A 576,716-nucleotide genomic window follows, 5' to 3' on the forward strand; every position below is an offset into this window, starting at 1 on the left:
GAGCCCCAGACCCTAAAAGCCCCCCCCCCAAATATGTTGCACTACTTACTGCCATGTTAACTGGTAGATTCTGAGGCTGGAATCTGATTGGGGTGCTAAGGTAGAGGTTGCATATTCTGAAATGTTGCACAGCAGGGGTTAGAGAAGGCAGAGAAAATCTTCCCTCTCCAAACAGCCTTATTTTCAATACCTTACTTTTCTTATAGCTGCTGCTCTTCCAGCTTACCCCTCCACTAACAAAAGTACACTATCCTAAGGTTACCAACAGGATTCTGACCTGTAAATTATAATCTGAGACTTTAATCTCTGGGTGAATGCTCTGTTTTTTAGAGCAGCCATGCTTGAAGAATAGCTTTCATCTGTAACATGATTGGTCTGTATTGCAAAATTGGAACACACCAATTAGTTCCAGTGTTACAGCTACACTATCAACTAATCAAATTTATTTGTTATGTATTTTTAAATCAATTCTGATTTACAGCAATACAAGTACAGGGTTTTCTGGGGATGAGTTAGAGTATTTTTGCCCTTGAAATGATTTGAAATATTGCCCAAAACCATTTAATGAGCTTCCATGGCTGAGCAGGGATTTGAACCTTGCTTCTTCCAAAGTACTACTCTAACACAGAGACCGATAAACTTCACTGGTTCCCAATTATCACTGTACTAAAACATTTGTTATATACAATATTACTGGTAAATTGCTGTATTGTAGCTTTGCCTAAATAAATTGTAATGTGGATTAACTTTCTATACTTACTTTAACCAACGTATTCTCAAATACCTAATACCAAAATTCTCAGACTATGAGTTAACAATCAAAACCTTTGGGCTATGTGTCATGAAAGCAGCTTGCAAAATAAGCTGGGCTCAGAAGGAGCAGAATAGGGCACAGAAACCAAACAAAGGAACAAACATATGAATTCAGGATTAGAGATCATAGTGAAGTACAACCAAGGAGCTTCAGAGGGGAAATGTTGGTCAACTGGCCAGCAAATGTCTCCTGTCCCCATTTCCTTTTAGAGATGTAAAGAGAGCTAATAGTATCAGAGCCAACGAAGTATTATCATATGAACAGTCAAGCACAGGGGTCCTCAAACTAAGGCTTGGGAGCCGGATGCAGCCCTCCAAGGGCATTTACCTGGCCCTCGCTCAGGGTCAACCTAAGTCTGAAACTACTTGAAAGCACACAACAACAACAACAACAATCTTATCTCATCAGCCAAAAGCAGGCCCACACTTCCCACTGAAATACTAATGAGTTTATTTTTGTTTAAATTGTTTTTCATTTTAATTATTGTATTGTTTTAAAGTGATTTTTGCACTACAAATAAGATCTGTGTAATGTGCATAGGAATCCATGTTTTTTTCAAATTATAATCTGGCCCTCCAACAGTTTGAGGGACTGTGACCTGACCCTTTGTTGAAAAAGTTTGAGGACCCCTGGTCTAGCAGAACTGGGTTAGAACTAAGATATTTTTCCTGAGACTTTTTTCTAAGGTTTTTCCCACTCTCCCTGAAAAAGAAAGTAACTTTCTTTCTCCAAATCAGCTAAATCTTTCCCCCAATTTCTTTTAGTTATTGTTGCAGTTTTTCCTGAACACATACAATCTCAACCCCCCCCCCCTCAAAAAAAAACCTGAAATCCTTGGTGCGATGGTTTGTGGGGAAATCCAAAATGGTTGCTTCTACTTTCATTTGCTCCAGCAGCAAGAATTAAACACACTAGGGATGTAAAAAGAGTTACTATATTCTACACTTTTGATAAGAGCAGCCGCCTCACCCCTCCCAGGGTTTCTTATAAGAGAAAGAGTTCCTTTCCTCAAGGAACTAAACATTTACAAGGCATACATAATGTTTGGAGGGAATAAACTGCACTCAAAACAAAATGTACATTTCAAAAAGTGAAGGTTTTAGAAATGCATAAACATATTTTAGTTCATGGAGAAAATGTGTACACTAGGTGAAATGCACAAATAAATGCACTTTCACAAAAATATGTACAAATTTCAGTCTGGGAAAAATGTCCCATGACTCACTACAAAACAAGGACAGGAAGAATGCAGCATAACAGAAACAGAGCAGTTTTCACCAATAGAAGCTAGAGGATGAAAGTGGATAGAATTTAAGCACAGCTTTAAGTCTGCAAAACCTATCATGCAATAGTGCCATGAGCAAATTTCATGTGTACTGAAATGGCAAATCAGTTCAAATGGGATTGGAATCCATTATGTGTTCCACTTGGCAGCTGTGCTTTGCAGAAGTTTGCTGATCAAGATCATGAAACAATTGCAAAATACATGAGTGGGTTTTATGAAACTGAATAGATTATGCTATACTGCTAGGAACGTGATTTGCTACTGGGACTCAAATGCATCAAATGCAGAGTTAAGGTGTGAAGAGAGAGAGAGAGAGAGAGAGAGAGAGAGGCAGATTGATTTAAAGAAGAGTGAATGTGGATTTCTCGGCAGAAACCTGTCCAGCAGAGTCCTAGCTATAGGCCAACCAAAAGCAAGGTGCAAGAATTGCAATTTACAGTAAACATGCCAGTCGGAATACCAACATTCCTCTCTTTAGAGCAGTTGGATGTAAATGTCAATTCATTCAAAAGTGGAAGAAGGATGCATTCTTCACCAGCATCTTAGATCATGTTAAGAGATAGATCTGGTAGATCTGGAGGCTACTTTTGTACTCTTGGACACCTGGACCCTTTCCAGGAATCACATGGAAAGCATGAAAATCCCAAAGTGGTAGGAGGAGGCTCACTTCTGGTTCTTAAAATCAGGTATTTTTATGTTAAGTGGTACAGGGATGCTTTGTACTTTTTAAATGAAGAAGACACTATTGTAGCTGGAGACTGACAGTAGTGTGTATTCAGCTTCCTTTTTTGACAAATTTTCAGATTTGGGATTGTGAATGAATTGAAGTCCACAAAACATCATTTTCGGGCTCACATGTCTCCTCAGGACTATGATTTTTTCATTTGTATGTTGAATCAACTGGGAAGATAACTGACAAATGTAATCTGTATTTGGTCAAGAATCCAGTGACTCATATTTCTTCAGTCTGTGTATAACGCTGCAAATCCACAAACATCAGTGAACTGAATTATGTCATATTCACCCATGGGGTCAGCCTTACAATTAGGCAAAACTAAGAAGCTGCTACAGGCAACTCATTTTTTCAAGATCAGTACTGTCAAGGATGGGGAGAGGTTCTTGTACAAACATTTGTAACTTATACCTCACTTTTCAACTTTCTCATGGTGCAGTGAATTTCAATGGGAAGTTAAAAGATGAGATGGTATCCTCAAAATATGCTCAGTGGTATGGATAGAGCCTTTAAAGTTTGCTTAAAGCCTTTAAAGACTAAATAAGATACAGAGGGATTCCTGATGCTCAACAACTTTGTATTTGTGGGTTGAGGGAAAGAGAAGATTTAATACACCATCTATTATAATTGCCCTTTGTATAATGATCCTAGAAACAATAATCAGGGAACCCTTTTGGAAGAAAGGGCATCATGGCAACATTCAGCATTTATCTGTGACCAGGCATGTAGCCGGGGGGGGGGGGGCTCAGGAGGCTTCAGCCCCCCCCCCGAAATTCTCATGGTAGTTCGCGAAAAGGCCTTACTGGAGCATTATTTAAACTGTTATGTTTATTCATATCATGATCTGATCACCATACTCAATATATCCCATATGCATGGGGGTATTCGGGTAATGATACAAAAGGTTTGCTAGGCTAGACCCTCTTTCACTCAGACTCAGCCCCCCCCCCCCCCGAAACTCAGCCCTCCCCTGAAACCCCCTGAAATTTTTTTAGCCCCCCCCCCCCCGAAACGAAATCCTGGCTACGGGCCTGTCTGTGACCTGTTAGCGGATTATTCAAAACATACCCCGTATAACATTAAAAGCTGCTACATTTGCAGTTTCAGCCCAAAAAATCTGAGCAACATTTGTAAAGTCCACAGTGGAGGCTAGAAATCGAAATTGGACTAAACACAAAGTAGATGCACAGGAGCCACCAGACGCCACTATGTAGGATTTTCTGCTTTGTATTTAAAATAACTTAGTTGATTTTGATGTAACTTGACTTGAGAGGCTAGCTGGTGACATTTTCTGTTCCACCTCCAGAAGCTAAATATATGAATGTGTTTCTGTTCTCTCAAGTTCTTTGTCCCTATAAATGAACCCTGCCAATCCCTCAGCTCCATACTGAGAAATAATTATTGGCTGATATTCTTGTCAGAAGCAATAAACAATTTTAGTGGTTTTCTTCCTAATATGAGGAAGTCTTCAAAGACTGTTGTTTTAGAGGACTATTCACAGTTTGGGATGCATTATATGCAAAATTAGCATTTTGTATTTCTGCACAGAAAAAAACAGCATGCTCCAAACAGAAAACAGCAATTTATGTATGGAGATATTATCTCTTTCCTTTGGGGAAAAATGCTGTTTCCCACACAAAATAACTAGTTATGAATTTTGCATAGAATAAACCTTGAACTGAGACAATACTTGTCATTTTGATATGCAGCCATGTATACTAAATAAACCTATACGTTCCCCCTTTTTCTGAATAGGTTTGAATCTTTTTTATCCTTAGTGACAAATTATTCTGTGACCTCTGAAATTCTATATGAATATTTGTCTGGGACAGCTATGAAGAAAAATAACAATTCTTGATCTAGTTCTATTTCATACAAGTCTGCACAAGAACTAATCTTCTTTTAGTTCATTTTTAGCTGACAATTTGACCATTTTGGCCTCTCACTTACAGAAGCTGTAGCTAAATTGGGGGAAAGAGACTTTATTGTTTTCCTTGCTGAATTCTAAATGCAGCTCTCAGTGTGCAAGAAAGAAAAAGATACAGTGCTTAGATGTAGCCTGATGAATGCACCCTTTGGAATATAAATAGGCTTTCTCCCAACAGCTGGGAGATGTAAAATGTAGCTAGACTTTATCTGCAAATTGATTTGAGTGTTCATTTGGTCTCTTTGGGTGCAAGAAGACACAATTAAACTAATAAAGTAATTGGAATCTCCCCCCCCCCCCAATGGTATTATCAAAGCCTAGCACACAGAGAAATCTTTGAAACTTCATAGACAAGAGAGAAATAATATTTTCTTATTAAGTTGCTGCTGCTGATGTGGAAGAATAAGCAGACTTCAATAAAAGAAAATCCTCAGGTCTGTAAGAGAAATTGAATCACAGTAGGATTTCCCCCTTCACCCTGTAAAAATAAACACGTTAATCTTTGTTTCTGGAGTACAATCTGGGAAAAGTCCAGCCATATATGTATCTGAACATAGCACTTATAAAGCAATATTTATTCTATCTTTGATGTGACTTTTCAATGAACTGGAAAAGATGGTTGCACCTAAATGGTAAAGCACACACTCAGCATCAACATGTGGATCCAGAGATATTTGGATGGCAACTCCCATTAGACTGAGTAAGTATAATGAATGGTGAGGTTGATAGGCATTGAAGTCCAAAAGGGATATGAAAAGCTCTTACAAAATTACTCATCCTTGGTGAGAAGGCCACGGCACTTTCCTGAGAAGCCACTGAGTCATATGAGAGTCCTGATGCTCAGTGTGAAAATGAAGCCAGAAGCACTTTTTCATGGAGGCTTTTGTAAGTTAAGCAGGAACTATGTGCCAACATAAGTTCTGTTTGCTTTTGGAAGTCAAATACAGACCCAGAGAAGAATCGCAGGTGTTTTGTTTCATTCACATTTTTTTTGTGTGTACCAAATAGATTTTTTTATGCTGATCATATAAACAATTTCAAAATTGTCACGTCACATAAGATTTATGAGAAACTGCCAATTTTGTGTTACAATTATTGTTAAAATTTGAAACATTTTCATGCTTAATAACAACTTGCATAATTTATAGATTGCTCATGTCTTTTACAGCCATAACCAACATTATGTAACATGTAACAGAGACTCAGTCTGTTAAAATACCACAAGCATAAATTTCGGATCATGTAGAAACTTGCTTGGGCATGCAAGAGGCATGGACACTACAGGATAAGGAGGTAGGCAGTGATGGTGATCAGATATAGATGGAAGCTGATGCTGATCCTGACAAATAATGGTGATTGTTTATTGTCTCATTAGTCTTAGGTTTAAAGGCTGTTTTTCTGCACAATGCCAATATCTACCCTTCTAAACCTGTTGGGTCTGCAATTTATATGAAAGAATAATATAAGAACATACAACTTATGCTGAACCACCTTCAATATCTGAAGCACAACTGGAATTTATGTGGTGATCTTAAGGTAGTTGCAGTTCTACCAGGTCTACAGCTTGGGAACATGAAGTATTGCTTTTTCTTTTGATATTTGTATTATATCAGAAAATACTGTTTTTCAATTTGGTGTATACATATTTAGTTTTACTAACAGAATAAAATATTTGATATGGTTGAGAAGCAAGTAGAAAAAATAATAAAGGGATGGTTAGAGTAGCAGGAGATTGTAACACAGTAGTAGATAAGAAATTAGATAAATCAAATGCAACAATAGAAGAGTTTTTTGTGTCAAGAGTGGCTTGAGAAACTGCAAGTTGTTTCTGGTGTGAGAGAATGGGCCGTCTGCAAGGATGTTGCCCAGGGGACGCAATGGAGGGGATAGAAGGAAATATGGCAGATTAATAATAATGGTAAAGTAGAGCAAGAAATATTATGGGGTTCAATGAAAGCAGTTATAAGAGGGTTAAGCATGTATAAATATGTGTGAGGAAGTCAAAGGGAGGAGGGAGCATGTTTTTTTCTGCTTCCCTGGAGACTAGGACACGGAACAATTGCTTCAAACTACAAGAAAGGAGATTCCATCTGAACATTAGAAAGAACTTCCTGACTGTGAGAGCCGTTCAACAGTGAAACTCTCTACCCCGGAGTGTGGTGGAGGCTCCTTCTTTGGAAGCTTTTAAACAGAGGCTGGATGGCCATCTGTCAGGGGTGCTTTGAATACAATATTCCTGCTTCTTGGCAGGGGGTTGGACTGGATGGCCCATGAGATCTCTTCCAACTCTATGATTCTAAGCCTCAATATTAAAAAAGGAAAAAAGAAAAGAGAGGAAGAGTTGAAATGGAAGACTAAAGAGCTAGAGAAAACCTACACTAACAATTGAGGTAAAATTTTTGAATGAAACATTAGTGTTAAAAATTAATTAGATTGAGGTGAACTGGAAAAGGCTCATAATAATATAATTTAGCTAAAAAGAGAATATTTTGAATATGCTAGCAAGAATTCTAAGAGGTTAGTAAATTCCTCACTTTCCTTGCAGACAATTTTATTGTCCAGAAGGTAGAAAAGGCGGCAAGGGGATCAGCTATTCTGGATCTGATCCTAACTAACACTGAGGACCTTGTCAATGGAGTGGAAGTGGTGGAATTCTTAGGTGGGAGTGACCATGTGCTCCTAGAGTTTGTGATACAAAGGAAAGGTGAAACTAAGAGAAGTCAAACATATATTCTAGACTTTAGGAGATATGACTTCAGGAAATTTAAGGAAATATTGAGCATGATTCCATAAACAGGAATACTAAAAGGTAAGGGAGTTAATGATGAATGGGAGTTTCTTAAAAGTGAGATAATGAAGGTACAATTGCAAACAGTGCCAGCAAGGAGAAAAAATAGAAGTGTAAAATAAACAGAATGGCTGTCCAAAGAACTTTTAACTGAGCTAAGATTTAAAAGAGAAATGCTCAAGAAATGGAAAAGGGGGAAAATCACCAAAGAGGAATTCAAACAAATTTTTAAAAACCAATAATTTGCTATCTTGTTACCATAGATTGTTGTACAAATTTCAGAGAAGACATTTCTGGTCACATGTTGGATAAGTAAAAATAATTTTTCACAATGCCCATTTTATTGTTTGTATTTCTACCTACTCCATACTGAATTGCACTTTTTTCTCCATCTTTTGAAAGGGATGTTGTTATAATTTTATGCATCTTGTTTTATACTTTTGTACCATTTTACCTGTTGTATGCTATTTGTGCACCCTGGAGTGCCTTATAAGCCACCACGAGTCGTCGTCTTCCTCTTCTTCTTCTTCTTCTTCTTCTTCTTCTTCTTCTTCTTCCTCTTCTTTTTCTTCTTTTTCTTCTTTTTCTTCTTGTTATTTGCAATGTAAAAAAACAGTTATTAAAATGCTTAGTAGTGCTACTCTTCCTGCAGATATATCAGGATTATTGATATAACTTCCACTTGTTGCTTCTTGGAGATTTGTAAAATTTGTTTCAGAAAACCATCATGCACCATGTTTAGGTTTTGTGATTTTGAGTAAATTCCTACATGCTTTCATTACATATTTTTTTTCAATTTATTTTTACCTCAGTGTTCGCCATTGTTCCAATTGAATCACTCACATAGAATTCTGTAGTAGTGAATTTGAATTTTGATATACCCCACCTTCTTTTCTTTCCCATTTACTCTTTTTTGAATAAATTACATCTTTTAATTATTATATTTTGATAACGGGAGTCATTTCACCAAGCCCGTCTTCTGCCTATAAGTCATGCTTAATTTCCTGCATGAGGACTTCATAATCTAATTTGTTTCCTAGGTGCTGTACATTGGTGCATAGGCATCTAAAGCATTGTGGTCCCTCCCAAATTTTTATTCTACTATGGGTTTTATTGTGGCTTCTATTCTCCCCCTAAGCTTCTCTAAAATTCATATCCTCGTGTTTAGAGCTAGTTTTTGGATAGATTTTTAAACTATCACCCCCATAAAATAACATTTATATGCAGAAAATTGCATTTTTGCATAGAATATAGTATTTCTGTATATATGGCAGGATTTTCTGGACAGAAAAAAAATGCTATTTCCTGTACAAAATATTATTTTTGCAGGAAAGGCTGTTTTCTGTACAGAAATATATACTATTTTCTGCATGGAAAGTGCCATTATAATTTGTAATACAGAATAACTACTGAAATATGAATAGTCCTCGAAGACTCCACACTTTGATGATAATTTTTGCAGTGAGGGAAAAATGTTAATTTAATCAGTTTTACTCATTAGAATGAAATCTACATAGATTTGAATGCCTGGTACACACCCAAGAAGTATCTGGGACAAACCAAATTGAGAACAATTAAAAAGCTAAACTGAATAAGATCTCATTTCATTGTTGGTTTGTGTATTTTTATAATTGCATCTTTGTGGGATTCAAAATGAACTTCAACTCATACCTGCTTTATTTTTTTTAGATAATGTACATGTATTTTATGGGTATGTAATGTATATACATATAACGACATAGGTTTTAATTTTTTATTATTTATTGTTTTTATGTCTCTAAATGTACTGTAATGTTTCTTTTTGCTTTTTATCAATGTATGTATTTTATATATGGCTTCGAATTGTGCTGACTTTGTATGCTGCCATGAGTTGCCTTTGGGCTGATATGGGCGGGATAGAAATAGTGTAAATAAATAAATAAATAAATAAATAAATAAATAACATGTAGAAAACTGACTGTACTTAGATTGATGATTAATTAGTCATCTGCGATATCCTTTTTTGCATTGAGCAAATAATACATTTCTGCTACTCTAGACAGATGTTTGATATTGCATAGCAGAAAATTGTAATCTAGGAATCACACTTGCAAGAGGCTAAATTAAACATACACATTCAGCTTCACTGTTGTAATATGCCTGTTGTAGATAATAGAACACTATCAAAGTTGTGAACTTTTAAATGTGATTTTTGTTTTTTCTCAGTCATTTTGTGGCAACCTGAAAGCACTTCACTGGAATAAAATATATCTTATCAAGCAGAGAAAAAATGTGATTTCCACCCATTCATAAGCAATCCCATAGGCAGTATGTCTTCACTTCTGGAGACATTTCTTATTAAGATAAGACATATTTTTCATCTAATTATAAGAGGGTGAATTTTAAAATATGGCACTGAGGACCGGGTAAAGGCATCAAAGAAATTATAATTTTACTCTACTGCAGGGATGGAAAACTAGCAACCCACAAATGTTATTGGATGTCAAGTTCTATAAATCTCCACCAGCAGTGATGGCAGATGATGGGTGTTGTCGCAGCTCAGGATAGATTCACCTTGCTCAAGACACCACCACACACCAAGGCTGTAGGTTTTGCAGTTTATTGAAGAAAAAGCAAAATCAAAAACATAGAAGTAAAGTTGCAAAAGTTCAATAGCCAAAACAGAGTCTTAAATGCAAAGGCAAAGTTTCCAAGATCCAAAGGCAAATAACATAAAGCATAATCCTTTAGCATTGATTAAACAAGAATCCATGGCAGCATGACAAAGTCCCCAAAAATCAAGATCAAGACCAAAGTCCCAAAGAGCTAGAAGCTTTCCCTAAAAGCCGAGATAATTTCAGAGAAGTTAACAGGGCGTAAGCAACATTGCACTGACAAAGGACAGACTTCAATTGGATCGTTAAATATGTTTCCCCATCATGAAAGCATTACGTTGACCTCAAACTTCCCATTCGTTGACAAGACGCGCACTTCGGCGAACCCTTAATTGCAAACGGTCCTCCCTAATCAAATCTCCACTATCTTCAAGGCTGGATACCTCATTATCCTGGGAGTGGTCACCCTGGGAACCGAGAGGCACTGAACTCCCAGATGGGGCCAACTCCCAGATGGGGCTGAAGTTTCACTATCTTTATCTAAAACAACATTCCTTTCTCTGGAGAACAGAACTGCCGTCTCTTCTTCAGAATCAACACCGTCTGCCTCAAAAACAGGGACATGTTCAGAAATCTGTAACCCATCATCCCCCTTGTCCTGAGGAAACTCAGGCTCAGAAAACTCAGGCTCAAAGTGAGCCACAACAGGTGTTGCCATTCTACAATACCCGGGGAGACATAACATGCCCACCATGTCTTACTGACTGAATCTCATTAATATAACAATATGATGTGGTTTCTTAGTTATAGGGTAAAAGTCATAAGGTTTATATCGGAAAACAACCAGACTTCTTGAGAACAATATAGGGTGATACAAGGAGTTTCAAATAAATATACAAATAAATAGGTATAATTGGTGAGAAATTCCTGTTGGAACTTAGGCTCTGGGCAACAGAAGAGGTGAAGTTTACTGGTGCAAAAGTTCTATGAAAAAGGAAATGGTCAGAGTATCCGGTCCCAACAGGTGTATACGAGACAATAAATTGAGTCATAAAATCTTTCAAAATTTTCAGACAATCCTTTTTTTGTAGCCCAGATACATTATTGTGGCTTTGAATGCCCTTTCTGTGATTTTCTACCATCTTGTCATATGATACATACAAATGTCAAATCATATTAATTTTTTTTCCTTCTGCCAGGAAATGATTTTCAAGTTCTTGTCTCAGAAATTCTATAGTTGAGCCTCTAAGTAGAGATATATAGGCTATAGGCAATGTGCAAACATAACAATGATTGTATGTGTTATCATGTCATGTATTTATGTGTTTTCCTTTTGTAATTGTATGCTCTTAAGAAGCTTTTCAAAGTATCCCAAGGTCAAAAGGTGTAGCTCTTCACCTAATGTGGTGATCTTCATTATCTTCTGGACAGAAACACACATTTAGATATTTATAGAACTAGCAGTAATCTTTCTCTTTTATGATTTTTGAGACAGATAGTGTGCTAAGCTGTTGAACCACTGCAATTTTGAAACATATATTCAAACCAGATATATAATGTAAAACCACCTAATTCAGAAACAGATAGAACTGGGGTTTCAGCTTATTTGATTATCATGTCTGAAATAGATCAAATAAAAGTTGGTTAAAAATTGTTTGGATGATTGACTAGAAATTTTGGATGCTCAGATCTGATAAATGTTTAAACTGTTTTGTAAAGACTATTAAGGTTTTTTTTTTTTACCAAGACTAATAGGAACATTTCTTCATAGCTAAACAGAAAGATGGGAAACCATCAAAAACCAAAGTAATTCTAAACATTCTAAAATGATTTTAGCAGCTATTACAAGCAGGGATCCTCTAAATCCCAGACATCCAGATGATAGCAGTTTTGACCACAACATGTTTAATCAAAAACATGATAGAGGGGGCATGGAATCACTCCCGATGAGTTGAAATTTTCAGAATATTCTGAATGTACTAGCTTGTTCACCACAAATATGAGCTTGTGGACAACATTAAGCAGATGAACAAGTGATGCAGAAGAAAGCTTCTTTGCTCCCATCACAGATGTTGCGCTGTGTTTAGTTGATTCTATTTTAAATAGAATTATAAAATACATTAAAACATTTAAAACGTATAAAACAATACCTTCACTATTAACCATGTTATCCAAAGTCATAGTCTAGGCCATTCAAATAGTCATTGCACATAATTCCATATTTATCTATTGTATAAGATCTCCAAACGCTTGATCAAAAAGCCACATTTTTACTTTTGTATGGAAGGTGAGAAGGGAGGGGGCTGATCTAATATACCTAGGGAGGGAATTCCACAGCCGAGGGGCCACTGTCTCTCGTCCCTGCCAGTTACACCTGCGAAAGAGGCGGAACTGAAAGCAGGGCCTCCCCAGATGATATTAAGCTCTGAAGTGGTTCATAGGGAGACATTCGTTTGGACAGGTAAGCTGGGCTGGAACCGTTTAGGGCTTTATAGGCTAAAGCCAGTACTTTGAATTGTGCTCAGTAGCAGACTCAGTAGCAAAAATGGAGGCAAAAATGTCTGGCTTTTTCCCTTCAGCTAGGTCAGAAGTGAAGAGTGTGTGAGCTGGAAGCCTGCAAATAATAAGGTTGCTCATGATAAATAATTGTTTATCCATGTTGTCCAAACCAACAAGTATATCTGAGAAAACTACAGATAAAATGAGTGTATTGCAGCAGATTCTGTTCATACAAGAATTTTCCAATCTTCTCAAAAAGAGAAATTGACCCATATGCCAAAATCTACTTCCAAACACATGTGACGGGCATTTCCTTTATGTGGGAAGATGGCAATAGAAAGTCCTTCTATAGACAAGGGCTGGGTAATTCACAAGTGATTAAAATTATACTCTGCATTTCTTCATTATGGTTAACTCCAAATGGAATTCCTGCAACTTAAAACTAACTTATAGGGAAAGAGAGTGCTGGCTGAGTATATGTGCATCTCAAAACAAGTCCTCTGTTTCAGGAGACTCCTGGGCATAAAGTAAATTTTTCATAAAAAGTGCTGCCAGGGAGGAAGGATAAATAATTTAAAAAGAGAAGTTTATCCTGGGACTTATTAAATTCAATTCAAGCAAGATAAGAAATGCATTCTTATGTTTTCAAATTTATGGATTTTTACTCCTAGCCTTGGCTTGGGAAGAGGCAGGGCAGATAAATTATTTTTGGTTAGTGTATAAATAACACAAAAACTTCCTGAGTAAAAACTGGTAGCCACATCTCATATACTTCACATTTCACACATAAAAACTGGGATGCATATGGCCAAGCAATATCAGGGTGTGGCCAAGGTAGAAAAATGGATTAATGAGATAGAACACACTTTTGTGGCAGTCTATTTTTGCACAAATGTACTAGGAAATGAAAGATTTCTCTCCCCAACATCTCTTTTTCACTTTACCTAGTTAAACTAGTATTGGGTGGATTAGGAATTGTTTAATCAGCCATACCCAAAGGCTGCTTACCAATGGTTATTATTTTATTTACTTTATTTATACATATATAGCCTTTCACCTCATGGGGACTCAAGGTGGCTAACAACTACACACTTTGGTCCCCATTTAAAACAACTTGAATACATAAATTAAAAACAATTAAATAGTAATGTGTACATTAGGTTAAAATAAAATTAAAATATAATACATACAATTAAAATGAAATTTAACCTCCCCATCCCACCCACAACCCCTACCCCCCCCCCCCAACACTGTGCCTCATCATCCTGGAGGGAATTGATCATTGGGGAGTCCCAAAGTTCTCTTCTGGGACAAGTGCTATTCAACATCTTTATCGATGCTTGGAATACAAGGCATGCTGATCAAATTTACACTTTGGTTAGACCTTATCCAGAATACTGTGTCCAGTTCTGGGCACTACAATTCAAGAATGATATTGACAAGCTGGAATGTGTCTCAAGAAGGGCAACCAAAATGGGCAAAGGTCTGGAATCCAAACCCTTTAAAGAAGCTCCTTAGGGAACTGTGTGTTTATCCTGGAGAAAAGAAGGTTAAGAGGGGACATGGTAGACACTTTTAAATATTTTGAAAGGATGTCACATTGGGGAGGAGGCAAACCTTTTTCTCTTGCTAGAGAGCAGTTTTTCCTCAAACTTTGCTCCTCCAGATGTTTTGGACTTCAGCTCCCACAATTCCTAACAGCTGATAAACTGCCTGGGATTTCTGGGAGCTAAAATCCAAAACACATGGAGGAGCAGAATTTGAGAAACACTGCTCTAGAGACTAGGACTTGAAGCAATAGATTCAAATTTCAAGAAAAAAGATTCACCTAAACAATATTTCCTGGTGGTAAAAGCTGTTTGACTGTGAAGATGCTGCCTCAGAGTCTGGCGGACTCTCCTTCTCTGGGGGATTTTAGATCGAGCCTAGAGATTTGTTCATATGGCTCTTGGGGCCATGCCTTTTTGCTAGCAGTCACCAGTGGAATGACAGGCATGTGGACTGCTTCGTGGTATCCCATACACCCCCCTCCTTTCCCCCATCACATGGTGAGTACGTGCCCTGTCCCTGTCCCCATCCAATGAGTGAAAGGGCAGCAATGTGCTTCTCTGTATTGTCCTTTCCCTCATCAGATGGAAGAAAGGGCAAAATAATTCAGGTAGCGCCATCGGAATTACCCAAAACACACTCTCCTTTGTGGCAGAAGTAGCATTTTGATACTCTTCCCTTCCACTTAAGGAAGAATGGGGGTTGGGCTAAGCCACTGTTGTTTGATGGCACTTGGTAGGCCACATCCAGAAGAGGAAAAAGAGGCCATAAAAATGCCAATGTGCTGAGTTCGTAAATGGCCATCTGTTGGAATTGCCTTGATTTTTTTTGTTCCTGCATGGAAGGGAGTATTCTGGATAGTAAGGGTGTGCAACTTGACTAAACTCCATGCAATTTTCAGTGCTTGGATTTTGGTGCCCCCCCTCCCCCAATCTGTTTTTTTTTTTTTTTGGGGTGCCTCCCAAACTACGGCAGTCAATGATTGGAACAAAAAAAAAACTGGAAAAAAAATGGCAGCAGCACTCATACTGGCCAAAAGAGCTGAAAGAGCAGAATCAGCCAGCACTCATTTTGAAAAAAATGGATCTGTATACAGTTCTGCTGGATGGCCCTTTTGGTCTCTTGTAACTCTATGATTCTAAGCTACTTTATCATTTTGAACCAAGGTTACAGCAATGGAAGTAACCTGAGGACAAAAAGGGAAAGTGGAAAAGGAAAAGGAAACTGGGATCTTTTAAATATTTCTGAAAAAGTGGGACAACAGAAGTTTAATTGGGACTGTATCAAATCTGGACAATTGGAAACTATGAAATCTATGTGTATGACCTTTGATTTTAGAGTTGTAAGTGAGCTCACTGACCTTTTTAGGAGTGGGAACCTGTTGCAGTAACACTTGAATTTCAGAACAATGCTTCAAATTTATAGGAAAAATCGGATGGGCTAAGGCATAAAAGGATTATGGAAATGCCACAAAAAGTTTAAAAATCCATTTCTTAAGCTAATTTGTCCTGGAAAAGAATAGAAGAGGGAAGGCTACTTAAACCGTTTTGTTTTCTGGATCAGGATTGTTTAAACAGTTTCACCTAATCATGGAAGCATACAAAGGGATAACTATGGGCCATGCAGCAAAGTGTAACCGAATCCAAAATCTGAGATCTGTATTGAGTCTACTCCAAAGCATAGAATGCATAATGTAACCTTTCAAAGCTTTTTCATCAGGCAAAGATGAGCCCCCGGTGGTGCAGTGGGTTAAACCCTTGTGTCAGCAGGACTAAAGACCGACAGGTCGCAGGTTCGAATCGGGGGAGAGTGTGGATGAGTTTCCTCTATCAGCTCCAGCTCCCCATGTAGGGATATAAGAGAAGCCCACAAGGATGGTAAAAGGTCAAAACATCCGGGCATCTCCTGGGCAACGTCCTTGCAGACAGCCAATTCTCTCACACCAGAAGCGATTTGCAGTTTCTTAAGTTGCTCCTGACACACACACACACAAATCAGGCAAAGATATGCTCTGCCTGACTCACCGGGCAGACAGGTGCGGTGGCGGGGGTGTCCTCCATGGCATTGGAGGGGGCTTCTTCTTCCCAAACCCCCCTCGGCAGGAGGAGAATAGGGCTGGGCGATTTCGTTCGTTAATTTCGTAATTCGTTATTGATTCATATTTAAATTAGCTTACGATCCGATATTGAGCCATGCAGGAGCAACTAAAAATCGAAACGAATTTTTCAATTTATTTCATAATTGTTTCGTAATTGGTTCAAAATTGTTTCGAAACCGTTTCGAAATTGTTTCGTTATTATTTCCGTATGTCTGGTGCAAGTTTTATAGTTGTTGTTTGTTTTATCAGTGATAAAAAAATAAGTTATCACACCAACAGAGGGAGAGGGAAGCTTCAGAAGTTCCCCCTGTCCCATTTGGAGTTTTTTTTTAGCGTATTGCGCAATTGCATCCGCCATTAACGAATCAATTCGAAATTTACGAAATTTCGTAAATAACGATTTTTTTTAAAAGAAAAATTCAGAATTCTTTTAAAAAATGAAACGCAATGGACCCCCTAAAAACGAAACGAGTTTAGAAACAATTTTTTCCGTTGTTACCCAGCCCTAGAGAAGTTGGCACAGCCTCTGCTTGCCTCCTGATTGGCTGGGCTGGCTGTGCAAGGTCACACCAAGCAGCGCACCTTGCATATGTGTCATAGTTGGGTTGGCTGGTGGGAGGCTTTAGTCACACTTGCCTACGCAAATTTAAAATCATGTATAAGGAGAAAATCGACAATATTATAGTGAGAAACCTGCAGCTTGTCTCAGCTGTATTCTACCATCAGTTAAGGTGGTACTCAGATATCTCAATACAGGCAGAGGTGAAGGCTAGAGACAAAGGGCAATAAGTGAGGGAATACTGTATAATTTGAGCTCCATTAGAAAAAAAACACAACTTTCCCTGAAATCCAACTGATGAGATGAGGATCTCACATCATTTGATCCTGTGAGTCAGGAATCCAACCCACAAGAATGGAAAACAAGCCACTGTTGATGTGCTATATATATATATATATATATTTAGGGGTGAGGGCCAGGCCAACCATTAGTCTCAGATGGTTGGGCACAGGAAGAGACAAATTTGTCACACTCACAAGTTTGCATAGGACCCTGATACTATGGTGTTTCCTTTGTTCCAATCATTCATTTATCACACTTTATATTCCAACATGGGACCTGAGGCAACTCACAGATTAAAGCCAAATAAAGCTTAGCATGACTATAATAAAAGCATTTTGAAGAACCAATTAAAAACTTTTCTATGAAAAACAAAAATAACTTAACACATTTCAAAAGTATTTGAAATATAGCGAGAAGAATAAAAGTAAAGCAATCCATCTCCACACTGGAAAAATCTTTCATAACTATCAGTTGATAAGCAAATTGCTTGAAATAGAGCAGAGAGGGAGTAATTCATCTTTTGTTTCTTTGGGAGAGAGTGCAACTTTCTTTCCACAGGGGTGTGGAGGTGTGACTAACACATCCATGTGCACAGATATGGGTATAGGTAGCAGCATCTCTTCCTCCTTTTCAGGATTCATACACATGAGCGTCACCCCTTATCAGGTGGAAGGGTGTGAGCAAAGCTAAAGCTGCCGCTGCGTTCTTCATTAATGGAGTGGGTTCATTGAGGTATATATGTCTTTTCATTTATTCTTCAAGTGATTGGAGAATTTGGGCCATTTAATTCTTTAGAAGATAGAAATAGAAAATATAGTTTAGACAGTTACTGTTGATTCCCACTATTTGTTTTTGACCTTTCACATTTCAGGGATGAGTTACATGTAGACTACAAGTGGCATTCTAATTCACCAGTATGCTGCTGTCTGAACTGTTTATTTTTTAGCTTTCCTTGAAAAAGAGGTATTTAAATGCTAATACAAAGATCAAAGGCCCTGCAATCAGAATGCCAATTATGAGCCAAGAGGAGAAAAACAAATGTCAGAGAAGGCAAGCTCAGTTGATCAAAGATGGAACTGTCCAAATAATGTCACATAAATGGTGTGCTGTTGGCTGAGGCAAATAATATGCTGTGTGCATCACCAGTGTGTCATTTCACATGGACAATATCCATTAAACCTTTCAATGGTAACACAAATAAATGAATGATGATCTCCAGTTCCCTGGATGTCCAAAGCCAAAGAATGGGAAATTGGTTTGCATCAGTCCTTTTGTTGTTGTTTACAGATTCTACCAAAATGTTGATGTACTTAATGCAGAAAAATTCAATTAAGAAAATTTGATTGTGGGAGGATGTAAAACCCACAGATTTATCTACATCATCTTTGCATGTATTTTTCTCATCAGGTTTTTTAAGAGGAAATTTATGGTAACAAATTTTGTTCAAAACAATTTGTCAACATTTGAATCTTGAACTTTCTGCTGACTTTGTATATGCCAAAGGACTTTCCCCTAATTAAGATGGAGATGAATTTGCATGGTTTTGAAATTCTTGGAAAATTACCCAGTTCACAGCATCTGACACTAAGTGTTAAAGCACAGCCTGCCTTGGAAATCTGCACGTTTGTGAAACATATGGTCTTTTTTGAAGAAATAAAAAATAGTCAACTACATATATGTTTTTAAAAAATAAAATATCTACAATGCAAACAGTCAAAAAGTACAGATAAGCACACTTTAGGAAGTGGGACATTGTATACAAAAAAGTGTACATGGGGATTTGTGTATAAATAAAATGTACATTATGGAAATTTCTTAATGAAAATATGCATTGGTTGCTTGCATGTTGTACTTGTATGATTAACTTATTTATGAAAGAATCATGAAGAAGAAGAAATGAAGGTACTATTTTGCTTCAACGTACCTGATTCCCTATATACACAGTCACATAGTGTGGGATAAAAAATGGATTGTCTGTGGTGTCCAGATGATGTTTCAGTGTAATCTGTTTCAACTTGATGAACTGAAAAATCTGGACCTGGCATTTCCATCTCTCCTGGACTTGGCATTGCTCCCTGCCTCATTTCGTCCTTAAAACTTTTTAGAGAGGAGAGGGTTTTCTTCACATTTGGCCTAGTGTAGAAGGGACCTGAGTGTGTAAAACTGGAACTCAATGCTGTTTTTCTTGCTAACTTTCACTCTTTATTATTTGTTTTCAACAATGCCTATGCAGAATTATTATTATTATTATTATTATTATTATTATTATTATTATTATTTCTTTATTTACACCCTGCTTTTCTCCCCATGGGGACTCAAAATGGGAAACAATCCCACACTTAGTCAAGTTTTAAAACTGCAATGCAAAAGTTAAAAAAATTAAGTATTATCACTGTTGTAAAAATATATTAAAATATAATAAGCACATGTAAAATAGCTCCCACCCCACCAAATCCCACCCACACCTCCACAAAGCCTGCCCCTTATCATTCCCCAAATGCCTGCTGGCAGGAAAAGCTCTTGAAGAGAGAAAGAAAAGTCTCAGAACTGCTGTTTTGTTGTTCTTTGACTTGTAAAGCACCACATACAGTGATGGTGTTATATAAATAGAAGATCATGATGCCACAACCAGCTATGAATCAATGCTGGGATGGTAATGCTGGTGAGATATGGAGAAAAACAGAAATCAAGAGAGTGGGAGTGTACTCAATTCCAGCGCCAGAATTCTTGAGTTTAGACAAATTATGGTAGCGCTTTCCCCCCACAATTTCCATTTGTCTTGTGAAATTTTCTTAGGTATTAGGTGTCTTCATTGTTTCCACCCATATTCACCCAACCACTTAATTGAAATGAGTGAATCACAGGGTAGAATCTACAGCAGGGGTCCACAAACTTTTAAAACAGAAGGCCAGGTCACAGTCCCTCAAACTGTTGGAGGGCCAGATTATAATTTGAAAAAAAAAACCCCATGAATTCCTATGCACCTCTTATTTGTAGTGCAAAAGACACTTAAAAACAATACAATAATTAAAATGAAGAACAATTTTAACAAATATAAACTTATTATTATTTCAATGAGAAGTGTGGGCCTGCTTTCGAGATAGGATTGTTGTTGTTGTGTGCTTTCAAGTCGTTTCAGGCTTAGGTTGACCCTGAGCGAGGGCCGGGTAAATGACCTTGGAGGGCCGCATCTGGCCCCCGGGCTTTAGTTTGAGGACCCCTGATCTACAGCTTGAAGGGGAAAAGCACTTCTCATAGAATCATAGAATGATAACATTGAAAGAGACCACATCTAGTCCAACTCTCTGCCATGCAGGAAAGGCACAAAGTATCCCTGACAAATGGAAGGAGCTTCCACCACACTCCGAGGCAGAGAGTTCCACTGTTGAACAGCTTGACAGGAAGTTCTTCCTAATGTTCAGATGGAATCTTCTTTCCTGTAATTTGAATCCATTGCGCCTAGCCCTAGTTTCAAGGGAAGCAGAAAACAAGTCTGCTCCCTCTTCCTTATGACACCCTTTCACATATTTGAACATGGCAATCATGTCTTTTCTCAACCTTTTCTTCTGCAGGCTAAACATACCCAGTTCTTTAAAACACTCCTCATAGGACATGATCTCTAGACCTTTGATCATCTTTGTCACTAGGCTTGTTTGATAAAAGTTTCAAAACTTTCTTTGGATGTAGGAGGCACTGGTGGTTCGATTTGGAATTGAATTCTGATTTCTTTTGGGGAAAAAATTGGAACTTTCCAAAATTTCTGAAACTTTGGAATATTTCGTTAATGGCAGACATGCATGTGCAGTAGGAAAAAATGCAGAGAAGGTGATACACTCGCTGGAGGGCCTGTTGCCTTTTCCTCCTCCTCCTCCATATTAACAGGTGAGGCAGGCCTGGAGTGGAAGAGCCCCTCAGTCAGGCTGAAGTCCCTCCGGAGCTACTTTGCTTGGCTCCCACTGCCAAGCTTCAGCCTGCTGAGGAGCTCTTTCACTCCAGGCTTGCCTCGGCTATCAATGAAACCCCACAAAATGAGCCCACACAGGGACAGGTTTCTCCACTTGTGATCCACCTTAAATCTGACCCCATTTGACCCCCCAAGATGTCTTCCCTGTTGGGTTTTCTGGAGATATTTACAGCCCTGAAATTATACATGGAGGAGTAACCAAAAGGCAGCCTAATCCTTTAACAAGGTGTGAGACAAACTTGACTGCAAAGACAGAGAGAAAGTGGAGACTAACTGGGGCCAGGCTTTGGGCGCCTTTTCACCTATCTTTGGCAACTTTGGCTAAAGGTGACATTTCCCAAAACTGGGGAAGGAAGGGAGGAAAGGAAGGAAAGGGAGGGAAGGAGGGAGGGAGGGTAAAGAAAGGAAAGAAAAGAGTAAAAGAAAGAAGAAGGGAAAAAGTGGAGGAAAAGGAGAAAGTGAATGAAGGAAATAAGGAAAAGAAATGATTTAGGGAAAGAAGATGAGAAGGGCAGGAGAGAAGGTGAAGGAAGGGAAGAAATTTATTTATTATTTATTTCACAGTTTTCTATACCGAGCTTCTCAACCTCATTGAGGGACTCAGCCCGGTTTCCAGCCATAAAAAACATATACTCATTAAAATATCATATATCACAATTACAAAAAAAGAACTTTAAAAACACTATATATAAAACTACAGTGGTCAGTCGTCCTAATAAGATGGATCTACATCAACTTCCATCCAGGGTCCTATGGTGTTGTCTCATTCATCGAAGGCCTGACTCCACAGCCACGTCTTCACCCGTTTCCGAAATGTTAGGATGGATGGGGCGGTTCTGGCCTCCAGAGGGTAGAGTTCCAAAGTCACGGGGCCACCACCGAGAAGGCCCTGTCCCTCGTCCCCACCAGGCGCGCTTGCGAGGCTGGTGGGACCGAGAGCAGGGCCTCTCCAGATGATCTTAGTAATCTTGATGGTTTGTAGAGGAGAATACGTGAATGTGAAAGTGAATGAAAGAAGGAAAAGAAAGGAAAGGGGAAAAGGATAGGAGTAAGAGAAGGGGGAAGGAAAGGAGGTGAAGGAAAGGAGGTGAAGGAAAGGAAGAAGGTGGAGGATGGAAAGGAGGAAAAGAAAGGAAAGGATAAGGGGAACAAGAAAGGGAAGGGAGGGAATAGAAGGGAAAAAAAGGTGAAGGAATGGCCGGGCTTCAGCCTTCTTCAACTCTCCTCCTCCTCGGCTGTTAATACGGAGTAAGAGGAGACGGAGGAGGAGCAGGTGACGTGGCCATCTGGCGAGTGTATTGCCTCCTCCACATTAACAGCCGAGGCAGGCCTGGAGTGGAAGAGCCCCTCAGTCAGGCTGAAGACCGGCCGTTCCTTCTGCTAATGTAAAGTGCCTTTAATAGATGCTTTTATCAGGTCTTCTTGAGGTAGTGTGGCTCATAGTACGTTTATTTTGTTTTTCATAGGGCCCTTCCACACAGCCATATAACTCATAATATCAAGGCAGAAAATACCACAATATCTGCTTTTAACTGGGTCATCTGAGTCCATATATTCCAGTTCAAAGCAGAAAATGCAGGATTTTATGTTTCCCCAAGGAAATTATTAGATTAGGAGATTTCTTGTTTCCAAAAGTACAACTTGAAACCCCAAGCAGAGAAAGGGTGCTCCAAAGTGGAGTTTTGTTTTTCCCCAAGTAAATGATTAGCAGATTATAGGCGATTTCTTGTTCCCAAAAGTAAAACATGTAACCCATACAGACAAAGGGGGCTCCTTAGTTGTATTTTGTGTGGTTCCCCAAGGAAATTATTTGTTCCCAACCCTGTCCTTCCCTTGCTAAGCAGTGGTGTGGCACCTTTCCCACCCAAGCAGCCTGCCCTAGTCTCTTTCCCTTCACGTCCCCAGCTGGCAATGAGCCCACAAGGCACACGTGCCATGCCAAAACCCCTCCCCTCCCCACATTTCCCCTCATTGGTTGGAGGCAAGCATCCCAGCATGCAAGCTGCTGCTTGCTTCCAAACGATGGGTCTTTTCCGATTCACTTTCTGAGTCGGAACAAAGATGGCAACAGTGGCTTCAAAATGGCAAGGATAGGGGTTCCCAAATTTCTTCAAAAAGGAATTTGATCCGAACTTAATCCGAATTACGAAGATTCCAACTGGACCTAACCATGCCTGTTAGTCACCCTCCTCTGGGCAGCTTCCAGCTTGTCAATATCTCTTTTGAACTGTGGTGCCCAGAATTGGACACAGTATTCCAGGTGAGGTCTAACCAAAACAGAATACAAAGGAACCATGATTTCCCTTGTTCTAGACACTACACACCTTAGGAGCCCCCGGTGGCGCAGTGGGTTAAACCCCTGTGCTGGCAGGACTGAAGACCGACAGGTCACAGGTTCGAATCCGGGGAGAGGCAGATGAGCTCCCTCTCTCAGCTCCAGCTCCTCATGCAGGGACATGAGAGAAACCTCCCACAAGGATGATAAAAACATCAAATCATCTGGGCGTCTCCTGGGCAACATCCTTGCAGATGGCCAATTCTCTCACACCAGAAGTGACTTGCAGTTTCTCAAGTCGCTCCTGACACGACAAAAAAAACAAAACAAAACTACACACCTTTTGACACAGCCCAAAATCTCATTAGCTTGTCTAAGCTGCTGCATCACACTGTTGGCTCATGTCCAACTTGTTGTTCATGAAAACTCCGGGTTCTTTCTTATATGGACTGTTGTCAAGCCAGGCATTACCCATCCCGTATCTTTAAATTTATTTATTTTTCTGCCTAAGTGTAGTGTCTTACATTTGTCCTTGTTGAAATTCATTTTGTTAGTTTTGGCCCAGCTCTCTAATCTGTTAAGGTCATTTTGAATTTGGATCCTGTGCACTGGAATATTAGCTATCCTTTCAAATTTGTTGTCATCCGCAAACTTCTCATTGTTCTCTCTACACGTGTTTTCAGTAGACAGATGAACATGTAAGCAAGATATCTCCAATGTCAATTTGATTGTAATCTATTTAATTACAGATAATTTACTAAAGCAAATATTTGTCCAACACTAAGACTGAGAAAGCATCTGAGATAAAATGATGGAGGGGAGAAGACGACTCAACCGTATTGAGTCGCCTGTTAAGGGCTGAAAAATGCGGTATAGAAATAAAGCAAATAAATAAATAAGATAAATCAATGTAACAGAAAAATGGCAACTATAAAGAGATGCCAAACTTTACTTGGATCATTTCTGTAATGCAATCAAATGGCAAGAAGCATTTGAACTTACCTCAAGTGGTACATTGAGTGGTGAGGCCATCCATGTAGCCTCAATATGGTCAGACCACAAAGTACAGTAAACTGACCAAATGGTGAAGCTATACCAATCTAGTCTGTGGGTTTATCTCATATGCTTAAAGAGATGAAAATGCCTATTATTTCAGCTAAGTAATGTTATTAGGGAAAAAAACATTAAGCAGAGGATGCTGTAGCATTGTTTGCATAATTTGGTACATAGCTCCTATACTCTGTGTGATTGATTTTTTAAAAAAGCAAAAAGCAAAAAGATGACTGTCTTAAGAATAACAGATGAAGATACATTTTCATTTGATCATAAATTAAGCAGCAAATGAAAGCAATTCTTATGGCTGGTCTATGAAGAACTGGAGTACATAAGTAACTGAGTCTTCTCAAATGAAACAGAAAATACATTCCAGTCAAAGTCCATTAGCAGGAGCATCAGTCAATGTTCTGTGATCATCCATAATGCAACCAAGGGAAGGGAAATGTGTTTGGTTTAATGGCCCTTACCAGTAGTATTGTACTTTTAGAAGCATTATGCTGCAAATGTACTTAGAAAAACTCTACAGACATGGAAACAAATCATTTGTTGATGTCTGAAAGTACATTAGGAGAATACTTAGGTATTTTGGCCTTGATCCTGAAAACACGTAGACTCCCACTCTTCCATTAGTGTCAGCAGCACTGTGTTTTAGGATCCATGGCTCTGTGTACTAATTACTTCATATGCTTTCATGAAGGGGCTTATGGCCAACTTTGCGAATCTCTTCAGAGCCACTTAGGACTGCAAAATTGGACCTAGATGCTGTTTTTATTGCTGAATTTCACTCTATGTTAATTTATTATCTATTTTCTATTTTCAGAAAATGTCATCAAGACAACCAGAAATGTACTGAGGTACTTTGAATGATCGATTGCAAACTTGTAAAATCATTTTGGAATCTTGTTTTGACTTAATCAGAAAATAGCAGCCTCTTTTGATGACTTGTTCCAAAGTACAGTCTCAATGAGGTCATTTTGCTTAATGACTTTCTGCAAGAAGCAAGGCTGGTCCTATCATTAGGCACAATGAGGAAGATATCCCAGACAGCTGCTGAGGATGGGTAACAAATAGCTAGTCATTGAGTTCATTATCATCATCATCAAGCATCCCGAGCTCTGAGGATTACCTGGGAAGGAATCCCACTGGAGCATTGCAGAGCACCCAAATACCTGGGAGCCACTCTGGACCATGCTCTGACCTACAAGAAGCACCACCTGAATATCAAGCAAAAGGTGGGTGCTAGAAACAATATCATACAAAAGCTGACTGGCACAACCTGGGGATCACAACCAGACTCAGTGAAGACATCTGCCCTTGCACTATGCTACTCTGCTGCTGAGTATGCATGCCCAGTGTGGACCACATCTCACCACGCTAAAACAATGGATGTGGCTCTTAATGAGACATGCCACATTATCACGGGGTGCCTGCGCCCTATACCACTGGAGAAACTACACTGTCTAGCTGGTATTGCACCACCTGACATCCGTCGGGAAGTAGCAGCCAATAGTGAAAGGACCAAGGCAGTGACATCTCCAGCTCATCCCTTGTTTGAGTATCAGCCAGCACATCAACAACTTAAATCAAGAAATAGTTTTCTAAGATCTACAGAGACACTCGCTGGAACACCCCAGCAAGTGAGAGTCGAAAAGTGGCAGGCTCAACCCCAGAACCTCAACTAATGGCTGATACCAAATGAGAGACTCCCCCCTGGGCACACAGAAAACTGGGCGACTTGGAAGGTGCTGAACAGACTGCGCGCTGGCACCACGAGATGCAGAGCCAATCTTAAGAAATGGTGCTACAAAGTGGAATCCATGACATGCAAGTGTGGAGAAGAGCAAACCACAGACCACTTGCTGCAATGCAACCTGAGCCCTGCTACACGCACAATGGAGGACCTCCTTGTAGCAACACCAGAGGCACTCCAAGTGGCCAGATACTGGTCAAAGGACATTTAATCAACTACCAAGCTTGCAAACTTTCTGTTTTGTCTATTTGTTTGTTTTGTTAAAAATGTAATACAAATGTCTGGTTGCTCCTGACACGATAAATAAATAAATAAGTTCATTATCATTGCATTAGTACCACTAAGGAGTAACAGCACAATTCCCTGTCTGTGAGGTTTTCTCCTTTAGTTTACAAAGTATATGACAATGGAAAACATACACCTTGGCTTGTGGGAAATGTATATGGTGTATGATGGTAGTATTTGCTGCACTGCCTAAGATACCAAAACTGACCTTAGTCAGCTTGATGTGGATTGGAAAAATAATGTCCTATTTCTTTCTCCCTCTCTTTGTGCAGGAAAACACTTATGGCAAATGGGGTAAGAAATATTGTTCAGCAACTCAACCATATTTCTTATTTGGCATATAAAATTATAACCAGATTTATTATTATTTTAAAAATCCGTGCCAATACAACCCCCCCCCCCCCAACAATATCTAATATTAAAGATGACAAAGACATCATAAAACTTTCTAGGTGTACATGCTGTTCCTGAAGTTGTCAACAGATGACATCCACATTCAATGGCCCTCTCCCAAAGTTCATTTTCACCAACTGGTATTCACTGTAGGGATTCAAAACTGTATTTCATTTTTGCTAATATTAATAATCAAAATCAACAATTCTTTTCCCATTGGGCCAAGATTGTAAGAAATCTTGCTCATTTTTAAATATTGTTGCACATTTTGAGGAAAATGTTAGAGCTTTTTGTTTGTTTGTTAACAAAAAAAACCCCGTTAAAGACCATTGTTTGGACAAAACCCAATATTTCCCTCTCCTCAAATAGCTTTGCAAAAAATAACTTCTGTGACAAAAGAAACGTTTCAGAGCTAAAAGGTAACCTTTTCTCATGGAGGTTTTGCATTACCCATCTAAACACATTGCTTGTCCCCTTTCTGCACTTTCCAGAGATGCAGATACTAAAATGCACCTGGTTTTCCAAATGTATTGGACCATAGATGTATATGAAAGCAGTATGATACTGGCAGCCTTCTTGATAAGTTTATTTGAACCATCAATCCATCTTAAAGTTACTAGCTTTCAGTCTCATCTTTTCTTTACCCTGTTCTCTCACTTCTGAGGAAAACAAAGTATATATTCTCCATCCTGCAGCACTGCTTTGAGATAATGAATGGGGAAATGTTGGACAAGCCATCAAGGAGTTTATTCTCTTGAAGTTTTTCAGACTCTTCAGTCCAAATGTACCCTTGGGCATTACTTGATTTTCTTCTCTGATTTACCTAGGGCAGACATTCACAATCTGTGGTCCCACAGGGCTATCAATCTAGTAGAACAAAGGCCTCTATTCTTCTCAGCTGTAGGAATCTCAAACAAGCTCATTTTAGATTAGCAGACAGCCCATATATAGCAAGTTTAGGGATTTTAAAAGATTAAAGACATCTTAGAACATGCATTTTAAAAAAATGGGATGTAGCTGTGAGACACAGATTTCTAATTATACAACATCCCAAAAAATGAAAAATTAAATATAATGGAAGGAAATCCTTTCTCAGATTTGCTTTCTATGGTAGTAAATAAAGCATGTAACATATCCAATCTTTGTGGTGTGTCCATGGGTTTTGTGATATTCTAAAGCTATATTATCTTTTCATCCACTTGAGAAATCCTTCCATTCTGGAAGTAAAGGGGGGGGAAAAAGAGAAGGATATCTTACTATCACTCTCCTCAAATGCACTAGCAGAGATCCTACCCCTAAGTTTAATTCTTCTTTGATCCTATCTCCCACTGCTGAAAACCAAAGCAACTTTTCAGCTTTTCCATTTAGGATGGCAAAGTGAAAAACTGCCCAAGCTCCAATACGTTTAACAGTTCTGTAGAAGAGAAATATCAGCAGGTGTTGATTGTCATGCTACCAGGTAGCAAGCAACACCTTCTGAAATTCCCTCTTTTACACAATCATTACAGGCGCAGGACCCCTTTCCAACTTTAACTCCATCAGCCCTATTATTTCCAGGTAGACCCACTAGAGCAATGAAAAGATGAAATTATCAATATATAATTTTAATATGACTGTATATCTTAAAATATCTCAAAAACCTCAGTGAAAGTGGAAAAGTCACAAAAATCTCTATATTCTACCTAACCATATTTAACAAAAAATATGATCTATGAATTCAACTGACTATGGAATCAAACATATAGAATAAATGCATTTGGATTTGTAATGGGAAAACACCAGTACTCTGCACCAGCTTTTGAGGAGGAGAGGTTACTTCAGGAAACAGGAGAGGGATGCAAATGCAGGTTGTTGTTGCCTCCACTGCTGTCGTATGCAATTTCTAATAGGGACTTACAAACCTTGCCTTGCGTTCTCATTATCTCTCAGTCCTATGAGGCTTACAAAAACACTGTGAATATAAGGCTATAAGGCTGTGAATATAAGTCCTTATTAAAAATGGCCAACAGCAAATTCATGAATAATAACATTCATGAAAGACCTGTACGCCATAAAACATCTTATGCCTAGATTGGTTGTAGTTGTTAGTATTTGTAATAATACAAGCGAATAGTAGCATCCTAATTACCTGCAGGTGATATGGTTTTAGTGCCAGTCATACAAATTATCATATGAATTCTTGCTAGGAGGTTGAGGTTCTTGGTTTCTTGACCAATTAACTGACAAAATGTGTGTTGCACTCCAGAGTAGAAACAGGACCCCCTAATCATTAAGTACACCACACCTTGGATTAAAAAAGAGTCATCTTTATTTGAAGAATAATTGAAGTCAATAAAAGAGATGAATATAAAGTTTGGATAAAAGTCCAAAAGCAAAAAGCAGTAACATAAACAGTGTCCAAACATAGGAATAATATCAAAGATCCAAAAGCTTGCTGTTTAAATCCAAATTCAAAGAATGATCAAATGCCTTCTATAAAAACCATGAACAAAACCATGAACATAGCCACTGCTAATCCACTTGAAAAGCCAGGGAACCTAGGAGACGAGGCCACAAGAATATCCAAAAGACTTGACTTAAAACCAAACAATGCCTGTTATGAGGGAAATTCCCTAAGAGCTCAATTTAAGTCCCAGAAACTGATTTCTACTCCCCCCAGTCTTTGACCTTAATTGCCGAGTTCTTACTGACCTGCTTAAACACTGGGCCTCGCTACGGTTCTGGCTAATTTCCAGCCGGCGAATGGCCTTATCTAGCTCTTCATTACTGCAGGTGTGAAACTATATTGCAGACTTGAGCCTGGAAAAGGGAGTGAACTTTCCTGCAAACTCGAGCCTGGAATTTTCTCATGAGAACATAGCCTTTCCCCTGATCCTTCTCGATCAGAGTCTGTAGTAACCTTATTGTCCAAAGTGTCTCCATTTTGCACCTCATCCTTATTGACATCCAAGACAGGCTCAGAAACATTAGTAGGGGGAATTATTATAACAGATTCAGGGTGAAACACAGGCTGAGTCCCAACACTGTGGTTGCCTAAGACCAAAGTGATTAAAGCCATCTCCCTCTTACCTTCTGGTCCTCACAATTCCTTTCCTTTTGTGTCATGTATAAATGTTTAAGGTAGCAAGGAATTTGTGAAATGATTAAAAAATTTAAATGTACAAGCAAAAATGTTTTAAAACAAGCTTCTTCAAAAAATAGATTTAACATCATAGACTAGTAAACATATCCAGATCACCAACCTCTAATTTTATGAACCAATTGTCAGATAGAATAGCACAATCTAGCTAACCACTAAAACCCAGAAAGAATAGAGCCAGCCAAATTTACCTTGGGAGGAAGTTCCACAGAGCTGCTACAGAGAAAACCCTGTAATGTATGTTGTTAATGATAATGATAGCATCATCTTTTTACATGGCAATTTATAGGTAAAAACCCCAACAAAACAATTTTCCAATCCAAGTAAGACATGACACAAAAGGAAAAGGTGGTGGCAGTGTCTAGCAGATGCTGCCTCTTCATCTCTGAGACCAGGGCAGTGGCAGTTGAGATGGTGGTCTTTCATCTGAAGTACTGTAATTATAAGGTTCTTGGAAACCACAGACACCATTTTGAAGGGACTCCGGTGAACCATGAGCTGTTCTTAGCTCATCGTGACAGAGCCTGTAACTCAGTTATTACTACATTGCAGTTGACATTTGACACATAAGTATTCATTAACTAAAGATTGGTTTGAACATCTTAAAATGTATTAAATGGAATCTCAATCATCAACAGAGAAACTATACGGCAATTTCCTCAAGGTATTACTCATATCCCAGGGCAGCAAGCACTCATGATACAATGGATTTCATTAAATCATCTTCTTGCTAAGGGTGCCAGATATTGCCCCTGTCTCAACTAAAATGTATAAAGCTAATTGCCAATTTATTCTTTGGCAGAATATTTCCAGTCAGTGTGATTCCAAGAAAGTATACTTGTCATATGCAGACACACACCTCTATCATATTTTTGTATAGAGTGAGATATACAATTAACTTGCGTTTGTTATCCCTTGGTCCTTTCGCAGAAACCAGATTTTTCTTTGTCTTTCTAATTAATCAAAGCACCCCCAGGACATACTATTTAGCTGCTACATCCTCATTTGATGCCCATCCGGTTATGTCTGCACAGCAAGTTGCAGAATGATGATACTATCTGTTGAGATCAGAGGACCCCAAAGGATCTCAGCAGATGACATTGTTCTGCATCTTGTTCTCTGATACTCTCTCCTGTTCTCCACCAGTTACTAAATGGCCATGGAGTGGAGCTGTAACAGCTAAACAGTAAGTCTGATAGAGAAAACAGGTGATTGCAAAGCAATCCCACCTGTGGAACATTTATTCTACCCCAAGAAGCACATTGCTATTTATTTCTCTTTTTATCTTTGTATTTTTATTGCCAGTGATGAAAGGAGACACTTATGGAATTTTTGACCTCATGTGTCTAAATGTTTGCTTGGCTGTAGATATTATGCCCCATGAATTACCCAAAGTCCCTTCTGGACTATGATTTTGGACAACGTGATTTTAATAAGTGTTTTTAAGGTTCAATATGTCTTTAATAATCATTTTAATATATTTGTTTATTTTTATGAATGTATGTTAACATTGCATTGAATTGGTGCCTATGTATGTAAGCTGCCTTAAGTCTCCTATGAGTTTGAGAAAGGCAGGGTATAAATAGAGTAAATAAATAATTCTGTCTGTGGCAATTTGCTTGAAAGGGGCTTCTCAGTTAAGGAAGAAACAACTAGGACTATTCTTCACTGCTTTTCACTTCACTTCATGATATACAAAATGTGATCAATATAAAACAGTTGATAAAATTACAGTAATAAATAATAAAATTTAAAACAGAACAATACATTCACAAATATGAAAATAACAGTAGTACAATTATACAATCATTCATAAACATACACATAACTGCTGATATTCCCCCTGATAGTAAATACAATTTTTCCAGAGAAAGAACTATAGACACTGTAGGAAACACTGTAGGAAACAAAATATATTGATGTCATTTTTTGTTGGTTTTGTAAAGTATAAACATGATTTGTGGAGATGCAAATGGCTTTAGAAGATCATGCCTGACATTGTTCCTTTGCTATGTAGAACAAAGCAAATTTGCTCCTTTAGTAGGGTAGATTTATGATGGAAGGAGGGATACTTCTGTCTAAAATATTTCCACTAGCTAATAGAGTTAATGTTCTAAGCACTTTGTTTTCCATTATATTTCTGAATGCTTTTTATGGTGTTAGAATAAAAATGAGACTTGGAACAGTCTGGATTATTATCTTTAACTATAAAAGCTGAACTACGGAACTAAGGGCCCATACCAGTTCAGGCTGTGGACAGTTAGTAGCTGCTATAAAATATCCAAGTCACATTAGCTAACTATTTTGCATGTTTTGTTTCATATTACTGAAAAAGACATACATTTTATACTGACTAGTACTGGTATCTAAGAACCTAAATTTTGTTGGATAATAGGATGAGGTGCTATTACCAAATTTAAAAGTGATGTGTGAAAGACGTACAAATAAATATTCATGTTGGCAAATAACATTTATTTCAGAGGAGGAGATTTCCACATATTTTCTTCCAGCTTTGCATAGAGGTGGTCATGTGTAACACTGGCACCAGAACAGGTTTTTTCCTATTATAAGTGTGGTATATATATGCGGAGGAGCCTGTTTGAAGCGGGGGAGCGAGGGTCCCCAAGAAATTCCAGGAGAAAGAGGAGAAGGAAGAGACAGAGACAGCTTTGCAAGTTCACAGAATTTTAATGCTTACCCGGGCAAGGGCACCTCAGCTCCAATCTGGCTGGTGAGGTACAAAGCCCTAACTCCAAAACACCCTGCATTTATAGGCAAAATTATCCAGTTCACGCATGCGTATTTGCATTTGACATTTACACAATCTAATCAGTTTGTCCTTGAATCGTGGCCAAGAACATTTGTTGGCAAGATATCATGTTTTCCACAACTTTTCCCCTTACATCATCTGACCTCGTTCCCAGACAATTTACATTGATTTACATTGAACCATTAAAATAAATCATAACTTCATATATTTCTTCACATCATATTATATGATTCCACACATCTTCATTTCTGTATCTTAAACTCATTAAAAACAAGCATTTCCCTTATTAATCCTCCTTAATTATATTCCCAATACATTTGACAATACATTTGTTTCATTTAAAAAGGTATATTTCATTTTGTCTGCTATTTACTTCAACTAGACAGAAGGTGGCGCTGTTATACCATATCTTCAAATGTTCGCTTCTTCCTTAGGTTAATAATTATCAATTGTTCTCGGCACCCACCCTTGTAGGCTTCCACATATAGCTCCGTTCTGACCTCGGCTTATCCAAATATTGACACAAGATTAGGTCCCCAGCCTCCTGTCCTTTATGCCATCTGTCGTTTTCCCTTCCACCAGAGAATCACCAGAATTCCTTCTTCATATTATTAAGGATCCCTTTTTTAAGGTAAGATTTCATTAATTTCATTAATTTCTATTTAGCTGCTGCCACATACCCCACAAAATCTTGTGACGAAGAAAACCATTTTTCGGAGTCACACCCTTAGTGTGATTATACCACCTTATTTTCCCTGGATAACTGTTGCATCTCTTCTATCTCCAGAGTCATAAGTTGTTTCAATTGACTTCCATGTCGGGCATTTGCCGTAATAACAATTCTTTCAATCATATTTCTTAAGCAAGCAATCACACAAGGCAGTAGGATTATGATTAGAATACCAATTATCAAGATAACAAATCCTACAACGATGAGGTCTTTTAACCATTGGAAGTTTGGCAACCAATCAGTTAACCAGCCAAAAACACTCTCTCCCTTTGGGGCGTATCCAATTCTGATGGTAGATACTACTTTCTGTATCTTATCTATATCAGATTCAATCTCTCCCGATTTGTTTATATAGTGGCAGCACGTGGTATTTAGAAAAGAACATAGTCCTCCTTCTACAGACAATAGGTAGTCCAAAGCAAGTTTGTGTTGCATCAGGACCCCTGCCAAGGAATCAACTTCCGTCTGCAGAGCTCTTATTCCAGCCACAGTTTTGTTCGCCAGCCTCTCCACTTGAGCTGAGAGTCTCCGAATCTGTTTTATATTTAGAGCTACGCCCGCAGCAGGGAACAAGATGGCTCCCAGCCTTTCTCCCTCATTTAAATAAGTTTGGTCTGGATCATATCCAAGTGTTTCATCATAAGCTCTTTTCAAACGCTGTTCTTCACGCTCCCTTCTCCAAGTCACCTGGGATTGTTGTTCTGGGTATATTGTCACATCCGCTAACATCAGAGTGCCAATCGTGCACGTTCCTTCCCAAAATGGCGGCAAAATCTTTCCTGCCCATTGACCACAGATCCAATACAATCCTTGAGACAAGCCACCCTTGGCTACCAACGATTTAGGCACTTCCTGGTGGGCTTCCACCCCTTTTACCACTTTTGCAGGATTTGATTCTCCTCTACTCTGCTGTGGCCCTTCAACAGGTGGTTCCCCCTGGCCCTGAGGCAGCCCTTTGCTAGGAGTCTTTGGTGGATCACGACCCCTGCTGGCTACTTTTGCCTGGGCCTGTTTAATGTGCGTGCCCAATTCTGGTGAAACAACTCCATCAGATCTTTTTACCCTTCTTGAATGTTCCAAACGGGCTAAGAGGCTAATATCTTCAGACGCCTCTGTTTTAAATACATGGAGAAGGAGATTACAATTGGGATAATGACCAAGTTCTATTTGGTGTGTGTGGAGAGGGTTATCTCTATCTTGGGTCCATCTCTCATCTTTCTCCCAAATAATGCAAGCTGGGGCCTCTGGTGAAGTCTCTGCATGTGTTATTATAGCTTGTCCTGGATCAAGTAAAGTTTCAGTCATCTCATAATTTTGAGGCCTTAAAGCGCTCCATCCCTTTTGACTTAATAATGTTCCTACCATAAGTGGCCATCCCTCACGCTGGGAAGTAGGCCCATGACTACAAATCCAACAGTCAGTAGCTTCTGTCTCATTCGCTATGTTCTGAATCATCTGGTGGAATATGTTCTGCTCCCATCCTCCCTGCACGAGCTCTGGGACAATTACACTCAACATCATCAGGTAATAAGTATTCCACATTCCAAAACGAATAAGCTTTCCCCCATAAAACATGCTTATAACGGTAAGCCAACCAGATCAACCCCACAATAATCAGAAATCCCACAAATACACCCCCGTCACCAAAAAAGTCCATTTATTCTTCTTTCTTCTTTCTTCTTTCTTCTTGCTTGATTGTAGTTTCAAAAACTAAGTCTCTCTCCTATTCAGGGCAACTTTATTCTTATGTTTTAAGTCTTTGAAATGTATGTCTTTTTATTTTATTTATGTATGGTTTAATTAGTTCTTTATTCAATCATCCAATTCTTAAGTTTATTTGCAGTAAGTCAGGGTCCTCTGCTGTGTAGTCTTCTCTCAAGCAGGCTTAGCTCATCCACAATTTTACTTCCTCGTACCCGTGGGGATTCATCAAGTAGCAGACCCCTTTCACTCCTGTCTCAGATGTCACACTCCCCAGGATCTTTCATCCACTTTAAATCTTCTGGTAAAACAGGGGGATACTGTAACAGGTAATTAATTAACATTTTTAAAATTTTTTTACTTCTTTCCTTGATGCTTAATCCTCCTCACTTCCACCTCATATTGCAACAGTTTATCTTCCTTTACCAATTCAATTTCTAAACATTTTGAACCTTAAAAAGCATCTCAGTATTTTAGCAAGGCAACCCCATAACATTCACTTTATCACAGCTCTCCCCACAAAATCTTCTAAATTTGAATGCATCTCGAATTGCCACTACTTTCTCTCTCAGACAGTTTCACAACTAATATCAATTTTTTTCCCAAAAGATTTTCCCAATTCCTTCTCTCTCCGTGAGGGCATTTAAGTGGCCATCTTAAATACTCTCAACACATGATTTTTCCCTTTTCAATCTCACCCGGCATTTGCGAACAATCAACCTCACACACCCTCACACACCAATCTTATTCATCCCAAAACTGATTCCATACATACACTCATTTACTCTTTTCCCACATGGTAATCACACACTCTGGTTCTTCTCCTGTGATTAACCATTTCGCTCTTCTGACTTACTTTTTCCTTGCTTTCTCAACATTCTCTCAACATACCTTAACTTTCTTCTTGGATGACTTTCTCTTACCCACATGCTTGGTCTTTCCCCATCATATGTTCCAGGTTTTCCTGAATTATCCTCTTTCTTCCTTTTATTTGAAACCTGTGAAGATTATTTCTCTCACAACACAAACAGCTACACACATTCTTTTTCTTTTTCTAACCACACACACATTCAAGTTTTCCAGAGAATGTATACAGACATTTTCCCTTTTTCCCAAAAGACAAACACATATTTCACATATTTTTCTTTTTCTCTTTTCCTTTTTTTTCCATTATTTTTTCTTATTTCATCATCATTTCTTTTCTTTTGGCTTTTTCCCGGAAGCCTATAACCATTAGTTTCTTTTCTTTTGGCTTTTTCCCTTTTCAAAGTGCACTTTTTCTTAACCTAAGAGTGCGCCTTCTGTGGCGAACGCAACACTCAGGGGGGTTTCTTCTTCTTGAGGTCTGCAGTACCTCCTTTGAAAAAATGTTCCCCCAAACCTGTTTCCTCAGGCATATCCACAAATGCCTGTACCTTTAAAAAAAGCTAGCTTTTCCCCTTTTTCTGGAACTGCAGCTGTTAATTCCCAATGCCCTCTCAGTCAAGGAGCCAGCAAAGGAACAGGCCAGTGGAGGCGATTTTTCTTATGGGTACCCTTTTTCGTCTCCCCTGATCCATGCCTTGTCCAGCCCCTGAGTGAGAAGCATCAGCTTCCAAAAGCTTACCTTTCCTTCTTCCTTTTCTCCAGCCCCACGTTGGGCGCCAATTGAAGCGGGGGAGCGAGGGTCCCCAAGAAATTCCAGGAGAAAGAGGAGAAGGAAGAGACAGAGACAGCTTTGCAAGTTCACAGAATTTTAATGCTTACCCGGGCAAGGGCACCTCAGCTCCAATCTGGCTGGTGAGGTACAAAGCCCTAACTCCAAAACACCCTGCATTTATAGGCAAAATTATCCAGTTCACGCATGCGTATTTGCATTTGACATTTACACAATCTAATCAGTTTGTCCTCGAATCGTGGCCAAGAACATTTGTTGGCAAGATATCATGTTTTCCACAACTTTTCCCCTTACATCATCTGACCTCGTTCCCAGACAATTTACATTGATTTACATTGAACCATTAAAATAAATCATAACTTCATATATTTCTTCACATCATATTATATGATTCCACACATCTTCATTTCTGTATCTTAAACTCATTAAAAACAAGCATTTCCCTTATTAATCCTCCTTAATTATATTCCCAATACATTTGACAATACATTTGTTTCATTTAAAAAGGTATATTTCATTTTGTCTGCTATTTACTTCAACTAGACAGAAGGTGGCGCTGTTATACCATATCTTCAAATGTTCGCTTCTTCCTTAGGTTAATAATTATCAATTGTTCTCGGCACCCACCCTTGTAGGCTTCCACATATAGCTCCGTTCTGACCTCGGCTTATCCAAATATTGACACAAGATTAGGTCCCCAGCCTCCTGTCCTTTATGCCATCTGTCGTTTTCCCTTCCACCAGAGAATCACCAGAATTCCTTCTTCATATTATTAAGGATCCCTTTTTTAAGGTAAGATTTCATTAATTTCATTAATTTCTATTTAGCTGCTGCCACATGTTGTCCGTAGACCCTCCTGGTCATGTTGCTGGCATGGCTGCATGGGTGCCTTTTCTCTTCCCACCGAGGCAATACCTATTGATCTACTCACATTACATGTTTTTGAACTGCTAGGTTAGCATAAACTAGGGCTAACAGTGGGAGCTCACCTCAACCTGTGGCTTCGAACTGCCAACCTTCTATTCAGCAAGTTTTTCTGCAGCTAGAGGTTTAACTCACTGTGCTATTGTGCCCCTAGTTTTGCCTCATCTCTGACAGAAACACCCAGACTCAGTACTTAGAATCATAGATTTCTGTTAGAATTGTACAAACATAGACTTGGAAAATACTAAGGGCCCATCTACACTGCAATACAATGCAGATTAATTGTATTGAACTGCATTTTATGGCAGTGTAGACTGATATAATCCAATTTAATGTAGTTCAATCTGCATTGTATGAATCTACACTGATCATATAATGCAGTTCAAACAGTATTATATGACTAAAAGGTCTAAAAGGGCCAAACAGTACAGACATCTGCAATGCAGTAATACATAGTTTAAGTACACCTGACAGATGGCCATCCAGTCTCTGTTTAGAAACTTCTAAAGAACAACACTCCATGACAGCATATTTCACTATTGAACAGGTCTTACCATCAGGAGGCTTTTGCCTAACATTTAGGTGGGATATCTTTTCCTGTATTTTGAAAATTGATAATATAATTATCTTGGTAAACATATCAGAGTTCTACACGGGTGTAACTGAGAGGAGAGAGCAAAATTAGGACATTGTTCACTTAAATAATAGCAAGAGCAATAGCAGTAACTCCTATTCATCTCTTCCCATGAATCAAGGTGGAAAGCAACAACTGATTGAAAAACAACAATTACACATCATATCATGAAATGACGTGCACAGTAATTCAGTTAAAACATGTAGCATCTGTTTAAAAGAATGTATAAAATGATTACATATTAAAATGATTTAAAATTCATAATTTAAATTTCTCAATTTAAGAATCATCTTGATAAACCTACCAGAAAACTTTGATCTTAAATGCTGTTTTAAATTCAGATAATGCATTCAGCTGTCAAATCTCTTCTGCCAGATCATTTCACAGTCTAGGAGTGATTGAAGAAAAAGTCCTTGGGTGACCATTACCAGGAACTGGAGTAACTCAACTTTAGTTACTCAAAGTTCCACAGCAAGTGTGAATTCTAATTTGAATTATTTCCAGTGTCTCACCTTTTGCAATGCTGGAAGTCTGGGGAATGTAGAGAAATTTTATTTCAAGGGACATGATTCTAATTTTTCATTTGCACCCTTCCCCATAGCTATATCTCATGTTTCTTTTTTTTATCGGTCATACCAAACTGTGACTGATAATTCTTCATGACATTTCCTAATCCTTTTTTTAAAGCATTCTAAACTAGTGGCTCTCATCATATGTTGTAAAACATGATTTCCATAAGTTAATTATTTGTTGCATTGATAAATACTTTGCTTTGGTTTTCTTGAACCTGTTGGTAATCAGTTTAATTGGATGACCTCGAATTCTATTGCTTTGGGAGACAGAGAATACTTTCTGCTTACTCATTCTTTTTCTGCCATTTATAATTTATGTAATTCTCTACCTACTGTGTACATTTTATAATAATTTTATGCCATTATATAATTGTTTATCTCCTCGTGTGGCGTTCTGTGGTGTTCCATTTTTAAAGAAGATGGAGAATTTACTCACTCCCATCACACAGGATCTCCTCTGCCCATTTCTAGTTAACCGCACACTTTACTCCTCAGCACACACAGGGTTGTCTCCTCCCATTCCATCCCTCTTGGTTTTTCTATTTCACTTGGATTTTTATGGCCTTTTTTGTGTGTAAAAATCGAGTAATTGAAGAAGTTCAAAACAAGAAATTATCAATATGGCAACATTTCAGGGGTACAAATTTGCACAGTAACACACTCACACCCACACACACACACATTCTGGTCTTTTTCTATGTTTGAAGACTAATAGTGACAGAAGGAGCATTGAGGGGCATTAAAAGACCCCCCCCCCCCAATATACACTCACATTGAAACATTTCAAAATGGAGTGTACGTTGACAAATTCACCACTTTCCATTGCAAGGAATACTATCCATTTTAAGTGTTTCTGTGAGCTGGTAGATGAATGGAATTGATTCCTGCTCATCTTTCAAATCCTCTCATTCCTACATGCTGTTGAGACAGAGTCTCATAGGCAACCCATGAAATGGGTTGTGCATTGTTTGATGGGACTTCGTCTTTGAAGTGTGTAGAAACAGAGGAAAAACCTCCATCTGATGAGATCACTAGTACATCTGTCAAGCAGTTTAATCATTTGGCAGGAAAGAAGTTCAAAAACAATCCAGTTCCATGCCTTCTTACTCACAGAGTGTAGCAGAGAAAGAAAACGAGCTTAGCATTCTTTGCAAAACATATGAAAGTAGTTTTAACAGTAATTCACTTGTTCATAGTAAAACATGACATCTTATGAGGGGAGAAAGAAGAGGAAAACAAAAAATGCTTACGGGTTGTGATGCCATGTTCTCAAACCTAACAAACAGGGATAGTACAAACAAGCAGGATCATCTCAAAACCTTTTCCTGACCCAATCTGCATGCTATTTTTCAAGTAGCCATTGTGTTCAGAGGGAACCAGTGGCCCAACATACTCATATATGAGAGTGGTTCTCATTGGGTCCAAGTGTCCCAGATACTCCGTTTTGTCACTTTACTAATTCTTTTATCTACTTTTTTTTAAAATGGTTCTATTGCTTTACACAATATTTCTGGTTGCTTTTAATTATCACCATGCTGAAGAGTGAGCATGACGTAGCAGACTATGATTCATTATCTTGGGCAAGTCACACAGGCTCAGCTTTTAAAGATGGCAAAGGCAATCTGCCTCTGAACAAATCTTATGAAGAAAACCCTGTGATTAGGTTTATCCTAGGGCTGACTTAAATTGGAAATGAGGTGAAGGTACACAACAATAACTATGCTATTTTATCCATTTACATTTCACACCATTCTATTGATTTGCACTACTGTTTTATGATGAGTTGTTTTAGGATGAGTAGTCTATAAACTATGAAAAATAAATAAATCCAACAATTTCCACTATTTCACTGAATAGCCATTGTACTCACTCCCTTAAGTTACTTGTTCAAAGTTGCATCATTTAAAAAACCCTTTATGAACTGATGGTTTATGTTTTACTTTGCTTTCTTCCCGCACTTGACATTCAAAGAGTGTGCACTGCTGATTGGTTTCCTTAATGATAAGTGCAATACTTGATGGAAAGATAAGTTCTTTTGCAAGTGGTAGTGAATGAGATACACAGTGTATAAGTTATTTGCAGTGTTGGTGACCTAAATTCAATGTTAGCAGAGGAAAACAGTATGTTAGCAGACTTCTGTTAGGATGTGTTTTCTTTAGAGATGCAGTATATGTTTTTGTGATTCCTAGTCATGCTTCTGTATTGCCTGGGCAATTGGTAGTGCAACTGGAAACTATACTGAAACTCTTCCTCTTTCTTCATGGTCCAGAGTAGTTGATATGTTATGAACAGATTTGGGAGTAGTGAATTATCAGGACACTTTTATAAACAAGTCCTTTCACAAGCAGGTCCTTTCAAACACTGGTTACTCTATTGTCTTCGAAATAAGGCTTTCTATTAGAATTTGCATGACTGGAGAACAATCATTCAGAATTTTATTAAGCAAACAAAAATCTATTAAAATAATTTGAGTGAGTATTTGGAAGAAGTATACTGCTCTGAACAGAAGCCTTAACGTATTTTGCAGATGATAGGGAAGTGTGACTCTTTCTCAGTACAAACACACAACAACTCAAAGCATTTGCATCCAGAAATGTCTTTCATTTTCTATTTTCATGGGAAATATTTTATTAACTAAATTGTTGGGGAAATGCTTTCATTAAAGAAGCAAAGCACAGCAAGTTAAATTATGATTTGTGTGAAATAATGAATGCAGTCAAGAACTTAAGCTTGAACTGGGGGAAAGGCTTTTGTTTGAAGTCTGTGGCTCCTACATTTATTTTTTTTAATTAACTTACCCCTTAAATTTTAATTCCCAGTGTGTTTCCATTGTAATTCTCAATATGCTTCTACATCATTCTGGGAACAATGGGGAACCTTTTCTGTGCTAATTTAACACCTGCAGAATTCCCACAGATGAAGAAGAAGTAAAATCAGAACGTCCTGGTGGGTAAAATGTAAGTCTTATGTTGCTAAATGAATGCATTCACATTCTGTTTAGACTGATACTTTAGCTGCGTTTGTAATCTTGGTATTTTTTTTGCTATCAAACCAGTTACCTAAGGATTAACTGTAACTTTTTAATCAACAACAGCTTTGCATTGCCAGTATTTCACATGGGTATTGTGTATTTATTAAAATGAAGATTAGGTACATGGGAGAAAACATGAATCTGTGACTAAACTTAAAAAGTGAAAATTTAAAAAACTGATTGATATTTCTTTCTCATTCACATTCAATGGGGAGGTAAAATGTAATGTCTTCTTATTCTGAATTGTCTCTAAATAAAACCCTGTCAACCTTTTATAATCAGTCACAGCTCAAAACAGTTAGGAGGAATCACAATAGTTAGCGGAACAAAACTACAAATATGCCCATGGAATGCAGGCTTATGCATGTTAATTCTGTTATATGCCTATTTATTCCAAATCTTTGTTGCACTCATTGGGTTGACTCTGCCTGGGAATAAATCTCACTTATCAGGAGTTTATATATGAGTAGGCATGTACAGCATTGCATTGCATGGCTGCCAAACTGGGGTGTTTGATGTCCAAGGAGTGGTGATCTATCAAACATTAACTACTCCAACTTGTTAAATTACTTAAATTAATTCAATTATTTTAGGCATGGCTGGCCCTTCAATTAGGCATGGTGAAACAGTTCTACGAAGACCAAATTCCTGGTGTCTTAAAATGATGCTGTATAGTTATATACTATGCTAGTGCATTTTTATGAACTATCCTCCAAATAGTTTCGCCACACTGGATAGTTTCAATCAGTTAAAGTTTCAAATCCAGACTAGATTTGCAGCTCACAGTACCATGGAAGCCAATAGCCATCACTGAATCCTTTCATTTTCCAAAGAGTTTCCTCCTTTGAAATCAAATGTGACAATGCAGGACTTCTTGTATTTTTCCACTTATGTATAAATTGAATTTGATAGTGTGATCTTTAGAAAAGTTGACTAGCCTAATGTGTAGTTTCTATCCATTCAGTATAATGTTTTTTTTTAAAAAAAATGTATATCTGTATGCTGAAGTGCATTTACATTTTCATTGCTACATCAAAGCATTTTTACTGACTAGTAAACTGCGTAGGCAGTATTTACATTTGAAAACAGATTAAATATGCAGGCATTGTGAAAAGGGCTGAGATATTACCATCTATTTCTTCCAGCACGAGCTTGCCTAATAAGAACATTACATAACAATGAAATTTAATATTGTGTGGAAATGTTCTTTGGAATACATATAATATCATGGTTAGTGCATTTTATGAGATTAGACAGCTAATCTAGAGACAGTTTCCAGTGTCACTTTTAACTCACTTGAGCAGTATTATATAAGAGCTAGCTGATTGAACAGACTATGGCAATGTCTGACACTGTAGAGTTCCTCAAAAGTTCAATAGGGGTTTATCGACAAGAAGATTGGAAAGTCCATTCTATTCTAACTATTATTATCATTAGCTTTCCAGGCTAGTAGTTGTTACCGATGGGAGTTTTGGACCGTCAGTGGTTCAAAGCCCTAGGATTCATGGCCAACTTTCATATCTATGCTCTCAGTAATAAGAACAGAGGTGAACACTTCTCTACCATGGCCCTGCCTCCCACTAGCTCTTCTCTAGTCAGTAAATGACTGTGTTGGGTGACAAGGTGTAGAAGCGGAAACTTGGCTTGGTATGGGAAGACATACTTCAAAGTCCCTCTTAACAGATGGGGATCTATTAATGTTAAAGATACTGGAGCTATCTCTGGGTTCCATCAGGTGTGTGTTGTTGCTCTATAAGGACTGGATTATATGAAGAACTCGAAGGTAACTAGATACAGAGAACAATTTACTTGTGATTATTTTTCCAATAGAATGTAGCTATGGGAAATAACTGCAACTTCTGAGTTTTTTTTATAGGTCTGGGGTGTGACTTCTTGCTGTTTTGTTGCACCTGTTGAGGCAGCGAAGAATGGATGAGTGGAGACACTGTTTTGTACTACAGAAAACTGACTTAATAATAAAAATAACAGCCCAGATTTTGTACCATCTACTTAATTATGTATACATCCCTAGTAGTGACATCATATCAGCCCCCTCCCTACTAGCCTTCAGGAAGATAGTCAAAACCTGGCTCTGGAAGCACGTTTTCAAAAATTAGGGCAATGCAGTATTCCGAATATAGAATTCTGTGCAACTTGACCTTGGAATGGCCTTAGTGCTTGAATTCTGGATGATGTGTTTTTAACTTTGAATGTATTTTAATCATGTCCAATATGTTGTAATTTTAAACTATTTTTTGGTGAATCTGTTGTTTTGAGGCACTGTGTATGTGCCATTGTAAGCTGCCTTGACTCCCCTGCTGTGGTAGAGAAGGACAGTAGATAAATATGGCAAAAAATAACTAAATAAGCTCCTGACACAGCAAAAAGGCTCTTCCGACTTGACCCACCTAAGCCTACTTTGCCAAACAGCAGCCACATTTAGGGCGGTTTCAAACAGCATTTTGAACTAGGAGCAATTGAGTTTCTTAAATGCAGTTGCTCCTGGGTTAAAGTCCAGGCATTTGGGTAGGGCAGCCAGACACAAAAGAAAACTTCCCAGAAAAGCCCTAAAAACTAAAAATACTCGCCACAGAATAAAACTCCTTGCAGAGTGCACTGCTCAACAAAGAATAGTTGATCCACCCCACCAGAAGACTGTTGGTGAATTTCTCACCTTAAACGTTTTCTTTTTTTTTTTTTTTTTGATAATTTGAACCCAACTACCTGACGAAGACTCCGGTAGTCGAAACCGGTAGCAGGTTGGAGTCATTTCATGTGACTACTGGAGTCTACCCACATGTAATAAAGAAAGGACATTTTCTCAAACGAAGACTTTGCTTTATACTTCAAGAGAAGAACCAATTGTTTCTACTTATATGTATGTGGCAGTTTTTGATATGTGTATTTGTAATATATACATTGAGTTAATTTAGTTATTTTCATATCACCACTATCAGTGGATTTTGGTCTCCACAGTTTCAGGGGAACCCATTTTTCTTTTTGATATTACTAAAAATAACTTACCAGCTACCATTAAGCCTTGCAGGATATTTCCTGGAATGTACCAATTATTCCAAGAGAGTGAGGGGAAGACAGGAGCAATTTGACCTCCCCCTCACTTTATTGGCATAATTGGTACATTCCAGGAAAAATTCTGGTGGTTGGTAAGCTATTTTTATTTTTAGGGCTTTTCTTGGGGGTGGGGGGGGGGTGGGAAGAGGATGGGTACAACCTTGCACCTTCTGGGCTCCATGAACCCAGAAGGTGCAAGATAGGTGTTTGGACAGGCTGCAGGGAAGTCCCAGAACTCCCAATGGGCCTGTCCACACAAAGGCACAAGTCTAATGGGCTATCTAATTAATTTGGGAAAAAAGCAGGGTTGTGCCAAATGCAGTCACAATTACTTGAGGCTTAAGTTAAATATGCGGAAGGGTGTGCATTTTGTGCTCTGTCTGGATGTTCTCCAAGAGATGGAGGTTTGTTCAGCTTGTGATTGGAGCACAGAGGGATGATATTTTTTACTCTTATCCTATCAGTAAGAAAAGCTGCAATAAGCAATTGTGATGGCATTCATCCTCTGAATGTTGTATCCTTTCTCACTGGTAGGAAAGAGCTCAAAAAATCTTTCACTGCACCCTGATTACAGGCTGAAAAGAATTCCATCTGTTAGTATGTCTGCTGCCTGGTAAAGTAAGTTTGTGGTAATAGTGACTAGTAATTATTTCATTAACACGGTATTGGGTGTCATCATAGGAAGCAAAAACGTCATATAATCATAGAGTTGAACCAGAAAGGTCATCCAGTCTAATTCCCTATTATGCAAGAAAATACAATCAAAGCTCCCCTGACAGATGGCCATCCAGCCTCTGCCTAAAAATCTCCAGAGAAGGAGACTACCACATTCTAAGAAATATCCTAGAAATCATGCATACTCTTCCATTGATCAAGTGAAAATACTGGCATCTCTTAGTTCAAAAACAAGAGGAAGTGCACAGGGATAATAATAATAATAATAATAATAATAATAATAATAATAATAATAATAATAATGGAATACTGAAGAAGGAGACAGAAGGCCTGATTCTTGCAGCCCAGGAGCAAGCCATCAGAACAAATGCAATTAAGGCCAGGAATGAAAAATCAGCTGATGACCCAAAATGCATATTGTGCAAGGAAGCTGATGAAACCATTGATTATATCCTCAGCTGCTGCAAGAAAATCACACAAATGGACTACAGAAGCACAACTCTGTGGCCCAAATGATTCATTGGAACTTATGTCACAAGTACCACCTGCCAGTAGTCAAGAACTGGAAGGATCATAAACCTGCAAAGATAGTAGAAAATGAACATGCAAAAATACTATGAGACTTTTGAAACCAGACTGACAAAGTTTTGGAACACATCACAACTGTGGAAAAGAAAAAAGTTTGGATTGTTTATGTCACCATACCGGGTGACAGTCGCATTGAGGAAAAACAACAGGAAAAACTCAGCCATTATCAGGACCTCAAAATCGAACTGCAAAGGCTCTGGCATAAACTGGTACAGGTGGTCCCAGTGGTCATCGTCACACTGGGTGCCGTGCCAAAAGATCTCAGCCAGCATTTGGAAACAAAATCACGATCTGTAAACTGTAAAAGGCCACCTTACTTGGATCTGCATCCATCATTCAAAAATATATCACACAATCCTAGACGCTTGGGAAGTGTTTAACTTATGATTTTGTGATACGAAATCCAGCATATATATCTCATCTGCTGTGACATACTGTCACAGCACGGCCAGGAAGTTATTTTTGTTCTTTATAATATGTTCTGTCTACTTGATCTTTATGAAACAAATTGGGTCAGTATAATAATAATAATAATAATAATAATAATAATAATAATAATCAACAATCCATTCTATTTTAAGAAATAAACACGAGTATTAAAAATAAATAATTGAAACCATTAACACTATTAAAAACTATTAAAATAAATACAGCACTACAAAAAGCTGGGTATTTAAAAAGCAACAAGTGATCATCTAAAAACCAACACTTGTCATTGTGTGTCTTCAAGTTATTTTTTTCTTGGCAAGATGTGTTCAGTAGAGGTTGCCTTTGCCTTCCTCTGAATCTGAAAGATTGTGACTTGCCAAAGGTCTCCCTGTGGGTTTCCATGGCTAAATAGATATTCAAATTCTGGTCTTCAGAGTTGTAGTCCAATGCTCAATCTACTACACCATGCTGGTTCTCTACCCCACAGATCTGCCCCACAGATACTACTTTGTAACAATTCTATCATGGGATTGGTAGGTTGATTCAAAGCGTTCTGCTCAGAATGTGTAGTGCTCTTCTTTTTTCTTCAACACTCTGTTTACCAGATAATTCTAAGTTACTGACCATACTACAAATAAGATTCTGTAGGATGGTGTCATGACCAAGTGGTATCAAACTGTTATAATTCTGTCAATACATTCTTGATTTCATCTGAAGTCTCAAGACAAGAAAGATTAAAGGGATGGGAAATTCTTTTATTTCTCCTGGTTCCTGAAACAATGGCTTTTAAAATATATTATCATTATTTATTTATTTATTTATTTATTTATTTGGACTGTTTTTACCCCGCCCTTCTCAACCCCCTAGGGGGGGACTCAGGGCGGCTTACAAAAGGTACCATTCGATGCCTAACAATTACAACATACAATACACTATATTGTAAGCTCACAGCAGCCGCTCCCAGAAAAGACACAGGACGCCAATCCGTAATCAATCAGGAAACCTTTACTACTGGATGCATATACACAATGAAAGCCAGGATTGGCGCACAGACGCAAGTCAACCCTTATATACCCTCCCCCACATTCGAATCCCCTCTTCCCGCCTGACAAAGATCCCGCGCAATATTCCCCGCCAAACCACCAACGGGCCCTCCCAAGGTCACCAGCTGCAATCCCTTATCAGTTCTCCATGTCAGGAATCCGGTTTTTTGCGCCAACATCCAAGGCCAGGAACCCGGGTCCTGACATAATGTCCCCCTCCACCTCTTCTTCTTCCTGGAAGGGAAATATACGTCACCATTATGTTCCTTCTTCATCTAGCGGACCTTGGTATTTTTTCAATAAACTACAATGAAACGTTGGGTGTATTTTCCCCAATACCTTAGGTAGTTTCAGGGTATATGTCACTTCATTCACCTTGTTTGAAATCCTAAAAGGACCGATGTATTTGGGGGACAGCTTCCGAGAGGGGGTATTTAGCTTAAGGTTTTTTGTGCTCAGCCATACCAAATCCCCTTCTTCCAATTTGTCACCTTCCCTCCTTTTCCGATCTGCAAACAACTTATATTTCCGTTGGGCCTCTCGTAGTGATTTTGCCACTCCCTCCCAGTTAGCTTTCATTTTGTCTGACCATCCTTCCTTTCCCTCCAGTTCTTCCCCCCAACCCGGCAGTTTGGGTAAAGGGGTTACTTCCATGCCGTACACTACCTCAAAGGGGGATTTCCCTGTGGATGCGTGACAGGCCCCATTGTACGCAATTTCCGCAAACGGGAGTAGATCGGCCCAGTCAGTTTGGCATTGGTTTGTGTACGTTCTTAGGAACATTCCCAAGGTCTGTTGTGTGCGCTCGACCCCCCCATTGGTCATGGGATGGAACGCCGAGCTCAAGGTCCTCTCCACCCCCATCAATTGCATGAAACCTTCCCAAAACCTGGCTGTAAATTGTACCCCTCGATCACTAATCACCTGGTCCGGGCAGCCATGCAACCGGTAGATATGTTTGATAAACAATTCAGCCAATTTCTCTGCAGATGGCAATTTGGGCAGCGCTACGAAATGTGCTTGTTTTGAGAACAAATCCATCACTGTCCATATATAGCGCTGACCTCTGCTGACTGGGAGTTCACCCACAAAGTCCATAGCAATCACCCTCCAAGGTCTTGATGGCTCTGCCACCTTTTGCAATAACCCCGTTGGCTTTTGTGTGGTTGCCTTACTTTGTGCACACGCATTACATTTGGATACATACACTTTGGTGTCACCCCTCATCCCGGGCCACCAACACTGACGTGCCAACATTTTCAGGGTCTTCGTCACTCCCCAGTGTCCTGCCCCCTTGTTGCCATGGCATCTAATCATCATTTTTTCCCTTAGGTTGCCTGGGATATATAGCTTCCTGTGCACAAATCCCAATCCATCCTTCCATTCCACCTTTTCCTTATTTCTTTCCAGCCACTCATCTTCCCTGCATGCTTGTCTTATCTCCTCCTCCCATCCCCCGTCCTTGCTCTCAACCCCCACCAGCCTTTGATTGCGCTCCGTTTGCGCTCGGGTTTGTACTGCCATGCCCCACTGCTGTTCTGAGAATATGCTCCCCTTTGGGCCTCGTCCCCTCCCTCCATCCTCCGGCATTCTTGACAACGCGTCTGCGACCACATTTTGGTTCCCCTTTTGGAAACGCAGCTTGAAATCAAATCTGCTGAAATACTGCCCCCATCTTATTTGCTTCGCTGACAATTGCCTGGGTGAAGTGAGGTATTGTAAGTTTTTATGGTCGGTCCACACTTCAAAGGGGATGCCGCTTCCTTCTAATAAGTGCCTCCATGTCTCTAGGGCCCTCACTACTGACAGAGCCTCTTTTTCCCACACCGGCCAGTTTCGTTCAGTTTCGCTGAACTTTTTTGAGATGAACCCGCATGGTTTCAACCTCCCTTCTGGGTCCCTTTGCATCAGGGCCGCCCCGTACGCCCAATCTGATGCGTCACAATGGATCACGAATGGTTTGGTTAAATCGGGGTGGATTAATACTGGTTCTTCAGTGAATCTGCGCTTCAGTTCTTCAAAAGCCCTTTGGCATTCAATTGACCAATCTAACTTTGCTCCCGGGGATCGTACCTTTACTGTTTCCCCCCTTCCCTTTGTCTTTAGCAGTTCAGTCAAGGGCACCGTTATCTGAGCAAATTCCCTTATGAAACCCCGGTAGAAATTTGCAAACCCGAGGAATGATTGCAACTGTTTGCGCGTTTGGGGAGGGCTCCACCCCCTGACATCCTCCACTTTTGCTGGATCCATTGCTATCCCTCCCTTGGATATTCGGTATCCAAGGAAGTCTATCTGTTCCTTATTGAACTCACATTTTGGCAGCTTTGCAAACAGTTTTGCCTCCCTCAATTTCTGGAGCACCTCTCTCACCAATTTGACATGAGATCGTCTATCACGTGTAAACACAATTACATCATCCACAAAGCAAAACACCCCGCGATACAATAGTGGGTGTAACACCTCATTAATCATTTGCATAAATGCTGATCCAGAGCCCTTTAAACCGAAGGGGCAGACGGAGAATTCAAAATGGCCGAACGCGCAGGTGAACGCAGTTTTCCACCTGTCCTCGGGCCTTATGCGCAGTTTATGATAAGCTTCGATTAAGTCAATTTTCGTGAACACCCTTGCTTCCGACAATCTCGATAGTAAGTCCTTAGTCAGTGGCATGGGGTAGTTGTTGGTGGTGCTCACTGCGTTCAGCCCCCCTATAGTCCACGCACAGTCTCAATGAGCCGTCCTTCTTGTGCCTAAACAGCACTGGGGCTCCCAATGGTGATTCGGAGGGCCTTATAAACCCTCGGGCCAAGTTTTTATCAATATATTTCCTCAGTTCCTCCATCTCCTTGACTGACATGGGGTACAATCTACTCCTGGGCAACTTAGCGTCCTCATTGAGTTCAATCTTTACTTCGACCCTCCTAGGAGGGGGAAGCTGGTCCGCCTCCTTCTCGTCAAACACATCCTCAAAGTCTCTGTATTCAGGGGGAATTTCCTGCACCCCACCCGCCGTGTTTTCTTCCCCCTTGCAACAATTTCCTCTTTCTTCGCTCTGGAATGTTATGCTGCCTTCCCTCCAATTGATCTGTGGGTTGGCTTCTCTTAACCATGGCATCCCCAGTATCACATTGTAAGTAGCCATAGGGGATACAACGAAGGTTATGCTGCCTTCCCAGCTCCCCACTTTACATCTCACTTCTCCCACTTCAAACCGTGCCGGGGCCCCAGCCGCCACTGACCCATCTAGCTGCGAAAATGCTATGGGGCTCTGCAAGGGGGTTTTCTCACATTTCAGCTCGTCTGCTAGCTCTGGGGCCATAATGTTTCTTGAGCAGCCGCAATCCATGAGAGCTTTGCAGCTGGCCCACTTCCCCTCCCCTTCTAGCCTGATCGGGAATACTAGCATTCCTGGGCTGTGACTCACCAGATCTCCCACCGGGGCCCTAGAAGGGGGGCTCTCCTCTGCTCTCTTCCCTGCAGCCGGTTTGAACCTTGGGAAATGGGACTCTCCCCCTTTCCTTTGTCTGCATTCGGCAGCCCGATGGCCCAGTCGACCGCATACATAACAAGGGCCCCTCTGCTCCTTGGGCCCTCCGGTCGGGGCTTTTCCGACCGTGCTTCTCTCCGTTCTCCGACTCTCCTCCTTCGCCCTCGTCTGCTGCGGCGCTGCTCCTTGATGCCTCTTGATCTGTGCCAAGGTCGTCTCGATGCGGCCGGCCAGCTCGATCCATCCACCTATCTCCTCCGGGTCGTCGCGATGAAGCGCCCAGGTCAGGATTTCCTTCCGCAAGCCCTCCTTGAAGATCTGGACCTTGGTGGTGTTGGACCACTCTGGGACCTTCTCCGCCCTCAACCGGAATTCCTCCACGTACTCAGATACGGAACGATGTCCTTGGGTTATCGTTTGCAGCCTTTCCCTCGCCCGGACCCTCTCGAGCGGATCCCTGAAGCGCGCCTCCATCGCAGCCAGGAATCGCCTTGTAGATCCCAAACATGGGTCGTGCCTGGCATGGAGCTGGACATACCATTCCGCTGCTCCCCCTCTCAGTGCTGCGCCCACTGCTCGCACTCTGCTTGCTTCCGATCCGAAGGTAAGGGCGTTATCTTCTAGATATCCCCTCACCATAGTCAGGAAGTATGCGAGGTTCCCGGCTTCTCCTCCGAACTCGATCCTCAGCTCCTCCCTCCTAGGTTGGTATGGAAGGAGCTGCCTTCCCCGGTTCTCCGCTCGCGGTGGCCCTCCCTGGAGCCCTCTCTGCTCCGGGGGCAACTCCTGACGCCCTGTGCCGCGCCCAGCTCCGGCCGGGGGCACCAGGAACGTCTGCTGGGGCGCCAGTCCCCGGGGTCGCTCCTCCTCCTCATCGCTCTCCGCCGCAGCTCTCCAACTCGTCTGTGTTTTAGGACGTGCCCCGGGTTCCCGGTCACTCCTCTCCCCTGCGCTCCACATCGATTCCCCTCGGGGTGGTGGTTCCTCCAACAGGGGGGCCAGCCTCTCCATCACCTTCGACATCATCGCGAGGGTAGTCTCCATTGATGCCATCTTTTCCTCCAGGCAATCCAATCTCTGCGGGGAGGGAAACTCTAGCCCACTGCTTTCTCTCGTTGCTGCCCCTGCCCCCTTCGCTCGCCTCTGTGTGACTCCGTTGGGCTGGGCATATGCAGTCGATGAAGCCAAGGCATTCACTCTCTCCAGCTCCTCTTCTGCATTTTCGAAAGGGGAGGCTGGTTCTCCCCCCTCCGTTGGATCTTCTTCCCGTTGCATAGGGGTACCTCACCACAGCCGTGGGATGGCACCGATGAATCCTGGCTTAATGTAAGCTCACAGCAGCCGCTCCCAGAAAAGACACAGGACGCCAATCCGTAATCAATCAGGAAACCTTTACTACTGGATGCATATACACAATGAAAGCCAGGATTGGCGCACAGACGCAAGTCAACCCTTATATACCCTCCCCCACATTCGAATCCCCTCTTCCCGCCTGACAAAGATCCCGCGCAATATTCCCCGCCAAACCACCAACGGGCCCTCCCAAGGTCACCAGCTGCAATCCCTTATCAGTTCTCCATGTCAGGAATCCGGTTTTTTGCGCCAACATCCAAGGCCAGGAACCCGGGTCCTGACACTATATAATACAAAATTTACCACATAATATCACAGTTATAACTGATTAAAACCATCAGACAGTACACTAGCAGCAATAAACATTTTGTGGTCAGTGTTCACCAATCCAAGCCCATAAACCATTTAGCATCATCAATGTCCTTTCCTACTCTGGTCATTATTGGTTGTCTTTGTCCATTTGCCAGCTTACCCGAACGCTTGGTCCCACGTCCAGGTTTTTAGCTTCTTCCTGAAGGAGAGGAGGGATGTTGATGTCCTAATTGGAGTGAATTCCACAGGCGAGGGGCCACCACCGAGAAGGCCCTTTCTCTCGTTCCCACCAGTCTCGCTTGTGATAAAGGTGGGGCCGAGAGCAGGGCCCCCTCAGCAGATCTTAAACTCTGAGGTAGGACGTAGAAGGAGATACGTTCAGACAGGTACGCTGGGCCGGAGCCGTAAAGGGTTTTGTAGTCAAAACCAGCACTTTGAATTGTGCCCGGAACTGGATCAGCAGCCAGTGGAGCTGACACAACAGAGGGGTGGTATGCTCCCTGTATGATGCTCCGGTGAGTAATCTGGCTGCCGCCTGTTGGACTAATTGAAGTTTCCGAACAGTCTTCAAAGGCAACCCCACATAGAGCACGTTGCAGTAATCTATTCAGGATGTAACAAGAATGTGGACTACCGTGGCCAGATCTGACTTCCCAAGGTACGGGCACAGCTGGTGCACAAGTTTTAATTGCGTGAAAGCTCTCCCAGCCACCATTGAGACCTGGGGTTCCAGGCTCAGCGATGAGTCCAGGATCACTCCCAAGCTGCGAACCTGCATCTTCAGGGGGAGTGTAACCTCGTCTAACACAGGCTGTAACTCTATACCCTGTTCAGCCTTACGACTGACCAGTAGGACCTCTGTCTTGTCTGGATTCAGTTTCAATTTGTTAGCTCTCATCCAGTCCGATACAGCGGCCAAACACCAGTTCAAGGTCTGGACAGCCTCCTTGGTGACAGGTGAGAAGGAGTGACAGATTTGGACATCATCTGCATAGAGATAACATCTTAGTCTGAAACTCCGAATGATCTCTCCCAGCGGCTTCATGTAGATGTTAAACAACATCGGGGACAGAATTGATCCCTGTGGGACCCCACACAACAACGGTTGTGGAGCCGAACAGGTGTCACCCAGTAACACCTTCTGAGACCATCCCTCGAGGAAGGACCAGAGCCATTGTAGTGCAGTACCCCCGAGTCCCATATCCTCGAGGCGTCCCAGAAGGATACTGTGGTCAACGGTATCGAAGGCCGCTGAGAGGTCCAGCAGAACTAACAGGGACACACTCCCCCTGTCAAGCTCCCGTTGAAGATCATCTACCAAGGCGACCAAGGCTGTCTCAGTTCCATGTCCTGGCCTAAAGCCAGGCTGTGCCGGATCTAGATAATCAGTGTCTACCAGAAATCCCTGGAGTTGTGTCGCCACCACACGTTCCACGACTTTGCCCAAAAAGGGGAGATTGGATAGTGGCTGATAGTTGTCGAATCGAGTGGGGTCCAGTGATGGCTTTTTCAACAGCGGTTTTATAACAGCTTGTTTTAAGCTCGCTGGAAACTTTCCTTCCTGTAAGGAGGCAATAACCACTACCTTTACCCACTCCGCCAATCCCCCTCTGGCTTTTTTTATCAGCCAGGATGGGCAGGGGTCTAGGATGCATGTGGTGAGTCTCACTTCTCCAAGCATCCAGTCCACATCCTCAAGCTGAACCAATTGAAATGAATCCAATAAAACCGGACAAGCAGGTGTTCGTGTTACATCCTCAGAGACCGCAGTTAACATGGCGTCGAAGTCAGACCGGATTAACGCAACTTTATCCGCAAAGAACCGAGCAAATGCTTTACAGCGAGCCACCGAGCCGTCAGGGATCTCTCACTCAGGAGGATTTAATAGTCCTCTGATGACTCGGAATAGCTCAGCTGGACGATTCTTTGCGGATGCAATATTGGCAGCAAGAAATAGTTTCTGTGCCGCCGCTATTGCCATGCCGCAGGACCTTAGAAAGGTATTCAGACATGTTTGGGTTAATTTGGTAGGCTCTTGACGCCACATGAACTCTAGCCTCCTCTTCTCTCGCTTCATCGCCGCCAGCTCCTCAGTGAACCAAGGAGCTAGTTTAGCTCTGTTGCTCGAGAGGGGGCGCTCCGAAGCAATTGTATTAATTACTCTAGTCTTCTCACTGTCCCATCGAGAGACCAGAGCATCGACGGAATCACTAGCCAAGGAGGTGGGAAACTCCCCAAGAGCCATCAAGAAACCATTTGGATCCATAAGCCTCTTGGGGCGGACCATTCTAATGGGTCCACCACTCGTGCGGAGGGTAAGAGGCACAGTTAGTCTAAACATGATCAGGTGGTGATCGGTCCATGTCAATGGAGCGATGGTCAGCTCCTCCACCCCATCCCTGACAAAAAACCAAGTCCAATGTGTGTCCAGCACAAAGGGTGGGACCAGATACTAATTGGGACAGGCCCATGGTTGCCATGGCGGCCATAAAGTCCTGAGCTACACCTGTTGGGGGAGCCTCGGCATGGACATTGAAATCTCCCAGGACTAAATGCTGCTGGGAGTTCAAAGCCATGTTTGAGACCACCCCTGCAAGTGAAGGTAGGGAGACTGCCGTGCAGCGGGGTGGTTGGTACACAAACAGAATCCCTATTCTATCCCGGTCACCAATCCTAATGCCGATACACTCAAAGGAAGATGACTGTGGGATGGGGCACCTGATCAAGGGGATAAAATCCTTATAGACCACCATGACTCCACCTCCCCGCCCTCCAGGTCTTGGTTGGTGCTGCACAGAGTAACCTGGCGGACAGAGTTGGGAGAGATTCACCCCTCCCCCCTCGTCCAACCAGGTCTCTGTAATGCAGGCCAGGTCAGATTGTTCTTCTAGGATTAGATCTTAGATGATGGAAGTTTTCCCATTTACTGACCTAGCATTGAGCAGCACTACTTTCAACCTGGAGGGACCACCATCCTGGCACCTCAGCTGTACCTTGTCAGGAGAATGTTTTGGATTTGCCAATTTATCCTTCTTAATTTTGCGTTGAATAGGTTGTTGAATTGTATTATGGGTAATTTTTGGAATTGCCAATGTTCTATTGTAGAACATTCACACTTTGATTTTATTTATTACTTTAATAAACACACATTTTGCTTAGGGCAAAGAGATAGCTTTTGTTTTTTACCCATTGCATATAGGAATGAGTTTTACCATCAAAATATATTGCCTTGAGGCATAAGATTTCTTGCAGAAACAAAACACACGTTGATAAGTTTGTACTGTCTCCAGCCAGCAGTTTCACCATCTGCAAGCAAGTTGGGAATTAGTAAGCTTCATACGATAGTGTCCCAAGACTATGATAACAGTATCATAACAAACAAAAAGAGCTATTGCCACATGGTGCCAATCTGGATTCTGCATATTTATTTACTGTTTTATTTAGATTTGTTTTTGCATTCATGGTAATTACATATGCTTTAAAAAACATCTGAGAACTTTAGCTCAAACGGAGAAGTCTGTTACTGGACATAATTTTGCTTGGTTGAATGGTTAGGTAGTGTTGCAAGTTCTCAGCTCTCAGTGACAGTTTCATACAGAGTTAGGGATTCAAATACAGATATGCCTCAGTAAACCAGGCAGATGTGCTCCAGGGCATTCCTTCTTTAACAGAGAATTTGTTGCCAGAGACAGAAATAGCATGGGAGGAATAAGGATGGGTTCCTATGTCATAAAAAAGCAGAGCAGTTCAAATTTTTAATTCAAAGCTAACAATGTGTCCATTTGAAATGAAACAACCAGGTCAGGTAAGCCACTTGAAAGCTTCCTCCAAATTTTTTTCAAGCATTTTTTCTTTCTTTCATGATTTTATCATGACTATCATTTTGGTGGCCAAATATACTGAATCTGGTTGTTGAGCCTATCTTGCTTCTCTGTGCCTTTTTTATTTGTTTTACTTTTCACACTGTACAGGAGTTTATTATAAATTGTATGATTTAAACTGTATTTGTGTTTAGATTGGCTGCAGTAATGCTGGAGCGGCCTAATTCAGAGGAGTCCTCCATGTGCGTTGCCATGGAGACCGATGCAAGAGAGAGGGAAGTGGGAGGAGCTTAGAGGGGAGAGTTTGAAAAAACGACAGTTAAAAATCAGTTAGGGTTTAGGTTTAGAGGAGTGAGCAGTCAGGAGTTAGGTTCGGAGGAGTGCGGAGTTAGGAGTTGGGAGAGAAGGAAAGGAAAAGTGGCGGAGTGACTTGTGAAGCAAAGCTTTGAGGCTTTGAAAAGCTGGGTTTGGCTATTGGAAGTTTCTCAGGCTAGTGCAGCCGAATGGTGAAACATAGCTGGTATTCTTTTAGTCTAAGGAGAGGCTAAAGAATAGTTTACTTAGTATTTGATCTAGGGAGGATCAACTAAGGGAAACATCCCTGTATGGAAACTTTGTCTGAAACAAGTGCTCTATGTCAGAAAGATACTGTGTTACTTGAAAGAATGAACTGTTATAGTTACAAGTATTATTCCAAGTGCAACAAGGAAAAGTTACGTCTTGCAACCACACGCTGTGTACTTAATAAAATTGTTAACTTTTATCTGAAGATTGCCTCAGCTCCGTCTATTCTGTGTACCAAGTGCCATTTCTCACAATATTACAACTTACCTCACGTGATGGCAGAAACGTAGGGAAAAGTAACCAAATAAATCTACATTCTTCTCTCCAGTCACGCTACAGTATATACAGTGTAATTACTACTAAGTTATTACTTTCTTAATAAAGGAGGAGATGCAGTTGAACAGCCTCCCTCCTAACTTGATGGTAAATTTGGTTCCTAATCTGCAACCTCCATTGCAAATCGGCTAAGTCTTTTTAAAATTGGGAACTGGGGTAAAATCTCCTGAATACTGGTTCCTTTCAAATTGGTGGCAACAATAAATCATCCCTCAGCTCCCCTGCTTCTTTTCACACACTATCTCAAAATGGAAATCTGGATGATGCTGTTTATCTTGCCTGTTGTAGCCGTTAACATACAGCTATAATAGAATATAACAGAATCCTCTTTTCACTATTCAATGAGAAATGGGATGATGGGTATGCATAAAAATACTTTGTTAAAAAGAACGATCAGAGGCTTTGTTAACTGAGGTATGCCTGTAATGTACATATACAAAGCAGCTGGCTTTCTCATCCATAAATACAGGAAGCTAGAAGAAAACAAATTCAACAGCTGTTGCTTGTTACCAGCTTGCACGACAAGCAACACCTCTGAAATCCTCATTTCTATACAACTATTAAATATACAGGAGCCTCCTTTAGTTTTTAGTCTGGCAACTTTATTGCTGACTGCAAATGCACAGGACCTCATCTGACATTCTGGAAGAAAAGAGAACTTCTGCAGGAAATTGTGTTCAGTTTGTACTAGGACTCAGCATTAAAGGGTGATCAGGGTATTTATGACTTTCAGTGATATTCTCAATTTGCTGCTATGATGCTAAACATGTTCTTGAAAATGCGCAGTCATTTAAATAATACTGGAAACCAAGAAATAGAAGATTTGGGTGCAGAATTACAATAGTTTGACATCACATAAACTGCCATGTCTGGATGCTTTAGAATTTTAGGATTTGTGCTCTTATGAGCTATTACTCATCTCTATCAGATATCCTTGATATCACAACAAATTAAGAACCCCAGGATTCCACAGGATGGATGGAGTTCTTGAAGTTAAAGTATCATCAAACTGCTATAATTCTGGTCTCTGGGTCCTTGTAGATGGTAATACACATTTTATATATATTCATCAGGACTGAAGCTCACATCAGTGCTAGCTAGCAGTGTCAATAGTAAGGGTTGACTGAAATAACAACAACAGTAATAAAACTTTAGCTGTACCCCGCTACCATCTCCCCAAGGGACTCGGTGCGGCTTACATGAGGCCAAGCCCACAGCACATCAATAAACAAAAGCGATAACAAATAATCAATACAGAACAGTTAAAATAAAACTCAAAAACAAAAAAATACACAAGCAATAAATAATAACAATAACATACAGCATTAAAAAAACCTGTGGCCGGGCGAAATGTAATAATTAAAATTTAAAAGCAAAAGTTGAAGTACAGCACATTCCCCACTCCCGATAAAGATCATCAATACATTTCTTTGTAATTAGCTATTATTTCCTCTTTCCCTTAGAAAAAGCGATGAGAGAATGAGTGTAGCCCAATAATTTCTGTAAGAAATTCAGTACCCCCTCATACACACACTCAATCATTTCTATGTTTCAAATGTCACTTTTTTTGCATATGTAAGCTAACAACAAGACATCATCTACACAATTTCCAGTACTGAAAATAAGGGGATTTATCTGAAATGGTTTACTCTTGTTTAGAAGTCTGAGTGGTTCATAGTCCTGTTCAAAATACCATGTCCATCTTGACTGAGCTGATTGATCATCAAAATTAGAGTGTTTAGGGCAAAAGCACCTCTGTTGTCCTTGAACCTATCCAACTCTTTACCATTTGTTAATCTATATGTTTAGAAGCAATTTGTCCTTCGAGTCCATCTTTTTTTGCTCTCCTGTATACAATACCTCCTCCATGCTGGCTTTGAGTCTTTAAGTGGCTTTGTATTTTCTTTGGCTTCTTCCTACATTGCCTTCTTGCATCTGAGTGCTTTCACATCCTCTATGCATCTCTATTTTGCGCACAAATAGTAGTAAGATTCAATTCAATCGGACTAATTCCCAGGGAGATGTACATAGGATTGTTTGATAGAATTTTAATATCCACATTTCAAACTGCATGTAAAACACAAGTACACACTTAGACTGATGGAATTGTATGGATGAGATTCCTAGAAGTAAAGCTACATGTTCAGTGGAAATTTGAGACTTGGGAGCAAGGCATGGACTTTTAGTTGTTTAAGCAAAAACTCTCCATACTCACCAACTGTCCTGATTTTGCAAGGATAATAAATAATTATTAAAAAATAATAAAACTTTATTTCTAGACTGGCCTTTCTCCCCATAGGGTCTAGGGATAGTCTTAGGCCCTTTCTACACTGCCACATAAAATCCAGATTATCTGCTTTGAACTTGATTATATGGCAGTGTAGACTCATATAATCTAGTTCAAAGCAGATAATGTAGATTATCTGCTTTGACAATCTGGATTGTATGGCAGTGTAGGAGCCCTAATTAATCATGTCATCCCACTTTTTCAGCTGCTTTTAAAATATCCCAGTTTCTCTTCCTCGTCTCCCATTTTCCTCTTTTGCAAAGAATTCTGTTCCTGGTTTGAAAGTGTTATTCTTGTTTAATTGTGTGACACTTATTTTGAAAGTAGGTGTTATACTCCAGAAACTTCATTTTTGTGGCTGCTACAAACTATGTTGAATTGGTTGAGACTCATTGAGATATTCATCGAAAAACAATAGCAAAATGTGTTGCAGGATGTCCAGCAAAAACAAATGTTTTTGCAGTTGAATTAATTTTTGCCATGTTTTTATTTCAGAACCAATTAGGAGATGACATTTATAACCCAGGAACAAAAATTGTGTGATGTTATTTTAGTTGGTCGGGAGGAGAAAAGAAGACAGGAGGAGGCATAATTTTTCCTTTTTTTATAGTCTCAGGCAAAACCAAATCAGAGGCATTGTAGTGTTATAGGGTCTTTAGCTTTCACTGGCAAAGAATGCTATTGCCTCAGCAAACTAACAATGCCCATGGTTCCATAGCATTGAGTCATGACAGTTAGAGTGATGTCAAACTGCATTACTTCTACACTGTAGATACACCCTTTGCTTTGGAGAACAGGATTTCAATACCTGCTTGGATGTGAAAACCAACTGGGTGACCTTGAACAACACACACTTTTAGCCTTCGAAAACCCCATGGAAGTTTCAGCTTAAGGTCACCTTAAGTCAGAAGTAACTTGAAAATACAAAATAACAGTGCTACTTTATCTGTAGTATCTCCAACTGTAAACTTGACAAAAATCAGTTTGCTTCTAGTTAAGGGAGTGAAAACCAGTCCTACTGCATTTCTCAGAACCATAATGGCATTTTTATTTCATCCTGATTTTAGTATCAGTTTAAAAGGCCCTTCTGGTACAGAAATTGTTGCATATTTTTGTGTATACTTGAATGTTTGCATTTAAATACAATTTCCTAATATGGAGATTTCTCTACAAAAAGCATTTTGTGGTAAAATGAGATGCAGAAACCTCCATCCCCACAATAGGTTAAAAAGGTTTCTTAAAAAGAAACAAACAGTAATTTTCTAGCCTGGTATGGCCTATAATCACTTCTAGGGTTGATAATTGACTAATTGAAAATTTTTCACTCCTAGATTGAAGTATGTTTATATAAGTTTTAAATAATGAGCATTTCTGAAGTGAATAAATCAACTTTTGAACATTTTCCCTCTGAAGTACATTGTGCAAGCCTTGCAAATGTTCAAATTACTGATGTAAGATGTGTTTTGGTTCATTGCCAGTCTCAGAAAGTGCAGAAATCAATATTTTCATAGGAATATAAAAACTGAATGATATTTTTCTTGCCTCCATTTCACGACCATGCTTCATTTACATGTGTTCATAAGCTTGCTTGTGCATCAATCTGTGATTTTTTTTTAAAAAAAACAAACATTAAAGGTCTGCTACCAAAATCTTATTCAAATAAGCATTAATGTGCATTTTAAAGTTATTTTTCTCTCAATAGACACAGTTCTTTAAAGGTATGATATATATGATGTTTTATATATTTTTGAGCCAGAGACTTCACACAAGTGTGCAAAAATGATGCAATCCAGAGGAGAACTTAGTTTTTTCCATAATGCAGTCATCCCTTGTTACAGGACCCCCATGGAAATGAACTCCTTGGTTGACCTTTACTGCAAACTAATTATAAAACTGTGCTTGAAGATACAATGATATCTAGTGAGATATTTCCCATGTAAAAATAATTTGTTGAGTTCTCTCTAGATTTTCCTGCATATCTGGAAGAAGTTGACTGTAGAGTCACATGAAAGAAACTAGAGATTCCTAGAAAGAACATTTTAATCAAATCCACAAATAATCCAAAAGACAAAACTGCAAGCTTCTAACTTATGAATATTGCACACACTGGGCATGCATAAAGTTTGGAATCATTAAATCAAATTTCAATATTATAACCTTCATTTTTCCCTTCTCTAAAGCTGTTAAATTTAAAACACCTTTCACTTGAAAAAATGTGCTTAATCATTCATGTTGAACAAACATTACTGCATTAGCTAATCTTCTTCTAAGAAGTAAACCTGAGAGTTTGTACTCTCAAGTCTCATGACCTCTGATGAGAGTGAAACCCTGAGTTGTCAAAGCCTAGATCCCCAAATAATAGCAGAAGCTGGTGGTCCAACAGAGAGGCAAAGAGTAACATAATAACACAAGAGAGAATCCAAATGTCCACTCCAGGGATGTGAGCCAACTACCAAAATGTACAGAGTACAAATTTGAATTAGAATCTGTATGCTGAGGTGCTAGATAAGTCCAGAATCAAAAAAAACTCCGCTTTTACCTCTCCCCCACCCATACTAGACAAATGGCAACCTATGTAAGAGTCCAAACTAGCCAGTAATCCTTCCCATATTGATAGCGCAGAGTAGCAAAAAAATGCAAAAGGTTAAAAAAATCCTATCTAGCTCCAAGATGACCTTTAATCTTATACCATATTAGCGGTGGGAGGATAAAATGGCTTTAAATAGGCTCAGCTTTGTGCCCACTCCCTGTCCGGATGCATAGAACCAGGATATAACTCTCATCGGAGGCCAACAAAGTGGCCTCATCTCCCACATATTTATTTATTTATTTATTTACTACGCTTATATACTGCAATTCTCAGCCTATTGGCGACTCATTGCGGTGTACAACATAGAAAAACAGGTGCAAAATACAACATAAAATAAAATAACCCACAGTACATAATTATCAAAATATCTCATCAAAAACATCAACCTTACTACAAGACCATTCCGAGTCATCTCATCGTCAAGTTCACAATCCGATACCATTTCCGTTGTTCCATTCCTATGGTCAAGTTACCAGTCATTGCACTTCTATTCAAAAGCCTTCTTAAACAACCAACTTAACCAACTTTGGTTGGAGGTCAACAAATTGATAACAAAGTGAATCTTCTTTCTTGGTGAAAAATCTGTATTACCATTGATCCTTCTTCTAGGTGATTTGTTATGACCCAGCGCTGCTTCTGTTTTTTTTTTCCTACCTCCATCTCTATATTTACTTATTTGATACACATAAACTCCATCTTTGCTCACCTGAGCTCTAGCTAGTAAGCCTGACTTTTGTCCTTCCAACTTTGCCCCAGACCTTAACAGGAAGATAAATGAACCTGAATTTATGGAAACAAGGTCATACAGTGATAGTCAAGGGCAATGTAGAAAATGGATCTTCCAAGTTCCACACAAGCACTTCAGTAATGATGTCACATTGGTTTATGACTCTGCGATTAATGTTTTGCCCAGAACCAATGTGAAACCCTTTTACTTTGGATAATGATGAGTGGGGAGACTGTATCCTGCTCTCACCGAATACTTATAAATTATCATATCAGAAGTGGAATTAGTGAGCTGAAACATCAGCATTTTCTGCAAACTATAAAGACAATATAATTGTTCAATGCTATTTTGTTTCTCAAGGTGTTTCACTGGTTTAAAATATGGATTCAGAATATTAATAAAAACAAAGCAATGCTGGAAATTATTATTTGTGAAACTCATACACTGAAAAAGAGGGGAACTGAAATTATGTGTATCTTATCTACAGCTCCCATCCTTTCACTCTTTTCTGTGGACTAATACCTTCATTATCCTTAACTAAACATCCAATATATCTTTAAGAAACATTTAAACTATTAAAAAAAGATCAAATTCATATATGAGTTCACTAGTTGTTCATTGTGAAGATTACCTTACTTTCTTTTTAATTGATAGAATTGTACCTTTAATTCAAACTGTTTCGCAATACATACAGAATACTAGAATTTTTTTTAAAAAAGCATCTACAAAATAAAGTTTGATTAGAATGATTCTACATTAGAAGCTATAGAAGTATTTTTTATGAGAAGGGACTTGGATTTGTGTTTCTGGAATGAATTAGTAATGACTTTCTCCCCTTGTCATTTCCTGGTTGGGTTATTATATTGTTTTAAACAGAATTAAATCTTGAAAAGAGATGACAGCATCATGATTCACATTTGCTCATAGCAAAACACTTGCTTTTGTCTACTCATATAATTATATACATAGTCATTATATACCTGGCTTTTTTAAAGTATGGTAAGATCTGATCCAGTGAAATGATGCCTGAATAAAGCAGAGTTCCAGGATCAAGGCAATCTCTACTGCACTAGTCTGATGCCATGCTCTTGGGTTTTAGGTGAGTACATAAATATCCACCTAGTTCATTCTCCCACATTTTATTTATTTATTTATTTATTTATTTACAGTTCTTATATTCCGCCCTTCTCATCCCGCAGGGGACTCAGGGCGGATTACAGTAAACACATATATGGCAAACATTCAATGCCAGTTTGACAAACAACATTTAACAGACAAATACACCGAGGCTATTTAACTTTTTTCTGGCCGCCAGGGGAGCTGCTGCTTTTCATCGTCCATCAACGACACCGATGAAGTTCTTCCGCATTCCACATTCCCCGGAGTCTTCTTTCTTTATGGCCTCATAAATTAGTTAAATTTAGCCTCCCACACAAGGTGGTACCTTATTTTCCTACTTGACAGATGCAACTGTCTTTCGGGTTGCAAAGGTCGACAACGGGCTACACAATGGCTGGACACCCACTCCAGCCCGGGCTGGCTTCGAACTCATGACCTTTTGGTCAGAGTGATCTTAATGTAGCTGACACTCAGCCAGCTGCGCCACAATCCAAAATGCCAAAAAGGTTATGTCTCACAGCAGGTGTCTATGCATAACTTCTAGAATCAGGATTGTTCATATCATTGTTTTTCTCATTTGTATGCTGGTGAAAGCTGGACAATGAAGAAAGCTGTCAGGGAAACAATAACTCTTTTGATATATGATGTTGAGTCAGAGTTCTATGAATACCATGGATTGCCAAAAATGATATATTAGAACAAATCAAGACCAAACTCTTTTCAGATTACTAAACTGTGACTATTTTGCAGATAACAAGAAGACATAACTCATTAGAAAATACAACAAAGCTTAATAAGGCAGAAGGTAGCAGTAAAAAAGAGGAAGACTATAACACGTGGATAAACTCAATGAAGAAGGCATGTCAATGAGTCTGCAAAGTTGACTAAGGCAGTTGAAACAGGGTCTTTTGGGGGTCCCAAGGTCACCCTAAGTCAAAGTTGATTTGACAGCAATTGACAATATCTCCAACTAATTCTGGGTCTATCATACTGCCAAACATTGTTATCTTGTTAATAGAATAATGGTGCAGTGTTTCCCCACACTTTAAAATAACCCGTTTTGCTTAAGAAGAATCTAAGCCAAAGTGGCTTTGAAACAGGAACCTTGCAGTCAGGCCTGTAGCCAGGATTTTGATTGGGGGGGGGGGGCTGAGTTCGATTCGGGGGGGGGGCTGAGTCTGAATGAAAGAGGGTCTACCCTAGCAAACCTTTCATATCGTTACCCCAATACCCCCATGCATATGAGATATATTGAGCATGGTGATCAGATCATGATATGAATAAACATAACAGTTTAAATAATGTACCAGTAAGGCCTTTTCGCAGACCACCATGACAATTGGGGGGGGGGCTGAAGCCCCCAAAGCCCCCCCCCCGGCTACATGCCTGCTTGTAGTGGCATCCAGAAATGCCTGGAAATGATAGTCAGAATACACCATTCTGTAGGCTGTCCTAAGCCCCTTAGTACAGGGCAGAACATAAATATTAAAATAAATAAATAGTTAACTAAATTAATATAAAAAGAGCTGAAGAAAACTTAACTGACATTTTCTTCAGCTCTTTTATACAGAAGGTTTTTGTTTATACCATATTTTAGCTATAAGATGAGGGTGGGTACCCAGGTAGACAGAATAAACTGCATCCTGATACTTATTTGGAGGAACTTACAATAAAATGTCATGAGTTTGTGCAAGCTAATTCAATCTATTTTCTTATCTTTCATATTCCTTCGAAGGATTTGCTTTCAACTAAGATTTAAATATCCTGACTGGCATTGTGTTGGGGAAATTAGGGTGTGTAATTCAAGACTCTGTACATGCCTGTTTTTTTTTAAAATGTTGCATAAGGAGGCATTCACAGTGTCTGTGTGCAACATCCAAATACTTCCACCACCTGGCCTTGGATGCTATCATAGCTATTTAATGAGAATTAAAAAGAGAAAGCCTCATAACAAGCAAAACTTAAAAAGAAAACCTGAGGGTAAAACAACCAACCAACCAAACAAACAAAAAAACAAAAAAAACAAAGAAACCACAAACCAAAATGAAAAATGGCAAAACAAAACCAACAACACACACCTCCAATGGATTATCAAAAATGGGATAATAAGTAATACTGTGTCAGAACCAGGGAAAATATGAAAATCAAAGCCTATAGGCAATAAACTATAACAATCTATAACAACAAAAGAGGCCATGTATCAACAAATTATATATATATATATTTATTTATTTAGTACACTTGTATACCGCTAATATCTCAGCCTGTGCGGCGACTCATTGCGGTTTACAACATATTTAAAAATACAATTTTCACTTTAAAAATATAAAATAAAATATAAAAATACATGCATATACATACATAGTATTGGGCCACCAATACAGACCGGAACATCTCATAGTTAAAGTCGTAATCCAATTCGTTATCCTTGATTGCTAGTCCATGATCAAAACATCATCACATCGGAATTAGTTGAAAACTTGCTCGAACATCCAAGTTTTCAGTTTTTTCCGAAATGCCATTAGCGAGGTGGCTGATCTTATTTCAGTAGGAAGGGCATTCCAAAGCCGGGGGGCCACCACAGAAAAGGCCCGATCTCTCGTTCCCGCAAGCCGCACTTGTGAAGCAGGCGGGATGGAGAGAAGGGCTTCTCCTGAAGATCTTAGGGTCCTGGTGGGCTGATAGGCCGAGATACGTTCGGATAGGTATGTAGGGCCAGAACCGTTTAGGGCTTTAAAGGTCATAATATATATATATATATATATTAGGTGAAGGGAGGAAAGATTATTAAAAAATTATATTGGAGGCTTCACTACCTCAACCCTCTCCTCACATTCCATCCACCAAATTACTTGAGCTTCCTTTCTTATCCAAACCCTTTATCTGGCTGTGTATTTTCTTACAATACATTGTCATACTGTATTGCCTGAAGTCAGCAGTTGTGTTGTAAACACTTTGGTCTTGAGGTAAAAATTATATAATTGTCATTTGTTTATTTGCTGCTGATATATATATGTGGGAATTTCAATCCTGGTCTCCAGTAATGTAGTCTAGGGCTCAAATGAATACACCATGCTGGCGCTTGTTTACAACCTTGTTCCAAAACAAATGGATCAATGTTCTCTTTCAAGGAAAACTTCATTGTGCACCCCAAAAAACTCAACAATTCATCCTGATTCATGAATATATTCTTTTGTTGTATCTGTAGTTTGTTTTCTTAAAACAACTCATACTAACCCTGGATTCCATTAGAGTAGTTTAGGGATATATTAAAAAGAAAGCTTATCAAGCATTGTCTGCTGTCATGTTGATGACTTGAAGTTATTTATAAATGTGCACTTGTGGGGGGGGGGGGGGGGGGAGAAAAAAACTGTTTAACTTGATTTGTATCTGTTGTAGCTGATTAATTGACTTCATGATATATATATTTTGTCTCACTAAGATCTAAATCAGTGGTTCTCAACCTGTGGGTCCTCAGATGTTTTGGCCTACAACTCCCAGAAATCCCAGCTAGTTTACCAGTTGTTAACATTTCTGTGGGTTGAATGTCAAAACATCTGGGGACCCACAGTTTGAAAACCACTGATCTAGTTGTTTAATGATGAGAGATGTTTGTTGACTCTTTGAGCATGCTGATGGATAGCTAGAGCATAACAGATAAATGAGAAGGTAGAATGAAACTTCAAAATATAGTATATACATGAAGAAAATAAATGATCATAAGCATGAAGAAAATGCAATAGGAAAGACAGAACTCAATAACCTCTGCACATCTTCATGTATCAATAACTCAGGGGTGAGGAAATTGTAGCTTATAGGTTACATATAGCTCCCAGACTCATCCTATAAAATTATCAACTAGTCTAACCAAACCACCTTCTATTTTAGTCTCTGAAGCAATAGTCAAAAACAGAGCAAACTGGAGTGATTTTACTCATGAGAATCTCTGCAAAGCTTTTCACAGCAAGCTACTGAGGGTTATAAACCATCCAACTTTTTACTCTGCCAGTGAGTTCTGAGCCCTTCTTATCATCCAAGAGCTGTAATACTCAGCACCTTCAGGCACTTTTAAAACTGGTTCACAAAGGTTCTGCGAAAATTACTGATGCAAGTCTGCTTCAGTTATCTACTGTGGAACATGATGACTTTTATCCCCCACCCTCAAGGCTTATTATTTTCTAAATAATACGGGATGGACTTAGATAAGTTTCTGATGCTGAGCCTACTCTTGATGCTGTTCTCAGTTAGTACTCAAAGGTACACAAGAAGAAGGTTGCTGGCTGAGAACCCTCAGCTCATGTAAATTTTAATTCAGAGATCAAAGGGCTCTGCTGAGAAGAAAAATTCATTGACTGCGTTTCTATGTTTCATTTCTTTTTCATTAAAGAACTGGTTCTGAGATCACTTTGGGTAGAGGAACTTCACATTAGGAAGAAAGGTTAATGGAGTCTGGATACAGAAGGAAGGGAAAGAAAAATTAGAAGCGAATACTAGTGAACTGGAGATAAGGGTGAAAGTTAGAACAGAGTACACAATAGAAAGAGAGAATTTTTCTCATATTCTTCTTATTAGTTTCTATATACACTTCTTTGGGAAGAAAACGTGGGATAAGCCATACCTCAGAGGGACTGTTTTTATACATTGTGATAGCATGGATAAGAAACTGTTGAGAGCTTAAAGAAAAATTCCCACAACATATCAGAAAATGACCTCTCTTGTTGTTTACATTTTAAAAATACATTGCTGGATGCATTTTAACTAGTTTGTCTGGAGTCAAATACAACTGATATATAATTTTTATAAACAAATACTCATGAATTACATCGTAACAGTAAATTAATTTCAGCCCATTACACTGCATTTTCCGCATTGTTCCATCTGTATTTTATGACCAAGATTTTGAGCCCATTTTACCAATCTTCAACTTATTCCACCTCCATTTTTATTTTCAAATACAATTTATACATTTTACCAATAAAATGGTCAGCATCCATACATAACTACAAAAAAATTATCTTTATTTTCTCAAAAGTCATATAATGTTTTATTTTTCTTGAAACACTCAGGAACCTGTCTATACAGACCTCATCGAAACTGTATTCTTCAAAGGTCAGCTCCTCATTTGTTTTAACGCTATATTGTTTCTTATAAAACCATAAAAGAACTTGATAATTTATTCACTTCAGATTTTTCAATTCAGCCCATTACCTCCTGAAGGAATTCATTCAAAAAAGATACAGTCTTCTCAGCTGATGCTGTTATTGAAGACATAGTATATAGTAGTATCTTACTGCATGCCTCTGGGCAATCTCTCTCAGTGATTTCATTTTAAACAGCATTTGTGAAATACTGACACCTTGTGGAGGAATAGCTAGCTATCCATAAGCAGCAGCACCTGGAATTTGCCCAAGTGATAAAACTGAAGTCCAATTCCCAATTTATTCAGGTGTTTCAGAATGATATTATGACCAATGGTAAGAAATACTGTTGAGATATTCAAAAGTATAATAAAACTTTGTATTATACCCTATCTCCCTGGGGGGTGGGGGGAAATCAGGACAGATTTCAGATACTAGTCTGTAGTTCTTAAAATCTAGTGGTGCAAGTGAGGGCTTTTTACAAAAGTAGTTACATACCACTGCTTCTTTTAAACAAGATGGTGAATTTATCTGAAAACGTCAGCAGGGATACACTCCTCTTGTCAATGGTTAGGAAATGATCACCCACTAAGGTCTTAATTTCATATCCAACTCTGAAGTTGGTTTGAAATGTGTCTAGAAAGTGTGTATAATCCATAATTTCCCAGAAATAGCAGGCAATTACCATCTCTATTCCCTTACCCAGAAAAGGGCAACTTGATATTGGTCTGTAGTTGTTAAAATTTAGCAGTGCAAGTGAGGGCTGTTTACAAAAATAGTTACACACCACTGCTTCTTTTAAACAAGATGGTAAATTTATCTCACTGGGAAATATGTTAATGATATATTATAATTGAGATCTGATTTCATCTCTTCCCTGAATAGTCATCCCTGGAAGGACAGGAATCAAAAGGACAGGTTGTGTTTGTTATTTGCTCTTGGATCTTGTTCTCATCAGCACTATTCACCAATTGAAACTGATCCAGTTTCCTTCTCACAGGGTTACTAGACACTCCATTGTCAATTTCTGCCATAACAATAGCATCTAAACCAGTTCCTATCAAAGACATATGATTTGTGAAGTGATCATTAAAAGCATCACAGCAAAATGCTCTAAACTCTGGAATTGGATTTGGTGATGGTATGTGTGTGTGTGTGTGTGTGTGTATGTGTGCCTGAATTGAATCACTCATCACCTTGAATAGTTTGTCTGGATGTAAAATCAGAATGCAATATGTGCAGAGAAGGTTTTCTTCACTGCATGTATTGCCATATTACAAGAACAACAATGTTATCTATCATATATGCTCCAATCATCATCAGCTATCATGTTCCCATTTCAGTTGCCTGTGATCCTCTTTATACCAGGTAGTCTGATTAGTAATGGGTCAGAGAGAACATTTATGTGTTATCATGTCAATTGGTTGGAAAATAGGTTTTGAACCCATCTATTGACCAGGACCTCAAAGGGGCTATCCGTAATATCATTCACACAACCCTCAAATATTTCCCAGAATCCTTTAGGCTTTGAGGATGCACCATTCTAATAGGTCCATCAACCCTGTAGAGACGCACTAGCTGGCTGCAATACTAACTTCAGCCAAAAAATGATAGTCATAGATCTGAAAATCTTTAACAGTCATGGATGTTGTATCTAGTATCTTCCCTAGCTGGGATATCAAGGCAAAGTAATCATCAGAAATAACTGAAGCCCATACAAATAGCACAGGGAATTCACTTTATTGATGTACTGTTGTTTCAAAATGAAGATTACCAAACTTGTTATAATGATTCTACAATTCAATTAAAATGTACCGCACAAAGGATTTGTGACTACTGGTGAGCTGCTAAAAAAATGGCCAAGATTGCAATCCTATGCACAATTAGCTAGCTAGAAGTAAGCTCCTCTGAGTGAGATTGTGTTATGAGCAACACACATAAAATTACACCCTAATCTTTCAAACTATTTTTGTCAGGAAGAGAATCAGAATTATATTTATTAAATAAAAAAAAATCAAAAAAGCAAATGCTATTGCTTTGGTGCAAAGATCTGTGCAGCATGTGATATTAATAATGTAGTTTGGAAAAAGAAGGATTATAGTTTTCTATTTCTTTGGGGTCAAATGGTCTCTGCAGATTCCTCTCCTGAATTGATATTTTTTCTTCCTTCCCAATATGTACCTCTTCAGCTACACTTCTGATGATGGACACAGTCTCTTCAGTGCAGTGAAATTAAATATCAACAAAGCACATTTTTGTAGCCAAAACATTGCTGCAACATTTTGCCTGGTGGCAAGCAAGGACACAGAGGAGGAACAGAAATGGCAGGTGGCTTACAGCAAGAAAGTAATTTGTGCATCAGATCCACTGGGAACTGGGAAAGGAAATTTTCTAGCATAGTCTACCAACGTATTTCTTTTTTCCCCTTACCTTTCTCCCAAGGTAATAATCTTGCTAATCCTTACTCTTGTATTTTGTGTTTATCAGATCTGAAACAATACTGCACTTCAAGGGATTGTTATGAACAAGAATAAGGTGTACCGAACCTGCCAGTCTAGTTTAGCAGTCCTCCCAGACTTTCAGAGTGATGCTCAAAAAACCTATTCCATATAATCAACCTCTATCGATTGTGTTTTTTTCTTGTTGCTCAAATATTTTATAATATTTAAATCATGTAAGAAACAAGATTTTTTTCCCCTATAAAATCACAATCAAAAGCACCCATCATTTCAGAAGGATGTAGTGGTGAGCTTTTAATGGCTAGATAAATGATGGAGATGAAATGATCCACCTTTTGAGATCAAACAAAGTGGGGAAGGTCTATATAGCACTGTTGTTTATAAAACACTGTTGTTGCTTAATTCTATCCTTTTTTTTAAAAAAAAATCTAAATTCAATTGCTAGAGCAAACTGATTTAATCACTGTATGTAAGCATTGACTTACATTTAACAATTTATTCAAAATATCTCTACTCAGGCTAGGACTAGCAATTGGATTTAGGTAATATAATTCAGTATAATATGAAATGAATAATAAAGTGTACATCTTGCTTAAGCCTGGTATAATGTCATGTAGATAGTTCATTTAATACAGAAAAATATTACTGTATTTTATTCCTGAAGTATGGTATTAAAAAGATCCTGAGAGCAGAATTTACATTGTGGTTCAAGCAGTCCCCTCTTAATTTTTACATTTAGCTACTAATATTGTGATTCTACAAAACAGTGCAGAAGAAGAGCCTTTGGCTGTTCAGTCAAGCAGTTAAGCACAAGCTGCAATGGGAATTTAGATTGTGCTTCAAATTAAGCACAGTGTGTTGCTGGATATAACAGTACTGTATACTGCAGTGTTGTAAGAGGAAAATTACCAGATGTCCTCTAGAACACAATAGACAGACTATGAACTAAAGCTTTAGTCTTATGTTTGTTTTGATATAGAGTGAAAGTTTGTGGACACTTACCATAAAGGCTCTGATTTAGGGATGTAAATCTTCACTGGATGTCTTCTAAAAGATGGTAATGAGTAATTTCAGCTATTTTATTCCTCCAGAAAAGAGATCTTTTAAAATTATCCAATTTTTGCAAGCAATTCTCAATCTGAGACTTAGTCTGTGCAAAGTTTGTACATGGTTGTTTTGTACAGAACACAGCATTTTCTGTGCATAAAAATATTTCAGTATAGAAATGTTAATTTTTATGCAGAAAATGCTTTCTTTTCTGTATGGCAGATGCTCTCTTCAAAGCATTTCAATCACATGTGAATTGTATGCAGAGCAAATTTCCGATTACCATTTTTCTGTCCAGAAAACAACATTTATGTGCTGGAATTAATATTTCTGCATTGAAACATTATTCACTACATTGTACAGACGCACCAAAGCCAGAAGAAAACAGAACTCAGGGTGGTACTGGGAATATCACAGAACTTGTTTGATTTGCTGCCCTTATTTAATATCTGAAATCACTAATAAGATTCAAGCAAAGCATACTAGAGAAAAAGAACAGACCATATTTTCTGTGAATGTCTTTTGTTGCTAGAGACAGACAGCTGGTATTCAGCCTGAAGCTTGGCACAAGTGGACAGCTATGTAAGGATCAATAAGCCATATAAGCCACCAAGGAAGTAGAATGCTCATTCCTTGCCAGAAAAGTCATGGAAGTAATCAGCTGGATTTGTGAAGGTTATTTTCTTTTCTGAATATCTCCACTAAGGTGGCCCCCTCCCCACTTGACTGCTGACCTGAAAATTCAATTTTTTACTTTTCATAATTTATTTGCTTTCTCAATGAACAAGAGAAAACGTTGTACAAGAATTGTAAAATAAACCATGAAATGCTTTTGAGAACTGGTGAAGGGTTATATTTCTCAACATAATTAAGACTATTTATTCTGAAAATACTGCTTAATTTTAAAATATTAAAAATGAAAGGGGAGTTTGTAATTTTGTGAGTGTCACTTTTAAGAGTTAGAATTCTCCAGTCACAATGCCATTAGAAAAGCATTGAAGAAATGTATCAGAAATATATCAAAATGTTCTAGAATCATTCTGTAAGTCAATTCTCTTAGAAGTATTAGTGTTGAAAGAATAATGATTTATTAGTAGCTGCATTTTTTGTGACCTTTTTATTCCTATCTGGGAGAATATCACAACTTTTGAACATGGAAAAATCACACAATGTGCATGTGTTGAAGGAATTATATACAGAATTGTGATTTGTGTCAGAAAGAATGCATATATGTACATGTATATGTATGTGTGTATATAAAAAAATATGACAATTTTGTGTGTATGTAAAATTGAGCTTAGCTCCCAGTAAGATAATATAAAATTTAAGAATATCTTATCTATCAATCTGCAAACACAATTCTATTGGAGAAAACAGCATTTGTATTTTTAAAAATGCAGGTGAAATCCAACAAGTAAAATGCATGTAAAACTTTGCCCAGTGATATAAAAAGTCTACATTACACCCCTTGATTTCAAATAGTTGCACAAAGCTTTTCAACCTTTTTAGATGGTATGATAAAGGTATTACTACAGCATGAAGTCTCCTGTTCCTCAACACAGCTGAACGAGTCTTTCAAGAACAAGGTGTCTTGGATCTCTCTGATATATAAATTTCCCATAAGTTGACTTTAGCTTTATGACAAGTAAAAGCAACAAAAGACAACTATTTTTGCATTTTTATTCCTTGAAAAAAATCAATATTTGTTTGTTGTCTTTCCCCCCATGTTTCATTGACCTCCTCTTGTGTTTTAATTTCTTCACCAAATAAATCTGATGGATCTGACTGACTATGTGTTTTATGCTGAAAAGAGGGGAAAATAAATTTTATACCTCATATAGCTGCTGCAAGAATTAATTAAATTCTGTTCATTTAGAGGATGAAAATGCAGTGTGGGTATTAAGTATTCATAATAGTTCTTATTTTGTACAGAAAGAGCAAATTGGGTCTGGAATGCTTGCTCTCTGTTGTGACTATCTAAAGCTAACATTAGTGATGGTTGGTACGTTCCCACCATTACCCATCAAAAGAGCATCATGTGAGTGGTTACAAAATCTATTTATTTGCATTACTGCAGCTTTTTAGCCTATTTCGAAAAGTCTCAGTAAATCATTTGCAGTGTTTTAGTACTTTACTGATTTGCTGCAACCATGAATTATGGGGTTTAGTCTTACATATGAACCTATGTGCTTTTTAATAAATTTTAATTTTATGAATTAATAACAGCTAATGTTTCCAAGCCATTTACATTTATCTAAATTGTGTTGACCAGCATACTGAACCATAAGCAACTCCCTAGTGTATAGATGATGTTTATGTTTTCTATTCATGCAATATATTGAAATGAGATTTTCTTCTCTTCAGAGTTCAGCTGCTACTATGTGGCGAGATGACTTAAAATGTATACTGTACTGTAAATGAACCCTTCATTTTTATAATACCTGACAAGTATCATTCTGTTATTTTTTATGCTGCAAAAAGGGGATATGTAGTAAATACATAACAAATCATTTATTTATTTATTTACCATATTTATACCCTACTTTTCTCACCTTGCAGGGGACTCAGAGTGACTTTCAAAAGGCAGCAATTCGATGCCACATAAAGATACAAAGAAATAAAATAAACACATATAATAAAACCAAGAAATTAAAAGCATCTAAACACATCATTAAAAACTAATGATTAAAACCACGTAATCCAAAAGCCATAGTCCCAAGCTGTTCCATTTGTCAGTATTGTATATGGTTGACTCACCCTCCTTTGTTCTCAAAAAATCTCTGTACTTGAAAAACCTTTCTCTTTTTATTTTAATAGTGAAGCAGAAAGCACTATGGGAATCTTCAATGAATTTATGTAGAAATGTGTGAGTAGCTGTAGATGCCAGAGATGACACATACTCATATTCCAAGTAGAGGAGACGGGTTTGCCTGTTTGATATCAACCAACAGGCTTTTCCATAAGCTAATGCCAGAGTGTAAATGTCAAAAATCTATGACTTCTGCATTCAATAAAAGAAATAGTTTAAAATAGGATTTTAAGAAAATTACGGAGAAGAGTGAAATAGCATTGAAGGATACAGTACAAGAGAAGTAAAAACTAAAAAAAATATGAGCTCATAAGAAGAGCCCTTGTGGGCCAGATCAAAGCATATCCAATCAAATATTCTGTTTCTTAGTGTGGCCATGGTTTCAATCAATCTGAAGGTCAGGGCATGATCTGAAATGCCTGATGAGGACCACAAGAGGTATGCATATCTCTAGTTTGAACATGGTTCTTGCACTGTACCATGTATGATGTTAAGCTTGATACTAATTTAGCTCCATTTCAATTGTCTATTTTATTTAGGAAGGACTTATTCCAAAAGATTATGTGCAAAGCAAATTCAAGTGTTCCTTCAGATACTGTTGTCTCATCTTTGAAGATGACATTCACCCCTTGACATTTTATTTCTTGAGAAGCACTTTCTAGACTGAATTTCAGTCTAGAAAAAGCATGTTTTGCAACTTGCCTTCTTGGGTCTCTTCAAGTATTTTCTAGAAAATCCCCTTAACTATTATTTGTATTGTCCTCGGTAGAGCCATTCTAAACATACCAAAAACCCCAAATGAAAAAAAAAAATGACAGAATGATAATCATGTTGGACTATACAGTAGCCAAACCAACAAGTGGAGATTTACTTTAAAAAATAATCAGTTTACTGTAGCATACATTTTCTTCCAGAGTCCACTTCTTTTGATAGATGGAGTATTCAATTTTAGCTAGTACTAAATACAAACAATGTGCTAAGGGTGTCACATGAAGAAGACATCTTTGCAGTTCCTTGTAGATGGATTAACACATTGGGTGCATGTTTAAATCTTGTTATCACTAACAGCAGTGTTATTGTTAATGAAAGACATTACCATCAATAAAAAGAGAAATAAATAGCACATTTGCACATTCACTTCTTAAATGTTCAAGGTTCTTCTACATTACTTCAACAAGAAAGCCTATGGTTTATTCTAGTATTAGTCTCCACACACCACAGTAAACTAATAATTCTAGAGTTGTTAACAGAACTTAGAATTAACCTCTTAAAATGAGTCCCAAAATGTTTTGTAATGAGAGCTATATGAATATTAGGTTTCTTTTGCATAGTGAGTAATGTTTCCTTGCTACAGCAGTAACATTACTTATTGGTTGGCCATTTTTAATTATCCTTTTCTGAAACTCACCTTTTAAAAGGCACATTGAAAGTAATGCATTAGTATGTGCCACTTTCTTTACACATAACAAGGAACATTATGTGGTATTCCCAACAATAAAATTATAATGAGAAAGTCACAGTTTTCAAAGTAATGTTTCCAAGCTCTTGTTGCCAAACAAGCAATCAAGGCCACTTGTAAATGCAGATGCTCTTGACTGATTTCCTATGAAGATTGGAGTCAAGAAATCTATGTAGAGCTTCTTCTTGGCAATCCTTTGCAGCTCTTAAAAAATGAAACACTTTTATGATGATCAGTGGGAGGAACTTGCTTTCCTCACCAGATGGTGATATGGTAAAGAAGGAGTAAAACAAAGATTTAATTAAGAAGAACCCCTTATATTGAAAGGAACATTTCCCTTCATTTGATTTTGGAGATTTTGCTGGCCTTGCAAACTGTGAATTTTTGACCATTGAAGTACAATCCTAATGCTCACCCTCTCCCATGCCACTTTATATTACTGTTTGACAAGAAAAAACAACCAACAGGACTCTAATTCAGAAATCACATTTTCATGCCTCACTTCCTTTGGTAACCTAGCAAGCTTTTAATACAGTATTGGAACAGATTATGTGCATGCAAGTTCCTGATGTTACACTTGGAATCACTGATTTCTGATCCAAAAGTGGTTGTGCCAACTGAGCCATAATTAATTACAGATTAAGCTTGAAACCTAAAGTACTGACTGTGGTTATTGAGCAGAATGCAAAGATCTGCCACTCTTCAACCTTCATTTTAATAGCAGCATGCATTTATAAGCAGGCAATAACTTTTTTTATTAAATATAAATGTAAGCATATTTCTATTTAATGCAGAAAAATGTATGCAAATAAAATCTATTAGCATTTTTATGAGTGATATTTCAATGACAAAGCCATTAATAGATCTCTAGACAGCATCCAGCTTGATGATATTTGTTCCATATATATCTCATCTTATTGGGAGGTGAGGCATTCCATCTCTTAGCCCACGGGATAAGGTTGTGATGGCACAAAGTTCAGAAAAAGGAAGAATGGGATGGAAAGCTCAAAGTGGGCACAGAGGCAGAAGTTGTCATACATGCTGAATGTTGCTTCTAAAGCTCTTTTTTTTTTTTTTGCCAGCAAGCTATAATTTCAGGGTCTAGAATTTAATGACAGCTGGAGAGTTTTGTGAATTGCACTTGTCAACCCAGTCTGACATCCAGTTCAAAAATGTCTATATTTGGAAACAATTAAGTAATAGATATTTTTCAGGCCACATTTGGGCAAACTTCAAAAGTCAAGGGGGCTGCTTTCCATAGTATCCTAGCTTGGCAGAGAACACATCATCGTGTCACTTTTAATTTTGCTATTACCAAAGTTGTTTTCATGAATATCTTAAAAGTTAAGTGACTTTGTCTACAAGATTGGACTCAGACTGTTTGCCTAAGCACTATCTGGGTAGATAGAATTTTTACTACTATTTTGAAGACCCACTGGGAAATAAATAGACCAGACACTGATAAGTGAAAAAATAAAATGACATTTATTGATCTAACATGTACATTGCACTCTCCTGGGCAACTGAGAACTACTTTAGGGGGAGCAACCTATTGGGAGGGGGCAACTTAATGTGTCTTCTATTAGCAATTTAGTGATGTAAACTTATTTAGCTTTAGTTCTTGCCTGAAAGGAAAAGTTTTTCTTCTCCCCTTAGGGGGAGGTGTGCTGCACAATTTTCAAGTAGTATTTCTATTTTACAATTCAATCTGCTCATATTAGTAGAAAATGTACTTTGGGGTGGAAATGAATATTGTGCACAATCCGCATATTTTGAGCAAAGATTATCGATTTCTCCTGCTCACTTCTCCCCCCCCCCATTTATTTGCACAGAAAGGATAATTTATGCCACCAAATAATGGAAAGTAGTGCATTTGCATTCAGCAAAGGCATTAGACCTTAAATGATTATGTACTAGCTGTCAAAATTATAAATGTTGGACATGCAGTAGAATTCTAGATTCCATCAACTTTAGCAGCCCTGCAGTTGGTGAAAGCCTAATCCTAGACTGGATTCCGGCTTTCCTCCACTTTCCTTAACTCAGGGCTAGGTTAAACTGGATTGGCCCTGGGCAGTATTTATTTATGTAACTTATTTATTTAAAACATTTATATTCCACTCTTCTCACCCTGCAGGGGACTCAGGGTGGAGCACAACATGCAAACGGCAAACATTCAATGCAGGGACATGATCTAATTGCACACTGACTTAAGGGGCCAGTGTACAGATGAGTCCATAGTGTGTAGGATTGGTCTTTGCCCTCAGAAGGCAACTTGCATACAAATAGATGAGACTGAAACGATTCTGTCTACAATTGTATCTTTAGGAAAGTATTACATTTTGAATATAATCATAATAATAAGCAGTGGCAGGAATACATCATGATGATGTGTGTTTTAGTGTGCCATCTGTAAAACCAAGTGGCTAAATTTGTATGATCTGGATGAAGTAAATGTATTATGCATTTGAATGTATTGATTTACTCCAGCTAGTAATTTCTAGTCTATCCTTGGACAGCAAATCCATTCCAATATAATGATCCTTAAGGACTCAACATATTTTGGGGAAGGAATTTGTACTGTGAATAGCATTTTCAATGTCCCATTGACATCACAGACAATAACTTAAAAACAACAACCAAATAGCTTTTCTTTACCTGCCCCCCTCCCCCGTGTATACATACCACACATACTCTTCTGTTTATGGAATTTTATCATCTGCTCCACTATCTCATATAGATGATGACTTCCATTTTATCCTTGTTCAGATTTCAATATCTCTCCAGCACTAAACATTTGATAGATGACATGATTCATACAAGACACCATCCAATTGATGGATGGTGGTTGTAATCTATGAATTGGAATAGAATGAGATAAAACTTCTACTGGGTTCTCCTGCAGGATTAACAGAGACACTGTGGTAAGATAGTAGCTCTTCACACCAGGTACATATTCCAGGGGTGAAGGAGGAAGCAGCCATTGCATAGGAATGAAGTGAAAGAATGAGAAAAAAATCAGCCCATCATGATCATAGGCTATAATTCATGGTTGAGTTTGATTGCCTTCCAAATGGTTCTTGGTGGTGGGTCCACACATGACTGTAGAGAACTATTCTTGATCTGCATGTTCTTTCACAGTGTAGACATCAATTTCCAGTTGGAATACAGTACCAACAAGGGTTGGCTTGATGTCCTCTTGACATGTTTCTCCCTTTCACCATCCATTCATGCCTCTTCAGATTCTTCAGCACTGTTGGAAACAGCTGACCACCAGTTTAAATTCTTGCGGGCTAGGGCTTTCCAGTTCTCGGTGTCTATGCCAGAGTTCTTAAGGTTAGCTTTAAGCCCATCTTTAAATTTCTTTTGCTGTCCACCAACATTCTGTTTTCTGTTCTTGAATTGGTGATCGGGCATTCAAGCAATGTGGCCTGTCCAGCGGGGTTGATGACGAAGGAGTATCACTTCAATGCTAGTGGTTTTTGCTTCTTCCAGCACACTGATATTTGTCCGCCTCTCTTTCCAAAAGATTTGCAGGATTTTTTGGAGGCAGTGCTGATGGAATTGTTACAGGGGTTGCATATGACATCTGTAGACAGTCCACGTTTTGCAGGTATATAATATAGCAGGGTTGGGAGGACAATAACTTTATAAACAAGCACCTTGGTATCCCTATGGATGTCCCGGTCCTCAAACACTCTCTGCTTCATTCACTCGCAGAGCTCAAGCTGTGTTCTATTTCAGTGTCAGTCTTGACTTTTGTGAAATGGAGACGTGGCTGCCAAGGTAACGGAAATGGTCAACATTTTTTAATGTTACACCATTAAGCTGTATTTTTGGCATTGTGGAGGGATTGGCTGGGGTCTGCCAAAAGAGCACTTTTGTTTTTTCTATGTTCAGTGAGAGGCCTTTGCTTCTGCAAAGGTGTTGAGAGTGGCTTGTAGGTCTTCTGAATAAGCACAGACTACATTATCATCAGTATATAGGAGTTCTATAACAGATGTTGTTGTGACCATGCTTTTGACTTTCAGTCTGCTGATGTTCAATAGCTTGCCATCTGTCCAATATGTGATTTCCACACTGGTGGGAAGCTTCTCATCAACAAGGTGCAGTACCATAGTTATGAAGATAAAAATTAGGTTGGAGCGATAACCCATCCTTGTTTGACACCTGATTCCACCTTAAATGGGTCACTTTGGCAGCCATTGGTTTTTAAAGACTGTTGTCATTCAGGAGCAGCCACAGGATGTTCACAAATTTGTCAGGGCATTTTCTGAAGTCCAGATATTAACTGAAATTAATTGTGTTGAAGCCTTTTGCAATGTAAATGAATGCCATGTACAGAGGTTGATTTTGTTCCCTGCATTTTTTCTTGGAGTTGTGATGCAGTGAAGAATGCAAGAGAAATGTGTCTCGGTTGGGAAAGGAAGGCTAATTCTACTAAAGAAATGACATCTTCAAGGTCTGAAGATGAAGAAAGATAAGAGTTTGGGGACTAGGGTAAATTATTGTGTCATGGGTAGGCAAATATTTAGGAAAATTCCTAAGGTTAGATATGGGTGATTCTAAGGAAAGAAATAACTAGCAGTTGAAAAAAGCAGAAACTTGGAAAGTAATTTGAATGAGATCTCTGAAAGTTAATTTTGTTTACTTTTTTTTTGTAATACTACTTGTAAATGGCTTGATATAATAAAATCTCCAGGCAGTTCACATAAAAACACATATATAATATAGGCAATATAACACAACTTAAACTTTGAAATAATAGATAGCTAAAGAACTCTAAAAACCAATATGAAAAAGACCAGTGATAATAATTACCAGCCAGGTAATAAAGGCATGAACGGATAAAGTTTTATCATCAATTTCAAGCTAAACATAATTTCTGCTTCAAAACCACACAGGAGAGATGCAGTCCCTAACAAGGCTTACTTCTTTACAACTATATCTGTTGGATCTGAGAGTCAGTATGGTGTAGTAGTTTGAGCACTTGATTATCACATTCTCTCAGCCTCAGGAAAAGGCAAAGACAAACTTTCTCTTAGCAAATCTTGAACACCCCGCCCCCCACACACACATGGTAAGTTCACCACAAGGCAAAAATAACATGAAAGCAAGCACATACTAGCAACCACAATAATAACTCCAGAAACGAAGAGAAATGATGCACCAATCTCAGCATTACTTCAGAGGATGGGATGAAATAATGCTAAAGATGACAAGAAAATGTGAGGAAGTGTTGAAGGAAATGTTGTTGTTAGAAAAAAGAGTATGAGAGATCATATTGCAATATATTTCCAATCTATTAGGCCTTTATCCCAGCAAGTCTATCTAAACTGAAAAGATACATCCTATCAAGATTCTCTCATTCCCCAATTTCCATGAGGATTCAAAGTAGAAAGGAGGACAATGATGTGTAATAGGGCTGTGTGGTCGATGAATTTTTTTTCCAGAACTGATTACAAAATTAGGGGGTGTCGGCAGTCTCTGAGGATGTAACACGAGCACCTGCTTGTCCAATTTTGATGGATTAATTTCAATTGGTGAAACCCGAGGATGTGGACAAGATACTTGGAGGGACGAGAGTGACCACATGCATCCCAGACCCCTGCCCATCCTGGCTTTTAAAGGAAGCCAGAGGGGGATTGGCCGAGTGGGTGAAGGTGGTGCTTAATGTCTCCCTTCAGGAAGGCAATATTCCAGTGAGCTTAAAACAAGCTGTGATAAAACCACTGTTGAAAAAAACCATCACTGGACCCCACTCAATTTGATGGTTGGAACCGAGGCCAGATCTAGTTGGCGCTCTGAGTCTGTGATACATTGTTTAATAAGTGCTTTGGCTTGATTGTAATCCATAGCAAATAGTAGACCTGGAGAAAGTCCCAATGAGGAGATTTGGGATGCTACCTCCTGCTTTCATGTGGATTGGAAGTCATCCTCCATCGTTAGTGGGGCAAGACCAAGGGGTGCACGGGATAGTCTGAGCCAGAAGTTGAGTATGGCTACCCACACCCTGGCCTCCACCCTTATAAAGCCCGTCTCTAGTCGCAGGGTGGCATTAGAAATGCATTTAGGTACCTGCAAAGCTGATCTCAGAAACTTTTACTGAACCAGCTCTAATGGAGCAAAACTGAGGAAGGGGCCCATTTGAGTGCCATACAAGAGTTGGGGTAGAAACATCCGGAGTTTCAGGGTGCGGTGTCACCTGTATGCAGATGACATCCAACTCTGTCACTCCTTCCCACCTGCTACAAAGGAGGTTGTTCAGATCCTGAACCAGTGTTTGGCCACTGTGATGGTCTGGATGAGGGCAAACAAATTGAAATTGAATCCAGACAAGACAGAGGTACTTCAGGTCAGTCGCAAGGCATAAGATTATAGCCTGTGTTGGACTGGGTTACACTCCTCCTGAAGACGCAGGTTCGCAGCTTGGATGTGATCTTAGATTCATCACTGAGCCTGGAATCCTGGGTTTCAGCAGTGACCAGGGGAGCATTTGCACAGCTAAAAATTGTTCACCAGCTGTGCCCGTACCTTAGGAAGTCTGACTTGGCCACAATAATCCATGCTCTGGTTACATCCCGTATAGACTACTGCAACACGCTGAACGTGGGGTTGCCTTTGAAAACTGCTCAGAAGCTTCAAATGGTCCAGCGTGCGGCAGCCAGGTTACTAATGGGAGCTGCATTCAGGGAGCATACAACTCCACTGTTGCATCAGCTCCACTGGCTGCCAGATTGCTACCGGGTACAATTCAAAGTGCTGACTTTAGCCTAAAAAGCCCAAAATGGTTCTGGCCCAGCTTATCTATCCGAATGCATCTCCTCCTATGAACCTTCTAGGAACTTAAGATCATCTGGGGAGGCCCTGCTCTCGATCCCACCTGCCTCATAGGTGCGTTTGGCAAGGATGAGAGACAGGGCCTTCTCAGTGGTGCCCCTCAGCTGTGGAACTCCCTGCCCAAGGATATTAGATTGCCCCCCTCCATCCTGACCTTTCAGAAAAGATTGAAAATCTGGCTTTTTGAGCAAACAATTGGAACTTCAGTGTGACCAGATAAACTCAAATAGGTATATGAACATCTAATTGTGCCAGTTCTGTACGCTGTCCTGAGTCGCCTTCGGGCTGAAATGGGCAGGATAAAAATGATGTAAATAAATAAATAATAAATAAATAAAATGATCTAGTGGGCAAAAACAAGACATCATAGAATTATAGAGTTGGAAGAACATAAGGGCCAAACAGTTGAACTTCTTGCCATGTGGGAATATGCAATCAAATGACTCCTGACAGGTGGCCATCCAGCCTCTGTTGACTTTTGCCTGACATCTCATCTGTCTCGCAAGCCATTGCTGGTATTCCCTTCAGTAGGGAATCCTCTGCCACAACCTAACATCTCTGCAGATTGGCAGGAGTTATTTCATGTACTGAATCTTCCAATGTTACTGCGAGTTTCCGGATGCATTTTTTTTTGGAGAAAATTCCCAATACCACCGAAATAGCATTAGGTCCCCCTCCTGCAAATAAAAATGGTGTAAAGTAGTGCCTTCTATGATTTCTGTGAATGAAAGCATGAATTAATGAATTTACTTAGTCTCTGACATCCTCTTTATAAGCATCACTCAATATCTTACATTAGTAATTTTTGACAGGATTTTCTACCACCCTTGCTATGAATCCTCTTGACTTCGTTCAATTTAAGATTGTAATTAATAATTTAAAACCAAAGAAGAAACCTGATGGGTATCATGTCATAGTTAGACAACATTTTGACATTTCCGTCTTTGTACAACTCAAGTGTGCTACAAGTTTCTCTAGTAAAAGACTCATCTGGATGTCACATAGCGAGAATAAATCATTTAAATGAATATTCTTGCTGTCTATTATGCAAGTTACCATCATGATTACATCAAATATCTAAGAATATTAATGGTTGGCAATTTTGATAACCTGTTTATATCATGTCTTGACACTTTTCATCAACCAGTCTGAGATAAAGTGGATTTAGCTATGTCTAAGTTTTTACAATTAAAGAAGAAAAAAAGAATACAGAATCTGGAGATAGTCATATTTTATTAGCATGAGATACACTGCAGCAACATCTTGCCTGAAAAGCAAGATCTTGGTAGTTACATTTGCCTTGGAGTCCTTCTTTGGCACTTTGATTTACTTTTCCATCAAGACTATCTGAACATATTTTGCTGAGGTCTATTTCAACAAAATTGAACTATTTCCTAATTCTGGACTAGCCCGTTATCAGTGCACATCCATCCTTAGAATTATAGAATCAAAGAGTTGGAAGAGACCTCATGGGCCATCCAGTCCAACCCCCTGCCAAGAAGCAGGAATATTGCATTCAAATCACCCCTGACAGATGGCCATCCAGCCTCTGTTTAAAAGCTTCCAAAGAAGGAGCCTCCACCACACTCCGGGGTAGAGAGTTCCACTACTGAATGGCTCTCACAGTCAGAAAGTTCTTCCTCATGTTCAGATGGAATCTCCTCTCTTGTAGTTTGAAGCCATTGTTCCGCGTCCTAGTCTCCAGGGAAGCAGAATGTTAACTGTATAACATTTATTTATTTATTTATTTATTTATTTATTTGCTTCACTTTTATACCGCATTTTTCAGCCCTTGACAGGCGACTCAATGCGGTTTACAGTGCAATTAAAACACAGCAATACAACAACAGGGACGACGACGTCGCTCCACAACAATTAACATCAGACAAGACAAATCAACAAACAACATATATAACGCCTCCGTTAAAGTCAGATCCATTCTCATAGTCATTGTGCCGTTCCTATGTTCAATTACCGTCTTCCTTAATTAGTTGCATTGCTTAGCCAAACGCTTGTTCATAAAGCCAGGTCTTGACCATTCTCCGAAACGCCAGCAACGAAGGTGCCTGTCTGATGTCTGTTGGCAAGGCATTCCATAGCCGAGGGGCCACCACTGAGAAGGCCCTGTCTCTCGTCCCCGCCAAGCGTACCTGTGACGCAGGCGGGATCGAGAGCAGGGCCTCCCCAGACGATCTTAATGTTCTAGTCAGTTCATAGGTGGAAATGCGTTCGGAGAGGTAAGCGGGGCCAGAACCGTTTAGGGCTTTATAGGCCAAAGCCAGCACCTTAAATTGAGCCCGGTAGCGGATTGGCAGCCAGTGGAGCTGGCTCAGCAGAGGAGTGGTGTGCTCCCTGAGTGCCGCTCCTGTTAGCAACCTGGCTGCCGAGCGCTGGACCATCTGAAGCTTCCGGGCAGTCTTCAAGGGCAACCCCACGTAGAGCGCGTTGCAGTAATCAATCCGGGATGTAACCAGAGCGTGGACCACCGTGGCCAAGTCCGACTTCCCAAGGTACGGGCGCAGCTGGCGCACAAGTTTGAGTTGTGCAAATGCTCCCCTGGACACCGCCGAGACCTGGGGTTCCAAGCTTAGCGAGGAGTCCAGGATCACACCCAAGCTGCGAACCTGTGTCTTCAGGGGGAGTGTAACCCCGTCCAACACAGGCTGTAACCCTATACCCTGTTCGGCCTTCCGACTGACCAGGAGTGCCTCTGTCTTATCTGGATTCAATTTCAATTTGTTCGCCCTCATCCAGTCCGATACAGCGGCCAAGCAACGGTTCAGGACCGTAATATCACATGTTCATGACATTTGGGCTGTTTAAATTGCATTACACCTTATCATAACAACACATTTTATAAGCCGAGATGGTGGCGGGATATAAGAATAAAGTTATTATTATTTTATTGTTGTAAAAATACAACTCACATGATTCCATGGCAGTTAAAGTGGTTTCAAACTGTAGATGCACCCTGATTCTCTGAAGAAGCAGAAAAGAAACTGCCTCCGTGTTTAATTTAACACCCTTTCAAATATATAAACATGGCTATTATGCCATCTTTTGATATTCTAGGATGTTTTGGGTGTATATACTGGTATGATGAAGATTTCATCATAGAATTTCCATCCAACTTACAATATTTACTAGACCATAGTCACTAGTGTGAATTGTTCTTTCTTCTCCTAAAGCAACCAAAGAGAAGAAATGTGGACCAGTTATACCCCAGGGAAACCTGGGGTATAATGTGATTACATGTCTTTATGAACAGCAGAAGTGATGACATCAACTTGTACATTATGTAAGTTAACAAACTTGAAAAGAGGGGAGAAAACAACTTGAGCAGTGCTTTGTTTTTACTACATCTCGAGATGTGCTGTAACACCTGCATCTTTCTTCACAAAATGGATCCTGGACAGAGGAATTTCTGAATCCCAAAACAAATTATTTGAGCAGGGATTGTTTTCAAATAAATAAATATATTTATATATTTTATATTTAAGTCAATTTATAACTTGAATGATCCCCCCCCTTCTTAAATTAGAAGTGCATGTACTTGTGTAGTCACACATGCTGCTCAATATTTTCAAGGCCCATTTGCTTGATTTGCTTATTTAGCTAATAATTTACAGGATATGCAGATAAGGCTGCTCAGATTTTGGGAACTCGAATATGGCAATAAGAAAAAGAAATCTAGGAACTGAGTAAGCATGAGGGGATGGTCAGGAAATGCTGAATAAACACTAAGGATCTCTTCACACAGGGACTTTTCAGCCCTGTTTTTCCAGTTGTTGGTGGGGCTGGATGGGGCCTGCCGAGCATCATCAGACAATGCTGGTTTGGCCCCTTCCACATTCCTCCTGAAGTGGAGGGGAAGCTGCACTAGATGCTTCTGCCTCCACAACAGAGAGGAAAGTGTTTTTCGGGTAGCTCCAATTGAGCTCCACTTTCCTCCCCTTTCTCCCATTTAATGGGGATGGGCATAGGGCACCAACATACCTTTTCTTGTCACAACCATTTGATGGGGGAAGGAGGGAGGGTGTGCAGGCTGTCACAAGGCACCCTGCATGGCTTCCCTTTTGCTGGTGAATGTCATCAAAACAGCACATACCCAGGGGCCATGTGAAAAGTTCCTAAGATCAATGAGAAAGAAAAATAGTAAGGAAGGAAAGAAAAAGACACCACTGATGTGGAAGTCTCTAACCTAAAAGTTTCTGTCCCATGTAAAACTGATATAGGCACAACATGTGAAGTGAAGTGAAGGGATAGGCAGGTTAGTGAGGCTCCTTCTACACTGCCATATAAAATCCAGATTGTCTGATTTTGAACTAGATTATAAGGCAGCATGGAATCATATAACCCAGTTCAAAGCAGATAATGTGGATTATATGCTTTGATAATCTGAATTTGATGGCAGTCTAGATGGGGTCTGATAAATTTAAAAAAAAAGGATGGAGATGGTAGGGTTGCCAGGTTGAATACGGGATGGATTTTTTATTACTTTCATCCATATAGATCAAGAAGCTGGATAAGGTGCTGTAATAATCTATTAAATTGGACATAGAGTGCATCTACACTGTAGAATGAATGCAGTGTGATACCCATTTAACTATAGTGGCTCAATGCTATGGTAGAAGTTATAGTTTAAAAAGTCTTTAGCCTTCTCTGCCAGGGTGTTGGTGCCTTATCAAACCCCAGCTCCTAGGATTCCATGGCATTGAGCCATAGCTATTAAAGGGGTGCCAAGCTGAATTAATTCTACAGTGTAGATGCCCTACTGGCACCTCTTTTCTTTCAGCTCTCAAATGCAGGCTTTCAGCTGATTATCTAGATCCGGTGCAGTCTGGCTTTAGCCTGGGACATGGTACTGAGACAGCCTTGGTCGCCTTAGTTGATGATCTTCGCTGGGAGCTCGACAGGGGGAGTGTGTCCCTGTTGGTTCTGCTGGACCTCTCATCGACCTTCGATACTGTCGACCACGGTATCCTTCTGAGGCGCCTCACAGGAATGGGCCCTGGAGGTACTGCCTTGCAGTGGCTCCAGTCCTTCCTCGAGGGTCGTTCCAGAAGGTGTTGTTAGGGGCTCCTGCTCGACCCCATGGCCATTGTACTGTGGGGTCCCACAGGGCTCAGTACTGTCCCCTATGTTATTCAATATATACATGAAGCCATTGGGAGAGATCATCTGGAGTTTTGGAGTACGGTGTCATCTGTACGCAGATGATGTCCAGCTCTGTCACTCCTTCCCACCTTCTACTAAGGAGGCTGTTCAAGTCCTGAACCGGTGTTTGGCCGCTGTAATGGACTGGATGAGGGTGAACAAATTGAAACTAAATCCAGACAAGACAGAGGTAAGTCATAAGGCCGAACAGGGCATAGGGTTACAGCCTGTGCTTGATGGGGTTACAGTCCCCCTGAAGGCACAGGTTCTCAGCTTGGGAGTGATCCTGGACTCATCACTGAGCCTGGAACCCCAGGTCTTGGTGGTGGCTGGGAGAGCTTTTGCACAGTTAAAGCTTGTGTGCCATCTGCGCCCATACCTGGGGAAGTTGGACTTGGCCACGGTGGTACATGCTCTGGTTACATCCTGTTTAGACTACTGCAACACTCTCTATGTGGGGTTGCCTTCGAAGACTGTTCGGAAGTTGCAATTAGTCCAACGCTCCACAGCCATGCTACTAACAGGAGCGGGGTACAGGGAGCGCACGACTCCCTTGTTGTGCCAGCTCCACTGGCTGCTAATTAGCTTCTGAACACAATTCAAAGTGTTGGTTTTAACCTAAAAAACCCTATACAGTTCTGGCCCAGTTTGCCTGTTCAAACGTATTCTCCCCTATGAACCATCAAGAGTGTTAAGATCATCTGGAGAGGCCCTGCTCTCGGTCCCGCCACTTTCACAGTCACGTCTGGTGGGTGTTGCATCCCAGATCAGGAAACGAGACCATAAGATTAAATCCACCACACTGGACTGTAGGAAAAACAAACCTTCTTTATTGATGAAAACTTGGTTACAAAAGAAAGGTAAATGCAAAGTCAAAAAGCCACAATCACTCCTGTTTCTAGCTATCTGTTCTAGCTTCGGTCCTCATTTAAAAAACCCAGGCGTGATTTCCTCTGGAGAGCTATCACGGCTGGATTCCAAAACATTTTTATCAGGCTGTTTAGTTTCACTTTCCCCGCCACTGACCTCAGCATCAACAACAGTTTCAACACTATCAGGGAGAGAAACATGTTCAGTGCCTTGTTCAGATGGAAACAATAAAAGAATCAGGTTCACACAGAGATTGGGGCTCAGGTTCACACAGAGGCTGGGCCCCAACAGTGGGGATGAGAGACAGGGCCTTTTCTGTGGTGGCCCCCTGGCTATGGAGTTCCCTCCCGAATGAAATTAGATCTGCCCCCTTCCTCCTGACCTTTAGGAAGCTAGTGAAACCCTGGCTGTGGAATGAGGCCTTTGCAGAATGATGGGTGAGATCGATAATCGACCAAAGTATTGACCACAATACATGGACTGAATATATGGACTGAGTTGGACATGTTTTTATCTTGGTGAAAAGCTTTTGTGTATTTATTTTATATGTATTGTTAATTTACTGTTGTTATATGTTGTTTTAGATTTTTTACTGTTTAGCATTGAATTCTTGCTGTCAGTCGGTCTGAGTCCCTCTACGGAGGTAGAGTAGATCGGGATATAAATGTGCACTTTTACAATTTCTTATGAATTACTAGAAAGAAAGTCCTACAGAGACTTCTTCTTAAAGTAACTTGTCAACAGGATTGCAACAGGATTGAGCAGGGTTTGAGAATAAATATTTCAATTCAAGCATATGAACATATCACTAAACCTAGATTTCTCTTCCCTCTTGAGACCCGACTGCATTTCAATTAACAAAATGTTTATAAGAACTGAAGAAGGTTGGAATTTGAAACTAAATATGTGCATACATAGCTAAGCTTTGAAGCTTAATTTGCTATTTTTGTTTCATCTGTGAAGGTGAGGTGAAAAATAATAGGTAGATCCCAATGCATCATTATGTCTTCATCTTACATTTGATTGCTTATAATGCATTGAGATTAGTCAAACATGACCTTTCTTTGTCATTATCCTACTGTGAACTCTTTACTATGGTTTTCTTTCCCGTAACATACAAATAATATTCAGTTAAAAAAGAAGAAAATCTATGGTCTTTGGTTAAAAAAATACAGCAGGAAATCCTAGGGATATAAATTAAAAGTTGCTTTAATCTTTTTTCTTTCTTCCACCTCAGTGGTATCAAGAAGTTAGGTTTAACCTTGATCTTGAGGCAAGTCATACATTTTTGACTCACTGCAGAGTTCTTGATCCTTTATGCTGCAGCTAGTACATATTGCTTCTTATGTAATGTGTGCCAAAGTTTCTTTCCTGTTTTATAATTCATTAGTGACCTCCTGAAAAAAAATAAAATTTTAAAGAGTCAGTTTTTTTTAATTTATCAAACAACATTGCTTTGGGTTTGCCAAAAATAACAAGAGAACTGCTTTGCATGATTTTGCATTGCATCCTTGTTTTGTAGTATTTGGTTAACGAGACAAGCTGTGACTCCAAAATGAATAATTTCAAATGTTTCTTCCTGCTAAATGAGATCATGAGAGGTTTTGTGTGATTTTTAAAATATGTTTGTCACTTTATAGAGCTGTTTGTGTAAAAAAGTGATTTAAACCAACAAAAAACCTGTTTTTTTCTTAATGAAGAAAACAATGGAGCTATATGTATGTACCAGAAATGATGCTGCCTGTCATGGCCAGCTTGGAAAGTGAGAATGAGGAGTTGCTAGAAGGGCCAGCAGAGGAGGTTGAAGCCAGCAGCTTCCAACAGTCTGCTATGCTTAGCTTTGCCACGGCTGAAGATGAGCCTTCCGCAGCAGCAAACAGTCTCCAACAATCTACACAAGCTTTTCCAAAGCAGGGGTTCTTAGCAGGGATTTTTCCACTCGTAACCCCTTTCCCCTTGAGAATTTTTTTCATGACCCCACATACTTATATATAATATGTATACAAATCAAACATTTACTGATAATAAATTAACATCTACATGCGACTACTTGCTCAGCTGGTTCGAGGTTTTGGGCTTGAGTGTTATCAGTACGCCGATGACACTCAGCTGGTGCTGAAGATGGAAGGCCAACCGGACTCTGTACCCGATTGTTTCCATCAGTGCCTCAAGGCCATTACTGCATGGCTGCATGCCAGCAGGTTGAGGGTGAATCCAGCAAAGATGGAGATCCTATGGCTGAGTCGACTGGGTAGTGGGGATTTCCAGCTGCCTACCCTGGATGGTGAGGCATTACACTCGTCATCATTGGTAAAGAGTCCGGGAGTCCTTTTGGACCCTCAGCTGATGATGGAGGCCCAGGTTTCCGCCGTTAGCAGACCTGCCTTTTTTCATCTGCGGCAGGCTAGACGGCTGGCCCCCTACCTGTCCAGGGACGACCTAGCTATGGTGATCCAGTCCACGGTCATCTCAAGACTGGACTACTGTAACGTCCTCTACATTGGCCTTCCTCTGTCTGTGATCTGGAAGCTCAAGTTGGTACAAAATGCAGCTGCTCGGCTTCTTGCGGGAATTCCGATGAGATGCCACATAACAACAATCTTACTACAGCTGCATTGGTTACCAATTGAGCACCGGATCACTTTCAAAGTGATGGTACTCACCTTTAATGCCTTGCATGGTCTGGGGCCGATGTACCTGAGAGACCGCCTCATCCCCTACCAATCCCAGAGATCCCTCCGTTCTGAGGACCAAGATCTATTGGAAATTCCCAGTGTCAAGACCTTGCGTCTAACAGCAACCAGATGCAGAGCCTTCACAGCAGTGGCACCATCACTCTGGAATACTCTGCCACCTGAAGTCCCTGCCTTGCAGGACTTACCAGCTTTCCGCAGGGCATGTAAGACATACCTGTTTCGACAGGCTTTTAATGTTTTGATACTGCTGTTTTTAAATTGTTTTAAATTGTTTTTAATTTTTGTTAGATTTTAGCTATTCTTGTAAGCTGCTCTGAGCCCCAGGGGAGTGGCGGCATATACGTTTAAATAATAAATAAATAAATACATTTATCATATTTCATATTATATATATTTACCACATTTCATATCTTTAACAATGCAATGCCTTATTTTTTCTAATATAAGCATAACATATACCAGAATTCCATCACATCCATGTGTCATTGGGGGATAGAGCTTAGTCAAATGTCGGTGTGTCCAGAGTGAATTTTCCCCCTCCCCTCTTATTCCTCTTGTTTTCCCTCTCTCCTGTCCCCAAGGCACTTGCCTGCAATGTCACGGTGTTATGAATAACATTCCCACATTGGAAAAGAATATCTCACTTCTGACACCAATTATGTCATGAATGAACAGATTCCTTGGTCTGCCACAATTTGAGCATTATTAGAGTAAGTCTTTTATAGGAATATTCTGTTGATGTAGTCCCAAAGTTGTAAATTAATGATAGACATCTTCTATCCGGGCTCCATCACAGTTTCCTGGCCAAATGTTGATCTTCTTGATTGGTGTTGATCTTTTGTTGACTTCCTTCTTAACATAAGGAATGTTGCAAACATTTCCTTAACTTGAAAGAACCATCGTCACAGTTCTTATCAATTCTCATGAGCAGGTTTTGATCACAGTTCCAGCAAGCTGGTAGTTAGTCATTGCAGGTCTTAATATTATACTGGTGTTTCCAAAATTATTAACTCCAACCACACATCCTTCCATTCTTCCATTCATTCACACACATCATATTACCAAACCACATTTCTCAAATCCACAATAATATTTTTGTGACAACTTTTGCTGTTGCTTTCAAGTCATTTCCAACTTACTGTAACCCTAAGGTGAAGCAACCACAGAGTTTTCTATCATAAGATCTGTTCAGAGTTGAATAGCAATTGCCTTCCTTTGGGCTGAGAGAGTATGACTTGCCTAGAGAGTTTACTTGGTTGAGCAGGGATTTGAACTTTAGTGTCACAAGCTGCATCTACACTGTTGAATTAATGCAATTGACATCATTTTAACTGCTGTGACTCAATGTTATGGAGTCCTGGGAGTTGTAGTTTGATAAATCACTAGCACTCTTTGTCAGATAAGATCTTGTAAAAAGACAAATTCCATGTCATGCTACCTTAATTATAGAATGTAGAGCTGCCATGGCAACAAATAGCAGCAGCAAAATCACTCTCTCCCTTTCTTTCATAGAATTATAGAGTTGGAAGAGACCGCATGGACCATCCAGTCCAACCCCATGCCAAGAAGCAGGAAAATTACATTCAAAGCACCCCTGGTGCTTTCTTTCTTTTTTCTTTCCAATCTGGCTTCTTTACACATATTCATGCAGGTAACCCTCCTCCTTCTTACATCTACTGCTGGGCTGATGCCAAGTTCAACCTGCTCCCTTTCAACAGCTCCCCTTGCTTGCATGCCAGTTCCTGTAAGGGTTCAAACAGACAGGAAGGGGGTGGAAGAGAAGAGTGAAAGGGAAGGGGGTTGATTGGTCCTTGGAATAGCAAGAAAAGGTGGACACTGTTGAGGCCTGGTCAGAGGAGGAGGGGGGGAACCTTTTGGTGATTGGGTCTGATACTCTTGAAGTAGAGTCTGAATGGTAGCTCACCATTTCTGTGGTGCCTAAGAGAGAAAGTCATTCTTCTTGGAATGATGGGAATTGCTTCATAGACAGATATGATTGTGGTGAAAATACTTCACATGAAATGTAGCCAGGGGCTCGGCCCAACCCTGGGAATAATGGGAGGCAGGAGAGAGGCTGGGTTGTTGTCAATAGCTCAGTGCCTTCAGTTAAGGCGAGATAATGCTAGGCAAAGGCAATTAAGGTTCTCACGTGCCTAAAAGATAAACAAAATGCCAAGTGGTAGATCATTAGTGTCCCCATGAAAATGATCCAGTTTCCTAAATCAGTTTTGTGAGTTGTCTTTTGTGAGAACGGCATGGGTATGGGCTTCACCACCATTTTTTTCTGGTTGCAACAGAACAGTGGCTGCTGAAAAATGGCTACTTTTGGTTTCTTTTGGCTACATGTGGAGTGCAGAGAGGGAGACTACTGCTAGAAGGGAAAGGATCCCCCAGAAAGGGTGTTAGCTTAAGCTATTGCCTTGAATCAAAGTTTCTTTAAAAAGACAGAAGGGAAAGGATCAAAAAAGGGTGTTATCTTAAGCTCTTGCCTTAAATCCAGGTCTTCTTGAAAGACAGAAGAGAAAGGATTACGGGAAGGGGATGTCTTAAACCCTTGCCTTACATCAAGATCACCTTGAAAGACAGAAGGGCAGAAAGGGTGGTATTAACTCTGATGCTTTTAATCCAGGTGTTAATGAAGGATATAAGGACAAACAATCCCAGAAAGAGTGGTATCTTAACTCTGGTGCTTTTAATCCTGTTCTTAATGAAAAATATAAGGACAAAAAGCCCCCACCCCCATTGCCACCAGTAGGCCAGATTGAAAACAAATCTTTCCGCTTCCTGGATTGAAAATTGATTTCTGTCTTCCCATATTAGACAGGCTCCCAAAAATGGATCAGGGCCTCTAACAAAATCCAGGACACTGAAATGGATCACAATTTACCCAATTTGCACAATCTTAGTAGGAATATCTCTGTTATTCCACAATCTGTCATAAGAAGCTATCCATCACAAAACTAAAGCCAAAAGAGAAAGACAGAAAGATATAAAAATAACCAGAGGGAAAGAATCCAAAATAAATCCACAAGCATGAAATGTACAGAAACCCCAGCAAAAGAAACATATAGTTGCTTTTCCTTGGTGAAACAGGTGGTTAATTTCTCAGTCATTCTCATTCAAACCTCTGTGAAAGGTGTCATCTTCCTTTAGAGCTTCTGCCTTTTACGACAAAGGATGGGGATTTGCCATTGCTTTTCTGTGAAACTGAGAGAGTGCAACTTGCCCAAAGTCTCTCTGTGTGGGAGGATTTTGAGACATGGTGTATTAGGGTTCTAATGACATTTACTTTCAAACCACAGCACCACACATGGAGTGCAGAAATACATTTTGGAAAGGTGTAGTGGTTTAAGTGTTGGACTAGGACTTTGGAGACCAGGGTTCAAATGCTGACTCAACCAAAAAAATCAACCTGGTGACTGGGCAAGTCCCACATTCCGATTCTAAGAGGAAGGCAATGGCAAACTTGCTATGAATAAAACTTGGCAAGGACATTCTAAGGCAGAGTCACTGAAAGTCAGAGCTGAACACATGCAAAATAACAAGCACAAAACTGGAGCAAAAATTGTACCTTTACAAAAAGAGAAATCACTAAAGAAGTGGAAGAGGAAAGATTTATGAATGAATGAATGCAAAACTGACATGAAACAAAAACAGAGTGATCTTTCCATCTTCATCTCCTTCACACTTTACCTTTGCTTCGTTAAATATTGTAATGGTTCTGGGAGTGTTGAATATTTGGGGATGGAATTTGAAACATGGCACATTAGGCTTCTAATGTCACTTACTTTGCGTAGAGCTTTAGCTGCTTTAAAAATCCCAGCATTTGGGATTTCTTTGAGTCTTTGCTGAGACATGTCCCTATAACTTTAGGGTATTGTTCTGGAACTCATATTTTCTCTACCTTGTTTTTAGGCAAGAAGTGTGTTGTCTTTGACATCTGCCATATTCAGTGATATGATCATTGAATTTCTCTTGGGATGACCATGATGATTCATGAATCGCATCTGTTGCTGAGATGCCAAAATTGAGTTTCTTCTTTCTCTCAGACTAACATGAGTGGAAAATGCAGTAATGAATTTGGAACTCCAGCTGGTCATTAGGGATGAAAAAAGAAATTTGCATTAACTAAGAATTCATAAACTTTTATACAATTTGTAAGATTTCTCTTTGTAAGACTTTTGAAGGGCTATGAAAATGTGTACAGAGAATGGAGAAGAAGTAGCTAGCAGCACAAATAAGGTATATGTCATGTATGTGCCAGGATCACACTATTATCTAAAAAAAATGTCTTGAGACACACTGGCTCTCATGTTTACATGTAAGGGCAAAATTGTTGTACAGAGATAGAGAATACCTTCTTCTGCAATACCCTTGAAGGTACTAGCATACCCAGAGGCTAAAACAGGGTAAGTCACATAAAGGACTTTTGATAGAGTGTTAGATTCTTTTGAAATGTAGACAAATGAACATGCACAACTAAAATGTATATAGTAAGACTGCCATATCCCCCATTTCAGGCCAGACTGCAGTTCTGTGAAACCACAGATATCCTCAAACACCATTGATTTACCTCACTTCCAGTCCCAGGATACAATGGAGTTACACAGGAAGATTTAGAAATTCATAGAAAAGTTTTCACTTTAGGAAACTGGCAGATCTTCCAATGCAACTATGTTATAACTTTTTACGGGAAGTATACCACAGACCTAGCATTGATATTGGTAATAGGGGTCTTTAATAAACTACCTATAGACAATGGAAACATTTAAAAATGTACACAATGAATGAATATGTGTACATTAAATGTGGATGTGTAAAAGCATGGGCATTGAGAAAATACACATTATTTTCTAGCAAGATCTTCATGTGTGTCCTCATGGAAGTCAGGGGAAATTTTACAAATTAGTATGGAACCTTGAAAGCCTGAGAATGCTAGTGGGACTCTAAGAAATATAATGGATCTGACATCTAATCACATCCATACTTTGCATTCAGTATGAGCTTGGGAATACTTATGCGGAACTTAAATCTAAAAACATTATCACCTGTAATTGGTGAGATCCCTGTCAAATGTTTTGTTGACTAATGTCAGGGGCATAGTTCTTGGGGGGCTTGTAGCTAATTGTATAGTTATAGGTGACATTTGTTGTACTTAACTGATTCTGGCTGTATCTACACCTGACCCATATCCTTAAATGTGTGATAAGATGTAGCTGTATCATTAGAAATTTTGTCACTTTGTCAGCAAGCTTAGGTTCTCTGAATAAACTTTCCATAATTCTTTTGCTGTTATGTTGTTTACCTTATTGGTAAGATTAACAGCTGTTTCAGTGCCAGCCAGTGTGTCTGAATTCCCTTTAGCAACATCAATTGCTTAGATAGCTGCAATATACTCTGTATTTTTAGATTTTGACACAGTAGAGAATTTGTTTTTAATTTTAAGCTTCACCTGGAACACATATGCTTATGTTGCAGTACCTAAATGTGCAGGTGTTGGACAGTCCCTCATCATGACTTCTGAGGAAACACATCTAAACTACTAATAATTGTACCTGTATGCACAGGTCATGTGTAGCAGCTTTATTCTTTATCATTATGCTAAAAGAAAAGTCTATCTTCTTGGCCAGTTCTAGCTCTGTTTAATTTAACATTCACCTTTGTTCACATTTTCATTGTTTGTTTTAGTTTAGCAGAACTGAGGAAATTTCAATTTACAAATATTGCTTTTCTGAGAGGTGGCTTCATGATGGAATAGATCAAAATTTCAGTGGTGGTTATTTGGAGAAACTGGCACTACAATGCTTAAGTAATGCAGTCTACAAGCATCCTCAAATGATCCCATAAAGATCAATAAAATCCCTCCCATCAAAAATGAACTCTTCCAACAGTGGATGGTTGAAGCTGCAGCCAATCATTTTAATTCAACTACTTTAATTTATTGAGTTTGAGTAACACCAAGATGAAACAAACTTCGGTGACCAATGAGTACATGTAATTAGTGACACACTTTTCTTCACTGGCGACAAGCCCGAAGAGGCATCATTTTGTAATTGCTCCAGTTTACTCAAATTTAGTAGATGGAAATGGCTGAACTGAAAATGATAAACTGTGGGGTTGCAGATTTGGACATATATTGCTATAATTTTTTATTGTTGTTACAAGTATCCTTGTTATTTTGGCAAAGGATTCAGGTGATACTCACCAAGGGAGCATCTATGTAGAAAATATCTCACACAGAGCTTCTTACCCTGATTCTGCTTTGTTTTCAAGATCAATGAAACTACCAGAACTATTATCATTATCTTCCAACACACAATTTTTAGTCCACAGACAAAGTGTCAAACTTGATAAAATGTATGGTACTTTTTTCTCAAGCGGTGAATGACATCTGTTTATCACAACACACATTTTTTCTCTCCTACATATTTTGTATCCAATGTACTTTCATTTGGTCATTGAAATGCAGCGATGATATTTTAATGTATTTATATCCTGTTTTTTCTGCTAACATTGCAGAATCAGAGCAGTTCAGTGTTTAATAAACCATTACAATTAGAATCATATAAAAAGTGAAGATTGACATAGAATTACATTATATATGATGTCAAAACAATTCATACTTCAATTAAAAGAAGAAAACACAATTAAAAAGATCAAAAGCTCTTGAAAACAATTCAGTTAAAACAATATAACACTCCCCCCCCCTTTTATCTGTAATATGTCCTGCAAATGTTTCAGTGTGTTGTTGAGTGGTCTGTACTTTCTACATGAGGATTAGCGGGTAACAGACCTCTGTTCAGTTCAAACCGCTCTGCTGGACGCTTCCTTGTAGATTCAAAACATAATTTCTTTGCCTGCACTGTCATGGAGGAAGCCTTCAAATCGGCTGCAGTCTTGTATTCTGTCAGACACACCCTTGGTTTTCTACCAGCATTGCTCTAGTCTCAATTCACATACTGCATCACCCCTTGGAAAATGCAGACTTCTTAGAAGAAGACAAGAAAAAGATCGGAAGGAAGAGGAGGAGAAGGGTCCGGATGGAGGAGAACTGGAGGAATTAATCGGTGCCGTTGGAGGAATCGAGATGTAAGAAGAAATTAAACACTGCAATCAAGTTTTTTTTAATTTAAAATGAGCACTCGGGGGGAGGGAGACTCTGGGCCACGGGATGACTTCACCCCCCCCCCTCCCCAATTGGGAAGGCCTGGGGCCATGATTGGGACGAGAAGTCCCGAAGATTGGAAGGGGAGGAAGGGGGGAATGAGGGAAGTGGGGGGATTGGGGGGGAGGGGGGAATGGGGAGTAAGGGTAGGGGAGGGAAAGGGACAAGGGTTCACATTGTTTCAAGCCACAAAAAAGCTTTTAAAGGGAAAGGGAAATGATGTCCCATAAATTAAGAATTTCAACGCTTAACACGAGAGGGTTGGGGACGGTAATTAAGAGAAGGCGGATCGAATCTCTACTGAAGAAGGACGCGGCGGACGCCATCTTCCTACAGGAAACACATCAAAATAAGCAGGGCTCAAATGAGCTAAAGTCAAGCTGGATAAGGAACTATGAAACATCTTTTGGGTCATCAAAGTCAAGAGGAGTAGCAATAATAATAGCAAAGAAATGTAATTTTGTCATAAACAAGGTATTGAAAGATGAAGAGGGAAGATATATAATAATATATGGGGAAATAGGGGAGGAAAAATATGTATTAGTAAATGTATACGCACCAAATGTAAAACAGCAAGAATTTTATGAAAAAGTGTTAGAACAAATAGAGAATTACCATCAACAAAATGTAATATTTGGAGGAGATTTTAATTGCTATATGGATTTAAAGAAGGATAAAACTACGATAGCATCAAAAGCTAGAAACATTGAAACAACGGAATTAAGCAGAGTAATGAATAAATGGCAATTAAAGGACGTGTGGAGATTGGTAAAAGGGAATGAAAGTAGATATACATATTATTCATCGGAACATAAGGTGTATACAAGAATTGATTATATTTTCGTCTCCAAAAATATGACAAGTAAAGTGCTAAATGCTGATATAGGTATGATTAAGATTTCGGATCATGCTTTGGTTTCAATTGAGATTGCGTTGAAATGTGATTATGACAAAATGAAAAGGTGGAGGTTAAATACAAGAATACTAAATCATAAAGAGATAGTAGATAAAGTGCAAGCAGAATGGCAAGAAATATGGGGCTTTAACGAAAAGGGGGTGACAAAAGGAGTTCTATGGGACACTATGAAAGCAGTGACCAGAGGGTTATGTATAAAAGAGACAATTAACTTAAAAAGAAGGCAAGAGGAAAGGAAAAGGAATTTAGAAAGAGAAATAGAAGAGATTGAAAAAGCATATACAATAAAGAGAGATATACGAATTTATGCTAGGTTAAGAGCAAAAAAAGAGGAATTGGATAAAATGGAAATAGACGAAGTACAAGAAAATTTAATTTATTTAAGGAGGGAATATTTTGAGTTTAGTGATAGGAATTCAAAGATACTAGCCAAATCAACACAGAAAAAGAAAATGGAAGGAATGATAAATACGATAAAAGATAAAACAGGTAAACTATGTAGAGCTATGAAAGAAAAATTGAAAGTATTTGAGGAATTTTATAAAGACCTATATCAAACCAAAGCAAGCCCCATAGAGGAAATTAGGAAATATGTGGAAGAAAATTGGGAGAGTAAGCTGGAGGAGAAAGATAAAGAGTTACTGGAACAACCTATTAAGAAAAAAGAAATAGAGGAAGTCATTAATAAATTAAAAGTAGGAAAAGCTCCAGGCTTGGATGGTCTAGGGACAGAATATTATAAAAGCTTTAGAGAAGTTTTAACCCCAAAATTATTGGAATTGTATAATGGAATAATGAAGGGAGATAAAATACCTGAATCATGGAGGAGATCATTAATAATATTAATACCCAAACCTGATAAAGACTTAACAGACCCAGGGTCATATAGGCCCATATCATTAATTAATCAGGATGCGAAGATACTGTCCGCGATATTAGCCAACAGAATGAATAAATGTATGTATAAGTACATAAAAGAAGATCAGTGTGGGTTTGTAAAAGGAAGACAAATGTCAAATTTGATAGGGAGAGTACTAAATAAAATTCATTGGGCTAAAAAGGGGAAGGGAAAAGCAGGGATATTATCATTAGATATTTTTAAAGCGTTCGATTGTGTGGAATGGGAGACATTAAGGGAAATAATGAATAAATTTGGAAAATATGTAAATAATTTTTGGGAGAAAGTATTTAGAGAAATAGAAATTATAATGAATATGAAAATAGATAAAAGTCCTTGTATAGCCTTACTATCATTATATAACAATAAGCAATTGAAAAAGGAGGATAAAGAAGCGATAACAAACTTATTAACTATAGCAAGACTGCTTATAGCAAGGAATTGGAAAAAAGAAATGAATATACAAATAGAGGAGTGGTATAAAGAAGCATGGAAAATAGCAATAAATGATAAATTGACATGTATATTAAAGGTTAAAAAAGGTATATGGAAACAAAGCGATTTTGATGCTGTATGGGGAAGATTTGTGGTAAATGGATTAAAAAATAAGGAAGGAAAATTACCGTCACAAGAAGAAATGAAATTTTGGACAGATGAAATGTAAGAATGGTGGCTTGAGACGGGTGGAGGGGAGCACTGTGGCGGGGAAGAAAAAAAAAGGAAAAAAAAGAGAAAAGGAGGGGAATTGTCAAAGCAAAACAATAAAACAACATGTTAAAGAGGTTGATGTACAAAATGCAATAGTATGTAATAAATGTGATAAATCAATAAAAAAAATTAAAAAAAAAGGAAAATGCAGACTTAATTTACAAATTGGATTGATGAGGCATATGTATCTTAGAAAATCATGTTGTGGGTGGGAAAGTAGTTAATCATTTGAAAATACATTTTATTTAAAACCTAGTGAAACATAGGGATGCATATTTTCAACTATATTCAAATGTTCGGAAGTGTTAGAGTGAGAGATTGTTCTGTGGTGAAAAACAATCTTCTTGGTCAAATAAAAAACATATGTTTATTGTCCAGAAAACAGGCTTATTTTGGGCAAAAGGGAGTGTATTTTCCCCCTGCAGAGTAATTCTCCAATACTTTCAAACTTTGGAATATTGTAAGACCTGGTCAATTATTCTTCCTGAAGGCATCTTCTGACTATTGGAAACATGCTTTTTGACTTTGGAATGAATAATTATGAATATTATCTGCATTCTTCATTTGACTCCTAAATGCATTACATTTTATTTTATGCTTTGATATATCTGTAAAATGCTCCCTTTCTCCCTCTTACATGCCTGCTCTCCCTCTTTTGGTGTGTTCATATGCCCTGTTCTGTACTCATGTGCTCAAACACAAAGTTATTATGGATATGGTATCCATAATATATGGATTTTTATATCTTATGGTAGTCTATATTTTGAATTTTATATTTTGGTAGTTGGTTTGAAGCCTTAAAAATTAATAAAATTCCTATTGCTAAGGGAAGTGCAGAGCTTTAGGGCAGTTTGTAATTATTTCTGCTACTCAGGAAACATGCTGAGACCCACATAGTATTACAAATTTCTAAGAAATAAATTCTAGCTGTAATTAATACATTCGGTTTGTAAATGACTTTTACATGTGCAAAAGTTTGCTCCCTCCCACCCCAAGTGATTGCTTTGGTATTAGTACCACAGCATGACAGAATACACTGAAATCTATATGTTTAAAAAAGACTCAGTCTCTAGGACTATTGATGGGTGGGAAATACCCGAATTTGCATTTTAAAGTGAAATTACCCAAATTGCAGATTCTCAAACCAAACACAGATGCACACTTGATTTGTGGTATGAACAACAACAATATGTTTAATAAGGCACATATTTTAAAATATGATTAAATGAATATGTGCTTAAGAACACTTTAGTCAATAGAATGCATATTTGAAAAATGAACCAAAAATCCACAATTTTTGGAAATAAGTACACATTTCAATATTGGGGCTTGTAGTTATTATTATATTTATTTATACCATGCCTTATCTCTCCTGAAAGTAAATCAAAGTAGGTTAACGTAAAAACATTAGCATACAATTTAAAATATAAAAATATGCAATATGTTACATATAAATAGTATTAAAAATTCACAAATAAAATCCATTAAAACAAATTCAAAGTTAAAAAAAAACAACACAGCACCTCCTGAATTAATCTTTAAAACATTTATCTTTAAAAGCCTATCTGAATAAAATCTGTTGATTTTAAATGGATGTGTATGATGGCTTCCACATATGTGCAAAAGAATGGGTACTTACATCGAAGTTGTTTGGATGACTTAGCTTTTATACTAAGAAGCTGTATGAGTATTTACTGAACAAATTTCTTTTGCAAGTTCATCTCTTTTGAACACCAGGGTTAGAAAAATAAATAGATAAACAAACAACTAAAATTGAAAACTTCACCCACATGTGAAACTGCTGGAGGGGAAATCCAAGCACAGGGAAAAATCAGTCTTTGACATTTCTGCAGGGGAAATAAATGCCCTAAGAAACAAACAAAAAAAAAAGCTTTCTTTCCCTCTTTTTTGTTTTTGCATGCCTTCAAGTTGTTTTCAGTATTGATGACCATAAGAAGAACATATCACAGACTTTCTGGGCAAGATAGGAGGTTTCTTTTGCCTTCCTCTAAGACTGATAGAGTTGAGGTGCCCAGAGTCAGCCAGCGAGTTTCCAGGATTGAATGAGGATTCAAGGTCATAGTTCAATGTTCAAAACACTATACCATGCTGTCTCACTTCCCTCTTTAGGTCTATTAAAACTTAATTTATAGCAATCTAAACAGGCTTGGGCAAACTTTGGCCCCCCATGTGTTTTGGACTTTAACTCCCAGAAATTTACCAGCTTTTAGGAATCGTTAAGGTCCAAAACACATGGAGGGTTGAAGTGTTCCCATGCCTGATCTAGAGAGGTGAAAATAATATTCAAAAATGTCCAAATAAGGTGTTCCTTGATCACTGGGAAGTCCTGATTAGGAGAAACCTGGACAGATGTAAATACTTTATTTATGTATTTTTACCCTGCTCTATCTCAATCCTGAAGGGGACTCAGAGCGGCTTGCAGTTCAGAATTAATTCTGTTCAAAATGTACATGTAAAATACTATTATCTGTGCAGAAAAAAGCTGTTTTCTGCAAAGAAAAATGCTTTCCCCTTGCACAACATATGTGAATTTTACACAGAATAAGTATCACATTTTCTGCATTAAACAGCAGTTACTTTGCAGAAAGGATTATTTATGTATAGAAGTATTGTTTTATTTGCATAAAGTGTGAATTTTGTACAGAATAAATCATGTAATGAGAATATTTTTTAAAAAAATAACCTGTACAGCGTTTGAAGACCTTGTCACAGTGGGAAGAGACTTCCTAAATTTGTTGTTTCCAATGAGAATATAGTGAAGAATTGCATAGTTACTATGGATGCAGTCACTTACTGTTGTTCTGAAAGTAGCTGGTTTAAGGTGGTTTCCCACCATTAGGCAGAAGTGACTATCTCAGTTGCAGATCTAAGGTTAGTCCGAACTTGAACAGACCTCTTCAATAATGAGAACTTTCATGGAGTCAAAGTATCATAGATTTGGAAGAGACCACAATATCCATCCTGTCCAATCTGTTTGCCATGCAGGGATAAAAAGGAAAGCACTCCCAGCTTTTATTTTAAAATTTCCTGAGAAGGGAACTCCACCACACTCAGAGGTATTTGTATTCTACTGTCAAATAGATAGCTTCAGGAAGTCTAGGTGCAATCTCTTGTCCTGTATTTTGAATCCTGTAGTTTAAATTCAGGAATGTTTAAGGCAACATTTATGAAAGTTCCATTAATGCACTGTATCAGTTTAAGCTTGGATTTACATGTGTATAAGTTTTAGAGTGTCACGAAAGAGCGGCAGATGTTTACATGTTTAATTGTGGTTATTGATTTTTTTTAAATGCAAAGAAGTACTTGTGGGATTTTCTGTCTCATGTGTGAAAATAATGTGCGTTGCTTTGCATACCATGCACCCTGTCCGTCTCATGGTTATGTTCAACCAGAATGCCATAAATAGTTTATTTACTTACTTACTATATTTTTACCCCACCTTCTCTCACCCCAATGGGGACTCAGACCAGCTTCCAAATTGGTAACAATTCAATGCCATACAAACAAACATATAAATACAATAAGGATACACTTTAAAAACCATAAAGGTTAAAAGAATCATAGCATCAATACATTAAAAATCAAGTATTAAAACCACAAACATCCAAAGTCATTTTCCCGGAGCCATTCCAATCCTTTTCACTTATTTCATATCTGCTTATTGCATGGATTACTCTCCAAAAGCTTGGTCCACAGCCAAGTTTTTAATTTCTTTGTAAAGGTCAGGAGAGAGTGGGCTGATCTGATTTCACTGGGGAAGAAGATCCATAGCTAAGAGGCCCCACTGAGAAGGCCCTGTCTCTCATCCCCACCAGCAGCTGTGAAGGAGGTGGGATCAAGAGAAGGGCCTCCCCAGAAGATCTTAACCTCTGAAGTGGTTCATAGAGGGAGATACATTCCCCTTATTTTAAACAGGATCAAAAGATCATTGGGAGGAACGGTGCAGTATAAGTTTGAAACATAGTCCTGCAGTTTCTCATGCCCTCTATATAGTCTCATGAACCTTTAAGTGTGTTTAATTCTGAAATGACAGTTGATACTTTACATTTATGAAAAATGCAATCCTTTGCTATTTTTTAAATATTGCTAGTTATTACACTGTCAATGTCTTGTTTCTAAAAGACCAACATGACTTCAAATATTAGTCCAATTAAAGTCTTAATTTTATGGCATTTTTCATTGTAAAATAATGAGTTAGTTTGTTCCCCCAGTAAATTTCTCTTGGAAGCTCACTCTGAATATGCCAGATGGCTTGGGTGGCTTATCCATTCTAGTCACTGGAAGTGTTTTTCTTTAAAAAGCCCAGAAGATTATGTAGACTTCATGAAAATTAGTTGCAACTGTTTCTTTTAAATGTAATTTAATAGCATAAATTGCCATAGTTCATATTCCATTATGACTTGAAGAATATTTTAAGTAGCAGGATTTCATCAGGGAAATTGTCATAGAAATTTGTGGGATACTTTTGAAGTGAAAACTCTTTTTGGTTCCTCATGCTCTAGTGTCATTTTTTTTTATTAAATAGAGTGTAAACCAAATGTTAGTGATAGTTTTGAATATATGCAGATATTGTCCAATGTTTTCTTGAAACTGTGATAATAAATGAATTAGATATCTATGTACAAGCCTGCCATTGATGACTAACCATGGAATAATGAGACTAGACACAAGGATTGCATTTAATAAGGGTCACTTTATTTAGCCTAGGTCCTATTTAGGAGCAAGTGAGGTGGCAAGCAACCTGATACTGGATCAGCGAAGGCTGGGTATCTTCCCTGAGACAAACCTCCTCAGCCTTCTCTTGGATAAATCACCTGAGGCCTGAGAGCAGTCCAAACATTTTGGTTGCTTCCTGGCTGGCCCTTTACTGGAAAGTAACCATCAGGCACTAGCATCAAATTCCCAAAACATTCTGGTGAGAGCAAAATTTCCAGGCTTCCCTTACGGCTATCTCCTTAACAAAACTTCTTGACCTGTAGAGGCTGCTCCAGAGCAATATCCTACACCAAAGGGGTGCCGACGTGAAGACCAAACTCTTTAAATCTCCCCCATTACCTGACATGGACAAGGGACAAGTGTCTACTTAGTCCTTTCCCCCCATAAGGCCAGCCAAAAAGGCACTAACCCCTACTCTGCCAGTAGGAACAATTGTCATTTTAGTATGAAGGGAACCTCTAGCCCTTTAAGACTTGGCTTGAATTTAAGTTGCTAAAAGTGGCCCTTGGTCCATGATTCATGTGATATTATGTTGACCCAATTGGATTTAAACTGGGATGCCAAATTGTGGCATGTTACCAATGTTCAAAAGCCAAATGACTATCAGCATTATCTAGATAGTGTGTAAGGCAGTTCATATCCAGAGGAGATGATCTTGCGCTATGAATATCTATTCCTCTCAGGTAAATAATTTTTACCTGTGGCAGAACCCCACTGTGCATCCCCTGAACATTTGCGTGTGGTGGATGTCACAACACTCCCCACTTTCCATCAGGTTTGATAAAGGCCCCACAGCCCTCCCCATGACATTGCCCATAACAATGCTCCTGCTTTCTTATCTTGCTTTGCCCTTCCATTAAAGATTTCTTATTCCTGCCTATGCACAAGGAACTAAATATAATTGCCAATCCCAACTAAAACAGATCCCATAAAGATATGAACACTTGAAGCTCCTGTGGGAGAAAAAAAAAAGTGTGTATTCTATTTGCATCCTCATTTCTTCTCCATCAATTGAGCCAAAATTGGCTTTTTCTCTACAGTCTAAATCTGTATGATTTATACCATGGGTACTGATTATATAGAATTGCCTGTTTTTTTGTTTTGTTTTTTTTCAAAGAAGCAATTGGAGGTAAAATTCACTGACTTGGAGTGTTACACCTTGATTTTCTGTTTATAGTGGAAATTGTTTCTTTTTTTCTGACTGACAACTTTGTGGCCTTTATGTTTTTAAAATCTGGACCCTTTTTGCCCTTTCCTTCACCAGTGGAAATGTCCCCCTAATTAGCATTAAAGATGGCTGATCCTTTTTACCTCATGTCTTTGGCAGACCAGAACCTTTCTTGTTTTCTCACAGCTGTCTCTTAACTCTGTGATACTAGGTTATTCAGCAATAAGACTGACAGAACATGAGCAGAACTTCAACTACTTTTAGAATTCTGATTTCAGACACAGAGTAGAATTTTCGAGAGATAAAGGCAAAGATAGACAATGGATTGTATCAAATTGTATCCAACAAAGGAGTCATTGCTAGAGGAACAGATTCACCTTCTTCAATAGAGTTAATTTTCAGCTCATGCTCCCAAATTTGTTCAGAGGATTGTGAAGCTGACAGATGCTTCATGTCAAACTTTACATTTCAGGTTACAAGTGCTGTTATGCGCAACCAATCATTGGTAAATTCTTTTTGGGTGACCATGACTGTACAGGACATGCCCTGTAACAATTGTTAATGTAAGATTTAGTTATCAATCAATTGAGTTTCTTTATATCTAATGGGATGGATGGAATATTGTCCTTTGCCTCAGGTAGCAAAATGTCTATATATAGCTTTAATCACATATTGAAAAAATACATGATTTATCTTCCTTTTCTTTCCAAACATAATATGATCCATGGAGTCCACCATACTCTAAATTGATGCAATTTGCTCTTAAATTGATTCAATTTGCTCTTGTAAATAGCACTTTCTGGGAAATCTGCTACAGATCTTAATCTGTACAGGTTCATTGGAACCCATTGTCAGTTGTGGAAATCTGAGCTCCATATAGTCACCAGATGCATTTTCTGATAAGTTTTAAAAGAAGGAGAAACCAGCTTGCTTGGGAGAATTTAGGCAGTCATATTTGAGATGGGATTTTGGCCTGCACAAATAGGAGTATAGTGTCTAGATCCAGGAAGGTCATACTACCCCTCCATTCTGCCTTGGTCAGACCACACCTGGAATATTGTATTCGATTCTGGGCACCGCAAATTAAATGAGTTGTCGACAAGCTGTAATGTATCCAGAGTAGGGTGAATAAAATGATCAAGGGTCTGGAGAACAAGCTCCATGAGTAGTGGCTTAAAGAGCTGGGCATGTTAGCCTGCATAAGAGAAGGCTGAGAGGAGGCATGATGGCCATGTATAAATATGTGAGAAGAAGTCATAGGGAGGAGGGAGCAAGCTTGCTTTCTGCTGCCCTGGAGACTAGGATGTGGATCAATGACTTCAAACTACAAGAAAGGAGATTCCACCTGAACATTAGGAAGAACTTCCTGGTTGTGAGAGCTGTTCAGCAGTGGAACTCTCTGCCTTGGGGTATGATGGAGGCTCCTTCTCTGGAGACTTTTAAGCAGAGACTGGATGACCATCTGTCTGGGGTGTTTTGAATGTGATTTTCCTGCTTCTTGGCAGAGAGTTGGACTGGATGGCCCATGAGGTCTCTTCCATCGCTATAATTCTATAACTTTAATTTATAAAACAAGTGGTTCATTTACTAAAAACCTAGCCAAGAAATTATCCTGTTCTAACATTCTAGCTTTCCCTTTCTTTTATAAAGATTTAAGTAGCCATGACTTGGAATAGAGTTGGGTTTTTTTCTATCTTGAATAAGAAAAGCTTCCATAAAATATCAAGACATCCCATTGGGAATATTGTCATATGTTTAAATTTGATACTTTAGAATATATATATATATATGTTGTTGTTCATTCATTCAGTCGTCTCCGACTCTTCGTGACCTCATGGACCAGTCCACGCCAGAGCTCCCTGTCAGCCGTCACCACCCCCAGCTCCTTCAAGGTCAGTCCAGTCACTTCAAGGATGCCATCCATCCATCTTGCCCTTGGTCGGCCCCTCTTCCTTTTACCTTCCACTTTCCCCAGCATAATTGTCTTCTCTAGGCTTTGCTGTCTCCTCGTGATGTGGCCAAAGTACTTCAACTTTGTCTCTAGTATACTTCCCTCCAGTGAGCAGCCAGGCTTTATTTCCTGGAGGATGGACTGGTTGGATCTTCTTGCAGTCCAAGGCACTCTCAGAACTTTCCTCCAACACCACAGCTCAAAAGCATTGATCTTCCTTCGCTCAGCCTTCCCTAAGGTCCAGCTCTCACATCTGTAGGTTACTACAGGGAATACCATGGCTTTGATATATATCTTAGCCGCCCCCTGCCACGCGTTGCTGTGGCCCAGTCTGGTGATCTGGATAATAAAGTAATGAAAAAGTGTTGGTTTCTAATATATGTAATGTCTTGATGCTTGCGAGTAAACAGTATTTCTTGCTGTTTCTTTGTCAGTGTTGATGTGGAGATGGTCTGGTTTCCCTAGTCGGGAACATGCAACATATCATTGTCCTTCTTTAGGGGTCCCTTTCAAATCTATGATACTATATGTGTGTGTGTGAATCATCTCTATCTATATCTATGGTTAGATGGCTCTTTGTCAGGAGGGCTTTGATTACGTTTCTTGCCCTGGTGAAGGGAGTTGGACTGGATGGCCTTAAATCTTTTCTGTTGGTCATGGGGGTTCTGTGTGGGAAGTTTGGCCCAATTCTATTGTTGGTGGGGTTCAGCATGCTCTTTGATTGTAGGTGAACTATAAATCCCGGTAACTACAACTCCCAAATGTCAAGGTCTATTTTCCCCAAACTCTATCTGTGTTCATATTTGGGCATATGGAATATTCATGCTAAGTTTGGTCCAGATCTTTCATTGTTTGAGTCCACAGTGCTCTCTGGATGTATTTATTTATTTATTTATTTCAATTACTTCTACCCCGCCCTTCTCACCCCCGAGGGGGGACTCAGGGCGGCTTACAAACGAAGGCACAAGTCAATGCCTAAATCAATAAACAAACAATACATAAAAACAATTTAAACGATTAACAAGTTAAAAACATTAATACATAGTAAAATAGCAAAACAATCTCATGCTCAGTGTCAGAGTCCGTTTATCCATTCCATTCCGTTCGCCCTTGTTTATCGTCAGATCTTTCCTTAGCTGCCAGAATATCCAAAAGCTTGGTCCCATATCCAGGTCTTCAATTTTTTTCTGAACGCCAAAAGGGAAGTCGCTGTTCTAATCTCCCCGGGGAGTGAGTTCCACAGGTGAGGGGCCACCACTGAGAAGGCCCTGCTCCTCGTCCCCGCCAACCTCACTTGTGATAGTGGTGGGGTCAAGAGCAGGGCCTCCCCAGACAATCTTAAATTTCGAGATGGGATGTAGAGGGAGATCCGTTTGGACAAATACACTGGGCCGGAACCGTATAGGGTTTTGTAGGTGAACTACAACTCCCAAACTCAAGGTCAATGCCCACCAACCCTTCTAGTGTTTTCATGGGAGTCCTCTGTGCCTCGTTTGGGTCAATTCCATAATTGGTGGAGTTTGGAATGTTCTTTGATTGTAGGTTAACTATAAATCCCAGTAACTGCAACTCCCGAATGACAAAATCAATTTTTTATTGCGATGATCACTCCTTGGGTTAGTAAGTGTCTTGTGGTCAAATTTGGCAGCAATCCCCCCAGTGGTTTTTGAGTTCTGTTAATCCCACAAAAGAACAATATATATATATATATATATATATATATATATATATATATTGGTGTGACACGTGCATGGTCAATTCTCCTTTCCATGAGCTGATGAGCTCTGCGGAATGATCATAACAGCAGCGTCTTATGTGGAAAGCATATCAATATGAATCTGAACCAATGCAGCTATCCACATTGACCTGAAGCCATGTACATTCCACAGTCTCAAGCAAACTTTAGAACATTTAGTTTAATTGAGGACCACCGGTGAAGTACAGGAACATTGTAAAGCCTGCCAAGAATCAATTCAGATTGAGATTCAGTTTTCTTGTCCATGCACCCTTACCATCTGTTCTCCTATGCAGGAAGGAAGAGGTAGAGATACTTATCTGATTTATTTGTAAGATATAAAAAGTACATGTTAATGTATGGTTTTCCCAGTTGGAGAAATTTAAGGAAAAGGACAATTATCTCATTTAACCTTTAACAACTGCACAGGGAAGCTCAGATTAAAATTTTCTCACAAAATGACAAACCTCACGGGCTAAAAGTTTTGCTGCTAAATGCTAAATCTGTAAACAGTAAGACAGTAGCCATCCAGGATCTGATCCTGGATGAGCATGAGGACCTGCCCTGCATCACCGAAACCTGGTTGGATGAACTATCGGGGTGCACCAGCAGGCTAGGCCGGGGGGGGGGGGGGGGAGAGGTGGAGTTGCAGTAGTCGATCACAAATCCATCTCCTGAATAAGATGTCCCATTCCATCATCACCCAGGTTTGAATGTATCTATCTCAAAATGTGTAACTGGGACAGATTAGGGATTCAAAATTCTATTCTCCAAATTTTTTTTCCAAGACTCTATGCTCAGTAAGCAGCCCCTTTAAACTCTTTTATAGCCAGGAAAGGGGGCAAATGAGAGAACTCGACCTGTGGCAATACCGCCCCCCCCCCCCCCATGTTGAATTGGTTGAGAATTTATGAGATATTCATTGAAAAACTGAAGCCCTGGTGGTACAATGCGTTAAACCCTTGTGCCAGCAAGACAGAAGACCAATAGGTCAGAGGTTCGAATCAAAGGAGAGCACAGATGAGCTCCCTCTGTCAACTCCAGTTCTCCATGCTCCGTGCGGGGAAATGAGAGAAGCCTCCCACAAGGATGATAAAACATCAAAAAAAATCCGGGCATCCCCTGGCCAATATCCTTGCAGACAGCCAATTCTCTCATACTAGAAGCGACTTGCAGTTTCTCAAGTCATTCCTGACATGGAAAAAAAGAGAGAAAAATTATAGCAAACTAATGTGCTGCAGGATGTCCTTCAAAAACAAAGTTGTTGCAGTTTAATAAATGTGTCCCATTTTTTATGATAGAACCAATTAGGAAATGCCATTTATAACCCAGGACTGAAAACAGCTCTTTGCCAACACTGTGATAGATGGGAGGCTCCACACTTAAAACACTGTAACTTGTAGCATCCGATTTGTCAGACTATTGCAATTCCAAAGTCAAAAGAATTCCCTTCAGATTCCTCCAGCATTTCTAATCCTGTCTTGTTGGCATCCAAATTACAGAAACTGTCTCTGAGCTCCCAGGCTTTGGTAGGGTTAGATAGCATATTGCATACCATTCTCGGTTACATTTGGAGTTGGCCTCCTCTCATTCTGCTGCTTAAGACCTAATGAGATTTAAGAAACCTTTGTGAAAGATTACACTGTTTGTATTTCAGTTCACTGTCTCTATACATGTACATCACCAAGATAACACCAGCCACCTCCTTTTCACATAGCTGAGCAGAATTCCATAGCCAAGGTGAGTTTGTAACAGCCTATTTTCAATCAGTAGATACAGGAAACTTGTGATGTCACAGAATTTCATTTTATCCTTAATATGCAAATTTCACAAGCTTGCAACGTTCAGCTGCAAAGTGCATCAGATACCAATACCCCAAGAAGAATGTCTCATCTTGCCTTGCAGAGATCACCGAGGAGCCCAGGGGTATATGGTTTTTCACAGTACTTGAAAAAGAATGTCCAATACCCTGGCAGTTATATCTTTCAGAATTTATTATATCTCAGATGCTACCATGCATAATTTTGTGCATACTAAATAGGACTACAGAGCCCTTTGCAGGTCTGTGTTCTTTGTATAAAGATCTATAAAACGTGGATTCTTTATGGTCAGACTGTATAGAACAGTCTACATCTTTGCCACTCATGCACAGAGACATCCAAATAATTTCTACATTAACTGTAGCAGTGGTGATGGTAACAACAACAAAAATGTGGCAAGTGGCCCCAGTCATCCACTGCCACTTTGTATGTGTCTCCCTACAGGGGCTCTCTCTGGGGTGGTCTACACCATCAAAATGATACAGCTGTAATTTTCATTATTCAGTTCCAGAGATGTCCTGAATTCACCCTGTTAGTACCATATATCTATCTATAATATATCAAACTGAAAGGAAGCAGGAGATGAAAACATTCTGCCTTTGACCCAGTAGAGACACTGTTAGTTGTAAATGTCAGAATAATAATAATAATAATAATAATAATAATAATAATAATAATTTCTATCCTACCTTTCCTTGCAGCTAGAGGCAGGTTACAATATTGCAAAAATACACATTCAGTTAAAAACATTCTTTAAAATACACATATTAAAACATAATTAAAAGAGTCTTGGGGTAGTCGATAAAAAGGTATTCTTGAGTGAGAGTTGCCAATGGGATTCTGGCAGGCTGAAGCAGAGGATGTTGGTGTTTGGGGTGGATTGTATGGAAGAAGGCGATTCTGTAGGTAACGGGGACCCAAACTATTTAAGGCTTTAAAGGTCGAAACCAACATTGTACTTTGCCTGGAAACTGATTGGCAGCCAATGGAGTGACTTTAGGATAGGTGTGATATATTCACTCCTGGATGTTCCCATAACCAATCTGGCTGCTGTACTTTGAACCAGTTGGAGTTTCCAAACTTAGTAGAAAGGTAGCCCAATGTTCAAACCACTAGAATAAACCACGCTCTTGTTACATCCCGGATAGACTACTGCAACGCGCTCTACGTGGGGTTGCCCTTGAAGACTGTTTGGAAACTCCAACTAGTCCAGCGTGCGGCAGCCAGATTGCTCACCGGAGCGACATACAGGGAGCATACCACCCCCCTGTTGTGCCAGCTCCACTGGCTGCCGGTTCAATTCCGAGCACAATTCAAGGTGCTGGTCTTAACCTACAAAACCCTATACGGTTCTGGTCCAGTGTATCTGTCCGAACGTATCTCCCTCTACGTCCCACCTCGGAGTTTGAGATCATCTGGGGAGGCCCTGCTCTCGACCCCACCACTCTCACAAGTGAGGCTGGTGGGGACGAGAAGCAGAGCCTTCTCAGTGGTGGCCCCCCACCTGTGGAATTCACTCCCGGGGGAAATCAGAACAGCACCAACCCTCCTCTCCTTCAGGAGGAGGGTGAAGACATGGCTGTGGAACCAGGCCTTTGGGCAACCAGGCAATTAGACAATGACAACCAAATAAGACAATCAGATGTGTAAGATCGGCAGGACTGTCGAAATGGAACCAAAACAGGTCTTTGAGTTAATTGTACACTGATGGGTAGGAGGAAGATCCAGGTTTGTATTGTTTTTACTGACTTTATCATTTTACTGATTTTATTGGATAATGTTGAATTGTGGGAATTTGTACTGTTATATTTTTTGTGATGATTGTTTGTGTAGCAGGCGTCTAAGTGCGCCTTGCAGCTGTAAGCCACCCTGGGTCCCCTTCGGGGTGAGAAGGGCGGGGTACAAGAACCCCAAATAAATAAATAAATAAATATCCTGGATTTCTGTGGGGATATACCTATTCCCTCAAATAGGAATACTTGGGGATGGGCTATCAAGAGTCTATCCTAAATCCGAAACTGCCAACTCCAATCTGGGTAAGTGATAGACATGTCATAATTATATTCTCCACTTCCACGTGGGTTCTTGTAATATGGAATAATAGTCACAGTTACATGATAGTTTGAGTTTAATCCACTGAATATTTCTGTTCTAGTGAATAGACAAATCTGGTAGGGCTGGGTGGTTTCGTTTCGTTAATTCGTAATTCGTTAAAAATTAGTTATTTTTTTATAACGAAGCGATAACGAACCATTCTGGAGCAACTTAAAAACGAAACGAATTTTTAAATTCGTTTCGTAAATGCTTCGGATTCATTATGTATTTGTTTCGTTATCGGTTTGAGGTCGTTTCGTTATTATTTCCGCATGTCTGGGGCAAGTTTTATAGTTGTTTTTTGTTTAATTAGTGAAAAAAAATTATAATATCACACCAACAGTCAAAAACAGAGGGAGAGGGAAGCTTCAGAAGTTCCCCCTGTCCCATTTGGAGGTTTTTTAGCGTATTGCGCGGTCGCGTCCGCCATTAACGAATCGATTCGTTATTGTTTCGTATTTGTTTAGTTAATGTTTCGTAATTTTTTTACATTTACGAAATTTCGTAAATATCGAACTTTTTAAAAGAAAAATTTCGGAATTCTTTTAAATATCGAAACGCAAAAACTCCCAAAAAAGAATCGATTTTAGAAACAAATTTTTCCGTTGTTACCCAGGCCAAAAATCTGGGATTTAAGCCTACTGCACTGCCACTGATAGCCATCCATGACCAAGCTAATAGCAAAGGTGGAATATATTTCAGCATAAGACATCATTCCATGCAAATACAGCCCAAAAACGTATCTGTTAAGGGCATAGTATTGGAAACTGCCATTCCCTGGCATACTGAGTCTGAATAAATTTGAAAAGCCATAATACAAACATGTTAAATTGAAAAGTACTTCTTGTTTTGGCTAATTGAATCTGTGCTATGAATTATGAGTAGCAGATAATGCATTTGAACTTTTACCACCTACTGTAAATGTTAGTTGTGGCCGTCAGAGTCTGTTGGCTTCCATATTCTCCTGCTATCAAGGGCATTACTAATGATACATGAGAGAGACATGTTTTCCATTAGTTTTAAAGATGTTTGCTGAGCTGGGAAGCAGGTCCTTTTGCAAGTCAGGCATACTCCCTTATCTACCAGCTCCCACTCATGCTTGTCTTTGTTCTGTCCTCTTACGGTCTGAACTTGTGCCAATAGTTTCATTCCATTATATCATTCTCTATTTTTACTTATTCATCTAACAGTTTTTGTGTCCATGTGTTAGTCCAAATGCTTGAAGGCTGAAAGCAGGGGGCAGAGAGAAAAAAAAAACACATGCTAAACTCAACTTAAGTGCCCCAATTCCCAATGTGAATTTAACAGGATGCTCTCCATTTGTTGCAAATTTGACTATGTATTCTGCAATCTGGAACTACACTCATTGAGGACTTCTGATCATTAAGCATGGACACTCAAATGGATTTAGCAGAGTCTGCTCAAGGCATGGATAGTCAGGATGGCCTGACAATGCGTTTCCCACCTTTTTATTGAAATGAATTATTTCACAATACTAATGTCCAAATAGTTCAAGCTTGCTTTCCTCTGAACAAAGCAGAACCAATAAATGGAGTATTACTAATTGTTATTGAGTGCCTTCTGTTGGGTTTCATCCTTGGAATGCACAAGGCTTTGTATCATCGACTTTCCAGTTCTCAGTGAGTAGCTAGCCTAGAGGCAGAGCCAAGCTCAGGGATTCCTTTTCCCCACATTCCTATGCATTTTTTCTAAAGGGCTTTATCTTTGTATTTACTGCTAACCACTGTCTCCTCCCCCTTTGATGATTTTATTTATCGTGTCATCAGCAACCAGACCATAGTATTACATTTCTAACAGAACAAAACAAACAAACAGATAAAAAACCACAAATTTTGCAAACTTGGTAGTTGATTAAATGTCCTTTGACCAGTATCTGGCCACTTGGAGTGCCTCTGGTGTTGCCGCAAGGAGGTCACCCATTGTGCATGTAGCAGGGCTCAGGTTGCATTGCAACAGGTGGTCTGTGGTTTGCTCTTCTCCTCACTCGCATGTTGTGGATTCAACTTTGTAGCCCCATTTCCCCTTTGATGGAATTCTGTGAGGGAACTTCTTTTTAAGTTTAAACTGCCCTGGGAAAGCCATGCGGTCTCCACCATGTTTCTTCTGCTTTTCTTTCTTCCTGTGAGGATGCATTTTGCCTCTCTGTAGGTGAAAGGTAGTTGCATGGACTTTTTTTGTACCTTTTATCTTATTTAGAAGATGAGATTTAGTAAGCTAGTTAGCTCCAATATTTTTCTATCAATAATGTATTTCTTTTTACTTTAATAAATCTTTTGAACCTAACTTCTGACTCTGCAATCCTAAGCCATCCTAAAGATTAGAAGGCTATTCCTTCACAAGTTTCTGCTGATTATGGAGTTTACTCCTGGTACTCTGCTTTATTTTGGTGGAATTACCCAACTGAGGGTTTTTTTGAGCCTAACATCTCAGATTCCCTGACACCTTCAAATAATTTCTAGTTTATGGTAGCCTTCAGGTACACCTATTACATAATTTCTTGGCAGAATTTGTTCAGAGGGTGTTTATCCATGCTTTCCTCTATGAGAGAGAGTGAGGTCACCCAGTGGGTTTCTATGGCTGAGAAGAGATTTTCATCCTGATTTCTCTGTGTCCACATTCAGCACTAAAATCACTATACCACACTGGATATGGAGACTAATAACTTGCAGTACAATGTAATATTTGCTACACTGACCCTGGAAAATTAATGAATTTAGTAAAGAAATCTACACTGCTTCATAATAAAACTATGGATTAAGGCTCTAGACATGTCTACACTTACAAAAAGAGCCTCCTCCAAGACTGAGGAAATACAATTGGGCATCCCGTGGACAACGTTTCTTGTAAACTGTTAATCTTTCCAATGCAAAAACATAGTTTTACAACATTTTTTATTTATGCAATGCCTTTGACACATTTTTTTAAAAAAACCCATTATATTCAGGCCGGTCAGAAGCAAGAATGCTTCAAGTTGGCTCCAGAGATAGTCAGATGCACCATCCTGAATCCATGTTTTCAGTGGGTGAGAATCTGTATGGTCTAGCTAAGCAAAAATCATATCGGCCTTTCTTCCTAGTCATGTGGGCATCTCTTCTGATGTCAGCATGAAACACCCATGATGACCAGGAGCTCACATGGCACTGTGTGGCCATCTGAGAACAACACAGGCATGATCCGTCTCCTGATGAGTACAGGGAGAAGGGGAAGGTGAGGCAATGCTCTGTGTGGACAGTGGACTAGTCCAAATTTGACCCATTTCTGTTGACCATGCTGCTAAAGCTCAGGAAAACACTGGAACATCACTAAACTTTTCCAAATGTGTGGCTCAACTGGATTAACATGCTTTACTTTGTAATACCAGAAGTGCAGGAACATTGTGGGAGAACCAAGAGTGAACTCATGGTGAATATGAGACAAGGATAAAAGTATTCAGAGGGAGAAGAATTTTAACAATGGATGTTGGTGGAGTCAGAGATCTTAAGGTCACAGGGAGAGAAATACTTGGAAATGAGAATAAAGGCACAAGGGACTAAAAGCCATGGAGGTCCTTTAATACAACAAAGGCCTGTGTAGACTCAAATTCATGTCCTTATTTTGCCCTTAAAATGGGTGATGGATCTCCAACTATTGTCGAAGGCTTTCATGGCCGGAATCACTCAGTTCTTGTGGGTTTTTTCGGGCTATATGGCCATGTTCTAGAGGCATTTCTCCTTACGTTTCACCTGCATCTATGGCAAGCTTCCTCAGAGGTGAGGTCTGCTGGAGCTGGGGAAAAAGGGGTTTATATATCTGTGGAATGACCAGGGTGAGACAAAAGGCTTTTGTAAGTTGGGCTAGGTGTGAATCTTTCAATTGACCACCTTGATTAGCATACAATGGGCTGACTGTGCCTGGAGCAAACTCTTCTTGAAAGGTGATTAGATGTCCCTGCCTGTTTTTCTCCCTGCTGTTTTTGCTGTTGCAATTTTAGAATTTTTTAATACTGGTAGCCAGATTTTGCTCCAGGCACAGTCAGCCCATTGTATGCTAATCAAGGTGGTCAGTTGAAAGATTCACACCTAGCCCAACTTACAAAAGCCTTTTGTCTCACCCTGGTCATTCCACAGATATATAAACCCCTTTTTTCCCAGCTCCAGAGAGACCTCACCCTTTGAGGAAGCTTGCCATAGATGCAGGCGAAACGTCAGGAGAAATGCCTCTAGAACATGGCCATATAGCCCGAAAAAACCCACAAGAACTGAGATCTCCAACTAATCAATTCAAATTTTGGCATAAAAATATAAATATATTACAGACATCCTAAGGAGTGAGGTTGAATGGGCCTTAAGAAGCATTCCTAATAACAAGGCAGCAGGAGACGATGGGACCCCAGCTAAACTGTTTAAAATCTTGAAAGGTGATGCTGTCAAGGTGATGCATGCCAAATGCCAGCAAATATGGAAAACACAAGAATGGCCATCAGACTGGGGAAAAAATCAACTTATATCTCCATATAAAAAAAGGAAATGCTAAACAATGCTCAAACTTTCATACAGTGGCACTTATTTCAAATGCCAGTAAGGTTCAAAATTTTCTTCAAAAATTGAACATTTTTCCCTAAGGCTATTGGCAGTTCTAGACTTGTTCTGTGCAAAATTCACATAAAGATCTTGCATTTTCTGTGCAACGTTTTGCACTTCAAAACTGTGTCCTTGGGGACAGCTATGCTGATAATTTGGTTAGTGATTCATAAAAGTCTTCTGCTTCATAGCTTTAACTTTGGGTCATAGCCACCAACTTTGAAAAAAAAAACCCTACTTATTGCATGTCACACCTGTTTCAATTTCCAAGCTGCCTTATGAGACAGATTAATGATTTTCAGCTGCAATTATTCATGAGGAAATCTTAAATCCTAATTTGCAAGAATAGTTCTGAATATGTTGCCCATTGTGGATATCAACACTATTTAATATTGGTGTTGTTAATAATCATTCAGATTCTCATTTCATGAGCAGAACATTCTTCATTATTTGAAATATTTTTTCTCACATTTTCTATGTAATGTCTTTTTAGGAAAAATATGTACAGTAGTGCATGAAAAATACATTTCTAGCAGAGTCTTATTGGCAAAGTTTACTGAGGGAAGCATGTGAAGAGAGCATAGAACTGAACAATGTGACCTGCAGAACTTTTAATTTTCATTTTTGGGCCATTGTGCAATGTAATGTTCTCTGGAGAGTTTACAATGAACAGACTTAAAAATATTTTAGTTCTTTTTTTCTCTTTTGTGTCAGGAGCGACTTGAGAAACTGCAAATCACTTGGCTGTCTGCAAGGACATTGCCCAGGGGATGCCTGGATGTTTTATGCTTTACCATCCTTATGGGAGGCTTCTCTCAGGTCCCTGCATGGGAAGCTAGAGCTGACAGAGGGAGCTTAACTTGCTCTCCCCAAATTCAAAACATTGACCTTTCGGTCAGCAGTCCTGCCAGCACAAGGATTTAATCAATTGTGCCTCTGGGGGCTATTTTATTTTAGTGCAAAACAGAAAATAAAAATGATAATTAAAATAAAAGCAATAGTTAAATTCACAGCAACTTGACCTTACAGATTTTAAATCTGCATGGGCTGGAACAGAGATGTTGGTTAAAGTTCTTCATAAAAAAATGCCTTCACATGTAAACGTGTCAGTCAGATAAATTGTTCTATAAGTGGGATGCTACTACCAAAGAGGCCCACAATTGACTCACAACACACATTCTTAAAAAAGAAAAACTACAACCACACAGTAGTTTTAGAGAATCAGGCAGGACCATACTCAGTTTCAGTCCAAACAGCTAGCGAAGGGCTCTTAACTTTCAACAATCATTAAATGTTTTAAATAAATATTTGATAATCTCAGGTACTTTTGTTACCTCAAGTTGGTTGAATATTTTGTTCCCTGTTGCAGTCTGCATGGTTTTCAATACTAGTCTAAATTAGAACCTGAAATATCATAGACTGAATGCTTTTTTTGAGGGGAGGGGGAAGAGAGAATACATTTTTTCTTTGCTGTTAAAATCTCACCGCTAGCTTTTAGAAGATGTTCAAAGTACTTGAGGCTGTGCGCAGCAAACAAATAATGATTTTTTAGATTTCCTGTGCAGTAAAATGTCCTGCTATGACGGTTCCGTAATCATAAATTGTGCAAATATACTAGTCTGTGATGGAGATTGGTTACCTTTAGAGTGCTTTTCCAGTCAATCTTTGGCACAGTAAGGGCCCTGAAATCATTGTTAAAACCGAACCTAACAAATTTCTCTTCAGAGCATGGCGGAAAGTACAGGAATGTTTGTGTAGCTACTTACACACTTGGAACTTGCTTGGATATACAAGGCCTATACTTGAAGCAAGAAGAAGGATAATTGGCATGCTGCCTTTGGTGTTCTGTTTATACAAATGCCCTTCAGTAATCTTTTGTCTGCTCTGTCCAAGTATGATCCTTGAAAAAGAGATCAAATAATTCTGTCAATCCATATTTGTCATTGTCAAGCCTTTCACTGAGACAGCGAAGAACTGAAAAACAATATTGTGTGCCAGGATTTTGATCCCTTGTTTTAAAGTTAGACTTGAGAGTTGACACATTTGGGAGGGAAGTCCTTTTCTCTCTCAAAACATGCCCCTTGACTGGTGTGGTGTAATGCCTTAGGCTGAATCCATACCTGCAAAATAATTTGTCTTTACCTCAGACGTGGTGCTGTTGGAAAACACAACACTCTATCATTTTCAAAGTGAAAGCCCCCTTTTAAAGCTTTAATATGAAGTTTAAAAACCTGTTTTAACCTGCAATTTTGAGAGAAAACCAGGTATTTTGCAATGTGTGGTCTAAGTTCTGAAATGTAATCAAGTAGAATTGGGAAGTGAGGCCATTGGAGAGTGAGACTGGTTGATGAATGGTTACTTAGGTCTGGAAAGTGTAATGTCACAATTTTTCAAAACAAAAAATCAGTGTCAAATACTGGAAGAGCCTCTGGGCTTCTGAAATGGAGCTGCTCATTTCAGAACTAACATTCAGTGAAATAGATTTGTCCATTTCAGAATATTAAATGCATGTATATGTGGCAGGTGGACTAAGTGCGCGATGGGAAGGATCCCAAAGGGCATTCATGCTTGACAAGTTTGATATCAACATTTTTAGTTCAGTGTATGCATATATGCAAATCTTCAGATATTCAAATACCTGGTGACTCACAGGGCTTATGGAATGTTTCTAAATGTGTGTGTATGAATGGAGTTATATGTATGTTTTTGTCAAGGCTTCACTATATGCTGCCTTGATTTCAGTGGGAGTTAGTTAAATTCTCTCTTTGCTGCGGTATGTATGTTAAATTTTTATTAAATATGAACTATTATATTAAATATAGTCATCCCTCTGAATGGAAATTGGATGTCAACCCTGGACACATGTCTTCATTGGAGGAAGGGGGTCCAAAGCAAGAGCGGGCCAGATGTGTCCTGTTAATGGAGGGGGTATGTTAAATGGAGTGGACAGTGTAGTTGGGGGAGACCATGGCAACTCAGGGGATAGAAGGCAGGTTAAGGAAATCAATTGGGGATGAAATGAAGGTGGTATTCAACATTTGTGTCTTTGATAAATATGATTATCCTTTTAGGACTTGGGGGAATGTATAGAAGATGAGGAGAAAGATGGAGGAGAAGAATTGAGGTGCAGTCCAGCAGTGGTTAAATATGGGATTTGACTGGAGAAGGTGTATTGATTTGCTGGGTAGAGGTGTAAGTATAGAGGGGAACAGCCACTAGAGAAGGCATGAATTGAGTGACCAGTTATAGGTTTAAATGAGCAGGCAACACATGACAGGATAGTGCACACTGAAGCTGAGATACAGTCCTCATGTGGAATCAGCCTAAGAGACTAAGGAGGTCATAATCTTGAATGATCTTATATCTGCTGTGCTCTGCCCATCCACTTGAAACATAGGGAACAATAATAATAACTTACATTATATATTTGTTGAAGCTAGATATTACCTGTGAAGGGATTTGAATATGGTGTCTATATTTATTATCACTATTGAAGATAATTAGGCTTCTACACCATGACAGTTGGGAGGGGAGGATAAGACGAAGGCATACATGAACAGATTACCAGAAGGCTAATCAAAATCAGAATATTAGCAGAAGGCTAATCAAAATTTGGACTGTGTGCAACTCTGGTTTCAGGGAAATTTGGTGATCTCACAGCCAGATCACCAAAAATGGACTGGGCAGATCCCAGCCAAAGGCTCAGTATGAAACAAATCACAAGCAGCTGGATATTTTGATGAAACTAAACAGCACTCTACCTGAGGTGCAGGCCACAGCATGTGGGTAGTCTCTCAAATCAGGCAAGAATGGGCATCTTGTGATGGCAACTTCTCTTCTTTCTTCCCTAGCAGCCTCCTCCATCCCTTCCTGAAGCCCCCCCCCCCCCCCCCCCGCTTTGGCAGCATGCCTGCTTGAAGCAAATAATGTGGGAAATACTTCCCTAGGTCTCTCCTCCAGGGGAGGGGTTACCCTGAGAATGACACAAGCAGCGGTGTGCTCAGGTGACTCAGGAATCTTGCCCAAATTAGCTAAGGAGGAGGTTTGGGAGGCCCAATTGCCTCAGCTTATCCCACATCAAGTTCATCCCCCTTAATGAGTTATTTTGCAGTTTATGAAGAAAGTTTAAATGGGTAACCTTAATAAAGTTGCCCATAGTAATTCCCATATTGTTGTCTGGTCTCATTATTTCAATTGTATAAGAAGTCTGCATTACTTTTGCATTAACAGGATGGAGAGGATTTGTCATGGAAAGATAGAAGAAGGATGAGATCTGATGTCAGTCTTGTTAGCCGTAACTAGTTAGAAGGATGTTCTACTGAAATCAATGGATCTGATATGTTTATAATTTTGATTCTCTTTTGATTGGATAGCACTGCCACTTTCATTTTTTTCTGTCTATGCATTTGTTTGGATGTTTAGATTCAATTGTCATACAAGCTAAAATTCTTGGAAACTTTGAATTCTTGAAAATAACATCGTGCTTACCAATATTTCTATCCTCTGTCAAATTTTTCCTCTCTTCTTTAGCTTCTTTTCATGTTTCTTCAATAAGTGGTATTTAAAAAAAAGAAGCTCTCAGCATCTTATTCACATTTCCTCTCAAATTGATATCTATGCCACCAAATGAAAGTAAATGGATGGCAGCATCTATATCTCAGCTGAGAAATTCTATCATTACATGGGTGGTGGAGTCACTTGCTGTTTTTGGCAACTTGATAACAGTTTTAACAGAGTTTATCCATGCCTGCTGTGGCAAATTTTCCTGAGGAGTCAACAGCTTTTTTGTGTGTGCATGGCCCTTAAACCTGCCCATTTAACAAATGTATCATTGAGGTTCTTATATTCTTCTCCTTTCTTTGTTGCCATGCTGTTTCTTCAGAACCTGCTGACAAGCTTCATAAACTTTAAAAAAACCATTAACTTTTGCTTTCCAATCTTCCTTCTCTTTCTCTCTTGGGGTCCATTTCAGATGTGGAAAAATATTTCCTGAGAGGGGGCGAATAAAGAGTCCCATAACGTTTAGAGTTGTTAGCACAGCCCTGGTACTGAAAGGTGCTTTCATTTAATGGAAGACAGCTCAAGATGGGGCTGAAACATTCTGGAGTGAAACTGCTTTTCTTTCAGCAGATTCTTCCACTAAGAAAAAAACTTCTCTGTCTCCTACTGTGTTGTCATTTTGCCATGCTTAAAACTGATATCAACAAAATCCAGCGAGGGGGTTTAGTGCTAGAGTTACTGTGAAAGAGAGAGATTTACCCCTGTGTGTCTCCATTTCTTTCTCCCTGCCATTAACTTTCTGTTTCAACAACTTTGGTGCCAAATCCTTAAATGAGTTTTTAAACTCAGGAGAATTTGAAAAGCAGTTTTTGGGTTGATTCAAGACAGGAGCCAAGAAGGAAATGTCTCAGAACAAAAATTCTGTAATACATGGATGCTGCATGTATATGCGTTTTGGCTCCAGTTTGTAGAGAATTCATTGTTTATATATTTTATGTATGTATGTATGTATTTATTTATTTATTTCCCACATTTCTAACCCGCCTTTCTTAAACCCCGAGGGGGGACTCAGGGCTTACACCAGCAAAAATTTGATGCCACAAGATAATACAAATATAAACAAATATAACAACAGTTTAAAACAGTAAATAGAACATTAAGTTAAAAACACATTAAAACATTGTCATCAATCCATATAGCCAATTCCAGTCCCATTCAACATCCAAAGTGCTTTCATGCTTGCTGTCCAAAGGCCTGGTCCCAGAATCAATATTTTAACCTTATTTCTGAAAGAAAGGAGGTAAGATGATGACCTGATCCTTCTGGGGAGCGAGTTCCACAGGCGTGGGGCCACCACTGAGAAGGCCCTGTCCCTTGTTCCCACCAAGCACACTTGCGAGGCTGGCGGAACCGAGAGCAGGGCCTCCCCGGATGATCTTAAACTGAGAGACAGGACGTAGAGGGAGATATGTTCGGACAGATAAGCTGGGCTGGAGCCGTATAGGGCTTCATAGGTCAAGACCAGCACTTTGAATTGTGTTCGGAAGTGGACCGGCAGCCAGTGGAGCTGACACAGCAGGGGGTGGTATGCTCCCTGTCTGTCGCTCCAGTAGGTAACCTGTCTGCCACCCTTTGGACGAACTGAAGTTTCTGAACAGTCTTCAAAGGCAACCCCATGTAGAGCATGTTGCAGTAGTCTATTTGGGATGTAACCAGAGTGTGGACCACTGTGGTCAGATCCGACTTCCCAAGATATGGGGCAGCTGGCGCACAAGTTTTAACTATGCAAAAGCTCCCCTGGCCACCGCCAAAACCTGGGGTTCCAGGCTCAGCACTGAATCCAGGACCACTCCCAAGCTGCGAACCTGCATCTTCAGGGGGAGTGTAACCCTGTCCAAAACAGGCTGCTGAGAGGTACAGCAGAACCAACTAGTGTGTGTGTTGTGAAAAAATTGCAACTTTGTTATATTGCATCCTTCTTTTTTAAGACTTAAAAATAATTTATATCACCTTTGCCACTCAGAAGTCTCTGATCCAACACTCACTTTCTGTGCCCACAGTTGTTAAACAGGATAAGGCATGAGGCTGATAGATGAAACAGAGACTGCATTTTTGTAGGATTTCCATACCCAAATTAAATCCTGCACTAAAAGAGTAAAGAAATAGCTCTCCTTTGTGAGACAGAAGGAAATTGGGATGTATATCATATTTGTTCTTGTCAGTGAATCATAAAGCAAGTCCCTCCTGCATGCACAATTCTTCAATAATACAGGCACCTTGTCAATCTTCAAGATAAAGTCTCCTGCAACATCTGCCACCTTCCAGCAGCCAGCAAAAACACTCATTTGAGAAAGGACAAAGAGAGAAAAAGATGATGAAAAAAGGTGATATAAGATGGAAGTTGTTTTCCCTCCCCTATTATCCTTCTTCATCTTCTTGCCTCCCACCTTGCCCCCATATTCTACATTAGTTTTTGAGGATATTGCTTTCCTGAGCATTAAAATGCTGTGGGGTTTTTTTTAATGCTGTGTAATACTCAATCGCCTATATTTTTGAGTTGGTTCTTTAAGGCTTGTCATTAACAAAAAGTTCACTGTACTAAAAGAAAATTGTGAAACATTCTATGTTAAATCATAAACAGCAAATATGTGAAAGTGACATAAAAGTGAATGGGCATTAGAGATTTCATCTGCAAAAAAGAAAAAGAAAAGAAAAGAAAACAAAAAACAACCAGTATGTCTAAGGCTGCACCTACACTGTAGAATTAATGTAGTTTGACACTGCTTTACTGCCATGGCTCAATGCTCCGAAATCCTGCCAGTTGTAGTTTAACAAGGCCTTTAGGCTACTCTGTCAAAGATTGTGGATATGTCACCAAATTACAACTCCCAGGATTCCAGAGCATTGGCCCTTTAAGGTGTCTGTGATTCCAACAGTCATGGTCTCTTTGCTTCTGAGTGTTTACCCATCACTAGATTGTTTGCTTCTTCTGTTGTCATTGCCTTCTCTCCTTCTCCCCCTACTTTTGCTATTTGCACCTTAGTCCATAGCTCCTGCCTCAAGTAGTTTCACCTTCTCACTTGCTGTCACATTCATCTAGGTGCTCTTACTGCATATTACAGGGAAAACCAGCTGATCCCTAACCTATCTAAAACACAGACATGTGCCTTTCAACTTAAGAACAGACAAGAATCCTGAGCTCTGAGGATTACCTGGGAAGGAATCCCACTGGAGCATTGCAACGCACCCAAATACCTGGGAGTCACTCTGGACCGTGCTCTGACCTACAAGAAGCACTGCCTGAATATCAAGCAAAAGGTGGGTGCTAGAAACAATATCATACAAAAGCTGACTGGCACAACCTGGGGATCACAACCAAACACAGTGAAGACATCTGCCCTTTTGCTATGCTACTCTGCTGCTGAATATGCATGCCCAGTGTGGAACACATCTCACCACACTAAAACATTGGATGTGGCTCTTAATGAGACCTGCTGCATTATCACAGGGTGTCTGCGCCCCATGCCACTGGAGAAATTACACTGTTTAGCTGGTATTGCACCACCTGACATCCGCCGGGAAGTAGCAGCCAATAGTGAAAGGACCAAGGCAGTGACATCTCCAGTTCATCCCCTGTTTGGGTATCAGCCAGCACGTCAATGACTTAAATCAAGAAATAGTTTTCTAAGATATACAGAGACACTCGCTGGAACACCTCAGCAAGCAAGAGTCCAAAAGTGGCAGGCTCAAACCCAGAACCTCAACCAATGGCTGATACCAAACGAAAGACTCCCCCTGGGCACACAGAAGACTGGGTGACTTGGAAGGCACTGAACAGGCTGTGCTCTGGCACCACGAGATGCAGGGCCAATGTTAAGAAATGGGGCTACAAAGTGGAATCCACAACATGCGAGTGCGGAGAAGAGCAAACCACTGACCACCTGCTGCAATGCAACCTGAGCCCTGCTACATGCACAATGGAGGACCTTCTTGTGGCAACACCAGAGGCACTCCAAGTGGCCAGATACTGGTCAAAGGACATTTAATCACCTACCAAGTTTTCATGCTTTGTGCTTTTTTTATCTGTTCGTTTGTTTTGTTATGTTGGAATTGTAATACAATGGTCTGGTTGCCCCTGACACAATAAATAAATAAGTGTAGAGAAGAACAAAGACCATGGACCTCTTTCAGTAAAAGAGCTGCATTTAGTTTTTAGGAGCCATATTTAAAGCAGTGAGTAAGATCAAGACAAAAAGGATGGGAAGAAAACATTCTTACCACTAACTATGACTTAGAACAGTGGTTCCCAACTTTTGGGCCTCTGGGTGTTTTGGACTTCAGCTCCCACAGTTCCTAACAGCTGACAAGCTGGGTGGGATTTCTGGGAGTTGAAGTCCAAAACACTTGGAGGCCCAAAGGTTGGGAATCACTGACTTAGAAGAAGCATTTGTTTTCAGCCAATTAGATTGGGAGGGAAATGCACCCAAAAAAGGAAACTACCAAATATTTCTTTTTGTAGGGAAGGGATATGACATTAGACCATGACATTAGACCATTAGACCATCTTACTACAGCTGCATTGGTTACCAATTGAGCACCGGATTACTTTCAAAGTGATGGTACTCACCTTTAAGGCCTTGTATGGTCTGGGGCCGATGTATCTGAGGGACCGCCTCACCCCCTACCAACCCCAGAGATCCCTCCGTTCTGAGGACCAAAATCTATTGGAAGTCCCCAGTGTCAAGACCTTGCGTCTAACAGCAACCAGATGCAGAGCCTTCACAGCAGTGGCACCATCACTCTGGAATACTCTGCCACCTGAAGTCCGTGCCTTGCGGGACTTACCAGCTTTCCGCAGGGCATGTAAGACATACCTGTTTCGACAGGCTTTTAATGTTTGATAGTGTTGTTTTTAAATTGTTTTAAATTGCTTTTAAATTTTGTTAGATTTTAGCTATTCTTGTAAGCCGCTCCGAGCCCCAGGGGAGTGGCGGCATATAAGTTTAAATAATAAATAAATAAATAAATAAATAAATAAATAATATGGTTGCACTCAACTCCCAGAACTTGAGGTGTTTCACCCCTACCATAGGCAATAGTGTTCCAGTCTATGGAGTTATTGGCTTTGAGGTAGTTTGCTATGTAGGTTCTACTTCAATCTACATTTTAGTATGTGGTTGTCAGAACTGTGGATGGGATATACCATCCTTCTTTCACACCCTGAAATACCATCTGGGCCCAGGATAGCAATGAAAAACTTGTGCAGGGATATCAGTGGTCTTGAGTCCAAAGTAGTGAATAATACAGGGTGTGATGTCAATTTCCCAAGTCCTCCTTCATATATATATATATATATATAGAGAGAGAGAGAGAGAGAGAGAGAGAATTTTATTCTCAATGTGAGGAGTTATGTTTCCATTCAACTTGAACCCTGTGCTGTGCTCATTTTCCATTTGATTTGTGTCAGGTTTACAGGAAGATGGTAAGTTATTTGTGGAATGTTTTTAAAAGGGTTGTTCTGAGGGGCAAACTCATATTTTGTAAATGTGAAAAACAAGGACATTGTTTCCTTGCTCGGGAAGTTCTGATTTACAAAGTCTGATTTACAAAGTCAACACATAGCATAATGAGTACTCCCAGGGGAGCAGAAAAGACACCTCTTTCAGATTTTTCCAATATTATAATTCCAAATGCTAAGCAGGCTGGGTGAAAATTGCTTAACAAGTGATACAGAACAAAATTGCTAGAGGAATATTATCATTAGTCTTGGGAGTTGTGTTTTAGGAAGGTTACTGATAATATGGCATTTTTTAAAGCACAAAGGTCACCCTCTAAGATAACGATTGCAGCAATCACAGATAAAGTTAGCTTCTTTAAACTTTAATGAAATAAAGGCCAAACTACATGTTATGTTAACCAGGCCTTTAAAGGGAAATGCCCAAAACTGAGCATGCTAAACTTTCATTTTAAAGGACAAACAGACATAGAGACCTGATCTGGTACTACAGTTTCAATCTGGATTATACCAATTTTCTGTCAAAATTAGCACAACTGCTCCTTGACTTCAAACAACAAGAAGAGAAATCATTTTAATTGCTATGATTCCTGTAAAAAAATGTGATTAAACCTTTCTCAGTTTAATGTCCGAAGTTCATTTCAGGGAAGTTTTTGGAGTCATGTGGTGGATGGGATGAAAAGCAAAATGGTGGGGCCAAAAATACAAAGATACTTCGGCTCAAAACTCTATAACTGCTAATAATTGAAACTTAGGAGATACATTTCAGTTATGGCCACACAGCATATTTCCCTTTTTACAAGAGAGAAAATGCAGAAAAATTGGAAAACCACCTAACCATGGTGTTATGAGAAGGGCTACCCGGGCTGGATGAGAGTCAAATGACTTTATTACATTGGGGATTTTATGGGCCCTTTTTCCTCTTCCAGACGGGGCCTGCCAAGCACCATCAAACAATGCTAACTTGGCCCTGTCCCCATTCCTCCTGGTGGGGAAGTGTTGCAAGGTGTTTTCTCTGCCATGATAGAGAGGAAAGTGTGTTTTGGGTGGCTCCAATGGAGCTACCTGAACTTATTTTGCCCTTTCCTTCATCTGATGGGGGGAAAGGACAACGTGGTAACATGTGTTGCCACCCTTTCACCAATCTGATGGGAACAAGGTGCCAATATGCCTTGTCCCATCCCCACCATGTGATGGGGAAACGAGGGATGTGAAGATGTCCTAAGAGGACTAGATTTGGCTACAGTGGCTGAGATTTCCAACTCCTAATATAAAGTAATTTGACTCTATACTAGAAGCCAGCTTAGTTTCTCTTCTTAAATGTTATACTCTGCCACTTGAAAAGTATTCCCAAGTGCTATAGTGTCATTTTAAGCATTGGTATCTCAGACTTTGGCATCAGTTGCCTGCGGGCTGATATGGGCGGGATATAAGTGATGATGTAAATAAATAAATTGTCTTTACATACAGCTGGCAAAGTAGACATGGTGGTTGTACACCACCAAACACAGAAGAAGCTATGCAAAAGAATGCATTGTACAACAAGAATTCTTCCAAATGCATACCTGTGAACCACATAATCAATGAACATGTTCCCTGAATAGTACAGCACATTTCTCTATGGCTAGTGCAGTTCTGAATACAAAGCTGGAACATTGCACAGGGTGTTGCCTAATTCTGAAAGTTGTTCAGATGTACTAACTGCCTGCAAATTTGGGGTCTCATCATACATAAACATGAAAGACACAGCTTTCTTTAAATGAAGTTGAAATGTCAGAAGTTCTAGTGAGATTTGCTTTCTTCCACTTTTATACTATCTCATTAGTAGCCCAGACTTCTACCCCACCCCCACAAATTATGGAATGCCGTAATTTGTTGTAACCCCCCCCCCCCCTTTCAATTGTGGGATGCCATGAATTCTGAAAGGCACACCATAGCACTGGAATGCCACAAATATAAGAAGTGCCTTGGAACAATGCTCTTCCTGGTGGAGTATGTAAGAAATAAAAATGGTTGGCAAACTCTTGAAATAGAAGCTCTACTGTTGTAGTTACAGCAATGGCAACCCCCCTCCCCCCAAATTTAGCTGCTACTTTAAAACTTTATCATTGAAATGGAAATGGAATCTTAATTGTATGAGCTTCTGGATTGCACAAATTCCTTTGTGCATTTAGTACTACATGTCAAAGTTTACTCTTCGGATAAGCCTGCACTATGAAAGGATGACTGGAGGCTTTCACTTTGATAGTTGAGTGAATCTTGTTTGTGCTTTCAGGTCATTTCCAATTTATGCTGACCCTATCACAGGGATTTCTTGGTAAGATTTGTTCAGAGAAGCTTTGTCATTGCCTTCCTCTGAGGCTGTGAGAGGTCACTCAAGAGATTTCCATGGCTGAGAAGAGATTCAAACACCAGTTTTCCAGAGTATTAGTTGAACACTCAAACTAGAACATGATACTGGCTCAGTGAATTCACTCTTGCTTTTATTCCAGATTCTATCCAATGTGCTGAACAATTCAAGGTGCTTAACCTATTTGGGAGATAGGGTTTAGCACCTTGGATAACTCCTGCAATAAACCTCAATGTGAATTTATCACACCAGTAACAAGGAAGCCACTAGCTGTCCCTGGCACTATAGAATTGTGTAACCCTCAATAGCACTTCTGTTAGCTAAAAGTTTTTCATATTCTGCTGTGTTAATTGAAAGTCACACACCTGTATTCTTCAAATTTGTTGGATCGAAGTAGATGTATAAAAGTAAAGTGACACTACCATAATGAAATATTTTCACATGTACATAATTGATATCCCAGACAAATATAATTGATATTCAAGACAAATATAATTATAATTACAACTAGGGCTTAGTGAATCAAACTCAAGCTCATTAAGGTTCTCTAATTCACATCCCAAGCCTGGCTTGTATCTATATAAGATTGTGATGTTTGTGTGTGCTTGTTTTCTTCTAAAGTCTGCTGAGAAGCTAATTCTATCAGTGCTTCTTCTCTCCAGAGGCTGCCATCTGACAGGAGATTTTCCATTAGTGGCAGAAGGAAGACATGCAGGGATGCTTCTTTAGATATATAAGTCTTTCCTAAGTTTCTTCTTGAAGGTAGCAATGAGTAATTTTCTTCCTGCAAGGAGAAAGACTGAAAACCACACAGTTTCTGAAAAATTTGCAATTTTAGACTTATTCTGCATGAAATTTTTAAGCACAAAAGTATTTTTTCTATGTTTAAAATGGTATTTCTACCCAGATATACTATTTTCAACAATATTTATGTGTGTGGTATTACACAGAAAATATTTTCTTTACAGAAGAAACTGCAATTCAGAATTTCCCTTGTGTCAAATTTGCACATGGCTTTGCACAAGCAATGTTTTCTAAATAGAAAATAATATCTGAATTATGTTTTCTGTGCAGTAATGCAAATCAGCAATATATAATTTTATGCATAACAAATCTACAATTCCAGTTTTTAAAAGTCAAAACAACCTTTGTGTGCATAAATGATTATTATTTTCCATGTAGTAAATGTTGTTTCCTATGCAGAAATGACTATTTAAAAAACACATGCAAATGTTGCGTAGAGCAAGTAAGAAACTGGAAATATTCTTCTCAGTCAAGGCTTCTTCCCATCAGGATTTTTGACATGTATTATTTGACTATTTTTTAATGCTATGCTCTCCATTACTACGCTCCTTCAGTTCAGTTGACAAATCAGTGGTATTTAGCTCCTACCCATCTTGAACTCTATCTGCACCAGCAGAATGTTTTGCTCAAAAAACACCTTTTCCATTCCAGATTCTAGTATATATAGAATCAGAGAATCTTAGTTGGAGATGGATGCAAGGGCCATCTAGTCCAACCTCACTTCCATGCAAGAATATACAACTAAACCCCTTCTGAAAGATGCCCATACAACTTCTTTGAAAGTGTTTGAACAAAAATTTCTAAAGAAGAAGGTTCTATCATTCTCCAATATAGTTTATCTTCTCACAGATAGCTCTAACAAAAAAGATGATCTTTCTAATAATTATGTTCAATCTCCCTATCTTTATAATTTGAACTCATTGGTTCTCATTTTAGTCTCTGAAGCAGGAAAAAACAAGCTTACTCCATCTTCTTCATGATAGACCTTCATAGATCTCCCTTGACTCCATGCTGCTGAACAATTACAGACCAATCTCCAACCTCCCTTTTCTGGGCAAGGTGCTGGAGTGGGTAGTCGCCTCCCAGCTCCAGGGTTTTCTAGATGACCTCAATTACCTGGACCAGCCACAGTCGGGTTTCAGGCCTGGCTATGGCACCAAGACGGCTTTGGTCGCCTTGGTGGATGACCTCCGTAGAGAGCTGGACAGGGGGAATGTGACTCTGTAGGTCCTCTTGGATATCTCAGCGGCTTTCGATACCATCTATCATGGTATCCTTCTGGGACGACTCTCTGGGATGGGTCTTGGGGGCACGGTTCTGTCCTGGCTCTGGTCCTTCCTGGAGTGCCAATCCCAGATGGCGCAGCTGGGAGATGCCTGCTCGGACCCCTGGCCTTTGAGCTGTGGCATCCCGCAAGGCTCTATTCTATCTCCCATGCTTTTTAACATCTACATGAAACCACTGGGAGAGGTCATCCGGAGTTTTGGAAGTTAGGTGCCATCTCTATGCAGATGACACACAACTCTATTACTCTTTTCCACCTAATTCCAAGGAAGCCCCTTGAGTGCTTGACGAGTGCTTGGCCGCTGTGGCTGTCTGGATGAGGAGGAACAAGCTGAAGATCAATCCCAACAACACAGAGGTCCTCCTGGTCGATCAAAAACTGGATCAGGTTATAGGATGGCAACCTGTGCTGGATGAGGTTATACTCCCCCTGAAGTCACAGGTCCGCAGTTTGGGAGTCCTCTTGGATTCATCACTTATGCTTGAGGCTCAGGCATCGGCGGTGTCCAGGAGGGCTTTTGCACAATTGAGACTCGTGCGCCAACTGCGACCGTACCTTGTAAAGGCTGATCTGGCTGGGGTGGTCCATGCCTTGGTCACCTTTTGATTGGACTACTGTAATGCGCTCTACGTGGGGCTGCCCTTGAAAATGGCTCGGAAATTTCAACTCGTCCAACAGGTGGCGGCCAGGATGTTAACTGGTGCTCTTTACAGAGAGAGGTCAACCCTCCTGTTCAGGGAGCTCCACTGGCTGCCGTTCATTTTCCGGTCCCAATTCAAGGTGCAGGTGCTCACTTACAAAGCCCTTAACGGTTTGGGACCTGCCTACCTGCGTGACCGCATCTCCATCTATGAACCTGCACGCTCTCTTCGTTCATCTGGAGAGGTCCTGCTCACAATCCCACCTGCGTCGCAAGCGCGGCTGGTGGGGACGAGGGACAAGGCCTTCTCTGTGGTAGCCCCCTGACTCTGGAACTCCCTCCTCAAGGACATCAGACAAGCCCCTACGTTGGCAGTCTTTAGGAAGAGCTTGAAGACGTGGCTATTCCGGTGTGCCTTTCCAGAATAGGAAAACCCCAACAACATGTCCCAAAAGCACTTTATTAGAGATTAAGATTGTCTGCACATTGCACCTATCAAAAAATCCTTATATCTTACTCAGCACACTCAGCACTTTTTAATCTGTACCCATTACATTTGCCCGGCCTAGTTTTTATTGTACCACAGTGTGTTGTTTTATTGTTTACTGTTATTGCTTTAATGTTTTTGATTTGCTTTGGTTTATATGTAATTGTTATATTGTTGTTTTATTGTGGCCTTGGTCTTAGTAAGCCGCATCGAGTCCTTTGGGAGATACTAGCGGGATACAAATAAAGTTAATAATAATAATAATAATAATAATAATAATAAAATAGTTTTTCAGATATTTAATGATGGTGATTATGGCATCTTTTCATCTTCTCTTCTCCAAATTAAATGTAACAAATGTTCATAGTTGTTCCTCATTATTGTTCTTGGTTTCCAGATCTTTGGTAATCTTGGTTGACCTCCCCTGGACACATTCCAACTGTCAATATCATCCTTGCACTCAGAACTGAACACAGTATTATAGGAGAAGCATGGACACTTGATCTAGACCCTATATTCCTGTTTGTGCAGCACCTGTAGAAGTGTGAGAGTGGTGTGCAGCACTCATGTTAGGTGTTGCAGATTATGAATCAGAAGGGAGAAACTGTCTTTTTACTGAAACCTGTAAGATCAATACGAAGCCCTATATCAAGAGAAAGGTGGAACAGAAGTAAAATAAAATAGATGTTCCTGATGCCTTTTCTTCTGAACTGTGGGTTAAGAAAACTTAAAGGAAATAAAGAGCAAAAGTAAAGACTACATCATTCACACTTTTCTCTCTTAAAGCAGATAAGAAAACACTGAGCACACAAGGCAAAAACAGTACTTGTGTTGGGGCTGATCATGGCTTCTTATTGTTGCCAAACTTAATGGTATTTACACTAACCAACTTTTATGTGCCAGTTGGACATGGCAGTGAAAAGGGCTGTTAATTGATTTTTCATTTTGATCCTTACAACTTGTGTTGCGGAATATATGTTACCCAAGATCATTAGAGTGCTTTTGGAGAAGGCAGAAGATGGAGACAGCTTGTCTGATTTCCAAGGCTTTATTACTATCTCTGCAGAGTATAGGGTGAACAGATCAAATGACTTTCACAACTGAGGTCTGAATTGCTTCGGTCTTTTATAGCAGAATATCACCCTTTCCACACATGTACAGAAAGAGTCTGACATTTACACAATACAATCATTAACAGGTGTTTCCATATATAGTTTCCAAAAACATCTTTATCAGGTCTTGGCAGCCACGTTGTGAACCCAAACATCTGCTCGATTATGCAACTTATCCCAACCTTCACCCGTTAGCCTAAGATGACTCTTATATGTTCAATTCCTTAAATCTCTAATTGAATTATAACTTTTATATGCTTATAACATAAGATTTGATCAAGGCAATCTCCTCTAGTCAATTCAGCCTTAATTACTTCATTATAACTTATTTCTTAATATGAAGACCATGAAGGAATTTACTTAGGATAAAGCTCTTCTAAAATTGCCAGCTATTTACATTAAGTGGTCAGAGGATGGCGCTCTCTCACCATATGACCTTAGATGTTCCAAGTCTTGGATTGATACTATTGATTTCTTTGTCCTGCCAAACTTCTCTTGTTGACTTCATATCTATGTAAACATTGGCTAGAGCAAACTGACCCAAAGTCCAGTGTCAATCAATATCCTGCTTGCAAATTCACTCATTAGAAGTGGTCTTTTCAGGATCAGGTAGGAACATGAATCTTCTATTTTATTCTAAATTATTATGATTTCCCTTTATTATTTTATTTTCTCCTAATGGTGCCACACTTGAAGTGGCTTTAAAAATATTTTAATGTTATACAACTATTTTTCAACATTTAATAGAAGGTATATGACATACATGGGCAAACTAAGATCCAGGGGCCAGATGTGGCCCTGTGGGTGCTTACCTCAGGCCCTCATTTTCCTTGTCCTCTTGGCATAAGGTCACAATGGTCTGCTGTGTCCTTATGCAAAAAAGATGAGGGAGGAAAGAACACAGCAGCTGAAAGCCCTTTGGAGTGCTCTCAGCCACCACGTGTCTCGCCCTCCTCCTGGCATAAGAATGGTGGGATCAACCCCATCTTTATGTGAGGAGGATGGCTCAAGGAAGGCGCGTGGTGGCTGAGAGCACTCTCTGATTGACCAACTGTTCTGGTTTTGTTCTGGAAATATGAATCTATATATTATTCTTTATTTACTTTTTTTTAAAAAGGGATAGTGTTCTAAAAAGCTTTCTGTTCCAATACTCCCTTCCTATCCAGCAAAATATGTCAGAATGCTGCTTTTGCTTAAGCACATATATATTTTTGTTTCAAAAGGACTCAGCTTCTAGGCAGGAAGAAAACACTACTGTGTTTCTTGAAACATGACTGTGTGTATTCCATGAAAATGTCATGCTGATTTTTTTAAAAAATCTGAAAATTCAGCAACATATAGAGGAATGAACAGAAACATTTCCTTCATCTTTTTTTCCTTCAGTTAATTGTAATTTTTAGTTTTGTTTTGATTGCAAAAAATAAAATTCCTTGTGTACACGTTCATATGCAAGAAAAATATTTTTTAAAACTGAGCCATTTAACTCAGGCTACTAACATTCACAGCCTGGTAATATCCTATCAGAAAAGCAGCTGGCACTGAACACCAAACCAGAATCTTCAACTTGTGCATTTCTAATAATGGGTGAACTCCCCTCAGTTTGATTCAGAAATGGGTCAGCAACAATGACTATTTTTAGAGAACTCTCAGGAAATAGCTTCTTTTTACTGACTTTTAAATTTGCCTCTTATGTGGGTTGCACAACATTAAGATTGCTAAACATTTCATCTTTTTTTCTCTCCCTTGACTCTTGTGCACTAATGAAGGTCAACTCAAACTAAAATTGGCCACTTCTTCTCAGTTTGTGTCAGGTGGCTGTGAATTAAGATGGGATTTTCCCTTCCCCCAAATAGGAAATTGTGTGGATGACTTTCTGGCCTGTGTAAACTGAAGATTATATAAAGCCATTTATTAGAAGTCACTTAAAATAAAAAAGAATCCTCTTACAGAAATCCAAGAATTCAGTAGAAAATGATAGCCCATGGGAGTCTGAAATGGCAAAACCAGCTTTGGGAAGTTGTATATGGCCCTAGGGTATTTTGCAAATTTCTGCATGAAAGGCTAAAATATCTTGGCATTGAAGGATAACTTAAGTGCCACTTTATCCCAATGAACCTACTTGGATGTCAAATTTCTTATTCAAAAAACCTTCAAAAGTGAAAAGAGATGGGTCCTTTTTTTTGGTCACTGATCAATCATGCTCAAGGCAGCTAAATGAGTTCTCTGTGTCACATCTTTTCAGTACCAGCTAAATATATGTTACCCAACCCTTTCCCCTAATATTATTTTTATTTTGCCCTTTTATAAAGACTACATTGTGTTGGATGTGGACAAATGAAAGAGCAGGTACCAATGTTATGAATACTGTATATATTATTTTGAAAATGAATTCATTAAAAAGTACTGCCTGTCCATATGCGTAGACTATTTTTTTCATTCTGAGAGATAGAAGATTTTCCAAGGGTAATACAGACTGATTTGCACTGATTTTGCAGACTGATTTTGCACAACATGCAAATGTTGTGCAAAATAAGTTCCAAATTCTATTTTTAATGCTTTCTCATACTTGGAAGAAATGTATTAATGTTATGTATTGCTTCCTTCAAAAAGAAGCTTTCTGAAAAATTACACCTCTAATATGAGACCACAAAATTTGGCTAATAAAATATAATAGGAAAAAAACCCACATTTTAAAAGGCCTGAATGTTGGTATAGAACAATCCAAGTAAATTTTAAGTGGAAAAGAATTCCAGAACTGTAAGCTACCACAGTGAAGATTCTGTGCCATATGTACTTGGCAATCTAACTCTTCAATCTGAAAATATTATTATTGCTTTTAACTATCCTGGGATTACTCAAGTATAAGTCTAGAAGTTTTAGTCAAAAAATCAATGAATGTTTGCCACTGGGGTGAACTGGGTAGGAATTTTTCCCTCCTCTAAAGGGGGGGGGGTGTTGACTACCCCATATTGTTTATGTGGGAGCAAGGAGTTTGTTCGGGTGGTGGTGTTATATATAGGTTTCTACTGGCAGGAACTCACGGGAGAACATTGCCAGTGTTCACCTTGGCACCCCCAATTTGGAGTGAAGGGGGATATCTGGGATGGCCCCTCTAAATTCTGGGGCTTGGAGGGCCGCTTGAGATTTTCCCCCTTGAAGCTGGACTAGGGGGTTCCCGCTTTCTCCTGTAGAGTTCTGGGACTTGGGAGGAAGTGCCCCTGAAATGGCCCTTCAGTAATGACTATCCAGGCCCAGCAAGCCATCAAGTTCAGGTTTTTGCCCAGAGGTAGGCAAGGAAGTGGTCATTGGATGATACCTGGCCCTCTGCCATGACCCACGCATAGGTGCTCCCCCCATGTTAGCTTACTGCCCAGGAGTGCAGTTTAAATAGGTCAATAAATGGCCCTTTGTTTAAATCACAATAATCAGCCTCACACAGATAACCACATAAAGATAACCATGACTTAGAAAACATCTCGCTATGCATCAGCAGTTACCTTATTGCTCATCTAAACATTATTTTAGTACATCCTGAATTATACAAGGATAATGTTCTTTTGCCTCACCTTCAGTGGCATGTAGATTGGAATCCAGTCAGGTTGATCTCACTTAGTGTAAGCCTAACCATGAATTAACATTTGCAATGCAACATATTTTATAGGACCTAGGTATGCAGGGCAGATGCACCCTTTTTGTGCCTTCAGTAGTGTGTAGATGGAATCCCAATCACATTGTTCTCATCTGGGTAGTAATGGCCACGAGTGAATGCGATGCTACACATGGGCACCCTGACATTTCTTTTGTATGCCTTGAATTATGCAAGGCTGATGTTCTTTTACCTTGCCTTCAGTGGCATCTAGCTGGAATTCCACTCAGATTGAGCCCACCAATGTAAAACAGTGAATTAAACAACCAATTTCTTCCCATTGGCGGTTGCTGAAATTCTTCCAGCATGACCCAAATTGGGGAGATGGTATATATGAAGGCCCTACCAGATGAAGTTCAGCTTTCAATTGAGAGGAATGTTGTGAAGTCTCTGCTTGAGCAGGACAGATTTAGTTCAACTCTGTGAGAGGAATGAGTTAATTTTGGATGATTTGAAGAGGGGGGTTTGAATCCATGATTGGCTTGGTAAGGGAAAGTGACTAGGTGGACATCTGTCACTTTCTGTGGCATATTAATATCTTAAAGTAGATTTGGTAAGCACCATGGCACCCCTTTGATGGGTGAAAGGTCATCCTCTGGAACAGCTTCTCTGGGTTCTTGGGCTCAAGTTGCTAGGAAGGGGGCTCCCCTTGGGGATAGAATGGGGGTTTCTCACTCTTGAAAAATTCTGTGGTTTGGAAGTGAGTGCTCCCAGAACAGCCTTCCATTAAATGGCTGGTGCAAAGAACCATGATAATTTGGATTACCCTCAGGATTTGGTGCTGGTGCAAGGGTGGGCTACGGAGGTAGTTCCAGGGTTGACACCAAGCCTTGACTATATCAATCAAGCGGATATATCCCCTTCTTTTTTGCAAGCTGCACCAGTTAAATAATTAAATAAATAGTCCTCTATACCATACTTTTTATCTGGTCTCTTTACATCATGACAATGTACTATTCTGAGGTTTTTTTGTTTTTTTCTATATAAACTATTTCTGGATAATCTTAGCAGCTCATATGGTTTTCATTATAATCTTATTCTGATGATACTACTCATTTGTGATTCTCCACTCCAGAACTCTATTCTGATATTGAAAATCATAATTACAGCAAGTTTTTAGATATCTCACCATTGCCTAAAAACCTAACATTGCAAAGATAAAACTGTATTTTTCTTCCAAAACCTTCTTTACAACATACACACTTCATCACTATTAATGATGTTCCCATTTATTTTTTCAAAGAAATGCATAGTCTTAGCTTTACTTTTGACTGTTTTTTGCCTTTTGTTCCTCACATTGAGGTTGAGGAAAGTCGTGTCACTTTTTTCTTTATAACATTGCTAAAATTGGTCCTTTTCTTTCTTCTTCCTCTGCTTTTTTCTTCCTCATGTCTTGGTCATTCCTTGCTTTGATTACAGTAATTTTCTTTTGATTCATCTTCCATTATCTTATTTTAGTTCTCTGATTTCTCTTCAACACTCTACCGCTAACAGTCCTTCCTTGGCTCGTCATTTTGATCATTTACTCCACTTTTGAGATATCTCCATTGATTACCCATTCTTTCTAGGATTTAGAACAAGCTTCCTGTTTTAACTTTCAAAGATTTATACGACCCAACTCCACCCTTATTTCTTTTTTGCCAACCTACTTGAGATCTACATTCTAGAGTCTATAAGTCTCTCACTCAAAAGTTTCATCTTCCTTGCCTTGTCTTTGTCCTCTTTTCACCCAATTCTCCTTATACATGGAATTGCTTCAACATTTACAGACTGCTTCTTCTTTCATTCTTTTAAAATATCAAATAAAAACACACTTGTGTACCAAAGCTTTTGAAATTATATTGTCGAAGGCTTTCAGGGCTGGAATCACTGGGTTGTTGCAGGTTTTTCGGGCTACGTGGCCATGTTCTAGAAGCATTTTCTTCTGATGTTTTGCCTGCATCTATAGCAGGCATCCTCAGAGGTTGTGAGGTCTAATTATAATTTTGGAATTATAGCTTAATACTGTTTTATAATCTTTCACATTTAATTATATCTATTGGTCAATTTGCTTTATCTAGATAATTGTATTTTATTTGGATAATAATGTATATATTTCATTTGGATTATTGTTTTACAAAGCAATGCATGGAAGTGGAAGAAGACAACAGAATAGGAAGGACAAGAGACCTCTTCCAGAAAATTAGAAACACTGGAGGTAAATTTCAGGGAAAAATTGGCATGATAAGAAACAAAGATGGCAGGGACCTAACAGAAGCAGAAGAGATCAAGAGAAGGTGGCGAGACTATACAAATGATCTGTATAGGAAGAATAATAACATCAAGGATAATTTTGATAGTGTGGTGAGTGAATTAGAACCAGATATCCCGAGGAGTGAGGTTGAATGGGCCTTAAGAAGCATTGCTAACAACAAGGCAGCAGGAGACGATGGGAGCCCAGCTGAACTGTTTAAAATCTTGAAAGATGATGCTGTCAAGGTGATGCATGCTATATGCCAGCAAATATGGAAAACACAAGAATGGCCATCAGACTGGAAAAATCAACTTATATCCCCATACAAAAAAAAGGGAAATGCTAAAGATTGCTCCAACTTCCGTACAGTGGCCCTTATTTCTCATGCCAGTAAGGTAATGCTCAAGATCCTGCAAGGAAGACTACTGCAATACATGGAGCAAGAGTTGACAGATGTACAAGCTGGGTTTGGAAAAGGTAGAGGAACAAGAGACCAAATTGCCAATATCCGATGGATAATGGAGAAAGGCAGGGAGTTTCATAAAAAACAACTATTTCTGTGTGCATGTGAGTGCTTCCAGAACAAAGTATGACATGAGTGAGCAGTGCAAAATGTTTCCCTTGTACCTCACGTGGGCATTGGTGTTAATGCAAATACACAAAAGGTAAAAGATTGTATAACTTTAATACTTGGAGCATTAAGCATGTGTTTAATACTCTAGTTCAATTCATCCCTTGAATGTGCTGAACCTTGATTGACTGTACCTAAAATGTTGATGTAGCAACTTACATTTCAGGAATGAATAAAAGGAAACTTTTTGAGAAAATGTACATCAGCATTTACCACTTTCGTTTAGATGGATAACAAGCTTTATCCATTTTTAGTTAATACCACATAACAAGGTAAAAGTTTTTATAAGAAATGTTAGGCAGACTACAATTTCTTTTCTTATATGAAAGTTCAGTGAAATGATTTGTATAGGTTTTGCAATTTTGAGTCTGCAGAGGTTTGAAAATGAATACATTTTTCTCAGGTTTTGACAGTACTACTTGACAGGAGAAGAAATAAATACTCAAATAATCCTGCATCTGAAAATAAAGATAGAGACACAGTAGATGTCTTTGTATGTAAAAAGTAAAAGTTTTTTTTTTAAAAAAATCTCACTACATACAGTTGTGAATATTTCAGTGCATAAGAATATTGTGTTTAAATTCTTCTAAAGCAAAGCAACACAATTAAATTTATTGAAGCTTTCTTTGGGAGTAAATCATTAATACAATGCTGCAATAGAAAATGCATTATGTATTAGGAAGTATTTATTTATTTATGTATTTATTTATTACATTTATATTTTGCCCTTCTCACCCCAAAGGGGACTCAGGGCAGAGCACAAGATACAAATGGCAAACATTCAATGCTGGGACATAAATAGATTTTACACATACATAAACATTAATAACATTTATCTCAACATTAAAATCCACTCGATCATCCGCATCGAATCTGGCTGGCATGATAAGGTTTCCTATTGCTGCCTTATTGCACTGTCCCAAAAGCTTGGGACAGTTTTTATAATCCTTTTGAATTCCCAGGAAGGGAATTCCATAGCCAAGAGGCAATCACTGAGAAGGCCCTCTCTCTTGTCCCCACCAATCTCACCTGTGACAGTGATGGGACGGAGAGTAGGGCCTCCCTGGAGGATCTTAATCTCCATGATGGTTCATAGAGCGAGATGCATTTGGACAGTTAAATTGGGCTTTATAAGACAAAGCCAGCTCTCTTAATTGTGCTTGGTAGCAAACTAGCAACCAGTGAAGCTGATGAAACATGGAAGGTGTATGCTTCCTGTATGTCGCTCCAGTTATTAACCTGGGTGCCTCTTGTTGGACTATTTGAAGCTTCCGAACAGTCTACAAAGGCAACTCCACAAAAAGCATGTCACAGTAGTCTATCCTAGATGTATCGAGAGTGTGGACCACTGTGGCCAAGTCTGAATTCCCAAGGTACGAGCGCAACTGGGGTACGCATTTTAATTGTGTGAAAGCTCCCCTAGCCACTCCCAAGCTGCGAACCTGTGCCTTCAAGGGGAATGTAACCCCATCTAGCACAGGCTGTAATTCTATACCCTGTTCGGGCTTGTGATTGATCAGGAGGACCTCTGCCTTGTCTGGATTCAACAATTTACATAAAGTAATACATTAAGTTAATAGATTGAACTGTTTTTGTGTCTCTTGAAATGGGATTCTATATCCTGTCCGATGATACAAAAAAGATTAGTTGCAGATGTGCTTTGTTGTCAAAGGGTGGGTGGCTAGAAAGATTTTCAATGCTTTTTAATGTAGATTTTAGTCTGATACTTGAATGCTAAGCTATCAGTATGAACTTGTGTATGGGAGAATTGACAGACTATTAGCAACCCTCCTACTATGTAAACCAGTGGTTCTCAAGCTGGGGTCCACAGATGTTTTTGGCCTACAACTCCCAGAAATCCCAGCCAGTTTGCCAGTTTAGGATTTCTGGGAGTTGAAGGCTAAAAACATCTGAGGACCCCAGCTTGAGAACCACTGCTGTAAACCATTCCCAACAAGCTTTTGCCTCTTTTCTTTTAACTTTTTAAAAAAAATTCTGATGGCTAGGACACTGGCATGATAGATATGGTATTTCAAGAACTAAGTTGTTTTAAAATAAGTATTGCTTATGAAGAGGATCTAATGCATTATGAGAGTAAATAATCACATGTGAGTTTGCAATGCATTACTCAAGGTAGAAATAGCATGGTGTTATGACTTTTGAAAAAAAATCATCTTAATTTTTGAACAAAAAGCAACAGCTATATTTACAAATAAAATGAAAAGAGATTGAAATACATCAATGTATCTCATATACCAGTCAACTGTTAAGACAACATATATTATCATAAGTAACCAAGGTTTTTGTATGCTGTTTTCTCTTCTTCTTTTCTCTTTCTGCTTTATAACATCCTTATAAAAATAAAGCATTTTATATTGTCCCTCTGTTCAACTTGCTTTGAAGTGTCAATATATGCTATTTTCCATATTTTCACTAACCCTCCCTTTCCTCTGTGTACTTCAATTGTTTACCAGATGTTGCTGACCTCTTATTGGCTTTATTGGCTGCTACCAATAAAAATTCCATGAAGGCTTTATGTTTATGAAGAAGCTGTTTATGATTTTCATTTAAAGTAGTGAGAACTTAAATGCTCTTAGAGTTCTTCCTCTAATTCATGTCTTTGGTGTATTTCATGCACTTGAAAATGACAACTTTGCTCATATTGGTTTGCTATTTTATGTAAATTAGTCATTTGGCATACTTGCAGCTCATCTATGCATCAAGGAGGCCAGAGAGATAGATATTTCTTTATTAAAAAATCAATGACGTCAGTCTCGCTAATTTATGTGTATGCTTGTATCCTGCTTTTATCCTGCTATTTTGTCCAACAAGTCTATAAAGCATCAAATTAGAATCCCAATAGCATTTAAAAAACTGACACATTTGGGATTGAATGCACTTTTGCAGACTAAAATGCTACATCAGTGTTATGTATGTTAATATATCACCATAAAAAACTCTTCCAAATTTGAAAATGTGTCATTTTCAAGAGACCTTGACATCATTTTCCCCTTTCAAGAAACCTTTACATCATGAGGTCCCTCTGTCAGCTCCAGCTCCCCATGCGGGGACATGAGAGAAGCTTCCCACAAGGATGGTAAAACATCAAATCATCTGGGCGTCCCCTGGGCAATGTCTTTGCAGATGGCTAATTCTCTCACACCAGAAGCGACTTGCAATTTCTCAAATGCCTCTAGAACATGGCCATATAGCCCGAAAAAACCCACAAGAACGAATTTCTCAAATTGTTCCTGACATGAAAAAAAAATCATTTTCCCCAAGGGAAATGGCAAAGTTAACTCAATAGGTTTCAAATGATGTTAGGATAGCAATTACTGGAGTTTGTATCCCTCCATATTGTTTAAAAATAAAACAAATTCAAATTGCTTGTCAAACATATATATGTTGATAGTGTTCTGTTAATTATCCAAAGAATCCAAAATGTAAATTCACTGCCTCAATAAGTATTGCCTTGTTTTGATGTAATTTGTTATATGTCTCTTTGTTGGGATTGAATGTTTATGTATTGGAAACCACCTTGAGTCCCTTCAAGGAGATAGGGTGGTCTACAAATAAAGTATTACTTGATACACAACAAAATGAGTACACAGAAAACAAGATTACTATGTGGCTTTTGTATTCAATCACATGTCAGACACTTCCCAAGTGTCTAAGACTGTGTGATGTATCACCAAATAATGTGTGCAGATCTGAATAGGGTGGCCTTTTGCAGGTAGCAGATGGTAATTTTGTCAGTGCTGATTGTGTTTAACTGCAGGCCAAGGTCTTTAGCCACTGTATCCAGTGTGCTGATCACCACTGGGACCACATTTACTTGCTTGTGCCAGAGTCCTTGAAGTTCAATCTTTAAATCCTCATATCATGTTAGCTTTTCCAGTTGCTTCTTCTCAATTCTAATGTCATTTGGGATTGCAACATTGATGATCCATACTTCATTTTTCCCCCATGACTGTGTAGTCAGGAGTACTGTAATCCAAAACTCTGTCAGTCTGAATTTGGAAGTCCCAGAGTAGTTTTAGATGTTCATTTTCTGTAACTTTTTCAGGCTTGTGCTCCCACCAGTTTTTTGTCACAGGCAGATGGTATTTGTGGCACAAGTTCCAGTGGATCATCTGAACAACAGTATTATGCCTCTGTTTGTAGTCCATCTGTTTTATCTTCTTGCAGCAGCTGAGTATGTGATCTAAAGTTTCATCTGCTTCCCTCCAGAGTCTACACTTGGAATCTGTCCTCGACTTTTCAATTCTTGCTTTGATGGCATTTGTTCTAATTGCTTGTTCTTCGGCTGCAAGAGTCAGTCCCCCAGTTTCCTTTTTCAAAGTTCCATTTGTGAGACACATCTGTTTTTTCCTTGTCAATTTTGCTCTCAAATTTTCCTAAGAACTATCCATGGAGAGCCTTCTTTTTCTCAGTTTTCTATTCTGTTCTGTATTGTATTTTTTTACAGTATCCACTCTTTGTCTTTTGCACTGTAAGCAGTTTTCTCCTATTGACTTCCATCAATGTTGGTTCTTCACTGTCTTTCACATAGTCTTGCCAAAGCATGTTTCTCTTCTTATACTGTTTGTTTCACTTGTAGAAGCCCTCTGCCTCCTGATTTTCTGGGCAGGTAAAGTCTGTCAACAGAACTACATGGGTGTAAAGAGTAGTGAATTGTCATCAGTTTTCCTGTTTTTCTGTTCAGATCATCCAGCTCTGCTTGCATCCAGTTCACAATTCCAGCAGTATATCTGATGAGAGGTATGGCCCAGATGTTGATAGCTTTGATCGTATTTCTGCCATTTAATTTGGTCTTAATTTTTTTCTGGCCCTTTGGACATTTTCTTTGCTATTATATTCATTATTATTATAATGTTAGCTGTGGCCTTCATCTATCAAAAACAAGAGTTGAAATCAGTCTGGAGGAATATTATAGGAGAATCATTGAAAATATGACAATTCTCAACTACCTCTCCCTGAAATTCATTTGTCCTAGTGTATGACCCATGATGCATAAAGAATACTGTGAAAATGAAATCTAAAACATTAGAACATCCCAGAAACCTAGTAATTTCTTTTTATTCATTTGTTCATACTTCATTGCCATTCTTGCACATTTTTACATGCATTGCTGTGCAAACGTATAAGATGGGCTAAAATCTATCGCTATTCCAATATACTTCAAATACTCTTCCCCATTGAAAATGAGGGCTAATGTTCTCTTTGTTTCTTTGGATTGAGAAATTTTGACTTCGGTTTGTGTATTATGTGGCATATTACCTTAGTCAACCTTCTGATTGTGATGTATTTAAAATGTTTGTTAAAAAACACACCATTCACAATGACACAAGGCTCTCTCTACAGGTTTCTGCTGCCTGAACATCCCATAATGCCTTGGGAATGACTTGATGTGATATGACAATTGCATCACTCCCCAGGCACCACAGCAAGTGCAAGAGACAGCAATGTGCAGAGACAACCTCACACTGTTGTAAGGCTTAAAAAAGTTTTATAAGCAGGAAGAAATTCACAGCCACCTCATAAAATGAAATAAAGTAGCACACTTGCACGATGATTAAAACTGAGAAATGTATTTTTCTTAGTCTTCCAAAAGGTTTTTTAAAGCCGATCTCCTCTCTCTTGTTTATTTATATAGTGCTATCAAATGCATATGGTCATTTATAGTAAAACTATGCAAAACAATAGGTCCTGTCAAAGACGTACAATCTAAAATATATGTTTAGACACATACATATGTAAAAGGAAGGAGAAATAATTAAACACAAAGCTGTACAATTGCAAAATAAGTTCAGATAAAATAAAATAAAAATTCTAAACTATATAGTACAAAGCAAATTAAGCAATACTTTAAATGAAAATGTACAAGAGTGCAAAACAACATTAAACTAAAATCCCTTTTTTTTGGAAGACAAAATAGCTTTCAGTTGAAATTTAAAAACAAGGGAAGAAGAGGTCTGCAATTATTTAAGGAGGCAACGAGTGAGACAGAATGAAGCCAAGGATTGGATGTGCAGCCTAGAATTCCTAAAAGGTAGATCTTGAATAAGTCAGTAAAAAGAAAAAAGGGGCATCACTGTCAGTTTCTCAATGTTACTATTTGACCATTGGTGACTCAGATTCTGTTCAAAAATCTTGGATGAAGTGTAGCATTGTCAGATAATGTGGCACAGGCCAAGCAGGGCTGCTTTTTACAAACATTCTGTGGCTTACAGAATTTGGGAGCTCATTCCTGATATAAGATGGTTATTTGTCAAGCAAAATTTGAAATATTCTGGCTGAAATTTAACATGAGGCTTATTAGTTCCTGTTCAATCAATTTTTGAATCAACTGTTCAATAAATAAATAGACAAAATCCAATTGATTCAGTAGCATTATTGTAATAAGGAATAACAATTTGTGAATTTGAAGATTGTGGAATTCCCCTTATGCAACCATTAATTGAATATCTCTACATCACCATAGTTAAAATATGTAGCTGCACAAAAAAGAGAACGTCAACAGGTGTATGACATCTAGCTGTAGCATGTCTGTTGAAAATTAAATCTAGGAGGAATGAGGGTGGTTGATCAAGACTATTTCTGAGCATACTGTTAGATTTCTAAACCAAAACCCATTCTTACACAATTCTTTATTTTAAAAGCATATTTGTTGATCTTTCTTAAAAGAAAGGTTTTATGGTTGTGTACTTATTTTCTCTGATAGGATAAAACGACACAGTGAAAAAGTGATAATTACAAATGTCTGCATATTGCTATTTTTTAAAACACTGATGCAGCTTCAGAACAGTATTCCAGGTAGTGCATATTTTAGTTTAGAAGTGAATTTTAATCTGTATTTGGAATGGAGAATTTCTTACAAGTTTATCAAAGTGCAGAAGAGCTGATCACCGGTAGGAGTTCTTCCAACAACTTTTTATTTATCCTCAGCAGGAGATCTACTAAAAGAATTTGGCTCAGTATATTCAGAGCATTGGCTTTGAAATGCTGTTTGTGTTGTACCCATATCCTCTTTCCCACTTCAGAGAAACAATGTGTACTTTCATATGATATATGTCTGTTTCATGTGAGACATTTGATATGGTTTTAAAAAATAATGCTTTCTCATTTATTTCCTTAAAAATCCTTGGACTTTATAACAGCAGCCTGTTATTCTGCTACAGTTGTGTTACTGAATATGGTGGATACTAGGCCTGGGCGGTTTCGTTTCGTTAATTCGTAATTCGTTAATAATTCGTTAATTTTTCCAATTACAAAACGATAACGAACCATTCTGGAGCAATTATTTAAAAAAACGAATTTTTAAATACGTTTTGTAAATGCTTCGTATTTCGTTATTGTATTCGTTTCGTTATTGTTCCGAGATCGTTTCATTATTTTTTCCGCATGTCTGGGCCAGTTTTATGGTTTAATTAGTGAAAAAAAATTATAATATCACACCAACAGTCAAGAACAGAGGGAGAGGGAAGCTTCAGAAGTTTTTGGAGGTTTTTTAGCGTATTTCGCGGTCGCGTCCGCCATTAGCGAATCGATTCGTTATTGTTTTGGAAATTTCGTTATATTTTTACCATTTACGAAATTTCGTAAATATCGAACTTTTTAAAAGGAAAATTTTGTAATTATTTTAAATATCGAAACAAAAAAAACCCCCAAATACAAATCGATTTTAGAAACAAATTTTTGCGTTGTTACCTAGGCCTAGTGGATACATACCATATTGAACACAATTTATATTGCACATATCTAAATTAGAGCAATTGCCCCAATTAATAATTCTTTAGTTTTGTGATCATATGCTTATACACCTTTATAACCCTAACTTCTTGCACTACTGTGATTCCTTTACTTTTTTTTAAAAAAAAAAGTATTTTTATTTGCACAGTTGTACAACTGCAGCATTTTTTTTAAAAAAGAGCAAATATAGATACGAAATATAATTTAAAAATAGAAACAGTCAATTTGGGAAAAGCGAGAGGATGGGATTACAGGGTGAGAATCCCTCCCCTGACATCACTTTACTTCTGGCACACTGGCATAAAAGAGGAAGGAAGCAATCACACCAAGGTAGATGAAGGAAAAGTAGCAGGATTGAGAGGTATCGATCATGTTTACTCATTAATAGCTAGAAACAGGGGCATCAACTGGTAGTAGGATGTACATAGTGATTTAATACCAGTTTGCCAGTCTTCTGTTACAAAGTCATCAGGTTCCTTGATTTTATAAGTGGAAGTGGGATTCAGCAAGTCATTCAGTCAATCTATGAAGCTGGTGATGACTGGGAAAAGAACTCTGAACCACAACTAGAGAAAAAATTACACCACAGAATCAAAGCACTGTATACTATGAAGGATATTACTGAATTGAGATGAACTGGCTAAAACCAAAGCTGTTAAATTTAAGCTGAATGACAAGAATCTATTTTTGACAGCACCCCAAGGGAGGTGATAGAAACTCAATTATTTAGGTATCTGAAAACTAATTAGGAAATGAAAAACAAGAAAATATTCTGTAACTCATGGTCATATAATGAGACAGAGGATGTCTAGTTCTTTGCTACTCTATGAGAAGCACTTTGTAAACTGTTGGATACTGTCAATAGTGACATGTTAAATTGCATAAAATACTGCATTCAATACAATCTCCCTGAATCACTATGCTGCTAAAGACTTCCTGCATTTTTTTCTCCCATATTTTTATGACATTGCCGCTGAAGTCTAAAGCTGCTGATAAGTAAATCAAGGGAGGGAAAGTGGTGTTTAAAAACCATCAAATTTGGTGATTTGGTCTTGTCCAAATCAACGCACTGATTTTACTACAACTCTTAACTTGAAGAACATTTTGGATATAACAATGTCAAACTACACTTTTGTGTTAACAGTTCCATGTCTAAATATCTGTTTTTTAAATATTAGCTTTTCTGTTTTATAATTATTTATTGAACACATTTAATAATAATATTACACATTGAGGATGCATGCATAAAATGGAGAAAGGGAAGCTCTGATAAGAAACCTCTTAAATTAGAGAGAACATTCAACAAATCTCTTCACCTTGAGTGATAGGAATTCTTCTCTTCATAATGTTTTATATTGGGACCCAGTTTGTGCAGTGAAAAATATCAAGAGGACCCAGCAATATGAGTTCAGGAACAAGCAGAATCAACAGCTCAGTGAATTAACGGCTCTATCCCATGATCTGATCATATGTTTTTGGACTATAGTGTGTTGGGCTGTGTGATCAGTGAAAAAAAAATTTCAAAACTCATTACAAAATTGGTGGACACTGGCATTCTGTTTCTAAAGTGTTTCTAAAGTATTGTTAGTGAAAATTTCATTAATATTACAAGAATAAAGAAATTTTGTTACTTTTTCATTATAGTAATTGCTTAAGTGGAAAAACTTCAGGGGCTCTATTCTCCCTCATTTTTACAGCTATTGAGGTGAAGCTTGTTACAATAGTAGAACACATGTACCACTGTTAGCCCATCAAGTTTCAGAATATTTCACTTATTTACAGAGTTTTGGAGAATGTTCCATTTTTAAAATAAACATTTTATTTTAAAAAAACTAAAAGAACTATCTCAATGAATTTTCTAAACAAGGACACAAGATAACTTTCAGAAATATTCATATATCTACTGATTTTAGGGAATTTTTAAAAGTTTTGACAAAAACGTTTTTTAAAATAAATTTTAAAAACCACAACATCTATCTCATTTAATGCCTCTCATATTAACCAATAAAGCTTCCATTTAGGAATTTCTTTCCAGCACATTTATTTACTTACTAGAAGGATCCGTCAGTCCTCCTCTTTGCAGATTCAACAATGTATTGAAACTCAGGCTGGCTGCTGCTATGGAAGGTCAAATCTCCCCACTATCCTGATTAGAGCTTTCTAATGCTGAGCAGAATTCCGGGAAATGTAGTTTAGGGCAGGGACTTTTGAATTCTCTAGCATAGGGCTCATCACGCTCCCAGATTACATTTCCCAGATTTTTGTGTTTTCTCAGCAAACTCTGCTTTCTCCCTGCTGCTTCCCTCTCCTAATGGAGGCCATTCGTTTAAAGAGTCTTTTTTGGCTTTGCTTTGCTTGCTTGTGCTGAAAATGAAACTGACTTTGGGAGGCTTCTGTAGTTTACAAAATTTAAATGAAAAGTATTGGGTAAGTTCTGATTCTTAAGTTTTTGGTGCGGGCCACGCCAACGCATCAGATATTGCATTGTAAGTATGAATTTAACAAATGTGATCCAACTTATGAGAACTAATTATAATTTTGCACAGCCCTAATATTTTAATTTATTTTGTGTCAAAAGCATTGCACAAATAAGTATAAAACTAATAAAAAATAGAAGGAGCAAAAGTGGCTAAATAATTTTGACCAAAATGGGCAACAGCGACCGCATTGTCTGCAGCCTTAAACAATTCTTTTTCTGTGCATGAGCCAGAGCATTGTGGGCAAATCATACAGATGCAGATTTGTTTGTTCTGCTCCACAGTCACATAAGATGGAGGATTCTTCTAGGTAATGCCATTTTGCTAAGTTTTCTTTTGATCTGCCCACTCCACTTCTGAGTCTTTTCATGGACCCCCAAATTGTCCATTCTTGGTTTGCCCCTGGAGGCAGATCCTTGAGGGGGGGGGGATCCAATTGGGATTTCCTGGTTTAGTTGCCCAGAGGGATACTTTTGCTGTTGCTGGGAAACATTAAGAGGGGTGGTGGTTCTCATGAAGCTTTTTCTTGATTTGAGTCTACTGGGAGGAGGCTGATAGCTATACAGCCAATGGCTTTCACATTGTTCAACCTAGCTTGTAGAGTTAAGATCTTTAAGTTCTTCCGGGGAGGCTCTTCTCTCACTTCCACCTCTGTCTCAGGCGTGGTTGGTGGGGATGAGGGAAAGGGCCTTCTCACTCATGGCCCCCCGGCTCTGGAATTCCCTCCCCAGGGAGATCAGGCTAGCACCCTCCCTATCCACTTTCAGCAAGGACTTAAAGACCTGGATGTTCCGCTGCACTTTCAACTAGGCAATTCCTTGGATAGCTGGTCCCAGTTAGGACACATACACACACACACACACAATCTGTCCTTAGGCACTTTACTACTGTTATATTCCAACCTTTATTGATAAATTTTCTTATCCTTATTGTTTTTATTAGATGATTGAGATATCATTGCCGATCCTCTGGTTTAAACTATTTGTATTTAGGCTTCCCTAGTGCAAGCCAGACTAATGACCACATAACCAGCCCACACTATTTTGTGAACCCTTGCTGGCTGTTGTACACTAATGTGGATGTTTTGTTTAGATTTATGTTTGACTATATGTAGTTTAATTTATTGATGTCAAATCTAATTTACTGATGCCAGATTTTTAATTTGATTTTAAGTTTTAATACTACTTTTATATGTGGAGTTTTTCTGGGATTTTATGTTAGGATCACATGTTTTATGTAGGCACTGAATGTTTGCCATTGTTATGTTGGAATCCGCCCTGAGTCCGCTCGGCGAGATAGGGCAGAATACAATAAAGTTTATTATTATTATTATTATTATTATTATTATTAGATACATGCACCTTACTCACTAACTGTATCCTGCCCACCCATGACGAGACACTGAATTTTACGATTGGTTGTTGGCCCTGACACTTTGTTTTATATATTGTTTAATGTTGTTGTTTTTATTCTGTTATATTGCTTCTGTTATTTTGTTGATGTGATTTTAATGTGTTATATTTTAACTCTACTATTGGGTCTTGCCCCATGTAAGTCACCCTGAGTACCTTTGGGAAGATGGAAGTGGGATATAAAAATAAAGTTATTGTTATTGTTATTGTTGTTATTATTATCAATAGATGTAGGTTTGAGACAGCCTGTGATCATTCTGCATATTTCGTTCAGTGCTATGTTCACCTGCTTTGTGCGAACAGATTTGTGTCAAACAGGGCAGTCATACTCAGCAGTTGAGTAAGACAAGGCCAGCGCTGATGCTCTTATTTATTTTGGGTCTGCACCCCATGCACTGTCAGTAAGTTTCAGCTGGATGTTGTGTGCAGCTATTTTGTTCTTGGTGTTCATGCAATGTTTTCTAAATGTTAATCTTTCATGTAAGGTGACACCAAGATATTTAGGATGGAAACAGTGTTAGAGCTCCTGGCCTTCCCAGGTAACTTTCAATTTCCTGTTGTCTTCACAGATCAGTAGGTTGAAAGCACACACTTGTGTCTCGGTTAGGATTCAGGTGGTTATCTTTATAGTAGCTGGAGAGATCTTCCAGGCCATTCATAAGTTGGTTTTCAATTGTTTACAAGTCTTTTGTTTGTGTTTTTAGGCCAAGGTCATCAGCATATATAAAGCTCTTTGTGAATGGTGGCTGTGGCTGATCATTAGTAATGGTGTTAAACAATTTAGGTGCAAGTATGCTGCCTTGGGGTAAACCATTTTTGTCTGCTCCATCTACATTTCCTGCCTTGAGTCTCCACATAGAAGCTGTGGTTTTCTAGGAGGGTCTGGACAGTTTTTGTACAATCATAGTCCTGGGTCATATGGTAGACTTTATGCAGCATTTTTCTATGTTGCACTATGCTATAGGCTGCCATAAGGACCACAAAAACTGTTCTTGTAATGCAGCCTTTCTCATATCCTTCATCGAGATAATCAGTCAGATTTCAGTTTTCCCTTGTCTGAAACCTGCTTCTTGTGCAATAAGCAGGGTTTCAATAACAGTCCTAATTTATTTAATAGTATCCTCTCATATACTTTGTATAGATGACATAATAGTGTGCATCAGCAAAGACAATAGCTGCTGATACTAAACTGTCTTTCCAATGGTTTCTCACTAAAGAACTCAAATTGTACCCATTCTATTTATGGAATCAGTACTTTGCAGTAAAACACTTTTATCTATGGATTCAATATCCTCTGTTTCACTTACCAATTAAAAAAATCCCTCTCCTTGTGTGTCTATTTGGGTACAGTAGGTCGTCCGTTGTAAATATATTGTATGCTTCTGCCCCAAATATAGTCAAAATATAGGATTCACTATTTTTCATCAGTTTTGGGTATTCATGGGGTATCCACATATCTACGTGGATTCACAGGTTGTACTGTATTACTCTTCATTTTCTGTTGTTAAGCTTTGTTGAAATAGTTTATTGACCAGCTATGGAGAATTCAAGCAGAAGGTGATTCTGTCTCCCCAATTTGATGAAAGACTAAATAGACATGCAATGTTGTCTGCACACTATTACATTGTCTTATCATCTTCAATTGCTGTTCAGTGCTTCATCTATTTTTATTCATGTCATGGGCACTAATTGCAACTTGTACAGAACAGTGAACAATCCTCCTAGCAACCCAGATGATTTTTAAAACTCTATTCAAAGAAATGTGGGCAAATCCTGGGAAACTAACTACAAGAGCTTATGGAGTGCAGGAAACTGATAGAGCAAATATAGGGCAAATCCATGTTCAAATGATCTTCCTATATTTGGTCTTAGCAATTTCCATGTTGATTATTTTCTTGATACATGCAGCCTGTAAGGAGATCAAAACATCTTAAAATCTTTACTGTTAAATGGAAATGAGTTGTATTACTACATCAGAATTTCTAAGCTAGTCAAAGTGTACAGAGAGAGCATGTCCCTTTTTAGCTGTCATTGACCCTGGCACAGTGCACTGATCTTGACAGGAGGTCCCTCATGTAATTGCTTTGGATGAATGTTCTTAAATACAATTAATAGTAGACTTATTGAGGCAATTGTTGAATAATGAGTCAACACTCACTTACATTCAATTGGTCCACTCTAATTTGGATGAAAAATTACATTTAGCACATGGGTAATACTAGATACCACCAATCTATATTGTCATCTGAATATAATATAAATTAATAGAATGTATGCATCAGCCCCATCCTGTTTTTATGATGAATTATTGCTGTTGATATGAGCTATCAGGAGTATGTGAGGAATCAATTCCATTGACACCCCCCCCCCCCCCCCCCAGATATCCACAGTCTGTAACAGCTGGAATTAGTGACAGACTGCATTTGAAAATCTGCATTTCAGCATTTGTGACAGATTTCACAAAAAAAGAGGAAAATATTGGCCTCAAAAGCAAGAAAAGTGTGTGCTTTAAAAAAAGCATATGTGAAAAATTAAAGCTATTTATTAGGTTTGTGCAATCCATTAAAATGGTTCAAAAGTCATTACAAAATTGGGGGCACTGGTGTTTAATTTCTAAACTGTTTCTAAAGTATAATTGGTGAAAAATTCATTACTATAATGAGAGTAATGAAATTTTGTTGCTATTTCATTACAGTAACTGTGCCTAATTGCTATAATTGGGGAAACTTTAGGGGCTCCTTTCTCCTTCATTTGTACAACTATTGTGGTGAAACTCACTACAATCATACAACACATTTACTACTCTTAGCCCCCCAAATTTCAGAATGCATCACTAATCCATGGATTTTTAGAGAATTTTCAAAATTGTTATAAGCCAAATTTTTAATACTAAAGAAAATGTGTTCCAAGTTTGAAAGTGTTATTTCCTGTTTAATTGTGTAGTCCTTACTTTGAAAGTAGTGGTTCTACTCCAGGAACTTTGTATTTGCATTAAAAACTTTGTAGAATGGGTAGATGACGATATTAAATTGATGAACTGGAGACTCAAGATACTACAGCAAAATGTGCTATAACACAATGTTCCTCACACAAAGACAAAGTTTTTGCAGTTTAATAAACCTTTGCCATGTTTTTATGATAGAACCCATTAGGAAATGACATTTATAATTCAGGAACAAAAATCATAGTGTAGAATATTAAATTTATTGAAATTATGGCTGGGTATGGAGCGACAAATCTCTCTGATGGTCAGCACGACATTCTGGAAAATGTAGTTTAGGGCAAAGCTGCTTGAATTTTCTAACATAGGGCTTTTCAACATCCCAAACTACATTTCTCAGAGTTCTGTGCTTTTTCCAACAAACATTCTTTCTCCCTCTTTTCCAGCCTCTTCTAATGGCTGTTTTGCCCTCTTCAGAAAGGCCACTAATTTACAGAGGAAAGGCAAGGCACTAATGCAGCCTTTTTGGCTTTGCTTTCAGCTTTGCTTCCTTGTACTGAATATGAAACTGACTTTGGGAGCCTTCCATGATTTAAAAAACTAAAACAAAAAAAATATATAGGGGGTGACTTTGATTCTTAAACTTTTGGCATGGGCCATGCCCATATCACATATATTTCCTTGTAAGTATGAATTTAACAAATTTGATACAACTTACAAGGACAAAAGAAAAAAATGCACAACTCTACCATTTATTTGTCAAACTATTTTATAAGCAAAAGTGGCCAGCTTTCAGCGTAGGGCTGCAAGATAATATTAGGTATTTATATTCAATATTTGGTGGTAACTTTCCAAGTAATAAATCTCAATTTTATGACAGGATTAAAATGCACATTTTAACCAAATTAAGATACATTAGCATGACATGCATACATTTAAAAGCAGCTTGAATTCTTTATTCATATAAATTCGTTCTTATAGACAAAATTGAAAAGAACTGGAATTATGCATTGAATATTGTTGGAAAATATGTATAAATGAGGAGGGAAATTAAAAAAATAGGAATTTGTTTATGTATAAAATGGATTCCCAAAATTACCTCTGGCTCATACACATGGCAAAAACCCCTTTCATTCTTTCCTTTCCTTTCCTCTCCTGTTAACTCATGAGTGTAGGAGCCTCTTAATTTTTCCATTGGTATTAGGAATTTTACTGAAACTCTGTACAGACATTCAACAAGTTGCAAACAAGATAGGTTCTGTAGGTTTGTTGAATTGTATTTAAGTCAGAATAGTTACATTTTAAAGTGTAACTCCACCCTCACCCCCTTTATATATATATTAGCATTGGGTAGTATAGGGAAGGTTGATATAGGGAGGGATTAATGCCACTGTTTTGCCCTCTTCAGAAAATTTCACTTCACTTTCTTTCCCTGTAATAATTGGATTTTGAAAAAAATGGTTTGTTTTGGAAACAAGGATTGGTGAGAAAGCTTCAGTTGAGACATCTTTTCCCCATGATAACTCAGGAGTGAATTTCCTTTCCTAGGTTTCTCTCACCTCCTGTTGTCTCACCCTCATTCTTAACTATGAGTCATTTGTAAATCGGATGTTTGTAAATCAGGGACTCACTGTACTCACTGTACTCTAAGTGGCAGCACAGCTCATCATTCAAAGTCTCAATATGATGGTTCCTAAGACAACACATATTTTGTTTCTTTGGTCTTTTCTTAGGATAGATTTAATTTGGTACTACAATCAGATGTTTTTCATTACTGTTGTCTAAATACAGAAAAAGACATTGTATTTATATATTTCACTGAAATGTATAAGATAATTTTAGCTGGTTTTCATCAACAGATAATTTCAAATATCAAGGTATTTCTTAACTTGAACCATAGGAAGGTGTCCTATACTGAGTCAGACATCTTGTTCATCTAGCTCAGAACTGTGAATTTTCAGGTAGAGGTGCTCTGGGATTTCATGTAGGATTCTTTCTTAGACCTTATCATATGGGGGACTCACCTCCCATGTCATTTTGCCAGCATCTGTGGTGAAATGGTAGAGATTACAGTTGTACCTCTGTTGTGGCAATGCTCCTCCCATCACATGGGAGCCAGTACAACATTGGTGCCAGCATAACATGGGAATGCTCTTCCACTACAGTTGTGGGCAGGGCCTCAATCAGAAGTCCAGTGACTTCATGTGATGGACAGTGTGCTCATCCCTTACTGGACTGGTGGGGAAACATCCTACGTTGCTTAAAAAAAGCCCTGTGTGATGAGATCATTAGTCTCATCTGGGACCCACTCATCCAGCACAATTATTATTATAATTGCAATGGAAACATTCAATGGAATGCTATGGTTTTTAGTGATGGAAGGGGCATTACCATTCTCAGCCAGAGCACTCTAGGCTGTCATATGAAAACTGGGATTCCAAAGAATATTGCCATGATATTTAAAGTGAAATATAGCACACTATTTGTGTGGTGTGAATGAGTCCTCAATGTTTCCTTGGTGATATCTCAAATAAAAACCAATTAATCTTTAAGCCCGCTTAACTACTAAAATCAACATATGACCTCATCAGATGGGGGAATTTGGCCACTTGCTCCCACCTTTCACCACAAAGCGCATTACATGACACACATCTACTTCCGGCAGGGCTCTGTGGTGGTAGGGGAGAGCAAGTGGCTTCCCGTGTTGCTTTTGAAACAATGGGGGGAAACCAGGTTGTTGAATGCTTCCCCCTGTGGGATGGGCTTCCGAGTAAATCAGGTCATGCAGAACATGGGGAAATGGGTTCTCCATGCCCCCCAATGGAAATCCACATATTTGCCATGATTCATGAAGAATCCTGACATCAGTGTGATAAGGTCACTAGATTTTAATCATTTTAGTGATGCCAATTCCTAAAGTTAATATATAATTACTTTAAATTAAATGTCAACATTAACTTGGATCAAGATGTGATCATATTCTGAATATATTGTATTTGATGCAAGTCATTATTTAAGTTGGGCATGTTAAAGTTAGCCATGATTTGTATGGGTCCAGTGAATCTAAATCTGATAGGCCAGCATTAAAGTTGGACACCCAAGCTGGATCACATTCTTCTGCCTGTTGTGCAATCTCTCTAGGATGTGAATATGGAACACACTGCAATAAATCACCTTTAGCATCCTGCTATAGAAAAAGAGCTCAGCTTCTCTACATTTTCTGTTGTCTACTGGCAACTGTTTTGGACAGGGGCTGTATCTATTAAAGGTGAGATGAGGACTTGAGAGAGGGGATGCGCTATAATTCTGCCTGACGTCTCCTCTTGAGGCAGAATCAGTCGACTATTAAATCTGTAGGTAACTTATCCTATATTCATCTTGATAGCCCTAATTCTTGAGTGCTTTTTAATAACCCAAAATAGGATTTCCTGTCCAGGGAAATGGGAATGACCCCCTCTCTGCTGTCCTTCTGGTGGCAGGTTAAAACCTTTTTAGTCAGACAGGCTTTTAAATATGAAAGTTTTAAAAATCAAGTCACGGGGTGATGTAGTTTTTAACTATGAATATATTTAATGGATTTTAACTGTGATTCATTTTGTTTTAATGTTTTCCTATTTGTATATTTTAAATTATATGCCAATGCTTTTATGTTAAGCTGCTTTGGGAGAGATAAAGTGGGGTAATAATAATAATAATAATAATAATAATAATAATAATAATAATAATAATAATAGTATATGGGGCCTCAAGAGGGCTTGTTATTTCTGGTGGTATCAGTGGAATTCTGTTTCTTTGCTCAAATAGATTTTGATTGTGTTGTTCACTACTATGAATTTGAAATCTATATTTTTATTTACCTATTATCTTAAATCTTTGCATGCAGGCCCACAAGGCAGCATAAAACAAGATAAAAGCAATACATAGACATATAAGAAACTAGCAATATCACACAATAAAGATATGATAATATAAAATGAATGAAAATGTATTTCACATCAATCAATAGATATTCTACCCTTCTTTTCATATGAAAAGAACCTTTAATGGCTTGGCTGAACACTATCAAGAACAAACTACTGTATATTCTGTGTGCTCCCTATTTTATAACATTAATAGTGAAAGATAAAGATTAGGGAAATATCATAAAAATATTCTGTTTACCCACAGGGAAAATGCCTGCACATTCTGTAAACCTCTTAGAACAACATTCAATTCAAGAAAAATAAGGGTGTAAATAAAATGCATGAAAATGAGTTAAAGCAGAGAGAAAGATACTTGTGCATTTAAAAGCACATACACAGAAGTTTTGGAAGAACAATGCAAGGTAATGAGTTATGATGTGGGAGTAGAAAAAGTTTGCAAGAATATAAAATATTTTATTATATAAAAGATAGGGAATTGTGCACAATTCCTATTAGATTAATTATCAATCCCCTTTATTAATATAAAGTACACATCTCTTTACAACCGCCAGGCATAGAATGAGTGATACTTTCCTGTGGAAAGCAATCCTATGCCATTTGGAAAGGTTGAAGAATCAAACAGACTGCATTAAAATAAATGACAAGCGACTGCAGTCTGTCTCATGTCCACAACCTATTTCCAGGCTCTTCAGAGACCACTGCATCAATTCAGAAAATCTTTTATATTAGAATATGTAGTTTGTTTGAATTCTGTCATGGTTGTCAAGATTTTGCTTTGCCAATAATATTTAGCCACAGTAGTTTGAAGCATTTGAGTTGGAACATGCTTGGATGCAACTGCACTGTAGAATTAATGCACTATGACACCAGTTTAATTGTCATGGCTCAATGCTATGGAATCATGGGAGTTGTAGTTTTACACTTTTTAGCATTCTCTGCCAAAGAGTGCTGGTGTCTCATCAGACTACAACTTCCATTATTCCTTAAAATTGAGGCATGACAGTTAAACTGGTGGGAAAGTGCATTAATTCTAAAATCTGGATGTACTCCAAATCATATGTAGTGCAGACTGACTGAAATGCATGGAAACTGAGGCTCTCTGAAGGACCATTATCTTCACATATAAATCTTTTCAAACTTTGAGATCTTTGGAATAGATACTTTTCTCAGTCTCATTACATTCACAGCATGTTTGATGGAAACAAGGAAGGTGGAGGGGTGTGTACGTTCATCTGTTGCTGTTCCTATACCAGGATGGATGGCTGTGGGGCACCTAAGAGGAGATCTTGGAAAGTGATGTTGTGGGTTAATGTTTATCAGCATTTGCTATAAGAAGAGGAAGTCTGAGGAAAATTATGAAATGAAATAACTAGTAGAATTTACTGGACTTTGACCTATCTTATATGCAATATCTCTTAAGCATTATCTCTTCAGTTGCCATATATCTATTTTTGTAAAACTGCAGTTTTTATATATCATGGATTATGCTTATTGTCATTCAGTGTACTATAGAGAATTACAAACTGTGTTAGAACTTTGTCTATGCTGTTTTATGTCCTCCCACCACCAAACCCCAATAGTTTCTTTGTGCTAATTCTCATAATTGATAACAAGCACTGTATTTGCTTTGCTTATGTAACCTCTAGTCCTTTGTGAATAATAGATTGGGACTTGAAGATTAGCAATAGGCACAGTTGTAGAAATTGCTCTGATCTCCCACTCCCACAATGCTGTCTGAATGTTGCCAGTGTCCTAGCAATTTGCCAGTAAAGCATGGTCTAGTTTTTGTCCTGAGTATCTCACTTGCTCTTCTCGTCCTTTTCATGCTTGACTTGGTTGAGCCAATCTCCCAGACTTCACTGTGGATTGCAGTCGTGATCCTTTTCCATACATTTTATTTATCTTTCGACAATTCCCTTGTGTATTTCACACTGTTTCTATGATAGATCTAGATGTGAGTCTGAGAGAACTTGATTGATGGTTTGTGACTACATGGAGAATTCTGACATGACTGATTTTATATTTTACTTATTTTGCTCATTTTGCTCATTTGTTATAGAGGAGCATTTTCTATAAAAATTGTACCAGCCCAACTGTAGTAAAATATAAGGAACTGTTTTTCCTAAAGGCAGACTAATGGCCCTTATTATCCTGAATGATCAACAAGAACAACTATAGATAGGTTCTCACTCTTGAAACCCTGCAAACAGAACCTTATGAACTTGTTTTTCCACTGAATTGAAGCTTCATGAACAGTTGTTCTAGTAAGCACATGTATGGTTTGAATATTTATTATGGTGACCTTGCCATATTTAGAATAGAATGAAATAAATTTTCATTACAATGCAAAATTGAAACAGTTAAGTTTCTATAATTTTGATTTTGTGAAGAGATTAGTATTCCCAGAATATCTTGCTGCTTTCTAATAGCTTCCCACAGTTGTTTTTCTAAGCACTTTCTGCATTAGTGCTGGGTTTTCTTATTTTTCCTAGCCACTTTGGGGTCTGTGTATAACTTCTACCCAGAAGATACATTATTAGCTTGGCATGTGCTAATTATTGGGAGATCCACTCCACCCAGGTGGATGGAGTGGATCTCCCAAAAGTCAATACCTTCAAGTATCTCGGATCAATGATAACTTCAGATGGCAATCTTTTTGATGAAGTCACCACATGGATTAACGCACCTTTGGTAGCAGGTGTACTCTGCGACATGAAGATACCTGACCATCTGAAATCAAAAATCAATCAAACTGTCATAAGTCCTGCTGCAATATATGGAGCTGAATGCTGGCCAGCAACAAAGGAAGCAAACAGCTACCTCAGTGTTATGGAGATGAGGATGTTATGGCTTAGAGCTGGCATTACACACCTTGACCACATCCGCAACAATCACATCCAGCAATGCTTTGGCATTGCTCCAATTGCTGACAAACTTTGAGAATCATACCTTAGATACTCTCCAAAGGGAAGATGAGTCATTCTCAATAATGCTCTTGATTTAGAAGTGTCTGGCAAGAAACCAAAGGGATGACTGAAGCAATGCTGGCTAGACATGCTGCACAATGATCTGAAGACTGTTGGCATACACCCTGATCAGGTGCACAATGATCAGGCATAGGTGAAATGGCAGCAACAAACCAGTAAATGGGACCCTGCCATCAAGCAGGACAAACATTGGAAAAAGGAAGTAGTGCAAAATTATTAGACAACCACATCTGGATGAGGGCATAATGCAGTACAATTTATTCCTGGGATATAAGAAATAAAACTGCTGCCTGAAAAAATTAGTGCAAAAGAACTTTTTTATGTTGATGAAAGATGACAAAGTATGTGATGTGTTTTAGTTGAGAGGTGCCAGCCCAGACCTTGTGGCCGACACTGGAAATATTAACAGGATGGATTTTAGGGTAGACAAATTGACTATGTAGAGCTTAAGGCTGGCATCAACTTTCTTCTTCGAAGTGACTGATGAGTTTTTAATGACTGCCTTCACTTGATGGTGTGCACCAGAGTGATTTAGTACTTTTCAGACGGTGTCTGTTTTTTATATATATGAAAGATTATTTTGGATTCAGCTCATACCTCTGTCTGAAAATACATTTTATGTCTGCAGTATGCCATGTTCTTCATACATACTCTATGAGTGAATTAATTGTCTGCTCATGTTTTTAACTCTTGAAAAATATTTCAGACCGTGGTATTTATGAATGCACAAGATATCTAATTTAATTTTTTAAATAATCATCATCCTTCTTCTATGCATTAAATCCGTATAAAAACTCCTAAAGATGGTTTAACAAACCCTCAATGCCTACTGACAATACTATATGTGTCTTGTGGCCTTCATTTTTGTGACACAATTTGTTTCACCGGGAATAAATTGTTTAGAATTTTTCTCTCTTGTTTTTTATGCAGAGGATAAACATGCAACTATAATTTCTTGCCAAATAAGATCCAGGTAATGGGAACTCTGAGATGAATTTTTAGAATACTGTAAACTCTAGACAGCTGATTTAGACGTAAAGCCGGAATATGGCAAGCAGAGTTGTCATTGAGTAGTGGAAACATAGTTCAATACCAGGGACCTGCTGGATGTCATGTAAGGGAACTAAGATGGGAATTGACAACATAATTGTCAACATAATGTTGCCTTCAGAAGATATTATTGAATATCTCTCCCATGTAACATGGAATCATAGAATCACAGAGTTGGAAGAGGCCACATGGGCCGGCCGTCCAACCCCTTGCCATGTATGAAAAGCACAATCATCTAACCTCTGTTTAAAAGCCTTCAAAGAAGGAGCCTCCACCACACTCTGAAGCAGGGAGTTCCACTATTGAACAGCTCTTACAGTCAGGAAGTTCTTCCTAATGTTCAAGTGGAATCTCCTTTCCTGTAAACATGTAGTTTGGCTTTTGCCAGTCCAAATGTCTTAGCATTGTTTGGTCTTCAAGCTCATCCACCTGTTAAATAGATAGCCACCTAGCCTTTGGAATAATAATAATAATAATAATAATAATAATAATAACAATAATAATAATAATAGCAGAAACCCATGCAGGAAAAATGCAATCAAAGCACCTCAACAGATGGCTATTTGGCTTTGTAGTAATAGTGGGGGTGGTAGTTGTAGTGGTAGTAGTGGTATTAATGGCCATCCAATCCAACAACATTTTGCCATGCAGGAAAGGCACAATCAAAGCACCCCAACAGATGACCATCCAGTCTTCGTAGTAGTAGTGATAGCAGAAACCCATGCAGGAAACACACAATCAAAGCACCACAACAGATGGCTACCAGGCTTTGTGAGAATAATAATACTAATAATAATAATAATAATAATAATAATAATAGCAATAACAATAACAATAACAATAACAATAATTATTATTATATCAGAAACCTCAGGGGCCATCCATTCCAACCTCATTCTGGCATGCAGGAAAGACACAATCAAAGCACCCCCAGAAGATGACTGAGGGCAAAGGCTTTGAGGGCAAGGGGGCTGGGTAAAAAGTCTTTTGGCAGCAAGGGAGGTGGGGGGAGGGAGCAGGAGAAAAGGGAAGCTTGTAGTGTGAGGAAGAAGAGGCAGGAAGAGAAGGGATGCTGCCATAAAGAAAATAGAGAGAGAGAGAAAGAAAACAGGGCTAGGATCAGACAGTGGCCATAGTGAGATAATCCTTTTGCAAAGGCAAGCAAGCAGGCAGGAAGGCAAATGGGAGGACACACGTGCTGAGTCCCTCAGGATGCTTCTCAGAGCTCCTGGGGTTGCATGGTTCATACATTTGAGAACCACTGCTATAGAGTATAACAGTCTTTATAGTTTTCCATTATGTACTTCATGATGTGAAGTCATTTGTCTTTTTCCAGTTCTCTCAGAGAAAGTAAGAATCTGGTATGATTGAAAGCTCTTCTGCTTTAATACCCAAGTCAATTAAGCTGCACAGAATTTACATCTCCCTTCAGGTTAACTAATTATCGTTTCCCATAAGACTCTCTGTCACTAAGCTACTTAGGCAGACCTAACAATCCAAGCAAGTTAAGGCTTTGTTTATTATACACCTGTGTATGTGTGTGCACGGTAAGGGAGTATAGTCTCATTGAGATCACTATTCTGAATTGTTGCAATGCATATATTAATTATGTATTTCAAAACAGTGGAAAACTAAGCACAAATCATACATCCTTTCTGAACATAGACTGTTTTCTGCTTCTGAATTATCTGTGAAAAAATGCACATTTTCGCCCACTATGTTTCAAAGCTTGTTTGTCTTTTTAATTCTTTTAAGCTATTTTCTAGCAAGTGATTTTCTGCAGGTTTTTTTTTAAAAAGTCCTTTCAACCTGAAGCTCATCTTCTGAAAATAATTTATTTATAACTACTGCCATGACAATGTATGCCAGATACTGAAGATTAAGTAAGGCTTTCTATACAACAGGAGAGAGAAGAACATTATTTTATAATGCAGGTATGCTTAAATTAACAAAGGATATAGAAAAGGATTGATCGTGTTTTAAATAGAGGGTCCCACTGATGACCCATTGTTATCTATAAAAGCAAAACAAAAAGAAAGTAATACAATTATTAATATAGAAATTGTGCATACACTGTTTATTGTACTCTATTCTGTGCTACTAAATGAGGTCTCATATCTTGTAATAAAGGAAGTAAGGCATTGCATACCGTGAACCATTTACAATACAAATCAACTGGCTCCTAATAGGACTAGAATATGTTAGAATTATCACAGGATTATTGTGCATTTTATCTTCTAATGGAGGATCAAAACAGTTCTCTCTATTACCACACCGGAACTACTTGATCATTTAATATTCGCTTAGACTGCAGATATTGGAAAACTGCAAACACATAAGGCTTTATTTGTGTTTTGCTTTGTAACATTCAATTTCTCTTCTGCTTTTGTTTTCCTCATCTCTTCCATTGGCTAAAGCCTTCATTCTCTTGATCATGTTAAATCTGTTGCATCTATATTTTGCCATATAAAGAAGGATAAAGAGAAGGCTATAGTTAAGAGTGGAATATGGACACACAAAGAGCAAAACAAGTAAGAGACCTAAAATGGGGCAACATACCAAGTATCCTACCAGGTGTTCTGGCATACAAGACTATCAGATTCCCTAGCTCAGTGTTTCTCAAACTGAGGGTTGGGGCCCCTGGGGTCACCAAAGACCATAAGAAAGCATAGTATTTTCTGTTGGACATGGGGTTTCTGTGTGGGAAGTTTGACCCAATTCTATCATTGGTGGGGTTCAGAATGCTCTTTGATTTTAGATGAACTATAAATCCTAGCAACCAGAACTCCGAATGTCAAGTCTATTTTCTCCAAATCCACCAGTGTTCACATTTGGGCATATTGAGTATTCGTGCCAAGTTTGGTCCAGATCCATCATTGTTTGAGTCCACAGTGCTCTCTGGATGTAGGTGAACTACAACCCCAAAACTCAAGGTCAATGCCCACTAAATCCTTCTGTTATTTTCTGTTGGTCATGGGAGTTCTGTGTGCCAAGTTTGGTTCAGTTCCATCATTGATGGAAGTCAGAATGCTCTTTGATTGCAGGTGAACTATAAATCCCAGCAAATACAACTCCCAAATGACAAAACCAATCTCCCCCCCCCCCCCAACCCCACCAGTATTCAAATTTGGGTGTATCAGGTATTTGTACCAAATTTGGTCTAGTGAATGTAAATGCATCCTGCATATCAGATATTTACATTAAAATTCACAACAGTAGCAAAATTACAGTTATGAAGTAGCAATTAAAATAATTTTATGCTTGAGGTTTACCACACCATATTAAGGGGTCGAGACATTACAAAGGTTGAGAATCACTGCAGTAATTAACCTGCCCGGAATGTTTTGAAAGGTTAGAATCATTCTCTCTCTGAATAACAGTTGTTTTCCTTAGAGATGCAACACTAATAAAGAGAAAAAAATAGTAACTGTCTTTGTATTCTTATTTTATTCAGGATCACTATAAAATTGACATTCATAGGAGTGCATTTTACATAGAAGATTCTGACTACAATCCTAATTCCTGTATGGACATGCTGAAAAACATTTTTATGGGTTTCATCCATTAAAAATGCTGTACAACTGAAAATGTGCTGAAAAATGGATAATAGCAGGACTGAGAAATATGATGAGGCTTTTTAAGCAGCAGGAATCCCATCACTACTTCTCTCTCTGTTTTCTTCATGCCCAATTTGCACATGCCCAATCCCCTGACTCCAATCACTTTTCTCTCCATGTATCTCTGTGTCCTTCAAGTTGATTTACAGAAACCCTATGAATTCTATAGGGTTTTCCGAGGCAAGAAATACTCAGAGGTAGTTTTTCCAGTTCCTTTCTCTGAAATATAGCCTACATTCATTGTCATCCAAGTAATAATTTGAGCCGATCCAGCTTAGCTTCCAAGATCAGTTTGGATATGGTACATTTAGAATATTTAGGCCTTCTAATCACCCAATAAGATATGGGTACTGAGGGAAATTTTGATTGTTGGGGCAGAATTTGCATTTGGAATCACAATGTCCTAAATATCCCCCCCCCACACCATTTAGACCCCCACAAGATAGCCACATTTATGGAATCTGCAAGTGGATGTGGTTAGTGCTCTTTGTAGCTCTCCAAACTGATCAGCTAACTTTAAATGAAGTTGCCCATTTATACAACAGATATGTAATAAGTAATTGTCCCTTAATGTGGGAGAAAGTTACTAAGGTTTTATATGCCTTCCATTCCCTGGCCGATATAAAACCATTTCTTTAGAAGATTATTTAAGTGGCACTAATATCTTATGGCAGACAATCTATAAAAATGAAAAATAGATGTTTCAATATGCATGAGAGAATTGCTGCAGCATTAAGCTTAACAAACAAAATGACTTAGGAAACGATAAATGCAAAGGGTCAAAGGGGAAAGAGAAGTAAATTAAAAGGCAGATGCCAATATATCCTTTATTGCCAGTTTCATTAATTTAATCAGTGATGAGCAAGTCATAGAAGCTGTCAAAGGAAGTATGGAATAGTCACATGAACTCATTTTAGAACAGCTGCACTATTTTTAAAAAGCATATGGCCCATCTCCTTTTGTTTTAGGAAGGGTACAGCAGGTCTTTTACCCTGGAATGTAACTAAGAAACCAAGACCTTTCCTTTGTTCCATCTTAAGGAAGTACCAATTGAAAAGGAAGTACAAAGAAGCCTTTCATCTACAGTGTTGCACCAAAGCTCTATTTAAGGCCACAGTAACCAGGTCTGTAGCAATGTCAGAGCTCCAATGTCAGAGTGGGTTTTTTTCTGTTAAATGAGGAGGGATGATGATATCATCTGCAAAGCCTGCTTCTGGAAGTGGTGAAAACTGCTACAACCGGTTTGTTGATATGGATCAGCATGGCTCGCTGTTGTGGTTATTGTTGTTGTTTACATATTTTCTCTGGGAGCATGGCTATAAGGCCTGTCAAGGTGGCCATCCATTCTGCCAAAGAGCACATTGTAGAGAAGTTCAATCCCTGAACCCCTCTATAATGGAGAACTGTCGGCCAGTGTCCAACCTCCCTGTGCCCAATCTCCCCTGTTTGAGCAAGTTTTTAGAATGTGTGGTGGCCACCCAACTCCAGGGATTTCTGAATGAAACTGTTTATCTAGATCAGTGGTTCTCAGCCTGTGGGGCTCCAGGCCTGTCAATGGAACACAGAGAGCTTTGATTGCCTTGGTAGATGACCTAGATGCAGGGTGTGTGTCTCTGTTGGTTCTCCTGGACCTCTCAGTGGCTTTTGATACCATTGACCATGGTTTCCTTTTTAGCCATCTTTTTTGAATGGGACTGGCAGGGACTGTTTGACAGTGGCACCATTCCTTCCTGGAGGGGTATACCCAGAAGGTTGTTCTGGGAGACTCCTGCTAAAACCTCTGGCCATTGTCCTGTGGTGTTCCTCGGGGTTCTGTTTTGTCCCCCCATGCTGTTTAACATATTCATGAATCTGAGTTTTGAAGTGTGATGCCACCTATTTGCAGATGACACCTAGCTCTACTACTCCTTTCCACCTAAAGCCTAGAAAGCTGTCTTGACCCTAAACCAGTGTCTGTAATCAGTAATGGACTGGATGAGTACAAACAAATTGAAACTTAATCTGGACAAGACAGAGGTGCTCCTGATCAGTCAGAAGACACATCAGGGAATAGGGATCCAGGCTATGCTGGATGGAGTTACACTCCTCCTGAAGAGACAGGTCTGCAGTTTGGGGGTCCTCCTGGACTCAGGGTTGAACATGAAGGCCCAGATATCTGCAGTGGCCAGGAAGTGCATCCTTCAAATGTTATGAATGACATCTCCTAGAATCTTCTGTAGATAAAGGATGATAGAAACTAAAGTCAATACATCTGGACTAATCTACAACTGTTTAAAATACATAGATTACGGAACCTCAACAAAAATATTAAACAAAAACTCCTGGTGAGTTGCATTGCATTCTATTTCAAACAATGTCTATGACACCATATAACTGAATGATCTGATGGAATACTGTGGCTCATTTCAATTGAAACAACAAAATGTTAACTGTTACCAGCACTTGAAAAATTGGGTAAGGGGAGGCTCATTTAATTTTCTTAATAATAAAATAAAATACATGTTCCATACGAGAAGCCCCTTTTAATTTTTTCCATTTTCAAAAGTTGCATTTTGTTACCATGTATGTATTATACTAACATTTATTATTTGGTGTTCAGGGAATGGGGAATACTTCTAGTAATATCTCTCTTTCAAAAACAATGAAGTTATTTAGCTAGTTAATTAGAGGAAGTGTTGTGGTAATGCTTTTAAAGTAAGGAAGTAGTATTGTAGATATCCTTCTAATCACATCACAGAATTAAATAGCCAATTATTGTTGCAGCCCACTTCCCTGTATATGTTGAAAATAACTGCAGATCCACTAGCTTTTGTAACAATTTTAATGCTGGAGTTTGTGATACAAAGGAAAGGTGAAATTAAGAGAAGTCAAACATGGATTCTAGGCTTTAGGAGAACTGACCAGGAAATTTAAGGAAATACTGAGAGTTATTCTATGGGAATTTCTTAAAAGTGAGATACTGAAGGCACAATTGCATACAGTGCCAGCAAGGAGAAAAAATAGGAGAAATGTAAAACAACCAGAATGGATGTCCAAAGAACTGAGCTAAGATTTAAAAGAGACATGCACAAGAAATGAAAAAAAAAAAGGGGGGGGATTACTAAAGAGGAATTCAAACAAACAACCAATATATGTAGGGAAAAGGCTAAGGCACAAAATGAACTCAGGCTTGCCAGAGAAAGTAAAGCCAATAAAAAGTGGTTCTTTGATTATGTCAGTAGAAAAGGGAAGAAAAAGGAAATAGTAGGGCCTCTGCATGGAGAAGGTGGTGAAAGGCTAACATGGGATATGGAGAAGGCAGAGCTGCTCAACACCTTCTTTGCCTCAATCTTCTCCCAAAAGGAGATTGGTGTTCAATCTGACCAATACAGAGTGGACGAGGTAATAGGGGAAATGCAATGCAAAATAAGTAAAGAAGTAGTCTAGGAATACCTACTCTAATGAATTCAAGTCTCCAAGGCCAGATGAACTACATTCAAGAATATTGAAGGAATTAGCAGAAATTATTTCAGAAGCATTGGCAATAATCTTTGAGAATTCTTGGAGAACAGGAGAAGTCCCAGAAGACTGGGGGAGGGCAAATGTTCTCCCTATCTTCAAGAAGTGAAAAAAGAGGACCCAAACAATTACTGTCCAGTCAGCTTGACATCAGTACCAGGAAAGATTCTGGAGCAGATCATCAAGGATGAAGTCTGCAATCACTTAGAAAGTGCCGTGATTACTAAAAGTCAACATTGATTCCTCAAAAACAAGTCATGACAGACTAACCTTTTCTCTTTTTTCAATAGAGTTACAAGCTTGGTAGATGCAGATAATATTGTGGATATAACATATCTTGATTTCAGTAAGGCCTTCAACAAAGTCGCCCATGATCTTCTTGCAAGCATATCAATCAAATGTAGGCTAGGCAATACTACTATTAGATGGATCTATAATTGGTTAAACAACCATTCCCAAAGGGTGCTCACCAATGGTTCCTCTTCATCCTGGAAAGAAGTGCCTAGTGGAGTGCCGCAGAGTTGATTCTGGGCCCAGTACTGTTAACATCTTTATTAATCACTTAGATGAAATTTTAGAGAGTGTACTTATCAAGTTTGCAGATCACACCAAATTAGGAGGGATAGCTAATACTCCAGAGGAAAGTAGCAGAATTCAAAATGACCTTAACAAGGGCCAAAACTAACAAAATGAATTTTAACAAAGGCAAATTGAGATACTACATTTAGGAAGAAAAACATGAAATGCAAGAGATACAGGATGGGTGATTCCTGGCTTAACAACAGTACATGTGAAAAAGGTCTTGGAGTCTTCGTGGATAACAAGTTGAACATGAGCCAACAGTGTGATGCAGCAGCTTTAAAAACCAATGGAATTTTAGGCTGCACCAAAGGGAGTATATTATCTACATCAGGGGAATTCATCATGCCTCTCTATTCTGCTTTGGTTACACCTCATCTGGAATACTGTGTACCATTCTGGGCACCACAGCTCAAAAGAGATATTGACAAGCTAAAAGGTGTCCAGAAGAGGGCAACTAAAATGATCAAAGGTCTGGAGACCATGCCCTATGAGGAGTGTCTTAAAGAACTGGGTATGTTTAGCCTGCAGAAGAGAAGCTTGAGAAGAGACATGATAGCCATGTATAAATAGGTGAAAAGATGTCATAAGGAAGAGGGAGCAGACTGTGGGGTCAAGCTTTTGAGCAATGTTGGAATAACTGGGGAGAGAATGTTTTAACGACCACAATGGTCTGACCTGGACGATGTTTTAAAACAGCAAACTGTTTTAAATCAATTGTTTTAAAGTGATTTTTTAAATAATGCCGTTATTGTATTCAATTGTATTGTAATTTTAATGTATTGTATTGGCACTATGGATTGCCTGAGTCTCTCTTAGGAGGTGAGAAGGACAGAGTATAATTGCCTGAAATAAATAAATAGTTTTCTACTGCCCTTGAAACTAGGACTTGAATCACTGGGTTCAAATTACAGGAAAGGAGATTCCACCTGAACATTAGGAAGAACTTCTTGGCTGTATGAGCTGTTCAACAGTGGAACTTTCTGCCTCGGACTGTGGTGGAAGATCTTTCCTTGGAAACATTTAAACAGGCTAGATAGCCATCTGTCAAACATACTTTGATTGTGCTTTTCCTACATAATAGAGGGTTGGACTAGACGGCCCATGTGGTCTCATCCAACTCTTTGATTCTATAAGCAAAAGAGCTGTTTTAGGGGGTTGTCAAATGTGAAGGAGTCATAACCATGCAGGTATTCATGAAGTCCAAATATCCTCCCTTTTGTCCCACAATATGTGGAAGGCCAGACTGGAGGCAGGGGAAGGATACTACTTTCTGGAATTGGCTGCTTAAAATGACTGGATCTTTGTTGATTGAAAGTTACGGTTGCTTGTGGTTCCTAGTTTTTCCCAACCACAACATGTTCTTGAGAAACATTATATATGGCCTTTGGGGGCACAATCTTCTTCTAGGCAGGATTTAATTCCCACCATAACTAGAAAAGTTACCTTCTGGGACTACAGCTTCCATAATCTTACAGATGCCAGAACTACATCTTGAAACTGTTTTTCAAGTAGTTCTCCTTATCAGTTTCTATAAGTGCCTATTAGGCACTGATCCTAGGTCTCAGACTGGGAGTTTGAAAGACCAGCATGGACCTAGAGACTGAGATTCTTTTGTCTCACATGTTTGAGATAGAGAAGTCTATGCTCTTTTCCTCTCCCTCTCCCCTCCGACACATGTGTTAAATGGAGTGGTTTGCTTTATTGACCCAGTGCATGTCCTCATCATCTTGTTTGCTGTTTAGAACCCTCTTGGCATATAAATAATAAGGAGTGAATGAAAAATGAAAGCTTGGTCTCTGCCTCAAGGGGCATACAATCCAATTAAATCTTTCCATTGGCAGGCATAGTCAAGAAGACAGCTCGGCTAGCCTTTAGACCCTTAAGCAGAACAGAGACATGTCAACAGGGTGATGTAGGGAAGCTTTCATTGCTGTTATTCCATTTAGCTCACAGGCAAAGAGAATTTGTCATCCTACAGGAATGCATCCAGTTTTTAAAACCTTTTTACAAGCAATAAATAAATAACACCTTGAAAGAAAACCTCCATCCAAAGAAAAAAGTTATTAACATTTCCATAAATACCATAATGTTCACTGCACAACTGAAATTGTGGTGAAAGGTCAGAAAGTTCAGAAAACATCATGCTTTTTATACTTTTGCACCTGGATATTTTACTTAAGGCTGGACAAGTACAACATTGTTTACATGAACATGTGCGTTTCCGCAAATGAGTGTATTAAAGCTAACAGAGGTCTGCCTTTCAGGTATGCCTGGTGTAAAACTGGATTTTGTTCTTTTTCTGCATTTTTCTTAAAACAAACGGAAAACACATCTCAGACATGAAGAGGGAACTGTCAGATTTGGGTTGATTTGGTAGATTGGGTTGTGGAAAGGACCTCAAATGGCAGTTGCATTATGTGCTACAAAAACCTGATCTTGTGAAAAATTAATCAACCAACACCGCATTCATGTACAACATCAAGAGTATTAGAAAAGTGAAATTGTAACAGGGGACCTGAAATATAAGGGCTAGCATCAATAATAGCTAAAGAAATAACTTCTCTTTCGATGCAGTAGTAGTAGATGCATCACTGCATCCTCTTTAATTTAGCTTACACATTTCTGGTGGGAATTCAGCTTCAACAGTTCAGCTCAAAAGAGATTTGGCTGCCAACAGAACCCGTTAAGTGCAGAAGACTATAGAATTGCAAGACTTGAATTGAATAATCCTCCAGTGATACTCATCACAATAATCCCTGTTGAGTATGTATTTTCTACTATACTGAAGTTCACTTACTTGACCTTGTCCTTAAAATTTTACTGCACAGGGAGAGGTTTCTTGACTTAATAGATTTTGAATTGCCTTGGCAGTATGTAATGGGTTAACCCTAAGCATCAATGTGATAGTGAAATTCTGTAGTGCTTTATGAGGAATGCCATTTTCTCTATGTTATCATGGGGCTTTCAGATGCTGAGCAATTCATTCTGGGAAATGTAGCTTAGGACAGGGCTTTTTGAATTATCTGCCACAGGGGGCCTCACCTTCCCAAACTTCATTTTCCAGGATGCTTTGTTTTTAATCTCTCGTCCAACTCTGCTAGTCCCACCCACAACTGCCTTTCCTTATGGTGACCAGTAAAAGGATCTTAATTTAAAAACTAGCAATAGCCTTTTGGCCAAAGGTGTTTACTGCTTATACTGAAAATTAAACTGACTTTGGGAGGCATCCGAATGTTACAGAATCTTAACAAAAATTGTTGGTGGGTGTTTTGATTCTAAATCCCCCCCAATGTTACTAATATCAATTCAGATTTACAAATGTAATCAATTTGATATGACTTATGAGGAGTAACAATATTTTTACACACCCCTAACACATATTGATGCATCATTTTTTTCTCTTTTTATGTTTCCTTTTCCTATCTTCTGTTTTTAAATACAATATTTAAGAGTTTGGTTGTATTCTTTCTTATGCTTGTATAGCCTCCATTTTAAAATTAATAAAAAGAGAAGAGAAGAGAAGGGTATAGACAAGTTGGGTCAGGTTCAAAAAAGGACAGTAGAAATAATAAAAGGTATAGAGAACAACACATATGAGGAATGGATGAAGGAGCTGTGGCTGAAGCTAAGACTCTGACTTGCTCAAAGTTAACCAGTGAGTTTCCACGGCCAAGAGGGAACTTTATCCCTGGTCTCCAAACCTCAAACTGCTATCTCACACTACAGGCCCATAGCCAGGATTTTGATTCGGGGGGGTGTGTGAATTTTTTTCAGGGGGGATTTTGAGGGGGGCTGAGTTTCGGGGGGGCTGAGTGAGTCTGAGTGAAAGAGGGTCTACCCTAGCAAACCTTTTGTATCATTACCCAAATACCCCCATGCATATGGGATATGTTGAGTATGATGATCAGATCATATGAATAAACATAACAGTTTAAATAATGCACCAGTAAGGCCTTTTCGCGAACCACCATGAGAAGTCCCTCAACCCCCCCCCCCCCCCCCAGCTACATGCCTGTCACACTAGCACTTTCTGCTGGACCTGTATTTTACTCAGCTGGTTGAAATGTCTTGACAAATAATTCTGGTTTATCAGTTCATATGACATGGTTGAATGGATGGAAAACTCTGGCTGCAATCCTCTTTCTGAGAATGGAATAATTTGCCCATGTGTTGTATTGCATTTGCATATTTTAGTCATAAATCTGTTCTATTTAATTTCCTCATTAATCTCTAAATTCAAGAATCATAGAGTTGGAAGAGGCCACAAGATGCATATAATTCACCCCCCCCCCCCACCGCCATGCTGAAAAATACAATGAAAGCACTCCCAACAGATGGCTATTCAGACCCTGCTTACAAACCTCCAGAGAAGAAGACCCCCACCACACTTCCAAGCAGCATATTCCACTAGCGAACCACTCTTATCATCAATAAGTTCTTCCTAATGTTTAGGTGAAATTTTGTTTTCTGAAATTTGAATTCATTGCTCTGTGTCATAATCTCTAGAGCAATGGAAAATTGCCCTTTCCTCAATGTAACATCTTTTCAAATACTTAAGGAATGCATACAAAATGCATACAGAAACATTGTGTTTAATATATATTGTTTACTAAACATATTTTAGAAAACATTTTATCTCAAAAATGCATGTTGTTTCCCTTTTTTGAATTGAGGATTACCTGAGGGCTGAGAAAAGCAGTATATAAGTGAAGTAAATAAATAATAAATTAAAGTATCTAGGAAGAATAATATTCAAGAAATAAGTTCACACACACACACACACACACGAAATTTCTGAAAGGATAGCAGTAGGTGGTGGCCAGTCAACACTGTTCTGCACATGCATCAAGTAATTCACCTACTTTGCATAGTTATATAAATCTTCCATCATCAGTCACTGTTGTTACCATTGACAAGGATATGGCTCACTGATCCTCTGGTGAATGGCTTCAGCTCATGGCCACCCATGTCTCAAGGGGAAGAGTTATACATGAAGAATGAAGGCTGATGTCCTTCATAAACCAGTGGGCTAATCATACCATATTTTGGAGTGAGGTATAATAATCCTGGAAAATGCCCTGCTTCATAGCCAGTTGTTGGACTTCTGATTTGCTGCCAATAATGTCCAAAGCAGGCTCCAGATTCTAAGAAGCAGGACATGAGAATTTAGTCAGCTGTGATGATATACTAGGAAAAGTGATGAATGTGCTACAGGCTTTAACACAGTGGGTTAAATCACCAGCTTGTCAATCATAAGGTTGACAGTTCAAGCCTGGGTTGTGGTGAGCTCCCACTGTTAGCCCAGCTACTGCTCACCTAGCAGATCGAAAACAGAAATTTTGAGTAGATAAATATCACTTTAAGCAGGGAGGTAATAAAAGGTGCCCCAGTAATTTGATTGGGAGGACCTTTATGAACAACAAGAGTTCCACGGCATGGAAAATGGATCAACACCACCAACCTGTGGCTGGAGTCAAGCAAAGCCTCCAGATGCCAAAGATGAAAAAAAGATGGGGAAAGCCTATAGCACAATTAACAAGTATTGTCCATCCTTGTTAATTGTGTAACAGCATTGGATGTGGAGCCCCCGGTGGCGCAGTGGGTTAAACCCCTGTGCCGGCAGGACTGAAGACCGAGAGGTCGCAGGTTCGAATCCGGGGAGAGGCGGATGAGCTCCCTCTATCAGCTACAGCTCCTCATGCAGGGACATGAGAGAAGCCTCCCACAAGGATAATAAAAACATCAAAATTATCCAGGCGTCCCCTGGGCAACGTCCTTGCAGACGGCCAATTCTCTCACACCAGAAGCGACTTGCAGTTTCTCAAGTCGCTCCTGACATGACAAAATAAAAAGCATTGGATGTTTGCTATATATGTGTTCTGTAATCTACACTGAGTCCCCTCGAGGAGATAGAGTAGAATATAAATAATGTTTATTATATTACATAAAGTATATTACAGATGGGTAAAGAAATTGGGTTTAGATTACTTAGGGTTTCATTTGCTGTGCTATTGAACTCCCAACCTAAGATGTCCTCATCCATCTCACCTCACAGTCCAACACTGAAAGTTTGTGACATGATTGCTGCACAACAGATTAGAAATCACAATGAAAAAGAAAGCAACTGTAAATTGTGACCCCTCTTATCAAAAAACAGCAAGTGGAGAGCACTTGCAAAAATATGGTCTAGAATTAGAACACAGACCTGTTAGCTGCTCCATTCTAATGTCCCCCTATCCCTGGAAATTTTAAAAGAAATGAAATCAGAAAAAAATTGTGTTTTGTTCCCCCAATTTTAAAAACTTATTCTTGTGAAAACTCAGTTTTGTGAAAACTTAGTTTTGTTAGTGTTCAAGTTCAGCATTGTGGAATCCTCTGCACCAGAAGCAGTCCAAATGGGTTGGGCTTGGAATCTAGACTTCAACAGAGCCAGGTAGAAAATCTTGAAGCATAAATGTGTTTATTCAGAATTCTGTCTAATTAATTTTTACCAGAAAAGTCTCTGTAGCTCCCTTCTCCAACCTATAATCATCCATATATTTTAGAATTTAAATTTTAATATATCTGGTTAATATGGCCAACAGGCAGGGATCATGGGATGTAATCTGGAGAGTATCAGGCTGTGAAATTTTGGTCTAGATGATCACAGCCTAAACTTCATTTTCTTCCTCTTTTCTTACCACTTTTGCATTTGTTTGTTAGTTATTAACTGTAAATTGATGCCCAAGCCTGAACAATATATACTGAGAATTCATAAATTAAAATGCATGATGTAAAATAAACTGGAAGAGAGGTTCCAATCCTGATGAGTTTTACTGCAACATTCATTTCTATTTGTCCACTAATTTGGAATTTTCATTTGATTCTCACACAGTCCATAACATTTGCACTCCATAGCTTCTGTATATGTACACACCATGGTGGGAAAGTGTTTTCTTTTTATTAGCATCAAGAAAGGATATATGAGTCATTTTAAAAATCAAAATATCATCTGCCTAGAAAACAAACAGCCATGACTTTGTATCTGCCTTTAAAATGAAAGCTACTAACAAATTTTGTAATAAAATTTAAAGTTAGGAATTATGTTGGAATCTGGTTGAAATATCCTTGTTTGAAAGAAATCCCAAATGTTTTCAAAACATTCTCACTTCATAGGAAAACAATATATATTTGGTCTATAACTATTTGTCTCTCCTCCATTCAAATGAGAAATTTTACCCTCCAAAAGTTTCTGGGCGTCATGCCAGGCCAAAATACAGGCAAAAATCCACCTAAACTAGTGATGTACTTTCCCCAATATAGTAGGAAGGTATTATTGTTTATACCAAGACATATGCTGTCTACATAGACAAATTCTTGCAGATGTTTGACTTTTAAATTTTTACCCATTTTCACAAACATTTGCAAGTTATTTTAAATATGAATTGTTACGTGCTTTCAAGTCAATTCTAACTTAAGGTTGCCCTATAACACAAACTTTTCAAATAGGTGCTCTTACATGAAAACTGGAGAAAAAGACAGAGTCTTCAAAATCAAGGGATCTGTATAATGGAGTTATTTTTAATGGGATACTGACATGAGATTCAAAATCTGAATAGGTAGCGTTTCCTAGGGACAAACAAGGCCAGGGTAAAAATATTTTTTAAAAGAAGCAAACATGCAGATAACATGAAGCAGATAGCTGATAGAACTTGAGACTTCTCACACATCCTGTGCATGTGGAAGTGCTTCCCCTTTTAAATTTGTCTTTCTTTAATGGGAGAAAAGGAGTTCAAGTAGTGTAATCAGCAGGTGAGAGCCTTGGAAAATTTGTGAAAAATCTTGACTCTGTGCCTGAATAACCAATCCCATAGCTATGCTCACTACATAATCCAGGTCAATAATTATCCTGCAGACTAACCCAGTAACAACCATGATGACAGCCAAATCCACCAGGCTGAAATCTCTACAGCATTTGTTCTCAAACTATGGTCCTCCGGGTGTTTTGGACTTCAGCTCCCACAATTCTTAATAGCTGGTAAGATGACTGGGATTTCTGGGAGTTGGAGTTGAACACCTGGAGGACCAAGGTTGGGAACCACTGCTCTACAGCATCATGTTGTTGTCCATTTGGGTTGAGGCCACATGAATGTCACAGGCCCATACTTTTTAAAATGTGCCAGTGCCACTGCACCTTGCTGGCCATGGAGCTCCCCGAGAGTGATTCAGTGTCACTTCTCCTGATGTTATAACAGAAAACCCATGAAGTAGGTTGTAGTGTGACCCCCCTCCTTTTTACTGATCACTTAGATGCCTTTTTTTGAACTCAACAGATGTGATGACAACAGCCAAGAATTTGCAGGGAGCTCCATGGTTAGCGAGGAATGTCAGCAGATACATGGGGATGGCCTATTCACTCCCATGGCTGATCAGGGGATACTCTGGAGTTTTCAGATAGTCCTAAGTTATATTTTATCCTAGAGCTGTAACTATGGGCCTCATCACATTGTTGAGGTCCCCCAGAGAGATTTGCCAGCCTCTGTGGTGAATCAGTGGGGAAATCCCAGCGCACCACACCCTGCCTTGCTGGCAGTGACACTTCCCAATTATACATGGGGAGGTGTCACTGCATGGCTTCACCCCACACTGGCCCCGTGGTTCCTTATGAAATAGGGGAGGCCTCCTATGTTCTGGGCCAAGTGTTTTATAATACTTGCACCCTAGTTCATCCACGGAGCCCCACCGGAAGTTAGCCTACATTGTGTGATGGGCAGCATGAGGCTCTGTTGATCAGCTGTGCTGCAAGCATCCTAGGACTTTTGCAGCCCATTGTGTGATGATGTCATCTATTGAACTCTATGGTTTCACATGTGGCATTAGGGGTTGTGCAATAGTGATTAGAATGTGGAAGAATGGATGTTTTGTTTTGTAATTATACATATATAATGTGATTGTGATTTAATTTCTTTGTATGATATACAATGACGATAAAGTTTTCTATTCTACTATTCCCCAATTTTGCTTTATGTGGACCAAAATTAGGTTAAAAGCTTAAAGGTTCCGATACTTACCAAATCTCCCTTTGCATTGTTAAGACATCTAGTACTGGATTCAAAATGAATTTTTTTTTTATTGGTGTAGGCAAACCACAAGTGAACTGTGACGATGTGAAACAATTGGTTCCAAAGTAGTACAGCCCATTTCGGAGTGTGTTGAGCTGCTCTGAAAATCCTGTCAGGATGGTAGGGTATGGAGGGAGAGGAGAGAAAATAGGCATTGAACACTTTAATGTGCAATCCATGGCACATTGATGGGAATATTCAAGGGAAGTGGACTTAATGCACTTATTTTCCTTCTGAATGTTGACTCAGCACAGAAACAGACCACCTGAATAGGTTTCTAAGCAGATTCAGTTCAGTTAGTGTCCCAGGTTTGCAAGGGAGAGTAAAAGCAACTTATTCTATCTGTTGTACTTCCAGCAGTTCTGGCAGCACAGAAAGAACTGATTCAAGTTAATGTAAACCCAAATCTTTCAAAAGGTCAAGTGAGTTTATGAGATAACAAGGCCAATGAGAGAACAAATCTTGGTTTAAAACAATGGTACAAATAGCAACTCTCCCATTTTTAGCTAGTCTTTAAATATGTTCTTCATGTATATAATATTGCAATGTGGTCGCTTAAGTTTGAAACCATAAGCATTACAGTCTAAAAGAAATACAGTTTAGGGAGAAAAAATATAGCAATACGCATAAGGTGATGACAGCAGACATTGTCTTCAGACTTTTTCCATTATCTTTTCTTAAAATATATATTCTCTATTATGTGTTGCAGTGATGTGTTTTCTTTTTACATCTTTGGAAATACAAATGTCAAATGAACAGAATAACAAAAACTGTAAGCACAGTACTATGTATCCAAGAGAATTCTTTAAAGTAATAGAGAACAATCCAGACTATAGGCGAAGACAGATAATTTCTATTATTTTCAACTCTCTCTCCATAACCTTCATTTTCTGATAAATCCTTCTGACTTTCCAAGAGGTCAAGGATGACACACATTTTATCATACACCCCCGCCCAAAATTGTTCATAGTTGATGCTTATACCAGTCTATAGAGCAGCGTTTCTCAACCTGGAGGTTGAGACCGATGAAGGGGTCGTGAGGGGTGTGTGAGAGGTCACCAAAGACCATCAGAAATCACATATTTCTGATGGTCTTAGGAACCAAATTTTGTCTAGACCCATAATTGTTTGAGTCCACAGCACTATCTTGATGTAGGTGAACTACAACTCCAAAACTCAAGGTCAATGCCCACCAAACCCTTCCAGTATTTTCTGTTGGTCATGGGAGCTCTGTGTGCCAAGACTGGTTCAATTCCATCGTTGGTGGAGTTCAGAATGCTCTTTGATTGTAGGTGAACTATAAATCCCAGCAACTACAACTCCCAACTGTCAAGCTCTATTTCCCCCCAAATTCCACCAGTGTTCATACTTGGGCATATTGAGTATTTGTGCCAAGTTTGGTCCAGATCCATCATTGTTTGAGTCCACAGTGCTCTCTGTATGTAGGTGAACTACAACTCCAAAACTCAAGGTTAATACCTTTCAGTAGTTTCTGTTGGTCATGACAATTCTGTGTGCCATGTTTGTTCCAATTCCATTGTTGGTGGAGTTCAGAATGCTCTTTGATTGTAAACAATAAATCCTGGCAACACAACTCCCAAATGACAAAATCACCCCCCCCCAACCCCACCAGTATTCAAATTTGGGTGTGTCAGGTATTTGTGCCAAATTTGGTCCTGTGAATGAAAATACATCCTGCATATCAGATATTTACATTACGATTCATAACAGTAGCAAAATTACAGTTATGAAGTAGCAACAAAAATAATTTTATAGTTGGGGGGTCACCACATCACGAGGGACTATATTAAGGAGCTGCAGAATTAGGAAGATTGAGAACCATTGCTATAGAAAATATGATTATATCTTATTTTTACAAGCCATCAAATTAGATCCAGACTGAGGACAGATCTACACTGACCTTTTAATCCGGGGCTGATCCAGAATGGTGTTTACTTGGGCCCAAAGTTGCAGGTTGCTCCAAATTCTGGGGCAGAATTTGGAGAATTGCTACTCACAACTTTTGTTAATCTAGGTTAATACTGAGTTAAGGTGCATTACCTATGCGTAGTTTTGCCACCACAGAGCTGATTCAGGAGCCCTTCACAGTAAATGGTCAGTGTAGGTGTGTCCTCAGTCACACTTAGACAAGTTCCATTGAAATCATAACTCATAGAGGCCATCAAATTGTCTCCTTACCCATAGGGTTTTTCACAGTTATATAAGGAAACCAAAGAAACGTTCCTGAGATCTGATGATTCTTGTTGTACTGCTTGTAATTTGTCATTCTGTTGTTCTTCTTACTGTTATTACTTATGTATTTTCTGCAAAACTGAAAAACAATTTTATAAAATAATTGAACTGTCATTGTACTAAAAGCTTGGAAATCCAACTTTTGTGCAGTAATATACTGTATTGTAGTGCACCTTTATTTTTCAAAAAATAAATCTGCTCCAATATTTAATTTAAATGTTATGACCCTCTTAAGGTACAAGGAGGACCTCACAATTTGAACCAATAATGTGACTACAAATATAATTTTGACATCAAGATCTTGTAAACTGAGAATATTTAGAAGTCTTTCTGCATTTCTGAAAATCTTCAAATATCAGAAGGCGATTGTTCTACTTTCAGCTTTATTGCATATAATGTTTTGCCCTGGTAAAATAACTGATCCTACTCCATATCATGTAGGAGATAAATTTATAACCACCATGATAAAGAGCATGATAGTAATATTTTCATAAATAAATATGTATGTATTAGCCAAACAGGTATTTAAGGTTTTTCATGCAGTCTCTATAACCCATTATGCATATACGAATGAACATATAACTCCATGACTACTTTTCAAATGTTTTCAAATGTTTCAAATGTGTTCCATCCTATTTAATTTTTTCAATATATGTATTTTAAACATTGATTAATTGTATGTTTTTAATACTTTTTTTTAAAAAAAAAAAAGCACAAGGCAATTGCAGGCTTCCAAAATGATCCTGAGGATACCTTTGAAAGAATGGGTTATAGTCATTCCAAGAGGTTAGAAAGCATAGTGCTGTTGCGGTTTCTTTACTTTTAAAAAAATTGGGCCACAAATGCCAGTAGGGGTGCTAGGATATGATGACATGTGTTCCTCCTAAGAGACATTGAATGGGAAAAATATGGCTGCCTTCATGTGTCCATTATCACATCTGTCATCACATCCTGTTGCTCCCAAGAGTATTTGGGGCTGTAATTTCAACATGTATGGGAACAGCTGTGCTTTTTAGCGACTTGAAGTGCCTCTTAACAAGTTTTAAAATGTTTCAAATATTTTTTAAAGGCAGTCCTCATATCACCTTGCTCTGGTGCCAGTTTTTAGTGGTAACTGGGTTCTAATACACACATTAATTTGGAATCTGATAGAGCTGCTACAGAAGACTTCTCTCTCTAAAGTGCTTCTGATGGCGTGCTGTGCTAAAGCATTTCTGATGGGTTGTGAGAAGAGATTTTGGAGTTCCTGAGGGAAGTCAGAGAGGGAGAACTGAAGGTCAGCAAGAGGAAAGTAGAACAATATAACAATAATAAAAAAAGTGCTAGCAAATAAAAATACCATGCAGAGAAGACAGGGGACAGCAGTTTTTTACCCTTGAATGATATTTGTTCTGCACCAGCATTAGCTGAACAGCTGTGGAGTAACAATGATGGGGGCAAAAGACTGCCGAAGAAAAGAAGCTCAAATGCCACCTTCCTCCATATGCTGCTAAGATTTTTTTAAAATCCTTCATTCAGCAGCTTTAGAAGGTGAAGAGGAGTAAGGAGCAGAATGGGGAGCTGGAGAGGGCTTCCCAGGCTGTAGCAATATGCCTGTGTTTTGAGTCATAGTTCTCTGTTTCATGTTTTGTTTTGTTTATTCCACTGGTATAAGCCACTGGAACCTAGTAAAATTACTTTTTTGGATTATTATTGATCTTGGCTGAGGGATTTGGAAAGTGGTGATGCACAAGGTGTCCTTTGAATCCTATGAGTAAAGCAGCCAAAAGTCTAAAAAAGTAACTTTTCCAATTTCCACACACATTATATAAAGAAAATCAGAAAATCAATGCATTTCATGAAAAATTCAATAATTTAGATTATAATCAGACAAAATTGGCTTGTACATATAATATTTGGTGTTTCGATTACCTATCAAGTCAGCTTGCACTGACTGAACTGACTTTTCAGGTCTTGTAAAATCAGGGCTATGACTGCAATGATGGGGTCTATTTATATGTAATATGATATTTCTCTTTTACTACTAATCCCCCCTTTCCCAGCAGTATGGTCTTCTCCATTGAAGCCGAATTTAGACTAGGACTGCAGATATGGAGGGCCCTGTCTTCTGAGCATTTATGCTAACAGACCACCAGTGTGAAGACAGCCACAGAGGTTTTACAATCTGCCCAGAAAAGATGCAAGTATCTCTATTCTCTAACACCAAAAATGTACAAGCATAAACATGAATACAGACAGCATGGATTTTTAAGCAGTTCCGTTACCATCCAAGCTTCCTGCTCCCTCCTCAGGTTAGCTAAGAAAAGGGGCTGGCCTGGGCCCGCTCTCTGATTGGCTGGACTCCACTGACGTCACTGGGTCCAGACAGGAATTCTTTCCCAGCTGAGAGGGGATGGCCATGGTTGATTTCAGAATGTCCAATCAGCTGTGGAGGATGCCCTTCTGGGAGGGGACACTCTAGGTAGTTGCTGTGACTGTATTTAGAGGGCTTTAAGGGCTTTTGACCAGCATAGTCCAGCTCAGGGTAACGAAGGTGGGTTATGATAGTTAAGTGTCTGGGGTCTCTGTAACAAAGGGTCATGATCTCTTTCATCAGGATCCAGACTTGGATGTATATTGTGAATCCTTGGTGATAAGGAAATGTTCTAGGAAACCCAGGGTTGAGGGGCCTTGAAACAAAAGCTGATGATCTTCTGTAATCAAGTCTTGGATGTCAAATAAAAGAATTCAAATGAGTGTACATATTTTGAATCTTACTTTCTGTAGTCAGCCATCTCACAGCCCAATTGAGAGAATCAGCTAATCAGCTAAGCAAGTATCAAGTGATGGTATCAGATCTAGAGCAGAGATTGCCTCCAGATTTCTACATGTACACATTAAGTCTTGATTGTCCCCTTTGTCCAGGGGATTTTTCCAGCCCCAGAAGCACGGGAAATTCCTCAGTGGGGCCAGCAGGAAGATGAAGAGTCCTGTGGCTTGCTTTGTAGAAGCTATATATCTAATACATATTTGGTACATATAGGAATAGGGCAGAGAGTAAATGATGCCAGATAAACACAAAGTTATCAAAAAAGGATATAGTTAATCAAAGGGCTGGGAAAGGATAGAGTCTTTGTATGAGATTTGCTGTTGCAATGTAGTCCGCACGTGTGCTGATATAGCATGTCTTTAATAAGAAATAAAATGAAAAAATGAAATTTTGAGGTAGGATGGTGGCTGCTCGTCCATCTGCCAATGTTGTCCTTTGCAGGAATCATGGGAGCTCCACAGAAAAGAGGAGAAAATCCCATTTTAGTTTGATTCCCTTGGAGAATATTAGTCACAGTTATTCCTTTATAAAATATTTCACTTCCCTTTAATGCCCCACCAGTCATCTAATTATTTGTTCCCAGCTGCTCAGATCTTTATCCTATGCATTTGGGAACAAAGAGTTGTTGCTACCTATTCCAAAGACCAGAATCCTAAAACAGCGCTTAGAGTCTATGGAGTACTGGCATACAAATTTGCTGTAACTAAATGCTGGCTTTGTGGCTTGAACATTATCCCTCCTTTCCTTCCACTGCTTGCTTAAAAACAAACAACAAAAAATATCTTGCTAAGGAATTTTTTTGGGGAACTTCAAAGACTACATAGTGTTCTGTCATCTTTGTGCTACAATAATAAAGACATTATTCTAATACAAGTTTCATTCTCCTCTTAGGCACAAGTTATGTCTTCTAATTGCTTCAGTTCTATCCACTTTGTCTCTGCTTTGTTTTCCTCTAATTTTATTTCAGGACAGATGTGGACAATTTTGGGAATGATGATGGCCAATTTTCACCTTTGTGCAGGCACAACAGGCTGTACTATATTGTAGAAAAGCACAATCAGAAGAGCTTCAGCTATTATTTCCAGATTTATCAAGACCATTTTGGGAGGTATTAGACTATAGGGTGGTGGCTATTTTGATAAAATCTGCTACTTTCAGAGAGCTTCAACAAGTACTTATTGAACTTTTCAGGGTTTCTTTTACTGTTTTAATTCTATTTAGGAACTGCCACAGGTTTGGGAGGGGGGTGGCAAGGGGAATGTGGGGTCTTGAAAAATTTTGGAGCTGCCTGTAGACCACACATTTGTTTCACAGACTCTCTTCCTATCTCCTCTATGTTCAAAAAATCTTAGTGGTGATTTCCTAATTTATTAAATTGTTTACTGGAGCTTTAGGAAGCACAGAGCTAGAGATCTGATGGGATATAGATAGTTATGTCAATTTCTGGTCAAGTCATGATAACAAATGTTGATCATCTACTAGAAATAGAATTTTCCGTGCATTCCAAATATTTACATGAAAGATATTGTTGGAGCAATCACCATCTCAGAGGACTTTTATGTCACAATGAAGAATTTAATCAGGCTTATGTTTTTTTTTTAATGGTAAGGCTAGACGATAATAGAGGCAGTTAACCAACCGTGTTTCTGGACTCCATATGGCCCTTTAATTCCACAGTGCTTTGAGTGAACATTATTATAGAGTTTTGCCATGTTTTTTTAAACATTCTTGCAAGGTTCATGGTTTCTAATGTGAATGCAACACTCCTTTCTGAAGAGCACCTCACAGATCCCAAAGTTCCTTCAGTATGCTAATGCAACTCCATTCAAACTGTTTCCCAACTATAACATGGCATGAGTCATGTGTTCACATATGTTCAAGTCTTTGTGATATTTTTCTATCTTTATTTAGTCCTAGTTTGTATTCTATATAAATAAAAATGTAATGTTCGTTTGTGGGACTAACAGAACTCAAAAACCAGTGGGTGAATTGACACCAAATTTGGACAGCATACACCTAACAAACCAATGTATGCCTTTCACTCAAACATTTTTGATTTTGTCATTTGGAAGTTGTAGTTCTTGGGATTTATAGTTCACCTACAATCAAAGAGCATTTTGAACTCCACCAATGATGGAATTGAACCAAAGGTGACACACAGGGCTCCCATGACCAACAGAAAACACTAAAAGGGTTTTGTGGGCATTGACCTTGAGTTTGGGAGTTGTAGTTCACCTACATCCAGAGACCACTGTCAAATTTTCTTTGACTAGAAGCTGGACACTTCGAGTGCCTTTGGTATTGCTGTAAGAAGGTCCTCCATTGTGCATGTGGCAAGGCTCAAACTGCACTGTTGTAAGTGGTCTGGTTTGCTCTTTTCCACACTCCCATGTCCTGGACTCCACTTTGTATACTTTACGTGGGTGCTAAGTGTGAGCTTAAATGTCTTTGCATGGAGTAGAATGATTCTTTGTCACTAGGGAATTGTCAAAAAAATCTGTTGTATGCATATGTGCATTTGTATGACCAGCAGTTCTGAAGGAGTGTGAAAAATATGAAGAGGAAAGAGACTGAAGGCAGATGGGGAATGTATAAATTAGAAGGACCAATTAGCAAAGGATAGAACTACATGTAATACCTTCAACAGAGCAATAATCTATTGGCAGACTGGAGATCAAAGAGTGATAACATGAGACTTAGGAGTTTAGATCAGCCCAAGGCTGCGTACTTAGGAGCAGGCATGCCTGAGGCCTTTTGGCTTACTGGATTCCATTCTGTCCTTTTATTTCATTGAGGCTTTAAATTGTATAGTGACCTGAATTGTTCCTATTGCTTTCTTATCCTCTTTTTCAAGTATTAAATAAAGTAATATTCATAATTTTTAAAGCATTGTTAGTATTTCTATTCAATGTTTAAATATTCATAAGTTTTTTTTGGTGGATGGATAATAAAAACCCAGCAGAATCGAACAACTTGTATTCATAACTGTTTAGGTGGCACTAGTAACTTTTTTCAGAGAGCACAGTATTAGGAAAGTTTTACTAATTATTCTAGGACTTGTTTCCTTGCATGGAAGCAATAATATTTTAATGAATAATTGCTTAATTTTTTTTAAAAAAATCCATATATACAGGGTGCTCAATTTTCTTATTTCTACTGTTCCTTGACCAAGACCATTTAATATTTCTATAACAAAGTAAACTCAGAAATCTGAAAATGAACATATGTATATTCTCTTACATGAGAATACTGTACCTGTAAAAAAAATCAGGAGTCTGTGCAAGGTGTACATTCACTGAATATGCCATGTGCACATTCAGTTTATGTTGCTTATAACCAGTGGATATTGTAATAGGTGGGAGACCACTTGTGCAAAACCAGTCACATAAATCTTCCTACTCAGCTGTCATCTGTCATCCTGTCAGTCATCATAATATACCTGAAGTTTTTATAAAAGAGGTTGAAATTATCTTTAAATCAAAACAATTCTGATGCAACTTCAGATGAGCTTCCAGCCTTTCCAGATTCATATACCAAGGGTTCATTCACACTATACAGCTATAGCATTATATCCCACTTTAACTGTCATGGAGACATCCTTTGAAAGCCTAGAGATTGTTTGCACCGGACAATTTAGTCTTGTGCAAAGATGCTCAGGAACATCAATTTATAGTGTTAAATCCAGCACAATTGTTTATCTTGTCAGGGACTGATGTTGCTCCTCTGGGATGACAAAGATGCCACCACCACTATTTCTAGTGGGCCACAGAGCTCCAGGAGAGCTCTTGGCCATCATGGGCACCTCTGCTAATACTAGAATAATGTTCCATCAAAACCAGAAAGGAATTCCCCTCCTTGTTTCTCGTTGCATGGACACACTGTTCTGACATAGGAGAGGCTCCCGCTCAACCAGCCAAACTCCCCCCTTTTTCCTGGTCATGTGGGTGCTTTTCCCAATGTCAGAATGAGATCATCCCTCTTTTTTTCCCTTGGTTTTGTACATTCCAATCTCACCAGAGGTGGTTCAAAGCTAAAAACTCTGGAATACTCACCAGAAGTAGCTGTGCAATGTGAAGGCAGCTAGCTTTCCATTCACTTTGGACAGTTTGGTGAGGTACTAGAGCTCTCTCACTGACAATTCTGAATGCTTCTCCCTAAACTCCCAATTCCAGGGATCCATAGGATGTTGCTATGACAGTTAAAGTAGAATAAATATTGCTATAATTGTGTAGTATGAAAGGACCCTGAACCAAAGTACATGGGAGACTGAAAAATCTTTTGAACATCATTCGTGAACCTACTCTAAGTGACCAAAAAAAACTAAGGATCTTGGAAAACCAAATACTATTTATATTTGATGAACCCCTTTGAACTCTTAGGAGTGCAAGTATGATTCATAACCTATTTCTCTTCCCTTAATGATACCGTTAACTAAGCAATTGCCTTTTCAAGTTCTGCAGTGCTTAATTATGCCAGAGAGAACTCTGGTTTTACTGTCTCTAAGAGTTGTACAGTAGGTGGTGCCCATGTCCTTCACATCTCATCTATTTGAGGATAGCAGGAGTTAAAATTATACCTAATTTGAGAAATCTGTTTAGAGATAATTATAAACCAAGTTTAAAGCAGATTGATGAGGACCCTGCCAGATGGAAGCAGTTCTTGCTTTCCTTCCGAAGGGTTGTGGGTGTACTTAAAAGGAATATACTCCTTCATCTAATCTATCTGCAGTACATATTACCTCTCTTTCCCCCTAAATCAATGAAAAAAGTGCTATCCTTACACTTAGAAACAAAATGCCCATGATTCAAGTCTCCTAGCTGATTAAATATAGATAGACTGCAGCCAGTCTGAAGAAGGTGCAGTCAGTATTTATGCCTGAGCATAAGAAACATTCTCCCTAAAAGCATTGCATTTTCCAAAGCCTATAACTGTCGACCCAGTGTGCCAGCTGTAGTTTTGCCAGCCATGCCCTTTCATTGTACTGTGAAATAGTGTGCTCTGGATGTAATGTAGCGTGAGTGGCAGATGACGTCCTTTCGTTTAAACCTGCTGTGCCTGTTTTGTATGTGTGTTGAGTAGCACTAATATTTTCCAGTGGAGAATGTGGCAAATTGCCATTCAGAATGCTGACTATTTTATTTCAAGTCACCCCCCACACATTCTAGAACCCGAGTTTGAGAGGATACAATATGTTTTATGCAGATTCTCCAAACAAATGCACATAAATTAAACAGATCTCAGTTACTAGGAATAAACTCAGTTCAATGCCAGCAAAACATAAGTTTTTCCTAGCCAATGACATCAGAAGTATTTTGAGAACTTTCCTAATTCCACATTGTAACTGTTTTAGTAATTCATCCAAACTGGAAATTCTCCTTAAGAAATTATATCATCTCACATGTAGCTAAACCTGTGCTATTGGAAATAAAATGTATTGCCCCATTTTATGTCCAGTGTGTTTGATAAAAGCATAAACTATATCATACACCAAGTAATTGGCCAAAGGTAGATACATTTTTCCATTCCCAGTTGCTCTCACCTTATGGTGCTTGGAAATAAAAGGCAGGTCTATAGATCTTAGAATCTTGGAGTGAGAAGGGATAGATGACAGCCTTTCCTTTTTGAAAAATTATTAGACAATGCAATCATAATCAGTAAATAAATATTTATGTAAATTCAATTTGGTTATTGTGTGTATGTGTGTGTGTGTGGGGGGGGGTATGGGGGTCTCTCAACTTCCTTTCCTTCCTTTTAATTTTGCATGAATTAGCTTGTAAATCTGAAGGGCTGGATTGCTATTGTTAGTGTAAAAACCTAGATGTTTTAAACACATAATGAACATTACAATGACTAACAATAGATGAAGGGCAAAGTGAGATCATTGCCATGTTTTTCTTCTCTTCCCTTTTTTATAACAAATTAAAACAAATTTTCCATACCTAGCATTGAAAATTGTTGGTAATGTTAGCTACTAAGGGAAGGGGACTTTATAAAAGATGCCTCCTTCCCACGGTCTAGGCAGGAATCATAGAATCATGGAATCATAGAGTTGGAAGAGACCTTGTGGGCCATCCTGTCCAACCCTCTGCCAAGAAGAAAATTCTACTGCTCTCTCATCATGGAGATTTTACACAAGTATACTTCCAAAGCATGCCAGTTTCATGTGCATCCATTCATAGGTCCATTCCATCTTGTTTCTGTCCTATATTGGATTTTTAATTGTAAAAAATAAGCAATTAATAATCCATATTGTTTTGAACTTATTTCCACAAATGGTACATTTTGTGTGAATTTTCCATTTTATTTTTTGTATATTCCATTTCAGCTCAATGGAGTTGTAAAATTCAGAGGTGAATTCCAATTCTCTATTCTTTTGGAAAATATGGATAAGTTTGGTTCACTTAAAAATATGAACCATATAAAATCCTTTGGCATCTCTACCCTGGCTTGCTTTCACCTTCGTTATGGTAGATGGATGTAAGGCTGCATTATGAGCAAAGCATTATAATGGTTTGGAAATCTCAAGTGATTTTGTGAAATAGGATGTAAATTTTACTAGACTTCTGTAGCAAGGCAGTGTGCATTTATAATGCTGACATGGGTCACTGTGACATGTGGTCAGATTTCCTACCACTAAGAAACAGATATTTCCAAATATTTTTGTCATTCTGTATCAGTGTAAAAAGATGATAAAAAGGGAAAGAAATCTATGTGCCGTCAAAAGCTTTCATGGCCAGTAACAGCCCAGAAAACTCACAGCAACCCACCAAAAGAAATCTTGTCAATCCTTTAAGATAACCAACTTTCTTAGACATGTTCCTTGGAATATCATATTAAATTCTGAAGTATATATAAATAATTATCTAGTAAGATAAGTTTCCATTTCCAGTTTCACTCTGGTCCTACCTCAAACCATATAACTGTGCATTAACTTTTGGTGTTTGAATACTTCTATAATGCAATAACAGAATGTCAGCACCTTCATAAATATTTGGCCATAGAAGAATACTCAGTCCAATCTCATTAGCAGGGAATAGATAAGTAGACTTTTGACACTTATCTCTGGGCACAGCTTGCTCTATTAAAACAAATTTTAAGAGTTGCGAATTTTCTAGTAGTGCACCAAATTACTTTACGACACTGAAAATCATGTCCTGCTATCAATAGTATCAATGGTAGTAGATCAAGATAATACCATAATAACTCATGTTTATAATCACAATTATGCTAAAGACATACTATTTTTAAATAAGCAAGTATACACAAGATATAGTTCTTGCCGTTGCTTTCATCCAAAGCTAAATGTTAAGCCTGAAGAAGTGGTTGACTATGGAAAAAGATCTTAAAACAGTGGTACTTGGCAATTCTTAGTCTAGGCAACAAGGCATTTCATAAGATTTCATCTTAACAACTTAGCATAAACTTTTGTTCTTCTTTTATATTGGATGCAGAACTCTCTAAAGGGGTGGGTTCTATCAATGCCATGTATGAGGTGACAAATGAAGTTACCACAGACCTCAGTCCAACATTATGATTGCTATTCTTTTCCATATGTATGAGAAGCATTTAAAAATCAATTGAATCACTTGAAAGAGTTTGTCAAGGAATCCATATTCCATACAATGTGCTGACTAATATATACTGTGAAGGGCACAGACTTTGAAGACAGAAGGGAAATAATACCATCCTTGCCCATCTTGAGGGTATTTACCTGTACTGTAATGCATAGATACCTGCCTTGAATATGAAACCCTATATAGGAAAAGCTGTATATTGAAAGGAGGGAAAGAAAATTCATGAGGCAATGTTCACCTTGTTACCTCATTTGAATTTTAATAGACAGACTCTTACAACAGTGACAGCCTGGAAGGAAGCAATGATTGAAAAGAGCCAAAGAGGATATTACCAGACAATTTACCATACAATTTAAAATGCATATCCCTTTGTTCCTATACAGGATCCCATAAGCTCCTCAGATTTTGGAGAGGTTATTGCTAAGAACCATGATCAGAACACTGCGAACATAATTCCCATTGAAAATGACACTCCTTCTTCCCACTGGTGTAATAAGGGATTGGATTGCAAATGAAAGAATGCCCTTCTTGACCAGCTCATATCAACAAAATTAAATCCATCTGCACTTTTAATGGGCAAGTGTTGAAAGCATTTGTAATCTGCAGAAATAAAATAAATGACAACACATTGATACATAGGAAGAAAGGAGGCAGAAGGAGGAGGAAAATTGCGGGGAGAGTAGGAAAAGATAGTGTGAACTGGGGACAGTTTGTTTTAACTTTGGCAAATATCTCCACTTCATAAAACTATGGCCATAAAATCTAGAAAACCTTTTAATGCCTTCTGCAAATGTGGTACATGTCCTCAGTGCCAAGGGAATCACAGAATCAAAGAGTTGGAAGAGACCTCATGGGCCATCCGGTCTAATCCCCTGCCAAGAAGCAGGAAAGTTGCATTCAAAGCACAAAATCTAATGTTCAAAAATGTGCTTCCAAGTTCCCCACTTTTAACAATTCAACATATATTTGCAGTTGGCTCAGCAGGTACAATGTATACCCCCATCTTGAGCAGTCTTCTGCTTGGGAAGCTAGATAGTCTTCTACTTGGGAAGAAAGGAAAGCAACTTTTTCTCTTTTCTTCAAAGAACAAAAGCAAGGTATAATCACTGTCCTGACTTTTGATTAAAAACACGTGTTAAATAATGATTTTTTAAAAAACAATGTATTTGTTCTGTGGCTAACAGGGCTCTATATCTCTTAGATATGGAGTTTAAAGTTCTCTGGAGAAGGGTATTGCTTACCCACGGCTCCTTAATATCTCAAGCTTGGCTTTTTATTGCAGTTTGTCTGCCAGATGTCTGGCTTGATTGTTTCTCAGGTTCATTTGGTATAAACTGCAGGATGTGTGTGTGTTTTGCAAGGCTTGCTTGTGTTGTGAAAGTTGAATTCTCTTAAAAGAAGAAAAGTGCTGCCGGTGCAATCTGCTGTTATTTGAAGAATATAGATATAAGGATATTGAAGGACAGCTTGTTTTTAAAAGTGTATAGGTCTATACTTCTCTCTGTTGCCACTTACAATTTCATATATAATCCATCTTACTAATATATCTGTGCATTATAAGACACTATACTATTATTTCTACTGAGCTGGAGAACACGGCTTCTCTATAAAATGCTGTCTTGGACTCCTAAAATACAGGCACTCAGAAAGGATAAGCATTAAGCACAAATAGGTAGCTATTAGAAGAAGGATGTGTCACTTATCTGCGACACTGAATTCTTGTCTTTTCACTAAACACTTCCTTGCCTTTCATAAAAGATTGACAATGCTTGCTGCTGCTGGTGATGATGGTGTTTTTTTCTATGTGGGGATTCTCCCCTCTGGCAATCCTGCATTGCCCTCTTCTTGTTATTGATTACATTGGTGCCTCTACTGATGTTTAACAGGTTCTCTGAGATGGCCAGAATTGTGTAGACACCAACTTAGCACTATGGCGGCTTTGGTGGAGGTCTGTGTGACCAGCTCTGGAGCCAGTCTCGAACATTTCCGCTGAATGCTGAACAAACACATTCCATAATGTGTTTGTTCAACATGCAGCAACTAAAGGCCCTTCCAGACAGCATCAAAATGCAGGACAAATAAGTGGGGCACAAAATGGCGGTACCTGACAGAAAGACCAAACATGGAGTTGTCATTCCCAGTCAATGCTCCACCAGCATCCTGACAAATTCCTTTGTAGCAGATTTTAGAAACGCGTAAGATGGATGGGCAACATCTGGCGGATGTTTATTTTTATTTTTTTTAAATTGACTCTCTGAGATGCACTGGACCTCATATGCACTGATTTGGATATATGAAGCTTATTATCTCTTCTTACCCTCCTGTAAATTCAACCTCTGTTCAATTTCATAAACATCAGAACAAAGGAATGGTTGCAGATAGTTCTCATTATAATTACTTTCCAATTGTGCTTCCATTTTGCCACCTGTGTGTCCATGGCTCCATTTTTTTATAGTCCTCATCAGCTGTTTCAGAATTTTAAAATGTGCACATGTTTTCCTTGACTGCAGGGATATACAGTCATGTGAATGTGTACAATTTATTTGGCTGGAATCTCTTCTCACCTTTTAAACACATCTTTTTAACACACAATTTTCAGCTGTTAATACCAACCAATGTGCATTTTCCTTCAATATCATTCCCCCCCCCTTTTTTTATCCCAGTTTCTTCCACATTTTAGGGCTTATGTAGAGGGCCCTATATCAATGAGCCAACTGAAGTAAATATTACCAATAAGATTGAGCGTAATGTGCGCTTGGTAATCTTGTGGCCTGATTTGTGAATACAGAAAGTATCTGCATTTATTATATCAGATAATTTCTCTCTTGATAAATTATTTTCTGGTATTACCTGGCCAAAAATTATTTGCTTTATGGGAGATATTCTGCAGTGAAATCTATCTAATTTTCAATTGATAGAAAGGACATTCCATAGTTTTTCTTAACAAGTATTTTAATTGCTTCAATAATTCAGAAACTTTTTAAAATACATTTAACCCAACTATGCATTCTGGTAGTTTAATTGCTTTTTTCCATTTATCAGAATGGAAATACCAGAGCTTTACCTCTTTCTGTTATGCTTTTAATGCCTGAAATCAGTCAGCTCATCTTTCCTTTCTCTCATGCAACACAATCCTATACATAGTTATTGAGAAATAAATCCCACAATATTCAATGGGTCTAAGGATGATTATGGAAATCTGTTCAGCTCATCATAATTCCATTGCTCAGAATCCCATCATGTTTTTTATTATGTTACTGTTTTAAATCAGATTGTCAAATAACAAGAAAGTCAAGCACACACCAACCAAACCCTATTTTCATATGAAAATCTCTGCATATCATTGTTTGCATTTTTAATTTAAAAAAACCCCACTGCCTTTATCTGACATTTTTGAAGGTACCAATTTTTCCCCATTGACTAATCTTTACTGGCTCACATTGATCAAGATAACATTTTAATTATTTTCATTTTTAAAGTGTGCACAGTATTTTGGAGAAAATATATAATTCTATATTGGGGAAAATATATAAATCTTTAAAAATGCACTCTGTTGATTGAATTCTGCTAATTAAGGTCTAAATCAAGATAGACGATGTTTCAGAATTTTCTACCAGAGAGCTTTAGCTTCTTACCAATCTGCAATTTCCAGAATTCTAATACTTCACAAAACTACTAATCCAAGGCTTGAGAAGGAGGTAGTAATGGCAGTTGAAAGTATATCAAAGTGCTGTAATTGCTATGTGAGGAGATTTTATCCTTCTGTATGCTCCTTCAGCCTTGCATATCAGAATGTCTCCCTTTTAGTTCTCACCCCTAGTCTTCTTTGCTGAGCTCTCATACTCTTCAGTAAGAATGAAATGCTAAGTGTTCTGTTGTTAAGAAATAATTTGACCAATCTGAATGTTCATGAACTGCAAAAGAAGTTTTTGGAGTGGGATAATCTCATTCTTAAAACAGTACAGATTTGAACTAAATCTCCTGGTAGAAAAGTGGTTTCAGAAGCACAACTAAATAATGTTTACCTGCTAAAGCATGGATACTGAAACTTTAAAAAAAATTGAAAGAATGCAAGGACTTCAGCAAAATGTCAATTAACAAAAAATGCATTAACGATAGCCTTTGTAAAATATACCTTATAACACTTGACAAAATGGACTTTGAGGCACAGCATATTTTGTGACGTTTGTCAGTGATCAAGAGTTTGAATAAGATTCTAAAGAATTAGAAAACACAGGTAAAAAGTAAAATATAAACTCAAGAGTAGTAGTCATGCAGTTACTGAATATGTTATATTTTTAAAAACTACTCCCCATTAGTCAACAGCACTGTATTTAAAATTATGTGTGGCATAATATAATGTCTCAGATGTTCCCATTTTTCAGCTTTACGTGGTGCTCCATTGAATTATAGAATTTATCATAAGAAGCATTGACCATGTTAGAGGTTGAATTGACAGTTCTATGGAGTAGGATCACTAATCTTCTGTCTTTCAGGAATATTCAGAAGAAGTACATAAGATCGCTAATTTAAAAATTATTTGAAAATATTAGCAAGGCCAATATCAGCCATCAAATAATGCAGCCTGGCATCTAGCTTTTGAAAAGCTTTGGTCATCACTGTTATTCAGCTCCAAAGGAACTCAGTCCTATTGATTAATTAATCTCTAATTTTGCTAACCTCACCCCCAACTCTGACATACATATCAGGAAAGGAAACATTTGGATGTTTAAAGGAAACATTTGGATAAAAACTATGTTTTGGAATCCCAAGAACCATTTTAAAAAAATATTTAATATCCAATTTGTTGTTTGTCCTTTCTTCCTGGCTTTCTGAATGTTATCATCATATGCACTGGTCAAGTTTCTACTATGACCTGCATGGATGAGGTAATACTACTAGTTGGGGCATTATAAAAGATTGTTGGCTTTCTTGAATCCAGAGATAACTTATGTCATAGAATGGAAGAAATTGGCAGCTTGAATTGACTTCTATTTTGTGCCATTAGGCTTACAGAAGGGAAACAACAGACTAGTTCTCCAAAAGCAAATTCATGTACATGTTTGTGAGTGTTCATATATGTATATTTATAAGATATTTGATGACCAACCCAAGAAATAAAGAGGCTAGACAAAGAAATTAGGAAAGATTAGGTCACATTATAACTTATCATTTGTTTTCTTCTAGAGATATCCAACCTCCATGTAGTGTCTTAGAGTTGGAATAGCTTCAGTAAGAGGCCTCCTAATAAAACCTCTTTGCAAAAAAACACCTGAGCATTAGGCTTGGTTGATCAAGAATAAAATGGTTCTAAACTCATTTCGTATGTAGGGGGCGCTGGAGGTTCAATTTTTAAATTATTTCCAAAATTTTCTTTAAAAAATAGGGATTGTGGCTCAGCTGGCTGAGTGTCAGCTGTATTAAGATCACTCTGACCAAAAGGTCATGAGTTCGAGGCCAGCCCGGGCTGGAGTGGGTGTCCAGCCATTGTGTAGCCCATTGTCGACCTTTGCAACCTGAAAGACAGTTGCATCTGTCAAGTAGGAAAATAAGGTACCACCTTAAAGTGTGGGAGGCTGAATTTAACTAATTTATGAGGCCATAAAAAAGAAGACTCCGGGGAATGTGGAATGCGGAAGAACTTCATCGGTGTCGTTGATGGACGATGAAAAGCAGCAGCTCCCCTGGCGGCCAGAAAAAAAAAAGTTAAATAGCCTTGGTGTATTTGTCTGTATTTGTTGTCTGTCAAACTGGCATTGAATGTTTGCCATATATGTGTTTACTGTAATCCGCCCTGAGTCCCCTGCGGGGTGAGAAGGGCGGAATATAAGAACTGTAAATAAATAAATAGATCGGAAATACCAGGAAATACGAATCGTTTCCTTTGTTTTGTTAATGGAAGGTGCCCTTCCCTCCCTCCAGAACCATTAAAACCTCGCAGTTTCCCTTCCTTCCCTTGCACACAGTTCTCCCATGACCAACAGAAAATACTGGAAGGGTTTGGTGGGCAGTGTCCTTTGGTTTTGGAGTTGTCGTTCACCTGCCTCCATCAATCACTGTGAACTCAATGATAGATCTGGACCAAACTTGTCACTGATGTTCCATATGCCCAAATGGGAACACTTGTGGAGTATGGGGGAAATAGAATCCTGACGTTTGGGGGTTGTAGTTGCTGGGATTTATAGTTCACCTACAATCAAAGAGCATTCTGAACCCCACCAATGATTGAATTGAACCAAACTTGGCACACAGTTCTCCCATGGCCAACAGAAAATACTGGAAGGGTTTAGTGGGCAGTGTCCTTTGGTTTTGGAATTGTAGTTTACCTGCCTCCTTGGAGACCAGAGCAGCCGAAGCAGAGGGTTCCTGCAAAGGCTGGAGCGGCGGCGGGTGGGCGTGGCCAGGGAACGCTGGCGTTCCCTGGCCATGCCCACTGGGCGCCGCTGGCCACGCCCACTGGGTGCCGCTGGCCACGCCCACTGGGTGCCGCTGGCCACGCCCACTGGGCGCCGCTGGCCACGCCCACCCGGCGCCACTGGCCACGCCCACCGGGCGCTGCTGGCCACGCCCACCCGGCGCCACTGGCCACGCCCACCCGGCGCCGCTCGCCATGCCCACCCGGCACCACTGGCCACGCCCACCTGGCGCCGCTCCGGCCTTTGCAGGAACCCTCTGCTCCGGCCGCTCTGGTCTCCAAGGAGGCAGGTAAATTACAAAAGGCTTCTCCCTCCCACACGAGCAGAGTGGCCAGAGCAGAGAGTTCCCGCAATGGGCGGAGTGGCGGCAGGTGTGCGTGGCCAGGCCAGGCCAGGCCTCGCGGGCCGGAGAAATGCTCTCGGCGGGCCGCATACGGCCCGCGGGCCGTAGTTTGGGGACCCCTGGAATAGAGCCTTGCGGGACCCCACAGGTCAAAGGCCAGGGATCTGAGCAGGTGTCTCCCAGCGTCTCCCAGCTTCACCATCTGGGTTCATCCCCCCAGGAAGGACCGGAGCCACGACAGAACCGTGCCCCCGAGACCCATCCCAGAGAGGCGACCCAGAAGGATACCATGATCGATGGTATCAAAAGCCGCTGAGATGTCCAAGAGAACCAACAGAGTCACACTCCCCCTGTCCAGCTCTCTACGGAGGTCATCCACCAAGGTGACCAAGGCTGTCTCGGTGCCGTGACCAGGCCTGAAACCAGACTGTGACTGATCTAGGTAGTTGTTGTCATCCAAAAAGCCCTGGAGCTGGGAGGCGACCACTCGCTCCAGCACCTTACCCAAAAAGGGAGGTTGGAGATTAGCCTGTAATTGTTCAGCACCGTGGAGTCAAGGGACGCCTTTTTGAGGAGTGGGCGAACCACAGCCTGTTTCAAATTAGATGTAAAAATCCCTTGCTCCAACAATGCGTTAATAATCAACACAAATCAATCAACCAACCCCTCCTTGGCAGATTTAATGAGCCAGGATGAGCAAGGGTCTAGAGTCGAAGTGGTCACCCTCACGGCCCCAAGGACCTCTTCCACGGTCTCAGGAAGAACAAGCCTAAAAGAATCCCACAAAATTGGACAAGCAGATACCTCCGTCACCTCTTCTGGCACTGCGATGAAATTGGAGTCGAGCTCAAGGCGTATCTGAGCAACTTTGCCTGCGAAATGGTGTGCGAAGTCGCAACACTGAGTTGCTGGGTCGTCAGAGATCTCCTCCACCACAGGTGGGTGAAGGAGCTCCCTGACAACCCGAAACAGCTCAGATGATCTATTTGCTGCAGACGCTATACGGGTGGTCGTGAAAGATTCCCTGGCCACCCGTATAGCCACAGAGTATGCCCTAAGAGAGGCTTTAGCCTGTGCTTGATCAGACACGTTCCGAGATCTCCTCCACTTGCACTCTAGCCCCCTTCTCGTATGCTTCATCACAGCCAGCTCCTCGGTGAACCAGGGAGATGGCCTGTCATGACGCAATGAGATGGGGCGTTCGGGAGCGATCGTATCTATCGCCCTGGACATCTCCCTGTTGTAGAGATCCACCAAGGCGTCAATAGAATCGCCAGGCTCCAAGGCAGGAAGAACCCCAAGGTTCCTCAGGAATCCATCTGGATCCATCAGTCTCCTAGGGCGGACCATTTTAATCTGTCCTCCACCCCTGCAAAGGTTGAGGGTTGCAGAGAGTCTAAAACTGATCAGATAGTGATCAGACCATGACACCGGAAGGATGTTTTGTTCTTCCACTCTGATCATTCCGCTGTCCGCCACAAAAACTAGGTCGAGTGTATGTCCAGCCTGATGGGTGGGTCCAGATATAATTTGTGACAGTCCTATGGTCGTCATGGCGGCCATAAAGTCCTGAGCTGCGCCAGACAAGGAGGTCTCAGTGTGGATGTTAAAATCTTCCAGCACCACCAAGCGTTGGGAAGCCAGGGACGAATTGGAGACCACCCCTGCTAGCTCAGACAGGGAAACTGCTGGGTCGCGGGGTGGGCAGTACACCAGCAGAAACCCCACACTGTCACAGTTCCCCACCTTCAAGTAGACACACTCAAACCCAGGTGCTTGCGGAACAGCGCATCTGACCACGGCGATGGATTGCCGAAAGACTACTGCAACCCCTCCTCCCCCCCCCCCCCGTCTGGCCTGCTGATGCACTCCGAAACCCGGTGGACACAACTGAGTGAGATTTACTCCCCCCAGCTCATCTAGCCAGGTCTCAGTAATGCACGCCAAATCCACCCTCTCATCCAGAATCAAGTCCTGAATGGCAGCGGTCTTACCATTGACGGATCTAGCATTAATCAGCAGGACCTTAAGACCGAGGGGACTGCCATGGAGCCTACCACTTCCTACCTTCTCCAGGGTCGCAAGAACTCTGTTGCGCTTCTCCCTGGGGTGTTGGTGACCCGCAAATCTCCTCCCCCACACGACCTGAATGGCGCCCCCCTCCTCCGGACCCCCCTCCCCCCCTACATGGTTGGGATCTATGGCTAGTCAACTCTCAGAAGAAGTAAGGCTGGAGTATAATCTCCCTTGGGTGTCAGGTAGGGATGCTTCCGATGTTAGGGTGGACAGAGAATCAGCAAGGGAACTGAGTGGGCTGAACAGGGGAAGTGTTCTTGGGCGGGAAAGTGTGGCTGATCGTGTGGGGACAACTGGGGCAGATGGGGTCTCAAATTGGTACGAACCTGGAGGGGAGGCCCTGACCGGGGAGCTATCTGTGGATTTCTCATGGGGACCTGATGGAACAAGGCAGGAAGATACCCCTGTGTCAAAGAGGGGGCATATATGAGGGTCCACAACTACCCTTCTGATGGTAATGCCCCATTTCTTTAGGCAGGATCGCATTGCCATTAGCTCGCCAAGCCATAAGTTGTCTTCTGGTGTGATTAGAAGACGAGTGGAGTGATCAGGTGACTGATAGTCCCTCCGCAGCCATATTATGGCTTCCAGTCTTATTTCCCGAGGTCTTTTTCCTAGGATTTGGGCCAAAGAGTCACAAACTGCCGTCCTAGAGGTCCATCTGCCTCTGTTTACCATTAGGTCAGCAATGTCTATCGCAAAATTGTCTGTTAGGAGAAGTTGGTCCTGGGTACAAACTGCGGTTGGCTGAGCAATAGGATCTGATGTTATATTGTTAGTCGTCCTCTGGGAGTCCATCACAGTCCGCTGCCACTCCAAGATGTTCTCATTCCTATGTATACCCGGCAACCCTCCCCTTCCCTCAGTCATCTCATCATTCATTCCTCCTTCGACCCCAAGATCCAAGATTTTAAAATCTCTCACCTTTCTTTCTTTTCCCTGGCAAGCTGTCGAAGGGAGAGGTGAGCGTGGCCAAGCACAGCACTCCTTGGAGGTCGCTGGGGGCGAGGCTTCCAAGGAGGGCTGTGCTTGGCCATGCCCACCTCCTTCCTCTTTGCATCGGCGGCTTTGCGAGGTGGGCTTTGCGAGGTGGGCGTGGCTACAGCCAGCTCTTCCACATCGCCGCTTGTCGCCAGGGAGGAGGCCATGCCCACCTTGCAAAGCCGCCGATGCAAAGAAGAAGAAGGTGGGCTTGGGTAAGAACAGTTGTTCCTGAAGGCCATGCCCCCAGCATTTATGATTCACTGGCGGAAGTCATAAGGAAGATGGTGGGCGCAGCTTTGATATGGTAAAAACACTTCCGGGTTGCCAAAATGCGTCGATATCACTTTTAAAGGCACCGGGATTGTGGCGCAGCTGGCTGAGTGTCAGCTGCATTAAGATCACTCTGACCAAAAGGTCATGAGTTCGAAGCCAGCCCGGGCTGGAGTGGGTGTCCAGCCATTGTGTAGCCCGTTGTCGACCTTTGCAACCCGAAAGACAGTTGCATCTGTCAAGTAGGAAAAATAAGGCACCACCTTGTGTGGGAGGCTAAATTTAACTAATTTATGAGGCCATAAAGAAAGAAGACTCCGGGGAATGTGGAATGCGGAAGAACTTCATCGGTGTCATTGATGGACGATGAAAAGCAGCAGCTCCCCTGGCAGCCAGAAAAAAAGTTAAATAGCCTTTGTCTGTTAAATGTTGTTTGTCAAACTGGCATTGAATGTTTGCCATATATGTGTTTACTGTAATCCGCCCTGAGTCCCCTGTGGGGTGAGAAGGGCGGAATATAAGAACTGTAAATAAATAAATAAATAAATAAATATTTAACGAATTAATAATGAGATAAGAAATTAATGAACTGGATCAACCAAGCCCACTGAGCATCAATGTGAAACCCAACTTGGTTTGCTCCCTTGAAGGCTGGAAGGCTCACCCAAGATTTCCCTCTCTCCAAGACATAAAGTTGGAAATTTAATCCTCAGGCAAAGAAATCTGCTTTCCTGTCTTCCCAGTCCCCACATCTAAAGAGGTGGTTTTAGAGGTTTAGGGATGCAATAGGTGTTCACTGAATGTGATTTAGTTCCCCCACTCTTGCTCATGGCCTTTTATTTATTACACCACCCATAGTCAATTATCCAAGTCTCTTGCAAACAATTCATTAAACAGGGAGAAAATTCCTACATGGCCCTGAAGCAACCAGGAAAACTCATACTGTTGCTAATGTGAGAAGGTGAGTCACATTCCAGCTGCAAAGCAACTGGAAGGGGAAGGGACACTATGGTCTTGAAAGTGCTCACATTTAGTGTCACCTCTCACTTCATCTTGACGTAAAATGCCCAAGAAGCACTCTGGCCTCAGTTCCCATGAGGTCATCATAGTAGACTCCCTCCTGACATAGCTATACCAGGGATTTTGAGTATATTTATATGTACATATTTGCATATTGTGTTTTGCCAAAGGCAAAGCTTATGAGATTCAGATGCAATAAGCATATGAGTGGGTAAGATTATAACATTTTATTTATAAGTAGGCGAAAGCCATCGCAGAAAGAAAAAATGAACCTAGCAAGTCTATTCCTCAATCAGCTCATTGGGAACAACAATGAGCAATGTCCATGGCAATCCTACAGCACTGGTATTGGTCTGCAGTTAAGTTCTGTGTGAAGCTGAATTGCCCAGGTTTATATAACCATCCCAATTAATTAACAGCTTTGTTTTCCTTAGGTGTCTTATCATCCAGGTTCACAAAAATTAAACAATTGTTGCTTCATTTAATTAGTCAAATCAAAATATGATGCATCATCCAATTAATTATAACAAAACATGACAGATAAACCAAGCAAGTGGACAGTAGCTAACAGCCAAGTGAGTGGACTGTGGCCAAACCTACTAATTGGAGGGCATCTTCTCACTTTCCAAGGCCATACCTTTCAAAAATATTCTGACTTTGAAATATATGCAGCAAAAATAATCCTTAAAGATATTTTAACCCTTAAGATCTTTTAGGGAATTGACAAAATAATTGTGACATACCTAGCCTATCTCCTCAATATACAAAAGTCTTCTGCAACATTTATCCTATATACACAAGTACATTTATGAATTTAAAGCTGGCTTTTTAAGCACTGGCTCACGGCACTGGCTCAAAATCTGACAAATGTCTATGTCTAAACCAATTCTTATATATTATTTTGTAGCTCAGGGGCATGATACTTTCCAAAGCAAGATGAAATGCTTTAATGAATTACAATCCTTTCAACATCGATATTTATTTTGCAGATTTTCATTCGGAGCAGAACCTAGACTAGGACAATTAGGATGAAGAATCTAAGGGCTTGAAAGTACAAGAAGAGAGCAATGATTCTTAATAATCATTCAACAAGATAAGTACTGAGATGGAATTGTATGCATTACTAGAATGGCAATGAGACCAGCCCTGTAGGTGTGCTAAGTCTATGGTTCCTTCAATACACTGCATCAACAGTAATTCCGTTTTGTGAAAATTATAGGGATTTTAACAGTGAATACTTGCTATTTTCAGCTGTAAAATATGGAAAGAATATTTCAAATTAAATTCAGTTTGAACTGAAGTAATTGCTTCCCCCCCCCTCCCCTCAAAATGAGGGGGAGGAAGGCGTTTTGCTCTCTTCTGGTGAAGGGAGAGCTTGGAAAATAGTCCTGATCAGAACTTGAAAGGGGGCAGGCAAACATAACTTTGCATCTCCACTCTGCTCTCCATTCTGGTGTTATCTTTGACTCATCCTCCTGACTTTTACCAGTGTGCTTTAAGGGTTGCCATTGGGGCTGGGTAGGATCCCCCACTATGTTCTAGGATTTTTTTTCTTTCACCTGCCTGACAATGTTGAGTCCAGGGCTAATTGGGTGAGTGGGCTTAAGTAGTCTATCATGCAGAAAAATAGAGATAGGTTTACATCTTGGTATGCACCTAAGGCACCCCTTTTTTGGTATAGGCTATGAACAGGAACACTCAGCTTCGGTTAAAAGAACCGAGGTAAGGGTGAATAATAATGGCCTTGAGTGGGAAGAGTTCTGGTCTTAATTGAGATGGAATTATTCCTCTGTTTTCCAAAGTGGTTGCCCTGGAATCAACAGTTGGTTGTAGCTAGGGGCCAAGGTGTCTCACCCTTGTTGAATGGCCACTGCCTCAATTCATATACATACCAAGTTCATGCCCTTAAATTGCTTGGCAATTCACATAGAGATTGATCGGTAACATTTAATAAAAGTTGCCCATAGTTTAACCCACATTCTTGTTGACTCGTCATTTCATTGCTTTGGGAGCAATAGTCATTCAATGAGGATTTGTGCATGTGCAGAGGTACTTGCATTCTGTATATGTGTGTGAATGTCTATTGTTTAAAGCTGATGAGGATTCAAATGTGATGTATTAGCAAGTGGGTGAGGAATTCTTGAGAAACATTTTAATTCAGGAATAGAAACATCTTGTTCTTCGTATGTTTCCTAATCTCCCACCAGCATTCTTATTGTGTACTCCATGTTTCTGTACTAGGTTGTAAGTTTCTTTTCTTTTAGTTTTAGAAATGTGTGTGCATTTTATATTCGTCCCTCAAAGCCTCAAGGCCAGAGCAACCATTGCGGAAACCAAAACCAGAGTGGGGAGGCAATGGGAGAAGAGGACCCTGCCCCTCGCGGCCCTGCTCCACGCTCCGGTTTTGGCTTCCGTGGCAGTTGCTACAGCCTTGAGACCAGAGGCGGAGCTAGTAGCAAACCAGTGGTGGAGGGGACAGCACAGCACGCAAACACCCCCAGCCAGCCTGGTAAAGTGGCAGGAGTTGAAGACGGATCCGGGGGGCGGTACCGGGAGAGGTGGGGCCCTCCATGGGGGGCGGGGCCAGAGTAGCCAGAGGCGACCTCTCCCGGCCCCACTCCCGCCGCTCCGGATTTGGCTCCTGCGGCCGCTGTTCCGGGCAATGTTGAAGACAGCCCAATAGGCTACCACACTGCCGGCTTGGTAGCGAAGCCTGCCGCTCCTCCTCCTCGCCCCCTCCTTCCCTCCGCCCTCCTCTTCCTCAGTCTCCACCATGCAGGGATGCCAAGGGCAAGGGAAACAAGGGAACAATGATCCAACAGACTTTATACTGATGTACAAGACGAGTCCTAACTTTTGAGATGATTTTCCTGGCTTAGAAAGTCATCTTGTACCCTGGAATATATGGTACTTTTCATAGATACAGAGCTTCCAAGATAGGCAACATTGTCCATCAAAAGCTAATAGAAAAGTGATGGAATTAGATAGAAAAAACTGTTGATTTTTAGTCAAAGCTAGTCCAAAGCTGTGGTTCGATTTCCTGTCTAGGCGTGAACCACAAAGAAATGTTAACAATACAAGTTCTGTTACCATAGGCAAATGCATGAATAATTCAGTCCTCACATTAACATTCATCTACATAACCTCTGTTGTCACTCATTAAAGGTTACATTTCTTCTCCTTTCATTGCCTGTATTCATAATAAATCTTTCAGTGCATTAAAATTAGGCACAGCTTCAACATTTCATTAGGTTTGACATTTTATATAGCTTGGATAGTCCCTTGGATACTACTTCCCCATTTCCTTCATCTAGCACCAAAAGTGCCCATATTGATAGCAGTGTTGATTGGCAATTGAGACGTCTGTGGCCAGAATCCTATTTGGGTCTTATGCATGCATATGTCCCCCTATGGAAGGAGTTGGGCGTTTTTGTCAAATGTATAATGCCTGATTCACTTTAAAGTTACAAAAGTGGGCTTGTGAATGATTTGCTGTTACACATGCAGGTGTCTATCATGTATGCATGAACATTGTGCATATATATACATTATGCATTATGCAATCATCATCTTCATGTCTTTTTCCCAGTTTGAGGCACAACAAGCTGTGTTTTAGCACACACATATACTTAAAATATGCAAATCTACAACATACAAATGTTTAAAAAACCAATTAAAACCATAAACCATTAAGAAATAGAAAAATATAGAATATATCCAAGAGCCATCCTCTCAAAGCAATCAATCCTCAAAGAAAGATAGTACTGCAGTGGCACAAAAATCTTAACTCTGTAAATACATTCCCAATCACCACTGAAATCTGAGGACTGACCAGATACATTTCCATTTTGTCTAGATTAAGTTCCATTCTCTTGACTCTTATGTAGTCCATTACTGTATACAGGATCAATCCAGCTTTCTTGGACTGAAACGGAAAGGAGGAACACATTGGGTGCCATCTGCATAGTGATCGCACCAGACAACCAAACTTCAGATGACTTATCTCATTTAAATAACTTGAGAGATAGACACAAAATGCAAGGGACCATCCACATACCAAGGGGTTGACCAGTATTTCATCAGGAACAATTATTACAAAAGCTTCTGAGAAATCCAAAAGAACCAACAAGTATACGCTCCCCTGTCTACTTCCTGGCATAGGTCATCCAATAAGACAAACAGAGCATTCTGTGTCTCCCTTGTTCAGTGCAAACTTGTAACCATATTGAAATTGATCCAGATAATGAACCCTATCTAGAAATCTCTAGAACTGGGAGACAACTGCACACTTCAGTAGTTTTCCCAGAAATTGAACATTCTAATGAGCTAATAATTATCCAACATAGCAGGATTTAGAAAGGGCTCTTTTAGCAATTGCTTTATAATTATCTCCTTTAGACCTGCTGGAACTGACTTATTTTTGCAAGACACTGACCGCTTCCTCCTACCAATCAGTATATTGCCCATGGAGACTTATTTACATTTTGTTGTGGACAATATTTCCATTGAGCACAAGGACAGAACAACATAATTAATGTGCAACTCTAGTTGCATAGATGTATGCTATGAAGCCCACATGTAGAATCTCAGCTTTATGCTAAAAATTAGACTATTTATATAAAGGACAGCGAAAGGAAATGGGCTTTGTTTGTACTTCAGAAATTTCCAGAGAGCGCAAACCAAATCAGATTTTCTTCTATAAATTTAACTAGCATTCTTAAATGTCATTTCTTCCCACCACACAGACACACATTATGAGACTTTCTCAAATGTATCAAGCTGTGTGGATGAGGAAGACATAAAAATGGCAGAGAAAACTACACAATTAAAATTCAGCATTAACTAGTGGAATGTTGTTTCCTTTTTTCCTGATCACTGAATCAGTGCTAATAAAACCAACTCTTCTTTGCTACCACTGCGTGTTCAGCCATTCATTTATTGTGATTCTTTTTCTTTTGTTCATTCTTCTCCAGAAAGCTTTATTCTTTTGTGTTCATCTTGATAATGCCATGTTGAAGCCAACTTGTAGTGAAGACAGGAGTGCAAAATAATGCTACCTCCACTCAGTCTATCAAATTCCCAACAAGAAAATATAGTAGATTACCATGTAGTTTGTTCAAAAAAGCTTAAAATTACTATTCGGGGATTCTAAAGGTGGGAAATCAAAGTTTGAATATGTTCCTTGGCCATGGTAACAAAGGAATTTATTCTACACTGATGACTTAGGTCAGCCATCTATATTGGCCACTTAGGTCAGTTTCAAACCATTTTGAGGCCCAGGTAATGATTACACAAATAACAGAGTCTGACCTTGAACAAGTTCCACAATCCACAGTATCATAGAGAAAGTAAGTAGACACACAGAAACTACATTGGGTTTCATAAACAAAGGGGTTATTACATTTTACTCACATATAAAAACATTATTTGTTCATCCATACATTACCATCCATTCTTCCTGCTCCTGGAGAAGAGACCCGCACATAGACCAGATTGTTTCCTTGCAAATCTGCCATTCTGCAAATACACCATATCTCTCTGTCCCTTGGAGAAGAGCAGCAAGTTACCAGACTCCTGCTATCTCCCATCTTTGGATAGTCTCTTATTTAGCAATTTTCTTACTGCGGTTATTCCAAAAAGTTGTAAATGATTGACAGGTTGTTTTTCAACCAAAAGCATGCTGACTCCATCAGTTCAGGACAGAAGTTTTTCTTCCTTCTTAACTGAAGTTGGTTTTCCTTCTTAACATAAGGAGCATTGTTTGATTTCTTTAATGTAAAAGGGTAATTGTCTCTCGTAATGTGAATATGCTGTTTTCCACCAAGAGTTAATCATTGGCAGCAGTTCTCATCAGCAACTTTTAAAATCACAGTTCAACAGGTTAGTAGTTTTCCAGGCTTCCTTATGATGGCATCTTCAGGCTATATAGGCCCCAATCATGCTCTTTTCAAACAATTTCATTCAAACCACACGTCATATTTATCAAATAAAAAACAACATTCTATTGCAAGTAAAATTATATCTAGCTTATAAGATTTAAAGAATTTAAAGAATGAGGTCTAAAAATGTGTTTATTGTACTTTACTAACACTTCTTACATGTTTTTACCATTCCTTTTGCAATTTTAAACTATCAGGTTCAATTTTTGTAAGCTACTTTGAGTCCAAGTCTTGAAAAAGATGAGATAAGAATGAATGAATGCATAAATGTGCAAAATTTCAAGTTATCTTCTGTATGCAGCCCAATCTACAGAAACTTTCAAGAATGTTCAAAATTAGCACATTTACCTTTTCTTTAATTTCTGGAAAGGCATATATATTCCTGTCAAAATTTGATGAAAACTGTTGCTGCAATATATTTGGGTTTGTCAAAGAAGGATGGTTTTGTAAAGTTCTGAGCAGTAGTTCAGAAATTCATTAAGAGTTTCATGCCTGACTAATTTCTATAGCAACTGTTAGTCAAATCATGTCAGGCATGCTCATTTTGAAGCTAGAACATTGCCTGCACTCTAGTATTTTTCAGAAGTTTCTATGGGTGCATCTACAATGCAGAATTAATTCACTTTGACACCACTTGAACTGAATGACACAATGCTATGGAATCTGGTAGCACCCTTTGGCAGAGAAGGCTCAAGATCTTGCAAAACCACAACATCTATGATTCCATACTAGGTTTGGTTGATTAAAAATGGTTTAAAACTCATTTCAGATGTAGGGAGCACTGGTGGTTCAATTCTTGCAAGAGACTGGATAAAGGAGCAATTTCACTGGAAACTGGAGATCAGCAGCAGATAGATAGGAATTTGTGCTTTAAAATATAAAAAGTAATAGATCTAACTCAATCCTAAGGTTGAAAAGCACACTCCTTTTTGATTTCCCACCTTGCTTGCTTGTGTTGCCTGCTACTGGGTGATCTGTTCCAGGTTATGTAAATTTTAATTAAATTTTAAAAATGTTAATAAATCTGAGATTGAATTTTGATCTATTTGATTAGTAAATTAATTTATGATTTTCAAAAATGTATGCCTCAATGAAATTTAATGAAATTAACAAATTTGATAAATATTCTGTAGTATTCTATAATAAATTTAATTGCTCAAGTACAGTCAGCAGAGAATGACTGAAATTTTGTTCTGTTGAGGAGTAACTGGAATCCTGACAGAATGGAGGGGATTTTTTACTTTTTAAAAGTATAAGACAAATAAGCAAATATGTGCCCCTTGAACAATCCATAAAATGACCCCTGCTTCTATAATAGTTGTTAATCCCTGATCAAGGTAATCATAGTTTACATGTTATGTTATGGAAATAATAGCTATATTCTTAATCGTTTTCATCCTTGCATTTATAATTATGTAAGTGTAACTATTTCACACAGTTTAACTCCTGTTAGCCCCAACTAAAACAGAACCTTTGAATCAACTGAATTTTCTTACATTTTTTTTCCTCCCACCATTCAGCAGTTAATGAAATGGGTCAACTCTACTTGATAGTGTTAGGGAAATTCCTCACAAACAGCAAAAGCATTTAAAAAACAAAGAGAATGCTGAGTAGAGCATCTTAGTTCACAGCAAATGGAAAGTAACAGTGTGCTTGATAAGAATTATTGAGCTTGAGGAAAAAAAATGCAATATTCAATCTTAAAAGTTTTATAAGAACTACATTTCTTGATAGAAAAGGATTGGGTCTAAGCTGTCCCTCTCACTTCATTACTACTAAGTTCAAACAAAAGGAAAAAAAATCTCTAAATACGTCATTTTCTCATTTACTCACATTTATTGAGAGAGAGAGACTAAAAGAACAGAATGAATGAGAAAGAGTGAACAACCATGAGGTCTTTCATCTTAGGTCTTAAAACAAAGGAACATGCATCCTGAAGAAATTCTATTCTACACCATCAATTAGGTTGGGAGGAGAAAGAATAGTTAATGAGAGAAAACAGACACAACCACAGGCATTCAGGTACCAGGGGAAAATTATTCCCTCAATTCTGCTTCTCTTTTAAATAATATTTTTATTGAATATTTCCAGATTTTTTCACACAAGAAGGGAAAATGGAACAGCTGGGTAAAAAGGAAAAAAGGGAGGGTGGAGAAACGGAGTTACTGTTAGTAGACTGACTCTTTACAAATACCTAGTATGTCGCTGGGAAAGAGGGAGGGGGTAGAGGGGGTTGTACACAATTATGGTTAATAATAATAATAAAACTTTATTTATACCCCGCTCCATCTCCCCCAGGGGGACTTGGTGCAGCTTACATGAGGCCATGCCCCAAAATACAATAACACAATATAACATAAAAGCATACCAAAACCAGAAATAAAATACATAAAATGCAAAACCAATATAATGAATGAACCGCAAAAGCAAATCAAACATTAAAACACAAAGGATTAGGCTGGGCAGGGCCGAACTCAATGATAAGATTTTTAAAAATGCTGGGAGATAGGGCAATATAAATTATCGGGAGGAGGATCCGGGCATAAGGAAGGATTTAATTGCATGAACCATAAAATAAAGTGCTTCTGAGGTCATTTTATACAAAGTTCGGCCAGGGAGTATCTTACATTCAATCACTGAAGGCACATTGGAATAACCAGGTTTTCAGGTTCCTCCTGAAGATTGCCAGCGTGGGGGCTTGCCTAATGTCTCTGGGGAGTGAGGCCAGGGGTCTGAGCAGGTGTCCCCCAGCTTCACCATCTGGAAACGCCCCTCCAGGAAGGACCGTAGCCACGACAAAGCCGTGCCCCCGAGACCCATCCCGGAGAGCCATCCCAGAAGGATACCATGGTCAATGGTATCGAAAGCTGCTGAGATATCCAAGAGAACCAGCAGGGTCACACTCCCCCTGTCCATCTCCCTGAGGAGGTCATCCACCAAGGTGAACAAAGCTGTCTTGGTACCATGACCAGGCCTGAACCTAGACTGCGACTGAGCGATGTCCGCTAGGAATCCCTGGAGCTGTGAGGTGACCACCTGCTCCAGCACCTTGCACAGAAAGTGAAGGTTAGAGATTGGCCTGTAGTTATTCAAAACTGTAGGGTCGAGGGAGGTCTTCTTCAGGATTGGACTCACCACTGTCTGCTTCAGACCAGATGGAAATTTTTCTTGAGCCAGTGATGCATTAATAATCAGCACAAACCAATCTAATAACCCACCTCTGGCTGCTTTGATTAGCCAGGAAGGGCAAGGATCCAGAGCCGAAGTGGTCACTCTCACAGCTCCCAGGTCACCATCTACGTCATCAGGACAATCAAGCAGAAAGAATCCCACAAGATCAGACCGATAAATGCCTCGGTTACCTCTTCTGACATTGTATTTAAACTGGAGTCCAGCTCAAGGTGAATCCGAGCAACTTTATCTGCAAAATGGTGCGTGAACTCGCAGCACCAAGTTGCCAAGTATTCGAGGAGATCCCCCACCTCGGGAGGGCAGAGGACCTCTCCGACAACCTGGAACAACTCAGAAGGTCTAGTGGATGCAGATGCTATGCAGGCAGTCGAGAAGGTCTTCCTGGCTGCCTGCAAAGCTGCGGAATAGACCCAAATAGAGGTTCTAGCCCGTGCTCGGTTGGAGACACCCTGAGATTTCCTCCAGATGCCCTCTAGACTCCTTCTCATGCGCTTCATCTTGGCCAAATCCTCAGTAAACCGAGGAGTTGGCCTAACTCTGCGTGACGAGAGGGGACGTTGGGGGGCGATCATGTCAATCACCCTGGTCATCTCGCTATTATAGTGATCAACCAGGACATCAACAGGATTGTCAGCTTCCATGGCAGGAAGAACCCCAAGAGTCCTCAGAAATCCCTCCAGATCCACCAGTCTCCTGGAGCGGACCATCTTAGTGGGTCCACCACCCCTGCAGAGATAGAGGTTGCAGCGAGCCTGGAACAGATCAGGTGATGGTCAGACCATGACAATGGAAGAATGTTTTGCTCTTCCACCCTGACCACTCCGCTGTCCACAGGAAAAACTAGGTCAAATGTATGTCCAGTCTGATGCGTGGGTCCAGATATTACTTGTGATAGCCCCATGGTCGTCATGGCAACCATGAAATCTTGAGCCGCTCCTGTTAAAGTGGTCTCAGCATGAACATTGAAGTCTCCCAGCACAACTAAGTGCTGGGAGGCCATGGCCAAATTAGAGAACATATCTGCTAGCTCTGGCAGAGAAACTGCTGTGTCGCGGGGTGGACGGTACACCAGCAGAATCCCAAAGCTATCACGGGTTCCCACCCTCAAGTGGACAACTCAAACCCAGAAGACTGCGGCACAGCGCACCTGATCATGGGGATTGACTGCCAAAAGACCACTGCAACCCCTCCTCCCCGCTTCCCAGACTTGGCCTGCTGGTGAACCCCAAAGCCTGGTGGGCACATCTGGGTGAGATTTACTCTACCCAGCTCATCCAACCAGGTCTCGGTGATGCAAGCCAGATCCACCCCCTCATCCAGGATCAAGTCCTGGATGACCGATGTATTACCATTGATGGATCTGGCATTTACCAGCAGGGTTTTAAGTCCAGGGGGTTGACATTGTAAAAAACTATAATTGTTACAGCTAATTCTTTATTTCTTATACACATTACTTAAAGTATTAAAAATATTACAAGTCCATGTATCTTCTATAACAAAAAGAGTAATCTAATTTTAAAACCTAATAGTCGTATCTCCTTATATTTTCCGTATTATTCAATGTTCTTTTTCTTCTTCTCCTCCAGCTCTTCTTTATTGTTTTTATTTAGATAATTTCTTTCAACTCTTTTATCAAATTGTAATTGTTGTCTATTTAATGAAAAGGTTCAGTTTAATTTGTTAGTTATTAAATTAATATTGTGCATATAAACATTTACAATATATCACTATCACCTCCCTCCCCCCCAAACTATCCAAATTTACTGGGTTGTTGTAGGTTTTTCCGGGCTATATGGCCATGTTCTAGAGGCATTTTCTTCTGACATTTCACCTGCATCTATGGCAAGCATCCTCAGAGGTAGTGAGGTCTGTTGGAAGTAGGAAAAAGGGTTTATACATCTGTGGAATGACCAGGGTGGGACAAAGGACTTTTTTCTGCTGCAGCTAGGTGTGAATGTTTCAACTGACCACCTTGATTAGCATTTAATGGCTTGGAAGTGCCTAGGGGGAATCTTTTGTTGAGAGTGATTTGATGTGCCTGATTGTTTACTCTCTGTTGTTTTGCTGTTGTAGTTTTTGAGTTTTTTAATACTGGTAGCCAGATTTTGTTCATTTTCATGGTTTCTTCCTTTCTGTTGAAATTGTCCACATGCTTGTGGATTTCAATGGCTTCTCTGTGTAGTCTGACAGGGTGGTTGTGAGAGTGGTCCAGCATTTCTGTGTTCTGTGTGAGAGTGGTAAATCTTATTGAGTGGGAAGATAGAATGCTTTTGATTTTTTTATCCCTGCATGTCAAGACACCCCTATGAAAATTGTATCTTAGACAGTAACCTAGAAAGCTCCACATGCATAATAAGAGAAATTTGTGAAAGTGAGCTTTACTGGTACACTCTCCTTTCAAACTAAACTTTATTTGTAAATCATTTACACTTTTCTCATTGCTAGGCAACACTTCTGTAAAATCTGCAAATATAATAGTCAGTCACTCACTATGACAGAACTGTATGTCCCTGAGGATTTTCTTCCTATGGGTATTTGAATCACAGCCCCCTGCCCAATATATTCTGGTTTAATTTCAAATTATTTTTGCCTTTACATGGGAAAGGAAGGAAAGAGATTAGAAAAAGAGATATTTGTTTAATTTGTATGATCCTTTAATGAGAGCACTTTGATCAATTTTGTTCTGACTTGTTTGATGTCGGAACCTCACAAATATTAAGGACAAGGTTGGGATTTGTCCACATTTAAGGAAAAAGAGACTGAGATGAGCTGGAGTCTTCACCCTCAGGTCAATAGCCCTAAACATGCCAAGAGCCTTATAAAAATATGCTCCCTATGAATAATGAACTCCGAAGATATGAAAAATATCTCTGTTCAAAAAACAATTTAAAAGATGACAGAATTACTCTTATTTAATGCAGTTTTGCTGTGAAAAGAGCACTGAGATAAGTGTGCTTTATAATAGTTCCATTTTCTGGCAGATAAATCAAATAATATCATACCAGGGAGCATTCTAAGATATGCAAACACTGTCTAAGGATACATGGACATGAATGCATCACATATTTCTTTCCTTTCCAATAAAACACACAAACACACACACTTTATTCTGGTTTCTCTTTTGCTTATAGAGCCAGAAGTCCTAATGCAAGAAGGTTTTTACATATAGTTGGCCCTTCTATAATTTTTAGTGTTTTACTGTAGTCTTTTATGATCTAGGAATGTATAAGAAAACTGTCATGTGTAGAAACATTCAAGCTCATTTCAGTCCATTTTTTTATCTCACCTGACTAAACAATTTAGTGCCATCAAAAAACACAGTCACTTCACCTCAATTCTGACTCCAGATCATTTATGAATGAATTCTAGAATACAAGTCAGAGTAGAAATCCCTGAGAACCCAATGGCATCCTTCTATTACAAGAATGGACAGTTTATTCTTACTCTTTGTTCTTATTCTTTAGCTTCTTCTTTTAGTCCATGATTGTTAAGGTGCCTAAGGAGTGTTTGGTGTGGAGATTTATAGAATATCATAGAACCATAGAATCATAGAATCAAAGAGTTGGAAGAGACCTCATGGGCCATCCAGTCCAACCCCCTGCCAAGAAGCAGGAATATTGCATTCAATCACCCCTCACAGATAGCAATCCAGCCTCTGTTTAAAAGCTTCCAGAGAAGGAGCCTCCACCACACTCCGGGGCAGAGAGTTCCACTGCTAAACGGCTCTCACAGTCAGGAAGTTCTTCCTCATGTTCAGATGGAATCTCCTCTCTTGTAGTTTGAAGCCATTGTTTCGCGTTCTAGACTCCAGGGAAGCAGAAAACGAGCTTGCTCCCTGCTCCCTGTGGCTTCCTCTCACATATTTATACATGGATATCATATCTCCTCTCAGCCTTCTCTTCTTCAGGCTAAACATGCCCAGCTCCTTAAACCGCTCCTCATAGGGCTTGTTCTCCAGACCCTTGATCATTTTAGTCGCCCTCCTCTGGACACATTTCAGCTTGTCAATATCTCTCTTGAATTGTGGTGCCCAGAATTGGACACAATATTCCAGGTGTGGTCTAACCAAAGCAGAATAGAGGGGTAGCATGACTTCCCTGGATCTAGACACTATGCTCCTATTGATGCAGGCCAAAATCCCATTGGCTTTTTTGCCACCACATCATATTGTTGGCTCATGTTTAACTTGTTGTCCACGAGGACTCCAAGATCTTTTTCACACGTACTGCTCTTGAGCGAGGCATCCCCCATTTTGTATATTTGCATTTCGTTTTTCCTGCCAAAGTGGAGTATCTTGCATTTGTCACTGTTGAACTTCATTTTGTTAGTTTTGGCCCATCTCTCTAATCTGTCAAGATATCCAAGCAGACATCCCTCTCTGTCTGTCTCTTTCTTTCTCCCACACTCATACATCCCCCACCTCCATGGATTGGTATTTTTCATCAAATTATCTATGCCACCCCCTTGATTCCAGTGTTGGTCATGTTTATTTCAGTATATCCTAATGCGTTCTGAACTGGCAGAGAATTACTAAGTCAGAGATATTGGAGGACTAGAGAGTGGTTCAAAATAAAGATCAAGTTCTTTCCATCAACAACAATGGAACAAAGAATATTCAAAGTCACTCATCTGCATGCAAGCACTGTTTACATTAGGTATGTCTCCCAAGGCATTTTTGCACAGAGGAAGGTTATATTCTAGAAGAATCCAATAAATAAACAAACAAATACAGCACTTAGCAGTAGCAGTTCTAAGGAGGGACCTTTCTGGTAGGTACTTGACTACAAGCACTTGCTTTTCCTTTCTTCCTCTTGTTCCTTTACCATTTATTCCTCCCTGCTAGAGGAAGCAACCTTTGGCTAAGTGTAGCAGTTGTCACTAAACAGGTGTATAATATTGTTTAGGGTGTGCATCGTGGATGAGAAAAACTTGTAGTCCTTGGATCGTTCTGGAGATTCTTCCTGAAAACCATTATGTGTTTGTGTGTTTGCCAAAAAGAGACTTTTTGAATTCCATACTCCCCGTGAATAGCAGCCCTCCTTAAGCAAGAGGTATATCTTTCTTTTGGAGAAAAAACCCCTAAATAACTCTCTCCATGTCAAGAAAAAGACTGGATATATATGAAATAAAAAAATAAAGAGTGACTGGCATCTTGTTATGTACTTGTGATGAAATAAGTTAGGTTAACAATCTTGTAACTGTTTCCTATGCCATGTTTATGATTATGATAACACTACTGGTTAAGTATTCAGAATTCTGTAATCTAAATTACTCTAAAATCTGAAATTGTCCACCTGGGTAGCTGAGATGGTGACACTTTACTTTCTGATTATTCTATATACACAAACTTTGCTTATGCACAAAGTTATTTAAAATATTGTGTATAAAATGACCTTCAGATTATATGAAACATGAACAAATTTCAAGTACAGGGTATCTTCTCCAAGATATTGCATTATGTACATGCAAGTATGTATTCCAAGATCTGAAAAATCCTAAATATAGAACACTTCTGGTCCTAAGCATTTTAGATAAGGAATAATCAATATGTATCATGATAATAAATGCTTCCCAAATCCATCGTAAACTCCAGGCAGCCACACCCAGTAAATGAATTCAGTGAGCAGGATGCTAAAGATGACAGGTCCAGCCTCCTACCATTACTGAGAAGAAGCAATCCATCACTGTGGAGTCTTGTTGTAACTCCTCATCTCACCATGACTTATATGTGAAATGGAACATGGTGCATCATACAGTGCACTGCTCACCAGTCTTGCAGAACTCTATTTTTGGTCCAGCTGCCTGGATTTTAAAGTAGGTGGGGGGGGGGGGTCAATTTTGTAGCTCACTGATAACCATGGCCATCATCTCTATGTGTCTGATGCAGGATGTCAGAAAATGTTTTTCAATATTTTATTGAAACCAAAAGCCACCTAAATATTTGAACGTATAGCAAAATAAATTGTATGTATAGGGAGGGGGGGACCCCTAGTGTAAAGAAATGTTTATGTCCTGCTCATAATACTAGAAACTGGGGTATTCAATAAAACTGAATAGTGGAGAAATGGATTCAGAACATACAAGATGTATCACACAGTGCATGGTTAAACTAAGTAATCTGCCTCCACATGATGTGATGTTAGAGAGCCATCAACTTTGAACACTTAGGATCTTATCACATTAGACAAAAATGTGGGTTCAACCAGGCCTTATCATAGTGTTCAATGGTGGCCTGTGTTTTAATCAAATCTCCCCCATCAAATGTGTCCATCTCATCTGCAATCCCCTGCTTCATTTGCCATTACACTGAGAAGGGGAGTCCCTCCCATCTCCCTTTCTTTTTCCTTTATTTAAAGTCTCACTGAGCTAAAATGGAACCTGAAGCATGGAACCTTGCAGTTTTTGAGTAATTATATTTCTTAGCAAAGAAAAATGTGGTTTCTAATAAAAGACAGAAAAATGATAAGAAAAATAGCATCTGCTGCTTTTGTTCCGGATGTTTCCCTACTTAAACGTTACCCTGAAATAGCCATTTCCCTAACCAAACAGCCGTTTTTCTATTAAACTGTGCACATTCATGATTTACCTTGAAAATAACTTCAAAAATTACTCCTTGCTTTCAAAAGGAGAATTACTTCAAAAGGAAAGAGTATAATGTCAATGCATTAAGTAATGAAAATTGACAAATTTCCAAATGTCCTTTAAAAACCCATACATATAAAAGGTTAGTCTTCATGGAGTAAAGGTGGCAAGAGAGAAATTGAGGGAAAGTGTAAAGACCTCCCACAAATATACGTTGTAAAACGGTATTACTTGGAGAACTCCAATAGTCCCATCACTCTGTGGATCAGTATGTATGTCCTAGCTCCCAGCTCAGCATCACAGTAAATTGAAGATACAGCTGCACCCAGAAATCATTTCCCTTTAATGAGTAGCTGTCTAATTCTCTGCATGAATGGTATTACGATTTTTGACAAAAAGAAAAAAAAGTTATTTTCTTAATAAAATATGCTTGAGAGTTAAGTGTCTTTCCTGAGCGTTCTGTCCAAGGAAGCATGAAAATTATAATAAGAGAAGATTTGCTTAGCCTTCTTTACATCTACTTCTCAAATTCCAATTACAAAAATGGACAGTGATAAAGGTGTAAACAAATATTAATTTATCAGCAGCAGCTTGTCCAACTTCATGGCAACAAATCAAGCTGCTTTCCTCCCATAAAAAGTATCATTCTTCAGCAAGCAGAAGCTTTAATCAACAGGAAAGTATAATCCATTTGCCTCATTCTGAAAGTATGCTTCAGAATATCGTGCTGGTTAGAGTTAATAGATAAAGTGATTAATATCTGAGAAGCAGGCATATTTCTATAAATGTTGATGAACAGTTAGGTACACATCATTGCTATCAAAATGGTAGCAAGAATTAGAGAAAAAAATGAGCTGTCTTGGAAGGGGACCCTGCTGTGGTTTGAAGCGCACTTCACTTAAAAGTTGGCAGCTGACAGAAGTGCCATCTCAATGCTAATGCAAGTTAATATGCCATTTTCTCATACAAAAGTTTGCTTGGTTACATGCAGAGGAATCGAGAAGAATTATTCATGTTGTTGGAAAGACTTTGCTGGATATGGTTCAAGGATTTAGTGCTCTGATCGTAATCTCTTGTCTTTTCACTCCTAAGGCAAACACCCCTTTTTCTTACAAACACAATTGACAATAAATGGCATTTTGAAGCCATCAAGAGTGCTGTTCTTTCCAATAAGCATATTCACCTGGAGCAATTTGCTTAAGCTTTTCATGCCTTGCCATCCCCCTCTCCTCATTCCAGCCTGTTTGATCTATTTATAAATGCTATCTAAAGGAAAAACGAAATAGAAGGTAGAAGTTTTGTGACTATGATGTGACTGAGTTAATGTTCTTTAAACTTCAACCCAAGGTTTCTGATATAGCCATCTTAGAATGAGGAACACATCAACCTTCTTGGGCTTCAGAACCACTTCTATGACCTCTACCATCTTCTATCACCTTTGCAAGCTTTCAGTACAGCTTCCCAGGGTACAAATGGAGAAACATCTGTAAAATAAGAAGTAGATGCACAGAGTCTGAATAATCTTTCAAATGTTTTTACTAATTATGAATCACTGTCACTTGTTTGCATGTATCTAATGCAAAATATGATAGCCAATGTATAAATTATTTACCATGTATAAATATGGTAAATAAATAAATGGTGTGTAGCTACTAGGGCTCTGCAAAATTTCATTTTTAATTCATTTTTCAGTGCTGCATTCCTCATCAAACATCTGTCCTCCTTCAAAAAAATTATTTTGCTATTATTGCATAATTTCAAACCTTTACAATTTTGCAATTGCATAATTTTCAAAAACCCCCTAACAAACCTGTGACATGGGCACTCCACAGGTGGTGGAATTGGAGGAGGTGGCTGATATCTTCTTCCACTCCATCATCAATGGAATATCCTTGTCACAATCTCTTTTCTTTTTTTTAAAAAAGATATGCAAATGTGGAACTTTAAAGGTAACAGCAACATTTTTTTCAAATAGTAAATGGTAATTTACCAGTCCTTCCCTGAGTCCAATGAGTAATGCTGGAAGAAGGAGCATCGTGGAGCATGAAAAGACCATACACATGCCTACCCTCACTGAAATGTCAGAAAACGTATTGAAAATGGGCAGTCACACAATTTCCCGTTCTACAGAAAAATACTACTTTCTAAACATTTCAAAGCACAGGGAGTCAATTCCAGCCTGCCTTTAAAGTCCACTCAATTTTACATGCTGAAACAGAATCCAATGGGCAACTCAAGAAACAGGTTGTGTGTCATTTGACCATATGATTTCATCTTTGAAGTGTGTAGAAGCAGAGATAATTCCATTGCCAAACATGTCTTCTTCCTGATGTTTAGATGGAATCTTTTATTTTTACTGCAATTTGGATGGATCCATTGCTCCATGTCCTAATCTCCAGAGCAGCAGAACACATGCTTGCTGTCTCCTCAATGTGGCATTCTTTCAAATACTGAAACATGGCTATCATTTCCCCACTCAGTCTTCTTTTCTCCAAGCTAAACACAACCAGCTCCCTAACCTGATTCTTATGAGGCTCGTTTTCCAAACCTTTGATCATTTTGGACACATTCTGGCTTGTCAATATCCAACATGATGTAGTGGCTAATAAACCCAATGCAATTCTAGACAGTGTCCAGATCAAGGGAAATAGTAGTGCTACTCCATTCTGCTTTGGTCAAGCCTCAACTGGAAGACTGTGCCAGATTTTGGGAACACAGTTAAACATGATATTGACAAGGTGGAACATGTATAAAGGGATTGGATGGCCTATGTGGTCTCTTACAACTCTATGATTCTAAGACACTATGATTCTATCAAGGGTGACCATGATGATCAAATGTCTGGAAATCAAACATTGAGAAACAGTTTAACAAGCTGACCATGTTTAACTTGGAGAAGAGAAGCCCAGGCCATCTGACAAACCCACATCTCTCTATATAAATCACCTTGTGCACTGCAATCAGCAGAGGAAGCCCTGCTCTCGGTTCCACCCTTGTCTCAAGTGCAGTTGGTGGGAATGAGAGGGCTTTTTCTGTGATCACTCCCTGCCTTTTGATATTCCTCCCCAAAGAAGTAAAAATGGTCCCTTCCCTCCTCTCCTTTAAAAAGCTGCTGAAAACATACATAGTCTGTGAAGAGAGTGAGGCTATTTATTTATCGTGTCAGGAGGGAACTAAACAGTTGTATTGTATTTTTAAACACACACACACAAAGTTTGCAAACTTGGCATTCTATTACATGTCCTTTGACCAGTAGCTGACCACTTGGAGTGCCTCTGGTGTTGCTATAAGGGGATCGTCCATTGTGCATATGGCAGAGCTCAGATTGCATTGTAGTGGATGGTCTGTGGGTTGCTCTTCTCCACACTCGCATGTCGTGGATTCTACTTTGTAACCCCATTTCTTAAGGTTAGCTCTGCAACTTGTAGTGCCAGAGCGCAGCCTATTCAGTGCCTTCCAAGTTGTCCAGTTTTCCGTGTGCCCAGGAGGGAGTCTTTAATTTGATATCAGCCATTGGTTGAGGTTCTGGGTTTTAGCCTGCCCCTTTTCGACTCTCGCTTGTTGAGGTGTTCCAGCGTGTGTCTCTGTAGATCTTAGAAAACTATTTTTTGATTTCAGTTGTTGGAGTGCTGGCTGATATCCAAATGGGATGGGCTGGAGATGTCTCTGCCTTGGTCCTTTCACTATTGGTTGCTTCTTCCCAGGGGACATGAGAGAAGCCTCCTCACAGGATTGCAAGACATCCGGGCGTCCCCTGGGCAACGTCTTCGTAGATGGCTGATTCTCTCAATCCAGAAGCAACCAGCATGCAAGCAAGCAAGCAAAACAACCAACGGTCCTTTTCAGGATCAACCATGACAATAATCTCAATCAACATTGAAGGCATGTCAGCTGCCAAAGAACAACTGCTCTATGAACTGTGCCGAGATAAGAAATGTGATGTGCTGTGTGTCCAAGAAACACACAGGGATGAACAACAGAAATGACCCAAAGTTCCAGGAATGGTCTTAGTAGCGGAAAGACCACATGCGCAGTATGGAAGCGCCGTCTTTGTCAAACCAGGCCTCAAAGTCAGCAGTGCCCACAACACTGAAGAAAACAATATCGAGGTTATAACAGTAGAGCTTAATAACATCACCATCACCTCTGTGTACAAACCTCCAAATGAAGAGTTCTGCTTCTCCTCTCCCGAGAACTTTGATAAGCACCAAAGGGCGGTAGTAATTGGTGACTTCAACAGCCATAGCCACATATGGGGCTATGCCCAAGAGGACAAAAATGGAGAGGCTGTCCTTTCCTGGTCTGAACTGCACAAACTATCACTCATCCATGATAGCAAGCTCCCACCATCCTACAACAGCGGGAGATGGCACCGAGGTTATAACCCAGACCTCTTATTTGTGAGCGACAACATCGTACAGCAATGCACCAAATCAGTGGGACCACCAATCCCAAACACACAGCACCGACCAATAGTATGCCAACTGTTCCCAACTATAAGGCCCCAGGAAGTTTGATTTAAACAAAGATTCAACTTCAGAAAGATTGGACTAAATTCTCAGACATGTTAGATGACATGATAACATCAGCCGTGCCAATCCCTGAGGAATACGAGCATTTTACTGAAATCGTGAAAACCTGCTCACGGGCCTCCATACTGAGAGGCTGCAGAACCAACTACCTTCAGGGCATTACTCCTGAAACAGCTGCCTTGTTGGAAAACTATTACAGGCTCCACAACAAAGACCCATTTAGTGAGCAAACCCTTCAGGCAGCGCAGAGCATTGTGTCCTCCATCTCTGAAGCCAAGAAAGAACAGTGGATCAAGCTGATCACAGAGCTCGACATGGGCAGGAGCAGCCAGAAGGCGTGGAGGCTGCGAAGACGGTTGAGCAACGACCCCTCACAAACTAATACCCATGCCAACATAAAGGCAGATCAGATAGCACACCAACACCTGAAGAATGGGAAACCCAACTTTGCCACCAAAGTAGGAAAGAAACCAATAGCCAGACAACCAGAAATTGAGAACAACAACCTCCATGAACCCTTTACATCTACTGAATTGGACATGGCTCTCAATAAATGTAAAAAATGGCAAAGCAGCTGGCCTGAATGTTCTACGGATAGAACAAATCAAGAACTTTGGCCCAAAACCAAGGCGCTGGCTGCTGAAGCTGATGAACAACTGCACTGCATCCTGTCAGATCCCCAAAATCTGGAGGAAAGCAAGAGTCATCGCCATCTTGAAGCCAGGCAAAGACCGTAATGAACCAAAAAGCTACAGACCAATCTCCCTGCTGTGCCACCTCTACAAAGTTCTGGAGAGACTTATTTTGCATAGAATTACGGAAAAAATAGACCCATTTCTGATCCCACAGCAAGCTGGCTTCAGAAAAGGCAAAAACTGCACATCGCAAGTGTTGAATCTGACTCAGCACATAGAAGATGGCTTTGAAAGGCAGCAGATCACAGGAGCTGTCTTCATAGACCTGTCAGCAGCCTATGATACTGTGAACCACCGCCTCCTCCTGAAAAAAATGTATAATGTCACAAAGGACTACCACCTCACCCACCTCATAGGAAACCTGCTACAAAACAGGAGCTTTTTTGTTGAGTTCCAGGGCCAGAGAAGCAGATGGCGGAAACAGAAGAACGGCCTGCCTCAGGGGAGTGTGCTTGCTCCATCCATGTTCAACATCTACACAAATGACCAGCTACTGCCAGAAGGGACAGAGAGTTTCATCTATGCTGATGATCGTGCCATTACTGCTCAAGCAGGGAGTTTTGAGATGGTTGAAAAGAAGCTCTCCAAAGCTCTAGGTGCTCTGACTGCCTATTACAGGGAAAACCAGCTTATCCCCAACCCATCTAAAACACAGACATGTACCTTTCATCTCAAGAACAGAGAAGCATCCCGAGCTCTGAAGATCACCTGGGAAGGAATCCCACTGGAGCATTGCAGCGCACCCAAATACCTGGGAGTCACTCTGGACCATGCTCTTACCTACAAGAAGCATTGCCTGAACATCAAGCAAAAAGTGGGTGCTAGAAACAATATCATACGAAAGCTGACTGGCACAACCTGGGGATCACAACCAGATACAGTGAAGACATCTGCCCTTGCGCTGTGCTACTCTGCTGCTGAGTATGCATGCCCAGTGTGGAACACAACTCACCACAATAAAACAGTGGATGTGGCTCTTAATGAGACATGCCGCATTATTACGGGGTGTCTGCGCCCTACACCACTGGAGAAATTACACTGTCTAGCCGGTATCGCACCACCGACATCCACTGGGAAATGGCAGCCAATAGTGAAAGGACCAAGGACCAAGGCAGAGACATCTCCAGCTCATCCCTTGTTTGGGTATCAGCCAGCACGTCAACGACTTAAATCCAGACATAGTTGTTGTTGTTGTTGTTGTTGCTGCTGCTGCTGTTGTTGTTGTTGTTATTATTATTATTATTATTAGTATTATTATTATTATTCTGACACAAAAACACAGTATGTCACAGCAACCAAAATATATATGCTGGATTTGGTATCACAAAATCACAAGCTGAACACTTCCCCAGTGTCTAGGACTGTGTGATGCATTTTCGAATGATACGTGCAGATCCAAGTAAGGTGGCCTTTATTATTATAATTATTATTTTAATAATAATAATAATAATAATAATAATAATAATAATTCAAAGTGCTGGTTTTGACCTATATAGCCTTAAACGACTCCGGCCCAGTTTACCTGTCTGAATGGATTCTCCCCTATGAACCATCAAGGTTATTAAGATCTTCGGGGGGGGGGGGGCTGCTCTCGGTCCCACCACCCTTGCAATCATGGTTGGTGGGGATGAGGGACAGGGCCTTCTCGGTGGTGGCTCCTTGGCTTTGGAACGTCCTCCCACTAGAGATTAGATCTGCTCCCTCCCTCCTGACTTTCAGGAAACTACTAAAGACCTGGCTCTGGAATGTGGCATTCGAGGACTGAATCTATAACCTCCGTCCACAAGGAAGGAGGATGATGAACTGTGACTATGACTATGACTATGACTGTGACTGTATTGATGACTTGGCTTGGGTAATTGTGATGATGATGTTTTTATTGTACTTTATTGTACTATTTTAATCTGTAATGATGTTGTACTTGTATATTATTGTATTTGCATATATGCTGTAAACCGACCTGTGTCCCTCGTTTGAGGTGAGAAGGCCGGTATAGAAAACTTCCAATTAAAATTATTTATTATTATTATTATTATTATTATTATTATTATCATTGGGAGATATATAGTTGCCATCTTGAAACAACTGAATGAATGCTATATACAAGATGGATTGGGTTTGTATTCTATTGATCTAGAGATTAAACATGGGTTCAAATTACAAGAAAAGATGCCACGCCACCTAAATATTTGAATGAAGTACTTAAGAGGTATTTCAGTGTGAAATAGATTATCTTAATAGGTGGTGGTCTGTCTTTTGGAAATCTTTAAGCAGTAATTAAATTGACATCTCTCAGGAGTGGATTAGTTGTTTATTCCTAAATGGTAAAGGGTTGGACTACGTGGCGCTTGCAATCCCTTCCAATTCTATGATTCAATGAAAGTTCTTTCTAGTCTGTTATCCTTCCTAATTGGATTTATCCAGCTTCAGAAAACCTGTTTCCTGGTAATGAGTAATTATCAGTAACCTATCCATAATTTGAATTAGAACTTGAAAGCTATGTGTTCAGAGAAAAGGTTTTAGCACAAAAATATGGGTAAGATTTCATATTCAGTAAGGGCATGTGATTCAGTCCCTCTTAAGAAAAAGGCTACAAGCATTATTTCTCATTGTCAGATTTGGAAATTGTAAACATTGTAAACCTCTTAATTTTGTATGCCAGTTCCAAATGCATGCAGCTTCTTTGTGCCAATGTCATTGGTGATTCCTTATGCAAAGTTTGGAACAATGATTGGTTTAACGGTTGTTAAAATGTTTCTTTTCTTGATTGTAGGTCCAACTGCTTCATCAAACCCACTGTTGTTGATTTTTCTACATTGTTTTAAGTCTAGTTTTAAAATAATTGAGAATATATTAAGCCTTGGGCTTTTTGATTGTATGGGTCTCGCCAAAGAATTTGAAAAGAAAATCAGTCTGTGACTTATAAATTCCTGCAAAGCCTTTGATTGTATAGATCATGAAAAATGATGGATCACTCTTAAAGAAATGGGTGTTCCATGACATTTGATTGATCTAATGTGTAACCTGTATTGAGGTCAAGAATCTACTATTAGGACAGAATAGAGGAAAATGGAATGGTGCCCAATTGATGAGGTACTCCTGTCTGTTTTTGTTTTTGTTTTTGTTTTTTGTATTCTGAATCAGGCAAGATTCGACTTGGAGGAAGTTGCCATGAAACATCAGCAATTTAAGATATGCCAATGATACCATACTAAAAGCAGAAAGTAACAAAGACTTGAGATAATTATTGGGGAAAGCCAATGAAAAAAATACAAAGGCAGGTTTCCAGTGGAACATTAAAAAAATTAAACATCGCTGATTTACATAATTTTAATATACATAATGAAGACATTTAAATAATTCAAGATTTTCCATACCTTCTAGACATACCATGGACTTATCAAAAGGAAAATAAATGGGTTCTAGAACAGATAAGATCTGAACTCTTCCTAGATTCCAAAATGACAAAACTGAGACTGTCATATATTGGTCCTATCATAAGAAGACATTACTCACTAGACAAGGCAACAATGCTTGATTAATTAGAAAGGAATAGGAAAAAGAAGACTTCATTCCAGATGAATAGACTTAATCAAGGAAGCTACAGTCTGGAAGATCTAAGTTGATGATAGGGTGACTTGGAAGTCTCCCATTCATGAGGTTGCCATGCATTGAATTCAGTTTGAAAGCAGTTAACAAGAAAAATAGACTTGTAAGTGGATTGAGATGAATTGGTGATGAGTTGTAGGAATCACAAAGGCAAACCTTAATTTACCTTCTTCTATGATTTCTTAAAGATATTTACTTGCACCAGCAGCCTTGATACAAACGGCAACATCTGCTTTGTACGTGCCATGCACTAACAACAAATTCTAATGGGTAGTGTGATTCACTAGAAGCATAACAGGGAGATCTGCTTCGCACCGGATGCTGCCACAGCAATATAATTGCAAAATGCTCAACATGCTGCCTATGCTAGGTTTATGCCTAGGATCAGGAACAATATGACATGGGGACACGGGACTGAAGAAATAACAATGCTGTGTACTTTGGAATTTGCTAGTAAAATGGATTTGGCAGGTATCTGAGAAAAATAAATTGGTTTCCTGAATTTTAGAGGGGATATTGTCCTTCAGATCTTATTTTAATGTACTTTCCTTCTTGCAGAGTGAGAGGCATTTTTTAAAAAAGTGAATATGTTGCTATCTTGCCACTCAGTCAGAAAGCATGTAGCTTAAAAACTGCTGGCTGTAAAGAGCAAGCTTATCTCGATATTAGTCATGATGTTCATACCTACATTTACACATGCTGAGTCTATACTGAAAACCTGTGAACACACTGTTACAATTGCTCAAATACCTATGGCTGTAAATGATGTTTTCTCTTCTAATAAGTTCTCTCTTGCCTGTGGTTATATTAAGGCTTGGAGAAAAATAATGGGTTTTTGAAGTTTGTCAGGGGTGATGAAAACTGTTATGAAACACTTTCTGTTTCAAAATGATAATTTTTAAAGGAATAACTCAAACAATTCACTCCAAGTCTCTTTTTACATCCAGAGGTCATAATGCAACTGACTAAAATCATCACTCAGTTGCACATAACTTTTAAACTAGGAACACTCTGCTTGCATGATGTAGATCTACTGTAGCAATAGCTATAGGTGTTGTTCTGTCCATTTTGAAGCAGTTTTTTATATGCTTGTTCAAGTTTTCTCCTTAGGGCCCACCCAGACAATACCTTTATCCCAAGAGCTCCCACAGCATACAGGAGGGGGGCCAAATGCCATTCTCTGTAAATGCGGAAGCAATAACTACAAATGGCAAAAAACACGAGATTTTCAAGCACCAGAATATTGTGGATTTGAGACGAAGATCCGCATCTTTGAATGCCTGCATGTCCTTGCACTCAGAAATCATGGGATCTTTTTATCTGGGTTTGTTCCTAAGTTTAAGATATCTGTTCCTGCTTGGTCGGTTCCGAAAAAGAAGTGACAGTTGAGTAGAAAGCAAAAACTTTGTTTGTGTGCCAGAAACTTCATGAAACATGTCTAGGGCGAATTTTCTCTGGCCAAGACAAAGTGGTGGTGCTCTAGTCAATGTTGTACATCTTTTCACAATAAAAGCAATCAGGAACAGACATGTGTAACCCAGGAACAACACACTGTCTGCACAGATGGCCCTGCAGCTTATATAACCCAGGAACTGAACTTATACAATGATCTGCATCTTCAAATGTTCACATCTTATGGGTTTTTTTTTAAAAGGCTGAAATTTCTGGCAGAAATCCCATGCTGGCCATCTTGGGGGCTGCAAAATCCTGAGATAAAAAAGTGTGGATGATGGAGGCAGAAATCCTCGGACCAACAGGTCTGCATCTGGACATTTTCTCAGGTCCAAGGTTTTTTTCCCCTGACTAAAGCACACAATTCAGTGCTGTCTGGAAGCGCCCTTAGTTAAAGGAAATCTTTACAGAGGACCCTTGATAGTCACTGGAGTTTTGTTCCAGGATTGCAGGACTTCCCATGGATCCCAAAATCCATGGATACTCAAGTCCTATTATATCCAATGGTATAAGGAAAGTGAACCTTATATAAAATGTTTCAGGAGCACTGTGAACTCACTGTGAACTTATATAAAATGGCAAAATTAAGGTTTGTCTTTCTGGAATTTTAAGAAAAAACAAAACCCTATTTTTAAGCCATGGATGGTTGAATTTTTGGATATAGATGGACAACTAGAACACACTTATCTGATTTCTCTCTGAAATAATGTGATGTTCTTGAAACATTTTCTATATATATATTGCATGATATATGTGTATATATACCTGGCATTGCCAAGGTTTGCATTTTAATGCTATTTATTTAAAATACTCATTGTTAGCTTTACGATTATAGAGATGGTTCAATCAAAGGTGTCATAAGAGGGTGCTTTTAAGAACTATACATCCCACTCCTAAGGAGGCAAAGCAGGAGCACATGCTGAAATTAAGCAACTCCCTCTAACTACCTTCCCCTTCCTGAACTCCCTCCTACTTTCAACCAATAAAAAGGCTCTTCGCTATCTCCCTTCAATCCCAGCAGTTTCAGAACACCATTCATAGAGCCATCACCTTGCCTTCATGAGTTATTATCGCAAAAGGACACACAAGATTAGAGATGTTTCAGGAGCACTGTGAACTCATGAGGAGCCATCCTGCCTGACCCATTTTTTTGGAGTCTGGCTCCAAAAGGAGTGGTATTTTAAGTTCACCCCCCAGCATTTAATTTGCATAATGAAAGACACGTGGTTCAGATTCATCAAGCCATGGATGAACCTTTGAAGAATATATGTGCATTCATACATACATATATATTATATACATACTTTCACACACAGAGAGAGAGGATTAGTTTTGACTAAGGACTAGAAGGTGGTGAATCTGAACTTCTAAGTTACTGTCCAAGGATGGGGCAAAATACAAAAAATACTGCAGGAAAGGTTTAAATCAAAGATACAATTAGAGCCTAAGTTATTTTTTATTGGGAATGTCAAATGAACAAACAGAATCACTAAACCACAAATACTGCATTGCATGATAATTGCAGCATAGATGATATATGCACAACATTGGAAGAAGTCAGACCTTTGGACAATAGAAGACTGCATAATAAACGTTTTTAAAATAGTGGAAATTGATAAATCAGCAATGATGAACAATAAAAAACAAAACAAAAAGGACTGGGAAGCATTTTCAAATTTTGTAAAAACAAGTAATAAATGTTTTTATAGAAGACTTCATAATTTTATCTGTCAGAATCTTTGTAGAGAATGTATAAATAATGACTATCATGCTAGAAGGATAGGAAGGTAGAAGAAAACTGTACATGACTTTCTCTAACCCAAAGGTCAGTACAATGGAAGGGGTGGGAGGAGGGAATAGCTTAGTCAAGTACAATCATTGTATAAATTTTATGAAATATTATATGTGCAAATTTAAAAATAAAAATCTGTGGTGTATGTAACTGTCCAAAGGTGCATCTGCACTGTGGAATTAATGCAGATTGACTTCACTTGTACTGCCAAGGCTCAATAGTATGGAGCCATGAGAGCTATAGTTTTACAAAGCCTTTAGCATTTTCTGTAAAACCGTATTGGTGGCCCACCAAAGTACAAATTCCTGGATTCCATAACATTGAGAAATGGCATTTGAAGAGTTGGTAAACTGCATTAATTCATCATCCCAAGTTGTAAAACTCTATTCCACAAAACAGGCTCACATCATTGGCTAATTAGTACTTTAAAGTTCACAACAAAAGACCTATTGCTTCACTGATATGCGAGTCCTTACATGCCACTGTACCATATTGATAATTCCTCTCACATGCCTTAGTTTCCTAAAAATTCTGCACAGACAGAAGGTGGATGTTTTGTGGAGAACAGATTATTGGTCACTGCATGATCAGAACAAATTACAGTCTACACCAGCACCATCAAAGTGAGTTGTGGATGAGCTACATCTGAAGTTCATCACTATTCACTATCAGAATGCCAGTCTATGTATATCCTATCCCTTAGGTATTATAGTTAAGTTTGAGTTTTGTAATATAAATAGTATATACATTCCAGTTTTCCATTACATCTGTTTTGTTCAGAAGCAGAAGAATTAAATATTTTCTCTTGACTTCAAAATTCCTTCATACTTTTTAATCATACTTTAAAACTTTATAATAATGGGACAACATAAAAATCATCATAGTTTTCAGAACAAGTTTTACTCAGTCAGGTTAAGTATACAATAAATCTCTCATATCATAAAAACATGCTAGTGACCTTTTTTTCTCTACATTTGCAATAGAACTGCTTCACAACCTATCAAGGTCACTTCCTAAATCCAGATCTTTCCAGTAAATTAAACTTTTAGCTGATTAAAATTCACAAATACTGTCCTGTTATTTACTTTCTGTGAAGATGAATAATTTACTACAAGCGTTTGGACTAGAAACTAGCTCATCCTTAACAGGCAGATTTGAGTCTTGTAAAAATTATTGACCCATGTAGGAAATACTCTATTTTCAGTGAGGAAGTTCCATCAAGTAAATAAAAAAAAAAACCCACAGAGATAATATAAAACAAAATATAATAGCGTGTGAGCATTTGCTTCCCCACAATTGAAATAATGGGACCAAACAAGCATAACTATGGGCAACTTTATTAAGGTTGCCTATTTAACTAGCTTCATGATCTACAAACAACTTGTTAAGGAGTATGAACTTGCTATGGAATAAGCTGAGGCAGTGGCCAGCCCAGACCTCCTCCTCAGCTAATTTGGGTGAGACACCTGAGTTCCCTGAGTGCAACCCTACATGAGTTACTCCCAGAGCAAAGTGGGGGTCCTGTTCCTGGCCTTCACCAAACTGGGTGTCCTACGTGTACACTAAGATGTTAACTCCAGCCCAGTTTCCTGTATTACACCTTGCAGCACCAATTAACTCATTTTTGAACAGTGTAGGGTAGGAAAAAAACTGACCTCAACGGGGGAAATTCTTACCCAAAGTGACCCATAAGTACACTGCTCTTAAGATAGGAGGTTGGGGCAGCTTTTGCAATGGTAGTATCTAGTCCAGCCCCCTAAAAGTTGTCTCAGCTGGGACTAATTAGTTACTGGCCCTTTTCACTGGGGGCCAGCAAATTGTCCTCCTCTCCTGGCTAGCAGGGAGGGGACAGCTAAATGTATGTATTACAATTCAGAGATGTTAAAATCCATGGGATAACACTACATAAGCTAAGGTTTAGGTAGGCATTATGAGAAACAAGTAACCCCTTCTGCTCATTAGTTGAAACCAAATTGGTCATCCCAACTACAATAGACTTTTTAAATCAACAGGCTTACATAAGAATTAAATCACCACGTTTTCATTGGTTCAGTGGTCAGTATGCCTTCAGTTAAAACAAATGATAATTCTTTTAAATCATTTGACATTTTTTGGAGGCACTAATGTTACTTTATACCATGTAGTCTGACACTGTAGTCCATTGTTTCTCAAACTCTGGTACTCCAGATGTTTTGGACTTCAGCTCCCAGAAATCCCAGTCAGTTTACCAGCTGTTAGAAATTGTGGGAGGTGAAGTTCAAAACATCTGGAGGAGCAGAGTATGAGAACCACCACTGTTGCAATTTAGTGATATCCAAATGCAGCCTTTTTGAATTACATGAGGAAAAGCAACTGCATTTCTCTTTTTGTGTGTATCACATCCATCCATTTCTATCCATGCTAGCAGGCTTAACATGTTCATATAGGTATGAAATAGTAGTGCATCTCTCTTATAGGGCTATTTCACCAATTTAAAGATACATTCGGCACAGTTTGGGGACAGAATCCCACCCGAACTACCTCTACATCATTTGATGGGATCCAGCAGGTTGTCTCTGAAAGGGTAAAAATATCAATATGAAGAGGTCCTAAGACATCTCTGAAAATAAAACAAAAGATATGATCCCATATGCTTTGGTGAAATACGAACACTGAAATTATAGATCTCTGCTCTCATAGAGTGTATAATCCGCCCATTAGTGATTTCCTATAGTACTTTACAGCCAAGTGGGAAGCCTAGCCCACCTCAAAGATTGGCTAACAATTATCATCAGGCCCAACCATCACAGCCAATAGTGGCAGCTGCTGTCCAAAAATATCTGGAAGACCACATGAGTTCCAACTCTGTTTTATTGAGTGGAAAGTTAGTCACAGGCATTAGATTTCAAAATTGTGCAGTATACTCATTCTTTAAAACTTAATGTTGGCTGGTATGTGGATATTACCATAGCCAAAAGATTTGCTTATTGGTTTCCTCCCCTTCTCCATGTAAGTTAAAGTAATACTGCAAATTCATGTAATAGTTATTGTGTTTGTTATCTCCAGCTGAGTTATGACTATGTCTCTAACAATCCTACCATAATAATGCATTCATTTATGATACCATTTTACCATAGGGCAGCAACAGTTATGTGAACTATCCAATGACACACTTTATGCAAAAGCTTTTTTAACACATCCCAAATTTTCCACAACCTCTTTTATTTTTAGTGATCACAAATCCCTGCTCTCTGTATGCATTTTTCAAGATACTTAATTTAAATATTGCTGCCTTCTCTTCTGTTTGCTTGTGTGTTTTCTCTTGGTTTAGGGTAAATCTTGGACTACAGCTGTTTTTGAGACTTTTTCAGATGGTTTATTTTCCCCTGAGCTTGTTGAAATTATGATTCAAAATATCTTGGTTGGACTTACTTTATTGTGTAGTGGGGACAATCTACAGTTAATTTAGATTCTTCCCCATTCCCTATTGCATTTTACTGCAGTTCTAAAATCACACTGTAACTTGTTCATCCCCTTGGTGGGTTTTACCATATGCTGTTTTCATTTTCCTCCCAAATTATAATTACTTTCCATAGAGTATTGAATGCAGGCTGGTAATGGACTTGATATATACATTACTGAATAATTTGAGTTATATATTTAATGTGATATTCATATCATTATTGACCCAAGGCTACATGTATAGAAATTCCCATGTGTAGCTGTTTTCTCCATAGAGGTGGATGGCTCTGACAATATATAGTCAGGTAGTTGTGCAAAAAACGTTTTATGATAAGAGGAAATCTATATATGTAATAAAAGTGAAAATATGTATCTATGTTTATGGGCAGGCGGGTGATTTCCAAGATGATTCCCATTTCCAAAGAACCCTGTGATTCCCACCAATGACAGATCTGGACAAAACTTGGCACACAGATCTCCTCATGACCAACAGAAAATAATAGAGGGGTTAGGGGTATTTTAAGAGTATAGTTCATCCTGCATCCAGAGATGTGCATCTGTCTGTATCTGCACCTGTCTGTATCAGGTGTAGACAACTCTCGTGTGTTCAGGAATCAGTTTTTCTGTCCTAAGAGCCCACCAAAATCTCATCAGGGTTCACATCCACTTCTAAAAATGCCTCCCAAACAGAAAGCAATAAATATGGCTGGAGGTCTCTTCCTTTTGTTCACTTATTTGTTTGGGGAAATGGGTATTTTTACACTAAAATCATAGGAGGTTTCTGCAGCCTATTTAAAAATGTGAATTGCTTCTCTGATCATTTTGTTGTTATTTTTTTAGAGCAACATACAGATCAAACCATAGACAACATAAAATAATTCAAACATAAAATGATTCCAATTTTTGGAGAAGATTGGAAGCCAATCTTCCTTCTACACCCAACTCTCTCCCTTTTTCCTCTATTTCTTTCTTCTTTCTCTCTCTTTTTTCTTTTTTATTACATTTGTCCCCCCCCCCCTCTACACACACACTCTTCTTACCTTACACTACTATTTTTATGTATGCTATAATGTTGTTTTTATATGTGGGATTATTCTCTCAGTACTTGTTTGTTCTATGGAGGCATTGAATGTTTTCCTTTGTATGTTGGAAACCACCTTGAGTTCCCATAGGGAGATAGGGCAGAAAATAAATGAAGTTATTGTTGTTGTTATGTTATAATATATTTTAATAAAAATAATTCATAAAATAACTCATATTTAAAAACAATAAAATAGCTAAAGTAGGATAAAACATAAAATACAAGTTTAATGAGCTTAATAGATTATACATTTCAAAATATGTACACTTCACATATGTTAGGACCCAGGGTCTTTGAGAAAAAGCCATGTCATACCTTGGCAAGGAAAATAAATTAAAGTTGGTGTCAAATGGAACTCCTAAGGGATGACATCTACAATTGGGGTTCAAGAGCCGAAAAAGCCTTCTCCAATGGCATCCCAAACCATATTGTCTCCACTAATGGGATACAGAGGTAGCGACACCACTAGGGGTGTATGGAGGTTGCAAATCACACTGAGTGAAACCATCAGAGGGGCGATGCCAAAATGACCATCTATATTAGTTCCATGTTTCAGTAGACATATATTATTTTTTTAAAAATATCTATATAAAATTTTTATTTTTATAAAAAATATCTATACATTTCAAAAAATTCATAAGCCCAGCATCTATGTACTGTATCAATATACCTACATTACTATTTGAAGCTTTGAATTAATATGCACTGTTCAGAAATGTTATTATTACCCAATTACAATTGTGCTCCAACTCATATGACTTCATTTGTACATGCTACAAGAACACTCTGCTGTTTTCCTTGCTGCTGGATTTTCTATAGTCAAATTTTCTGTTATTTTAACTACAGTGTTGTGGTGTGGCATAGAATGGGAGGCAGTTAATGGGGGTGGCACCATGAGTTCATGCACTGATTAACACCACCACTAGTATGACAATGCACAGAAGAGGCCCCTGTCCACAGACATTTTCTCCTTGGACAGGAATATATAAGAAGAAGTGCACTGGAGTCCCAAACATTTTAAGGATCCAGAAATTGTAAAGGGCTGTCACCACCCACTCCTAACCAGCATCATATGTGACCACTGAACTCCCTTGGTTTTAAAATATGTCATCCTGTATATACCCATTAGTTTGCAACTATCATTGAAAACAATAGTTCTTCTGTATCTGAATACTTCTGTGAAATTAGACCAAATACATCTATGATAAAATCAAGTTACATAATGAAGAGTCTGGTCTGCCTTTCTTTCGCTTTATCCTTGAAAGTTAATCATATTTTCTTATGCTTAGAATTGTTCAGGCCATTGATACTTAGTAAAATATTTACACAGAATTTCACATTACAGGTGTAGAATACAGTGACTTTGCCAATTTTAAGCCATTGTACTTGGAGCTCAGAAAATGTATTGCAATCTCCCTGCTAAAGTAACCAACACAGCAAATTTCAGAACATATTTTGTTTCATGGGTGACATCCTTGTGCAGAGACTGCTTTGCTATCTTATATTCTTATTTCTACATGCAGCTGGTGCAGCTTTCTTTTTACAAGTTGTGTAAGTAAAACCACTTTGAACCAATCAAATATTATGTCTAATGAGACAAAAATAAAACACAAATTCCTTATTTCCTTTTTTTTTAAAAAAAAAACAACAACAACTATCTTTAAAAATTGTATTATCCTTTATTTGGAGGAAATCTAGGTTATGTAAACATACTCCAGTACAAGTGTCGTGCCCCCCAGCCCGCCTCATTAGTAGCATCTTTGTTAGATAGCTAGTTAGTTGAAGTGTTTGTATCATGTCATTATTTTTAAAATGTGCATGAAGAGATATCACAAATAATAATAATAATAATAATAATAATAATAATAATAATAATAATAATAATTTGATTTGTGCACTGCCACCATCTCCTTGAAGGGACTCAGGATTGGCTTTAAAAAGCACTTCAAGTGCTGCACAAAAACAGCAATACATAAGCATATGAAACAAAAAAAAAACATATGTCCATAAAACAACAAACACACATAAAACCCCAACCAATAAAATTATAAAATTCATAAAATGCAGTAAATTCTGCATATAAGACTGTCTTTCTACAATTAACAATCTGAAATACCGGGTTGAAGCAATCACTAAGTCCTCAAATATAACCATAAATTGCACAATATCAAAAGCCTGTCTAAAAAGCCATGCTTTTAAATTAGCCCAAAAGACTTGGAGAGTAGAGCTAACCTAATCTCTCTAGGGAGGGTATTCCAAAGCCTGGAGGCCACCACCAAGAAGGACCACTCTCTCATCCCCACCAACCATGCTTGAAAAACATAATATCGCAAATCATGAAATATACAATAATACAAGTAAAGAGTAGATTAATATTTCAACAGATCAGAGACATCTAAATTACTGGGTTTGATTTTCAATGCTTGCCACGGGGGAGTGAGAATTCAGCATAGAAAATGACTTTTTGTGAATGTATTGCTATTTTCTGAACCAAACTGCATATTTTTGCACAGAATAAATTCCCAGTAGTGTGGCAAGAATGCAATAATCATAGTGATGTTGTGGGGTGCCCACTTATCAACTGCAAGGGATGGTAGCTATTGCATTGCCGAGGAGCTTTTGTATACAGAGGTAGAAACTCAAAGCACTAGTGACACTAGGCTTAAAATGGCATAATTAATCAAAAAGATTAAGTCTGGCTCTCTTCCTATGACCTGGCAAATGATGGCTGACTATCCTCCTAATTGTCCCAAATGAATAAGCAGCGAGAATTTTCCCTTTAAATATTTACAATTCTTTAGTTTAAATGCAGGATCTTAGTAGAAATAATGCGTTTATTCAACTTGTAATGCCTCAAGCACATTTCAGGTGTTTTAAAAATCATGACAGTGGATCTAAAGAATACGATACAGTAGTGGTATCTTTTTGCTTAAGGGCAGTGACAAGAAACTAAAGAGTTTCAGAAAAGAAGGGGAGACATGAATTTTAACTGATGTTAACATTTACAATGGTCATAGTTGCATTGACTTCAGTGGAGCTTCACTGATTGAAACCAGATGAATATCCATTCTTAATGTGTCTTTGAAGGATACAGAGGCTTGCTTTTCAATGATAGCATGAGTGCACGTCCTTTCAAGGACAGGGATTTGACACTGATGGGTGATACAGCTCAGCGGATATTGGGTGACAACTAGAGGTGTTTCCAATGAAGGCAAATGTGTTCTTGAGGGTGTGTCCAAGCATATAGCAAGTGATCTAAATCTACACTGTCATAAAGCAATGCTAGACTCACTGAAGAGGAAAGTTGCAGACTCCTCCGCAGTGAGATCTCTGAGAGAATTAGGTTGCTGATGTGAAAAAAGGGAAACACCATCAAAAGGGCATTTTCTATGTTTAGGGATGGTTGACATTTTATTCCGCTGGGATGGTGCACATTTTTAGGTTGCATACACATAATCACAGGCATTTCTTTGGCTGGTTAATTTGGAATAATTTCCACATGATATCCCACATACCTTACAAGGCTGCAGGAGAAAACTGTACAGTGTTAAATTGCTGCCCTAGAAGATATTCATCCCCACATGGATCATTAGTTTGTGGACATGGTACTCTTTACATGAACTAGTGTTGAGCTAAACTTTCCAAAAGACATTTTTTTCCCAGGAAATCTCTGACTTTTGTATTTCTTCAACCTGCCTTCTAAGAAAAGAAAGGTCACTTTGCAGAGTTTTGTATTGGAACTGAACAAGGCTGGAATGCAAGCAGTAAAGGAACAGAGAAAAATACACTTTAAAAAAGAGGCTGTGCCTTTATTGGTTAATAATGGGACATGGATCCAAAGATCAGGACACTGATCTCATGTTTAATGTTGGAGCTTGACCATCAGCCCACTTTCTAGGGAAAAAACATGCAATTCATTGTCAGGGTCTGCAATACAGATGAAGATGAAGGGCTGCTAAGCCCAGCATCTGACTCAGTGGAAAGTAGGGAACAACAATAGCTGCAGCCTGACACTGAGGAAGCTACCCCTACAGTGCAGGACCAAGTGCCTCAGGCAAGGAAGAGTCCTGAGTTAACTCAGGATCAGGAGAGCAATGAGGCAGAGTTAAGTATCCCAGAAAAACTACAACCGAGGACTCATGCTATTCAGCTGCGTAGACCCACCCAGTTGGCACAGAGAAGGGCCAACAGATGAGAGAATTTGTGCTATAGAGCATGAAGAGTGGTAGTTTGGATTTGGTCTTTGCTGGGAGCAATGTTTGGAACTTGCTACAATGTTTAGCTTTGTTGGATGACTTTGTGTACCTTATCGTATGTTAGACCTTAACTTTGGACTTTGGAATACGTATAGTTTGGAAGTCTTGGTGAGGATCTTTGGACTGGACTATTGACTACACCTTCTGAATTATCCCCACATAGTTTGTTGTTTGAATCTACTTTGGCTTTGACCCTGGACTGACTGACGATGAGCAAAGTGAGAGATGCTGTGCAGGGTTGTGACATTCAGAAAGGAAATGCTTTGTGGACAAAAACTACTGTGTGGTTTCCAAATTCACAGCTTCTTAAACTGGAAATGTTCGTGCTAAAATCTCAAAAAGACCTCCTGACTTGAAAAATTCATTCTTCCTGCAAACCGTATCCTGCAGCATATCTAATTGCCTAGAGTTGTGACAAATGAATAAAAAGGGGATAACATACACATTCAAGATTCAAAAAAACTTAAAGCTAAAAATGCGTATCTAAAGGAAAACTGACATATTAGGTTTCTTTCTTTCCTCATGGTTCTGCAACAAGCAAATACAACATGGTGCTGTTGGGAGAAAAAATCTCTGTACATTGCATTCATTGACCTTGCAAAGGCAGGCGACTCAGTGAATTGCAGCACTCTCTGGACCATTCTACAAAAAATTGGGTGCCCTAACAAATTTGTGAACATCCTGCAGCTCCTCCATGATGACATGATGGCAACAGTCTTGGACAGCAGTGGCTCCCAAAGTGACCCATTTAAGGTGGAATCAGGTGTCAAACAGGGATGTGCTATTGCCCCAACTTTATTCTCCATCTTCATTGCTATGATACTTCACCTTGTTGATGGGAAGCTTCCTACCGGAGTGGAAATCATCTATCGGACAGATGGCGAGCTGTTTAACCTCAGCAGACTGAAAGCCAAAACCAAGGTTACAACAACATCTGTTACAGAACTCCAGTATGCTGATGACAACGCCGTCTGTGTGCATTCAGAAGAAGATCTACAAGCCACACTAAACACCTTCGCAGAAGCATACGAGAAACTCGGCCTGTCATTGAACATCGAGAAAACCAAAGTCCTGTTCCAGCAGTCACCAGCCAATCCCTTTCCAATGACAGAGATACAGCTTAATGGTGTAACATTAGAAAATGTTGACCATTTCCACTAACTTGGCAGCCACCGCTCCACCAAAGTCAACATTGACACCGAAATACAACACCGAAATACAACACTTAAATTCATACCAGCCTAGTCTTGTATGTATTGTTCAAAACATGGTTTCATTGCACACAACATGTACCAGTAATGCAAACAAAATGTTTATATATCCATAGAATGCACATAATAATTGCATTTAAAAAAGAGCAAAAATAAAATGAATGTTCATATAAGAAGGTGTACAGTGGCAAAGTCAGATAAGGAATGATAAGGAATGAGTATGACTACAGGATACCAAAAATACAACATAAATGAGCCCGAAGGACTTTTGATTTACCTGGCCTCTCCCAAGGAGGGGGGTAATTTGAATTAAAATGAACAGATAAAGCTTGACGACATATAATTTGTAAATGGTTATATATTAGAATGGTTATACTAATATGTCAATACATTTTATTAAAGTTTGTGGTTGGAGGAAAAATAGACTAGACAATATTTCATATATTTTGAAGTTCTATTTCAGTGGCTTTGGATTGAATGAGGCAGCAGACAGGAATACACCTGGATATTTGAAAGCCCTGTAGCTTTATGTTTAATTGGCACACATGAATACAAGTTTTCCGTGGCAGCCTCAGGTGGTATATTTTATTGGATCCACTTTTGTTGATAAAATTGTGCAGTACTTTTATTGGAGAACACAGTCTTGGCACAATAAAAGATACAGTAGTAATCTAGTGCGTATCTCTTAAATCCTGTAGTAGGCTTAGCAGAAGAATACTTTTGTGAGGAAGAAACTGTGAGTGAATTCTGGACATTCAAGATTTGCCCCAACAGCAATATTAATGTCATCACATATCATTGGGTTGCTGTGAGTTTTCTGGGCTGTATGGCCATGTTCCAGATGTATTCTCTCCTGACCTTTCACCCACTTCTATGGCATGCTCAGAGGTTGTGAGGTCTGTTGGAAACTAGGCAAGTGAAGTTTATATATCTGTGGAATGTCCAGGGTGGGAGAAAAAAAACCTCTTGTCTGCTTGAGGCAAGTGTGAATGTTGCAATTGGCTACCTTGATTAATATTTAATGCCCTTGCAACTTCAAAGCCTGACAGGTTGTTGCCTGGGAGAATCCTTTGTTGGGAGGTGTTAGCTGACCCCGATTGATCCTTGTCCACATGCTGTTGTCCAATTTCAATAGAAAGGAGGAAACCATCAAAATAAATGCAATCTGGATACAAGTATTAAAACATTCTAAAATAAAGACAGTAAATAAAGAACAACACTCAAAAACCAGAGGAATCCTAGACAAGAATCAAAAGCTGTTTCATCTCATTTTAAATTACTAAAGACCAGGATCAAAATAAAAAACCTTAGTGGATTAGTCTACATATCACATTTGCCTTTTGCAGCATATGGTCCTCCTCATATCAGACCATCCAAAGTTCTTTTACCTGCCTACACTTTCCATAGCCATAACATTCAGTCCTTTCATTATACATGATTTTCTGAGCAATGCTCCTAATATCTATGGTCCAGAAAGTCCGGGTCCCCTTTCTCATTTGTCTTTATTTAATTTACAATACAGGGTGTCTGGAGATTATTGAAGCATAATGTTACAAAACTGTTATGGCTGCCTGCCTGAGATTTGCAGAGAGGTCCTAGCCCTCACTAAACTATCAACCCCAATAGGAGGCAGCCATAGAAGTTAAAGTGGAATAACAGTGCTGTAACAGTGGACCCTATAACATTAGAAAATACTCTATTTCTGAGGCTTTTTGAGAATTATTTAAAATGTGTCTCATCACATGACACTTGTCCCACCCCGTCAGTATTCCATTGGAATACGTCTGCAAATCAGCACAGAAACTGATTATTTGCAGATGGAAATCTAATCACATTTTTTTGAAATACTATGGATTCTTCTGTTGCGGAAGCGCTGATTTTGTGTGTGATAGGAAAATCTATTTGCATCCCATAAGCAACTATACTTTTTAATGTTCAAAGAGTGATGAAGGGGGTGTTTTGAATACATTGGCAGGAGCCAGCCTTCCATGCTGTGATGAGTCAAAGTGTAGTATTTTCAAATCATAAGAATCACAATAATCGGGTGTGGATTAGGATGCAATATGCATCCAATCATAAAATAATGGGATGCATACTGATATAAACAGATTACATCCAAATGTGATAAGGCCCAGTGTTGTGTGATAATCTCCTCTGTCTCTTACATGTTGTTCTCCAAAATTTTTACTTCTAAGTCTAGGATCAATCTTTTCTACCTCCACCAACCATTTCCCCTCTGAGCTTCCTGAGCTTTAAATATAAGAAAATCATTTTAAACTACTTAAAAAAATTAAAAACAAAAAGATGATGTAAAGGAAATATTCAATTAAAAATGGTATATATGAATTGTAGAACATCATTAGGCTGTATCTAGGTTGGCATTGGGCATGACAGTTGCAGATTCATATCACATGTTATGGATCCAGTAACTGTCCTGTTTTCATGGTTGTGAGACTATTGCTGCGAAAACAACCCTTCGCCCCTCTCAAGAAATAAAAACAAACCCCGCCTTAGTCAGTAGCCACATCAAAAGGCATATACATATTTTTCTAGGGTACATTTTCACTAGAATTAGTGCAGTTTGACACTACTTTAACTGTCATGGGTGAATCCTACGGAATTATGGAAGTTGTAGTTATACAATTTTTTAACTTTATTGTGTGTTGGTGTCTCACCAAACAACAAATCCCAGGATTACCATACATAAGATTGAGCAATGGAAGTTAAAGTGGCATCAAACTGCATTAATTCTACAGTAGAGATGAACTCTTCTATCTGTGGAGATCCATCTTCATAGCACAGCAAATCACTGGTGGGAGATGGAATTTATCTACATGTTGACTCATCCTGGCAAGTTGCTAGTATCCCTGATTGAATGAATGTCGCAGGATATTGGCTGCTCATGATAACAGTAACTTGGAATTATGTAGGTTACTCTTTTTTAAAGCTTGATATTAGAGGATCAATATTTATTCTTACAATTTTGTGACTAAAACTTCTATAGCCAAAGTAGAATAAGGCATCAAGATGATACGAGCATTATTAGCACAAACCATCATTTACCCATATTTGCACAGATCTGTTTGAGGGAAAGGCCAAATATAAGCATTCCTTGGAAGCCTATCAAACATGTACAGATGAGAAATTGTATAAACCACATCAGTCCTGAATACCATCAATGCAAATATATGCTGTTAGACAAGTCAATGTTCACAAAGAAGAACAGAAATATTTGCATTAGGATTTGTAGCAGGGTTTCAATATTGAGCAAGGTCTTTTAAACTGTCAATTATGATGCAGTGATTTTACCAGTGTGAAACAATTCAACCCAAGTAAGATAAGTATTCTTCAATATTTCTGTAAAACTTACTATGTTTCCCTTTCTTTAACAGACCTGTTTCTTGGTATTTTGTGTTTCATATTTTATGTTTCTTCAAATGGTACTCAAATTTCATGAGTAATCAGGTTTTACAAATGGATTCAAAGGATCTTAGCTATACTATTTTTCTAGTTGTTCCAGTAAGACAGCAACATGTCTAAATGACAGAGGAAAAGAAGTCCAATTTGGAAGAGGGGATATTAATAAACAACTTCATAATGTTTTAATTATTATTTCATTATTTCTACCTTGCTTTTCAGTTTAAAGATGCATGCCAAACACTTTCACATACATTAGCAGAAAACAACAATGGTAATATACGTAAATAATTAAAAAATTGAAATTGATACCTTAAAGATAAAGAAAGCAGTATATCGCAGATCAACATGTTAATGCTATCTCCATACTGCACAGTTACAGAAATTATATACCACATTAACAGCCAAAACTCAATGCTGTGGCAAGATGGAATTTGTTGTTTTCTAAGATATTTGCTACCCTCTGTCAGATGGTTGTGCTGCAACAACAAACTACAAATCCCAGGATGGAACACTGGCACTTAAAGTGCAGCCAAACAACTACTCTAATCAAGTAGTCCAAAGTGTATTAATAAAGGAAAGGAGCTTTTTTTTCAAAAAAAGAAGGTGCTTGTGACTCTCCAAATGAAAGCATTAAGACTCTAGATGCCATCAGTAAGATGGTATCCTGAGCAGGAATCCCAGAACTGTTTAATTTTATTATTATTTTTGCAGGGAGGGTGAGGGGCTCAACATTGGCAAGCAAGTTATTATTAATTTTGCTTACCTGCACCTACTTTTGAGGAAGGGCAAATTACTTTTCCATCAATTCTCACTCAAACATCCTTAACTATGAATAAAGTTACAAGTATAAAGTTACTTAGAATTTGAATTCAGTGTAGCTCACTCTCAAGTAAGTGTGCATAGGATCAATCATAGGAAGCTTTTATTTTCTTCCTGGGAAGACATAAGTATATGTCCCTGATGTGACATTGTGAAGGGTCACAGTGATATTTAGAAGTGGGAGCCAATAGAAAGTCCACCATAAACATTAGGCCTGTGTGATCAATGAAAAATGTTTCAGTACTCATTACTAAATTTCGGGGGTGGTTGGGTAATTTCTAAAGTGTCTAAAATATCATTTGGGGATTGTATCATTACTATAATGATATAACCTATTCTTTGTTTGCATGCTGCAAGTCGCTTCTAGTTGCTTCTGGAGTGAGAGAATCAGCCGTCTACGAAGACATTTCCCAGGGGATGCCCAGCTGTCTTGCAATCCTGTGAGGAGGCTTCTCTCATCCCCACCACCCCCCGGGCACACAGAAAACTGGGCTTGGAAGGTGCTGAACAGACTGCTCTCTGGCACCATGAGATGCAGAGCCAATCTCAAGAAATGGGGATACAAAGTGGAATCCACAACATGCAAGTGTGGAGAAGAGCAAACCACAGAACACCTGCTGCAATGCAACCTGAACCCCGCCACATGCACAATGGAGGACCTCCTTGCAGCAACATAAGAGGCACTCCAAGCGGCCAGCTACTGGTCAAAGGACATTTAATCAACTACCAATCTTGCAAACTCTGTTTTGTATGTTTGTTAAAAATTTGTTAAAAATGTAATACAATTGTCTGTTTGATACTGACACGATAAATAAAATACCTATTTTTTACGTTTTGTTAAGTAATTGCAGAAGTGGGGAAGCTTCACTCATCCGCTGATTTTTGGGAGTTTAAAAAAGTTTTTATGAACAATATATATATATTTAAAAATACAAGAGCTTTTTGAACTCCCCAAGTTTCAGAAAGATTTGCACATCCACTAATTGTAGGGAATTTTAACAAACAGAAACTCAACAGTACTATTTCACTGGAAGACCCCAGGGGCCACCCAGTCCAAACCCCTTCTGCCAAGCAGAAAAAGCAAGCACAGTCAAAGTATCCCCAACAGATGCCCATCCAGCCTTTGAAATAATAATAATAATAATAATAATAATAATAATAATAATAGGAAACCTACTAGGTAAATTTTGGAGTTACTACTTCTCAGCTTGGAGCCCCCAGTGGCACAGTGGGTTAAAGTGCTGAGGTCACAGGTTTGAATCCAAGGAGTGGCATGAGCTCCCATGGTTATCCCCAGCTTCTGCCAACCTAGCAGTTCGAAAACATGCAAATGTGAGTAGACCAATAGGTCTGGTGGGAAGGTAATGGCGCTCCATGCAGTCTTACCAGCCACATGAACTTGGAGGTGTCAATGGACAATGCTGGTTCTTCGGCTTAGAAATGGAGATAAGTCCAGTCATGTCTCCAGAGTTGGACATGACTAGACTGAATGTCAGGGGAAAACCTTTACATTTACCTTTTACCCCTCTCAGCTTTGCCTACCTCACAGGGTTGATTTAACTCCTAGCAATCTCCTTTTAACTCAACATCCCTTTAGATAATTAACATGGGTTTTCTCAAATCAAAACTTTCAGGAGCAGGAGGAGGAGGCACAAGGCTGTAGGCAGTATTTTGGGAAATGAAGTTTAGGAAGGTGATAACCTCTGTGACAGAGAATTCAAAAGACCCCACCCTGAATTACATTTTCCAAAATTCTGCTCACTTCGGAATACTGGGGCTGCCCTTGTTAAAGCCTCAATGTGATGGTCTCTGCCTCTCTCTCTCTCACCCAGTTATATGCCTGAGGAGCTTCTGCATTGCCCAGCCATCAAGCCAGCATCCCTCCCTCTCTCCTACCTGCCTTGACTACAGACCTTCCCTTCCTCCTCAGGGTCCTTTGGGGAAAGCAAACCCAGCCCTTTTGGGGGGGGGGGGAGAGAGAAGCTATGCCCACTACAGAGACCTGGAGCCACTTAAATCAGTGTTTTGAATGTTGAGGTTTTTGGGTTCTTTTGCATGTTTCCAAATATCTCTTCGTATGTACAAATCTTACAAAATAGATAGGACAAACAAGTTACAAATGAATATTTTGCACAGCCTTAGCAACCATACATACCCTCCCACATACATACATTCCATATATTTGGGGAGTTTGAATCCATGTGATTCTTTCACCCATCTGAAATCATACAGTTATGAAACCAAGGGCAGCAACTCCAATGCTTGCCTGAGGGCTGAGAAGGGTGGTATACAAATACAGTAAATAAATAAATGCCGGTGTTAACTTTGGACAAGTACATACACACACACACACACACCCCTTTTTTCCAGGTGCACACTCACACAGTAATTTGAGCACAAGGAATTGTTTGGTTTATATGAGAAAAATGCAACTTTATGACAAGAAGTGAACACTTGCTTCTAATTTTTTTGGGAACAGGATATGAAATATGGCAATAAGCAAAAACAAAGAACAAAGCATTTTGTAAATGCATCTATAAGACTAAAGCAGTTTTAAGTGAATGCTTCTAGGCTGCTCTTACAAAGAAGTGAGAAATAATGACACTTAAAGATCTGAAATAACCATAATATATTGTTGCTATCTTTGATTTTTGCTCTAGGAAAAAAAAATACAACATAAGTGTTATTGACTAGGGGTTTGGAGATGTATTGGTGAATTAGGGATGGAAATAATATTTCTTATGTTCATTTTCCTAAAGAATAAAGGACCTTCCAGTGCTTGAGAAAGCTGTGTAGGAAGATTACAGTAGTAATGAAGATCTATCACAATTTGTGAACCTGACTGGAGAATTATTCTGTGCAAAACTACAGAACATTGTTTTAATTTATTTACTTTATTTATATCCCACCTTTCTCCCCATGGAAACTCAAGGCAGTCAACAATTCTACACTTTGGTCATAGTTTAAAAATGTAATACAAAAATATTGTCAATGGCTTTCATGGCCAGAATCACTGAGTTGCTGTAAGTTTTTCGGGTTGTATGGCCATGTTCCAGAAGCATTTTCTCCTGATGTTTCACCTGCATCTATGGCAGGCATCCTCAGAGGTGGTGAGGTCTGCAACTATGGCAGTTATCATCTAAGGATGCCTGTCATAGTGAAGGGAACTCTCTTTTTAGCTTAAAGGTGAATCTTAAAAAGTCAGCCAGACTCCATAAGGATTGAAGCCAAAAATTTCTTTATTTCAAGTGCGGCCGCACTGAGGCAGGATCAACTAGACAATCAGATGTCTATCAAAAAGGTTGCCTGTGCCATCTGATCTTTTCAATCTGATTCTTATACCCTTCTTCTGCCGTGTCATGAACAGATCCACCCCTCTTCCAAACTTCCTTTCAAAACATGTTCTTTCACCTCCTTCCCTTTCAACTCTACAAGGACAGAGCCCTTTCACCCACATACAGAGTCTCGTACTCATGTTATGACTACAGATCCTTAGATGTCATCCCGTCCTGTCCTTCAGCCCTGCATCCTGTTCTTTCCTGCTCTCTTCCAAAACTGTCTCCCCTCTTGTCCTTGCACCCTTTCTATGGCAAAGGACAAGACTCTTCCTTAGGCTTTTACAGTTTTCAGCATTTTTCCCAATAGGCACTAATAATTTCCTAATAAGCTCTGTTCACCCCTTCACTCCCCCGTTTTCTTCTTTTGTGAAAGCTGAAGATACAGAAGCTGAAGCAAAATCAATATCTGGTTATGACATTTTTATAATATTCAGGTCTTCTTGCAACTAATACTAATTGACGTGAAGTAGGAATCGCACTTGCGGTACATTTATGACATATCTTCATGATGAAGGGAAAGCACATTATCATTTAAAAAAATATAAAAATCAACATAACAATACCCAAGAATAATCCTTTCAACCATCCAAAACTTGGTAACCATGAGGTCAGCCCATTCCACCAATTTCCATCTGCTTGGGAGTAGGTAGCTCGTACCTTGGTAATAATCTCATGGAGTTTAGCAACATCTTCCTCAATCTGACCTGACTTGTTGATATAGTGACAACATGTGGTATTTAGCCATACACAAAGACCCCCCTGCTTGGTCAACAGGTAATCTAAGGCCAGTTTATGCTGCATTAGCATCCCTGCAAGGGAATCCACTTCCTTTTGAAGCATTATTAACCCATGGATTGAAGAATTGGCTAGGCATTCTATTTGGGCAGATATTCTCCTGATTTGCCTGATGTTCAGACCCACTCCTACCGCTGGGAAAAATATCGCTCCGAGTCTTTCCCCCTCAGTCAGGTAAGTGTTGTCAGGATCATATCCCAGTTCCTCTTGGTACTCTCTCTTCTTTCTATTCCATGCTCATTGTTTTTCCCAGGCATGTTTTGGCTGGTGCAAGGGGTAAGCTCTTATACCAGCTGGGAGTAGGCTTCCCAATGTACAGGTGCCATTCCATACAGGGGGTAACATTTTCCCTGCCCAATTTCCACAGATCCAAAACAATCCCGGGGGCAATCCTCCCGTCCCCGTTGGACTGTGTAAGGTACCTGATTCATATACCTTCATAGGGCTTGTTCAGCTATCAAATTATTATATAATCGAATTACACCTGCTCCATTTACATCTTGTCCCTCTTGTCCTTGCACCCTTTCTATGGCAAAGGACAAGACTCTTCCTTAGGCTTTTACAGTTTTCAGCATTTTTCCCAATAGGCACTAATAATTTCCTAATAAGCTCTATTCACCCCTTCAATAGATGTAGGCAAAACATCAGGAAAGAATGCTTCTGGAACATGGCCATACAGCCCAAAAAACGTACAGCAACTCTGTAATACAAAAGTTAAAAAAACCGATTAAAGATAAAGAATTAAGGTAAAAACAGATTAAAATACAATAAATACACTCAAAAAACCTTTAAAACTCAGTCTCCCTCCCTTCCAGAATCCCACCCACACTTCACCAGCAGTATTCCCCTTATCCTTCCTCAAATGCCTGCTGGCAGAAAAAGGTCTTTACCAGCCTGTGGAAGGCCAGCAGGGCCTTCTCCAGGACCATCATTGTCTCTCTTGGAAGGGAGTTCCACAGTCTGGGAGCAGCCACTGAAAAGGCTCTCTCCAGTGTTCCCATCAAATGTATTAGAGAGAATACCCTCCCCAGTAGATTGAAGATGTCAACTAGGTTCATAGAAAGAAATATAGTCCTTCAGATAACCTGGACCAGAGTCATATAGAACTCTCCTCTCACATATAGTAGGTCTATGTTCTTCTGTTTTATTTTGCATTGATGTCATGCAGTTACATTGTGTCATAGAAATTTGCCATCATTTTCAGAGGAAGTGGATATTTGTGGGGTGGATAGTACAGGATTTTGGGTGTCTCTGGGGTATTTTATGAGGTTGGACATAGTTTGGATGCCTTTATAATCTGTGGGTAAAAATTATACTACTTTTCTTTATTTTAATAAAAAAGGGTTTTGAGTGGCTTCAGTGGTCATAAATATGGGGTCTGACTACAAACACCCTGCAGTCAAAATTATTTTTGGCCTGCTATAAATGAATATATTTTAATTTATCTCTATTTGTAGTACTGTTTATTAAATAATATTTTTATTAGGAAGATTAAAAAAACTTAAAAGGGAAGAAGAGAGGTTTTTACATTGAAAGTGGGAGAACCTATTCATTTTTTATAGGAAAGTGAGAAAAAGGGAGAGTTGGATACAAGAATAGAGAGGATACACAAATATAGAAAGAAGAAAAAAGAAATAATAGATATATACATAAGGACAAAAAAGTGGGAAAAGTAAAAATAAACTAAAATCGTTGACTTCCATCTAGTCTTTGGTGGTCTTTAAAGTCTTTTTCTTTCTAAATTGTCTTTATCTCAAAAAGTTCCTGCTTCCCATCTATTTCTTTCTTATTTGTGATTTACTCTTTTAAAAATAATAATAATACCTGTGTCCCATTATATGAAGTAATGTGTAGTACTGCTGTAATTGGAGCCCCTGGTGGTGTAAAGGATTTGTGCCGGCAGGACTGATGACCAACAGGTCACAGGTTCGAATCTGAGGAGAGCACAGATGAGCTCCCTCTGTCAGCTCCAGTTTCCCATGTGGGGACATGAGAGAAACCTCCCATAAGGATGGTAAAACATCAGGGCATCCCCTGGGCAATGTCCTTGCAGATGGCCAATTCTTTCAGAAGTGACTTTCAGAAGTGACTTGCAGTTTCTCAAGTCACTCCTGACATGAAAAAAAAAAAACATGGTTTTAATTCCTGTGTCTGAGAAGCTTTCTTAGACAATTTATTGAATCTCTGAACCAGTATAGCTACACAAATGGTATTGTGTCCATACTTTGGTAAATCCAAAGTGATTACGCGCCAGCAGATACCTGTATGGGCTGGGTTAAATGCCTCTGTGTATCTTTATAACTACCTACAGCAAAGTAACTTTCCATATGCAGTTTAATTCTATTCACCCGCCATAACCTACAGAAGACCCCACAGAGTGCTCCAAGGTACAGTAACTCTTGATATAGTGAATTCAATAATGGTAGCAGTCAAAATCCTCTTGGTATATAATAACTCAGTATACTGGAAAGCCTTTGGTAATGAAAGATGCTTTATCAAATAAAATTCCCTCCTGCTCTGTATGTAAGTAGGAGGAGAAGGTTTGACATCACATTAACCTTTTCTTCTTCCCCACAGAAAACAAGCAGAGGCACTGTCACTTTTCCAAATATTTTATTTAGTGAATGAGGTCAGGAAGATGTTCCCTTTGGAATCTCCTCGTTCAATTTTTCAGACTGGCTGGGGTAATGCTCACATTTTTTCTTATGATTTGTTTTCTATTTTTGTCTTATAAAAGTAGGATTTAGTATATGCCACCTTTATTGAAATAGGAGGCTACTGCCAAACATAGCCAGCTAAAAGCACTGTACCAACTATTTGCTTTGGGTTCTCATCTCATAGAGACCTTAGAGCAGCGAATAAAATACTATCCTGATCAGAAATTTAATAGCAGTCACTTTTCTTGCTGCATATATGCTCTTGGCAGAAAGACAACCCTTTCTGTCACCTTTCTTACACCTAACCTATGATTTGACATGCATCTATAAAACCAAAGCAGAGCATATTACCAGGAGGGAAACAATTTTTCCTGTATTTTTGTGATGGGATATAAATATGTGCTCTGACATTTTCTACATTCCAAAAAATAATGCATAGATACTACCTTTTGGTTTGTAAAATGGGTTTTTGGCACTAGCTGGTTTAGTGGGTTTCTCATCATTCCAAGGCAAATACCATCTTCACAAGGAGGTTTTCATCAGGACAACAACAGGGAGGAAAATGTGTAATTTTCTGACCATGTTTTTCCATGGTACTTACCAGGTTTTGTTTTCACAGCTGATTCTCTTCACATTTAAAGTGAAATCATGTACTTTAGCTAAAGGTAGTTTTCTATCTTTTGACATAGGAGTAAGTCCCATTGAGTCCAGTTTAACTTACTTCTCAATATGCATAGGCTGGGATACAAACATTACATATAGACTGGTCCCTATCTCTTGCAGCAGAAACAACATGGACTTCTTTGTTATGAGATGGGGTTGAATTAATAAAAGCTTATCTCACAAAATGCTTCTTGGTCTTATTCCTGCTTTTCTATCAAGTTTACATAAGGGCAGAAAAGAAATCGGTAAGCATGTCATATACTGGCCCTCGTGACATAACAGAAGATACCATTCTTTGTTTGTTCTTTTAGCCTCATATTTAATGGTAATAAGAAAAATCCACAGATGACTGAAGACAAATATGATGTCTAGATGTTTAAATTGAAATATAATATATCCTAAGATAGGAGGGAAAACTTATATTTTCAGATAGACTATGAGTCTGTTTAATTGACTGTTTAGCTCCTGACTGAGCACCTAGATCATCAACTGTTGAGGTAACTTCTGTGCTTTGCATTTATTTGAGGTCAAAATACCTTAAAGGCAAGAGATCCTATCTGATCTTGGAAGTTAAGTACAGTTAGGCTAGTTAGTAATGGCGTGAGAGGCTGCCAAGGAAAACCAAGTGCTGTAGACTACTTTCAGAAGAAGTTAATGACGAACCACCTCTGATTTCCATAAGCTGATAAGTAAATTGAGGAACATGCACGTGTTCATGTAAATGGGCAGCTCAAGGTCCAACAATCCTTTCTTTTAGTTCTGTAGTTTTTAATTAGCGTTGGGTTTGTAACCTTGATCCTGAAACAGAAGGTAGTTTTCCTTTCTAAGTTTAGCTTGATGCTTCAAAGGGAAGTAATGAAGGAAAGAAAATTGAAAGACCTGGCTGGAGGGGAAACACATGGACAGCCAGTATCCTCAACTCCATTTTAGTTATGCAATAGCAAAAATGGCTTGATCTATTTTTTTCTTTATCTTGCTCAAAACAAAGCCTGTATAATAAAATGTGTGTGTGTGTGTCTGTATATGCATGCTCTGGAATAATCTGAGGATGCTTGCCATAGATGCAGGTGAAACGTCAGGAGAAAATTGCCTCCAGAACATGGCCATATAGCCCGGAGAAACCTACAACAACCCAATCTATATTTTATTTTATTTTGATGTTCTTCCTGGTTTTCTCCCAACACAGCACTCAAGAAGGTCACAATACAGATTAAAACCAAATATCACAAAAACTGTTATTACAATACATTTTTTTAAAAAATGTATTAACAAAAATACTATTCATAACAATACTCAAATGAATAAAGAAGTGTTTACTTTCATTTATTAATTAGATATTTTGCTTTAGCAGTTTTAGAAATATCTAACATTTGTTTGGATGACTAGTTTACAAAACTAAGTACACTGACCCCATGTACTACCTCAGTGATTGTATAAGGAGATCTTGTCAATATAAATAGTAACCCAACTGGTAATCCAATGACAGCTTCTGAAAAATATGCAACCAAATGTTCAATTAACAGCCATTTCTCTGTCTCTCTGACTGGCCTCTAAGGCTGATAATCCAATTTTGAAAACTGATGTAAGGAAACTGCTTATATATTAGTTTTTTTAAAGTACGTTATGTCATTTCCCAAAGAGATTGAAATGTTACTCCACTTCATCAAAACCCAGACTTTTATGACACATTCAAGAGTAACAGGTTTATTGCAGTGTAACCTTTCATTGACTAGAATTTACTTTATCAGATCAACAGGACTTATCTAAAAAATGATTGAGCCTATTAGGTCTTGAACTAGAAGAGTTGTTCCATAGTTCACTTTGAGAGCTAATTTAGCAATCCAGTATGGGAGGCATCAATTACCTTGGTTGTAAGTAGTTATATTTCTTTCCTTAGGTTATACACAGAGTTGTACTTCATTGAGGTCAAAATTGTTAGCCTTTGAAATAAATGGATAGTAAAATATATACTCATATTTCTCCCTTTGAAAATTCAGCAGAAACTGAAACTGCCATATTGACTTGTTCTCTCAATAATAACAAGAATTAGTTATGCATAATGATAAAGAATGAGCTTCATGTTTGAAGAAAGACCGGATATGAATTCAATTAAAAAATTAAAAATCATGTTTTTAATAACTAAATTTCAACTAATTTCCATTAGCAACCTTACAAAGAATAATTCTACTCTTTTTGCATTCTAATTGTAATTTTAGCTGCTTTTCTTGTTACAGAAATGTGCATTCAGTAAATGGTATAGAAGAAATATATAGTTAAAGCTCTTGGAGAGTGTGTTTTGCCCCATAAGGCGATGCTTTCAGATTTTAAATAATGGAAAGTAACTAAGGCTGCATCTGCACTGTATAATTAATGCAGGTTGACACCACTTTAAATGGCATTGATCAATACTATAGAATCATTGGGAGTTACAGTTTGCCAGATTTTTAGCTTTCTCTGTCAAACGGTCTGAGTGTCTCACCAAACTACAAATCCTATAATTCCATACCATTGGCATTAATTCTGTAGTTTAGATCTTTGTAATTTTCAAAAGATGGAAAAATAAAAGGCTAAAAAACTAAGGCCCTCGTCACAATTAAAGTGGGAAATGCATTTCCTGTAGGCAACCCATGGCTTCCAAGGAATGGATACAAATGAACTCACAGTTCTCTCTTTTCCATATGTACTCAAATAACACACTTTGTCTGATCACATGGAAGATAGATGACTCCTCCCAATCCATCCAGTATCTCCAGATTCTGAATTGGGACTCCAAATGGGGTAGCTGTAATTGTTACCTGCATCTTTTCTTCCAGGCATACACCTATCTCACATGTAAAAAGGGGTCGCATGTCAAATAAACTTAGGAAGCCCTGCTCAACACCACTAGCTTCCTTTTTATTTTATTTTCATTTTGGCAGATCTTACATAACTATAGAAGTTTGTAACCTCCATCTCAACAGAGAAACATTAAGCAATGTTGGCAAAGCCAAGAGAACATAAAGTGATTAAAAATAAGTCATTTTACTTTGGACATCACCATAAGGAAGACACTGTGTGGGGCAGCCAGCCAGCCGTTTAAAGTCAGTCTAATGATAAAATGATTGAATATGCAAAGAAGGCTAAAGTAAGTAAGTATCAATCTGTGCTAAGTTGAAATTATGTGGTTGTGTGTCATAAAGACAGACGGACATTCAAGGGAATTGCTGTTGTTGCTTTTTGTGGGGATAAATTGATTTGATCTAAGCCAATCTCTGTGCTGGGCTGTAAAAAAGTATTGACATATATGGATGTGTCTTGAGGGGCTCCTCCAACTCAATAGGGAAAGCAAATGGATGTCAGGAGAGTTTGGATGGTGTCTTTTTGCCCGGAAGAAGGGATCAGTCTAGATGTCCCTTGATGGTGTCTGTACTATGATTTCTATTCCTAGGTTATAAATGTCATTTCCTAATTGGTTCTGTCATATAGCAGGCAGCTGTACATTTTGCTTCGTTGAGTCCCCACCAATTTAACAAAGTTTCTGCCACCAAAACAAACTTTATGGAGTAGAACAACTATTTTCAAAGTAAAGACTGCACAATTAAACAGGAAATAACACCTTCAAACTAGGAATAGATTTTCTTTATTATTATTTTAAAAAACCCATTATTTAAAAAAAATGAAAATTTGCCAAACATCCGTGGATAAGTCAATGTTCTGATATTTGGTGAGCTAACAGTGGTAAGTGCACTCTACCACTGTAGCAAGTTTCATCAGGATAGTTCAAAAGTGAGGGATAGGGAAGCCCCTGAAGTTTCCCCACTGACAATGATGTTTTCCCTATTGCACAATCATATCCACCATTAACAAAGTACTTACAAAGATTCACAAGTTCTGTTAAATTCCAAAATTTTCACCACCCAAAATTCAAAAAGGCTTTAGAAATGAAGCTCCTGCACCCCCAATTTTGGAAGGAGCTTCGAAGCATTTTTTAAATGGATCACAAATCCTTTTCTGTTCGGGTTTTTAGAACAATACTTTTGACTAATTATCATCCGTAAACTCATGCATTGATAGATCTCATGCATATGTTTGGGGCCAAAATTACAGATTTTACTATGCCCCATGAAAAAGTAAAGGGCAAAACTTGGGGACACATGTAAAAGGTAGATACAAACAAGAGGATGTGCATATGGGAGAAGATGGGTGTTGTTATAGTGAACCTGCTCAAGGGTCCAAAATAGTCCAGGTTACTCCTTCATTGCCATTTTTGGCTTGAGTGCCATTAGTAGCAACATATACAGGCAAGCCACTATTGAAAATGGCTGCCAGCCTCATGAACCCACTATTAGAAATATTAGAAATAGCCAGTGCCACAAAACTTCACTTCAAGTAGCCCAAAAGGTTATTATTAAGCCATCATCACCATGCACCTGTTTTAAGCATTGCCCATGGATAAATTGACTTTTGTAAAAAATAAAAAAAAATCTGAGTATATATGGTACTTTAAAAATTGCAAGCTTTAGGAAAGACCCAAAGAGGTCTTGCTGTTCTAGTATATTTAGCAGCTCTCGCTAATCAGAAAGATCTTTCAGAATTAGAATAAAAGAATCTACATTTTCCTCATGCCTATAACAAAATCAGCAACAACATGAATGTTGCTCATTGTCTTGCTCACACAGAAATATATCTAAAATCAAACTCATAATATGATGGTTTGGGCTTATGGCAAAACATCTGCATAACTCTGAAAGATCACTCATTTTGATGGCATAAGGCTTGCTGTTGAAAGATTCTTTTTAAAGAAGGAATATCAAAGGAGTTAAAGCACAGTTATCCCACATGTTTTCTATGATGCTGCTGTCATTTTATGCAAAGTGACAGAGCTTTTACATAGGGAAAAAATTATAGTCATTAGGATATTGCTTGAGGGTAAGACATTGCCTCATTACTTGTAGATAGAAAGTGAGCAGATATTTTACTTGTCATGCATCTGGAACATAAATCTCAAGCTAAATGCCATTAGTTTCAGCAATCAAAATGATGGCAACTTCTCATGACAAAGAGCAACTGATAAAATAACATAAATATTTTATATCACAACAAAAATCCAAACTGTATATATTAGGATGGACATTTTTTCCTCCCTTTGCTATTTGCATGTGTGTGTGTGTATTACATACATACACATTTTATCACTCCTTGCTTAGCTTTTACAACTTTATCAGATGGGCCAAATCTGTTGGCATATGCTGTTTTTCTCCAGTTTTGCCACAGAGCCCATCGACTCCCACCCCCCTGTGTATATCTACTTTTGGTGTAGTGGGGGAAAAACTGGAGAGGAACCGGCATATGCATTAGGATCAACAAGAGAAAGCTGGCCAGTCCATTCCTTCCCCCGTGGGATGGAACAAGGGGTAAGCCAGACAATGTGGTGCATGGAGAAATAGGTTCCCCCCACTGGGCACTGCTGGATTTGCCATAATCCATGGCAATTCCAGCTGCAAATGTCATGGAGTTCTACGAGACATAGAAGGGAACATCTACAATGTAGAATTAATGCAATTTGTCACCACTTTAACTGCCATGGCTCAATGCTATGCAATCTTGGAATGTGTAGTTTGGTGAGGCACCAGCACTCTTTGGCAGAGAAGGCTAAAGAACTTGTCCCATGATTCCATAATACTGAGCCATGACAGTTAAAATAGTGTCAAACTGCATTAATTCTACAGTCCGAATGTACCCAGAAACAGCCTGGCCCGAGAACTGCTTATCTTTCCAGGATTTCTCACCTTTAACGTAAGAACAAGAAAAGGAACAGTTTTTTATTGCTGAGTGCAAAGCATGTCAACATGATGATAGTGTCTCTTTCTTTTGTAAAATATTTCCGGTACTGTTCCATTATCCAGGTGAAGGCCACTAGGGGGCGTTAGAGAGAGAAGGATACTTCATTTTATGGGGGTAGTGGGTGGAGGGTGGGTTGAAGGACTTAAACCATTTATTTTCCACTATTTTCCTGTTATTTGCCCATCCATGTCCCCATCATGGAAACAACCCTCATTTATGATATGGGAAGAGGGAGGTGAGACAGCCAGCAAAAATGGGGAATATGACTTTCCTCATTCAAAATGAAGTATCCCTCTCTCTCTTGTAGCCCCTAATAGCCTCCACCCAGATAATGGAACAGAATCATATCTTCTTTGTAAAGCATTTCTCAAAAAATTACGTGTTAAAGGCTCACTCTATATCATGTATTCCTGCATGGCAGCCCCAGCTTTATGATTCTGTGAGAAATGTATGGATTAAACAAATATGTACAGAAAAAATATGCATAAATGGAAAAATAAAAAGACAAATGTAGAGATGGTCAATGATGAAACATCGGGAGAAAATGCTGCTACAACATGGCCATAAAGCCTGAAAACCACACAACACCCGAATGTAGAGATGTTTTGTTCTTATTTCTTAGAAGAATATGGGTCCAGGTTATCTACAGGATTCTCTTTCTCTACATAATGCATCTTGCATGCTCAAGTCCTCTAGGTAACATTTATGTAAATCACTAAACCAGAACTACACCCACAACTATCAACCAGAAGACCTTTCCTTCAGCCATATATATATATATATATATATATATATATATATATATATGCTTGTTTTAATATGTATGCTCTTTTATCTAAAGTATTCTTTTAAGTTATTATGTATTTCAATTGGCATTGTTTGTTTTTAGCTCACTAAATTCATCCATTCTTTTTTGCTGAGCCTTTTCCACATGTGAGTTTAGGTTGAATGCATGGAAGCCACATTTGGTGAATTTGCAGAACTTCCTTACACAGTAGACGAAACTGCATGTAAATGGGAAGTATATACATAATTGGTTACACTCAGTGCAACCAAGACAGCTCAAAAATCTCTGTCCAAATCATTTTCTTTTTTCAGTCAATTCTACCCATGTACTTCTAGTTCACATGCTGCAAAGTCCATATGAATTTAGACAAGCTGAAGCTCAGAGATATTCTCATTTCCAAAGCACAGCAAAACCACTGCATGTAGAAATTATAAAGTTTAAAAATGATGGACTAAAACCAAATGCTTTGATGCTGGAGTAGCTGAAATTGGATTTAGTTGAATTATTTATGATAAGTAAACATTTTACGCAATACCTTACTGAAGACATGGGTGCTCAAGGATGGAAACAAAATCAAAACAGTCCGAAAGCAATATTGTTTTTACATCTGAAAGCTAATGTGTACTTTTAATCTGTAACCCTTTTTACTGGGAGGAAAGTTCACTGAAATGAGTAGAACTTGCTTTATAGGATGTCAATTCACATTGGTTTAGATCCCAACTAGGGAGAATTATTCTAAAAAACATTTAGGGGAAATAATAATATATTTTAATCTCAATCAGTACATTTATTGTACTAGCCAATAGCCATGACAAAGAGCTTTAAAGTATAGAGTATATTCAAGATAAAAGTACAAAACACAGTAACCAAATCTCATATAAAAATAAAAACATCTCAAGTTATAAGTGAATGTCTGACATGAAAGCCAAAATAATACTTTGAGTCTCCATGGAGTGTAGCTTTTATAGAGGTACATTTTAATACGTGTATTGGTGGTGTTTCTGCAGTTTTTATGTGTCTTAATTGTTCTGTAATCCACCTGGAGCCATGAAGAGTAGAGGACAAAAAATACATTATTATTGACACAAAAGCACAGTATGTCACAGCAAACGAGATCTATATGCTGGATTTCGTATCACAAAATCACAAGTCAAACACTTCCCAAATGTCTAGGACTGTGTGATGTATTTTTGAATGATGCGTGCAGATCCAAGTAAGGTGGCCTTTTGCATTTGACAGATCGTGATTTTGTCGATGTTTATTGTTTCCAAATGCTGGCTGAGATCTTTTGGCACGGCACCCAGTGCCCCAATGACCACTGGGACCACCTGGACTGGATTATGCCAGAGCCTTTGCAGTTTGATTTTGAGGTCTTGATAGCGGCTGAGTTTTTCCTGTTGTTTTTCCTCAATGCGACTGTCACCCGGTATGGCGACATCAATAATCCAGACTTTTTTCTTTTCCACACTTGTGATGTCTAGTGTATTGTGTTCCAAAACTTTGTCAGTCTGGATTCGAAAGTCCCACAGTATTTTTGCATGTTCATTTTCCACAACCTTTGCAGGTTTGTGATCCCACCTATTCTTTCCTGCTGGCAGGTGGTATGTGTGACATAAGTTCCAGTGAATCATCTGGGCCACAGAGTTGTATCTTTGTTTGTAGTCATATGTGCGATTTTCTTGCAACAGCTGAGGATATAATCCAGGGTTTCATCAACTTCCTTGCACAGTCTGCATTTTGGGTCATCAGCTGATTTTTTGATCCTGGCCTTAACGGCCTTTGTTCGGATGGCTTGCTCCTGGGTTGCAAGAATCAGGCCTTCTGTCTCCTTCTTCAGGATTCCATTCATGAGCTATAAGCAGGTCTTCTCCTTGTCAACTTTTCCTTCAATCTTCTCAAGGAACTACCCATGTAAGGCTTTGTTGTGCCAGCTGTCAGCTCTGGTTTGGAGTGCAATTTTCTTGTACTGATTCTTTGTCTGCTGTGCTTTGAGAAGTTTCCGATTATTGACTTCAATTAAAGCAGGTTCTTGGCTTTCCTTGACATATTCTGCCAGGGCGTGTTTTTCTTCTTCAACTGCTTGTTTAACTTGTAAAAGTCCTCTGCCCCCAGACTTTATAGGCAGATAGATCCGGTCAACATCACTGCAAGGATGTAATGAATTATGAATGGTCATGAGTTTTCTTGTTTTTCTGTCCAAATTGTCCAGTTCTGCCTGTGTCCAGTTTATGATGCCAGCAGTATATCTTTTGACAGGTATAGCCCAGGTGTTTATGGCCTTGATGGCATTGCCTCAATTGAGCTTGCTTTTGAGAATTTTTCTGACCCTTTGAATGTATTCTTTGCTGACCACAGTTTTCACATGTTCATGTTTGATGTTGCCCAGCTGTAGTATGCCCAGATATTTATAGGCCTCTGGCTGGTAACATTTGATTGCTTGGCTATTGGGCATATTTATGCTCTCGCTTTCAATTATTTTTCCCTTCTTCAGTGCCACTATCGAACATTTGTCCAAACCAGACTCCATGTTGATATCTGTGCTAAAGTTTCAGACAGTGTTAGTCAGAGACTGGATTTCAGTTTCAGTTTTCCCATACAGCTTCAGGTCATCCATGTACAGCAGATGTAAAATTTTGTGAGATCTCTGAGATGTTTGATAGCTGAGGTTTGTTTTTTGTAAGATTATTGACAGAGGGATTATGGCAATGATGAAAAGCAGTGGGGACAATGAGTCTCCCTGGAAAATTCCTCTTCTGATGTTGACAAGTCCATAGTTTTCATTTCCAACAAACAGTTCAATTTTCCAGTGCTTCATCATATTTTTACAAATCCTGATGGTGTCTAGGCACTTGATGATCCAACTGTGTGGGAGTGAGTCAAAAGCTTTTTTGTAATCAATCCACATCATGTGAAGATTGGTTTTTCGGCTTTTGCAGTTCTCCAGAATAATTTTGTCAATTAATAACTAGTCTTTTGTGCCCCTGCTTTTCTGTTTGTTATTATTATTATTTGTTGTTGTTGTTGTTATTATTATTATTATTATTATTATTATTATTATTTGTAACACAACAAGATTAGTATACAGCAAACAAGATCACTGTGCTGGCTGTTGTATTGGATCATATGTTGGACACTTCTGAAGTGTCTAGGAATGTGTGATATATCAATGAATAATGTATGGAGATCCGTGTAGGGTGGTCTTTTGCAGCTGACAGATGATAATTTTGTCAGTGCCAATTGTGTTTAAATGCAGGCAAAGGTCTTTAAGTACTGCACCCAGTGTGCCGATCATCACTGGGACTACTTTTACTGGCTTGTGCCAGAGTCTTTGCAGTTCGATCTTTAAATCCTCATCCTTTTTTAACATAATTGTAAGGTCAAGAATATTGTGCTCCAAACCTCTGTCAGTCTGATGTGATTCCCACTAGTTCTTTGTTATGGGCAGATGACATTTGTGGCACAAGTTCCAATTGTTGTTGATGATGATGATATTGTTGTTAGAATTTAATCAAACCACGTGTGATGCAGAAAATGCTAGTATAGAAAGTGTATAAGAATATTGGAAGGATATGGGCCACATCCACACTACCATATAATGCAGAGCCTTATATGATCAGTGTAGACTCATGTGATGCAGTTTAACATTATATGAGTTCCATTATATGGCAGTGTACTTTTATGTATCTGCACATAATGATTTATTTGGCAATTTTAAATACAGAAAACTATTTTATCCCTTGCTCCTGCCACCTACCCAGCCCGAGGTTCTATCTACTCTTTCCAGCAACTGTACATAGTCCATCTTTTCCCAGTCTTGTTTGTGATATTTTTCCCTTTCTCTCTTTGGTTTCTCATTGTCTAAGGTTTCAAATATTACAAATAGTGTGTTTTTAGTAATCTATGTATTCTTAGGGCAACTTCAGACTCAATTTTCTTCTGCTTGCACATTCTAGGGCTAAGCAATGTGGCTACTTTTCATGACCATGTTCCTAATGTCATTGTTTTCCACTGAGCTATTTGCTCAGAAATGATCAAGCAAAATTGGACCAAGTTGATCCACCTTAGGAACGACAAATCAAAAGCACATTAAAAATGTTGAGGCATGCACACAGAGAGATGTTATAACCAAATCTTGAGTCATAAGGCAATTTATTTATTCTTTATTTATTATTATACATATTATTTATTTATTTATTTATTATAATTTAGATAAGAGACAGAGGAATATGAGAAATGAAGGGAGTGTATACCAAGATTTTATTTAGATCCAAAAATGTGCTCACAAAAGGAACTTAAATGTAAAAATATGTCTCCAAGCACTTAGGATTCATACCTTGCCTGACAGCATTGTACCCTCTTTCTCGATCTTAATAAGTCTTACAAGGTTTTGGATAAGTATGCACAGGATTGTAGACTGAAGTGACTAGAATCATTGAAAGCACACACCTTTATCTTTAGCACTTGGCATTTCAGATTCCAACCTACCTCCGAAGCTTAACAAACTTGCACATTTCTTTCATCCACATCCCTGTTTATCATTCCATATCAGATTATATTTTCAACATTATCTTCTCTGAGAAAAATGATAGATTTTTAAAAGGAGCAAGCTTAGATTATGTCCTTTATACCTTTAATTCCTCTGAAGTATTATAGGTTACGGGTTTTGTTTTTGTTTTGTTTTGTTTTTTGCAAATTCTAAAGCACGATTATAAGTATTAATCAGCTTCTTTTGGAGAAAAGTACTACATTTTGTCTTTAACCCACACTGGTATATTTCATTTAAAAAAGATAGTGATTCATTTGCCATTTGGAAAAGTAAAAAAGAAAAACCTACAGAAATCCATTGTACAGTTGATATTTGATCTGAAAAACTGGGTAAACCATTTATTCTTAAATTACAGACTGCTTTTGCCCATAAATTCAAGTGTATGCATGCATGCAACCACTAAGATAAAACAATACAGTTATATGAATAGGGTAATTATTATCACATTATTCTAGAGTGTGAGTTGGCAGTGACTGTGTATTTTTAACATTTTTGAGATGCCATTAATGGGATACCAGTGTTGAAAATTACTGCACTCTTCACTCCTGGCTTACAAGCCCACCTAGTGATCTTTCTGCCAATGACACCATTAAAGTATAGCACTTGAACTGCGGCTGGATACTCTGAGAAAGTTGTTATATCAATTTATATTGGTGATAGAAGGGAAGCAGTCATTATGCTTCTGTTCACAAGCCGTTCAGATACTGCTAAAGCTGTTCACATTTTTTTACAGCTGTGCTTTCCATCTTTGTTATTAGGATGCAATGTGTTTTATGGCTGCAAAGAAGCAAGGATCCAGATTTTCATTGCTGCTAGAATAATAATCACACTTAAACATTCTTTTTTAAAAAAAAAAATACCTCTAAAATACATTATACTGATTTTCATTTTGCAGATGGTGAAACTAATGATTTGCACATGGTGTTATGAAAACATAATTTTTAAAATAAGCCTTCTGAAGCTTCTTTGGCACAATACTATTGAGAACATGTCAGAATGCTGAGATGTGTGTTCCATGGAAGTGTGGGGTAGTGGTTAGAGTGTTGAAAGATTTAGGGCTCATCTGAACTATAGAATTAATGTCATTTGTCACCAACTGCCATGGCTAAAAGCTATGGGATCCTGGGAGTTGTAATTTGATGAGGCTCCAACATTCTTTGACAGAGAAGATTAATAACTCATAAAACTACAACTGATTCTATAGCTTTTAGCCACAGTAGTTAAAATGGTGTCAAACTAAATTAATTTTACAAGATATGCATCCCTAGTTTCAAGTTCTTGCTAAGATGGACAACATACTGAGTGACCTTATGCCAACCCAACATGCATCATGAGTATTATAAGTCCTAGAGCCTCATTGGAGAAAAGGTGAGATAGAAATGTAACCAATAACTGAAAACAAGAAAGTTCTTGAATAATAGACAATTTGCATTGACTGAAACATATTTAGGTATTTGCAAATTCTTTTTAAAAATTCAATTCAGGATGTGTTTCATCCTTATATTTTGTTCATTCTATCACAGCATTCCTGAATTAATGGTTGTCAAACCTGGAAGTATAAATGCTTCAGAAGGGTTACTGGATTCCAAGTAAACATATCACTGTTGGTTTCCTACCATCTGCTACGAACATGTAAAACAATACAAGTGAGGTTTTTAATATGCTTTCAGTGAACACTAGAGCCCTGCTGGCTGCAGATTGAACATGGACACAAACAGTAAGTGATCGACTTGAAATAACTCTAATAAATAGCTCTTATCTCTGTATCTGTACACAGAAGAATCTTAGTGCCAGAAAATGCTAGAAGGAGATTGTGAGTTTGGTGAACACACAATCTTTCTTCCTACTGTTCCTTTCTCTCCATCTCTTTTTCATTTCCATAGTCCATTGTCACCATAAAGTTTGTTCTCAAAACTTCCTGATACTATGCAATAGTATGAAACCAGAAATCTCTTAGAACATATGTGCTCATATCTTGTCATTCTTATTTTTTTACTTGTGTAAAGTGTGGAGTTTTATTGAAAGTATGGACAGTTAAATTATTTGAGCATTTGAGTATGAAGATGCATTCTAAGTGCTAAATAGGTTTTTTTTTTTACAAGAACTAAATAATAGATGGCATGATAACAATTACCAAGTCAATCCAGAATAGTAGTGTTCTTTTCTTGTGGTTTAATGCTACATGTTTAGTTCCACTTTTGTTAGTATACTACTAATAAACATTTATTTTTCTTATTGAAAATTTCCCCAACCAAAGTTTATTTAATATTTGGGATTTGGTGCTGGATTTAAGGATTAATAATAAAAGAGTAAATGTCAACTATATTTTGTTGAGCAACTTTACATATGATTTGTAGTCTGTTACCATTAGAAACTAAAGGGGGTGCATTAGTAACCAACTTCCGTAATTGGCAGACACCTACAGAACTACTCAATTTGATTTCTTTTGTATTTCCTTTGTGGCTCCAAACATGAATGTAATCTGGATGGACAGAAACACTTTTGTTACAAAGGAAGCTATTCATCAGATGTGGTGGCCATAAAAATTTGGACAGCCTCAAAACAGGTGAGAAAGAAGCATATACGTAAAACAGAGCTTTACAGTAAGCCAGACAGGTGGCTGGAGTGGAGAATTGTTTTTAAACTGAGATATAACTTCTCAGCTCTTCCAGGTGATCAGCTCCAATGAAGATGACCCAAACACAGCTTTTCTCTTTCAGAGCTGCTGCATCTTGACCTTCTCAGGGACTGACAGCTTGAAGGCATGAATGACCACCTAAAAAGAAAAAAGGTTCTTGCAGAAATTGACAAATAAGTCATAACCTGGACTGACCAGGTCATGATGAGTCACTAGTCCTGTTGCTGGTTATTGTAGAATTTATTTATTCTTCTTTATTAAAGGAAGCATAAGATTGGCAATGTAAATGGTTAAAGAAGTGTTTATTTTATTACTCTTCATTTTAGAATATACTTTCATTTTCTACAAGAAAATTGCTCTTTATTTCTTAATCCATTTAGTTAGTTATATTTTTAAATGGCATTTCCATTAAATAATAGCTATGTGTGTCTAATTAATAAGTTAAAAGCAAACTTAAAACATATTTTAAATGGACAGTAAAATTATTGTATTGTCGAAGGCTTTCATGGCTAGAATCACTAGGTTCTTGTGGGTTTTTTCGGGCTATAGAGCCATGTTCTAGAGGCATTTCTCCTGACGTTTCGCCTGCATCTATGGCAAGCATCCTCAGAGGTTGAGAAGGTCTGTTGGGAGTAGGAAAAATGGGTTTATATATCTGTGGAATGTAAAATTATTAAAATAAACACAACATTAAATCTATTGAAACCCTTACAATAGCCAGAAGTCAGTTTAAAGGGCTATATGAAAAAAATACATCTTAATACTCTTCCTATTGTTTATGAATAATAAACACATTTCTGGCCAGCAATTTTTCTCAGCATAAAGGCCTCTATATTTTGTTTCATGTCAATTTTTGAAGACTTTTACAAAATAAACAAAGGAACTATAAAATTGCAAAATTTGAAAGATTGCTTCCAAACTGCATTTCATGTTGACTCAAAAAGTGCAGATTAAGTAATTCTGCTTTGAGATTTGAATCAAATGTTTTTCACCCCTTCTTTTATTCATGGAGAGATCAAACTAAACTATGTGTGCACGTTGCAAATGGGATTTTCCCCATTTAACTAAGCTTCCTGCATAAGTCAAAAACATTCAGGAACTAACTCTACCTATGTCTCTAGTATGTCTGCCTCACTCACCTTTCCTGGGATCATGTAGCTAACACAAAAGGCACAAATGTTTTCATTGCACAAAGGTGGTAAACTCGTACTGAAGCATGGCATTGTGCAATGAGAACCTTTACTTTCCATGTGTAATTCATTGCCAACCAGTCACCTCCCTACAACAATCTAATCCTCTGCTATTGATAAAAAACAATCAATAACGCTGATTGTGCCATGGCCCCATTGCTTATCTTGTGCAATGAGCCAGGATCTGCTTCTGAGCCAGCATGCCAGGACAGAAGGGATGTCAGTAGGTGGGATTGTCTTGCTGGCCTTTCTCCCCCACTACCCTTCATACTAATTTAGAATATAAAGGGTTTTTTTAAAAAAAAAACTTATTTGAAATTGCAAAGTTGTTGTAACAAATTATTATTATTATTGAAAGAAACCTAGAGCAGTGAAACTGTAGGAGGGTCAAGTTACATTGCTAATTTGAAGTGCAGCTGTGTGAACATGTATTGCCAAAGCATCACAGTTGCTAAGAGGTGAGATAGCAAAAGATAGCATCCTGGTAAAATGCCACTGTTTTTTCAGCACATAAATACTGCAAGAAAGCAGCTTCATTTGAATTCTAAAGTGAGAGTTCATGAGTTCTAGCTTTAATGCTAGGTTAGGAGATTCCAGCATTTTTACATGTGGCGGGGGTGTATGTGTGCGCATAATGCATATTTTGCTGTTCTTGTCTAATACTTTATATTACTTGATGTGTCTTAATGTGTTTATATTCTTGGCATACATTCCTGACAAGGTTTCTCTCTTTCCCAAGCACAAGAAGGACACTTTCCATTAAATGTATTTTTCAGTTTGAAAAGGTCACTTGCTAACATGTGTGTGATAGCAGATAACCATCATCCACTTTACTTCAGTCAATATAACAGAGCGTTTGAAGAAAATGGAATCATTCCAACCTAACATTAAAGCTAGAGAGTGCATGACTTTTTGATTATATAAAGCATTAGAAATACTATATTTTTAAAACATTTTATTTGCTAAATAACACTAACATTTCATTAATAAAATGCAGAGCACAAATCTCATCTCACCCACAATTTCCTTATCTTCCCCCAAACAGAATGTTGCTGCTTTAATGACAAAGAAAAAACTGTTAGTATTGGGTTTGTTTGTTCTTTAAAGGAAGGAAGTCACTGTTATCTTAATCAAAAGACACTGATCTTAAAAACAGCAGATGATGTTGTAAATGTATGATTCTTCAGGGACTCAGGAATAAGCTAAGACATTGTGTAAGCAGAATATATTTTACTACAACAACTTTGGTGTGACGCAAGTATGTAAACTGAATTAAATACATAAACTGATGAATTGTTCATATTTGCCTACCAGGGGTACCTCTACACTGTGGATTTAACTGCAATTAACTTTAAATGCCATGTCTCAATGATCAGGAATCATGGGGGGGGGGGGGGGGTAATTTTACAAGATCTTTAACCTTCTCTGCCAAATAGTCCTGGCACCTTACCAAACTACAACTCCCTTGACCCTATAGCAGTGGTTCTCAACCTGTATCCCCCCAGATATTTTGGCCTACAACTCTCAGAAACCCTAACAGCTGGTAGTCTGGGTGGGATTTCTGGGAGTTGTAGGCCAAAACACCCAGTTGAGAACCACTGCCCTATAGCATTGAGTCATGACAATGAAGTTGGTATCCAAAATGTTAATTCTAGAACAGTGGTTCTCAACCTGTGGGTCCCCAGATGTTTTGGCTTTCAACTCCCAGAAATCCGAACAGCTGGTAAACTCACTGGGATTTCTGGGAGTTATGGGCCAAAACACCTGGGGACCCACATGACTCTGTTCTTGAGTGTGCAGGCACCCCAGGTCTAGTTTCTGCAGAAAGAGAGTTTGGTTGACTCCCAAAAAAAGTTTTGTCACAATTATAGATAGGTAAGAATTTTGCTTTCAATCAGAAGTGAAAAAAAAGCTTCAATTTTTTAATGCTTAAAAAAATTAAAAAACTTTTTAAGAAGATGAACATGTAAATGTATTCCTTTAATTTGTATCCTGCTTTTCTCCCATATAGGACTCAAAGCAGCTGACAGAATAAATGAAGATGACAAACTCTTCTAACCCAACTTAGAACCATTCCAGGTTATGTTCTAGAACTGCAAGTAAAATATGAAGTTAGCCACTATATAATATATATAATAGGTAAACCCATGTTGTACCATACTACAGACGGGTATTCTCATGGAGAGAAAGAGCGAGAGTTAGAGGGTGAAGGAAGAAGTAAGTAAGTCAACACAAGCCCATAATAAATAGGCATTTTAGGAAGGAAGCGAAGTTATTTTTTTACTCATATATTGCATGTGCAGGACCTTTTTCTTCTCTAAAGAGGATGTTTCAATCAGACATGTTTCTACTGTCATATGAAGTAATGGTGGTGAAGCAGGGGTATACAGGATGAATATTCTGAAATGCTTGGGATAAGAAGAATTTCTGATTTTGGATTTTTTATTTTATTTTAGAATACCTGTATATATACATACAGAAAGAAATGTCTTGGAGATGGGGCCTATGTCTAAACACAATATTCATTAAGGTTTCATATAGATCTTATAAACTTTGGTATGAAGATAATTTTATACAATTTTGTTAATAATTCCATGCATGGAATGAAGTTTATCTCCATTAGAAAGCAGAAAAGTGGTACTTCTCAAGCTTTGGTATTTCAAATAAGAAATGCTCAATATTTTGGCAGGAAACTGAGCATTTTATGAGAAGTGAGCCTAAGTGAAAACCTGATGTAAAAAGAATGCTATAACTTTTAAAGCAACACACAAGCAGACTGTGTAGCACACCAAGAACTCACTATCTTAGATGGCAAGTATGTCACCAACATCTGGAGGGCAACTTAACTGACACTCGCTTGAAATGAAACAAAGCTACTAATAGGTATGTCAGCAAAGGATGCTGCAATTCAAACTACCAAGCCAGTCATCTGACAGTAGCAAGTGGAAGCATGATTGACTTGACATAAACAACATTTCACAACATTTGAGCCAGGGAAGGTAGAAAACAAGTAATTACTCGAATCACCCAAGGGTAGAGAGGGGGGAGCAGGTGTTCTGCTGCCAGCACATCTCAGGTTGCTCCTAATTTTGGATACAAATGTAGCAACCAGGGCCAAGGCAAAAATGCATGAGTCAGCTGAGCTATTGTCATCACAATTTCAGGGGATTTAATTGAGCCTTTGCTTCTACAACCATTTTTCCCTTTCTATGTACTTCATATTGCTGTAACTAAAAGAAATTAAAATAAATGCTAACTTCTTTCTGGGCTTGATAACCTCCTTCTGATCCATTTGGAATCATTTGCTTTCAGGCACTCCTGCTGTTGCTGTGTTGGCTGACAAATCCTTCCCCTGAAAGATTTATTACTGAGACTCACCAAGCAATGAAATGGATCAGGGAAAGGATGAGTTTGTCAGTTTGTTTCACAGAGATCTTTATGGACTGCAATAGGTGGGGGAAGGATTGGGGCAGAGGAGTGCAGAGTTGTAGGCTTAAAGGAAATACAAAATGAAAGGGGGGAGAATTAAGTATAGTGATGTTTTTAAAAGGGGATTTCCATATATTTAAAGTACTGTTTGTACAGCTGATGAGCTATTCTTACTCTTAAGAATGAGAGACATGAGAACGAGGGATACTGACACCTTGATCTGATGTGCATACACACACATACACATCTGTTCTTTTTTTAGCCATCAATATCAAGGCAAGACAAGATACAGTAGAGAGACTAGATTCAAGTTTGAACAAACATGATAAATAATGTCAATATATCTGGAATTATCGTAATGGATAGGGCTTTGAGGACCCAAAGCAAGCTTGAGTTGAGAGACATCACAACTTGAAATTGGGACATGTTGTAAGGTGCAAAGCCTGCAGTTAAAACTGTTTGCTAGTCATGATTTTTCCATTTGTTTTCAGATATAAAAAGAACTAAGTCTTTGTAACATGCTTTGTGAGTAAAAGTATCTATAAATTTGTGAAATGGCTGGACAATATCAATGTGAGCTTACTGTAAAATGCATAAGCTACTTTAGCTTGTTTCTTTACAACTTCTGTTGTCTTGAACACCGGGATTGTGGTGCAGCTGGCTGAGTGTCAGCTGCATTAAGATCACTTCTGACCAAAAGGTCATGAGTTCGAAGCCAGCCCGGGTCGGAGTGAGCGTCCGACCAATTGTGTAGCTTGTTGTCGACCTTTGCAACCCTAAAGACAGTTGCATCTATCAAGTAGGAAAATTAGGTACCACCTATGTGCGGGGAGGCTAATTTAACTAATTTATGAGGCCATAGAAAGACTCCAGCAAAGCACTCCAGCAAAAGCATGCGGGGAATGCGGAAGTCCAGGAGTACTCCCAAACTGCAGACCTGTGTCTTCAGAGGGAGTGTAATCTATCCCAACACAGGTTGTATTCCTATTCCCTGATCTGTCTTTCGATTGACCAGGAGGACCTCTGTCTTGTCTGGGTTAAGTTTCAATTTGTTTGCCCTCATCCAGTCCATTGCCAATGACAGACTGGACAGCTTCCTTGGCTTTAGGTGGAAAAATGTAGCAGAGTTGTGTGTCATATGCATATATAGCACTGGACTCCAATACTCTTCCAGCAGTTTTATGCATATATTAAACATCATGGGGGTGGGGACAGAATCCTGAGGAACCCCATAACAGTCTCACAGCACCACCTTCTAGATGTGCCCCTCCAACAGTGCCTCTAAGTCCCATCCCGATGAGACAAGACAATCACATCAATTGGAACTGTATCCAAATCAGAAAGGATCTAAGAGATTTTACAAATTATTCACAATGGATTGTTGAATGGTCAGTATTTTTTCCTTGAGGACCACTATGCAACAGCCCTCTGAATACTTGAAACAGCTTTGCTGGGCAGTTATTTGCAGATGAAATTGTGGAGGCAAGGAACAATTTCTCTGCTGCCTCCATTGCCCCAGAGTAGGCTTTCAAATATTTTCTAGCCCGTGCTTGGTCAGATTAACTTTCAGTTCTCCACCAATATCGCTCTAGTCCCTATCTCACTTGCCTCATTGCTGACAGCTCCTTGGAGAACCAAGGGGCTGGTTTGGCTCGGCTCTATGAGAGGTAACACTCATAGATTGTGTCCACTGCCCTGGCCATTTCCACATTTCAGAGGTCAGCCAGAGCGTCTACAGAATTGCCTGTAGAGGTGACAGGAAAATCCCTAAGAGTAATCAGGAATCCATTCAGATCCATAAATTTCCTGGAACAGACCAACTTAACCTGGCCTCACCCTAGCACAGATTTGAAGTCCCAGTGTGTCTTAGTAACCGTAGGCAAGGAGTAGTTCCAATGACACATATTTGTAAATTAGGGATAATAAGGCATACCTTACAAGTGTGTTGTAAAGATTATAGCAAGATAATGTATGTGATGCACTTTGAGTACCATTCCAAAAAAAGTACCCAATTATAACTTACATATACTAATTACTGATATTATTACATATTTAATGGGTTTTTGATCCTTTTTGTACACATGGAAACTAAGAATATTATCAATTTATAATCAGATGCCAAGTTGTGCAATTATTATTTTATTTTATTATTATGTTTATTTTTTTTACCCCACTTAGTCTGTTTCAGCATGTCCACAGAGACACCACTGCCACCATTATTTCCCTGTGCTTATTCCCATGTTACCACCACTTCTATGTACCAGCCACATAATTATTATTTATTTATTTATTAATGCGCTTGTATACCGCTAATATCTCAGCCTAAATCGGCGACTCATTGCGGTTTACAACACTTAAAAAACAACAATATTCAGTTTAAAAGCATAAAACACATATACAATACAAATTATTGGGCCACCAATAACCATCCAATGCATCTCGTAACTGGAGTCGCAATCCAAATTCATCGTCCATGATTACCAGTCCTTTAGTCATCATAATTCGTTGCAACGGATTAACCGAATGCTTGTTTAAACATCCATGTCTTCAATCTTTTCCGAAACACCATCAGCGAGGGGGCTGATCTTACCTCTATGGGGAGGGTGTTCCAAAGCCGAGGGGCCACCACAGAAAAGGCCCTGTCTCTCGTTCCTGCCAGCCGCACTTGTGAAGCCGGCGGGATAGAGAGCAGGGACTCCCCAGAAGATCTTAGGGTCCTGGTGGGCTGATAGGTTGAGATACGTTCGGATAGATAAGTTGGGCCAGAACTGTTTAGGGCTTTAAAGGCCAACGCCAGCACTTTGAATTGAGCCCGGTAGCAGATCGGCAGCCAGTGGAGCTGGTGCAGCAGAGGAGTTGTATGCTCCATGCGCCCCGCTCCTGTTAGTATCATGGCTGCCGCCCGTTGGACTAATTGGAGCTTCCGGGCTGTCTTCAAAGGCAACCCCACGTAGAGAGCGTTGCAGTAGTCTAAATGGGATGTAACCAGAGCGTGGACTACCGTGGCCAAGTCAGACTTCCCAAGGTACGGTCGCAGTTGGCGCACAAGTTTTAACTGTGCGAATGCTCCCCTGGTCACCGCCGAAACCTGGGGTTCCAGGCTCAGCGATGAATCCAGGATCACACCCAAACTGCGAACCTACGTCTTCAGGGGGAGTGCGACCCCGTCTAACACAGGCTGTAACCCTATACCCTGTTTGGCCTTGTGACTAACCAGGAGTACCTCTGTCTTGTCTGGATTCAATTTCAATTTGTTCGCCCCCATCCAGACCGTCACAGTGGCCAAGCACCGGTTCAGGACCTCGACAGCCTCCTTAGTAGCAGGTGGGAAGGAGTGACAGAGTTGGACATCATCTGCGTACAGATGACATCGGACTCCGAAACTCCGGATGATCTCGCCCAGCGGCTTCATGTAGATGTTAAACAACATGGGAGACATTATTGAACCCTGAGGAACCCCACAAGACAAAGGTTGTGGGGTTGAACAGGAGTCTCCCAGTAACACCTTCTGAGACCGACCCTCGAGGAATGAGCAGAGCCACTGCAGAACAGTACCTCCAAGACCCATCCCCGCGAGGCGTCCCAGAAGGATACCGTGGTCGACGGTATCGAAGGCCGCTGAGAGGTCGAGCAGCACCAACAGGGACGCACTCCCCCTGTCGAGCTCCCGACGCAGATCATCCACTAAGGTGACCAAAGCTGTCTCGGTACCATGCCCTGGCCTGAAGCCAGACTGTGCCGGATCCAGATAATCCGTGTCTACCAAGAATGCCTGGAGTTGTGAGGCCACCACACGTTCCATGACTTTGCCCAAAAAGGGGAGATTGGAAACAGGCCGATAGTTGACGAATTGAGTGGGGTCCAGTGATGGTTTCTTCAACAGCGGTTTTATCACAGCTTGCTTTAAGCTGGCTGGAATTTTGCCCTCCCGAAGGGAGGCATTAACCACCACCTTCACCCACTCGGCCAATCCCCCTCTGGCCTCCTTCAGAAGCCAGGATGGGCAGGGGTCTAGGATGCATGTGGTAGCTCTCATTCCTCCAAGCACCTTGTCCACATCCTCGGATTGAACCAATTGAAATGAATCCATCAAAACCGGACAAGCAGATGCTCGTGTTACATCCTCAGATACTGCCGTTAATATGGTATCCAGTCCAGAGCGGATCAAAGCGACTTTGTCTGCGAAGAACTGAGCAAAGGCTTCACAGCAAGCTGCCGAGTCATCAGGGCACCCATCCTGAGTGGCGGGTTTTAATAGGCCTCTGACAACTCGGAACAGTTCGGCCGGACGGTTCTTTGCAGACGCAATAGTGGCCGCGAAGAAAGTCTTCTTTGCGGCTTTTATTGCCGCGGCATATGCCCTTAAAAAGGACACAAACCGTGTTCGATTTGGCTCGCTCAGATCCGAACGCCACACGCTCTCTAGTTCCCTCTTCTTTCGCTTCAACGCTGCCAGCTCCTCGGTGAACCAAGGAGCTGGTTTAGCTCGGCTACTTGAGAGGGGACGTTCTGGAGCGATCGTGTCTATTGCCCTAGTCATCTCCCCATTCCAGAGAGCGACCAGAGCATCAACAGGATCACCAACCAAGGTGGCGGGAAATTCCCCAAGAGCCGTCAGGAATCCATCCGGATCCATAAGCCTGCTGGGGCGGACCAGTTTAATGGGTCCTCCACCTCTGCGGAGGTTGGGGGGTGCAGTGAGTCTAAAACTGACCAGGTGGTGGTCGGTCCATGGCAACGGAGAGATGGATAACTCCTCAACACCGCCACCTTCCTCCCATCCCTGGCAGAAAACCAAGTCCAATGTATGTCCAGCACTGTGGGTGGGGCCAGATACCTGTTGGGACAGCCCCATGGTTGCCATGGTAGACATGAAGTCCTGAGCCGCTCCCGATAAGGCAGCCTTGGCATGGACATTGAAGTCCCCCAGCACAAGCAGCCGTTGGGACTCCAATGCCAGGTCCGAGACCACCCCCGCTAGCTCAGGCAGGGAGACTGTAGTGCAGCGAGGTGGACGGTACACTAACAGAATCTCTAATCTGTCCTGGTCACCCACCCTCAGGTGGACACATTCAAAATTTGTTGACTGCGGGATGGGGGCCCTGGTCAGAAGAATGGAATCTCTATAGACCACTGCAACTCCGCCTCCCTGCCCTCCGGATCTCGGTTGGTGCTGCACAGAGAAACCTGGTGGGCAAAGTCCCTCTAAGAGCCAGGCTATCGTGCTCATGCCTGTTGATGTCAGAATGGCATGTCCATGTGATCAGCAAGAAGACATCTGCTGGCACAACAGATAATGACCACGAGAGTGGCAGCAATACTAGGGCCAGCCATGGGAACAATCTGGACTTTCTAGATAGATACATGGTCTCAGATTCAGCAGGTATGTGCTGAATCTGGGCACAAAATATTCTGGATTAAACTGCCCTGTGAAGATTGGCCATGGTCTTTTGGTAGAGTGGTAAGGAGACTAGAGGACATTGGGAACAGTATGATGGTGGCTGGGGTGTGGATGGATGGGTGTTTTGTTTTGTGCTGTGTGCTGGGGAAGGCATTTAATTTTGTTGTGAAATATCGCAATGACAATAAAGCTATTCTATTCTAGAGAGCTCTCAGCTTACCCCAGAGTAATTTGCTTTCCTCTACAGGTTCATAACTTCGTAGAGTTATTATGCTTAGTGTGCTGATTTATTGCTATTCATGAAAATGTTTGTATCTCACTAAGCAGCTGCTTTTGCTGTTCAGGCATGATGCTAATGAAAGCAGATAAGATAAAAGAAAAGGCAGGCAATGAGGAGGAGCAAAGCACTGAAAAAGATATAGCGTATCATTTTTTCTAACCTGAATTCATTTAAAAACGTTAACTACCATGCTTTAGCATAGATTCCAAATAAGAACTCTATACAATAGTTTAACAGCATTTTTGTTAAAAGGGGGATGGGCACTGTAATATTCTTTAGCAACTATTTTAACCTGCTGTTCCAGATGTGTTGTGCCACATCTCCTGTCATTCCCAACCAGCATGGCACAGTCACATAGAATGATATAATTGGAATGACTCTATTTTATTTATTTACTGAATTTTTACCTTGCCCTATCTCAACCCTGAAGGGGACTCAGAGTGGCAGAGTCCATGGGCCACCATGTTCCTTACTCATGCTAAGTACAGGATCTCCAGCTAGAATATTCCCAGTGTAGCTACTTAGCCTCTTCTTTTTTTCATTTAAAAAACTTCTAAGAGGAAATCTTACCTGCTTTTTAGGCAATTGGTGGTGGCACCATCTCCTCTGAATATCTTTAAAAAAGGGAATGGGGAGTCACGTGTTGGGGATGATGTAGTTGGAAATATTTCATTGAGTAGACCCTTGGACCCCTTACAATATTATGATTCCAACTTAGTAGATTCTCTTCAACGGTACTGAATAAGAAAAGGCTGTTCCCCATTTTGAGAAAAGCCTTACTTTTCTCAAAAGGTAAATAGCATATTCCCTTCTCGGTGGTGGCACCCCAACTTTGGAACTCTCTCTCTAGAAAGATTAAGCATGGGACCTGAAAACCTAGATGTTCCTACAGGTTTTTGAGAATGATTAGTCCCTAGGCCCTTCCCTAGCCTGTCAGATAGTAATCTGTTCTGCACTTTATCCACTTCCCTTGCCCTATGATATACTGTCAAATTATCCCTTGCCCAGCGCTTTATAGTTGGCCATGTCCATTTTGTAATCCTGGCTATTGGTTTTTTGAACCTGTCTGATGGAGTTATGAAATTAGGTTTTTAATTTTTTGTGTATGTTTTGGTAGGATTCTATGTTTATGATGTTTATTTTAATTTATCTGTATTGCTTTCCTTTAGGGCAATTGAATGTTCTGCCTTATATGTTGGTAAATGCAGAGTCCCCTTGGAAAGAGAGGGCAGTATACAAGTAAAGTTATTATCATCATTATCATCATTATCATTAACAGTTGCATCTGATACATATAGAAATCATTTTATAGATTTATTCTTGTATGAAATATATGGATATTTTTCAGACTCAGCCTGAAGTGAGGGAATTTGTCAGCTTTTTCTTGAATCTGATCTCACTCAGATATACATAAAATTGGAATAACCTCTTGAAAATGAATGTAATTTCACATGCCTAAAAGAATTGAAAAATATTTCAATTTCTTGGATTCCAATACTCAACCCTGCTACTCATGCACATGGTAAGAAAAGTGGGATCACTTCCTCCTCTCAATTTTGTCTCTTCAATTGTTTGTGTGACTGCTGGGAAAGGTAGCATTTCTCTTTCTTCTGTTTATAATAAGTTTAACATGAACACATTGTGTATTTACAGCACTGTAAAAGTAAATTTGAAGAAATAATAATGGGTTAGCAGTAGATTCTATCTTCTTTTGTTGCCAGGGAGGGTGAACAATGTCATTCAGTGCCACAGGGGAAGCAGGGTGGGGAGAGATGGACGCTCAAGCTGTGTCTAGCTGCAGCTGGGACAGAAAAGCTGTTGGTACACTCTTGGGTCTCCAGGAAGGAAAGCAGCACTTGCATTTTCCTCTTGTTTGCAAAGTGCAGCTGAACACTGGACAGTAAGGGGAAAAACTGTTACTGGAAATCTACTTTCTACATGGTGCAGAAGCAGTATCCCAACAAAACTACAGAGGTAGTGTATTACACTTTTTCTGTTGTGATATAGAACAATGGCCAACAATTCCAAATATGGACATTAGAAGGTGAATTTAAAGAATGGCAGTTTAGTATAGAAATGAGATGGACAAAACCTGTAAAAATTGCATAGAGCAGAAGTAGACCCCCAACTCAGATTATTCTGAGTGAACAGCATTCAAAGATGTCTACTAGTCCAATACTGTATAGAGCATTAACACTGGCTCCTTTGCTACAACAATTGCATTTTCTTCCTGTGCATTGTGAATAAATTGGAAATACAGTGTAAGACTGAAATAGCTTAGGAATAAGCTATATATACATATTAGGTTCCTGTCATATAAACCTTAATAGTGATCTATGCCCAATCTAAGGGAGAAAGATATAAGTGTTGTGCACCATAGTTGGTTGTCTTTGCAATGGCAGCAAACAAATGAAAGCAAGACATGCATTGGATAAGTCAATATGTTCTGAAAGTCAATGAGTATTCCTTCCTAGTTCCTCTCAACCTCATAACAAATTGCTGAAGTCAACACTTCACATTTTGCCTCTGAAAAGTGAGGTGGCAAATTTGAAGAGGCTGTTCAAGGTCACCACTAAGATTACATACATTGTTGCAGCTCATCTTCTCAAAAGGCACTGTTTTATGTTGAAACAGTAAATATTGCCTCTTCTTGGTTTTTATTAACGGGGGTTCTGTGATTTTTAGCAAAACACTTTATCATTGTCTCATGTCATGATGATAGAAAATCTCTATGACAATATTACTTCTTCACCTCTCAGTTGCAGCTAGGTTGCTATACAAAGCACTATCCAGCTCAGTCAGCAATATAAAGCCTTTTGTGTTTCATACAGTGTAAATTATTTTTGAAAGATTTACTTCCAATGTTTCACATACATAAAAGGTTAAAGACTATGAACAGTAAAGTTTCCTGTATTGTTGAAGGCTTTCAACCAGAGAAGTCAGTCATAGCAGAGCACCTGATGAACCAACCTGGACACAGCATATTATTTGAGAACACAGAAATGCTGGACCTCTATCACAACCACCATGTCAGGCAACACAGAGAAGCCATTGAAATCCATAAGCATATGGACAATTTCAACAGAAAGGAGGAAACCATGAAAATGAACAAAATCTGGCTACCAATATTTAAAAAAACTCTAAAATTACAACATCAAAATAACATAGAGGAAACAATCAGGGACAGCTAATCACCTCTCAACAAAAGATTCCCCCAGGCACTAACAAGCCACACCGAAAAACTGCCAGGCCATCAAATGCTAATCAAGGTGGTCAGTTGAAACATTAACACCTAGTTCCAACAGACAAAAGTTCCTTGTTCCACCCTGGACATTCCACAGATATAAAAACCCATTTTTTCTAGTTCCAACAGACCTCATAACCTCTGAGGATGCTTGCCATAGATGCAGGCGAAACAACAGGAGAGAATACCTCTAGAACATGGTCATATAGCCCGAAAAAACCTACAACAACCCAGTAAAGTTTCCTATCCTCTGCATCATGCTTTGATGAAATTATCAATTTGTGTAGTTTCCCTCTCATTTTTTCACCCTGTCACTATTAGAAGATAATCTTTAATAGTTTTCAAACAATCTATAGATGAGATAGGTAGAGCAACTGATGGGACAGAAGGGCACACAAAAAGAACAGTGAAAACAAAAGATGAGAATTCAAGGCTATCACATTCAGATTAGAAAACAAGATGAGCTGATCAGTATTTTATTTAAAACAGAATTATGACCTCACAACCTCTGAGGATGCCTGCCATAGATGCAGGTGAAACATCAGGAGAGAAGGCTTCTGGAACATGGCCATGCAGCCCAAAAAACCTACAACAACCCAGAATTATGATAATTAACTCGTTCAAAAGATGGATTAATTGTAGGAACAGATGGCACGTATTGTGGCAAATACTTCCTCATTTGGGTGCTTTGAACACTTGCTGCAACATATGTAAATAAATACTTGCAAACTTGCCCATCTTCAGTTGGGCCAAAAAATAGAAACAAATTGTATGAATCACCCTATAAAAATACTGTTGTACATATGTGTGAAAAGATCTTTGTACAAAAAAAAAAGGAAATAACATTTTGAAAGGATTCAAACATGCTATTTGTGAAAATATGGTATTTTCTGTTTATCTTTCTCCCCTATGTCATTTTGTGACACATTAATAGGATTATAGATAAAGTGTAGTAATAGATAAGTCTAATCTGATTTGGTCAAACCTCATCTGGAATACTGTTTTTAGCCTGGGGGGGAGGTTAAGAAAGGGCATGATAGCCATGTTTAAATATTTGAAGAAGTGTCATATTGAAGATAAGAGCTCATTTCAACATTCTGTTTCTTGTGCCTCTGATAAAACCAATTCCAAAAGTTGTCTGGACCTGTTTAAGTATTACATTGTTTCTAATGATAAAATTCCCTGTCATGTATTTAACTTCAACAGATGAGATTCCAGTGAATCAGCAAGGTGTTGTGGTTTGAGCGTTGAAGTACGGCTTTGGAGACCAGGATTCTTATCCCCACTGAGCCATGAAAATCCTTGGGAGAGTTATGCCTTCCAACCTTTGCAAGAAGACAAAAGCAAACCTCTTCTGAACAAATCATGCCAGAAAAAAAAACTCTGTGATAGATTTGCCTCAGGGTTGCCATAAGCTGGAAATGACTTGAAGCACATAGCAACTAGATAAGGCTCTGCAGGATACAGGTTCAATAATTTTCACTTCTGTGCAAAACTGAGATACATTTAGTAACTGAAGAGCTCTTTGGAACAAGGGAGCTTTTTAGTGCACAGCCAGATCTTTATTTCAGTGATTTAGTTGGCTCTAAATGCTGAAAACCAGTGAATTTCTTTGCAAGTCTTTGACATACAATGCTACTTCCTATCTTTTTCTAGCACATCTATTCTTTTTGGAATAGGTTATATCCTTCAATTAAATCATGGGGAAAGAGATGACGTCTCATGAGATGCTAAAATGTTATAGTTCCATCATGCAAGATATTTAAAGCCTTCCCTCCACTCACTGATCAGTGATAACATAATAAAAACTTTTGTGCTCCAGAAACTACATCAGGCCCATGGGATGGAGGATCTCTGCCTCTATGTTACATGATTCAGGGTAAACATATTTACATTCTCCCTAGCAAGAAATTTGACAGTGATTTCTCAGATCTAGGTATTAGTTTTTATTTTCTCCACTACTAAAATATGATAAAAATAGTTTCTATTCAATATCCTTTTGAAGACATCCTTCTATATATCAAAATAGTGTGATATATACCATATTAAAAATTATCACTTTGTAGGCTGGAAAAATCCAGGCTGGAAAAATCCAGTGTGTGCTCAACTTGCAACATGGATGGCAGAATAAGAAACTAAAATCCTTCACTTCCCCCCTTTCCTCCCTGACTTCTAAATATTTCATGTGTTTCTTGACATGACATTGTGACAAATGTAATATTAGTGACTATGGATATATTTTCCTCAGCCTTCATTTTTAGCCCAGACAGAGGGAAGTATCAGTGACATCATCTTGGCATTTCAATTAACAATACCCTTCAAACTGTTTCCAAATACTTTGGCAGATTATGAACCAACCAAAAAATATAGGTGGTGCATAAGATGCCTTGGAAGAAAAGAAATATTAAGATACATCTAGGCTAGTGATGGGGTTGTAAAAGCCTAAGGAGAGACATGTTATGTACAGTTTCTATAGGAATTCCCAAACTCACTAAGCAAAGCTAATCATTTGAACAGCACACTGTGCAGAAGTTTCAGAACAATCCTTTATATACATGGGAACAAAACAGGATTATCAGGATTATCTGGAAGTCCCTGCATATCAGGGTTGTGGGACCCAGAAGTACCAAAGAAGCACACCTAATCTTTAGTTGGAACAAAGTTTTACAGGTACTTTACCTTATAATCCCCTTCAGCTCCATACAGCATGGGAAATGGCAAGGAACTGTTTATCATACTGTCCTCAACATCTAAAGGGCCAAAAGTTAACCAGTGGCTAGAAAATTTAGTCTGATGAGAAGGAAATCTGAATCTGAAGAAGAGAATATTAAGAGTGGAAGGACAACTACAAGGATAGAAAATAATGGTGGCATGGGCAGAGTGAGTGGATGGTAGGATTACACTATCTGAGGTTGACATAAGTGGGTGCATACAAAGACAGACACTCACAGAGCAGGCTAGAAAGTGACACCCTTTGGATCCAGAGGAATCATACAATGAAAAAGATCAGAAACATAAACATGGGGATAATTGTAGAAACTCAAACTCAGAGTTTGGAAATAATTTGACTACTAATTCATTCTTTTTTTAAAAAAAATTAAAGACACAATTGTAACTATTAAACAGTAATTATATTAACAATTGAATAGCTAGTAAGATTTAATGAAATGTTATTCCTTCCCAGGGGTGGAAGAGAGAGAATATTTGCTGTTATTAATGGCTACTTAAGTCATTTGAACTCATTTTTAAAATTTAAAAATAATGCTTTACTAACATTACTAATGATTAATGTATCAAATTAACACTTTAATTCTCCTTATAATAATTAATATTCATGAATTCATTTTCAATTTAATGTTACCACATTAATGCTAATGTGTCCGAATTATGTAATGTTTTTGTCACTTCCTATTTATCATTCTTTTTCTTATTCTTTCTACTGCCCTTCTTTCTCTGACCCTCATTCAAAGCTTGAGAATTTGCTTTTGAGAAAATGTATACTGTGATATGCTGATTCCATGCATAGCTGAAGAATGCTATGATGATGCTTTGGATTATAGCAGCTACCTTATCTTGATAGAGATTTCCAAATTCTAGGAGTAAATATTGGGAATAGATTTTATTTCATGTCAAAAGCATTGTATAAATAAGTCTAAAACTGATAAAAATAGAAGGAACTCAAGCGGCTAAATAATTTTTGACCAAAAAACATGCAATTATGACCACATTGTCTGTAGCTTTAAACAGTTTTTCCTCTGTACATGAGGCATGGCATTGTGGGCAAGCATACAGGTGCCTGACTTGTGAGCAAGCATACAGGTACCTGAGTTGTTTCTTCTGCTCCACAGTTGCACAAGATGGAGGATTCTTTTAGGTAGTGCTCTTTAGCCAGGTTGTCTTTTGATCTGCCCACTCCACTTCTGAGTCTGTTCAGGGACTTCAAAGTTGCCCGTTCTTGGTTTGCCCCTGGAGGCAGACCCTCGGGGGGGGGGGGGCATCTAACTGGTATTTCCTGGTTTAGCAGCCCAGAGGGATACTCTTGCTGTTGCTGGAGGAACATTAAGAGGAATGGTGATTCTCATGAAGCTTTTCCTTTATTTGAGTCTATTGGGAGGAGGCTGATATCCATGCAGTGGATGGCTTTCACAATGTTCAACCTTATTTGTCTCACATTTAGCACCAACTTCCTGTCGCACATCGGGGGGGGGGGGGGCAATGCCAGCTAGCTTGTAGAGTCTATCAACACATGTAGATTTGAGACATCCTGTGATTATTCTTTACATTTCGTACTATGTTCACCTGTTCCGCGTGAACAGACTGAGAGAAGAGAGAAAAGCCTAGACATTATCACTGCATGCTTATGGCAATCTTGATTTTTTACATTTAAATTGTTCAATCTGGTTTTAAAAGTCTTACTGATGTCTTCTTCTCATATTCAGGTGGTAATGTTTTGGCAATATAATTATCTACACTAAGAGAATGAGTTTGCTATTAATAATAAAAGGAGTTAACCTCCTGTACAGATGGAAACTTATTCTGTACCTACTTTATTTGGCATTTAGGATTAATCTCATGTGTAGAAAATCGAAGCCTGAGAAATGTTGCAGTGTTGTTTTAGAGTGAGCCTCTTGCCCTGAATCTGAGCAAATGCAAAAATGGCAATTCGATCTGTTTAAATTGATGGTTCACTGGCTGCTTACTTAAGGTCTTCCTCTAGTCCCCACAGAAATCTATGTAAACTGTCATCTTGTCTAGAAAATCTGCCCCTTTACTGTGGCTGCTCAGAAGCATGGCAATTGCTTCACCAGCATTTCACCTGTAACCTTGGAAATCTCACAAGCAAACTAGGGAAAAAGCTCTGTTCACTACAAAACACATTAAGGAATGCAATTCCAAATTAGCCGTATTGCAAAAGAGGAATGACAGGGTGTGAATTTTTTTTTTAGTAAGAGGCACCCTTTTGCAGTCCCCAGTGGAGGCAAACAAGAGGATGAAATGAGGGAAAATGAGAAATGAGACAGAGTTTGGATCCCACTTTAAACTTGATGTCTCTAGTTGCAACTTCTCCATACATTATACATTTTTGATACTTATCCCTTAATATTAATTTTGTATAACTGTTCAAGCATGTGTCATTTTGGTTGTTGAAGTTGAGGTCAAACTCAGAGGCCCCCACCTTCAAACTGATCTGAATGCAGCAGGGAGTTCCGCAGTTCCTGGAAACATGGATTTCTCAAGATGACAAAAGGGCTGTGGCTCCAGCAACAGTTTCAATAAAGAAATATTTTTCCTCCCTGCTAACTTTCCCCTGCTTCATTGTAACAATCCCCCAATAAAAAGTATGTTTTTCCTAACTTTTCTCTCTCTGCAGTGATACATTGTGACCCTTTACTGACTCTAACACGAATTAATATAAACTCTCCTCTTCCCGAGCCACAGAACTCAGCTGGCTCACCTGGGATGCTCTTACAGCGTCCCGGGGAGGCCGAAACTGCGATCCTTCAAACTGGCTTGGTCCTGGTATCTGTGGGTTGATTGGACAACCCCAAATCGGTGCCATCTTTTTCCTGGGTCTATTCTAAGACTAACTGCTATCTTACTTTTTGCTGAATGGACCCCTGTATAATAACTACACAGATGGCAATACGATCAATCCCACCATCTATCACCAATTATAATAACTTCTTTATGCCTTTATGGACAGGGGGCCAACAAATCCCACCAACTGTCCTTCCTTCAAAATAAAGACTTCACACCACTTTATAGAGACTTCACTGGCACCTATATAACGTTTGAGGGGATGTCTCTCTATTTAAACTTTCGCTGCCACCATAAACTAAATGAACAGGAACCCTCTAGCTGGTTAAACTAAGAAAAGGCTTTTCAGACCACCAAGTACTGTGTCTTTTAAATGGCTTCTTTGAAGGAAAACAGATGAGGTTGATTTAAAAGGAAAAGGGACTAAATCCACAAATGTACGTTTGACTCAGGCTTAAAGCTCAAAAATAACAAGGAAAGTTTATTTAATATAGTACAGAATGAAGTGAATGCAGTTTACTAAGCTTGGCTGTTACAGATAAAATGTTTTAGTTCTTGTAAAGCGTAACAGTTGCATGAGAAAGGTACTTTCTTTGTTACAAACTCTAAAACCCAGCTATTTCTTCCCTAAATAGCTGTAACCCAGTTTGCCACAGCTCACTTGGCTGGCAAACTTCAGGCAAACTGCCTATTCTTAACAGGAACTCCTAAACTTCTCTAATCCTGCCCTAACTCTAACATCAACCAGACTGACTGACTAAAAACAGCTTCTTTCTTTCCCTCCAAACAAGCCAACTCCGCCCCCCTTTAACAAACCAATCCTGGCTGTTTCCAGGCTGGCTCAGGCCTAGGCCACTCCCCCTCTCTGAACTGGAGTTTTCCCTAAACTAAGATGGCTCCTGCTGCCCTCTGCCAGGCCTTCTAAGGCTGAAATTAACTAGCCTGCCTCTCCTAGGTCCTGCCACCCCGGCTGGCAAGGTAAGGGATCTTCACACCCTGCACCCCAGAAATCCATCTCTTTGCATGGAACCTTATGTGGGGACCAAAAGGTTTCTCTCCATGGCTCCACATAACCACGGTGCCTGTGTCTTCCTTTATGCACGTTGCCCCCAACCTGGAAGCCTGCCAACCCCAGGAAGTCTGCTGTGGTCACCGCTTGAGACCCCTGACCACTGACAGACCAATTTGGCCACTCATGAATTGGACTTCTGAATGTACCTCTTATTTTATTAATGGACTTCAGCTGCTCAGTGCTTACTTGGACCTTTTTACCAACTTTCATCAGCTTTTATGAACTTCTATGATTTTTTTGGGAACTTCTATTAACTTTTTGCCAACTTTCATGAACTTTGATGGACTTTGGATGGTTGAATGAATTCTCCCTTGGCCCTGCATGCCTTCCCCTTTTCCCATATAAACTCTGTATATGCCCATGCCCCATCCATTATATGTATATATGTCTATATAAAATTATGAAGCAAATTGACCTTTTCATGAACTATGCCAGCAACTCATGGCTTTAGGAATCTCCAAACTTCCAGAGCCAATAATTCCCTAATAAAGGACTTGACTAAAACCAATTTGCATAGACAATAAGTAAATGGCCCGTTTTTCCTGGACTGATGGCTAGGCCCTGATGGCTAGGCCATCCAGGACAACGGAGCCTCTGGATATACTGAATCACTGAACATAAAAGACATTTCCCCATCTGTGAGGAACAGGGGAGTGTCACCACCTTCCTGCTGTGCCATTTCCCATCTTTGAAACCAATCTCAACTTTCATCAATGAGTCAATATTGCAGGACAGTAAGACAATGGACCTGGTCTTTCGGAACCAGACAAAACTGTTGTTTCAAAAACCAGGACAATAATCCTGATCAAGGCTGGAGAGGTTAAGCTATCGCTTTGGTCCCTTGGCAAAAACCAGTGTGGAAGGCCTTTTCCACGAATGGCCCTATTCATAATTCAATCATTCACTCATTTCATTCATTGTTGCCCGCTTGGCCCGCCTCCCTTCTGCTCATTGGCTGAGCAGCCGAAGCGGAGCTTTTGCTCTGATTGAACAGAATGCAGCCTCCCCTGGCAGCTCCTCCTGTCCAGCTGATACTCCAACAATTCAGCTGAAAGCTGGCCCATGAGGTGGGCATGGGAAATTAGAATTTGACAGCTCTATAAATATTGTATTTCCCTGCCCAGCAAGCATGTCGGCTCCTCGGGCAGATAACTGCGGTCATCATCCATTCCAACTGGAATGAAATGAAACCTTGATGGCTTTGCTTCAACTTGGTGAGACTTTATTTGGGAAATGTGAGGGGAAAATCTTTCTTGGTTCTTGCTGTCTCGCCAGGTGTTTCAGATCCTCCTTTTTGGGTCTGGCCAGTCTCTGCCTAGGCAGGGCCTCCCAAATTCATGTTCAGCATCAAAGTAAGACCCTACATAAGTTTTAGCTCTTTTTTTTCACTTCAACCATCATACTTCCATCTTCTGGAATCCTGGGATTTGGAATTTAAGAGGGGCATGCAGAATTCTCAGACAGAACTCTGGAAACCCATCAAACTATAATTCTCAGGATTCTATTGGATGAAACCATGACAGTTAAAATGGAATTGTAACCCTATGGTTTGATAGTGTGATAAGGCCCTTGGAATATAGCTAGATCACACCATTTTAATGTTTTGATGATTCATCCTATGGAATCCTTGGATCTGGAATTTAGTGCCAGAAAAATCTCATAAGACTAGAAATCCCATGATTTTGTAGGATGAAAACATGGCAATTAATGTAGCATCACAACACTATACCTGAGCAGTGTAAATACATTCTGAATTGAGTTTTAATGACTAGCCTTTGATATTTATTTATTTACTTACTATATTTACTTCCCACTCTATCTCACCCCAGAGAGAACTCAGAGCAGCTTCCAAAGTATAGCCCTCTGTATTCTCCTGTTTGCAGAATAGCTTTAATATATGGAAGAGGTGGCAGTTGTACTTGTGAAATAGATAGCAAGCTTTTTGAAGACTGTCCTTTCTCTGAGAGCTGGAAGTTTAAAAGAAGATGAGAAATGGTGAAATGTCTGCAATATCACTCTCAAGGGGCAGGTAGCCAGGAGTATAAATCAATTATGGTATATATAGTTTGAGATCAGTAGTCCTCATAGATATATCTGGACCTTGATCTGAATATTGATTATCCCACTGTGTTCTTTAGAAATGCAACCAGGCAATAACTTAGTGCTTGAGCTAGAGACTGTTGACTCTTCTTAGCATTTTTTTTAGTTTTGTGGGCTTCAATAATGAGTACCTGAAGTCTAGTTTGCAACTCAAAAAGGAAGGTCATTGTAAAAGTTAAATACAGACATTAAAAAGAATAATGTGCATTGCAGAGTAAAATAATTATCATATTTAATTAGTGTGGGAGGTTCTTTGAATCCATCAACCAGCTGTCTTGCTTGCTGTTCCAATGTGAAGTGAAAAGATGGGTTATCAACTCTTTGATGTATGAAATATTCATTAATGAACTCAATAGATCCAAATCTGGAAAAAAATCCTATCCTTTCCACCTCCGCAGGGGTGGTGGACCCACTAAAATGGTCCACCACAGGAGACATGATCCAAATGGATTCCTGATGGCTCTTGGGGATTTTCCTGCCACCTTGGTAAGTGACTCTGTCGAGTCTCTTGTCTCTCTCTGGGACAGGGAGATGACCAGGGCCATAGACACAATCGTTCCAGAACACCCCCTCTCAAGTAACCGAGCTAAACCAGCTCCTTGGTTTACTGAGAAGCTGGCAGCGATGAAGCGGTGGCTAGAGTATGTATGACGTCAGAAGCGGAGCAGATCAGCCCAAACACATCTGGGTTCTTATCTAAGGATCTATGACATGGCAATAAAGGCTGCACAGAAAACATCCATCGCGGCCAATATTGTGTCCACTAAGAACCGTCCAGCTGAACTGATCAGAGTTGTCAGAGGACTATTAAATCCACCTCAAAGTGAGATTCCAGACAACTCGGCGGACCACTGTGAAGAATTTGCTCGGTTCTTCGTGGATAAAGTTGCTCTAATCTGTTCTGATACCACTTTAACAGAAGTCTCTGAGGATGTAACACGAGCCTCTGCTTATCTGGTTTTAATGTTTTCATTTCAAATAGTTCAGCTCGAGGATGTTGACAAGATCCTTGGAGAAGCGAGGCCTACCACATGCATCCTAGACCTCTGTCCATCCTGGCTGTTAAAAGAAGCCAGAGGGGGTTTGACAGAGTGGGTTAAGGTGGTGGTTAATGCCTCCTTAAAGGAGGGCAAGATTCCAGCCAGCCTAAAACAGGCTGTTATAAAACCACTGTTGAAAATACCATCACTGGACCCCACTCAATTAGTCAACTATCGGCCAGTTTCCAATCTTTCCTACTTGGGAAAAGTCATGGAACGTGTGGTAGCTTCGCAACTCCAAGGGTTCTTGGTAGACACCGATTATTTAGATCCATCACGGTCTGGCTTTAGGCCAGGACATGGTATTGAAACAGCCTTGGTCGCCTTAGTAGATGATCTACTTCGGGAGCTAGACAGGGGGAGTGTGTCCCTGTTGGTTCTGCTGGACCACGGTATCCTTCTGGGATGCCTCTCAGAAATTGGACTTGGAGGTACTGTTCTGCAGTGGCTCCAGTCCTTCCTGGAGAGTCGGTCTCAGAGGGTGTTACTGGGTGACACCTGTTCGACTCCACAACCATTTTCTTGTGGAGTCCCTCAAGGTTGAGTACTGTCCCCGATGTTATTTAACATCTACATGAAGACACTGGGGGAGATCATCCGGAGTTTCGGAGTAAGGTGTTATCAGTACACAGATGGTGTCCAAATCTGTCACTACTGTTACTAAGGAGGCTGTCCAGTCCTTGAACCGTAGGGTTGGGCGGTTTCGTTCGTTAATTTCGTAATTCGTTATTGATTCGTATTTAAATTAGCTTACGATCCGATATTGAGCCATGCAGGAGCAACTAGAAATCGAAACGAATTTTTCAATTTATTTAGTAATTGGTTCGAAATCGTTTCGAAATTGTTTCGTTATTATTTCCGTATGTCTGGTGCAAGTTTTATAGTTGTTGTTTGTTTTATCAGTGATAAAAAAATAAATTATCACACCAACAGTCAACAACAGAGGGAGAGGAAAGCTTCAGAAGTTCCCCCTGTCCCATTTGGAGGTTTTTTTAGCGTATTGCGCAATCGCGTCCACCATTAACGAATCAATTCGAAATTTACGAAATTTCGTAAATAACAAAAAAATTTAAAGAAAAAATTCAGAATTCTTTTAAAAAACCAAACGCAATGGACCCCCTAAAAATGAAACGAGTTTAGAAACACATTTTTCCATTGTTACCCAGCCCTATTGAACCGGTGCTTGGCTGCTGTGTCAGACTGGATGAGGGCTAACAAATTGAAACTGAATCCAGACAAAACAGAGGTCCTCCTGGTCAGTCAAAAGGCTGAACAGGGCATAGGCCTGTGTTGGATGGGTTACACTCGTCCTGAAGACGCAGGTTCGTAGCTTGGGAGTGATCCTGGATTCATCGCTGAGCCTGGAACCCCAGGTTTCGGTGGTGGCCAGGGAGCTTTTGCACAGTCAAAGCTTGTACACCAGCTGCGCCTGTACCTTGGGACATCTGATCTGGCTACGGTGGTCCACGCTCTGGTCACTTCCCAAACAGATTACTGCAATGCACTCTACAAGGGGCTGCCTTTGAAGACGGTTGGGAAACTGCAGCTAGTCCAATGGGTGGCAGCTAGATGGATGGCAACAGTCCTATGGTCCCTGGCCACGGGTCGAAGTCTCGCCTGACTCTTGCATTAAAGTCCCCCAGGGGGATGATTTTGTCCTCCTTAGGTATCCCTGATAGGACGGTGTCCAGCTGACAGTAAAATTATTACTTGATGTCTTCATCAGCATCTAGTGTTGGTGCTTAGGCTCTTATGATGGTTTCCTGTTGGTTTTTGGCAAGATCAATTCAGAGGGTTGAGAGTCGTTCATTGATGCCAGTGGGTGCTTCAGTCAGATGTTTCACCAGATCATTTCTGATAGCAAAGCCAGCTCCGTGCATTCTTTGGTCTTCTTTGGGCAATCCCTTCCAGAAGAAGGTGTAGCCTCCTTTTTTTCCCTTCAGCTGTCCCTCTCCTGCTCTCCGGGTCTCCTGAAGGGCTGCAATATTGATGTTAAAGCATCCCAGCTCCCTTGCAATGATAGCAGTTCTGCATTCGGGGCATTCACTGTCAGTGTTGTCCATCAGGGTCTGTACGTTCCATGTACCGGTTCATTTTTCTTTTTTGGCCGCAGGGTGGTGACCCTACTGGACACGGCAGTCCAGTCAGGGATAAGAGAGGCAAACTATGTTTAGGGCACCTTTTCTAGCCCCCTCCCCTTGTGGGGAGAGCAGAGTGGGTCCTAAAAAGGGCTGCTCAGTCATGGATACAGCTGCTGAGCTACTCAACTGCCTCGGACCTTGAGGTAGAATGACTGAGTCCGTATCCACCGCCCATGTGCCAGTCTGTGACTTGGGGCTTCTAGATTTCACACTCCTACCCCCGTCGCCACTCGCTGATCGCCATGGGACTTTTGTTGGTTTGTTTTTACTTTCTTTGAAAGATGCCTGTGTATGAGTTTTTTTAATGTGTGGAGGTCATTGCACAACTGATCAACACACAGTCTTCACAGAGTGAGGTTCCACTAGTGGTGTAGTTTAACACAATGACCGTGGCTTCTCAATCTGTTGCAGCCTTCTTCCGCCTTCATAGCTGTTGTAACATGTACCATGTTATCCTCCGCCTGCTCAGCCGTTGAGGTCTTTGGGTCTTCGGACTGTGCTTGGTCTGGAACCTCCCCCACAGCCACTCCTGGGAGTGCACGACTCCAGTTGTTGTGCCCGCAGGTTCATCGGAAGATGCAAGCCCCCTCACCACGACAAGGTGACAGTCCATTGAGGGGGAAATGCTGCCAACAACATTCTAATAATAACTTAAATTTGTTCCTTTATTAAAAAAAAATCCTGGCATTATTCTGCCCCTTTTAAAAATCTTTAGGAAGCCATGATTCCAATTCAGATTTAATTTAGATATAAACTAAACCAGTTCTTAGTATCAAGGAAAAAGAAAAAAAAACAGAGCATCTGAAGAATGGGCCGAAGCCCAACTTTTGCTAAAATAAATCAGCTTGGGGAACACTAATATAGGTTGGATCCATACCTGTAAAATAACCTGTACCTCCTCTGAAACAGGCTAAAATAACTATAGCTTTGAAAACAGGAGTAGAAAGATCACATTTCAATACCTGCTGATGTAAGAGATCATACAGTAAAAAGGTCTATTTTTTTGAAAAAAAAGATTGAAGCCTATATTTATTTTTTTCTCTCTCCCCTTTGATAAGTTCATCTGATTTACAGAAATATTGCACAAACTGCTATTTTTTTTTCCTGCAAATCAACATGCTGTGTACTTTAATTTGATGCATCATTTGTCTGTGTACAATCCCACTGAGTTGTCTGTGGCTTCATAAATAGATACATAGATTATATGTTCCCCTATTGAAGACTCACAGTATTATGTATACAAACCAAAAGAACGCATGAGCCCACCACACATTTGCATGTATTTTTTTCAATAAAACATTTACATTATAATAGAACCAATTGTTCTGTCCTTTTGAGGATCATTTTAGAAGAGAATAAAATTCAGCATGTAGAAGCAATGGATTGAAGAAAAATGAAAAGGACATTAAATAATCACTTCTATTGCAATGCAAAATTGGTCTATGTGGATAGTGCTGAAACTTCTCATTTACTGCTCTCAGTAGGCTTGTGATTCCAGAGTAGTTTTCAAATGAGATAGCTAGTACAAAGTTTTCAAGTTAAATGTGATTACTGCCATGTTTTAAACCTAAAAGGGTTAAAATATATTTGACAGTGATTCCAACTGAAAACAAGCAAAGATGTGTCTGAATATCTATGGTAGGGCAATAAAAGCAGGAAAAAGAAATTTTTATACAAATTGCTACAGTACAAAATGGTTAGCAGACTTGCTTCAGGTAGTAAGAGGCCTAATTCAATCTGGCCCAAAGGAGAATGTTGACCATACAATAGCACATTGTGAGGAGCTTGCCCACCATTTTGCAGATAAGATCACTTGGATTCGCTCTGACTTAGATCCCACAGTTGGTACAGCTCTGCTGGATGTAACCTGCTTATCCTATGTTGATGGAAACATTTCCATTTGTGTAGCTTGAGGTTGTGGAAAGGATTCTTGTAGAGATGAGAGCTACACATGTGCTCTAGACCCTTTCCCTTCCAGGCTCATAAAACAGGCCCGGGGGGGGGGGGGGAGCTGTTGAGTGGATGAGGGAAGTTATTAACACCTCTCTACATCAGGGCAGGCTTCCTGCAAGCCTCAAGGAGGCTGTGGACACACTCTAGACGTTGTATTTAAAATATTTAAAAAATCTTCCTTAGATTGGTCTGTAGACTACTACAGACCAGTCTCCAACCATCCATTTTTAGGCAAGGCTCTGGAGTGTGTGGTTGTAATGGACTGGATGAGGTTGTAATGGACTGTAATTGACTGGATGAGGACAAACAAGTTGAAACTTAATTGCTGCTAGTATACTGTCTGATGGTTTTAATTAGTTATAACTGTGATATTATGTGGTAAATTTGTGTATTGTATAGTGTATTGTATGTAGTAATTGTTAGGCATCAAATTGTGCCTTTTGTAAGCCTCCCTGAGTCCCCCCCAGGGGGTTGAGAAGGGCAGGGTAAAAGCACTCCAAATAAATAAATAAATAATCCAAACAAGACACAGGTACTCCTAGTCAGTTGTAAGACAGATCTGGAAATAGGGAGTCAGCCTGTGTTAGATGAGGTATCAGAAAGTATCAGCAGTGACCAGGAGTACTTTTGCACAGTTAAAACTAGTGTGTCAACTATGCCCATTCCTGGAGAAGTCAGATCTGGCCACAGTGGTACATAATACATTGTTACATCCTGGTTGAACTACTGTAATGTGTTCTACATGGAGCTGACTTTGAAAAGTGCTTGGAAACTTCAATTGCTCCAAAGAACAGCAGCCAAACTGCTAACTGAAGCTGGTTACAGGGAGCATATAACTCCTCTATTGCAACAACTCCACTGGCTGCCAACACATTTCCAAGCACAATTCAAAGTGCTGGCTTTGACCTACAAAGCTCTATATGGCTCCAATCCAGGTTATCTGAAGTACTGCATCTCTTTCTATGAACCTGGAGCTGTAAGGAAGTTGTTGAAACTAAGTATATGTATTTGAACTGTTTAACTATTTGTTTGGCAACAGTAGCTGAAGACTAGAGATAACTGGTTGTATCCATTGTGGTGTTACCAAGGAGACCAGGCAGGAGAGAGTGGAAAGTGGGCGGAGCCTAGCGAGAGAAATCTATCTGTGTTTTGAAAAGAAGCAGTTAGTTAGGGTTTGGAGTTCGGAGTGAGCAGTTGAGAGAGGAGAGAGGGAAGTGGAGAAGCAGTGTGTGTGAACAGCCAGAGGTTTCTTCAATCTAGGAAGGTTGAAGGGGGAAACCTGATTAGTTTCATTAGTCAGAGATTACTAAGGGAAGCTTGTTTAGATCACTAGTTAGGAAAGAGTTAGAGATCTAAGGTTTGATCAAGAAAGGATCAAACAGGAAGGCTATTCACCTCAGGAAACATGGTTTAAGAAAGTGCTTCAATACAGTAATAGTCAAATACAAGTTGTGTTATACAGAAGTGTGATCTGTATTGCAAACTAATTTACATTTAAAGTTATATAAGTTCTCTAAGTTATTCCAAGTAAACCAACAGCCTGCAACCATACGTTTTGTTCAAAATAAACTTAATAACTTTTGTTTGAAGTCAGTGTCATCTCCATATTTCTGCGTCTGGGGAACCAGTTCTCATCGGCATTACCTCCCGTTGGTGGCAGTTACCTGAATTACATCTATAATTATCCACAACTTTTATAAATTAGCAAACCTTAGGAGATTTAAATAGTAGTAGGTGGAATACCTTCGCAGATTGGCCAGTGTTGCTAACCACAGTAAAACAAATCCCATTGCAAATTGGCGAAGTGGAACACACTATTACAAATTGGTGGCATTTGGTGGCATTAGAACGATCATCCTGTTACAAATTGGTGTCAGCGAAGTGGGATACTTTCACAAATTGGTGTCAGCGAAGTGGGATACTTTCACAGAGCCATCTACTATCTACTGGGGAGGACCTTCTTTCAGTCCCACCACCCATTAAAGCATGCTTGGTGGTAACATGGGAGAGAGCCTTTTCAGTGGCTGCTCCCAGGCTGTGGACATCCCTCCCAAGAGAAATCAGAATGGTCGCATCCCTGCTGGCCTTCCACAAGCAAGTCAAGACCTTCCTCTGCCAAAGGCTTTGGGGGGAGGGTAAGGGGAAGCTCTGGGAAGGGTGGGTAGGATTTGGGGGGGGGGGATATGAGTTTTAACAACCATTTAAATGTATTTGCTGTATTTTAATTCTGTTTTCACCACATTGTTACTATTTAATTGTTTTTAACTTTTGTATTGCTGTTTTAAACTGTTTACCGTGGATAGCTGCTACCTGCCTTGAGTCCATATGGGGAGAAAGGTGGGATATAAATAAAGATAATAATAATAATAATAATAATAATAATAATAATAATAATAAGTGACAACATGTGTTTTTAAAACATATCTACACACATAACAGAATTAGAGTTGAATGAACTCTTTATTCTAAGAGTTTGGCTCTTTTTAACCTTGCTTGTTCTTTGTCAGTATTCAGCAGATGACTAGATGACTGGCACCTTCTAACAACATTTCACATTCATCATTACCATGCTATTTCTAGTACAGTTCCATCTTCCTGGCTCCTCTTTATTCCTTCATTTATCAAATCATCCATTCATCTGAAGTGAACTACTGACACAGATGACTACTTTAGCACATGACTTTAGTTTAATCTTCTACTACAGTACTTGGAGCTGGTAGGAATAAAGCAAATCATATCAAGTGATGAGCAAGTTATAAACTTTTGACACATTGAATGTTCACATTTGGGGGGGAAATCTATACTAAAAACAAAGCTTTCTATGGTTGATGTAATGTGCCTCATTCAGAATCTCTCTCAAGTCAGGGCAAGGAGGTTGCATGTTTCATAGAGGTTCATGGAGATGCAGAGCTTTGGCAACACAGGGTTAACCCCAGAAGGGTAGCTTGCCACCCAGGACTTTTCCCCTTTGCCCTGACACACAATCCTTTTCCCTGTGCCCCTTGCTGCCCAGTGCCTTATTGTTATTATTAGAAAGGCTGGATGGCCATCTGATGAGGGTGCTTTGATTGTGCTTTTCTTGTATGGCAAAAGGGGGCTGGACTGGATGGCCCCTGGGGTTGAACTTGTTGATGTTGTTGTTCTTACAAAGGCTGGGCGAGTATTTGTTGAAGTTGCTTTGGTTGTGCTTTTGCCACATGACAGAAGGGGGTTGGACTGGATGGCTCCTGGTGTCTCACACTGAAATACTTACAAGTTTATGTTGGTTAAAATTGTTCTTTATTTTAAATATTGTATTTCTTTCTTTCTTTTGCACTACAAACAAGATATATGTGAATAGGAATTTATTCATGTTTTTTTTCCAATTAGTTCACACAAACACTCTCGATACATCTTCCACTGGCCTGGCCCATCTTTCAAATTTTAAAATGCAATGCAGCTTCTGTGTCCAAAAATTTGCTCATGCCCCACCTCTCTCTCTCTCTCTCTATCTATTAGGGCTGGGCGGTTTCGTTCGTTAATTTCGTAATTTGTTATTAATTCGTATTTAAATTAGCTTACGATCCGATATTGAGCCATGCAGGAGCAATTAAAAATCGAAACAAATTTTTCAATTTATTTCGTAATTGTTTCGTAATTGTTTCGTAATTGTTTCGAAATTGTTTCAAAATTGTTTCGTAATTGTTTCGAAATTGTTTCCGTATGTCTGGTGTAAGTTTTAGGGTTGTTGTTTGTTTTATCAGTGATAAAAAATAAATTATCACACCAACAGTCAACAACAGAGGGAGAGGGAAGCTTCAGAAGTTCCCCCTGTCCCATTTGGAGGGGTTTTTTTTTTGCATATTGCGCTATCGCGTCCGCCATTAACGAATCAATTCGTAATTGTTTCGTAATTTACGAAATTTCGTATATTTCGAACTTTTTTAAAGAAAAATTTCAGAATTCTTTTAAAAAATGAAACGCAAAAACCCCCTAAAAACGAATCGAGTTTAGAAACAAATTTTTCCGTGGTTACCCAGCCCTATCTATCTGTCTATCTATCTATCTATCTATCTATCTATCTATCTATCTATCTATCTATCTATAATATTATATATAATAGGCCTGTGTGATTAATGAAAAAATGTTTAAAAACTCATTACTACACTGGGGGTGGAGGCAAATCATTTCTAAAGTGTTTCTAAAATATTGTTAGGGCTCTGTATTGTAACTATAATGAGATAGCGATTTTTTAAAAAAACTTTTTCATTAAGTAATTGTGTAATTGGGGGAGCTTCCAGGGCTCCTTTGTTTTCACTTTTAGAGCTATCAAGATGAAACTTTCTACAGTAATAGAACATGTTTACCACTGCCCCTCCTCTTCCCCAACACTTTTCAGAATGTTCCACACATCCTCTGAGTGCTGGAAATTTTTAAATGTTTTTTTACAAACAACACTTTTTTAAAAAAATTTTTACAAGACTTATCATCTTGAATGTCTGTTCTCAATGATACAACATAACCAGGGCATCATTCTCCCCAAGTTTCAGAAAAAATTGCATATCCACTGATTTTAAGGGAATTTTAATCAACATAAACTTAACAGTATAATTTCACTGGAAGACCCCAGGGGCCATCCAGTCCAACCTCCTTCTGCCAGGCAGGAAAAGCACAGTCAAACCATCCCTAACAGATACCTATCCAGTCTTTGAAATAATAACAATAACAATAATAATAAGAAACCTACTTGGTAAACTTTGGAGTTGCTGCTTTTCAACTTTGCCTGCCTCACAGGCAAATCTATTTTTATCTCAACATCACTTTTGAGAATGAACACATGTTTTTCCCCACCAAAATTTTCAGGGAGGAGGAGGAAAAAGAAGAGGCACAACGGGGTGTGCAGAATTTTGAAAAAATGAAGTTTGGGAAGGCGAGGACCCCTGCGGCAGAGAATTCAAAACCCTAAACTACATTTCCCAAAATTCTTCTTGCTTTCTGCATTAAAAGCTCAATGTGAGTGTGTTCTCTAACTTTCTCCCTCTGGACCAGCGATATGCTGGAGGGGCTTCTTCATTGCCCAGCCATCTGGTTAGGAATCCCTCCCTCCCCACTTGGGGAAGGAAAAGGGCTTCTCTCTCCACTCAGGCCCCACCATTCTCCTCAGGACCCTTTAGGGGAACAAAACCCAGTCCTTTTGTGGGAAAAGCAGCCCCCGGCAATTAAAATTTAAAATTAAAGGTTAAAGTTGTGCTTGGCAATTCATGTGTAGTTGTGGCTAGGCCAAACATTTGACACAGTTCATATGAGTGCCTGTGGTATCTAGGCTACAGACAGAGTAAAAAAGGGCTTAAAATGCCACCTCAGCCATGGTCAGAGGTGGTATCTGAAAGCATCATCCTGACTTCTCTCATTTCCTCCTCCCTTCAGTCTACTTTCTCCAAAGCCACCTGTTGGGAACATACTTTGGGACTTTAAGCTACTTTTGTCTCATTTGGTACTTCCTTTCTTCTTTTACTCTGCTTTCTTCTGGTGTTGTTGTCCATTTGTTCAGTCGTTTCCGACTCTTTGTGACCTCATGGACCAGCCCAAATCAGAGCTCCCTGTTGGCCATCACCACCCCCAGCTCCTTCAAGGTCAAGCCAGTCACTTCAAGGATGCCATCCATCCATCTTGCCCTTGGTTGGCCCCTCTTCTTTTTCTTTCCATTTAACCAGCATAATTGTCTTCTCTAAGCTTTCCTTTCTTCTCATGATGTGGCCAAAGTACTTCATCTTTGCCTCTACTACCTTTCCCTCCAATGAGCAGTCTGGCTTTATTTCTTGGAGTATGGACTGGTTGGATCTTCTCGCAGTCCAAGGCACTCTCAGAACTTTCCTCCAACACCACAGTTCAAAAGCATCTATTTTCCCTCATTCAGCCTTCCCTATGGTCCAGCTCTCACATCTGTAGGTGACTATGGGGAATACCATTTCTTTAACTATGCGGATCTTCATTGCCAGTAGGATGTCTCTATTCTTCACTATTTTATCGAGATTGGTCATTGCTCTCCTCCCAAGAAATAAGCATCTCCCGATTTCCTGGCTGCAGTCTGCGTCTGCAGTAATCTTTACACCTAGAAATACAAAGTCTGTCACTGTCTCCACGTTTTCTCCCTCTATTTCCCAGTTATCAATCATTCTTGTTGCCATATTCTTGTTTTCTTTTTTTATGTTTAGCTGCAACCCAGCTTTTGCTCTTTCTTCTTTCACCTTGATTAGAAGGCTCCTCAGCTCCTCCTCGCTTTCGGCCATCAAAGTGGTATCATCCGCATATCTAAGGTTGTTAATGTTTCTTCCAGCAATTTTTACCCCAGCCTTCCATTCATCAAACCCTGCACATCGCATGATGTGTTCTGCATACAAGTTGAATAGGTTGGGTGATAGCATGCAACCCTGCCGTACACCTTTCCCAATCTTGAACCAGTATGCTGTTCCATGGTCAGTTCTTACTCTTGCTGCTTGGTCCTTATACAGATTCCTCAGGAGAGAGACAAGGTGATTGGTATGCTCATACTGCCAAGAACTTGCCACAATTTATTATGATCCACACAGTCAAAGGCTTTAGAATAGTCAATAAAACAGAAATAGATGTGTATTGACGAAGGCTTTCATGGCTGGAATCACTAGGTTGTTGTAGGTTTTTTTCAGGCTATATAGCCGTGTTCTAAAGGCATTTTCTCCTGCATCTATGGGAAGCATCCTCAGAGGTAGTGAGGTCTATTGGAACTAGGAAAGTGAGTTTATATATCTGTGGTTATCAAACCAAAGAGTTATGCCACAACCCTGATAATATTACACCAGCATATTGCTTAATTCTTCAAAGTTGCAGAATCCAGCTCATCTTGGTGCAGAATTTCATTTTATGTTATCTTTTTAGGCTGAAGCATACATAGTCCTGATTTAGCATTGCTAAATATCTCTCTCTCTCTCTCTCTCTCTCTCTCTCTCTATATATATATATATCTTATGCATTCAGATGCCTATAATTTGATATAATATTAACTTCTTTATTTGAGGAATACTAAATCTATGTTTCTTTGAATATTTTAAGGAATCCAAGTTTTTGATGGCTCATCTAAATTTTAAAGAAAAATGTCAGCTCTTGAGCTGGAGTAATATTTTTGCTACTGAGCTGTCTAATATTTTCATTCCCCTCTAATTCCTATATTGACAAATCTGACAAGTGATGAATTTACAAACTGTACAGATTTTCTTCTCAGACAGCATCATCAGGCATGCTGTGCTGTCAATTTTTTATTGAAACTATGTATCATTTTAAGCCATAATACCAGAAACCTGATTCTTTAGACATCACAGTGTAAGCTGCAAAGAGTACAATTTTAGTGGGAAAGGCTGACCTCTCTGAAATTCATAAGGATTGGAACTGCAGAAAATCTGATGAATTTGTATTTCTGACACAGTTGTGCTCAGCAACATTTGAATCAGAGCATGGAAAGTGAGTTTTAGAATGTAATCAGTTTCAGCAACAGAGTGAAAGTAAACTTAAAGTAACACTATCTAAATGTATGATGTTTGTTAGTCACACCTGAAGTATCATATCTTTAGGACTAACACTGAGTTTAGTACCAAGGTCCTCCCCAAAATGTCAAGTATACCATTGTTTTGATAAAAGTAAATGTTATTTTCTTGTTCTTTTCAAATTAAAAACTACATCTAAAAAAATGATCAAAATGGCATTATATTAGCTTGTATCCTATTAGTGACGTACACAGACATATGCTTACTTCATGCCAGGTTTTTTGTTTTGTTTGATTTATTTTTTGTTATTGCAAAAAATAGCATTTTCTTCCATCCATTGCAATGACCAGAACTTTCCCTATGTGAACACACTATGGAGTGACTGCACCTTCTCCAGATGTAATTCTGTGACTGATGGAAAGTGGAGGGTGGGATTGGGAAAGTGCCTGGTTATATCTGCACACAGTGCACAGGCAAACCATTTGCTGAGACTATTGGATTCTGGCAGATCTCAGCAGATTATGTAATCATTTCCCATGTGCAGTTCTTAGGACATAGCCAAAAACTTATTGGGTTCTTTCCCCTTCCACTAGCCACAAAAATGTTTATGGTGAGGTTATTAGGGCTGCTGTGAAGATATATGTAGTACAGATCTCCATAAAGAACTATTGCATCATGAGTGCCCTAGAAGACCTCAGACTTCATGACCCATATCTATGCACTGAATTTTTTTTAAAAAAGTTTTAAAAATACGATAACAAGCTGATTATAAACTAGATTCATGTTCTGTTTCAAAAGGATCATTTGCTCAAGAAGGAAGGGTCCTCATGCTCCAGGAAGTATTTTATGGGGTTTTAAAATACTCTTTGTTCCCAGGGAGAAAAAGCCTATCTTTGACCATTTTGACAATAAAAATGAAATATTTTTCTCTTTACACCCAAGCCCCTGATTATTTTTCAAACTATAATCCTCTATACACTTCATTATTACATGTCTCAAGTAATTTCTAATTTATGGTGACTCTAAGGTGAATTTATAATAAGGTATTCTTGGCAAAATTGATCAGAGTCAGTTTGCTTTTGCCTTCCTCTGATACTGAGAGAATGTCACTTATTCAAGATCATCTGGAGGGATTCCTGGGTTGAGCAGTGATTCAAAAGCGGCCTTTTCAGTGTCAGGGTGCTTCTACACAGGCCTGTGACAGGTTCTGGATTAGCCTGAAATGTACAAACAAAACCCCCCTTCCCCTCTCAAAAAAATCATTTCCATGCACAACAGAGCACTTTGAAGCCTTCAGGCATGGTTAACTCCCTAATTTTAAGTAGGGTAATGATAGAAAAGGGGTGAGGAAGAACAGAGGGCCGATGACCACAGGACCAATGCTGCTTTGGCATGGGAGGGAATGTAGTCAACCCCACCACCACCACCACCAAAGAAAAGAAATAATGAGGTTTGGGCCCACTGTGTGGCCTAAATCTTGAGAAGAACTAGCATTTTAAATTTAGGTCTATCTGGAAGAACCCTTATAGTTTAATGACCTCATCACAAAGGGCTTAATTTGGCGGCATATGCCAATTCAGCCTAGGTCATCTATGGAACCCACCACCTCCCTCAAACAATGCCATTGGCTGAAGTAGGGCAGAGCAAGCACATGCCGCTGCTGCAGCAACACAGAAGGCTTCCTGTGTTGCCATTAGAAACAATGGGGGGAAGCTATATGGTCCATGCTTCCCCATGGGATCAACTTACGCAGGAGCTGGGTGATGCAGGCCATTGGGTACCGGGTTCTCCATGCCCCCTGATGTCATGGGGCAATTCCGGTGGCCATGTGGCAGGGTCATCGAGCTCAAACCTCTACACTATGCTGGGAGGTTTTCTTATTGTTTTTAACTGCCATCAAGTTGACTTTGACTTATGGTGATCCTATGAAGGAGAAACTTCCAAGTTACTCTATCATTGTCATCAGTTTACAAGTTATCTTTATTTTGTAATTAGATAGACACCTTTGATCTTAGCATAAACCTTGAACTATATGCACACACTTGGCATGCTCTTGAGCAGGCATATTCAAACTGCAGCCCTCCAACTGTCTTGGCCTCCAACTCCCAGAAGCCCTAGCCAGCTTTTTCAATGGTCAGGAATTCTGGGAGTTGGAGGCCCAAACAGCTGTAGGACCGCAGTATGAAGATGCATGCTTTGAAGGTTTTAGTCAGCAGTAGAACACAAATTCAATGCATTGCATTTAAAGGAATTTTGACATTGTTCTAACTGGAGATGCTACTGAATGCAAAGGAGGGTGAACTAACCAGGTCAACACTTAACATTACATGTGTAAATGCAAACAAAATGTGTTCCTAGCTCATTGTGCTCACAAGTGGCTGAATTACCTATTTTCAGTTATTTGAAACCAACATAGAGTAAAAAATAGATGACTCTTCCTCTTGACTTCACAGTGGTTGTGACCAGAGAATCTTTTCTGTTTACACTGTTCAGACATTAGAGCTTTTAACTGAATAATCATACATCAGTTGAAAAATACACTGTAGGTGACAATACAATCTTATATTTGATACAGTAAAACAATAAATCAATAGCCATGATAGAAATCAAAAGAGCAGAGGAAGAAAAAATATAACAGCATGAGCTAGACAGTTTAAACATAATTTGACTGATATTTGAAAAGGCCATGGAAAATAAAACAACCTTTGCTTAGCAGAAAAATGAGTAAGACATAAGGATAGGGTAGACAGCTCTCTGAAATGTATAACTGTAAAGAATAATTGCAAGTCTTCTTTGTGATAAAAAGGGATTTCTCAAAACACAGGACACTCTTTTGAGATATAGGTCAATTGTGTTTTTTCCTATCTTGAAAAAATTGTTTCCACAAAAGCGAGACTCTTGAGAAACCTGCTCTATTTTTTCTGTACTAAACATCAGATTGTAAACAAAAATCCAAGATGTTTGTGTGCAGAAATAGTGTTGGTGTTTTGTCTAAAGAGTTTTTGCAAAACGTAATTTAAAACTATATAAAAGAATCATATTTTGGGATATTCACAAACGACTATATTGCAGTAGTCTGCATTACAAGGACCTGGGCAATTATGACTAAGGTGTCTATGTCCAGGAAATTCCAACATGGTGCATCAGTCAAAACTAGCTCCAAATATGCTGAGCCACAAAATCTACCATGACTTCCAATGAGAAAGTTTGATCTAGACGTATTCTTAAACTGCACACTCCCCTCCCCCCAAAAAAGTTATACAACTCCATCCAGAGTAGGTTGCCTACACTAGTCCCTTACCCAAGAACTACAAATTAATTATTTTAATTTATAGTTATATGCCAGTGTTTAGTTATTGTGATTTTATTTTATTATATGTATGTTGGCATTGAATTCTTGCCATTAATATGTTGTGAACCACCTTGAGTCCCCCTAGGGATGAGAAAGACAGTATATAAATATACTAAATAAATAAATAAATCCACATGTCAAAAGGAACCCCTAACTGCAATTCACCTTTAGTTTATTATCTCTCTTGAGTCCATCACCACCCCAGCTCAGTAAACTGTGAAAATATCTGTCATCAGCATACTGTTGACAGCGAAACCCAAATGTGAATCACCTAAATCAGCACCTTCATCTAGATATTAAACAGCATGAGAGACAAGATGGAAACCTGTCGTATCCCTATAGATGTGGGGCTAGACAGGATTTGGACTGGATGGCCCTTGTGGTCTCTTCCAGCTGTATGATTTTATGATTCTAAATCATTTAATGAATGGTACAAATATAGATAGAGGCATCAATATCTTACTCCATCTGAAGTCTCAGCAGGTTTTGCATCAAACAAATAAAATAACATCTGTATTACAGTGCTTTAGAAAATAAATAAATGGTCTGAATTTTCTTATTGACTTTACAGCTGAATTTAAATAAGCTTTTGTTGTTGTTGTTGATCACAAACATAATTTACATTCTTTACCCAACACTGAATTTCTATATCTGTCATTTTGTAGAACTCTTGCTGGTTAATTTAGCATTACTTTCCTAGATGTGTTTGCTACAGTTCAAACATATGATATGATCAACTAGCAGGAATGTTTATTTTCATATTTTGCACTGCTGCTTATCCATAATGAATGAGCTTTTTGCACAAGAATATATCCCATTGAAACAACACAAATATATATATTTACAATCAATAAAGCTTTGAGATCTGGACTTTCTGACATTTTGGTAGGGAGAGGGATGAGAGTCATATGAGAATTTCCTAATACAACTTTAGGGGGAAAAAACAACAGCAATCTTTTACATATACTGTCCCTCTTAGATATATTGTTTCATGCTTTTATGCAAGGAAATAACGTTTTAGTCTACTGTCATACATGTTTTGGTTAAAATCCCATTGGTCCGTTGCAAAATGTACAATTTAGAAACTTAATTAGATACAAATGTTATTGCATAATTACTAACTAGGGGTAGTTTTGATGACATTACGCTACTGCTAAATCTGGCTGTAGGTGGTGGTATTAAGAATAAAACTAATCTGTAGGTGGTGGTATTAAGAATTTTAAATTAACACATCTTGTTTGTAACTTGGGAACTACATTTTAAATTACAGGCAGTTCCCAAGTTACAAACAAGATAGGTTATGTAGGTTTGTGCTTAAATTGAATTTGTATAAGGAGCTATGAAAAATCCTTTGGGTCATCAAAATCAAGAGGTGTAGCTATAATAATTGGCAATTGCAAACTGTGCCAACAAAGAGAAAAAATAGGACAAGTGCAAAGAAGCCAGAATCGATGTCCAAAGAACTTCTAACTGTGCTAAAACACAAAAGAGACATGCACAAGAAGTGGAAAAAGGGAGAAATCACCAAAGAAGAATTCAAACAAATAGCCAACACCTGTAGGGAAAAGATCCGCAAGGCTAAAGCACAAAACGAGCTCAGGCTTGCGAGGGACATAAAAAACAATAAAAAGGGCTTCTTTTCTTATGTCAGTAGAAAAAGGAAAAACAAGGAGGCTATAGGGCCTCTTCGAGGAGAATATGGGGCAATGCTGACAGGGGATAGGGAAAAGGCAGAACTACTTAATGCCTTCTTTGCCTCAGTCTTCTCACAAAAAAGAAAGTCATCTTCAACCTCAGCAAGATGGAGTGGATGAGGGATTAGAGGACATCCAACCCAACATTGGGAAACAAGTTGTCCAGGAATACCTGGCCGCTCTAAACGAGTTCAAGTCCCCAGGGCCAGATAAACTACACTCAAGAGTATTGAAGGAATTAGCGGAAGTCATTTCCGAACCATTGGCAATCATCTTTGAGAGTTCTTGAAGAACGGGAGAAGTTCCAGCAAACTGGAGGAGGGCCAATGTGGTCCCAATCTTCAAGAAGGGAAAAAAGGATGACCCAAACAATTACCGTCCGGTCAGCCTCACGCCGATATCAGACAAGATTCTGGAAAAGATTTTTAAGGAAGTGGTCTGCAAACACTTAGAAACAAATGCGGTCATCGCTAATAGTCAACATAGATTTATCAAAAACAAGTCATGCTAGACTATTCTGATCTCTTTTTTCGATAGAGTTACAAGCTGGGTAGATGTGGGGAATGTTGTGGATGTAGCGTACCTGGATTTCAGTAAGGCCTTCGACAAGGTCCCCCATGAACTTCTGGCAAACAAACTAGTCCAATGTGGGCTAGGCAAAACTACGGTAAGATGGATCTGTAATTGGTTAAATGGACAAACCCAGAGGGTGCTCACCAATGCTTCCTCTTCATCCTGGAAAGAAGTGACAAGCGGAGTGCCGCAGGGTTCTGTCCTGGGCCCAGTCCTGTTCAATATCTTTATTAATGACTTAGATGAAGGGTTAGAAGGCAGGATCATCAAGTTTGCAGACAGCACCAAGTTGGGAGGGATAGCCAATACAGGACAGGAGCAGGATTCAAAACGATCTTGACAGATTAGAGAGATGAGCCAAAACTAACAAAATGAAGTTCAACAGGGACAAATGCAAGATACTCCACTTAGGCAGAAAAAATGAAAAGCAAAGATACAGAATGAGGGATGCCTGGCTTGAGAGCAGTACGTGTGAAAAAGATCTTGGAGTCCTTGTGGACAACAAGTTAAACATGAGCCAACAATGTGATGTGGTGGCAAAAAAAGCCAATGGAATTTTGGCCTGCATCAATAGGAGCATAGTGTCTAGATCTAGGGAAGTAATGCTACCCCTCTATTCTGCTTTGGTTAGACCACACATGGAATATTGTGTCCAATTCTGGGAACCACAATTCAAGAAATATATTGACAAGCTGAAATGTGTCCAGAGGAGGGCGACTAAAATGATCAATTTTATATTTAGGATGCTGCCACTTCAAATTACAGAAGAAGTAGGGTAATGATAGAAAAGGGGTGAGGCAACAAATAATAAATAAATATTGTAATGGTAGTAAAAGAAATAGATTAAACAAACAGTTATGGTACAGATAGCAAAAGAGGGAGAATTAGCACTCCCTAATATTAAAAAATATTATGAAGACTGGTTATAGAAGGAATGATTAAAAAGAGGGAGTTGATTGGCTAAGAAAGGATTTGGAAGAAGTGGAGGAAGAAATTTGGAATATATTTTTTAAACAATTTACGAGAAAAGGAACTAGGGAAATTAGAAACCCAATGTTGAGCAATATATTAGAAGTATGGAACAAATATAGGAGAATGTTAATAACGGATGGTTCAGTAATAACCCCAATTGTAACGGAAAATAAATTCCCATTTTATTTTTTAAAAAGTAATGGATAAAAAGTTAAGGGAAAAGATTAGACAAAATAGGGGATTGGATAAAGGTTGGAATGAAGAAGGAAATGATTATGGAAGAATTTAGAGAAATAAAATTGACATGGTTCCATTGTATACAATTAGAACAATGGTTTAAAAATTGGGGAAAAATAATAAAAAAAAATAACAAAATACAAAATGGAAAGGTTGTAGAGGAGCATGAAAATTTGAAAGGAATAACTAGTAAAATATATAAAATAATAATTGAAATAAAGAAAGGAAAAACCAAAAATAACGCCCTTAAGGAGTTCTGGGAAGAAGATTTAGGGATAAAAATAAACGAAACAGAGTGGCAACAATTATGGAGACAAAGACATCTAAAAAATTTATCAATACAGGTTAAAGAAAATTATTATAAGTTAATATGGAAATGGTATCTAACACCAGTAAGAATAGCAAATATAAATAAAAAACTATTCAAAAAATTGCTGAAGAGGATGTCAAGAATCAGGAACATGTATACATATGTGGTGGCAATGTAAATATGTAAATAATTTTGGGGGGAAAGTATTTAGAGAAATAGAAGATATAATAATATTAAAATAGAAAGAAATCCAAGTATAGTTTTATTATCATTATATAATAATAAACAATTGAAAAAAGAGGATAAAGAAGCGATAACAAATTTATTAGCAATAGCAAGACTGCTTATAGCAAGGAACTGGAAAAAATTTACAAGGTGTGGTACAAGGAAGTATGGAAATTGGCAATAAATGATAAGCTGACATGTATATTAAAAGTCAAAAGAGGTATGTGGAAACAAAGTGATTTTGATGATGTATGGAGAAAATTTATTGAAAAAGGATTGAAAAATAAAGAAGGAAAATTACCTCCACAAGAAGAATTGAAATTTTGGACAGATGATATGTAAAAGCTGTGGCTTGGGAGCGGGGAGGGGAGCACAGCGGTGAGGGATAGATAATATGTATAAGCAGAAAAATAACACTAGATGCCAAAAGTATGGTAGATTGTATTGAATAATATGTATCTGCTGTAAAACAAACAATGTATAACAAATGTATTAAACCATGATAAAATAATAAAAAATATTTTTAAAAAACTGAATTTTATGTAAGTTAAAGTTTAAAGTGTAGCTTATTTATTTATTTCTTTATCTGCCCTATTTATACCCCGCCTTTCTCTACCTCGAAGGGAACTCAAGGCAGCTTACATATAGGGAATTATTCAATGCTTCAAAACACATACATTTCCAATAACATTAACATTAAATTAAAATTAATACATATTAAGCATTTTAAAAACATTCAATTCCATATTAAAATCATGCTACACACACACACTCCAGCCACACACACACACACACATGCTTTCGATAGCATAAGGAAGGGCTAACAGCCCTGTGAGGCTTGCTTTGCTGTCTTGCCCCTGTTTAGAAGATTTCACCTCACTTTCTGTCCCTGTGATAATTGGATTTTGAAAAAAATTGCTTGTTGTGGAAACAAGGATTGATAATAAAGCTTCAGTTAAGACACCTTTACCTCATGATAACTCTTGCAGGAGTGAATTTCAATTCCTAGGGTTAGATTTCTCTCTTTCTGTTGTCTCACCCCCATTCTTAACTGTGAGTAATTTCTAAGTCAGATGTTTGTAACTTAGAGACTGCCTTAATTCAGTTACTCCAGATATTTGGAGTAACCCTATTTCTCAGTTAGTTTGACATCAATATCAGGAAATATCTGTATGTACTTAGAAAGGAATGCCATGTTCACAAAAAATCAACAAGGGTTTCCCCAAAAACAAGTGATGTCACCTCTTTTTTGATAGAGGCAGATATAAGTTTGATAGATGAAAGGACTGTTGTGGATGTAGCATGTCTTGATTTCAGTATGACCTTTTACAAGTTCCCCCATGATACTCTCAGAAAGAAGCTAATAAAATATGGGCTAGACAATGCTTCCAGCTGTACGATTCAATGAGTCTATTGTTCATATAATCTTTTTAGTGGGTAGTTATGAGCTCTTCTGATTGTGGCATACTCAAAATTTCTTTCTTGAACAAGATGAGCTTTTATAAGCAAGACCTTTTCAATTATGTTAACTCAAATGTGGAATACCCTTTCTCTACAAAGACCTGTCTGTCTCCTCCACCGCTCGCTCACTCTCTGTCTGTATGAATCCCTGAGATCTCATGATATGGAGTAGGATATAGAGACTTTAATAAAATAATAAACATATAAAATACAACATTTATTTTACAAATCCTCTTTGTTCAAAGAGGGCCTGCAAAATGTGTGCATGTGTTCAGTCTTGCATGTTATTCCCTCTTACCAGTATCCGCGGTCCCACAACTTGTCATTTCAGGGGCACTGAGCATGCTGTATTCATTTGGTTGTTTGGCATCTACCCTTTGGGTCTAGGACATCTCAAGACTTTAAATGCTTCTTTTTGGTTTTAATTAAAGACGTCTTGTTGTATTGTCCATTAGGAACAACATATTAGATGCACTATTAATCTTTTCAGTTGTGGCTTTCATCAGGTGGAATGGATTTTCCATTGAAATCAGATAGCTTCCAAATATTGAGTGCGTCACCCATCAATGGAAGAGCAACCTATGTGTTTTCCTAATTGTTGAATCTATCTTTAAAATGCATTAATCTTCCTTAAATCATCTCAATTCTGTATACTTTGTTTCTTATTTTTTGATCTAATTTTAGGGTCAAGATAACTCCCATCACCAAAATCACCACTTCATCCAAAGAAAACAAGATGGTAAGAATCAGTTATTTTCACATAGTAAGGACATTGATTTTACCTCATTAATTTACACCCAGAGATGTAGTGATAATTAATAAATATTTCAATTGAAACATAGATAGCAAAGGTATATAAAAAGATTATCAAGTTATACAAGCTAAAATGTCAGTTATCACAATGAAATAGATATAACAGTTGCTGAAGCCAATAAAACACTGGCTTTAGCTGAGATAAAGCCTTTTCCCAAGACACATTTACAAATAAACAGCATTTCCATATAAATAGAAAAACTTCAATTTTTAATAACATTGTTAGGGTGGCCTAGAAGTTTCATACTCATCAGAATAAAAACCAAATGCACACAGGCTGGCCAAGTCATTCCAACATGTGTATTTAGATTCTCATGTTCAGAAGGCACTCCATGTGAGGAGGTAGTCCCCACTGAGAGAACATAATGTGATGTTGCAGTAATATGGCCATCACAAAAATCACACAACTGAAAAGGAGCTCCAGTATATGATTTTTCAGAATGTCCAGGCTCCAAATTCCATTACAGAGGGTACAATTTAGTTGTACTGGTATTTAAATTTACTGGTATTTAAAATTACAGGAAACAAAATGGGATGTAGTCATGACATGTGTTGCTGTAACCAGATCAGACATCTGTAGAATGGATGGAACTTGTGCACCAGCTTTAACTGCATAAACTTACTAGCAATGCCTGTCAAAACTTGGGCATCTATGTTCAGGCCTGAACTCAAGCTGTGAACCTGACATTTCTGATGCAGTTTAACCCATATTTTCTCCCTTATCCCTATCTTTTGCTTTGTTCCCTTCTCTGGTGCCTCTGTTATCAGTTTTCTCCTCCGCTCCCCCCCACTTCCTGTACCTGATTTTCCTCAGCAGCCCGATTCCCCCTCCTCCTGCCAGGCATTTCTCCTTTGAACTTTCCCCTTGTCTTCCTGCTGGGTGAATTTTCATTTGAAGGTTCCCTTTTCTTAGCTGGTGTTTTTTCCACCCCAGGCCCTTCTTTTTCTTCCTTTTTTATTTATCTATTGGGTGCTGCCAATAGGGCAATACATTCTGAAGGCACAAATCAGGGGGTCATCATTGGATGGTCCCGGTCAGTCATAGCAAATGTCATCCCTTCATTTGTTTTAGAGGGAATAAAAGGGATCAAACATGGGATAAAAAGAAGACCCTCAATAGAATATAGCAAATCCAATCTTTTCCCACCAGCTCCCAGAAAATAAAGAGCCCAACCCTCCAAAGTTGGGAATGACAGACTAGGTTTGAATGGGGAGGTGGGCTAAAGATTTCATTCTGTTAGTGATTTTGGCGATAACATCACCCTGGTCATCAATTTTAAGGCAACAGTTACTGAAGTTGAATTTTCCACACACTCCTCCCTCACCAGCCAGCAAATAGTCTAGAGCTAATCTGTTTTGATATATAGCATTACGAAACATGGTCTCTAGCCTGACAAGGAGATTTAAAGTTTTAGAAGTTTCATTAGTAATTATCGCTAACCCAATTTGTAAGGGAATGATTCAGTTAAGCATGTAAATTGGAGTACGGTACCCCATGAACCATCCTCTGTGCAGTTAGCCAGCTCATAATATTGACAAATTCTTTCTGAGGGTCATTCATCATCTTTTTAATGGCCAATACTCCAGGTCCATTTCTCAGGAGCTAGAGCATAAATGCATTCTCCTGGATGGAGAGCCACTAAGAAAAAAGAGGGGTGAATAGTTCCTAGAATACGTGTTCCAGTCTAGTTAGCTGGGAGTATGATGTATGCTATGGGGAAACAAATCCAGTAGAGCCCTGAGGGAGCCACCCAATCAGAAGTCCCATTCAAGGCAATAGCCACTGATAGATTTGCTCAGGGCTGTGATTTTGAGATGACTACCAAGTAGGAGATGAATCATTTATTGAAATGGTTTTCTGTCTGGTACATATTAAATGACCAACTTGGATCTAGGGAGGGGATAGAGGTGGAGATCAGGATACACAGATTTTACCAATGATGGACATCTTCAGGATCCTCATCTAGAACCTTTATAGGGGGCATAGGCATTATGGACCCAACTGGGATCTATTTCTCATACCTCCCAGGGCCATTAATCCCCATGCTGGTTCCTCCGCACATGAAACAGTGACATTTAGGTTGGTGGTCATTGATGTCTCTAATTCAATAAAGAAAATGTTTGCAAGGGAGAAAATTGAAAATCCTGTCCCTATCTCCTCATATAAAGAGTGAAACAATGAATGTGTTTAGGATGCTTTTGTCCTTTTCATCATCTCTATATTTATCAAGAAACCAGGATCCATAACTGTACTATTTAGTCATAATCCATTTTTTTTTTGCAATCTTAAAGAAAAATGAGGGGTTTTGAATGGTAAAGTTGATGGGATTGAAGTGGTCATCTTTGCATCCCCGTTGGACCAGAAGACATGATAATTGGCTTGGTAAAATTGGGGTTATTTACTATAGTATACTGCAAAGTCCAAAGTTGGACAGAAAAATGGGTCAAACCATTTGCCTTGGTTAAGGAGTTTGTAACTTTTGGGGTTTACACAAATATATTTGTTGTCTTGGAAGTAGGTTTGTTCTTAAATTCAACCCCCTCCCCCAATCCCCCAATCCACCAATCCTGTGCCTGTGTTTATAGCTTTACAAGTGTCAAAAACTAAAGATGTGAGAGATGATGGAGAGTTAAACCCTGTCCCCATCTCCTTATGCTTTCAGTAAAGCTTGTGTTGGCACAATCTGGGTATTGTTTTGGTTAAACTCTGCTGCACTACTGGACAGAGCCCAGAACCACGATGTGTTGTGCCAAATCTTGTAAGCCATAGTCAATAATATTGCAGCTCATTTTTATCTATTTCTTTTGTGGTCTGGTGTACTTGTGGGCCTCTTCCCTGCCTCAGTTTGTCCATTACCATTGTTATATTCAGTTGCTTGGGCTTTTACATGATTTTGTTGTAAAACATGTAATGTTCTGCCTCTCTTTTTTAAAAGTAGGATAAAATATTAGTAGTATAGACCAATCCATCTTTTCTGACCTTAGTTTAATTCAGGAACATGGAACACATGCTCAACTTGCACAGGTTGAGACCAGATGCAATCACTCAAGTCAACTTTTCAGCAAGATTCAAGCTTTATGTATGAATATTTCATAGTGTGAATGTCTGTGCTCAAATAAAACCTAAGACAATATTTGCTGCTTTGCTTTCTGACTCAAATGTGTATTTTTTCCATGCAGACACTCTTAATCTATTCAATGGAGGCTGCATATCTTTCCTGTTGTTTGACTATACCTCTCAGCTTGAGGTGGACAAACAGATGTACCGTGTTTTTCCTCTTCACTGCACTGTGCACAGCTATCAATCTTTGCCAAACAGGATCTTAGCTTCAGTGATCCAGATTCTGAACAGTTCTGCTTATACATATATATTAGTGGAAATGTGAGCATGTTGGGAGGTGAACGTTTGTCAGCCTCATTTTTGCCTCACTTCTCAGAATCCCTTTGCCATCCATCCCGTGCTGGTTGTGTATCATGTTCTGAGACTTCTTTTCCTTCTCACAGAGAATTGTGTGTATATTGGTATGCATTTTGCCCATTGGCTAAAGTATATGCTGTGCATTTTTTCCAGATATGTTCATCATTTTGTGCGCATTGTTCTTCATCAAAATGCATTCCAAGACTCACAACTGTACTATACATTTCAGAAGGTGCAAAGGGAGTAATTTACTAAAGAATGGTAAGGCTAGAAAGTTTCTTTTTTATCCCTGTGATATCCCTATGTAGAAGTTCTTCTAAACTATATTCTTCTAAACTTCTAAACTAAACTATCTTAAACTAAACTACCTTCTAAACTGCAGTTATCTGTTTCCATGGTTACCAAATCCTGCCTCTAGGTATTTCTCACTTTTGACAATAGGTTGTTTAGCCATTGAGATTCTTAATGAGCAGTTTGAGATCTGATTATTTGTTCTTTTTATGTAAAATGTCATTGTTATCTTATGCTTCAGTTAACATTACATTGATTTCTTTTACATACATACAAAAAGTATAACCAAGAATAGATAGGTCTTTTACACTTTATATATGTGCCATTAATACAGCAATTTTCTTTTCAGTGAACAATGGTTAACAAGGAAAGAGTCATTCCAAAATTGTAAAAATAAATCCATATTAATATTACATATCAAATGTAACATATAATTAAAAGCCGAACAATTTATATTCCAGCATTCTTTATAACATTCAACCCCCAATGAGGGTCACTGGACCATGAGATCATCCATCTGTAATCCATATGGAAAAGTCTAACTAAAGCTGCAGCTTGTGATTCTGTTGTTTTGTGTCACAAAGCTATTGAAAACTAGCAGCTTCCTACCATTAAAGAGTAAGCATATTTAAAATGCCATTAAAATAATAGAAAATTGATAGTTATTCACTGAAGTATGGTGATAACTAATTTGGTAAGTCAGTAACTCACTAGATCTTTCTGCCAGAGACCTCCGTTACCTACTTCTCACAAGAACCATGACAAGAGCTGATGACTGCTGCACAGACCACTGACTAATTTGATCCACAATGTCCATCAAGATCTCCCCCAAACATACACTTAAAGGAAGATAAGGTCTAAAATGAACACCCAAGTCCTTCAAGAATCCTCTAAATGACCCCTTCTCCAATCAACACTCAAGGATAATCTACCCATGGAACACACTGAAAATATTGAGGAACATTTGAATAAACTAAAGACCTCTATTATTACAACCTGTAAACAAACCATTGGGTATAAAATTAAGAAACATTAAGACTGGTTTGGTGAAAATGATAGTAAGATTCAAAATGTAATTGATAAGAAAAGGAAAGTCTTTCAAGTATAGCAAAGAGACATCAACTGTGCTGCTAAGAAAATGATCTACAATAGTGAAAAAGGTCCAAAGAAAAACAAGAAAACTTAAGAATATCTGAAAGCTCAAGAAATCCAAAATTGGAATGGAACCAAATTTCTTTTTAAAAAAACCTATGTTGGAATGAGCATTATCACAACCTCCTTAGCCACAGTTCCAATGTGGCTGAAAAAGTTTTATCACAAACAACAAACAAATGATGAGCTTGCAGCACTGGCTAGTGTGGGGGAAGCCAGTAAAGCCACCAACCAACTAAAAAATAACAAAACCAGTAGACATGATGGGATCTATGTTGAAATCTTTAAAGAACTGACACAATAACTTCACAAGTTTATTGAAAAAGTGGGGTGACCAAGAAAATACCAGTGTACTTCAAGGAATGCCATTATTATCAACCCTTTCAAAGGGGGAGAAAGAACAGACTGTGGAAACTGTTGAGGTATCTCCCTTTAAACCTCCCCCAGCAAAATACTTGTAGGAATCCTCACAAAATGCCATCTACCTATTCCAGAAGTCATCCTCCATGAATCCCAGAATAGTTTCTGCTCCTCCAGAAGAATGAGGGATATGACCGTCACTGCACAACAGATCCAAGAAAAATGCAGGGAACAAAATCAACCTTTGTACATTCATCGATCTTGCAAAAACCTTTGACACTGCGAATAGTAATGCTTTCTGGTCCATCCCCTTGATAATCAGATTCCCTAATATATTTGTGAACATCCTGCATCTCCTCCATGATAACATGACAGCAACAGTCTTGGACAGCAATGACTCCCAAAGTGACCGAATTAAAGTGGGATTAGGGATGTGTTATTGCCCCAACCTTATTTTCTGTCTTCATAGCTATGATTCTACACCTTGCTCAGTGATGTAGAAACTTGACAGCTGAGAAGTGTCTTCCCCCCAGCACTGGCCTGCCTCCACTTTGTCTACACCGGCAGAATGAAGCGGGGCCCACACACAGCCGATCAGGTCACAGGCAGGAGCAAGCCCCTGATTGGCTGCCCAATCAAGCACACCAAAATGTACAGGGTGCGGGGGCTCCTGGGAAGGAGAACCCCAATGAGACTATCTTGGGTGAGGTGTGACAGCTGTTGCAACATCCCTGTCCGGTAAGTTTGGCAGGGCATTTAACTTCAGAAGGCTGTAAGCCAAAAGTAAAGTCACAACAACTTTTGTTATAGAATTATAATATGGTGCTGATGATAATGTAGTCTGTGCTAATTCAGAGCAAGACCTACAAGCCACTCGAAACACTATTGCAGAAGCATATAAAAAGCTTGTCCTCTCATTTAACATTGAGCAAAATAAAGTGCTCTACCAGCAGGTACCAGCCAATCCCTCTATAATGCCAGAGGGTGTAACCTTAGAAAATGTTGGCCATTTCTGCTGCCTAGGCAGCCACTACTCCACAAAGGATAGGGACATTCATAGGGCTACCAAGACTCTTGTTTATATAGCTATTGTCTTCCCAACCCTGTTTTACACCTGCAAAACATTGACCATCTGCAAAAGTCACTCTTGACTTCAGGAAATCATCCATCAATGTTGCCTTTGAAAAATCCCTCAAATCTCTTGGAAAGAGAGGAGGACAAACATCAGCATTCTGGAAGAAGCAAAGGCCAGCAGCATTGAAGCAATGATTCTCTGCCATCAATTTTTCTGGACCAGCCACATTGCTGTCTCCCAAAGGAGTTACTTTATTCTCAGCTCAAAAAATGGAAAACAATAACATTGCTATGAATTTTGAGGAGATATGAACAGAGGACAACAGGGAGAAACGTGCTGAGAGAAAGGAACACCAAGCAAACCCTTGTTGTAATTGTCTTCCACCTGGAAACCTATGTCCTCACTGTGACAACCATGTGGATTCAGAATAGGTCTCCATAGTCATTTACTGCCAAAATTTTACCCTTGGAACAGGCATGTAGCTGGGGGGAGGGGGAGGGGCTTGAGGGGCTTCAGCCCCCCCCCCCCAAATTCTCATGATGGTCCGCAAGAAGGCCTTACTGGTACATTATTTAAACTGTTATGTTTATTCATATCATGATCTGATCACCATGTTCAATATATCCCATATGCATGGGGGTATTGGGGTAACAATACAAAAGGTTTGCTAGGGTAGACCCTCTTTCACTCAGACTCTGCCCCCCCCTCCCTCCGAATCAAAATCCTGGCTATGGGCCTGCCTTGGAAGATAATTATACTTGGCCACAAGTGATCACCTATAATCTTTCTGGCAATTTCTTCTTATTCAGGAGGTTCTCAAACTAACACTGAAGGTTTTGAAATTTTTTACTGAATTGGGTCATTAGAATTTGTTAGAGTAGCAGCCACTCTTTCTATCAAACAAAAAGACCTGCTGTCTCAGGAAATATGATTTGAGAAAATACAACAACTTTCTCTGATGCAAAGCAGACAAAACACAAACAATTGTATTAAAAACACAATTTTGAAACAGTTCAAAACAGAAACCAAACAGCACACCCCATTAAAAGATCTTTTTGCTCATATAAATAAAGTACCAAAACCCCGCATAATTCAAGAAACTTCTTTGCCTCCACATAAAAACCAAGTAGACATGTTGCCAAGTAAGTCCTCATCTGCACTGCGATATAATGCAGTTTCATGATGCAGTGTAACTGCATTGAACGGCATTGTATCAGTCCACACTGTCATATAGTGCAATTCAGTGGAGTTAAACTGCATTATATGGCAGTGTATATGGGCTTTAAATCTGTTGTGGGAGGGAATTGCATATCCTGAAAGCAAGCATTTCAAATGTTCTTTCCCATGTCCTAACCAAACATGCTTGAAATGGTAAGGCATTAAAGAAAATGCACTTTCCATAGGATTTTAAAACTCAGTTTAGGCACATATAAGCAAATAAGTGATTTCAGATAGTCTTGACCCAAACTATGTAAGGGCCGAAAAGCTTGTTCAGTTCTGCCCAGAAATGAACTAGTAGCCAGTGAAACTGTTTTTGCAAGAGAGACATATGCTTCCTATAAATAACCCAGTCAGAAGCTTAGCTGCAGCATTTTAGACTAACTGAAATCTCAAAACAATTTTAAAAACAGCCCCATGTTGAGTGTTTTCCTAATGCATCTAATTGAATCATGCACCACCATAGCCAGATCTGACATCTATAGGAATGAATGCAGCTGGTGCACAATTTTAACTGTCACCGCCAAAACCCTGGCATACAGGTTCAGACCTGAGTCCAGGATTATGGCCAACCTACAAACCTGAGATTTCAAGAGAAGTGTAGCACAATCTAGCACAGGCCAAATCTTTATCTGGACTCAATGTATTTGCTCTCATCAAGTCCATTACTGACAGCAGATACTAGATTAGTATGAAAATTGCTTCCTTGGAATGAGATGGAAAGAAAAGATAGAGTTGCCACACATTTTGTATTCCCACTACTTTCATGAAACAATCATATTACTGCTATTGTAGTTGATATGGAAGAAAATCAGGTTGGAAACAGGCAACTTAGAAAGATGCAAAGCCCCTCTTTTGAAAGCATCCAAATGAAATGTTCTCCCTTCAGGCCAATATTAAAAGCCGTCATGACAATGGATATATTCCCACTAGTGTTATAGAACAGAGACTGTCACCTGCCAATCGTCAAAGTTGCTCCTGCAGAATTCTGGGAAATATAGTTTGGTATGAAACCTTTGGAATTCTCAGCTAGAGATCTCCTCGGCTTCCCTAAACTACCTTTCCCAGGATTCTGCAGGAGTCTTCGTTTTATCATGCTGGTTGGAAAACTTCTTGTCTCTGCGAGTCCCATGTTCTGGTCCAACATCAATGGCTTAAATGATGAGCTTGTTAATGAAAACTTAACCAATTAAAGTATTTCAATTGTCAGAGTTTCTGGTAGTAAATTAGTTTAATGTTTGAAATAATTGAATTAATGTTTAATCTTTAATGTTATTGAACTTTTTTCCAACCTGACAAGCTCTGATTGTTGTCGTTTTCTGCCTCAGTTGTCACAATAGGTTTTCTGGCTCAGGTACTATTTCCTTTTACCTGAGATAGTGTGGGCACCATGGGAAGTCCCCTTGATTATACTTCTTTGAAGCAAAATATTTTTGGACAGCATTGCTGGAAATGCTGATGTTATGATTTTCACTGTCCCTCTATTTTTGCATTTCTTGTCATGTGGCTTTTCTAAAACTGTGACTGCATGTATGCCTGTAGAGTGTAGATATAAAGTGCTAAGTAATTGGCAGTCAGTTTTGGCAACTGTCTAAATTTTATGAAACAAAGTTGGTGAAGACATGTGATTTAATTTCTTCCTTCTATTATCGAGCCATGGTAACCCCTCTCCTTGAAGATTTATAATTAACCAAATACTCTGAAATAAATGCGACATATGATTTTTCCTTTTAGAAAAACATTTTCTGGACTTTCGCAAGTTTGAGGCATTGGGATACTGGGAGCGGATCAGTGCCAGCTAGATCCACCTAAAAACTTTTATTGTATCTAACCCTCTAATAAATTGTATCTACTTCCATGATTTTCTGTGCCACTTGAATCCTTTTACTATAGACTATATCTATCCCTTATGTAAATGTATATAAGCAGTTCTATAAAATGGATGAAAGATGTAGCCCAGAGACAGTCAAGCCCACAGAAACAATTACTGCTCAGTGCTGAACATATCAACTTTCCAGTGAGCCCAACTGAAGGCAAAGGGAAGTATATTGAGTCTGGAGACATGAGAATTTCACTTGTATTTTAAGAAATTAATTTAACCCACACCTTTTGGACTAACTCATCGACCAGAACAAATTTGCCTTTCAGATTGCACATTTCTTTCAAAGCATCTCATGACTCCAAAATGCATATAGCGGGGAAAACTTAATAGGTGCATGCACAGATTAGAAAAGGGTGTGTTCAAAGTTCATGTCTAAGAGGAAAGAACATAGAGAAATTATCAATAAATTTTCTTCTCTCTCATCTCAAGCTGGTTCTAAATGAATTCAGAGCTGTGTAAGCTGCCTCTGCTTTGGGGAAAATACAATTCTGTACATCAGCTGGTGTCTTCATCACTTGGAACATCATAGTACTCCCAGTGTTGTTGTGTTGCAACCTCCAGCATCCCTCATCACTGGCTAAGGCTTCTGAGATATGCTATTTGCTACATTTTGAAGGGTTGTCTGATTTCTACCCTTGCCGCAGAGCAAAAATGGACAGCCTCTGGATGTCCAGATGTTTCTAGAACATAATTTTCATCATTTATAGCCAATACCCTTGGGCTGCTCCATCATCCATAGACTAACATGAAGGATGATGTGAAGTGAATACCAACAACATGTGAAAGGAACATTTTTGTGCCCTAGGTGCAGTAATACTTTTGAAAAATAGTTTTTATAAAGTGCTTCTCTAAGAATTCTCCTAGTGGAAATGTCCACTGTTATATGTAGTAAATGAGGATTCTGGAAGTTGTCCAAAAAGTAAATAATTCAGACTCTGCTGCACACCTAGAATACATTGTGCCTTGGTACACTGCAATAGTTTGAAAGAGAATCTATTGTTGGATTATCGTTTTTCATTTTCTTGCTGTACATTGATTTATGCAATTTTCTGCATCCATTCCTCAGATCTAACTTAGGAAAATATAAAATAACTTAGATGGTAAGATGCACCTTTGAAAACAGTCGTGTTCCCTGAAGTCTTTCCATTTACAAATGAAATCCTGATTACCCTTATCTCTCTTGACATGTTAACGACAACCTGAGTAAGCCCATAGGTTTCAGTATTGAAGAAAAGAGATAACCAGAGCTTTGACACTGACAAAAACAAATCTGTTCTTCCTCTTTTATCAAAGTATTATATTCTATATATTCATGTCTGATCATTCTGAAGGGCTATGTTTTTGCTTAGAAGCTCTCTCATCTGTGCATTAATCTACTAATCCCATTTACCATTCTTTGCATTTGTCTATTTTCTTTTGAAATTCTGATATGCAAAAATAATTAACTGCTTTGTAGCAGCACTTGCCATTTCTGCAAAGCTATTATTTCTGTGAAGACTTGCATTTTCTTCTAATCTGCTCCGGTAATTTTTCATAAAAGGCATCTTGGGCTAGATTATTTGTACTTTGTTGCTGCATTTATAATTATGCTCTCCTTTCAATGTTTTAAAAAGTAGCCTTTAAATACAGTAACTAAGTACCAATTTGCAATATTCCCAATAACTCTATGGGTGGATAAATTTGCTGTAAGGAAGGGTTGTTATAGGGGTTTTTTTCAGGCTATATGGCCATGTTCTAGAGGCATTCTCTCCTAACGTTTGAACATGGCCATATAGTCCCCCAAAAATCTACAGCAACCCTGTGATTCCAGCCATGAAAGCCTTCAACAATGCATTGCTGTAAGGAACTTAGTACAGGTGTAGTATCAGAGCAACTCTTGATAATCCTTAAGGATTTGTGCATAACAGATTTGGATGATGCAGCAACAAAGTACTGAGTAATTACTGCAATCCCTGATGTCTCCTTTCTTAAGGATTGTAGTGTATTGAGTGGTTCCAATCTGTGGGCCATTGTTTTGTTTTCCATTTTTGTTCACAAAATTTCATTAGTATTTTGCTTCTGACTTTGACAAGTTAAAACACAGGTTCCTCTTTCTTTTGTTTTATATCTTCATTTTACTGTGTTTAACTTTAAAGCACTTAGTTTGACATTGTAATGACTTCTGCATTATGATACATCACTATGAATACTCAAAGGGGCTTAAAAGCGGACACATAATTCATTCTGGTTTTTTTTAATGAATTGTTCTGTGTGTAGTCCTAAAGGATTAAGGTGCACTTTTGGTTTGTTAGAGAAAAGTAGTACAGAGCCCCCGGAGTAGGCTCTTAAGGAAAGATCAGTGTCAAAGCAAATGGAGGCAGGCAACTATAGCTTACTATTCCTGTCTGAATTAAAACTATATCCCAGGATGGGAGGAAAACATGCAAAATCTTATGATGGCCAGTAATTCTACTCTCCTAAGACATCCATAGCCCCAGTAAAAATATTTGATGTAATTGTACAAAAATTAATACAATAAACAGTAAATAATGAACAATTCCATCACATTTTAGAAAAGCAGCAAGTTCATGGATTATCACAAACATTTGCTTGTCAACAATGTATGGTAAATATAGGTCTTAATCCAATGACTCATCCCAAATATATTAGACCCATTGAGCAAATGGGATTTAAATGTACATTGCCTTATCATTCATCAATTGATTCAATGAGTCTAGTGTACCTGGAGGGGCAGGTCGATTTAGGACATATGGAGTGATATCAAAATTATTTTCCCCACCTGAATATAAGACATTCATTTTCAGCAGCTAGGGGAGAGAATTCTTTATTCATATATAGAATAAGGGAATGCTGGTTTCCACCAATTTTCTCTTTTTGCCTACCCTTGCAGAACTTTCACCTCATGGGGTGAGCACAAGCACCCATTCTTTATCTTTCTATTTTTTTGGGCAAACAAACCTGAAGCAATCTTTAAGCTTGCAACTATTTTTCTCCCAATGGCTAAACTCAGAAGATTTATCAGCGTTTATGTTTCAGATATTTATCATTAGTAGAGAAGTGTTCAGAGGAATTGAATTTCTTGGTTAATTATCTAAAAGTTAAGATGGCCTGCTTCCAGTGTGTGGCTAACACTGAGTTGTTAGAACCAGATATCCACCAAGTATTCTTATTACCAAAAATATCCTAAAATAAAGGGGAAAGATGTTTTACAAGGCCCCATATATTATGTGAATCTTGAAACTGCATCTCATAATAAAATACATCTCATATGTGTAAAGCCTTATATACAGAATAGAAGGCATGCTCTTTAAATTTGCAAATGACATCTCACTGGGGGATACCTTTTTTCCTTTTGTGTGTTTCTTTGCTTTTGCAAAAGTTGACATATATAGAGGGCATCAAGACAACATGAATTCAAATGACCATATCAGATTAGAGAGCTAGACCAAAACCAACAAAATCAATTTCAACATGAATTAGGGTAAAGTACTGTACTATATTTAAGCAGTAAAAGTTACACACATAAATGTGAGATCGGTGACACATAGTTTGATTGCAGTATATGTACAAATCATCAAGAATATTGGTAAGCTCAATGTGATATGGTGTTCAAAACAAAACAGAGAAACAACACAAGGAAGCCAATGCAGTCCTAAATGCATTGACAGAATACTAGCATCCAGATGACCAAAGAATACAACTTTGATATACTTTTGTCAGTCCTCACCGTGAAACATTGATCCTATTCTGGACAACACAGTTTCAATTGCTACCTTAAGTTGGCTCCTCCTTCTTTTAGCTAAATCTCTCTTACAGATTCCTAGAATCTGGGATTTTGGCCAGAGAATCTTGTTAGTTCACCTTCTTTTTCAAGGTCCTTGTGCTGAAATAGAGGATTGTGCTCAGTTTGTTCTCCTTGATTTTTCACTATTTCCAATAAAAGGTGCTTCCTAGATTCTCACAACAGAACCAAGGACAGCTCACTTCTGAGATCATAAAACTTTGTCTTTTGGGAAGCATTTTTCCTGCATGATGAAGCTTCCTAAGATGCCCCATCTTTCTCTTTGTGTGTTTGTTTTGATGAGTGAAAGTTTTCTATTCTATTGGCCTGACTTTTTAGGCCCTTCCTTCTTTCTCGCCATCCTTTTAGCAATCCCTGTGGTTTCATATGGCTTATTTCCAAACTACTGCAGCCCCTGCAATATGACTAATTTCAAATTAGTATTTCCCTATCCTAAAGGATTTGTGCTCTGTTTTGCATGTGCTTTTGCCATTCATGAAGCTTTACCATATCATTTGGGGTTCCCCAATGCAGCTGTTGTCTATATTTTCATTTTTGTATGTTCAATAAAATTCCCAATTTCGAGATCTCCATGCAAAGATGATTTATTGTATCCAATGTATCTAGGATGCAGTGCTGGCTAAAGTCAGAACATCCTTGATGAACAATTGTAATCAGAACACGAGAGAGCTCATTCATGTGACCCAAGGCCATACCTGATGAAAAAAGATTTATTTACCTCTCTTTGGTAGCTTTTTTCCCCCAATGAGTCTTGACATCAGATAGCTTTTTTTGTTGAAATGTGCATTGTTGATTGACGTACATCAAGGCAAAACCTAGCAAAGGAATTTATTTTATCCTATCAGACTCATGAAACTAAGATGAAGTTGGCTAAAGATCAATACTAACAAGAGAAATAACCCAGGGAGTAATTTCTGTTAGCTAAAATTGATTTGTATTTTACAAACATTCACAATTGATGTATACAAATGCCTATTTATTATATTCGTTTATGCTTGCCTGGTTTGCTTTTTAAAGCTTCCAGTACTAGATATTCATGATTTAGGATATAAGAGGAACTCATTTAACTCATAAATATTAATTACTCCATAGGCATTAGACCTATATTAGAGCAGAGGAGGGAAAGTGCTGATCATGACAATGTTTTTTGTTAATGTATTTTTAGGAGGAGAAAAAGTATGGATGTGTCCAGCCTGATTTACAGAATACCAGTAGAAAGGTGGAATGCATTAATTTTCCGTCTAATATTTTAAATGCCATAAACTGCAGTGAAACAGCATAATCAGCCTGCACTATATTAACTGCACTGCATAATTTCAACTAAGATCTCATTGGCATTTTCCAATGAGGCTTGACTAGAGAGAACCATAAAATAGATATAATACCATATGGCAGCACAACTGTGAGCATAACTGAAACTATTAAAACATAGGAGACTTAATAGCACAATGCTATACATGTTGATTCAGAACCAAGTCCACTTGAGTCCAGAGGAGTTTACTGTGTGTGTAGGATTGCAGAGGAAATACTGAATGTCAGAGTTTCATGTGAGATAAATTTAGGACAAGATCAACACATTTTGCTGCCTGAAGTGTAGCTTTAATTGATATCTCTCTCAATGACAGGGTATATTATCTGAAGCCAGCCAAGATCTTTTGGCACAAGATGTGGACTCTTACTACGACAATAAAAAGTTATAATAACTGATTAGATAACTAAACATTTGCTGTGCTTTCATGACATGAAAATATCTGCTGCCTGAGATGATAGCCTCACTATGCATAAGGGTAGTGCTGTCACTGAAAGTGTGACATTTTAGAAGTGATTGCCAATTTTGTTTTACAACCATCTAGGATTCTCAAAAGTCATGGATTCATAGAGTTATAAGATACTACAAGGACCATCCACCAACCCCCTGCCATTTTGGAATACACAATCAAAGCATTTTTGACAGGAGACTATCCAGCCTCTGTTTAAAAACACCATATGCCAAGGCAGCATGCTACACTGTCATACAACTCTTAACACCTGCCTTCTTTTCATTAATTGATATTGCTTATTGGTATCTTTGATTAAAGTCCTCAGGTGTTTTAGGCATTTCTGGCACATTTGTGATCAGATGCCATCATGGGTTATGTAGTCTTGAACCTACTTGAAAATATGGAAGTGTGTTGACTGAGCAGAAGGATTAAAATATAATGCGTTACCTGAGAGACAAAAGCCCAAATGCTCCTGATGCATAGCCTAAATACCCTGAACACATCAGAACCTGTCTGATCTTGGAATCTTAGCAAAATTAGTACTTGGAAGGGAATTGGCTGGGAAATATCAGTTGCTGTAGAGTATCATAATGGTAAACTCCTCTGAATTTTTCTTTGCCAAGAAAACCCTTTTAAAGGGCACTCATAACTCAGAGTCAACTTGAAGTGTAACAAGTTTGTTTATGGAACTAACTGGCATTTTTGTCCAAGGAATAGCATCTATATGCAGATTTGTGAAATGGAAATGGGGCACAGTTGTGTATATGAATTCTCTTGGCTGATGTATATCTATCTCCCCTTTGGAAATGCACTCCGTTGCGCAAGTTTTCAAGGTCAACAAAAGAGCCATGTAGAACAAGCTAATGCATAATGCTTTGAGAGGAGAATAACATCAATGCAGAAGCAGCCAATTTGGGACACTTTCCCAGTTCTGCCACCTGAGATTCTTAAATGAGTGATAGCATAGATTATATTTCTAAACATTTTGATCAACACTTGTTCAGCTGTTGAGTTATTATTCGTTCCTTCTTAGGCCAGCCCCCGGTCCACTTATTTGGCCCAATACCTCTAAGTTTTCAATTATGTATGTTCCCTTGCTGTCTTTGCAGCAAACAATTCTGGAGCTGCAATAGTAAAGAAGACTGATGGCTTCCAGGTCAGTGGGTTCAAAAAAAAAAGCCAATGGGATTTTGGCCTGCATCAATAGGAGCATAGTGTCTTGATCTAGGGAAGTAATGCTACCCCTCTATTCTGCTTTGGTTAGACCACACCTGGAATATTGTGTCCAATTCTGGGCACCACAATTCAAGAGAGATATTGACAAGCTAGAGGGTGACTAAAATGATCAAGGGTCTGGAGAACAAGCCCTATGAGGAGTGGCTTAAGGAGCTGGGCATGTTTAGCCTGAAGAAGAGAAGGCTGAGAGGGGATATGATATCCATGTATAAATATGTGAGAGGAAGCCACAGGGGGGAGGGAGCAAGCTTGTTTTCTGCTTCCCTGGAGACTAGGACATGAAACAATGGCTTCAAACTACAAGAAAGGAGATTCCATCTGAACATGAGGAAGAACTTCCTGACTGTGAGAGCTGTTCAGCAGTGGAACTCTCTACCCCGGAGTGTGGTGGAGGCTCCTTCTTTGGAAGCTTTTAAACAAAGGCTGGATGACCATCTGTCAGGGGTGATTTGAATGCAATATTCCTGCTTCTTGGCAGGGGATTGGACTGGATGGCCCACGAGGTCTCTTCCAACTCTTTGATTCTATGATTCTATGTATGTATGCAGGTCTTTAAAGGCACTATTCAAGAGGCTGAACCTATTTGTGGGATAGATAGCTCCTTTTATATCTCAACAAATACTGTAGAAGTCACTGCCCCACTCACATGAAAGCCACCAGCCATAGCTGTGAAACTGTACTTTCTTTCCCTGAATAGTGATGGCCAAATGGCTGGAAAGTGTACCAATAATGAAGTGATCCCATAGTACTTCAACTTTGTCAAACCAACACTAACAATGCAAAAAAAAATCAGATACATTTTGGATCCCACAACAGACAAAAAAATGAAAACAGGACTCAACCAACAAAATTACCAGAAAAAACCAACACTTTGATCAAGAACTCCTCAATCAATCTTAACATATGCCAGCATCTATTCAAATCAGAAGCTCTCCCTCCTAGGCTTCATGGGCTCCCAAAGATCCATAAGGATTCCATTCTGTTCAGACCCATTATGAGCAATATTGGATCCCCCATATACAATTTGGCAAAGTTTCTAGCTGCACAATTACAAACTCATATTGGGCTCACTACGTACTACATTAAGAACTCAGCTCACTCCTTAGAAAAAATCAGAAATCTCAAACCCAGTGCCAATGACAAACTGACCACCTTTGATGTGATGTCACTACTTACCCATAGCAGACACCATCTTACTCATTAACTGGAATTTTCCAGAAGACACCACAACCCTGTTTCAGCATTGCCTAACTACAAGCTGCTTACAGTGGGATAATTAATTCTAGCATAGAAAGATAGACTAGCCATGGGGAGCCCTTCTAGCCCTCTCGTACACTTTGGAACACTTTGAAAAACAAGCCCCGGAAACAGCACCAAAAACCCCACCATATGATGTCAATATATGGATGATACCTTCACTATTTGGAATCATGGAAAAGGTGCCAGCAACAGATGCAGGCAAAACATCAGGAGATAATGCTGCTGGAACATGGCCATACAGCCTGAAAAACTCACAGCAATCTAAAGCTAACTCATCATGAAATCACACCAATGAAGATAAGATTGATTCATAATGGCAGCACAATCAGTATAAATGATTATGGTAAACACACATAATGGAGTATCAGAAAACGTTTCCATTCAAAACCATCTATTTCCAATCAGAGAATCACTAATTCAGAAAGAGACTTTACAGGCATCTGTGAGAAACAATTTCCATAGCTAGTGCATATTTACTAGGGAGCAGAGTGGAAATGGGACACAGAACATTATCCTTAGCTATGGAAGTCTTCAATATGTCGTGACATTTATTCTTTTAAAGGAAAATTTGGATAATCTACTAAATAAACTCTGTACTGTTATTACTTTCTAGATAGGGATTTGACAGATGTTCTTCCAGCATATGGTAACTTGGAAGAAAAGTGTTCTTCATTTCTTTCCCAAGAAGGTTTATGGTAAACAAAAAAGTTTACTTTTTGCTGGGTAATGTCTCTAAACAGAGTGTACTCTGTTTGCCCTGGATTTTAGTCCAAGCTATAAAGGAACCATTGATGGTCCACCCTGAAATAATGAGACTAGACCAATAAGATAGGATGAAATAAGGGCCATTATATTTAACCTATTAAATATTTAAGATTTAAACCTGCAAGGCCTGCTAGAGAGGGAGAGCAACCTGGATGGAGTCTTAGCTAGGATATGTATCTACCTGAGACAGAATCTCCCCAGTTGCCCCTTGGGATAAAAACACGACCTTCTCTTGATTCTCTTTGATTCTATGATTCTTCTTCAGGCTAAACATGTCCAGCTCCTTAAGCCACTCCTCATAGGGCTTGTTCTCCAGGCTCTTGATCATTTTAGTCACCTTCCTCTGGACACATTCCAGCTTGTCAATATCTCTCTTCAATTGTGGTGCCCAAAATTGGACACAATATTCCAGGTGTGGTCTAACCAAGGTGGAATAGAGTGGTAGCATTACTTCTCTAGATCTAGACATTATGCTCCTACTGATGCAGGCCAAAATCCCATTGGCTTTTTTTGCTGCCACATGACATTGTTGGCTCATGTTTAACTTGCTGTCCACAAGGACTCCAAGATCTTTTTGACACGTGCCGCTCTTGAGCCAGGCATCCCCCATTCTGTATCTTTGCATTTCGTTTTTTTCTGCCTAAATGGAGTATCTTGCATTTGTCTCTGTTGAACTTCATTTTGTTAGTTTTAGCCCATCTCTCTAATCTGTCAAGATCATTTTGAATCCTGCTCCTGTCCTCTGGAGTATTGGATATCCCTCCCAATTTGGTGTCATCTGCAAACTTGATGATCATGCCTTCTAATCCTTCATCTAAGTCATTAATAAAAATGTTGAACAGGACTGGGCCCAGGACGGAACCCTGCGGCACTCCGCTTGTCACTTCTTTCCAGGATGAAGAGGAAGCATTGGTGAGCACCCTCTGAGTTCGTCCATTTAACCAATTACAGATCCACCTAACCATAGTTTTGCCTAGCCCACATTGGACTAGTTTGTTTGCCAGAAAGTCATGGGGGACCTTGTCAAAGGCCTTACTGAAATCTAGGTATGCTACATCCACGGCATTCCCTGCATCTACCCAGCTTGCAACTCTATCAAAAAAAGAGATCAGATTAATCTGGCATGACTTGTTTTTGATAAATCCATGTTGAATATTAGCAATGACTGCATTTGTTTCTAAGTGTTTGAAGACCACTTCCTTAACAATCTTTTCCAGAATCTTGCCTGGTATCGATGTGAGGCTGACCGGACAGTAATTGTTTGGGTCATCTTTTTTTCCCCTTCTTGTAGATTGGATCCACATTGGACCTCCAATCTGCTGGAACTTCTCCCATTCTCTTGTGTGCTTTCTATTTTTATAGGTTGTTATATGTATGTTTAATATGTATTGCTTTTAAAATGTTGTGAGCAGCTTTGGGTCCTGTTTAGGGAGAAAAGCAGGATAAAAATAATGAATTGTTGTTGTTGTTATTTTTATTTATTTATTTATTTATCAATATTACTACTACTAATACTACTACTACTACTACTACTATTATTATTAGTAGTAGTATTTACCTACGGTAACACTAAGGTGAACCTATCACAAAAAAATCTTTGCAGAATGTTATGTAGTGGGTGTTGACCTCCCCCCCCACCCCCCGAGACTGAGATAGTGTGACTTGTCCAAGATTACCCATGAGTAAGTGGAGATTCAAATTCTGGACTTCCAGTATCCTGGTTAAACATTCAAACCACTACATTGTGCTGGCTCTTTCTATCCAAAGTGCTGAACCAATGGACCCACTGAATCTGTGTGAAAAGACTCTGAATTATTAACAAGCACCAGTGTTGCTCAGCATTCATGGAAACATGTTGCATTGCAGCTACAAAATATGATGTGTAAGCAAAAGCTTAGACTAACTCCACTGCTCTGTGGTAATGGAATGAGCACTTTCCCATTAGCTCTCTTGCTTAAAGGTTCCCCATGTTCATTAGGGAGTCTTTTGAAGTGGTTTCACATCATTGGGTTGAAATGGTTATTGCTCACTCTAAATGCAGGCCTGAAGTGCTGCCTAAGCATCTCCGCTGGAATTCACAGGACATGTGTATCTGTGAATCAGGGTTTCCTTAGGTGCAACTCTGGCTTTCTGCCTCTGCTCTTTAAAGTTGTGAAAACTATTTCAAGCTGTTTTCTGAGAAGCTGTCTCACTGTCACTCTAGACTATCAGCTTTGACTGTGAAATATAAGAAGGCACAAAGACTGTAGAGATGACAGCTTTAAATGGCAGGGAAATGTGGTGATAGGTATTCTAAATACGGTTTCTAATGGGGAAATTCCTACCCCCATTAGTGAAAAGCTACATCCCTATCTTAAGACTATCCTTCTGGCTACAGTCATGAACAAATAAATCCTGTTAAATTGGCAATACACCATGCCTCTGTATCTATAGAGCCATCATAATGGGGCATCATTTACCCCTAGGACTTCATCAAATGAAGTAAACTCTACATTTCTACGCACTTTAGAAATGGCTACTTATGGAACTCATCACATGAAACACACTCATTTCATGGGTTTCTAATAGGCATGGTTAAGTTCAGTCAGAATCTTTGTAATTTGGAATAAATTTGGAAATATTTGCTTTTTGAAGTGATTTTGAAGTTTTTAAGGAAACCGAAAGTCCCTTTGCCCTTCCGAAGCTTTTTTCGCCATTTCTGTTACGAAGCAGTAGGTGAGTCGAAAATGATTCAGCTTTTCCCTGCTTCTGGTCCCTGGCCTTGGCTCAAGCCTGGGAAGCCGTTTTAAACCAGAGTGGATGAATTTCCTTCCTCTCCTCTCCCCTTGCTTCTGTCTCAAGCCTGGGAAGCGTTTTGAACCAAAGTGGATGAATTTCCTTCCTCTCCTTTCCCCTCGCTTCTGTCTCAAGCCTGGGAAGCGTTTTAAACCAGAGTGGATGAATTTTCTCCCTTTGCTCCCCCCGGAGTAAAACAACTACTTTCAAAGTAAAGACCACTCAATGAAACAGGAAATAACACTTTCAAACCATTAAGGAAGGATTTGGAAGTCTCGGAAGTTTCAAAAAGTTTTGAACATTTTTTCTGTTAAAATTGGAATTGACTTTAGAATTGAACCACCAGTGCCCCCTACATCCGAAACAAGTTTTGAAACTTTTTTTTACCAAACAAGCCTAGTTTCTAATCTTTCACTATTTCTAAAGTGTGATTTTTCATGATGATTTAGAACTTGATTGGCAATCAACTTCATTTTCAATTTCCTGCATAGAAACAGGCAAAATCAACAAATTTCACGTATGATGGAAATCGTCCTTGTCTGCTTGTAAATCGTATGATGATGTAGTGCTGGGAGGAGCCGAGATGGGCAACTCCCCCCCCTTCCTTCTGCAATTATTGTTTTGGGACTGCAGAGGAAGGAACAATTGTTTATTTATTTTTGATCTGTCAACTTTTTTCTCACAAAGAGAAGAAATCCTGTTGATATTTTTTCAATAAAAATGGGAGAAGGGACAGTGGGAGGATAAATGTCTCTCCTGTGTAATGGGAAGGCCAATTGTTAATTTGTAAAGAAAGCAGAATGGTTGAAAACATGTGATGGGGTAGGAAAATAATTCATTTAATTTCAAAACGGGGTAAAACTATGATCCTCAATGCTTTATTAATCATGGCATGAAGTCCATAGCCTCACTTATTCACTTAAGGCCTCCTCTTTAGGCTATATCCCCTTCTTGTTACTTCCATTGTTTCATTAAACATAATGTGTTTTGACAACATCCATGGTTTTACATGTACATGCAAAGTATGGAAATGCATCTGTAATTGACATGGGAGTCATGCTGTAATTTGGGAGCAATTGTGAAAACAGCTATAATATGCGTCCTTCTATAACCTCTGTGTTGCAACATGGAGATTCTGAAGCACTTCCCCTTCAGTGTTTCAGTTCAATTGTTGCTTATTTCATCTTTTGTGAGATCACAAGGTTCTTCCCTTTCCTCAGCATTGCCTAAAGTTCTGATACCAAGAACTTTAGCCAGTGCTGCTGCTTATCTTATGATAACTGACAGTCATTCCAAAGACCACTAGATGGCTCATGTTCTCCCTTCATCCATTTTCCTCCTATTATCAACAACATTTTTATCAGTCTTGCTGTTTTAAACTTTTAGAATAAAAAGCCCTCTTTAAAAAGCTCCAGTCTTGTGAGTACCTAATTTCTAATGCAATTAGCTGTAAAGAAGAGAGTCCATCAATAGATAGTCTTATGTCAAACAGGCACAGCTTGTTACTACTAACCTGAAGCCTTAATTATCTTCCTACTTTTACTGCCCACCTGTGATGGCAAATGCCGGACAGTTGTCATGCACCTGGCAGGCTACAATCTGTGGCTTAAGATCGGCATTTGGTTCGATGGATCGTAAATTATGCAGGCCTGCCTTATGTCCTGTTAAAGACATCTCTTTGATATACTTAATTTCTGCACCAGAAATCCAAACAGCTAAAGTTTCTGTTGATCTGATGGGATTCACATATATTTTTTCATTCTTCTCAATCCAACTTCAAATAAAGAGACAGAAAACCATTGTTGGGGTAATTTTGCCATAATTTTGACCTTCCACTTCTTTCTTCTTTATTTCTTTCAGTGTTTGTCCTACTTGATGGTGGGGTATGCTTTACTGGTTTGTTGGCACAATTTCACCCACTTGTGTGGCTGGTCATGGTGTATGCCAGAAGTCTTCAGGTCATTGTGCAACGTATCCAGCCAGCGTTGCTTCGGTCGTCTCTTTGGTCTCTTGCCAGGCACTTCTAAATCAAGAACAGTCTTGTAAATGGGCTTGTCTTCAACTTGGACAGTGTGACCATACCACCTGAGACATGATTGTCATAGTTTGTCCGCAATTGGAGTCATTTTGACTTTCCACAAAGTCAAGATAATTCCAACCACTGTCTTTGAAACCTAAAGGCATAATCAACAGAATATATTCCATCAGCCTACTACTGACTTTCCAATCTTGCATAGAGAAATGTTCCTGGTTCAAAAACCCTATTAAAGATGCATAGCTTTAAGGGACTGTACTCCATGGTGGTTCAAATATTGTTGTCCTCCCCTCCCCCCCCCCCCCCCAAAAAAAACCTAGTTCAGGGAACTCCCTTCACAAGATGAACGTCCCTTGGATTATTTTCATAGCTGCCTTTTGTTTTGTTTTCACAACTTAGTCTGAATGAATTACCACTATTTAAAACAGTTTTGCTCTTTGACAATTTCCCCAAGTATTCATTCAGATTTCCAGGCAAAATCTTTTGGGCATTTGTTAACATACCAATTTGTTTAACATGCCAAAAAGCCCACAAATTCCTATCCAGCCTGAGATGGACAGTCACAGCTTGGAATGAACTCTGGGACCTTCCACAGAGCCCTATATCCCAGAATATCAAGGCGGAAAATCCCACATTATCTGAGTGTGGACTCAGATAATGCAGTTCAAATCAGATATTGTGGGATTTTCTGCCTTGATATTCTGTGATATATGGCTGTGTGCAAGGGCCCTCACAAGGCAGGTGGAAGAAGTTGATCTCATGTAGAACAGGTTTAAAGATGAAGCATGCATGGCTATGTCTCAGGATGTGCAAAAAAAGTGGCTCAGGCATATGGTTCTAAAGCCATATATGGGATAGAGATTATTCCTACTATACACAGTCTATTGGAAATACTGAATGGCACTCTAGTGGAAATAATAGCAAACAATATTTTGTAATTTTTGCTCTAAAAACTTATTATTATTATATCTCATCTTCCTTCCAACAATGGGAATCAACGTAGCTAAAATATCTAAAGCAATACAGATGAAAAAATATACATCAATGTTGATAAAAGCTATCTAAAAACAATTATAAAGTTGAAAATTAAACATCAGAAACATTAAAAAATAATGGGTTGTTGTAGGTTTTTTCGGGCTATATGGCCCTGGTCTAGAGGCATTTTCTCCGGACATTTCGCTTGCATCTATGGCAAGCATCCTCAGAGGTAGTGAGGTCTGTTGGAACATGGCCATATAGGCCGAAAAAACCTACAACAACCCAGTGATTCCGGCCATGAAAGCCTTCGACAATACATTAAAAATAATTATAATTGTGATTCATAAAACATTACAAAATTACAGCACATCAATAAAAAGCCCACATCTTCACTTTCCAAAAACCTGTGAAAAAAGAAAGAAGACAAAAAGTTATAGCCCAATTAAGTCCCAAATGGGCTAATCCCAAACTGATTTTTCTGTTCTTTCCTAGCACTGAGCAAAGTTATGATTTTTGTTGCTGTCAGGCTCGAGGTTTACTTTCTTGTGGGAATCAGGGAACCATTATTTGCATGTAAGAATATTCAAATGATTGGGACTGTGTGTCACAGCAGCTACAGTATGCCTCCAGAATTGTACCATGCTCTAGTTTGGAATATTTAGCCTTTAAACTTATATGTGTGATGAGGTTGTACATGTGATGGCCCTTGCACCTGGTAAAACATAGTTCAATGGGGACACAACTTCCTGGAGGGCTGAAGTTTTGAATATTATAGTGAACTCCTATGCCCTTTCTACACTGCCATATAAAATCCATATTATTTGCTTTGAACTGTATTATATGGCAGTGTAGAAGGGTCCCTAGAGTACCTTCACAGAAAATTATTAGGTACCATAATTCATTCCCTAATGCCCCCACAGATGCTATTAGAACAGAGTATTAAGTGAAAAGAGACTCAAACAGAGGTCTCCTATGGAAGTACTCAGGTGCTTTGCTCTCAGTAGCTATCAGGCTTGAGCATCACTCAGGCCCCTTCTACGCTGCCATAAAATCCAAATTATCAATGCAGTTAATCCACATTATCTGCTTTGAACTAGATTATATGAGTCCATACTACCATATAATCCAGTTCAAATAAAATAATCTGGATTTTATGTGGCAGTGTAGAAGGGGCCTGAGTGATCAAGAGAGAACAAGAGATTTCATCTTTTTGGTCAGCTAGAACAACTAATCTGGAGAACTAATCAGAATCTAACAAATACATCCTGCTTTATCAAAATTGGCTTGTTAATGTAGTTCTGTAGTTTTTGAAAGGTGAGACCTTAATGATGAATCTGAATTTGGCTCCTTTCACCTCTGTTTACTGCCACGTTCCTATGAATTCAATAGACAGCACATTCATTTCCACCTTGCTGTTTTCTGGACCTCCAGAGGACCAGATGAAAGGACTTAGACACTTATTTCCCTGTAATGTTTTCCAGAAAGGAAAACAACTTGAAGCAATAGCAATCAGTGCAAGAGCTGCAATGAAAAAACCAAAGGCTAAGATCCCACCTCACCATGATCATTTTTCTTGTACTCACAAGTCTAATTTAAGCAAAAGAAAAATATATTGGATGTCTAAATTCATGGAATTTCCAAATCACATCTACTTTGGACCTGGAAGAACAAATTGAACAGTCCGACTGACAACATCCAAGCTAGTTAGGAGATCATGATTACAGTGCTGAAGGGGAAAAAATAAGATCAAAAGCTTAGGTGCACAGACAGATTTCAATGAATGTGTGTGGTCTTAGCTCAAGCCCATTCAAGTTAATGAGAGCACTGAAATCGACTTGTTCAGTTCTCAGTCTGCTTGCTGTAGTCATGTCTCATTCAAATCAATAGGACAAATTCAGAGCCGAAAGGGACCAAAGGCTAGAGCTTTTGTAGAGCGTTAATTCCTGCTTTGGTTTTATACAGTTACACCCAATCCCTACTTATTCCTAGCAATTGAAGATTGTTATCTGAATATACTCCATTAAGTAACATTGAGAAGCATTTCAATTGTGAGTCAAGCTTCTTTGACTGACTCATACATGCATTTATCATCAGTTATTTAAAACAGACTAAAGTAAATGAGAATTTTTTTAAAAAAAACCTAAAATCTGTTCTGACTTCAGGAAATAAGCTCGTTCTGAAATAAGGGTTTGGACCACAATAAGAGTAAAAGATCTGTCTGTAAACTGCAAGTTGTACTGAAACAGAACTTGTAGCTTTGTCAAACAAGAAAGGCAGTTCCATTTTCATATACATTCATTTGAAGGAATTATTAATGTTAATCTTCAAGTGCACTAATTAATTTTTGACTTCTTTTTTTTAAATAATAGGATGAAGTCCATATGGGAGCCAACACTGGATTAATTGTCAATTGTGAGGCTGCCTTGAAATTATTATGCATCTGAAATGTATCTGTGTTGGAGGAAATATCATGAATGTAACTTAATTAAATAACAAAGAGTAGGTTTGCTGCATTATAATTTTTTCTACCTAAACAAAAGCAACAGAATTCAGAATTCAAGAAGACAAATTTGATTGCAACTTCAAGTTCTAGAAACTATTTCTTGTTAATTGAAACAAATAGCACAGTGCATCTTACTGTTACAAATTAAGAGATCTTTTCCAGTTTAATCTGAAAATGAAAACAACTAAAAAAAAAGAAGAGCACACCTTCAGTTGGAGTTAAGATGAACTACACAGGTGGACAATGATAATGCAGACATGATAAGTAACTAAATCTCTAATTGCCCAAAGGCTGGTAATTATCTTACCTGAATGAAACTGGCATTTTCATTGGCAGCCGTATATGCCACCTGTAGGTGACAATTCCAACTTATCTACTAAGAAATTAACTGGGAATACTAAATACTTGGGCACCAGATGGACAATCATTATTCTTTTGAGTTGTAGCTGTTTGCTATTACTCACCTGGTCTGATGGAAAAAAAAGTCCTTTTAACTTAGAATTACAGCAAAAATAGACCCCTGTCTGATCCCACAGCAAGCTGGCTTCAGGAAAGGCAAAAGCTGCACATCGCAAGTGATGAACCTGACTCAGCACATAGAAGATGGTTTTGAAAGGCAGCAGATCACAGGAGCTGTCTTCATAGACCTGTGAGCAGCCTATGATACTGTGAACCACCGCCTCCTCCTGAGAAAAATGTATAATGTCACAAAGGACTACCACCTCACCCACCTCATAGGAAACCTGCTACAAAACAGGAGCTTTTTTGTTGAGTTCCAGGGCCAGAGAAGCAGATGGCGGAAACAGAAGAACGGCCTGCCTCAGGGGAGCGTACTTGCTCCATCCATGTTCAGCATCTACACAAATGACCAGCCACTGCCAGGGACAGAGAGTTTCATCTATGCTGATGATCATGCCATTACTGCTCAAGCAGAAAGCTTTGAGATGGTAGAACAGAAGCTCTCCGAAGCTCTAGGTGCTCTTACTGCCTATTACAGGGAAAACCAGCTGATCCCCAACCCATCTAAAACACAGACATGTGCTTTTCATCTCAAGAACAGACAAGCATCCCAAGCTCTGAGGATCACCTGGGAAGGAATCCCACTGGAGCATTGTAACACACCCAAATACCTGGGAGTCACTCTGGACCATGCCCTGACCAACAAGAAGCACTGCCTGAATATCAAGCAAAAAGTGGGTGCTAGAAACAATATCATACGAAAGCTGACTGGCACAACCTGGGGATCACAACCAGACACAGTGAAGACATCTGCCCTTGCGCTATGCTACTCTGCTGCTGAGTATGCATGCCCAGTGTGGAACACATCTCACCACAGTAGATGTGACTCTTAATGAGACATGCTGCATTATCACCACTGGAGAAATTACACCACTGGAGAAATTACACTGCTTAGCCGGTATTGCACCACCTGACATCCACCGGGAAGTAGCAGCCAATAGTGAAAGGACCAAGGCAGAGACATCTCCAGCCAGGCATGTAGCCGGGGGGGAGGGGGGGGGCTTGAGGGGCTTCAGCCCCCCCCCCCCCCCCGAAATTCTCATGGTGGTTCGCGTAAAGGCCTTACTGGCGCATTATTTAAACTGTTATGTTTATTCATATCATGATCTGATCACCATACTCAATATATCCCATATGCATGGGGGTATTGGGGTAATGATACAAAAGGTTTGCTAGGCTAGACCCTCTTTCACTCAGACTCAGCCCCCCCAAAACTCAGGCCACCCCTGTACCCCCCTGAAAAAAATTCAGCCCCCCCCCCCCCGAAACAAAACCCTGGCTACAGGCCTGTCTCCACCTCATCCCGTTTGGGTATCAGCCAGCACGTCAACGACTTAAATCTAGAAATAGTTTTCTAAGATCTACAGAGACACTTGCTGGAACACCTCAGCAAGCGAGAGTCTAAAAGTGGCAGGCTCAAACCCAGAACCTCAACCAATGGCTGATACCAAATGAGAGACTCCCTCCTGGACACACAGAAGACTGGGCAACTTGGAAGGCGCTGAACAGACTGCGCTCTGGCACCACGAGATGCAGAGCCAACCTTCAGAAATGGGGCTACAAAGTGGAATCCTCAACATGTGAGTGTGGAGAAGAGCAAACCACTGACCACCTGTTGCAATGCACCCTGAGCCCTGCCACATGCACAATGAAGGACCTTCTTGCAGCAACACCAGAAGCACTCCACGTGGCCAGCTACTGGTCAAAGGACATTTAATCAACTACTAAACTCGCAACTTCTGTATTTTGTATGTTTGTTTGTTTTGTTCTGTTAGAAATGTAATACAATTGACTGGTTGCCCTGACACGACAAAAAAAGAATAGTTAAACATGGGAAAAACATTATGCCACAACAAAACCTGTGGGAATATGTGTTGTGGAAGGCTTTCATGGACAGAATCACTGGGTTGTTGTGAGTTTTCCGGGCTGTATGACCGTGTTTCATAAGCATTCTCTCCTGACGTTTCACCCACATCTATGGCAGGCATCCTAAGAAGTGAGATGCCTGTCATATATGTGGGTAAACATCAGGAGAAAGTGCTTCTCCGTACAGCCAGGAAAACTCACAGCAATCATTGTGGGAAGACTTACACTAACGTTTAGAGATATGTTCCTTTAAAAAAAAGCAGCAGAGAAAATATCACATTTGTGTTGGGCTGAATCTTACTAATTTCGAAAATGAAAAGTAAAATAAATGAAAGATTCCTTAATATTATATTGTGAAATGTGTTGCCTATAGTAGAGCTATACCATACTATTCTATAGTAGATCACTCAGTGCCCATCTAGACAGAGCCTTTATTGTAGGAACTCTCACAATAAAGGAAGGGCTGTCCAGACAATATTGTGGACAGTTTAACAGGCTAAATAAGCCGGTAAACTGTGAGAATTCCGACCCCTCTCCTCCCAAGTCCCTAGATCCCTTAGAAAATTGCTCCCCTCCTCCCCACCCTGCTTTTCTGGTGCATCATTTTTATGTGTTGGGATAGCTCGCTGGGGCTTCTAATGAAGGGCACATAAGGTTTTCTTAGTTTTCTAAGGAGTCTGGGGCTTGGAGAAGGGGGGTGGGGCCTCCACATGTGTGGACAACCCATCCCAGAAAGCGCAGGCCGCCAGAAACATCTGGACAGGCCCCCAGAAACATCTGCATTTTTAAAACATGGGTGTCACTGGAACAATGGCCTGTCTGGATCCAGCCTCGGTGGATGTTTGTATCTCATGGTCCCTTATTTCAGAACAGTTATGGTACTTGTACAACTCCTGCTAGGAATTCATTCTTTTTGCAATATCCCAGAAAATCTAAGGGCCTGTCCAGAGAGTGCCTTTATCCCAGCAAACAGGAGGGTGGCCATTCCCTGTAAACACAGAAGCAATAGCTACAAATGACAACCCCACCCCCCACCCCTGAGATTTATAGGGGTGGGAAAATCGTGGTTTTGAGCCAAATATCTGCATCTTTGAATGTCTGTATCTCCCTGATATTGGAAATCATGAGACTTTTTATGTAGTTTTGTTCCTGGGTTTTAGATGTTTGTTCCTGATTGGTCAGTTTCTATAAAGAAGGTTACAGCTGAGTAGAATGCGAAACTTTTGTTTGTGTGCCAGAAACCTTATAAAGCATGTGGAGGGCACATTTTCTCTGACCAGGGCAAAGTTGTAGCCCCCTAGTCAATGTTGTACATTTTTCACAAGAAAAGTAATCAGGAACAGTCATGTATAACCCAGGAACAGCACCCAGTGTTTTGATGCCATAAGTACAGAACCAAATCTGTCTGGACACATGGCCAGGTAGCCAGGTTCTGAAAAGTGTCAATAAATGACAAAGTTTTGTTCTTGGCTTGAAAGTGTGTGTTCCTGTTTGTGCAGAGCTGACTTGGGCAGAAGTGGTCCTACCCCATAAACCTTTGTTTCGCAGATACTTCATGAAATGTTTGGAGGGCACAATTTCTCTGGCTAGGACAAAGAACTGAACTTTTCCAGTGCTTTGCTGCAGGGATTCCTTGCATATCCGCCTATCCATATGCCTGGTTGAAATTGCATTACAAACACACTTAAAATAATGAATCCTACTTAGGTTAACAAAACACAGAATCCAGTAAATGAGCTTTGAAGTTTAATGGCTTTAGAGAGAGTATAGATTTAAGCAGGGTTGGCTCATGCCATGTTGCTGAGGCCAAAGATGGTAACCCCTGACACCAACTCATGGTACACAATCAAAGCCAACCAAGTTACTTTGGAACTTGAAGCAGAAAATTCCCTCTCTCCATCTGTGGCAGTAATAAAACAAAGAGAACACTAACCAATAAAAATGCTTTCCTTTTATATCCCATCCCTCTGAACCTGCTCCCAGAGGTGGTCAGTAGAGATATTGTCTCTAAACCCCTTAAACTTCAATGCTACCTTGGAATGAAGAGATTTATTCTCATAGCAATTTCAAGGCTACTATTTATGAGTTTGGGGTTAGAAAACAACCCAAAGCCGTTACTTCTTTACATCTAATTGTTCTGGCTATACAGATATGTTTTTTTTTCTAATGTATCTGCTTCTCATGCCCAATTTATTACAATGACAGCAAAGTCATACTACCACTCGCCCCTAAATGGCAATGAAAAAGAACACATTCCAAAATATTTTCTGCAGAACTTGGTAACCTTCCAGATCAATGTATGGGCATTCAAATAATTATGGACTGACTTTCTTGCTACAAATATATATACATAAGGTTGACAGTCAATATTGGTTGGTGTGGCCATTTCTTGATTTATTGTATGAGGTGCTATTATTAGGAAAGTTTTGGAAATTGTACCTTTCAATGGTTCTCACTTTTGAATATAAGCTTTCTTGTATATCATGCAAATTCAGACAGGATTGTGGAGAAAAAGAACAGTTTCATTAACACAACACTCACATATGGATATAAGAAATGCAAATATTTCATCTGCTTTGATCTCCCAAGATGACTGATGTTACAGCAGCTCCTCCCCAACCCCACATCCCTTATCACCATCATTAATGGTAACCTTTCATGGTGGTGGGATTCCATGCTATTATGAATCAGGAAACTATGCTGATGTAGCAGTGTTGCTAGTAGGATTTCACATGCCAGCTATGCTTTTGACCAGGAGCTAGACTATGGCCCTTTCCACACAGCCATATAACCCAGAATATCATGGCAGATAATCCGCAATACTGCTTTGAACTGGGTTATCTGAGTTTACATTGCCCTATAATCCAGGTTAATATGGATTTTATACAGCTGCATGGGACCTAAATGTTCAAGCAGCTACTGGGCAACAGAAGTAGTGAGGATGATCCTTCTGGTGGATCTCACAGAGACAACTGTGATACCACAACTAACACTGATTAGCACTGCACAGAAGGAGGCACAGCAAATGCCTTTTGACTTGCCTTTAACCATGAAAAACATATGATGCGACAATATAAAAGGAAATAAGAAATAGTGTCAGAACATGAGACTTCCAGGTCAGATTGCACTTAGGGAACTGTTAGGGTATAGTGAAGAACAATTTCTAGTAGCTCTATGACTACTTTTTAAAATCATGTCAGAAGTGACTTGAGAAATTCAAGTTGCTTCTGGTGTGAGAGAATTGGCCATCTGCAGAGACATTGCCCAGGGGACACTTGTGGGAGGCTTCTCTCATGTCCCTCTATGGGAAGCTGAAGCTGACAGATGGGAGCTCAACCCATCTTGAGGATTCAAACTGCTGACTTACTGGTCAGCAGTTCAGCCGGCACAAGGGTTTAACCCATTGCACACCACGGCTCCTTCTATGAGTAATGATGCAGCTAGACTCATTTTGAAAGGATGTTCACCTGTTGACATGTTCAGAGGTGAAAAGATGGTTAGAAATTGCACAACAGATACTATAATAACATGGAATATTAGAAGCATGAATCAGGGAAAGATAGTTATAATAAAACAAGAAATAGAAAAAAATCAACCTTGCAATACTTGGGATGAGTGGACACGAATTGTTGTACATTGTTCTACTCAGGAAATTAAAATCTAAGGAGAAATTGCATGACATCTAATGTGAGGCAAGATGTAGTAAAAGCAGTCAAATAATATAATGAGAAGTCTGACTGAATCACTTATCTATTTATTTGTCATATTTATATCCCGCCTTTCTCACCCTGGAGGAGACTCATCATATCAATAAGACTTCAGGGAAAATCTCGGGTTTATGCTCCTACTACAGAAGAAGAAGAAAGAAAGAAAGAAAGAAAGAAAGAAAGAAAGAAAGAAAGAAAGAAGAGTAGGAGGCAGTGGAAAAGGAGGAGACACAGAACTTATAAACCTTCAGAAGCCCAGGCAGGAAATCTGCAATAATCAACAGCCCGAGGTCAAGAAGCCATAAATCAGGACAACATGCAAGTAGAAAAGTCATTGAGCAGTCCAAGAGTAATAAATCCAAGAAATAAAGCAGAAGTGGTTACAAGGAAGAGTGAAGTTGCATTCGGCACCTGCCATGGAGACACCAGTATTCTTTTATCAAGCCTCAGTTCAGCTCATGTCCTTGTTCCTGACAGTATTTACAGAGCACATCTCATAGCTATGGATATGTAGCCTTTAACTGCATCTGAGAATCTGTGTCAAATACTTAATTTGTCTCTGCTCATTTCACTGTACTTCAAAAAATGGCTGTTGTTTGTATGTGCTATGATAGGTTTTTTTCTAGGAAAGGCTTATTCTGACTCTCAATACAATTTACTGTACTTGGTATTCCTAGACAGTATTCCCTACAAGTATTGACTAGGCCTGACCCTTCTTAGAGTCATGCTGGTTCTGGTGCCTTCAGAGAATATAAGGACAAAATGAAATATAATTGTTCCTAGATATTTGTCACTTTTTTAGTGGAGTTTTCTATTTGTGCATATTAAATATCTGCATGTTGGTGGAAATATCAGCGTCTGGAATGCCACTTGCATCTTATCCATGTGCAAATTCCCCCATAGGAGTAACTGAACATTTTTTTTCAAACGCGCAATAACTACATTCTGCTGAAAATAACAGCAACAGGGATGCAAATAATGTACAATTTGCAAATAAGATGCATATTCCTGGCCAACATATATTTGACTGCCACACCAACATTGGCAGACGTACTCCATAAATTGTTCATTTGGTAAAATATTTGGTTGTATGTGATGTTGAGCTTTCTGTTGCATAAAGTTGGCATTCAATACAAGGGCTGTATAGTACAAACAAGGCTTCATTCTGTATGTAGCGATTAGCATATTCTTCTCTGTGTGCATTTTGGTCTGTAGTTTGCCTCTAAATAGCTTACTAAGCATTTCACCAGACATGAAGGGGAAAACCCAGGGGAAAGCTGAGGGAACCATTTTCTTTTGTTTGTAGTCTTTCCCCGTCATCTTGGACTGGATTATATGAGTTTTTATCTATGGATTATATCTACACTACCATATAATTCCATGTCATTTCCCATCATTTCTCATGGTTTCCCTGCTTCCCATTATCTGCAGTTAGGAGTCAGGTATCACCCAACTGCTGAAAATGGAGACTTCTCTCCATTTTAACACACTGGCAAAACAGATTCCCTTGGGTAGCCAACAGAAGTGGCTGTGCATCCTGGGATGACCTCCATGGGACTCTGTTTTTGCCATCACCTGGAAACAGAGAGACAATGCAAAAAAGACTGGGTCTGATGAGGTCCTTACAAAAAAGGAAGCAATGGAAATGTGGGAGAAGCAAATAGATATAGATAGTTGGTTTTTGTTTTTTTTTAAAAAGCACAACATCTCTTTGATACCAACAGGAAGAAACTATGTTGTGGAGCAGCACAGATTTGTCCTTTTTTTTTTTTTTGGAAAAATATATTTTAGCCTGTAAGAATGAAGCAAGTAAGGATTTACAATAGAATTTAACTGGGCAAGTTGATTGTGAGTTTTCTTAATTATTACACTTTGGCATTTTGAAATACGAAATATGCTCTTTATATATTAGGTATTTTATTAGTATGCTGGCCATTTTGAGATTAAATATATACAGACATACATTAGAGGTGTGCAAAATTATTAGTCTTCATAAGTCAGACTAAATTCATTAAATGTATACATACAATGTGATATCCAACATGTGGGTGTGGCTCACACAAAACTTATCCAATACTTTTCTGTTTTAATTTTGTAATCCTCAGAAGCCTCCCAAAATCATTTTTAGCGCATGCAAAAAAAAGTAAAGTCAAAAAGGCTGCCATTTCTCTTTAAATTAATGGCCTCTCACCATTAGGAGAGGCAAGCAGTAGGGAGAAAGCAGAGTTCGCTGGGAAAGAAACTGAGAAAGCACAGAATTCTGGGAAATGTAGTTTGGGAAGGTGATAAATCCTATGCCAGAGAATTCAAAAGGCCTGCCCTAAACTACATTTCCCAGAATTCTGCTCAGCATCAGAGCTTCTTCCCTCTGTAGCAGCAGCCAGCCAGAGTTCCAATAAATTGTTGAATCTGCAAAGAGGAGATCTGAATAATACTTCTAGTAAATCTCTGTGGTGTGCTAGGAAGAAATCCCTAAATGGAAGTTCTATTGGTTAACATGGGTAATCTGTGCAGACTTTGACTATGACAATGAAGACAATTGCTATGGAAATGGACTATGGACAAGCTTGATGGAGTCTCAAACTACAGAATTCGGCTAGACAATGGCTACCAGACTGGTTTATTTTTAGTAGATTTTATTGTATTAACTTAATGTTTTAACTATTTATAATTATTGGTTTTGATATGTATTTTATTGTGTTTACTTGTAGGCATCAAATATATGCCAGTTGGAAGCCACCCTTAGTCCCCCCCCCCCCCCGGGGGTTGAGAAGGGTGGGGTATAAGTACCCGAAATAAATAAATAAATAAATAAATAAATAAATAAATAAATATGAGAGATATTTGATGAGGTAGCTGTTGTGGCTTTAAAAAAGTTTTTGTCAATTTTTTAAATCCCTAAAATTAGTAGATATATAAATATTTCTGAAAGTTGGGGGGAGTGATTCTCTGTTATCTTGTGTCATTGTGTAGAAAATTCAATAAGATAGCTCTTGTAGCTTTTTTTTTTTAAAAAAATGTTGTTTATGAAAACTTTGAAATTTTCCCCAAAATACATGGATAAGTGAAATGTTCTGAAACTTGATGGGCTAATAGTAGTAAAAGTAATAGCTGTGAAAATGAGGGAGAAAGGAGTCCTTGAAATTTCATTACTCTCATTATAATAGTGAAATTTTCACTAATGATACTTTAGAAACATTTTAGAAAAAAAACACTGGCACCTCTTAATTTTGTAATGGGTTTTGAAAAAAATATCACTGATCTCACAGCCCTAACATACACACATAGGGTGCTCTAGACATGCATACACACACACCCCTTAGGAGATAATAGTAGCTATGGTAATTATCTGAAGGCTAAATGAATACATTAATATTGAAGAAGAAATGTTATCATAATTATTTAATCAGAGTTATAAATGCTATCTTAAATTACAATTTTATATAAAGTGTTCAAATTGTCACTCCTGTATCGTCATGCACTGCTCATATTGTTGAAGCAGTAAGGTTGCAAACCTCGCTTAAAATTTATCTTGTAATGTTGTGAGAGTTCCCTAATATTGGAATTTTTAATCTAGTTAACAATGTATGCATTTGGGGGAGAAAATGTCAAAACAGGAGGCCATGCTTTGAATCCTGCTTGGTCAAGGAAACCCACTGGGTAATTTTGGGCAAGTTGCATTCTCTCATCAAAGGCAACTCTCCTGAACAAATCTTGCCAAGAAAACACCATGATGAGCTTGCCTCAGAGTTGCATTAGGTTGGAAACAACTTGAAGACACACAACTTCTTCTTTCATTCTGTTAATATATGTTATTTTTGTAATGAATGTTGCTTAATATTTTTATAGTGTTTTATATACTACATGCAAGAGAGTAAAATGAAATTAATGTACTTTATTCACAGGGAAGACATACCTAGCATATTTTTAAAAAAATAGTAAAACTCTACACCGTATTTGCAGCATATCCACAGCATATCTGAAAAACAGTGCATACAAATGAAACATACATATAAATACATATAAATAGAAAATAGACAAAATATATAAGCTAAAACATTAACCACTAAAATAATTCATGACTTGACACCTTACTTTTATAGCAACTGTACAGAATGTACAAACTTTTAAAAGTGATTCCCTATCCTGCACTACATACTTTAAATCAGGCTTGTCCAACCTACAGCCCTGGATGCCTATGAATGTGGCACAACACAAAATCATAAACCTGCTCGAAATTTTCAAATACCCTTTGAACGGGCAGCATATAATTGTGATTATTATGAGAGGACTATAGGGTTTTTTGTTGTTTATCTGTGGTGGCAGATATCATAAAAATTATGCATGGGTCCTTTTTTGGCTCATCAGTTATAATTAATTTTAGCATATTTTACATGTGGGCCAAGACAATTCTTCTTCATCCAATGTTGTCCAAGGAATTCAAAAGGTTAGACGCCCCTGCCTCAATAATAATCATCATATAAAGAAATACAAAGTCTGTGACCGCCTTCATGTTTTCTCTCTCTATTTGCTAGTTATCAGTCAGTACAGTTGCGAGAATCTTGTTTTTTTTTTAAAAAAAAAATTAACTGCAACCCAGCTTTTGCAATTTCTTCTTTCACCTTGGTTGTAAGGTTCCTCAGCTCCTCTTCACTTTCAGCCATCAAAGTGGTATCACCTGCATATCTATGGTTGTTAATATTTCTTCCAGCAATTTAAATTCCAGCTTTGGATTCATCAAGCCGTGCACATGGCATGATGTGTTCTGCATACAAGTTAAATAGGTCAGGTGAGAGTATATAGCCCAGCTATACTAATTTCCCAATCTTAAACCTGTCTGTTCCATGGTTTGTTCTTACTGTTGCTACTTGGTTGTTACAGTAATCCCTCGCTACTCGCAGTTCACTTTTCACGGACTCACAGTTTCATGGTTTTTTCCTCTCTGAGGCCAATGGGCCTCAGAAAGGGAGGCTGGTGTCCGTGCCGGGTCTGAGGCGCGGTGGGGAAGGCCTGTTGGTCACAAAGGGTGACCTACTGCACTACCACGGCCCCAGAAGTGCATTCAGAGGCGTTTATTGGGTGGACTCACTAAAGTAATGGAAGGATTTTGTTTATAATGGAAAGGAAAAGAGTTATGTAGTGTATAAGTGTATGAGGAGGGTTTATGAAGACTTAAAATAGTGTATAACTACTAAAATAATGTATAAATATTACAATAAGTATAGTGTCCCTACTTCGCGGATTTTCACTTTTTGCAGGTGGTCCTGGAACATAACACCCGTGATAAGGGAGGGAACACTGTATAGAGATTCATCAGGAGACAGACAAGGTGTTTTGGTATGCCGAAACCACCAAGAACTTGCCACAATTTATTATGATCCACACAGTCAAAGGCTTTAGAATAGTCAATAAAACAGAAATAGATATTTTTCTGAAACTCCCTGCCTTTTTCCATTATCCAGCGGATATTGGCATTTTGGTCTCTCATTCCTCTGCCTTTTCTGAACCCAGTTTGTACATCTGGCAACTCTCGCTCCATGCATTGCTGGAGTCAACCTTGCAAGGATCTTGAGCATTACCTTACTGGCATGTGAAATAAGTGCCACTGTATGAAAGTTTGAGCATTATTTAGGATCAGTCATCACATTTTCAATGATTTCACCTTTTATAGAAACATTTCAAATTAAACAAAAGCAATAGCAGTCAATTCATGCAAAATCTCTAGTCATTTCCCATTACAAATAATAGCAACCCTGGCCCCTTCTACAACACAATAAAATCCAGTTCAAAGCAGATAATCTGGATTTTATATGGCAGTGTAGAAGGAGTCCCTACCATCTCATTTCCAGTTATACTGAAGTCAGGATGCACCACCATAAATGCAACACAACCCATGGCAAATGTCTACAAAGGAGGGAAGCTGGGAGATTGGAGGTATTACAGAGTCAGGTAAAGGCCAGAGGACTGCACTACTTCTGCTTTTGTATTTCTTGTATCTTCCACCACCTTCAGTTTGAGAAGAGAAAGGGTTCCAGCCTTACAGCTATCGATCCATCCATCAAGTCCCCTTATTTTATTTCCCCACACTTAATAGAAAGTCAGTAGGAAACCATTCCAGATTCATGGTGAGGAACTGCCAGTAGCACATCTAGTTTGGTCCTTTGTTTGTGTTTGCTTCTGTTTTCACCCTACTGATTGAGACCTTTTGTACTGCTTTCCTGACAAGAAAGTATTTTAGCTCAAGGCCTTCTAGGAAATCTTGACAGGTTGGAACAAGAAAAGTTAGAAAGAAAAACAGGTCTTTCTGATTTCTACTTTTACTTTATGTAAGGGAAAGGCACTATTTATATTTCCTTTCTTGTTTTTGCTGGTTCTGATGCTGAGTGTGCCTACAGATAAGAGGGACATGAAGCTGAAGAGAGACAGAAAGATCTCTGAAATATTAGAGGTGTGGATAGACAAAATACATCAATATGTGTATGCATATATTCCAAAATCCAACACTCTCACTTTTCCAAAATCCAAAACACTTCTTGTCCTAAGCATTCAGACAAGGGATACTTATCCTGGTTTGAATGTTTTAAAGCCAGCTGAATTTTCTGCAAGTTCTGCCCCTCTTATGTATATATTTTTCATTGTTCATTGAAATTCAACTCATGCAGTGGTGTGATAATTTTCAATGAATTAGTAAATTATAGATTGTAATTTTGTAATTTTATATTGAAAATTTATTCCAAAGAAAATTATATCACTGGAATTTCTTGAATGAGCTCTGAAAATCCTCATCAATTATTTCACTTTCAAATGAAAGTGAATCTCCAATTGAGTAGGTCATTGTTGTGTCCTAGGGCGCATCCAGACAGCCCCTTTAATGTGGGAGTTCCTAGAGAAACACACATTCATTCAACACAAACCAGGAAAACCTGGTTTGTCACAAATATTTATTGCTAATGGGTTTATTCCGCTCCTTCTTAGAAGTCACAGGATAAAGCCACTACTTCAGCTATGTTGTTGTTGTTCATTCGTTCAGTCGTCTCCGACTCTTCGTGACCTCATGGACCAGCCTACGCCAGAGCTCCCTGTCGGCCGTTACCACCCCCAGCTCCCTCAAGGTCAGTCCAGTCACTTCAAGGATGCCATCCATCCATCTTGCCCTTGGTCGGCCCCTCTTCCTTTTGCCTTCCACTTTCCCCAGCATAATTGTCTTCTCTAGGCTTTCCTGTCTCCTCATGATGTGGCCAAAGTACTTCAGCTTTGTCTCTAGTATCTTTCCCTCCAGTGAGCAGTCGGGCTTTATTTCCTGGAGGATGGACTGGTTGGATCTTCTCGCAGTCCAAGGCACTCTCAGAACTTTCCTCCAACACCACAGCTCAAAAGCATCGATCTTCCTTCGCTCAGCCTTCCCTAAGGTCCAGCTCTCACATCCGTAGGTGACTACAGGGAATACCATGGCTTTGACTAGGCGGATCTTTGTTGCAAGTCTGATGTCTCTACTCTTCACTATTTTATCGAGACTGGACATTGCTCTCCTCCCAAGAAGTAAGCGTCTTCTGATTTCCTGGCTACAGTCTGCATCTGCAGTAATCTTTGCACCTAGAAATACAAAGTCTGTCACGGCCTCCACGGTTTCTCCCTCTATTTTCCAGTTGTCAATCATTCTTGTTGCCATAATCTTGGTTTTTTTGATGTTTAGCTGCAACCCGGCTTTTGCGCTTTCTTCTTTCACCTTGATTAGAAGGCTCCTCAGCTCCTCCTCGCTTTCGGCCATCAGAGTGGTGTCATCTGCATATCTGAGGTTGTTAATATTTCTTCCAGCAATTTTCACCCCAGCTTTGCATTCATCCAGCCCCGCACATCGCATGATGTGTTCTGCATACAAGTTAAAAAGGTTGGGTGAGAGTATGCAGCCTTGCCGTACGCCTTTCCCAATCTTGAACCAGTCTGTTGTTCCGTGGTCAGTTCTGACTGTTGCTACTTGGTCCTTGTACAGATTCCTCAGGAGAGAGACAAGGTGGCTTGGTATGCCCATCCCACCAAGAACTTGCCACAATTTATTATGATCCACACAGTCAAAGGCTTTAGAATAGTCAATGAAGCAGAAGTAGATGTTTTTCTGAAACTCCCTGCCTTTCTCCATTATCCAGCGGATATTGGCAATCTGGTCTCTCGTTCCTCTGCCTTTTCTAAACCCAGCTTGAACATCTGGCAACTCTCGCTCCATGTATTGCTGGAGTCTTCCTTGCAGGATCTTGAGCATTACCTTACTGGCATGAGAAATAAGGGCAACTGTACGGAAGTTTGAGCAGTCTTTCGCATTTCCCTTTTTTGGTATGGGGATATAAGTTGATTTTTTCCAGTCTGATGGCCATTCTTGTGTTTTCCATATTTGCTGGCAAATGGCATGCATCACCTTGACAGCATCATCTTTTAAGATTTTAAACAGTTCAGCTGGGATCCCATCATCTCCTGCTGCCTTGTTGTTAGCAATGCTTCTTAAGGCCCATTCAACCTCACTCCTCAGGATGTCTGGTTCTAATTCATTCACCACACCGTCAAAGCTATCCTCGATATTGTTATCCTTCCTATACAGATCTTCTGTATAGTCTCGCCACCTTCTCTTGATCTCTTCAGCTTCTGTTAGGTCCCTGCCATCTTTGTTTCTTATCATACCAATTTTTGCCTGAAATTTACCTCCAATGTTTCTAATTTTCTGGAAGAGGTCTCTTGTCCTTCCTATTCTGTTGTCTTCTTCCACTTCCATGCATTGCTTATTTAAAAATAGTTCCTTATCTCTTCTGGCTAACCTCTGGAATTGCGCATTTAACTGGGCATATCTCCCCTTTTCACTGTTTCCTTTTGCTTTCCTCCTTTCTTGGGCTACTTCCAGTGTCTCAGCAGACAACCATTTTGCCTTCTTCGTTTTCTTTTTCTTTGGAACGTACTTTGTTGCCGCCTCCTGAACAATGTCGCGGACTTCTGTCCATAGTTCTTCTGGGACTCTGTTTACTAAATCTAGTCCTTCAAATCTGTTCTTCACTTCCACTGTATATTCGCTAGGAATGTTAGTGAGATCATATCTAACTGGTCTGTGTATTTTCCCTGATCTCTTTAGTTTTATTCTAAATTGGGCAATAAGAAGTTCGTGATCTGAGCTACAGTCAGCCCCAGGTCTTGTTTTCACCGACTGGATGGATGTCCGCCACCTTTGGCTGCAAAGGATGTAGTCAATCTGATTTCGGTGTTGACCATCTGGTGAGGTCCATGTATAAAGCCGTCTTTTAGGTTGTTGGAAGAGAGTATTCGTTATACACAGCGAGTTTTCCTGGCAGAATTCTATCAGCCTGCGTCCCTCCAGCAAAGGATCACCGCCTTGTCGGGGCGCTGGAGCTTGAGCACCTCAATGATGTCATGAGCGAAACCGTGAAGGGCCACCCAAGACGGGACGGTTGTGGCAGAGAGGTCAGACCAAGCGTGATCCCTGGGGAAGGCAATGGCAAACCACTCCAGTATCCTTGCCAAGAAAACTAAATGGACCAGTACAACCAGAGATATGTCGGTATGCCATGGAAGATGGGACTCCCAGGTCGGAAGATGGCCAAAATGCTACTGGGGAGGAGCAGAGGATAAGTTCAACTAGCCCCAGATGTGATGACGCAGCTAGCTCAAAGCCGAAAGGAAGGCTAGCGGCCGACGGTACTGGAGGCGAACGACGAATCCGATGCTCTAAAGATCAACACACCATAGGAACCTGGAATGTAAGATCTATGAGCCAGGGCAAATTGGATGTTGTTATTGGTGAGATGTCAAGACTAAAGATAGACATTCTGGGGGTCAGCGAACTGAAATGGACTGGAATGGGCCACTTCACATCAGATGACCACCAGATCTACTACTGCGGACAAGAGGAACATCGAAGAAATGGAGTAGCCTTCATAATTAATAAGAAATTCGCTAAAGCGGTGCTTGGATACAACCCAAAAAATGACAGAATGATCTCAATTCGAGTGCAAGGAAAGCCTTTCAACATCACAGTGATCCAAATATACGCCCCAACCACAGCTGCTGAAGAAGCAGAAGTAGATCAGTTCTATGAGGATCTGCAGGACCTACTGGATAATACACCAAAAAGAGACATTATTTTCATTACAGGAGACTGGAATGCCAAGGTGGGAAGTCAAATGACAACTGGGATCACAGGCAAGCATGGTCTGGGAGAACAAAATGAAGCGGGACGCAGGCTGATAGAATTCTGCCAGGAAAACTCGCTGTGTATAACGAATACTTCAGCTATCTGGACTGCTAATTCAACAGTTCTAGACTTTTAAGGCAGCAGTCCAGACAGTCCCATGTTTTTCCAGGCTAAATTAGCCCAGAAAACTTTGAAGACATAACCCCCCTCCCAAAAACCACCCAAATCCCCTTTTAAAAATAAAAGAACTTACGTGGCCTCCACTCACGTGGTGCCAGAGCTCTCCTGTCACATAGAAATGATGTGCCAGGAGAAGGAGGGGAAGAGGAAAAATGCTCCTGCCCCCCCCCCTTCTCCTGGCATGTCATTACTACATATCAGGAGAGCTCTGGCAACATGTGAATGGAGGTAGTGTAAATTCTTTTATTTTTAAAGGGGGTTTTGGGGGGTTTGGGGTAGGACACCTAGAATGTCCAGGTGTTCTCGTAAAAGGTTCTGGGAGCACATCTGGACATCCACCACAGAAAGCACAAGCTTTCTGGGGCATGTGTAGACTAAGATCAGGGAACATTGGCATTTTTAAAACATGAATGGTCTTGGATTAAAGGGCTGTCTGGATGCACCCTTAGAGTCATTACTCTTCAAAATGTTTAGATTATAGAATGGATGGAAGATTTAGTGGGATATAGTTCTTAAAAAGGTAGTATGTGCATGATGTGTTCTCCTGTGGAATATTTCAATTGCATTAGTGCCTGGAATAAATCAATCTCCCATTCTCACTTGTCTTTGGGCCCTTCCACACAGCCATATAACCCAAAATATCAAGGCAGAATAACCCGCAATATCTGCTTTGAACTAGAATATCTGAGTCCACACTGCCATACATCCCAATTCAAAGCAAATAATGTGGCATTTTATTCAGCTGTGTGAAAGGAGCCTTTGTGTCCTATGTCTTTTGCAATATGATAGGACAATTCTCATTACTTCCATCTTCCCATTCCCCTATGACCTCTGATCCAAGTAATTTAGAAGTTTTCATCTAGGGGAGCTCCAACCTTTCTTGAATGAGGTAAGTTACCTATATGCATTTTGTTCTGGGTTCAGGACTGATAATAGGACAAAAGCAATGTAGTCATGTTAGTGGAAATGATGTGCCATCAACCAGTGATTCTTCTGGATCACACAGCGATATTAAGTACTATATTGATCATGATATTTGTCAGGATCCAGTTTCTAGGCCCTCAGTTTTGGCGCTGAAAACTAGGGTCCTGATGTAAGACTTTGATAAGGACTCTGCAGCTGTCGACCTTGGAAGACAACGGTTTATAGTTTGGCGGGAACATTGCACGGGGTTTTCCACTCGGCGGGAATTGTAACTTCAAATGAGGGGGAGCGTATATAAGGAATGACCAGAGGCTGCTGGTCAATCTCGGCTTTTCATATGTTCATGTATCCAGTAGTAAAGATTCTCTTTGATAACGGATCGAGGTCCTGTGTCTTCATTGGGAACGGCTGCTGTGAGCTGATCATTCTGGTCATTTGGCCAGTATGAAACTCAGGCTGTTGTGGCTCTGATTCCTTTTTTGCTCAATGTTCTCAGAAGATGAAGGCATTCAGAATATCGCTTGTTCTCCTGACTATTGATTTATGCAGTTTATGCAGAATGAAATGTGGATGAGGAAATGAAAAGATATTTGATATTTTTAGCCTGTAATCAGGGCTGGCTGAACCGTTAGGCAAAGTAAGCATTTGCGTAGAGCGCCGCTTGCCCGGGGGCTCTGCTCTGCCAGCCGGGCACCGGAGTTGCCATGGTCCCTAAGGAAAGAAGCAGGGAAAGACAGGCAGGGTTCCCTTCTTCCTCTCTGCCTTCACCTGGCTGAGGGAGAGTGGGAAGGAAGAGAGTGGGCGGTGGCGCATGAGCAGATGAGCAGGAGCCGCGAAGCCGCAACAGCTCATGCAAAAGGGGCTTCCCGCTTTGCTTGGCCCTGCTCAGAACAGCTCAGAACAGGGCCAAGAAAAGTGGGGAGCCCCTTGTGCACGCGATGTTGTGGCCTCGCGGCCCCTGCTCATTTGCGCATGCACTCCCACCCGCTCTCTTCCTTCCCACTCTCCCTCTGCTTCTTGAGAGCCGTAACATTTTGCCTGCGCGTGACCGGAAGGGATGCAGGTGTGTCTGACCTCATACTGACATCCTCTCCTCTGCCTTAATTATCTATTATCATTATTATTATGTTTGGGTTGCTGTGAATTTTCCGGGCTGTATGGTCATATTCCAGAAGCATTCCCACCTGACGTTTCACCCACATATATGGCAGGCATCCTCAAGAGGTTGTGAGGTCTGTTTGAAACTAGGCAAGTGGGGTTTGTATATTTGTGAAATGTCCAGGGTGGGAAAAAGAACTCTTTGTCTGCTTGAGGTAAGTGTGAATGTTGCAATTGGTCACCTTGATGAGAATTGAATGGCCTTGCAGCTTCAAAGCTGAGCTAGTTGCTGCCCGGAAATCCTTTGTTGGGAGCTGTTAACTGGCCCTGATTGCTTCATGTCAAGAATTCCCCTGTTTTTTTAGTGTTGCTCTTTATTTACTGTTCTGATTTTAGAGGGTTATTTGTAGTACTGGTAGCCACTAGCCAGATTTTGTTCCTCTGAGGTTGCCTGCCATAGATGTGGGGAAAATGTCAGGAGAGAATGCTTCTGGAACATGGCCATACAGCCCAGAAAACTCACAGCAACTCAGTGATTCTGGCCATGAAAGCCTTCGACAACACATTATGCTTATTTATACCCCACTTTTTCTCTCCACAAGACTCAAGTTGGCTTAGATTAAAAACATTTCAGTACAGTTTAAAATCCACAAATATACAAACATTAAGATAGAATTAAATATCATTGATATTTTAAAAGTTCAGTTAAAATCCATCCCTTGACTGCACAAGTCTTTGTGTCATTAAGTTTCTAGTCCTCAGTGACTAGAAACTTTCACCACATTCCAATGCATGTTTCCTAAAGGGTTTTGTCTTTGTTTTCACTGCTAGCCATTGTCTCCTTCCCCTCTTTGATGACATAGTAATGGAATTCTAGGAGGTACTTCCTTTTACGTTTAAAGTTCTCCAGGAAGGCCATGCAGTCCGACTGTCCAATTGTCATTGCACATATTTCCTAATTATTCTTTACACTTCATTATTTTACTGGTCAAAGGCTTGATCCTAAAGCCATGTCTTTGTTTTTTTTTTCTCTAAAAATAGGAGGGGGTCACAGATCTAATTTTACTGGGGAGAGAGTTTCAGAGCCGAGGAGCCACCACCTAGAAGACCTTGTCTCTCATTATCACATTAGTGATAGATGCCAATGGAATGAAAATGTATTTATTTATTTATTTATTTCATTTATATCCCAACCTATCTCAACCTCCACAGTGTGACTCAGGGCAGCTAACAACCAGCACACTATGGTGCCCACAACAAAAAGCATAAATATGCACATTCAGTAAAAACAATATAAAAACAGTATAAAAACATTCAAACAATTGCTGATTTAAGTCATCATCCTAAAAGCAGTCAGTCCACGTCCATTAAAGCCGTAGCTTTGCCAGCCAGCCAGCCTAGTACATGAAGGCCTGATCCCACAGCCAGGATTTCACTTGTTTCCAAAAGGTCAGGAAAGATGGAGCCGATCTAATTTCACTTGGGAGTTCCACAGCCGAGGGGCCACCTGAACCTAGAAATTTTTGGGATAGGTGACAAAGTTCTAATAGAGATTATTATTTTTCTAATGAATGACATATATTGCTCTTTTATAAACACACATACACAAGCATGCACACACATTATTTCCTAATTATTTTAGTAGTCTGATTGCAGTTGGCCCATGGATGTTCAAGTGCCATCATATATAAAGGCATATTAAAACGGTGTCTTTTAAACAAAATGACAAATCAAAGTTTGCTTTTGGGATATTTTCTATATATTTTCAAGCTGTAGATGGTGGAATCTGTGGATACAGAATCCGTGGATACATAGGGCTGACTGTATTCTCATACAACAACAACAACTGTTCTAGTGACTCTTCCTACACACTACATAGCAGAGGTGTTCATAATTCTCATAACAACTTGCTTACCAAAGTGGTGTGGAATGTATTGATCAGAGCTGAAAGAGCATGAGCTTATGAACATTGAAGGGCTTCTCAATATGTTCAGCAGGGCTTATGGAGCCCCCTGTGGCACTGTGTGTTAAACCCCTGTGACGGCAGGACTGAAAGACCGATAAGTCACAGGTTCAAATCCGGGGAGAGGCGGATGAGCTCCCTCTATCAACTCCAGCTCCTCGTGTGGGGACAAGAGAGAAACTTCCCACAAGGATGATAAAAACATCAAATCATCCGATCATCCCCTGGGCAACGTCCTTGCAGACAGCCAATTCTCTCACACCAGAAGTGACTTACAGTTTCTCAAGTCGCTCCTGACACAACAAAAAAAAAAAAGAAGCAGGGCTTATATTCAGGAAATGGTGTATAAGCTCATACCTTTAATCTTTCAACATTTTCATTTTCTTCCCTTTCCTTGGTATTTAAAATAGAAGCAGAAGGGTCTTCTTTTTGCCATTTAATAAACAGGGTATGTTTATTGGAGTCTGCAATCATCATTCTATGCAAATGTATATGAAAGTTCACTCATAAATAATAACTGGAAGAAAATGCATGCATTGGAATGTCAACCTCCTATATTAGATTGACATCTGATTACAGCCAAACTTGAATATAGAAGCTTGATGTAAAATACAATAATTTTTGGCGGTTTAAATTAAAGCAGGAATTAAAGCTCTTAAGCAAACTAACATTTTTCTTTAGAACACCATAATGCTTTTTGTAGGAATATGCTAAAGCAAAAGAACTCGTTCAAGGAAATGCTTGTTGTAGTACAGCATGATAGTAACGTTACTACTACCAGTAGAAGGGAGAAGAGGGCTGTGCTGGTGTTGGAGGGGTAGCAGCAGCAAAAGTGGATTAGAGACATATTCATGGCTCCAACTGGTTCCGAATCCTTCGAGGGTTTCTCAGACTGTGAAATGGGGGAAGGAGAGGAAAGCAGGGGAGTCAAGCGGGCTACTTGAGAACAAGAATCTGATGAGGAGATCCAAAGGAAGCGTATCCGTGATATACCTAGCGCTCCAACAGAAGATGAAGATTTTGTGGATTTTGAAAGGAGTGATGGGACTGGGAATGACATCGAGGAGGAGGATGATTTAGACTGGACCCGTGTACAGGAAATTAGGGACATCTGTACTCAGCCTACCTCCAGTGATGACTTTGAGGGGTTTGCAGAAGAGTGGCAATCTGGGAACACTTGGGAGAACCTAAGTCTTGACAGACGCTGGCAAAGGTGGAGAGATGGAAGGCAGTGCTCAGCTGCAGGGAATGGTGCAGCTGAAAGTGATGATGAAAGGGTGGGGAGTAGTTCATCCTCTGAGGAGGAGTTATAGAATATAAATTGGTTTGGTTTCAATGGGTCTTTGCAGAAGACAAAGTGTCTTATTGGGTGTGAATCTTTGTTACTGCCATTACTCTCAAGCTTGGGTCCTTGGACTACAGATCTCCGTGTTTCCATGACTTCTGGCTGAAACTCCGTAAGTGCTGACTTCAACTCTTTCTTTTGACTCCGGACTGTGTTTTGACAACGAGTGTGCTTTTTGGACTGCTTCATCTCATTTTGGATGTGCCTGGACTTCGGACTGCTTTTGGACTCTGATTTTGGGTGCTCCCACCTTGTTTTCTTGTGTTTTTTTTGGACCTTTTGAATTTCAAGCGGATTGCTGTATCTTTTTGTTATCCCAGATTATATTCCGGTATAATCCAGATTATATTTAAGTTGGGTTTTTTGCTTAGTGGTTGCTATAGACTCTTTGTTTGTGCTAGAGGCACTGAATTAAGTGTCTCTAAGCCTTTTTTGTGTTTAATAAACTTTTGTTTGGACCTTTTATATTGTGTTTGGCGTTCTTGAGGCTTCTGCTTGAAGGAAACTTGGCTCATAATAATTTATTTTAATAATGCATTTATAATAATATTTTGAAATTGCCAATAATATGAAACAGGAAACATTTTACCTCTTCAGAAGCAAATAAGCCATCAACATTTTTTTTAAAAAAAAGAAAAGCAATAGGGATGGACTTAAATGAATACCTTGTCAGCACATTTATTTCAAAAGTACACTCTGATCTATCTGATAATTTTCTGCAAGTGGATTTATTGCTAAGAAGGAGCAAAGGTGAAAACAGAACGTGAGTGAAAATAAAAATATCAGATCTGCTGTGGGATTATATATTGAGTAATATAAACCTTCTGGACTCTGTAATCGAAATACATCTTTGCTGTCAACCATAACTGGTATATAAACACACTTTAAAAATTCATTCTTCAATTAACAGGAAAGGAAAATATTTTAATAAAATGTAATAGTTGAGTAAAACACATGTAATAAATCATATTTTCTGGCACTTTAACAGCATTCTGGTGGTTTTCTGTTTTGCTGAGTTGAATGTGCCTATTGCAGTAAAGCAATAGGCACATTATATTGAAGGCAGACATTATATTGATTTACTGCAAAGGTACAGTGGGGGGAAACAGGATATTCGGATGACCAGTTCGGCACTTCTGTAAATGACATTACTGCCAGGCAATTAACCTTGCTGTTTGTCTTTCGAATGCTTCATTACTAATGCAGTCAAGTATCAACTTATAATGGGTGCTAGCAAAGGAAGACATGCTAATACAAAATATTTGGACCAAAATTGTTATCAGATTAACTAACGAATACAGAACAGTCTTTTCATCTCCATGAACATGTGACAATTCAGTCAGTTCTCAGTATTTCCAAAGTCAAGTCAACTCTAATGTTTCCATTTTCAGTTTTCATACACATATGTTTTGTCTCTATAATGCAGTTATTTGTTATATTTGTACCCTGTTCTTCCCCCAAATTGCTCCCACCAGCTAACAGATGATTTCCAAGGAGGAGATATGATAATTAAGTGTAGAATGTACAGTTGCAATAATTCAGTGAACATCGAAATATAGGCTGCTCACTAACAATGCACAAGAGGTAATAACATAGTTATCCTAGTGTTGCTAGATTATGTTGTAGACTAATTATCTTGTAGCTCTGAAAGCTATTATCTCTATTCTGCGTCAAATGCCCAGAACCAAACTTTTCAATAAATTCCAATTAAACAACTTCATGTCAGGTTTCTCTGTAAAGCCCCTTTGTGAAAATAATAGAACTGTAGACCTTCAGTGGTAACAATTACTGCAGCAGCCTTGATATGTGAAGATTCATCCTCTGCTTAAAATTAAAATAAGAGAGGCAATCTCTTCCACTAGTAAATAGCTTGCACCATTGGGACAACCATCAAAATGCTTACCTGAAATCCACTTTCTTGTAACACAAATCATTTCATTAGGATAATTTTTGATGGGTTCCCCTCCCATATATATTTTTCACACACACATATACAGAACATTTTGATCAATTTAAAATATGTATAATTTTTCAATAATAAATGTACAACATACTGTGGAGGAGGGTTGTTATGAGAAGCAAATTTAGTTGGTGCCTAGAAATAAATTTATTAGGTGTGAGTGTCAATTTATGAAAGCAGACATTATTAGTCATGAGGGATAGATGGCCACCTACATAGGAAAATGTTGAATATCTGATCAAGAAAATAAAATCTTAAAACTTCTTCAAGACTCACATGTTTATTTGCTATATGCTCTTATGCTGAGAAACCACACTATCATATTGTTCAAGGATTGAAAACTTTCTCTGACTCAGTTTTTATCCTTAGGTAATGTAGAAACAATTACTGGACCTCTGTGTTTCAGTTATGGATTTTATTAGGGATAAAATCTTCAAACATGGATTAAACACTCTATAACTTTGGAAGTGGTAACTTTTTCAATCTGCCAACAAGGGACAGGCAACTGCTTAACAAACTGTTCCTTTCTTCTTTAAGGGAAATCCCCTGACCCCTCCCTGGGCAATCTCTTTACTTTGCTGGTGTGGGCCCCTACTCCCGGTTCCAAAATGCGTAATGGGTGACCCGAGTAGACCTTACCAGGCAAAGTCTCTGTAGATTTCCAAGTGGAAGGAAGTCCTTTACTATCCAGCAAAGCTGGCTGTATTCCTTTTTTCCAGCGAAGGCTGGCTGTAGCTATATTTCCCCAGTGAAGATTGCTGTGAGAACTAAAGCCTTTTCTAGGTGGGAAAGAGAAACCCCACACCTCCTGTCTGAAAGGCTTCCAACTGTAAATTGCCTAAAGTCTTCCTCCCCCCCCCCCCAAAAAAAAAACCTGGGGAAAGGGGCGGATCTAAAGGCTGCAACAATGATTGACAGCTTGGTCCTATGATTGCACCCTGTAGGAAGCTACCAAATTGCAAAATGCATAGCCTACAGGAATTCATGCAAGCAAAGAAAGACAAAGGGAATTCAAACCCCTGGCACAGTTGTGCCAGAACATCTATATTGGTTAGTGAGTATCATTAGTTGTTGATTATGCCCCAATTTACTCAAATCTAATGCTCACAATTTTTAGCTAAATAACCTCACCAAAATCAGGGTTAACATTAGGTTGGCATAATATGGTAAGCTTAGTGTTTAGTCAAAGCAAAAGGGAAAGATACTTCCGGAGCCCCTGGAGCTCCTATTTCAGGAGTGTCATTTAATTTAACTGCCATGGCTCAATGCTATGCTATTCTGGAAGTTGTAGGTAGTTTGGTAAGGCATCAGTATTCTTTAGCAGAGAAGACTCTAGGCCTTGTAAAACTACAGTTCCCATGATTCCATAGCATTGAACCATGGCAGTTAAGGTGGATTCATTTTACAGCATAGATATACCCAAGGTTTTCCTTTCCATTGTGAAAGTTTTGGTGTACTAACACTTTTGCTTTTAAAGAAGGAAATCTAATCAGGCATCAACTGTTATGTGCATCTTTTTTGACCAAACGACAAAGAGTGCTATTTTTGCAACTACACGTTACATTAGCCAGGAAAAAGAAATTTTGGTTTTGGAAATTGAGGTGTGCATTGGATTTGCTGGTGCATTAGACTTGAGTAAATGTGGTATAAAACCTGAAGCTGAATCTAATTTTACCTAAACAAACCAACAAAATACAAGTGTTGCTATCCAGAAGGAGGAGGGCACTCCATACTCTGTATCATTGTACTGTGATTTAAGGAATCTGATATTTCTTTATTTGACCAATATCTGTCAGATAATGTACTGATTGGAACAGCGTTGCGTACAGTTTTGCACTTCTCAAATGTTTCAACAGTTCTTTGTGCAAAATAACTAAATACAAATGCATTTATAAATTTTACTTTGAAAGAGAAAAGCAGTTTTCAGAAATAAATTATTTTAATACATACAATTAAATATGAATATAAGTACAGATTTATTTAAAGACAGCAGTTTACCATACAGTGAATGTGTTATATCTATATAAATAGAGAAGAAACTATAATATTTTTCTTGAAACATTTGCATTTGCCATCAGAGTGTCACACAAAAGCTCTATTCCAAAATGTGAAAAAAACACTAAGAGTTGATTCTGCTTTGTAATTTTCTGATCAAGGCATCTCCTGCTTAGCTTACTGGAAAATGAACTCATTAACAAGTTAAGGGGCAATTAGGAATCAAGGAACTGTTAAGACTGAACAGTTAAAAAGTTCAGATCTAGAGACTCATGTAGTCTGCATACCAGGCCTTAGAGTTGAGCTACCAAGTAGTGCAGATATATAGTAATCTTAATTTACATGCAAACCACATTTAAAAGCTGGAGGCATTCCAGAGCAACTGAGCTATAGGTGTGTTTGTTTTATCAAGCTCAAGGTCAGCTTGTAACAGCAGTAAATATTTCCTTGGATTGCAACACTGACAGGAGGAGGAAAAAGGAAGGGTTACATGTTTCTTTGCAGTGAAAATAAATGAAAGATTGTCCATCCTAGATAAGCCTGGAATTGTACTGGGCTATTTCAATTAGGGTGTGCAAAGCTTTGGACCTCCATTTCATAATTCGGAGTTCTGTATGATGCATGAATATGAATCTCCAAATTACTAATTGGAAAGGGACCCTCCAGAGCATTTATAAATTGAAACAGCAGTTTCTGAAACTTTCGGAGAGATTTATAAAAATTTGTTGTTTTGGAGCTTTTTAAAATGTAAAACATTAACTTACTCAGTTGTCCGTAATTGTCTAAGGTGGGAGGGGACAGGTGCTGATGTGATTGACAAGGGCAGCTGCATTTTTCCTTGTCAGCCAATCAGAAGAAGAAAGACAATCACACAGCCTTCTGCAAAGCTGGTCTCCTCCTCCCCTCACTGTTTCTGTCTTTGTGGTGCTTGTAGAAGAGAGATAAAGATGTGTGTTTTTGGAGGTCCATTCTGTTTCTCTATGTTTCTTAAAACTTAAACTTATAGTAGCTTTTTGATAATTCTATTTGTTTCTGTCCCTTCACATATCAAGTCTATAACTTTCCTCTGTTGAAATTATCCAACCCCAAACTCATATTTTCCAAATTTCCATATCCAGTAGGCATGGCAATCCATGGTTCTAATTGGTTCTAAAGTACTTATTTATTTATTATTATTTATTTACTATATTTCTATACCGCCCTTCTCAGCCCGAGGGCAACTCAGGGCGGTTTACAAAACCAGCACAATTCGATGCCACAATAATACAAACAGTTAAAAGCATATAAACATCCATAAAATTCCATAAACAATAAAATCAATAAAACATAAAAACATAAATCCTCCGTATCTAATTTCCAGAATCTTTATCCGATTGCAATTGTCCAGCCGTTCCGAGGTCAAGTAATTATTTACTACATTGCATTTGAGAAAGCCTGCTCACAAAGCCAGGTTTTGACTTTTTTCGGAATGTTAAGAGAGTGGGAGCCGATCTCATATCTCTGGGGAGGATGTTTCATAGCCGAGGGGCCACCACAGAAAAGGCCCTATCATCCCTGCCAACCTGTGAAAAAGGCGGGACAGAGAGCAGGGCTTCCCCAGAAGATCTTAAATTCCTGGATGGTTCATAAGGAGAAATATGTTCGGACAGATAAGTAGGGCCAGAACTGTTTAGGGCTTTATAGGCTAAAGCCAGCACTTTGAATGGTGCTGGGTAGCAGACTGACAGCCAGTGGAGCTGGCGCAATAAAGGAGTTGTGTGCTCCCTGAGTGCCACTCCTGTTACTAACCTGGCTGCTGCCCATTGGACCATTTGAAGTTCTGAACAGTCTTCAAAGGCAACCCCATGTAGAGAGTCTATACGGGATATAACCAGAGTGTAGACTACTGTGGCCAAGTCAGACTTTCCAAGATACGGGCGTAGCTGGTGCACAAGTTTTAACTGTGCGAACACTCTCCCGGTCACCGCTGAGACCTGGGTTTCCAGGTTCAGCGATGAATCCAGGATCACACCCAAACTGCGAACCTGCACCTTCGGGGGGATTGTAACCCCGTCAAGCACAGGCTGTAACCCTAAGCCCTGTTCAGCCTTATGACTCACCAGGAGTACCTCTGTCTTGTCTGGATTTAATTTCAATTTGTTCTCCCTCATCCAGACTGTCACAGCGGCCAAGCACCGGTTCAGGACCTGGACAGCCTCCTTAGTAGGAGGTGGGAAGAAGTGACAGAGTTGGACATCATCTGCGTACAGGTGACACCATACCCTGAAACTCTGGATGGTCTCCCCGAACGGCTTCATGTAGATGTTAAACAACATGGGACACAGTATTGAACCCTCCGGGACTCCACAAGACAATGGTTGTGGAGTCGAGCAGGAGTCTCCCAACAGCACCTTCTTGGAACGACCCTCGAGGAAGGACTGGAGCCACTGCAAAACAGTGCCCCCAAGGCCCATTCCCACGTGGCATCCCCGTGATTGACAGCATCGAAGGCTGCTGAGAGGTCCAGCAGAACTAACAGGGAGACACTCCCTCTGTCTAGCTCCCGGCGAAGATCATCCACTAAGGCGACCAAAGCTGTCTCGGTACCATGTCCCGGCCTAAAACCTGACTGTGCCGGGTCCAGATAATCCGTGACTTTCAAGAATACCTGGAGTTGCGAAGCCACCACACGTTCTAGGACTTCGCCCCAAAAGTGGAGTTTGGAAACAGGCCAGTAGTTGTCCAATTGAGTGGGGTCCAGTGATGGTTTCTTCAACAGCGGTTTTATTATAGCTTGTTTTAAGCTGGCTGGAATATTGCCTTTCTGGAGGGAGGCATTAACCACCACCTTTACCCACTCAGCCAATCCCCCTCTGGCTTCCTTCAAAAGCCAGGATGGGCATGGGATCTAGGAGGGATGTGGTCACTCTCATCTCTCCAAGTATCTTGTCCACATCCTCAAGTTTCACCAATTGAAATGACTCCATCAAAATCAGACAAGCAGGTGCTCCAGCTACATCCACAGAGACTGCCGTTAACATTGTGTCCAGGCCAGAACAGATCAAAGTGTCTTTGTCTGCGAAGAACTGAGCAAATGCTTCACAGCGAGCTGCCAAGTTTCCAGGGCTTCCATCCTGAGAGGTGGGATTTAATAGGCTTCTGACAACTCGAAACAGCTCCGCCGGATGGTTTTTCGCAGACGCAATATTGGCTGCCAGAAAAGATTTCTGAGCAGCTTTTATTGCCGGGTCAGATGCCCTTAGAAGGGTATCAAGCTGTGTTCGATTTGACCCACTTGGATCCTGATGCCACATGCCACACTTAGAAAACTAACGTTCTGGGGTGAAAACTAGGATGCATTGATGCTTTGCTTCTTCAGTGTTGGTAAAGTTCTGGTGGTGAAAATTTCAGACCTCTAACAAAACTTAAAAAATTTCATTATTATTTCGTTATTATTTTTATGACAGAACTAATTAGGAACTGTCATTTATACTGAAATTTTGAAATCCCCTATTTTCACCACCAGAACTTTAGTATTGTAAGTACTTTAGAACCATTAAGAATAATGGATTGCTCATGGATTGCTCATGCCTAATAGCTAGCTAATAGCCAGCCCCGATATTCCCCTCAAATCCTTCTGCTATCAGCTTACTTTGTGTTGTTCTGTGCCTATTGTCTCCCCCCCCCCCCAATATTATAAAGTAACTAAAAAGCACTTTGTTTGTGTTTGTAGCTCTGTGTCTTCTTTTGTGTGTTTCAACTGTTTATCTATTTTCCTTTTCCTTGTTTTTCTGGCTTTTGTGTGCGCAAAAGCAGCGAGCAATAGCTAGTACACACAAGCACACATACAATACAAATTAATTAAGTTCTTTAATGGCAACACATATTTTATATACAGCAGTGTCCACCCCACATTTCATAATGTATCTGGCTCCAGTGGCCAAACTGGCCACCCAGGTGGCTCCTCTAGCCAGCAGGCTTTCAGAGGGAAAGGGAGAGGTATTGTTTCTGCTCCTGCCACCCCATGCACCTCTGTTGGTGCTGCTGCCTGTTGAGACATGAACACAACTTGGAGCCTCTTAATCTGGGCAGGCAGTACCCATTAGTGGTAAGGAGGAAGCAGAGCTGGATTTATCCCTTTAGACAATTGAGGAGCTTATGCAGGATTTCGAAGAGAGGTCTGAGAGAGATATCGAGGCTGCAGGGAAGGCATGGAACAATTGCTAAATTGTGCTAGATGGATGTCCAGCCACTTCACCACAAATATTTGGTCCAGCCATGGTGGAGGCCATTTGTACCTCTCTCTCACTGGGCATTGGTGGGAGAGAGAGGGCACCATGGAGACAGTCTTGGTGTAGAATAATTGTCTTGTCCTAATTCCAAATCATCTTTACAAATACAAACTAAAGTAGGTTTGTGCACATTTTCCAAATATATACATTTCTAGCTGAGCATGGTTTATCAAATACATACATGGTTTGGCACATTTTTTTCCTCAAATGCATAACATCATCATTGGTAATCATCTGTGAATGAACATGATTCTCTTCCAAGGGCAGAGACTTGGCAATGGGTCCGTAAATGACAGTGGAATCCAATTATGGATCCATATGGTCTTTCACAATGAGGGCATAGATTTCCATATAAAAGGAGGTCCCTGCAAAGGTGTGCCTTGGACAGCAAGAAGATCCAACCAGTCCATACTTCAAGAAATAAAGCCTGACTGCTCATTGGAGGGAAGAATAGTAGAGGCCAAGATGAAGTACTTTGGCCACATCATGAGAAGAAAGGAAAGCTTATAGATGACAATGATGCTGGTGAAAATGGAAGGAAAAAGGAAGAGGGGCTGACCAAGTACAAGTTGGATGGATGGTATCCTTGAAGTGACTGGATTAACCCTGAAGGAAATGGGGGTGGTGACGGTCGACAGGGAGCTCTGACGTGGACTGGTCCATGAAGTCACGAAGAATCGGAAACGACTGAATGAATGAACAACACAAAGGTTTGCTTGATGCACCTGCTGCTTGGCTTGGATAATTCTCTGTGTTAATTTGTTTTATGTGTGGAGATCGGTGCACAGCAACCAACATACAGTCTTCACAAGAAGAGGTCCTGGATACCACGATGATTGGTGGCTTCTCATCTGTTGCAGCCTTAGTCTGCCTTCAGAGCCATTGTAACATGTACCATGTTATCATATGCCTCCTTCAACATTGAGGCCTTTGGATGTTCTTTGTTTGGTCCCTTCTCTATGCCCTTGCCACCATTGATGTCCCTGATAGAAGTAGGTTCACTGGAATGCACAAGCCCCCTCACCATGACAAGGTGATGATCAGGCAAGGGGAATGCATACCAAATCTCAAAATTTTCAAAATTATAGGGATTTTGGATGCAATTTGTGCTTTGTTTCATTGTCATTACCAGAATATATAAATTAAATACTTTTTAACATGGCAAAAGAAATTAAGCAAATCTGTCTCTATCTCTCAATAAATAAAGGTAAACATGCTCCCGATAGTTAGAAAACCACAGTGAAGATCAACATACCTATGATTAATACAATGGATTCAATGATCTTGTACTATAATTTCTAGGCTTGGTTGAAATAAAACTATTCAAAACTCATTTCAGATGTAGGGTGGTAGTTCAATTATAAAGTCACTTCTGATTTTTTTTTTAAAAAAAATTCAAAACTTTCCAAAACTTCCAAATCACTTCATTAATGGCAGACACGCATGCACAGTAGGAAAAAAAAACAGCACTGGCACTGGGGAAACTTCAGGGGATTCTCCATCAATTTTAGACCAATCCTGAAGATACTTGCTACAGTGGATGGCCCCATTAGAGGGAAAAGAAGAACTGGCTTTCCGCTTCCTGCTGGGAAGTGAATAAGTATAGGTTCCAAATTGCGATTGCCACAGAGTGGTAGGTGGCTCCTTGAGAAAGCACACCACACCAGAAACGGGAGGAAGCAAGTTTGATCACTGCCAGGGAAAAAATTTCAAAGTTTTTATTTAAAAAAACCATTTTTAATAATAAAGAAAATCTGTTCCTGGTTTGGGTGGTCTTTATTTTGAAAGTAGTTGTTCTACTCCAGAAACTTTGTTTGTGTGGCACAAACTATGTTAAATTGGTGGAGAACAGAAACCATATACAGACCCCATCAAGGGACATCTAGAGTGAATAAGTATAAGTTCCAAATTGCTATTGCCACAGAACGATCAGTGGTTCTCTGAGAGTGCACTGCCCCAAAACCGGGAGGTCGCAAGTTAGTTTCCTGCCAGGGGAAAATGGCAAAAAGGAAGAATCATGGCAAATGGTGGCAAGTAATGGCAAACAGGACATGGGGAGCCAAGGCACATGATTTGTCAAAAAGGAAGGTGTGGGGAGTCATGGAGGCTCCTCTTTTGTGGTGGACACGTATCTTTGTTGCAGGGATGACAGAAAAAAAGGGTTAGGGTTGCTTATTGCTTTGCTGCCTTCTCTTTAGACGCCTTTGTAGATTCAATCAGTTTATTTTATATTTTGACAAAGGCTGCTATAGACAGCTATTGAGCTATAGGGGTCCTTCAGCCTTTTTGACTAATGAGGAGCAAGGCAGTGTGGGAAATGTAGTTTAACAGCAGGGCCTTTTGCAATCTCTACTATTGGGGGCCTGGCCTTCACAAACCTCAGCAATGGCTGTGCTTAGCCATGCCCACCTTATCTTTCCTTGACTCGCTGATGGAAAGCACAAGATTTTAAAAGTTTTTAAGCTTTATCAAAGTTGCTTAATTGTTGTGCAAGTTAAAATAACCTTGGAAGACATCTGAACATTATGGAATATTTCTGGGGGGAAAAAGGTAAGTGATTCAAATTCAGATTTGCCCCTCCCACCTTTCCTACATAGTTCAAAACTTTTTCGAAAGTCAAAAGTTGGAAGTTTTTTATGACTTTTAGGCTTTTCTAATCGAACCTATACAACTCTAATAACTTCCATTCACAGAATGGTTGGGGAAGAGAACAGTGTGACCCCCCCCCCTTCCCCTCTATCACTCTGGTGCTCTGGTCAATCTCACTCTAGATGACAAGCAACTGGCAGAACCCCCTCCCACCTTCACAGTGGCCAGGGTGGAAACCATCCTGGAGCTCTCCTGGCATAAGTCATTTCAGATTGGCCCTGGAATAATCAGTCAATGTAGATATACTCCCATGATTAATATTTATTTACCATTTATTTACCATATTTATATACAACCTTTATCAGCCCAAAGGCTGATAAATATATTTTATGTTGTTGGGGGCAATCAATGCCTCCAACAACCTAAAATATAATTTAAAAAATAACATATAATATAAAATACCATATAAAAAGAGTAGAAAGAATAAAAACAATAAAACACAAGTCCTCAGTGTCTCATTATTAAATCATTTTCCAGTCGCATCGTCCAATCATTCCATAGATCTAAATTAGTCTGTTACACTGCATTTGCAAATGCTTGCTCAAAAAGCCAGGTTTTAACTCTTTTTCGAAATGTTAGGAGGGAGGGATTACTAAGCCCAAAGCCATGGCCATTAAAGTGGTGTCAGGCTGCACTCTTTCTGCTATGTAGTACTACGCTGTGTGAAGGCTCTGTTTCACCTGAGAGACTGGCTTATTGCCAAGCTTAGAAAGTTAGTTTTACAAAGTAATTATGGTCATCATAAGTTCCAAGTTCCCCCCAGCACTGAGTTGTTACTGCCGTTGTAATTTTTAGAAGCAATTCTTTCCTATTTCTCAAAGTAGACACAATAATTACGTTCCACTTACTTTTTAAAAGTTGGAATGTTTTTCATTCAGCAGCATGAGACATAGCATAAGCCAACACCAGTTAGTGGTGGCATCCTTGAAGTCTGCTGGGATTTTCTCGGTCACCCACACTTTTTCTATGAGCTGGTGGAGTTGGTGTGTCAGCTCGGGTCCTCCCTCTTTAAAGATTTCAGCAGGGATCCCATCCGGTCCGCTGGCTTTGTTGGCTGATGGCATTGCTGACTTCTTCCAAACTAGGCAGTGCTGCAAGCTCATCCCTGGTTTGTTGTTGCGGGATTTGTGAGAGGACCTCTTCGTCCACATTGGAGCTGCGGTTTAGAAGGCTTTGGTAGTGTTCTTTCCAACGTAGTGCAATTGACTTTTGATCCTTCAGGAGTTTGGTTCCGTCTGATGAGCGTAGAGACTGTATGCCATGGTTTCTTGGTCCATAGATGACCTTTGTGGCTTTGAAAAGTCCTTGAGCATTATGGGTATCTGCCAGGTGTTGGATTTCTTCAGCCTTCTTTGTCCACCAGATGTTCTTGAGTTCTCTAGTCCTTCTTTGGACCTCAGCTTTTGCACTGGCGTAGATCTTTTTCTTAGCAGCACAGTTGATGTCTCTCTGCCAAGTTTGGAAGGCTTTCCTTTTCTTGTCGATTAGCTGTTGGATCTCGGTGTCATTTTCGTCAAACCAATCTTGATGTTTCTTGGCTTGGTATCCAATAGTTTCTTCGCAGGCTTGGATGATGGAGGTCTTCAGTTTGTTCCAATGGTCCTCAAAATTTTCGGGGTGTACTGTGGGTAGATGGTTCTTGAGTGCTGTTTGGAGATGGGCTCGTCTGGAGGGCTCCTGAAGGGCTTGGGAGTTCATTTTGCGCCTTGTCTTCCTTCCTTGGAGTCTGCGCTTGGGGGCGATCTTGATAGCCATCGTGGATCGGATTAGTCTGTGGTCAGTCCAGCAGTCGTCAGCACCCGTCATGGCTCTTGTGAGGAGCACGTCACGGCGGTCTCTGGCATGGGTGATTACATAGTCTAAGAGGTGCCAGTGCTTTGACCGGGGGTGCTTCCATGATGTCTTGAACCTGTTTTTCTGGCGGAAGAGCGTGTTGGTGATGACAAGGTTGTGCTCCGCACATTTGGTGAGAAGCAGGATGCCATTCGAGTTGCTGTTTCCAACCCCGTCTTTTCCTATGGTGCCTGGCCACAGGTCGAAGTCTCGCCCAACTCTTGCATTGAAGTCCCCCAGGAGGATGATTTTGTCCTCCTTAGGTATCCCCGATAGGACGGTGTCCAGCTGACAGTAGAATTTCTCCTTGACGTCTTCATCAGTATCTAGTGTTGGTGCATAGGCACTTATGATGGTTGCCCGTTGGTTTTTGGCAAGATCAATTCGGAGGGTGGAGAGTCGTTCGTTGATGCCAGTGGGTGCTTCGGACAGATGTTTCATCAGATCATCACCCTCTTCAAAAAAGGGGAAAGAACAGACTGCGGAAACTATCGAGGTATCTCCCTTCTAACCTCTGCTGGAAAAATCCTCGCAAGAATCCTTGCAAACCGCCTTCTGCCCCTCTCAGAAGACACCCTCCCAGAATCCCAGAACGGCTTCCGCCCCTCCAGAGGAACCGTGGACATGAACTTCACTGCACGACAGCTCCAAGAAAAATGCAGAGAACAAAATCAACCTCTGTACATGGCATTCATCGACCTTGCAAAGGCATTCGACACAGTGAATCGCAGCGCTCTCTGGACCACCCTCCAAAAAATCGGGTGCCCAAGCAAATTTGTGAACATCCTGCGGCTCCTCCACGATGACATGATGGCAACAGTCTTGGACAGCAATGGCTCCCAATGGGACAGATGGCCCATTTAAGGTGGAATCGGGTGTCAAACAGGGATGTGTTATTGCCCCAACTTTATTCTCCATCTTCATTGCTATGATACTTCACCTTGTTGATGGGAAGCTTCCCACCGGAGTGGAAATCATCTGTCGGACAGATGGCAAGCTGTTTAACCTCAGCAGACTGAAAGCCAAAACCAAGGTCACAACAACATCTGTTATAGAACTCCAGTATGCTGATGACAATGTCGTCTGTGCGCATACGGAAGAAGATCTACAAGCCACTCTCAACACCTTTGCAGAAGCATACACAAAGCTTGGCCTGTCACTGAACATCGAGAAAACCAAAGTGCTGTTCCAGCAGTCACCAGCCGTCCCCTCTCCAATGCCAGAGATACAGCTTAACGGTGTAACATTAGAAAATGTCGACCATTTCCGCTACCTGGGCAGCCACCTCTCCACCAAAGTCAACATCGACGCCGAAATACAACACCGCCTGAGCTCTGCAAGTGCAGCATTTTCCCGAATGAAGCAGAGAGTGTTTGAGGACCGGGACATCCGTAGGGATACCAAGGTGCTTGTCTATAAAGCTATTGTCCTCCCAACCCTGCTATATGCCTGTGAGACGTGGACTGTCTACAGGCGTCACATGCAGCTCCTGGAACGATTCCATCAGCGCTGCCTCCGGAAAATCCTGCAAATCTCCTGGGAAAACAAGCGGACAAACGTCAGTGTGCTGGAAGAAGCAAAGACCACCAGCATTGAAGCGATGGTCCTCCAACATCAACTCCGCTGGACAGGCCACGTGGTCCGGATGCCCGACCACCGTCTCCCAAAGGAGTTGCTCTACTCCGAACTCAAGAACGGAAAACGGAACGTTGGTGGACAGGAAAAGAGATTTAAAGATGGGCTCAAAGCCAACCTTAAAAACTCTGGCATAGACACTGGAGGTCAGCTGTGACCAGCAGTGCTGCAGAATTTGAGGAGGCACGAGTGGAGGGTGAAAGAGAGAAACGTGCCAGGAGGAAGGCGCGCCAAGCCGGGACCGCCTTCCACCTGGAAACCAATGCCCTCACTGCGGAAGAAGATGCAGAGCAAGAATAGGGCTCCACAGCCACCTATGGACCCACAAGGAAACCCATGATGGAAGACCATCTTACTCGTCCAACGAGGGATCGCCTAAGTAAGTAAGTAAGTAAGTAAGTACACCAGTTAGTGAAGCCACTCTTTTTAACAACAAAAATATGTCAAAAGTTACACAGCCAGCAAAATTCTGCTTTAGCTTATTATTATAGTATCATTTTTGTGCATTCATAACTGTAAAAAGAGATGAATTAAAAGAAATGTTTTCTTTTTATCAAGAACTTTCTAAGTTCTAACATGTTTATAATGGTACTGTTTTTTAAAAGTGGAACAGGGCAAGGTTTTGTGGAAGACAGAAATTGATTTTCTTAGAGTGCCATCCTAAAACTATACCATTTGAACTTGATGTTCAGTTTCCTGCTGCTTTGACGCATGCAGTAGATGGATAGGCAATCCCACACAAATGTGATTCAGTCCTAAAATATAAGATACCACTTGCACTTTAAATAAGCTCTTGTCATAGAGTGACTGATTTTAAACCAAGTGCCCTTAAGCACTTCCCCCAAAGGCCATCAGCTCAAAATAGACCCTCAAGAGAGATGGATACAAATGGGTTCAAGAACACAACAAATCCTCCATTGAAGCATGGAAACAATGAAGATGAGAAAAGAGGCACTTGAAATTATGCTTCCTTCTGAAAAGAAGAAAAAAATAATCAAGGCATGAGGCATTGAAATTAATACATTAAAAAAATGGTCACAAAATGGGAATTAAAAGGTACTCAACAGTGGTAATTATGCTTTCAGCAGTGTCAATGCATTTTTTTCAAAAATATTATTTTTTCATTTATTTTGTTCACATTGTTATCTGCCTTTTTTTACTCCTCAAGTAGCTAGGAGGCATTCTGAAATTTATAGTAACAAAAATAGAAAAGTAAGCCCAATTATAAAGGTAAAATAGTAGCAAATGAAGATAGATCACATATACATTGTGCCCTTTCGTCCCTATGGTTCCTAGATCTTAAGATCTGGCCCTTTTCTCCAATTCTCATGGTAAGTTAGGGGTAATCTCAGAGTGAGAGTGCTACTTTGAAAGTGTGTGTATAATTTTCTCATTTGTTAGATTATATATATATATATATATAGAGAGAGAGAGAGAGAGAGAGAGAGAAAGATGCTAGGTGAGATCCAATATGGTATAGTAATTTGAGAGTGTTGGACTACCTTTCTGGAAAACAGGTTACAATTCCTGCTTGATCATGGAAATATTTAGTGACTTTGCACAAGTCACACTCTTTTAGCATCATAGGAAGGCAAAGGCAAATCACCTCTTGATAAATGACAATATGACTTCATGTTAGGGTGGAGGAATCTCCTTCTTTGATCTTCACTGTGATATATAGATAGATAGATAGATAGATAGATAGATAGATAGATAGATAAAGAGAGGAGATCATTAACATTTCTAACATATTATCAATATTTAAGGAATCTCTGGAATCTGTTTGAGTAAGACAGATAAGTGATTCTGAGATTCTAAGTAAATATCAGTTACCTCTTTGCTTGCAGCCTTGCAGGATCCTCTGTGGATATTTCTACAACCAGCTCAACCTTACTTTGTTGTTGAGTTGTTGGATCACTGGCTGCAATTCTTTAACAAGATCCTCTTAGAATCATAGAGTTGGAAGAAACCTCATGGGTCATCCCTGCCAAGAAGCAGTAAAATGGAATTCAAAGCACCCCGACAGATGGCCATCCAGCCTCTGCTTAAAAGCTTCCAAAGATGGAACCTCCATCACACTCCGGGGCAGAGAGTATCACTGTGGAGACCAGCTCTCATAGTCAGGAAGTTCCTCCTCATGTTCAGGTGGAATCTCCTTTCTTGTAGTTTGAAGCCAATGTTCATCTTAGTCTCCAGGGCAACAGAAAACAAGCTTGCTCCCTCCTCCCTATGACTTCTCCTCACATATTTATACATGGCCATCATGTCTCCTCTCAGCCTTCTCTTCTGCAGGCTAAACATGCCCAGCTATTTAAGCCACTCCTCATAGGACTTGTTCTCCAGACTCTTGATCATTTTAGTCACCCTCCTCTGGACACATTCCAACTTGTCAACATCTCCCTTCAATTGTGGTGCCCAGAACTGGACACAGTTTTGTTGCTCTCGGCTTCAGAGTAAAATTATTTTATCAATTATCAGCAAATCAATGAAGTATTTTCCCCATTCTTCTATATCAAGTAACTGGCGTATACTAATTGTGCTGCCACTGTCAAATAAAATAAAATTTTACCAAATTTATTTTATAATTTTCATCTGGCATGTTCAAAAGATACATTTGTAGTGTCATTACAAAGTTTGTATTTCGCATATTTGTATTTTCTAGATATAGGTGGATCTGTTTCCAATAATTGCTTACTTTACTGCACATCCACCACATGTGGTAAAATGTTCCCTTTTCTTTTCCACATTCCCAGCATTTGTCAGCACACTTGTACATTTTTTGCTAATCTCTCTGGAGGAAGATACCACCAGAGGTGCATTTTGTGAACATTTTCTCTCAGATTTTGACATGCTGTGTATTTCATTATATTATTTTCCCATTGAGCCCTTTTCATCTCTTGACCTATATTTTAAACCCATCTAACCATAGAGCCCTTTGCTACTTCCTTTTCAGTATGCCAGGTCAGTAAATTTTTGTATACATATATGATATAAGTCCTTTCAGCTTCTGGACCATAGCTACACCAAACCATGTTTATGCAGTCTTTTGTTGTTAATAATTGGTATGTTTTGGAACATAAAAAAAAAAACATGGGAAAACTTATTGACTCGAGTATTAGCTGAAGGTGGGAAATGCAGCAGTTAGTGGTAAATTTCAAAAATAAAAATAAAAACAGATACCAATAAAATTACATTAATTGAGGCATCAGTAGGATAAATGTTTTTGAATATTTATGCAAAATTGTAATTTAAGATAAGACTGTCCAGATATGATTAAATCATTACTCTAACCTTCTTCAATGTAAATGTGCTTACAAAGGACAAAAACAAATCAATCCTTCCAATAATAACAAATAGAGTAAAATAATAAATGTAATAATAACAATAATAATAGAGTAAAATAATAAATGTAACAACAACAGCAACAATACTTTATTTTTGTACCCTGTCTGCATCTCCCTGAAGGGACTCAGGGCTGCTTACTTACAGCACAATGTGCCTGAAACAATGCATAAAACAAACACACAATATGATAAAAAATAAAACCAATAGCATATAAAGTAATAATTGAAGCTCAAAACTGCGCCCAATAACTTATGGTGAAAACTGTTAGAAAACATGGCCAACTGTAAACAGGAACAAGGGAATAGGATAGCCCAAGTTGTAGCTCATGAACGAGGGCACTGGATGAAAGTGCAATGCTCTGTCATTAATTGTGGACCATTGGGGTTAGACATTCTCAAAGGCTAATCCAAACAGCTAATCTTTGATTATTAATAATAATAACAGAGTAAAATATTAAATGTAATAATAACAAAAATACATAGAATAAAATAATAAATGTTACAATAACCACAACAACAACAGCAACAGCAACAAAAAGGGGGGGAAGGGAGGAAGTGGAGAGGACTAGGGAGGGGGAGTCTTCCCTCTCAGCAAAGCAAGCCAGCTGTTTATGTTTTCCCTTTCCTTCTCTTCTGACTAAATAGGGAGAACAGAGACAAGAGAAAGGAAATGACAATAGAAAATGGCCTGATGAAGATTAGACCATGTTCACTGTCTTTTTGGAAACACATAATAATGTGGACATTTGAGCATTTTGGGGGGGGGGGGGTGGAGATTGGTCTGTATTTGCAGATTGTAGGAAAGGGGTCACTGTGTATAAAGGATGCATGTTTTGAGATCCCAATTTTTCTCAGTCCCATGTCCAGATCACTGAAAACTCTGAAGGCTTCTAAACCACTTTGGAGATAAAAGAGGATGAGTGGGGATTTGTCATATCCAGAAAAAAAATGCTTCTTCCAGCTTAGAAATATTCCTGACATAAATCTTAAAAATTATTCTCTCCTGTCAGTACTATTATATATTTTATTTTTGCTACAGCTTTAAGTACAGAAGATGGAGTGTTCACCTTGAATGCTAGAGGTTCAGGTTTCACTCTCCTGCATCTCCAGGTACAGCTAGGAAATGCTCTTCCAAGAGCAGCTACCAACAAGGATTTTCCTGCAAATGAGAACCTTTTATTGCTGAATTGTTTTCCTGCATGCACTGTGATTCACAAAGGAGATAGTGACATATTGTGTAGATACTTTTCCATACTAATTCTGAAAATGTTGACCAAAACCACCACAAGCTCCCTTCCTTGTTCTCATGCCAGATTCAAAAACATCTATTAAGATTTCTCAATAGACTATCCTTCGAAGCAGTATTCTTTACACCAATATTTTTCACATGCATAGCTTCTAGTTATATAGGTAGATAATGGCAAGCTCAGTGGGAAAAAAATCTGATTCATCATAAGACAGTTTTAGTTTCCACCAAAACCTTGAAAAAAATATACAACTAAAGAGCAATATTCAATTTGAAAAATATATTCAGAATAGAGGAGTCAGTTTTTGAAGCTTTGACATTATGGCAGAAGCCGTAAACAGGTGGCTACCCAGATTTTGCTAGATTACATAAGCAATGATGAGGGATGATGGGTATTACAGCCTTATACCATTTAGAAGAATGCTTACTCCACATCCCTGCTTTAAAGCTTTCCACATGAAAGCATTTTTCTGCCTGGGGGCCCAATTTATGAAAATGAATTCATGAAACTGTGAGTGTGTTGCCTGCATATTAAAGAATAGGAATGTGAGAATAACTTTTTTGTAAACACTCTTGAAATGTAGTAACACCATATTGGATTAAGACCAATAAACTAAGATTTGTCACACAATTCCTTCTGGAATAGTAATTGTCCGCTTCATTTCAGAGTATAAGTAAACTTGGTTCCAATCAACTTCAAACTAAAATCTTGTTTATGTTCTAGAAATAGGCTCACTTTTATATCTTTAATATGAAATTGACTCTCAAATTAAACTACTCAGAATTGGGACTTAATATTTTTTCAGTTTCCACCTAGACCTTGAAAAGATATACAACTACAGGGCAATATCCTATTTACAAAGGACAACAACAATCCAATTATTTATAAGCATCTTGACAAACACTGTCTGCTATGGTCCCAAGGCTGAACTTACTAGGATGAATAGGTTGCTAATTCTCAACTACAGTTATAATAAATAAATGCAGCTTTTCCCCCTTCTGCCTCTCAATTTTGCTTGCTCGGAGTTTCTCAGTATAAATCAAAAGCCTCTATTTCCCTCTATAAATAAGACGAATAAAAATAATCTCAGAATGCTTATATATTTCTTAGATACCGTGCAGATGTTTAGGCGATTTAACTCTAAATCTGTGATCTCACCTAGAAAAAATAAAGAAACATTACACACTTACTATGTGAAGAAAACACATAGATGAGAGGGAGAACGCATGGCTGTTGTGGAACATTGTTGGATAGTCCCACATGCACATTTTTTACATGTGCTATAGCTATGGCTGTTGCCTATAAAGGAAGATCTCCATATCTTCATGCTCATTTTGCAAGGGAAAGCGCTCTCTCTCTTAATTGATATGTGTGTAAAGAGCTTATCCATAAGAGAGAGAATTCTGATGGCTGAATCTCTCGCATGGAAGAGTACTATATGAGCATGTAAGGAAATCAACTGGGGAAAATGGAAGGAAAAAGAAAGAGGGGCCGACCAAGGGCAAGGTGGATGGATGGCATCCTTGAAGCGACTGGATTGACCTTGAAGGAGCTGGGGGTGGTGACGGCCAACAGGGAGCTCTGGCATGGGCTAGTCCATGAGGTCACGAAGAGTCGGAAATGACTGAACAAATTAACAACAACAACAACAAAAGGGAATCAACTTATTTTAAATGTGATGCTAGAAGAAAATTCTAAAGATATCATAGATTACAAAAAGAAGAAGGTGAACAAGGAAGAGAAGAAGCAGCACCAAATGAGTCTGAGAGCAAAGCAAGTTTAAACCTTCCTAAGACCCTTCTACACTGTCCATATATAGAATCATAGAATCATAGAATCATAGAATCAAAGAGTTGGAAGAGACCTCATGGGCCATCCAGTCCAACCCCCTGCCAAGAAGCAGGAATATTGCATTCAAATCACCCCTGACAGATGGCCATCCAGCCTCTGTTTAAAAGCTTCCAAGGAAGGAGCCTCCACCACACTCCGGGGCAGAGAGTTCCACTGCTGAACGGCTCTCACAGTCAGGAAGTTCTTCCTAATGTTCAGATGGAATCTCCTTTCTTGTAGTTTGAAGCCATTGTTCCGTGTCCTAGTCTCCAAGGAAGCAGAAAACAAGCTAGCTCCCTCCTCCCTGTGGCTTCCTCTCACATATTTATACATGGCTATCATATCTCCTCTCAGCCTTCTCTTCTTCAGGCTAAACATGCCCAGTTCCCTAAGCCGCTCCTCATAGGGCTTGTTCTCCAGACCCTTGATCATTTTAGTCGCCCTCCTCTGGACACTTTCCAGCTTGTCAATATCTCTCTTGAATTGTGGTGCCCAGAATTGGACACAATATTCCAGATGTGGTCTAACCAAAGCAGAATAGAGGGGTAGCATTACTTCCTTAGATCTAGACACTATGCTCCTATTGATGCAGGCCAAAATCCCATTGGCTTTTTTTGCCGCCACGTCACATTGTTGGCTCATGTTTAACTTGTTGTCCACGAGGACTCCAAGATCTTTTTCACATGTACTGCTCTCGAGCCAGGCGTCCCCCATTCTGTATCTTTGCATCTCATTTTTTCTGCCAAAGTGGAGTATCTTACATTTGTCACTGTTGAACTTCATTTTGTTAGTTTTGGCCCATCTCTCTAATCTGTCAAGATCGTTTTGAATTCTGCTCCTGTCCTTTGGACTATTGGCTATCCCTCCCAATTTGGTGTCGTCTGCAAACTTAATGATCATGCCTTCTAGCCCTTCATCTAAGTCATTAATAAAGATGTTGAACAGGACCGGGCCCAGGACGGAACCCTGCGGCACTCCGCTCGTCACTTCTTTCCAAGATGAAGAGGAAGCATTAGTGAGCACTCTCTGTGTTCGTCCACTTAACCAATTACAGATCCACCTCACCGTAGTTTTGCCTAGCCCACATTGGACTAGTTTCCTTGCCAGAAGGTCATGGGGGACCTTGTCGAAGGCCTTACTGAAATCCAGGTACGCTACATCCACGGCATTCCCCGCATCTACCCAGCTTGTAGCTCTATCGAAGAAAGAGATCAGATTAGTCTGGCATGACTTGTTTTTGATAAATCCATGTTGACTATTAGCGATGACTGCATCGTGTTTGCAGACCACTTCCTTAGCAATCTTTTCCAGAATCTTGCCCGGTATTGACGTGAGGCTGACCGGACGGTAGTTGTTTGGGTCGTCCTTTTTTCCCTTCTTGAAGATTGGGACCACATTGGCCCTCCTCCAATCTGCTGGAACTTCTCCCGTTCTCCAAGAACTCTCAAAGATGGTTGCCAATGGTTCCGAAATGACTTCCGCTAGTTCCTTCAATACTCTTGGGTGTAGTTGATCTGGTCCTGGGGACTTGAACTCATTAAGAGCGGCCAGGTATTCCTGGACGACTTCTTTCCCAATTTGGGGTTGGATGTCCTCCAATCCCTCATCCACTCCATCTTGCTGAGGTTGAAGACTCTCTTTTTGTGAGAAGACCGAGGCAAAGAAGGCATTAAGTAGTTCTGCCTTTTCCCTGTCCCCTGTCAGCATTGCCCCATCTTCTCCTCGAAGAGGTCCTATCGCCTCCTTGTTTTTCCTTTTTCTACTGACATAAGAATAGAAGCCCTTTTTATTGTTTTTAATGTCCCTGGCAAGTCTGAGCTCGTTTTTTGCTTTAGCTTTGCGGACCTTTTCCCTACAGGTGTTGGCTATTTGTTTGAATTCTTCTTTGGTGATTTCTCCCTTTTTCCACTTCTTGTGCATGTCTCTTTTGTGTCTTAGCACAGTTAGAAGTTCTTTGGACATCCATTCTGGCTTCTTTGCACTTGTCCTATTTTTTCTCTTTGTTGGCACGGTTTGCAATTGCGCCTTGAGTATTTCACTCTTGAGAAGTTCCCATCCATCCGTAGCTCCCTTGTCTTTTAGTATCTGTGTCCACGGAATGCTGCTCAGCGTTTCCTTCATTTTTTGGAAATCTGCTCTCCTAAAGTATGCCAGGAATTGATCCCAGGTTATCTGCTTTGAATGGGATAATATGAGACCCCTTCTGCACTGACGTATAATCCAGATTATCAAATCAAATTACATGAATCTACACTGCTGTTGTGGTTCAGCCAGATGAAGATGATGGGATTGGTATTTCAATGATGGTGAGAGTGGTGGATGGTTCTTTCAATGAGGGAAATGAGGGGATTTTCAAGCAAGATTATGTCTGTGAGAATAGGCTTGAAAGTGAAACTGTTTCAGAATCCAGCAGATGGAGTTGCTGTGTCTGGAGAAGACCTTTTGCCTATTAGTGGTATAGCAACCCCAGATAAAGACATGAATGGGCGAGAAAGCTTGCTGGAGGGAACACCTGTGTTTGATAGGCATATCAGGCTTGATCTTAGGGAGGAATCTAGCAAGCTCAGAAAATTGCAAAGCCTCCATGAGAAGGAAGAGCAGAAAAAATCTCATAGGCAAGGGAGTCAAGGTCATAAAAATGACTTCATGTTTTGTGGTCCTTAAAGCATTGAAATATCTCTTTGAGAATTCATATCAGGCAACGCTGCTAAACAATAAGGATATGAATTCCTGTTTCAGTTCATGTTTTTAGTCTAAGAAATTGGAAGTTTTTATTTATGTTTTAAGAAGTTCTTATAGCCTTGGCTTTGGATTCATGCTCATGTTTTGATTCTTGTTTTTCTGGATTTATGCTCATGTTATGATTCTAGTTTTTCCTGTATCTATTGGAGTGTTTGGAATATTGCCTTTGAACGGTTCTATTCCTAATCAGATTGGTTGAGATTTAACATATTGGCTACTTTTTCCAATAAACTGTTTTACTACTGCTTATGGATTCCTGGTTGGTGTTGAGGCTACGGTGAATTATGGCTGGGGCGTAACCACTGCCATATAATCCAGATCAAAGCAGATAATCTGGATGTTATATGGGGCCTAAGGCTTGTTCCACACAGGGCTTTAACCTGCACCCAATCAGCTTTCTTAAACCTGATTCGGCGAGGCTTACAGCCTGCACACCTCCCCCCAAAACCCGTGCTTTGGGGGAGGGGGTGTGTGAGATGCCCTGCTGGACCTATAAGTTGAAGTTGATTTTATAGCAGTTAGCTACTTGGTCATCATGTACGCTGCTTTATAATTCATTTTGCAACTCCATTATAAAATCAGTGTAGACTCATAAAATGCACACTGACCATATCATGCAGTTTCAAACTGTATATATGGCAGCGTAGATAGGGTTCAAAGATCTCTTCCATGTGCAAGTTGAACATGTGGTCAGTGTAAAAATTTCTATCATAGTTATCAGCACTGTGTGTGTGTGTTCATGGATGGGAGGGATGGGAAAGAACATTGTGTGTGTCATAGGACTAGCACATGTGTACATTGTTAGGCCATGTGAGGAGGGATCATACATAAACTCAACAATGATATCTGGAACTAATGCTACACCATTAAAACAGGGAATTAGTTTTACTGAAGTCAGTGGAACTTCTCAGTAATCATCATACAATCTATATATATAAATCTGTTAGGTTGGTTCAACCGGACAGCAAAACTCACAAACCCCCCAACGAAACTTAACCAAAATTCCCATGCCCATAACACAACCCACAAGGTCCAAACATATCTACTCAAAATGAAAAACAACACAACAACACACTCACAAAACGGCAAAACAACAAAACTCAAAAAAACCAACGAAACTTAACCAAAATTCCCATGCCCATAACACAACCCACAAGGTACAAACATATCTACTCAAAATGAAAAACAACACAACAACACACTCACAAAACGGCAAAACAACTGAACATGCGCATTGGTGCACAGCCGCAAGTTCCCTGGCGCGCGCACACAGTCTTCCGGCCAACGTTCCCTTTGCGGAAGCCATGCCCACTCCAAGCCCCGCCACGCCGCTTCCCGCACACACACACACCCTGTCGCTCGCACACACCCAACCCCACGCTCCATTACTCCCCCCACCGCCGCACACACACACGCAACCCCACGCTCCATCACTCCCCCGCTGCCGCACACACACACGCAACCCCACTCCCCCCGCCGCCGCACACACACACACAACCCCATGCTCCATCACTCCCCCTGCCGCTGCACACACACACGCAACCCCACTCCCCCCGCCGCCGCACACACACACGCAACCCTACGCTCCATCACTCCCCCCGCCGCCGCACACACACACGCAACCCCACGCTCCATCACTCCCCCCGCCGCCGCACACACACACACAACCCTATGCTCCATCACTCCCCGCGCGGCCGCACACACACACGTGACCCCACGCTCCATCACTCCCCCCGCCGCCGCACACACACACACAACCCCACGCTCCATCACTCCCCCACCGCCACACACACATACACAACCCCACGCTCCATCACTCCCACCGCCACACACACACACACGCAACCCCACGCTCCATCACTCCCCCCGCCGCCGCACACACACACACAACCCCACGCTCCATCACTCCCCTGCCCCAATCTTACCTCCTTTTACTTCACGCCACCTCCAAACCCCACCGCGCCCCTTCCCGCCCTGTCAAAATCCAGGAAGGAAGGGAAGGAAGGAAAGAAGGAAGAAAGAGAAAGGGAGGTAAAGAAAAAGGGGGAAGGAAGGAAAGTTAGAGAAAGAAGGAAGAAGAAAAGGAAAGAAAAGGAAAGATGGAAGGAAAGAAAAGAGAGACAGCAGAAGAGAAAGAAAAAGGGGTAAGGAAGGAAAGAGGTAGAGAAGGAAGAAATGAGAGACAGAGGGATGGAAAGAAAAAGGGGTAAGGAAGGAAGGAGAGAAGGAAAGGAAAAAGGGAATGAAGGAAGGAAAGAGGGAGTGAAGGAAGGGCGAAGATGTAGAGAAAGAGGGAGGGAAGGAAAGAAGGAGAGAAGGAAGAAAAGAGACCAGAAGAGAAAGAAAAAGGGGGAAGGAAGGAAGGAAGGAGAGAAGAAAAAAGGGAATGAAGGAAGGAAAGAGGGAGTGAAGGAAGGGGGAAGATGTAGAGAAAGAGGGAGGGAATGAAAGAAGGAAAGAGAGAAGGAAGAAAAGAGACCAGAAGAGAAAGAAAAAGGGGGGAAGGAAGGAAGGAGAGAAGGAAAGAAAAAAGGGAATGAAGGAAGGAAAGAGGGAGTGAAGGAAGGGGAAAGATGTAGAGAAAGAGGAAGGGAAGGACAGTAGGAAAGAGAGAAGGAAGAAAAGAGACTAGAAGAGAAAGAAAAAGGGGGAAGGAAGGAAAGATATAGAGAAGGAAGAGAAGAAGGAAATATGGGAGGGAAGGAAGGAAGGAAGGAGGGAAAGAAGGAGAGAAAGAGGGAAGGTTGGCCACAGCAACACGTGGCGGGTAAAGGTTGTTATTTCTATTATTATTATTATGCTATTATTCCTATGAGACCCTTTTAGGTGGAATGGGAGAGGTGTCAGGTCCCAGAGGCAATGCATTGCATTATTGTTATTGTTATGATGGTGGTGAAATAAAAGGAAATAAAAAGAGAAAGAAGGAAGCAAACAGGGAGGGAAGAAAGGCAAAGGAAGAAAGGGGGAGGGAATGAAGGAAAGAGAGAAGGATGAAACCAAGTAGTGAAAGAAGGAAAGAAAGGAAGAGGTAGAGAAGGAAGAAAGGAGAGAAAGGGGGAGGAAAAGGGGGAAGGAATAGGTAGGTACCTCTCTTTCATAATAGTCCAGATATCTACCTCAACTTTGATAAGTTTTACTATAGGCCACAGCAACGCGTGGCAGGGCACAGCTAGTAGTAAATAATCTTTCTTTGACATTTTGAACTAGGAAGTTACATTACATTAAACTTTACTCTTTTCTTAGCAAAGCTCCTAGCTGACCAACAGAAGGAGAAAAAGATATATGATGGATATATCTTTCCATATTTCAGATAAACAAATCAATGGCAAAATGATTAATTTTTAATGCCTTCATTAAAACTACTTCAAGTATAGTAACAGATCTATAATTCTATAAACTATTGGACATAAATATAAAAAGTGGCCAGATGGTTTTTAAAAGAGTGCTTTGGCATAATAGTTCACAAAGTGGTGTCCAGTATTAAGAGCTATCTTGATCTTTTGTGTACTATTTTTAGGTATCTCAATGTACATGAAGAAAGCTTTTGTCAGCAGACTCCAAGTTTTACCTATTTAATTGTACTGTGCCACCAGTTGCATTCATGTCCAGCTTGTGAGCCTACAATAGGGGCCATGCTAGCTATTGTCTGAAAGCAATGCTGGGCTAAGAAGGCCTTTCATTTGATTCATTGTGGTTCTAATGTTTAGGCAACCTCATCAAATGGCCACTAGTGTCACTCCACTTCATAGAGGGGCAAGGAGAATCTAGTGCCCCACACTCCGTATCACCTGGATCTGGGTAAGGGTGATCAGATGGGGGGAAGCGTGACTGTGTGTGATCTTCACCGTTTCCCTCCATAGATTCTACAGTAACACGGGAGCTCTTCCATGTTCCCTGGCAGTGGCATACACCAGCTCTGTCCTCCTTCACCCACAGAGCTGCACCGGCATCATCTGATGGTAGCCAGCGAGCTCCATGGGCTAAAATTGGTGCATGTCGCCAATTTTAGCCTTTTGTGTTGATGTGATTAGTCTCAGTTTGGTTACACAGGACCTCAACATTCCTTTCAGAAACTTCTCATACATTACCTTTCCTTCCATTTTCCTTTCTAACATTCGTAGAAGGACAACTTAAGTCCTCTCCACATAAGTAGATGCTTAAATATGAATATGTTGAACAGACAGAAGCTTGGGTTGTTGTAGGTTTTTCCGGGCTATATGGCCATGTTCTGGAGGCAATTTTTCTCCTGACGTTTCGCCTGCATCTATGGCAAGCATCCTCAGAGGTAATGAGGTCTGTTGGAACTAGGAAAAATGGGTTTATATATCTGTGGAATGACCAGGGTGAGACAAAGGACTTTTGTTTGCTGGGGCTAGCTGTGAATGTTTCAGCTGATCACCTTGATTTGCATTCAATGGCTTGGAAGCACCTGGGGGAATCTTTTGTTGAGAGTGATTTCATGTGCCTGTTTGTTTCCCCTCTGTTTTGCTGATGTAATTTTTGAGTTTTTTAACACTGGTAGCCAGATTTTGTTCATTTTCATGGTTTCTTCCTTTCTGTTGAAATTGTCCACATGCTTATGAATTTCAGTGCCTTCTCTGTGTAGTCTGACATGGTGGTTGTGAGAGTGGTCCAGCACTTCTGTGTTCTCAAATAATATGCTGTGTCCAGGTTGGTTCATCAGGTGCTCTGCTATGGCTGATTTCTCTGGTTGGAGTAGTTTGCAGTGCCTTTCATGTTCCTTGATGCGTATCTGGGCGCTGCGTTTGGTGGTCCCTATGTAGACTTGTCCACAGCTACATGGTACACGGTAGACTCCTGCAGAGGTGAGTGGATCCCTCTTGTCCTTTGATGAACGGAGCATTTGTTGGATTTTCTTGGTGCGTCTGTAAGGGGTTTGTATGTTGTGTTTCCTCATCAGTTTCCCTATGCGGTCAGTGGTTCCCTTGATGTATGGCAAGAACACTTTTCCTCTGGGAGGATCTTCATCTTTACTCTCGTGGTTTGTTCTCGGTTTTACAGCTCTTCTGATGTCTGAGGTGGAGTATCCATTGGCCTGTAGAGCCCAGTTTAGGTGGTAGCTTTATTCAAAGACATGCCCATGTACCCTATCACCATACCCAGACATTTTGTATTTCTATTCACAGACCCATCAATCCATTGCTATAAATGTCTGTCCACAAGGTTTTCACTCAAGTATCTGAAGTATGCTGAGTCTACAAAAGCTTATGCTACAAACTTCTTTCTCTCAATCCCAACATTACTACAAAATTAATCTGTGGACAGTATATCTAAGTGAACTGCCTCCACCCTTCATCTACCTTTATAGGATAAACATACTAGAGTCAGCTAACGATCTTTGTAATCAATGATACTGGTGATTTCTGCAAACTATTTCCCTGTGAAGAAACCCAGAATACCTCAACACTTTCCCACTTTTGTTTTCCAACAATTGATGTACATATAAAAATCTATGAATCTTTTAAATGGCATGCAGGAGGAGTGGGGAAGTTAAGGTCTGCTCTCCTCCATGATTTTGTATCTTGAAGAGGCAGACAAATATTGTTCTATCACCTACTAAGTTTCTGGTTTACTCAGGTGTTGCAGTTAGGTAAAACATGACAAACAGATGCAGTTGGAGACTGCTTTTTTCTTACATGCCACTGTTCTTTCTAGGCTATAATTACATTTTACTGGGGTTGTTTTCTTTCATTCTAGCTAATCACTATGCATTTTCTGGAATTAACCTTTCAGTGCAGTTAAGACAGATATAAATCACAGTCATCAGCCCCCTTAGATCTTCCTGGAACACTCACTGTTTGATAAAGATCTGTTGTGCTTATCAGAGTGTGTTGGCTTATTATTCTAGAAGCTTGTTTGAGTATTTTCTCATCACAGCTGAATGGCTTATTGAGCTCATAATTGGTCCTTCTTTGTGTATTTTGGGGCTTCTCCTTTGTTATTTAATTAAAATTAGTAAATTGTAAAGAACAACAACATTTGCCTATGCTTCTGACTGTATTTAGGGATTGTGGCGCAGCTGGCTGAGTGTCAGCTGCATTAAGATCACTCTGACCAAAAGGTCATGAGTTCGAAGCCAGCCCAGGCTGGAGTGGGTGTCCAGCCATTGTGTAGCCCGTTGTCGACCTTTGCAACCCGAAAGACAGTTGCTTCTGTCAAGTAGGAAAATAAGGTACCACCTTGTGTGGGAGGCTAAATTTAACTAATTTATGAGGCCATAAAGAAAGAAGACTCTGGGGAATGTGGAATGCGGAAGAACTTCATCGGTGTCGTTGATGGACGATGAAAAGCAGCAGCTCCCCCGGCGGCCAGAAAAAAGTTAAATAGCCTTTGTCTGTTAAATGTTGTTTGTCAAACTGGCATTGAATGTTTGCCATATATGTGTTTACTGTAATCCGCCCTGAGTCCCCTGCGGGGTGAGAAGGGCGGAATATAAGAACTGTAAATAAATAAATAAATAATAGAACTGCTCCAGATATGTAGCTTTGAACATTCAATATATTTCCTAGGAATATATTAATCCAACATGATGTGGGATATATTTTATTTTATGTACTGTTAAAACAAATTCCCTGCATTTGGAAAGATAACATATCAAAGAAAATTATCTTCCCTGATCTGTTACTTTTCATTGAAAAAGAACATCACTCTGTGAATCTGAAACGGTGGAATCAAATTAGAGGACTGTATGATACTAGAAACAACATACAGTCAGCCCTCCACATTTGCTGAGGTTAAGGGCACAGGACCCCAATGAACTTATAAAAATGTGAATAAATGAATTGCTATTTTTTAAAGCTAAGACAAAATGTCTCTTGGAATGTCTAGGTCTTTTAGCACAAATCTATAGTCAACTTCTGCTGGGAACTGGTCACAGAAGTTAATTGAAAAGCCTAGAGATTATTAGAGATGCGTTATTTCCTAAATTCTCTAGGTCCTCCAGCATGAATGGAGGAAGTTGACCATAGACTCATACTGGAGAACCTAGGGATTCCTAAAGAGAACATTTTCAATCAAATATGCAAAAAACAAACAAACAAACAACAAAATCTCATCTTAATTAATTACATCCAGGTATAAATCTTCATTGTTAGTCTCAATTGGAGTAGACCCATCGAATAACAACTTTTTAAAGAAACACCTCTTAATTTCCATTGACACAGTGTGTCTAAGCTAGTTGAAACTAGATCCACATTACCTCTTGCTGATTTAACCACCCTAAGGTATTCATTACAATATTTAATAAACAGACGTGTTATATAGGATAAAATAGTATCACTATAATGTTGATGAAAGAAGTACTAAAAGATTTTAGAATCTTAATAGCAGTGAATCCTGTTATATTTATTAGGCCTGGGTAACAACGGAAAAAATTGTTTCTAAAATCGATTTGTAATTAGGGGTTTTTTTTGTTTCGATATTTAAAATAATTACAAAATTTTCCCTTAAAAAAGTTCGGTATTTACAAAATTTCGTAAATATTTACGAATCGATTCGTTAAGATGGCACCTGTGTTGGCGCATGCGCAAAGCATTTACGAAATTTCGTTATTTGTATGCATCGTAATAACGAATCGATTCGTTAAGATGGCGCCCGCGTTGGCATTTACGAAATTTCGTTATTCGTGCTAATTGCACTGTATTATATTATATAGCACTTTGTGTTGGCAAAAGGAGCGCACTGGTTGGAACTACACAAATAATGAGCGAGCACTGTATTATATAGCACTTTGTGTTGGCAAAAGGAGCGCACTGGTTGGAACTACACAAATAATGAGCGAGCACTGTATTATAGCACTTTCTGTTGGCAAAAGGAGCGCACTGGTTGGAACTACACAAATGACAAACGCACACACAGGCACACAAGATTCTTTCCTTTTTTTAGAATATTTTTTGATTTTTTTTAAGAATAAAAGAAAGGTATTTTTCAAAAATATTTAAAGATGGAAAATTAACAAAATGCTCTCCCCGCTGTGGAGCCAACAGCCACAAGACAGGGGGAAACACACACACACAGGCTCACAAGATTCTTTCCTTTTTTTAGAATATTTTTTTGATTTTTTTTTAAGAATAAAAGAAAGGTATTTTTCAAAAATATTTAAAAATGGAAAATTAACAAAATGCTCTCCCCGCTGTGGAGCCAACAGCCACAAGACAGGGGAAAACACACACACACAGGCTCACAAGATTCTTTCCTTTTTTAAGAATATTTTTTGATTTTTTTTAAGAATAAAAGAAAGGTATTTTTCAAAAATATTTAAAAATGGAAAATTAACAAATTAACAAAAACCGCCCTCGCTCTCCCAACAACAGAATTAAGGAATTAAGGAATCAATGCAAGGAAATCCAGCTTAGCCAGCCAATGCAAGCCAATGCAAGCCAATGCAAGCCAATGCAAGCCGCCCTCCCGGACCTCCCTTCTCCCTCGCCTCCGCAACAATGAGCAAAGCGGCCACGCAGAGCCGCTTTTAAAGGGCTTGCTGGCCAATCAGAAACAGCCACGGTGCACTGCTTGGGTGCTTGGGAGCGCCGGATTGGCTCCCAGGGCACCAGCATCCTCCATCCCATTTACGAAACGGGCGGAAGCTCGTTAAAAGTATGGGGGGTGCCGTTTCGTTATTTTAAAACCCTTCCGGGTTTGAAAATGTGTTTTGTATTCATTTCGTAATTGCTAAAAATAACGAATATTTAACGAATTACAAAACTAACGAATGAAACCACCCAGGCCTAATATTTATTTTAACAGCATAGATATCTAGAAGAAAAGGAAATAGAGAGCAAGATGATAAAATGGCAGTAAATATAAAACTTGATGTTGGGACAGATACTATAGCCACACTGAACTTGGTTTATACTGGATTGTGTTGGCTAGCCTTTTTTTAAAGTTACTTAAAGGGTTAGTATGATGTAGTGGGCAAATTGTTGACTGAGAGATTTGGAGATACAGTTTTTAGACACACCTAAGTTAAAAAACTCGTTGAATGACCTTGAGCCAGTAATTGTCCCTCAACCCGAGGTACATCACAACACTGTTATAATGGGGATAAAGTGAGGAGTAAAAAAGAAACCTATATGCTGGGAGAAGATAAATTTAAGTAATAAATTATTTACCCATGAATCATACAACTTTTAAGTTTCCACACAGGTATAAGCTTTAGCTTTAGGGAAGGTGCGCTAATTCTTGTTCTATAACAGTTAATTTTAATAATACATTAGTGGTTGCAATTCAGGAAATTATTCTGCCCTTGGATTCAAAACAAGAAAATAATAATTTATGTAACACAAACACTGCCACTCTGCAATTTACTCATTCTGTTCAAGGTTACTTAACATATTCTAGAATCCAACACAGGCAAAAATAGACAATTATGGCAGCAGGACAGGACCAACAACAAGGTGTTTCAAATGAAATGCTGTGAAAATTGTGAAAATGGAAGCACTGACTAAATTAACAAATTTAATAAGACTCAGTATGGGGGAATAATAAGCAAAACATCAGATTCTAAAAAGTAGTTGATATACATTCTTTTGTGTAGCTAATACACAGGAACCATTTTAATGTTGAATCTAAATCCTTGAAAAGCCAGGTTGAATACTTTGCTATTTTTTAAAGCAGCATCAGGAAAAACTACCAAGAAGTCTTTCTTTGGAAATATTGTCTTTCCATCTGTGGATTCCATATCACTCCCCATAGGATTTGACTTTTAACTTTATAGAGGAAATGGCAACCATTATGGATCTGAATATAGTAGCACCTAGAAGCAGCCTTCTCAATGAAGGTGCTCAAGATTTTATGCAAGAGCCCTTTCACACTACACAATTATAACATTACAATTCCACTTCAACTGCTGTGACTGCATTCTAAGGAATCTTGGAGTCTAGTCTGATGGGGCACTAGAGCTGAAAATTGTACATGCTTCTCTAAAGCAGAAATCTAGGTTCCATAGTATGCGGTCATGTCAGTCCATGTGGACTTATAGTCTATTAAGTGTGTTATTTGAAAAGATCCCAAATTTAAAATGGCAAAATCAAGGTTTGGTTTTTGGATTTGGGGGGGGGGGGGGGGATATTTTCATGCTGTTTATGGTTGAAATTGTGAATAACGAATTTGCAGATATGAAGAGCTGACTGTTACAGGTTCCATAATATTTAATGGTGAGAGGATGTGTAATATGCACTCTTCAAATATGGAATAGAGAGAGAGAGAGAGAGCAGGCTACAAAACTAGAGATGGATAAACTCAGATTAGGTTCAGGCTGGTTATTTCAGGGAGAACAAAGTTGTGGATCAAATCAATAATCAGGGAATGGCATGAATACATACTATATGTAAACTCTCACAGAGACATTCAACCCAGCAATTTGTGGATATAGGCTTGCTAAAGGTTACTACCTCTAACAATTCATATTTGATCTGGAAAGCAAATTAAATGTGTGTGTGTGGGGGGGGGGGGAACTGTCATAGTTGCACACGAAGACAAAATGCTTTAAATTGATAGATCTTCAAAGTCTGACTTGAAATCTTTGGAGTGTTTTCAGAATGTTTCTGGTACTGAATTGGGTTGGCAGCTTTCCCCCCTATTTTGATAGATGAGCAGAGAATTTAACATGTTCCTCTACATGTTGGAAATAAATACTTCAGTTGAGCTTGGCTGATAGGGTTAAGGATTTAATTCATTTTATTGTTATTTTAACAAAATTTCATTTTTTTTTTCATTATGGCAATTTAATAGAAACAACAAAAGAGTTCAAGAACTGTAAGAAAAAGAAAACCGATAAATTTCTTCATCCCTACTTGTACTGGAGTGTCACCAGCCTTATAGGACTGTATCAGTACGTTGTACAGCTGTGCAAAATTTTGTTTGTGCTTCATTTGTCATATCTGTTCTGTAAGATTTGTATATACCACACAATATTAAGAAATGTGAGGGGTGCCCATGCAAAAAACTTGAGATTCAAAACACTGACCTATGACTTTTGGATGAGTTATGTAAGTTTTGTAAATGGATTCAGGTCTCCGTCACGGGTGCCACTTCTCCTCCAAAAGGGCTGAGTTTGGTTCCTCCAAAGGGACCTGAGGAGGATAGCAAGTGCAGAGTGGAGGGAGAAGCCCTGCTCTTTCCTTGAAGGAAGCTGTGAGGGGGCCTGGGATGGATTGCCAGGAGAGAGGGATGTCTAGGCAAGGAAGAAGCCTCTCTGAGCACATGGCTGACCCAGAGAGAGACAGGCAGAGACACTGAGGCTTTAACACACGAAACGTTCAGAATTCTGAGGATTGTAGCTTAGGATGAGGCCTTTTGAATTCTCTGGGACAGGGGTCTTCACCTTCTCAAACTATATTTCCCAGAATTCTTCTGTGAAATTTTTGGTGTTCATTCTCTAAAGGGATTTTGAGATAAAGAGGGATTTTAGGGAGTTAAATCAACCCTGTGTGATAGGCAAAGTTGAGAGGCAGTAACTCCAAAGTTTACCTGGTAGGTTTCTTCTTCTTCTTCTTCTTCTTCTTCTTCTTATTATTATTATTATTATTATTATTATTATTATTATTGACAGCAAACGAGGTCTATATGCTGGATTTCGTATCACAAAATCACAAATCAAACACTTCCCAAGCGTCTAGGACTGTGTGATGTATTTTTGAATGATGCATGCAGATCCAAGTTAGGTGGCCTTTTACACTTGACAGATCGTGATTTTGTTGATGTTTGTTGTTTCCAAATGCTAGCTGAGATCTTTTGGCACGGCACCCGGTGCCAATGACCACTGGGACCACCTGTACTGGTTTATGCCAGAGCGTTTGCAGTTTGATTTTGAGGTCTTGATAGCGGTTGAGTTTTTCCTGTTGTTTTTCCTCAATACGACTGTCACCTGGTATGGCGACATCAATAATCCAGACTTCTTTCTTTTCCACACTCGTGATGTCTGGTGTATTGTGTTCCAAAATTTTGTCAGTCTGGATTTGAAAGTATTTTCGCCTGTTCATTTTCCACAACCTTTGCGGGTTTATGATCCCACCAATTCTTTACTGCTGACAGGTGGTACTTGTGACATAAGTTCTAATGAATCATTTGGGCCACAGAGTTGTGCCTCTGTTTGTAGTCTGTCTGTGCGATTTTCTTGCAATAACTGAGGATATAGTCCATGGTTTCATCAGCTTCCTTGCACAGTCTGCATTTTGGGTCATCCGCTGATTTTTCTATTCTGGTCTTAATTGCATTGGTTCTGATGGCTTGCTCCTGGGCTGCAAGAAATAATAATTATAGTTATAGTTATAATTATAATAATAATAATTATTATTATTATTTCAAAGGCTGAATGAGCATCTGTTTTGGGATGATTTGACTTTGCTTTTCCTGTCTGGCAGAAAGGGATTGGACTGGATGATCCCTGGGATCTTACGGTGAAATAGTACTGGGTTGTTGTAGGTTTTTTTGGGCTATATGGCCAAGTTCTAGAGGCATTCTTTCCTAACGTTTCGCCTGCATCTATGGCAAACATCCTCAGAGGTAGTGAGGTCTGTTGGAGCTAGGAAAAGGGGTTTATATATCTGTGGAATGACCAGGGTGGGATAAAGGACTCTTGTCTGCTGGAGCTAGGTGTGAATGTTTCAACTGACTCCCTTGATTAGCATTTGTTGGCCTGGCAGTGCCTGGGGCAATCTTTTGTTGAAGGTGATTAGATGTCCCAGATTGTTTCCCCTCTGTTGTTTAGCTGTTGTAATTTTAGAGTTTTTAAATACTGGTATCCAGATTTTGTTCATTTTCATGGTTTCCTCCTTTCTGTTGAAATTGTTCACATCCTTGTGGATTTCAATGGCTTCTCTGTGTAGTCTGACATGGTGGTTATTAGAGTAGTCCAGCATTTCTGTGTTCTCAAATAATATGCTGTGTCCAGGTTGGTTCATCAGGTGCTCTGCTATGGCTGAGTTCTCTGGTTGAAATAGTCTGCAGTGCCTTTCATGTTCTTTGATTCGTGTTTGGCCGCTGTGTTTGGTGGTCCCTATGTAGACTTGTCCACAGCTGCATGGTATACGGTAGACTCCTTCAGAAGTGAGAGGATCCTTCTTGTCCTTTGCTGAACATAGCATTTGTTGGATTTTCTTGGTGGGTCCGTAGATTGTATGTTGTGTTTCCTCATCAGCTTCCCTATGAGGTCAGTGGTTCCCTTGATGTATGGCAAGAACATTTTTCCTCTGGGTGTATCTTTCTCTTGACTCTCGTGGTTTGTTCTCGGTCTTGCAGCTCTTCTGATGTCTGAGGTGGAGTGTCCATTGGCCTGTAGAGCCTAGTTTTGTTCTTCTTGGAGGAGGTGGGGTTCGCAGATCCTTTTTGCACGGTCTGCCAAGGTTTTAATTGTGCTTCTTTTTTTGACTTGGGTGATGGTTGGTGTTTTTATGTAGATATCTATCTGTGTGTGGGGGTTTTCTGTAAACGGTGTGACCCAATTGTTGATCTGGTTTACGGATGACTAGGACATTTTCTTTTTCCATGGTGAACTGGATGTTTGGGTGGATGCTATTAAAATGGTCCAGGAACCTGTTGAGTTCTTCTTCTCCATGGCTCCAAATGGTGAAAGTGTTATCCACATATCTGAACCATATAGTGGGCTTTTTGGTTGCTGTTTCCAGGGCTTGTTTTTCAAAATGTTCCATGTAGAAATTAGCTATGACCGGGCTGAGAGGGCTCCCCATAGCTACTCCATCTTTCTGTTTGTAGAATTCATTGTCCCACTGAAAGTAGCTGGTTGTGAGGCAATGGTGAAACAGAGCTGTGATGTCTTCTGGGAACTTCTGGTTGATTAGTGCAATGGTGTCTGCTACCAGGACCATGGTAAATAGAAACACCACATCGAAGCTGATCTGTTTGCCATTGGTATTTAGCTTGAGATTGCTGATTTTTTCTATGAAGTGGGCTGAGTCCTTGATGTAGTGTGTAGTGAGCCCAATATGGCTTTGTAACTGTGCAGCAAGAAATTTTGCTAAGCCGTACATGGGGGATCCAATGGCACTCACAATGGGTCTGAGTGGGGTTGAGTCCTTATGGATTTTTGGGAGTCCATAAATTCTAGGTGGAAGGGCTTCCGATTTACATAGCTGTTGTAGTATGTCGAAGTTGATTGATGAGTTCTTAATCAGAGTGTTGGTTTTTCTGGTTATTTTGGAAGTTGAGTCTTGTTTAAGTTTTCTGTATATAGTAAGATCCAGGAGTTTTCTGATCTTCTCCTTGTATTGTTCTGTATCCATGATTACTGTGGCATTCCCCTTGTCTGCTGGGAGAATGATGATATCAGGATCTGAGTTGAGGTCTCTGATGGCTTGTCTTTCCTTCCTAGTAATGTTACTGGAGGGAAGTTTTGCCTTTTTCAGGATCCTTGCTGTTTCTGCTCGTACTTCTTCTGCTTCTTCCTCGGGGAGGCGATAAATCAGCAATCTCAAGCTAAATACTTCTGCTTCCCCTCTTACTTCTGCTTCTTCCTCGTGGAGGCGATAAATTGCTGATTTGACATTGGCAATGATGTTTTCTATTGGGATCCTGGTGGCGGTTACAGCAAAATTTCCTCCTTTCACTAGTATGGATACTTGGTCTTCAGAGAGTTGTCTGTCAGGTTGATGATGGTCCGCGATGTATCCAGTTCTGGTTTCAGCTGTTGCTTTTGGCATTTGTGGAATTTTTGTTTTTGTCTGTTGGTGTGGACAGCCATGTTTTTCTCCATTTTCCTGTAAGTGAGGTTGTCTATTTTGTCCCAGTCCTGGGAATTCATCTTCTGGCTGATGTTGATATGAAATAGTACTGTTAAGTTCATGTTGGTTAAAATTCCTTAAAAATCAGTGGATTGCCCCAAGTTTCTTTCTGAAACTTGGGGCAAATGATGCCCTGATAATGTTGTATAATTGAAAATAGAAATTCAAGGAGATTGTTCTTGTAGGTTTTTTAAAATGCTGTTCATTAAAAAAAACCCTACCTTTGGGGGGGGGGGGTGAGGGTGGTAATAGTGATAAATGGATTCCACCGTTGTACCAAGTTTCAGCTCAATAGCTGAAAAAAGAGGGAGAAAGGAACCCCAGAAACTCCTCCCTTGCACAATTACTTAAAAAAGTTAACAAAAAATTCATTATATCCTTATAGTTATGATATGGACCACTTACAATACTTTAGAAACATTTTAGAAATGATTACCACCCCCCGCTCTAACTTAGTAATGAGTATTGAAACATTTTTTTCATTGATCACACACACCTAGTATCTATATATGCGTCTTGTAAAATTTCAAGAGCCAGCAAAGTCAAAAACAGGTGTGAAAGAGGTTAGCATTTTGCAATTTATGTATTTTTAAAGGGTTTATCCTACAGATAAACTATACAGAAATATATGTTTCCATTTCTGTGGTGTGTTTGTGCATACTTAAAATAGCTGAAAAAGAACATGTTCAAAAATTGAAAGGTCTACACAATTTCTGGTCTCTTGTAATGACACAACAAATCTACCAGTTAAGAAATGAACTCCAAGATGACTCCTTTCATTTGTATTTATTGCTTTTAATAATGGAAACACAGGTAATCTAAATCCACATAGTTCTCATGTTAGTCTTTGGCATTCTGTATTTATTCATTTAAAACATTTATATTCTGTCCTTCTCACCCCGAAGAGGACTCAGGGCGGAGCACAACATACAACAACAAGCTTTCAATGCCAGGACATAAATAGATTATACACATACATAAACATTAAAATCATTTATCTCAGCCTTAAAACCACTGTTTAAAACCATCTCATAATATCTTAAACTGAAGACTCACAAAAGAAATGTATGGATATGTATTTACTACACATTATTTTGTTAAGGAATGCTGACAGTACAGAGATTTTATTTTGTTTGGTTGAATGAAGTGATATTTCTTTTAATAATAAGAAATAGTATCCAAATAGTTTCACACAGAACCTGGATCCTAGAAGGATACTGGATAAGTGAAGTAAATTTAATAAAATGAATGGAAATGAATATTTTTATGGATATCTTTCAGAAGTTTTGGTTTCTGATTTTGTTGTGGATGTCAGTTGGAATAAGGGTGATAAATGACATCAAGGTGCAGTTATAGATTTTCCAGAATACAAGATTCCATAGAATTGTGCTAAATGTAAAATGTATATTTAGGTCCTAGATAATCAAACTATCAAATATGTGAATGCAAAAGTTTCTTATAGACAGAAAGAAAAACAGAGAGAGGGGGAGAGAAAGAAATACTTTTATCCCCCCTCTCTTTCCATCTCTCTACTTATCACTCTCCTCTAGAACAAATTAAAGGTACTTAGCTTAAAGCAATGGTTCTCAACCTGTGAGTCCCCAGGTGCTTTGGCCAACCGGTTTACCATCAGTTAGAATTCCTGGGAGCTGAAGGCCAAAACATCTGGGGACCCACAGGTTGTGAACCGCTGACTTAAATAATCTCCTACATAGTAGGAGGTGGATCATTAAATTCTCAATTTCAGAGATTTTACATCTAAATATATGCATAAGATCTTCCTTAGATACTGATGGCTTTGAGTAAATTTATATTTCTTTCAATTAAAACCACAAATACTCTTTAAAGTACACAGGTTTTTGCTGCAACAGACTAACATGGCTACACCACCTTGCTTTGAAAACTGTGTTCAAATGTCCCTTTGACATTTTTCATTCTGTTAGCCAAGAACTGGAAAGACTTTACTTCTGCAGGGGAGCAACCTTTTTCACTACTTTCTTAGTAATGGGGTTCACCTTTCACTGTGATAATAGCACAGCTACTTTCTTTTCTCCAAAGTCCTTTTTTAGGGAGATAGTGCTGTCTTCGAAGATGGCAGCAAACACATCTGTACTGGCAGAACAGTCATCAATTTGTATCTCCCACAAAAGCCTCAGGCTTAGCATCATTGTAGTGCACATGTGTTTGTTTTCTGGTGGATGACAGAAAGTGCTGATGAGAAAAGAAATATCTCAGAAATGGTCTCAGAAAAATGTGCTCTGAGAAATTTCCATTCAGCTCTATGGGCATAGAATAAAGATTATCAGTAATTCATTTGAAGTTCCTGTCTTTCAGACAGAAGTGAGTGTCTGGCACAGACAATGAAACTTGAAAACCAAAATCAATTTTATACATTCTGTTATTGCATTGGACACAGGATTGAAAACTTGCTTTTGTAATTGATTTGTTTTCCACTGCAAAACTAATTACATCCAGTGCAGTTCTTCCTTCACCTGCTTCCAAAGGGAAAACTGTTTTGGCAGTGGTGACTTCTGTTATAAGCTTGAGCAGCTACATTAATATTCTTTCCCCTGTTTGCTCTGCTTTTCTTAAAGGCCCAGGGTTTCTTTTATTCCAGCTTCTGATAGTATCAAAATTCAGAACTTCACAAACAAAATACCCCTTTTTGGTACCATTTGGTTGATTGTGAGATAAACTACTCCAAAATGTAATTGCAATGACATTATCCCAGTGCTGCTGCCTGGAATATAGAAAGGAAAGAGCCAGCCAAATGTGGGGAGAAGAGGATGGAGAAAGAGGCACAAGTCAGACATGCAAAGAAATTGAACATAGTGTGTGTCAAAAGGCCGTGGGTGATTGAACGGAAGAAAGAGGCACATAAGAAGCTTCAGATAAAGCAGAATGACACAATGGAAGTAGATTATCCCGAAACAGAGTACATTCAATGTCACCCCACTGAAAACTTTTAAGAACACTTTAGTTCCATGAAAAAGAAGAAAACTAGGAAATATATCTGAAGCTGGATCTACACTGTCCTATATCTGAGGATCTGATATCAGATTATCCGCTTATCCCAGATTATCAAGTAGTGCAGATTCATATAATGCAGTTCAAACCAGATAACCTGGGATCAGATCCTGAGATTCAGGGCAGTGTATATACAGCCTGAGTTGTTTAATACTCGTCCTAATATGATCCAAGTGCATACTCTCCCAAGTGTCTTGATTTGACAGGGACAGCTCCAATTAACTCTCTGTCATTCTACTTTTCAACTTTAAAAATCCCAATTTGTTTCATCTCGTGTCTTTTTGCCTGCCAACCCCCCAAAGGAAGACACCATACAACAGATATGGGTTTAAAACTGGGCAACTTTATTAACTGTTACCTAATTAAATCTATAACTGAAACTCATAATCAGACTAGCATGAATGTGTAGTGAATAAAACCGAGGTGGTGTCCCTTCCCAGCCTACCCCTCGGCTCAAAGAGCAAAGTACCCGGTTTCCTGGTGACATAAACCTGGGTAACCTTAAGCAATGTGTTGGCGGAATCTTCTCCAAGGATGTAGAGATAAGACCCTCTCCATTTTAAAGCCATATATCCTGTGTTCACCTCGGTTAGTATAAACAACCGGTGATGATGTTTATGTTAATGGCCTTTGCCCCAAAAGGGGGGTGCCTTGGATGCACACCATTGTACTCCTTTCTAGTTGTTTTTCCGTGAAACCTATTTAAGACCACCAAAACTCAATCTGCCCTCTAGTAACAGTATAGGGTAGGCGAAAAAACCCTCCTAGAACATAAGAGGGAAAAAAATTCCTACCCAGCTCCCTAAAGCAAACAATATTATACTGTTAATGGATTTGTGAGGTGGGTTGATGTCTGGCGAAGACTGAAACTGAGGGAGACAGGATTACCTACAGGCTCCGCCCCCAAAGTAGTTCTGGCTGGAAGTACTTTGGGCTGGGTTTACATCCCTGGAGGGAGGAGGCAAAGCTCTTTTCCCTCCCCAGCTGTGCCAGGGGGAAAGATGATTCTTTGCCCTCAGATTACTCCAGCTGCTGCAAACTGTGTTCAAAAACTGTCTCAATTAAATCAGAGTGTAGTTACACTGTACAATTAAGGCGGTTTGGCGTTGCTTTACCTGCCATGGCTCAATGTTTGTGACACATCACCACTATTTGACCTTGTGACACTACAGCTCTCCCACTCAGGAGGTTCAGGCAAAAGCAAACTTCTGCAGCCCTTCCAGCCTGGATGTCTTCCTGATTGATAACTTCAGCTATTTTGATGTTGTATGGCCACATGTGTCCCTGTATTCATCTGTAAAATGTTAGAGAGCATGGGCTTTGTTGCTAATTGCTCTCAAGATGACTTCAACTTGACTAGAGGCCCCCAAGTTATCCCGTTATCAATTTCTCAACTGAGGTTCTGCAAACTCAGCCTCATTGCTTCTACCTATAATGTGGACTTCCTCTTTTCTTACTGCCTTCTTTGCCAGGCATTGTTGTCTAGTCTAGTGAACCCTATTGTCCAAAGTACAATAGTTTCACTATATTCCAAGCTTGAGTTTCTCTTTGGCCCAGTTATTTGTCATTTTGGCAGTTAATGGTATCAGTAGAATTTTCATCCTGTACCACATTTTGAATTAATTGATTCCAATTAATGTATTCTCATTCTATAAGCTTTCTTCACTTTGCTAATTAAATGTTGCAATTCATGTTATGAATGCCGATGTTCATATGGAAATGGGAAATAGTGCAAGAAATCTGATGATGCAATGACTCTCTGCTAACACTAGTTCTATCAGTCCCCACAGTAAGATTTACATTTTTCAAATCTTCCTTGCCCTGTCCCATTTCATTTACAGATTGGCAGTCTTAGCATGAGAAAACAGCTCTAGGCTGTTGTTACAATATTCACTGAGGTCAGCTTTGACTTATGGTAAACCTATGAATGAATCACCTCCAAGGCACGCTGTCATTGGAAGCTGATATCTTGCAGACACAGATACATTGATTCCTTGGGTGAATCAATCCACCTGTAACACCTTCTTTCTCTTGTTCTCTTTGCCAAGCATTTTAATCTTTTCCAGTGAGCTACCATATTTACTTAGTCTAATGCACCATCAAATCTAATACCAAAAAAAAATTAAGCAAGAGGTACACTTTTTGTCATTTTGCCATTAGAGTTGCTGCCTACTTAGAATCCCGTCTTTAAAAACAAGTGTAAAAACATCAAAGATTCCAGCAATGGAAAATAAAACCTTGGGGTACATCTATGCTATAGAATGAATCCACTTTAACTGGGTTTGCCTCACTGTGGGTGTGGGGTTTAAAGAAACCACCCCTCCATGGCTGGGAAGGCAATACAGGAAGGCTCCCATGTTGCCTTCCTGTGCTTCTTCCTCTCCCTTTTTGGCATGGAGCCCAGCCAGAAGTGCCTGGACATTGTGTGAAGGGCTCTGTGCCAAACATGGAGGGAAAGCAGCGTATGACCAGCAAATTGACCCATCTGATGAGATAGTTGGTTCAATGCTATGGAGTCATGGGGGCTATAGTTTTACAAGGTCTTGAGTCCATACTGTCAGAGTGTGGATGCCTCACCAAACTAAAAATCCCAGGATTACATAGGACTGATCTGACCATTAAACTACAGATGACATCCCTCAAATAGGAGCTCCAGGTGCTCCTGAAGCAGTTTCCCTTTTTGCTTTGGCTGAGTACCAAGATTACTATATTATGCAAATCTTATGTGCACCCTAATTTTGGCAAGGTGATTTAGCCAAAAAAGTGAGAGTTCAATTCAAGTAAATACAGTATGTGATCTCATAGTATATCAAAAGTAGCTAGCTTCAATTTAGACATTTTGAATTCTAGTAAATGTTTGGGCTTTATTTGCTTTTAGATTCATTTGTTTGTCTGTGGCATTTGTAGAACTTTCCTCTAGTGCTGCACTTCAAATAAGTTAACTTTCTAATCTGCTAGCTTTTTTCAGATTTTACATCTATGTACAGGACACTGCAGTAGTACTGTAGTGTTTTTTTGTTTGTTTTCTACATAAGAAGGCAGTAGTAAATCACTTCTGAATGTCCTTTACTTAAAAATCATGTGATCCCCTTGGTTCTGCTGAAACCATCAGGGTCTTCCAACACCATTAACGATAGTATTTTTTTTTCTGGAGCAAATTTATGGAATGAGTCTTTTTCTCAAAGGGTTGCTGTCTTTTCTTGAAGGCTACACTCACAAAGTTGTCTTAGATGTCAAACAGTGATGTGTTATTGCCCCAACCATATTTTCCATCTTTATAGCTATGATTCTGCACCTTGTTGATGGGAAGCTTCCCACTGGTGTAGAAATCACGTGTTGGACAGATAGCAAGGTATTGAACCGCAGCAGGCTGAAAGTCAAAACCAAGGTCACAACAACATCTGTTATAGAACTCCAGTAAGCTGATGATAATGTAGTATATGCTCATTCAGAAGAAAACCTTCAAGCCCCTTTAAACATCTTTGCAGAAGTCCACTGAACATTGGGGAAACCAAAGTGCTCTGCCAGCAGGCACTAACCTGAAGGAGTTTTAGAAAGAAAGGGTGCTCCCCTTCAAACCGATCCCTCTGCAATGCCGGAAAATCAACCTAATGATGTACAATGTTGACCATTTCTGCGACCTTGGCAGCCACCTCTCCACAAAAGTCAACATTGACACCGAAATACAACACCGTCTGAGCTTGGCAAATGTAGCATTTTTCCAAATTAAGCAGGATGTTTGAGAATCAGGACATTCATAGGGATATCAAGATGCTTGTTTATACAGCTATTGTCCTCCCAACTTTATTATATGTCTGCGAAACATGGACCATCTACAGACATCACTCTCAACTTCTGAAAATTGCTGCAATTTTTTTGGGGACACAGGTGGACAAATATTAGCATTCTGGAAGAAGCAAAGACCACCAGTATTGAAGCAATGACCCTCTGCCATCAACTTCACTGGACTGACCATATTATCTGAACATTCTAACTGGAGGTCAGCTGTGACCAACAGTACTGTGGAATTTGAAGAGACACAAATGGAAGGCAAACGGGAGAAACGTGTCAAGAAGGTGTGGGACCGCCTTCCATCTGGAAATCCATGTCCTTACTATGAAAGAACATGAGGATCAAGAATAGGTTTCTACAATATCCTACGGACCCACCATCAAGACTCTACACTTGGAAGGAAATCATATTGAGTCGTGAGGGATCACCTATAAATGATGTGACTCCTGGAGATGTCAGATTTTGTCACAATAATACATTTCTATATTGCATTCTGTTTGGATTACTATAATGCACTCCACACAAGCCTGCTTTTATAACTGTTCAGAAACTCTTATCTAAAGTAAAATTCAGTATCTAACTGATTTTGGTAGCAGGATTTTCAATGGGTATCCTGTAATATGTGTTCTGTATGTTGTGATTGTTTTAATATGAATGTTTAACCTGGATTCATTGTTTTAGGGGTTTTTTTTAGCCATTTCGTTTTGACATGTTGTAAGCTGCTTTGCAACCCATATTGGGAAAAAGGTGAAATGTAAATCAATCAATGTAGTTAAGTAGTTTTAAATCAATCAATGTAGTTATATCATTTTCATGATATAACTAATCTGCTGCCCAGGAGACTAGGACACGGAACAATGGCTTCAAACTACAAGAAAGGAGATTCCATCTGAACATTTGGAAGAACTTCCTGACTGTGAGAGCTGTTCAGCAGTGGGACTCTCTGCCCTGTAGTGTGATAGAAGCTCCATCTTTGGAGGCTTTTAAACAGAGGCTGGATGGCCATCTGTTGGGGGTGCTTTGAATGCAATTTTCCTGCTTCTTGGCAGGGGGTTGGACTGGATGGCCCACGAGGTCCCTTCCAGCTCTATGATTCTATGATCTTATGATATCTCCCATTATTAGGCAATTAGAACTCCCCCAGGAGTTCTAATTGCCTAATAATCACTTGGAGTGCGGATATTTAGAACTGATAAAACATAATTATTGTTTATCTAATGCTTTATGTATAATGTTTATACTATTTTACTGCATGATGATCAACACATAGTTAAAATAGTAGATTGTGCACATTTACATTTTTTTTACCTTTTAAGCTTTTAGGGATTAGTTCATTTTGACAGACCAAATTCTTCACAGCAATCTAGTCTTAATACCTGAGTTTATTAGCAATTTTGGATAGTTCAAAAAACTTTTAATTTATGGATCAATCAGTGTTCAGGAGAAAGGATTATGTCAGTGCAACCTAATTCCTTAAAACATTTCCACTATAGCAAATAATTTAAGAACTTGTCAATTCCAGGCTGGTTTGTATGTGTAGCTGTCTCTATCATTATTCTAATTGCTCAGGCTGTTGTATATTGGCACCAAATAGCAACAGCTCATACATTGTTTGCCAGTGTCCTATGTTCTATAAGGGAAGAGAACCAGATTACTAATATGAAGTATACTGAGATGTTAGCCAAGATAAGGAATTGCTATGCCAATATTTTTCTATTTCAGCTGATAATAGCTTAACAGTTGTATACTTGCACAGGGTTGATATAGTTTCTTCTATGCCACGAATACAGACAGTTGCTGCTTGTGATTAAGACATCAGGTTTTCCCTCCTTATCCAGTGAAATTTAGTGGTGAGAGCAGGTAGACTACACGTAAGTGAACCACTGCTGCTGGACTGAGGTATTAAGCAGCTGCTAGACCCTGGGAAATCAATGAACCTGAGAGCTCTCTAAATATTTCATGAGGTGTTCAGTACCTCAGAAATGGAACTTGAAGTTAAATCAACATCAGATTAGGTGGAATATAGCATTTGGTTGTTCTTTTAGTTTAAGTGAATATCTTTAGTGCTTCATTACCTATGACTAAATGCATTAATTCCATGTTATGGTTTCTAGGTTATCTCCAAGTTCACAGTCATTTTTGTGGATGAGTGACTTGTGGGTATATCGTACAACTATTTTACTGATCCCCAACAGCAGACTTGTTTAATACACTGTTCCAGCAGGCAATAGGTGTAGTTATCTGATCTGAAGTTTTATGAACCTCATTTGTCTTCTTGGGTGAGCATTAAAAAAAGGAAAGACAAAAGTAAACAGGTTTGTTTTCTGCTACTCCAAAGGCTAAGACAGAGGAATGGATTCAAACTTCAGAGAAAGAGATTCTAGCTAAACATTAGGAATTGGAAAAACCTCCTGATGGCTGTTTGACAGTGGAATATACTCCCTCAGAGTGTGATGATATCTCCTTTGGATGTTTTTAAACAGAGGCTGGATCACCATCTGTTGGGAGTGCTATAATTGCATGTTCCTATGTGGCACAGAGTTAGGCTGGATGGCCCTCTCAGTCTTTTCTAACTCTATGATTTAAGACAGTGGTTTTCAACCTGTGAGTCCCCAGATGTTTTGACCTTCAACTCCCAGAAATCCTAACAGCTGGTAAACTGGCTGGGATTTCTGGGAGTTGTAGGCCAAAACATTTGGAGACTCACAGGTTGAGAACTGTTCTGCAGGATTTTCAGTAAAAATTGCAAGTGGGGATTACCAGGCTGTTGGGCTTTACCATCTAGATTTCTAAATATCAGAAGATACTCAAGGTATATCACAGAAGTGTAGTGATGAAAGGGTCCTAGACATCATCGGGTCCAACCCCCTACTTAATGCAGGATCTCCAGCTAGAGCATTCCCTGGCAAGTTATAGGCTTTTCTTTGAAAACATCCAGAGAGTTTTAAGATCTGCATTGTTTTTGCTGTCTTCACCATTGCTATGTGTCTATGCTATCAAGATCAATGTACAATCTACAACATTATGGATACTGCTCTAGTAGCAGGCTTCTGAAAGTAGCATCTCAAATAAGAAAAAAGCTAGTCACTGCAGATGTCTTCAACATTGTTAATCTAATACCATGGTTCTCAACCTGTGAGTCTCCAGGTGTTTTGGACTACAACTTGCAGAAATCCCAACCAGTTCACCAGCTGTTAGGTTTCCTGAGAGTTGAAGACCAAAGCATCTGGGGACCCAGAGGTTGAGAACCAGTGCCTTAGGGGTTCTATGGCTGGCCCCACAAACAATCCTGTTTAATCCATGGTAAATAAATGGAATCAAAATCTAGCTAGGGCTATTGACACAATTGCTCCTAAACATCCTTCCAACCCATTACAAATCAGGCTTCCTTATATATATCTCAGGGAAATGAAATGGGAAGAACAATGACTAGCGCGCAGATAGCTGAAAACTTGACTTTTACGTGACAGTTAATGGTAAAGAGGACACCTTTGCTCCTATAAGGTGAAAAAAGCCTCAGACTGCTACTGCTGCATTCCCACAAGGGACCTGAAGCCTTTCCATCCAGCTAGACTGTTTTCTGGACTATTTGTGAGTAGCAGAAGCCCCAGGCCCATTCCAACTGAGTTTGACTCAGCAACCTCCAAGGAGGGAGTGACTATAAAAGCTGAGTGCAGCAGACCTGGCAAAGCCTCAGACTGCTGCTTTTCCACAAGGGACCTGAAACCTTTCCATCCAGCTCCGCTGTTCTCTGGATAACTTATCACCACACTGGGCCACAGCAATGCATGGCAAGGGACGGCTTCCTGCCGTTTCAACCTGAAAGGGAAATTGAGCTGACTGTGGGCCCGGTGATGCTGAGGAGCCTGAGCTGCTCATGGCTTGAGAGATGTCCATCCACAGCGCTGCTTGCCATTTCCACCCGGAAGATGCCGTTGCCATCTTGCTGCCTCGCCACACTTCTGAATGGTCCGTCACAACTGTTCCATCTACTGTGGTGTTTGTGCCTGGTCGAGGCATCGGTGGTTGGCAGGAGGATAGGGCTCCATTCTTCTAGCTCCTCTTCCTACCAAGTCTCTGCCTGCACACTGGCCTTTGTGTGTCCAATTGGGAGGGGTGCAGTTCCAGAACACTGGGGAGATACTGTTGCCATCGTGGAAGCCTCCCTGGCATTCCAGTCTCTTTCCTCTGGTTGGAAGGTTGCTGTCACCATCTTGAGGCCCTCTAACATCTTAACCCTTTCCTTTCGACTGTATCCTTTTGACTGTAGCTAGATTTTGATTCCAGTTGGGTGCAACAATAACAATCTCCATTTGGACTGGATTACCTGTAGTTGTTATTGGGGAGTTAATTTTCTGGGATAGGGATAGGACTACTGTTATGCTAATTGATGCCGGCTGGTGCGCTTTGGGGAGACTGAAGTCCATAATGTTATTCAAGGGTAAAACACAAATAAACAAACAAAATGAGCTACTGAATATCTTTGGGCTTTTAAACTGTATTTTATGTAAGCTGTAGAAGATTCTGAAAGTGAATATGTTTAGCACCTTGAACAACATTTTGAAGTTCAGACTACAAACCAGAAATGTTTCACTGTCTCACTGATATAAGAATCCCCAGTTACTAGCAGAGGACATCATCTGAAAGCTGAATTCAGTGACACCCCTGCACATTTTAAATTAATTTCCATTGATAGATTATTTTATATATGTTGAAAAATAAAAGTGAGGAACAAGAATAGTGATTTCCCTGTCTTCACTGCATCCTAATTGAAGATCCAGTTCTTCCAGCCAAATGACATCGACAAGGCAATCAAGGTCTTTTATGGGCAGACTATTTTTCAGTGCTTGAAAGTGTTGTATCCAGATCTCATTTCCTCAAGCCAAACTTGGGCAGATGGCTATCATCCATTTTGTTCAGGCTCAATCTGTATCTGAAGCGGAGAGGATTGATCTCAGCAGCAATAGATGGCAGTGTGAATTTTTCCTGACAAACAGAGGGTGATCTGAAAAGGGGAAACTTTGTTTCATTAATTTGTTTTGGACTATCTCTACAGAATGATTCTTTTGCCCACATAAGAATGGTGACTAGATAGAAAGGATAATCAAATCGACGAGAAAAAGAAAATGAAAGGGGCTTCTACTCAGAAAACCCCCTTTCATTTATTTTTCCTCATCCATAAATTTCAATGGGAGGGGGGAGGGATCCTTCTCCTTTTCTCACTTTCCTTCCCAGTCCTTGAACGGTCTTCCAATTTCCATTGGCAAATGGATACAGGAGAGCTAGGAATGAATTTTGGAAGACTGCAGCCTCTAGATCCTTTACTGCCTTTCCCTACCCCTATGTCTCATGCCTCATCCAATGGACAAGTGAGAAAATCTGCATTCGCTCTCATGCCAATATTATGCAGCATTGGTGAGGAGGAAAGGCATTTGAGGGTCCTGGAGGGTTACAGCTTTCAAAACCTCGCCTGCCTTTCCTCCACCATTTATTTACTTACTTCATTTATACTCCGCCTTTTTCACCCTGCAGGAGACTCAAGGCAGCTTACACGTTCCAGCAAAAAATTAATGCCACATGAAACATAACAATAAAAATGTACCCCAACAAACTAAAACAAAACGCATAAGTGAATAAAACACATAAAACAAAAAACAGGTTAAAAACATACAAAGTTGAGTCTTGATTCCATACCTATTGATTGATCCTTATACAGACTATGTCAAAATCAATACTATCTTATTCTCCAAACACCTGCGTACAGAGTCAGAACTTTGGCTTTTTTTCTGAAGACCAGAAGGGATGGGGCCTGAGTTATGTTACTGGGGAGGGAGTAGCCAAGGGGCTACCACTGAGAAGGCCCTGTCTCTCATCCCCACTAATCACACTTGCAAAACAGGTGGGACCAAGAGGAGGGCCTCCCTAGCAGATTCTAACGCTCTAGTTGGTTTACAATGGGGAGATACGTTCAGACAGCTAAGTTGTACCAGAACTATTTAGGGCATTATAGGCTAAAGCCAGCACTTTGAATTGGGCCTGGTAGAAAACTGGCAGCCAGTGGTGCTGATACAACAGAGGAGTTGTATGCTCCCTGTACGCAGCTTCAGTAAGTAACCTAGCTGCCACCCCTTGGATTACTTGACACTTCCAGGTCATCTTGTAAGGCAACCCCACATAGAGCATGTTGGAGGAAGCCATCTCAGTCAAGGAAGGCAATGAGAGACTGGGCCATCCCATATAGACTTCAAAGACAGGAATTTAGAAGATAAGCTGCTTCATCTTTCAGAGCTTCACAGATTAAAATAATTGCACACAAAACATAGTCAATAGAATGGTCTGCTTCAAATAGGAAACAATAAGATAACAAGGACAGCTGTGCTTAGTTACAGCTGGCTATAAATTAGTACAGCCAAGGCTGTTTCTGTGCTGCAAATCAACAGCCTCGAATCTTTATTTGACATCAGGACATGTACTGCTCGCTACTTTGTTTGTGCATTGGACTCTACCCTTTAGTAACTTCTGGGCTAACATTTGACCCAGGCTGGACTGCTTTTGTTGTCAGTCCAAACTGTTTCAATCAAGATTATGCTGTTAAGACTGCTCTGTGTGTGATGCTAGGCTGGCTTAGTTTTACCATCGTTTTTTCTTGAACTGAAGTTGAACTCACATTATAATTAGGGAAACTTCAGGGGTTCCTTTCTCCCTCATTTTTAAAGCTATTGGAGTGAAAGTTGCTACAATGGTAGAACACATTTACCGCTGTTAGCCCACTAAATTTATGTTGCACAGATTTTTTTTTTGGGGGGGGGGATTTTCAAAGTTTTCATAAACAACATTTTTAAAAAAGCTACAAGAGCTATCTCCTTGAATTTTCTATACAATGACAGGAGATAGGAGGGGATCATCCCTCCTCAACTTTCAGAAATATTCATACATCTACTGATCTTAGGGATTTTTAAAAAAAGTTTTTTAAAGCCACAAAAGCCATCCCATTGAATGTCTCCCATATTAACCAATAGAAACCAATATTAACCAATTCTACATTTTCATAGAAACAGTTGTAGGGGGCCCCCAAGAACCATCTAGTCCAACCCCCTTCTTTGAGGCAGAAGGGCACCATCAAAACTCTGACAGATGGCCATCCAGCCTCTAAACAAATTAATATGCTTTCCCTATAGTATGGGAGCCATCCATTTAGGGATTTCTTCCCAGCCCAGCACATAGATTTTTCTTACTAGAAATATCCATCAGTCCTCCTCTTTGCAGATTCAACTATTCATTAGAATTCTCACTGAATGCTGTTAGGGAGGGACAAATCTCTTTCTTCACTATCCTGATTGGTGCTTTCTGATGCTGATGCATTCTGGAAAATGTAGTTTAGGGCAGGGCCTTTTGAATTCTCTGGCATAGAGTTTTCCCCTTCCCAAACTGCATTTGCCAAAGTTCTGTGCTGTAATGACATTTTTGTTATTTTTTTGTCAATAATAATAAATTTGTTGGAAATTGGATCACAGCAATGGTAAAATAATATATTTGCTCCCAGAACTCTAGAAAGAGTTCCTAGTCAGTCCTTAGCAGATTCAATAATAATAGATTTATTATTTATTGGAACATGACTTGGAATGGACCCCCAAAATGGTAAAATAAAATATAAAACTTTTGCTCCCAGCACTCTGGAAAGATTTCCTCCTAACAACAGCCAATCCTCTTAGCAGATTCAATAATAATAGATCTATTATTTGTTGAAACTTGCTTCCCCAAAATGATAAAATAATATATAGAACGTTTCCTCCCAATACTAACAGGACACTGGAAGCACTCTCTTTTCCCGGATCAATTGATTGGAAGTACTTTGGTAAACTGGTGCCAAGAAGAACAGACTGACAATAGCACAGGTAGTCTTACTCTGTCTCACTACCTTGATCTCCTGAAACACCAAACTGAATGCTGCTGCCACAGACAGACAGTCTTTTTCTCTTTCTCTTTCTCTTTCTTTCTCTCTCTCTCTAGCCTCCCTCACTCTCCCAGCTACATTGGCAACAGGCAATGTGGCTCTCTTGAATTTAAAGAGGGCCAAGGCTCTGCCTCCACCTCCTCTTTCCCCCTCTCCATCAGTCCTGATAGGCTCAGAGGCTTTACCTCCTAGTACAGTTTGCTTGAGCTAAAAAAGAATGCTGATAGAGAGTTACAACAGTTACCTAACTTTTATGAAAAAAGTAGTTGAGTTCCTAGTCAGTAATGGGTGCTGCCTGTGCTTCAAAAGTCATGTCTTATGTACAGATCTTATGAAATAGATCCAACATACGATGCACATACAACTTTCTGCACACCCTACTAGCCATCCGAAAACAGAACAGCAGTGAAATATCTATCTTTTGAATGTTTTTCCCCCTCAAAATTGAACCATAACTATTTGGAAGTGCCAAGCTTTTCTAAGAAATATCCACTTTAATTTTAAAGGGTATTTTCCAACCATAACAACAACAAAGTGTAAATATGTAACAAGATTACCTCTCTCAATATGCATCCCAAATTCAATTGGGGAAAAAAAATCAGATCCAAGTCATCAGTGGGTAGTAAAATTTCTATTTTACAATTTTTCACTATATAAGCAAAAAGAGAATCCAACCTATTAACAATCTCATTAGCATAAAATTAAAGAGAAAAAAATACAGGGTATAACCATGTTTGACTTTTCAATTAATCTGAGTTGATTCTGTCCTAGAAACAAAATCTGGCTTCCTGCAAGTTGTTCTTAAAACCAAAGCATGCACATTTACCCCACCATAAAGCAGTGAAGAAATTGCTCTTATGGGTTTTGGTATTTTGCCCAGAGGAGGCTGGGGGCTTGAGTTAGAGGTGACCAGCCTCAGCCACTCTCATATAATATCACACCCCCAATTATTTTTTCCTATCTACAAGAAATAACATAAAATACGTAACTAGTTAATAAAAGTTAGCCTTAGTTTAATCCACTATTGTTGTCCTGGTTTGTCAGCAAAGCTCTTTGCAACTATGTTGGTGGTATAATGAGAAATATCTTCTCTTCCTCCTCTAGATATAAAAAATGCACCCAGATATTTCTAAGGGCAGCTTTGCTCCCTAAGTCACCAAGTGGCCAAATAATACAGATATGGCCTGATTGTGGATTGATTCGCCCATTGTTGTATGTGTATGTTGGAGATTTGTAACTTTGGCAATCCAACAATCACTACTTCACTGCTAAAGGCAGTGCTCTGTCTTTGCTTCCATTTCAGCATTTGTACCAAACTTGGTTGAATGCCATTTTATGCCTTTTTAAAATATGAGCCCTATTTGTAGCTTTGTCTGCCATTTTCCTAAATGGATCCTCTCAAGTTCTTTTTTAGAGTCTTCTTGATAAACTTCACTCTGTGAAAGACTGTTAATGCCAAAATAATGGACACACTATAAAATGGAATTGTGGAGATAGCATAAAATCAATTTAATATCAAAATAAGCAGCAACAAGGCTACTATAGAGAGTGTATTATTCAATTTCATATTTCATTAAGAACCTTCATTTTTAATTTAAATTAAGCTGCATTAGAATTTCCAAGCCATTGCACCAGACTGCCACGGATCCAGGAATTTTACATCCAGCTCATCACAGAGTACACAGGAATTCATTCGTGATCATGTGCTTGCATTTTCAGGTTGTCATTCAGAGAAGTAGCCGTGCATGTCATCTGAAAAAAGCAAGTGTATGTGTCTGCATGCACGCAAGCACACACACATCATATACTGTTGCTGCAAGTTATAAAAGTTATTGGAACTATGGGTACATCCTTGTCATTTCAACTAAAGTGCACATGAAGAAGCAGTCAGAATATGTACGTATCAAGAAAACCTGATAATTATTCAGCAGATAGCACTTATTTGAAAGTCAGAACACATCTTATGACATGGGATTTAAATTGTGCTATGCATCATGAGTAAATGGAATGAGAAATAAAAAAACCCATTTCATGTGAACTTAACTCCTAAGAAGCATTTGGAAATATGCTTTCTATGCACATGTTGCAAACTTCAGTAGAACAGCTTCAGCTTTACAGACTTTAACAGAATAACGAATTCCCAAATGGCAAGGAGATATTTCACTTATCTTAGATATTCTGGGGGTTATATTTTCAAAGAAATATAGAACAAACCTATGATTATTAGGCAGAGTTGGGATAATTATGATGTCTGGGTCAGACAGGAGATTTTTTAGTGAAATGAATCTTCCATGCCATTTTAGACCGTTTCTCAGTTTACCAACATTACTAGGAGTATACCAAGAATGACAAGAAACAGTGGATGATGCTGTGGGTATGTCAGAGGAGAAGACAGGGCCATTTAATATACAACTTACTTAATAGTCTAATGTAATCTCATACCATTGATAAAAGAACTGACAGCAGGTGACATATTCTTAATCAAATCTACTCAAATGATTGTTTTACTCTTTTCACTCAGGGCTTGCAGGTTTGTATTTGAGTGGATATTCACTTAGGGATGGAAACTTTAATCCATTGTTTTGTCGAAGGCTTTCATGGCAGCAATTATTGGTTTCTGATTCCTAAGGGAATCCTTTGTTGAGAGGTGTTAGCTGGCCTTGACTGTTTTCTTTCTGGAATTCCCCTATGTTGCTCTTTATTTACTGTCCTGATTTTAAAGTTTTTTTTAATGCTTTAGCCATATTTTGTTCGTTTTCATGGTTTCCTCCTTTCTATTGAAATTGTCCACATGCTTGTGGATTTCAATGACTTCTCTGTGTAGTCTGACATAATGGTTGTTAGTGTGGTCCAGCATTTCTGTGTTCTCAAATAATATGCTGTGTCCAGGTTGATTCATCAGGTGCTCCGCTATGGCTGACTTCTCAGGTTGAAGTTGTCTGTGGTGCCTTTCATGTTCCTTGATGATATATAATGTATATATACTAGGAATAGGAGCAACCGCAGGGGCCATCCTGTCCAAACCCCCTCTGCCATGCAGGAAAAGCACAATCAAAGCACCCCCTGAGTGGTGGGAGGGAAAGAGGGTTTTGGAAACAAGGAAGGTGAGCGGGAAAGGAGCTGGACTATGAGGAAGGTGAGGAAAAGACTTTTGGCAGCAAGGGGACTGAAGAAAAACAGCTTTTGGTGGCAAGGGAAATGAAAGACAGGGTGGAACAGGAAAGAGGAGGGAAAGCTTGGAGGGGGAGGGGGGAGGAAGGAGGGAAACATGAAGCCCTTCAGTATGCTTTGTGGAGCCTCAAGGGTTTTGCATTGCACACTTTGGGAACCACTGCTTTAAACAGTCTGATTCAATCCCTTCTCTCTTTTACTACTGTTAAACCAGCAGTGTGGTGTAATCGGAAACCCCTTAATTCTTAACCATATAATGGACCCCTGATATCTGCTGGGGTTTGATTTCACAAACTGCTGTGATTACAAAAATCTGTGAATGCTTAAATCTCATTATGTCCCCTATATAAAATTGTCTTTTGATTTTGATTTTCCAGGGGGGCGCGGGATGGGCCAGGACAGTATGTTCAAACTACAGATGGTTGAATCTGTGGATGCAGAACCCATGGATATTGAGAGTCAACTGTATGTGATTGGATGGAGACAGTGATGTTGCATAGTTGTTACAGGTCTAGAGGGAATGCCTGTCAATGCTGTGTTTACAATCTTTGGAGCTTCATCTACATTGGCCACCTAGTTGGTGTGATGATGGATCAGTCATTTGGCAGCTAAAAGCCACATAGGTCTGATCCAGATTGACCTGGAAGGTCACCTTAACACAACCTTTCTTTGGATTAAGCCAACTCAGGGAAAAACTCAAATCCTGGTTCTTGCCCTAGTTAGGGGTTTGCAAGACTGCTGGGCCAGTTTTGAACTAGAAAAAATAGCAGCAGTCCTGACTGCATTCTGACTGTAGAATGGCAGTTTCCTCCTCCTGTGTCGTGGCTATCACCAGTGATGAGACTTCCACCTATCTTTCCATGGGTGATCTGCCTGCCATTCCCCACTTCTAGCTGACTTAGCAAGCAATGCACTCTCTGATGTAAGCAAGGGCACCCAAACTGCAAGGTAGCTGGAGGTATTGTGGTTGGTGACAACCACAATATGAGAGTGGAAGTGTCCTGGAGTGTGACTGCCCAGTGTCATTAAACAGTGTTTGGTACACCTGGGTAGTTTGGACTCCCTGTTGCCCTCAAGACAGCTCAGGGAGTCCCCAAGGGGCCACTCAGTTGACCTGAACTGGCATTTGACCTTTGTGGTTAGTGTAGAATTGCCTTGATTTGTTTTGGTTTTCTGCTGCTGGGAAAACTAATTATAATAATAAGTATGTTGTATTAATGTAATGTTGGGGGAAGTAATCTGTTAGGTTAGTTTCTGATTTTGTTTTCTTCCAAGGCATTTCAAATGGTTTATTAATCACAGAAATGCACATTACAAGAACTGTTTGACTGCAGAAGTAATATCAGCCCTTAACTCTTGTATCTCTTCTACAATTTCCTGATTAGCATTTAGTACAAAAGTATGCAGTATGTGACCTAATATCTTTTCATTTTCCCTTCTCCTGCTCTGCCTCAGCACTGATGCCCTTTACTTTGACCATCTATAAATATATTACATATATGTGTATAATGTGCTTACAGTCCCAGTTTTTAAACAGTCATGTCAGGTCAGAGGCAAGATCCAGGCCAAATAGACCTTGGGGTGGGTTGTAGCTGGCAGCAACTTGGAAGACAGACCATGAACCTCTGAACCTTTTTCGGGAAGTGATTCAGGAAGCCAGATATTAGAGGGGAAACACCTTAATTCACATCTCAGCTTACAATGCATCTAAAGCACTAAAAATATTTCAGAATGAAATATTTGATAGTCGAAACCTCAAAAAAATCTTATAAGTTATTTTATTCCAGAACTGTGCCGCCTGTGTTAAGATAAAGTTGCTTCATACATGCCCTTCCTTTTCGTTGGAAGAATAATGAGGAGGTTGATGGAAGGTTTACTGAAATCTACTTCTGGAGTGTTGGACTAATTTTGATAGACCATCTAATACTTGCTGATTTTGAGGATTATTTGAAAGAATAATGGACTGGATAGATTTAGCTTAATCAAATGTACATGTTTTAACTTCCTTTTCAAAATTCCACATAGATTCCACTTTTCAGTACCAATTCCTAAGGCATGTGTGTGTGTGTGTGTGTGTGTGTGTGTGTGATTGGGGGGGGGGGAGGTGGATCTCAAAAATCAGTCTACAATGGCAACTTTGAAAGAAGCAAAAACAAACAAATGTACTTGTCATAACACAGATAAATGTGATACAACAAAATACATTCTGAAAACTACTTAGGAAAATAAACAAATGTATTCTGAAAAAGTGTGTGGAACAGGAGATTCCAAATAAGGGACATCATATGGTAGTATGTAGGAAAAAGAGAGGTATATGAGAAAAAAAGGAAGTAAGCTACCTGAGGGTTGGAGACATTTCAAGTGAAGTCTTGAGATGCATTTGACCAACTATCTCAATTCGGACCATCCTTTTCCAATAAAAAATGTATTGACAAAAGCCCACCGAGTATAAATTTACACTTAAAATAGCTCTCACAGAATTGTTTGCACAACAGCACTAAATAGGTAGACCAACTTGTAGGAATAATTATAATATACTACATGCAGAGAAAAGTGAAGCTACTCAGAAAAATGCACATGAGGTTTATCACACATTGCATATACATGGATGTAATTGAACATTTTGCTAATGCCATTTTTACACTCAGTTGATTTGGATTGAGGCAATTTTGATACTACACCCAACAGGGATAAATTGTTTTAAACGTTATTCATTATCCCTCATTTCCCCTATTCCATATAATTATAATAAAATATGAAATTATTGTTCCATCTGTTCTCTTCAGAAGAAAGGAAGGAGACCACCATACTCTTCACTAAACATAGAAAGAGATGAATGGATGGCTTACCTCCTCTTTCTCTGTGGTTAAAAAAAGTCTTGAGTTTCCATTGTTTTTCAGTTCATAAGTAACTTTTCTCTCTATAGTTTGAAGTTATACATAGAAAACATTGTTAAGTCAGTGACTGAACTCTGGAGTACACTACTAGTAGTCCATTTGTAGTTTGTCTTTGAGAGGGGATCAGAGGAGGCAAAATAAAGAATGGAAAAAACTGTTTTTAATTGCTACATTTTTCATTGTTCTTAGTCCTACTATGATTTAATTGAATTTGTTTATGTTTCATTGGAGGTTTTTTATTTGAGATTCTGTGTGTACATTTTGACATCATTATCATTTAGAACATGAAAGAAAAACTACACTGTACAAGCTACATGAAAACACATGAACATAATACAAGGAAAAAAACGAAAACAAAACCAACCCTATCTACCCACTAAAAACCAATCAGCAAACCCCAACAAAGAATTTAAGAAGTTGACATTCTGCCCTCCAAGTTGATGCATTAAATGAGATAATATCAGTCACTTCCTCTGTAAAAACTAATAAAGTTACACTTCTATTTTTAACTCAAATTAAAAAATAATATTCAATACTCATGTGTTGTTTTATTTATTTATTTATAAAAAAATTAAATCTGATTTTATCCAGAAAATAAATGATGCCTTAACATCTACTTCCCCCAATAAAAGACATTTTGAATATCTAAACACTTACACAGTAGATAGTGAGTCAGAATGTATAAAATACTATTTCTGCTCATAAATGCTAAGCTAAATGTACATAATTTCCTTTGCCTGGTATGTTTTGGTGAACAACAATGGTATAAAGCTCTATCTATGCTGAACATTTGGAGCCCCCGGTGGCGCAGTGGGTTAAAGCACTGAGCTGCTGAGCTTGTTGATCGAAAGGTCGCAGGTTCGATTCCGGGGAGTGGCGTGAGCTTCCGCTGTCAGCCCTAGCTTCTGCCAACCTAGCAGTTCGAAAACATGCAACTGTGAGTAGATCAATAGGTACCGCTCTGGCGGGAAGGTAACAGTGCTCCATGCAGTCATGCCGGCCACATGACCTTGGAGGTGTCTACGGACAACACTGGCTCTTCGGCTTAGAAATGGAGATGAGCACCACACCCCAGAGTCAGACATGACTGGACTTAATGTCAGGGGACTACCTTTACCTTTACCTATGCTGAACATTTAATGCAGTTTCTAAGCAATATTAAAGAAAGTGGTTTCACACTGTAGATGATTACATAGGAAATCTTGGAATCAGTTTGAAGCCCAGATGGTGAAGATACAAATCACAAATACAGATTAAGAACGTTATTTCCTGCGCCTTTTTGCGAATTTGTTGTCTGGCCACCACAGTTTGAAGATAGCTTGATAAATAATGTGGATGGTCACACTAAGTCACACTAATGCAATCTCAGTTCTATCAACTACAGAATTATCCAAACCCCTCAACCCTCTCAACTGAAGTTCCCCAAATAGGACTATTTCCCAGTCTATAGAGATTTTGGGGGGGGGGGGGGGGGGGGATGGGGGGGGTGAGGGAGGATCAGAACAGCTATTTTCCAGTCATTGCTTGCCTGCCACTGCCCTTGACCTCTATTGTCCCAGAAATGGCCATGCATGAGTACTGTAGCTATGAAGGAGTGATGGTTGAGGGAAAAATATTTTGTAGCTGTGTCTCAAGCAATCCCTATTTCCAAGTTGTTGGTTTTTATATACTTTTGATCATCTTCTTAAGAGAAAGAAACAGAAAGTGATCTAGCTGTCAAAATATATTTTGAAATTGTACAGTGTGTGCCAGACTGATGGTGAGTGCATGCTGAGCATGGAAAGGCTATTTTCAGTGTTTCTCAATTCTCAGCAGGACAAACCAGTGGCACCGCAGTAAACGAAAATCATGCATCAGGAAACCAGAAATCATGTACACTCTTTTAAAAGTTTTCTTTTAGCTTGGGTTGAAGGAAAGGCTGCAAAAACATTTAAAGAACACCACACCACCACTACAAAATGATATTTTCTGTCACAAAAGCATTCTTTAACAAAAAGGGGCTATGGCATCCAGAACTATGCTATTCCTATTCCCTTGTTAGACTGCTGTTGCAAGGATACAGCTGAAAAACAATAGAAAAGTAAAGGACACATCCAATGAACTTGAACAGATAGAGTACAGGGTGTATTAAAAGAACAGTTTTCCTCTCCCCAAGAAATGGGGAGAGAAAAAACATTTGTCTGCCTCACACGAGGCAGGGAGGAGTTCTGGAGGAACCCTCCAGAACATCCGGGGGCGTGGCCTGCTAGCACAGGCCAGGCCCTCCCAGGCTCATTCCGTGCCTGGAAGTTGGGGAGAGAGGTCGCAGAGAAGAGCGAAGACAAGAAGCCTGAAGAGGTTCAGCAAAGAAAAGAAGAAAAGAAAAGAGGTTAAGGGGATAAGAAGAGCATCTACAGGTCTGTACAGGGGTCCTGGGGGAGGGAGGCTTCACCCACCCCCCACCCCTCCCGGACGAAGGCTGGGTGCTTCAAAGCCCTTCACAGAGGCCTTGGTTATGGCAAACAAGGGCGCACGTGGCCAGGGGCCTGGAGCTGGGCGGCTTGGCATGCGGCTAGCTCGCAGCGTCAATTTTGGGCACCGTCCGGGCCGTTGATGGAGGCCATTGTGGGAGATGGGGCGGCCGCCATTTTAGGATAGGCCCAATTTCGTTTGCCACATGGGGCAAAATGAAAGTGAAAGTTATTTCAATTACTTTATTTTGGGCCGGATGCGTGTTATATGTAGTAGGTATGATGTTAAATATACACAGGTAATAGGGGAGTTATACCCTTGGCTACAGAGGTTGCTGACCTAAGGTCGATAGTTCTTATTTGGGAGCAGAGCGAGCTCCCGATGTTAGCCACAGCTCCCAAAAAATGGATCAGGGAGAGAGCTCCTGCTGTTAGATCCAGCTTTTGATACCAAAAAAAAAATGGATCAGGGAGAGAGCTCCTGCTGTTAGATCCAGCTTCTGATACCAAAAAATTAAAATAAAATAAAATAAAAATTATTAGTTTAAATAGGATCAGAGGGGGAGCTCCTGCTGTTTGATCCAGCTTCTGATACCAAAATAAATAAATAAATAAATAAATAAATATTATTATTTTAAATAGGATCAGAGGGGGAGCTCCTGCTGTTTGATCCAGCTTCTGATACAAAAAAAATGGATCAGGGAGAGAGCTCCTGCTGTTAGATCCAGCTTTGATACCAAATAAAATAAAATAAAAATTATTATTTTAAATAGGATCAGAGGGGGAGCTCCTGCTGTTTGATCCAGCTTCTGATACCAAAAATAATAATAATAAAATAAAATAAAAATTATTATTTTAAATAGGATCAGAGGGGGAGCTCCTGCTGTTTGATCCAGCTTCTGATACCAAAATAAATAAATAAATAAATATTATTATTTTAAATAGGATCAGAGGGGGAGCTCCTGCTGTTAGATCCAGCTTCTGATACCAAAAAATAAAAATTATTATTTTAAATAGGATCAGAGGGGGAGCTCCTGCTGTTTAATCCAGCTTCTGATACCAAAAAAAAAATGGATCAGGGAGAGAGCTCCTGCTGTTAGATCCAGCAATGAAGTCAAATGGGAAGGGATCAATAAGCCCTGTCGCGGGCCCTGGCCATAAGTATTGCAAGCTCCCGATGGGAGCCTTAACTTATGTGACCTCCCAATGGTACAGTCTTTGCCAGTTGCTACAGGTGAGCTCCCTTGGTTAGCCCCAAATTAGGTTGGCCTTACAGTCGGCCTGTATACTCAAAAAGGAAAATGACTAGAGCAATAAGCCCAGTGGCAGGCCTGGGTTGGTATAGGGGGGCGAGCTCCCGCGGTTAGCCTCTACTTATGTAAACCTTATAGTGGGACTAATTGCAAATGTGAGTAGATCAATAGGCCCCAACGATAGGCTCTGGCTACTGGGGTGCGGGTGAGCTCCGGTTGTCAGCCCCAACTTGTGATAACCTCACAGCAAGACTCAATGCAAATGGGAGTAGATCAATAGGCCCAATGGTAGGCTCCGGCTACTTGGGTGCGGGGCGAGCTCCTGATGTCAGCTCCAACTTGTGATAACCTTACAGCAAGACTCAATGCAAACGTGTTGCCCTATATGTTTAGATATATATAAGGGACAAAGTCTTCGTCAATTTGTTATACTGGCGCTATATACTTATTGACACAGTCACTGGTTATTTTTCTTTCAGGATGGCGCCGAAGAAGAATGTGGGCGGCCCTAAAGGATTACAGGGCCAAGGCCTTGTTTAAATATCAAAATATAATATATGGGGCATATGTCAACTACACTGGTCAGGCGTGGCTTGTTTACGATAGCCGCTTTCGTTCTGAGGCTGCCATGATGCCTAACAAGCGATGGGACCTCATCGACAGTCAATTGTGGATGGAGGTAATGAATACAACCAGAGCAGTTTCTGGTGAGAAGGCCGATAGCGGCCATACTATACAAAACACTAAAGAGAGTCAGCCCTTTTGACAGGGAGGCCCAGCACAACAGCTGCAAAGACAAAAGGGTATGTGCTGGGAATACGCGGCCCAGGGGGCTTGCGCCCGCGAGGACTGTAATTATCAGTATGGGGCATATGTCAACTACACTGGTCAGGCGTGGCTGGTTTACGATAGTCGCTTTCGTTCTGAGGCCGCCACGATGCCTAACAAGAGATGGGACCTCATTGACAGTCAATTGTGGATGGAAGTAATGAATACAACCAGAGCAGTCTCTGGTGAGAAGGCTGATAGCGGCCACACTATACAGAACGATACGGGGAGTCAGCCCTTTTGGCAGGGAGTCCCAGCACAACAGCCGCAAAGACAGAAGAGTATGTGCTGGGAATACGCGGCCCAGGGAGCTTGCGCCCGCGAAGACTGTAAATATCAGCACGCCTGTACAATATGCCAGGGTAACCACGCAACCAATAGTTGTTACAAGGGAAAACCCACAAGAATTGGGCCAAGAGGCGCTCAGTTCAATAGTAAAAACCCAGGACAGGTAAATGTTCAAAGGGGGCCCCAGCCCAATCAAGGCGGGTCCGCTTAGTTGCTGGCCGGAAAGATAGCCTTACAGAGCTGCAGCAAATTACTTGCTTCGCGGCTTTAGGAGGGTTTTCAGATCCCGGCCCGTGGGCCACGTCCCCCCCCCCAACTTTTGTAGCATCCAATTTAAAAATCGGTTATAGGCCTAGAAGCTGGGGTCATGAAAAAGATAGATAAGGAGATTAAGGAAGGCAGGGTTTTGGGCTTTGGTGCGTTAATAGGGCCACAGTACGGTCGTTAACGCTCGGGACTTAAGCAACTATGGCCCAGCCTGTGCACATCATATTATGAACAGGTTTTATATCATGCGGCGGCGTGGACTGCATGTTTTGCAACTACACGTGAGTGAATTGGTGACATTAGCCAATAACGATACCTCACACCGCGCACTTTTGGTTTCCGACTTCAAAGTTTTTCAAGATAGTGTGGAAATAAGAATTAGAACTTCCAAAACAGACCAGAAGTTACGTACGGTCAGTTTCAGCCTAGTTATCATTATCGTCACAGGCCACGCAGGGCTGGCACATAGAAGAAGGGTCCTGGTCTGCGGACAGTTATGTCTTCTGGGCAGTGAGAGAGGCCCACAAGACTGCCTATGGCCAGCACTTGGGTCTCTCTTCCACGGCAACGGTGGAACGGAGAGGCACGAGAAGCCTGCGTTGGGACGGTTTGTGCCCTTTGTTGTTTGATGCCGGGAGTGGTTCTCCTCCTGATGTGTTGGTTATCCACCTCGGTGGTAACGATTTGGGCCTGTTAACAGGCAAAGCCCTCTTTTTGCAAGCACGGGCGGACATTCGAAGGATTTGGTGGTCATGGCCCAGGGTGCACGTCGTTTGGTCTGCTATCATACCTCGTCGCAAGTGCAGAGGCGACGTGGGAAGGCTTGAGGAAGCCAGAAAACGAGTGACTCAGGCCATGTGATTATCATACCTCGTCGCAAGTGCAGAGGCGACATGGGAAGGCTTGAGGAAGCCAGAAAACGAGTGACTCAGGCCATGTGATTATCACACCTTGTCGCAAGTGCAGAGGCGACGTGGGAAGGCTTGAGGAAGCCAGAAAACGAGTGACTCAGGCCATGTGATTATCATACCTCGTCGCAAGTGCAGAGGCGACATGGGAAGGCTTGAGAGAGCCATGAAACGAGTGACTCGGGACATGTGATTGTTCTGATCCATCAGAGGGGTCGTTACATTGAGCACCCAAACAGCACTCGTGACGACGAGAGGTTGTATCGGGGTTTTGGAGTACATCTTTCGGAATTGGGCAACCAACGGTTTCGGCTAGATTTACAGGAAGGTATTTTAGGGGTGTTGGAGGAATTAGTGGGGGATGGGGGCGAAATGGACATTTGCCCCCAATCCGTGGCGTAAATAGATAGGGAAATTCCTTTAGTCGGTGTGCACCTAGGGCACCCCTTTAAGGGGTGAAAGGCCCTTAAGTTAAACACTCACCTACAGTTTAAAGGGGTGAGGTGTAGTTAATGGCCTTTAATGGGAAGGAGTCTCGATACAAGAGCTCTGGAAGAGACTCCTCATTCCTTTCCCTTGATGGTGATACGGTTTGATTACCGAAACCCAGGTGCTTCGCCCAGAAATTGTTATTATCGGGTAGTGATACTACCTGGGTTAGGTTACACCAGTTCCTTACACCCTTGAGTTAAGTTAAGAACTTAAATAGGTAACGTTAAATAAAAGTTGCCCAATTTGAATCCAAAGCATTGGTGTTGTGTCTTTTATTCTCGTGTGTTTCTTCGTGGGTTGGCAGACAACAGTTTTCCTCTCCCCAAGAAATGGGGAGAGAAAAAACATTTGTCTGCCTCACACGAGGCAGGGAGGAGTTCTGGAGGAACCCTCCAGAACATCCGGGGGCGTGGCCTGCTAGCACAGGCCAGGCCCTCCCAGGCTCATTCCGTGCCTGGAAGTTGGCCCACCACTCCCGCCCATTAACAGTATATCTTGCGGTTGCCTGCGGAACCGGGTAGGAATTTTTTCCTCTTCTTGTTTTATAGGGGGGGTTTTTTGCCTACCCTATACTGTTTAGGGGCTAGATAGAGGAAGTGGGCTACGCTTTAAATAGGCCAGGCGTAAATAGATAGGGAAATTCCTTTAGTCGGTGTGCACCTAGGGCACCCCTTTAAGGGGTGAAAGGCCCTTAAGTTAAACACTCACCTACAGTTTAAAGGGGTGAGGTGTAGTTAATGGCCTTTAATGGGAAGGAGTCTCGATACAAGAGCTCTGGAAGAGACTCCTCATTCCTTTCCCTTGATGGTGATACGGTTTGATTACCGAAACCCAGGTGCTTCGCCCGGAAATTGTTATTATCGGGTAGTGATACTACCTGGGTTAGGTTACACCAGTTCCTTACACCCTTGAGTTAAGTTAAGAACTTAAATAGGTAACGTTAAATAAAAGTTGCCCAATTTGAATCCAAAGCATTGGTGTTGTGTCTTTTATTCTCGTGTGTTTCTTCGTGGGTTGGCAGACAAATGTGCTCTGCTTCATGGATAGCTATTTGAAAATATCCCTGTAGGGATTTCAAAAAAATCTGTCTCCAAACTTGTTTCTCCAGTCTTAGAATCAAAGAATCATAAGTTGGAAGATTCCACATGGGCCATCTAGTCCAACCCCCTGCCATGCAGGGAAAGCACACTCAAAGCACCCCTGACAGATGGCCATCCAGTCTCTATTTAAAAGCTTCCACTGCACTCCAAGGCAGAGAGTTTTACTGTTGAACAGCTTTCATGGTCAGGAAGTTCTTCTTAACATTTAGTTGAAATCTTCTTTCATGTAAGTTGTAATGTGAACTCATTGCTCCAGAGCATCAGAAACAGAATTTATCCCTCTTCCTTATGATAGCCTGTCAAATATTAAACATGGGGATCATGTTTCCTCTCAAACTTTTCTTCTGAAGGATAACATACCCAACTATTTAAGTTGCTTCTCATAGGGCATGGTTTTGAGGCCTTTTGTCATTTTAATTACTCTCCTCTAGACACATTATAGCTTGTCAATATCCCTCTTGAATTGTGGTGCCCACAATTAGACACAATATTCCAGGTGAGGTCTAACCAAAGCAGAATAAAGAGACACCACGACTTCCCTTGATTTAGACACTGTACTTGTTCTGATGCAATTCCAGATCCTATTGACTTTTTTAGCTGCTGCATCACACTGTTGGCTCATGTTCAACTTGCTGTCCACTAGTGCAAAATACCATTTGCAAGACTGGAGACATTTTTTTTTTCTGAAATCCCTACAGATTTTTTATTTGCCATTCCATAAAGAAGGCCGTGCAAATTGGTCTTCACCTGAAATGTTGGGAACTTTTAAAATAAAACTTTTTTAAAGTTATCCTAACACTGTGAACCTTTTATTCACAAGAAATAGCAATCGGATAAACAAAATCACAAGAGTAGCTTGCACTCATGTCCTTTCTTTCAAGAGCTGAAATGTCACTGTGTTGAAAAGTACAGCACACTTCCTCTAAAACACAGATAACAGCTTTCAATACTTTGAACCAAATCTTGTTGGGCTAAAAAAACTAGCTTGTCACCAGCCTACACTGGTATACAGTGAAATTTTAAGATCAAGAATTTCCCATCAGCTCTTTGTGAATCCCTCAAGGGTGGTTTTCAGTTAAAGTCTTATTCTTGCTTCTCCCTGTAGCATTGTTTTTATTTCAAAATAAATGAAAATGTTCTACTCTTCAAAGAACCCCCAGTGTATGAAATCACCAATTTTGTACTGCAAGTGTTTCAATGCCACAACCATTATATTTAAAATGATCCATGAGGAAAATAAGTAAAATTCTATTCTGTTGCATAAGAAACATTTAAAAGTATTGCCAAGGGCAAAAAAGTTTCATTTTAATATTTTAGAAATGAGATTTTTGTGGTGCATTAGTTTCCATTCTAAAAAAAAATGTGTTGTTCATTATGGTAGGAAGCAGGGTGCTGCTTCCTAGCATAACCCATGGTACCTACATAGCGAAATAGAGGATAACGAGGAATTAAAATCATCATTCTATTTATTAATTTAGATGTGGTTTAAGTGATAGATTAATGATCAGTGAGGAGAATATTTTACTAGCATTACTTAGGTGAAAAAAATCTGATCTCAATTCTCTTTGGATGCATTTCATCAAAGTACTTCATCCTACATGAAGAAACTTTCTAAAGCAGGTGTTTTTCTACTATACTCCCCACAGAGAATAAGATAATTTCCCCTGGTAAAAGAATTCTGATATACAGTCTCATTTTCTTATATAGTATTCATTTCATCAGCTTCTGTTAATGTTCATTAGGGAACTCAAGGCTATAAAAATATAGGAGGAGCTCCAGCCTCTTCCAGAGAAGGCAATGACACTACCGTATTAAGCAACCGGTTCTATTGCCCAACTGTTCTCATTTTCAAGACATTCTGCTCTTATGGCATTATCAATCCAGGGCTTTAAAGTGGCAGCTGAAGAATTCTGGGAAATGTCATTTGAGAAGGTGAGGACCTTTGTAGCTGAGAATTCAAAAAGGTTCATCCTAAACTACATTTCCCAGAATTTTACAGGTGGCAGAAACATGGGGCTACTTGTTTTAAAGCCCTGGTGACTGTCCTTCTGGAAATATCTAAAGAACATGACCACCTTCTATGACCACTTCAATCCAATTGAGTTTATAGAAATTACCTTGAAGGTGACTATAGATTTGTCAATTAAAATTTCTAACTCTCAAAGAACTCTCCAGCTCTGCTTGGGTATATTTTATCTGTATAATAGATTTTCTCAAAGGCTGGAAGTATTGCACTGCATTTTATTGGAGTAGCTTGCATTTATATTTTATTTGTATCACCTTTCCCTGTATCGTATCACATTATTCATACTACAAGCCCTTCCACACAGCCATATAACCCAGAATATCAAGGCAGATAATCCATAATATCTGCTTTGAACTGGATTATCTGAGTCCGCACTGTCATATAATCCAGTTCAATGTGGATTTATATAGCTGTATAGAAGGGGTCTATAATAACACAAAGCAATTAGTTATAAATAATGAAAGCACGTGCAACATGTTATTTTTGCACATTTATGAGGCATGATGATTACCTTTGTATTAATACTAATATGTTAGGATTTGTATTGAATTAATTGAGGTCAGAGGAACACAGTCCGTCTGCCCTTCCATACTTTAATAAATGTGTGATTTAAGCTAAGTGGAAAATACTTTGCACATGACACTGAACGTGTATATGCCTGAATATCTATATGAAAGTATGTGCATGAAAGAAACAAGAAGTCATCCAGGCCCAGCTACTTATTTGGAGTCATTTTATGTCCATACTGATGTTAACTGTATATCTGATTATGAATTCTACATGCCTGTACAGCATATTTGTGCAGCCTTGTACAAGGAGTTGAGATACAGGGACGATGAAGAAAGCTTCAAGAAATCAGGTGATAGAGTTCCTAACATATATGTTACTAGCAATCACATTTTGTAATGCTTTAGAAGATGGTAGTAGTTGTTAAGGCTATAGGACTGTCTTTGTGGCAGATCATACACAACATGAAATAGGTAAGTGCTACAAAGCAATCAAAATCTATTGAACAGTATAATTAGTGTAACGACTGAAGTGTGCCTTCTTGTAATGCAAGCGTAATTGATCTCCCATAGCTTTAACATTGATCATGAGCTTTGAAATAGTCAATGTAAGTGTTTAAACTGTGTGGGTCAGGTGATTATTGGAGAATTTTAAGGAGAACCAAATCATGTTTCCCTTTGAAATAACCAATTGCATTTATAATTTGTTGTCCTTCCAGGCAAAATATCAAATAGAAATAATGTTTTATAACATGAAGGACGGAAAGCTCCACTCTTGTTTTTCCACTTTATTAAAATTGTGATAAGATTGAAGCAGTATTTGTACACATAAACCCCCACCCGCTAATACACAAACACACGTAATTCAAAAACAAGCAATTATATGCCTGATTGAATTTCCTCATTTACTATGCTCTGTAAGAGAAAAACAAATATTATTGTCATGAGCTTAATACTGCAAAATGGAATGATGATGCCAGTCAAAATGATTTTAAATTACTGACTTCATCTAGAGTTCATCAAAAGGGCTTCATCCAAAAATCCACTCGCTGTGGAGCCAGGAGGTGACATCAGTGAGAAGGCGAAAACCATTAATTCTTTCCCTCAGGCTGTTGGGATGGATTTACCAAATTGAAAACCAGCATGGAGCGGGCTACAGTTGATGTGTACTGGCAATTTAAAGAGCATTTAGGGATGCACAACCAGGACAGTTATATTATTCTTGTGTCTCTTTTTCAAAAATGTGATTTTAAAACAAAACAGCTCAAATTTCCAACAAAAGGGGAAGACATAAAGGAATAAAATGCATGCACTATCTAAAGAATAAAACATTTTGCTAGAAAAAGCTGGTATGACCCAGCATTTAAAATGCATTTCTATCTCTATTTTTTGTTACTTGGATAAATTGATACAATGCACACAGGGTTTTTTAAAAGTATGGTAAAATTCAGAGATAAAATACAGGTTAAAATTCACAAGCTAATATTGTCTGGGTAGGTCTGCTGGAATACATAGGTCTTTAGTTGTGTTTTAAATTCTGATAGCTGATTTAGCTGTCCAATCTTCCAATCTTTTTCGACAGGTCCTTCCACAGTCTTTGGGCAGCCAATGACAAGATCATCTGAATGAGGGTTGACAGTCAGGTTCTGGCTGGCTGCAGTAGCCCCCCCCCCCCCCCCCCGAGGACTTCAGTGTCTGGGGCAGATTGATGTTCTCATAAATTGTCATCATGTGGATTTTGATTTATGGCAAACCTATGAACGAGAGGCCCCTATGCCTTGATCAACATGGCCCTATATCCTAGTATCTGATCCCAGATCATCTACTTTGAACTGGATTATATGAGTTTACACTGCTAGATAATCTGGCATAAACAGATAATCTGAGATGAGATCTCGGGATAAAGGGCAGTGTAGATCCATCTCTAATTACCCTGTTATCAAAATCCTGGTCAGATTCTACAAATTCAGGGTACTGGCTTCATTGAGTCAATCTACCTGTAATCTTCCCTTTTTTCACATTGCTTTCCACCATTATCTCTACCAACATATTCTAAACCCTTTCCCCATGCATATTATGGATATTTAACAAATAGAAAGAATTAATGGGTTGCTGTAAGTTTTTCGGGCTGTATGGCCATGTTCCAGAAGCATTCTCTCCCAACGTTTCACCTGCATCTATGGCAGGCATCCTCAGAGGTTCTGACGTCTGTTGGAAACTAGGAAAATGGGGTTTATATATCAGAGACCATTAATACTGTATTAGCTACATTGCATGATTATAGCTGCATACTGAGATAATGTTTTTCTTGCTTCTTGAAATACTTAATTCATATTGGAAAAGTGCTTAACATAATAGCCTTCGGTGAAATGAGATATAGATGGATAGACATGCACCCACAGATTTGGGGTATCTAGAATTTTCTTTCTTGTTTTTATTAATTATTTTTTGGCTTTTTCACAATTTTCAGTGCAATTAGCAATGTTTTGCTTTACTTCAACCCCTACAAACCTTCCCAACCATTCCCCATTCAGTATCAGTTTGTAAGATTGTTTTTCCTTCAAGCATAAATTGGTATGCTTTTGTTAAAGTATGTGTTTTAGCATATACTTTTGACCTAATACATTTTCACAGTGAGGTGGGTATTTGAACACATTCTGCTTGTAAGTGATGTGCTTGTAAGTGATGTGCCATAAAACAAAGCTATCGTCCTTCTTCTTGGTAGAGAGATTTCCAAATTGGATCAGAACATCAGTGCCAGGGGAATACATGATGTCTTCTCTGTACCATTTTCCTTATTTTAATTGTTCACCTCAAAGCTATTGCTTTCCTCTCTGGGGGAAGACATAATTTGAATGCTTCCTACCTCAGTTCTCCTACTCAGTTGCCATTCAGAACTTTCCTTGGCCTCTTTGAACTGACAATTAAAATGTCAGGAGAACCTAGGTTCAGGACTGACACAAGGAATAAATAGGAGAGGCAGCTGTGCATATTTCAACTGTAGAGGAGAGCAGTGCTCTTGCAAAGAAGCTGGCCTGGCAACTAGGCCATTGTTGGTGGGATTTTGGGATGTCTAAAACTTTTCTCACCTGTCTGTTACTATAATTAACAGAGAACAAATGGATGCAGCTGAGGGGGTGGAAGAAAATAAGGCCTGATATATGTTCATTGAACTTCTGCTAATAATGTTGCACAGGGGAAAGGAAGGAAGGGATCTCAACAAATACATACATATAAGGCTATGTTTCACCACTGTTGGGTTTCAGAATGCTTTTCATGCTTACCCATTTCTTTACCCTGATGTCTGTGCTTATTACTGAGTAGTTGTGAAATTGTAGTAAGCAGTTACCTGGAGGTGGGCCGTGGGCAAAATTGGATATTTAAATACACTTAAAATTGATTTAGTTCTGTTTCACATGATAGACAGCCTCGTCCCATTTTCCACATCAACTATCATAGCACAAAAAGTGATTACTCTAGGCCTCATGGGAGGACTTTGTGTGAGAAACAGATATTTTTTACTGCTTGTTGGTTTAAACAATTCTAACTCAATTCTCTGCGATTTTTGCATCATGGTAGTATATTTGTTTCTGTCTGTCTAAATTATATCACCATTGTTTTTGTTTGTTTTTTTACAGGACCCAAGATGGGCAGTTTCATATGCACTCTGAAGGGTTTTCAAATTAAACAAAATGAGCCAGTGTTGACCCTTTCTCAGCATTATTTATTTATTTATTTATTTATTTCGGTCATTTCTACCCCGCCCTTCTCACCCCCTAGGGGGGACTCAGGGCGGCTTACATCTGGCACAATTCAATGCCAACAATTACAATAAAATGCAATAACAATAAACACAATAGTTAAAAACATACAATTAATACAATATCAACTAAAAACCGATCTACAGCCCGCTTTCATCAAGTTCTAAAATCCGTCAATCCATTTAGCATTACCATAGTCCTTTCCAACTCTAGTCATCATTACCTTGTTAGTCTGCCAGATTACCCAAATGCCTGGTCCCATATCCATGTCTTCAGCTTCCTTCTGAAGGAGAGGAGAGATGTTGACGACCTGATTTCCCCGGGAAGTGAATTCCACAGGCGAGGGGCCACCACTGAGAAGGCCCTGTCCCTCGTCCCCACCCGCCTCACTTGTGATAAAGGTGGGGCCGAGAGCAAATGGACAACATCTTCCTGGTTACACTAACTCCTCTGTTGATGCAAGAACAGGGTGTCCATGGTAGCTAGCAGTTCCCAAAAAGCTCTGCAGCCAGCTCAGAGTAGCTACAGATGCTACATGGGCATGATTCATTTTCCATTCCCTGTATTTATTGGCTGCCTATTTTCCATTGATTGCAAGCTTGGGCACCTTGTTCTCAAACCAAAGCGGGGCTAAGAGCCACGGTGGTGCAATGGATTAAACCCTTGTGCCGTGCTGGACTGTTGACCTGCAGGTCAGTGGTTTGAATCAGTGAGATGGGGTGAGCTCCGGTCTGTCAGCTCTAGCTCCTCATGCAGGAACATGAGAGAAGCCTCCATCAGGATGGTAAAACATCCTGGCATCCCCTGGGCAATGTCCTTGTAGATGGCCAATTCTCTCACACCAGAAGCAATTAGCAGTTTCTCAAGTCACTTCTGACATGAAAAATCCTTTCTGGGAAGTTGTTTGACCAGGAAGGCAACAGTCATAGCAGACCTGAGAAGGAGATGTTAAAAAGAATGTGAAAAATGGATGGTAATACAATTTTAGTGTGGTAGGTGTGATGCTAACAGGATAATTTTGAACAGCTCTAGACCCCCCCCCCCCCAAAAAAAAAACCTGAATTGCAGCTGGATTATTTTGGTATCTAGACAAACTCTAACACAAATATGTCTTTAAATTCAGCAATCTTGTGGGGTTTTTAAAAGTCAAATGAAGGTTTTTAGAAGTACATGAATATGACAACATGCAACAAATTGTCATATGCTGTATTACATTGACTAGGAAGTGTTTATAATTCCTTGTTTTAATTTTTGCATTTTTATTCAAAAGAGAATCTCTATTATTGTACTGTAATTCTGATGCAGAAATCCTTTGTATGTAATATGATAAGGCAATATACACATTATTCTTGATTCCAGCAGGCCTGTTGTACATTTAGTTGTATCTTCAAGATGGTTCAGATAGGCTAGTCTTCTAATGCTGTTATTCATATTTGATCTTCAAAGCAGCCAATTTGCATACTGCAAATGGTATTCCTTTAGTAAAAGTGGCTATTCTTTTACAAATGGTCATGGGAACATTTCAGGATTTATTGTTCACAAAAAATGCAGTGGTATTAGGTTGGCTATTATATGTAATTTGAAAGAAACTCCACTGCAGTTTAACATATATTAATGCCCAATTACATTAAGTGCTATTCTGCTTTTCTCTAGAAGAATTTCTCTTCAATAAAAAGGTGCTTATTTAGCAAAATAGTGTCAGGTAAAACTCATAAGCCTAAAGCCAGTTTAGTAATTGAAAAACCTTTGCATTTTTCCAACTCCCCCAATGCATGCTGAAGAAACAAATTGCTCTTGCTACCTTCTTCTACATATAAAGGTTAAAATCTGATCATGTTTGTCATCCTAATGGGTCATTGGTTAAAAGTGTCAATTCAGTAAAGATGCCCTAGTTTCCTAGTCTTCAAAATCTTCAGCTAGGAATTGAATTAATACTTGGGAATATTTGCAAAATTAGATTCCAAAGCTGAAAACCTGTAAATTAATAGGTAAAGCTGATTTATCTTTCAGCAACAGCAACTCTAATACAGGTATATTAATTATTGGTTAGTTGCATCTTTACAAATGTCTGGTATGTCATGACGAGAAAACAAAGAGGGTGAAGGTTGTTGGGGAATGAGGAGTTCTTTTACAATATGCTTACTGTTAAAAGTCTTCATTTCTATTTCTTCAAAACATATTACACAATTTGTTGAGGATTCTAGCAATTTTAATTTTAATACCAGAGCTTCTTGAACTTTTCTACTTGCGGCCCGTTTTGACCTGAAAATGTTTACATAATCCATATAGGTATATAAAATGGGTATAAAATAAAACATTTATTGATAACAAATCAGCATTTGCAAGACTTGCTAAATAGGATAGATTTCATTTTTATGAAGTATAGCTGAAGCATCTTCTGAAGAGTTCACTCTAAACCCTGCACAACAGATTTGTGTCGGTAATGTTCAGAAAATTTCTGCTGCTACCAAATTTTTCATACCCCCAATATTGACCTAAGAGGACCCCATTTGGGGTTGAGACCTACAGTTTTAGAAGCAGTGTCATATACTACAGATAACTATAGACAGTTACCACCCAGCTTTTGCAGGAATGTAGTTGTCTACTGAACAAAGATCAATCTCTAGTGATCAACAACCTTTGACCACAGGCAAATATTGAGGGACTCTTAAGCAGTCTCTACTGTAAACTTCTAAACAAGCACTGATATCTGCCATGTTTAGTTTTCAAAGAGCAATATTCAGGGGAAAATTGTGACTCTTTATGTTTGGTTTTGGAGGTCTACATGCAAATGGCGAAATAATCAAGGACCCCCCCCCCCCACACTCCCAGAACTGACAGTTTGGGGTCATGCAGAAGGCCACAGAAAAACTGATTGTCATTGAAAAAGCTGAAATGAACACAGTTACTTACCACAGGATTTCTGTTTTTCTCTGTAAGAAACATGAACCATAGATCTGTTGGAGATAAAAGGATAAATTTAAAAGGAACAGAGCTTCCATCAATCATGCAGCTAATAACCTTAGCAATGGGATGGATTAAAAATCCACCAAGTCTCTAGACATATTCTATCTGATCAATTGCTTCATCCTTCCAATGGTAATGAGGCAACTAGATTAAACACATTGCTAATGACACACTGAGCAGCTGAAATATATGTTGCACCAATGGCTATGATGTGATCCTTCTTTTTCTGGTAGGATAACAGTTTGACAGGGGCAGCTTATGTTACATCAGCCATACGAAAACTGGTAGAAAATCTCCCTACATGATTTGAGAAGGGCATATAATGTACCTAGATAATTACCATACGGATACTACAAATTGTGCAAAGATAAATTTATGCCAATCCCAACTGCCAAACATGTGCAGTTTTAGGAAATGGAGACCATATAACTTTGCTTGATGCATGTTTTTATACATTCAACCCCCTGTCTGCACCTGCCACAAAGTGCAAGTGATTCTCATATTACTTTTTCACATTAGCTGGACAAACTGAGGGACAGTGGGGTGAATCTTTCACCTCGTGGCAATGCTTCCCCCATCATATGTGTCAGTTCCAGCTATACCAATCCTAAAGATGTTTTTACATGCTCTATAAATATAAGCCATCCTATAGAAAAGGAGACATTACTATGGCATGCCATAACGCATTTGTCACTATTAAAAATCTGTATTAGTGTATAGTAAATATGTATTACGTATTTATTTACTAGGGTGGTGAATAAGGCACCAGTAAACACTCCTATCCATAGTTCTTGTTAGTTCAATAAAAGTATTGCACTAATATGGATTTTCTCATTTTTGTTATAGCCAATATACCTCTCATGGCTTTCTTTCTTTTGTTTTTTAAAAAGTAATGATTACAAAATGCCCAGACTTATGAAAATGCCATCAAACTGTTTGTAACTTTTCAAACAGATGATTGGGGGAAATGTTAAATGTAATAATGTTAGAATACTGGAAGTGGGTGTCACTTTTATTTCTAGTTCAATATTTTTTTTCTTTCATAAGACTTTGTTTAATGTATCATCATGACTGCTAACATGTCAAAAAGCCTCACATTTTATTCAGAAATAATAAAAAATCTCTTGTTTTTATTTTGCTAAAAGTAAACAGAAAATAAATTGAAGTACCTTGTAATACTATATCCAATCAGGGACTACATTTAACAAAATAACCAAAACTACTAAACCTATGTGATATCTCACTTGAAAGGCACCTTTACCCAATGATAAATATTGCATAGATTTCAGTACACAGCAACCTCAAGGTCAAAAAGAAATTTCACTTCTTATAGTATTTTTCAGGAGCTGGAAGTCATGCAATTACCGCTGTTTGGACCATTTTTGTAGTTTCCTTGTGATATGGTTTGGATCAAATGGAAGGATGTTCCAATTAAGTTTTATTCTAGCAGAAAAGGCTTTAGTTGACTTTTCCCCATATGCTACAAGTATGGTATCTGGAAATAACTGCAATAAATCCAGTTGTGAATCCTAACTAGAGTAGGTTCATGGGACCCTTTCACACTACACAATAATAATCAAATGAACAGGCATTACAGCTGGATATAATCCCTATGATTATGACAACACTTGCTATTGATAGATAAAACCCATCAATAATTTCTAATCCCACAATGTTCCCATCACCTGCCTTGGTGTGATGGGGCTGCTCTACTTCTGTGCCAGCATGTCAGTAGCAAAGAGATAACAGATGATGTGATCTCCTCTTCACTCTTCACAACTGTCAATTTTTAAAATTTATATTCATATTTGCTTTGTTTGTTTATTTTAAGGCTGAAATTCTGAAATAGTTCTAAAAGAAAAAACAAAAAACAGAACAGCAGAAATGTGGCGAGGCAGAGTTATGTGGAAATACAATTGTGGAACCATGGATTGATGAATCTGAATCTGTGCAATTACATAGTGGTAGAGGAACAATATAAAAGGCATTCGGTCCAGTATGCATCTGTTATCAATGATAACATGATTACAGTGGTATAGCAAGTTTGTGTGATAAAGTCCAAAGTGCTTACGAAGTGTTAATTAAGAATTCTAAATATCCTTCCCTAAATTGCACATCTCAAGCTTCATGAAATTGGAAGAGGTCTCATGAGCCATCCAGTCCAACCCCCTGCCAAAAAGCAGGGGAAATGCATCCAAAGCATAAGATGAAACTATATTGGTTAAAATGGAATCGTGGTGCTAAATTTGTTTAATATTAATATAAAATGAAAAGGTAAACCAATGCATTGGTAAATTCCATGTAGTTCTTTTATTTAGTATTTCTACTGTAATTGATTTAAGAAATGGATTTAGATCATGGAATATTCTATCATCCACACAATAGCCTAACAAATGTACTATTTTATCCAAGGTTCAGCCAGAAAAAAAACCCTTCAGTCTTTATTTCTATCTATTCATTTCAATAAAGTTTTTGTCAATGTCTTACATGATATTCTTGCTAGCTAGCTGTTGATCTGTGTGTTTGAAGATGTTAATGAGAGGTGAATTTGTAATTCTTCGACAGACTGGACCCTATAAGTGCTCTCTAATGGTTCATTTCATCCTGGAGAGTAGTGACTCATGGCAACTCCAGGGCTCTGCCCTGGATCTGGAATTTTTCAAAATCTTTATAAATGACTTGGATAATAGTAGAAGACATGCCTATCAAATTTTCAGATAACACTATTTTAGGAAGGGTTGCTAGCTGATATCTTTAGTGAAGACAGGATAAGAATTCAAAATGACCTTGACAAATTGGTGGGCTCATGAAGAATGATCTAGTAAACTGGCTATGATTAGCTCGGAGAACAGAAGACTGGGAGGTGACATGATAGCTATCTTTAAACATCTGAAGTGATGTCAGATTAGAAGAATGAGTAGGCTTGTTTTCTGCTGCTCCAGAAACTAGAACATGAACCAATAGATTCAAATGACAAGAAAAGAGATTCCATTTAAACATTAGGAAGAACATCTTCATTCTAAGAGCTGGTTGGCAGTTAAATGGACTGCCTTGCTAGGTGTTAGACTCTTATTCTTTGTGACTCCATGAAATGAGGTTGGGTGGATATCTCTCATGAAGATTTTAGTTGTATTTTCTTGCATGGCAGAATATTCTACAAGATGACCCTAACAGCACTTTCCAAATATGATTCCGTAACTCCCAGAACCAGAGAAGTCACCATGCTGGCTGGGGAATGTACATAAGGGTTGGATTACCATTGAGCAATTTTTCCTATGGGTCTCTTCTAACTGAGACTAATATTGGATAATGTGTTTAACATATCATGTTGTTTTCCTTTATTTCTTTTTTCTTTTTTCCTAATTAAAAGCCGTGGCACATATTTCATTCAAAACAATTGCTTTAACAGTTTTTAACAGATAATGTATTTTTGATCCTTAAATTATGACTTCACTTATGCATAAACAAGGCTTTCTCAGTGGCGGCCCCTCATCTGTGGTACTACCTCCCCAAGGAAATCAGGTCAGCCCTCTGACCTTCCGGAAAAAGCTTAAGACATGGTTGTGGGACCAAGCATTCAAGCAGTAATTGTAGCAGTGCAATAATGGTAATGAGTTAATGTGATTAACAGATGGAAAGGCCTGGGACAACAATTTGAATTTGTGTGATTTTAACTGTTGTTTTAATAACTGATCTTTTAATTGTTTGGATTTTAATGTATTTGTTTATTTTCAGTTAGATATGTGTTGGCATCGAATTGTTGCCTGTTGAAGGCTGCCCTGAGTCTCTTAAGGGGTGAGAAGGTACAAATGTGAAAAATAACTAAATAAATACCAAACACAGTATCCTTGCAAATACTTCATTACTTCATGAAACACTTACTGTCTCAATTCAAGAAAGAAACCTTTTTGCCAGAAAGTTATTTCGAAGTTTTAATTATACTCTCTGATTGTTATTCCTCACTCTTTAGTCATTTTAAAGTTATTATATTTTATGATAGAATTATATTTCTACATTCTTTCCATCTGTAATACTGCTCATATCTTTGGTGAATTTCAATATTTCCTGCTAATTGAGCCCACAGAAAATATGAATCTGTGTGTCAAATTGTCAATGAACTCATAGTATGGTGAAGCTCAGAACTGATATGAGTTCCATTTTCTTGATATTTCCATAGAATGCAGTTCAATGAACTAATAACTGTTTGATGACTAGTGACACATTAGTAGTGGAATGTTTCTCAAGTCAAGACCATGCTGTGATCTTACACATTGTTACAATAGTGTAAATATCGGTGAATTCAGTGGTACTTACCTGCAAAAAATATGTGTATGAGTTCACTGTAATGTTAGCATCGAAAGCATATTTATTGAGAAAAAAAACTAATGGCTTGCATTCAACATAATGGTAGTATTATTTTATTTTCTTAGTGGTTGTAAGCTCTGCTGGCAACTGTAGCAAATGCTAGTAGAGCAACTAGCAGTGTCTGTCAGAAGGGTTGTTGTTGTTGTTCATTCGTTCAGTCGTCTCCGACTCTTCGTGACCTCATGGACCAGCCCACGCCAGAGCTCCCTGTCGGCCGTCACCACCCCCAGCTCCTTCAAGGTCAGTCCAGTCACTTCAAGGATGCCATCCATCCATCTTGCCCTTGGTTGGCCCCTCTTCCTTTTTCCTTCCACCTTCCCCAGCATAATTGTCTTCTCCAGGCTTTGCTGTCTCCTCATGATCTGGCCAAAGTACTTCAACTTTGTCTCTAGTATCCTTCCTTCCAATGAACAGCCGGGCTTTATTTCCTGGAGGATGGACTGGTTGGACCTTCTCGCAGTCCAAGGCATTCTCAGAACTTTCCTCCAACACCACAGTTCAAAAGCATCTATCTTCCTTCGCTCAGCCTTCCCTAAGGTCCAGCTCCCACATCCGTAGGTGACTACAGGGAATACCATGGCTTTGACTAGGCGGATCTTTGTTGCCAGTGTGATGTCTCTACTCTTTACGATTTTATTGAGACTGGACATTGCTCTCCTCCCAAGAAGTAAGCGTCTTCTGATTTCCTGGCCACAGTCTGCATCTGCAGTAATATTTGCACCTAGAAATACAAACCCTGTCACGGCCTCCACATTTTCTCCCTCTATTTTCCAGTTGTCAATCATTCTTGTTGCCATAATCTTGGCAGAAGGGTAGCCAACCACAAAATTTGAAAAGTTTAGCATAAGTGCAATTTTATTGTACTGAAGCCTCTAAGTCATTTGAAGTCTAGAAAGGGTTTTCTTTAACAATAGAAAATGATCTATTCCCCATTTTTGGACCCTAAAGGCTATGACTTACTGGCTGGACTTTCCCCAATCTGATGCGGAGTTGAGAAAGTATGAATTTATTTATTTATTTATTTATTTATTTATTTATTTATTTATTTATTTTCCATATTTATATACTGCCTTTCTTAGCCTGGAGGTGACTCAATGCTTTGCATAAATAAATATTAGACTTCATTTGCTAGAGAAGGAAAGAACTGTTTTCAGAAATTGTAGAAGCTATGAACTAAAAGAATGACATCTCTGGATTTAACCCAAATTAAACTTAATTCCAAGTAAACACATTATTAGAGGGTTGTTAGTATTTAATTTTGATTTTCTTTTTTATATCAGTCCTCCAAAATTGAAAAGTTTCTTTGCATTTTGCTTGTTTGGGAAGCAGTTTAGGAAGAAAAAATTCCACATAATTAATCTATCCAAGTCCATATTAAATTCTTAATAATTGTATAGTCAACCACAGCACTGCCCAATTATGGTTATCATTTCTTTGTTTCCAAGACACCTCTCATCTCTATCATCAGTAGGGCAAGCAAGAGTAACAGTGTGCTCTCCACAATAGGAATGACAGTATCTACAATTTGGCCATGCAAAGTGTGTTCATAAGAGCCTCTATGAGGGTGGGCCAGAACAACTGGATCTATATTTACAACCATGTGTATGTAACAAATGTGTCTTTTATTTCTCAGTGAAACAACAAAGCACATCCTTGGGGCTTTCTACCACTCTTTGTTGCCTTTTTCTTCCCCAATGGCACAAATGCAAAGAAGAAGGATGTTGGCACTATGCACTTATTCTAGTAATCCTTAGCTTGTATATTAACCTTACAAGTCAGATAAATTGATCAAATTGCCAAGGATATTGTTGTAATGCTTGTAAGTGACAGAATGCTAACTCCAGGGCTGGATTATATTAAAAGACTCAAATGCACACGCAAATTGTGTTTGTCTCCCTAACAGATGGTTGGCATGGTCAGTACTGTTCAGGCTGGTTAGTTCCAGCTATTCAGTTCTGATTCCATTGGTTCCAAAAATAATGAAATGAGTAAGACATACATATAAATCAGTGCTTCTTTAGGTAGTCTGTTTGTACCCTTTTGTCAGTCAATCCCAGGTAATGATGAAGGCTGATTTTGCTGAGTTTCTCATTTTTCCATTGCCAAGCAAATTCCATCCTTCAAGAATGTACTACTTTTCTCTGCCAAAACTCCATACATATTTTGGTGTTTTTTTTCCCTTTGGAAATATAAACTTTTCTGTGTGCATTCTATTATTGTATATACAATACATTATGGGACAAATGCACCTCATGACAAATTCATGTTTTTATGAATTGTAAAAATGTGTGCATTTTAATTTGCACTTGTAAAAATGTACACATGATGAAAAGTATTTTGTTTCTACCACAGAATGTAGAGTGGCCCATACATTTAAGGTTTTCAGACTACAAATTATATTCCACTTCCAGTAATCTATCCTTACTCACTTCCTGTTGTGAGTCAGCATTCTGACACCATACTTACTACTAGTAGTAGGAGAAGAAGGAGTGATGCAGAAACAGAGGAGAATCAGCACCAGCTGAAACACATTCGTGACATCTTTCTGGCTCCCAGTGATGAAGAAGACTTTGTAGGATTCAGGCCAGAGGAGGCTCTGGAAGCAGATTACAGGGGAGTAAAGAGAGTGGCTAGTGATTCTGGCAGTGAGAGTGACACTATGTCTAAGAGGCTTAGAGACACAGCAGATAACTCCAATGATAGTGAGGATGGGATGGAGGAGGCTGTAGACTGGACTCTGGTTCAGAACATTAGAGACATTTGCAATCAAGTAACATCAAGTGATGATTTTGAAGGTTTTAGGGATAATGGGAATGAGAGTACTGATTGGCAGGATCAGGCACTAGAGCAAAGGTGGCAGGCTTGGCGTGGTGTAGATGCTTCAGCTGTGGGAGCAGAATCAGATGCAAGTAATGAATCTCATTCTTCTGATAGTGAATAAAATGAGCACTCTGGGACCTATTCCTTTGCAGACAACAAAGTGTTGTTTTGTGTTGTTCTCTGCCTAAATCTTGTTTTGGATTCCCAGCATCCTGTTTTCCCTGCCATGCTTCGGACCTTGGAACCTTTGCTCGTGAGTGTACTTCTGGCTTCTTGATCCTTGGAACTGACTGACTACGCGTTTGCCTACCGGACTTTGCCTCATGCCTTGCAACTCTTAAAGACTGTTTGTTTTGTATTTTGCTCCTAGTTCATCATATCTCCTGTTATTTCTTGGCTGCAATTCAAGCCTGCTTATCTAGCATTTTGTGTTCCTGTTTGAAAACATCCTTTGAACTGTTTGCACTGACTTTCAAGTGCTTTATTACGTTTGTTTTGCATTAAAATACTATTACTTTGCACCTCAACTGCTGTTTAAGACATTCTGTGTTCTGTGGGTCACGACACTTCCAGTAGTAATTTCCAAGACCATTTCCAGTGATCCATGTTGAGTAAATATGTTTTAAAACAAACTAAACAAATATCATTTTAAGAGGAAAAAAGTAGGCATATTCAAGTGTTACTTCTTATCAGAGAAAGCTAGGCAGTGATCATTTATGGATTCAGCACTTGGAGATACCCGAATAGTTGGAGAACTTACTTTCTGTGGAATATAACCACAAATGAGTCTTTTTTGTATATTGAAAATAGTGTTGTAATCCTTTGCTGAACTACTTCTCTGAGGAAGGAATGAGGAATTTTAGCAATTTTCTTCCTGCCGTGAGCAGGTTTTGAGGAAACATTAGAAGAAAATAGCTCTTTTATCATCTAAACATGTGAATTTTGCACAAAATAAATCCCTAGCAGCAGCATTTTCTGTGCATTTTCTTTATAGAAAATTATATAAAGAAAATGTTGTTTCTTGTACTTAACATGCTTCTACATGCACACATAAAAAATCCCAAATACAACTCCTGTGTAGAATAAGTACTGACCTAGAAAAATTTTCATCAGTTCAGGAGTATTGTTAGGATTCCATGCCACTTGAGAAATATGGTTTTCAAATATCTTGGGGTATTTCTTTTATCGCTACTAGTAAATAAGTAAGCTACTATGCTGGTATTAAGATATAAATATGACATAAATTCAAGTTCTTATTTACCATACTTGTTACTCCATTCCTGGGAAAAGGCCATGATATCTTCAAGTGACAGTTGGGAGAAGGAATAAGAATAAGTGTTGAGACACCCTCAGTCTTACATCAATCTAAATAATGTGGAAAATTTTAATTGAACAAACTATAGAAAGGACAGTTTGCAAAACCTGAGGAGGTCTTTTTTATCTTTCTCTATTCATTCTTTCAATGCAAAGTACATGCATCTTCAGTGAAAGCTGAGTTGCATCTCTTTCACTTCCAATAACCCACTTCGTTAAACATGTAAGGGAGAGAAGCATGTTAACTACTCCCCTGCAAGATCATTTGAATTGTATCTGAAGAAAAAGGCCTTTCTAGCTGTGGGCCTTCTCCACATGAGGAAGAATCCTATGCTCGCTGGCAAGAAAAGATTTTAAGGATTAGGCATCTAAGAGCAATTTGCAGAAGTGCCCTGTCCACATCCATTCTCCAATGCTACCCCCATCCCCTGCTAATGCCCTCAAATGCCCATCCATACCATGGAAAAGAATGCCTCAAATCTGCACATCCATACCATGGAGAAGAATGAAAAAACAGCTCCTGACCCATAGTGGCAGTGTTTTCCTTATACTGTCAGTATATGGAAGCCATCACCACTAATGTGTGTAGTCCAAATGAATTTCAGCTATGGTTTTTAATGCCTACTTGGAACCAAAGAGCGGGAAAGTGAGAAATATTACTTGTATTACTGCATAATGTTACTGTTCCCCAACAACTTTACTGTGGCTCGCAATCAAAACAGTAGTCAGTGTCATGTATCCTGTTTCCTTCCCCCATTCAGTACTAAATGCCACCACCTGGCAATCCCTTCTCCTACTGTTACCTCATTGCTGCCACAAGAACCTCCATGAATAGAAATCCATTGCTCTTCCAACATAATAATATATTAACAAGGTGACAATAAAATAGAGCAGTGTTCATGAATACCTGAATGGGGCTAATTGTGTCTTCTGAGATAATTTCACCCTACATTCATGGTGAAATGATCTCAAATGGGAGGGAAATTAAAGAGAGATAGGATTAAGCTACAACAGACATAAATGTAGTTGACAGAATGAATGGGATCAAAATGACATAAAATTGAAACAGAGATGTGATTTTAACAAAGGCTTTGATCACAAAAATCTTAAGTAATTGGATAGCAAAACACAAACAAAATGAAACCCCAAGTACTTGTATACACTACTCTTGAGTTCACCTGTCATTAGTGAGACAGAAGGCTGATAGTATAAATCTCATCCTAGTATAGGAACCAATGTGGCATAGTGGTTTGCTTGTTGGAATAGGATTCTGGAGACCAGGGTCCCGTTTGGGTATGGAAATCCACGGGGTTATCTTTGGCAAGTCACTCTGTCAGCTTCCAAGGAAGACAAAGATGCTCTGAATAAACCTTGCCAAGATATTCCTGTAATAGTCTAATCATGGGGTCACCATAAATAGGAACAGCTTGACGCCACATATAAAAATGACAAATAAACATATGCCAATTAGTAGGTTCTAGATGAAAGAGGTGTAATCCAGAAACTCAATAGGATATAATGTTATATCTCAATTTTATTACGAATACACCATAAAATCTGAAGGAAATTGACATTATACTGTGCCACAGTATGGGGGAATACTATTTATGCAGCTTATGGTTTGTGTGTGTGTATGTTCTGCAGATCAAAGTGGCCTCTCAAACTCAATCGTTCAGAGCATATTGATGAAGAATGGGGATTCAGTGGTCAGTAGTAACAAAGCCTTTTAGATTTTGCTTCCCCAATACATTGTCAGAGGATGAAAGTGTATGTGGAAGAGTAGTTAATATACTGTTGCTAATACTAATAATTGTCCGAGGCCTTTTAAAATCAAGAACCATTGCCTTACACAAAGAGGCCTTTATTGCAACAAAAAGCTAAGATGTTGCCTTTGAGAATCATGATTCATTGTTTTGCCTTTTGTAATGAAGAGAATGTTAATCCTGCCTGAGCCAACTAGCTTTTCTCCTTGAGGAGATCAGACAACTGACTTGAAGGAGCATCAGTTCACTGTATAATCTAAGACTTTGTGGTTTCCACAGAGGTATTATCTATGAACCCCTGGAGTTAATGTTATTTCCTTGTTTTTTTTTTTTTTTGTGAAGTGTGTCCATATGCAGTCCTCCAAACCTTGTTTAGCCTTCTGGAGTTCTGTTCCATGTGACAAAATGCACCCAAAATCAAGTTTCCCACTTCTGCTTTTGTGTCTAAATAGGGTGCAGAATCTCACCAAATTTCCATGTAAGATTATCAGAGTTAAACCTGGAAACTACTCCTGTATCTGTAATAGTTGTGCAGAAAAAGGAATTGAGGTTATTTCTCCATAAAACTCTCTTGAGCTTTGCTGAAAATGTTAAATGTTGTGTCTCAGTAATAGTTTAATTGTTTCACTCTTATCAAGATTTATCTGCCCATATTTGTCATTACAGTCCCTGAGTTACAAACATCTGACTTACAAATGACTTATCATTAATAACGAAGGTGAGTCAACAAGAAGTGAGAGAAGTCTATCCTAGGAAGGGAAATTCACTCCTGAAATAGTTATCATGAGGAAAAGGTGTCTCCACTCAGGCTGTAGCATCAATCTCTGTTTCCACAACAAGTCATTTATTTTCAAAATCCAATTATTTTTCACAGGAACAGAAAGTGAGGTGAAAACTTCTGAACCACAGAATTTTTAACCCTTCCCTATGCTCTCCTAAACATGCATGCATTCGTGTGTATGTCCATGTACACACACACATATATACACAGAGATATATCTGGAGTTAAAAAGTGCCTGTTTTGACTTACATACAAATTCAACTTGAGAACAATTTATTTGAATTGAAAAAGGCAAGGACATGAAGGGGAATCTAAAATGGCTTTGGATGTGCCAAGCCAAATAATGGATGCCTATATGTAATTTTGGTAACCTAATACTAGACAGATTATTCCAAAAGAACAGGCTAACACTGAGAGAATTACACAGCACATTGCGTTCCCTGTGATGCCAAGAGACTTCAGTATGGAAGCAAGGACCCGGGGAATGATTTTTTTTTTACTTTATAGAAGGCAGTACATGATAAACCAATGCTTAGAAGTATTGACTTCTATAGCATTTGTTAGCATTATGGAATTTTCACAGTACATCTGCTTTGTAGTAATTTTCAGTGCAAAAACCTTGTTTTCTGGGCATAAATATTTTCTATGCAGAAAATACATTTCATTAAAAAGTTTTAAAATAAATCCTGAATGGTGAAAAATCTTTGTAATCTGCACAGTGTTGATGACATGACCATAACAAAAGCAAAAAAGATTGAATTATTAATTCATGTCATAAGGATCAAATTTTATGAAGACATAAACTTCAGACGGGTTATTGCAAATAGAGATTGAAAATGGAGAATTTATTGTTCAGTGAATGAATATTTTCTTAGTTTGATTTTTTCTGATTCTATAGGCTACCTAATTGAACTCTCCTAAATTGTATTTATTAATGTGTTTTGGAGGCTGTTGACATTTTATTAGAGAAACATTTGCCTCTGGATGCTTTAATAATATCTTTGAACATTTTGCTAAGTGCAGATAGTATTATTATATTATAACAATTGTTTCTCTAAAATGTACATTTTCCAAGACTTGGAGTTGCATATATAGCACTTGACAGGGAATCTGTATCATGATTGTTATATTACCTGTCCTACAAAAAGTGACATTTGATATTTTCTATTAAGTAATGCACTTTAGAATTAGCCATTGATATTTTGGTTTTTCATCAGTCTGAATGTCACCTGTTTTTCCAATAATGCTTTAAAAGAAGGTCATACATTTTAATACACTTTTATAGATTTTACCAAAAAAAAAAAAAACAACAACAAAAAACCAGTAGTCTTTGAGGTCATAAATGCTAACATATAGCACAGGCAGTATTTTACTGGAGCAAATGATCTTCAGCTTCCTTGTGTAACTCAGTCCTGATCAGGAACATTTTCTTGAAGACATTCTTAATAAAGCCTTACACTTTACTCATTATAAATCATCCTTCCCGCACCCACCCAAATGCAAGATAAGGATGTCTAGAGGATTTCTTTCTTCAAATAGCAGAGACAGCAATGCATTCCAGCACACACCCAATTGGCAAAACAAATAGCCTTGCAAACAACCCGAATGTGAATTAAATTGTACATTGCAAAAAAATGGACACATTTCACTAAAAGAACAACTATACAATGCCACAACCTTACCTCATCTATGCTGATCTGTCTTAGAGGACCTTATTGTTAAACTAACTTGTTGTGGGAACAATTGCAGGTCTCCAAACGTGAAAGCCTTACCTGATTTATCTGTGCACAACATGGACACTAATTTGCTAATGTGCAATGCCCCCAAAAGTTAGTTAACACTGCTGCATGAAAAATGTCTACTTTGAAAGGAGAACTACAAATTCGAACCCATGTCACACAGGGCCTCTGTAATATGTCCGATGACATGGGCAGTCATGGATCCCTGGTTCTACCCCTTTACATGGACCATCCCTCAATGATTTTTCTGACCTGAAAGTCATTCAAAAATTGGGATACCCCTATGAGATAAAGGATAGGGAAGATTCTTTGCTCCTCATGGAAATGGGGCTAATCTTTTAAAATGAAGGGATACACAAAACTGTACATTAATTGGTCAAATTGGTGGAAACCACTGTTGTTACCTAAAAGCTTCAAAGCCCCTGCTATCATTCCTCTTTGAGTTGGGTGCTAAGGCTAAACCTAATGCCCTCACAATTTCACTCCTCCAAGGCTCCATAAATCAAAGGGTATAGGAGTTGCATTGTTTTCCATGTCTGAGGTGTATTGATCTGTTGACAGGAGACAACACCTGCAATCCCATTGTCAACCCCACACCAGCAGAAATTCCCTCACTAAGACCAGAATTCTTGGTGATTTAGATGAAATGAATTACATGAACAGTGACCAAGTTATCACACCAGAAATGAACAGATAAGTTGGCAAGCTCACCTGCCCATATTCTAATGCAGGGGTCGACAAACATTTTAAACAGAGGGCCAGGTCACAGTTCCTCAAACTGTTGGAGAGCCAGATTATAATTTGAAAAAAAAACCATGAATGAATTCCTATGCATACCATATATCTTATTTGTAGTGCAAAAATCACTTTAAAACAATGCAATAATTAAAATGAAGAACAATTTAACAAATATAAACTTATTAGTATCTCAATGGGAAGTGTGGGCCTGCTTTTGGCTCATGAGATAGGATTGTTGTTGTTGTTGTTGTTGTGTGCTTTCAAGTTGTTTCAGACTTAGGTTGACCCTGAGCGAGGGTCGGGTAAATGACCTTGGAGGGCAGCATCCGGCCCCTGGGCCTTAGTTTGAGGACCCCTGTTCTAATGGCTACTATAATAGGGAAAATTCTGAAAAGGTAAGATCCCTCAACAAATGAAATATAGCCCAAGCTGCTGGCCATGTGCTAGCACACAAACATCTATTCAAGTTAAACATCAAATCCAGTAGAACTGGCAGTGTCTGATGCTACCTGAAGAGCATCATGCTGGCAGAGTTGGCTTCTCCAAAAGAAATACCACTAAATCCCCTCAGAAATTTCTGCCAAATCTGTAAATCATCCCATATTTCTCTTGTGATGCATATATTGTGGTGAGGTAATCTGATCGCAGCAATTGCATCACATAGTCTTCTTTTTAAAAGGTTTGCCTGTTGTTAGGATACTACATGTGAAGTTCAGGTGCCTGAAAAAGACCTGAAATTTATGTAAGGTGGCCTTTTGCTTAGTAATTGAATTTTGCTAATAAAATTTCTGAGCCAGGAGGCATGAAAACTGGTGTGAGATGTCTAATTCAATTCCCAGAAAAACTAGTCTGGTGGCAGGGCCTTCAGTTTTTTCATTGGCCAGGGGAAATCCAAGGTAATCAGTTAGATGTTGAAAATGCTGCATTAGTCTGCCACACTGACAGTAGCCAACTCTGCCAATGAATAAAAAAATAATCCAAGTAGTGTATCACTCCACATAATCTGGATAAAAAAACAAACAGTCCATTCTAAAAATGGCTGGTGTATATAGCCAGTCAAGACTAAGATGGGATAGAATTTGTGACAAAGGGAAGAAGAAAATATCCAAAATATATAGAGAATTGTTGAGATGGAGCACGGAAGAGGAAGGAGTAAAAGAATGTATGGTAAAATGGGTCAAGAATGTGGGCAGGTCGATAGGACTAGATGAGTGGGAAACAATTTGGAAAAAAATAGGTATCTAAGAGCATATGTTATGCAAGAAAATTGGGCAAAAATATTTTTTAGGTGGTACTTGACACCATACAAATTAAATAAATGTTACAAAAAAATAAATCCAAAATGTTGGAAATGTGGTACTATAGAAGGAACATTTTACCACATGTGGTGGCAGTGTAAAAAAGTGAGAAGTTATTGGAAAGAAATCCATGCCACATTACAGAAAATTCTGAAAATTCACATACCCCTGAAACCAGAAGCTTTTCTACTGGGAATCACAAACGGGAATATTGAAAAAAATAATGACAAATTGATATTTCTTTCCACAACAGCCGCAAGGATGTGTTATTATCCTCCAAATTATGGAGGAAAAACGAAACACCCAAAACTGAAGATTGGTAAAAGAAAATAATGGACGTTAGAAACATGGATAGGTTGAGTAAGGAATTGCAGACAGGGACAGACTGCACAATATTTAATGAATTTCTAAAATAAATAATAAATAAAGAGACAAAGAATAGCTTGATAGATCAGGGAAAATAGACAAAAATATATAAACTATAATCTAGTAAAGTATATTAACTATAAATTAGTAAAAATTGGTTTCCCTTTGGGAGGCATTTCAAGGAGAAGAAAAGAGAAGAAAGAAAGAAGGAAAAGGAAGAGATCAACCTCGAAGAATCTTGGAAGTCAATCTGGAAGAAAAAGTTTAAATCTTGTATTTCTTTCTTTTTAAAATTTTATTCTGCTCCTTTATCTTTTCTTGAAACCCCCTTTTTTCTTTTCCTATTACACTTCACACCCCCTCCCACCTCCACTTTCTTTTCCGTCTTTTTCACTTCCTACCTACATTTTTAACTTTTATGTAATATGAAAACTTTAATAAAGATTATTTTTTTAAAAAAGACTAAGATGAACTGAATCTAGGCCAACTAAAACTGTTCTTGAATCTTAAATCCTGTCAGTCTAGGGTTTTGAAAATACTTAAGCATATGTATTTTCTAATATTAAGATAGCATTAGCATTTTGTGCTCAAGATGGAGGATCTGGAATAATTTGTCTGTCCATTTCACTCACCCCTTCTCCATGCAAGCTTTTTCAACTGGTAGAGATGCCCCCTTGCCTATATGGCACTCATACCTAATCATAATTAATTGCAGCCGGGCTTTTCTGAGTTAGGATTATACCATTAATCTAAATCCAACTAAAAAAAAAGGTATCAGGTGTATATATGTATGAATGTAAAGATGAATGAGTTAGATCCTAGGCTAACTAAAATGGGTTTTCATTAAAAGTGATAGGATGTTAATCATGACTACTTTGTTACAATAATTTTTAATTGAATATAAATGCAATCCAATCCATTCCCGTTTCTAATTCACTCATTTTCTCAAACACCTGTTTTCAAAATTGGTGCTTTATTCGTTATCTAGTGTTCTTCTTGCAGGTGCAATTTTTCAATACAGATCCATGTCTAAGTTCTTAAATTTGTTTGTATGTTGTATTCACATTTTAGAGGAGTTCATTCCATAATGGTTTGTATTCTTACATATCCCTCTGCAGTGAAACGTCCATAGAAATCTGTAGTTGCTGTGTAAATAAACAGTTGTGCTAAATTGATTTTATTTTTTGAGACTAGTAATTTCAGCTGGTAGTGTACAATTTTGTTTGCAAGGATGCACAGACCCTTTCCAGTTCTATACATCAACATGCTACAACTCCTCTTCTGTAAAATGTCTCCTATTTTGTTAATATACATTAGCATTATAGCATGTGACAGATATTGTGGCCAAAAGTGCCAAAAATCGGGAGGGAAAAAAATGGGAAAGGTAATCAAGTGGAAAAGAAAAAAGTTAAACTCAAGGCAATGCAAAAGAACAAAAAAGACAATAAACTGGACAACAATAATTTCCAAAGTTATATAGGCATAGCTATTCTGACAGAATTTGAAAATTTAGCTTCAGAAAATTCATGAAAGATAATTTTAATGAATGCTATGCTTACACAGATGTTTTTATCTATGCCAAGGAAATTGTTTTTATAGCTTAAATTCATATTCGTTCTTGATCAGAAATAGTCTTAACTCATATAGAACAAATGAACAGTAAATGGCTTAAAAGCATTTATTACCTACTAATTTTAGCAACCTGTGATCAATTTGAGGAATCTGATTTTCCTGGTACTGGCTTGATACAGTCAGTTAATTATTACAGAGTATGTAGGTGAAATAGATGCATTATATTATTTCTTTCATATGTTTGTCTACTTATGTGTGTATGCAGAGAAAGTGAGGGAAAGAGAGATAATTGTTTGGGGCACTAAACTACAACAGGTGATAAGAGCTTTTTTATTGAAGGCTTATATAATAAGCATATTATTTAAAGAACCAAATGGGACTTATTTCTGAATTTATATTATTGTGATCATAGTGTTGCATGAATTACGGTGTCAATTTTAAACTTAGTTCCCATGACTATGAAAGAGAAATACTACTATTATACTCAGACATCTTAATGCAGGTCACATATACATATAATAATAATAAATAATAAACCTTTATTTGTACCCCGCTACCATCTCCCGAAGGACTCGATGCGGCTTACAAGAGGCCGAGCCCAAATACAACAATAAAAACAGCAACAACAACAACACAATAACTAAAAAAAACAATAGCAAAAAACAGCAATAACATTAACAACACCCAATGAGGCAATTAAAAACAATGGCCGGGAGAAAGGGCCCCACCATCCTATATCCCCCGGCTGCCGAAGCCTAGAGTACACAGAATGGCAGTTAGGACAGATGAAGTTAGTTCTGGTTGGGAACGAGCCAAACTTTCTTGCCCCTAGGTCAGGTTAAGATGATCTTGTCCTGTGTTAGTGCAGATGAGCCACATGCAGGATGTTGCCATCGTGAGGCTAATCCAAATCTACACTGATCCAAGTGGTCACTGTAGATGGAGCCTTAGAAAAGGCAACCTGAGACAGGTGTACTCAAATGTTGTATTCAGTCAGAAGACCTCCAAGAGATGTATCTACAATAAAGGAATTATTTAGGCTGCATTTACACTGGAGGAGCCCCCGGTGGCGCAGTGGGTTAAAGCACTGAGCTGCTGAGCTTGTTGATTGAAAGGTCGCAGGTTCGATTCTGGGGAGCAGCGTGAGCTTCCGCTGTCAGCCCTAGCTTCTGCCAACCTAGCAGTTCGAAAACATGCAAATGTGAGTAGATCAATAGGTACTGCTCCGGCGGGAAGGTAACGGCGCTCCATGCAGTCATGCCGGCCACATGACCTTGGAGGTGTCTACGGACAACGCTGGCTCTTCAGCTTAGAAATGGAGATGAGCACCACACCCCAGAGTCAGACATGACTGGACTTAATGTCAGGGGACTACCTTTACCTTTACCTTACACTGTAGAACTGGTGCAATTTGACACCACTTTACCTGCCATGGCTTAATGCTGTCATATCCCCCCTCGATCAGATCATTGTAGTTTTAGTTTTACAAAATGTTTAGCCTTCTCTGCCAAAGAGTACTGGTTTCTCACTGGACTACAAATACTAGGATTCTATTGCATTAATTCACAGTCATTAAAGTACTGTCAAACTCCATTAATTTTACAATGTAGATGCACCCTAAGAATTCCTTCCGTCCCCAAATTTCCAACATTGCAGTAACATAAAACTTTTACTTTAATGTAAAATTACAATTGAGGCATCTAAAGAAAAAGTTACTTCCAGAAAAAGGTGAAATCCTGGCTGTGGGATCAGGCCTTTGTGGACTAGACCGACATGATGGTAGAGCTATGGTTTAATGTACTCTGATGGACTCGAATGGACTGTGTGTAGGATGATGATTTACTTCTGGCGATTGTTCTAATATTTTATTGTTTTTATGATGTTTTTATAATATTTATACTGTTTTTACCTAAGATGTATATTTATGTTTTTGTTGTCAGCCACCCCGAGTCCCTCTGCGGAGGTCGAGATAGAACAAGATATAAATGTCCTAAATAAATAAATAAATAAATATCAAGGGAATGTGAACATGCCAATTATAACAGTTCTAGGTGAGAACAACTTTCAGCATCTCACTTTTTGCAGTGCTGGAAACTGAAAGGCCAAAGAAAAAAAATCCTACTGATGAAGGACATTGTGTGAATGAATTAGTGCGTTTGACCATTGCCATCCTGACTATTAAAATTTAGCAGAACAGGATGGACTGGATGGTTTTAGATGTGATAAACACTTCACTCTGTCAAGGTGAGTTACCTATTCTGGAAACTTCCAGAAGCAGCAGTATATGTTTTAATAAGTGACATAATCTCCTCCTCCACAGCCACATTGTTAAGCATAAAAGAAACCCCTGAAATTTAAAAAAGTAAGCAGATTCTTGTGTGTGTGTGTGTGTGTATACACACATAAACGCACACACACACAATTTTTATTAGTTAAAACATAACATTCTAATTTTAAAGTATAAAAAGTTTAAGTGTAATAGGATAATGAGGGAAGGATTGGTGGGGGAACTACTCCGCAAATGGGAGTAGTTCCCCCACCAATCCCAGGTCATGATGCCCTTATACTTTGCCAAAATGGTGTGAAGCATAAGTGTCAGAGGACTGGAATCTGCCATGTCCACTTGGAGGTATGGTGTGCCAGTCCCCCCTAGTGGTACATTGCCATTCCTGCACCTCTGCACTAGGGACACAATGGTGTCTCTCCTGCATAAGGGACATAATAATAATAATAATAATGTCCCTTCAAATAGGCATTTAGGGAAGGAAAGGAAGGTAATGAGAGAGAGAGAGAAAAGAAAAAAATATGACTTCTATTTTTCTCCACAGTAGTTTGGATTGTCCTTTCTTAGTTCCTTATAATTCTGCTATTGCCTCTTTGTTTGCTTTTTGTGGATTCCTGATTTTATTTTGTCTTTAACCCTCCTCCTCCACCACCACCTCAAAAGCCTACTGTCTGCCCAAGTTGCTTTTAAATCATGTTTTTAAAAGTATTTATTGATTAATTTTAATATATATAAGTTTTATATCTCTTAACTTATATCTCTTATATGTGCATTGTAATCCGCCCTGACACCCATGTGAGGTGAAAAGGGCAGAATACAAATACTGTAAATAAATACATAAATAACTTATATTATATGATACACTGGTTATTAGTTTATTTTCACTTGTCTACTTGGTTCTGCAGAGAGAGCCACATAAGAAACAATAATATACACTTACAGAGCCTTTAACCTTGCAAAATCAAACATTATTGAATGGTGTAAGAAATAACTGGTACTTGGAATATATTGCTTTATGTGTTTCTAAAAAGGGTATTTTTCTTCCATTAAACCAAAAGGAATATATAACAACAGAATAATAGATGCAAAATGTTACCGTTCTTTTCATGTTATGATTTCATGTGACACTTATTATTCTCAGCACTCCTTATCTCAATACTTTTCATTGGAAACTGCCAACTGTATTTACATGTGAGTAGAAATTTAAATGTAGATGAAGACAATAGTACACAGAAATACAAGTGCAACCATGCAACCTAGAAAACAAATGTTATCAAATGTCCTCCAGCATACCTACCCTTTCCTGCTCATGTCTTGTTTGCTTTTCTTTATCTTCTTATGACTCATCCATCTAGCCAGCCTGATTTGCTAGCACAATGTGAATATAATACCAAAGGCAGAAACTGCATGTCATAAGGGTTTTACCTTAGCTTCTAGCTCATGACATGCTTCCCCAGCATAACTCAGAGGAAAAAGGAAGGTAAGAAAGGACATTGTGATGGAAACTACTACATTTCTTGCTAATCTAGTTACCTCCTGGTTGAATGAGTGAATAGTATGCAGACATCATTATCTATCTATTTTCTGGCCAATAAGCAAGACAAACAAACTCTTTGGAAAGAACTTCTTGATGATAAGAGCTGTTCAACAGTGGAATTTGCTGCCTCAGAGTCTACTTCTTTGGAGATTTTAAAACAGAGAGAGACTGAATTGAAGTGGTTTTATTATGCATTCTTGTATGGCATGGGTTGGACTGGAGAATCCATGTGATGTGTTCCAGCTCTATGATTCTATGAAATACATGGCAAGCATATGGGACCCATTGGATGGAGGATCCATAAAGGGCATCTAGCAGCAAACTCCTCAAATACTACAACTGGTTCTTTCTTCAAACCCATAAGCAATTTTTGCCAATCTACTTCATCAAAAATCCAGAGTCTTTTTACATGATACTGTATTGACTAGTTGAATTTTTGACACATGGAGCAAAAATGTGTGTTACTTAGGTTTCTTCTCCCCACCAGTGTGGGAGAAGAGGGCTATTTGCTGACCCTCAATGAAAAGAGGTTGCTTTGTAAATTAGTCCTGGCTAGGATGATTAGCCAGTGGTGGGGTAGCCTATTTAAGGCCACACGGCCCACACAGCTCCACATTCTGAGCAAATTACTGACCTATCCTCCCACCTGGCAACAGTGTACTTAGGAGTCACTTCAGGACCAAGTAAGAATTTCCACCTCTCTTCATGAAGAGGAGGTGTTTTTGCCTATCCAACACTGTTCATAGGGAGATAATTGGCTTGGACTGAACTTTAAATAGGTAGTCCTGTGAAAAACTGGCATGGCATTTATATCTCAGAGTGCATCAAATGCCCCTTCTACATAGCTGTATAAAATCCAGACTATCTGCTTTGAACGGGATTATATGGCAGTGTAGACTCAGATAATCCAGTTCAAAGCAGATAATCTGGATTTTATACAGCTGTGTAGAAGGGGCCTAAGGCATCCTGTTCGGTGAAAGCCAGGAACAGGAACCCACACCTGTGCATTCGAGCAACCAAGGTAGGGATGAATGGGAATGGCCTTGGAGCTGTGTAGGAATTCTAACCCCACTGAAGCTTGGCGTTGAAATACTCAAAACAGTTTTCCTAAGAGATTGTCCTGGGAACAATTTGAGGTAAGTAGAGTTGTGCTTAGGGGACACAGGTGTTTTGCCCAAGTTAGATGAGAAAGACGTCTGGGATGGCCAACTGCCACAGTTTATCCCACAACAAGTTTATCACACATCAGATTTATCCCCCACACTGATTTTATTGCAGTTTATGAAGAAAGTTTAAATTGATAACATTTAATAAAGTTATTCCCATGCCATTGTCTGTCCTCATTATTTCAATGGTGGGGGAGCAATTACACAAGCTATACATCACTACTCTGCTTCTGTTCTACTTTTTCCTAAATTCACATTATATACTTGGAATCATGAGTGGATGAATATTTTAAGTGGGTAGATTTTTTTTATTAGAACCTTCAAAATTGAGAAAAAGACATAAGCAATTTGAAGTGACAATGAACTGACCTGGACTTTGGTTTTAACTGGTGTGTTTTTAACAACTGTTTATTTAATATTGTTTTAATGAATTCGTTGAATGTTTTTATGATTGTGATGGCACCGAATGGTGCTTGCTGTGAGACTGCCCTGAGTCCCCCCTCAGGAGTGAGAATGGCAAGATACAGGTGTATGGAATAAATATATAAATAAAATTGGAATAATTACAGTGATATAATTACATTTGAAGAGTCTTTTATCATAGCCATGGTTTGCCCTGACAAAAAGCCACATCTTCCACAAGTGGAAGCAGAGTATCCTGCGAGAGAGATAAAGTGGGATATAAATATAATAAATATAACAACAACAACAACAGATCTGCTGTTCTAGTCTCCTCTGCTGCAATGCTAATGCCAATTCCTCCAAGTCCCAAAGCCAATTTTCCTAGCAAGCTAGAGTAACAATAGATAAATGGTCATAAAACCAAACATTGATTAAGTAAACAACTGATCCAGAAGATGTTTCATTGTACTTTTTAATTGCACTTAATCCTATTGTTCCTCTCATCTAGAGTACTACACCAATTAGATCAACTTTATGACAGCTTTCCATTAAACAATTGATTCAATATATCTATCTAGTTTTATTAACCAAAAAGATCCAGGCTAGCACAGTTGGATCTTGTTGGTTATAGTCAGCTATAGTCATTTAACACTTCAAGCAAAGGAGTAGTAGCAATTAACAGCCCTTATAGAGCAATTTTTACAGAGAATATATATTCAGAATTGAGTTGCCAGAGTGCAAATTGGAGAGGGTCACTGTATTTTTAATGGCTGTGAAGAAGCAGAAATTTCAGCAGGCCTATAAAAAGAACCAACACATCCCAAAATTCCAGGAGCATTAAAAGTACATGAGCTTTTTTTCTGTTTTCACTCTATGTATGAACTCAAGTTGGGTTCTGTTATATTCAGCGAGTCTTAGTCCAAAACAAATAGTATAGGATTGACACCTGGGGCCCTTCCAGACCGGCCCTATATCCCAAGATCTTATCCCAGGTTTTCTGCTTTAAACTGGATTATATGAGTCCACACTACCAGATAATATGGGATAAACAGAAAACCTGGGGTCAGATACTGGGATATAGCGCATGTCTGGAAGTAAGCCTGTCTTGGATTAAGAACATAGTTTTAAATATTCAACCACATTATGAGGTGGTTCTAAAAGAGCAAAATCCAACTGTGCTAGTTGTCAAATATTGAATATATCAGTGTTCACTTGTAGTGAAAGTAGTCAGACATTTCAATTTCTTGTTACTTGAGGTGTCTGCCTTTTAAAAAGAAAACTATATTTAGGCATGCAAGTATATAGAGCTTAAAATGTAATGCTACCATCTTCATCTCAGCATGCTCCCAGATCTAATTAATATGGATTTAGACTGACGAATTGACTTTTTACCTTGCCATGAGTTACCTGAATACATGCACTCTGCTGTAGTTAACTGCCCTAAATTACAGCTCTCCTTAAGTATTTCACTATCCCTCATAAAATACCATCTCCTATTTTTAATTAAGCACTTTCTGGATTTAATGAACAGTGGATATTTAGTATTTTTAGCTGAGTGGTGGGGAAAGCATAGTGAATTTTATTTTTTTTCTTAATCCCAAGTAATCTTTTCAGAGGATCAGATTTTAAAGTGTTTTTATATGGCTAAATCATTATTTGAAGAACTCTTTATGTCTAATAGAAGCATACTAAGACAAGGCAGAGTGAAGAATGATTTAATATGACATTTTCTAGGAATATATTGATAAATGCCACCAAGAATGTTTTGTTCATGCAGAAGTAATGTACAGAAATACATATATATGCATCATTCAGTCCTTGATAGGGAAATATATTATTAAGTAATATTCTGAAATGTCACAAATACAGAAACACACTATACATCAGAATAGCAGAAATTAACAGCAATCTTAATTTCACGATATTAAAAATAGAACAGAAGTATGCTGTCCATATAACGTATGCATAAATTATTTTCATATATATCACATGTTTCAGCAAATTCTCACCAAATAGTATGCTACTTAATACTTTCAGTTATTTCTGGTGCCTTTTTCAGGTGAAAACATGCATTTGTTTCCATTTACCATATTTTTAAAATTATTTATCTTCTATTAAGTAGCATAGCCTTGCTACTTCTGTCTATTAGGCCTGAGTAACAACGGAAAAATTTGTTTCTAAAATCGATTCGTTTTTTGGGGGTTTTTGCGTTTCGATTTTTAAAAGAATTCCGAAATTTTTCTTTTAAAAAGTTCGATATTTACGAAATTTCGTAAATTACAAAACAATTATGAAACAATTACGAAACAATTACGAATCGATTCGTTAATGGCGGACGCGACCGCGCAATACGCTAAAAAACCTCCAAATGGGACAGGGGGAACTTCTGAAGCTTCCCTCTCCCTCTGTTGTTGACTGTTGGTGTGATATTTATATTTTTTTTTCACTGATTAAACAAATAACAACTATAAAACTTGCCCCAGACATGCGGAAATAATAACGAAACGATTTCAAAATGATAACAAAACGGATACAAAACGAATCCGAAGCAATTACGAAACGAATTTAAAAATTCGTTTTGTTTTTTAGATGCTCCTGAATGGTTCGTTATCGCTTCGTTATAAAAAAAAATAACGAATTTTTAACGAATTACGAAATTACGAAACGAAACCGCCCAGCCCTACTGTCTATACTTTTAGCAATAGAAGTAATAAGTGGCCACTTGTTTTGAAGAGAAGCAGTGATCTTAGAACATTTATCACCATGTGTCAGTTGTATTTCTATATTGCTAATACTTGAACTTAACATTGTTATTACAGTATAACGCCAACATAAGTGTTCACATACATCAATATAACAGGAGTAAAATAATGGTATATGATTTGTAAACTAACACCTATGATATTTCTGAATGCACACTGAAACCACATACACACCTGTGTGTGATGCTAGCTAACATATTAATCAACATTATGTGCAATAAAGTTAAACCAAAAGAATACTATCAGAAGAAAGCCAAAACAAGGGTTGTTCATTAATCATCCATTATTAAATAGTAACTTTTACCCCATAATTTACTTTGAGGTAATACTATCTGTTACACTTATATATTTTTTAAGAAACTCAAGAGAGATGACTGCTCTTTGCCTCTGAATAAAGGTTAGCAGAATCCTCATGTAATAGGCCAAGCTGGCGGAGAGGAACCACACATACAAATGGGTGCTTCAAAGTATAGTTTCTTTTTGATTTTGTTGTTTAAAACTCAACTATTCTGCCAACCATCTCTTTCAGATGAGGAGCACATTTTTAGATTTAATCAACCCTACTTCTACCTCCTTGCTGATTGTCTAATTTTCTGATTTTCTAATGGGTTGCTGTTCATGCATGCAGTTAGATTGGGGTCATTGTACTAGGGGATACTTGAAGATTTTAATCTTTGGAACTTCTGATTTGATGTGAGCTGTTCTGCACCATATGGATTAATATGGGATCCGAACTGGTTTATTCAAGTACTTCGACATGTCCTGAAAATTCTAAAGCAGTTCATTGCTCATACAACTAAAATATGAATTTTGGTAGGAAATAATTTATTGAGCAATCTGGTGCTCAGAACAATAAGTGGGAAGAATAATTTTCCTGGTTTTAGAATTTGCAATAGCATTGCAAAGAGAGAGATAGAGAGAAGAAAAGTGAATTATGCTTTTCTGGAATGCATTTTTTCCCATTTCTTTTCTAAGTGAAGGTTATGAAATATGCCCGAACCAAGATGAATTATTTTCTCATTTGTGAAATTTCTTCTCCTTTATAGTCAAATTTTCACCCTGTTTGTTCTGATTTTAGTGTTTTATTTGGCCTCCAAAGACTAGAGAAATATCTTTCCTTTATGCAGCAATGGCTTTAAAAGTATCCTATGGATGACAACATGTTTCTGATGTACTATGTGATTGCAGCCTAAAGGTGTAACCCTAACTGTAGAGGTGGCCAGGGGATAACCATCCAACCCAAGCTAGGTCAACTGAAGATGTGATGTATTCAGATTCATCAAGATATGGTGCTTTGATTGTGTTTTTCCTGCATAATAATAATAATAATAATAATAATATATTATTATTATTATTATTATTATTATTATTATTATTATTCACCTCTCCTTGTGGCTCAAAGTGAGTTACAGAATAATGAAAACACATAAACATTGTAAAAACACCACAAATATACATATTAAAACATATTTCTATAAAATACTTATTAAAATACATAAAGCATAAATGAAACAAAGGACCCGAGTTTATAATTCATGCTTAACAACTATCTGGGTAGGCCTACTGGAAGAGATAGGTCTTTAGATGGTTTTAACATTCTGACAGTTCTTTTATCTGTCAGATGTCTTCTGTCAGGTCATTCCACAGTCTTGGGGTGACTGATGAAAAGGTCCTCTGGGTGATGGTCAGCAGTTGGGTTCTGGCTGGTTGGAGCAACTGCCCCCCAGAGGATCTAAGTGTGTGAGGCAGATTGTACAGGAGAAGGCAATCCTGTAGGTAACCTGGACCCAAACCATGTAGGGCTTTAATGGTAAAAACCAACACCTTGTACTTTGCCTGGAAACTAATAGGCAGCCAGTAAAGAGACTTTAGGATAGATGTAGCATGCTCTGTCTTAGATCTTTCTGTAACCAATTTGGCTGCCATATTTTGAACCATCTGGAGTTTCCAAACTTGGTACAAAGGTAACCCAATGTAAAACTCACTGCAGAAGTGCAACCTTAAGGTTACCAGTGTGTGTGCTCCCATCTCAAGGTCTTCCAGATCTAGGAAAGAGCACAGCTGGCACATCAGATGAAGATGGTAGTAAGCACTTCTGATCCTCACATCTACATGGGCTGACATTTGGAGAGACTCCCAAGCTGCAAACACAGTCTTTCAGGGGAAGTGTAACCCAATCCAGAACTGGTTTACACGCCTTCAGCCCCAGATTAGGACCCTTGATATTAAACACCTCTGTTTTGTCTGGATTTCATTGCAAATTGTTTTTCCTCATACAGCCCATTAACTCCTCCAAGCATTCACCCAGAGAAGACATGCTGTCCTTCATTGAAGCTGTTTTTGAAAGCACAGACAAATATATTTGGGTGTCATCAGCATACTGATAACAACCCACCCCATGCCTATAGATGATCTCTCCTAGCGGCTTCATGTAAATATTATTGGGGAGGGAGTTGGGCTGGATGTTCCATGCGGTCCCTTCCAGCTCTATGATTCTATGAAGTGCTCAAGAGGTTGGAAATTGCATAAGAATGTCCGCAACATGGCATTATTTAGGGCCAATTATGTTACTGCATCACTGTGCTGGACAAAGTTTGAATCTAGTGTCATTTGTCTCTACTTTCTTCCTAGTCCATCTTTTCCCTTTTTTGTTGCACGGAGTCCTGCCTTGCAAGCTATCTGAAATCAACCAGTATCTGCCAGGAGATTTTCTGCCAGCAGAAGTTTTTTCCTACTTCCGACTAATATTGTTTTTGAGCAAATTTCAGTGTTGTAGTTTGTGCAATGAACCCTTTTGTAAAAGGTGATTAAAGTGATTAATACCAATTATCACTTTAAACTGTGAAATCATTATTTTTGAATCAAACCTAGCAGATTTGGAAAGTATTTGATTTCATATGTAAGGTGAAAATAAATAACAATTGCCATCCTTCAGAATATTTTTTGTGGAATATTGTACAGATGGTTGGCTTCTATTAAAATCCAGATGCATTACTAACTATCTGAAGAGGGTTAGAATTAAGACTAACTCTCTTTTCATTTATATAAGAGGCTTGCCAATACAGCAATCTTCTATGCTGGCTAAGCTCTACCAGCAAAATTGTTAGGAATAAGGGCAGAGAAAAGATGGACTGAAGAAGGAGCTAAACCATTCTAGATTCAAACTTCTCCCAGTACAGGAACACAGGCACCATACCTATTGGTTGAAAAGTGGAGCCTAAAACATTTATAGACTGATATGAGATTGGATTCAGGCTTCTATTACAGTAGTGTCATCACATCTTGCCCCTCAGCCTCTTCACTTGTTAGGATTGGGCTCTAAGGCAGAAATGGAAAGTAAAATTGACTGGGAATGGACCTTCTTTCCCATGGTGACCCATCTTGTATAAAAATAGCAAAATGGGGGGGGGGGGTATAACCTCATTTTTTTAAAAAGGTTCTAAAAGATAAGCAATGAAATTATAAGCTCTGAGTACTCTATATCCACAGCTTCACTTTCCCACACTCCAGAAAATATTCCTCCAAGAAGTGTTTGTGGGCCTTTCTAGATCCTCTTGTGTTTTCCCTTGATATACTTCTAGCCCACGTATAGCCAAAATATAGAGTTCTCTACTGTCTACTGTAATTTCAGATATCCACAGGGGTTTTAGAACATATCCCACACAGATACCAAGGACATGGTATACTGATCATTGGAAGAAGGAAGACGAATATGTTGTTGTTTATTCGGTCACTTCCGACTCTTTGTGACCTCATGGACCAGCCCATGCCAATGCTCCCTGTCGGCCATCTCAAAGTTTTCCTGTCTTCTCATTATGTGGCCAAAGGACTTCATCTTTGCCTCTAATATCCTTCTAGTGAGCAGTCGGGCTTTATTTCCTGGGGGATGGGCAGGTTTGATCTTCTTGCGGTCTAAGCCACTCTCAGAATTTTCCTCCAACACCACAGTTCAAAAGTGTCTATCTTCCTTCGCTCAGCCTTCCTTATGGTCCAGCTCTCACATTCATAGGTTACTACAGGGAATACCATTGCTTTAACTATGCAGATGTTAGTTGCCAGTGTGATGTCTCTACTCTTCACTATTTTATTGAGAACGGTCATTGCTCTCCTCCCAAGAAGTAAGCGTCTTCTGATTTCCTGGCTGCAGTCTGCATCTGCAGTAATCTTTGCATCTAGAAATGCAAAGTCTGTCACTGCCTCCACGTTTTCTCCCTCTATTTGCCAGTTATGGATCAGTCCAGTTGCCATAATCTTGGTTTTTTTTTAATGTTTAACTTTAACCTGTTAAACTGTTGGGTAATAAAGCTGTCTGGCAAGCAGCCATAAAGTAATCCATCAAGTTTTGTTTACACCTATAAACTGCAGAGTTTCATTGCAGCGTCTGCTCCGTTAAAAACAGCAATCAAGAATGGCGATCCTTAGCCTTCTTCATCAGCAATCGACACACCTCCTCACATTCCATTGAGGCATCCAGTCTCACACAGAGGAAGTAGGAAGTTAACTCACATATGCCTTCTAGGAAACATAGATTGTGGTTTGTTAGCTCTATCCTTTCTAGGCAGTATTACACACACATGGTTACAGCTTTAAAACACACACTTTGAAATCTACTTCATAAATCAAACATAGCACTAACATAACTTAGCTTTTACACTTTCTTCTTTCACCTTGGTTAGAAGGCTCCTGAGCTCCTCCTCACTTTCAGCCATTAAAGTGGTATCATCTGCATATCTAAGGTTGTTAATGTTTCTTCCAGCAATTTTAACTCCAGCTTTGGATTCGTTAAGCCCGGCAAATCGCATGATGTTCTACATACAAGTTGAATAGTTTGGGTGAGAGCATATAACCCTGCCATATGCCTTTCCCAATCTTGAACCAGTCTGTTTTTCCATGGTCAGTTCTTAATGTTGCTACTTGGTCATCCTCAGGAGACAGATAAGGTGCCTTGGGATCCCAATACCACAATTTGTTATGATTCGCACAGTCAAAGGCTTTAGAATAGTCAATAAAACATATATTTTAACATGGTTAAAAGTATGTTTCCCAATTATTCCTTGCTTCTAAGACACCATCAATTGTAAGACAAACATTAATTTCAGTACCATTGACAGAAAAAAGATATACACCTTTGGTTCTAAAGCACATGCCATTTTTAGAAATGTTAATATAGGGGGAAAGTATATATGTGTGTGTGTGTGTGTGTGTTAGAATGGAATAAGTACATTATATCTGCAATTGCAAACACTAGAGTTGATGGGGAAAATGTTCTCTATAATGTCAGGAAATAAATTCTTACAGGGTGTTTTGTTTTTGTTTATGGCTATAATAATTCTGTTGCATTAGAGTTAAACACTTATTAATTAATTCTCTGGGACTGGAATGCGATGCAAAGTCTATGTTCTCTGTGTATTTCACAACAAACACTAACTTTGAGATACAGTGTGATGTCCCTAAGAATTTTTTTAACATCCAAAATATTTTCCAAGGGTTTTATCCTTGTTTTTTCCTACCTCTTTTGTTAGACATCTTCATTATCAAGAACTTTAGGGTGTGTGTGTGTGTGTTTAGTATTTTGTAATCTCATAGAATGAGGCAACAATTGTAATACTGTTTTATTGTTGAAGGTACCATCCCAATATTCCTGATTTACAAGTAGCAAGAAACAGTCTTGTGACCGATACATTTATATTTTATTCCCTACGAGTAGATATTTATCATTTTCCATGAGAAAGAAACATATCTAATATATCTGCTCTGCTCTTGGTCTCACCTTCTTCGCATGCACAGTTGGAGGGGATGAGAGACAGGACCTTCTCAGTGGTGGCCCCTTGGTTGTGGAATTTCTTCCCTAGTGATATCAGGGCAGCCCCTTCCCTCCTAGTGTTTAGAAAGAGAGTCAAAACCTGGCTCTGGGAGCAGGCATTTGAAAAATGCAGCAGTACAGGAATATTAGTATGGAATATGTGCACATTGACTATGGATTGGCCTTTAGTCTACGACTCTGGATCACGTGATTCATTGAAATGTATTTTTATTATGCTTACTATGTTTCAATGTTTAACTTATGTTTTAACTGATGTGGTATGTTTAAGGCACCATGGAGGTGCAATTGTAAGCTGCCTTGAGTCTCCTTTGGGGCAGAGAAAGGTGGGATATAAATAAGGTAAATAAATATCTAAATAAATATAATAATTAATGTAAAAACAATAGTATAATTCTGTTCAGAGGCAAAATACAATATTAAACACAATCATACTATCACACACTTCAAGTAACATTTTCCTTAAAATACAGATATTGGATATATTGTGCCACATGATAAAAAGTTAAACATCTAGGGATTGTTTTTAATTACTATTTCCAACCAACATCAAATGTAAAACATACTAGAAGGCATCATAAATGTCCAAGAAGAAATGAAAGTCACTCCTTAAAAGCAAAAATAATACTTCCCAATCCAGTTTAACTTTTTACTTAAAATATTCACTTTCAGGGATTTTTGTGTGCAATTCCCACAATGATTTCCATTGGGTAGGTGATTTTGTTTATATCCATGTTGAATAAGTGTTATAGGTGTCACAAGTCTAGTAGGTTTGTGTTGTATTCAGGTACATTCATGACAGTACCCAGTGGTCTCCATGCTAGTGGAGCAGTAAATTTGGGTTTGGGGCTGGATATTAAAGAAGTTATTCCAAAGTGTTGAAATGACATTGCAGATCAACACCTTTAAAGTTAAGGCGAAATCCAAAGATTGTTTATTGCTCCATTGATGCATCAGTCATCACTGGCATAAATTAGGTAGGAAACTGTATGTAAGCAATTAAAAAAGATTTTGGATTTTGAATCGAAAGAATTCTACTTGGGTTTGCAGCATTTCTTGAAAAACTGAATAATAAGAAAGATTACTTTATAAACAAATAGAATCATGATTTGAGATCTGTGTGGTATACTACAATCTGGAAAGCAAGTTGCAAGTATTTATATTCTTTTTTTTTATTATGTTGCATTTGAGGAAAAAACCTGCATATAAAATGATATACCCGTAGTGCTTAACACCCTCAAGGCTGAATTACGATTTCTAGAACACATAACCACCATTTTTGGAAATGAAGTAGTATAATAATTCTAATTTTGCTTATGTTTAATAAGTTTGTTGCTACATTAAGAAGTACCAGTAAGTGATTCTATGGAGTCTGTTCAAAATGATCAATAAAAATATATTCCAAAGTTGCAATTTTTTTGTGTTACTTGGAAGATTTAGTAAACATAATAAAATGCCAAAACTTGTTCCATGAATACAAAGTTATAAATCAGAGAAAGTAATGGAAAGTTAAGGTATTTTTGTTATGTGCAGCATAATTCTGTATATATTTGTTGGCAAGAAAAACAATTGAGTGAAGGCATATTTAGTGTCATATGTTCATAGGGTTACAATATAAGAACATCTGGGCACTGATTGATGGGTGCAGAAATAACTATAGACTGAAGAATTTTCTACATGAAATTTTAACTTGAATGGTTGAAGTGTATTTTTAAAATGTGGCAATGAACAACTCTAAAGACTAATCTAATATATTATATCAATATATGCATTGCGGGTACAGAAAGTCTGGGAGAAATAAATAAATAAATAAATAAATAATACTTTTGACACTGTACGCATTTTTTGAGCTTAATAAAAGAAAACTAGCAGCATGCAAAGGCGTAAATATGCTAAGTGGCATAGAAATAAAGAGCTTACCAGTGAATGAAGGCTACACATACTTGGAAATAATGCAAGTAGAGAACATCAAGGTGCAGTTAGGAAGGAATATCTTAGAAGGGTCAGAAAAATCAATCAGTGAAGGTATCTGCATAGAGGTAGCCTGACCTTTGTTGCCTGGAGGCATTGTTCTCCAGACCCTTGATCATTTTAGTCGCCCTCCTCTGGACACATTCCAGCTTGTCAATATCTCTCTTGAATTGTGGTGCCCAGAATTGGACACAATATTCCAGATGTGTTCCAAAGCAGAATAGAGGGGTAGCATTACTTCCTTAGATCTAGACACTATGCTCCTATTGATGCAGGCCAAAATCCCATTGGCTTTTTTTTGCCGCCACATCACATTGTTAGCTCATGTTTAACTTGTTGTCCACGAGGACTCCAAGATCTTTTTCACACATACTGCTCTCGAGCCATTCTGTATCTTTGCATTTCATTTTTTTCTGCCAAAGTGGAGTATCTTGCATTTGTCACTGTTGAACTTCATTTTGTTAGTTTTGGCCCATCTCTCTAATCTGTCAAGATCGTTTTGAATTCTGCTCCTGTCCTCTGGACTATTGGCTATCCCTCCCAATTTGGTGTTGTCTGCAAACTTGATGATCATGCCTTCTAGCCCTTCATCTAAGTCATTAATAAAGATGTTGAACAGGACCGGGCCCAGGACAGAACCCTGCGGCACTCCACTTGTCACTTCTTTCCAAGATGAAGAGGAAGCATTAGTGAGCACGCTCTGTGTTCGTCCACTTAACCAATTACAGATCCACCTCACCGTAGTTTTGCCTAGCCCACAGAATCTTGCCTGGTATTGATGTGAGGCTGACTGGGTGGTAGTTGTTTGGGTCATCCTTTTTTCCCTTCTTGAAGATTGGGACCACATTGGCCCTCCTCCAATCTGCTGGAACTTCTCCCGTTCTCCAAGAACTCTCAAAGATGGTTGCCAATGGTTCCGAAATGACTTCCGCTAGTTCCTTCAATACTCTGGGGTGTAGCTGATCTGGCCCTGGGGACTTGAACTCATTAAGAGCGGCCAGGTATTCCTGGACGAATTCTTTCCCAATTTGGGGTTGGATGTCCTCCAATCCCTCATTCACTCCATCTTGCTGAGGTTGAAGACTCTCTTTTTGTGAGAAGACCGAGGCAAAGAAGGCATCAAGTAGTTCTGCCTTTTCCCTATCCCCTGTCAGCATTGCCCCATCTTCTCCTCGAAGAGGTCCTATTGCCTTCTTGTTTTTCCTTTTTCTACTGACATAAGAATAGAAGCCCTTTTTATTGTTTTTAATGTCCCTGGCAAGTCTGAGCTCGTTTTTTGCTTTAGCCTTGCTGACCTTTTCCCTACAGGTGTTGGCTATTTGTTTGAATTCTTCTTTGGTAATTTCTCCCTTTTTCCACTTCTTGTGCATGTCTCTTTTGTGTCTTAGCACAGTTAGAAGTTCTTTGGACATCCATTCTGGCTCCTTTGCACTTGTCCTATTTTTTCTCTTTGTTGGCACGGTTTGCAATTGCGCCTTGAGTATTTCACTCTTGAGAAATTCCCATCCATCCGTAACTCCCTTGTCTTTTAGTATCTGTGTCCACGGAATGCTGCTCAGCGTTTCCTTCATTTTTTGGAAATCAGCTCTCCTAAAGTCCAAAATGCGGGTTTGACTTGTCTTAGTTTCAGCCTTCCTTTGTACCTCAAATTGCAGGAGCACATGGTCACTTGCCCCTAAGGATCCTACCACTTCGACCGCATCGATCAGGTCCTCCGCATTTGTTAGGATGAGATCAAGAGTAGCCAATCCCCTTGTTGCCTCTTCTACCTTCTGGACCATGAAATTGTCTGCAAGGCAAGCGAGGAATTTGTTGGACCTTGTACTCTTGGCCAAGTTTGTTTTCCAGCAAATATCGGGATAGTTGAAATCGCCCATGACTACTACATCTCTTCTCTGTGCCTGTTTGGTCAACTGTTGGCAGAAGACTTCATCAAGTTCTTCCTCCTGGCTTGGCGGTCTGTAGTAGACGCCTACAACGACATCTTTTTGAGTCCCAGTTCCCTTGATTCTTATCCAGATGATTTCAAGCTGGTTTCCCAGATTGCTGTCTTGAATCTCTTCTGCAGCATAAGAGTTTTTGACATATAAGGCTACTCCGCCTCCTCTCCCCTTTGTTCGGTTTCTGTGAAAGAGGTTATACCCCTCGATATCTACATTCCAGCGATAGGCGTCATCCCACCAGGTTTCAGTGATCCCTATGATATCATATTTGTGGTGTTGTGCTAAAAGTTGGAGTTCGTCTTGTTTATTTCCCATGCTCTGTGCATTAGTGTAAAGACATGTGAGCCCCTGAGATCTTCCCTTGAGCTGTTTAATTGGGATTATTGTGCTTTTGGTACTTGGTCCTTGTTGTGTTTGTGCAGCCCTCCGTTTAGCCTTCTGGCGATTCTCAGACATTATGGGTAAAGTAGTGTTCGCAAGGCTGTTGTCCCCCTCCCCCGGTGGACCTAGTTTAAAGTGCGTCTAATGAGGTTTGCGAGTCTGTGAGCAAAAAGGTGTTTTCCTACTTGTGTGAGATGCACCCCATCCCTTGCCAGTAGGCCACCCTCCTGGAAAAGCAGGCCATGGTCGAGGAAGCCAAAGCGTTCCTCCTGACACCATTTTCTAAGCCAGTCATTGACCTGTACTATTTTTCTGGCTCTTGTGGGTCCGTGTCTTACAACAGGGAGGAGGGATGAAAAGACCACCTGTACATTACATTCTTTTAGCTTTGCTCCTAGAGCTCGAAAATCATTTGTGATCTTTTGAAACGTATGCCTTGCAGTATCATTGGTTCCTACATGAATCAACATGAGGGGAGGACAGTGATAGGGCTTGAGGAGCCTGGTGAGCCTCTGAGTGATATGGTGTATTTTTGCCCCCGGTAGGCAGCATATTTCTCGAGCCATCCCATCTGGTCTGGAAATGACAGCTTCCGTTCCTCTAAGGAAGGAGTCGCCTACTACCAAGACCTGTTTACTTTCGGGAATGACAGGGCCCCTTTTGTGCAATGTAGTGTGTAGGTCTCCAGAAAAGTGATCCTGTTGGTGTGAATTGTGTAGGTGAAAAGTGTTGTCCTCCTCCTCGACATCCCCGGTGCATTCGTCAAGGACAATCCATTGAGATTCGTCCAAGAGCCTCTGGTTCTCCTGTATGTGTTCCTGTTGCACCTGGTCTATTGTTGGGGATGGTACACCTGCACGATTGTGCAAGTGTGAATGATGTGAAGTGTTGTCCCAGTCAGGGCTATCCCGTGCACACTGATCAAGGATGAGCCACTGATCAGTATCTAAGCCATTCTGGTCTTCCCCAATATGTTGTGTTTCTTGGTCAGGTGATAGTTGTGTGAGAATTTGGAATCTATTGTGTAACTGCAGCTGAGCGGAAGTATTCTGAGGAGGCTTCCGGGTCCTAAGTGTCCTTCTAAGGGTGACATTTCTCCAAGCCTGAGGGTTGTCCACATCTGAGGTGCTGTTCTCTTGAGCCTCCCCGTAATGTTGGTGTGATATGGGCTGCGTGTCTAGGACAGTGGTGTGTGTGGTGTCTAAGAACAGCTCAACTTCCTGAATGTCCTTAAGGGTCTTAATACGGTCCTCGAGTTGTCGGATACTGTGTTCCATGCGAGTGATCTGTTTACACTTGGGGCAGATGTAATTGAGTAATTGTAGTGTGAAAAAGCTAAACATGCCACAGCTTGTGCATAAGATGGGAAGTTTTCGTGTTTGTTCCATCTGGAGGTTGCTAATGACCTCCTCTTGGTGTGTGTTTTATGTTGTTGTCTGTATGCAGGGGTGAAAGTATAGGTTACTGAGTGTACGACGGCGCGCGCGACACTGGTTTATTCAAGTTAATTTTTAAACTCAGGAAGCCTCGCCTCTCAAACAAAGCAGCTCTGAAAGCAGTTAAATTTAAACAAAGCTTATCCTGAAGCAGAAGGAAACAAAATGGATTCCTGCTTCCTCAACTTCCGTGGAAAGCCCAGCTGCCCCTCGGGTTCAGACACTGGTTTATATAGGATAACCAGGAAGCCCTGCTTCTCAAACAAAGCAGTTAATTTTTAAACTCAGGAAGCCCCGCCTCTCAAACAAAGCAGCTCTGAAAGCAGTTAAATTTAAACAAAGCTTATCCTGAAGCAGAAGGAAACAAAATGGATTCCTGCTTCCTCAACTTCTGTGGAAAGCCTAGCAAATCCAGTGCTCTGCTATGGCTGAAGTCTCTGGTTGATTTAGTCTGCAGTGCCTATCATGTTTTTTGACTCGTGTCTGGCGCTGCGTTTGGTGGTCCCTATGTAGACTTGCAACTCCTGGAACGATTCCATCAGCGCTGCCTCCAGAAAATCCTGCAAATCTCCTGGGAGGACAAGCGGACAAACGTCAGTGTGCTGGAAGAAGCAAAGACCACCAGCATTGAAGCGATGGTCCTCCAACATCAACTCCGCTGGGCCGGCCACGTTGTCCGTATGCCTGACAACCGTCTACCAAAGCAGTTGCTCTACTCCGAACTTAAGAATGGAAAACGAAACGTTGGTGGACAGGAAAAGAGATTTAAAGATGGGCTCAAAGCCAACCTTAAAAACTCTGGCATAGACACTGTGAACTGGGAAGCCCTGGCCCTTGAGCGCTCCAGCTGGAGGACAGCTGTGACCAGCAGTGCTGCAGAATTTGAGGAGGCACGAGTGGAGGGTGAAAGAGAGAAACGTGCCAGGAGGAAGGTGCGTCAAGCCAACCCTGACCGGGACCGCCTTCCACCTGGAAACCAATGCCCTCACTGCGGAAGAAGATGCAGAGCAAGAATAGGGCTCCACAGCCACATACGGACCCACAGAGAAATCCATAACGGAAGACCATCTTACTCGTCCAACGAGGGATCGCCTAAGTAAGTAAGACTCTCTTTATTTTTATGCACACGTGGTTGCGCTTATTTTGTTGTTTTGCAATGAAGAAATTAAATTATATTTATTTACTTCAAGATTGTCCTGTTTGTCCAATGTAGAGTGTACAGTAGAATTGTTTCCATTGGATGGTAAACATTGGATAAAGAGGAAGGAGAAACACTCCCATAAATCTCAGCCAGTTTACTAGCTATTAGAATTTCTGGGAGTTGGAGGCCAAACTATCTGGGAACCCACAGGCTGAGAACTACTGATCTAGTACAAGACAGATCAGCAACACAAAATGACAGACACCCCTAGTGATCACTTATAGTCACCAGTTGAGACTGGTCAAGTCCATTATCAATGAGCTGGAGCCAATTCAGCAGAATGACAGTTCTATGAAGCAGGACTTTATTAACTTACGAACAATTTATTTATTATTTATTTATTTACTTTATTTCTATACTGCTTTTCTCAGCCCTTAGGCGACTCAAAGCGGTTTACATAATACAGATTATCACAAGACAGTATCAAAGCAAATTAAAACACATTTTACATTCTACATAACAATATCAAAAAACAATCATTATCCTAATCATAGCGCCTCAACAACAAATCAGATTCCTTCTCATAATCCTTGTTCCATATTCTTATGTTCGATTGCACCGTGTTCCTATATTCCATTGCACTGATTGGCCAAACGCTTGTTCGAAGAGCCAGGTCTTCACCTTCCTCCGGAACGACAACAGCGAGAGGGCCTGTCTGATGTCTGCAGGTAGGGCATTCCACAGCCGAGGGGCCACCACCGAGAAGGCCCTGTCTCTCACTTGAATTTTTCAAGTGATTGCCTTCCTTCTAGCCAAATTTCAAAGATGCCATCAAGAAATCATAGGTGGAGGAGAAGTCATGAAGATGGTGTCTGGTTTGGCTCCTGGGGTGTGTTCATTTGAATTTGAATCTGTGCATTGGTGGAATTTCTCTGAGTAATTTCTGTAGTTCTTTCAGATTCTGATCAATGGGATCTAAAAGAGGATTCTGTAACAAATGATATTCAACAATTTTGTCCATAGTCTGACTTCTTCATAAAGACAGCAGCTCCTCCTTTGTCAAACTGTAGTATAACAATGTTGGGATATTTTTCTGATACTGTTAATAGTCAGTAATCCATATCAAGATAGATTCAATGTTAAAGGCAGAGAGGAGATCACATTTGATTGTTCGTTTGATTGCTCTTCTCCCCAAATACCATGCAAGGTAGTCAAACATAATTAAAGAAATAATAAACACAAATAAAATTGAAAACATGATTAAAGACACATTAGTAGAGGAAAGAACATTACCCACTCATACAATACAATACAATACAATACAATACAATACAATACAATACAATACAATACAATACAATACAATACTTTATTATGGTCACTGACCAGCACATTACCCACTCATTACAAAGTCCAATCAACAACAAATAAGATGAACTGAGAAATTGAATAACAAGGTCTTCCACCAAGACTACTAGTGGAAAGATACCAACAAGGACTATAGCCTGGCTTCCTTCACTAGGGAGCCCTTCCACATAGCCATATAATCCAGATAATCAAGGCAGATAACCCACAATATCTTCTATGAACTGGGCTATCTGAGTCCACACTGCCATATAATCCAGTGCAATGTGGATTTTATACAGCTGTGTGGAAGGGGCCCTTGTTTTCACCTTAGAGATAAAGGGTTCTTAGAATTACTTGTTATAGCTACTAAATAAAGCTTCTACATGAGCACTAAAAAAACATTGCAGCTTACTGGCTTTTCATAAAGAAATGGACGGCAATATTGTAAACAAAATGTAAAATAATCTTTTTTCTTGGCCAGGGGACAGGGAACTAAATATCATATACATATAAATAGAAACTACCATATGCATAAATCACAGTTACATATAAGCCAAATATTTTCATAAAGCTCTGCCTTTTATAGCAGGCAAAAACAAAATAGCAGGCTTTAAATGGCTTTCATTTAAATTTATAGTGAGACAAAAAACCTGAGTTATCTACTTTCACAACCTGTTGTATGTATGAAAGCAACAGTTAATGAGTAGAATGAGACAATAAAACACATAAAATAGCATTAGAATCATAAAACGCATAGTGCTGCTGAAGCACTGGTACGATGCTGCTTCTACAACTCATTTCCATCCTTTGGAAAGTTTAAAAGAGGCTGAGACTTTGGATATATTTATTACTGTTTATATCAGCTTGAAGGAAGCACGGGACAATAGAAATTGCATGCTCAAAACACATTATGGAAATAGGTGCTGTAATGTTTATTATACATATGCTCTACAACTGTGATTTATTCTAAATTTGATATCTGAGATTTTTGGCAGGAATAAAGGAGAGGCATGACTGACAGATGGCAAATAGGAGATGAGCCGAATATCAGACTTTGAGAAGAATGAAGTAGCCTTTCCATGTGGTAACTCTCAAATTCTGTCACTTTGGCAATGCCAGCAGCATATTTTCTAATGTTCATATTTCAGTTTTCATTACGTATATATGTAGTACTTAGAAATGCAGCATCTTTTACCCATAAAGATAATGTAGTTATTAAACCTTGTATATGATGGTAGGGAGAGCTGGGGCAATAATAATTTAAAGTGGGCATAAATAAATAAGCAGGTGAACAACGTAAGGAACCTACAGATCATTTACAACACTTTGAACAGAGATGTAGATTGGAACTTTGATTAATTTTTCTAAAGGGAATGTTGCATACCAGTAGTATATCTCTGTTAAGGAAGTGCGTTTCTATTAAGTCTCTATCTTTTCTCCCTTTTTCATCTTGCCATGTGGTCTCAGCTCAGTTGCATGATTTACTGAAGACAAAGGGGGAGATCTTTTCTTTTGTATTTTTAAACAAATGTATACATATTTATGTCCATTTTAAATACATTTTCATCCACCACTGTATTTTAAAACCCTTTAAACGGTATTCTATATTGATTAAAATTGCATATTTTTTTTAAGACGACCCTACATTAATCTCTCAGACAAAGATTTTGTAATATAAACTATGTCAAGCATGCCTGTAGGCAAAGGGGGAGGGTTAGGGGTAGTTTGTGCATTTCAGCTGAACCTCTAGCCGTTTCTACTATCTGGATTTCGGGGGACCCACTGATCTGTTTTCACACATCTCTTGAAAATAGGTGGGCCTCTGAATTAATGTTTTCGATACACAGTTAAAAAAATGCAGGTAGATCTGACCTATTGGTGGCAATGGTGGGACTTCACAGGCTCCCCTTCATGTCATTTTAGGACACTTGGTGGTCACATTTGTTGGCCCACCAAGTTTCAAAACATTTGGGTCATCCCCTGATTTTTAGGAATTTATTTTCTTTCTAGAAATAAAATATCCTTTAAAAATTCAAAAGGTTATTCCCTGCTGGCCAAATTCTGCAACTTTTCCAGAAGCAGTAGCAGGGAACCATTCTGTCCTGTGAAATGTAAAAGATGCACTTACACATCACATAGCCCATTATTACACTTTCTTTACTAAAAAAATCAACAGCAACTTCTTTCAAAGCTTTTGCATTTCTTGTTTGCACAGTACTAGTACAAATAATAGTAATAACCATAATCTTTGATGAGCTGTTGGAGGTTGGAGTTAGAAAGAGATAATGGGTTCTGGTGGCTTGGCAAAGCCTCCACAAAACCAATTTATTATTATTATTATTATTATTATTATTATTATTATTATTATTAGGTAGCAACAGCCTTATTATTATTATTATTATTATTATTATTATTATTTTACTGACACAAAACCACAGTATGTCACAGCAAACAAGATCCATATGCTGGATTTCATATGATAAGTCGAACACTTCCCAAGTGTCTAGGACTGTGTGATGTATTTTCAAATGATGTGCACAGATCCAAGTAAGGTGGATCTTTTGCAGTTGACAGGTCATGATTTTGTCAATGTTTATTGTTTCCAAATGCTGGCTGAGATATTTTGGCATGGCACCCAGTGTGCCAATGACCACTGGGACCACCTGCACTGGTTTATACCAGAGCCTTTGCAGTTCAATTTTGAGGTCCTGAAAACAGCTGAGTTTTTCCTGTTGTTTTTCCTCAATTCGACTGTCACCCGGTATGGCGACATCAATAATTCAGACTTTTTTTCTTTTCCACAATTGTGATGTCTGGTGTATTGTGTTCCAAAACTTTGTCAGTCTGGATTCAAAAGTCCTACAGTATTTTTGCATGTTCATTTTTCACAACCTTTGGGTTTATGATCCCACCAATTCTTTACTACTGGCAGGTGGTACTTGTGACATAAGTTCCAGTGAATCATTTGGGCCACAGAGTTATGTCTTTGTTTGTATTTTGTCTGTGCAATTTTCTTGCAACAGCTGAGGCTAAAATGGTCTAAACATTTATTCAAGCCATTTTTTATAATAACTTTCCAAATTTATATGAAAATAAATTAAGCTATTTATAGAAAAAAAAATGAAAACAAGAGAAAGTGAAGCTGCCAGAATTGTCTGCCTTTAAGGTGTATGCTGCTGGCTATTTGAACTTCCACCCAGTAATACAAAATCAATCTAAGGAATGCAGAGTTTTTGGAAGATTTTAAGTCAAATTCTCTGTTATAATTGAATTAGGCTGTTCTTTTAGCAGTTTTTTTTAAAATGCCATTTGATAAAGGACAATTGAGGTCTACCTCAATTATGAATCTCTTGCTGGGTTAAATTATAGAGCATGTCACCAAACAGTACTGAAAAATCTGCAGCTATTGTTCTATTTTCCCCTTAATTCTTTTAATGAATTCTTAATTTTTTCTTCTTCTAACAGCACATCAGCCAGGACAACCTTTGGGTATGGCACTTTTTCTCTCTCTCCAAAAACCTCACCCTCTGTTTGGAACGGAACAGAATGCAACTAGGAAAAAGTGGGCTGGGGAAGTTATTAAAATTAGTTACACTGTGAATATGATACTTTCACAAAAGTGTCTTTAATGTTAAACTTATATGTATAACAAAGAATTATTTTAAAATGCATTTCTTTATTATTTATGATTATTAACTGTTTCTATAACTATTTTATATACCTACTAGGCCTGGGTAACAACGCAAAAATTTGTTTCTAAAATCGATTTGTATTTGGGGGTTTTTTTTGTTTCGATATTTAAAATAATTACAAAATTTTCCCTTAAAAAAGTTCGGTATTTACGAAATTTCGTTAATATTTACAAAACATTTTGTAAAGATGGCGCCCTTTTTTTTTCAATATTTTTTCAATATTTTTTAAATTTAATTATTAATTTAGTAGAATAGGGAGGAGAAATTATTATTAAGGAGGGAAGGCAGGCACTCACTCTGGCGGGCCCTCAAGCGCTGCTGCCGAGTTGGGCCCGGCTCCTCCGAAGCTAAGGTTTCAGTGCGGAATTGGGAGAAGGGGGTCCCCAAAGGCCATTTAGTCCAGCCCTCTGCTAAGGTTTGAATGCGGAATTGGAGGAAGGGGCTCCCCAAGGCCATCTAGTCCAGCCCCCTCCTAAGGTTTCAATGCGGAATTGGGAGAAGGGGCTCCCCAAAGGCCATACATTCCAGCCCTCTGCTAAAGTTTCAATGTGGAATTGGGAGAAGGGGCTCCCCAAAGGCCATCTAGTCCCGCCCTCTGCTATGGTCTCAATGCGAAATTGGGAGAAGGGCTCCCCAAAGGCCATCTAGCCCAGCCCTCCGCTAAGGTTTCAGTGCGGAATTGGGAGAACGAAGCACACCCACCGCAAAGGTGAGGAAGGAGGGACGGGCCGCCTTCCCGCTGAGGGTCGCTCACCCTCTCGCTCGCTTGCTCAGCCGGCGCCTTCCCCACCCTCTCCTCGTCCTCCTCCTCCTCTTTCAGGCTCTGACTGGCTAAGGAGAGGAGAGAGAGGAGAGCTCCCAGCAAGCATCTAGCCATCTTACGTATTTCCGAAATGGACGGAAATACAAAAATATTTGGCGCATGCCGTTTTGATATTTAAAAACACTTCCGGGTTTAAAAATAAGTTTTGTAATCGTTTTGTAATTGCTAAAATTAATGAATATTTAACGAATTACAAAATTAACGAACGAAACCGCCCAGGCCTAATACCTACATATCTGGGATAGTGTAAACATTTTTGAGCAAAAAAGTATAAAAGGCTAAATCAAAGGGAAATGTGGCTGTGAGTCTGCAGGACATGAGCAGGGCTGTTATTGATAGAATGGTTTGGATCATTCTCATTCATAAAGTCATCAAAAGTCAAAGTTGACTTGATGGCAATTAACAACAATCAGGGTAAGTTGAATGAGTTAATAGTCTCAAGGTATGTAAAAAATATATAAATAGTAACCCACCAACAGCAATTACTCAACAAAGTCACCCTGTAATTTAAACTTTCTTTTCCAAAAAGTCTTCAAATTCCCTGTTATGTCAAAAAAATTATAGCATGTGCCAATTCATTGTAGCAATTAGGTCATTACATCTACAACAGTAACAACTGAGATGCATATCTTTTGAGAGAAGAAAGGAACTAGCATTACTCTGCTAACTAATATTTCTCCCTTCCCCACCATCAATTTTGCTGAAAATAATTTGCTGTCAGCCTGGATTACCCTTCTACTCATTTTAAAGGTGTGATCTTGAGCCTAGGGAGAGGATTTGTTTTTACAGTTGAATTATAATCCTTGGAAAAAAGTTTGTTAGGGAAATCCTGACAGACCCTTTAACTTGAAAAGTATAGATGATGATACTGGTTTTTGTAAGTGTCACTTTAGAAATATTTTTCAGTCATCACAGAGTCTTTGCGAGAGCCTCCAAGGAGTGCTTGTCATTGGCACCTGAAAGATAAAAAGCAGCACTACAAATGGTGGCCTAATATTTCACACAGAAGCTCAAAACACAACCAATTTACTATTTGAAATAGGCTAACTACTGCATTGAAGCAGCACGATAAATTTTGCATTCCTTCACTGCAAGAGATTAAAATCCTCTGCTGCTTTGAGGATATTTTTCTCACAAGGCAAAACTAGATATTAGAAGTGTGCTTTTTAGATCTCAATGGTGATTACCTGTGACAATCCCAACTCAAATCTTTTGTGGAATATTATAGCCACTGGAATTCCTATTTGATTCATTATCATTACTCTTCTTTATATCAGCTTCAGTTTTCACAGAGTGCTTCTCCATGAAGCACTTCTCCAAGAAGCATTTCTGTTCACTGAATTAGGATAAGAATTTGCATATTCTTTATGTGTGTACGCCTATATTTAAAGTACTTATTTACTGTCTTTCTGCCCACCAGGGATTCCAAACTAAGGTACAACAAAAAGGTAAATATAATCTTCAAAAATATTTTAAAGGCTTTAAGATACACAATGGTTTTGGTTTGCTCCTGAAAGCACAGTAGGGAAGCTCAGGGCGCTTCTGCACTGCCATATAATCCAGATTATTAAAATTCATAATCCACATTATCTGCTTTGAAATGGATTATATGAGGGCCCTTCCAGATAGTACCAAAATCTGTGTTTTAAATGGTGGGGGGGGGGGGGTGTTAAAAATCCTGAGACCTGACTGCATTTCCCCACAAAGACCTATTAGTCCTGGAATTAGGTCTCCCACTGCCCTCACAGGCTTCCTCTGTATCGGAACAAGATAGAGGGTAGATGGGAGACATTTTTTAAAAAAAATCACTCAGTTATGCACTGGACTGTATATGTGCACATGTGAATATCTTTAATATAAATATAGGCAGATTGACATGAGAAAATAATAAAGTATAATCCACCTCTGCCGGATCTCTCACCCCCCCCCCTTGTTATTTCAAGCTCTGTTTAATATTACCAAGTTTAAAATAAAGAGTTCTGATTGCTTTCCACATGTGCCTCCCTTGAGCTACTTATGTGTCCGTTTGACAACCCAATCAGTGGATCAACTGTTTTGGGCTTTTAAAAGTGCATGTGCACTACCATAGTCTCTACAGTGGGGAGGGAAGGAAAACACATGTTTTTTTGCAAGTGTGGGGATATACAGTGATGTACATATGCATGTTTTTAACCTGAACTGGGATATATGTGGATCTTTTTAACACGTATTTTTCATCTATTACTGTGAATCTGCACGGATTTACTGCTAGTGTCATTTAGCTACTCCCTCTTTTAATCCAGTAACTTCCACAAATGAGAGACTCCCCCCTGGGCACACAGAAAACTGGGTGACTTGGAAGGCACTGAACAGACTGCGCTCTGGCACCACGAGATCCATAGTCAACCTTAAGAAATGGGGCTACAAAGTGGAATCCACGACATGCGAGTGTGCAATGCAACCTGAGCCCTGCCAAATGCACAATGGAGGACCTTCTTGCAGCAACACCAGAGGCACTCCAAGTGGCCAGCTACAGGTCAAAGGACATTTAATCAACTACCAAGCTACTTTGTGTTTTGTCTGTCTGTCTGTCTGTCTGTCTGTCTGTTTGTTTGTTTGTTGAAAAATGCAGTGCAACTGTCTGGTCTGCCCCTGACATGATAAACATTTCCTTTACTTCTGTTGCTTCTAAATTGCTCTCACCCGAAGAAACTTCGACATTTTAGGTGCTGTGTAGAGGGCCCTGAGTCTGCACTACCATATAGTCCTGTTCAAAGGAGATAACCTGGATTTTATATGGCAGTGTAGAAGGGGACTTAGTCGCAAAGGTGGGACAAGATCCCTGTAATATGAAAATGAAGCTAATCACAAAAGTACCCTCAATCTCAAAATATGTTTGAACTTCAATTAAAATTCACAAAGAAGGCACTACCCCTGTAAAATGTGAAAAATACACTAGTGATAATACTTCTCAGAATTTTATATAGGCATAGAAACACTTTCCCCTGAATTATCTGCATTGTTTTTATTTGGTGTAGGCAAAAAGAGTTAAACATTTCCTTTACTTCTGTTGCTTCTAAATTGCTCTCACCCGAAGAAAAATGAGCATTGGAGTCCTGATACATTGTTGTTGTGTCTATTCTTAGTTTCAATTGATAAGCAGGCTTTCACACTTTCTTCATGAAGCAGAGTTATTTATTTATTATTTATTTATTTACTGTGCTTATAGACCGCTGTTCTCAGCCCAGAGGCGACTCACAGCGGTGTACAACATGGAGGGATAGGTGCAAATTACAAGACATAATCCAACAACAACTAGTAATATCAAAAACATCATCATCAACAGCATCAACATCAACAATCTCAATATCAATTATACAAAAATACAAAAATACAAAAAGTCATTCGCCTCGTCTCATCGTTAAACCACAATCCAATATCGTTTCCGTTGTTCCATTAGAAAGTCATTTGGAGTTAGAAAGTCATTTGGAGTGGTTTAGTTATACATATGATATATAAGAGTAATGACCTCTAAGATCAGATTTTGAGTTCAAAATTGAATGTGAAAGATTGGGGCTGACGTGCTGGAGGGGCATGAAAACAGAAATATTTCCATTCACATTATGTCCCATCAGTTTCATTCATATTTTCAACTATCAATACAGGATTCCAGTTTCTTTGTATTTCTGAAGGTGGGGGGAAGGAGAATATATGCATATTTCAGTTTGAAGTGCTCTTAGTAACTTTAGTTTGGGAGATACATTAGAGCAGTTTAGAATTATGAAAACCTTGCACGTTAACTGAAAAACCCTCTTGTCCAACAGTAGTGATGTTCTGAAGGTGTCAGTTTGAACCAAATCAAGAAGTCTCAATTGAGATCCAGGGAGGGCTAAGATTTCTGATGATCACAACAGAAACTGGATACATTTTACTTTATTCAACCAACCTAATTATTTTTGCTCTTATGCAATTACTAGATTATGCAGTAGCATATACATGAAACAACATTGTGCATACAAATGTTTTGTGCCTAGTCAAGAAGTCCAATAATTTATTTTACATTTGAATGACCATAATTTTCTCATAATTTATGAATACCCCTATTAATGCAGAGGATTGCATGAGATATGGTTACTGCTTTTGATTAACTTGATTATGGACAAGCTTAATGGATTATAAAGTCTAGCTAAACAAATGGTACATAAATGAAGTTGGATGTTTTTATTGTTGACAGTTATATCTGGATTATGCAAACAAAAGTGCTCTTTACTCTTCCAAGAAACCTATAGATCTGTCAATTCAAATACAGCTTTTCAAGTTCAACCAGAAAGTTTAATAGGTAATTTGGTTTCTTTTATTTAATTGTGGTTTCTTTCCCCCCTCAGTTTTTTGCTAGTGTCATAGGCTTTTTGACTAACATTTAAAAAACCAATTACTGCAAACCCTGCAGTAAAAGAAGGGCTTTTGTCTGTTGTGATGTCATGGAATATAAGCAATAATAATAATAATAATAATAATAATAATAATAATAATTTATTTATACTCTGCCATCATCTCCCCATGGGACTTGGGGTGGCTTACATGAGGTCAAGCCCAACAAATACATCAATAAAACAACAAAGCAATTAAGCAACTAAAACACAATACAGACTTCCGTACCTTGGGAAGTCTGACTTGGCCACGGTAGTCCACGCTCTGGTTACATCCCGCCTAGACTACTGCAACGCTCTCTACGTGGGGTTGCCTTTGAAGACGGCCCGGAAGCTCCAACTAGTCCAACGTGCGGCAGCCATGATACTAACAGGAGCGGGACGCAGGGAGCATACAACCCCCTTGTTGTACCAGCTCCACTGGCTGCCGATTTGCTACCGGGCTCAATTCAAGGTGCTGGCATTGGCCTATAAAGCCCTAAACGGTTCTGGCCCAAGTTACCTATCCGACCGCATCTCCACCTATGAACCCACCAGGACTTTGAGATCTTCCGGGGAGGCCCTGCTCTCGATCCCGCCTGCATCACAGGCGCGGCTGGCGGGGACGAGAGACAGGGCCTTCTCGGTGGTGGTCCCTCGGCTGTGGAATGCCCTTCCCACAGACATCAGATTGGCCCCCTCATTGATGGTATTCTGGAGAAGAGTGAAGACTTGGTTATTCGAACAGGCGTTTGAATAAAAAGTGCAATGAATTTCAGGAAATGGAACTACGACTGACGAGTTTGGATCATGATTCTAGTTATGAGACACCAATTGATTGACTGTCTATTATTCTTAATTGCTTAACCTGTTCCTGTGTTAACTGTTTTTAAGTACCTGTTGCATTGAATTTTTGCTTGATTGTTCGCCTTGTTTTGCTTGATTGTTGTAAACCGCTATGAGTCGCCTTAGGGCTGAGAATGGCGGTATACAAGTGAAGTAAATAAATAAATAAATAACCAATGAAACACAAAAATTTGAAACACTGTGGCCAGAGCCAGATGTAATTGATTAAAATCTTTTAAAACACTGGTGTGAACAGAAATAATGTCTAAACAGGGGGATTTTAGAGGATAATGTGGGGACATCAATCCATTGGGTAGATAAAGTGTTTCAGAGGACATATGGCAAGAATTAGTCAGATCAGGGCACTGATTCCTTTATTCAGGGAAGGCACACTGGATCAGCCAGGTTTTCAAGCTCCTCCTAAAGACTGCCAATGTGAGGGCTTATCTGATAAAGTCTGATATATGGATTCCAGTCCATATATATATGGATGGGTAGGAGAGGAGTCAGTTTTTTTTTCTGTTGGTGGTACTGAAATTAATGGAAATTTTACAATTAGTAATGTTTTAGCCTGACTGCATGGACACTATCAGTGTCCATGCAGTCAGGCAAAATAACTGAGAGGGAAGATAAGCTGATTGTCTGATTGTCTGATTCCCCAAGACAGTGTAAGGTAGGTGAAAAGCCCCCATTCCTACCTAGCCCCAAAGCAACCAAACCTCTTACAATGTATAAGGAAGCAGGATAATATGTTGAAGAATTCCAAGAGGAAAAATCGAGGGCATTGAATATTATTTGATTTCCCAACATCATATAGAGCCACAGACAGCAGAGTGAAACCAGTTGTAAAAACTGTCCTGGCATCACATGCCAGATTGAGGTGAGAGGAGGTGAGGCTGAGCCAGGTCTGCTTGAGCACCTGATGAACCAAGCTGGACACAGCATTTTATTTGAGAACACAGAAATGCTGGACCACTCTCACAACCACCATGTCAGACACCACTGAAATACACAAGCATGTGGACAATTTCAACAGAAAAGAGGAAACTATGAAAATGAACAAAATCTGGCTACCAGTATTTTAAAAACTCTAAAATTACAACAACACAACAACAGAGAGGAAACAAACAAGGACATCTAATCACTTCTCAACAAAAGTTTGCTCTAGGCACTGTCAAGCTATTATATGCTAATCAAGGTGGTCAGTTGAAACATTTACACCTAGCTCCAGCAGACAAGAGTCCTTTGTCTCACCCTGGTCATTCCACAGATATGTTCCTAGTTCCAACAGACCTCACTACCTCTGAGGATGCTTGCCATAGATGCATGTGAAATGTCAGGAGAGAATGCCTCTAGACCATGGCCATATAGCCCAAAAAAACCTACAACAACCCAACAACAGAACAGTTGATATGGAATGGATTATGACTTGATTTATTGCAAGATTTATGAGATAGTTATGATTTATTTATAACATGTTATCTTATGTGTAAGTGTATATAATCAATTGTTATTGTGTATACATTAAAGTTGTGGCCAGTTATTCAACCCATAAACATGGTGTCCAACATGGTGCAAAGAGTGAAATCAGCTATCCGTTTTTCATCAGCTATGCCAAGCATGTTAGAAAACCAACATCTGTAAATCTGATCACCAGAGGGGAGATCACAGGAAAAGTAGAAGCTGGTGTGGGGAAAAACACAACCTTATGTATGGGTACATTTTGGAAGAGGTATTGAGATTGTTTCTAGAATGTTGAACATACTCTTGTTTACTTATTGAAGGCTTACTTAACTTGTGGCCTCATCACACTAGAGAAAAAATCCAGTTATAATCCAGTTTCTGCCTCCTGCAGAATTTTGGGGTTTGTAGTTTTGGGAGGAGTATTTAACAGCCTCACTAAAAACCCCAGAATTCCACAGGAGGCAGAAACTGGATTATAACTGGATTTTTTCTCTAGTGTGATGAAGTTCTATTTCAGATGTGTATATTGTGAGTTTTCAATATAAAGCTTGCTGGAAAAATGACTACACTTTTTCTGTGGCACAGGAACCTATCCCTATTCTTTCCACTTTATTTCTCCCTCTGGCAACACATTTTCTGTTAAAGAAAGCATGTCAAGTGGTCCTATTTATTAACTGTTATTAACTGAGTTATACTTGTTTGGCCACAATTAGATTAACTCCCAGGATTAAGAGTGTAGATCTGATGTGGAAGCTTTACATATGAAAGCAACAAGTTATATCTAATGTTGTTTGTTACAATGGAGAATGAATAGATTTTCTGAAGACCAAAAGACCTGGAAATCTCTCCATTGCCTTAGCTGAATTGGCTTAAAGCAGAGGCAATGAGTAAAATGGCAGTATTATTGGACATTATGTTAGGGAGGTGTGCTAAATAAAAAAGTAACATATATACTCAAGTATAAGCCCACCCAAATATAAGCTGAGGCACCTAATTTTACCACAAAAAACTGGGAAAACTTATTGACTTGAGTATAAGCCAAGGGTGGGAAATGCAGCAGCTACTGGTAAATTTCAAAATGAAAAAAGATACCAAGAAATTACATTAATTGAGGCAACAAAAAGTTAAATGTTTTTCAATATTTACACAAAACTGTAATTCAAAATAAGACTGACCAACTTTGATTAAACCGGGTTGATGTAAGTTTTTCAGGCTGTATGGCCATGTTCCAGAAGTATTCTCTCCTGATGTTTCACTCACATTTATGGCAGTTACCCTTAGAGGTGTAACCTCACAACCTCTGAGGATGCCTGCCATAGATACAGGCAAAACATCAGGAGTGAATGCTTCTGGAACATGGTCATACAGCCCGAAAAACTTACAGCAACCCAGTGATTCCAGCCATGAAAGCCTTTGACAACACTTTGATCAAACCATTATTCTAACCTTCTTCAATGTAAATGTGCATACATATCCTTCAAATAATAATAGAGTAAAATAATAAATGTAATAAAATAATCATATAGTAAAATAATGTAAATGTAATAATACCAATAATAGAGTAAAATAATAAATGTAATGAAAATAATGCTAATAACAGAGTAAGATAATAAATAACTTTGACTCAGGTATAAACCGAGGGAAGCTTTTTCAGTCTAAAAAAAAGCTGATAAAACTAGGCTTATACTTGAGTATATATAATATGCTATAATGAATTTTTCAGTTTTAGTAGAGAGAGAAAATGAATACAGTTGGCCCTCCATATCCATAAATTCTGTATACTAAGGGTCCTCCATATTACAATGAGGATGATAACATTTATCTGTTTATCTAGTTACATTGTTAGTGACATTGTGCTACTACATGCACAATAAAACTCAGTAGAGAAGTTCAGAGCACACCTACATTGACTATTTAATGCAACTTCAGGTCTCCTAGCTGCTGCAGCTAAAAAAAAGTGAACACTAACAAAGTATGATTGAGCACAAATGAAATGTTTAAAGCACATCAAACCAAGTTGGGGAAAAGTCTGAATTAAACCCCTTAATGAGAAAATTTAGAAATACGAACTTTTTAGAGTGTATGCATTTTTGGAAGACCCTGTATATATGATATTTTTCCATACCCTCCCAGGGAGAGTGGTACCCAGACAGTCTTTAAGCATGAATTTAAAAATATTATGAAGCAAGTAGATTAAGTTTGGTTATAGAAGGAATGGTTAAAAAAGAGGGAATAGATTGGCTCAGTAATGATTCAGGAAAAGTGGAAGATGAAACTTGGAATATATTTTTTAAACAGTTTACTAGAAAGGAAATGAGGGAAATTAGAAACCCAATGCTGAGTAACATACTGGAAGTATGGAATAAATATAAGGGGAGGTTAATAAAGGAGGGATCAATTATAACCCCAATAGTGATGGAAAAGAAGTTTCCATTTTTTTTAAAAAAGTAATGGATAAAAAGGTAAGGGAAATAAATTTAGATAGGATAGGGGATTGGATGAAGGTGGAAATGAAGAAGGAAATGATGTTGGAAGAGTTTAAAGAAATAAAATTGTAATGGTTCCATTGTATACAACTAGAACAATGGTTAAAAAACTGGAAAAAAAATAATAGAAATGGAAGCCAACCCAATCAATTTGAACAAATAATACAGAAGGGAAGGGCTGTAGAAGAACATGAAAACTTGAGAGGTATAATGAGTAAAATTTATAAGATAATAATTGAAATGAAGGATGAAAAAATAAAAAGTGTACCCTTAAGGAGATTTGGGAAGAAGATTTGGGATGAAAATAAGTGATACAGAGTGGCAACAGTTATGGGGACAAAGACATTTAAAAAACTTATCGATACGGGTTAAAGAAAATTATTATAAGTTAATATGGAAGTGGTATTTGACACCAGTAAGAATAGCATATATGAATAAAAATAACTCAATAAATTGTTGGAGAGGGTGTCAAGAACCAGGAACATATATACACATGTGGTGGCAGTGTAAATATGTAAATAATTTTTGGGAGAAAGTATTTAGAGAAATAGAAGATATAATGAATATGAAAATAGATAAAAGTCCTAGTATAGCCTTACTATCATTATATAACAATAAGCAATTGAAAAAGGAGGATAAAGAAGCGATAACAAACTTACTAACAATAGCAAGATTGCTTATAGCAAGGAATTGGAAAAAAAGAAATGAATATACAAATAGAGGAGTGGTATAAGGAAGCATGGAAAATAGCAATACATGATAAACTGACATGTATATTAAAGGTTAAAAAAGGTATATGGAAACAAAACCGCATTGAGTCGCCTGTTAAGGGCTGAAAAATGCGGTATAAAAATGAAGCAAATAAATAAATAAATAAATAAACAAAGTGATTTTGATGCTGTATGGGGAAGATTTGTGGTAAATGGTTTAAAAAACAAGGAAGGAAAATTACCATCACAAGAAGAAATGAGATTTTGGACAGATGATATGTAAGAAATGTGGCTTGAGACGGGTGGAGGGGAGCACATTGGTGAAATAAAAAAGGGGAAAATGTTAAAGCAAAATAATAAAACATGTTAAAGAGGTTGCTGTACAAAAACGCAATAGTAATAACAAATGTATAACGAATGTAATAATTGTGACAAATCAATAAAAATTATTATAAAAAAAGCATGAATTTTAAATGTGTGTCCTTCATTTAATCTCTATTTTGTGTATTTTAATATGTATTTTATAGAAATACATTTTACTATGTAGCTTTTATAGAAATACAGTTTAAAATGTGTATTTGTAGTGTTTTTGCAATGTTTATGTGTTTGATTGTTCTGTGACCCGCCACAAGGCATGGGGAGAGGCAAGTAAGAAATATTATTATTATTATTATTATTATTATTATTATTATTATTTCTTTTAAATCATCTTCATTTAATTATATTATCATTTTCAGGGCTAAAAATCTACAATGTTATCTGTGAGACGGTAAATACTGTCACTTTAATATCTTAAACTATATAAACAGACAAGAGAAAGCTAATAAGCAGACATAACCATGCGAAAACTAAGCTCATATAAGTCACAGTTTTCTCAGGATAGAGTTAAGAATTTTAATGTCTCTCACTGAACACCTGTACACTTAATTTTGATGGTGGAATTTATATTCTACATAAAAACACAGCATAACGAATTATATTTCAAATTTACAAGTCTTAGTACTTGGTAAGTCTTGCTATAACTCTGAGTAATGGCTGAAAATCTGATAGTGTCATACACCTATGTATATTGCATAGCAGATGTGATGGTGCTTTTTTGGCTATTGTACAATGGACATATTCAGTTCATGGACATGTTCATGGTTAAGTACTCCAAATTCTAATGTTATTCCCAATTAGAATAGAGCCATTGAATCAATTGGATTAATTGGATGTTACAGCCTTGATGGAATGGGTCTCCTATAGTTGGGACTAACTATGCAGTTGCATATTAAGGATGGTATGTAACAAGTTGTTGGTGCCTTTAATGTTACAGTTAACTCACTGGGTTTGCAGAAAAAGCCATGGGCATTCTTCATTGCACAATTAAACGACAAGTAGAAAACCAATGTTATACAATATTAGCATTCTGTGAAAGAGTGGTATAGTACTAACATTGCCTGACTATACCAGTATACATTTATGACTTCTTCACACAGGCAAAATTGCCCATCTTACAACAGTTCAACCTCATTTCAGGCATGGAGTCCATTGGATCTCATCAGATGACATAGATCTACTTCCAACGGAGCTCTGTGCCTGAAGTGAGGTTGAACTGTTGCAACAGGCAGTGCCGAAAATACGTGAGGCTTGTCATGTTTTATAGAGAAGAATGGGGATAAGCTGGGTGGTAACGCTCCCCCCCCCTTGGGAAGAGATAATAGGGCAATGTGGCTGATGTGGGGCTAAGGGTGCCCCATGGTGGATTCAACATGCTATGACCCAGCATACCTAGTAATGCCTTGGCTAGGTAATTTGTAATGATAAAAATATTAGAAGCAGTCATTATTTGGTTTGGGATTTTTTAATGGTTGCATTTGAAAATGCATAAGGATGTGGGTAAACTACAACTCCCTTCATCATTGCCTCCAAACTGCAGCAGTAGTTAAATTGGCCATGATGGGTATGTGTGCCAAGCTTATTTATTTATTTATATCCCACTTTATCTCTCCATACAAAGCGGCTCACAATAAAAAAACATTATAACTTAAGATATACAAATATACAATAATAAAACAGGATATCATTTATATAATATCTTATCAGTAGCATTATATTTACTATATTAGTATTATACTTACTATTTTCTTTAGATCTGTTGTTGGCAGGATATGCAGGGCTCTCTAGAAATTCTCCTTGGATGCAGGGTGAACTTCAATTCCCATCATCCAGGATCAATCCCCACCTGCTCACAGCCTTCCACTATTTTCTGATGTTCATTGTGGGTTTATGTGCCCAGTTTGGTACAGACCTGTCATCGTATTGTCAAAGGCTTTCATGGCTGAAATCATTGTGTTTATATACCTGTGGAATGACCAGGGTGGGAGAAAGGCCTCCTTTGTCCCACCCTGGTCATTCCACAGATATAGAAACCCCTTTTCCTAGTTCCAACACACCTCACTACCTCTGAGGATGCTTGCCATAGATGCAAGCGAAACGTCAGGAGAGAATGCCTCTAGAACATGGCCATATAGCCCGAAAAAACCTACAACAATCCAGACCTGTCATCGGTCAGGATCACAGGGCTTTCTGGAAGTAGGAACCATCTTGAAAAATACATGCAAACATAGACATATATATAGATATATGACGATAGATAAATACATACATACATGCTAACATATTTTCACTTTATTATATAGATAGACAGATGTAGAATCTTGAGTTGACCAAACATGCTGCTTTTCAATTTAATTCTCTGCTTATTTCATGTAAATAATTGTGTCCAACCTCAGTATGTTTTGATGTGGACAGAAATAGGGTGCGTGCATGTGGTGGAATGCTTGAAACAGTAAAAGCAACCACTCACTGCAGGGTTGCTTTCCCTTTTCACTCAGCAGGCAGTGCTATCTTCCCTGATGACAACAGACAGCCCAGGCACTACTCCAAGCACACCAGCCTGTTATATCTATCTGCCATTTAAATTTCCCACAGTGCCCCAAGGCAATGTAATTCCGAAGTATTGTGGGGAATGTAAATGGCATATTGTGACAAACTGCTATGTCTGTAAGGCAGGATTAGCTAAGTATGTCTATTCCAATTATTCATGGGAGGCTTTGGTGTTACTCACCATTATGAGTACCTGGATACACAAGAGCTTATATTTATACGGCTTACACATTTATGGTGAAGGTCAGAATTTTTCTCAGAGCCTCTTTAAGCTCTTCTACAACCAGGTCAGCAATGTTTCTGCCAGTAGTCTGTCTGATGAGTGAAGTTAATCATAGACTGAATTAAATGACCAAAAATACTGAATTCTCAGCATCCTAAAGACAACTCAGTAAAGTCATGATGAGGAGGATGAAGCTCAGGACCCATCTACACTGTCATACAATCTAGTTTCTGAAACTAGGTTATCTGTTATATGGCAGTATAGAGTCATAGAATCCAGTTCAAAGCAGATAATCTGAATTCAGAAACTGGATTATATGGCAGTGTAGATCCAGCCTCCATGACATACTGTGTCATAAAGTGTTTCTATGTGTTTGGGCAGTTCCCAGATAAGGAAAGGCAAGCTTGAAAAGGTTGGAAGCTATCTTAACAATAACTTCCAGAAGTGTCTATTTAACAAGATCAAAAAGAAAGTAAATCCTTCTCTATTGCATTCTTGCACTCACACAGGGGAAAACATATTTCTCTTGGATGAAAATATGAGAGTTTGTGCATTTCTTTTATGTTTCTTCACATTTTTGAGATGGGAATTTGCAAAGAGTTTTTTGTGCAAAGCACCTTGAACAAAACATCTTGCACAGAAACATCCCATTTTCTGCTGAATGAAAACCTTTTGAAAAAAAGAAAAAAGTGTTACTCTCCCAAAGGGGATAAAAATATCTTGTCACACTTCACCATTTGAGGAGGAATGTTTCCAAGTGTATCACAAATCAGTTTCTCATCAGGCATGAGAAAATTTGCAAAACTTTAAATCCCTAATGGACTGTAACTTTTCCAAACTCTGGGAAATTCAGATAGCCTTTTAACAATACATTTGAAGGATTTCAACCTGATTCTACTGGAAGTTTTATGGGAAATTAAATCAGCTTGAATTTGCATAGAAATACAAATTAGTGCCAACAGCTGTCAGAAAGTGTTATTTGGCCAGAGATGTATCTGGAAAGGACAGTAGGAGATCTGGTTCTTAACACATATAAACTAAAAGTATTGATGCTATAGAATTAATGCAGCATGTCACAACTTTAACTGTCATGGCTCAGTGCTATGGAATCCTAGGAATTATAGTTCCTATTCCATTCCATATTTCTTAAAATCTTAACTTAACAATCTGCTTCTCATGCTTGCCTTGGCCCATTGAAATCAAAACAGAATATTGTAGTTTGAAAAGTTTCGTTACTTGAAAAGTAATGCAGAACAGAGAGAAGGGAGGGAGAGATACTTTGCGAACTACAACTCTCAATTCCAACAAGTACAAAAATTACTATCAAAACACTAATCGAAAAGTTAGCAAATCATCTAATCACTTCTAACAATAACAATTACAAAAGTCTTCTGTTGGAGGATCTGTGCTGAAACTACCATGAAGTATAATTGTTTTGCAACATCTGTGAATGGAACCCAGCTACTTCTTTATCTTTATTCATTACTCTGAATTCTTTAGAAAATTCCTGCCCCAGTTTCATTTTTGGCAAGTGCCAAATATATATTTATTGTCAGATTAGCTTTTGTGTTTATTATCTCTAGGCTTATAAAAATCCTACTCATTATCATTTTTATTGAAAATCTTTTTTTCCCTCCCATTTTGGCCTATCTCCTATTTCAGGGAGCCTTATTTATTTGCCAATTTCTTGACATCTGACCTTTCGACCTTTTATAAAAATGTGATTATGGTATGATTTATTTTCTTCTACTGGACTGAGGCTTCCAACCTAAAGCAATTCACCTTTGTTGTATGCTAGGATTTTGTTTGCCTGTTTGTCTGCTGACTCTATCCTCAGAAAATTTTCCAGTTCTTCATGTTACATCAAATAAACCCCAGGCAATACTGTTTTATCTTTATTTTATTTTTTTCAGATTGAACCTAAAGTCAGTGTCAGATGATATTTCATTGTGTCACACAAAATTCTCCCACAGAGAGAGTTTTGGCATATTCTTAGTTTACTTTGCTACCTACTGCCTACTGCTGAATTCACTGTGCAATTATCACAAAGGTCAGTCACTCAGCCCTTTCATTAGAACTGTGTTGTTGTGCATTGACTTGAAAGTTAGACATATGCCTAAGCAGTGACAGGACTACATTCAAGTGTAGGAAAAATTCTGCTTTTGGACTATAGCTACCTACATTGATTTCCTAGCTAGCATGACCAGTCATCATTCTGGCTGGTATCTTCTAGAGATTGTCATTCAAAAAAGTCTGATTCTGTTGCCATGCATTATATGTTGTACAGATGCACTTGAACCAAATTCTCAGGTACAGGTGGACCTGCAATGCATAATCAATGCAACTTGACATTATTTTAACTGTCATGGCTCAGTGCTATGAGTTTGTGAGATTTATAGTTTGATGAAGAATCAGCACTCTTGGGCAGAGAAGGTGAAAGGCCTTATAAAACTACAGCTCCCAGGCCTCCATAGAATTGAGCTGTTGCAGTGAAACTGGTGTAAAACCACAGTGTCAATGTACCCTGGAGAGGTCAGATGGCAGTGAGATCTGACCTACCTAGGATGTTGGAGCTCAGAGAACATGGGATGAATGTGGGGACATCTCCTGCAATTGTGGATGCTGATCCCAGGAGGCAGTCTACACAGTCTTCATACCTGCAAAAATCCAGATCTTCCAGGAAGATACAAATCTATGTATCTATAGGATTTTTTTTAATCTGGGCAGGAGCAGCCAGAAGGCGTGGAGGCTGCTAAGATGCTTGAGAAATGACCCTTCACAAACTAATACCCATGCCAACATAAAGGCAGACCAGATAGCACACCAACTCTTGTAAAATGGGAAAACCAACCTTGACATCAAAGTAGGAAAGAAAGCAATAGTCAGACAACCAGATAATGAGAACAACAACATTCATCAACCTTTTACATTTACTGAATTGGACATGACTCTCAATAAATGTAAAAATGGTAAAACAGCTGGCCTGGACGATCTACGGATGGAACAAATTAAGAACTTTGATCCAAAAGCAAAATGCTGGCTGCTGGAGCTGATGAACAACTGCACTGCATCCTGTCAGATACCCAAAATCTGGAGGAAAGCAAGATTCATACCTATCTTGAAACCAGGCAAAGACCGTAATGATCCAAAAAGCTTTAGACCAATCTCCTTGTTGTGCCATCTTTACAAAGTTCTGTAGAGATTTGTTTTTCATAGAATTATGGGGAAAAATAGACCCATGTCTGATTATATAGCAAGCTGGCTTCAGGAAAGGCAAAAGCTGCACATCACAAGTGCTGAACCTGACTCAGCACATAGAAGATGGCTTTGAAAGGCAACGGATCACAGGAACAGTCTTGATCGACCTGTCAGCAGCTTATGATACTGTAAACTATCACTTCTTCCTGAGAAAAATGTAAAATATCACAAAGGATTACAAACCTCGCCCGCCTCATAGAAAATCTGCTACACAACTGGAGCTTTTTTGTTGAGTTCCAGGGCCAAAGAAGCAGATGGCAAAAACAGAATAACAACTTGCCTCAGAGGAGCATGCTTGCTCCATCAATGTTCAACATTTACACAAATGACCAGCCACTGACAGAAGGGACAGGGAGTTTCAACTATGCTGACAATCGTGCCATTACCACTCAAACAGGAAGCTTTGAGATGGTTGAACAGAAGTTCTCCAAAGCTCTAGGTGCTCTTACTGCCTATTACAGGGACAACCAGATGATTACTAATCCATCTAAAACACAGACATGTACTTTTCATCTTAAGAACAGACAAGCATCTTGAGCTCAGAGGATTATTTGGGAAGTAATCCCACTGGAGCATTGCAGCACACCCAAATACCTGGGAGTTACCCTGTACCATTTTCTGACCTACAAGAAGGACTGCCTGAATATCAAGCAGAAAGTGGACGCTAGAAACAATATCATACGAAAGCTGACTGGCACAACCTGGGGGTCACAACCAGATACAGTGAAGACATCTGCCCCTGCACTTTGCTACTCTGCTGCTGAATATGCATGCCCAGTATGGAACACATCTCACCATACTAAAATAGTGGATGTGGCTCTTAATGAGACATGCCACATTATCACGGGGTGTCTGCACTGTTTAATGCCGGTATTGCACCACCTGGCATCCACCAGGAAGTAGCAACCAATAGTGAAAGGACCAAGGCAGCGACATCTACAGCCCATCCCCTGTTTGGATATCAGCCAGCATGCCAACAACTTAAATCAAGAAATAATTTTCTAAGATCTACAGAGACACTCGCTGGAAAACCTCAGCAAGCGAGAGTCCAAAAGTGGCAGGCTAAAACCCAGAACCTCAATCAATGGCTGATACCAAACGAGAGACTCCCTCCTGGGCACATAGAAAACTGGGCACCTTGGAAGGCTCTGAATAGACTGCACTTTGGCACCACGAGATGCAGAGCCAACTTTAAGAAATGGGCTACAAAGTGGAATCTACAACATGCGAGTGTGGAGAAGAGCAAACCACAGACCACCTACAACAATGCAACCTGAGCCCTGCCACATGCACAATGGAAGATCTTCTTATAGCAACACCAGAGGCACTCCAAGTGGCCAGCTACTGGTCAAAGGATATTTAATAGAATGCCAATTCTGCAAACTTTGTGTGTGTGTGTTTTTAATACAATACAACTGTTTGGTTTGCTCCTGACACGGTAAATAAATAAATCTGGAATAAACCTGGATAATCATTTGGACACCCCAGGCTAATTCATTTCCTATGCCACATTACATGGCAGTGTAGATGGAGCCAGTATGGCACTGCGGATTGCAAGGGACATCTCATCATCATCCTTTGGCTGACTGCAGTGAGGTTAGTAGAAAAAGGCATTTTTATATGTCCTGTTGTCATACCAAATGTAGTTGATAGAATAATGAAAAACCAGTTTTCCAACAATATGGAACATCTTACAAGCCCTATGAGGAGTGGCTTAAATAGCTGAGCATGTTTAGCCTGAAGAAGAGAAGACTGAGAGGAGACATGATAGCCATGTATAAATATGTGAGAGGAAGCCATAGGGAGGAGGGAGCAAGCTTGTTTTCTGCTGCCCTGGAGACTAGGATGCAGAACAATGGCTTCTAACTAAAAGAAAGGAGATTCCATCTGAACATGAGGAAGAACTTCCTGACTGTGAGAGCTGTTCAGCAGTGGAACTCTCTGCCCCGGAGTGTGGTGTAGGGTCCTTCTTTGGAAGCTTTTAAACAGGGGCTGGATGGCCATCTGTCAGGGGTGCTTTGAATGCGATTTTCCTGCTTCTTGGCAGGGGGTTGGACTGGATGGCTCATGAGGTCTCTTTCAACTCTATGATTCTATGATTCTATCTTACCCAGGAGAGATGCTTTGTTATCTGGCTGAAGATATTTTAGTTCAGTTAGTGTTTGCCCCCCTCATATTTGAAATGAAATGAATGTTTTCATGGTTTGCTCCTGTTAAATCCATGGAGATAAAAATAATACCTACCCAAAATGTAGCTATTAAAGAAGGAAGTTTCTTTGGTGCATGTGGGGAAAATCTGGTAGGTCTTCTTCATAGAGCATAAAACGTTTGTAGAATGGAATGTGAGAATAACATGGTCTTTTTCTCATTCTTCTTCTGTGTGTTATCTGAATCTCTCATCAAACTAATACAACTGTAAACTTGGTTCTAATTCTATATCTCTTTTATCTCCATTTAGTTAAAAATATCACCTCAGAATAATTTTCTGTTTTATCCAGCTGGATGTACGATATTTATCAAAACATGTAGCTGAAAAATGAATTGTTAACTCCATTAATTGCATTTTCTTGCACAGTCTACCATTCTCAAGTATCTGCAATGTTAGATACTAAAACAACCATCAATAGTGTCTTAAAATCTGAATGGATGTACAAAAGATGAGAAATATTCCAGACATTCATACTATTATACCGTCTTGTACATAAAAGCACTGAAATCTTTCAATTTCAGAGATTCTATTGTAAACCAAGAAACACATCCAATAAACATTATTGCCTAGCTTAAAGATTCTGTTTCCTTCTGAATTAAGTCAAAATACAGTGTAAAATTGCAGTTATCCCTTTATGGACAGAAATAATTCCCCCTCCCAAATTCCTTAACTGAGACTAACAGGCCACAAATAATAAATACCATTCTAGATGAATCTATCAAAACTCGGAAAAGCAATTAAATTGCTGGAACAAACAAATGTCTATATCTGAACATCAGGTTCTTGCTATACTGTTACACTCCAGAGCAGGAAACAGGGCCCTCTTGTCATTAATACACCATGCCTTGGTTTAGGAAGAATGCAATCCTTTTTATTGAATGATGAATATAAAATAGATTGAAGTCCAAAGGTAAAAATGTCAAAATGAAACAGCAAACAGAAAGCTTGCAGAAAATCCAAAGCAGTTATGTCCAGAAAACTCTCAATAGAAATCCATGAACAGATTAGTCCTGCAAATCACACTTGAAGCCAGAAATTCCCTTAGAGACCAGACCACTGGAAACTGGAAAACCCAGGAGGATGGTACTTGATACTAAACGATGATTGGTCTGAGGAACTCCCCTTCACGGGCACTCTTAAATCCCAAAAAATGATTCTGGCTAACTCTAATCTTTGGTTTCAGTTGTCGGATTCTCTCGGACCTACGTAAACATTGAGCCTCCCTGTGGTTCTGGCTTATCTCCAAGCTGCGACTGTTATCATTGACCCGACCAGGTGTCAAGTTACCTTGCAAGCTCGGGCCAGGAGGAAAAGGGAGTGAATTTTCTTCTTTTGGTCTGACAGAAACTTTCTCATCAGAACTTGGCTTTTCCCCTGAAGCCTCTAAATCAAAGCCTGTAGGATTTTTACTGCCCATAGTGTCTCCATCTTGAGTCTTGTCCTCATTGATCACTTCAGCCTCACAATCCAAACTAGGCCCATTAACATCAACATTAGCATCAACATTGGCATCAGCATTAGGCAATACAATAAGAGATTCAGGCTCAGGTTCACACACAAGCTGAGTCCCAACATATACAGCTTGGAAATGCCATACATCATGGTAGAAAGAACGGAAGTAGAATAGAAATTGCTTTCATTATCAATTTCCAATTCCTTTCCTATTTCCCCTAAAATTCCAGGAAAAAATATTCCTCTAAATTTGCAAACAAAAAATACTGGAAACAACATGCTTTCCTTTCCTTTATGTCACATATATACCTGGTAGATGTGACAAATCATTTTAGTTCTTTTAGAATAAGATAATAATACCTGTGAGATACATTTCAGTATGATTTGAAATTTGTTTCAGGCAAAACCCCTGAGACTGAGTCTTGAAATTTTCCAGCCAAGAGACAAAGCTGCTGGTGGTGGTGGGGGGGGGGGGGGGGTGAAACTCCTCTTATATGACCTTACAACATAGCTCAATGCTGTGGAAGAATGGGAGTCATATTTTATAAGGTCTTTATCCTTCTTTACCAAAGAGTGTTGGTGCCTCATCAAACTAGAACATCCATGATTTCATACCATTGAGCCATATCAGTTAAACTGGTGTTAAATGGCATTATTTCTATAGTGCAGATGCTTCCTAAGGACCTCGTCACTTTAAGGTTGGGATTTGCCATGCATCATGGCAAATCCAGCAGCATCCAGCGGGGGGAATCCATTGTCTCATGCCTGGCATCACCCACCTTCCCCCTCACTTCATCCCATAGGTGAAGAGTAACCACCCATCTTTCCCCCATTGCTTTCTATGAAACACTGGAAGCCTCCCATGTTGGTGACATTGCCTCCTGTAATACTTTGATCTCACTTGAGACATGGAACCCTGCCGGAAGTAGATAGACACTGTGAGATAGGCAGTGGCAGGCTCTGTGCTTCAAGTGAAGTCTAAGTGTTGTAGGACAGGCAATTTTGCCCATCTTAATTTTTTTATTGTAAACACAAGTAGAATGATACAAATCTCAATAACAATCCCATGAGGTTAAATAGAACAAACAGATAATGATTTTCCACTTAAATTCTCACTCAATTTGATATGTCTTTTTTCTGTTACAATTTCTGCACTTATCTATCACTTGTGCCCATCTGTTTCTCTCTCCTCCCCCCCCCCCCCCCCACACACACATACACATATTCCGGAAACAGTTGTACCACCAATTAGAGTGTTATTTTAATTCATCAACTGTGAAGATAATTTGATTCAATTATTTATATTTTATTTTCCCTTTTATTCTAGCTATCAAAATTTCCCATTTCAAGTCCCAATTCTCCTTGGAATACCCTATTTTGTATATAATTATCCTTTCAAAAATGTAATCCTGAAGCATGTAGTCTCCTAAATATTCAAGCCTTCTTTTAAAATCCCACATTTTTTGCTCTTTCAAGCCTGGAGCCACAGTTGCCTGGGCAGCATCTATCCCATATTTTATGATATCAACTCTTTTATGAATGCTGATATTACCATCTATTTTCTGGGTAAAAAATTCTTTTTATTCATCTCTACTTTTTGCCCTATTATTTCTTCTATCTCTTTTTATATTGTATTATAAAAATTTTGTATCTTATCACAGTCCTACCACATATGCATAAAAGATCCAATTTCACCACATTTGTGCTAACACAATTTTGATGTGGATTTAGTGATATGGACTAATTTAAGTGAGGTTGTATATCATTTGGTCAATATGTTCTGTTCATGTCTCTAGCCCTTATGTGTTTGTTTATTTTATTTTTGAATGAGTTAATCCAGTGTTCAATGTCTATGTAATTGCAGTTAAGCTCTTTATAGCGAAGTTAGAGGCTATCCAGGCAGGGTGGTCAGACAAATCCCACCGCTGCCACCAATATAAAGGAATTAGAGAATTCAACCTGGGCAGGGTGGACACCACGATCACACTTCTGCCCTTCAATATAGCGTAGAACAAAGGCTGACCCTATGTTGTAAATGCAAGTGACCGAAGTACTTGGTAGTAATAGCTGCCACCACCTCAGAATTGCTGGCCTGAACCAAAAGGGTGTGAATGTATTTTAGGTAAAAGGATATTTGAGCTCTTGGACTTCTATGGCTGACTGGACTTTAGAAATGTATTGAGAGAATGAGTTCTGAGGGAATCGAATGGATTGAGGCAAACACCAGTTAAAAGTAAACTAATAAAGAGTTTATTTTAAACTTGATATTAACAACAACTCGTTGGAAATGAGTGGTACATAAAGCGTAATTCAGTTACAGAGGCTTAGCTGTTTAGACAGTTTTCCCTAAGAATATAGCTTTGGGTTACTGTGAGTCTCTTTTAACTATACTGTTCAACTTCCTTCTGAAACAGTATATCATTGAGAACAGTCTCTCCTGTCTCACAGAGTAATTAGTCTCTAACTAATACTCTCTTCAGAGCAATAAGCATCAAGTGAACAAGTCTTCTTTACTGACACTCTGTACAGTAAACTTCAAGCCCTCTGTCACTATCTTATTCTCTCTGACTAAAAGACTCACTCCCAAAAGCTCACTTTCTTCTGTCTAAATTCTCCTCAGCTCTCCAGCCTAAAAATCCATCTACCCTCTTTGCTGTTAAAATCCCTCCTTCCCTTTCTGTCAAACTAGACAGCTGCTTTCCCTCTCTAAGCTGACTCCTCCCCCAATTTCTACACCCAATCAGGAGTCAGCCTGACTCCTCCTCCTGCTCTGCTTGAAAACCAAGATGCCAGACACTGCTATGCAGGCTTCAGCCTAGCCGACTAAAAGGTAGATCTATCACACTCTTCTTTCCATACCTCAACCAATGTTTGTTTCAATTTATATTGTTTTTCAACTATTTTCCTATATATGGAACCCACCAAGCCTTTCTCTTTCTCTAGTTTCCATTTTAAAATTTGCTCTAAATCTGTTTCTGGACTTTCCTTTCTTCTCCACTCTATAATCCTCTGTTTCAATCAGTTCTTTATCATCTCCCAGTCTTTAATTGTACCATCTGGGTTTAGGTCACCAATCAACCCCATTCCACTTTGTTTTAAATTTATCACCACTTTATCATATATTTGTTCATTTTTATTATCTAAAATAGCTATTGGAAGTATATCTATTTTGGTTATTGGAAATTTGTTTTGCCATTTTCCCCAACATTCCATGTATGAGATCACTGGACTTCCTTTGATTTCTTTTAATATCTTATTGTCCACCTTGCTCTTCAAACAGAGGCAGTGATCTCATCTATTTATTGTTATCTCAATTCTGGCCCATCTTTTTGATTCATCAAAGCCTAATTTTAGCAGTTTTGTGAATTGACAGGCCTCAAAATAGCTCTGTAGGCTAGGAGCTCCCCACTCAGTTTCCTTCTGAGAAGTAGAAGATTAAATTGGTGATTCTGCTTTTGTTTGCCCCTGCTACCCAAGTTTTAATTGAGTTGTCCCATTTCTTAATTATTTTGTTGAGAATACTATGCAGAAGTACTTGACACAAAAATAAAAAAATGGATAAAATCATCATCTTAACTATCTCGAATCTGTTTGACATATCCCAATTCCAATTTTTCCAATTGTGAATTTGGCTATTAACTTTTTCCATAATTGATTGCTGTTTAATTGTATCACGTTATTTAAGTTTTAATAGATATATGCCCCCAAATATTTTAGCTTCTTCTTTCCCGGTTTGATCCCCAAGATGGATTGTATTCCTTTTAACTCTTTCCAAGAAAGGTTTCTGTCTAAGATTTCTGATTTTTTTAATGTTTATGGCCTGATAATTTTTCAAATTTCTTTATAATGTTAGTTACTTCCTTTACAGAATCCTCTGATGACTCGAGTAGAATCAAAGCATTGTTAGAATACAAATTTACTTTTATTTCTTCCTTGCCAATATTATATCCTTTAATTCTATTATCATTTCTAAGAAATTAGCTTGTGGTTCTATTGCCAATGCAAAAAGAATGAGAGAAAGAGTGCAACCTTGTTTTGTCCTGCTTTTGATCTTACTTGTTCTTGATCTAGACCTGTTGATACTTATTTCTGCCTGTTTGCTTTATATAATTCCTTAATTACTTCACAAAATTTTCAACCCAAGTTAAAGATTTCACAAACTTGGGACACGTAGCGATAGTTTACCTTATTAAAAGCTTTATAAATGTTGAATTTTAGTCAAAATAATTTCCCTTTTTCTCTTGTAGCATGATTTATTACATTAAGTATATTCTTGATTGGTTTGGCTAGCCTCCTGTTTTGATAAAACCATATTGGTTTTCCCCTATTAACTTTGGGATTATTCCTTTCAGTCCATTAGCTAAAGTTTTTGTAAAGATTTTATAATTCACGTTGCATAATGTGTTTGGCTTGTATGAGTTAGGATTGGTCTCCTTGTTGTTAGGTTTTTAAAATATAATTATTTCTAACCTTTTCTATGTCTCGGAGATGATTATATTTGTCATTATCTCATTAAATAAAATTGCTATATTAGAAATAATTTCAGGTTGGATTTTTTTATATGAATTAGAAGTAAAGCAATCTGGACTAGGAAAATAATTTGGTTTGAGAATCCTGATAACCTCTTCTATTTCATTAGTGGTGATATCTTTATCAATAATGATTGTGTCTGTGGATCTAATTTTTTATTATTCCCTCTAATTTTCCATTATCTTTATTTGTATAAAGTTTTTTGTAGTAGTTTTCCATTATTTACTTTAAATCTTCCTCTTTAATTTCTGATTGCTCTTTTCCATCTTTTAATTTTGATATTCTATTGCTCTCTTTCTTTTCCTTTTTAAGGTAGCTTGCCAGTCTCTTTATGTTATTTATGGAATTAATCTGAAAGTTGTTTTTTACAAACACATTTTTTGTTCTCTCTATTTTTTTCTAAGAAGTCTATTAGCTTTTTATTCTCTCTCCATCTTTATTTAATTCTGATGGGTTTTTTTTTTTGAGGGCCTGGAGTACTTTGTTGCCTTCTGGTTTTAGTATCCCACTTTTCTCCTTTAGTCCAATGTGATGCATCTGTCCCTGATTACATCTTTAAAGTCATCACAAATTGTAATCTGTTTTATGCCAGGCATTCTATTATTAATAAAACAATGATAATTTCATATTTTAACTCTTGTCTATTCTCTTCTCTAAAAGCAACCAGTGGATTGAAACTCCTTTTTTTTTCAGTCTTCCTAGTAATGTATGCCAATTTTAAAAACAGAGGGACGTGATCCCCTGACCATATCCTCCTAACAAATATATATATATATATATATATATATATATATATATATATATATATATTGTAGGGGGGGGAAGGTTGTATCTAGATGAAAAGTATGTGGAACAGTCGACTCTTCCTCTGATTTATTTTCATTAACTCTGCAAATATTTCATTTTGAGGTTAATTTTACTTTCATCTCCTATATTAACTGTTCTCCTTGTATAAATAGCAAGTCTCTTCCAATAATTATTTCCCCCACTGCCTGATTTATTTCTTTTTAAAAAAGTTTTGTTAATAAATCATTTTTTGTTATGATGGGGGTGTAAACACTAATTAATTAGATTTTACAGTTATTTATTTTCCCTTTTACCATTATAACCCTCCCCTCAATGTGTGTTATTTTTTTTCTAATTTGAAATCTAGATAATCTTTTATAATGGCTAACCCTCAAGATTTATTTGATCACCTAGATTCAAACTGAGATTCCCAACTGCTAAAGTTTACCAATTTGGTTCTGTCTTTCTTTATATGGGTCTCCTGCAGAAACATAATCTGTATTTAATATTCCATTAGGAGTTTACCTAGCTTATGCCTTTTGACTGGTGAATCCAGACTATCAGGATTAACCAACATAATATTTAATTCATCTATTGGACTAGATGGCCCATGTGGTCTTTTCCAACTCTATGATTCTATGATTCTTTGATTCCAGACAAAATCCCCGGGGCTGTGCTAACCCTGCCCTCTCAAATCTATTTTAATGCAACATTTAAATGCAATTTTGCAAATTGTAAGTCTTGTATGTATCATGAGTCTTCTATGTAGCTTCCTCGGGAATTTTCAGTCAGAAGTGCACTGATTCCTTGGTGCTATTTCCTTAATTGAATCTTCCTCTCCCAGAATAATCTTTTTTGCCTTTCCTTTTCCTTTTGCCTTTCCCTCCTCCTCCTCAATCCTCCTTATGTCCCATTTTTCTCTCTCTTAAATGAGACCCAGTCTCTCAAGACACTGTGACTGACTTAAGTACAGTTACGTGGCAATAAACTGCAATGAACACATGTAAGAGGGCATTTATTCATATATATTGCATTTATTTATTTATTTATTTATTTATTTATTTATTTGGGTTGCTTCTACCCCGCCCTTCTCACCCGGGGGGGACTCAGGGCGGCTTACAAAAGCAAGGCACAATTCGATGCCCGCATTACATAACAGCAAAGGACAATAACATCAGTTAACAAACAGCAATTTTAGCAATAACAGCAATTAACAGAAAACAATAATTATTATCGGCAAAAACAATCATAAAACCAGTAAAAGCAATAAAAGCGATAAAACCAATACAAACCTCATTGATGGTCAGCGTTTCACAGTCTCATGGTTTAAATTCCAATTTCCACAATTGTCAGTCCTTTCGATCCTATCCATTTGGTTTCCGTATCTAATTGTCAGGTTGCCCAAAGGCAACACACATATTTAAAGATGTTCTAATAAAAATGGAGGGGGAAATTAAATGTCCCTACCTCTGCAAGTATTTTCCAGTAGGCAAAATTAATAACAATTGGCTTGCTAATGTTGAGTAATCTCTCTTGCTCACACTCACTCACAAACACACTTGAAAAACAGTGCAGTGTCCCTAGATATAGGAATGAACTACCATACACTTAGATATAGCTAGAAAATCCACTCTATTTTTGCTTGAGACTTGGGGGTTCTAAATAAAAAACTCCTTTTAAAAGAGTGTTGAAAATACGTTAGCAAGCTGTGATTCAGATCTGTTCTAATTCATTTAGAGAGTGTGTGGCGAAATTTTGATATACAGACATTCTCCAACAACTAATCACCCATGCTCTTTTGTCCCTGATACAAGCCTGTGAGTAATACCATGTGGGGAGCATTTGAATAAGCTCTCAGAATAAGTAGAGGCCATTATTCTTTTTGTAGCTTTTAAAATCTAAATATATTGTAATTTTCACTAAATGTCCCTTCTGTTGATGACCAATGTACAGATGGTAAGATCAAAAACACACTTTTGCTATGATTGAAAAAGCTTTCAAAATATTGTTTCACATTTTGTTACAGAGGAAACAATTATTTCATCAATTTTATCACTTGGTATTTTGTTCCAGTCTGCATGTAGTCTTTCAGGGTATCATTGGGCTCTAAATAGATGGAAAGTTGTTGTTTTTTTTTAAAAAAAAAAATCAAATAAAGTAGATTTTGCCATGTGCTTCAATCAATGCTGAACAGTGACTTTCCAGAATATAACATAACAGTATTATAAAGGTTTGACATCTCAAATTATGACTTCGTATGGGTTTACTACTCAGTAGTAAAATCTGCTTCATAATTCAAATTACTCAAATTTGTATCCTGAATATATGGAGCATCCTACATGTATGTTGATTGAAACTGGCAAATAACATGCAGCTTTTATATTACCAAGGTCATTTGCTGCTATTGCAACATCTGTTTCACCATAAACACATGACTCTTTTGTATGCTGGTGCCATACTGCTAGAAAAATGTGGGATTTAAAACACATTATTTTTCAAATTTGACACTTAATTTTTTTGATGGGACTCTTGGTTAGGGACAGAAATTTTGATTTGGTTTATCCTTGTGCAGTAAACTGAAAACAGTCTTGCAAAAAATGGAACAGCAGGCTCTTCTACAGTAATGTAAAAATCCAGATCCCATCCAGAGCAGAAATTCTCCAGACTGGTCCTGAATTCCATGGAGCTATTCAGAAGTTTCTTCCTTGACCCATGGCAGCAGTAGGGTGAAGTCCAGATGGTCCAGTCATGCCAAAACCAGTGTAATCCCCACTGGAGTATTACCCTTATTTGTCCTGACTCCTCTGTTGCCATGGTATCTAGCCAAAGAAATTAGGGCTGGGCGGTTTCGTTTCGTAATTTCGTAATTCGTTAAAAATTTGTTATTTTTTTAATAACGAAGCGATAATGAACCATTCAGGAGCAACTAAAAAATGAAACGAATTTTTAAATTCATTTCGTAATTGTTTCGAATTCATTTTGTATTCGTTTAGTTATCGTTTTGAAATCGTTTCGTTATTATTTCCAAATGTCTGGGGCAAGTTTTATAGTTGTTGTTTGTTTAATCAGTGAAAAAAAATTATAAATATCACACCAACAGTCAACAACAGAGGGAGAGGGAAGCTTCAGAAGTTCCCCCTGTCCCATTTGGAGGTTTTTTAGCGTATTGCGCGGTCGCATCTGCCATTAACGAATCGATTAGTAATTGTTTCGTAATTGTTTCGTAATTGTTTCGTAATTGTTTCGTAATTGTTTCGTATTGTTTTGTAATTTACGAAATTTCGTAAATATCGAACTTTTTGAAAGAAAATTTTCGGAATTCTTTTAAAAATCGAAACGCAAAACCCCCCAAAAAACGAATCGATTTTAGAAACAAATTTTTCCGTGGTTGCCCAGCCCTAAAAGAAATCCAGATGCCAGCACTAGCCCATGTGGACAACTGCTGGACTTATTTTGGTGATGTTCTGTTGTCTGCACTCATTTCAAGGTGTGGGACTACTCTAAAGTTTCAGTGAAACTCCAGAACAGAAGTCACTGGACATTGTCTGAAAATCCTGGTTTCACTTCTGATCAACTTCAGGATAAAAAGCAGGTCCAGTGTGGGCATACCCAGCAAAACTTAAGGACTCATGCTGCAATAACTAGCACTTTTTTAAGCCAATTAAATTTCTAACTCATAAGTCCTACACCAAAATGAATTTAAAATGTCTACCATGGAAAATAAAATGTTTAGAACAGCACAAAAATAATTCCTTATCTCTTCTGGCTAACCTCTGGAATTATGCATTTAATTGGGCATATCTCCCCCATCACTGTTTCCTTTTGCTTTCCTTCTTTCTTGGGCTACTTCCAGTGTCTTAGCAGGCAACCACTTCGTCTTCTTGGTTTTCATTTTTCTTGGGACATACTTTGTTGCCACCTCCTGAACAATGTTGCAAACTTCTGCCCATAGTTCTTCTGGGATTCTATTTATTAAATCTAATCCCTTAAATCTATTTTCACCTCCATTGCATATTCACTAGTCACTTTAGTCGGATTCTAAAATGTTAAATAGGAAGTTCATCATCTGAACTACAGTTGGCTCCAGATCTTGTTTTCACCGACAGCTGGGGCTAGAAGTCAAGGTCTCCTCTCAGGAGGGCCCTCCAGCATTATTTCCCAAGGAGAATGCCCTCATGCTTGGTAGCAGGATCGGCGCAGCAGCAGAAATAGCAGCGGCACTCTTTTCTTGGTTTTCTTCTTTCTTCTCCATCCAAGGAGGAGGAAAAGGAGGGCCAGCATTGGGCGGGGACCTCCCTCCCTCCCTCCACAACATGGCCGCCCAAGCCCCGCTTACTTGGCCAGGGCTTCTCTTCTTCATCTTCATCTACTTCTTGTACGGAGGTGGGGTGTGGGTCATGGGGCTCTCCTTCCTCTTGCTCCAACTCCTCCTCCTCAACACAGTGGCCTTCAAGTGGGCCCTGATGGGCACCATCCCCTGTCACTCCAGGAGGGAAAAGATGACACGGAGCTGGTGTGGGCATCCTTGGCTCTGGTGAGGTGGTGGCCCTGGGGTCGGAGAAGGTGAAGGCAACTTGGGACATGCAGGGCTCAGACAAACTCCTGCTACCGCTCCTCTGCACACACTTTTACCATATTATTCAAATGTACTGTGCACCCCAATTTTGGCATTTATCCAAAAAAAGGTGTGCCTTAGATTTGCATAAACATCATACAATAGTTTGTAGTCCTTTTTCTCAGAAGTCGTAAGTTCCTTTTCTATAACATCCGATAGTGAAGTCACATTATCAAAAGTAGTTACATGACAGCAAACAAAAGCATCTGACCATGCAATGAACCATTTAAATATGCTCCTCCAACTTCTTGAGATTTCTCAATACAGCATGCCACCTGTATCCACAGAAGATGCATTTCAAGATCCCTCACAGATATCTGAAAACATGAATAACACAGTGTTGTGGTTTAACAGTCTATGCGGAAGCTACCCAGCAGTCTTCCTAGCCCCAGCCCCCTTGTTGAATCACACAGAGACAGAGTAAAAGGAAAAACAAAATTTACTCTTGAGTAGTCAGGGATAAATATGCAGCTTTACAAAATAACCAGCCTTGGAAATAAACTTAGTCCATTGCAGCAAAATAACTCACAAATCCAATGCATTAAAATCATGCATTCTCTGCTTCTTCCTTGGTGCAAGAAGTCTTGTAGTAAATGGTCCAAAACTTCAGCAAGTCCTGTAGTATAGAAGTCCCACCCGGTCTCTTCTCAATCATCTGATCACCTGAATACATCAAGAAAACTCATCATGAGCCACTCAGAACCCTATATTTAGCTGTACTTAGGTTGGAAGCATACCATACAATTGAACTGGAGGAGCTAGAGAGGCCAACTTCCGGAGGGGGGGGGGGGGGATATTTTTTTGGAGTAGCATTACTGTAACCATGAATATTGAATCTGTGGATAAAGGTCCCACACTTTACTTGCAGCTCATAATAAGAACAAGGACTTAAAGTTAAATGACCATTGTATGCTACAATTTTACAAAGCAATTAATTTCGAAATAGAATACAAACCTTGTACTGTAAAGGAAATGATAAGCTTTGAGTGACTAGCATGCATACATATATGTTCAGTGTTCACTATCCAGTCTGAAAGATCATTGGAGTACTTTCAACAAAAACTGTACAATACCGTATTACAGAATGATCTCCAAGATTACCCTGTTTGAGCAAGTTGTTGTTATATCCCATCAAGCCAACTGCATAGAATTTTCTCAGATAAATGAATTCACAAGAAGTTTGTTGTTGCCTTTCTCAGAATTCTGGGTCACTAAATTCACTAGACCACACTAGCTTCCATATATTAATCACAGGAAAACTACTATTCCTATTCCTTCTCTTTGATCAACCTACAACCCCCTACAACCATAATGTTCATCATATCATTTCAATTTAGAGAATACAAAGGGAATATGTTTATTATTTCACCTAAAACATACTACACAATTGCAGCATTATGATCCCACTTTAACTGCCATAATTCCATCATATGGAATCCTGGGCTTTGTTGTCTCATCAAATTATAAACTACAGGATTTTTAGGATCCTGTGGTTTGGTGGTTAACGTAGAAAATAGTGCCATAGTTGTGTTGTGTGAAAGGGTCTCTCCCTTTAACCTATTGAAATTTTGTAGACATTCAGTTGAGAATATTCTTCATATTCTTCATATATGCACAGCAATATTTTATGGCTGATGATCTACTTATGCATTCCTGAAAGTCTTTCAAATCCATTTTGTAGCTATTTTCAGAGATAACATAACCCACAATCTTCAAAATAAACAATCTTCAAAATAAACATTAGAATAGACCATGCAAAACACTCCTAGTTTTACCAGTTTTATCATTAACATTTGACTTCTTTTTTGAAATTCTTTATTATTTTGCAGCAGGAAAACCTATTCCCTCTCATCAGCACTGCCATGACAAGCCAATTCCTACTGAATTTGGCTTTGGGCAAAATTGTGGGGTACCTTTAGAATAATTTGTACCTAGAAGGATAAATGTTTTTCAAGTTCTCAGCAAGCTCTCCAGTAAACATAAATTGTGTTTAACTGGCAAAAGAGGATGTTACATAGAATTAATATAAATCTGAGCATTGACTTTGATAAACATGTTTCTTAACAATTTGTTTCTGAATCTGTAGCTGAGAATATTTCACACAAGCTCTGCCATGACCTTCTGCCACAATTTCTAAAAGTATTTGCCTGTTACCTCTCATGAATAAGCCATATATATATATATATATATATATATATATATATATATATATATCTGTCCACCTATTGATTTGCTTTCTGATTCTTCTCATGTGCTGCTTTTGCAGTGAAATGACTGCAAAAAATCGCTTACTAGTGCTGGCTATTTTCTCCACTTTATCTACAGTGCCTTTATTATCTGTGATATTATTTTTCAGATACAGTTTGTTGAAACACTTGACATTAAAATGACTTTTGAAAATATGATTCATTCTACAATGTGCTGCCCTATTCACTCTCCTTATACAAAATGCTGTTGAGCTCCCACTGCAACTTTTGCTTATTCACTATGTACCAGTGAATTCTGACTTCAGATACATTTCCATTTCATTAGTTTTCTCTTGTAAAGTGATTCAGTTTGGACGTAGAAAAGTTAATACATCCCTATCACATGAAGGGCTTTCTGGGGGCACAGTGGGTTAAAGCACTGAGCTGCTGAACTAGCTGACCGAAAGGTTGGTGGTTTGAATCCAGGGAACGGGGTGAGCTCCCGCTGTTAGGCCCAGCTTCTGCCAACCTAATAGTAAAAAAACATACAAAATGTGAGTAAATCAATGTCATGAATGACTTTTCAATAACTTTGAAGCATTGGTTATTTTTATTGCAATTTCCAGTGTGAGAGGGTATATCAGATTACAGAAAAACATTTAGACAAAAAATGACATTGGACATACAGACATACAGTGTTGCAGTAGAGTGTGTTGAGCAAGCTACAACTGGTAGTAGGAGGGGAAAGAGGGTTGCTCAGGTGCTGGATCAAGAGCAGCAAAGGAAGCGAATTAGGGAGATATTCATGACACCTACAGATTCTGAATCATTTGAAGGTTTCTCAGATTCTGAAATGGAGGAGGAGGGAAATGGGGGCAGAGGCTTGAAACGGGCTACTCGGGAGCAAGAGTCAGATGAAGAGAGAGAAAGGAAGTGGATCTGTGAAATACTTAATGCTCCAACTGAGGAGGAAGACTTCATGGGATCCACAGAGAGTGATGGGACTGGGAGTGATGACGGGAAGGAGGATGGGTTAGATTGGACCTGTGTACAAGAGATCAGGGACATATGTACCCAACCCACATCAAGTGAAGAGTTTGAAGGGTTTTCAGGAGACTGGCAACCTGGAAATACATGGGGTGATCTAAGTCTTGATAGATGCTGGAAAAGTTGGAGGGACAGGCTGTGGCGAGCAGCTGTGGAAGCAAAGGCATCTGAGAGTGATGAAGACAAGGTAGAGTCCAGCTCCACCTCTGATGAGGAGTTATAGGATAAAAGTAAGGTATCAAACATTGGGAACTTTTCAGTAGGCTAAGTGTTGTATTGGGCTTGGGACTTTGTTGCTGCCATTACTCTCGCCTTGGGTCCTGGGACTACAGATCTCTGTGTTTCCATGCTTCTACTGTCTGGAATCCTTTAAGTGCTGACTTCGAATTGTTTTTGGGACGACGACTTCGCACTTTTGACGGCTACAGCTTCTTTTGGACGTGCCTTGACCTTGGACTGTTTCTAGACTACGTTTTTGCTTGCTCCTACCTTATTTATTGATGTTTATTGGACTGTGTTTTTGAAGCAGTTTGCTGATACTTTTTGTTATCCCAGATTATATTCCAAGTTGTGATTTTTGCTTGGCTTTTTGCTACAGACTTTGCTTATTTGCTAGAAACACTGAGTTAAGTGTTTCTAAGCTATTTTTGTTACTTTGTACAGAGGTTGATTTTGTTCCCTGCATTTTTCTTGGAGCAGACGTGCAGTGAAAAATGTCCATTGTTTGTCTGGAGGGGCGGAAGCCATTCTGGGATTCTGGGAGAGTGTCTTCTGAGAGGGGTAGAAGGCAATTTGCAAGGATCCTTGCGAGGATTTTCCCAGCTGAGGTTAGAAGGGAGATACCTCGATAGTTTCCGCAGTCTGTTCTTTCCCCTTTTTGAAGAGGGTGATCATGGTGGCATCCTTGAAATCTGCTGGGATTTTCTCGGTCACCCACTCTTCTTCAATGAGCTGGCGGAGTTGGTATGTTAACTCAGGTCCACCATCTTTAAAGATTTCAGCAGGGATCCCATCAGGTTCGCTGGGTTTGTTATTTTTTTGTTGGCTGATGGCATTGCTGACTTCTTCCAAACTAGGCAGTACTGCAAGCTCATCCCTGCTTTGTTGTTGCGGGATTTGTGAGAGAATGTTTTTGGCCACATTGGAGCTACGATTCAGGAGGCTTTGGTAGTGTTCTTTCCAATGTAGTGCAATTGATTTTTTGTATCTGCCAGGTGTTGGATTTCTTCAGCCTTTTTTGTCCACCAGATGTTCTTGAGTTCTCTTGTCCTTCTTTGGACCTCAGCTTTTGCACTGGTAGATCTTTTTCTTAGCAGCACAGTTAATGTCTCTCTGCCATGTTTGGAAGGCTTTCCATTTCTTATCAATTAGCTGTTGGATCTCGTCATTTTCGTCAAACCAATCTTGATGTTTTTTGGTTTGATATCCAATAGTTTATTCACAGGCTGTGATGATGGAGGTCTTCAGTTTGTTCCAATGTTCCTCAACATTTTCGGGGTGTTCTATGGGTATGTTCCTTGAATGCTGTTTGGAGATGGGCTTGTTTGAAGGGCTCCTGAAGGGCTTGGGTGTTCATTTTACATCTTGTCTTTCTTCCTTGGAGTCTGTGCTTGGGGGCAATCTTGATAGCCATCGTGGATCAGATTAGCCTGTGGTCAGTCCCAGGCCCGTAGCCAGGATTTCGATCCGGCGGGGGGCTGAGTTTATTTCGGGGGGGCTGAGTCTGAGTGAAAGAGGGTCTACCCTAGCAAACCTTTTGTATCGTTACCCCAATACCCCCATGCATATGGGATATATTGAGTATGGTGATCAGATCATGATATGAATAAATGTAACAGTTTAAATAATGCACCAATAAGGCCTTTTCGCGAACCATCATGAGAATTTCGGGGGGGGGGGGCTGAAGCCCCTCAAGCCCCCCCCCCCCCGGCTACATGCCTGGTCAGTCCAGCAGTCATCAGCATCTGTCATGACTCTTGTGAGGAGCACGGCAGTCTCTGGCCCATGTGATTACATAGTCTAAGAGGTGCCAATGCTTTGACCAGGGGTGCTTCAATGATGTCTTGAACTTGTTTTTTCTGACGGAAGAGCGTGTTGGTGATGACAAGGTTGTGCTCCACAATTGGTGGGAAGCAGGATGCCATTTGAGTTGCTGTTTCCAACCCTGTCTTTTCCTATGGTCCCTGGCCACAAGTCTCACCCGACTCTTACATTAAAGTCCCCCAGAAGGATGATTTTGTCCTCCTTAGGTATCTCCGATAGGACAGTAAAATTTTTCCTTGATGTCACCATCAGCATCTAGTGTTGGTGCATGGGCACTTATGATGGTTGCCCTTTGGTTTTTGGCAAGTTCAATTCGGAGGGTTGAGGGTCGTTCATTGATGCCAGTGGGTGTCCCTCTCCTGCTCTCCTGAAAGGCTGCTATGTCGATGTTAAAGCATCCCAGCTCCCTTGCAATGATAGTAGTTCTGCATTCGGGGCGTTCACTGTCAGTGTTGTCCATCAGTGTCCGTACTTTCCATGTACCAAAGTTCATTTTTCTTTTTTGGCCGCAGGGTGGTGACCCCACTGGATGTGGCAGTCCAGTCAGGGATAAGAGAGGCAGACTATGTTTAGGGCACCTTTTCTAGCCCCCTCCCCATGTGAGGTGAGCAGAGTGGATCCTCAAAAGGGCTGCTCAGTCATGGATACAGCTGCCGAACTACACAACTGCCTCGGACCTTGAGGTAGAATGACTGAGTCCTTACCCACCACCCATGTGCCAGTCTGTGATTAGGGGCTTCCAGATTTCACAGTCCTGCCCCCATCCCCACTCACTGATCACCATGGGAATTTTTTTTCCCTAGGAAGACACCTGTGTGTGTATTTTCTTTAATGTGTGAAGGTCAGTGCACACTGATCAACACACATTCTTCACAGAGTGGGGCTCCTTGGGTGGCATAGTTTACCAAGATGACCATGGCCTTCACAGTCGTTGTACCATGTACCATGTTATCCTCCGCCTGCTCCGCCATTGAGGTCTTTGGGTCTTCGGACTGTGCTTGGTCTGGAACCTCCCCCATGGCCACTTCTGTGAGTGCATGACTCCAGCCTCAAAATGATTCAGATACAGTTAACCCTATACTTTCAAAGGAGTTAGGGGGTCAGTCCCCCCCTGCAACAAATGGAAAAACACAAATATGTCTAGGGTTGGTGAGAGTGTGGTGGAGGTGGGATACTGCTGCTGTTGTCAACAGTGCAGCTGCCTGCCATGATTCCAGAGGCCTCCCTTGACCCTGTGCCTTTTCTTCACCTACTCTCTTTCTATTCCTACCTTTCTACACTTACCTCCAGCATGCATGTGGAGGTATGGGCACAACAGAGGGAAGGAGCCTAAGAACGCAGTCTCTTTCACTGCTTGTGGGGAGGTATGCACTGAACAATAGGGTAGGTTGAAAATTATTATTTATTTCATGTATTAATATCCCATCCTTCTCACCCCTGGAGGGGGACTCAGGGTAGCCTTACAACTGGCAACTATTATATGCCCAAGCAATTTACATTTAAGGCAATAGTTAAAATATCAAATATAAAACATGCAATTAAAATTAGGCAAGTTCAAGTCATAATCCAGGTCAGCCCATTGTCAGTCCAATAAATCATTCTCATTATTATTGCTGCATCTGCTGCTTGAATGCTTGGTCCCACAGCCATGTTTTAAGCTTTTTCCTAAAGAATAGGAGGGAGGGGGATGTCCAGTTCCTCCCTTTTTTTTAATTGATTGAACCCAAGGGTGACTAAACTAGGATAAAACTGGTTATGACCATGGCTTTAAAAAAGATGATTCCTAGTTTAAGAAAATGATGGTTTATTTCAAATCAGTTTGAACCCATGAAAAAGCTCTTGACAGGTTTGCACGATAAAGAAAAGCATCCAGTCTCCTCTTGGTGGCTCTTCTGGAGGAGAATGGTCTGTAAGCTAAAAACTAGCTTCCATTTTGTCACAATATGTCAAACGCATAATGGTCCGTTTGACAGGCCCTGAATTGCTAAATATTTCATGAAATAATGGGACTGCATGATGCAATTATTTTTGAATTCTTGTAAGTATAGTTAATTTCTAATGGGACAACTGACTTTAGATGAAGTTCTTAAGCACACTATGTCCTCTTTTCCTTGATCATAAATGGCAAATTATTTTACTTATTTATTTTACTTATTACTTATATTTTTGATAATTCAGGCTGGATTTAAAAAGATTAGTTTGTTTTATTTAGATATGTAATATCACATACCAGCTTACATATAGTATTCTTAACACAACTTTTTAAAATTCAGTCCAACTTGTTAAAAATTCAGCCATTTAAATGATTAATTCATTAAGATCAATGCAAAAACCTATCCAAGTGTGTTCCGTGTATGTGAGTTAGAGTTTTAACTTGCTTTTTCATAAGAAAATGTATTACCAGTGGGTAATTTTGATGATATGATTACATTATATCTCTGATATCCCAGTAGTCGAGGTATTATGTGGGAGGGAGGCAGAAAAAGGACGAGAGTAGTATGACTGTCCATTAGTAGAGACAGATTTCTCTGTTATGAATTATGTTTTCATTACTGAGAGTTAAAAGTGTTTTCCTTAGTTGAGTAATGAAAACTGTAATAGATGTTCTTCCTAAATTACTAGGGTTTTATATTTGCATATCTTGGTGACTTTTTTGACCTACTCACGAAATTCAGTTGTCATGTTTATTCTCCAGAAGACAATCTATTCCTTTGTATATCATTTGCTATAGTATAATATCTGTTATGTTATAAAATTTCTTGTGGGTAGTTCACACAGTCCTGCCACCACATATTTAATCCAAGGAATCATAACATAAAAAGTAAGAAAACTAAATAAACCAAAAATGTAAGTTGCAACATAAATATTGTACGCCTGCATTTCCATAGACTAAATTATGCTTAGGCTATTTCTTGGATGTGCAAGGAAATGTATGATTCAGATCCTCAGAGTTCAGCTACAAGAACAAATTAGAAAAGACAGTGATAAAAACACAGATCAATGAATATATATTATCTCCAGTTTTAGAGGCAGTATGCCTATGAGCTGCTAGAGAAAATGAACAGAATCTTTAAAAAACTTATGCTTTCTACAGGCATCTTACTGTGCAGTGAGTGAACAGAATATTTGACTAGATAGGCTTTTGGTATGATCTAGTCAAACAATGTTTGTTTTTCTGTGCCAGGGATGGATAAATGAAGATTGTAGACTGACCTTTCCTTTCCTTTTAACTGTATCATTTTAAGTTGTTAGCCACTTTGTGTCCCAACCTGGAAAAAAGTGGGGTACAAATCATCATCATATGCTGCTCCTTGGATCTTGGTAGTTGCCCACCTTTTTTCCAGACAACAATCCATGACTACGGATGTTGTGAAAGCTATATTGTTCTTTGGAAACACCTGTCATTGATGCTGAAGAAGTAGTAGGACTTCATGGCAATGTTAACCTTTACAGAGCTCACATTATGAGTGGAGACAATGGAGTGACTTTGGTGAAATGAATTAGTGATTGCTCTCCCACTTTCCCTCTGGTTATTGGAATTCAGACACACCATCCTGAGCTCTGCAGATGGCCCAGCAAGCCATGAGGCTGGAAAGGTTGGAAAGTGGAAACAGCAGCCTTAGCATCTATCCAGAAAAAAACCTAAAGCACGGAATATGTGCTCTGAGCAAGCGGATGGGTGAAAAATACACACTGAAGAAAGACTTCAGCTTCAAAGGGGATCCTAAAGGTTAATTTATTTATTTATTTGGGGTTCTTGTACCCTGCCCTTTTCACCCCGTAGGGGACCCAGGGCGGCTTACAACAGCAAAGGCACGCTTAAATGCCTGCCACACAAAACAATCATCACAAAAGTACAACAATTCATAGTTACCGCAATTCAAGCCATTATCCCAATAAAAACAATAAAAATCGATAAAATCAATAAAATCAATACAAACCTAATTCTTCCTCCTACCCTATCAGTGCACACTAACTCATAGATCTGTTTTTGATTCCACTTCGACAATCCTGCTGATCTTGCACATCTGATTGTCTTATTTAATTGTCCTGTTTAATTGCCTGGTTGCCCAAAGGCCTGGTTCCACAACCATGTCTTCACCCTCCTCCTGAAGGAGAGGAGGGATGGTGATGCTCTGATTTCCCCCGGGAGTGAGTTCCACAGGTGAGGGGCCACCACTGAGAAGGCCCTGCTTCTCGTCCCCACCAGCCTCACTTGTGACAGTGGTGGGGTCGAGAGCAGGGCCTCCCCAGATGATCTCAAACTCCGAGGTGGGACATAAAGGGAGATACGTTCAGACAGATACACTGGACCGGAACCGTACAGGGTTTTGTAGGTTAAAACCAGCACCTTGAATTGGTGGCATAGCAGGGGGGTGGTGTGTTCCCTGTATGTCGCTCCAGTGAGCAATCTGGCTGCCGCTCGCTGGACTAGTTGAAGTTTCTGAACAGTCTTCTAGGGCAACCCCACGTAGAGTGCATTGCAGTAGTCTATTCGGGATGTAACAAGAGCATGGACCATCGTGGCCAGATCAGACTTCCCAAGGTACGGGCGCAACTGGTGCACAAGTTTTAATTGCGCAAAAGCTCTCCCGGCCACCGCCGAGACCTGGGGTTCCAGGCTCAGCGATGAGTCCAGGATCACTCCCAAGCTGCGAACCTGCGTCTTCAGGGGGAGTGTAACCCCATCCAGCACAGGCTGTAACCCTATACCCTGTTCGACCTTATTACTGACCAGTAGGACCTCTGTCTTGTCTGGATTCAATTTCAATTTGTTAGCTCTCATCCAGTCCGACACAGCAGCTAGATCGATTCAAGGTCTGGACAGCCTCCTTGGTGACAGGTGAGAAGGAGTGACAGATCTGGACATCATCCGCATAGAGATAACACCGCAGTCCGAAACTCCGAATGATCTCCCCCAGCGGCTTCATGTAGATGTTAAACAACATTGGGGACAGAATTGATCCCTGAGGGACTCCACACGACAAAGGCTGTGGAGCCAAACAGGTGTCACCCAGTAACACCTTCTGGGACCGTCCCTCAAGAAAGGACTGGAGCCACTGCAAAGCAGTACCCCCGAGTCCCATTTCTATAAGTCGTCCCAGAAGGATACCATGATCGACGGTATCGAAGGCCTCTGAGAGGTCCAGCAGAACTAACAGGGACACACTCCCCCTGTCCAGTTCCCTGCGAAGATCATCTACCAAGGCGACCAAGGCTGTTTCCGTTCCATGTCCCGGTCTAAAGCCAGACTGTGCCGGATCAAGATAATCAGTGTCTACCAGAAATCCCTGGAGTTGAGCCGCCACCACACGTTCCAGGACTTTGCCCAAATAGGGGAGATTGGAAACTGGCCAAAAGTTGTCTAATTGAGTGGGGTCCAGTGATGGTTTTTTCAGCACCAGTTTGATAATAGCTTGTTTTAAGCTCGCTGAAATCTTGCCCTCCTGTAAGGAGGTATTAACCACCACCTTCACCCACTCTGCCAAACCCCCTCTGGCTTCTTTTATCAGCCAGGATGGACAGGGGTCTAGGATGCATGTGGTAGGCCGCACCTCTCCAAGGATCCTGTCCACATCCTCAAGCTGAACCAATTGAAATGAATCCAATAAAACTTGACAAGCAGATGCTCTCGCTACATTCTCAGAGACTGCAGGTAAGGTGGTGTCGAAATCCGACCGAATCCGCCCAATTTTATCTGCGAAAAATCAAGCAAACGCTTCACAGCGAGCTCCAGAGCTGTCAGGGATCTCGCTTTTTGGCGGATTTAATAGACCCCTGACAACTCGAAAGAGCTCGGCTGGACGATTCTTCGCAGATGCAATATTGGCAGCAAAAGATGTTTTTTGTGCTGCCTCTATTGCCACACCGTAGGACCTTAAAAAGGCATTCAGATGTGTTTGGGCTGATTTAGTTGGGTTTCTGTGCCACATGCGCTCTAGCCACCTCTTCTTTCACTTCATTGCTGCCAGCTCCTCAGTAAACCAAGAAGCTGGGTTAGCTCGGTTACTCGAGAGGGGGCGTTCCGGAGCGATTGTGTCGATTGCCCTAGTCATCTCGGTGTTCCAGTGAGAGACCAAGGCATCGACAGGGTCGCCAGCCAGGGAGGTGGGGAATTCCCCAAGAGCCGTCAGGAAGCCATTAGAATCCATAAGTCTCCTGGGGCGGACCATTCTAATAGGTCCACCACCCCTGCGGAGGTTAGGAGGTGCAGTCAGTCTAAACCTAATCAGGTAGTGATCGGTCCATGACAATGGAGCGATGGTCAGCTCCTCCGCCCCGACACTATCACCCCATCCCTGAGAAAAGACCAAATCCAGTGTGTGTCCGGCAGTATGGGTGGGACCAGATACTAATTGGGACAGGCCCATGGTTGTCATGGCAGCCATAAAGTCCTGAGCTGCGCCTGACAGAGCAGTCTCGGCATGGACATTGAAATCCCCCAGGACTAAAAGCCGCTGGGAGCTCAACTCCATGTCCGAGACCACTCCTGCTAGCTCAGGTAGGGAGACTGTCGTGCAGCTGGGTGGTTGGTACACTAACAGAATCCCTATCCTGTCCCGGTCACCTAACCTGAAGCCGGCACACTCAAATGAAGATGATTGTGGGATGGGGCACCTGATCAGGGGAATACAAACCTTATAGACCACTGCCACTCCTCCTCCCCACCCTCCGGGCCTTGGCTGGTGCTGAACAGAGTAACCTGGCGGGCAAAGTTGGGAGAGATTCACACCTCCCCCCTCGTCCAGCCAGGTCTCTGTTATACATGCCAGGTCGGCCTGGCATGTATAACAGTGTCATAAGTAGTATTCAGTGTCATAAGTAGTATTATAATTGTGTCATAAGTAGTATTCACATAGGACTCACTGCTCTAAGGCCCTTATGTTATCTTCAGTGATTCAAAAGTGGCTAAAAAGAATTCAGGTATGATAGCCTCCTCTTTGTATTTAGATAGAGAACATGAGGGATACTCTCCAGAAGTGTGAGATCTTCTGAATTTCCCCCTTATTTATTTATTATTTATTTGCTTTATTTTTATACCGCATTTTTCAGCCTAATTCGGCGACTCAATGTGGTTTACAATGCAATTTATTACAATAACAATTAGTTAAAAACACAGTATACACAACGGACAATACAAACGACACAACAACACAACATAGTCATCAACGCCTCAGTAAAAATCAGATTCCGTTCTCGTAATCCTTCTACCATTCCTTGTTCATTTATACCGTCTTCATGAGTTCAATTGCCATGTTGACCAAACGCCTGTTCATAGAGCCACGTCTTGACCTTCCTCCGGAACTCCAGCAACGAAGGGGCCTGCCTGATGTCTACGGGTAGGGCATTCCATAGCCGAGGGGCCACCACCGAGAAGGCCCTGTCCCTCGTCCCCGCCAGCCGCGCCTGCGACGCAGGCGGGACCGAGAGCAGGGCCTCCCCGGACGATCTTAACGTCCTCGTCTGTTCATAGGTGGAGATGCGTTCGGAGAGGTAAGCAGGGCCGGAACCGTTTAGGGCTTTATAGGCTAAAGCCAGCACCTTGAATTGTGCCCGGTAGCGGATTGGCAGCCAGTGGAGCTGGCTCAGCAGAGGAGTGGTATGCTCCCTGAGTGTCGCTCCCGTTAGTAACCTGGCCGCTGAGCGCTGGACCATCTGCAGCTTCCGGGCAGTCTTCAAGGGCAACCCCACGTAGAGGGCAACCCCTTCTGCATAATTTCTTCTGAAGACTTCCCCATTTTGTTGAATGAAGTTGAAAAGTACTTAAAGTTGGCTCCTGTAGAGTTGAGTCTTGTCAAACGGGCATCAAAGGTACTTAAAATGAAAAGAAACATACCTTTTGTTCCCTTCCCAGGGTCATTGTGGAAACAATAGGAGAATAAGGAAATTCACCCTCAAATTCTGTACCTGCATGCACAATATGATTTGATTCTCTATCATTTGAAATTATGGGCCAGGGAGAGGGGGGGGGGGTGAAAGGATTAATGTCTGTTTCTGCCATGTCACTGGGGTGCTATTTCCCAAGGATTGGGATAAGATGCCCAAGAATGAAGATTATTAAGAAGTTGGAAGCCTTTCCAACAAGTAGAATGACTGATGCCAATCCCTTGGTGGTTTATCCAGCTTCTATAATGTCACTTTTTGGTGAACAAAGAAACTGCTGCTTTAAATTTCCCCTGGAGAGATCCATTTGACCCAGGTTTTGGCAAATTGGTCAAGGTATTTGATTTCATGGCAGCAGCATCACTGACTTAGTTTTATTTTGTTTAATCTCATCATTAGATTACCTCTGATATCAATGAATGTGTCACTCCAGACCACAGATCATCATCTACAAATCAGGGCCATAGAGCTAGTTCTAGCAGATCACAAAATTTTGAGATCATAGCAGTTAGCACAACATTGGGGACCTCATCAGGTCACCTTATGTAAAGCGGAAGAGAGAGGGGAAAATCGTGGGGCAGCATAGGGAACCATCATGCTGCGTTCCCTACTATTGGGATCCGTAGTATCTCTTCCCATGATGTTTCCTCACTGTCCCCACTTCCTTTTCAGCTCCTCTGTGCTTTTTCTATGAGGAATCAAATGTATATCCACACCTCTGGTCTCTGTTTCTCTCCACTGCCACAATGCTGCCTGCATGGAGAACCAGTCCTGCTGAAAGAAGCCCTGTGTCATGCAGCAGAGAGAAACAAGAAGACCCTTCTCTACCTTCTTCTGACAAGTTTGTAGGTGGTTCACTAAGATTAATAAAATTAGATCCATCTAGTTCACAATTTTGTTTTTATCTAAAGTAAATAACTTTATCAATAGTCATCCCAAGAAAAGCACAAGAAAAGTGCTAGAATTATGCTGAAAGAAAAATAGACAATATTCCACATCATACTCATGGAGGAGCATGACAAACATGGAGGGACATGCCTATTTTTTTTTTTAAAAAAAATAGAAGTCTCATTCCTTGAGTGTATTAGATTTGCCACCATATTTTTATCTTCTCCAGTTCAACTGGTTCAAAGTTCACATTCCAGGATATACAATGTAGTGCAGATAAAAGCAAGTCAAATCACATAGAGGTGAGACTCCATACTTGAAAGAAGAAAAGAGACATCACGTGATAACTCACTATAAAGTGATTTGAGGGCACCAAACAAAAATGTTACTGTAATAAATTGAAGTGGTTAAACAGTTTCTAGACTTTCCATTTGGCTGATTGTTGACTCTTGAATTTGCGGAAAGCTTTGTAATAACTATCTTTTCCGAGATATATATATATATATTCTTGTACAGGAATAATAAAAGTCCTTTAAGTGCTGTATTACATCCATTACATTTGCCAGACATTAGGTTACAGGTCTTTCATCAAAATAACCAAAACGTTATGACTAAAAAATGATAGCCTTTAGTAGGTGCTAATTATTTTTTCCAAGTGCAAGTTCTGCTATTAAAGGGTGTGTGGTGGAAACTGTAAATTAATAGTTCTGTCAAATGAATTCCAATTTCTAATATAATACTTATCTCACTACTGCTATTGTCTTCTTAGAATTTCTGTCAATAGATAGATAAGCTATAATGTGGAAAGAATAGATAGGAATGGTTTTACCCTCATATCATGACTCTTATAATGCATCCTGTAAAACTTCTACACCACTCATATATATCAATGAAAAAGTCTTTATGTGGCTATGATATACAAAATAATAATAATAATAATAATAATAATAATAATAATAATACTTAATTTATACCCTGCCTCCATCTCCCCCAAGGGGATCCACGCTCATCAATACAGTAAACACAATATAACACAAAAGCATAACAGAAAATCAGAAAGTAAAATACATAAGATGCAAAACCAATATAAATAAGCGACACAGCAATATAAAATCAAACATTAAAACTCAATTGATCACACTGGGCAGGGCCAAGTTCAAAGATAAAATTTTAAAACACTGGGAGATAGGACAATGTAAAATATCATGGAGGGGATCTGGGGATGAGGTAGGATTTAATTGCATGAACTGTAAAATAAAGTGCTTCTGATGTCATTTTATGCAGAGTTTGGTCAGGGAGTATCTTACATTCAGTCATTGAAGGCACATAGGAATAACCAAGTTTTCAGAGAGAACAGAAGGTAGGAATACTTGTATTCCAAATATTTTCACTATTTTCACTGCTAGTTATGCTAAGGCAAAGAACTATGCTACACTATTTTAAGTTCTTGTTTATAGTCCTTTCCATAAATGTTTGATGTCTTCCACTAAGAATAAAACAATATTGAGAGACAGACATAACAATCCCAATGTAAATACTAGCTACAATGCAGTCATAAGATGGCTAAAAATAACCCTGTGCTATCATCAGACAGTTTAAAAAATGGCCCAAGTGAAAACATTGCTTCTAAAAGACACTTGAAGGATCTGTGAATGCAAGATCTACCATACCTTTCAAGACAGAAAAGAAAAGAAAGCTTCTATTTAGAAAATGAAATTGGGGAAAAATGAGAACTCAGTTGCAATGCTTCTCAGCTGCAAGTCCTGCTTAAGGGGTTAGCAAATACAGATCATGAGTGTGCAGGCAAGCATATGAAATTGTTCTATTTTAGGGATTCTGCTCTAATTTTATCTCTAAAAAAACCTAATAAGAGTAGAAATCCCAAGTGTTTGGAGTTTTATTCTCCCTGCCAGGATGCCAGAAGGCAAATGTTGTTTTCATGAACATGCTTTCATGACATATTGCAACAACAAATGTGACCAAGTAGCAATTGATCTTGCTGTCCATTTCTAAAGCACAGTCAAGTTATTGCAGGGACTATAGGTTCCAGATCTTCTAGCTAGCCTGGCTATGGTATTCTGTGTGTACAGTTCAAATGTTAAAATGTTGATCTGCGGTGAAAGGTTGAGGCTGGCTTCTCTAGGCAGCACCAATGGTACAGGTGATTCTACCATTTGCCAAAGTGAGGCTGCCACCACAGGTGTCAGATCCTCCAACAATGAGAGACTAGAGGATCCTCCAAATGACCTCACTGTCTTCAGGGTGATGAAGATAGTCCTTCCATCATCAACATTAAAACAAGATTAAATGACCACTTTGCATGAGAAGTGAGTGTATTTTTATTTCCCCCCTTTGCCTCAAGAAACAAAATATCTCAGACAGGGCGCTTCTAGGATCATCGGGATAGATATACTGCATTTAAAACTGGTTCCAGTCTCACAAAGGACTTTCACAAAATATGCTGCACTGGATCCATGCTCTTATGGTTGGTGGTGGAGTAAAAGTCTCTTAGAATGGCAGAAGGCAATGATGTGGTAAGCAAACAATGGTGAATATCAGCAACCAGTACCTCAAATAACACCACAGTATTTGAATTTGAAATAATGCCCAATGTTGACATCTGTTTTCGGGTTTTGTTTTTAAACATAAATAGCTAAATCTTTTTTAAAGTATTGCTCAAAGCATTAGACTATAATGAGCAAAGGGGGGGGGGGGTAAAGCTGGGGAATTAACAATGGCCTTTCTGGGTCTCTAGATATCTAAAGATTCTAAGATGCCAAGAGATAATGCTAGCATGGGTTTGATTCATGCATATGAATGTCATGCACCACATTCCTGTCTTTATACACTTTGATGTATGGCAATTACATTTTCCTATTACACCACTCAGCATGATGGAGTGGGTTGAGGATTAGAACACAGTTCTGGAGATCATGGTTTGATTCCTGTTTGGCCATGGAAACTTATTGGGTGGCCATGGGTAAGTCATACGCTTGGACCCAGAAACCCCTTTATATGTTCATCTTAGGATTGCAATATGTTGGAAACAACTTGAAAGCAAACTATTGTTGCTGGTGCTACTACTACTACATCTGTAACCAAAATGTATAAGAGATGTAGAAACCACTCTCTTTGCTTTTTAAACCAGACAGACTGCTGAAGTAAAAAATTAAAATGCTTGCATATTCTACAGCAATGCATAAGCTACAGTTGATTGTAAGAGGCTTATGACAGAGGTACATAATTTTCTCCCCATTGCATAAGAATATGAGATTCTCTCTCTCTCTCTCTCTCTCTGTGCATTTTGGGAATCTTCTATGAAAAATGGTTTGCAGAAAATGTAAAGTTTTCCACAAAGAAACTTATTTTTGCACAACAAAGAATTTTGATACCATAAAATGTATTTAATTTTTGTTCTTAAAATATGAAAAGGGATTTCACAGAAATCTTCCAAAGCCAAGGTTTTCATGGAAATGATTTGGGACTTGGTTTGCCTTCTCCTCCTCCCCTGTTTATAGGCCTTCCCAATAGAGCAGACCTTCCTTTGTATTCGTTTCTGAGTGGAGCTTAAAGCATCCCTCAGAGATCTGCCTCAGTTCCTTTGTTCCATTTTCCCACAGAGCTCTTTGCTGGACTCCTCCTCTTCTCTGAAGTAGAGCCTTAGAGGCCTGGATATTGTCTGGAATCTTAGGTCTAGCAGTCCAAACAGGCATTCTTAGCATTTCTCCTGTTGCTGCGTTTAGCAGTATTTTATACCATTAGTCCAAAGGACATCAGAAGCATTTGGCCAGCCAAGCTTCACAGGAAAGATTAAGGCAGTTTATAACCATCGCTTTGGCACCAGGGGCGAAAGAGATTTTCAGAGATCCCAGAAAGATGCCTGCAACTAGCAAGTTCTTTTTTAATGTATTGTTTTAAGTTATTCTATGATAGTCCCGGGTGGAGTTAACCCTTTATTCATCTTGTTTCAGTAAACTCATTTGTTTATCTTTTCACCTTGCCTCAAAGTGCCTCTGTCTGCTTAGGGTCTTGATCTTAACAGAAGGTATCACATAGCCCCCAAGTAAAGCCAGACAATATAGCTTTCCCAAAGGCTTGGATGTGCCATCACAGTATAAAGTAAAATTTTATTTTCCTACTGCACTCACTTAACTCTCACATACAGCTGTTTCTGATCCCCAGCACATAGATGGTTCACTTGCTTCACTACTTTGTCCACATATTTTATTAAAAGCATCTACTTTTTCCTGTTTACATAGATAAAAAGAGAAATATGGTTAAATACAAGGAGGCATTTGTTTCCCAGTTGCCTTCTTAATATGAGAGCCAACACAAGTTTTAAATCATATGAGAGATTTTCCAAGCTTCTGGGTGCGTTTACCTTTTTTGTAAACTTAATTTAATATTAAAGTTTCATGATTTTCTCCCTATATTTGACAATGCAATACACAAACCTCAGATTAATAACATACAGGAAATCCAGTTGTTGTATATGTAAAAACAGAGGTTTCTTGCATATTTCAAATAGACAATGATAAATAAAATAGTTTTCTTCAAGCTGAGAAGTCAGCAAGGTTAAGCCTAACAAGAAAAGAAGGGTTTACTAAGCCATAGCTTATTCTTTCTACACACAGGGTGAATGAAATAAATGGGAGGGGTTACTTCAAGCTGAGGAGATTGCTTCAAAGAAAAAATGTTCAGGTAACAACCACAAACCCAAATTGAGAATGGATCTGCAGTGTACCTATCCCAGTGATTCCCAATCTTTGGGCCTCCAAATGTTTTGGACTTCAACTCCCAGAAATCTCAGCCAGCTTACCCGCTGTTAGGCACTGTGGGAGCTGATGTCCAAAATACCTGGAGGCCCAAAGATTGAGAACACTGACCTATCCACATGTTTGATAATACTTTAATTGTCATGCCTCTATCTTAGAATTTGTGGTTTGGTGACAGAACCAGCACACTACAGAACTATGTTGCCAAACCTTTTAGGATTATGTAAGATGGGGTCACATCAATTAAAGTAGTGTCAAACCCCTACAACCAAGTGTTATAGAGATCCCAGTATCTGACTGGTTATTGACAGTTATTATCAAGTTAGAAAAGCTAAATTATTATTCCAAATAAACAACAGCCTTTAAAACTATTTTCTATAATATATCACTTAAAGCACTGAGCTTCTGAACTTGCTGACTGAAAGGTCACAGGTTCGAATCCGGGGAGCGGCGTGAGCTCCCACTGTTAGCCCCAGATTCTGCCAACCTAGCAGTTCAAAAACATGCAAATGTGAGTAGATCAATAGGTACTGGTCCGGCAGAAATGCAGTCATGCCAGTCACATGCCCTTGGAGGTGTCTACAGACAGTGCTGGCTTTTTGGCTTACAAATGGAGATGAGCACCAACCCCCAGAGTCGGACATGATTGGACTTAATGTCAGGGGAAAACCCTTACCTACCTTTACTCTCACTTCCTTTAAGCTTGAACTGCCTCACTGTAACTGCTTTTCAACAGGATACTGAACATCATTTGGTGGATTTTCTTTTGATGGAGATTTCTAAACAGACAAGTTTTAACTATGGGTTTCCTTTATTTTCTAAAACAGGGCTTCTTAAACTTTTCTGCTCAGGACCCCTTTTGGCCCAATAAATTTTCATGTGACCCTGAGGATATATGAATATAAAATAGGTATAAAACTCAAACCTTTATTGATAACAAGTCAGCATTTGCAAGGTTTGCTAAACTGGCTGATTTTCCTCTTTCTTTTTCTTTCTTTCTTTTCTTTTCTTTTTCTTTTTTTTTTTTTGAGATACAGCTGAAGCATCTTTTGCATGTCCTTTGTAAACACTGCAGAACATATTCATGTAAATGTCTAAAACAGCTACTAGGTGATGCTCAAAAAACATATAGTGTTACCAATTTTGGGGGCCCCCCATCATTCAGCTACAGGTATCCCTTTTAGCATTGGGACCCACAGTTCAAAAAGCAATGATCTAGAGCAGAGGTTCTCAAACTTTTTCAGCCATGGAGCACTTTTTGAAGCAAAAAATTCTCGTAGAGCCACAGGAAATGTATATATAGATATATCAGGCATGGTCAAACTTTTTGACACATAGTGTTTTAAAATTCGATGGATAGGCCGGGCCAGTGGCAGATGAATGGAGAATATTTGTGTGAACTAATAGAAAAAAATGAACAAATTCCCATGCACACCGCACATATCTCATTTGTAGTGCAAAAGAAAGAAAGAAAAAGAAAGAACAAAGCAATATTTAAAATGAAGAACAAAGAGTCGCCCCCGGGCTGAGAACAGCGGTATATAAGCAAAGTAAATAATAATAATAATAATAATAATAATAATAATAATAATAATAATAATTTAACCAACATAAATGTAAGAGTGTTTCAGTGGAAGACCCCAGGGGCCATCTAGTCCAATCCCCTCCTGTAATGCAGGAAAAGCACAATCAAGGCAACCCCAACAGCCTTTGTAATAATAATAATAATAATAATAATAATAATAATAATAATAATAGGAGCAATACCAGGGGAACATCTTTTCATGAGGGAAAAGTCTTTTGGGCAACAAGGGAGCAGAGGGCAAAAGGCATTTGGGGTGAAGGAGGCAGGGAAAATATTATTTTGAGAGGTGAGAGATGTGGGGGGAGAGGAGGAGCAGGAAAGAGGAGGGAAAGCTTGGAGGTAGGGGAGAGGAGAGAACTACAGAGCCCCTCAGTATGCTTCATGGAACCCCAGGCGTTCTGCGGAGCACACTTTGAGAATCACTTATCTAGAGGACCTTTGCAATCTCTTCCAGCTCCACACTTCCAATAATGCTATGATTCTACTTTTTTGGACTATGACTCCTAGCCATCATTCATGCCCGGTACTGTAAGATTTTGGTTATTGTAATCCAAATAATTAAATTTTTCAGCATCAGCATGCTGCACAACAAAAGTGGTTATTGCTAAGGTATTTTAAGAATTTGTATATGTCATTGGTCTGAGATGATATTCAAAGAATGAATGCAAATACTAATCTTGATAGATTCAGGCCTTAGAAATGAAAGAAATGTTTCCTTAGTCTTTTTATAAATGTTGTATGCCTAGATACACAAACTTTAGTTTGCTAGTTCAACTAGTTTTCCTGATTATATATCCATAACAACATGCAAATCCACATGGGTCTTTAAAAAAAAACCCCAAGACCTAAAATAAATAAAAATGATTGTCCTTGCATGAAATAATGTCCTCTGGGAGCTGTGAATATGGTAAATGTAGTAAATATTTGTGTGTTTCTCTGATGAATATACAATCAACAGTCTATGTACTTTGTAGTTAGGCAATTTTTAGGTGTAGCATTAAAAGTTATGAGGATGCAACATGGTTTGTAAATGACACAAGAACCCTCTTTATATTGACTTGTAGATACTAGGTACAATAAATAGGAATGGTGGCAGGGAACTAGGACAGAGCTCTTTGCACTGAAAGTAATATGGGGCTGATTTTTAGTAGAAGAAAAGTATTCAATTCACGGCAATAAAGTGCTTAATTGATAATGATACATGAAAGCCAGAAAATTGGGGTGCAAAGCATATTCCAATTAAATCAATAAGAAAATTCACTTATTTTTGTGTAAACAGATTTCCCCCTTTCAAAGTGGGGCATTCAAAGATGCCTGAATATAGAACTATTTTACATTATTAAGCATTTTGATAAAACAAACACATCTGATGTGCTTTAATGAACATAGACTTTTAGCACATCACACCTTTCCATTACAGCTTTTTTTTAAATGGTACACAGACATTTACATATGTTCAGTACAGGATGTTAAAATATGCCAATTTTAATGTCATTACATTTCTATGAATTGTTTATTATGTGCAATTAAGTTGACTTGACCTTAAAGTGATGCTATGAATGGAGTCTTCCAATATCTGCAATCATTAGGTTTTTCAAACTCAGGGCCATGGCTTCTTTGACTGCATTAATCCACCTGTATTCCTCTTTCCTATTGACTTCCATTTAGCTGAGCATTAACATCTTTACCAGTCAGTCTAAAGTACAACAGTCTCAGTTTAGCCATCTTAGCTTCCAAGAAGAGTTCTGGCTTGGTTTGCTCTTGGACCCTTTTATTTCTTCCTTTGGAAGTCTATGATATCCACAGAATTCTCATCCAGCATCATTTCAAATAAATTGACTTCTTCCTATCAGCTTTCTTCACCGTCCAACTTTCACAACCATAGTAAAGGGAAATATGATGGTATGGACAAGCCTGCCTTTAGAGTTTAATGTTACTAAACTGATCAGTGCTTATCCTGATGTCACCACTCTCACTCCCCCGATCATGGAGCTCTCTGTGGCCATTGTGCTTGTGTCAGATGTCAGAATGGAGCACCCATGCAATCAGCAAGAAAGGAGAGGGGTCGAGCTATCCCCCCTTTCCTGAAAATATAGACATCAAGTTTTGAAATCAGTAAATGCAACACAAAATGATGAGGCCAATGGAGTCTCAGTCTGGCTGGACCTTCTGGACACCACTACAGTACTGCAGCAAGTTCAGTCAGGTGTATGTGGCCACTCTCATGGTCACTCTGGGGCCATCATGTTTCAGACTGACCCTGGATCAGGTGGCCTCTGTAGACATGGCCAAGTGATTTTTTAATCCCCCAAATGGTATAGATTTTACATTTTTAAGCAAAAAAAGGGCAGTCTAAAGGAATCATAGAAAATAAATATAGCCAAAGTGATAATGGACTAAATCACATTGTTAATTTTGCTTTCACAGAGCTCTTAAATCAATTGAATGTAAACGTGTTTACTAATCATTCAACAGTTTATAAATGGTCCAACTGTAGTTAGGACAAGCAGGAAGAACTCCAGCCAAGGTCAAGATAAATTAAATATTTATTAACATTATGACTGATCTCATGCACACTTGAACATTACTTTTACACCTGCCAAGGAAGAGGGAAAGATTAGCTATACATTCATGTCTCTTTTTCTAGAGCCAAGTTGTACCATGTGATACAGAAAATGCAGTGACAGTATTGGAGTAGAGGCACATCATCACTAAAAGTACCAAGCTCCAAGGATGGCCTAACCCCTTGTTTCTCATCTCTCCCTTTTCAGTTTACCAATATTCTCTTCTGTTAATAGAAAGAAAATTTGTCTTTCTATTAACCCATTTTTCTTCACCCACATAAATATAAGGTCTCTATTAGCATGTTTATCACTGCAGCCACCATAAAATCAAGGGAACATTTGGGGTTGAGTAGTTTTATCCTGTGTTGATGATCATATATATATCAGGTTAAACCTCTCAGATCAGCCCTCAATTATAATTGAAAATCTGAAGTAGTAAGGTATGGTGCAAAATAAGCCTTTCTTTAACTCTGGCATAAATCAAAGAGTGAGTCATTTTTCCCCATTGACTTTGGTCAATTTCATTTAGAACCATTTTAGTTCAAAGCATTTAATTGTTTTGGGGGCACTTTTCCATCTGACTTAACTATAAAAAGATTCATCTTCCCCATGTTCCTGCTGACTCTTTAGAAGTAATCAAGGAACTAAAATTAATTGACTGACCAAACGACAATTTATTCTATGATAATGAAGAGGAAAAACCACATCCTTAAGGCTCAAGGTCTGCACAATTAATTCCAGAGATCTGTGGAACAGTGGGGATTAGGCAACAATAAAAATAAAAATTTAAAACTTTTGATTCCCTGGAAAGGAAAACAACATCTATGAATATGTTTGCCTCTATGGAAGGGGAAGCAAATCAGCTTAACATGGGTTTCTTTGTTCTTTGCTATTATTAATCATCATGTTCAGCAAAGAGTATTTCAGACTTCAGAGTTCTGTAAGATGTTTGAGCTGTCCAAAATAATTGTATTGTCTCCCAGACAAAATAATGCCATTTCATAAGCACTACCATTTCGGTTTCTTCGAATTCAACTCTCTCTTGCCTGGTAGAGGCAAAGGATAATGCACATTTGAATTAATGCCACTTAGGAATGACATCTCATGCCATTTGTCCCCAGAAGTAAAAGAAGAAGAAGAAAGTACCAAGTGTGTTAGAAAGACATGAAGAGAAAAGGCTTTGATCTTTACTTCCCATATGCAGTTTCAATTTGAACACAACAAACAAAGGCTGTAGGGTATTTTCCTCTACCAAACCTTTAATGGCTGTTAAAATAGAGAGGGAGAATTTTTAAAATAAACCTTAGGATTTCCAGCTGGAAATGAAATCAACATTTCTTACTAACCACAGTGGTTAAAACATTTCTCTTTGGTTCTGCTGAGGGAGCCAGTGGAGAAATACATGAGAGTGTACAAAGTTATTGTGACTGAGGATGTCAAGACCAAACAACAGTAAAATATATGATGTTCGGCTGCTTTATTAAGTAGCCCTGGGCCTGGTTCCATAAAAGATTATGGGTTCTCAAAGCAGAAACATGTGAATGCTCAGTTAATTAGAAGTGTGTTGTAATTGAAATGGTTTATACTCCCTAGGTTTTTTTGTTTTGTTTTAACAAGTTTGTTCAGCTACCCTGATCAGCTCCATCTTTTCCAAAGCTCAGATGTTCCCCTTTCTTTTCAGCCATCTGTCACTGAAATAAGGGCTACTGTTCAGTTTTTTGTCCCCAGTGTTCAGCAAGAACTATGTTTATCACTTCTGGTTTTCTTTTGGTGAGTGGGTTTTTTTTTTACAATGTAAAACACTTTGGGTCTCAGATGGGGAAAATGCAGTTCATGGGCTGCATGAAATCACAGTACTCTACTTTTACTACTCCTGAAGTACAAGAGAGTCTCAATTATCCAACATAAACAGGCTGGCAAAACATTGGATAAGCAAAAATGTTGGTTAATAAGAAGGGATTAAGGAAAAGCCTATTAAATGTCAAATTACATTATGATTTACAAATTAAGCACCAAAACATCATGTTTTACAACAAATCGACAGAAAAAGCAGTTCAAATCATGGTAACGTTATGTAGTAATTACTGTATTTACGAATTTAACACCAAAACATCGTAATGTACTGAAACAGCTGTGGATTCAGGTGGGAGGCAGACTGCATTGGATAATACAGAATGTTGGATGAATGAAGGTTGAATAAGCATGAGTCTACTGTACTCAGCTTTCCCCAGAGCCCCCCATCTTCTATACCTTCATTTTATTTTATTTTTCAGTATGATTTTTAAGGTGAAAATCATGTCCCAAGCCCTACTAAATGCACACAACCCCTCCTGCCCAACACCTTCTTAGAACCCCACTCCCTTGCTTATAAAATATATGATTTTCTCTGAAACAGTGGCAGGAAGTGATACAATTTTTGAAGGAAAATGGAGGAAGAAGTTATTTTCATGCACTTGAAGGAATGATACCCACAGCATAGGGGGTAGAAAATTGGATAATATAGTAACCCCTTATATTGGAAGGAGAAAATACAACACAAATTTTTAAAAAGTATATAATAAGATAAGTACAGAAATTTAATCATGTGGCCAAAGGGGTATCATTCTCTCCATGCATAAAAATGGAAAAACTTAGAATAAATTATTTGTATGACCAGTCTATATGAATAGAATGCCTTCTGGTCTTTGTCATAATCCTTATACATGCTTTTTCAAGTGTCCTTTTGTGCTCAATTTTCCATAAGTTAAACTGAACATTGACAATTCATAGGCTCCTAAATGGAACAAATAGCTTTTTTAAAAAACAAAGACAACAAATAGTTAGCATGTTATGATCAAGAGGTAACCCTTGGCTTTGAAAAGCTCACTTTCAGATAATCAGTAGTAATGCACCGAATGATTTAACACAAAGTTCTATGAAACTGGTATTTTTTTCACATAATCTCTTTATAGCTATTATGAGAAGTTCAAGGTCAAAAAAGATCCAAATCTGTCTTGACTTGCAGCTGATGGAAAGGTTCACAATGTTTCAGTACAAGAATAGTTTCTCCTTTGTAAAATCACTTTCTTTTGAAAATCCTCTCTTTACTAAAAAATGAAAAATAAGATGAATAACATTATATGGAAGGGCAGTACCTTATCCATAAAATACAATGAGCCCAGATTATAGTGCCAGGCGCCTTATTTTATATGTCCTGTATTCAGGACTCATACACGATACCTCAAATTCCATATGATGTAATCTTATGGCTAGTGCCAGTTGCACTCACAAAAAGTCTCTACCTCAGCACTATGTAGGATGCAAAATAGTCTCAAATAGCATATAAATTGGGCTGGGGGAGTCTTCGAAGAGAATGACCTCTGCCTACATTTCCTCTTCTCCAATCATAACTGCATGGATTTTGGGAAATTTCACAAGATTTGAGATTTTGCAAGAAACTCTAAATCTTATGAGAAACTCTAAGACAAAACCTCTTATATAGGGCAATCATATATATCCCCATCCACTCTTGAACTGGCAACCATGTGCTAATATAAATTTGTTATGTTTGGGAAAGGAGAGTATTTTTATATCTATCATGTTTGAACATCTTATAGCACTACTAGTGATGATGATTGGAAAGGTCCTCATCAAAGAGGGCTTTATTCCACTCTTTTACTACTACAACAAAACCAGGTATTATTAAGATGACATTCATACAATAGATTTTCAGTTTCCTTCCTAGAACATTTTAGCAGTTTTATGTTTAAGTAGAGTTGGCATCCATTCCTGCACAGGGGTAAATATGAATAGCCTGATGTAAATCATCACTAACTAACTGCCTACTAGAGTGAACAGAAATTTCTCAGTTTTCTGAGGAAGCATTTGGTCTGTGGCAGTGTAAGGAATTTGAGATATATACATCTTCACATAAAGACCAAATACAACAAGAACACAGAATCCTGCCTGAAGAAAAAGGACTGTTAAATATGCAATAAGCTACAAAACCAGAACGAACTCTTTCAGGGAAATGAACCCTCTTAGGAAAAGTAATATCCTGTAGCAAATTATTATAAAGGAATTAAAATAAATTAATTAATTTAAAAGGCAATTAAAAACAAATACAGTAGAACCATGCTAATTTGCACTAATGACTGGGAGACCCATTGCAAATTACTGAGTTTTCAAATTATCTAGCGAATAAACACAATGAGGGAATGCAAAAAAAAAAATGCTTAATAAATTGTGCTTGGTGCCATCCTCAGTATCCACACCAATGATTTCCATTTATAACTGGCATAAAGTAATATGTACGCAGGGTCAACCTTAAACAATAAAACAGGTTAAAATAGTGCTTAATTACAGGAATTAAGAAAACTATTTTAAAATGAAGGAAAACAGGCATAAAGCAAAGACTATACTGTTGACAAAACAGAGATAAGCCACTTATTGCCCTTTTGTTTTTGTATAAAGCAATATGAAAAGAGTGTGGGCAAGTATAAATCAATAGGGGTGTGCAATTCAGTTAAACCCCATTCTGTTTTCATTATCTGGATTTCAGTGGACCCCCAGATCTATTTTTCGGGATCTAGCCATATTTTCCAGTTGCGGCCCAAAAACAGCTATCTGGCTACCCTTCCATTTTTGGGAGGCATGTGAAAATAGATAAGGGGGTCTATCAGAATCCAGAAAGCAGAAATGGATTGTGATTCCGCCAAAATGCACAAGCCTAATAAATATGTGGAAGGTGGTCATAAGATAGAGGGAGCAATATATTTTTCTGCTGCCCTAGAAACTAGGACTTGCAACAATGGGTTCAAATTACAGGAATGGAGATTCCACCAGAACATTAGGAAGAACTTCCTGAGCTTAAGAGCTGTTCAGCGGTAGAACTCTCTGCCTCAGAGTGTGGTGGAAGCTCCTTCCCTGGAAGCTTTTAAACAGAGGCTGGATGACCATTTGTCAGGGGTACTTCAATTGTGCTTTTCCGGCATAGCAGAGAGTTGGACTAGATGGCCCATGTGGTCTCTTCCAACTCTATTATTCTATGATTCTTTGAGTTTTTGATGCTGCCATGCTAAATTACCTTTTCAGGCTAACTGTGATTTTGGAGAAGCCCTAGCAGACATCATTTGTATTAGCAGCCTGAAGTACATGGCTGAGATAAATGTTTTACGCAATCCCATTTGATCTAAGGCCAGTAGTTTTTCCTTTTAATAGATATTCCACTGACCTCACAGATCACATAATTATGCTGATTCAAATGACAAAGAAGCTAAACCATAACATGAAGCTAATTTTCACTTTACATTCCATTCATTGGCTTGATTATACAAGTCTAAGTTATACCCATATCTCAAAAAGTCCATGCATGCAAAATTGAGGGACTGTTTTTCTTTTATCACACAAATATACACACTTTAAAAGCAGGGGTTCAATTATTGCTCAGCAAGGACTTGGATAAAAAGAAGATCCCCTGTGGAGTCTGTTAACCAGACCATTTGGTGAAAAGTTGTTTACCCAGTTGAAAAAAAATAATTTGTTTTCCTCCCTTGATTATATTTAGAGGGAAAATAACAAATTAGCTGCCTGGCGGGTTGACCACTTATCAAATACTGGATTTTATCAAGCAAACAGTATTGTTGTTTCACTTTAAAATACATTTTGTTATGTAAATATGGCTCCATGTTGGGCGTCACACTAATAGTATAAAATGTCATGTACTTGTTTATCTTATCAAGGACACATCACACTGCTGTCTTTGCATTCTGTCTATGCTGTACTTCTAGACATACAGACAGAGATATACATACAATCATCACAAGTAAGGTATCTCATGAAAAATAGCTTTAAGGAGATCAATTTTAATAGAAAGATTATAGATTGGCTGTCCTGTAGGAGGTGAATTGTGTTACAGACAGGGTTTGGTGTTAATATAGACATTAAATTGGACATCACTCTACACTAAACTATGAGTTGCAATATATTTATATGTCTAATATTTTGTATTCCACAATAACAGCATTTGTGACTTTCATCTCAACTCTGGACACAGAAGCTAGCGAGATGATCATTCTAAAAGAGGAAGTGATGCACTGTAATTTCGCCCAGAACTTATCTGTATATAGAATCAGTTCCATTAAGTGAACATCAATCACAAGCCCATTTAATAGAAGGCTGAAGACACATTTACAAGTTGTTCCCAAGTAAGACAGAAAATTATGTTTGTGGAGCAGATTCAAAAGATCAACTGTTTACTTACTCTATTTACTTAATTACTTTCATCTATGATTAATATGCTATACAATAATAACAACAAAATAAGTTCTCAGGTTAGTTTATTTGCTTCTCATGAGCTTAGCTCTAGACATCTTTTTCCAGATCTAAGGTGAGCTAAGGCTATATGAGGCATGTGTGATGGACAAAGCTTTGAAGGCAAAGTACATGAAACATTTATCATTATTTGGAAGATGTTCTCCCTCAACTGATGAAAATCATTTGTTTGTTATCATACGGTATTTTTGTTAATAGCTTATTATAATGATCAGAATAAATCAGATCTCACTCGCTGCCACCAAATTATAAAGATCTATTCAGATCACTAATCAATGCTGCCATCAATACTAAGAGCGACCATCAATTGTCAAGGGTTACCCAAATTTTAAAAGGCTTATTTACTTTGAAAGTATGCTTTTGTGATCTTCAAACTTTGAGGCACACTTGAGTCAGGTTCTGATGAACAATAATCAACAAAGTTTATTATTTAGAATGGGTACAAATGCTTCAATATCTTGGCTGTTACAGAAAGTTGTGTCTTAAAAGCGTGATGGTTACAAGAATGGTTCTATCTTTGTTACTAAAGAGTTTCTTCTCTCCCTCCCAAAACAAAACAAGAATCCTAACAGGACTGAATCTCTGTCAGAAATTCTTCAGTAGCCCAGATAAACTTAATCCTAGTTCTATCCTGCTACTACCCAGCTATACTCCTAATAGCTGTCAGTTTGCTTTAGCTACCCTGCTGGCAAACTTCTGGCTAGGCCTTTGCCTTTTTCTTCTAACCCTTAACACCAGACTCCTAAACACCCCTTCTCTTCAAACCGCAAACTCCCAACTCTCTATTACTTAAAACGCTCCTTTTTTCCTCTCAGTCTCCTAAACTCCGCCCCCTTTTTCTCCACTAATCCCGGCCATTCCCTGCTGGCTTCTTGACTAGGCCACGCCCCCTGCTCTGAACTACACTAAAATGGCCACCGAGGCTTCACCATGCCCACATCCTATCTGTATTAAGCTTTCAGGCTTCTCTAGGCCCTCCATCCTGGCTGCTAAAAGGTAAGGGTTCTTTACACTTATCTTGTATTTGACTTCCTTTGTTTCCTTGTTGATTATTGGAAGGTGCAAGGGACTTATTTGACATCTGATTGCTTAAGGTTTTAATTGGATGCAAGCCACTTTGGATCATTTCCATATTCAGGTCCAAATTATAAACTTCTGACTTACATATGACTCCTAGTAACAAACAGAGAAATCTACCTCTTGGAAGGGAAATTCACTCCTGAAAGAGTTATCATGGAGGAAAGGTGTGTCCACTGAAGCTTATATCACCAAAATGTTCAAAATCCAATGGTCACAGGAACAGAAAGTGAGGTGAAATCTTCTGAACAGGAGCACAGACAGCAAAATAAACACCACAGTGGTGTTATTCCTTCCTTATACTATCCAAAACTTTTAAAAATTGCTGAAATTACCCTTTAAAATGTACCTGTTCTGATTTATGTACAAATCAGCATCAGAACATTCGACAGAACCTATCTTGTTGGTCGTAACCGAGGGACTGTCTGCAAAAAGGTGGAACATTATCTAACTAAATAAAGACTTTATCGGGAAACCGTATAGAGTAGAATCCTATTGTTTCCCAGGTCAATATTTATTTCATCATGTAATGCAGACATGCTACTGTAAATCAACACTGAAACTGTGGCCTTGCTATCATTCCAATAATAATGTTGCAAAATAAAAAACAAAACAAAAAAACCTTTTAGCTAGAGAGAAAACAAGAAAAGGGGGTAACTGCACTGGACTGGACTGGGATATCTAATGGTGATGTTCTGCTAGGAAATGAGATCTTAAGCCCCATCAGCTTGCAGGACTGAGGACACATATACATAAGGAGTGACAAATGCATTTTCACCAAGGGCCACATCAGCTTTATGGTTGCATCAAAGGTCCAGTTGTAATTGAAAGAATGTAGAAACTGTGTTGCATTGGCATCAAATGTCTCACAGGCCACATAAAACGTCGTGGCAGGCTGGATTTAACCCATGGGCTTTGCATTTGACAATGTTGTGATCGACATTGTAGAATTAATGCAGTTTGATGCCACTTTAATTGAAATAGCTAAATTGTCACAGGGTTAGAAGAGTAAAAACACATACAACGTCCCTGCTAGGTAGGCACTTGAATTCCTCTTCTCACGTCCTCTTCCAGCTACGCAAGGGACAGACTATCACAAAGGCAAGCAGTTAGTTCCAATCCAACACACTGCATTTATTATTATTTACTATATTTATATCCCGCCTTTACCAACCTCGAAGGGACTCAAGGCAGCTTACAGATTCAATACCTTAACAACAATATACAATTAAAGTGAACATTAAAATTAAAATTAAGATCAAAATTGAAATACATTAAAACATTTTTAAAACATTACAATTACTATAAAACCATGCTATCCACAATCATAATTCAGGTCATTCCTGTAATCATTACACATAATTCCAGTCCATCTATTGCACCATAGTTCTTCTCTGAAGGATTGATGTCAAAGCTATGTTTTCCTTCTCTTTCTGAAGGTCAGGAGGGCGAGAGCTGATCTAACATCACTGGGGAGGGAGTTCCACAGCCAAAGGGCCACCACTGGGAGTCCTTGTTGCAATTAGCAGAGATTTTATTGCACAGCCTTTGATTTGCATAGTAGCTCACCACTTTAATAAGCACACTTGACCTCTTGCTTTCATCCAAACTCCTTTGGAGGTTTATTTTTCTGTCATTGCTACATACAACTATTTACAGGTCTGCTATCAGTATACAGAGATACAATAATAGCAAGACACTCACACAGCGAGGATGGCAATGGATTACAAATGCAGAGAGATGAAGGGAAGGTATCAAAGATGCCAGAGAGAAAACACATGGCAAAGAGGAAGTGCACATATATAAGCCACAGTCATTTCTTCCACCAGGGATCATAGGAAATTACTCAGCTATCCCTCTAGGATTACATCTCCACTTTCTCAACCCCTCAGTGGGCTGTACTGTGAACACATGTGCATTAGAATTGGATTTTCCCTCACACTGGAGGTACATGCAATGAATTCCTATCTAAAACAAAATTTTTCCACCTAACATAAATGACATGGAATCACGGAGGCTGTAGTTTTAGTCTTCATTCTTTGTTGTCAAAGTGTCCTGGCAGCTCACCAAATCATAAATCCCAGGATTCCATAGCATTGAGCCATGGCAGTTAAAGTAATGTCAAACTGCATTAATTCTATAGTGTAGCTGCACCCTAAGAAAACTTCCAAAGCCTTTTCTCAGTTGGGCAGGAGGGAAGACTGAACAGTGAGAAGAGGTAAACAGATCCAAAAAGGAGTAAAAGTTTTGGCCCTGGGAGGCAAACATTTTGTTGATGTTTAAAAACACCTCAATGCAGCATTTTTCACCCATCCCTAGGTATGACAGTTTTGTATTAATTTTGTATTTTAGGATCATATACTAATGAAGTATTTTATATGTGATCCTAGCTATTCCACATAAATCTATTCTTCTGTTACCAAAAGGAATAAAAGTCATTTTTTTGGTGTTTTGTTCTGTTCAGGATCAGATCTTTCTTATTGCAAAGATAATTCCTCTCTCCTGCCTTCTTGCTTCCTCTCTTTCCTCTATTATTTTGTAGCCTTTCATTTGCATATTTCAGAAACAGTTCTCTTTAAACTGATAATCTATTTTGAACTTGATTCAGCTGGTGCCATCATCATTGCTATTTTTTTAAATGTAAGATTCTCTTTTTTTTTGCAATAGATGTGTACCGTTGCATATCATTAAACTTGTATGAGCCAGTGGTTAACATTTTTCACTTTCTTTATTCATATTATCTCCCTTTTTACTAGGAAGATGAATATTCCTTGTTTTATTTATGGTTTTTGTTTTATGGATCAGTTAATATGTTAATATGTTAATATTTCTGCAGTCATTAGGTTCTGTTGCCAATGTACTTCATGCTTCCAAATCACAGAGTGTTTAATAACTTCCACCTTCTGGTGTAAAAAGATGTGACACCAGTGAGAGGAATGCTTGCTTTAATCCTGTCACCAGTAGTTCCCGCTTGAGAGTACTGAAGAAACCTTAAACCCCTTCTTATACCCATTCCTGCCAACATTTCACAGATGTAAACCAAGATCTACTGTATGTAGCCAAGCAACATCAGAGTGTGGTCCAGATGCAGAAGGTTATTTCTAAAGGCTGCATCTGTTGGCTTTTTGCCTCTCCTTTCCCTAGTTAATTGAATGAAAACAACCTTTGCACTTTGAACTCAGATTGCAATGACTAAAGTGAGCTGTGGACAGGAGGGAAAATTACAGGAGAAGGTTAAAATGGGTTGCTTGAAAAGCAGCTGAAAATGCAGGATGACGGAGGAAAAAGAATGTGTCCCAAGAAGGGCAACCAAAATGATCAAAGGTTTGGAAACCAAACCCTATGAGGAATGGCTGAGGGATCTGGGTAAGACATTCAAACTTCAGGAAAAAAGATTTCATCTAAACATTTGGAAGAACTTCCTGATGGTAAGACTTTTTCTGGCCGTGTAATATACTGCCTTGGAGTGTGATGGAGTTTTCTTCTCCTGAGGTTTTTAAGCAGAGGCCATCTGTGAAGGTGTGTTGATTGTTTTTCCTACATGGCAGGGGTTGGAATAGATTACTCTAGTGGTTTTTTCCAACAGTGTGTCAGAGGGTATGTAAGTATCTCACAAATCAATACTACTCATTAGGCAGGCCAATTTGCTTGTTGTATGCTGCTTCTGCTCCATTTTTTTGCATAGAGCCCTTCACACAGCCTACAGGCACTTCCAGTTGTGCCCCATGCTAAAAGGGGGAGAAAGTAGCATATACCTCTGCCGCGGCAACATGGGAGCCTTCCCATGTTGCCTTTCTTGAAAATTGGGGAAGCTGGGTAGTGACACTTCCTCCAAAGTGATGAGGGGGAAGGTATGTCGGGTGATGTGGAGCAGCAGTTTCTCCATGCTCCACATCGCACATGCTCCATGCCCCCTGCCAGTAGCCCATAGATTTGCCCTGATTTAGAGTGAATCTATGGACCTTTATGATAAGGACCTTAGTGCCCTCAACCCAAATTATATGAGTGATCTCCCAGTGGGTATAACTGGAGATGTACAGGAGAATCATGACTAATAGTAAAAACTGGGATTCTTCCTCTCCTCATGACAAATCCTCCCAATTTAGAAACCATGTGGAGTGGGAAACGCCATCACAGTGATCTTCAGTCACCCACTAAATACAACATGGTATGTTGTCTTTATCCTCTCTGGGTTCCCTCCACTGGGAGAAGGATTGCAGAAAAGGTGAAGTCAACCTGACCCATGCTCCAGCTGCATGAGCAAAGTGTTGTCAGACAAATTCAATTACTTTTAACCACAATGGATTCAGTGGAATAAAGTTTCAAACTGGTACATGGCATCTAATTGAAATGCATTCAAATTGGACTAGACTGTGTAAAGCATGTGTTTTAATGCTAAGATAAGCATCTTGGTGCAAATGCATATTGATAGAAAACGAGCAAAATGTGTTAAAAATTCAGGAGCATGGCCTGATGTTTAAATCATAACTGAAAGTCCTCTCTGTATGACATTTCATTTGGAAATGATGCCAAAAAAGAGGGATGGAGAAGTGTATTCTGCCCATGATGGAGGGATAAATTGATTGTGATTTTTCAATATTATTGCCTCAATGAATCATGTTAAAGAAATAAATTCCCAAATACATGCTATTTTATGTTTGATCTGTTTCATATCAATACATCAAGAGAAGCCCCTTTGCAAGGGCAACTGCTTCATGACATTTAGCTAGATCGTTCATCACAGTAAATCCATGTGGCTCTTTTTACATAAATGGAATTGCATACGGCATTGATGATATTTGACCATTTTTGTCTAAAGGGAGAAAGAAATATAAAAGAGTGAGCTGTAGAAAGGCATTTGTTAATTGAACCCTGAAACCTGGCAAAATCTATTGGGGCAATAGGATGATTAAGGTAAAAGTGGTTTTTGAAAAAGTATATATTTAATCATCAAAAATATAACAAAACAAAGAATAGCTATTCCACATATTAAACTACATTTTATATAGGACATAGGCATGATTGTTCCAGAAAATCTGTACCAAACAAGGATTTGAATTATGTGATTCTCCAAATGTCATTAGACCACATGTGAAAAGCAGAAACAGAGACCACTGCATAGTCCTGTCATTGCTGCTTGTTGCAGCCTTTCTCTCTGGCAGGTCAGATCCCACTCTCCAGAGCCTAAGAAATCCTTCTGCTTGTAGGCCTCCCTAGCTCCATAGGTAGGCTTTTAAGGGGCACTTGAAGGAGCACTTTTGATTATTGCATTTTTTGTTTATATTATTGAAGTATATTATTATCTCAGGGATGCACAGGTTCCCAAATGTTTACTTTTTAGTGGAGTGAATGTATAACAACACCAAGGTATGGTATTTTTCCATTCATAGATATGAGTGTGATCTGCATGGTTTAATCTTTAAGATTATACATGTAATCTTGAACATTACAGAGAGGTTTGTTCAGCTACCTCTATACAGTAGTAGAAGGCATTATTGTATTATTTTGTTTTAATTTTTGCAAATCCTTGGAAAATTAGGTGAAAACATTTAAAATTAAAAACAAAATACCAAACCTAAAGCCTGAATCCAAATATTAATTTCTGCCACTGTACTCCCTCCCCCCACCCCCAAATCCCATACAAAAGGGGAAAGGGCCTGGGTCCATCCATTGAATGGAGTAGCTGCAGCTGTAGTGAGCTTGCTCCACTCATGTCTAAATTTGCCTTTTGTGCAGAAAAATCTCTCTTTTGTGCCAAAAATGTGTTTTCTATGTTTAAAAATTGACAGATTTCTCAAATAATAAATCCCAAAAGGGGATTTTTTTTTCATTAGTCCCGAATTCTCCTCACCAAGCAATATGTTTTTCAGTCTCTTTTTTAAAAAAAATGAATATGCTTTCCATTGCTACTGGAACACTGTTATGACCTACTCTTGAGCAAGAAGATTGAATCATAATCCAAATTCCTTAACCTCCTATTTAATTTATCAAGAGTGGAAAAATGTTCTTCACAATGTCTACTGAGAAATCTTGGGGAGCACTTTGGGCACACTAATGCCTATTTATATACAATCTTTTGGCCATACCTCTATGTCACCTAATCTCTGAAAAGTTGCAGATTTAGAGACATGATTAACAAAGTAACCAGGCATTTCTTGCTCTCAGAAAGAAAGTTTTATTTTGACAAAAAGTAAAAAAGAGGTAGAAAAAAGTTACAGAGAACTGAAGCTCCAGTGGTGCCACCAAAATGGAGGAACCCCAAGCAGTGACAGTATGTTTGCTTTTATAGTTTTGCAGTGCTGTGCCACCTTTTAGGGGCATCACTCAATCATTGTTAGGATCAATTGCTTAAAAGAAAATCAGGCAATTTTCACATCATGGCCCATAACCACTGCCCTATACCTCCCCTTTGTCTAGTTCTTACCAGTAGGAACTCTTAATCACAAACCCACCATGTACAAGGCTAGTGCTGATGCCAATAGGGCAGCAAAGGGTCCTGCAAGTCTCAGGCTTATCAAAGCAACCTGTGTCCAGCAGGATGAGTTACATGGTCTCATCTGCTGGGACATATCATAGAAAAATAGATCATGAAAAAATATTTATATTATTTAATTCATTTTCAACCTGGTCTACAATTGAAAAACGTTCCTCCCATGGCTTACAAATATTAATAATAAAAACAGTTAATGCCCATAGGTTTATAATCTAAAAGATATAGGACAAAAGAGGATGTGAGTAAAAAGGAGAAAATGCAAATACATTCACACAGTAGTTGTCAGTTACTACTTTCTTATAAGCAAACTTGCTGATAGGGAGAAATGAATCCAGCTCACTACAGACACAATCACTGCTGGCAATGGATGACAAAACATGTTGCAGTCTCTGCAGGAAAAAAAAGGAATAAAATTGGTGAGTCATGGTGTGGTCAATAGTAATGACACCATGGAATTATTATTCTATCATGTCTTCCATTTTTTTAAAAAAAATAAATGGGTGAGCAAATCAAGAAGCAAGGAGTGGGACACAGGAGTCAGTAATGATGCCATTAATATAGAGGGGGCAGGAAACCATGCAATTAAAGCACAGATGCAGCAAGGGTGTGATAGAGAGCAGCCACAATCTTATGACAATTACTGAAATAGATTTTAAATAGATCAAAGTGGCATATAGAAGACCTTTGATGATATCCTTATGCTTTCACAGAGCCAGCCCAAAATGATATTTGAGATGGAAACTGAAGAACCTCAAAGAGTTTGAACTTTAAAGATCCACACATCCTTGTCTGAATCCAAGAGAAAAGTATTTCTGGAGAGATGATTTTTACAAATAATACTACAAGTCAAAAAGCACTGCATGACTCTTTTTCTTTCACTCATTAACATTTTTTGTATTAAGAAAAGAACAGAAGATGCAGTGGGTAAATGTGGGAAGGTTGCAAATAAGAGACACCACTTTCTATATCCCTGTAAAATTCTGTGCTTGAAGGAGTTCAGCTGAAAAATAAAAGCCTGTTAACATCCAAAAATGTTCAAAATCCAAGCTTATGTTCAATTGATTGCTCCAAATATTACACCAGGCTGCAGCAACAGCTTCACTTGATCTTTGTCATAGTCAACATCTATGTGACTTCAATCCTACTGCCGACAACAATGGATCCTAAAATAGCTTTTAGCAAGAGTGATGAATTCGATTAAATATCCCTCAGACTTAGCACTAAAAGCAAATGGGAGTTCATATAATACTGTGTAATGTACATTTCCCCACAGCTGGAGAACTGAAGAACATTTGCTTTTCATTGTTGTTGTTTCAAGGAGTGTCACTTGGCTCACAGCAGATGCTCCAATTGTTACAGAGCACTTAGATGTTAGCCTTTTATGTTCCATAACTCCCTCACCTTTCTTGGCAGATTGGGCCTATGGGGAAATTTTTAAAGGGCTGCCATATTTTGAAACATGCAGTGATTAACCCACTAAAGCACTCAGCAGAAATAAATCAGACATATTTTTACTACTTGAGAAAGGAAAGCATTAAATGTAGAAGGAGCGTGAATAAGAATGTAATGAGGTATGTAAAATCTGATACATGTGCACAGAGCTAGAATCATTATCTCACAAGCAATTTTAACTTATTGGCATATGCTCCGTAAGTTTTGGAAAAAAATAATCTTGGTTGCTTTATTTTCTTTTTCTTAAAGACTAATTCACAACAACGTTGTATATGTATCAGTGGATTCCATTGAATTTGGTGGTGCCTTCTACCTGGTAAACAAGTATAACATTGCATTGACAGCAAGTATTATGTTTAAAACTGCCTTAACTCTATTTGGCTGTCAGTGTGGGATGGGAAGTCATTTGTAGGAGGACCTTCTGGGAAGAGAACAAAAGCTTAGCTCTTTCTTTCCAGTAGCAAAAACTGGAGATTTCTCTCCCTTTACACCAGTTTAATAGCTATGGCTGAATGCTATGTAATTTTGAAGCTGTCCTGTTACAAGGTCCTTACTCTTCTCTGCCAAAGGATGGTAGTGCCTCCCCAAAGCCAGAGAAGGCTACTTTTAGGATTTATTTATTTATTTATTTATTTGGGGTTCTTGTACCCCGCCCTTCTCACCCCGAAGGGGACCCAGGGCGGCTTACAGCTGCAAGGCGCACTTAGACGCCTGCTACACAAACAATCATCACAAAAAATATAACAGTACAAATTCCCACAATTCAACATTATCCAATAAAATCAGTAAAATGATAAAATCAGTAAAACAATACAAACCTGGATCTTCCTCCTACCCATCAGTGTACATTAACTCAAAGATCTGTTTTTGGTTCCATTTCGACAATCCTGCTGATCTTACACATCTGATTGTCTTATTTGGTTGTCATTGTCTAATTGCCTGGTTGCCCAAAGGCCTGGTTCCACAGCCATGTCTTCACCCTCCTCCTGAAGGAGAGGAGGGTTGGTGCTGTTCTGATTTCCCCCGGGAGTGAATTCCACAGGATTAACCCATGGCATGGGGTGTCAAACTGCATGAATTATACAGTGTTAGATGCACTCTTTGCAGATGAAAAGAGAGATCTGACAAGAAAATTGTTAATTTTTGTTATTTTGGTAACCTCTTCCAACCCCATCCCTTCCCTTGAACACCTGCAAGGAACAAAAGCATTGCGGAAAGTGAGACCTGCATTATTCAATAAACAACAAATAAACAGTGGTTGTAAGATGGGGGTGCAACTCGTATCAAGCAATCTTATGACCTCATCAGTGATCGCATTTACCAATTTCAACATCCTAGGATGCTTTCAGCCTGTTTTGCTGATGGAGCACCACACTGGCCATCACAAGACATTGTGTGACTTTCAGTGGCGGCCCCACCCCCATCTGGGGTGAAAGTATTCTTGGATGCTTCCCTCCAAATGTGGGAGCCTTCCTGTGTTGTGCTGGCCAGTTTGGGCTACACTGTGATGGGGAAAACATCACTCCATATGCTTGCCATCTTCCCACCCTCACTGGCAAACAGCATGGGGGGTGGGGAGAGACTCACCCATGTGATAAGCCCTTAAAGGATAGGATGTACACTCTTCCAAAATGATTTCTGCTTGCGTGTGATAATACTTTGAAATCTATGGTTGGGCAATATGTGAACTGACCCCTTTATTTCATATCAACAAAGCCAACCCAGATACTGTGCAGCCTCCCACTTCCCTTCTGTCGGGAGTGCGAATCTGTCCCTGAAGTGTTTCTCCTGCTCAATCAGACATATAAAATGTGATTTAGAATCACAGTAAGGAAATATACCCGAGTGCCTTGTGTCTGTCAAAAACTACTTGCCAGGTGTGTTTTGACTGCGACTTTCCTCCTGATTTGACTTGTGTCATGCAGTAATACCCTCTTGTGTTTGTACTTTGTTAAGAGACAGACTACTGAACTGTTTTGTCCTTTAGCTGGATCTGGCAGCCAAAATCCAGAAATACATAGTGTTGATATATAATGTGAAAAAAATATTTTGACTGGAGACCTATCACATAAACGTTCCTTCTGTCTAGTGAAACTAGATTTACATCAGTACACCATTGATACCTACATAAAGTTATTGAGAGAAAGGGAGAGAAAGACTAGATCCAGGTGGAATAGTATTTAAGGGTAGATCCTTGAAATTAATGGGTCTTTAATCCTAAGTCTTTTTTGTTTCAATAGATCTACTCTAAATATGATTACATTAGGATCCAACTCCATCCTTCAACAGTGATATTGTGAATTCATATATGCATGTACTAACACATTCAGAGGTATATTCATCAGGAGCCTTTGATTGGCTATCATTTTTTGTTGAGATATAGTCAATAACAATCTGGAACTGTCATTACATAATATAAGAAATAGCACTGGTTATATATAATGAATACTAGATAAAATACATTGTAAGATAGATGTCACATATCTGCATCTGATCATCTTGAAGCAGACATACATCTAAAAAAAGAATCTTCAGTTTTCCTTCATGTCTTTTCAAAATGTGACTTAGGAAAAAAATAACAAAGTGGAATTATTTAGCACTGTCTTGCACATCAATGAATTATAGGTTTGCATTTGAAAAGTAATTCTTTCAAAGCTGAGCATTGAATACTAATTCCTCAAAGCATTATTCTCAATTGTTTTCCTCAATTAATTTGAATTCCCATTATCATTCTACTACGTTTTAAGATTTATTAATAATGCAGAAGATGCAAAAAAAAATCATTGCTGTTGTTCTTTTTTGTTTCCTCCAAAGAGAAGGAAAAAAATCAATCTATTGGTGTCAATTGATTTGTTATCCTGGAACTCCTATGAATAGAATAAAGACTTGGATGTTGTAATATAAAACTCAAGAGTTTAAAAGATAAGTCTGTCCCTCCCATCCCAACCGCACACCCAAGGGATTAGTCAGCTCTGGAAACCAAATACTTATTATATCCATTGATCCACATTAGTTCTCAACCACTGACAGGTTGGTTGTAGTTTCCATTCTACTGGACAAGGCATCTGTTATCCCAAAGGAATGCAGGCCAGTAACCCTGGGCTAATTACAAGATACACATGGCTGGCAGACTAGAATTCTGATTAAATATTAACCACATCAGACACATTATTTCCACTTTGCTTTGAAATGAGGCTTTAATTAGAATGGGTTAGAAGGGGGAAAGAGGAAGAGAGAGAGAAAAATGAATGATGTTTCATGCTTGTTGTCTGAAGTAAATATTTTGACCCATATGCCACTGTCGCAGACTAAAAAAAAATCCCTGGAGATATTCAAACCACCACTCTCACATCAAAGGCAGGTGCCATGTAACGTGCACAGCTTTCAATCAAAGAGCTGCCGTTTTGGTTAAATATTAAGAACTGTGATTTTGTACCATTTGGCCTCTGCCTTTCCTGAGCTGCCTTTCTTTTGAGACAGATGTTGTTCCCCTCATGCTGGGTGTACAGAATGTCGGATAAGCGTAAGCTCTTGACAAAAAAGATTTTCCACACATATGTTATTTGATATGGGATTTTCACCTTCTTTCTCTTGGTCTTATTTATAATTCCTAGCAATGTTCAAAGCATTATGTTGAAGTATATGTATGGGGAGAGATGCTCTCTATATTTTAAGGAAACTTTAAGTTGCATTCAGCTATGCAGTTCCTGATAGCAAGGCTAGGTATCAGAAGGCAAGAGCTGGTTTCCTTCCTCTCAGCAAAGTATTTCCAAAAGGTTGTGATGGGTGAAACAATGAATTTTCAGTTTGCCAGATTTTGAAATACCTCAAATTCAAGTTTATTTCACCCTGTCTTTGCTTCAGTTTGTGAACTGAACCACTGCCCCATTTTTCCTAGCATGGGCACACATCACAATTGCAGTTTTAAAGAATATAGTTATTTCTTCCTTACATCTTTTGCTAATGAATACATTATTAAAGTTTCCCCTGAATATTGTATAAATATTATTATGACCTGGGAAAGAGGTTACAAAAAATGAAAGTGTACTACCCAAACATGTACAACATCGTTAAATATGAATTAAACACCCCAAACCAGGCCTGAAATGTAAAATGAACACCACTTGCCTTCTGATTTTGAATTTTTTAAAATTTGTTTCCATATCTCACACAGTTGGATAGGACTGAAATATAAGCCCTACTGTATCTCCCAAAGGAAATAAAGAGCTGGAGCTCCTGGACTTGGCACTAAACCTGAAGGCCCAGGTATCAGCAGTGGCCAGGAGGGCCTTTGTATAATTAGTTGTGTGCTGACTGAGCTCGTTCCTTGAGAAAGCAGATCTGCCCCCAGTGGTACATGCCTTAGTTACATCCCATTTTGTTGTAATGTGCCCTACACTGAGTTACCTGTGAAGAATGCTTGGGAACTCCAGCTGGTACAAAGAGCTGCAACCAGGTTATTAACTAGGGCTGGCCACAGGGAGCTGATGACCGCCCTGCTGCAGCAGCTCCACTGGCTGCCAGGCTGCTTCTGGTCACAATTCAAAGTGATGGTTATGACCTTTAAAGCCCGTGATGGTTCAGGTCCAGGCTGTTTGGCTGACCACATCCCCTTGTATGAACCTGCCTGGGCCCTGAGATTTTCAGGAGAGGCCCTTCGCTCAGCCCCATTTCCATCTCAAGCTTGGTTGGTGGAAAGAAGAAGGTGGGCCTTCTTGGTGGTTGCGCCTCGACTCTGGAACATTGGTTCTTTCTCTCATCCTGGACATTCCACAAGTATATATATTCCACTTGCTTTACCACCAGCAGATCCTCTGAAGATGCCAGCCACAGAAGCAGGAGAAAATGCTGCTAGAGCACAGCTATACGGCCCAGAAACCACACAACACCCCAATGCCTTCATTTGTAGGTGCTAAAAATCATAGCTTCCAGGCTTGGCAAAACCTCATCGCTTTAACCACACCACAGCTTGACAAGTACCCAGAAACTTGATAGTAAATCTAGCAATTGTGCCTGCTCTTCATTAAGTATGGAATGCACAATTATTTTTTTAAACTGCATCTCTCTATATTAGCCCTGAACTTTGCTTTTTAAGCTAGATAGCAGTTCTGAAAGGCAAAAAGGACGGAACAAACAATATGCTGACTTGAACTTGTACTCCTTTGCTGTTTTCTTCCTCTTTTAAAAAACAAAAACAAAGAAAGAACAGGTTTGATACTGGGGGTGGAATAGTGGTGTGCAGAGGCCCACACTGAGCTCATGAGCTATTAGTTGTGCTATCTAATGCTACAAACTATACAAAACCAGACACTTTGATCATACTATCAGAGTTCATAAGCATGTAATTGTTTCCAATTTCAATCTCAAAGAAACAATCATTTTAGCTTTTTTCTTCCATCTGTAAGAAAGATTTCAGTAATCCTGCATTTCTGAAGATTATTCACAATTTGGGAATTACTCAGTGGAAAATTGAACATTATTGTGCAGAACAATTGTTTTCTTCATTAAAAATGTTGTTTCCTGTGTGAAAAGTGTTGTTCTTTAGAACTTACTCTGTGAAAAATGTTCACATGATATTTTTGGTAGAGAAAACATCTTTTCTCTATACAGAAAATAGCATTTCTAGAAAGGCATTTTAAAAGAGGGGGAGAGGGTTAAGTGTGTCTTAAGAACAATGGAGATGAAGGACTAGCAGGTGAATTGAGAATAAGCAGGCTGAATAATAGATTTGGTGGTGACATATATTACCGTCACTGCAGGACATCTGTAATTCCATTTGGAGCAATGTGAAAATAGATATCTTGGCAGAGATATCAAAGGAGAACAAACAAACCTAGTGACCTCTCAGCTAAAGCCAGAAAATATGCTTTTCCCTAGAAATCAGAATGTATTTGTCAAAGATGGAAACAGAAAGCAGACTCTTACCCCAGAACATCTAACTTTGACATCTAAGCTCTCTTTTATAAGGATTTTGAGATGTAGAAACCCCTGTGGTTCAAGAAGGTCTTCTGAGGGTGCATTGACACTGTAGCTTGGCATTACTTTAACTATCATGGCTCAGCTAGTAAAACTTGTAGTTTTACAAGCTCTTTATTTTTCTCTGTCAAGGAGTACTGGTGGTTCACCAAACTATACTTCCCATGAGGACATAGCAGGCATGGGCAAACGTTGGCCCTCCAAGTGCTTTTGATTTCAATTCCCAACAATTCCTAACAGTCAGTAAACTGGCTGGGATTTCTAGGAGTTGAAGTCAAAAGTTTGTCTATGCTTGGTACACAGCATTAAGCCATAATATTTAAACTGGTGTCGAATTGCATTCATTCTATAGTCTAGATATGCCCTAAGACAAAGAAACCAACAGCACATCAAACTGACTTTTCTGTTAGTCATTACCAAACTCTTGATTTAACAAAAAGGCAGCAAATCGGAGACAGGGATAGTGGAGCTTTGCAGTTGTTATCTGTAGTCAAGTCAACATTGACTGATGGGAGTTATATAAAAGAGATCTCCAACAGTGCCAGTTTTTAACAGTCTTGCTCAGGTCTTGCAAACTTAGGAATGCTTTGATTGCTCTCTCTGTCTTGAGTGTGTTTAGCATTTTATTGTTATTAAGTGTCCTCAACATACAGCATACAGCCTATGAATGCGAGTCTTCTAAATCACTGTGAGCAACAGACCTGCTCAAATCTTGCAAATTCAATAGGTTGTGCAACATACTATGCAAAAAAATTTCACAAGAGGTTAGGCAACTACATTGCATTACTGTTTTAAACAATTGCTTGCACAATTAAAGTTACATTAGATATCACCCTTGTAGAAGGCAGCTGTGAAAATGTTGAACTAATAAGGGAAACAGTCTTCTGCCAAGGTAATTAAGGGCTATGCATTTAACATGTAAGGAATATTATGTGTTATTGCTTGCTTTCTATTTGTTGCATATAGAATCCCAATCAAATTTCCCCCATCTTACATAATAGTTGCTTTGAACCACAAGTCTTTTGATTATGATACATTGCATTTCATGATAATAGACTTGGCCGCGGTAGTCCATGCTCCCGTTACACCTCAAATAGGCTACTGCAATGTGTTCTATGTGAGGTTGCCTTTGAAGACTGGAGTGGCGTACAGGGGCCACAATACCCCACTGCTGCATCAGCTCCATTGGCTGCCAGTCTGCTACTGAGCACACTTCAAAGTGCTGGCTTTAGCCTAAAAAGCCCTAAATGGTTCAGGCCCATCTTACTTATCAAAACATATCTCTTCCTCCATGACCCACCTCAGAAAGTTAAGATCATCTGGGGCAGGCATGTAGCCATACTCAATATATCCCATATGCATGGGGGTATTGGGGTAACGATACAAAAGGTTTGCTAGGGTAGACCCTCTTTCACTCAGACTCAGCCCCCTCCCGAATCAAACTCCTGGCTACGGGCCTGAAGAACGATTGGTGGGGACAAGAGACAGGACCTTCTCGATGGTGGCCCCTAGGCTGTGGAACTCCCTCCCAAATGAGATTAGATTGGCCCCCTCCCTCCTGGTGTTCAGGAAACAAAGGTTGGCTATGCAAGCAGGCATTTGGCAAGTAATAGTATTATGGAAGCAGCTAGATTATATTCATGGGACTGGTGCAATGTTTAATATGTTTTATGTTCATGTTATGATGTGTTTGTATAGTTTTTGATGGTTTTAATTCATATTTATATGTTATTGATTTTGTTATGTTATGTATTGATTTTATATGTATGTTTGGCATTGAATTTTTGCCATTTTGATATGTTGCACGCAGCTCTGAGTACCCCCAAGGGTAAGAAAGTACAGAAATACAATAAATAAATAAATTTCCTTGCTTTCACCCATTATTCCTAGCCCCCACAGCAAGACAAAAATAAATTTGGAGAATTTATTGCAAAGTATTTCCAGATGCTTCTGCTTAAACTCAATGTGATTAACCATTGATTAAAGAAACAAATGGTTGTATCAATTTGGCTGCAAGCAAACTCTGATTTTGCTTCTTGCCACACATGCTTAAAAATAAAAATAAAATAGCAGCAGATCTATCACTGTGTACAAAAATGGAAATGAGCTAAACACTGCTCTTTAGGTTTCAATAACTCTTGGTTATCTGTTTCACTTGTTAATAATTTTTAAAAGACAAAGCAGCATCTGTGAATTATATTTCATGAGAGTTACTACTGCGGTTTATCAAATATGAAGTTCATTACTATGTCAGGGCAGAGGGAAGATATGTGAAATTGCTCTTCAGTAAACTTGTAAGAGAAGTAGAAGAGTGGAGGGTCATACCTCTTTAGCTCTGCTAAGCAAACTGACTTCTTTGAAAAGGAGAATTTGAAGGCTAAACCCTCAATTATGACATTGTACTGTTTGAACAAATGAAGAATATATTAATGGGCAGAACTGAATGACAGAGGAGGAATTTAGCAGCTTCTTAAGACAATCTTGGAAAACCTGTGACCTTCTAGATGGAGCTTTATGCTATGTTTTGCGAGTAGCAAACAACATGACCAATAGGTGAATTTTAAAACAAAACATTTAGAAGGCCATATAACCTCTTCATTGATCAGATATGTTCAAAATTAAGGAATGAAGTTACCCAAGGCTCTTTTTATTGCTGTTTGCTGGGAGAGCTGGCCAGAAAGTCTAACTGCAGCTTTATTTTACCTTAAAATATTACTTTAAAATATTATTTTATTTTACCTTAATATTATTTTATTCTATCTTAAGGAGCCCCAGTGGTGCAGTGGGTTAAATCCCTGTGCTGGCAGGACTGAAGATGGACAGGCCGCAGGTTCGAATCCGGGGAGATCGTGAAAGAGCTCCCTCTATCAGCTCCAGCTCCTCGTGCGGGGACATGAGAGAAACCTCCCACAAGGATGATAAAACATCAAAACATCCGAGTGTCTCCTGGACAACGTCCTCGCAGACGGCCAATTTTCTCACACCAGAAGCAGTTTCTCAAGTCACTCCTGACATTGCAAAAAAAAATTTTCACCTTTTTCCAAACAGCTGATCAGAAAATAGTATCTGTACTGCACTGAAATGTAAAGATCCTCACCGGTCCTCATTATGATCTCCTGACACTTGAGAAATAGTACAGTGGTAATTTCTTTCAAGATTTGTTTTATTTTATTATTATTTATTTTACAAAAAAATATTTCTATTACTATGCAAAGAAGGAGAATCCATGGTTGAGAGTGTGGTTTCATTCATCATCAAGGAGAACAGTAGGTCTTATAAGATCACTAGCATTCTTCCAGAAAAAGACAATAGGAGCCACAGAACAAGAGTACAAGACTGCATGTAGCCCATAAACAATGTGCTTCCCACTTCATATTTTTCTAAGTGCTATAAATGAACAGAAAAAGGAAAGCCTGGTCCACAACTGGAAAAATGTGATTTATTTTCATCATTTTCAAAAATCCAACAATAGAGTATCAAGTATGATATTTACACATTGATAGATTGCACCATGTCTGCAACACTACAGATCTTCAAAACCAGAGCAAGTTGTAATGGGAAAAGCAATCCAATCGAATTCATGCCTTCTCCCATATGATTAGTTTCCAGATGTGACTTAGGTGAAAAAGTTGGTTTCTTTTCCCGATTTTTTTGCTTGGTTGTAAAAAGGATATTCTAATGAATGTGTTGCATCTAGGTAAAGCGCAGTATCTGTATTATTAAATAAAGCAGCATAGAGAAACTACATAGAACTGTGTAAGCATGGTATTTGGAATCACTGCTTAACTCATTAATAGAACTTTGTAGATGTTATTATCCTATTCAAAATAAATATTTTCAGTCTTTGAGTATGATTTTGCATATTTTTGATATTTTGACAAAAAGAAGGCATTTTCACAAAAGCAATTTTTTTGTGTCAATGATTATTTTCTTGCAAAAAGATTCCCTTAAAACGTAATAAATCTAACAGCAGTTGATCATTTCATCAACATGGTTAGTAGGGTGAGCCACATTGACTCACTGAGGAACAGACATCTTGCTTATTATTAGGATCATCAAGAACAATCCCATTGAGTATTTACAATATCTGCGTCACATATTCACAAGTATCATATATGATAAATCTGGGTGTGGTTTGTGCTTCCAGGCAATACGATTAATAACAACAATATATGTACTGGGAAAATGTAATATAGTGAGCAACAAATCTAGACTGCTATACATATTTTTATTTATTTACTATATTTATACCTTGCCCTTCTCATCCTGAGGGGGACTCAGAGTGGCTTACAGACCATACAATTACACATATAACCCAGTTATAAGCAGAAAATGTGGATTTTGTACAGCTGTGTAGAAGGGGTCTATGGTCCCACACAGCTGTATAAAATCCACATTGAACTGGTTTATATGGCAGAGTGGAATCAGATAATCCAGTTCAAACCAAGCATTATGGTTCATCTGCCTTGACATTCTGGGTTATATGGCTGTGTGGAAGGGCCCATAGAAAACACACTCCTAAATCTCTCATGTGAAAGAATCAGAGGATTCCAGTGTGGAATTAATGTGGAAATTACTCCTTTATGGACAATATGGACATATTTGTGGGTCATGAACACATATCCTTTCCATGCTAGAAGAAAACAAAGGCAATGAGACCCAAGTATTTATATTAATGAGAAAGCATCATAGGTTAGTTCTTGTTTTGACATTTCCTAAGAGCATTATACTAGTAAATACTCTGAAGTGACCCAAACAATTTTCATTAATGGGTCCAACATTACTTTTCATTTAAGAAAAGACAAGTCATTTAATAAAACATGCATTTAGTTGTGCTCATTAGTGCTAATCAGGAGTTCATTAAACCTTAATCGCAGCCATTCAGGTAGTCTAATAAACGACTTAACACTAAAAAAGCACACTTTGCATATGCAGAAATATTTGGGATTCTGTATACAAGATTTTTGCATATTAGGATTATTGCCTTTAATAGTGAAAACATGTATATGATTTCAACTTTAACTTTTTTAAAAAATTGCACTTTAGCTTGTGTTTCTTCTGTACTTCTTGCTTTTATATCTGACACAAAATCTCACACATTCTCAAATATATTTACCATAAGTCATAATCATTTCTTTTTGTTTTGTTTTCTATACTGGCAGAGGAAACCATGGATATAGACTGCAGCTTTTTTCACACAGATAAAACACTTCTGCATAGAAAACAGTATTTTTGTGGGGTGGAATCATACATAGCATTGTTTATTGTGTTTCTTGCTGTTAACTGCCATCATGTCAGTTTAGCTTTATGGCAGCCTTATTAATGAGAGATCGCCAAGGTTTTTAATCATCAATAACCCTGCTCAGGTCTTGCAGATTTTCTTGTCTGTAATGCAGCCTTCTTCCTTTCTTAAAGTTGTCTACTTTACCAAACATTATTATCTTTTCTACTGAGTCTCATCTCATGATATTTCAAAATAGAACAATCCCAAGTTTAGTTGTTCTGGCATCTACTGATGGTTCAGGCTTGGTTTTCTCTAGGATTCACTTATTTGTTGTTGCTGTTTTCAGCAATCCACAGTATCCATAGAACTGTTCTGCAGCACCACATTTTGCTTATGTAGAAAAGTATTTCTAGTTTCCACTAAGATTGCTGTATGCATTTTGGTATTAGAAAACAGGAGTGCATCTACACTATGGAATTAATTCAGGGCGCTTCCAGGCATCACTTAAATGTGCACTGATGCAAGTTTAAGAAATCTGCTTTGGTACTTATTTAAGTCCCCACACCTTCCCCAAAACCCATGCTTTCCCGGGGGGAGGGAAACCAAGACACTTAGAAGTCCCCAAAAAGAAGCCCTTAAAATTTACAACTCACCTGGCCACCATTAAAATATTGCTGCAGTTTTCCTGGCACATAGAAATGACATGCCCGGAGACCGGGAAGCAGGGTGAGCAGGAAAATCACTCCTCACTCCCCTCTCCTGGCACATCATTTCTATGTGCCAGGATGACTCCAGCAGTACTTTAATTGTGGCTGGGTAAGTTGTTTTAATTTTTAAGTGCTTCTTTTGGGGATTTTGTGAAGGGGGTAGGTGCTGTGCCATCACACCCAGACCCTATAAAAATAAACTAAGGTGTGCTTCTCTCTTTGTCTGGGTGGACCGCAGGAGTCTTTCTTTAGAAGCTTGAGATACTCAGCAACTGAGGCTACTACAGGCTTTGAACTTAAAAACAGAATATTTATTTCTCAAAGTCCTTGCAGACTTGGCACAGCTTTTCAAAGTTACAAACAAAACAGTCAATTGGTGAAACCATAGAGATGTTCTTCCTTTCCTTCATATACTGAGGTAACCTTTTTCCCCCAACGGTAGAAAAGATTCTAGAATCTTTCACCCTAACCCTGATCTGTTATGGTTAGAAAAAAGCAGTTTTTCCCCCTATCTATAGCTCAAGGTTAGCTTTGGAGATGAAGTAATGCTCAATATCTATTTTTCTATCTATTCCTCAATCACTCAATCTATCTTTCTCAATTAGCTATAACTCAATCTCAATCTATAGCATCTCAATCAGCTTTTTTATATCTTAATCACTATTCTATCTCAATCTAATTAACTCAATCCTATCTCAATCCTATCTCAATCCTTCTCATAATGGTTTTCTCAGAGCTACCTACCTAACCAACAGCACATCTGAAGCTTTCTTTCTCTACTGAAGGAGGCAGGGGAAATTCCAAAATGGAGATCTCAAGCCCAGGAAAAAAGGCGGTCCTAGACCCAAAGAGATACCTTTCTAAACCAATAACTGCAGAGGGCCTGCAGTCTGGCTTTGCATACTCTGATTCTGTTTAACTTGCAGGGTGCTGCTGGGTCTGCAGCAGCCCTGTGGAAATGCAAAAGAACACTATCCCATGCAACTAAAAGGTAATGCAAATTATGCCCCTGGAAGACGGAACAGGTGCCCTCTTGGTTTTCTAGGCTCATAGAGCCCAAAAACGTCTGAGACAGCTGTGTGGATTGTGTCTGGGGATCATGTGACATGGTCCCCAGGCCCCATCCACACTGGGCTCACACCTGGAAATAGCCTCTCTGGAGGCTCCTGACAAATACCAATATTGCGCTAGGAGGCAGGGGGCAAATTGCTCCTGTCCCTCCTCCCCCTGCTTCCTGGCACAACATTGGTATGCACCAGGAGCCTCCAGAGAGGAATAATCGTGGCCCAGTAAAGTTTTTATTTTATTTTAAAAGTTTTAGGGGGGATTTGGAGAGGGGGTGGGTTTCCTCTTCACTTCTCTGTGACCATGGGGCCCAAAGAAGCCAATTGCCCTGTCAGGACAGACTACAGGGTAGTCCAAGACTACCCAGAAGTCTGTTCCCACAGGGAAGGCCTGGGTCTAACAGAGTATCTAAGTAATTTGTGACAAATGGGGACTTTTGTAATTTGTCATGAATTATTCCTCTTTTACTAGAGTCATTGTTTGGATGCCTTCGGTAAAAGCATGAGAGGTTACGCATTTTGGGTCCTGTCTGGATGAGCCCTTGAATGCCTCTGGTAAAACCAAGACAGGTCTCAGGTTAAAGGCCTATCTGAATGGACCCTCAGTTTGATTCTACCTTAACTTCTTCATGGGAGTTTTGCTTTTAGTTAAAGTTTAATTTAGCCTACTCTGTTAAAGGATATGGGTATTTCATCCAACTACAAATCCTAGGTTTCCACAGCATTGAGCCATAGCTGTTAAAGTTGTATCAAATTGCATTAATTTGACAGTTTAGATACTCTCTTGGAAGCATTATGGCTAGAAAACCTGAAACAAATAGGAAATTTTAATTTAATGAAACATATCAAAGTATTAGCTTCACATATTGCAAATGAGAAATTCTTGCTTTGAATGTGAACCATGTAGAATCAAAAAGATTCTATGTGATTCACATTTGTCTTTCCAAATGAAAGATATCATGAATAAAGGCTGCTCGTGAATTCCATCTCTTTCTGCAGATGTTGTTCAGTATAATTCCTTATTATCACTGAATACCGCATAGAATCAATACTATGTGAATGAAATTTATTCCCATTTACCAGTAATGCATAGAAAGGTGACATTTAGCAGGTAAATTGAGATTGTCAATGTACTGCTGTTAATAGCCTGACACATCATCTTTCTATGATATGCACACAAAAGGACATAAACATTTCACAGAAAGAAAGGCTAAAAAAGAATCACCTCTTCTTTCCTCCTACCAAATAACTAACATAAAGGAGAGATGATTTGCTCTAAAGTTGAACCTTGTCTCTATTCTTCTGCAAAAATGAAAAAAAAACTGCAAAATACTGCTAAAACATATACTGAAAAGCATTTAGTAAATATCTTTCTGGACATATGAATGCAACAGAGTCATTAGTGGCTCATCTGTGCAAGTTGTATTCATCATATTCATTCTAAATGCTGATGTGTAGGAAAGCAAATGGAGTATTTACTTTCTCACCACTGAATTACAATCACACAAAATGGTTTTAAATCATCTCTATTTACACTCTTGATAGTTAATACCAGCATGTATTCATCTTAGTTGTGTGATGACCCTACATTCTGTCTGCCCTTATTTACTTAAGCCTGATATCTTGGATTACATCACTGCATCATGCATCTAAGATAAATAAAATCTGGCATATGAAAATGAAGTTATGTAGGAAAGGGAAAACCTCTTAACTTTCTTGGTGCAGCAGCTTTGATGCATGCATTACTGCCAAGGCTTCCTTATGTCAGCAAGCACTCCTTCAAGAAGAGGTTTAATGCACTTTCAGGATGTTTCTTCCCATAAATGCTGTTACTCGTCTTGGGGAGAAAGTTGATCAGTGCTTATCAACAAATTTGTATACAGAAGCTAAACAAACACACACATCTTCATACAGTTCATGCAAGCATTTCTCATCCACTTGCAACCAAAATGAGGCACTTTTGCTGACTATTTCACCTCCCCTTTTTCAGATGGGTCAATAGATGGCAAGAGCAGCAAATCTGGGAAATAGCAGCTGCCAAAGGGTGATATGGAGCTACATGCATGGGACATTTCATTCCAGACAGACAGTGCAAGATGTTGACCATTAAAATATCAGGATGTTAACATCCAACAATAAACCTTAAATGCTAAAATCAAAAACAAAAAGTAAGAGAATAAATGCCTGCTGGAAGTGAAAAATCCTAGTCCATCAATGTTATGGAATCATGGGAGTGACTTGCAGTTTCTCAAATCACTCCTGACATGGCAAAAAGGGAGTTTAGTGATGAATTTGCATTCTTGGACAGAGGAGGCTAAATACTGTATAGTAGTACAACTCCTGATAGTTCAAGTAGTGTCCCAGGATTCCATAGCACTGAACTATTTGGAGCAGGTTTCGGAAGACACAGTTCCTGCCCTGTTGCCCCTGAGGTGGGTCATGGAGTACTGTTGAATAGCAAAGTGGGCCCAATTGCCATCTGTTGAAGCCCACTTTATGGGTCAATGCAGAAAACCACCTTGAGAAGGGATGAGGGGAGGTGTCAATCCTTAAATAGCCACTCTGAGTTCCCTTCAGGGTGAGATAGACTGGGTAAAAATAGAGTAAAAAAATTAAGGACAACAAACAGGGTGTGCTGTTGATGCTGAGCATGGCTCAGGAGATGGGGTTGGAGAATGCAGAAGACAGGGTGGGGCTTTACACAGCAACAGGAATGTAAAAAGTGAGAATAGGTCAAGATAATAGGGATAAGGAGGAAAATTTGGGTAAAACAAGCTGGAGGAACGATGTAGAATAGAACATGTAGGGGAGGATGAGGAAGAGGCTGCACAAACACAACGAGGACCAAGTACCAAAAGCACTATAATCCTAATTAATTATTATTATTATTATTATTATTATTATTATTATTAACTTTATTTGTACCCCGCTAGCATCTCCCGAAGGACTCGATGCGGCTTACACAGGCCGAAGCCTCAGAACACAATACAGTAAAAACATAACACAACAATAGTAGACAAAGCAAATCAAATAGTTAAGCAAATAACAACAACAGTAACAATACATCAAGACACTTTAAAACTGGGCCGGCCAGCGCCATGGGGTACAGGGTTAAAAGTGCTGGGGTGGCAGGAGGAACATAGGATTAAAATAGTGCGGTGTGCAGTGATATTAATTGTACTAAAGTGCTTCTAGGACTTGGGGTGGGGGGTTCCTAATCTGAGAAGGCACGTCGGAACAGCCAAGTTTTTAGGTTCTTTCTGAAAGCTGCCAAAGAAGGGGCCTGTCGAAGATCTTTTGGAAGGGCATTCCAAAGTCGGGGGGCCGCCACAGAAAAGGCCCTGTCCCGTGTCCCCACCAAGCGTGCTTGCGACGTGGGTGGGATCACGAGCAGGGCCTCCCCAGATGACCGGAGCGAGCGTGTGGGTTCATAGATGGAGATGCGGTCACGCAGGTAGGGTGGTCCCAAACCGTTCAGGGCTTTGTAGGTGAGCACCTGCACCTTGAATTGGGCTCGGAAAATAAATGGCAGCCAGTGGAGCTCCTTAAACAGAGGGGTAGACCTCTCTTGATAATGAGCCCCGGTTAGCATCCTGGCTGCCGCCCGCTGGACCAATGGAAGTTTCTGAGCCGTCTTCAAGGGCAGCCCCACGTAGAGCGCATTGCAGTAATCCATTCTAGAGGTGACCAAGGCATGGACCACCCTGGCCAGATCAGCCTTCGCGAGGTACGGTCGCAGCTGGCGCACAAGTCTCAATTGTGCAAAGGCCCTCCCGGATACCGCCGACACCTGAGCCTCAAGTGTGAGTGACGAGTCCAGGAGGACACCCAAACTGCGGACCTGTGGCTTCAGGGGGAGTGTAACCCCGTCCAGCACAGGTAGCCACCCTATACCCCGATCCGGTTTACGATCGACCAGGAGGACCTCTATCTTGTCAGGATTGATCTTCAGCTTGTTCCTCCTCATCCAGATCGACACAGCAGCCAGGTACTCGTCCAGCACCCGAGAGGCCTCCTTGGAATTAGGTGGAAAGGAGTAGTAGAGTTGTGTGTCATCCGCATAAAGATGGCACCCAACTCCAAAACTCTGGATGACCTCTCCCAGCGGTTTCATGTAGATGTTGAAAAGCATAGGCGACAAAATAGAGCCTTGCGGGACCCCACAGGTCAAAGGCCAGGGGTCCGAGCAGGCGTCTCCCAGCTTCACCATCTGGGTTAGTCCCTCCAGGAAGGACCGGAGCCACGATAGAACCGCACCCCCGAGGCCCACCCCAGAGAGACGACCCAGAAGGATACCATGATCGATGGTATCGAAAGCCGCTGAGATGTCCAAGAGAACCAACAGAGTCACACTCCCCCTGTCCAGCTCTCTGCGGAGGTCATCCACCAAGGCGACCAAGGCCGTCTCGGTGCCATGACCAGGCCTGAAACCAGACTGTGACTGATCTAGGTAGTTGGTATCATCTAAGAAGCTCTGGAGCTGAGAGGCGACCACCCACTCCAGCACCTTACCCAAAAAAGGGAGGTTGGAGATTGGTCTGTAGTTGCTCAGCACCGTGGAGTGAAGGGAGGCCTTTTTGAGGAGTGGACGAACCACAGCCTGTTTCAAGTTAGATGGAAAAATCCCTTGCTCCAACGATGCGTTGATAATCAATACAAACCAATCAACCAGCCCCTCTCTGGCTGATTTAATGAGCCAAGATGGGCACGGGTCTAGAGATGAAGTGGTCGCTCTCACAGCCCCAAGAATCTCCTCCATGGTTTCAGGAAGAACAAGCCTAAAAGAATCCCACAAAGTTGGACAAGCAGATGCCTCCGTCACCTCTTCTGGTACTGCGATGAAATTGGAGTCGAGCTCAAGGCGTATCTGGGCGACTTTGCCTGCAAAATGGTGTGCGAAATCGCAACACCGAGCTGCTGGGTCCTCAGTGACCCCCTCCACCACAGGTGGGTGGAGGAGTTCCCCCACGACCCAAAACAGCTCCGATGATCTATTTGCTGCAGACGCTATACGGGTGGTCGTGAATGATTTCCTGGCCAACCGAATAGCCACGGAGTATGCATTAAGAGAGGCTTTAGCCCGTGCTCGATCAGACACGTCCCGAGATTTCCTCCATTTGTGCTCTAGCCCCCTTCTCGCATGCTTCATCACAGTCAGCTCCCCGGTGAACCAGGGAGATGGCCTGTCACGACGCAACGAGATGGGGCGTTCGGGTGCGATCATATCTAACGCCCTGGACATCTCCCCATTATAGAGAGTCACCAAGGCGTCGATAGAATCGCCAGGCTCCAAGGCAGGAAGAACCCCAAGATTCCTCAGGAATCCATCCGGATCCCTCAGTCTCCTAGGGCGGACCATTTTAATCTGTCCTCCACCCCTGCGGAGGTTAAGGGTCGCAGCAAGTCTAAAACTGATCAGATAATGATCAGACCATGACACAGGAAGGATGTTTTGATCTTCCACTCTAATCATTTCGTTGTCTGCCACGAAAACAAGGTCAAGAGTTTTCGTGGTGGATTAAACAGCTCAGGGGAAGATCTCAGGGGCTCACATGTCTTTACACTAATGCACAGAGCATGGGAAATAAACAAGACGAACTCCAACTTTTAGCACAACACCACAAATATGATATCATAGGCATCACTGAAACTTGGTGGGATGACCCCTATCGCTGGAATGTAGACATCGAGGGCTATAACATCTTTCACAGAAACCAAACAAAGGGGAGAGGAGGCGGAGTAGCCTTATATGTCAAAAACTCTTATGCTGCAGAAGAGATGCAAGACAGCAATCCGGGAAACCAGCTTGAAAGCATCTGGATAAGAATCAAGGGAACTGGGACTCAAAAAGATCTCGTTGTAGGCGTCTACTACAGACCTCCAAGCCAGGAGGAAGAACTAGATGAAGTCTTCTGCCAACAGTTGACCAAACAGGCACAGAGAAGAGATGTAGTAGTCATGGGCGATTTCAACTATCCCAATATTTCCTGGAAAACAAACTCGGCCAGGAGTACAAGGTCCAACAAATTCCTCGCTTGCCTTGCAGACAATTTCATGGTCCAGAAGGTACAAGAGGCAACAAGGGGGTTGGCTACTCTTGATCTCATCCTAACAAATGCAGAGGACTTGATCAATGCGGTTGAAGTGGTCAGATCCCTAGGGGCAAGTGACCATGTGCTCCTGGAATTTGAGGTACAAAGGAAGGCCGAAATTAAGACAAGTCAAACCCGCATTTTGGAGAGCCGATTTCCAAAAAATGAAGGAAACTCTGAGCAGCATTTCATGGACACAGATACTAAAAGATAAGAGAGTTACGGATGGATGGGAATTTCTCAAGAGTGAAATACTCAAGGCACAATTGCAAACTGTGCCAACAAAGAGAAAAAATAGGACAAGTGCAAGGAAGCCAGAATGGATGTCCAAAGAACTTCTAACTGTGCTAAAACACAAAAGAGACATGCACAAGAAGTGGAAAAAGGGAGAAATCACCAAAGAAGAATTCAAACAAATAGCCAACACCTGTAGGGAAAAGGTCCGCAAGGCTAAAGCACAAAACGAACTCAGGCTTGCCAGGGACATTAAAAACAATAAAAAGGGCTTCTTTTCTTATGTCAGTAGAAAAAGGAAAAACAAGGAGGCGATAAGGCCTCTTCGAGGAGAAGATGGGGCAATGCTAGCAGGGAGTAGGAAAAAGGCAGAACTACTTAATGCCTTCTTTGCCTTGGTCTTCTCACAAAAAGAAGGTCATCTTCAACCTCAGCAAGATGGAGTGGATGAGGGATTAGAGGACATCCAACCCCAAATTGGGAAACAAGTCGTCCAGGAATACCTGGCTGCTCGAAATGAGTTCAAGTCCCCAGGGCCAGATCAACTACACCCAAGATTATTGAAGGAACTAGCGGAAGTCATTTCGGAACCATTGGCAACCATCTTTGAGAGTTCTTGGAGAACAGGAGAAGTTCCAGCAGATTGGAGGAGGGCCAATGTGGTCCCAATCTTCAAGAAGGGAAAAAAGGATGACCCAAACAATTACTGTCCGGTCAGCCTCACGTCGATACCAGGCAAGATTCTGGAAAAGATTGTTAAGGAAGTGGTCTGCAAACACTTAGAAACAAATGTGGTCATCGCTAATAGTCAACATGGATTTATCAAAAACAAGTCATGCCAGACTAATCTGATCTCTTTTTTTCGATAGAGTTACAAGCTGGATAGATGCAGGGAATGCCGTGGATGTAGCGTACCTGGATTTCAGTAAGGCCTTTGACAAGGTCCCCCATGGCCTTCTGGCAAACAAACTAGTCCAATGTGAGCTAGGCAAAACTACGGTGAGGTGGATCAGTAATTGGTTAAATGGACAAACCCAGGGGATGCTCACCAATGCTTCCTCTTCATCTTGGAAAGAAGTGACAAGTGGAGTGCCGCAGGGTTCCATCCTGGGCCCGGTCCTGTTCAACATCTTTATTAATGACTTAGATGAAGGGCTAGAAGGCAGGATCATCAAGTTTGCAGACGACACCAAATTGGGAGGGATAGCCAATACCCCAGAGGACAGGAGCAGGATTCAAAACAATCTTGACAGATTAGAGAGATGGGCCAAAACTAACAAAATGAAGTTCAACGGTGACAAAAGATACTCCACTTTGGCAGGAAAAACGAAATGCAAAGATACAAAATGGGGGACGCCTGGCTCGAGAGCAGTACGTGTGAAAAAGATGTTGGAGTTCTCGTGGACAACAAGTTAAACATGAGCCAACAATGTGATGTGGCGGCAAAAAAAGCCAATAGGATTTTGATCTGCATCAATAGGAGCATCGTGTCTAGAGCTAGGGAAGTAATGCTACCCCTCTATTCTGCTTTGGTTAGACCACACCTGGAATATTGTGTCCAATTCTGGGCACCACAATTCAAGAGAAATATTGACAAGCTGGAGGGTGACTAAAACGATCAAGGGTCTGGAGAACAAGCCCTATGAGGAGTGGCTTAAGGAGCTGGGCATATTTACCCTGAAGAAGAGAAAGCTGAGAGGAGATATGATAGCCATGTATAAATATGTGAGTAAAAGCCACAGAGAGGAGGGAGCAAGCTTGTTTTCTGCTTCCTTGGAGACTAGGACGCGGAACAATGGCTTCAAACTAACAGAGAGAAGATTCCATCTGAACACGAGGAAGAACTTCCTGACTGTGAGAGCCGTTCAGCAGTGGAACTCTCTGCCCCGGAGTGTGGTGGAGGCTCCTTCTTTGGAAGCTTTTAAACAGAGGCTGGATGGCCATCTGTCAGGGGTGATTTGAATGCAATATTCCTGCTTCTTGGCAGGGGGTTGGACTGGATGGCCCTTGAGGTCTCTTCTAACTCTTTGTTTCTATGATTCCAAGAAGAGGAAATCTGTGAGGGGGATGTGAGGAAAGTGCTACAATGGTGTGAGTTCAAGGAGGAAGATTTACAGGAGATTGAGGCCCCTTTCACATAGCTTTATAAAGTATACATTGAACTTGATTTTATGGCAGTGCTGATTTATAGCCCCCAGCTCATGTATTCCCAGGGCAAAGCCTGATTGCTCAGCTAGGGCAAGGTTTGATTGCAGCAATTCTAGCTGACCTTCTCCTTTCTTCTTTTTCCCTTTTGTATTCCTGAAATGTAGGAACTGGCAGTATGTTTTCCTCACCCTCTTCTACCTCCTCAACACTTGGCCCTAAATCCCCAACTCTTACATCTTCAGCCTCCTGTTCTGCCTCCTCAGAAGAAGAGTACACAACACACAGCCATCTTGCATGTTTCTAAAACACAGAATAATGCTGCAAGTGTGAGTTGGAGACAGAAACCCCAGGACCTATAGGTATGTCTGCATACCTGCTTTTAGGTCCCCCCCTTTTTTTGCCTCTCTAAGAAATCCCGCAATTTGGCATTGTCTGGAAGCACCCTCAGTTCAAAGCAGATATTATTAATTATCTTTCTTGATATTCTGGGTTATATGACTGTGTGAAAGGGCCCTGAGATAGAAAAAAAATGAAAGGTATGGGAAGACTGGTGCTAGAAGAAGACATTACAAGGATATGCTGGACATATGGAATAAAATGTCGGTGGCAAGAGAAACATGTAATGGAATGGATAGAAACGTAGCTAACCATGAAATGAAGGTGTCAAAAATAAAGCCTGTGGCATATTAGAGGCCAGTCTTGGAGCCATGGATTAGGTGTGCCTTAGGCTGGATCAACTCAGCCATATTATCTGGTTTCTGAATCCAGATTATCTGCTTTGAACTGGATTATATGAGTATACTGCCATATATTCCAGTTCAAAGTAGATAATCTGGACTATATGGCAGTGTAAATAGGGTCTTAGAGTGAATCTTCATTGTAGAATGAATGAAGTTTGACTCCACTTTAACTGCCATAGCTCAGTGCTATAAAATCCTGAGTTTTATAGTTCGGCAAGGCACCAGCACGATTTGGCAGAGAAGAATAAAGACCTTGCAAAGTACCACTCTCATAATTCCAAAGCCTTGAAGTGGTGAAAAACTATGTTCCTTCTACTCACAAACAACAAAAAAATTGTTTTGTTGTTTGTGAGAAAAATTGTAGACTCCCAGATTTTGTTTTCTGCTTCTTCCCTGACTCCCTCTGACATCCAAAGTGTAAGTAAAGATTTGATACTGTTATACTATCACAGAAAGTCTCCGACGTTATCATACTAGAGCTTTAAAGTGCAGCCCCGCATTTCTGCCACCTGCAAAAATCTGTGAAATGTAGTTCAGGATGGGTTGAATTATTAGCTACAGAGGTCCTCACTTTCCCAAACTACATTTCCCAGAATTCTGCAGGTGGCAGAAATGCAAGGCTGCCCACTTGAAAGCCCTGGTATGATAATGTGGAATCTCTTGGACCCTAAAGACAGGCAAAAAGATATGGAAGTTCAGCCAAGGCAGGTCTCTTGTGACAGTTGGCAGTTGAAGTGAAAATATAGTGCTATAAGTGTAAGGGCCAATATCTATTCACCTAAAAAGAGAGGCCATATGAAATCCCTAATTTACCTATTTATTGATATCTGTCTTCTTCTGTATAGTGAGAAATGCTGATGTGGAGATAGGTAAATGGAGTAATTACCATCTCAGCAAACAAGACTAAGTTCTGAATTAACAAGCACACAAAATGACTTTAAATCATTTCTGTTTACTGTCTTGATAGTTAATCTGGGAGACAAGCAGAGTGAGCAGTGTAGGAGGAATCCATTGTATCATCTCCTGCTGTATCTTACAAAGATTGATGTACTTTCTATTTATTCATAGTAATATTAATACTAGATTAAAGGCAAATTCTAAATGCACCTGCCGAGTGCCATGTGCACTTTCTGATGCTCATGAAATGTTGGAAATGGCAACATTAAATGCACAGCAATTTTTTTTTCAACTTTGAACACATTGTATTGTTCCCCGCACTGCCACCCAGTTTAGGTAGATTTGAAACTCAGGCATCATCCATATGTATTCAGATGTGATAAGAATTCTGCAAGGAAACATGTGAAAATCTCGACCAATATTCTTGAAATTATTATTTTAGTAACATGCCATTGGTTCAGTTGCTACTCTTGTGTTTCAAACTGACCAGTGGTACCCAATGTTTCTCTAGGAATATGTAATAACCAGGCTTGTGCATTTTGGCTAAACATTAATCCATTTCTGCTGGCCGTATACCGGTAGACCCCCCATATCTGTTTTTGCATGAATCCCGAAAATGGGTGGGTAGCCAGATAGCCGTTTTCAGTCCATAGCCAAAACCTGTGACTAGATCCTGCCCATTGTATTCAATTCAATTGCAAGGAGCCTATTTTGAAGGGGGTGAATTGCAATTGCATGTATGTTCGATAAATAAAATAACAATTCTCATTACTTTTTGGACAGAAGACATACGTTTTTTCACTGTGCTAATGAGCATTATCCCCATGTAAGCAAGTACAGAATCACAATTTAGTCTCTTGAGATAAAAAATTATGCATCACAGTGGAGTCTTGACTCCAGTCAGGTTTTCTGATGCTGTCATAGTCTTAATAATACTATTACAGATGAGGGCAAAATGCTAATGCCATTCTTTTAGCAATTGCCAATGAAAACACTGAAGTTCTTGCTTTATCCCCAGTCAAACTAAATTTAAATTTAAAGACTTCTGTTAGTTTCAAAAAATAAATCCATGCTTACAATAGTAATAAAGTGATGTATTAAGCATAAAGAAGAAAGATTGCAAAGAAGACTCAAATATGTCACTTTCAAATTAATTATATATTTTTTGTGGAGGTGTGAAGCATATGTACTGACTTTATGCAACAACTATAATGAAAATTTGCCTTCCTCAAGAAATGTTTTCAGATTGAGAGCTTCTTTATTATCTTGACCATACACTAGATAGGAAAAAAATGGTCACTCTAGTTCTAATATTTTGGTTGCACAAAGTTTCTGTATGTTTTAGTTTTTGATTCAACATAGTTATGACTCAATATGTCTGCAGTTTCAAGGGAATGCTCAATACTTTATGGATCCTGTATACATTCTTTAAACACTAGATGTATTACAATCCTATATGTGACACAATGAAAACTAAAATGAGGTGCTACAAACATTGTTGTCCCTCTGAATTTTTGGAATTCACTTGAGATATTCACCATAAAAAGAAGACAAAGAGTATGTCTACCTGGAGGAAGCCTCCTTAGATATATAAGGAGTGCTAGAAGTATGAACTAGTCAGAGGAGTCTGGCAGTGCTGTTGTGACAGAAGCTGAGCCATCCCAGGCAGTAGATTTAGGGAAAAAAATGGAATTTGCACCCAGTCATACAGTGACAACTCACATGCCATGACCACAAATTTATGTCGTGTAAACAAACTATGTTGAATTAATGAGACCAGCTGTGCTTATTTACTGCTGGCTTTACATTAGTTAATCCAAGATCATTCTGATTATATGTACAATAGATCCAATGTTATTTTCCTGGCTTCCTGTATCTCTGACTCTTGGTTTGAATTTGGACTAATCTATCTGGTGACTCTCTGATTTCATTTTACTTGGTTCTGTTTGAGTAGTGCTTCTGCTTCTACAATGTTGGTATCCTCTTGGAACTGATCAGGCTTTCCCTTGGTCAGTGTCTGTGGGATGGGGAACACACTCTTTGGTGCTTCCCCACTTTAAAACAACAGTAAAGCCAGTAGTCAAACTGAGGCTAGGCCAAAAGGAGAAAGATTTTAGCATAAGCCATCAACTATTTCATATTCAGCTTGGTTTCTCTGAAGCTGGTGAGGATTTAAGTCATTATTAGAACATCTCCTGATAAAGAGATGCGGAAGAATGAAGAGGAGGGAGGGTCAGTCACTGTGATAAAGAGAAAGACAGTGAGTTACTTTTCCTCTTATGTTCACTAAAGTCCTTATTGCACAAACCCACTATTTCACTGCAATCATGTTAGCATTGATACCTCATTGAGCACCCTCAATATCACACATCTTCTTAGTTCAATTGCACCAACTTGCAATTCTGTAGTTGTACTTTCACATGCTTTTGTAACCCTACCTTTCTCCACCACTGCTGTTCCTTAACTTCTTTATTTTTGCCTGCAGTACAATTGCATAATTCCAGCATTTAGACCCACAGAAAGGGAAAAATATTAATATAAAATAAAAGGAAAAATATTCTGCTTGGAAATTGCAAAGTGAAGGAGGACAAGGAGGAGAATCCTTCCCCCTGCCATCACTTTATTGCTGTCCTGCTTGCACAGAAGTGAAAAGTAGATGATGGGAATGTTATTATATTTGGAGCCATTGATGCCACATTTAATGTCTAGGGATGGGAGAATTTCAGGGGCAGAGAGAAGCACATGGCATCATATGATAGGGACCATCACCCATGTGGCAGGTAAATGTCCAGCTGTGATGTCAGTTTGTTGCCTCATGCAATAATGTTCTAAATGTATTCTTTTTATCTTTTCCTCATTTTCCAATTGGCCTGCAGTAGGAGGATGAGCAAAAGGCTGAGCACACAATTGGTATAAAAACTTATTTGTACTTGCATATTGTACAGAAGCCAGATTAGCAGATGCAGAAGTGGTACATTTGACCACT

The sequence above is a fragment of the Anolis sagrei genome, chromosome 3 (assembly GCF_037176765.1).
Source record: "Anolis sagrei isolate rAnoSag1 chromosome 3, rAnoSag1.mat, whole genome shotgun sequence".
Taxonomy (NCBI): Eukaryota; Metazoa; Chordata; class Lepidosauria; order Squamata; family Dactyloidae; genus Anolis; species Anolis sagrei.